Genomic DNA, 561,939 nt, shown 5'->3' with positions numbered 1-561,939 from the left:
TAAAAATGCAGAGCTGCGTAGCGTCGTTACTCTGAAGTAGTCCACTCCGGCCACTGTGACAGCAACCTCCAAGTCTTTTTTGGGCCACTTTGGAGTTGCCGGGATGAGCGTGTCAGAGGCGGAGAGATGGCGGCAGATCGCGGAGCAAGCCCAGCAAGAACTGCAGCAGCTGTCGCTACAGGCGCAGGGGGAATTGAAGGCAGCTAAAGAAGAGACTAAGAAGGTCCAGGATGACCGGCTACAACTGGCGGAACAGGTGAGAGCACTACAGGAAAGAGAGCAGGAATTAAGGGCGGTGGCGGTAGACCTCCAAAACAAGCTGGATGCAGAGAAAAACAAGGCGGGAGGGGCACCCCAAGTCCAAGTGCTGCCAGGAAGGAGAGCCGGGACCCTAGTGAGCAAGTTCAATGGAGACCCGAAGGAATATCAGGGCTTTGAGACTGAGATGGTGTATGCTCTTGAGCTACACCACGCTGAGTTCCCTGATGATGAGCACAGAGTAGCGTTTATTGTGGAGCACCTTACCGGGGCAGCCAGGGAATGGCTAAGACCGTTGATCGCAACAAAGAATCCTTGCATGAAGGATGTCCAACTATTTCTAGAAGGTTTGAGAACGATGTATTCGTCCGATAGTCATATGGACCAGACTAAGGAGGAACTTCATAATTTACGCCAAGGAAATATGACAGTTCGCGCGTACTGGGCGAAATTCACCATGCTGGTGCACAGATTGGGGTGGGAATTAGGGTCACCCCCAATGCAAGCGGCGTTCTACTTGGGGTTGCATGAGGGGGGAGGAAGGGCACGTTTGAGGAGCCCGGTCTGGCTCCCGATGCCGCCAGGGCGGGGAAGTAGCCTCTCCTCCCCGGCGTAGGTCCCGTGGTTCGGAGAAGCGCTGCACAAGCGCTTCTCCGAACCCCGGGATGTCTCCTTCCTGTCGGTGGCTGGGGGAGAGGAAGGAAGGAGGAGAAAGGGCTGCTTTCTCCTCCTTCCTTCCTCTCCCCCTGCCGCCGACATCAAGGACAGGTCCTGGGGTTCGGAGAAGCGCTGCGCAAGCGCTTCTCCGAACTCCGGGATGTTCTAGCGCCCGTTTACTCAACGGGCTGAATTACACTAGTATACATATAACAGTAGTAGAATGAAACACTGATATTTCAAGCAGTATACAATATGCATGATAGAAGGAATATTAGTGTAATTTTCATACAGGAGATGTGGGAATAGTAGATATGTTCCTCTAAAACATTAATTAAAAGGTCACTCATGAAATACCATATTCTTATGTAACATAAATTTAAATCAGTAGGCATATTTTCTGGTCTACTAACAAGAAAAAATGACTCTCATAAATATTCTGGCACTAAAATGGCATGCTAGTTAGAGCTACTGTGGATCAGTAATAATGTTTGTGAATTGGTGCTTCAGGTTACATGTTTTGACCCCCAAGTCTTCTTTGAAAAACTTTTTTCTTTAATTGGGTCACTATTCTCTTTTAAACATATGGTGATACTAATACATTTTACGTTCATGTGACAATTAGTCATCTGCTCCAATTTTAGTCTACACTTATAAATAATGGTGTACATTGAAAGAAAATCTCATGGAAGAGAATCTCTTGAAGTAGGGGGAAAAAATCTCTTGTTGGCTCTTGGGTCCTGTAGACTTTGGGAACCTATCATCCTTTAGCTGCATCCATTTAGCACCATTTTCTCCCATGTTTGGCAATGTAGCCATGCTGCCTTTTAAAAGAAACTATATAGGAAATAGGGACCCAGGTGGCGCTGTGGTTAAACCACTCAGCCTAGGGCTTGCTGATCAGAAGGTCGGCGGTTCGAATCCCTGTGACGGGGTGAGCTCCCGTTGCTCGGTCCCAGCTCCTACCAACCTAGCAGTTCGAAAGCACGTCAAAATGCAAGTAGATAAATAGGAACCGCTACAGCGGGAAGGTAAACGGCGTTTCCATGTGCTGCTCTGGTTTGCCAGAAGCGGCTTTGTCATGCTGGCCACATGACCTGGAAGCTATACGCCGGTTCCCTCGGCCAATAATGCGAGATGAGCGTGCAACCCCAGAGTCGGTCACGACTGGACCTAATCGTCAGGGGTCCCTTTACCTTTACCTTTATATAGGAAATAAAATAGTATTATTATTAACAATCCATAACAAATAAATGTACCTTTGACTTTACAAAGGTGCAGACTTTACAACTGCAGGTGTATTTCCACTCTGAATGAAGGTGCTATCTCTATTTTTAAAAGTTAAGCACTCTTTGAGTGGGGATAAAGCATTCTGCACATGCTCAAGGGTACATTTGTTGATTATATGATGTTACCTCATATACAGTTTCTTTAAAGAAGGGTTAGGACCAAAGATGAAAGAGTGTCGCTAAACAGACAGAGCCAAGGAAGGAGGGTGTGTCTTTCAGAACACCTTCCCTCACAACGTTCTGAGAGCAAAAACCAGGCATCCCCAAACTTCGGCCCTCCAGATGTTTTGGACTACAATTCCCATCTTCCCTGACCACTGGTCCTGTTAGCTAGGGATCATGGGAGTTGTAGGCCAAAACATCTGGAGGGCTGCAGTTTGGGGATGCCTGGCAAAAACCCAAGCTTGTTCTGAAAGCTTACAGCTGAATATGATCCCACCGTTTTGCACATGGGGTTGATTTTGCTGTGTGAACATGCAATTTACACTTGCCATGAAACTTCAGCAACTTTCAGCTGCTTAGCATGTGTAAACACAGAGGAAAGTTCCAAGATTTAGCTTATTGCTACTTGTAGATGAATCTGAAATCACTGACCACCTAGCTGGAACCATCACAGTTGTGTTTGTGGCTGTGTTTCTTCCCCAGGTTAGCAAAATCTGTTTTCAAATATGACCAGGGTGTTTGTTTGCAGGGCTTTTGGTATTAGGGGCCTAAGCCAATTGCTCCTCCATGCACATGGGACCTGTGGTCTTTCCAGACGCAAGCGAGATAAGACTCTTTTCTTATCTTCATCATATGAGAAGGAACCAAGGTCTCAGAAATAGGTCAAACTCCATTGCCGGTAGGATTAGCAGAGTCAGATGACACAGACGATACATGAAATACCTTCCTAATATTCAAAGGACACTTAAGTAGGTAAGGATTTCAAAACGGCTTAACAACCCCCCAGACTTCATCTTTCTTCAAGAACAGCCGTAGCGGAGAACTGGAGCAAGCGAGCATCCAGTGTCGTCAAACTGGCACACTGAGTCTGTGGGTTGAGTGAATGAACATTCAATGAAATACTTGAGTGATTGTTTCTGTGTGAAGTCTATAGCAAACCACACATAGGAAGGCACCTCACAAGGCTGCCAAAAACTTTGTTGGCTCAACCAATATTATTCTCAGCCTTATGGCTTGGCTATATAACTCAGCTTCAAAATCCATCTAGTTCAACCGCCTGAAATAAAACCATGCCCAATTGCCCCTGGCAAATATATTCTCCAACATAGGCTACCAATTACAACGGCATCCAAAATTATTTATTTCATTTATATACCATTTGATGGTAATAAGACCCCCAAAGCAGTTACCATATTAATTGTATGTGACAGGTAAGACAGTCAACAGTTGTGTTTCCATTCAGATGGGCAGGGTACAATTAATAAATTTTTATTTTAAAACATAAGAGGGATTTTAAACGAGCGGCAATGATGTATGTTTCCTGCAATCTAGGAAGCTATTGATAAAATATACAGGCAACATGACTTAAGCAAACAGACCGTAATCTATTTTTCACAGAAAGCCAGCAGAATCAGCAGCTATCTCAACTTGGTAAAATTTCTTACTAGCCATAGATATGGTGACAAGTGATAAGGCTTGTTGCCCCAACACCAACACTCTCACATCAGATCCTTTGCCATTCATTGTAGCAGAACGTTAACTTTTAATTCCCTTGCTCCAACTATACGTATATCTTTCCCAGCAGCTCATTGAAGCCTTTCTTCCAAGTGGAAACTCATTTATACATAAATAAATAGACAATCACAATAATGACAATTAGTGGTTATAGCACTGATTAATTTAAAACAAAGTGCATTCTGCTTTAATAGTTTGCATGACCTTTTCCTCCTGATACTGGCTTATCTTGGAAGCAAGGACTTTGCTCAAATAAGAAACCCGGAGATTGGGAGACATTCCGTATGCAGCATTTAAAAAGAGAGAGATGTCTGCCCTGAGGCTACACATTCCTTTTTACGCTTTAAGAATAATGTGTCCTTCCTCATCCTGTTCAAGGTCTATTTTATTTCCTTTCCTTAAGTCTGGAAGGCTGTAATGAGGGATCTCCTTGGTTTGTTTGCTGTAGCGTGCGGAAACAATATAATCCTGTCCTTGACTAGACTTTAAATAAATGAGTATTTACCTCTATTGGAGGCCCAGCCATGAATAGTTTATTCATATCAGCCAGTATTTCTACTAAGAAGCCTAGCTAGGAGAACAAGTTCAAGAAACCTACTTCTGTCCTTCGTACATGGCAAGCTATTTTCCTGCAATGGCTTTCTATTCCTTGGATAAGGAGAAAAGCAGGGTTTATGGATGTCCCTCTGAACCATGGGTAGGCAAACTAAGGCCCAGGGGCCAGATCCGACCCAATCGCCTTCTAAATCCAGCCCATGGACGGTCCAGGAATCAGCGTGTTTTTACATGAGTAGAATGTGTCCTTTTATTTAAAATGCATCTCTGGGTTATTTGTGGGGCCTGCCTGGTGTTTTTACATGAGTTGAATGTGTCCTTTTATTTTAAATGCATCTCTGGGTTATTTGTGGGGCCTGCCTGGTGTTTTTACATGAGTTGAATGTGTCCTTTTATTTTAAATGCATCTCTGGGTTATTTGTGGGGCCTGCCTGGTGTTTTTACATGAGTTGAATGTGTGCTTTTATTTAAAATGCATCTCTGGGTTATTTGTGGGGCATAGGAATTCGTTCATATATTTTTTCAAAATATATTCCGCCCCCCCCCCACAGGGTCTGAGGGACAGTGGACCAGCCCCCTGCTGAAAAAGTTTGCTGACCCCTGAAAACCGCACCAGTGAAAACGTTTAGGAAACCTCTGAAATAAAGAATATAAAAAGATGTGTTAAAGGATCAGCAAAAGGATACCCTGAAAATTAATAAATGATAGGATTTTGATTACTTGGAGTATTGAAGGGAAGATTGGAGGCCAGTGGAAAAGTACAGGCTAAGCTTTCTATCCAAGCCAGGGCCTCACCTGGGATAGAGGCATGAACATTATAAAAGGGTATCTGAAGAAGTGTGCATGCACACAAAAGCTCATACCAATGAAAAACTTAGTTGGTCTCTAAGGTGCTACTGGAAGGATTTTTTTTTATTTTTTTTTTGACTACAGCAGACCAACCTGGCTACCTACCTGTAATTATAAAAGGAGTTTGTGGCCCATCAGAGAGCACTGGACCTAGCAGACAGAGGTTGCCACGGCGATGGGATGTAGATTTGAACATCCACACAGGAAAAGAGAGTCTTTAGAGCAAGGTGTGCTGGGAAGGAAGAGAAAAAAGGAGGAGGAGGAGAAAAAGAAGGGAGACTGGGATCCATCTTGGGCAGGCTGGCTGAAAGCTAGCTGCTGTTTTAAATTTTAAAATAGAGAAAACAAACATCTGTGACTGTATAAAACAGAACATTCACTAGCAGAAAAAAAGTGACGGGAAACTGGAAATAAACACGCAATGCCTTGATAAACAGCATCAAGAATACTCTGAGCATGTAGCCTATAGTTCCACATTTTAAAAACTGACTTTACCCATCGTTACTTTTCCTCATTTACTGCCTTGTGGACACTCGGCCTACCTCACATGGCTGATGTGAAGAAGTAGGAGTCCTTAACATGACTGAAAAGGCAGACTTAGCGCTTGTATTGTAAGCGTCAAATTTTATTTCCTTCAATCAGAGTAACATCTGTGTTCTATAAATGGATATGTTTTCTGCCACCCCAATTAGCACAGCTTCAAGGCTAAGCTCTGGTTGCCTCAATGGACCAGCCTCCAGTGCTCAATGGGAAATTTCCTGAATGGTGACATATCGTAGTAAAAACGGCAGTTCCAACTCAGACACCAATAACTTTCTCGCCATAGAGTTGGTTGCCCACCACTGTGCCATTTACTAATGCTTCTCTCCTCACAAAATGGTTGCTCTCCAAGTGTTAAGGCTTAGAACAGCCCACCACAGGATAATTTCCCACATGTCTGAGGGAAGGAGCATTTTGTGGGTTGAATATCTCCCCCCCCCCCACTGTCTGTGCATCAAGACTGTTCAATTGCGTGTGGAGGTCCCCAAACCACCCCTAAATAAATCACAACGTAGACAATATTTAAGTTTAATGGTTTTTGGCATGAATTTGGCCACAACTTTATTAAATCCAAAACAATGTGAGTGGTTGCGTAGGCATTGGTTCTCAACTGTCACCTAAGGACAGAAATGATAATAATAATAACTTGCCTTGTCAACACGGGGAAATCCAACAGGGAGAGACGGGGACCCGGGTGCACAGAACTCTCCCCTCTCCCTTCAGGCTCCCAGAGGCATCAATATGCCGTCCTGGCCCCCTACCTTGGGGTTACGGACACAGCATAGAGCCCCTGTATTCCTGACCAGGATTTCCCCAACCAAGCAGGCATAAACTTGGGGCCAACTCAATCAATAAGACCCTTTAATACAACCAAAATAACCAATGCCTAACCGCCAACCTTATAAGTTGTGACTATTTGCTATGCAGTAGGCGAAAACCCAAATGGCACCAGCCAATCAGCCAAATGGGAAAAATTCCTACCGGCCCCTGAATACAGGCGACAAAAAAAAAATCATAGCAATGTCAACACAGAGGCCTAAAAAACAGCGGAGGGAGGGTGGGGATCAGAAACGCAGCCAAAGAGAAGGAAAAAACCAAGCATTTAAGTATTTATACCCCAGGGGCTTGACTTACTAAATTGATACATGTGATTATGCCCAACAACAGCCCATAACCAATCAAACGGTGGCCACTCATGCCCCCACCTTTGTCACAGGCATGGTTTGCTAGCCCCCACCGCAAATCGTGCTCTCCATGATGGAGAACCCGCATTATCACTTCACCCAAAGCTTCATTCCTTGTGCCCCAGGAGAGGCGAAAATTACAACATTTTGTTTGCTTTCTCTTGTTGCGCCAGAAAAAGCTGATAACAAGCTGCAGCTGAGGTTGAGTGTGCATACATCCAGCTTGTTGGTTTAACTTACACATAAATACACAGTAGGCAAAGATGTGCCTCGGGGCATGGACAATTGTTTAAATTGGACAGCAAATTCCTGCTGCATACATTCCATTACACTGCTGTTTACCAAGAAAGGAGGTGAATTTCCATCGGCCAGTAAAACATTCTCAGGGGGAAAATGTAACAAATCTACTAACTCAGCCAAATGGCTGCTCCGATTTTTAACCTGAGAAATTTATCTTTGTCCTCTCTCGGAGGAGTTTTAACACAGTACGTGAAGCAACCTTGTGTGTGAGGATGTATTCATGTGACTATCATCCTTCAAAACATTTACTAGGTCTTTAAAAGGCATGGAGCTACAGTGCCCTCCATTGTCAGGACTTCAAAAATCTGCATATATGAAAGCAGATGAATAGTCTAACTTGGATCCTGACATGAATAAGTGCATATATATATATATTTGAGACTCCCTTGCCTTTGCAGGAAAATAGCATAGAGTTTAAATGGCTTCTCAAGGAGTTTTAAACCTAGTAATGTGGATGTATTAATTGCAGGGCTGGCCCAATAGGCTACATTTCGGCACCTGGGGAGAACCACACAATGGCACCACCACCCTTGGCCAGGAAAGAAGGGGCAAGCGAATATCTGTATCAGGAATAAGGGAGGAATAAAGATCTACACTGGGAGCAAGAGTGGAAAGAGACCAGCAGCGCCTCCTGTTCACCAAGAGGCTGCTGCAGAGGCAGCATTGTGGGGGCCGCTGAGGTGGCGGCAGATCTGGCCTCCAAGGCGTATTCTGCAGCTGTTGCCGACACCACAGCAGCAGGCGAAACGTTCCCTGAAGGCCGGATCTCCTGCCCCTGTGGATTCTGCTGCCTGAGGCGGTCACCTCATGGGTAGGCCAGCAGCCCTGGGTAACTGTACTGACTGAAAGGAAATGAACATTTTGCTTAAGTACTGGGCAGAATAAGGCTGAGGAGCCTATCCTGAGACACCAAGGCCTGAACAACATTCACCAAACACCACCTTGTGGAGACAATCATACTACCGTATACCACAGCTGCAACATTTCCTCCTGGTCAAGTACAAAAGTTATTAGAGGAAACATGTGAAACTGCTGTATTTTAAGCACAGAAATCATTGAGCTTATGTATTGCATTTAGGGAAGCCCAAATCAATAAATAGCAGTCAGTCAACTAACAGTGATACTGATGTAGAATATAATGTCTCTATTTTCAGCTGCGGAATGTAGGAGGGTACGTCATGCGCTGGACTTAGCTCTAGATTTCGAAACTTCATTGTGAGTTTACTTGTATGTAGCAAAGGTAAGTATGAAGGCATTGTCCTTTCTCACCTGCACCATATACAGTACGGTATTTTATCCAGAGGCTGTTGGGAAGTTGTTGCATCCTTGGCAACTATTTGCTAATAGCATTAGTTACAAACATTGGCATCATTTTAAATTGTGATTGTTGTCTTTTTAAGATAAAACAGTTTGAAAGCTGTGTCGGTCTTTTTAGTGACGGAATCTATAGAGATATCTTTGTATAGGAAATAATAGATGTTCTCAATTGCTTAGGAAATTGCACATCATTATAAAGTAGCTGGACACCAAAAAATAATACTTATAACTCATTTTTAGTTTGTCAATAACTCTTCTGGAGCTACTTTTCAGACTGTAAAATAGCAATCCATCTACCGGTATCATATCCGCAGAATATTGGACTTTCTCTGTTCTAAACTTTCTATTTTAATGGTTCACGGGTTCTTCTGCTTTTATTTTTGTTGTGTTGTGTTTTTTCACTTTGGTATATTGTTTGCAGTGTTTAGGTATTATATAGATATAATAAACTTTCCCCAATGTTCAAAAATAATTAGTTTAAAAACAAACAAAATAAAAAAATATGTTATCTTCGTCAGCTTTCAGGCTTCCCGTAGGCAACTGGTTGGCCACATAAGGTAAATGTAAAGGGGCCCCTGACCATCAGGTCCAGTCGTGTCCGACTCTGGGGTTGCGGCACTCATCTCGCTCTATAGGCCGAGGGAGCCGGCTTTTGTCCACAGACAGCTTCCGGGTCATGTGGCCAGCATGACAAAGCTGCTTCTGGCGAACCTGAGCAGCGCACAGAAACGCCGTTTACCATCCCGCCAGAGCGGTCCCTATTTATCTACTTGCACTTTGATGTGCTTTCGAACTGCTAGGTGGGCAGGAGCTGGGACCGAGCAACGGGAGCTCACCCCATTGCAGGGATTCGAACCACCGACCTTCTGATCAGCAAGCCCTAGACTCTGTGGTTTAACCCACAGCGCCACCTGGGTCCCACGGTTGGCCACATAATACTTGACAAATCCACCAGGCTCTTCTTATGTGCTTATCTTCTCTCGTGCCAACTGGAAAAAATACAAATATTGGGGAAGTACAGCAATTGAGGTTTTAAAGGAGAATTATGATTTGTAGGCTCCATTGGGCAGGAGTAAGAGAACAGAAATTATCTGCATGAAAAGGCTGACAAGCAAAGAGCAAATTGCACAGCATTCCATGACAGTTGGGTCATGCTGGCTAGGTGTGGTCAACAGCTCCTTTGATGAACTCTTTTTCAACTGGCTACTGCTGCATCAACACCAAGAAATAGGTAAGTGACAACATACTGTGAATTAAAGTGGAAGTATTTATGTCTAGGAATGGATACTCAGGGTCTCACAACTCATCTTAGCTGTCCCTTAATGCAGTTTAACCACCCTTGTACCCACAGCATAAGGATGGATTTTTCTCTTGCTTTTTCAGCATTTGTTTTAAGGTGTGGAGCGCTAATCCCTACTGGTTAAGTGTGAGAACCAAGATGGGTTCATTTTGATTGTGGATGAATTAGTCCAGGGGGGGAATTATGAGATCACCATATGTATTGTGCTGTGCACATATGGTGAGTGGGTTGGAGAGAAACAAGAAGATTTGAAGTAGCATTTTCACCAGTTTGGTATACTTGAGAGGCAAATAATAAAGACTTGGGAAAAATGGGAGGGGGATGTGGATTTACATCAGGGGTTTGTGAGGATGAAGCCCTTGTACCATGTGAAGGCAGCTGATCCATTTAAGATCTGGTAAATATGAAGATTAAGGGTTATATCCAACTAAGTCATACTTCTAGTTACAGGTAGGTAGCCGTGTTGGTCTGAGTCGAAGCAAAAATAAAAAAAAAATCCTTCAGTAGCACCTTAAAGACCAACTAAGTTTTTATTTTGGTATGAGCTTTCGTGTGCATGCACACTTCGATTTTTTTTATTTTTGCTTCGACTCAGACCAACATGGCTACCTACCTGTAACTAGAACTATGGAAGGCACCACATTGAGCCGCATGAAATGGAAGTCCATCAACCAGAGTATCTGAGGAAGTGTGCATGCACACGAAAGCTCATACCAAAATAAAAACTTAGTTGGTCTTTAAGGTGCTACTGAAGGAATTTTTTTATTTTTAAGTCATACTTGGCATTGATTTCTACTTAAATCAATGGATTTTAGTTAGTCATGTCATGGTTCACCTGGTTTTAAATTAGATCTTCATTTATTGATTCAAGGACAATCCACGGCAACTAAATGTAACACGTGCCACATCACTTGCATGCACATATTTTACAAAGAATAGGGAAAAAAAATCTGCCTTAGCCACAATGGGGCCAACAGTTGGAGAAAGTATTGAATTCTGGAACTGCACAAGTGCAGTTAGTACTGTGACTCACAAAAGATAAATATATTACAGTTCACTCATTCCCTTTGTGTGTGAGAGTTAGTGTGGAATTGTTGCACTTTGTTCACTCGCCATTTACTGGGCAGCTATATGGTGCCATCATCAAATTGTTAACCACCTGTGCTTTCCTTGTGTTCTTGTCATCTGTTTTGAAAGAACAGCATTGTGGCACAATACCGGCAGATATAAAATGCTGTAACTCTGCTCTTTGGTCTTTTAAACCAGGTGTGGTTTTGAAGTGTGCTGTGATGTATTGTCAAGTATCAAAAAGTTCTTTTTAGAAGAGCCCTCAGAGCCCCAGAGCACTTTCTTGCTTCCAAGTCTGCCTAGAAGATTCCTAATCTCCGAAGGATTTAGGGATCCCTCTCACCACCAGCTTTAGCTCTGTTAATAATCTGATTCCCTTTTGCTGGTGTGCCATTGGGCTTTTTCACCCAGAACCTCCTCCTTTGCATTCTTTAGTCCAGTGTTTCCCAACCTTGGGTCTCCAACTGTTTTTGGACTACAACTCCCATCATCCCTAGTTAGCAAGACCAGTGGTCAGGGATGATGGGAATTGTAGTCCAAAAACAGCTGGATACCCAAGGTTGGGAAACACTGCTTTAGTCAATACAATACAATACTCTTTAGTCCTTTTAGCTCTCTCATGTCCTTTTAGCTTGTTTCCTGAATTATGCACCCAAATTATGCACCTCTATCCCAAATGCCTGTTTGTTTTCTTTTCCCACCACCTTCCACTGTTTTTGTGCCATCTCCACACCCCTCACACTATCATCACTTTGGCACACCTGCACTTTGACCTTTCCAGTGAGTGTCATTTTATTTCTGTATTCTTGTTTTCAGTCTAATTAATGCTAGATGGGATTTTTAAAGAAACACATTTGTGAAATACTGTGTAGAAGGAATAATTATTTTTTAAAAAATATATTGTTTTCAAAAAACAAAACCCTGACCTTCCGGTCATTACCATTGTTACAACATTGTTTGTTTGCCCCTAAAAGTCTTTCTAACATTTTAAAGTGTTTGGCACTTTAAAGGCAAGTTTTTAGAGTTGTTTACTCATTATTGTTAAATAATGATATCATTGGTTTTTCTTTTCTTAAAACGACCGATTTTTAAAAATGGGATGGGGTAATAGTGCGCTCAGATAATTTTATCTTTCCCATCCCATCCATATAGCCATGTTATACCCACAAGTACAACAGAACAATGCATTGTGAAAAAGTACTATGCTTGAAGAGTGCGGAAAGTCACTTGTAATTCTGGTTGCAGCTTACAGAACAACAATGTCTGGGTACAGCTAGGAGCCAGCTGTCTCTTAATACCTGAATATCACACTCAGCTGAGTTGAAATATTAGATTTAAAAAGGGAATGAGTGAAAAAAAGAGACATGTGGGGCATAAATGGCTTGAGGCAGCACAATTTCCCCCATATCTAATGCTTCAAAACCAATACAATTCAGAAGAGCTTCAGTGCTGAATACACCACCACTTGAAACAGAGGGTTGCATTCCGAGTTACTCATACTTGGAGCTGTCATTGAAATTAGGAACATCAACACCTGCCTTATACCAAGCCAGAGCAATGGCCCATCTAGCCCACTGTTTTCCACTGCTGGCACATTTGCAAAGCTAAGCAGGGTTTGGTATGGTTTCAGATTGGATGGGGGGACCGTGTGTTGAGATTCCTGCATTAGAGGGGGGTGGACTAGATGACCCTCTGGGTCCCTTCCAACTCTACCATTCTGTGATTCTACTCAGACTGATAGTGGCTGTCTAGGGTTTCAGGCAGGAGTCTTTTCCCAGCCCCACCTGGAAACACTAGGGATCAAACTCTATACCTTCCAACATGCAAAGCAGATGCTACAGTCTTTCCCCTAATTTAGCTACAGTAATACCTCTGGTTACGAACCATCCTCCTTATGCACGCTTTGGGTAACGAGCTCTGCTAACCCAGAAGTAGATGCTCCTGGCTGTGAATTTTGCCCCAGGATGCGAGCGGAAGTCACATGCCGGAGGAAGTCACATCCCCATTAGCGAAAGCGCGCCTCAGGTTAACAACAGTTTCGAGTTGAGAACGGACCTCCGGAACAAATTAAGTTCATAACCAGAGGTACCACTGTACTGGACTAACAGCTGCATTTATTTCAATGGGTTTACTCTGAGTAGAACTTAGTTGCATACAATCCAGAATCAGTTTATTTATTCTGCTTTTGTCAGATCACATCTGGAATACTGTGTCCAGTTCTTGGTGCTATAAATGTGGACTCTCCTTCCTTGGAGGTTTTTAAGCAGAGGTTGAATGACCGACTGTCATGCATGATCTACCGGTAGTTCAGATTCCTGCATTGCAGGGGGTTGGACTAGATGACCTTTGGAGTCCCTTCCAACTCTACAGTTCTATGGTTCTATGATTCTACCACCTCACACATGACTGAGAACCCTCTGACAGACATCATTCTGAGTGCCCCTTAACAGCTAGCACAGCAGTCTTATCTTGGCACCGAGGTTCTGGCAGCTGTCCCAATTTCAGGCAGCTACACTGGATCCACTCCAGGAAGTACGTACGCAATCTCTTTGAAAATACCAATAATGCACATCCAGCTTTAATCCAAGTACATGACATGGAAGGTTATTTGTATAAATCAGCAGCAGAGCTGAAGTATAGTGATCTGAGCTCAACATCTGCAGAACAGCAAATGCCCAGGACATTTTTAACCTCAGCCAGTACAGTTAAGGTTCTAAGCCAGGGTGATCCAAATAGCAGTGCTCAAAATAAAGTGATGCTAGCTAATAATATAGAATCATAGAGCTGAAGAGCTGGAAGAGACTCTTCATCTAGCCCAATTCCCTGCAATGCAGGAATCTCAACTAAAGCATCCATGACAGATGGCCAGCCAACCTCTAACCTCCAGTGAAGGAGAGTCCACAGTTATGTGCTCCTAAACTGGTTCAGTCATCTTTTATTTCTGCCAGAATAATTGAGCTTTTGTGAAATTTGCTCCAGAGAAGTGGGGGAGGGAGAAACTATGTACAGTAATATAGTAAGAAACTGTGAATATATGCACGAGGTAAGTATATATGGGGTGGTTTATCTGACCAGAGATCATGAAAAAGTGGCACAGGGCACAGAAACAATGATCCTCACCCCCAAAGCAATTTTCAGACATTCTCTTTAATTCTGCAGCTCATGAAACACCAATAGCCAACGCATCAGACTGCATGAGGCTCCAATCACAGAGTCACACCAATCTACACATGAAACCATTCTCTCCTTCCCTCTTCTCTGAGAGAAAACACAGCTGAACACATACAGGCAATGGAAATTATCCATTGCAAGTAGAATATTCCCTGAAGGAGAAAAGAACAGGGCAGCCTTTATTTACCTGAGTTCCTTGTGTGTACTGAAGGAATGATTTTTAGAAAACAACAATCCTACAGCCTGTTTTCTTCAGTTTTATACACAGCTTCAGACCAGGCCAAAGGAAGAGCTCTCCTTCCACTTAGCATGCTATTCCTCAGACCTGATAGATCTCAGGTGTGTGCTGAGGATGCAATCTAAGCTAAATACTACTTCAACCTTCTGGCCTGAGATGGAAAAAAATTCAGTTGAATGTTGAATTATTTTCTGAGCAATCCCCAGGTAGCCCACAAGGCCTGCCAGTCAACCAGGGGCTTTTTAGGGGTTTGTTTTTTTACCTCCTGGTCACTTGTCATAAAACAGTGTGCAAAAGCCATAATTTTGGATTGGTTGCCAGGTTTTATTTTAGTTTTCAGTAAATCTGTCATGGTTTGAGGGGAAAAAATCACCAGCAGCTATTTTACTTGCTGCATAAATCTATTCAAATACAGTAAACAGCCCATATCACTGAGCTCAGCCCAGGATGGCATTTCACAAGCTATGAGATTAAGAGACTGCAGGTGCTCTGCTGCGCTCTCTCTCTTTCCATACAGACACACACAAATTATACTGAGCCAAGTGTGGCAGGATGGGTTGCGCTGGACTGGTCAGGGCAGTTATGAAGTTTCTTCGTTCACCTGTTTCCATGCACAGGTTCTTCATTCCATACTGGAAGCACAAGCTGAGCCCACTCTATGTGCCAGCCCCAGCCACCGGAGTAAACAGAAAGGGGTTTGCTACAAGGTCTGCTCCTGAGGGTGTCCACTAGGCTCTTTCTCCAGCCGGTCCCAGGCTTATAGGTAGAATGGTAGCATGAACAAGATAGACTGCACTTTTCCGGGGGGGTGGGGAGAGCTTGCCTGGGCCAACAAGCAGCTCAGACAAATGTTGCTGTTTCTGATCTTATAGGGGGGGCTTGGGTATGGTGCAGCCAGCCAGCCCCCCCAGCCCAACAGACAGAAGCTCAGGCCAGCAGAAAAAGTTCATTTGCCTGCCAAAAGGCAGCCTGGCAGACAGGTAAGGATCTGACAGGCATAACCTTTAAAAGGGATGGTGCATGTTATACCCTCCAAAGCCTGCTTGGAACCTGATCGTGCCACACAGGAACACGACACACACACAATGGATTGTTATCCATCTGGGAAAATCAAGCCAGCTGCTAGGGGTCAAGGCCCCTTTGGCCCCCTCAGTAAAATATTTGAGGGGGCTACCCCGCCCTGATAGACATTGACATTCAAATGGTGTATGTGATCGATTACCATATGTACAGTGGGGCTTCCCCCTACCCCCCCCCCCCCCGCCCCATATTTTATTCAAGTTGGCACCCCTGACCACCACCTGTGTTCTAGCACCAGGTGATATGGGCTGGAGTTGGTTTGTTATCCCACTGTAACAGCATAGTCCTCTACACGTGTATACTCAGAAGTAAGGCTGTGACTCCCTGGTAAGCAGGGCCAAGTTATTCCACACCTCCCAAAGAACCCAAAATTTGCTACCGTAACTTCAATTTTCCCAAACAGATGACTTGTGGGGGGAAAAATGAAAAGCACAAAACACTGAAACTGCTAAATTTAGTTTAAATGGCAAGAATAAGTAATACAACAATCTTTGATTATCTACGAAATCTTTGATCGTCTACAAAAGAAAACCTTTTAGCACACAAACCATTTTGAATAATCTTGTGAACTGCGATGTTAAAATTTAAGTCTCTTAAATATCTCCAAGTCAAAATCTCACTTTGGCCGTCGTTTCCTTGGGCATGTTCAGCTGATATAGTTGTCAAGCCCCCGCTCGCGCACTCCCCAATTCTCTCATCGCTTTGCAGAGGAAAAAGACAAAGTCCCTTCCCACAAGGAGGGAAATGTTACACGACCTAACATTTGACACAAGGGAGCGGGATGAGCACAGGGAAAGGATGCATTTTCTAATCGGGTTAAGCTTGATCTACTTCGTTGGGACAGGCTTCTGAGCCAGGTGTGGGTAGGTGGGCGGGATCCGGCGGCAGCGTCCGTGCAACCAACCACCGCAGCCAAGGAGGTTAAATCAACCTCACTAGCAAAGCCCTGAAAGAAACCAGCTGCGCGCCTGCTGCGTTCCTTTGTAGCCGCAACTTTCGGATGCTGCGCTGCCAGCTTTGTCGCTGCTGCTGCTGTTCTTCTTGCAAAGTTTAAACGGCGCCTGTCGTTTTAAGAGGCCGGATCCGGGCGGCGGAGACACGCGGAGCTTTGCAGCAGCGATTGGTCAGCGTCGCAGGAAGGGGAAGGAGAGGCGCTTTCGCGCTGGTTTGTTGTCTCCAGGCGCAGGGTAAGAGCGGGGCTCCCCTGCGACGCCTTATAAGCTGGCCGTGCTTCCTTTGCGGGGCGGGAGTGGCAGGGCTGCCTCTTTGAGCCCCCCACCCCCACTACCACCCATGGGCTTCTGGCAAGGGAGCGCAGCGTTGCTCTTTTGCTGCAAAGCGCAAGCGGCGGCCTTTATTCTGCGCAGATCGGTTTCCAAATCGGTGCAAAAGGCTCGTCAGTCTGCTGGTGCGCTGCATCTGTTGTGGCCTCCCTTCATACAGTATATCGATATATATGTGTGTGCGTGTAGCTTTGTATCTTTCTGTCTTTCCTGGCAGGTTTGCTCGTTGCCACAATGGCCCAGAGGGCCTTCCCGAATCCTTTTGCAGACTATGACAAATCCTTGGCCACGGGATACTTTGACTCTGCAGGGAGGGTGAGTTTTGGTGTTTGTTTTAAAGCTTTGCTTTTTGCAGAAATCTGTAGCGGGAAAACAAGGTGGGAGAAGTGGCTTGTGTTGTATGACCGATAGAGTCATAGAGTTGTAAAGTTGGAAGGGACCACAAGGGTCTTCTAGTCCAGCCCCCTGCAATGCAGGAATATCTTGCCCAACACGGGAATCGAACCCACAACCCTGAGATCAAGAGTCTCATGCTGTGACGACTGAGCTATTTGCAACATTTCGATTCAGCATTAGTAATAACCGACCTGATCTAATCCTGTTCTGAAACCTCTTTTGTTGATTATTTTGAATACTGCCCCCTCAGATAGTAATTTCTGACCTTCTCACTGTTTGTTTCATCAATAGAGTCACAAGGTGCTTGGTTTCTAACTAGAAATGAAAACCTGTTATTTTACCTTCCAGAACCATCTGCCCTGTCCACAGGGCCAGCCCACGCGTGAGCAAGATGAGGTGACTGCCTCAGGCGGCAGCACCCACAAGGGCAGCAGATCCAGCCTCCCAGGAATGCTTGCTGGTGCTGCGGCTGCCACAATGGCATTGACGCCTGTGGCGTGCGCCTTGGAGACTGGCTCTTCTGCCTCCTGAGCATCCCCCATGCTGGCCTCTTGGCAAATAGGAGGAGCTGCTTGTCTCCCCCCCACCCTTGTTCCTGATGTAGATTTTCACTTCCCTCTTCTTCCTTGTTGGTGGGAAGGGGGTGCCATTTTCTTGTTTGCTTCAGGTGCCATAATTTCTTGAGCTGGCCCTGCCTGTCCACCACCCTCATTCGGTTCCTCTCTCAAAAGTACCAGTGCTGATTACTCCATTGCGGATCCACTAGTGTGGGGAAGGAAAATGTGTGTCCCTTAGGGCAGCGTTTGACGCTGGCTGGTGTGCCGCGACGTGCGGCAACGAGAAGGGCGATTTGCATTGTCACGTGCCTGGCGGCCGCCAATATACAACACTAACCCGCCGGAAAGCAAAATTTCTCCTCCTCTTTCCCAAAGCTCAGTGCAAACGAGCCTGGCGGCCGCCAATACACAGCACTGATCCGCCGGACGGCTTGTGAAGCCTTATTACAGGAGATTGCAACCAACACAGCAATTGGCAAGTGTTTCTTACAGTCATAATTATAGTCAATATAGGGCGGCACAGAGTTAATTTTTTAAACTTTTTTAATGGTGGTGTGCCTCGTGATTTTTTTCACGGAACAAGTGTGCCGTGGCCCAAAAAAGGTTGAGAAACACTGCCTTAGGGGACTGGCAGGCAAGAGTTTTCAAGCTGCTAGGAGGTTTTGGACGTCAAGAAAAAAGGCTCGTGTCAGATGCATGAGTTAAGCTCAAAAGACCTCTTTGGTTAATGAAGCTCAATCTTAGCCTCAGCTCCTGGATCAGAGAAATGCAATTCCATGGTGTGCTTTAATAGTTCTAAAGGGGTGAAATTAATAAAGAAGCAAAGGCATGGGGGGGGGGAGAAACTAGGTTACCTGCTGAGTCTCAGCATTGAGGATTTGAACTATTCCTCCTGCCCTGTAAGTATGTCTGTATGTGCCAAAGGGAAAGTTCTGGTTTCCCAGTGAAGTGCCCTTTATCTAAACCAGGCTTCCTCAACCTCAGCCCTCCAGATGTTTTTGGCCTACAACTCCCATTATCCCTAGCTGGCAGGAACAGTGGTCAGGGATGCTGGGAATTGTAGACTCAAAACATCTGGAGGGCTGAGGTTGAAGAAGCCTGATCTAAGCAAAGCCGAATTTATTGTCGTTTTAGAACAAGCCACCATACAATTTCAGTGGAAAGATGATGATGATGATTATTATTTATTTATTATTATTATTATTTATTATTATTTATACTCCACCCATCTGGCTGGGTTTCCCCAGCCACTCTGGGCGGCTTCCAACAGAAATATTAGAATACACTAATTTCTTAAACATTAAAAGCTTCCCTAAACAGGGCTGCCTTCAGATGTCCTCTAAACTAAACGTCTGGTAATTATTTTTCTCTTTGACATCTGGTGGGAGGGCGTTCCACAGGGTGGGTGCCACTACCGAGAAGGCCCTCTGCCTGGTTCCCTGTAACTTGGCTTCTCGCAGCAAGGGAACCACCAGAACGCCCTCGGCACTGGACCTCAGTGTCTGGGCAGAACGATTGGGGGTGGAGATGCTCCTTCAGGTATACTGGGCTGAGGCCATTTAGGGCTTTAAAGGTCAGCACCAACACTTTGAATTGTGCTCAGAAATGTACTGGGAGCCAATGCAGGTCTTTCAAGTCATCTAAGCATCTTAGCTTCACACTAGAGAATAAAGAGGCCTGTCTGCATATATTGCTTATTCCTTAATGAATTTGAGATGAGAACATGGTTTCCATTTTACTACAACTGCTGAAAAGCTAAGATGAAAAGAACTGAATTATCTTCAGAGAAGGGTGTGGCATGAGAACTTGTCCAATAAGCTAGAAATTGCAATTGTTCTGTCACTGCCCCTGGGCAGGACACTGCATCACCGCTTCAAATTTTCATATATTGGGGGGGGGGATGCTGTATGATTTTTGGCCAGGGTAGTGAATGTTTATAACATCACTTGGGGGGAAATGTGCTGTGCTGAGTGCCTGTGACGCTCATGAATCCGAACGTAAAGAGAATAAAATATTTGTTTTGACAGCATTGCTCTGCTGTTCAGAATGGCACTTCCTCCTTTTTAATATCATATATCTCAAAATAATAACTTTTAGGACATTCTGTTGTCATAACAGTGAGGTCGTCCATATTATGACATTATCAAGATTATTGCAAACCAATGCAATGTAATGCAAGCATTTATTTTTAGGCCTTTTGTGCATGGACCAGACATTAATTTGAAATCCATACTAGCTGAATCTGACAGGTTGCCTGCATCTGATCCCTAATAAAAGTCCTGTTCAAACACGCACACACAAACATAGTGCATACTTCTCCTGTGTCAGTAACCCCTCCCAACTGATGCAGGACTTGCTGAGACTGCTCAATGGTTGCTTCATAAGTTTAGTGCTTGGGGGGGGGGCAGGGACTGTTAAACTGAATGGACTCACCAAAGATGTTTGGAACTGTTGGCTCGGGTCTCTAGCAGGCAGGACTACAGCAGTGACCCATCCAATCTTCGAATTTCTCATTAGTATTATTTAATTGACACCATTTCACTTTCGCCTTTGGCAACGGATACATAGATCTTCAGTGGGGAAGATCTCCATTGGGACAGATTGGTCTTAAGGAGTTTTACCCTGGCCTGCAAAGCCAGAATTTATTTATATTTTTGTTAAAGTGGAAAGTAAATAAACAAAATGTTATGGTTTGAGTAGTAAACTTCTGCATCTTGACAAACCACACAGCAAAATAATCATAATAATCTCTTGATTAATGCTTGCCTTATTCAAAAGTGAAATCATTACTTAGCACTTTTTCAGACAGTGCGATTAAAAGCAGAATAACTGAGTACAGATGATCAAAAAATTGTGATGTGACTGTGATGGGTCAGCTGTGTTTCACCACACATCTGCCCTTATAAAACAGGGGAATCTGCGTCTCAAAAACTACATGTGGGTGAGTGGAGATGAATTCTCCCCTGCCGTGCCTCCTTTAACTCCCGTCACGTCAAGCACTCCTCCACCACCACCACCAACCTGGCTCCAGTGCCAGAAGTGAACCAAACTGGGAGCCATGTGGGAGAAAGATCAGCCATCCTCTTCCACAAATATAAAGTAGTGCCCCCCCCACACCCCAGCTTTATATGTGAAAAAAGAAAAAGGAACAAACTGCCCCATCATATCTAGTTTGGCCGTAGCCACTAATCTTCCAGGAGTTCCTTTCTGTGTTAAGTCCAGCAGTGCTATTTCCGGGAAGCTGGAGATTCCAGTATTCCTAAGCAGTGAAGGAAGGAGCCACATTGTAGTGGCAATAAAGGCAAGGTTAGAAGAAGCCCCAGGACCTAGGCCATTGCTTACTTGGTATATAAACGCCACCATACATGGGGTAGCAATCACTTTCCAGGGCCCGCGAGTATCAGAACCAATAGACGCAGCAGCACAGAGATGTCATTTTTTGCTACGGTAAACATTCAAAGTGTGCAGGGGGTGCACATGTCCTGATACAATTAGGAAAACGCAGCGGACTTGGCATAGGGCTTGGCATAGGGCTTGGCTGATGCCACCTGGCACCCTTGACTATTTGGGGAGGCATGCTTACAACAGCAAACACTGATGTATCTATCCCACAATGTCCCATGCAGCAACTTAACTTGCAGTAGATATGTGGCGAGTCAGCGCAAACTGTCAAACAGCATTGTAATGTACTATTCCCATACTTTTTTTTTGTCAAACTGCAGTCAACTAGCAGAATCTACTGTTTAGAATTTGAGTATGCTGGAGGGCCCCCTGAGGGTATAGCACAGCAGTGCTATAGCCTAGAGGTAATAAAGGCATGGATAACCAGGTTACTATTGGGAGAGAGAATATGGCTCTCAATATATATGTTTGGGTTCTTAATCATAGTTATTTGGACAAAAGCTTCATTGAAATCAGTGGGGCTTTAACCCCAAGTGAATGAGTTTAGGTATGGAGTGATCGTGAGTAGGGCTTTTCTCGGTCTCTCCCTAATTATTGCTGCCTGAGTAATAAGCTCTTTATTTTCTTGAGGTTGCCGAAAGAGATCCAGCTTTCTTTTAAAAGTGCTGAGCGCTTTAAAGCGCTTATCCCGCTATGCTGTTTTGCTGCAACTTGATAAGCCGCAGTGTGTCTGCCGAGGCATAACTACAGTATTTCTCTTAACACTCACAGCTGACTCCTGAGTTCACCCAGCACCTGAACAATAAGATCAGGGAGCTTCTCCAGCAGATGGAAAGGGGCCTGAAGTCTGCGGACCCCAGAGATTGCACTGGCTACACCGGCTGGGCAGGTAGGATGGTGGCACCTGAAGACATGTGTGAATTAAATACATTTGCCACTCAGAGAAAAATGTGGCATTAGGCTAAAGAGCAGCTGAAGGACACATCCAGCAGGGTAAGAAACTCAGATTTATAAGGTAATTGCCAAATGGCATTTGAAAACTATGTTACAGTCACCACAACAATATCTAGGTGCTATTCCTCCCCCCACCCCACCCCACCCAGGATTTATTTCTGTTTTTCATTTCATTTCTATACTTGTGTGCAGAGAGGAAACTGTGCCTAGGAATGCGGCTCAAGGCATGCACCTTTTGTTGCGAAGGTTTTTAAGCCAATAACTGTTAGTAAACAAATCACATTTAATCTGCAGGGCAGGGTTCACACACACCAACAGCCTATGGCTTAATAAAGCACAACTTTATAAAACCTGGCTTAGCTTTGTGTGAATCAGGTGGCTTGGTTTGGCCTTGTAACAAAAAGTCCTGGATTGGCATTCATATCAAGGTGCTAATAAAGCCTAGGAATTGGAGCTATTGCTGAGTTAAAGATAACTCAGTACATGCAAATTTATGCAGCTATAATTGGTTAATTGACTATGTATTTGGGGGAGTTGATTGTTCACAGAGCATTTGAACATCTCTTATTATATCATAACATTTTGCCTAGATGGTTCTCGAGATCCATGAGCCTTTTTTCTGCCTATGAATACAGTTGGATGCCATTTTGAATCAAGATGGTGGACTGAACCTTTTCAAACTGCCCTGATTTTACTCACTGGTTTCAAAACTACCGTATATAGTTTTTTGGGGGTGGGGGATGTGTCTTAGGATTCCTGAGCAATGCTGACTACAAGGCCACTAGTTATAAATAAAACCGTAGTTGGGGGAGATTTGTAAATATATATACAATTTTTTTTCTTTTAAAAACATTAATCTGCCAGGCATTTTAAAAAAAATCAGTGGTTTGTTTTTTTAATCAATCAAACTGATCAGTAGACAAAAATGTGCAGCCTTCTAGTTTATTGTGGTCTAGTGTTGGGACATGGTGCCTGATCATTCCGAATTTGCTTCTCCTCCTGTGAGCAGTTAAGTTTAGCTTCCTGTGTTGTATGAATTCAGGATTGTGATTTGTTGGTAGCTAATAAGCCAAGGTCCAAAAGTCAACAGCAAACCTTGGTTTAGGGCTGGGTAGGAACCTTGACTTGTTACGCAGAAACAAACCACGATCCTGCCTTGACATCTTTTGAAACTGAGCTTAATTGCAGCTTCCTTGTTTATTATTCCATGTCTTATCATGAGAAGCAAATGTGCGATTGGGGAGGCATTTATTTACTGTGGAATTGTTAAACTTTCTGCAGGCATCAATTGTAGTGGGAGAAGTGGCTTTGCCACCAGAGAGGCAGAATTCAACTTGAATCATAGAATCATAGAGTTGGAAGAGACCACAAGGGCCATCCAGTCCAACCCCCTGCCAAGCAGGAAACACCATCAAAGCATTCCTGAATAGGGCAGAGAAGTGCCTCAACGCTGCTGCTGCTGCTTGATTTTCTGCTTGTGGATTCTAAACTCATAGGCTTGTCTTAACATGTTTGAAATTGAGAGTGAGTCTCTGAAGGATTTCCTCTGGGTCACAGCCAGGGAACTGGAATGTGTTGCCGTTCCAGGGCTTGCCTGCTCTCCACACACCCCACCCAATCCTATTTTTGTTAATTTATTCAGTGTGGTTTCAGGTTATAAGAAATTAATCGGGCCAAGGCAACAGCATTCCATCTTAATTGCTTCTGTGGGAAAGGCTTGTTGAGCATCTCCTCATGTAGATAATCTCCTGGCAATCCAAAATCAATTGGCGCTTGTGTGGCAGCTAATAAGAGATGTTGGGAAGGAATGGTCATGGCTCTTTTCCTCACAATTCCTCCTCTGTAAAAGGGAACTGGCTGAGACATGGTAGCAGTGATTTGGCATATGCTGGCGCTGGGCTTCAGAAGCATGTTTTCCTCTGATTGAATCTTGTCATTAGGCTGTTGACTGGTGCAAGGCATCTATATATGAAAGGATGTCATATGGAGGAGGGAGAAAGATTGTTTTCTGCTGCTCCAGAGAAGCGGACACGGAGCAATGGATTCAAACTTCAAGAAAGAAGATTCCACCTAAACATTAGGAAGAACTTCCTGACAGTAAGAACTGTTCGGCAGTGGAATTTGCTACCAAGGAGTGTGGTGGAGTCTCCTTCTTTGGAGGTCTTTAAGCAGAGGCTTGACAGGCATATGTCAAGAATGCTTTGATGGTGTTTCGTGCTTGCCAGGGCTTTGGACTGGATGGCCCTTGTGGTCTCTTCCAACTCTATGATTCTATTTTCCCCTTTCCTTCACAGATACGGTTTCTGTTACCATCCTTTCAGTGGAATGGATGTTCCTTAGCTTCTTCTGGGAGCCTATCCCACAGTGGCATGCGGTGATTTTTTTTGTAGGGGAACAGTTAGGGCCAGAGGCACCAGCATGTGAGGGCGATGTGTGGGAGGCCAACATTGCACATGTGAGCATCACACCTCCTTCCCTAAGCTGGACAGAAGCTTCCCGGGCTTTGGGAAGAAGGCACCAGGCTTTTAATACTCTAATTTATCAGGAACATTTAGGGGACTAGCCAAGTCACCCTAGTCTACTGATCACATGCCACTGCTGTCCGATCCTCTGATGGATGGTAGAGGCACCGATCAGGTATTCCTCCCTGGTCCGAAGTCCCAGCATGCACAGCATGTGCTGGAAAAGAGCAATTGGCAGACCAAAGGTGGATGGTCACCTGATCTGTGCTAAGGGCCTTAGATTTCTGCCTTCAGCCCCTTAACTGGCACAGCAGAAGGTTGTGCTGTTAGTGTTGTGGGAATGGTTTTCACCTGTTAAAGGGCCTGGCTTGCATGCTATACTTGCCACACGAGACGCTGCTTGTTTAGAATATTGGCTAGAAAGCTTCCTCCGCAACAGGTAGGAAAAAAGGCTGGAGCAAGTGAATTTATTTATTGTTTTGTGCCTTTGTCCTTTGATGCTAATTTTCCATGCTCTTCCCCCTCCAAGGGGGCTTTCCTGAAGACTGGGCTGCAAGATACAGAAGCCCAACAAGATCATCTCATATCTTGCCTTGATATAGATGCTTGAAATACCTGAAATTTAAAAACATGTTGACTATGGTACAAAATTGTTGTTTTAAAAAGGATTGTGTCTGATCCTTGCATTTAGTTGGCAGCAGCATACTTTCTGTGAAGATCAGGAATTAGTTCTTGAATCCAGTATTGGTCTGGATCACTTTTTATCTGAAAAGCAACAAACTGAACAGCTACTTAAAGCAATCTAAATATTTACATGCCAAGTTGTTCCGTATGCAGTGTCTGCTGCCAAAATAAGATTGCAGGTGGCAAATCCTATTTGCATCTTAAATGAAAATCTGTTTGGTGTCTTATTTAAGTGGATATCTTTATCTGCTGCACAACTTCTTTTGGCATAATATTAAATTATGGTTGTACTGTTTTGGTATTGAGTTATTTTGTACATTCCTTTTGTATTTGTTATGTTTTGGTTTAAAAGCTTTTTTATTAAAACAACTATACACAAAAAAGGATGTCACAGTTGGGCAAATTCTTTTGTGAAGCTTTTACTGTGTGGAAACATCTAGTGGAGTTCCTTCTGCATGTTATGTTCCATGCCAGTGTTTGACAGGGAGTCTGGGCTGTTTAAATATAAGAGAGGGGCACGTTCAGAGGAAGTGTAACCCCATCAAGAGCAGGTGACTTCCCATCCATCTGGTCTAGGGAACCGCCCACTAACAGTGCCTCAGTCTTATCTGGACTGAGCTTCAGTTTGTTGGCTCTTGTTCAGTCCATTACCGAGGCAAGACAAAGGTCCAGCACAACATCCACTGCCTCACCTGCAGATGTAAAGGGAGACGTAGAGTTGTGTGTTATCAGAATTTTACTGACACCGTACTCCAAAACTCCAGATGACCCCACTCAGCAGTTTCATGTAGGTGTTAAACAGCACAGGGGATAAAATTGAACCCTGAAAAACCCACATTGCAGGTTCCTTGGGGCCGAAGAGCACTCCCCAAGCATCACCCTCTGGGAATGTCCACATAAGTAGTACTGGAACCACCACAGAGCAGAGCCATCCACTTCCAACTTGGACAGCTGCTCCAGATGGATACCGTGGTCGAAGGTATCGAAAGCAGTTGAGAATTAACACATTCCCCCTGTCTCTCTCCCAACAGAGGTCATTATGCAGGGCAACCAAAGCAGTTTCTGTGCTAAAACTGGTCCTAAACCCCAGTTGAAATGGATCTTGAGTACCTGGATCTGGTCCATAACCACCTGCTCAAGAAGCTTGCCCAAGAACGGAAGATTAGCAACTGACTGGTAGTTACTTGGATTTTTTTAAAAATCCAGGGAGGGTTTCTTGAGGAGTGTTTTATCACTGCCTCCTTCAAGCAGGCAGAGACCATCCCCTCTCATAGACAGGCATTATTTGCCTCCCTGGCTCAGCCAGGTGTCCCCTCCCTGTTAGCTTTTGTCAGCCAAGAGGAGCCAGGATCCAAAACACAAGTGGTTGACCTGACTGATCCAAGCACCTTGTCCACATCCTTGAGCCTCACTAACTGATGTAAAGATCAGAAGAGCATTAATAGGAAATAAATTTTTTAAAGAGTCCAGAGGATCAGCTGCAATCACGCCCAACACTTCTAGGGAAGGAAGTTCAGAGTTTTCATCACCTGTTCCTCCAGTCTTTAAAAGATGAGGAATTGCAAGGACAATATCGCCATGTCTTCCTTTAGGCTCAAGAAAAAAGTACTGACTGTTGAGATACTTTCCCCAGCGGCAATTTTGTGCTGCCGGGGCAAGCGACTACTCAGGTGTAGGTGGACCTTCTGTCTGTTAAGGACTCAGTCCTGGAGTGTTTTGCTTTACCAAATCCTAGAAAGGTGCCTGCCTGCCAGCATAAGGCTTTCCCTTCTTAAAAACAGCTTCAGGTGCACACCTTTGCAGACATGACTGATGGTAGCATACCTCTGAGCTGCCCTCATTGGAAATACTAACACTGAAACTGCCTAAAGAGCGGACAAGGTTATTAACTTTAGCGAGAAATGGAAATTTGCCCTTAATATACATGCTGAATTGAATTGTCTGTGGTGTGAAGCTTTGGAGATTACCCATGCAAAATGAGAAAATGATCTAAATTTAAAACGATCCCCTGTATAGTGAAAGGTAATTTTGAAGGCTGTTCTTCTTTTCCCTTTTTCTTTTCTGCACTGAAATCTGAAGACATTGGCTCTATTAATTTAGGCTTAAATACAGAGACCTGTGTCATCTTAAAAATGGTTAATGAGATGGAAAGCACGCTGCTAGGGACAAAATGAGAATTCTGGAGTTGATGCAAGCCGCTGGCTCTTACTGGATTCAGTGAGGGGTGGTTCACTGTATGTTCAGCTCATGATTAAACCACACTGGTCCAAGCACTGCTTGAATTTGTTTTTAGATTTCTACATTAATATTTAAATAACTAAAGAAGCTTAGTTTATTTGGGGCCTTAGCAGCTCCTACTGCTGCAGTATGGCTGCTGTCACGTTCATGATTCATAAGAGGATTGTTGCCTGGACAGGTTCAGAATACTGCCTTGTTAACTATTTCCATTTATAATGTACTGTATATAGCGCTTTCATAATTGCTTTGTGCCTAATAAGAAAACTAAGCGCTTATGAAGCATTCTAAGGGTATTCAGAGGCCTTCTAGTATATTGATCTTGCTGTAATCCTTACAACAGTCCTGTACATTGGATTAGTACTATGTGTTCATGTGTGATGCCAAGACATCGTTAAAACAAGCGCAGTTTAGTAAGCCAACAACAAACCACGGCTTCAGATCGAGATTTGCTTGCAATAGGCAAACCACAGTTAAGCAACTAGGCAGAGTTCACACATAACTCTAAGCCATGGTATAATGAATTATAGGTAAAGGTAAAGGAACCCCTGACCGACTCTGGGGTTGCGGCGCTCATCTCACGTTATTGGCTGAGGGAGCCGGCGTACAGCTTCCAGGTCATGTGGCCAGCATGACAAAGCCGCTTCTGGCGAACCAGAGCAACACACGGAAACGCCGTTTACCTTCCCACTTGGAGCGGTACCTATTTATCTACTTGAACTGCTAGGTTGGCAGGAGATAATGAACTACAGTGGTGCCTCGCTAGACGAATTTAATTCGTTCCACAGGTCTTCTCTTATAATGAAAAATTCGTCTAGCGAATCCCATAGGAATGCATTGATTTTTTTATTGATTTTTTTTTGCCCATAGGAACGCATTAATTGAATTTCAATGCATTCCTATGGGAAACCGCAATTCGCTAGACGAATTTTTCGTAAAATGCAGTCGTCTAGCGAGGCAACCTCCGCTAGAAAAAACCTTTCGTTAAGCGGAAATTTTGTTAAGCAGGGCATTCGTTAAGCGAGGCACCACTGTATAGTTTAGCATTATGTGTGAACTAGGCCATGGTGAGTTCCTGGAAGAAGTAATACTTGAACTGCAGACTTCCTGATTCAGCTTAGTCTTTGTCCACTTTAACAAACCAGCTCTTTTTACAGTCCAGCGCCTACTTATCCTTGCCACAGTCTTATGAGCTAGTCTAATGATGGTGGTTTCTTGTCCTACAGTGGCAAAACTAGAGCTAGAGATGTGACTTCATGAAGCTGAATTTGAAACTGATGGAAAGATTCAAAAGTGTGTGTGGTGATGATACAGGAGACTGAGGTTCCAGTTCAAAGTGGAAAAGTGGTTGTGTCTAAAGTAATGTTCTGAGAACTTCAGCAATTGTCAGTTTCCACAAAAACTACATGGACAAGGAATGTAAGAAATGAAATAATCTCAAAATGCATATCTATTTCTCCATTTTTATTTTATTTTTTTTGAAAGACATGGCAGCAAATGTTTAGAGTCTCACTGGAGAACGCTAACATTCACCTAACAGACACTCTCTGGATAAATCTACAATTGTCAGTATGCCCACGTGGGTGTCAACAATTGCTGGATTTCTGATCTACACCAGCGCATAATTACTGAAATAGATATTAAAATGTTACACAACAACATCAGAGTTAATTTGGGTTAACTTCTCTAATCTCTTTGCAGGCATTGCTTTGCTATACTTACATCTGTATAATGTCTATGGAGACCCATCCTTCCTCCAGATGGCCCAGGAATATGTAAAGAAGAGCCTGAGTTGCCTGACAAAGCGATCCATCACCTTCTTGTGTGGGGATGCTGGACCTCTGGCAGTGGCTGCTGTGGTATTCCACAAACTACAGAACGACAAGCAAGCAGAAGATTGCATTGCCCGGTAATGCCTGAAGGGTATTTCAGCTGATATTCCTCACTACGCTAGGATTTATCATCTCAGCCAGGGTAAACTGTAATATCTAGAAAGGCAGTCAAAGAGGTCACTCAAATACCGTTTCCATGAAAACACAATAATGTTTAGGGAGTTCTCCATTCAGTATGCAATACCCATTACTTCAGCCTCAATAAAAGCCAGTGTTTTCTGTTGCCACTGTAACTGATTTTGACGTAAATTTGGAAAGGGCTGTTAATACACTGCGAAACATTTTGCATTATTTATTTTGACCAAATGGTTTGTCAGGGAAGAGTTGCAAAAGTCACAAATCATATCCATACCCAGCAGTTCACTGGGATTTTACTCCCAGGTAAGTGTATAGTATTTGCAGCCCAAAGCATCTCTGTCCTAGGTGTGATTCCATCAGGTATATTTTTATTTACCGTATATTCTGGGCGTATAAGACTGGGCGTATAAGATGACCCCCAACTTTTCCAGTTAAAATATAGAGTTTGGGATATACTCGCCGTATAAGAAATATGACCCGGCGTATAAGAGGACCCCCGCCTTTTGAGAAAAATTTCCTGGGTTAAAAAGTAGTCTTATACGCAGGAATATACAGTACTTACCGTACTTGTATGTTGCGTTTCTGCTAATGCATTCAGGGAAATGTACAGTTTTAAATAGTGGCGTGCAGTCTTAACAGACACAACAGGAGGAAAAAAGGCTGGAGAGACAAGGGGGATTTAAGCAAATTCACCCACTGGTTCTTAAATCATGTTACATAATTGTTTATGACTGGGTGGAATGAGCACTGAGAGACAGTTTGGGCAGTTGGTCCCAGATGGATGTTGCTGCCCCGTCTCTGCATCTTAGATAGCTTATTATATGTTTTACTGGTATAAATGTACTTTTCACTCCGGGTGAACCAGGAGTATGAGAAGAAGAGACTTGGCGTCGAAAACACATCTCAGCCACAGCCCGCCTAATAGCGTTAGGGCGCAACACTCTGTCATACTATTAGGACTTGCATAAAAGGCATTGATATGAACAGAAAATAAAGGTAAAGGGACCCCTGACCATTAGGTCCAGTCGTGACCGACTCTGGGGTTGCGGCACTCATCTCGCTCTATTGGCCGAGGGAGCCGGCGTACAGTTTCCAGGTCATGTGGCCAGCATGATAAAGCCGCTTCTGGCGAACCAGAGCAGCACACGGAAACGTCGTTTACCTTCCTGCCGGAGCGGTCCCTATTTATCTACTTGCACTTTGATGTGCTTTCGAACTGCTAGGTTGGCAGGAGCTGGGACCGAGCAACGGGAGCTCACCCCGTCACAGGGATTCAAACCGCCGACCTTCTGATTGGCCAGCCCTAGGCTATGTGGTTTAACCCACAGCGCCACCCACGTCCCTTTCATGAACAAAAAATATGTATATGAACAGAAAATACATCCTTGCTATTCTTCATCAGTTATTCTACTGACTTTGGCCGGTATCATTATAGTTCATTTTGTAATTAAAGCTACTTTAAACTTTTTTTCCATTTGAGCAAGCAACATATGATGTGCATTGCATGTCATCTTTATATATTCCCCATGTTCATATTTCCTGTTTTATTCTTATCACATGGATTTCAATATTCCCTGCTGTTTTCCATTTGTCATGTGATTCTGCAGATTTCATGTTGTTTTCCTGATGTGACTCTGGCTTTTACAAAAGGCATGGGCCTGTTATCACTAGAGACAGAAACATACTCTCCATCATAAGAATATTCACTCCAACGCAATCCCGCTCTTTGTTTCATTTTGGAAATTACTCCTTTGTTCCTTCCGCACTTAACCTCAGTTGTGCTACAGAGTGGGAATTTAGTATAATCCCACACTGCCACCTAATGGTATCGTGAGGGTAAGCAGCCATATACATAGTGTTGTGAAGGGAGCGTAAGAGTCGCTTTGGGGACAGGATGTCTAAAGCATCCAGAACTGGCAATGGTCAAATATGCATTCTCTTTATTTACTTTTAATGCTTTTATATAACTGCTCTATAGCTGGAGATTAAAACCTCAAAGGAAGGAACAACCACTGAGCATCTTTGACGTGCTTTCCTGCTTTCGATCCTAAGCATATTTATTCATCATGGATCTTTTTGCAGCTTGTTCTGTCTCCATCTTCTCCCAACCCTCTGGAGTTTTGCTCCTGTTAGTGGTTGTTCTATTATGTGTCAGAAAACTGCTGCCATTGCCCATTACAATCCGCTTTATGCCATCCTCATACATGATTTTGACTCATTTCTTCTCTGAATCCTTACTGGTATGGATGTGACCATAACATCTAGCATGTGCTCCAGTTGAGCCACCAACTAGTGGCAAGTATATTGTTAGGAAATACTTCTTAAACCTAGCACCTACCGCAATTATTTTGTTAGGTGGAATCCATGTGTGCATTTGCCTCTTTTAAGAATATATGGTGGGTTTTTTGTCTCTTCATTTTAAGGCATAGTTTACATTAATCTTGCTGGATTTTCATTTTTTCCCTGAAATGTATTGAGATGCTATAAAAGGAAGTATGTTGGAAACTATGATAAATTCATGTGCTCTCACTGGTGGTTTCTCTTGCCACTGGGCCATATTGAGCAGTCAATGGGGAAGCCTGTCTTTTGGTCAAGAACAGTTCCAGAAGGTCTACCTGAAGGGAGTCCCTTGTTTGTTTGCATGCATTTGCCCTTTTTCTTATATCTAGACTAAAGGCCAGTTCAGATTTGACTTTTAGTTAGTATAGCCATACATGTCAGAGTGGTGTTTTGCATGTAATTGGCATACAAGTAATGCACATTTACTTGGTCAAAAGTAGCAAAATTAGCATGAAACAAAATAAATTCCTTCCAGGAGCACCTTAGAGACCAACTAAGTTTTTCATTGGTATGAGCTTTCGTGTGCATCCATCAGACTTCCACAACCAGCCATTTTCAGAGACACAGAGGAACATTACATTCCCCTAGTCATAATACAGGCCTTGTTCTCACTGAGGTAGTAAATTTCTGCGCACACTGTACCACTTCAGGTTGCATTGGGGGGGGGTGTCACATGACTGAATGCTCCTCTAGACAAAAAGATCACTGTGCATAGAAAACAACTGTGACAGAAAAAGGGTGATAAACTTCATGGTATGCCTTTTTTTTAAAAAAAAAAAAGGGGAGGGGAAGTCATTTAGTCTGAAGTGATACAGCCCAGACATGGGTTTACTCATCTTTGGCCAGAGAGCCCATAATGGTTTTCCTCCTTAACCTAAGCAGATTATCACCAGCGTTTTCAGTTTTCAGTAACCATTGGTCCCAGCCAAGCTGATGAAGGGACCCTTGTTTTCCCCCACTCCTTCTGTTGCTACAACTACGCGAAATGTTCCTCTGACTTCTATATGCTAAGGGAATAAATAGGGGTAGAGGGAGATTTGTTTCCTTCATGCCTCCCTACAAGCATTTTGCTGATCACTATGGGAAGAAGGTGATCATCAGGGACCCAGGTGGCGCTGTGGGTTAAACCACAGAGTCTAGGGCTTGCTGATCAGAAGGTCGGCGGTTCAAATCCCTGCAATGGGCTGAGCTCCCGTTGCTTGGTCCCAGCTCCTGCCCACCTAGCAGTTTGAAAGCACATCAAAGTGCAAGTAGATAAATAGGTAGGAAGGTAAACGGCATTTCCATGCGCTGCTCTGGTTCAGCAGAAGCAGCTTTGTCATGCTGGCCACATGACCCGGAAGCTGTCTGCGGACAAACGCCGGCTCCCTCGGCCTAGAGAGCGAGATGAGCGCCGCAACCCCAGAGTCGGACACGGCTGGACCTCATGGTCAGGGGCCCCTTTACCTTTTTATGGGAAGAAGAGACTGGACTAGGTGGACTGTTGGTCTGATCCAGCAGGCATTAGGTTAAAACCACCACCATCAAGGAGTGCAGTAGAAATTAGAGCTGGTAAAAACAGAATCCTGCTGCTTGTCGAAGGACAGATGTTCTCCATGTGCCCTTTGCCCTGCTTTGCTGAATTATTTTCACTAAGGTTCCTTTCCAGCTTTCTGTTAAATCTGCTGAAGCAGCACCGAGAAGGGAAAATATGAATTGCTGTGACCACATTGTCATTTTTGGAACAATGGATGTTGTCTCTAAAAAAGGAGGGAGGACCAATATTCTTTTTATCTCCCTGTCAGGGACAGGGAGAAGCAATACTTTGCGGATTCATTTACATCTTGAATGATTGGGCTACAGAGCTGGAGAGTTAAAGTTAAGGCTGCAGAGGTATTCTCAGTCTTGGCTCAGTAGTGGTTAACAAACGTTTTAATCAATTTTTAAGAAGTTTTTTTTTGGGGGGGGTTCAGTTTTCAAGCCCTGCTCCCTTACTGTGCAGCTGTAACTAGGAGTGCTCTCCTAGCCTTATTCCAGGCATCCCCGAACTTCGGCCCTCCAGATGTTTTGGACTACAATTCCCATCTTCCCCAACCTCGGCCTGTTAGCTAGGGATCATGGGAGTTGTAGGCCAAAACAGCTGGAGGGCCGCAGTTTGGGGATGCCTGCCTTATTCTATTTCAGAATGCCAAATGGCAGGCAGCCAAAGCTATCCCCCACACCAAAAACATACCTGCTGGCTTTATCACTGGGAGCACAGCTATCCTTCAGAAACTAAAGTCAAAAATAGCCCTGAAGTTTTGATTTTATACTTATTCGCTTGTGATTTGGGGAAAAATGAACATACAAACAGTATCCATGTTTATGGGGTAGAATTCCAGATTTATAAACAAGAAGGGGTGACAAACTTTGTTGTTTAGAATTGTACCCACAAATTGAAAAATGTGTATATCACTGAATTTGTACATGGTGTGTGTGTTTTAAGATGTATAAGTCTCATAAATGTTTTATCTTTCAAGCTTGCTTCATCTGCCCAAACTTGACCCTCGGGTCCCTGACGAGATGCTCTACGGACGTATGGGGTACTTGTATGCTTTGCTATTTGTGAACAAACAATTTGGGGAGGAAAAGATTCCTCAAAACCATATTCAACAGGTACTGTGCCCATTTCCTCTTCCACCTTAAACTACCATAGTATCCATCTTCTCTGCCTCCGGGGGTGGGGTGGGGAGGGAGTCCTGTTGTACAAGCAGAAATCCTTGTGTATCTGATGGGATAGTTGAATGCTACACACACACTTATTCCACGATTATTATTTTTTAGGGGCTTGTCCACACTTTTGGGTGCCCCGTGCCTGGAAACCACAGGTCCAAGCAGTTTCCCCCTTGCTCCACTCCTTTCCCAGAGAAAACCTGTTCCTTAGCTCTAAATCGGTACAAACACCAATGTGTGGAAAACATGGTTGCTGTTTGCTCCAACTAAGTGCTAAAGAGTGTTCCCACCCCGAGAAAGTGCTGGGGCCTGAGGGAATGGGGATAAGCCCTAAGTCCAACTGTGACAAACAAAATTTCAAAGCATCCATTTCAGAACAGTAGTCACTTGAGAAAAGCAGAAATAATTGACTGAATGCTTCAGAATGTTTGTTTTTGTCATTCACCATTTATTTCTGATTTTCCTGCAGGTCTGTGAGGCAGTTGTGGCATCTGGCGAGAACCTGGCCCAGAGGCGGAACTTCACAGCTAAGAGCCCCCTGATGTATGAATGGTACCAGGAATATTATGTAGGAGCTGCTCATGGCCTGGCAGGGATCTATTACTATCTGATGCAGGTGAGAGGCATCCTTCAGAGCGAAGGAGCTCCACTCCTCTGTACCGTATGAAACTTCTGATTGATTGATTGATTTCTATAGCAACTTTCATCTGAAGATCACAGGGCAGTTCACAACATAAAAATACAAAATAAAAACACAAAAGACATAATAAAAACAAAAGAAACCCATACCCCCCCCAAAAAAAACCCCACATTTAAACATCCCCACATAGGATGTTAATCAGCTAAAGGCCTAGTTGAAGAGGAACATTTTCAGCTGGTGCCTTGAAGGTGCCAGGCCTTGGAGAGAGCATTCCCCAAATGGGGAGCCACTGCCGGGGGGGGGGGCATTTTCATGTTGCCACCCTCCGGACTTCTTGTTACGCCCCAGAGACAGAAAATGAGAAAAGACACAAAGTTAGCATATTTGATGCATTGAAAGCTGGCTGAAGCAGTGCTTCACCTGTGATTTAACATGGTGCTTGTCTTTTATCTCTCAGCCTGGCCTTGGAGTGAGTCAGGCAAAACTGCACAATGTGGTCAAGCCCAGTGTGGATTACGTCTGCCAGTTGAAGTTCCCGTCGGGCAATTACCCGCCATGCATTGAAGATAAGAGAGACCTGCTGGTCCATTGGTGCCACGGTGCTCCTGGCGTTCTCTACATGCTCCTTCAGGCCTATAAGGTAAGCTTTCCAGAAGAGAGATGGGCAGCAACAGTAAAGAAGCCTAGCAAGCTTTCGCCCCTGCTTACAGGGAGATTATAATATTTAAATGCAATAACTGCCCCCTTCTGAAATGTAAATTAGACTTTTACAAATGATTCCTGAAGACGTCCTTGTCATGCATCATGAATGCGGGACATTCTTATTGCTCAGAGTTGGCCATGTGTCCTGTTCTGTGGCGATTGACTAATGGTGACAGCCAGTTGTGACTTAAATAATGGTCGTGCTCCTTCCATTTATCACTCCAAAAGTCTTTGAAGGTAAGGCAAAGTCACTGTGTTCTTGTCCAAGTGTGTGTGTGTGTGTGGCCACTCCTTGATAAAAGAGCTAATTGGCAAACGTATGCCCGAGTCCTCCCTGTTCTATTCTCGGATGATGACACCAGAGCAAAACGCTTCTTGTCTCCGCAGGTGTTTGGCGAACAGAAGTACCTCAGCGATGCCTTGCAGTGTGCTGAAGTGATTTGGCAGTGGGGGTTGCTGAAGAAAGGTTACGGGCTGTGTCACGGTACAGCTGGCAATGCATATGCGTTCCTGGCTCTCTACAACCTCACTCAAGACATGAAATATCTCTACAGAGCCTGCAAGGTGAGACACACACACACACACACACACACACAAGAACTTTGTTTGGGATGAGCAGGTTTTATTTTGAGGTAGTCGTCAAAAGCAATTTTCTGATAAAGAAAAGGGCATGCTAACATCCTGTCAGGTGAAACTAAGCTGTATCCACTAACTGAAGGTTGATCCTAACACACGACAAAATCATTTGTGATCAGCCTTCCAATGCCAGCCAGCTAAGGACTTGGGGAGATACTCAACTTTAGTCATACTGGGAATAGATCCATTAAAATCAATGTACTCAAGTCCCTTGATTTCAGTGAATCTATTCTAAGTATGACAGATGTTTGGTATCACTCCTGGGATGGGGAATACTGCCTTTTTTTTAAAGGCTTGTCTGCATTTTGAAAAGAGCACACAGGCTGCCCAAAAGGAAGATTATTTGTTGCCTCTGGATCATGAACTCTGAGTTGTCTATCTCTGCTTTGGGGTTTTACCTAAACTTAGGAAATCATGAAATGTGATAATAATTGGAAAGCTGGCCTTTACCTGTTGCAAAACTTCTGTGCACAAGGTGCTTCTATTAATGAGTCACTCATATACAGGTCACAGTAATTAAAAGTGCATGACCTGTTTTTCTAAAACTCATGATATGGTGATACTTAAAGTGTAGCAGTAGCTGTGGGGAAAATAGGATGTCCCTGTTCCATGTTTCTCTTCCTGCCACCTTTGGCAGATCTGTGGTGATCTAGGTCTAGTGCTACTCTGCCTCACCATCATTCAGTCCCAGTATTTAATTTGTCCCAGGGCCCACTGACGTATCAGAAGTGTTCTGCTGATTATATAACCCCTCAAGTGGGGATCTTTAATACAGGATTGTGCCTTAGTCTTCTTAACTTCTTTCTTTTCTTAGTTTGCAGAATGGTGTTTGAGTTACGGGCAGCATGGTTGCCGGACACCAGACACTCCGTTTTCTCTCTTTGAAGGTAATCATTGTTAAGCTTGTTCCTCCTTAACAATTTTCAGATGTGAATGTATTTACTCCACAGTTCTCCCAGCCCAGAATCCTGCATCAGCTCACTAGAGCATGTGGTTGAAAATAAGCACATGTGGGGCCTGGTCAAATCAGCTTGAAGCACTGTCATTCAAAGCTTATACTTAAAAGGAAAACACTGTAGATGAAGTTAAATTTGTCACATCTAGCTGTGGTAGGCCTGGCTTCCCTTGTTCCAGTACTTTAGGCTGAAGCCCCCCATAGCTTGGCTGACTACTTGGCTCTTTCTCAGAGCTGAAGCAGGTAAGGGAAGCTGGATCTGTGGGTTGTCCTTAACATCCAGGGATCTGGAATCCTGTTCCACTTGGATTGCCACTCACGTTGGCTTTCAGAACCATTGATCGGCTAACTCTCCAGGATCCAAACAAACTTCTAAATACTTTATAGGGATTGTTTGGCTGCCGCCAGGCTCAGTAAGGGACCACAGAAACCAATTCTGCAGGTTCTGTTGCATATGCTGCTTTAGAGCTAGGGAAACACCACATTCCTTATGCTGTAAGTAATTGCTATTCTCCGTCTTCTGTCTCCTCAGGAATGGCTGGAACAATATATTTTCTTGCTGACCTGCTGGTACCAGCCAAGGCCAAGTTCCCAGCTTTTGAACTGTAAATTCCATCCCAGCATGAAGCTTGTTGCACTTCACATCTCTGGAAAAGGCAGATTAAATGGATTTCATCTCATATCTTGTCTAACATGGAAAAATCTTTGGGGTTTATCAGTACAGTATTTTACATTCTTTTCAGTGTCTGATCTGCTTTTAAAAGTTACTAGCCAATTTATTATGTGCATTGTTTAGGTTTACAGGTAAGGAACAGGCTTTTAAAGCTGGCAAATGCACTATATTTTGTTGGAGTATTTTTTTAAAAAAACTTGCTATTTTATGTATCTTATTTTGAGGAAGGGGGGCTTTTCACATTATGAATATATCTTTCTCAGTTTTAATGATAAGGGTGCAACTTGGTTAATGTTTTGTAAAGATAGAAGGGATAAAATATATGGAGCCCAGCTGTTTGCCCTGTGTGTGTGTGTGTGTGTGTGTGTGTGTGTGTGTGTGTGTGTGTGTGTGTTATCCCTTCTATCTTTCAAATTACATGACATGTAAGAAATGAGGAATTTCTTGGAATTAAACATACAGAGAAAAAAGGAGGTGTAAATTGAGGTTGTTGCATTCATAATCCCCAAGAATAATTATTAATATTGGAGGTTAATAACATTTATTTCCTGCTCCCCCTTGTGTTAACAGGTATTGTCCTCAGGGTCTTGTGATATTATCACTTTCAAGCTGGAACCTTGGTTGTTTTTTAAGTAGCTACAGCTATTTTTCTTGAATAGCAGCAATGCTTATTTATGATGTTCTCCAATAACTCTGCAAAGGCTTGTAGCTATGACAGGAATGTACCAAAGTCTCATCGTCCCACTTTTAAGCAAAGGTTCTGTTTACTGCTGCTTGCTTCATCAGCACCCAGTGCCTAAGCTTATAACCCCTTGAACTGATAATACAGTTTCTTCAGTGAATGCTTTGAGATCTGTGGCAACCTAGTCTAGCAGAGACATCGTGCTTTTGGACTTGTTACCTCATGTATTTTACAATCTGCAACAGGTTGGAACTAATTTGCATCCTCTGTAGCAAATCAGTGTGCTACCAGATCTTTGTGAAAAGGGCTATCCAAACCATAATTTGGTGTCAGACGGCAATGTGGCATAAGCTTGACCTAATAGTAGATTCTCGAAGTATTCTTAAAAGTGGAAAGTACCCGTATGAAGTCAGGTAGGCAGCAAACCTCAAACTGATCTGGGGCTGTGTAAGTGATATGGAAAGCTCAATTTCAGGTTCTGCTTCAGAGGATGACAAGATAGTTGGTCTCAGGGTCCTGGAAAATGCCCAGAGTGCCTGCTGCTCTATCACTGCTACCTTGTTCCCTTTGTCCAGCATATCCAATATGGTTCAGATTTAGCCTAAAGCATTTCTAGGTATGCATGTCCTGATTCTCTGAGGTTAGGGGGACCCACTGAGGGTGCCTTGCCTGAGAGCCCCCAAATCCTGGAGTTAGCCCTGGTAAGTGTCACTGATAGCTGACTGCTGCCTTGGCTCCTTCCAGTTGATTGTTGGAAGGGACGGATAACTGTATGCTTCCCCATCCCATGTCAGCATAAATTACTAGGTTTTCTGGTAGCTTAAAAATACTTTCAGAGGAGGAGCAGCCAAAGGTTGGTTTGGATCTGCTAGTAGATTTGCTGTAGATAAGTAAGTAGGTAAGTTTTAATAATAGTTCTTTAATAATAATAGCAACAAAACAAAACAACTTTTCTCTTAATCTACTGAAATGAAGAAAGCTAACCAAGAGCATTAAAGGACTATGAGCTAACTCTAATGACAGATCTTTTGTGTCTGCCTCTGGTTTGTAGATTTTTTGGGTTCTAGAAGAAATACAAAGTAGATCCGACAAACTTCAAGTTTGCCCTGTCCTGTTTTAGACCAGTTGTTCTGAAGACGTTGCAATCTCCTTGACTTTCAGGCAAAGCATTTCTGCACTGGTGTGGACAATTAAATTGAAGCTTTTAAAACACAATGAAGCTAATTTGCCTGTTGCCAGATGTCACAGTTGTCACAATTAAAACCGCCTTGGACCAGTATCTTTGTCTTATATTCTTTCTGAACATCGGCTATGTTGTGAATAAACTAAAATTGCACTTCCAAGGATGGAGAATACAGCCTGCGCTGTACTTGCATCTTCCCTTTAACTATGAGATTCCCTGGCCCTCAGGGTATGCAGTGAGTCTCCCCAAGAGGACACAAGCAATTGTCAAGAGTGGTACAGTTTCTCTCTTCCAGCCCAACATGCTGGAACATACCCCTCTCAAAATCAGTAGCTGTACCCATGTGCACTCACAGAGTTTGTACTTAAGCCCTTTTCATGGGTTCCTGCTTTGAGAACTGCTTCCCTCTATTTGACGCCAGAGCCAAGATGAGAGCAGGCAGCGCCTAGTGCAGGGGTGGGCAGTTAAACGGAGGGGTGCAGGGGTGCACCCCTAGTGCAGGGGTGGCCAGTTAAACGGAGACCGTTTAACTGGCCCACAAGTTGCCCCTGAAACGAGCCGCCTGCTTGGTGAGTCCCTGCGCGCTGCGCTAAACTGGCACAGTGTGGCACAGGGACTCTCTTCCGCAGCTCTGGAAATCACGTCTGCACATGTGCAGATGCCAGAAATCGCATCTGTGCATGTCCACGGTGCCGGAAATCACTTCTGCGCAGGTGCGATTTCCAGCGTCTGGGCATGCACATACACGATTTCCAGCATCGTGCTGCGCCGGTCTGGCCCATGGAGGATCTCTGCAGGAGTGATCCAGCCCATGCCTGGTAAGCCTTGCCATCCCCTGGCCTAGTGCATGCCTATGTTCTCAGCTACAACTTTCTTTTAACCAAGGAGGTTTGCCACGACAGTTTTCGAGAACCTGTGTGCCACAGCGTCACCATGGCTACAGCTTTTAATTTTAACCAAGGAGGTTTGCCACGACAGTTTTCGAGAACCTGTGTGCCACAGCGTCACCATGGCTACAGCTTTTAATTTATAAACATTTGTACCAGCTTATATTTGAATGTTTTTGAAACTGCAGGGGGAAATGGCTCATTAGCTGGAAGCTGTGAGACATTTAATAAAGTGCAACCCTGAAGAATAGACTGTTATTTTTCATCTTTCACATGCCCATGTATATGTGTGTGCATGCTTATGTTCAATACTCGTATCCTAAAATCAAAAATTCCACAAATAAAACAGATTTTAGTTCTTAAAGTGTATAAAAATGAGCATTCATATTGGGTTTACAGTCAGCATGGGTGATGTGTAATGTTTGTTTTACCTAGAGGCTGCTTAAGCCACAAATTATAATGGGCCTACTCAGAGTATGACAAATGTTGCTTGTCACCCTGTGTTATATATATATATATATATATATATATATATATATATATATATATATATATAGACTTACAACATGATTACAACCTGCCTATAAATCTTTATTTGTTACACATTTGATAAAATTGGTTAGAGGTGCTTAATGGGCTGCCTGTAGAAGAGAGCTTCTTCTTCTCCAGCAGGTGGTGCTGTCGTCTGTTGGGTTCCTACCTCTCATGAGAAAACACTGGGATGCTGACTAAGAATAATGAAATCCATTAAAGTCACCAGATTCCAAAATCTGTTAGTATGTTGAAGTCAAAGCTGTGGAGCCCTGTGTCTCCCCGCTCCCCCCCCCCACACACACCTGAGAGCATCTTGTGAAGTATAAAAGCAGTTCAGTAATGCAACAATTAAATGCTTGGGCTTTCAAGTGCTGCATGATTCTGCCCCCTTTCAGAGTGTCAGTGTTCCTTGGCTCTTAGGATTTACTGCTGCTGATTTTAAATGGGCCCAGTCATCTGATTTTAGCAGCAGCATGGTTGCAGAAGCTTAGCAAGTGAGCCTTTCCCCTCTGTGCTAGGAAAACCCCTGCTAAATTTCTATGCACAAGGTCCTTTTAAAGGAACTGAAACAGAATCAGGGGTGGGGTGGGGGTGGGGGTGAGAGCCTGTTCAGAGGAACTATCATCCCTCCTAAATGTGTCCCTCGACCTCTATCATGGAATCCTACATAGAGAAGGCAAGCAGTGGCTGCTTCATATATTTCCATAGTTGTGTGCATAGCTGCCAAGTTCTCCCTTTTTTTAAGGGAAATTACCTTATGCTCAACAGGCTTCCTCACGAGAAAAGGGAAAACTTGGCAGCTATGGTTGTGTGGGTCATTTATTTATACCCCTGTCCTTTAGCCAGAAAAGCTCCTAAGAATAAAGCTTAGGAATAAATAAAAGATGACAGACCCTGCCCTCAAGCTTAGAGTCTGAAAAGCTTACACAAAATGAAAAAAGTTTCGTCATAGCTTTTAGATGTGGCGAGGCCTCCATATGTTACAGCAATAAAACAGAAACGTTACCAAAATGAAACTATTGGGGTAGGGTGTGGCCACAATGCCTTTGCTGAAATGTATGAGAATAAAACTGCTAGCACGTTTGCAAAGCTAAGCAGGGTCCAGTATGGTTTCAAATTGGATGGGAAACTGTTGAGATTCCTGCATTGCAGGGGTTGGACTAGATGACCCCTGGGAACCCTTCCAACAATTCTATGTTGCAAGAGGCATGCAGAGATAAGCAAGACTGATAAATCTTTAGATTTATAAAATGGCCAGCATTAACCCTTTGCTTCATAGCAGCTGCTATGTCTAACATTTTGCTCAGGCGACTTCTTGAAAATTCTTCTACATCCCACCCCCATCAAATTGCAGGAGATTCAAATGGCTTCGAGAGGGACTGAATGGCTGAGCCGCGTTCCACATTCCATGCATTCTATAAGGGCTTATTAGCAACAGCTGCAAACACAAGGAAAAGTGGTAGCACTTTCCCTTATATGGCAAACACCTAAGAGATCACTGGCATCTTTTTTTTTAGGTAAAATGAATTTATATCAGACTATTCAGAGGCTAGCAGCACCACAGCTTTGAGCACAGAGGCTTGGTATCGCCTGCGTCTCAAGGCACCTCCGATAACATTGGTATCTGTGGCCACCCCTTTATTCTTTAGGGCTTTTCAGACATTTTCCCTCACACATTTGCCATCACATGATGGGCAGAATGGGGGGCTGCGCTCCCTGACCCTAAAGGCAAAGGGTCCCCTGACCGTTAGGTCCAGTCGCAGACAACTCGGGGTTGCAGCACTCATCTTCCTTTACTGGCAGAGGGAGCCGGTGTACAGCTTCCAGGTCATGTGGCCAGCATGACTAAGCCACTTCTGGAAAACCAGAGCAGCGCACGGAAATACCATTTACCTTCCCGCCGGAGCGGTACCTATTTATCTACTTACACTTTGATGTGCTTTCGAAGTGCTAGGTGGGCAGGAGCTGGGACCAAGCAACGGGAGCTCACCCCGTCACAGGAATTTGAAATGCCGACCTTATGATCGGCAAGCCCTAGGCTCTGGTTTAGACCACAGCACCACCCACATGGTGGCATTTTCAAACAAGCCTCTATATATTGCAGGCTGAATGTCTACAGTGGGAAGCTTTTTTCTACTCATTGTAGAAAATCATTGCATGATTTAACCTCATTCTCCCCTTAAGGGGTTCTGAAGCATACATAAAGCCAGGGCCGGCGCGTCCATTAAGGCGAACTAGGCAGCTGAAAAGTTTTGCTGAAAATGCCAAAATAAACCAAATACATCATAACTCAAAGACTTTGGTTTGATATGTTAAAGCTAAGGTTTATATGCACTGAGGTGAGAAAGAGAATCTAAATTACTTGGGGAACTTTACAATTCCTTGTTTGGATAGTTTGCAGTTCTGCAAATTGTTTAAAGATAAAAAAATTAAACATATATGTATCCATCTCCAGTGTGAGAAATTTTGGAGATTGCTTAACTAGTCCTCCTTTCCGCATGTCCAGATATGTGAAACCAGTGCTATTTTTCTAGAAAAATAGGTGCTGGAACTCACTATGAATGTCTCCCTTGCCTCTTATAATGGCAATGGCACCCAGTTCCGGCTGAAAAAAAGCCCTGTGTAAAACAAATCTGCACTATACAATGTTAGTGACTAGAGAAGAATGGCATATATTGTCTTGTCAGTTACAATCCAGAAAACTCAAGCTAAAATCTATGATCTCTATGTCTATGCTACATTATATGCGTGTCAACTATTATAGGTTGCATGAAATGAAGTTGGGTGGGGGGGAATCCTCTCTCTCAAAAGACCCACACATCTAATCTCAAGCAAGCAGCAACACTCTCTTCAATTTGTGCAGCAGAATCCAGTCCGTTTCTACGCATGTTCTACTGGCTTTATTGTGTTTTCCTCTCAAGTAAGTGTACATCAAATTCAGTGCTAAGGTTCTTTACATGCACATGAACTGGGAGCTTTTTAAATATTTAGGTTAGCTGGAACAGATTGCGCACTGCACATTCATTTACCCAACTGTTTCTAGGCTGATTTACAGTCTCCTGCTCCAGCTGCTTACACAGAAGGCAGCCACTGAGTTGGGAGGAAAATAATTATGAAGTACTGTAGGTCCACAGCAATAGGTGGCTGCTCAGACCTTGATTCATTTTAAGAGTCTGTAAAGAGGGACGGCCAAGTGCAAATGGTGACATGGTGTCTAGGAGACGGCTGCTAGAGAGAACAAGGATGGTCTTTGAGGCTGGCAAAGAAATACGAACTAGTTCTTCTCCCAAAGCATTTCCACATGGCTCAGAAATTTCCGGAAACAGGTACAAGTGTTTGTGCTAGAGGTGTTCACAGCAGCCACAATTTGTTGCAATTTTTGCAGTGACTGTAACTGAAACCACGAGCGATTCCCTCATCGCCTGCAAATCCAGCTGGAGCCAGCCTCATAAATAGTTACCCTTCAGCATGCAACAGTGTACAGAACTGGAACAAATGTTTCACGACTCTTGCTCTAACCGGATTATTTGAGTTTATCGAATTTCCAGTATTTGCCAACATTTTATTATAAGTGTCAAACCCCTTCCCTTAAGTAATCGGGGGGGGGGGGGAGAGAGAGAACAGTAATACCTACACACGGCTTTCTGAACCAATTCCCCTCAGGTGTTTTTATTTTATTAGGGTTCATCCCAGACAGAGCACTGTGATTACTTTTACTATTTGCTTCCCTTCCTGCATTGCCTTCAACCTATTTACCCTCCTCACAATCCACTGTATCATTCATTAATATGCCTGCTTGTATTCTGAGTGCTCCCCATCGTTCTGCCCGGACACTGAGGTCCAGCACCGAGGGCCTTCTGGCGGTTCCCTCGTTGCGAGAAGCCAAGTTGCAGGGAACCAGGCAGAGGGCCTTCTCGGTGGTGGCGCCCGCCCTGTGGAACGCCCTCCCATCAGATGTCAAAGAGAAAAACAGCTACCAGATTTTTAGAAGACATCTGAAGGCAGCCATGTTTAGGGACGCTTTTAATGTTTAATTGTTTTGTTTCATTTTTCTGTTGTAAGCCGCCCACAGTGGCTGGGAAAACCCAGCCAGATGGGCAGGGTATAAATAATAAATTATTTATTATTATTATTATTATTATTATTATTATTATTATTATTATTATTTCACCTTCCAAACCAACAACAGGTGCCTATGAGCATGTGCAGAGTGCATTTCCATCACCACACCAATCTCTACTTCTATAATTAGGATGCAAGCATTTACATATCAAAAGTAGGTCTTCCTGGCATGCTTGAGCACCGTCATGTCTCATTTTAGAAGTTAAGTACTACCAAGCTCTTGGAATGAAGAGATATTTTATGAGTCGAGAAGAGCCAACATGACCTCAGTTGCTCCCACTTGATATATATATATATATATATATATATATATATATATATATATACACACACACACACACACACATACACATATATATAACCACTTAGCCACTGGACACCTCCTGCCTCTGAACTATGCCAGCCGATCAATATAGGAACAATGGTCTATAAACTGATGCCTCAGTTTTGAGTTGTATTTTCCTCTTCCCTCCATCTCCCCTTTCCTTTGTGTGTTGTTTGTTTGTTTGTTTGAATATAGGCATGTGTGTGGGGAGTGACTTGTTTTGATTTCATGTAAGCTACTCTGGGAACCTTTTTGACTGAAGAGTACAGGTACAAATGCTCTAAATTAAACAAATTAACAAATGGTAAAGGTACACATTACACAGCTTTTGAGTTGCACAGCTCTCAAAAGCTTCCACACACATAGAGTGGCTGAGGTTTATATCATCTTCCACACACATTCTTATACTCTCAATGATCAAGTCACAGCAGCAAATGTCTATATCAGAAAATTAGTCATAGAATCATAGAATCGTAGAGTTGGAAGAGACCACAAGGGCCATCCAGTCCAACCCCCTGCCGAGCAGGAAACACCATCAAAGCATTCTTGACATATGGCTGTCAAGCCTCTGCTTAAAGACCTCCAAAGAAGGAGACTCCACCACACTCCTTGGTAGCAAATTTCACTGCCGAACAGCTCTTACTGTCAGGAAGTTCTTCCTAATGTTTAGGTGGAATCTTCTTTCTTGAAGTTTGAATCCATTGCTCCGTGTCCGCTTCTCTGGAGCAGCAGAAAACAACCTTTCTCCCTCCTCTATATACCCAGCTCCCTCAGCTGTTCCTCATAAGGCATCGTTTCCAGGCCTTTGACCATTTTGGTTGCCCTCTTCTGGACACGTTCCAGCTTGTCAGTATCCTTCTTGAACTGTGGTGCCCAGAACTGAACACAGTATTCCAGTTGAGGTCTGACCAAAGCAGAATACAGTGGTAATATTACTTCCCTTGATCTAGATGCTATACTCCTATTGATGCAGCCCAGAATTGCATTGGCTTTTTTAGCTGCTGCATCACACTGCTGACTCATGTCAAGTTTGTGGTCTACCAAGACTCCTAGATCCTTTACACATGTACTGCTCTCAAGCCAGGTGTCACCCATCCTGTATTCGTGCCTTTCATTTTTTTTGCCCAAGTGTAGTACTTTACATTTCTCCTTGTTAAGATTCATCTTGTTTGCTTTGGCCCAGTTGTCTAATCTGTTAAGGTCATTTTGAAGTCTGATCCTGTCCTCTGGGGTATTAGCCACCCCTCCCAATTTAGTCAGTAAGGCTGCACACGCTTTCCTGCGGGTATGCCCCATTGAATGCAACAAGATTTATTTTTTAGTCATATGTACACAGTAGAAATTCTTTTGAATCTTAATTCCACCCTTCCAAAAAGCTGAGTGGAGTTTTTTTAAAAAAACTTTCAATATTTTAAAATATACATTATGTTTAAAAAATCCTAATGACAAGCTTTTTTTCCTTCCACAAAACCAGCCCAGATCAAGCAACAGAAATCTAACCATCAAACCATACAAGGAAAACTGAGCTTCTGGGAGATGCTGAAGCCAGAACATAGATTAGGTTCCACAAGAAGGTATAGTTTGGACTGAAATAAATTAAGAAGCCATTAGATCCACCTCGTTCCCACTCTTTCTTCCCAGTGTCTCAACAAATGAAACTGATTTGCAAAGATGATACATGTAAAAATATGAGAGAGAGACACTGCACATACCTTTGTAATTCAAGAAATCTTTAATAAAAATACTTAAAAAAAAAAGAAGCCTTTAACATATGTTTGTTGCTCTGTGTGACAGCTGCAGTCAACCTCTCGTTCCCTGGAGCATTTAGTTGCATAAGAAATGCATTGACAAACCCATAGATTATATTTATATGTATACCCAGTACGTTTCCGAGCACAGTTCAAAGTGTTGGTGCTGACCTTTAAAGCCCTAAATAGCCTCGGTCCAGTATACCTGAAGGAGTGTCTCCACCCCCATTGCTCTGCCCAGACACTGAGGTCCAGTACCGAGGGTCTTCTGACGGTTCCCTCGTTGCGAGAAGCCAAGTTGCAGGGAACCAGGCAGAGGGCCTTCTCGGTGGTGGCGCCTGTCCTGTGGAACGCCCTCCCATCAGATGTCAAAGAGAAAAACAGCTACCAGATTTTTAGAAGACATCTGAAGGCAGCCCTGTTTAGGGAGGCTTTTAATGTTTAATTGTTTTATTTCATTTTTCTGTTGTAAGCCACCCAGTGGCTGGGGAAACCCAAACAGATGGGCGGGGTATAAATAACAAATTATTATTATTATTATTATTATTATTATTATTATTATTATTATTATACCAATAAAGCTTTATATGCATATGTTAAAAAGTGCATAAATTATTTATTATATTTTACTTGTATTATGCTAACAATGGTGTTGCCTTTAGGTAGAGGGCCAGTGGCAAAGTACATACTTTGATGTAGAGGGTCTCACATTCAATCCTGGGCAGGTTAAAAGAATCTCAGGTAGTAGGTCCTGGGGAAAGACCCTCCTTTGCCTGAGAAACTAGATAGCTGAGTAGGCCGTTTCCAGACAGATGGATCAATGATGGGACTGAGTATAAGGCAGTACCATATGCTCATAGCCATTTTAAAATGCAAAATTCCTTTCTGACTTTAGGAATCAAGTTCACCTGCTAAAATAAGCTATGATGTTTAGATACCTCTTTATTCTTCAGCCTATACAGATTTCATTTATTTCTGCTACGTCTATTCAAAAGTCTGCATAGTCCCAAAATAGCCTGATGGGCCATTAGCTACTTTCCCATCGGTCTGCTCTCCTTCCAGAGACCAATATATTAAAGTTAAGGCTAGCTTAGAGGGGAGTGCACTCCTGTACCTTTAACAGAAGAGGGAATTTCAGCAAGTGTAGCGGCAGCACCTGTTGGAATTTCCTCTTCTGCACAACTAGCCCTGTCCAGTTTCGTATCTGGCCACTATGCTAGGGGGCGGAGTGGCCAACACAGAACATCTGACTGGTAGTGTCACTGGCTGTTATCAGAATTTAGTATCTTGATTAGTTCTAGACCACATGAGATATGACTTCACCCCCCTCAGAAATTGGAGATGCCTTGTTTCATAAAATGTGTTCAGGTTACCCAAGATCTTCCAATTTGTCAAAGTTAATAAGCAACCCTTTTTGAGATAAGACACGCCAGGAAGTCTGAATTAACATTTTCTGCTTGAAAGATGGCATATTTTGATGGCATATTTTTCTTTTGACTGAAGTATCAGAGAGAAGGGAGTCCAGGATGGATGGGAGTTTATTAAACATGAAATATTGAAGGCAAAAAGGCAGACAATTCCAACAAGAAAGAAAAGTGGGAGGCACCTAAAGAAATCAGTGTAGCTGCATAAGGAGCTTACAGATAAGCTGAGATGTAAGAAGGGAATGTATAAGAAATGGAAAGGATAGAACTCCTCCTTGTTCCCTTTTAATGGCAATGGCACTCACCTGAGAGATGCTGGTTCCTTTGAGTTCCAGCTGGGAGAAAAAGCCCTGCCTGCTACCAATGTATTTAAATAACTTATTGTTGGTGGTCTTAATGTTTTTAGCAATGTGCTCCTCAAATTCTTTTTAGTATCCCTTACTGTCTGATGTGGCGCTTAAACCACTGAGCCTAGGGCTTGCCAATCAGAAGGTAGGCGGTTCAAATCCCCGCGACGGGGCGAGTTCCTGTTGCTCGGTCCCAGCTCCTGCCCACCTAGCAGTTCGAAAGCACGTCAAAGTGCAAGTAGATAAATAGGTACCACACCGGCAGGAAGGTAAACAGCATTTTCGTGTGCAGCTCTGTTTCGCCAGAAGCGGCTTAGTCATGCTGGACACATTACCCGGAAAAAATGTCTGCAGACAAACACAGGCTCCCTCGGCCAGTAAAGCGAGATGAGCGCCGCAACCCCAGAGTCGGTCACGACTGGACTTAACTGTCAGGGGTCCTTCACCTTTACCTTTTTTTTACTGTCTGGCCATACGTCTTTTGTTCTCCTTTTGTTTTTTGCATTTGGACAAGTCTTCCACGTTTTGAAGGAAGCCTTCTCACCTGTAATAGCTTCTTTGACTCTGCTCATTAAGAACACCGGAATCCTCTTGGCTCTTATGGTACGCTTCCTGATCTTTAGTAAACAGTCCAGTCGAGCTTCTATTGGCTATGATAACACAAAAACATCCTCTTGAATTAATTTGTTCTTATCAGTTTATAATTTTAAACAACAAAACTTTTTTGGGATAATCTGAACTTCTCTCAACTTCCTTTCCCCCAATTTTGGGGAAGTTTCCTCTTTTGAAGTCCAAAGTGACTGTGTTTGATTTTTATTGATAATTGGTCTTTTACATGTACACTTTGTTTAACAGCGCTATGGTCACTGCTCCCAATAATGTATATACTGTACTGTATATTGAATATGTACTGTACCACTACCTATAAACATGATGATAAACCATGGTCTTGCTGAGTGATAAATGGACAAGTACTGGGAAAACTCTAAAAAATATATATTTAAAAAATTGTTTTACATTTATTTTAAATTTAAATTCCCTACTTATCTAGGCTGCAGAGATAGAAGGCCACCGAAGGCTAGAAATCTTAAAGAATGGAGGACCCAGAATTACAGTTGCCGAAGGAAATCCTGCATTGGACCCAGAATATTTTCCTGGGCAAGGTTATTAGGTTACCAGATTCAGGCACTCTTGGAGCAAAATAATTTTCTAGAACCATTTTAATTAGGATTTCACCCCAGTTTAAGCATGGAGACTGTCTTAGATCCTATGCCCTGTATGTTCTCTATGGCAGGAGAGAGAGATGGGGAGTGTGACAACTTTTCTTAGGTAGCTTGGACCTGACATGTCAGATATAAAATTTGGAACATTTATATGGAAATATAGAACTTCTGAGGGTCCATGCACTATTTACTTCACCATCCTATAATGCTCATTCTAACCCTGAAGTCACTGAAGGCAAATATTGAATGAGACTCAAGGAAGACACAGCTCATTTAAATGAGAATTAATCAAGTAGAATTGTTTGTTCAGCATTCCAGGAAATAGTCTGAAGTGGAAACTTTTTACAGTAAATGCACGGACTGTGGGGGCCTTGAAGCTACAAGAATTCAAATTGTCCAAAGAATTACCAGAGAGATTTTATTTTTAACACACACAGCACAAGCACGAATGCTGGAATTAGCATCTTGCGCAGAGCTTAATCTTCACATTTTAAACTATCCAGTGAGAACTACCCCACTGGGCCTGTCAGCTAAACTCTTTCCCCTGTGAAGGGTTGTGCATGATGTGAATCATTATTATATGTGTTTTGTGTTGACTGCAGATATCTCAAAAGAAGCTGTGAACAGGTGCTGGCAAAGTGGCTGTCGCAAATTTTCCTGTTACATTATAGTGCTTGCTTACATTTGATAGCCCCAGCGGTAGCAGGATTACCAATAAACCAAGGGTGGTTTGAGGAGCTGAGTTTTTTTAAAATAAAATAAAATAGAGGAAAGGGAGGAAGTTTTCAGGGTTGTTGAAAATGAAGGAAAAACATATCCCTGGCTCTCCACAAGGATGCACATGTCTTCAGAGAAAAAGCTGTGTATACATGGATACGCTTCTTTTGAAATTCTTCACGTAAGCTGGTAACTTAGCAAAGCACTTAAGATTCCCAGCACTCCACATTTTTAATTTAAAACAAATTTCTAATTTGTATTGTTGGGAAGTAATCCTAGAACACAAACCCTAGCCTTTAAAGTACCTCAAGCATTAACTTCAGCGCAATGCATACTAATCAATTCTTTCAAATTTCCTGTAATTCCCCCCACCCACGGTAGAAAACCTTAATTAAAGAAAAGAACGTAGAATACTAGTTTCTTTGCTTCTGAATCTGGACTTGTGGGTGGGGCTCTGATCTCTAGTAAACAACTGCCGTGGTAGGAAGGCATTCCTCTTTGGGCATGCTATGTCCCCTTGAGAGGGGCTGAGGTGGTGGAGAGTTCTAGAAGGAATAATTTGCATTCCTCAGGGCTGATCGCTTAGAGACACTGATATTGCTTTGAGACAGAATTAGAAAACCTTGAGTGAGAGGGCAATGAGGCACAACTGCAAAGTCAGCCATCCGCTATATGCAGCACAGCAGTTGGCGTTCTTCCTCTTAGCGATTGGACACAGCCGCACCAGCCCCACGTCACACAAAGGAAAAACACATAACCCGAACTATAAGAGAGAAAAGTGGTGCTTTCTTCTCACTGTTTGCTTTTCTAGTTGCTTTTTATACACTTCTAACTCTAACTCTTTTGCTTTTTTGTCTCACCCTCTCTGCTTTTAAATATACAATCACTTTCTTTGGGGCTACTCCCAGGGGCGAAGGAAGGCATCGTGGCACCCGGGGCAGGCGTTGCTATGTGGGGCACATGTGCGGCATCGCTGCATACGACACATGCGCTGTATATAGCAACACCGCACATGTGCTGTATAGTGGTTTGCCACCGGCGCTGCTCCAGCGCCGTATGGATGGTGCCGGGATCCCTCCGTCGCTGCTACAGCCGCGAATGGAGGATCTTCCGTTCATGGCTGCAGCTGTGAGCAGAGGATCCCGGCACCACCCGTATGGCGCTGGTGCGGCAGCACCGGCAAACCGCTAAGTACATCGCACGCATGCGCTGTACATAGCGACGCTGCACATGCACTGTATAGCAGTTTGCTGCTGGCGCTGCTCCACAGAGGATCCTCTACATGCGGCGGCGGTGCAATGGCTGCTTGTGCCACCGCTAGCCCCTGCGGGGTGATTTCTTGTCACCCCCACAGACAGGGAACCCGGGGCGCACCGCCCCCCGCCCCTGTTGTGATGCCACTGGCTACTCCTTTTATTCTTTTAATGATCTGTCAGTGTCAATCCTTAATGATTCAGTAGGTATCTGTAAATCATGGTCAGACTTCAATAGCCACGCTTCTGTTCCATGTTTCAGATTAATCCAGTATATCATGAATGAGCGTTTTTCTCATTGTCTATGATGCAGCAGGATAGCTCACCCGGTAGAGCATTAGACTCTCAATCTCAGGTCAAGAAACCCCTGCATTGCAGGGGGCTGGACTAGATGACCCTCACATTGCCTTCCAACTCTACAGTTCCATGATTCTATGATAAGAAAGCCAACCCTTGATGGACTTGTAATTCAGCCAAGTTCTTGCGTGGAAAAACACAATTAAAAGATGCAGGACCAAGAGCTCATTAGAATGATTCATAATTACTTTTCCATGTAAGGTCCTACTTTACAGAGGACAGTTCTCTGTCTGGAGGGCTGTCTCTCCTCATGGGGAAATTAGAATTCCATGCTGGTAACAGTACAGTGTAACCCCAACAATGATCAACTGCTTGTGTGGAAGCACCCTCATAATCTAAATCTAAGTCTATGTCATGTTTCCTCAGAAGGAAGCTTCATCATTGTCATCAATGGGGCTTATTTCCAGTTGGCTGTGTACAGGATTGTCAGACAAACAGCTTTTGAGGATGTCAGATGCAAAACTTTCAAAATTCTCCATCAATGACTCATAGCAAAATCCTCTTCATTTCTGCTCAAGTGACCTCGGTGTGACTTACTCCCAGATAAGTGTGTATGGGGTTGTAGCTTAAAACCCCTATTCAAAGCAACTAATTATTATTTATAAATATACGTATTTAAAGTAGCATTCTAGCCAGTGTAAATATGTAAAAGTCCTTAACCAGTTCTGAACATCCCCTGCTTTGAAGGAATGATGTTCAAGTCAGGCTTCTAGGTGATGTGAAAGTGCCTTGTCTGTTCTTGGGAGTACTTCATCTTCTACATTTTTGAGGACAAGAAGTACAAATGTCCAGTTTCCAGACTCTTCTAGTACAGTAATAGTGTTTTGGACAATTTTCAGCTTTCTACCTTCTGTGGAAATGGTATAACAATTTTAACTCCAAAGCAAATATGCAATGCTTCTAATAAGCAAAGTTCCTTTGCCCCAGTTCAGAGAGTTTAGCAGCAAGACCTATGATGAAGTGAAGGACTCTATTGTCTAGGAGCAGAACGTATAAAAAGCCAGCTGCTATGGAACACCCGAATCCTCAGCTGTTGCCTTTGCTTTCCATTACAAGTGAAGTTTGTCAAGTCACACTGCCAGGGATGACAGAGTGAAACAGTGAAAGCAAATCTGACATGGGTTTAATATTTAGTTATTTGCTGTGTTAAAAGCAGAAGAGAAACTCTATTTCTATAACACCTGGAAACAGATAAGCCTCTACCACTGTTCACATTGGACCATCAGTGTTAAGCAATTTCCCATGTCTTTTCCCAGTGCAAAGTAGAGCACTAGCCAGCTTCCCAAATGACACTCAATGTTTCTGTTTCACGCCATCATACAGGAAAGCATCTAAATCTGCAGCTGTCCATCTTAAGCTTTACATACTAAACAATTGGTGTGAATTCCTCAATGGTGTTCCAATTTCTTTCAGGGGCTTTGAAAAGTACAAAGCACCTCTGAGCCAGGGCTTCTTAAAGTAGATCTTGGTGGAGCTCTCCAGTTCTGTGGTCAGCTCCTGTCCGCATGCTTAAATTACTTAAACTTTGTCCTAGGCACCCAAGAAGTTATTCACAGAAAATGGACTCTCCTACATGATGTCTAGGGCAATGGTTAGTTGGAAAAGGACGGTAGGTCTTATTGTCCAGTAGTGTTTGCTGGCTGTTGCTGATTATGACGATTGAACCTGGTATGTTGATTGAACTAGGCAGCTAGCAGTCCACAGCTTGTCTCTGCCTCCCATGCCAGAGCTTGAAACTTCAACAGCAAATTGATATGTGCCTATTAGTAGGTGTGAAAGCTAAGCTCCAAGGCAAGAAAAGCTTTATGTTGATTTCTAACCCTCTGTTACCCAGCAGAACTGGGCTAGTCCACCACCCTTCTCTTCCTGAAGATGAATTGGCCTCAGAGCAGCAGCAAAAAGAAACAGGCTGTAATTTGCTTGTTTTAAGTTACCCTTTCCAGCTCCTGCTTTCTCCTCCCCCCTGACCTCTCCACACAGCCCACTGACCCAATCCATGTATTGCACCTCCAATGTTTGCCCCTCCCCAGCCTCATTACACAGTCTCTTACACAGACACTACCATGTTCTCTTATTTTACTGAGATCTACACGTATCTTATGCTTGTGTGCCTCACACCCCACTGTTACTCCCCAGCACAGTTCACATGGCTATGTTAAGCGGATCACACATATCTAAAGTCGCAGAAACTTAAGGCACCATAAACAACATCAGTTGATTATAATTCCCTGGACGCTTGAATCATTATTTTTCCCCAAATTGTTGCATATTGGGCTGGGAGTATCCTTGAACTGTCAATCTTAGTATTGGGGGGTGGGGGACCAAACTACTGCCTTCAGCAAAAAAGTACAGTATTCTGTTTTGCTTGTCCCTTGACGGCACAGATTTGATGCATAAGCTTCTCCACAACAGCGATTTCCACAGCTGTGTTATGACAAGTCTGGCAGCAACTAACATCAATCTAATCCAATCCTTATGCCATCTTCACATGTTACATACAGATGGCAAGCGTGGTGAAATGGGTTGCAAAGCTCACCATTTAGCCCTGCCCTGGAGTTGTGCTGCTCTTCCTGCCCCCTCAGTTGCCATGCTGAGAATAACATCTGCAGCAGGGAACCTTCTGCATGTGTGGAGGCATCCCACCCATGTGATGTACAAACTTGGGACATCCTTTATAAAAAACATCCAAATGTTTTCTCATCCCGAGTTCTCAATTGTAAAATAAGAAAAAACGGTGATCTGAGTTGGTTTGGGTTTGGCAAATGTGTGTTTTTCTCCTTTCTCTCTCTATAATATGAATAATAATGACATACTGGTTGTGTTATGAAGTCTTTCCTCACTTTAAGGCTTGCCTTGCCATCTGACTCTGCTTTTTAAAAAAACATGTTTGTCACTATGTTTCCCGCTCTTCTTCTTCTCCTCCTTCCTTTTACCTCTGCATCATTTTCAAGATTGCTTCGGAACACCTCACCAAGTGAGCCGTAAGTTATAATACTGAGGCTTGCACGTATCTCTCTACCTGTTGAACTGCTACCAGACTGTCTTGCTTGATAAGTGGCTCTCACATCCATGCGCACTGGCCTTTTAGCCATCATTCACTCTTGGGCACATGTTGCCCAATTGATGAATACATGGTTGGGTGTATAAAGCTTTCTAAGAGAGAGGTTTAAGTTATATGGGATCATTGGCCTAAATGCAACACAGAGTAGGCATGTTTAAGCCAATTGATTTAACGGGGCTTAAGCAAATTTACCTTTGTAGGATTTAGACCATTAATGGCAACTTCAGGGCCAAGGATGGCCATATACATTGAGGGAGGCACCACAAGTCAGTCTTTCTCAGACAAACTGGGTGTTGTTGTTCCATTTATAGACATGCCTTCATGAAAAACCACAGAGTGGTTTACAGTATTTTTTTCTTTTTGTTTACAGTATATTAAAAACTGAATAATTTACTTGACACCAATAAAACCACAATACATCAAAATGTTAAAAACAAAGAGTTTCCAGCTGATGCTGCTGCTGCTGCTGCTGCTGCTGCTGTTTTGGGGGGTGTTAAAACAAGCTCTGATTTTCTAAATAAACCTTGTGGGACCTAAACCTGTGCCTCAGTTGCTTAACACACAATACTAATGCATACTGCAAAGCAGCCTCTTCCTTCTTTGTGTAACCCAGATTTGCAGCATTTGTTTGTATATATTTTTGTCTGGTTTGTGTATGGGCCCTTTTCACACATGCAAGAACCCACATACTGTATATTCACCAATAGTTTTTAGAAAGCTGAAAATGAAATGGGCTTTGAGGATGGTTTCTGACATGTTTATTTGTCTCGATGCTGGTGCTGCTATTTGACTTACTTTGTGAGTAACTGAACTTAGTGGGATTTACTGCTGAGTAAACTTGCAAAGGATCAGGTTGCATGTCTGGGACACCATCTTAAGATGGCCCCATATTACAGATGGGCCTTTGCTCTGCCCTTTTCAGACAACATCCCCCCACTTCCATTTTTTGTTTAACATCCAGCCTGAGGAAGAATTTTGTGAAACTCAAGCTACCGGTAGTTCACTGCCTTGTGACTTTTAGCTGGTTCTAATAAAGGTCTTATGCTACTGCTGCCTCCCTCTTGGATTTCGCTGGTTATAGGTCATTCTAATTAGCATTTGATATTTCAATGTGTTAAACTGCCATTCCAGATTGGTTATCTTGGGCTACTACTTAACAGTAGGCAATTACCTAACAAGTGGAGTCAAACTGGGAGATGATAATCCCATTACATTGTTGCTGTAACTTCTATGTGCAAACCCCATTTATGGATTGTATTCAGTGCACTGCTAGGCATGTGGTTCCAATGGAATCACTTTCCCCTCTCCTCCCTGCCCCAACCTTCCCCCAACCTTCCCCCAACCTTCCAGAGCAAATTTGGAAAAAGCAATGGGGGGGGGGGAGAGAGAGAGCATAATCCCCCTCAAGTTGTGCAAAAATGTACTGAATATCACCCTTAGTCATTATGAAGTTTACTGGCTTACCGCAAATTATAAACTACAGTTCTGCAAGGTGTAGATTCACAGTAATGTAAACTAAATGTTATGCAAATGTACAGAGCTTAATAAACCAGGGACAAATGCAGTGTTTAGCACAGTCCTCCTGCAATCCTGGCTCCTTTGGAAGGAAGGGCAGGATAGAAATTTAATAAATAAACTAAAACATCAGAAAGGGTTGCATCTAACACTGCACGAGCAGAGTTAAACTCATGGAGCAGGAGACTTCCCCTTCCCCTTATCTCCCTGTGTGAGCCCAAAGGGTCCTCCAACCCCCTGGAAGGAAAAAGAAGGTTAAGTACCATTGTCCAAGCAGAAGTCTTGTTTTGCAAGCATAACAGCAGCATTGGAAAGAAACCAAAGAGGTTTTGTGTGTGTGACCCCATGTTACGGTAGGCTATGTTATGTGGCCTAATTGTGACCAAAAGCTAGACAACAAAATTAAAGACCTTTTGCACTCCATATAGGAGGTTCCAGCCATGGGTAGTCAATATTTTAAGTTTACAGTCAGAAATACAGCTGCCAGTCATGTCAGACCATTTCCCAGATGTTCTCTTCCTTAAAATATAGATGCATCCTCCCCCCCCCCCCGCCCAAGAAGAGTGTGGGTATGTTTTAAGGTTACCATGAGTCCAAATAATTGAGCATTTTGCCATATCTGCTTCTAATGTGTGGTATACCCTTCTGAGGCAGATAAACAGGTGATCAAACTTTCAAGATGACCAAACTACTGTGGGAGGGGAAGTTCAGTAATTAATATGGAAAGTAACTAACTTGAATCTTGAGTGCTTTTCTACATTTAATACAACCTAACTTGTAAAATGGGACATGGGTGGCACTGTGGTCTAAACTACGGAGCCTAGGGCTTGCTGATCAGAAGGTTGGTGGTTCGAATCCCCGTGATGGGGTGAGCTCCCGTTGTTCGGTCCCAGCTCCTGCCCACCTAGCAGTTTGAAAGCATGTCAAAGTGCAAGTAGATAAATAGGTACCGTTCCAGTGGGAAGGTAAACAGCATTTCCGTGCGCTGCTCTGGTTCACCAGAAGCGGCTTAGTCATGCTGGCCACATGACCCCGGAAACTGTCTGCAGACAAACACCGGCTCCATCGGCCTATAGAGTGAGATGAGCGCGCAACCCCAGAGTTGACTGTGACTGGACCTAACGGTCAGGGGTACCTTTACCTTTAACTTAAAATAGAAGGGGAAGAAATGGAGGCAGTAAGAGATTTTACTTTCTTGGGTTCCATGATCACTGCAGAAGGTGACAGCAGTCACAAAATTAAAAGACGCCTGCTTCCTGGGAGAAAAGCAATGACAAACCTAGACACCATCTGAAAAAGCAGAGACATCACCTTGCCGACAAAGGTCCATATAGTTAAAGCTATGATTTTCCCAGTAGTGATGTGTGGAAGTGAGAGCTGGACTATAAAGAAGGCTAAATAAAAAAATTCCTTCAGTAGCACCTTAAAGACCAACTAAGTTTTTATTTTGGTATGAGCTTTCGTGTGCATGCACACTTCTTCAGAATTCTTATTCAGAATTATTCTTATCACCGAAGAATTGATGCTTTTGAATTATGGTGCTGGAGGAGACTCTTGAGAGTCCCATGGACTGCAAGAAGTTCAAACCTATCCATTCTGAAGGAAACCAGCCCTGAGTGCTCACTGGAAGGACAGATCCTGAAGCTGAGGCTCCAATACTTTGGCCACCTCATGAGAAGAGAAGACTCCCTGGAAAAGACCCTGATGTTGGGAAAGATGGAGGGCACAAGGAGAAGGGGACGACAGAGAACGAGATGGTTGGACAGTGTTCTTGAAGCTACCAACATGAGTCTGACCAAACTGTGGGAGGCAGTGGAAGACAGGAGTGCCTGGCGTGCTCTGGTCCATGGGGTCACGAAGAGTCGGACATGACTAAACGACTAAACAACAACAAAACTTGTAATCAGCAAGGATATAAATGATATTCATTGGTAGCTCCGTGCTTATGATTGGAAAGATACCAGGATCTTGAAGTCTATCTAAATGATTTTCAACATAGTAAGCTGAACAAAGCAACAGTTGAGATGGCTGCAGAGGTCAGAAATCCTTCGGATCTAGCAGTATAGTAACCGAATATGGGTTTAATTAACAATGAGAGCAGAGCCCTTCTGAGTAACACAGAAGTGATTAATAAGAGCTTGAACACTTGTCTGCTCAGGAAAGGAACGGGAGAGCATGAGAAGGGGAAAGGTCTCTGTGAGGCTGGAAGGGAAGAGAGCTAAGTATGTGACAGAAGACTGGCAATTAAATTAGAAACAATAAACACAACTGCCATCCTTGATTGATAGCTAATTTGGTTTTATAAATGCTGTGAGGGAAGGGAGTCTCCTGCCTTTCTGGGAAAATGCATTAGGTGGCATGTCTGTCTCCTTTATAAATCGGGCTTGGTTATGTCAGCCAACAATACATGAAATTGGATTAAGCGGAGAGCTTCTGGCTTTTCAGAGTAGCTTTATTGTAGATTCTGAGCTTTATTAAAAGAGTAATAAGAACAGATGGAAGAATCTTGGACTGGAGAGAATGAGGGAGGGGAGAGAGAGACTAAAGCAGGATGGGTTTTCCATATACGCCTGCCTTTATTTTTAAACACACATCCCCATACTCTTTGCTGGATCAACATTTTCATCTTGCAAAGGAAGGAAATGGAGGAGGAGTAAAGGAGAGAGGAGGGGACATGATCTGGAGGAAAGAGCTGGGAGGGGGAGGGGGAGATGGAAACTGGTGATCATTTCCCAACCCTTAAAGTCAAAATTCCAGATGGAAATTCAATCCTCCCCATAATGACATACAGTGATGGAAAATAAGATTTACAACTTTAGCAGAACTGTAATTCTACCAAGAAAAAAACGTGTCAGTCAATGTTATGCTTGAACGAATGTCAACGAGAGACCTGAAACTGGCTTTGTCATATTCTTCCCTCCTTTTCATCTATTGCAAAAATGTATGGGAGGCTTAAAAAAAAGGGCACAGAAGTCCCCTTGAATCTGATGAAGGTCTGACCCCCTTAGATTCCATTTATAGCCTGACTCGGATGACATCCCCCTTGACTAGCAAACTGTCCAATCCAGCTGCAAGTGTCAAGATTCTATTAGGCACTAAGTGAAATATATATATGCCCTTATGGTGTTTAACACACTGGGTCTGACTCCAAGGCACCGGGCTGTAGATCATCCTCACCATCTGCTGCTCCTCATCCAGGAATCACTTTTAAGGGTTTTGGGGGGCACCTTTTAACTTAAAAAAGAAAGAAAAGAAAATGGCACCAAAGAAAGACGCCAAGAAACCAGCTGCAGCAGCACCTGCCCCAGCACCAGCACCAGCACCAGAACCAACAAAACCCAAAGAAGTACCAATTGATCTCTCCAGCATCAAGGTAAATGGATGGACTTGTGTGGTCACTGAAGCTAGAAAAAACAGGTGCATTATCTTATTCAAATATGGAAGAGTACTTTTGGCTGGTCTTACTTATGGCTTGAATACTTTAATGAAGCTGAGCTGGAAAAGAAACTGGGCATTTTTTTCTGAAATACTTACAGCTTATGTCTATTTCTTTTTAAGGCACAGCAAATATTTATTTCAGTAGCTGAACTTGGCATGTTAGAAAATTAGACTCCGTCACCTATGGTGGTGTTTTTGTTTTTTTTATTCTGGTGTCTAATCTTTTTTCAATTTGGCCTGAATCAGTGCTTTCTCAGTTAAATTTGTCTGTGCTTACCTTGTCAGATAAATCAAAAGTCTTATAAACAAAATTCACAGCAGATTTGCAATTAATTAAATTAAGCACATTTCCCTCCTTTTTAATAAGGGTTAATTAGCATACAATTTTTATTCTGAAATTATTATTATTATTAATAATAATATTATTATTATTATATATAGTTATCAGCTGACTAGCCATTCATTCTGGATATATTGCTTTGCTTATTGTTGATGTGAAAGAAAAATAGCAACCCAGTTTCAGCTTTAAGCTTTAAAATTGGGTCAGACTTAAACTTGGATGTGAGATTAAGAGAAGCTGACATGTTTCAGTGACTACATCTTTCATCTCTGTGGTTCATGGTTTGCAAATTGCAGTGACATGAAAATCCTTTTGAGTGTTTTTACCTTTTCAAAGTTGATGCATGCCACCTTTTAGTTGTTGCATGCTGGCATTAAATGTTATGCAATGCAGTTACTATTTTACCTCAAAGTGTGATCCACAAGGAAGCCGTCTGCCTGTGGAATGAAGCCAGAGGGACAGACCCAGCTGGATAGATTCCCTAAGTAGAGCGTCATCTCACCACCTACAAGCCTTTTGATTGATCACAGTACCAATTTAGGAAACTCTGCTTAAGAAATGAAGCCTAATATGGCAAGTTAAACAGTGAAAAATGCTGCAAGGGTGGGCAAGAAAATTGATAGCTCTCTATTTGAACTGCAAGGTCCCTCTAGTGAACTCTTAATAGGTTTAAGCTGGTGATGTGGCTTACTTTGCAATACTATCTCTGCATGTTTCCTTGCAAGTAAGTGCCATTGCTTTCAGTGGGGCCCACTTCCAGCTAGTAACTGTGTTTAGGATTTCAGCCTTACAGAGTCCTCATGACTAAACCTGAAATAGCACACCAGTCGGTACCAAAATGTTGTTAGGTCTGATTCTTTGACACCTAAAAAGCAAGTCACAGGGGTGCCAGAGTAAAATCTAAGATAGCATCAGATCTGCATCACCTAAACAGTGATACTAGAATGGATAAGACATTTGAAAAACAAAAAGTCTCAAAATTGAGCCGAGAGGAGACAGGGCTCCAACTAGACCATCTGTGGCATTTTATTCAATTAAAATAGATTGTGGATTTCATGTATGCTGAGCTATGAAGAAGAATGTGGGCTGTATTTTCCGCTGAAGTAATTTAGATTAGTTTCATAGCTGCATCTATCCAATTCATTAGGAGAAAATAGAATTTTCAACTCTAGTGGCTCTGGTTAATTTACCTTTACATAAATATGCTTAATGGTGTATTTATCATCTGAAAGATGGAGTACTGTAATTTCAGCCATCACAACAGCCCTGCATGACCCTCTTCTTCAGACTTGAAAGCACTTTTCTAACTCAAGAGTGTCACTCTAGGGGCACAGGTGGACCTTCTGTGACAGGCACCAGAGCTCCCTGCTTTTATACCTAATTAGCCTGAGCACAAAAATGAATATTCCAATTTAACTGGAATACAGTATGAGAGGAGAAACCTCTTGAATTACTAAACAAACATTTTGCATTATTGCCTCATAAGACGTAGGCTTTTACAGTTGAAAGTACTCCAGATACACTATCTCAGGAATTCTTAGGACAACCTTGTAACAAAAGTGAGTAGTTTTACCCTGATGTGTGGGGACCGAGGATGCGAGACCACCTAGTGAGCTCATGGGCAACTTACCAATTCATAGCCCATGCTCTTTATCACTCAATCACTGCTGAAACGTACGATCCATGTGATCTCTGAACACTTGTATCAAATGTCTAAATACATTTGGACAAAGGTCTAAATAATCATTCTCCAACAAAACTAGATGTGAGAGAGAAAGCTACCCTCCCAGAATAACAGGGCTGGGTGGGAATTGCACTCCCTTTCCTTAGATGTGCCCAGTCCTAAAACAATAATGGTTGGATCCTGTGTTCTAGCCCTGTGCTCTGCTCATATGTCTTCTTACTTATATGGCCCTGTTCTTTACCACATTTGAGACTCCTTATCCTGACAGTACCCCAGTGAGGTAGCTGAATATTCTTATCCCCATAACTGAGGCTCAGACAGCTTCACGGGATAAGGTCACCTCCTGAGATAGCTGCCGTTCCAAGGATTAGTGCTGGGAATCTAGTCTCCAAGCCTAAGAATCATCTTGATGAATAAAATGCCTGGCATCGTAGCCATTTACATTTCTGAGAACATTTTTTTTTTTTGGACATTCAGCCTAGAGACTCTCAATCCACCTCCCCTCTCCCTGGGTGCTATGTTCCAGAGTCCTTTCCATGGGTACCTGAAGGAGTTGCATTAGTGGCATTTGCCACTGAATAAATTGATCAAAAGCTATAGTTTATTGCTTCAACTTCAGGGATTTAAGTTTCCAAGGCTTTGTCTGAGACCCAGCAGGCAAACAGATGATAGAGCTGATTTAGCTGGATTCTTTTTCAATTTGGCAGCTTCCCTTCAGGCACCCTCATGCTGTTTAGTCAAGGAACCCTCATATGAACGGATATTTCCTTTCTCAATGGAAACAAGAGTTTTCAAGCAACCAACGAAGAAATATGCAGCCTTTCCCTACAATAGAAAATCCCAAGTAACCATTTGAAAACAGCCTTGACTTAGCACACTTTGTTGATTCTTTTTAATTAAAGCACCGCATAAACTCTTTCCAGCTTCTCTTTAAAATTTTGGACATTAGTAGACATTCCTCTGGTGGCTAATATTTGCTTATCCATAGCCTTTAAATTCAGGTTTTTTTTCTGAAGGGCGGTTGCTAGATGGCTTGCTTTCTAGCACCACCTGTTGGACAATAAAACTTTGACTGATTTAACGTGACACATTCGCCTGACCAAAAACTCCACTAATTTCTAATACCCTGTCGTGTCAGTTACATCTCAAATCAAACCACTCTGTGATGCAGCTCACTACAATACATATCTATTTAATTGCCACTGACCTGACTTGGAATAAAAGGCTTCCATTAAAATGACTTGATATAAAAACACACCCGAGGAGTTCCTGGAGTGCGATTAATATTTTCTCTGTGTTTACCATGTATAGCAGGTGAAAATCCCACCTGCCTGCAGGTTCAGCCTCCTCTACAAATCCCAGGTCAAAGTACCTTCATTTGTCACCCAGTGAGAATATGATCATTAATAGAAAAGGGCAGAAGGAACATTGCTAGAGCTTTGGGTTTTCCCTCATTATTAGGAAAGATCCAGCAGGTGCCTTTTATGGTGGAGGGAAGGACAGAGAGCACAGAAGGAGACTTCTTAAACTGCTCTGCTGCTCCCTTCACTGTGGTGCTTTCTTCCCCCATATGTTTCCAAGGCAGGTCAGTGAGTAAAGCATCCTCCTTTGCTCTGGCCATCCCTAGTCCTCTCCATATCTCCTAAAGCAGGGGGAAGGGCTCTTGAGGGCTACATGGGTGGGTGGGGCCAGATTCAAATAAGGATGGGGTCACCTCCATTCCTCTCCCTACCACCAGAGGCATACCTTGGCTCCCTTGCACCCTTGACAAGAAGATCAGCCCCCAACCCCACCCCAGTCCCTTGCTCCCTTGGCAAGGAGCAATATTGGCATCTCCAAAGAGACTGTAGACCAGAAACTCAAAAGGTTTGCTTTTTGTTGCCTTTTGCATTCCACCAGTGATTTCCTCCATCACCATTGGCTTGGCTCCGCCTCTCCTCCTCTAGTCTGCCTGCCTGCTGCCTGCCAACTGGGGAGGGAGCCCCGTAGGGCTGCTGTGATGGCCCCACACCAGCGACCAGATTCCTTAGACGACGCACCCAGAGGAGCTTGCATGCCTTGCCTGGCCACCCAGAGCAGCTCAGGAAGCACACAGACAGGCAGCCACTCCGAGCCAGAGCGGAGAGGCACAATTTTTGTACACACACACACACACACACACACACACACACACCAGTCCTGTGCCCTTGGTGGGGCCCAACCTGGTCAACCCCTGTGTACGCTTCTGCCTACCCCTCACATGAAATTAGGCCAAGTGTAGTTCAGTTGAGTTTTTATTATAGCAAAAGCCAGCAATACAGAATAACATAATTCCAAACGAAAGAAAATCAGCTATAACAACACCAGAAATAAAACAATTACACAAAAGGGATTTGCGTTTCTTGATAGCTAAAGTGCAGAATTTAGCCACGTCATATGACACTGGGCTTGAGGAATCTTCCAAAAGGAATTTTTGTAGGAGTTTGGGGGGGAAATTCCAAATAATATTGCAAGGGTGTAAATTTTGATAAAAGGGGTAAAATGAGTTGAGCTCGTTCTTCACTATAAAATTCACAAAATAAAAGAATGACAGTGGACTTGCTCCCCCACCCTACCTTCTAATAACTTATTCAATTTTCAGCAGTTACACTTTTTATTTAGAAAGTCAAAGCAGGCACCTAGAGGATTGGTTCAGACATGGTCTTGATGTGTATAGTCTACCTGCGGTGGGGTGAGGAAATGAGATCTTGCGCATGCAACCCAGTATTCACAGAATAGTTAGTCATGCAAGCTACACCTGGTGAAATTCCCTCTTCTGTACAAATGGTCTCTTCTAATGGCACAAATTCTTAAAGTACCAGAAACATAGCAAACACTGCAATAATTTAGGGGTGATTAAACGCTGATTCACATCCCATAAGCATAAGACCTATTAAGCCTTCAAAATGTAGATAATACATTTAGGGAAGCTTTTAATGTTTAATAGATTATTATATTTTAATGTCTGTTAGAAGCCGCCCAGAGTGGCTGGGGAAACCCAGCCAGACGGGCAGGGTATCTATTATTATTATTATTATTATTATTATTATTATTATTATTATTAAAGTTTAAAGATACATATCCATGACTGCAATGATAGTGATGAATTGCATGTGTGAAAAAGCCAGGATATCCTAAACATCTCACAGTATCTGTTGATATCCCCTGAAATGCAGTTCCACTGATCTAGAAATGGCAATTTGCATGGAGGAACTTTTCCATGTGCAAGTTGCCTTTCTGGATGTGATCCACACTAGCAAAATTATGCCACAGAGGGAAGGATTCACATTTGCAACTCAATCAACTGATGGGAAGGAGAGCTGATTCCAGGCACCCCCTTTCCTACACCCCTTTCTTGAAGTTTGTCTTTGGAGTTTGCTTACATATGAACGGTCTCTTGGACAAGAGGGACTTCGGGGCTGAAAGACTGGATTTCAAAATTCAGCTTTGAACAAGTCGCTTCTCCATTCTTTACCACCTCTAGAGTAGAAATGAGTGTGCTGCTTTGCAGGATTATTCTGAGGATGGGTGAGATGAAAAATTTGAAGTGCTTTGCGCATTGAAAAGTCATTCTTTGAATGCTGACTCCTAACCCAAGTTCCTTGAAATAAGCTCCACTGAATTCAATAGGACTTACTTCTGAGTAGATATGGTTTGTGCAATTAGAAACTGAAATCTTGGTAATTAACGGGTAGTGCGGCAGATTAGCACACGCACACACACCATCAAACCCCTGACACTTTAAGGACTCTTACTTTGGCAGTGCAAAGTTTACGAAGAATAGTTCCTCCTCCCTCCAGGTCTTAGGTTGAAGCCCAGAGGGCTGCCTGCGTGCATGCCCATCTCGACTCCTGGCTGAGCTCTGCCATCCAGTGGCCGACTTTGAGTAGGGCCACAGATTGCAGTGCATGAAATAAAATGTCTGGAACGAGGGGGACTGCAGAGTAGTGCAGAGTGGACTGTGAATAATAAGTAGCATATACAGCACAGTAAGAGCAATGGACACAAATCCTGTAAAAAGCTCTCTAGCATTTCAGGATATTCAGACAAGCAGACATTGAAAGTATGGCAGAAACGGTTTGAACGCACATGTATCGGATTGCACTGTTAAGTTAGTCCTGACTAAGACCACAATCCTATGCACAATTACTTCTGAGTGAATAAATACCCATACTTCAGTCAATCTTAACTTTGTGTAGACAATACAGTGGGTCTTGTTCCCATAGAAGTGTAACTGCAACTAACTTTTGATCGGTTGGATCCAACAATACTTGAACAGGGAAATATAAGAGGAGAAAGTTGAAGATAAATTAGCATTGTCTTGCACAGAGTTAAACAATGTGCTTAGTGTTGATGTGTGACTGTGCATGTGCATGCCATTGTATATATGAATTTTTGCATATTTTGACCATTTTCTTCAATGGCTTTCACAATCACTACTTAACCAGGTCGTCGCTGAATGAACACTACAAGTGGTATAAGGAGAGAAGGTAAACAGATAAATTGCATTGACAGACAACTCATAGTAGCGGGAAACTCCTATTTGTATTTTTTTTAAAAAAAGAGGAAAAAGAAAAAGTCGATTAAAATAAACCATGTATCTTCAACCCTCAAACCCCCATTATGCTAAGGCCTGATAGCTTTGCTCACACAACCAAAGAATCTGCAATTAAAGTCTTATATAGTGTTAAATTTACAATTGATAACAGCCTCAGTACCATACATACTGCTGCATTGCTTTGCACAAGGACAAATGACAGACACAATTTCTCTCTACTTGGCATCTGTGAGACACAAAGAGGATGAGTGTTAATGATAAGAAAAGGAAGTCCTACCTGGGTAAGATGTATTGACCTGTAATTATACCCAAGGCTGGTCCAAGTGGTCTCTGAGGGTTGAAAGCCATTTCTCTCCTGTTAGACAGAAGTATAAAGTTGGAAGGGATTCATTAGACCATTAAGTCTGCCTGGTTGTAAAAGAGCATAACCATTGCCTAAACTTACTATCCTGATGGGTTAAATAATGGAATTTCCTATAAATCTATGCTTAAGTGGCAGGTGGTTGTGCTGGACAAAAGTCGGCTATGTGGTGCCCTCCAGATGTTTTGCGATGGAAATTCCCATCAGACCCAGCCAACATGGGCAATGGTTAGGGATGACTGGAGTTGTATTCCAGCAACATCTGGACGGCACCACATTGGCTACCCCTGGCAAAGAGGATTTCCCTACCTTAATGAATCCCTGTAGGGTTGGACGCAATAGGAAGTAGCTACAATTCTATGATTCCATGGCCTCTGCCTGTCAAACATACATGCCAGTTAACTAAATTGATTGTACAAGCTTTTTTTTTGCTTCAGTGCTGCTTGAATACTTGTGGTTTTTGAGGGTCAAAAAGTACATCATTAAGAAGAGTTTTGCATATCTATTCAGAATATGCATGAAGCAACAAGCTTAAAGAAGTGCTGACATGATATTACCCTCCAATGAGGAGGATTTAAGACAAGGCTGGACAAGGATCTTACCAGGATCGCTTTATACATGCAGGGTTCTGATTCAGTGTCCTGGACTAAATAGCGATTCATAGTCTTCTTAGTACTAAAAGTTCTTGACTCTGTTCTTGCCATGCCCAAATTTGTATTATTAAACACAAAACTACTGCTCCCAGTGAGGGGGAAATAAGGAGAAATTTCTGTATTTTAAAAAATCAGCTGATGGGCTGAATCACCAAAGTGATGAGTGTTAGAAGACACGGGACAAGTAGCATTCACACCCATATCCATACTAAATTCCAAATCTGCATTATGTGATGCTCAAATGGCATGATTATTAGAATATTTAAATGTTAATGCAAAGGTAATGGTTGCTACTGAAAATCACTTCCTCATAGACAGGACTCTATGTACCTGTGGTACCTTTTGGATAAGCTATTCCATGTGAGATGGCCAGGTAATCCTAAATCCTTGTACAGTAGCAACTGAGCCGTGGTGTTTACTTTTAAGTTAGTCATGTGTGTCTTCGTTCAGCAAAGAGAGGGGTTTTCTTTTAATCCATACCCACAACCTTCCCCACCGCTGAACAGCCCAGTATCTGGGAGCAACAGTGTGAACCTTTATGTTGTTCCTACAGAGGAGGACATGCCTTTTTATGGCAACGGTGAGAAAACATCCCACTTTGTCCCAAATATAGGATGCTACTTGAGGTGCCATAGGCAAAATAATTAATTGTGCCTTAGCATCTAAAAGGTCAAGAACTCTTCTTACTTTAGAGTTGAATTAATCTGGCCAAGAATACAAATTTAATTTTCTGATATTGAAAAATCAAGACGTTGAAGAAACAAGACTGTACATTTGGATAATGACTATCAAAGGGCGGACTATTCACTGGCGGAGGAAGAGGAGTGCGGGGGAAGCACACTGCCCCCAGTAGCACGATCCCGGCAAGGTGCCATCGCGGCTGCCCCCCCCCGCACTGGGCGCCCTGCTGCTGCGGGTGGCGCCCCCCGCCCCACCTACTCTCCACGCCCCGCCCCCCCGGTGCCGGAGCATGAAGCTCCGCCACTGGAGATATTAAAGAGTGGGCTTTAAATATGTTCCTTGAATATATATTTGGCACTCAGACGAAGAAGTTACATGTTTTGGCAAACAGCACCAACCCTAAAGATATTAATACCTCAGCATGGCCACTGGAAGCACCTCAAAGGAGATACTGTAGGTCCCTTGGAACTCACTGTAAATGTCAATAGCATTTCTTCATCTTCTACCATGCTGATTAGAAAATTAGTTGTCAAGAAAAGGGAAGTGCTAAGCTGTGGTGGTTCTATTCTTAAAGAATCGTTCTCCTGAAGCTACATTAAATATACAATTAGCCCTTGTTACTTCCATTTCTAAAGTCAAGAAATACGTTAATGGCGAATTTCATTCCCATATTTTACCACATGAATGTAGACGGAGGCTTTTTAGAGGTGTCCATACAGGTGACACCCACCCACCCCACATTTTTAGGTGAGAGCTATGGATCAGGGCCCAAGATTCTTAGCATCAGCTCCACTATATATTACCCCTCTCGTATTTAGATGAGTGTTGTATATACATGTGAATATGCTTATGCTGAAGATAAAGTGGTGTGAATAAACCACAGCTTCAAGTTGGCCAAGCCTGCAATTTAATTTAATTGCATTAAAATCAACAAGACTTGCTCCCAAATAAACATACACAGGGTTGTTGTTACTTGTGTGGATTTTTTTTTTAAGTCAGCCCCTGCACCTGCAACCTGAAGTGGCATAGTATCACTGCATTCTTTTGCACGCTTGTGCAGAGACTAGACCTAGATGTGTGTTTTCACAGCTGGGATGGGATGAAAATAAGGTAGCATTTATGGTTACATTTGGCAGTGACAAAATCTGTTACACAAAAAGGATTAAGACGGTAATCCTAAACATGCTTGCTAGACAGAACATCTTACCAAACCCAGTACTGTATTGTATGGTAGGATTTAACTGTCTTTCTATATGCATAAAAAAGTAAGGCGCCATCATGTTCTGCAGTGTGCACTAGGCACTGTTTAAAGTGCCACAGTCCAGTATTATTATTATTATTATTATATGATATCCATGGTTGTAGTAATGTTGACCATTTAATTTAATGTGATCAGACCACTGATCTGACCAATATGTCAGTTAAGGCATATTGGGCTACAAACACCTTTAGGCCACATTTTGCCCCTCAAAGAAATCTGGGCATCCCCCACAGAGTTCCCAGCAACCCTTAACAAACTACAGTGCCCCGAATTCTCTAAGGTAAAGATTGTGCTTTGAATGTGATTTAAAGGTATAGTGTGTATCCAAGTCTGACTCGTCACTTGCAAAAGTGTCAGAATTCTAGAATGTTATTTACCCATAACAAATGCTGGTAAAGCTTCTCCTTCCTCACAATTCACATATTTGCCACTCACCCGTCTCACTTTTTTATGGGCAGAGGTTCACCTGCTTTGAGCAGCTGCATGGCAGGCAGCAATCTGCTGGTGGTACTGTACAACTTTCCTGTATCGCCACAGCTCCATTCAAGAAAAGCTTCATCTTTTGAGTTTGGCCTATTATTCTGTAGTTATTAAGACTGCCCATAACAAATGTGACAACCCAGCTATGAACTTGCAGATATTACAAAGACATATGCATAGCCGTTTCTCTTCATATATTTTTAAAACTGTACTGTTGGATGGGGCCCTGAGGGTCACCTAGTAAAATTGAAAGTAGTCCTGGGAAATGACAATTTCCTCCTACCAAAGACAAAAACTACACCCTATTTCTTTTCACATTTGTTTCCAATTTCCATGTATAGCAGGATAATGTTGAGGTGTTGTTTTTCACTCGCACTCCTCAGTCAGAAGTAACACTATAAGACAGGAACACTTGCTAATAATTCATCTGCCATTACTTAGGATTGACACCCCAAATGGTCCTTATTTCTCATTCCCATGCATGGCTCAACATGGAGATAGCAATTCTCTCACTCCTGATTAGCACCAAACTAGAAGCAGTGAGGGAATATTAATGGTTTTGACATATTATAGCCCAGGCATCCCCGAACTGCAGCCCTCCAGATGTTTTGGCCTACAACTCCCATGATCCCTAGCTAACAGGACCAGTGGTCGGGGAAGATGGGAATTGTAGTCCAAAACATCTGGAGGACCGAAGTTTGGGGGTGCCTGTATATAGCCTCATATATGCTCAGAGTCTGTAGTTAATATTGCCTGCTGAGTATCTTCACTAAAACTTTTCAGTTTCTTATTGATTCCAATAGCTTTGTTTTGTTGTTTATTCCATTTGCTATTTGGCCCATGTATTTTAAACAACCTGAATTTATGATTCTGCATGTTTTGTTTTACTTGTGAGCCAGCTAGGGGCTTTTTTGCCATAAGCAGAATATAAATTCATTGGACAGTGAATAATAATTCCCATATCACTTCATCCTGGCTCACTCCCCTCTTCTTCCCCAGCATTTTGTGGCTCGCTTCGTGTGCCAGCCCAGGTCGCCATGGCATCTTTCGAAAGCACCCAAGCAGGATTTGCCTTGAGGAGGAGAGGCTAGCAAAACTGAATACCTCTTAAAGGGCTCCACCTGCATTCTGCTGAATAGTACATTGCCAAAACACAACACCATAGCTGCCAAGTTTCGCCTTTTCTCGCGAGGAAGCCTATTCAGCATAAGGGAAAATCCCTTAAAAAGGGATAACTTGGCAGCTATGCACAACACAACACCAAACCAAATCAAACCAAACCCAGAAGGCCCAAAGGCAAAGGGATCTGTGGAGATTCCATTTTGCTTCAGCCACAACACATGCAGACTCTGTACTGCTGAGGAATACAACTCATGTAAGAGTCCCCAACTTTCTTCTTACACACCATTCAAGGCCTCATCCTGTTTAAACCAGTATTACCTCTGAAGAACCGATAGGTCAACCCTGATCATTTTTGAAGTGATTTGGGCTGTAATTCTGCACCAGTTTACAGGTGGGTAAGTCCCATTGGGTGGATCTACTCAGCAATCTGTAGTCTATAAACAAGCCAATCCCATAATGCCAATTTAGCTGTTATCTAAGAATTTCTACTGTCACAGCTGGGAAACAACTTCACTCATGAGGTTTTAGCATCCCTTTCATGGAGAAAAAGCCTTTCTTGCCATTAGCATTTCCTACAGAGACAGAAGTGCAAAAATGGCCTGGTTTGTGGGTCTGGATTTGCATTCTCCTTGCTCGTGGGATGCCATCAATACGGTAGCCCTGGTGTGGCCCCACTCCTGCCTGTAACCCAAATTTACAGGGGATTCATTCATGAATCTCATGTTCTGAAAGTTTCCATTGGGTGAGTTTATTGGAAATGTTACCATGCCCTGGAGAATGAACGATCTTTGTCTTGCGGCTCAACAAGTAAAACATACTTCCCGGTAATAGATTTGGCAAAGGAACTGAATGCCCTACCTCCAGATATTGCTCTTCACCTGTTGATTAGGAGCTGTAGTTGTAGAACTTTATTAATTACAAATTATTAAATATACCATATTTTTCACTCTATAAGACACACCTTTTCCCTCCTAAAAAGGAAGGAGAAATGTCTGCATAGCTGCCAAGTTTTCCATTTTCTCGCGAGGAAGCCTATCCAGCATAAGGGAAAATCCCTTTAAAAAAGGGATAACTTGGCAGCTATGAATGTCTGTGCGTCTTATGGAGCAAAGGCCCGCTCGCAACACCCGGCTTGGTAGCCGCTGTTGGCAGAGGTGCAGCGCAGCTCAGCGCCTCTCCCACCTGCTGCTAGCAAGCCTGCCCTGCTTGCTTTACAGCGAGCCAGGAGGAGGGACAGACGGGAGCCCCTTCCGCCCCTCCTCCCAGCTTCCATCCTTCCTTCCTTCCTTCCTTATTTCCTTCCCTCTCTCTCTTTCTCTCCCCCCTTCCTCCCTTCCTTCCTTCCTACCCACCTACCTCCTTCCTTTCACTCTCTCTCACCCCTTCCATCCGTCCTTCCTTCCTTCTCTCACCCCTTCCTTCCTTCCCTCTTCCCTCCCTCCTTCCTTCCCTCTCTCTCTTTCACCCCTTCCTCCCTTTCTCTCTCTCTCCCACTCCTTCCTTCCTTCTCTCTCTTCCCTCCCTCCTTCCCTCTCCCTCTCTCTCTCTCACCCCTTCCTGCCTTCTCTCTCTCTTTCTCTCTCTCACCCCTTCCTCCCTCCCTCCCTCCCTCCCTCCCTCCCTCCCTTCCTTCCTTCCTTCTTCTGAGCCGTTGAAAGCTCACTAGAAAAGAATTTTTTCCTCCTCTAAAAACTAGGTGCGTTTTATGGTCAGGTGTGTCTTATGGACCAAAAAGTACGGTAATTGGAAATTGTTAAGTTGTGGCTAAGCATAGCAGATGACACAGCAATCTCTCCAAAGCAGCTCTTTATTTGGAAGCTGGAACAGAACAGAACTGAACTGCATTGCCGAGCTGGCCTGCTTTTATAGAGGCTGGCTCAAACAATGTATCAAACATAATTCAAAGTTCCCTCCTAAAACAACTGTCAAGGACCTGAGGACCTGAGGGAAAACTATATACAGTGATGCCTTGCTTACCAAATGCCCTGCTTAACGAAATTTCCGCTTAACGAAAGGATTTTTTGAGCGGAGGTTACCTCGCTAGACGAATGCGTTTTACAAAAAAAATCGTCTAGCGAATCGCGGTTTGCCATAGGAATGCATTGAAATTCAATTAATGCGTTCCTATGGGCAAAAAAAAATTCAAAAAAAATTCAATGCGTTCCTATGGGATTCGCTAGACGAATTTTTCGCTATAAGAAAAGACCCGTGGAATGAATTAATTTTGTCTAGCGAGGCACCACTGTACACTAATACATAACAGAAATAATAGTAGCATGGCAATTACTTGTCATTACGTCCAAGGGGAACTTCAGAGCCCTTTTTAGCTCATTCTTGAAGCAATTTTGAGTCCCATTCTGTTACCTCTAAAACTGTGGTAATTATTGATTAATTTTCAAACAAGGTAAATTACTCTACTTTTTTTTACCTGAACCAGAATCAAACCTGAGACACAGGTTTAAACTGTTGAACATAAACAAAACTGCATAAAAGCAAAATATATTTAAAATGTGGTCTCCCAACCCACACTTTAATATTAGATATGCAAGTTTTGTATCTTGTAGTTACTGGAAATGTCAAAGAATGGCAAGGGCAATGTTATAGGGATTGTAAATAAACCTGTAAATGTAGTGAGGGAAATCGTTGTATTCCAAACTCCTGTCTCTGAATATGCTACCAGCTTTTTATTATAATGATGGGAACCCTCTCCTGCCTGTCATGAACCAGCAGCATATCATTTTTCCAAAAACTACATGAGCTGCATTTTATCACAATTCACAAAATCTAAAAATATAAAATCTTATGAATCATACATACTTTAAATGCTAGAAGTAACTAAGATTACATATTTGACTTCAAGCAACCACCAAGCTGTTCGGTTTTGTTCTTAAGACTATCAAGCCATTGGTTGGCTAAGTCAAACTATTTGAATCTAATTTTACACCACTAAGGTCCGATTCACATATTGCTCATGGATGTTGTAAAATCACTGAGCTCATGGTAAAAATCATCGCATCAGTTCTACACAGGTGAATGTTTCCTGAATGTTTGTTTGATGTGGAATTCACTATGCCAGACTGAACTATTGAAGGCTAAAGTTTGTTCTTAGTAAAATGCCACATTACATAGGAGACAATATAGACTCACCACTCAAAACTGATATGGTAAAATCGTCTTAACAGTGGCTTTGCCATGTTCAAAATTAATGCATGAATCAAGCCAAATTTATCATAAAACCTGCTCCTTTTTCTTGGATCTTTAATCCTTTCCTTTGTGAATTTAACCTGGGAGTAACGTTCCCTTATCATAGCGGATCTTACTCCCAAGTAAACCTGCCTAACTCTCTGCCTTAACTGGCAAGTGAACCATGCTGGCTGAAAGCAGGAGGGGTGGTTTCCCTGGTGTGTAATAACTTGGGATTAAGCTTCTTAAATCCGCTGGCTAGAAAATGCCATTCTCAATACCAGAGGTATCAAACCTAGCTGAAAATGCTTAAGGCAGCCAGCTGGAGAAACCCTTGAGAGGTCCACTCTCCCAGCAGCTGGCTCAGTAGCTGGCTCAAGATGAACAGGCGTCCATAACGATAAGCCTTTTTTTGAGGAAGACTACATAAGGAATATTCCATCTTTACGCTGCAGAATGAAAAAGTGCTGACAAGATTGAAACTCAGGGAAGCAAGTAGCAGCTCCCTGTCTGCTCTCCACCCTCCTAAAAATAGTGCCTACGAGAGGTCCATCAAGAAATGGATCCTTCTTTCCCTTTGCCCTAAGAAAGTTAAAGAACTCCCCAAGGGGGAGTGGCCACTACTCTCTGACACTTAATCCTGCCCATGATGTCACTGGCTTAAGTTAAATAAGAAGAAATAAGGCCAGGGAGTCAGGACCACTCTCAGGGATTCAGGCAGCTTCCAGCCTTGCCTCTTCCTCCTCCTCTTCCCTTCCAACTTTCGCAATCATGGTGGGTGCAGGAGAAAATTAGTTCTGCATAGTGAGCCAGTGGTTTGATCTAACATTGTCATTTCCAAATGTGTAATTAATGCATAGCATAAGGGAGTCAGATAACCAATATAGCGTCCTACCAAAATCATGCAGGAGTGTGTGCATCTATTCTTACTGTTAATGTGAAATTACTGGGATTATTTGGGAAATCTTGTTTTATGTAATAGCTCGCCTGTTTCCTGTCTTTTATAGCAGGTTGTAGTTATCAATGGTCTGTAATTCATGTTTGCTGAAATATATGTGCAGTAGAATCCAGATGCACAACATGCCTATGAACAGTAACAAAATGGCATGTTTTTAAAATAAAGGCTTAAAGGACATATGGGTCTTAAACCTTCTGTTATATTAGTTCTTTCGAATGTAGTATTTATTGCACAATGATATTTTCGATTTACATTATGTTCTCTACTGTAATGCAATAATATGTTTCTCTAAAAAGGATTAGGATATTTACGGTAGATCATATTTTGTGTGTGTGTGTAAGCACAGATTATATATATATATATATATATATATATATATATATATATATATAGTCTGTGCCTCTGATTGTGTGCAGGAAGATATTATAATGGACTTCAAATACAGTACTTACATGACATTGTTATTTGCTTTTATTATTATTTTTCTAACATAAACTGCCTTTGGAGGGCTTTGCCCTGAAAGGTGGCCTGGAAAGATTTCAAATAATGGAATACATAAAATACGTTTGTGGCCAAATTAGTTCATGTAAACACACTATAGGATATGTATAACTTTTGTCTGTCAATGCAATTTTCCCTCCAAGAGTACTAGCTTTTTACTTTCCTCTCTCTTTTGCCAAATGCAGTCCTTCAGCGCTGATCAAATTGCTGGTAAGTGGAACATAAATTCAATTCCCTGCGTGTTGATGTGATTCATTGCACGGAACATCAAATACTGGATACTCATTAGCTTAAGTAGCCATCGTTCCATTAGCAACTTGGTGGCATCTCAGCTACACTTGAAAAATCGGACAAAATCATTTTCTTTGCATCTTGGGAAGATGTTTCAAGGAGCAAGCTGGATGCTGTCAAGTCCAACAGGTCTTTTTTTTTTAAGGGGGCTTTTTTTGATTGATTTTTTTTCTAACAGATCGAGTTCTCCAAGGAACAACAGGATGGTAAGTTTTTTGGGAGAGCCAGTAAACATATAGAGAGGTATTTTAATACTATTGGAATATGCCCGCTGGTATAAACAGTGAAGCTTAATTGACTTCATCGTGTAGACTTCCACCACTTAAAGATCAGGCCACAGATTCCAAAACACTTCTTTAGATGTTTTATGTTTTGCATTTGACTGCCTTGAAGCACAGATCACAAGAGAGTGCTGCCTTCTCCTACTGGCACATAGCTCTTTAGAGAGCTGGTAAGGCAGTAATGACAGAATGAGGTTTAAAGCCATTAGTAAGGAAGAAAGCAGAGAAACAAAAATCTATAAATGTTGCATATTGATAAATAAATGAAGGATTCATGACTATCCAGCCAATGCATGTATGATTATGACTCCTAGGAATTGGTAAGGGAATATCAAGCTGTATTGCTGCGGTGGGGCAGAGCTAAATAAATTTAACTAAGAATATAGTATGTAACATGAGTGTCATGAATTAAAGGGAATTTGGAGCTGATTTATTTATTTATTGTAATCAGCCTGTTGTATACATTTCATAATTCTGGTAAATTAATGTCCCTAGCCCCACAAAAAATCAATCTGTGTGTCTTTGTATGACAAAAGAAACAAATACCCCAACTTTATCAATTAAATATTCTAAAATATTACTTCTGTAAAGATAGTTTTATTTGATCCCGATTTATGTCTTTTATTATTCAATTAAAAGCAAGACACCTTTATCACTAACATCACAGCTCTAACCTTGTCTACTCAGAAGTAAATCATATTGAATTCAATAGTGGTTACTCCCAAGTAAATGAGGTTAGGATTACAGCCTTATAGTAGTAGCATTATAAGGCTTCTTGCTTATCATCCATTTTAATGCAATGTCACAGCAGTTGAGTGGCATGTTGATATGCTACAACCACACATAGGTAGGATCAATATGCTACAGCACTTTGGATTTTATTTATCAAATAAATGGCTTGCATTATGTGATTTAAGATAGGAGTATATGATGCAGAATGTCCCAGATATGGTGAATGTCAGCATTCACTGGTATATCTACAAAAGCTTGGTGGGCGTAGGGGATATATATCTGTTTTCAGGCATTCACAAAATTCCTCTGGATTGCCAACATTCACATTTAAATGACAACATTCAGCAAAATCTGGATGTTCACTGTAACATGGGGAGTCTAAATAAACCATCAAATGGCAAGATTTCATTAACTTGATTTGATACGCCCTTGCTGTAGTGAGTACCTATTATTTTTTACATTTCTTAGACCTATAAATTGAATGAAAAACCCACCTTGCCTAGAATGTACCTTTGATTTAAAAAGCTCTCTCTCCAGTGTCACATTCTGCATTAACAAGCTTTCACAAGCAATACATTCCAGATTAAATGGTATTCTTGGAGCTGCTTGTTAAGGTGACCACAGATTGATTAATTTGCTTGATTAATTTTAAATCAGTCAAAACCAACGTATTTCAAAACAATAGAGTTGGTCAGCATTTAGTAAGAACACTTTTAACAGTTGAAACACTTTATTTAGTCATATTAAACTGCTATAAAAGAAAAGTTGCCCCCAGTTAATATCATTTTTTGGCTTATTAAAAAGTTGACAAACACCTAGCCAATTAAAGAAGACATGGAAGAACCCTAAAATAGAATTTTTACTCTGGGTTAAGAAATAAATTATTGCACTGCCCAACATGAACAGGGGGGCGGGGTGTAAAATCAAAATCCCAGCTGTGTCTATAAGCACCCACACACATCTGTGGACTTAGCTTCACATTCTGCCTACTGTAAAAACATATTTTTAAACCTATTGAGATCTTGCATGGAGTGGAGAGGAAAGAATTTCAGTCACAATGTGTGCCTATAAAGAAAGGAAACATCTCTGGCCTTCCAATTGTTTCAGCAATGCCCATCTGTTCTTGGGTTGCAAATACACTGATCCAAAAGACAGAGCAAAAACAATCTGAGGGACAGAAGAACATGCTTGAAGCATACTCTACTGAGCCTATTATTACCGTTAGAAATGTTAAAGCAGACTTAAAAGCTGAGCCAATATTGTTCGGAATCACACTGTAACCTGTTTCCCACCAGTATACATGGAAAACTGACTGCTGTTTGCAGCAGCTGAAAACAAGGAATTGGCATTTTACGTCCCCGAAAGTGTGTAGTCTTTTTTTTAATAAAAAAAAAGAATAAAAATGGCGAGGAGTTGGTGATGAGATCTTCCATTGGTGTAAATGAGTGAAGTTCTGTTGTTTGTAGCCACTGAGGAAATATCAAATGTGAGCCTGGGAGCATGTAGCAGTCTCTTCTCTTCAATTCTAAAAGGCCAGAACTTTATGAGCTGTAATGGGAGAGGGCTAGCAATCGAAGTGCCTTGCAGGTCTCAACGCATCAGACAGTGAGGGGATTAATATCAGATATATTGGGTTACAGGCTAGCAACCGCATGTCCTGCCTCAGCAATTTAGGAGAGGGCTAGGAAACTTATTGAGGCAGTATAAGGAGGGCAAGAGGGAGCACCAAAATAGTACAGCTTCACAAGCATCCAGGAGAAAATGAATGGAGGCTGCATAATTTGCCACGTGGGTTTACTGAGCCTGCGTCGACCAAAAGACAGAAGGAGCAGAGTTCTATATAAAGCAGAAATTTACGCTTTGCCAGGCATGATGTGGCTTCAGAACAAAGTCCAAATTGGTCTAGAAGAAATTTCAAATCTGTTCTGTGGCGACTGCAGTTAGGTGACACTCTGGGTTCTTAACAGCCTTATACTGTAAATGCAGTGTAGAAGGGGAAAACTTTAAACCCCCCCCAAAGACACACCTATTAATGCTCTCTTGCCATTCTGTAGGACCTGCTTGCTTTCCCACATTATTCATACAGCTTCGCTTCCATGCCTCTCAAAGTACTTTTACTGTCAAGACACAATGCTTGCTATTTTCAGCTGCCAGTTGTGTCAAATCCTTTTTCCATTTGCTGAACTTTTTGGCTGTCTGAAATGGCCCCCTGTAACCATAATTGCAAGGTTCTGTCTTGCTTTATATGATGATGATAACGATGATGGTGATATATTGATTTATACCCCACCTTTTTCTTGTGACGGGACTCAAGGCCTCTTACAGACAATAATAATAATAATAATAATAATAATAATAAATTTATACCCCGCCCATCTGGCTGGGTTTCCCCAGCCACTCTGGGCCGCTTCCAACAGAACAGTAATCTATTAAACATTAAAAGCCTCCCTGAACAGAGCTGCCTTCAGATGTCTTCTAAAAGTCTGGTAGTTGTTTTCCTCTTTGACATCTGTTGGGAGGGCGTTCCACAGGGCAGGTGCCACCACCAAGAAGGCCCTCTGCCTAGTTCCCCGCAACTTGGCTTCTCACAACGAGAATTAAACATGGATAGAATTAAAACTATATACATATATAACATCTATATGCATGCAGATAGTTACGATAAAAACTCCTACATGTGAAACAGCCCTGTTGCTTCAGCCCCCCGACATCCACACCAGTGCTTCCTTCTGTGGAGACTCCACTCATCCAATTTCTCTCTCGAAAGTGGGGTGAAATCAGATATGTAGAGTTTTCCTGGGGATCAGGTGTCAGAGCAGATGCCCCAGCTCATATCTTACCTCCTCCTCCATGAGGCTATAGCAATGTGGCTGTTTCACATGGAGGATTTTAAAATGTATCAACCTCATCAGGGCTCTATTAGCCATCATAAGATATGGTAAACCCTGGGAGCAGGCTTGCGAACCATTGGGGCTCACTGCTTCCATGAAACCACACATTAAAAAAAAGGAACAAGGAGGTGGGGGCGAATCTCAGCTTGTAATGGCTATTAGAGGCAGAAAAATGGGGGGGGGGTTGTAAAAATAAATTTGATACTACCAGTAAAATTATGCAAATGTCACACCACTGGAATTTTGCTTGCAGAGAAAGTGTCCCTATGAATATTTATACCATAGTTGATACAAACTGGTGTATGGGCAAGTGGTTTGGCTATGGTGACACTGACATTTTCCTCTTGCAGACTTTAAGGAGGCCTTCCTCCTTTTCGACAGGACTGGTGAAAGCAAGATCACCCTAAGCCAGGTTGGAGATGTCATCCGTGCTTTGGGGCAGAACCCCACTAATGCTGAGGTCAAGAAGATCATGGGCAACCCCAGCAATGAGGGTAACGACTCTGAGATGAAATGGTCCATATTATGTCCTCTTAATGTTCAGTCAAATTCTCCTTTCCCACTGCCTTAATTTTAGTGAAGATGGAGTGTGCTTTCCTCCTACACAAGCCTTGACCACACAAGCATTTGTGGGGGTGGGTTTTTTATTTTTAAAAAGAATAGAGCCTTTAATATTTTGTTATTATGGACACGGGTTTGTAGAATGTGTGAATGTGCAAAGAAATTTTTTCAGCTAAACAGTTTTATTCCAGCTACCCACCCAAATTAAATTCCTGATGTCTTTGATGAGAAAGAGTCAGGCGTGTGCCAAGGGCATATCTGAAGACATAGGATACAGCTACTTCGTGAAATTAAATAGTTCAAGATCTGACTAGTGCCTGGTGGGACCTTATAAACTGAATTGAAATTGCCATCTGTTCTGAGCCCCTTAAGCACCCATCACCTCACCAGTAGCTAGTTTAGCTATTTCCAGGAATCGGAAGGCCTGATTAGCTTTTAACACTTGCTGAATCCAAGGATTAGAGGGGTCTAGCCATGATTTTTGTTAGGCGGGCAGGCTTTTGTTGGGGGAGGCAAGAACCTCAGTTAAGTATTTTTATTGCTTTTTATTGATTGGGGGGGGCAGCTTTCCCCATCCCCCCTTGGTTGCCCCCATGGGTCTGGCACTCCTCACCCCACAACTCATAACAATATCTAACTCACAGCTCCTTGTTTTCTTTTCCTTTAAAGCTGTTAGCAAGCTTTACCAGTGTGAAGGTGCTGTACGAAAAGCCATAATACACAGCACTAGAAACGCCACAAACCCAAAATACAAAAAAACTGCTGGTGCAAAAGCTAGTAAGCCAGCTTACTAAAAATACAAAGCCCTATTTGCTATCCTACAAATCTTGGTTTCCATGCAGGATGTTTTTTTAGATTGCTAAGCCTGAGGGCAGGTACTATCTTATTATTGTAAGCTGCTGTGGGATCTGATGAGTGGGACAAAACTATAATAAATAGATAATGCATGAAATAAATAGTGTGTTCAAATTAAACTACAGATCCCTTTTCACAAGCAACCACTGTGTGCTTGTGTTTCCTTAGAAATGGAGCTGGACAACCATTAAATTATGATTCCTGTAAAAACTATCCCCCTCCATTGAATACAGATTTATGTGTATGTAACATCACCTGATGTTAAGTCCTGTACAACAATAAGCAAAGACTTCAGTGTTTTAGGACTACCTTCAGTGTTTTAGGACTACTTTGGCAGTAGTACCGTATTGTGAAGGAAGAAATTTAATTTCTAAAGGCAGCATAGTTCTGGTTGAGAGACAGATGTAAATCACAGGACAGCACTTCAGCAGAACTTCCTAAAGCATCACAAATATATCTGAGAACATTCCTGATAAAGTTGTTTTATTGCAGAGATGAATGCTAAGAAAATTGGGTTTGAAGAGTTCCTGCCCATGATGCAAGCAGCGGCCAACAACAAGGAGCAGGGTGGCTTTGAAGACTTCGTTGAAGGTCTGCGTGTCTTTGACAAAGAGGGCAATGGGACCGTCATGGGTGCTGAACTCCGTCACGTACTGGCCACTCTGGGTAAGCCTTCAAAAAGTCGTCATAGAATTATAGGGTTGGAAGGAACCACAAAGGTCATCTGGCCCAAGTCCATGCAATACAAGAATATTTTGCCCAACATGGGGCTTGAAGCCCTGACCCTGTGTTAACTGTACAGTACTACAGATATGTTTTTTTTATATATATAAAAGTTGCATTCCTTTGGTTTTCTTCAATTAAATCCGGGAACTGGAATTTTGGTCAGAGTACCAAGAATTCTCTGCAAGGGATAAAATAACTAAAAAGTATTATTAAAAGTAATTCTTTTGTTGATACCTGAGGTGTATGTTTTTGAACCCACCTTATTTTTAAGGTTGGAAGTTGTTTTTATATTATGTTTTAATGATGTAGCCCACCTGGGATCTTAGCATGGAGAGCAGGTAATACAAACATACATACAGACATCACTAAAACATAATTAAATCCTGGTTGGTTAAAAAGAAATATATTACAAAGACACTGAGAATCATACAACTGAAGGGACAGAGCATGTGATTTTAGGGGGTGAAATTTGAAAATTCCAAAGGGTCTTAAAAATATGTTTTAGAGTTTGAGGAATTTATATTTGCTATTATTTTGTGGTTGGACAACATTTAGCTTGGTAATTTGATTTGATGAAGAAGTTTCAGAAAACTAGATAATTTTAATTTTACCTTCTGAAAATCTCATGTAATGATAGATAGATAGATAGATAGATAGATAGATAGATAGATAGATAGATAGACAGACAGATAGATACCGGTAGATAGAATATAAACTACAGGTCCAAGCACTTGGCAATTGTTTGTAATGATTTCTGTGCCATTTTACACACATTTTATTTACCAAGCAAAACTTATTTATATTAATTTAACCAAAATATATTTTGAATTCCCAAGTCATGTTACAACTTTTTAGCACCCATCATATTTGGAATTTGAAAGTTAAATAATTCAACATGCCCTTTTGCAGGGGTGCATTTCCTTTGATATCCTGTGTGGTCATAGATCTGTTGTGAGCACCTAGAAAGTTGCTTCCACAGCAGCAGGAAACAAAGGTGATCCACCCTGCGTTCTGCATGTCACCGCCTAACCACATGGCACCCTTGGCTGAAAGTCCACATAGATTGCTACAACACCGCAAGTCCCATGATATCACTAGTGTCAGAACTGAAGAGCTATCAGAACAGATACACTGACCTAGTTTGTACATCTACAGTTAAAATATGGTTTAATTGGAACGAGGAGTGTGCTGGTGCATGCTGCTCACATGTCTCCACCTCAGTTCTCCCCCACCCTGTTCCTGCTGTTGTCGTTCCAGGGAGGAGATAAACCAGAGGCCAGCTGGGTGTTACATGTGAACCAGCACTCGTAGTTTGTTTCTCTGAAAGAAACCATGAGCCAGTAAGCTAAGAACAAACTTTGGCTTCTCCTTGGGGTTTCTTTGGAGTGAAACACACCATGAGTGATAGCTGACACATAACACAAAGCCAGTCTCTTGTTTGCCCCCCCACCCCACAGCACAGCATAGGCCTCTGTAAGAGCAGGATGCTGAACTAGATGTGTCTTTGGTCAGATCCAGCAGGGCTTTTCTTATATTTACATCTGTAAACCGCTTAGAAGAAATTTTGGCACATAAGCAATATAGCCGTACCTTGGTTCTCAAATGTAATCCGTTCCGGAAGTCTGTTTGACTTCCAAAAACGTTCGAAAACCAAGCTGCAGCTTCTAATTGGCTGCAGGAGCCTCCTGCACTCAAGCGGAAGCTGTGTCGGACGTTTGTCATCCAAAAAACCGAACATTCAAAAACTTACTGATTTTCAGCGTTCGTAAGCCAAAACGTACGAGTACCAAGGCATTCGAGAACCAAGGTATAACTGTATATAACATAATCACCACCATAAATACCTTCTGTGGTTTAGGTGAGAAGATGAAGGAAGAAGAAGTAGAGGAACTGATGAAAGGTCAGGAAGACTCCAACGGCTGCATCAACTATGAGGGTAAGTTCCACTATACAGTAGGGGAAAGCAGCCATGGGGTGGGGTCAAACGGAAGAGGGCAGCGGTGCTGGAGGAAGGAGAATTTAACACTTCCCTCACCCATGCTGTTTTCCCAAATAAATTGCACACCCCAAGCTGCTATTTGCTTTGCTTTGCTTTGCTGGAGACCCAATATAAAACAGTGGTACCTGTGTTTTCCTCCCCAGTAGCTTTGGGGAAATTTCAGCTGGGGAAAACATTCAGGAGGAAAGGGAGAAATATCCCCTCCCCAGCACTGTTTCACTAGTGTAATCCATCCCTCACCCAAGCACAGATGCCTTTCCTTTTTAAGTTAGCGTATCAGATCATGGATTTCTCATGTCACATCTGTTTGTGCTCTGAAGAGGTGCTGGGGGTTGAACTTGGGACCTTCTGCATGCAAAGCAGATGCTCTACCACTGAGCCATGTCCCCTTCCCAAATGATGGGGTTGAATCTGTGGTGTGCCCTTATCAGCAGCCCAGTGCGGACAAGCTCATTGCAGGGGAAAGGGGGTGGCCAGTGTCGAAAGCGAGAGAGAAAAGAAGTGGGATGGTTAGCCCAGGCTCATAGCCACTGGAAAAGAAAGGAGATTGTTTATGGGGCCACATGAAAAGTATGGCATCCCTCGCCCACTTTCAGCACTGAGAATGGTGCATGAATAGCAGCTGTTTCTCTTTTCGCCTAGGTTGAAATCCAACACTCCTGGCACACACCAGTCTTTCCATGAACGGAATGAAAGGCTCCCTATCATTACCACACCAGCCATGTGCTTTTGAGCTATTTATTTATTAGATATTGAGCTTTTCAGCATTTCCCAATGACTTCTCCCAATGATTTCATGTAGGTTTGGGTTGAAGTCTCATCAGTCTGCAGGTGACACTTAGTCAGCTCTACCTCAGCTCCCCACAGGCTGTTGAACTTTTCAACCAATGACTGGAAGCTGTACAGGGTTGGATGAGAATGAACAGGCTGAAATTGAATCCATTGGGCAAGGAAACCCATAACTTTGGACAGAGGCTTACACTGGTCTTAGATGAATCTGTGTTCCCCTCAAATGACCGTGTTTACAGTTTGGGAGTGTGCCCTTTGACTCAGTGCAAATTGGGGGTGCTCAGGTGGCAGCAGTGGCCAAGGATGCTTTTTGCCAGTTTAGGTTGGTATGCCGGCTGTGATCCTATTTGGGGAGAGCAGAGCTTGCCTCACTTATTCATGTGCAAGTGACATCTAGACTACTTCATGTCAGAGGTGCCTTTGAAGATGGTCTGGTAACTTTGATTGGTACAAAACACGGTCACTTGGAAACCAGGCATTTGGAATGTATTTCACTAATACTGCACCCAATTCAGAGTGCCCAAAATGGAGATTGGTCCATCTGTACCTGTCTCAACCTGCTCTAATGTAAAGCTCTACCTTGCAGGCCCTGTTAATATGCCAGCCTCCAAAGATAGTTAGGTTGCTGGGCACTTTCAACAGTTGTCACATGGCTGCAGAATTCAATCCTGTGAGAGATCAGGCAGGCTCCACTCCTCAGGCTTCTTACTATGGCCTGACTCCACTGGGGGTTGTTGCTGTTGTTGTGCTTATGCTGACTTTTAATAGCGTTTTGAAGGAAGCAGCTGTTCTAAATGCTTAAAACGGTTTAAATTTTAGGTTTTATTTTGTATATCATGATAAGTCCAACATATAAACAAACAAAGAACAGCTGGAGAAATCCCTGCATGGCTTCAGTTGAAAAGCAACAGGCAGGGATCAGAGAGAAATGCCGTATGTGTGGCTTCCAGAGGGTGGGGTAGTGTGGAAGCTGGAATGACTATTAAGAGAGAAAGAGGGAGGGAGGACAATTACCCTAGCTTGAAGAAATGCAATGATTTTGATAGAAAGGTATCAGGAACTGCATGAAAAAAAGGACTCTGAACCATTAGCAGATCCTCATAAAAGTGTTGGAAGGGACCCTGAGGGTCATCTAGCCCAACCCCCTGCAATGCAGGAATCTCAAAATGTGGTCCTCCACCCAGCTCTATCTACAAGAACTGCAAAGACAACCTGATTACTTTGTGAGGTAGCTGGGACTGAAGCAACAGGGCTCTAGAGTGTATAAGAAGTAATCCCAAGAAAGACAGGAGATCAGAGCATTCACATGGATTTATCAGAGCTGCCATTTGTCGACTGGTGGCAGGCGCTACTAATTAAATGAGGGGATAGTGTACTGTTTTTTATTATTATTATATTTCTCATAAATTTACACACCACAATTGTAAAAAGCCTCAAAGCAGTTTACAAAAAGATAAAACAGTAAAATCAATGAAAATTTACAACTGTACCTTAAAACATACAAAAGTTAAAATACTAAAACAGATTAACCTTATCTCAACTTTCTAAGCATCTGGGTAGGCTTGTCTAAACAGGAATGCTTTTAGCAGGTACCAAAAAGAGTACAGTGAAGGTACCTGCTTTCTCTCAATAGGCAGGGAATTTCAAAGTACAGACGCTACCACACTAAACAATTGAGTTCTTACAAATGCAGAACGGGGGTATTACGTGGCACTTAGTGCCAATTCCACCAATCGAAGCAGCTGAATGGGCACATGTTGGGTAAGGCAACCTCATAGTTTTACTCAGAGCAGGTCCATTTAAATTAATGGACCTAACTTAGTCATGTTCATTAATTTAAATGGGTCTACTCTGAGCAAAACTTAAATTAAATACCACCCACGGGGTTCAGCTCATGTTGCAATTCTACTACTGGCTCGTCAGTTACGCTGAAATATGCTCTCAGTACAGAAGAATTTTGACACACCTGGAAATGTCTGTTTTATTATTAAATGCACTAACAGTGAACACAGTTTTATCGAGTGCTTGTTCTTGAGGAGCTAAAATGACACCAGCCTTGCATGAGAAGGAAGTAGCAGTGGAGTGTTCTGAGCAGGAGCACTCCATACTGCAATGTCTTGTTCCCTGCTTCCATGACATATTGATTATGTTTTATTCCACAGCATTTGTGAGGCACATCATGTCTGTCTAAAGGGATTTCTCAAGACACGTAATTTGGTAAGTTCCTTCTGTACACATGCTCTGTTTTCTTTCACATTTCTTTTTGTGGGTGACTTTTATTATCTGCATGTAGCCAGCAGTAGCACTGAGCTACCATAGGTGGCATCCCTACCTGTATCAGCTGAATTTCTGTGGGTGACAATTTGAAAAGAGCTGCATTGGTTTATAATACAAAAAGGACCCCATGACATTTAATCACCCGAGAGCCTCATGTGCGATCCTTTCAAGTACGTGTATGTAACAAGTGCATAGGTAAATAAGGCATGGCCCAGCTCAAGTGAATGGTGTTTCAGTCCCACTTAAAGCAATTCTGTCTCTCATTAAAGTCCATTAGAAGTGCTTAACTTGGGCTGGATTGTGTCCACAATTCCTGTCTAATGCTGACTTTTCTCTAAGATATTGATTTCTCTATGATCTAAAACATAGATCATAGGCACACAAAAATAACTACCGTAGTGGCAGCATTGGGGCTTTAATCATAGCTGCCAAGTATCCCGTATCCGCCGGGAAAACCCCTTTTTTCTTACTGTTTCCCGGCGGTCTCCCGTTTGGTGATAAATCCCGGCATTCTCCCTTAAATTCGCTTCTTCCCGGCGGCCATTTTTCTGGTGCCGCTTTGCCCTTCTATGGGCACCAGAAAATGGCGACGCCGGCGCCGGAAGTCGCTTCCGCGCATGACCGGAAGTTGCGTGACGCGACTTCCGGTGGCGCTTCGCCCTTCTATGGGCATCAGAAAATGGCGGCGCTGGAAGTCACTTTTACGTGTTTCCGGTCATGCGCGGAAGCGACTTCCGGAGCTGGCGCCGCCATTTTCTGATGCCCATAGAAGGGCGAAGCGCCACCGGAAGTTGCATCACGCAACTTCCGGTCATGCGTGCGCTGCCGATCCCGGATCTTTACGACCCGGACTTGGCAGCTATGGCTTTAATCATATTATACATTTCACTCTGGTGTCCAAATAACTTGACATAAATACTTAGGAGCTTATGTGGTCTCATCAGTAGATCCAGAAGATACCAAGTCAACTATGGTTGACTACGGTAAGAACAAGTTGTTATCAATCTCAGTTTTCATGTCTGTAAAATGGGGCTATTGCTGCCTACTCATGGGGTTATTTGAGAGAGAAAGTATTTATTGCAGCTTGAAAATGTAAATATAAGCATTTTCCCTCCTGACTTATAATAAAATACAGAATATAATGTTATTTGTTTTGCTTTTTGACAGAACAAGATCAGCGGGCACTTGAGATCTACAAATCTAGGAAACTATTGCTCCATCCAGTTACACCATCCTAGAGCCTTAAAGGATTGTAATAGATGCCTTCCAATCGTCCCCTTTTTTAAAGCCACCAGCTTCAGACACCAATTGAATCTCAAAGTTTTCACACTTCACAGAAGAAGCACTTGGCAAGGCAAATGAGAAGGACTGCATTGCCACAGCTGTTAAGCCCAATTTTCTTTTTTACCATATTGATCCACCATGAAAACAGTGTATGTTCTTGGCCGAGGGAATACGAATCTGATAATAAATTTCTGTGGTCAGTGAATGGCTGGAAAATCTTTCTATAATCTGTTCAGATCCCCATTAAAACAAATTTGAAGTCTTAATTTATTTTCTCTATATGTTGTATTCCATACAATAAAGTTTTATCAAAAAAAGATATTACTGTATCTGATGTTCAATTTGATTTCATGCAGATCCGAGAGCGGTTTTAATTCCTTGGGGCTGAGAGATAGAGTGAATTTTTTGAACAGTTCTTCAATGGTTTCAAATTTTTCATTGGAACATATTCAATTCTTATCCAAGAAAACTTCAGAATGTCCATTAATTACTTTAATTGGCCTGTACATTCTTTACAACTCATTAATTGAAGGGACAGGTGCCAGGCAGCTGATGAATAAGTACCATATATTCCGGCGTACAAGACGACTGGGTGTATAAGACGACCCCCAACTTTTGAGAAGATTTTCCTGGGTTAAAAAGTAGTCTTATACGCAGGAATATACTTATCTCTGCAGTAGGTGTGTGCCCTTGAGCATCTTCCCAGTTCCTTGTGGCTCAAAGGAATGGAAGGAAAGAGCATGTGGTAATGGTGATGTCTCTTCCTACCAAAGTAGGTAGCAAAAGTCAGAAGCAATAGATTCCACTGAATTTAGAGATTTTGACAAATAGTGCCCTTTAAAAATGTGTTTATAAACTATTTTAGGAGTGCCACTAAAATGCATTTGCCACATTGAACTTAAAAGCTAACTTGCACCATGCAAAATAGCTCATTTAGAATTTTCTATAGTGGAATTCCGTAAGACTGAGCCATAAAGTAGAACTTCTAGTTTGAATCAAACCCAGTGCCTAACTTATTATCAGCTTGGACATGGGAGATCTGTGATTCAAATCAGAATTTTACAAAAAATGTGAGACCCAACAACAAATATTTTCAATTTAACTGCATTTCAAATGTGAGTAAAAAATTATTGGGCCACCTAGATGGAGTACAACCACCACAGCCACTTGTGTTAATTTGTATGTCGGCAATGATAAAACAAGGTTTATTTCATTTGTAGTACACAGTTGAGACCTTGGTTTAATCTTACTCTTTGATGGCTGCTGTAGAGGTAATTAAATAACAAAGCTACATCATTACTAGCATACCTTGGGTCTCAGCTGTGACACTTTCCCCCTCCCCTGGGCACATATAAAACTACTTTAATCCCCTAGCCAAGTGTCACCTTATTCTATAACAGTCTGTCTTAACCTTATTAAATTTCTACATGTGAAATGGTCATAACTCAAGTGGCAGCAGGTGCATAAGCGAGGGTGGGGTTTGAGAAGCAATGTAATCCTTAATGCGCCAGCCAGCTGTAAAAATGGGAAGTGTCGGGTTTCCATGTCTTCCTCCCCCAAACCCCCTCACCACCCATGTTCCTATTTTAAACCCTGGCATGCAGGCAAATGTCCAAATTAATCTTTGCACTAGTTTGTGCATGGATAGGCTGCCAACCATTCGTAACAGAGTCTGCATAAGCGGAAGAACAACCAGGCCATTTTGTGCATGCTTGAAGACAGGAAAGAAGCAACTTCTACCTGCTTCCTGACAATTAGATTTTCTCTAGGAATCTATGTTTGCGGGGTTAGTTCCTATATTTAATGGGGATGCAGGGTGAGGGTATTAAGAAATCAAACTTTTAATGAACTTTTTTTAATGAACATTTAAAATGTATGTATTAGAAGACTTTGCTTTCATTGAGTTTGGAAGGGCATTTATGATGTGTTGCCCATTCTTCCCTTCACATCTCTGGAACAGGTAAGGCTGAGAAAGAGTGACTATTTCAAACACTTAGCCATGAAGGGTTCGCAATATGAAGCCATTTCCCCCAGTCCTAATGAGACACTCCAACCACTGTGTGATACATCTGCCTAGACATTTGTTCTTCAGGAAGATGAAAGAAAAAGAGTAGGCTGCCATCTAATAACTTTAATTTGGCTATTATTACACCTACCTGTCAAACTGGGTAGCCATACAATGTCATAGGCAGGTTGAGGGGAATAATAGAATCATAGAGCTGTAGAGTTGGAAGGGACCCCGAGGGTCATCTAGTCCAACCCCCTGCAATGCAGGAATCTCAGCTAAAGCAGAGTTTGCATTAAGGAAAGCAGGGCTTTAGCCTCTTCCCCTCATATCATATTTCTGTTGCTTCTACGCTAGTCCTCAACAGAGACCATACACAGAGCATGTGACACAAACACCGCTTGCCCAAAAAGTGATGTTGTATTCTGAATAATTGTGTAAGGAAAAGCAGTGTTCAACGTGCAGAGGCATCGCTGCACCTGTTAATCCAAAATCATATTTGTTCTATTAAAGGACTGTGATTTAGCTAAAGTTAGCCATGAAATTAGCCCAAGCGAACAATTTAGTTATGATTAAATCCCTTTGCTTTCAATTGAATTATCTGGCATGGCCAAACTCAGCCCTTCTGATGTTTTGGGACTACAACCCCCATCATACCTAGCTAACAGGACCAGTGGTCAGGGATGATGGGAACTGTAGTCCCAAAAACATCGGGAGGGCTGAGTTTGGCCATGCCTCAATTAAGTCGTGGCTAAATTTAGCTGGGCTGCGGCCTTTAAATAGCAGTGCAGTTTAAGATGTGATAGAGAATCTTTCCCCACCCAGTAATTAAAATACATCCACACATCTCCTAACCCCAGCTTCTTTCTTTGCCACTGCAGCAAATGGCTGGCTGTGCTTCTGCTGGGTCAGTTAACCTGGCTGCCCCCATGCCTTTCCTCAAAAATGCACAATCCTTCCTCAGAGTGACACACTGTGGCGTCAGATACTGCTTTTGCTAGGCTAAATTTTGGACCAGTTTAAAGGGCACAGGCAAGGGGCTGGATATGGTTTGTTTTGTTTTGTTCTTGTTCTTGTTGTGTGTGTTAAATCTTGTATTCTTATGCTGTGAAGTGCCCCAAGGTGATGGTGATGATTTGCTGGTTTGACTGCCACTCCCATCATCCTGACCATTGGGCCTGCTAGATGGGGTGCTGGGATTTGGAGTAAACAGCCTCTGGAGGCCCACAGATTCCCCCCCCCCTTGTTTAATCAAGGCTTGAACTAGGCCACTATTGCGCTATGTGGCTGTCTAAGGCCATTTCACCCCATCACCCCAATGCCACACTCTGAGGAACGGACCCTACGCCATGGCAGAGGGCTCCTTCCTCTATGCAAGGCTGCCGCCGCTGCTGCTACCTGGGTCAGATGCTGCCCAGATCAGTGTGATGCATCTTGGTAGGGAAAGAGTCTTTTGGGATACCCACCCTACTGCTCCCTCCATAGGAGAAGGGGGGCAGGGCTAGCATTTAATGTTTATAGAACATCATAGCGGAGGGGTGAAGGGTTGCATTGTGAGAGCTTTCCACCCCAACCGAGAGTCCTGATTATCCTCTTTCCACAATCAGGGTTTTCTATGTGGTAATCGGATGTTGATTTCTGTAGAGAGCTACTGAGCTGGCAGCTGTTTTTGAGGATGCAATCATGTGACTTTGACACGTGTGTGTGTGTGTGTGTGTGTGTGTACATACACAAACACACATCTGGGGGGTGGGGTCCCAAACTGGGTCTTTGACCCGGGTGACAGAAAGCTTAGTTTCGGCCCTGCCCCATAGCATCTCCAGGTGGGGACTGAAAAGGTCCCCTTCCTGAAACTCTGGAGAGATGCTGCCAGCCTGTGTAGTCAATACTGAGATCGATCAGTGGTCTGAACTTGGGCAGCTTCCCTCTAACCTGATGTTTGGGCTGTGGGGAGGCTGCTGAATAACGGGGGGTGGGGAGAATTAAGGGTGGACGATGGTTGCAGCCTGGCATGGCTCCTTGTGGCTGGCTGTTGGCACCAACAGTGGCTGGCTGTGAGGAACTCCAGCATTGCCCACCAAAAATCGCTCGTTTAAATTCAAGGACTGGAAGAGGAGTCTGAATCTATACATCGATATTCAGTACACAGAGTGACAAACACTATTTATAGTTTAAGCGTGAAACCTTTTTCTGCCTCTGTAGCAGAGCAAGAGGGACACTTGTGGGCCCATGTGGGCCCTGGCTTTCTCTATGGGGCAGACAGGGAGCAGATGTGGTTGTGGTTGGGTTGGTGGGGCTAGTATTATAGGACCAATTTAGCTTATGACTAGTAACATGCGACTAATTTCCAAATTTTAGAACCAGCAAGTCAAAATTCACTAAATTTTGGGTCTCATCAATTAAATGTGGATTTTATTAATCCAGACCACTGATGATAATGTTTCTGCAGTCCTGAATAGTCTTTTATAGTTTCCTGTATTCAATCAGTTTATTGCTGTTCACCATATAGAAGGTCCCGAAGTTTCCACTGTAATAAAAAGATATAAATGAAAAACAATTACAATTAAAAATCCACTATGGCAATACAGATTCAGGTTAAATCCCAGGGTAGGCTAAGCAACTCCTCCAAAGGCCCAGGCAAACAGATTCCCAGGGTCAGGGCACAATCACCCAGAAAGGGGGGGTTGGGGTTGGTGACCATTCTGTAGATCAGCCCCCCCCCCCCAGACACACCTGCTGCCTTTCTGTTGTGCAGTCTGGGGCTTATGGGAGTTGTGGTCCCCAATACCAGGAGGGCACCCAGTTGGGGAAGGCTGGCTTAGTTTGTCCAAATATATATATAGGAAGGAAAACAGGTCTGGCCTGGGCTGAACTCAAGTCCCCATCAGCACAGGAGAAGGTTGCTGCCCAGTTCAAAAAGGGTGAGGGTATGTGCTTTGCTGAACAGGAATTGTGGTGTGTTTGTGTTTTGACCTGAATGGGCACCTAAGCCCTGTCCTCGCGAGATCAAATCGCAGCGCTCAAGAACCACACCTAGAACACAAGGACCACTGGACACCTGTGGAATGCGATGACATCAGACGGCATCAGTTTAGAAAGAAGGGCGGATCTTTTTCTTTAACTGTACTCCGTCAGAGTTCTGGTACAGGTAGGTCATGGTGCTGAGCTTGGGATGGAAAGGGGGGCAGGCCTGCCTCTGTGGGGAGGGGGTGCCACAACCTAGGGACTGTCCTCTGCTGGGCCACCCTGCCGAGCTTCTGAGGACAGTGGAACTGCCAAGACTGAGGGCTCCCTCTGCTGATCTCAACACCTGAGAGTGTCTGTAGGGAAGGAGGCCGTCTGTCAGATATTTGGGACCTGAGTCATTTCAGACTGTGAACACTAGTGTGAGCACCTTGAATTTGACTCACAAACAAATTAGCAATGGCAACCACTGCACCCATTTTAACACTGGGGTGTTAAGAGTTTAAATAGAGCCCTAGCCAGCACTCATTTCCTTTTTTTTCTGAAATGATTCTGTATTCATTTTAAAAGAGGGGAACATGTGCCTGAGAGTCTGGCACTTTAATTTTATATTTGCACATATTTTGTATTTTCCCCATGGATGTTCTACTTTTGACAAACAGTCAAATCATACATTCCTTTGTATTCAAATGATATAATGCTGACTTTTTATGCCCTTTCCGAATAAGAGTGTGTGTGTGTGTGTGTGTGTGTGTGTGTGTGTGTGTACATTTGCAAACACACATCTAGAGGGTGGGGTGCCAAACTGGGTCTTTGACCCAGGTGACAGAAAGCCTTGTTTTGGCCCTGCTTTGTTATATCAGAATGCCTGTATTCAAGTAGGTGCCAAACTCTCATGCACATGTTTTCCTCTTTTTATATAACTGCAGAATCATTAAAATAGGTTATATTTTTATAATGTTTTAAATAGCTTTTTCATAGCATTTTTTTTCTATAACTGTAGAGACTATGGAGCCAAGACGGAGGAAGGTCTATGACCCAGTTGTGGAAGTAAGTAGAATTACTTATTTGATCCCACATCTCCCGCCACTGTCACCGCCAATGTTGATTAAAAACCTGTTAATTCCTCATATTTTCTCTAACAGATGAAAAGACAGGTCAGGCGTGAGATTTCTCCGTCCAGATTCCCCCACCTGCCTCACATGTAAGTTTTCCTGCTTTTAAAACAAAATAAAAAATACCTTCCAGTAGCACCTTAGAGACTAAGTAAGTTTGTTATTGGTATGAGCTTTCGTGTGCATGCACACTTCTTCAGATACACTGAAACAGAAGTCACCAGACCCTTATATATAGTGAGAGGGTGGGGAGGAGTATTACTCTGAAGGGTGGTGAGCAGGGGTGATTGATTGGCTGATAGGTGTGGTAAACCTGCTGACAACTGTTAATGGCTGCAATTGGTCTTACAGGAAAAAGCAAGGGGTGAGATGTAATTTCAAGTAATTTCAAGATATATCTGGCAGGGGAAGAAACCAAAAATTAAATTTAAATTACTAACAGATATCAAAGATAGAGGGGACTTTGCCCTGGAAGATTTGAAATTGTATTATGAAGCATCATGTCTCTGTTGGTTGAAGGAATCGATGTTGTTAGAAAATACAGATCTTCTAGATTTGGAAGGATTTGACAATAGATTGGTTGGCACGCCAATTAATGGTATGACAAAACATAAGTTCATAAAGGATTTGGAAACCACATATTCCAAAAATCTCTATATGCAGTTTGGGATAGGTATAAAAACCTATTAAAATGAAAAACACAATGGTGGCTGTCACCTTTGGAGGCAATGAGTGTGAAAAAAATAAATATGAGTTAGAATTGGGCCACCTATGAAAGGTTAGTGAGTAAGGTAACAATTGGAGAATAAAACCTTATGAAGAGGTTAAAGGATATGTAAATGATTGGTTGCACTATCCCCAAATCAATGAAATATTCAAATAATCTTGATCTTTTGCAGATACGTAGTGGGGAGAAATATCGAGCCACATCTGGAAGTAAGTATTTGTATGGCGAAAAGCCGGGAACAGACTATGTTCACCACCCAGATGCCCCACTAGACTCAGACACGGGCCCCTCTCAGGTGTTGACCAAAACAGTTGAGTCCCTGGATTCCTTTAACGGAATACCCTTCACATAGGGATGGCGAGACCATTCTCCCATCTCTATCACCTGAACCAGTGCCTATCCGCAACCTTAGAAGTTGTGACGATTTGCTACGCAGCAGGCGAAACCCAAATGGCAACAGCCAATCAGCCAAGTGGGGAACATTCCTGCTGTGCCCCTGTCCCAACGACAGATGGCACACGACGGCATAGCAAGGTCAATCGCAAAATGCCTTAAAAGTAGGGAGAGGTGGGTGGGTGTTCCAAATGCACGAGCTGAAAGAGGAAGCTCTGGGTCATGTGCATTGGTATACAGTATATAGGTCCCTCGATCCGTTTGGACTGCGCCCCATTGGCCAGATTGAACCCAACATAAGTGTCTTGCTTTCCTTTGCAGAGAACGCCATTCCGAAGGCCTGAGCCACCTCCCAAACCCTGTAGGTATAATTCCTATTTTATTAACTTCCTTGGGTTGGAATAGTTGCAAGTGGGTGGTCTGTGAGTGTGGGGCATTGAGTGGCTGGGAGGGGGTCACTTTCCTCTGTTTTCCTCCAAATTTTATTGTTATGCTTTGAGAGGATCTATCTTTCTAGACAAGTCTGGCATTCTAAGGATGGAGTGACAGAAATGTAGTCTACAGTGGGCATGCAACTTAAACGGGGGTTACATTGGGGGGGGGGGTTGCACGCAAAGGCATAATCATGCTCCCAGTGATATCCCTACTTTTCTGGGCTCTGGGAAGGTCACTCAAGGCAATGGGAAGCTGTGGGTGGCTCCCGCCAGATCTTGTGGGAGCCTCACAGAGTCATCCAGAGGCCTCACATGACCTTCCCAGAGTTTGGTGAGCAAGGTGGAGGGCTTCCAAAAAAACCTCTGCAGGAGGAACACCTGGTGCGGAAAGAGCTTTTTAAGCCCTCTGGGAAGGTTGCCCAAGATCTCATGGGTCCTTCACAAGATCTCGGATGGCCTCTTCTAGCTACCCACACCCCAAATTCTCCATGTGTAGAGAGGACAAGGTTGAATGAAGCAGACAGGTAACGGTGCTCTTTCCTTTTCTTACTTTTCAGCTAATCCTCCACCAGCTCCAAGACGAGTAAGTACGTTAAGAACAAATTCAAATGTTAGACTCGTAGAGTTGGAAGGGATCCTGAGGATCAGCTGGTCCACCCCCTGCAATGCTTTCCCATGCAGGGATCAAACCTGCAGCCTTATCAGCACCACACCCTGACCAACTGAGCTTCCAGTTTATGCTCTTGGGACAGTTGCAATAGTATAACCCTCTAAGTGTCCTGATATTCCAGGGACAGTCCTGGAATTACAAGAGCCACCCCAGGTTCCGATTTGATCCCGGAATGTCCCTATTTCCCCAGCCAGTGCTGCCACCACTGAGCTCAGGGTGGAGGGTGAGCCAGCGCTTGTCCCGAGTGGCGGCAGAGAGGGAGCACCCCATGGCCATAGGAACAGGTAGTGCAGAGTGTGTAACAGTATTTTGGCTGGGCAGCTTCCTTGACCTTTGCCTGGACCTTCTAACACCAAGCAGAATGCATGTTCTGGAAATGCCTCAGAACAAGATGAACATTAAATTCAGCTATTTATTTAAGAGAACTATCAATTGTAATTGTTGACTTTTTAAAATTCATGACTGAGCAAGGTGGCTTGTCTGCACTGTTCTTGTTGCAAAGATGGAAAGACTCCGAAATACGTAACAGACTTTTAAGCATTTAAGCTTAAGCTACTTTTTTACTTTGCTTTTACTTTACTTTTAAGCATTTAAGCTACCTTTTTCAGATGAGGAATGCCAGAAGGGCTTCACCATCCTCTCACCTTCACCTGATTTTCCACATTGGCCATCCCAATCCTTTTTTCTTTCTTTCTTTCACTTTCTTTCTTCAAATCATGCTTGAGCACTGCTAAAAAGTGAATGCCTAATAAACCTGGCCTGTTTTGTGGAGATGGGTAGCTTTAAAAGCAGATTTGTGTGTGAGAGAGAAGGAACAGGGTGCTGGAATAGAAGAGGAGTAGGCATTCACACAGAACTGAATCTTCTCCAGGTTTGCTCATCACTTTTGGCTAGAAAGTACCAATTCCCCAGAAGGGGTCCAAATACCCTCCAACAGCAGCTCCTGCTTGCAAGCTGTGCTTCAACACCCCTTTTGAGCCCCCTCTTTTTTCTATATCATTCATCTCAAGTATTCCCAGCTAGGGCTCGTCCAAACTTCCTTTAAAGTTCCTTCTGTACTTTAAAGCTTCATATCCTAATCCTTTTTTGTTTGGTTCTCTGTTTTGGATAAAGGCAACTCCCAGTTTGGGCACATCCGAATGACATGTGATCGCACACTTGTGATGACACCAAACCCGGAAGTAATGCCCAAATGTTATTGGAACATCACAAAAACGGCAGGGACAGACTTACACACACGCCACCAAAACATGTGGGGGTCTGGAAGAGAACCCCATGCAAAAGAAGGATTGTCTGTACAGTGGTACCTCGGTTTAAGTACACAATTGGTTCCGGAAGTCTGTACTTAACCTGAAGCGTACTTAACCTGAAGCGAACTTTCCCATTGAAAGTAAAGGAAAGTGGATTAATGCGTTCCAGATGGGTCTGCGGAGTACTTCAACTGAAAGTACTCAAACTGAGGCGTACTTAAACCATTCCTCATAAGGCTTGGTGTCCAGACCCTTCATCACCTTGGTCTCCCTCCTCTGCACACGTTCCAGCTTTTCAATATGCTGCCAAACACTTTCACAACGGTACTCCTCAAATGAGCAAAACTGAGGGACCGCTGCTTTGATCCCAATGAATCCCATTCTTTTGGCTCAGTTCAAGATTAAGAGATATCCATTGCCTTTAGAAACCTTTGCAACTAGGAGTTTAAACATTTCCCACATGGACAATACAGTACTCCTATTTTGAAAATCAAAACAAACAACTGCATGTAGATTGTTCCTTCTATTACTTTCCTTGTAGAATCATAGAGTTGGAAGAGACCACAAGGGCCATCTAGTCCAACCCCCTGCCAAGCAGGAAACATCATCAAAGCATTCCTGACAAATGGCTGTCAAGCCTCTGCTTAAAGACCTCCAAAGAAGGAGACTCCACCACACTCCTTGGCAGCAAATTCCACAGTCAAACAGCTCTTACTGTCAGGAAGTTCTTCCTAATGTTTAGGTGTAATCTTCTTTCTTGTAGCTTGAATCCATTGCTCCGTTTCCGCTTCTCTGGAGCAGCAGAAAACAACCTTTCTCCCTCCTCTATATGATATCCTTTTATATATTTGAACATGGCTATCATATCACCCCTTAACCTTCTCTTCTCCAGGCTAAACATACCCAGCTCCCTAAGCCGTTCCTCATAAGGCATTGTTTCCAGGCCTTTGACCGTTTTGGTTGCCCTCCTCTGGACATGTTCCAGCTTTTCAATATCCCTCTTGAACTGTGGTGCCCAGAACTGGACACAGTATTCCAGGTGAGGTCTGACCAGAGCAGAATACAGCGGTACTATTACTTCCCTTGATCTAGATGCTATACTCCTATTGATGCAGCCCAGAATTGCATTGGCTTTTTTAGCTGCTGCATCACACTGTTGACTCATGTCAAGTTTGTGGTCTACCAAGACTCCTAGATCCTTTTCACATGTACTGCTCTCAAGCCCAAGTGTAGTACTTTACATGGCCCAGTTGTCTAATCTGTTAAGGTCATTTTGAAGTGTGATCCTGTCCTCTGGGGTATTAGCCACCCCTCCCAATTTGGTGTCATCTGCAAACTTGATCAGGATGCCCTCAAGCCCATCATCCAAGTCATTGATATAGATGTTTGTACTAACTGCTTTAATAGATAAAGGCACACTATTACTGAAATGTATTGGGAATTAACATGTTGCAATAAATCATTTTATTATTATTATTAATGAGTAAAACCACTCTTTAGCACTCAGATTGTTGATATTTAGCAGGAGAAATAACCACATTCATTTTCCTTCTTTACTTACAGGCACGAATATTACCACCGATCGTAACATCGGAGGAAATATTAGAGGTGGAGGAAAAAAAAATTGACCTCCTCTGGGAGATGGCCTTCTTGGTGAGTCACATACATCATGGCATCCTTTTAAAGGCAATAATAATAATAATAATAATAATAATAATAATAATAATAATAATGCTCTTTTTCTACAGGATCAAAAGAGAATGAAAGAAGGGGGGAAAGCCGCTCCAGGTGAGATACCATCTTGTATGAAGAAGTTGTACATTTTATCTACCGTGGAACCTCAGAAGCCTAGCTGAAGGGGCCACAATCTGGTGTTGAAGCAAGACAAAATAATGCTTCCTTCTCCCCCCACCATTTTGTTTCCAACAGCTCCCCTGCAAAAGAAAAAAGAAGAAAAAAAAGAGGACCCTTCTTCCATTTGGGAAAGATTGTCGAAACCAAAACGGAGGTAAGAATAACAAATAGCAGTAGCAGCAGTAGCACAATCCAGTCCTGATAGAAAAAAAGCTTGGATGTCCCCCATGTCGGGAGGAGAGTGCTGCTGCTCTGTCGCAGTGGCTGCTTAGGCGAAGACGTGATATGAGGGGCCTTGAAGTTGCCCATCAGCGGTTAGCACCTGCATAGCGAACTGAGCATGCAGAGGGGCACCAGGCACAGACTCTGCACAACAGTAGATGCATTTATGTTTCAGGGACAGTCATAGCTAAATTTGCAGCTCTACCTATAAATTAGTGGGCACAAACTATATGCAAACCTGTGCACTCTTTTTTGGTGATGCAAAAGCGGCTCCCCTCCCAGCTTAGGCAAGGGCATATCCTGTACTGTGCTCGCAGCTATTCAAGATACCTTAATATGCACTGCTACCAGCTGAATAGTGTTACATTTTCTCTTTATTTTTCCTGACTTTAAGAAAACAAATTAGCCTTCCCCTTAATAAATTTTGTAGGTGGAAACAGATCCACCCTACAGGCATTTCTTAGCTTAGGTTTAAAACATATGGGGATATTAATAATGAGTTAATTAAAGTGCGGGTGGATTCATTCTGAATCATGTCCATGCTTGCCTTTCAGATTTTTCCCAAAGGAAGAAAATGAAAAGAAAAAAACAAGAAAGAATAAGAAAGAAGACACTAGTGTCAAAATCGAACCCCTCCCCTCCTCCTTCCCCTCAGGATATGTACTCTCGTTCCTGCCCCCCATTCCCAAATAATGCCCTTTAAACGTTTTGGTTTTAGATTTTGAAAAAAGATTTTTGAGTGTTCAACATTTTACAGCAGATTTTCTGTTGGTATTTGTTTTCTGTATTGTTTAAACCAGATCAAAATGTAAGTCTATAGATAGAGATTTTAAGTATTTATTGCTACAATTTAGTTGACAAATTGATGTTACTGTAAAGCCATACATTCTGTTAAGTCTTGTTTGCTTGAAACACTAGAATATTTTTGAAGTGCACATGGCTTGTTGTGTATTTCAAGTGATTCGCCTTTTTTAACCCAAGATTCACCAAGATGTACTTTAATTCAGGGCATTATAAAGTTAAACATTTTTGGAAAAATCTTCTTATTTAAAACACTGTAACCCTTTTGACAAATAAACTAAATATTATGAAATACCCATGTAATTACAGTTCATGTCTTTTAAAGGTATATCTTTTAAATATAAAAAATGGGCTCTTGAGCATGTTGCCACATTGTCTGGTGAAAAGGTTAAAGTACTTCATTTCTTCCACTTTTAGATGCAAATCCATTTTTATTTCTTTTAATCAAAAGTTACTCATCTATTTTTACATCATTTGTTTTCCTGACCAGTATTTAAAAGCCAAAAGGATACTCTAAAGTCTAAACAATGGCCAGTGACTTATTTTAGCTACGTGCCTAATACTACATTGCATACAGAAATAAATACAAAGGTATACTGGTAAAACAATCAAGCAAACAAACATTTGCCAAGTTCAGTTCATTCTGTGCAGGATAGAGCATCTGCCATGTTATCTCTGCAGAGCTTTTACTGGTCCATCATATTGTTACATTTCTCCAACCAGTCTTATCTGACCTCGGTCTCCTTCAGTTCCTTTACATTCTTCTCTATGTCCTGTCAGCAACTGTACCTTAAGAAAAGCATGCAACAAGCAATGATACAAGAAGCAGATCTTTAGCATGGTTAATTAATTCTAATAAGCACAAATAACTGGTGTTTCCAATTGATGTTCTAAACTTCCCTGGGGAGAGTCTACCTACCGGTATTGCAGAAGGCGAGCAAGGAAAGGTGGGAACAAGACCCTCTCCGCATTGTCTTCCTTTTGGGTTGGCCTTCCGCTAGGCTGTGCCAGGCTGTGCCGCTTCTCCCAATGCCTTTCAGGTTGCCTTGCCCGCAGTGGCGGAGGAAGGGGGGCGGTGGGGGCGGTTCGCCCCAGGTGTCATCCCTGGGGGGGTGACATTCGGTACGCCATTGCCCCATGCTCCCGGCTGGAGGAGGCAGGCAGGCAGGCAGGCAGGGGAGAGGACGGGAAGGTGGCAGGCGAGGAAACAACAGGGGGGGCGGGAAGGGGAGAGGAAGGAAGCGGGATCGGTGGAAGACGATCACCTACAGCTGGACTACCAAGTGGATTTAAAGGGTCACTTTGGGGACGGCGCTGCAAACGCAGAAAGGATCTTGCAGTATGGGGATGCAGACCTGCTGGATTTAATAGCACTCAGATAATTTAGTATCTGATTGAAGCCGCCTAAAGGTTAATATTTTCTATATTCAAGGCAGATTAATTGCCTAAGCACAAAGGACACGTACTGAAAATTGGAATTTCATACTCCCTTGTAAGAAATTGTGGCACTACATAACCACGGCTGGCTGCACCATTGTAACATTATATCTATATCTATCTATCTATCTATCTATCTATCTATCTATATCGCGCGCGCGCACACACACACCCACACACACACACCACTCCCAAGAATGCAGTTTATTGGGCAAGTCTAGACTTGTCAGCTCAAAAGGAAGTCCCATTCACCCCCATCTACTTCTATATCCCTCTTTCTTTCCAATGACTCAAGAAATGAAACCAATTTGTAAAAAATGTTATGAGAGACATTGCACATATTTCTGTAAATCAAGAAAATCTTTAATAATAATAATAATAATAATAATAATAATAATAATAATAATAATAATAATAAAGGAAGTCCTCCTCTGGGAGATGGCCTGGGGACCTGGAAGGAGAGAAGCAAAAGCTCCCTCAACTCAGGACCCAAACCCTGGAACGCAAAGGAGGAGAGGTGGGGTGTGAGGGAAGCGGCACTAAAAAGGGAATAAAATAGTTGCTGCCTTTCTCTCTATATGAGCTGGCTCCCTGCCTGTTACGTTATGTGCGGGGAAACTGTGTGGGGTTCCTCTCTGTGTAAAGTCTTCACACTGTGCCTGCGGGTATTCATGGGTTTCTTTTCCTGAGTAATGGGCTGTGTTTTGGGAAGCGATTTTGCCCTTTCGGCTCCTTTCCTCTGGAATTATAGTATTGTAGAGTTGGAAGGGACCCTGTTGAGGATCATCTAGTACAGGCACGTCCAACTCACAAGAGACTGCGATCTACTCCCAGTATAAAAATTCTGGAAGTGACCTACCCATGAAGGGGGTGGGAAGCCAAAGTTGTTGACTACTTTCGTTTCCTAACTCATAGGCAAAATACAATTAAAGACCACCCATTTGACACAATGGAGGAACACAGCGAAGGAGGAGAGGGGCGGGGACTTTCACTACATTACTTTTCAATATCACGATCGAGAAGAAGAAGAGGGATCATCCAGGGATCGACCTGTCAGTCGCGGTAGACCGGTTGACCATCCCTGATCTAGTCCAACCCTCTGCAGTGCAGGAATATGCAGCTTTCCCATCATTTTAAAATTTGCTCTCAGGGGCACGCCCTTCCCCTGCACGCCAGCTCGAGTTGAGGCGCCCCGCCACCTACAGCCTGCGCCTGCCGCTGCCCTACGCCGTGGATGCGCCCCTCCCCGCTCACGAAGACCCAGGAGAGTTCTGGAGGGCGCCACGGAAGAGGTGGGGGCTGGATGCGGCGCCTCCTGTATCAGCTTGCCGCCCTCGCCTGCCTCTGCCATGCTGCGCTGCGCCCGGAGCCTCCATCCCTCTGGAGGAGCCGCCCTCCAGCTGCTGCCCGCCCAGAGGGCTGCCTCTCACCTTTCCCGTCTCCCCCTCAGTGAAGGGGCCCTCAGGGCATGGCAGCGGGAGCTGCCGAAGTGCCAAGGTGCACCACGACACGCGTGCTTTGCCAGACCCTTGCAAGGCCCGGAGCTCTTCCTCGCCACCAGGAGCCTGCGCCTGTCCTGACCTGAGGTCAGCAGCGCCAAGGAAGGGAAGCATGGCGCGGGCTCCTCCTGGGCGCTGCCTGTGGCCGCTCCTCCTCGCGCTGCTCCTCCACGCGCTGCCGGGGCTGCTGTGGGGCCACCTGCAGTACCCTTCAAGCCGCTCCACTTCTGCGTGCAGTACTCAGACTTTGGCTGCTGCGATGTGGAGCGCGCCATCGCCCTGCTGGAGCGCTATTACCGAGTGGCCGAGAACTTAGACCAGGCTGCCTATGCTGCCTGCACCAGCCACCTGCAGAACCTCTTGTGCCAGGTGAGCTTGGTGGGGCCATGGCCCGCCCCTTGCCTCCCACCCGCACCCCCAAATCCTAGTGAGAGGGGCCATGGTGGTGTTAGAGTGTGGGACCTGTGAGACCAGGGTTCAAATCCCCACTCAGCCCTGAAGCTTATTGGGTGACTTGGGGCCAATCACTCCCTCTCAGCCTGACCTACCTTACAGGGGTGTTGTGAGGATAAAATGGAGCAGGGGCGAAAGCGGCATACAACTTACTTTGGGGTCCCCCCCCCCTTTAAAAAGGTCAGCAACTATGGGAAATGGGGGAGGGGCGGAGGGACCTTTGCACCACGGCGCTGGATGGGCTTAAGACGGCCCTGTTAAGAAGCTGCCTTATAATTGAGCCAGACCTTTGGTTCATCTTTCCTGGGGCTGATAGGCAGCCGTTCTCCAGGGCTGCAGTGAGGGAATCTTTCCCAGCCCTAGCTGCAGATGCTGGTAGCTGAACCTGGAAGGTCTGTGTGCAAAGCAGATCCTCTAACAATGACCTGGTCCTGACCTCCCCTTTTATGTCCACTCTAGGAATGTTGTATTGGACTGCTCTGTGTTTCACATCCCACATGGCAGAGGGTGCAATTTTTTAATCAAATGCCCAGCTCTACTTGGAGAGACCATGGGAAATGAGCTGTCTGCATTTTCTTCCTCCTTAACACCCAGAAGTAGACCCAAATTTCTATTTCATCCACACAAGCACATATGCACACATTCTGCAGGCTCCACGGGGTTCCAGGGCTTCCAGGCACTTTCCCAGGATTCCCGTTTCCTTCAGAATGAAGCACAGCAGAGACGTGTATTGTACATTACGTTGAAATATTTTAATAAAAATTGATTTTTAAAAAAATGAACTTGGAGAAAGGGTTACCGTCCTTGAGGTCCTGAACATCTGCAGGTGGGCGAGTGCTGTAGCATGAGAAGCTTTTATCTCACTCAGTTTCCATACACAACAAAATCAGGCAGAAGCACAAGAAAGATGTTGTAAAGGAATAGCAAGCAGATAGTTACAGGTAGGTAGCCGTGTTGGTCTGAGTCGAAGCAAAATAAAAAAATTCCTTCAGTAGCACCTTAAAGACCAACTAAGTTTATATTTTGGTATGAGCTTTCGTGTGCATGCACACTTCTTCAGATAGTTAGGCCTTCACCACTTCAGATTCAAGCAGATAGTTAGGCCTTCACCACTTCAGATTCAATTTCAACAGAGTTCGTTTTAATTTAATGTAACTTAATTCACCCGATATCATTTATACCCCACTTGATTGTCAAAAAATCTTAAAGCAAGTTTACAAAAACACCTCATGGAAATGTTTAAGGCCAGAGAATGCACATCTGAAATGAATGAAAGTCAAATGGACAAATAACAGCAGGAACCTAGGCGAATGGCTAGAGGAGAGGATTGCTGATGGCTCTAGATATGACTAGGCTCTGCCTCCATTGTTGGAGGCAGTGGTGCCTCTGCATCCTAGTTGATAGAAACAACAGGAGGAGAGAGCGGTCTTTGCGAATCCTCCTTGTGGGTTGACCTCTGGGTGAACAGGATGCTGGACTGAACGGGCCACTGGCCTGACCCAGAATACACTTTGAATGTTCACTGCTGAGGATCTCATGAGAGATCTTCCACGGTGCAGCAGGAATGTTTCTGAAACTGCTAGGTTGGCAGGAGCAGGGACCCGCCAACCTTCTGATCGGCAAGTCCTAGGCTCAGTGGTTTAACCCACAGTGCCACCCGCATCCCCCCCACACACACATGCATAATTAACCAAGTAATGTGGAGAGGCAGGGTTTGAACTCTCTAACCCCTACACTAGCTGTCCACAGAAAGTTATTTACACTCTCAACCATTTATTTGGAAACCTGAAAGTTTAACTTAACTGGGAAGCTTAACTGAGACTTTCCTTCGCCCTCCCTCTGGCTGCCTTCCTTCATTCCCTCTCGCTTTCCTTCTCCCTCCCTGAGAGATCCCTGCCCGCTCCTGCAAGTAGGAGTTGGGATCAGGGCTGCTCCGATAGGCAGCACGAAGCCTCCCTTCACAGCACTGGGGTCAGGGAAAGTGGAAGCAGCATCTTAGAGCCCCTGCACCACCATCATCATATGGACGTTCAAGAACTTGAAGTTGAGTGTGCATGCGTGTTTGGGTTTTTTTTTTTTTTTGCATTGCACAGAGCGCACTTCTCCGGGTCCCCCTCCCAAACCAGACTTCAGGATTTTGGTTTATTATTTCATTACATGATCGACACTCGCCCTCCTCCTCCCCAGCCCAGCTGCTGAGAAAAGGCGCCATGCGGGTTCCCCTTCGGCTCGTCATTCACCTGCCCCTGCCCTGCCTCCTTGCCAAGGGCTGATGCCTCTCCCCTCCCCCTCCTCCCCTCCCTTTCCTTCCTTTCGTCCCTCACGCGCGCGCTTTCCTCACGGTCTCGGAGCAGGACGGGTCCCAGCCTCCCTCCTCCTCAATCCCGGCCGGCGTGAGCGAGCCCGGGGAGCGGAATCTACCTCCGCGGCATTATTAGGAGGGTATACTCAGGATCCCTCTTTCATTCTACGGTAGCATCAAAATACTATAAAAAAATTCCTTCAGTAGCACCTTAAAGACCTTGGCATGAGCTTTCGTGTGCATGCACACTAGTTGCCTGTCAGCAATATTTGTATTTAATATGTTCTCCTGCACTGCCATCTTGTGGTTACATGTAAAGAACAGCGTGGCTTTGCCACAGCCCGGCAGAAGTTCAGATAGAAATTTTGCTACAGAAGCCTGCCAGCTGCTTCTATTTCACTATAATCTTTTTCACAGAATAGAATAGAATAGAATAGAATAATAATTTATTGGCCAAGTACTAACATACTTGGAATTTTGTTTCGGCTACATTGCAATGTAAAAGTATACAAAGTGTGCAGAACGTTGGTTATGAAGGAGACACTTTGGATAGATCAGATAGAAATTGAGCACTTGGCTTCGCCAGACCCATCAGGGCAGACACCATCACTACCAGGCCTCGAAGGCATGTGAAGAAGCAGCAGGAATCTCTGTCTGCTCCATCTCTGTCACCCTCCTCCCCTTCCTCTTCCTCCTCCTGCTTATCTCAATGTAACTAGGAAGTGATTCCAGATATACTCAAAATCTTTTTCATGACTAACGGACATGCTTTGGAATGTTTCGAGTTAATGTTTATGGCTCCTTGCCAGCATTCTGTGCGGGTGTCTCTATATGTATACTGAACTGTATTTTAGTATGCTGCAATAAGGCTTTTAAAAAATAACATCTGCCATGGATGCTTTAAGATTCTTGCATTGCAGGGGGTTGGACTAGATGACCCTCGGAACCCCTCCCAACTGTACAATTCTATGATTCTAAGCAGAGGTTGGATAGCCACTTGCCACGGATGCTTTCGTCTGCGGGATGCACACTGTCTGCAACGCTGGGGAGGTTTGCTTGGTGGTTTCATTACATGTATTTAGGAGCCAGGTGAAACCATTTCTCTTCAACGGAGCTGATTAACATTCTACAGCTTTTAAAACGCATTTGTGGGAGCGTGTGTCAGCTTGTACAGTATTTGATTTATTATATACTTTGTATTCTCGTTTTGTATTTTTCTGCTGTGAAGTGCTCAGTGAACTACAAAATTTAATAAATACCACTACTGCTAATAGTGGAGATTCCTGACCAGAGGTTGGATGGCCACCTGTAATGGATGCTTTATTTGAGATTCCTGCAGTGCAGGGGGATGGACTAGATGACCCTGGGGATCCCCCCTCCAATTCTACTGCAAAACCAGACAATTTCCTCGCATGACTTCCTTGTGGAATGCTCCTCTACTCCCCACGACCTCTGTGCAGTAATTAAATTATGCTCCCCATAATGGGCTGCAGCGCGCTTTTCTGTCCACCGGAGGGCTCCGCTAGCTGGCTTGATACGGTTCCTGGGACTTGAGGAAGCGCTGGAGAGAAAGCTGAGAGGCAACATGGCCACGTCGAGGCTGCTGGTGGGCAGAGCAGCGCGCCTGCTCTCCTCTCTCCAAGGCGGCAGGGCGCCTGCCAGGTGAGCGCTTCGTTTCTGGGCAGGTGCTGCATGAAGGATGGCGAAGCGGGCAGCGCTAGAAGCGTCTTGGGCACTGCAGTTTTAGGCCTGAGAAGGGACTAGCGGGGGACGGAGAGCGTCTTGCACCGGCAGGAAAAGTAGGTTGCAAGTATCCCACGTAAGTCAGTCCCAGAAAGTGACCTCCGGTCCCCAGATCCTCGGTGCGCGCCTGTCAGTTTTGAGACAGCGACTCTTCAAAAACAAAAACAGAAACACATCCTATTAAGGAGATCTTCTGCTGAAGTTCTCCCCCCCCCCAACTCTCAGTGCTTCCGGAGAAGAAGAAAGAACCCTTGAAAATTTAAAATTATTTGGAAATAAAGAGATCTGTGGCTGTTTATGCCCTTATTAAAGGCGGCTGCCTCTTTATAACATCACTTGGCAGTAGTGGGTAGCTATCCCCAGAATGTATTGCAAGCAGTGCCGGATTTATGTATAGGTTAAGTAGGCTGAAGCCTTGGGCCTCTAAATCTAGGGGGCTTTCCCAGCCCGCCTGCCCCCCCCCCCAGCGGGCAGTCTCCCCTCTCCCAAAATTGCAAACCTAAGACTTCACGCGAGGGCAGGGCAACCTGGGCCAAGCAACTATGAGACTCAGGGGCAGCCAGTGGGGCCCAATTTGAAACTCTAGTGCACAACTTGAAAATTTTTGGGGGGCTCAAGTTTACAACCTCGTTTTGAGTCCGCCTTGTTGAGCGTCCATTTCATCGAACATCCGCGGCAAACCCAGAAGTACCGGAACGGGTTACTTCTGGGTTTGCTGCTTGCGCATGCGCAGAAGCGCAAACTGCTCTGTGCGCATGCACAGAGTGGCGCTTTGTCGTGCGTCCTTTTCATCTAGCGTCCAGGGCTCCAGAACGCAAAACAAGTTACGACTGTACAAGGAAAAAATTCAGATGGCCTTCCTAATGTGGAATCAGTTTTGTGGCTATTTCTTAGTTTTATGGTCACTAACTGCTTGAGAGAGAGTTTTTCAAGACCCAAAAGAATTAAAAATGAATGAAGGGCCCCAATGTCTCAAGCATAGCTGCCAAGTTATCCCTTATTTTAAGGGATTTTCCCTTATGCTGAATAGGCTTCCTCGCGAGAAAAGGGAAAATTTGGCAGCTATGGTCTCAAGAGAGGTTGTTTGCTCTGAGCATTCTTTACATTGAAAGTGACAAACTTAGACAAACAAAGTTTGATGAAGTTTTCTGGTGTCCTTTAGAGGAGAAATTGTTAATTGCAGAATTTTAAATACCCATCATCATCCTTGGCTTCATTCAGTTTTGTTTATAACACTCTTCCATTTTTTTTTCTCATCAGGGGATTGGGGAGGGCCTCACAAGTGGAGTAGCCTAGGGCCTCTTTTCATCAAAATCCGGCCCTGCAAGGAGGGGTCTTCCTGGCACAGGTTATAAATGCCTCCGGCGCAGTCTTTGCCAGAACTGAAGGGGCAAGAATGGTGAATGCTTCACCTGTTTAATTTCTGCCTGCTGCACATCTGTTGATAGCGTGCAAACCAAGCCTCAAAAAAAGGAGGAAGTGTTAATTGCTGGAGGGGGTGCAACTGGTGCAGATGAGGAGTAATTGTAGTTTGATTGCAATTGTCAATTGCCCCATAATTAGAAGAGGAATAAATTACCATGGGAATTAAAAGGCAAGTGGCATGTATCCTGATTTCCAATCCAGAACTCCTATAAGACTGGAAAAACCAGCTGTGAACTCTGACCCAATTTCTGCCTGTGTTGCACTGCTTAGATAGTTGTTGTGACATGACAAGGCTGGTGTTGGAAGATACCTTTGCTCTCTTTATCATTTAACTACAAGGCACAAGAGATGATTTCTTAAAGGGGATGGCAAGGGACAGTCATCGTCTTGGTTGTTTAAAAATAGAAAATTACTTTGTTCTTCCCCCTGGCCGTCTGTCTGTGTTCATTAAAATATTTAAAGTTCTATTTATAGCACACACTCACTCACACACACAGTGTGTGTGTGTGTGTGTGTGTGTGTGTGTGTGTGTGTGTGTGTGTGTTAGCTGGGGTACAAAGTGCCAAGTGGCACATTCCATGTCCAGAGAGTGTTTGATTCAAGCTAGCTTTTTCAACAAGGGTCCCTCAGACCTTGTGGGGGGCTGGACTATATTTTGAAAAGAAAAGAAAAAGAACAAATTCCTTTGCCCCACAAATAACCAAGAGATGCATTTTAAATAAAAGCACACATTCTACTCATGTAAAAAAAACAACCAGGGAGGCCCCACAAATAACCCAGAGATGCATTTTAAATACCGGTACAAGGACACGTTATACTCATGTAAAAACATGCTGACTCCCAGACCGTCCGTGGGCTGGATTTAGAAGGCGATTGGGCCGGATCCGACCCCCAGGCCTTAGTTTGCCTACCCATGTGCTATGGGTGGTTTGGAGAGGTCCTGGCAGAGGGGAAAGTGCGAGTGGAAGAGGTAGGGGAGGATCCACTAATATCCAAAAGTGCAGAAAATACAATGCTTTATTTATTTCTAGAATTTGCCAACCGCCCACCATTCAAAAATTTTTGTAGCGGTGCACAAAAAAAAAGAAAAGAAGTACAAACAAAATATGAGGTTGAAACAAGGAAAATAGATTGAAACACATTTGTAAAACCAACGAGAACAATAGCAAACAATGCAACCCTGAAAAGGCCACTAGAGGGCCTCATTGGACCTGAGAATTCAAGGAGGCAGAAGGTGATCTCAGGCCCTTGGCTGTTGAGGAGTTTTGTACTGAGTAGTAAAAGCTTAAACTTCACCCAGTAGCAGATTGACAGCCAGTGCCGATCTATTAGTAGTAGTGCCAAGGAAAAGTTGCTTCTAGCTATGGTTAGGGAGCACACATGCTGTCAGCTCCCAGTTGGCCTGAGAGGACTCTTACCAGACTACATTTGGTGTTTTTAAAATTGTAAATTGCATTGAGCAGAATGGCAGAAGAGTAATATATTTAAATCCAACCAATAAATGTGACAACCAAGAGGATGGCACCAGCTGCCAGCTTTTTCCTCTTTGTCCCAGTGTCACACTGAATACTTTAGTTATTATTTCATCCTTGTTTCGTATGATTTAGGGATTGTGGCTGACATCTTTTGCAACACATCAGAATCATTAAATTGCCCTGTCCTGTTTTTGCAAGTGAGCATGAATGTGAATAATATTACCAGTAAGTTTCCCGTAAGATCAGGGAACTGAAATAGTTCTGTGGGGAATACCAAACCTTTATCAGTTTAAACTGTGAATCAGAAGAGTCTGAATCATAGCTGAACCCCACACGGGATTAAATTAGGAGCGGGAGAACTATGTAAACCACCTTGAGCTCCGTGGAGAAAAGGGTAGGCTATAAATGCAACAAAAATAAAAATAGATTTTCAGTGGGAGCTGTGTTCTTATAACTCCCAGTTTTGCTCACATTCTTCCAGAAGTAGTTTGATTGTGACTAGTGTTTTGCTGATTGTGACTAGTGTTTTGCTTAAAATAATAAAAATAAAAATCAGTATAAATGTGATGTTTTTTCCTCTTATTTAAATTTTTTTAAAAAGATATATTCAAACCGAAAATCATGAATCGGCACGCCTTGAAACCTCCTCTGCTAAAACCTTAATGGACATAGGAACTCGGAGGATCTTCTCATCGGATCATGACATCTTCAGGGAAAGTGTAAGAAAGTTCTTCCAGGAAGCTGTGCTGCCATATCATGGAGAGTAAGTTAAACATTGTAGATCTTGTGGTCTTGCCTGCGGTGGTGTTTGTTAACCGAAGTTCGTTCCATTCTCTTTCCCCCCCCCCCCCCCCGCCTCCTGTTAGAAGCAATGTTAAATTACATGTCTGTCCTTCTAGGAGAAAATATTCTTCTAAGAGAAAAGATTATACTTGTGCCAATGGAAGTTTCCATCCTACAGTGTTTAGCAACTTTTCAGGACTGGGGTATCTTTGCTGGAACAGTGGCATGGGATAAAAGGATTGCAGAACAAAACCACACACACTCTAGTCCTGATCAGGTCTCTCTGTGGCTAAAAATCCTGCCCTCCCCTTGTTGTGCACTCATGCCTTTAACATAAATACAGTGGTACCTCGGGTTGCAAACACTTCAGGTTACAAACGCTTCAGGTTACAGACTCCGCTAACCCAGAAATAGTACCTCGGGTTAAGAGCTTTGCTTCAGGATGAGAACAGGATGAGGGGCTTCCGGTCCGTCGCGCCGGTGGAAAAGGACGCAGGGACTTCGCGCTCCGAAGTCCCTGGCTTCGTGGAGGGGGGGGGAAGTCCGCAGAGCGAGCGGACTCCCCGAAAAATCACCGGGTAGAGAGTCCCGGTGACATAGCCGCCCAGCTGTTATAAAAATTAATAAAAACTATTATAAAAAAAAGAAAAGAAATGTGCTCCAGCGGCGCGGCAGCAGCAGGAGGCCCCATTAGTTAAAGTGGTGCTTCAGGTTAAGAACAGTTTCAGGTTAAGAACGGACCTCTGGAATGAATTAAGTTCTTAACGAGAGGTACCACTGTATAGTTTGGACCTTGGTTTAATAATGTAATGCAGCAGGTTAACAAAGGTTGCAACCATACTTTCCTCATCGTTTGCTCCACTGAACTTAATGGGACTTACTTCTGAGTATTGTTGTTGTTGTTGTTGTTGTTATTTATTATTATACCTTGCCTTTTTTCCCCTGTTGGGACTCAAGGCGGCCTACAGATAAAAACAAGAACTGCTTAAAATTTAGAAAAAAACGATAATTAAGAAACCATTAAGCATGGATAAAATTAAAACTATATATGTATATAATAACTATTGAAACTATACCAATAATTGCAATAACAGCAGCATGGCACCAGCTGCAGTCAGTTCCCAAAAGCCTGTTTTTTCGGCTTTTGGGAACTGGCTTTTGAGAACAAGGAAGTCTTCACCTGCTGGCGGAAGGACAACAAGGAGGGAGTCAGTCTAGCATCTCCATGGAGCAGTCTGGGAGCAGCCACCGAGAAGGCCCTCTCCCGCTTCCCCACCAAGTGTGCCTGTGGGGGTGGCAGGACCAAGACAGGGGCCTCCTTTATTTATTTTAATTTGGTTACAGTATCCATTGGGGGGATTGGAACAAATCCAACTGCACACACCCCGGTGCTTAAATCTTGCATCTCTGAATCAGCAGGTGTGAGTGTGCACACGATTGAGCATGTGCATGTACAGACATGTATAAGCAATCGTCAACTCATGGTATTGTGTATTGGTTTGCTTCTAAAGGTCTTTGTTTTCAGGCAATGCATTTTTATAGAGCAATTCCTCAGTTTTGCCACACACACACACACACCCAGCACACTGTAAAAAAGAATCCCACAGAATCCACTCAAATCTTGTTTTATTTGCAGGTGGGAGAAAGCTGGACAGGTGAGCAGAGAGCTCTGGGAAAAAGCTGGACAGCAGGGCTTGCTGGGTGTCAATATATCAGAAGAACATGGTGGCATTGGAGGGGATATTTTCTCTGCAGCAATCGTTTGGGAAGAGCAGTAAGTAGCAAATGCACTGTGAAACAATTCTTTCAATGTCAAGTACCTTTTTGCTCTTGATTTCCTATGACCATAGCTTTTGGAAACACTGTTGTTGGCTTCCCCTCCCACATGCACCCCGATGGCAGCATTTCTAAAAATGTACAGTATAAAGCCCTGAACAACTTGGGGCCTAGATACCTGAAGGAAAGCTTCTCTGTATATCAGCCTACCCACGTATTAAGATCTGCAGGAATGGTCATTGTCCTTCTGTGTGTTCCTCAGAGCTCTCTGTGTGGTGGTGACCTGGAATAAGGAATTCCATCCCTCCTGAGATACCATTGCCAGTGTTGGGTCCATATCTTGACAACGACTAAAAAGTGACCTCATGTTGAGTTGTAGACTGATTGATCTTATTGTGCAGGATATTGATTTGATGCTGAATGGTAGACTCTGCTGTGAATCTGGTTGCTGTTGTTGTTGTTGTTGTTGTTGTTGTTGTTGTTGTTGTTGTTGTTGTTGTTATTTGATGGTAATTTTATGTATGTTACTGTCTGCACTTGCTGAGATGTTAAATCAACATCTCGGCTGAATTGCTCCCCAGACTGCTTGAATCCCCCCCCCCCCGTCAGTATATCCTTTCCCATAGAAAATTTGCACATTGCAGAGAAGGCTAGGCTATAATCCTTGACCCTGACACCCTGACATTTCCATTTGATTATGATCCCCCCGGACTGCAGTGGTACAGTTCAGAAACCCCTATGGCACTCGATTCCAGTTATCTGTTTTTGTGTCAAAATGCCATGCCTTCAGTTATGTTGAGAGGCTAGGGTGGAATCTAGACACATTAAAAAAGATGTGAAAATGTGTTTGTTTTTTTAAAAAAAGTTTTTAAAAATATATTGAATTTGCCATAGCTCACCATTGCCATCTAGTGCCGCATTTGTATAAATGCACCTTACAACACACGGTAAAATGTTTTATCTGCAGCAGTATAGCTCAGTCCTAGATCATGGACTTTCTCTTTTTCCTTTAAAAATGAAATGCCAGTATGCGGAACTATTGTGTGATTTAACTTATCATTAAAGAATAATTTCGAACAAGTAAATCCAGTCCCTAGCTTCATTACTTCCCCAAAGTATCAAAAACTATAGATACCAAAAACAATGGAATTATAAAAATAATATAATTTGGTAATTAGGTTTCTCTATGTTTCAATATTGTATTTAAAATTCAGCCTGAAATCAATGTGAAGCTGCTTTTTTGAACATCTCTTGACTTCCTTTTTTTTCTTTCCAGAATGTATGTTAACTGCACAGGCCCAGGATTCAGCCTTCACTCTGATATTGTCATGCCATATATAGCAAATTATGGTTCAAAAGAGCAGATTAAGAGGTTCATTCCAGAAATGGCAGCCGGCAAATGTATTGGTGCAATAGCTATGACAGAGCCTGGTGCTGGGAGGTGAGCCAAGAAATTACAAAAATTAATTGTTGTAAAAAGTAAGTCCCATTAAATGTGTGTACATGTCTGTGCTCAGTAAGGTTTCAAATACTTTTGCCTTCTTGTATAAGGTAAAATTGGTGGACCAGTTTGTCAGAGCAAATTCCTCTAACTTTGCTGAACTAGCTCAGAGAGCTAGAGTAGTGGTCAAAATGTGGAGCTGTGAACCAGGAAGGAACCAGCTTTAATTTCTCCTCTGCCACAAATTCGCTAAGAGTCCACTGGCAAATCACCATCTGTTGGCCTCTGCTCCTTGTATACGAACAGTGCTAAGTGCCTTACAAGGTTGCTCTTAAGTACTGTATTTCTGAGTGTGTAGACAGGAGGAACTGTGAACACTATAAATGCAAAGCATTAGTACTGTTACAAGAAATTATATGCACATGATTCCAAGTGCAGGAGGCAGAATAATTATAAATAGGAAGCTGTTATTCTAGGACTGGATGAAAAAAGAAGCAAAGCACTCAGCACTGAAGTAACATTCGATGCAAATACTCCGCATGAAAATTAAGTGTTAATGTATGCTTGCTTGACTCTAATTTTTCTTGTTACCCTGTTTTCCTTTTTAGATAATGCTTTTTTAAAATATATTGTGGCTAATTAGGCTGCAGTCTGAACCCCTGTCTGCTTACCTCTTCCTGCCTCACTGATGGGCATGGAACGTTGTGGCCAAATTTGTTACATTACATTTCAGCGGTTACGGAGAAAGGCTGTGACCTCTGCGCACGCAATGCCTACATTTATATATATAGATATAGATTCCCTGGTGTGTGATCTGTCTATGCAGGGGTTATTTAAAAATAAATATTGTGCCTTTTCCTCTGTACTATTAAGAACTGTTTTATTGTTAGTGATTTGCAGGGTGTGCGAACATACGCAAAAAAGGATGGAAGTGACTGGATTCTAAATGGCAGTAAGGTATGTACAGGAAGGATCAATTATTCTGGATTTGGTACGGGCTTCATCCTACAGCCCTTTGAGATGGCTTCTAAACTGGCCACGGTGGTCTTGCCACTGTACCTTTTGCCAAAGAAGCAGTGCCAAGCTACTTCCCGTTATGTTTTTTACGAGAATTCATGCTGCCAGAGTAATGTGGCTACTTCTGCTGGCAGCTTCAAAACTCAGTCAGCCTAGCAGGTGCTCTTCTGTACTTCTTTTATCTGGGGAAGATATAAAGACCATCTGAAGAATTTGGCCTTTTCGTGTTCTAACATATTTGGCCTGCACAGGGTAACCAATGTGCAAATATTTCACAGTTCAAAAGAGTTGGCAGTAGAATGGCTTCCCTGGTATGAAACTGCCTGAGGGAACCAAGGAGGCAAATAAAAACTTGACTACATCAATGCAAAAGAGAAAAAAGAGAGAGTTTCCTTTCTCGGTGAGTGTATTGTTCAGGGTTCAAGGAAAATGCCATGCTGGATGCCAGCTGCATGCAGCCAGGTTGCTGTTGCTTTGCTATTAGATCCTTTAGTTGGAACTGCTTCTCTTCTTCTCTGATAAAAGTTTGGGGCAGGGAGGAGGAGGGGGAATGCCAACTCTCAGCCTACCTCCTCGGTTGCTGCAAAGATAGGATAGATAACCCCACGTGCAGGACCCTGAGCAAATTGGAGGAAGGCCAGGATACAAAACATTTTCATCAGTCAGTACAATGCCACACAAAGTTGCAGGGCTTTTTAGGATGTGGCAGCATTTATTGCCATGTTTGAGAAAAGAGAAGAGAACATTGTCAATTTCCCCCATTGCTTTCACTTGTTCACAGCTCTTCTGACATGCTGAAATTAGTTACAGCAAAATGTTCTGCTGGCTTCTGTGGCATGGCTGACTTTCAGCACAATCCCAAGCATCTTTACTTGGTCAGAATTGAGTCTCATTGTCCTCCACGGGGCTTTACTGCTTAGTGTAGCCTTCCCCAACTGGTGCTCTCTAGATATTTTGAACCACCGTCTCCATCATCCCCAAGCAATATGGCTTTGCAGGCTGGGGCTTGAAGTCTAAAACATCTGGAAGGCACTAAGTTTGAGAAGTCTGCCCTGGTTAAGTGTGCTTACTGGATTATAAGTTTAACTTATGCCAATGTTTGGTTTGCTGCTCACTCCTTTTTTTAAGAGCTCGAGCTGCATTAGAAGAATCGTCAGCCTCTTTCTGCCTGCCTGCCTTACTCCCTGTGATGGGGATCACTTGGCAGTGGGATAATCTGTGAAGGGTCCTGCCTAAAGGCAGAGGGTGGGATTTGATTATCTTTGGGTCTCTTCTGTATACTGTCCTATGAATAAGAATTCAAAGTGATCTTGATTAAACTAGACAATTGGCAGGAAAGCTGCAAGATAAAACGAAGAAGCCATGGTCTGCTCAGAGAGAAATCAGACAGTAAAACTAGCATTGTTGTGATGGGTTCCCCTCTCCTCCATGTGAATATTCGTTGCAAATTACTGCTCCATTGTAAATGGCTGCAGCTAGCTTTGGAGTTCCTTAACAGAGACCCTGTCTCCAAGACAAAAGGAAGTCATAACAATAGTATGCAGTAGCTACTTTATCCCCCTCTACTGTATTGCAGGTGTTCATTACTAATGGTTGGATGAGTGATGTAGTAATTGTCGTGGCTGTTACAAACCGTGAGGCCCGTTCCCCTGCTCACGGCATTAGCCTCTTTCTGGTAGAAGAAGGAATGAAAGGATTCATCAAAGGGCGTAAACTTGAGAAAATAGGACTTAAAGCACAGGTGAGTCGAGGGAGTCCCGAGAAGCCACTCTGATGATTGCCTGTGGTGAATGCAGCTTGAGGAATGACATAAATATTCTACATCAATTAAGCAGTGTATTATTTAGGACTGTAAAATACACAGCAAAATTGAAAGGTGGGTGCAGGACCACACATCACTCTACCCAGAAGCTACTTGTGCAGTGGCATCTCATGTGTCTGCCCCTTTCACACAAAGTGAGCTGTGGGGCAGGAACCTGATCTTAGCATCAAAAGTGGTGCATTGGTGAAGACAGCTTAACTCCCACTGCCCCAGTTCCCCAAGGTCAGTTGCCCAAACTCCTGCTCTGTGTATGTATATATGTCCTGCCCCAACCTTGTTCCAGTAATGGAAGTGAGCCCATCTGAGAAAAGTACAGTACCTGGGTTGATGGAGGGGTAGGATTTGTCGCCTGTCCCCCATGCATGATGTTAAGTATTAGGCACACCCTACGGTTCACCAAGTGTCAGCAGTGGGACAGACATTTGAGACAAACATGGCTACTGCTGCTTCATCCCATTTGGTCCTTAGAAAATGGATGTGGTGAGCTATAACTTTCACCAGCAGTTTGCCTTCTGAGCCTGTGTGTACGAAGGGAAGGACTGTGTAAGGAACAAGAAGCAGATTTGCAAAATGGTGGTAGCAAATTTTCTCTGTGGTTTTTTTAAAAATTAGGACACGGCAGAGCTGTTTTTTGAAGATGTCCGCCTGCCTGCCGGGGCCTTGCTTGGACAGGAGAACAAAGGCTTCTATTATCTAATGGCAGAGCTTCCTCAGGTAGGGGAGACATAAAAACCACACTGAGGCACACAAAGGTACGACTGTTCATTGCAGCAAACTGCCAGCTCCAGATTGCATGGTGTGACATTTGATCTCCGACACAGTATTTCAGCAGCCACCACCTGCTGATCTCAGCGTGGGTTTTTTGCTGCTTCGTGTTGGAATTATTGCATTTGAAACTGATGTGTGATCTTCTTTCTACTGGGTTACAGACCTGTGTGTTAATTTAAGAGATCACAGCTTCCTAAGAAATGGTTTGATAATGTAACTGGTTTTTGCCATGCCAGTTTAATATTAAAATGAATGTGGATGGATAATTTCATTTCAAATTCAGATACCATATTGAGTAGATGTGTTGCAGATGCATTTGACCACAGCACAATGGATAACTGTTGTTTAACATTAGTGACTCCATCTTCAGCTGTACCATTCTGGAGCTGGCACAGTGAAAAATGAGAAAAAATCCCGTCCTATCCCCCTTCTAGTCTGGCTGGCGCAAGTAGCAAAACGAGATGAGGCAGTCAGTGTTCGCTCGCTGTCTGGGGTAGGGTTGGGTCATACCTGGTTTTCAATATCGTGATATATCACCCGCTGAACTTCACGTCATCCCGATATCTCACAATGTCTGAGAAAAGGATGTAACCATGTAGAGGCAAATGGGGTAATATCTTGGCAACTGCTACTTCTTAGTGTAAAATTGATACCTCTTTACTTATCTTTAACATATATTGCCCTGATTCTCATAATTTGAACAGAGCTTCTGCATATGGCCCTACACGCATTTATTCCACAGCCAATTTTTCCTCCGGATGCATTGTTGTTATGCGCCATCCCAAACTCCAACAGTGGTGCGAGATTCCAGGGGTTGCAGCTGCGCTTTACATGGAGTCTGTTTCCCTTTGGACAATGAGGCATAGAAAAGACTGTGCTGTCTTTACAATATATGGTTTATTTACGAACACACACACACACATACAACCTGAGGAATTTAGGGTGTGTGGCACCCCACAAATTCCTAACAATCTATTTTGTGTTCAGAATGTACATACATGAGGTACATGTATGTAGGTCCCCTGTGTAGACTGGATCTCAGGCGCATGGATGCAAAGTGGCAATCTCTATCCGCCCCCCCCCCACACTATTTTTATACGCTACACACTTTGGCCGTCATTATAGGGCTGATGTTGCTATTCTAGACACATGGGACTAAAAAATTTATATCCAAGTTGCACCGTGTGGGGATTTTGAAGAATGTTGAATATATTATCAGCTTTTTCTGGTCCACGTCACTTTTAAAGACTGGGAAGACTAATTTAGCTTGTGATGAAAGGGCAGGGAATATCAAATATAGGACTGTGCGTACGAATAGCTTTTCTGTGGTAATGAGCACATGTGAGAATGTTTTCTCCCTCCATCTCTTAAGGAAAGGTTGTTGATTGCTGATATGGCAATTGCCAGCTGTGAATTCATGTTTGAAGAGACAAGAAACTATGTGAAACAAAGAAAAGCTTTTGGGAAAACAGTTGCACATTTGCAGGTAAGCATTTGGGCATGTTTCTTTGTGCTGTAAAGTCATAATAAATGTCTGAATCCCATAAAGCATATATTACTCTTCCAGTACACCACACTTCAGAATACTGGTTTGATTCACCTAATGTGCAATCAGGCTTTCCCCCCCTCCCTTAGCCCTGGATTTGACTCTAGGGTAGCTGGGGGAACCTCCTGGATGGTACATAGGGTAAGGAGAGACAGTGACATCTGACAAACTGCAAGGCTTGCGCTGGTGGAATGTTCACCACAGTGAGACATTGAATTCCACCCAATGGCTATATTTGCACATCACATTAAAAACATAGTTTAGCAGCATGTGCATGAGTCAGTTCACCATTTTCCCCTCAAGAACTTAATTTTTACAAGTTTAAATTTTAGGAAAATCCATAGAATTGGTCCTGGATACAGTACAGCATGACAAACCCGATATACCCTGAGAAAACAGTACCCTTCCAGGTGAAATGAATACTGTACTTTCCTTTCTAGCAATTTCAAACAAAATCTGGGTTCAACCTCATATAATTTATTGCCTTTTCTTCCCTACCTCACCCTGCCTTCTGTCTTTATACTGGTTCTGTTCTCTCTACCAAGCAGTGTTTCTCAAACTTGGGTCTCCAGCTGTTGTTGGACTACAACTGCCATCATCCCTGGCCACTGGTCCTGCTAGTAAAGGGATGATGGGAGTTGTAGTTCAAAAACAGTTGGAGACCCAAGTTTGAGAAATACTGATAGGTATCCACTTCTCACCAGAAGCTTTGGCTGTATAGTCTCATTTCCCTTTTTCCAGGCACCTTCCACGTAGCACATCTATATCTGTGCTTCCTTGGAGCACCTCCACAGGTCGTCTTGATGCTACAGTGCCTTACCTTCGCAAATGTTTCCCAGGGTACACAGTGTAATGTACATTTTAAGAATAGTTTGGAACTTTGTGGGTGGTGCATTCTATGCAGCGGGAGAGCAGAATTGAACCTGCCAGCTCTGTCGCATTGCCTATGGATCATTAACCCACAAAAAATATAGGAGAGGTATAGGAGACCCGATATTTTGTTTCAAATAGCCCTCTTAGTTTTCAGTGATGCTCAGTTCTAATGGATCTTACTCCTAGGTAAATAAACTGTGCATTTTCTTTCTTGAATTGGAAGACTGTGCAGCACAAGCTGGCAGAACTGAAAACGCAAACATGTATAGGTCGTACGTTTCTGGATAGCTGTCTCCAGCTCCACTCTGTGAAACGGCTGGATTCTGCTACCGCTTCAATGGCCAAGTACTGGTATGTGTGTTAAACAAGTTATCTAACTTTCCATATAACATCTCTATCTTTTGAACAGTTACATTGAACGTAACCTCACATGGTTGACAGGCTGGGGAAGGCCTTTCTTACAGGGGTGCGAAGAAATTCCTGGGGGTGACAAATGTCTCCATGATCCTTCCTTCAGTTTAATTTTGCTGCTTCTGTGCAAATACCAGGTACTTGTGCATATGAGAAGCAGGTTGTGTACCCTAGGGCTCATTTTGAACAGCAGGATTGATTTTTTAAAAATGGAAGTAAAAGTTCCTGAAATGGTTAGGAAAGTGCAAGGAGAAAGAGTAGAGCTGCTACTTCTTAAGTAGAACAGGAGTTGTTTTCGACATAGTATGAAGCAGATCACATAATCAGCACAGGGATTTCCCCTTGCACCACAGAACGTTCTCATCCGCACCGTGTAAAATTGTTCTGAGTTCCCCTCCAGCCCTCTGGAACAGATTTGGGAGTCCCACCAGGGAGGAGAGGTGGGGGAAGCCCATTGTGCCAATGCTAATCCTTGCACTTGTGCAGCTAATTAGGTCTGGATGAATGCTTCACATGGTGCCATTCAACACTTAAGTGCCAGAAAGTTAACAATAACAACAAATACATCCCGATAGGCTGCCACCACAAACGAAACATGAAATCCCCTCTCTAACTTATCCCCCCTCTAACTTAGCCTTTGCCAGCCTGGGGGTGGACTAGATGACCCTCTGGGTACCTTCCAACTCTATCAGACATTTTGGACTTATTCCAGCAAAGGCTCCTCTAGGCTCTTTGGGAGGGTGTCTGAGCCCAGCTGACAAGGACTTCTCTGCTTAAGCGAAGCTCTAGAAATATAAACAGTAAGGAGCTTGAGATTTACTTTCCTACAGCTAAGGGGACACAGAACAAAACCCTGTGAAATATCAGAACAGCAGAACAATGGAGGTGGAGACGCTCCTTCAGGTATACTGGATCGAGGCTGTTTAGGGATTTAAAGGTCAGCACCAACACTTTGAATTGTGCTTGGAAACGTACTGGTCAATCTAACTTTGCTGGTTATACGGTACCTTCTTGCCTGGCCAATACAGTATTCCTTGCGAGAAATAAGTTCTGAAAGAGAATGAGAACATCTTTAGGTTCCTGATTTAGATCAAGCCTGTCATTTTTCTTGGAAATTGGAGACCAACAAAAGCTGCTGTCTTAATGGAGGTGCATTGTTTTGGCAGGAGAGGCTCTGCCTTTCATGTAAAGGGTCTAGGCAGCAGACCAGAAATTCATTTAGAGGTTGGTTCCACCTCCTTGATAATTCTAGACTTCCACTGCAAACCAGTTAGCTATTGCGAAAAAGGGATTAACGTGAAAATGTGCACCGGGAAATTAAAAACGCAATATATCTGCCTATTCAATATTCACCACAGTGGGTTGTCAAATACCAGGCATCAGGAAGCACTGTGGGGACTATTTCAGGATGTGGGGGGTTGTCACAATGGCAGCAGGCAGGGAATTAAAATGGTAAGAAAACAGAAGAATGTGACAGGGGGTTGTTTCTTGATTGCTCGACACTAAGAATACTAGTCACAGTCACACACCCCATGTAGCACAGATGCTGCCTCTAGATGAGAAAAATGCCTTGTCCTCAAAATAATATAATACCCTGAGTGAGATGAGGTCTATATACCAAATGAACAACACTGCATTTATTGGCTATGAACTAGTCTGGAAAGGCAATTAGAAAGTAGGAAAGAATCTGGCTGCGTGACTAGAACGCAGTACAAATGGGTGAGGCCCCTTTAATAAAAGACTGGCATCTGTTACTGGAAATTACTGGGTTCCTTCGATTTTGAAACTGGGTATGCTGGGTTGGTTTTAAAACAGTGTTGGCTACTTGCAGTCCTTGAACTGAATGAAGTTTGTCAGCTGATTTATTCAGGACGATCTTGTATTTCCTTTTCCCCTTTTTCTCTCCCTCCTCCTCCTCTTTTGAGGTAGACAAGTCATCTTGACCTCAGCTTCTAAATTGCCCTTGGCAAAATACAGCTTGAAGAGACCATAGTATTAGAAGTCTGGCTTCCATAAGAATGCTTAATTGCTGAGCTGAAAGGCTTTTGGAAACCATAATATGATCTTATTGCAAAATGGCTAAAGGTTTATCAAATAAGTAGTTCCATATAGCATGCTGCATAAACATAGACTCGGTATTTGACACCAAGCATTTCCCCAAATCTCTCTGACTCTTGAGGGTGGAAATGTTGCCCACTTGCCATGTTATAACAAATCCTGACCTGGGCTGCCTCTTTAGAGTTCCATTTTTCATTAGCCAGAAAAAGCCGCTGGGTTGTTATTGCTGTTACATATTAACTTATGTTTTACCAGACAGAGTTAGACAAGTAAAAACATCTAAGGTAATACTTTGTACTGATGCCAGATTGAATTAACTACATGGTTGAAAGAGATCAGATGCTAGATTAGAAGGACAGAAAACATTTTTTGTGAGGCTATACTGATTTTTCTCTTGTGGAAACTATAGAAAGAGAAATGCACACAGTCCAGATGGGGTATTTCCAGTAACGGAAAAGAAATCTGGGTACAAATGCCTGATAGGAAAGTAATTTTACTTAGCCTCTAAGAAAAGGAAATCACCATTGTCTTTTTGTCCGTGCAGAATGATTAACTATAGTCATAACCACATTGTGAATGCTGCAGCCCGTGGCACCCATATCTTATCCCCTAATAAAACTCTTATTGTCTCCTTAAATAAAGCAGTTTCTTGGTATCATTACTGAGTATGACTCTGGCTGTATTCGGATAGAGCTGTTCTCTTTTTACTGCTGCATGGGAAAAGATCCTAGAGTTTGTGCACATTCTAAACTGGAATGGAAAACTCAGCGCTGGGAGAAAAGTACCAATCAAACTGTGTTGCCAATGCCTAGGTAGTGCTTTTATCACTAAGGAAAGCATTACATAAAACCAAGCTGTTGCTGAATTGTAGGGGGCTGGATTCAACTAAGGGTTTCCCACTACTGGAATTCCCACAATTCAAGGTCTTGTGCTAGTGCAATATGGCTTTCCCCTGTCCTCTCCCTTTGTGCCCCCCCACCTCTCCTTCCAAATTGGCTTGGGAGGGTCTGGAGAACTCCCAGAACAGGATTTTGGGTGTGTGCGTGTGAGAGAGAGGAGATATTGTTCCCTGGCAGAGTGATCTCCTTAGTGCTGCATTGAATTCCTCTCTAAATGTTGCACCAACCTGCATTTGAAACCTTTTCTACAGCCAGTACATTATTTTGAGCATCATGCAAACTATTTCAAAATGGTGGTTATTATTTATTAAAAGATCACAGTGGTGCAACTTATTTATGAGAAGATCTAAGCTCAACTGCTTTGGAAACAAACTTTTCTCTCTGTTTAAGGGCCTCTGATCTCCAAAACAATGTGGCTACTCAGTGCGTGCAACTCCATGGAGGATGGGGATATATGTGGGAGTATCCAATTGCAAAGTAAGTACGACTACTTTTTATTCTCACAGGCATGCCTGTTGTTTGGGAAAAGCTGATCATCCATAAAGAGAGATGTTTCAGTGGTCTTTTACTTATCCAGTTAAGTCTACAAAGCTGTGAAACGTTGTTTGTATTCTTTTAAGTACAAAAAGTTGACACAGGAATTTTAACTAAGCCCCTGTGCCCTCTCTGGGTCCAGTGACCGGCTGAAACCTGAAAACTCGCCTTTAAACAGGATTAAGGCAGTTTCTTCCAAAATGTAAAACTTCATTGTGTCTATTGGTTGTGAAGAAGAGGAGTTGCAGAACATTATATTCAATTGGTCTCAAGAAACTGAGACTGGAGCTTCAGCTGAATCGCTAACCAGTTTCTCTTCAGATGAGAAACTGTTGTGACACTGCTGCCATGCAGATGCTTCAGCATCATTATTAATATGATTTAAGGATGGCAGTGGGCCAATCTGGACCTCACAAGCTGCAGCAAGGAAGGGTACTTAAGATCACAGTTAAGTAATGTGTGGCTCTTCACCCAACCTTTGAGACATATTTTTTGTTTTTATTGTCAAAATTATGTCCTGTTGTCTTTTCAATCATTTAAGGTCCCATCATTTTATTCCTAAGAATTACTGTATTTTTCCATGTATAAGACTAGGTTTTTTTCCTAAAAAATAAATGTCAAAAATTAGGGGGCATCGTATACATGGGGGTGTCTTATAGACAGAAAAATAGTGTGTGTGTGTGTGTAAAAGACCATGTGCATTTAGGTTTCCAATAAAATTCCTTTTATTGCTTGCAAGGAATTTTATTGGAAACTTCTAAACGCACATGGTCTTTTATGGACAGACCAGAACGTATTTTGAAATGACTGAAGCATCTTTAAAATAAATAAAAAATGGTTATTATTAACAAAAATATAAATGTTAGACAGTGTGCTGTTGTAATCATCAATATGAGAATTAGCTTTGGATCTTACTTTCTCCTTGTTGTTATTTTTAAATATTTATCTTTATAAATAAATAAACAGAATAAAAACAAATTTCTCCCCAAAGCTTCGCATAGTGAGGGAGAATGTAACAGACTCTGATGAAACAATTGCTCTGTAAAAAACTAATTTAAGCAGTGCACACTTGAAGATTAAGAGCAGTTTTCTCCAGGATCCAAGCTTCTGTCCCTGATGACACACGTTTCTATTTAGAAGTACTAATAAGTTTTGCAATCTGCTCACTGACATTTTTCTCTAGATCTTTTGTAGATTCTCGTGTTCAGCCAATCTATGGTGGTACTAATGAAATAATGAAAGAGCTCATTGCTAGAGATATCGTGATCGACAAATAGGCATCTATCTATACTAATGGATAGTTCCAGATCCCATTTCTGCTGACAAGGGATTACATTGTGCCAAAAATAAAAATAAGGAAATGTGACAATATGGGTCTAATTGAAGAAGAAACAGCAGCAAAAGCCTGTTTAGAGAATAAAAATGTTTGTTTTTGTTTATCTCCAATGTTTAACTTAGAATAACTGTTAATGATTTGTTTCTCTTATAACTTCCCAAATGCAGAAAACTGTTACAAGTATTTGGGCTACAAGCACAAAATTCATGATGTCATCTAAAGTTGAATTATTTAAAACCTAATGCAATTCTTTTCTGTCCTAAATAGAACATATGTTGGAGGATGATGTGAAAAATATCTACTGTAGAAACTGTAAAGCTCTTTGGAAATAAATGTAGGCCCATTTCTGACATTTTTTCAAAAAGTATACCTCTTCTAATGATCTGAATGGGTATGCTTCTCTATAATCAAGAGAAGACAACAGGTGGGCAGTTAATATTCTAATGTTAACAGATGATTGCACAAAAAGAGTGACATTTGTATGCAGCCTAAAGTGACTTCCAACGTATAACTGTATTTTGTATATAACAATAAAAGAAAAAACTTAAATAATAGTACTATCATAGTCCAGTAATAACTTTGATATCTTTCGAGTCAACAGCTTCAAAGTGTCACGAGGTGCTCCAAACGGCACTGCAAGATGTGACATACTGGATGTGCAACATGACACCTATTAAATGTGGCAATAGTGCTTAAATAACTTAAGAGACTTGGTACCTAGCTAACAATTAAATCAGGGGTTGCCAACCTTTTGAGGCCCCTGGGCACATTTGCAAACCTCCTATTTGATTGGTTAAAACAGAATGCTTCTTTGAAGTCGAATTTCAGTGGATGAAAGGGACTCAGTGGGTGCCATGGAACGATTCCCCTTAGGGCTTGCCGATCAGAATGTCGATGGTTTGAAGCCCCGCGACGGGGTGAGCTCCTGTTGTTCGGTCCCAGCTCCTGCCAACCTAGCAGTTTGAAAGCACGTCAAGTGCAAGTAGATTAACAGGTTCCCCTCCGGTGGGAAGGTAAACAGCGTTTCCGTGCACTGCTCTGGTTCGCCAGACGCGGATTAGTCATGCTAGCCACGTGACCTGGAAGCTGTCTGCAGACAAACGCCAGCTCCCTCGGCCTGTAAAGTGAGATGAGCGCCACAACCGGAGATTCGTGGTCCCTTCCAAGTCTACAATGCTATTGATAACACACACATTTATATCATTTATTTCAAGAACAGTTTGAACCACACAAACATATAACTAGAATTTATCCAGGAAGGTTTAAAAAACGATCCCTACACTGATGAGACCCCCCCACACACATAATTCTGGCGGGTAAACAGATCTCCGCACGTGGGCTCGCATCACAGGAAACGAAGCGACCGGTGTTTGGGGTTCCGAGAGGAGCTGGAACATAGTCCAGGGGCTTTTAGGGTTGCAGGTTCAGAAGGTGACGTAGAGGGGAGGGAGGAAACGAGGTGGTCCCCCTCCCTCCTGGAAATAGACCCGCCGCCAGCACAGGCTCATTTGCATAGGGCCCCGCCCCCGGCTGCTCTGGATTGGCTGGCCCCGGCGGCCGACTCCCCGCGGGAGGCCCCGCCCACCCCTGCCTAAACTACCGCCCGCTCCCGGCTGCTCGGGCTGCTGAGGCAGCTTCGCTCGGGAGCGCCGGGGCGGCTGTTGGAAAAGACGGCGCAGTGAGTGCGAGAGACGGGGAGAAAGAGAAGTGGCGGCGGGAAAGGAAAGCGCGATCACCTCTGAGGAGAAGTTAGCCGGGCTGCGCAGCGGGGGGAGAGGAGGGAGGAGGAGGAGGAGGAGGAACGGAGCAAGCGAGCTAACCAGCAAGGGAACAAACCGAAGTTGGAAGGCAAGTCAGGACTGATGGGGGGGAGGGGGAGGGCGAGGTTGCGACGGTTCCCCTGAAGGGCGTCAGGAGAGACGGTTGGCTTCTTGCCGAAGCAGGGACTCCTCCCCCCCCCCCGGTTCGTGGCGCGCGGGCGACTCGGCTCCCCTCAGGCGAACTGGCAGAGTTCTCAACAGCGACTTAACGGCAGTGAAGCGGCGAAAGGGGTGGGGCGTGTCGTGTTGTAGCGGGGGTGGGATTTGGGAGAGGGATAGGGTGCAGGCCAATGGGGAGGAGCGGGAGCAGCGTGGCGGGGAGAGGAGGGGTGGGATTTGAAAGAGTGATGGGGTGCCGGCCAATGGGGAGGAGCGCGGTGGTGGGGCGTGGCGGTGGCGTTGGAATGCGAGGGGAGGGGTGGGGTCCGCGGCGGGGAGAGGAAAGTTTATGCTCGCGCGCCCCCGGCTGAGGGAGGGAGGGAGGGAGGGGTGACGTGAGAGTGGTGGAGGCGGAGCCACCACCCCGAGCCGTGTTTATTGGGAAAGGATGGGACAAGTTTCTCATGAAGCCCATAAGGAGGGTCGGGGAGCAGCTGTGTGTCTCTGCGAGACAAAGCCCCGAAAGACCGGAAATGGGAACTTTTGCCTAATATTGGTATTTAGAGGGGGAGAGGGGGCAACTACCGCATTTGTCTGTCTTTTTTACTCACGCTTAAATGCTGTTTTAGATATGAGGGCGCAGTGATGCCTGTGAAAGCCACATTGATAAATATTTATTGATAAATATTTATGGATTTATGTATCTGAAGAAGTGTGCATGCACACGAAAGCTCATACCAAAATAAAAACTTAGTTGGTCTTTAAGGTGCTGCTGAAGGAATTTTTTTTTATTTTGCTTCGACTCAGACCAACACGTCTACCTACCTGTAACTATTTATGGACTGCTATTGAGTGAATGGAAATTACTGCTTCATATGTAACTTGGCTTGCTGGCAAACCTTTATTGGTACAATAGACCAGAATAGAAATCTCGTGCACAGTTCCTACAGTCATGTGGGTAACTTGCTGGACTTGCCACTCAAGATTTTCTGATATAAGATGAATTATTAATACCTTCCAACATGGTAGCTAACTGTATTTAAGGTGCTGCCTTGAACTGTTGAAAGGTTGCAATGTTTGAGACTTCTTAGCTTAGATTAGGTCTTGTCCACACTTCCACTTGTCCTGCCTCTTCCCCCTTGTTTACCACTGAATTGTAACAAATGTCAATCAGGTTTTCTGCGGATTGACATTTATTCTGATTCAGCGGTAAATGGTGGGTTTTCCCGGGGAAAGTGGTGGGGCAAACAGAAAACCACTCAGACTTGTTTTTCTCCTTCGCTTATAACACTAGAACTTGTGAAGCTGAATATTGTAAGACAAAAGGCAGGACTTGTTCATGCAGCACATAGTTGAAGTATAGCATTTGCTCCCCCATGAGGCAGTGATGGAGACCAACTTGGATGGCTTAAAAAGAGGATTAGACAAAATTGTGGAAGAGGGGAGCTGTCAATGACTAGTAGCTCTGATGGCAGTGATCTGTCTCCATGGTCGGAGGTAATAATGCTTCCGAATACACGTTGCTGGAAGCCAAGGAAGGGAAGAGTGGTCTTGTGCTCAGATGCTGCTTGCAGGATTTCCACACACATTTACCTTTACAATGTAGCCTAGTGAGAAGACCCCCATCCCCTTTGCTCTGTACTGTACTAACAAATTGCATAAACTATTTCTTTGCAACATTGCATTTTTTTCTTTGATTGTTGAGTTGTAGGACTTTTGTCCTATTTGAATATTGTCGTATTTGAATATAGATATTCTCTTTAGTAAGAGACAAGTCTATGAAGGCATGCAGATGGGATGTTCTGGTATATTTGCTGTTTCAGTATCTGCTAATTGGACAAAATAACGTTTTTATGGAAACACATAGAAACTGCTAGTCTTGAGGGAGTCATTTTCTACAAAGCATTTATAGTAGTGTTTTTAATCTGTTGAGTGTATCTATGAAATGTTAGTTACAGTACTGAAATAAAGATGGCTCTGAGCTGTGTCAATAACTGTGTGATAAATCTGAAGTGTTCATATCTCTTAGTGGAGCTCTAGTGTGAAGCTGTACATTTATTTCTTTTGAATGCTATTGTCACAAACTTATTTAGATTTGAATTTGAACTAGTATAGTCTGCCTTATGCATTTTAATCTCCAGTTGCGGACAGGATCCATTCCGGAGGTCTGGCTGGATCCCGAGGTTTTCACAACCAGAGGACCGCTTCTGCACATTCGCATGCGGCAAAACCCGGTAAAATACTTCCGGGTTTGCTGCTTATGTATGCCGAAGTTTACGTAACCAGAGGGCTACGTAAGCGGAGATACTACAGTACTGTATTTTGGTAGTCTCTTGTTTTACTCACTGTGATTATTAGTGTAAAATGATAGGAGTTCAAAGTTAAATTTTCATTATTCTGTTTCTCTTTATTGTTAACAGATCAACATAGTGAAATATTTATACATTGCAGCTGGCAAATGTTTTGGGTATGAACAAAAGTAGTCATCTTGGAGTTTTGCAGGTATTTCCTAGTTTTGAAACCCTGCAGTTGTTTTCAGGAATCCCGGACATAAGTAGTGGAGAATCTCCAGCCTGCAGACCTAAATAGGTGCAGCAGCCCGCCCGCCCCATGTGACCTGTGAAGCTCTTTGGTCAAGCCACACCCACCTGCCCTATGTCCAGTGTGAGACACGCAAAGACATACTGGTAGCTTCCTGCTAAAGTGAAGATTGTGCTGTCTTCAGCACTTGTAAAGCCAGAGGGTTTGGCAGACACTGACAACCAGTTGATTGGTGGCACTTACAAATTACTGTGTCGTAAAAACATGGGAAGATGTTTCATCTGACATCACAATTATGTCAGATGATAAAGTTGGATAGGCCTCCGCCCACATGTCAAAATGATTTGTGGAAAACTGAGGACCTAAGGTCTTAACCAGCTGTAAATTATTCCCAACCCCTGCTGTATGTGCATACCTGGGAATAAGTCCCATTGTGCTCAAAGGACTTGTGATCTAAGGAGACAAGATTGCACCATTAGTTGCTAATTAAATGATTTTTCAGGATCAAATAGTAAAAAAAAGTTAATTCTGAAGAGAGAATAGTTTGCAAATAATATTTTATTGTACCTGAAGTTACGTTTCAGACACTGAAGCTATTACCTTTAACTGAATTAGTGTCTCGGTAGCTTCCTAGAGAGCGTTTCAGACATCACATTTTAATTTTAAACTTTTAGATCTTCCCTTAATTCATAAAATACATATATTTTTAGGGATGCTGACAACTGGTTTTGAGTCTTTTAATTATAGACTTGTATTTAATTGATTGCTTTTCAAATGTTTAATAGTTTAATTTTTACTTAAACTATATACTGTCTTTCAACAAAAATTCTCAAAGTGGTTTCCATAGTAAAATTTTAGTAGCAATTAAAACACATTTTATTTAATGTTTTCTCTATAGTTTATCTTCTGTTCCCTTTTTGTACACATTGTTCTGTGATGCAGCTTATTAAAATATACAAAAAGGAAAAGAAACTGTGTTGGTTCATAACAAAAATACACTTGAGCAACACCTTTATTTGGACAAATGAATATGTCGTAAACATCAGTTTGGATGGTAGGAGTGAGGAGACAAAGGCAGGCTTATGTTGAAACTAACAAGCCTGAATTTAGTGACTTCAAAATCAAACCACCTTTTCTCTCTCTTTCCCCTTCCCCCTGCTCAGCATCTAGCCTGATGAAGAATTCTGGAGATCAGGAAAACTTTGCTCAGTATTTTGTGACTTTCTGGTTGGTCCTAGTAAAGGCATTGTGCACTGTGGATAGTTAACAGATGCCAGACTTTCCCTTAATTTTTTTTCTTACTGTAAAGCAAAGCAAAATGCTCTCCCCTCCCCCCCAGCCTTTGAAGTACAGCAGCCAGAAAGTAAACAAATTGCTATTGCAAGAAATTTCATATGCTGTTTATATTTTAGGAATTAAGAAATTGTGGAGAGACAGACAAAAAGTGATAAACGTGATATCCTATACACGAGGATAGGAACCTGTTCAATCTGGAACATTAAAAATAAAAACATTGGAGAGAGAAATATAATGGGTGTTTTTATAGGACTTCTATTTTTAATTGGATGACTTTTTAAAGAGAGGGAAATTAGGATATGAAAACTGCAAATAATTATTTTGTATAAAATTGAGAATAATGGGAACCAGGCTTACATTAAAAATTATAGATATCCTCCTGGCTTTGAGACTGATCTGGTTCATATGATCCAATCCTGATTGATTAAGCCTGGGTATGCATGAGCTTTGTGCACATTCATCATGCTTTAAAGTTGTCTTCCTAATCTCGAATTGTTAGAAAGCCATTAAATGTAATTCATAATTTGCCATTCATGAAATGAAGTAAGTAGTGAATCGGCAGCAAAAGGATTGCATGGGCATGCGGCTCATGTATGTCCTTGCTAATTGATCATGCAAATATGGGGGGGGATGGGAAAAATACCTGCAAACAGAACTGATTTATATATTTAAAACAGTAACAAGCAAAAGCATACATATGGTAGTGATGGTTTCAACATGGCCAGTATTTTGGTGCACCTAAAAATATTACTACAGCCTTTGTTGTTGTGGCAGATGTTCTGAATTAGATGTTTCCATAGATTCATAGAACTATAGAATTGGAAGGGACCCTGAGAATCATCTAGTCCAACCCCCTGCAATGCACGAACACAGCTTTCCCAACTGAGCTATCCAGGCAGATAATCATGGAACAGTTGATAAGATTATTTTATTTTCTTAAAAAGCAACTGCAAATTATATCTGGAATTAATTTCCACTTCTGCAGTGCCATAAACAGTAGATATCAAAACAATAGTCTTATTCAGTATTTGCTTTTCTTACAGGTTGGGTGTAAACTGCTTACAACAGCTATGACACCTGCTCTTCAAGAGAAAGCAATGAAAGGGCACAGTATCTGCTTATCATCTTCCTTGTCTTCAAGAGTCATGGAGTCCAATGATGCATTAGGCATGGGAAGTACCAGACCAGTAAAAGAGAAGATGAAAGATGGTTCTGTCACAAAAATTACTTGCTCTGTGCTGGGGTTCCCCATTCCTCAAGCCAACCATAGCACTGATTGCTTTAACTTAAAGTACTTTGGTTCTCAGTCTTCTAAACACTATCCAGTATTAATGAGCCCCAGTTCTACTTTCCATGTAAGCAATAAAAATTGTGTGCAGAGGAACTCAGAAGAGCATAGCTGTTCCAAGGTGAGAAATCCATTATGTAACAGCACTAATACACACTTCAGTCAAATTATTAATTCAGAATCTGGGGAGCAGGTCAGAGGGGAAACTTTATTAGGATCAACAAAGAACTTACCTGAAATAGGAAAACTATTTGATTCATGTTTAACTGAATCCCACAATGTAGAAGAAAGGCAGCTTTCTAACTGTAAAGGGTATCAGAAGAATGGCTTTTTGAGCAAGGCATTATTTAATAATCCTGAGACAAAAAAAGGAGACCTGCTCCATCAAGTGTGTGATGATGCCCTGGAACCAAAAATGAACTACAATCCCAATACTAAAGAACAGGAGTTGAATTTTCATTTATTTCAGTGTGTAAGCAAGCAACAGGCTTTGCTCAGCCGGGCCAAAAGAACTCAGAAACGTTTGCAAATACTCTTGGCGAAGCATGTTGTCAAACACTGTGACCAGCAGATGAAATGCTTTGTGAGACGCCAACTACAGAGAATGAAAGCCTTTCATGATCCATCCGGTGTTTTGGGTGGCAGCTATCATAGATGCACCAACATTAAAATGGAAAACATAGAGGCTAATACAAGTAAAGATATACAGCGTGATTTTGATGTTTCATCTGATGAAATCAAGGTGTTTGCTCGCTCAACAGCTGGACTCCTATTTCATGCGGAAGAGAGTTTGGATTCTGATGCCACTTGTAGCAGCTCAAGTGAAGATGATGAGGAGCAGATTTCCAGAAAAGCTATGTAAGTATTAAAAGAATTGCTGAACTTCTGTGCTACAGTCCTGCATACTCAAGTTCCATGTAAATCTCTGATATCTGTGTACCTACAAGACAGAAGATGTAATATGTTAATGACAGGTTCTCCAAATACTTTATTTTTGGAGTCAATTTCACTATGTTGATAAAGTTTACTGATGTAAATGGAACTGCTCTTTGATCATAGCTTGTTATACGAGTCTAATTTTACAGTGCAGGCAATCCTTGCTTTGTGTCTGGGTTCTGTTCCAGACCCCCATGTGCGTTGGCAGGGCCAGAGTAAAGTGTTCTGCCCTGCCCCTATTCCGCCCTTTTAGTGATCAGGTCACTTTTGGGTTTGGCACTGTCGGGAGTTGCCTGTACAAGCAGCAAATCAGTGACACTATCTCAGCACCATTGAGATGTGTTTCCTGTGGCTGGAATCAACCAGCTGTGTCATATTTTACATCCATTGAAGTAGTTTTCCAAGGTGTTCCCAAACGCAGCTCATTACAGTAGTCTAAATGCAAATCATCTGGGAGTGTGGACAAAGGTGCCAGCCTATCTCTGTGCTTGAGGGCCTATAGTTGGCTCACCAAGCTAACCTGGTGAAAGGCACTTCATGCAGCTACTGCGTCTTTTATGTGTTTTATGGGACACGGTGGTGCTGTGGTTTAAAACACTGAGCCTCTTGGGCTTGCCAATGGCAAGGTTGGCAGTTTGAATCCGCGTAATGGGGTGAACTCCCGTTGCTCTGTCCAAGCTCCTGGCAACCTAGCAGTTCGAAAACATACCAGTGCGAGTAGATAAATAGGTACTGCTGCAGTGAGAAGGTAAACGACATTTCTGTGTGCTCTGGCTTCCATTACGGTATCCTGTTGCGCCAGAAGCAGTTTAGTTATGCTGGCCACATGACCTGGAAAAGCTGTCTGCAGACAAACACTGGCTCCCTCGGCCTGAAAGTGGAGATGAGTGCCACACCTCATAGTCAAATTCAACTGGACTTAATCCTGCAGGGGTCCTTTACCTCAGGCTTCCTCAACCTTGGCCCTCCAGATGTTTTGATACTACAATCCCCACCATCACTGACCACTGGTCCTGCTAGCTAGGGATCATGGGAGTTGTAGGCCAAAAACATCTGGAGGGCCAAGGTTGAGGAAGCCTGCTTTACCTTATATATATTTCATGTGTATATGTCTGGATTGCCAGTGTTGCATGGATGGTTCTCTCTTTATGATTTTATTGGCCAAATTATGCCACACTTCATGCCACAAATGCCACTTGGGCCTGGTCATCCAAGTTCATGTAAATGGATCGGTATCAGTGGCCTATGTTCTCTAGGCATTTGATTTATGGGAACCAGGAACAAGGCCTTCTCCTTGGTGGTACCAAAATTATGGAGAGTGCTGTTGCACTCATGTTCTGCTTTCAGGCATTTGATCCACATCTTGTTGGCTAACAGGATGCTGGACTAGGTGGGCCATTGATTCAGCAGGCTCTTATTATATGCTATGTTTTCAACTCCGTGCAGAAATCTGACTCACTTCTGCTCTTTCTGTTTTTAGCAGATGCTTCTAAAAGGTATTTTATGATATATTCACTGCTGTTTTAACCTGGTAAAGGTAAAGGGACTCCTGACCATTAGGTCTAGTCATGAATGACTCTGGGGTTATGGCGCTCATCTTGCTTTACTGGCCGAGGGAGCTTCCGGGTCATGTGGCCAGCATGACTAAGCCGCTTCTGGCGAACCAGAGCAGCGCACAGAAATGCCGTTTTAACCTGTTACCTGCTAATTATTGTAGCCCCAAAGGCTTCTGGGGGGAAAGTATCAGATTTGTGGTATCCTAAGGACTCTTTTCAGTTACCTTTCTAAAATAGTGATTATCTCTTCTAAACAATGTTCTGTGTTCTTCCTAGTAACTATAGATCTGACACGAAATGGCTGGTAGACAGAGCTAATGTTGGCTGTCGCTGGACATGGCTTCAAGCCCAGATTTCAGAGCTAGAATACAAAATCCAGCAACTCACTGACCTTCACAGGCAGATTCGTGCCACCAAGGTATTGTCAGTAAGGAAGAAAAATGGGTTGAAATAAAAGATTGATAAATGTTTTTTCTCTGTGTTCTGTGATTTCTGGTATCTAAGCAAAAGCCATTATGTAAAATCTACAAAGGTGAATGAAATAGTAGGCTGAGAGTTTGAGTGTTTTTGTTTGAAAGATTTGTGGTTTACGGGGGGGGGGGGGCTTGGGCAAGTGACTGTACTCATCAATCCAGCGTCTCTTATCAAAGAGCTGGAAATCCAAGACCTCAGCACATTGTAAAACCTGGGGAGGCTCATATGTATGCAGGCAGGCCTGCAGATAATCTGTTTTGCAAACTAACACTGTCCCAGAAACAAACAAGTTGCCAATATGACTAGTATAGAATTAGTTTAATGTGTTCCAAATTGTTGACCATATAAGCGTTCTAGCTGCACCTTTTGTACCAATTGTCTTCAAAGGCATTTTCATGTGGAGCAAACGACAGTAATCCAGTCTCAGTTGTAAAAAGAAGATGGGTCACTGACTACAACTCCCATCATCCCTGACCACTGGTCCTGTTAGCTAGGGATCATGGGAGTTGTAGGCCAAAACATCTGGAGGGCCACAGTATGGGGATGCCTGATTTATTGCATTTATATCCTCCTCTTCAAGGAGCTCAAGGCGGTGTCCATGGTTCTCCTCATTTAATTCTCACAACTACTCTGTGAGGTAGGTTAGGCTGAGAGGAGGGGACTGCCTTGCAAGGTTACACCCTGTGAGCTTAATGTCTGAGTGAGTGGGGAGATTTACAGCAACTTGCAGGTCTGATTGCTGAATTATAGTTAGTGTTTGTATCACATCTACACTGGCCCTCAGGATGTTTCATTTAGTAGATGAAGCTAGAAAATGATACAACAATCAGTACATAGATTTGTAAACTGAATTTTTGAACTGGAGCAGATAATCGCTATGTTAGCTGCTTGCAAAAACTGGAGTTGCAGCTTTTTTGTCATGTGAGATTATTCACCTTGTCTGTATACAGATCACACTCTGAGCTCTAAATCATTAAAGTGTTTCAGGGAGCTGCAGCAGTGTGTTTGAGAGATTACATTTGTTACACAATTGTGTTCATTTGCTGTTGTCTAGGGAATGGTGATCCTAGAAGAATTTCCAAATCCAAAAGACTTCTTGAAGAAACGAACACAATTGATGGACCATGAAGCTTTATTAAACACCACAGGGAATTCACATGCTTCCCTTGAGAGGCAGGATGCTTGGCCGGAACATGATTTCGAAATGTCACCCAGCAGTCCAACTCTGCTTCTCCGTAACATAGAAAAACAGGTATTCAAGTGAGAGTGAGCATCAGATAGAATTAGATAATTTGTAGCAAAACACAGGTACACTGTAATAGCTTATTAATAAAACAAAGTTCCATATTTCTGTAAGCATGATCAGCATAAGTTGCAGGAAGTGGGAGATGGTGTAGTGGTTTTTGTACACTGAGAAGGCATCTTGTTAGACTTGGTTTGGCAGATCTGAATTCAGAAATTTACTTTTGAAATTCACATTGTCCAGTAACAGTGTCCCCATTTCATCTATCTGTTGTGAGGATAAAATGTGATATATTTTATGTATGCTACCTGAGCGCCTTTTATGTCATAGATATAATTCATCCATCAGCAGGATAAAGTCAAACATTTCAGTTTCAGGCAGGAGGGCTGTGGAAAAAAGTCTTGGTCTTTCATTTCCCTTCCTGACTCTCCCCCTTTCTCTTGAGCTTAGTATTATTATTATTATTAATAATAATAATAATAAATTTTATTTATACCCCGCCCTCCCCAGTCAACACTGGGCTCAGGGTGGCCAATACCAATAAAATTACAATAAAACATAAAAAGCAATTAAAATACAGTGTGATATTAAAATATTGTGTGATTTGCAAAAGAGATTGTTTAATGTGACCATTGCATGAATGTGTTTTGTGTTTCTCTAGTGCAGGGGTGGGGAATTTATTTGGTGCAGTGGTTCTGAACTTTATCTTCCTTCTATCCCCATGGGCCAACTTTGACAGGCGAGTGGGACCACCTACCTGTCAAATCATCTGAAATGATAATGTCAGGTGGCAGGGCGGAAGAAAGGGTGGGGTCAAAAGAGGGTCTGCAAGTGTTGCTGATTGGGAGTGTCTGCAAAGTCCCTTGCACAGTGCTTTCCTGAGCACCAGTTGATTGCCGGGTGCTTTGGAAGCACTGTGCCTTGAATATAACCCTGAGTTCTTTAGACTGTTATTTGCTGTGCATTCAATTCAAGGTTTTCTCTTTGATTCTTCTTTCAGAGTGCTCAACTGAGTGAAATAATCAGCAGTCTGATTACTCCTCTCAATCTGTCTCCCACATCATCTCCTCTTTCCTCAAAGCCCTCTAAGCAGAAAGAGTTGGCCAATGGCATCTCTATAAGGTACGTGACACTTTCATGTATTTCATAATAACTGGACATTTAGCATTTGGGGGAATGTAATATAAAATGACTACAACTTTGTCACAATATTATAATTTAAACAAACTTGCAGCAGTTTAGTATTACAAGGCTGCAATCCTATACACACTTAGGAGTATTGCTGCAACCCTAGCACACACACACACACACCGGGTACCTGAGAGTAAGCCCACTGGAACTTAATTCTGAGTAGACATAGAATTGCATGCTAAAATACTTTTAAACTCAGTAGGGTTTGCTTGTGAGGAGATATGTATAGGATTGCAGTGTGTTTTTAAAAACTCCCTGTTTGATAATAATGAGGCTGCTGTTCAGAATGTGCTTTGAAATATATGAATTGCAAAGAGCAATTACCAAGAGTAAAGATAATAAATGTATTATTTTAACTTAATAGTTTCCTTCTATTGTAATAATGGTGATATAAGGGGTCCTTTACCTTTACCTTTATGATAATATAAAGCACATTAATACAACAATATAAAGCATATTTATAAAGTTAGTAAAACAAAATATGCATGAATTAAAACAATAGACTTAGAAAATAAGGTTGTTCATTCTTCTAAAATTCAAATAGCCATTCTATCATGCAATAGGAGAGGGTGAGAGATGAGATTTCAGTGCTTCTCCATTGGTTCTGAAGGATCAGCAAGTTTGGGCTCCTCTCCAAATTGTTCCATTCCAGCTGATCATTACCAGAACACCATAAGGAAGAACTAATGTTTGAGCTTGTTTTCTTGCTATGAAGTCCTTTTTCTTCTGTGCCATGTCTTCTGGAATGTAAGCCTTAGGAATGTTTTCTTCCTAATATTTATGAGCTGCTTTGGAAACTTTTTTGGCTGAAAAGTAGGATAAAAATGTTTTAAATAAGACATAAATTATTTTTTGTTGATTAAAGATGATTGGATTTAGATAGTGGAGTAATGAGATTAGGTAGTTTTCTAATGAGATTAAGAAATCTCAACTAAGAAGATGATTTCCCATGTTTTAAAAAGCTATTATGGTCTGTCTTTAATAATAAACTGAGGCTGTGTATCTGAAGAAGTGTGCATGCACACGAAAGCTCATACCAAAATATAAACTTAGTTGGTCTTTAAGGTGCTACTGAAGGAATTTTTTTATTTTGCTTCGACTTAGACCAACACGGCTACCTACCTGTAACTGTCTCTTTAGGTTCAACTTCGCTAAGGGTCAGGTCTCATTTCTTTGCCAGTGATACTTCTCCATGCTGTTTTTCTTGTGAATATTCATATTCACAGTTTATTGCTTGCAGAAAGTACCTGTGTGAAAGTATAGAGGAGTTATGGAGCAATGTTGGAAGGTTTAGAAATTGGGCTCCCAGCTTTAGAATTCTAGATCTAATTAAACCAATATGAAGAAGAATGTATGGACAAGCAAATCAATATACGTACATTGCCTAGAGCAGCCTTTCTCAACCTTGTTGTCCCCAGACGTTGAACTACAACCCCCATCATCCCTGACCACTGGTCTGGCCAGCTAGGGATGATGGGAGTTGTAGTCCAATAGCATATGGGGCTCCAAAGTTGAGAAGGGCTGGCCTAGAGTATATCACTTAATCCTGAGTACACATTCTGATCTTGAAGTTGGTGTATGGAACTCAAATATTATATAATATGCAGAGCTTATTTCTGACAACCTAGGATAATTATTTTGTGCTTTTCAGAGATTCAGAGAACAATGAGGAGATATCATGCACCAGTAGTTGGTTGGTTGATCAACAACACCTGAAGAGGAGGAGGAAAGAAAAGGCGAAGTTGAGAACATCGTCTGTTGCCATGATATGCACATCTGCTCGCACTAGACCACTTCAGAGTTTTCAGAGGAGAAAGCTGTATAAAATGAGCACTGCTTTCAGTTCAAACCAGCAGGTACAAATGCATTTTTCTATCTCTTTTAGAAAGTATGTTAAGGTTCCAGCCTTGTATGCCATATTAGTATGGGTGTGTATCTACTACATGTTCCAGCTCTTGTTCTGTGAGATCCTAAATTAGGGGAGGAAATTTTCAAGAAGCAGGTCAGATGCAAGGTTGACCACACATAAGGCTAAACTGGATTTCCTAAGTTGGCTTTGTTGACCACTGCGACTTCCTTTTTCTAACTAGGTGTGATGTTGGATGAAGCATTGTACATATTCATCCTTAAAAATGAAACAAATGCCAAATTTGATGATTCTAAATTATTTTTCTTTGTTACCCTATGCCTCACACATAGAGGGTACCCTGTATTGTCAGCGGCGTTTTCCCTTTGGGGGACAAAAGAATAGGAGAGAGAAGCAAGATATATTATGGATTAATTATTAAATTATTACAATGAGTTTCTTTCATGTGACCGTTTATATGAGTCCACAACTGAAAGCATCTTTCCACTTGTTGGGTCATATTCTTACCCAGTGACAGCCCACCCTGTATGGCAGTGAGGTCACTTTGACTTGCCCAGTGGGCTGGGCTCTGCTAGCAGGCCGCATTCTGCTTCATATTAGTTATTTAGGTAAAGATTTTTTACAAATGGTTTAACACTTGAGAGTTAATGTGGAAGTGTACAAGGAAGGAAAGCAGTGTAACTGAGCTGTGTTATTTGCTGCATTCAAACAACATGTCTGAGCACTGAAATGGGTTTAAGAGGTTAGCTAGGCTGAAGATACTAATCAAGAAAGGTTTTTGCTAGCGGAAATGATACGTCTCTGCAGATAAAAACAGTGTCTTCACTTAGCTTCTACTGAAGCCAAGAAAGTGAGGCTAACATGAAATTATAGCCCCCCCCCCCCACCAACAAGGAAATGCAATCTGATTTTACTACACTGTCAGCATCATTTGTACAATACTATACTGCCTTGTTACTTTTGACATCAAACTTGAGAATTTGTACATGAAGCAGCAGTATTGTAGTCCACACTTTCCACCTAATATATAGGTCTGGACAAAAACGGCAACTGAAAACTATCATACTTTGCTAAATCAAAGTGCTGTATATAATGCATGCTTTGAAAAGCAGAACTTGGCATGCAAGTAAACCCTATTGAATCCTATATTGTTTGCTACAGAAGCAATGACAAGAGCTGTTGGAGGACACAGAGAGGCAAATTCCAAGACAACTCTCAGTTGCATTTGGGCTTCAGAAATGTGGGAGCACATGATCTAAGTCGGGACCATAAGCTACAGTTACTCTTGCTGCCATCAAAAACTTGTAATTGCTAGCTATTTTCTGAGTCATAGCCAAAGGTTTTAGTAATTTGGGAGTTTATTGAAGATTGAGTTATGTGTTTGTGTGTGTTAAACACACATTTACGTATATGTAGACATTAATAGATGTATTTGTATGTATGTAAATGTAACTGTTTAAGCCATCCAAGCTCTTAGAAACATGGCATAATTTTCATACAAAATGCATTTTGTTTGTACAATAAAACAAAACATTTCATATTTGAGTTTCTTAAAGGTGATGAGAGCATAAGGTTCCCCCCCCCCAATAGAACACTTACCTCTGAGGAAGTATGTTGCCATCTAAATATGCTGTTTCTTTTTGGACTATTTATTTACTCACAAAAGCTTACACAGCTGGCAGTGCTCAAGTTTAAAGGAAATTAAAAAGCTATATCTTCTTTTTTACTTTTTTTAAAAAAGATTTTTGCTGTTCCAGCTTAGTTTTCTTCTTCATAGGCTCAGAAGTGCCTTAAGCTGATCTGTGTTAAATTAAGATTCGACCTAACATAAACAGCTGCAAATAACTGAAATAAATATTTAATTTGGAAAATTCTGCTTTGCTGCTCTTGGTGCAAATAATCTTAAATAAATGAATAGCTTTCTCAGTAAAAAGGAAAGGGAAAAAAAGGTCAGACCTATACTTAACATTTGTCTTCACCTAAAAGTAGGGGGGGGTAATTTTCACCTGTTTACAATCAAGCAGGATGGTGTCCAATGCTGGCTGTTTACTAGCAGGACAGGAGAGAGAGGCAATTTTGCATGTTCCATCTCCCTTGCACTCCAAAGGATCCCTTTTCAATATTGTTTGCATTTCTAATTAAAAGCTAAAGGTTGCAATTGCAGCTGACTGAAGATCTCTCATTGCAGTCAGAAGCAAGCACCACTGAGTTCAGCGAACCTTGCATCCAGGAAACTATATATAGTTTGCAGTCATGTTGATCCTCTTTTAAAATTGTTTTATTGATTTTTTTCAAAATAATTTGAGTGATAATCTGTGTAAAAGGGTGCCATATCACTATAAAGTTAGTATCTGCTCCTTTTCTGGCTAATGCCTTGACTTCCTTTGTTAATTTTTTAGAGATTGCCAATGTCCATGCTTTCTGTTTCCACTGTGATAATTCCAAATGTTCTAGGGACTTTCAATTTTGAGCGATAGGATGTCTAGTAGCTACAGTGGTACCTCGGTTTATGAACACAATTGGTTCCGGAAGTCTGTTCATAAACTGAAGCGTTCATAAACTGAAGCGAACTTTCCCATTGAAAGTAATGGAAAGTGGATTAATCCGTTCCAGACGGTCCGCGGAGTAACCGTTCATAAACTGAAGCGAACTTTCCCATTGAAAGTAATGGAAAGTGGATTAATCCGTTCCAGACGGGTCCACGGAGTACTTAAACTGAAGCGTTCATAAACTGAAGCATGGGTGTAATTGGTTCCGGAAGTCTGTTCATAAACTGAAGCGTTCATAAACTGAAGCGAACTTTCCCATTAAAAGTAATGGAAAGTGAATTAATCTGTTCCAGATGGGTCCGTGGCGTTCATAAACCGAAAATTCATAAACCGAGGTGTTCATAAACCGAGGTTCCACTGTATATCAAAAGGAAGGTGATTAGTTCTTTATTTAAAGATGATAACAGTATCATCTTTAAAAATTGATACGGTAGCAGAACCAAGGTTGTGGTGCAAATAACATTTTGGTTTGTAATCTGGCCTATTTCATTAACAGAATTGTTCCAAAATAGTTGCAGTTTATCATATGCCTACCACTTATGAATAGTTGTTCTCCTTTCCTTACACTTTCTCCAACAGAGAGGAGAAATGGTTTTATTGATGTAGTTGCACGGGTCTGTGTAAGAGTTGAGAATGTTTACTTTTACACATGTGGATACTGATTTTTTTTAGCCCACAAGCTTTGCCAGTCTGCCTCTTCAAATTACGGTTTCTAAATCTGATTCCCAAGTATGTTTTATTAAATTTGTTTGGTCCAATTGTATGTCATGTACTATTTTGTCGATTATTGATAATACATGTTCAGATTCTGCATTAGTATTCATAATTAGAATTTCAAATGGAGTCAGAGGTCTAGAAGGATATGCGATAACTGTTGGACTTGCCAAAAAGTGTGTAATTTGATGCATATTCAGCCAATTCCCAATGTTTTGTCTAGCTTTACATATTGTTTGTTCTACTCTCCTTTCAAAAGTTTCTTGAGCAGTCATGCTGATCCTAATAAATTTGGTATTGTGCTGCTCTTTGGTGAGTGTGCAAGCTCACACATACCGTAGTATTTAAGGATGTGGGTTGTGGCTTTGTGAAATGTAACTTCAAAATTTGACACTACTTGACATTCCATATGACAAGTAGAATAAATTGGAGCCTGCCCAATATATTCGCCTGCAGGTTGATCTTAGGTGACTTTTAAAGGAGTTAAGAAATTCATGGAGGATAAAACTACCAGTCATTATTAGTCATGATGGGGGAGCAATAGCAGGAGGGGACAATTGCTTTCATTGGATTTTTGGGGTAAATAGAATGGAAGTTATTTTGGATAGAGCACTTGGCACATCTTTTACCTTTTCTGAGAGATGGGAAGCAGCAATTGCCTCTTTTCCCCAGTATCCTAGGTATGTGCTGTGGTATCTTAACACCTGGGAGGGACTTACTCAGCCTGTCACCTACATCATGAAACTGTGTCTACAAGATGACCTCATGATTGTAACATCAGCCTAATTGTTATTACTATTTCCCCACATCCTTCTCCTGTTTCCAAATATTCTTTAAGGGCAGCCACATATGATTTGTGTTACGTTTATCTGATCTAGATGTAAGTAGGATATGTAGAACAGGCATAGCTAGTGCACAGCCTATCCAAAACTGGCTGTAAACCCTATCCAAAACTGGCTGAAGAATACCCATCTCTGGACCAGTAGTCCCGCTGTCTTGTCCAGCTTGAACTTCAATCTGTTGACACGGTTTGCTATAGAATGTGAACAAGCTTTAAAAAGTTTTAAATCTGTGTGCCACCTTGCAGGCTATGCAACTGAGAGATACCTTGTTTAATACAGAAGAGGTGGTCCCAGCCTCCACGTGGAGTACATATGAATTGAGCACCAAGCCCAGGACACAAAAACAACTCATGTTAGAATTGGACACCTCATTCCATCCTGTCTTATCATTTCCTTCTGGTAAGTGGTTGCTTCCTATCATATGTACAGCAGAATATCTCTTTTCTTGACTATTTTTTATTATACTGTATTTTCTGTATTCCTTCAAGGCAGTGTCAGTCTCCCCCTGCCCCCATTTTGTTATTGTAAGTACTCTCTGAGGCAGTTAAGAGAAATAGTAACTGTTACTAGGGGAGCTTCATGGCTTTGTACACTCCACTTGGCATTTTCTCCACAAAACTAGCAATACAGTGGTACCTCGGGTTACAGACACTCCGCTAACCCCAAATTGTACCTTGGGTTGAGAACTTTACTTCAGGATGAGAACAGAAATCACATGGCGGCAGTGGGAGGCCCCATTAGCTAAAGTGGTACCTCAGGTTAAGAACAGTTTCAGGTTAAGAACGGACCCCAGAACGAATTAAGTTCTTAACCCGAGGTACCACTGTACCTACATAGTGGAGAATAGGCCAGACTTCATAAATTAGCCTTTGAAAATAGGCATGCAGTGCACACGTAAGTGAATAGATTTTGGGGGTTGTTGTTGTTTAGTCATCTTAGTCGTGTTCGGCTCTCCGTGACCCCATGAACCAGAGCATGCCTTGGAAACTCTCACTTCCTTCTCAAAGCTTCTCCTTTTTTTTATTTCCATGGAGTTTTCATGGCAAAATACTGGAGTGGGTTGCCAGTAGATTGCAATTAGATGATTTATATTTCTTTACATAGATTGAATCTCTATTTTTCAGATACTTCTCTTCATGTACACTTTAAAACACTGCTCAAGAATTATGAGGTCAAAGGTGAATCTGCCCATGGTTTAGAGTTTAAAATGTCTCCATCAAATGGTATGCAGTACATAATTTTGACTGTATTTGTTTCAGAATTTACTATTTGACATGGTTTTGTTGATTTTTCTCCACTGTACTTTTTCTTTTTTTACTGATGGTGAAGAATTTTCACGTTGTAATTTAATGTGCGAATAGAAAAAATACATGTTTTTCGAAAGAGGGGTTCCAGATTTTCTAAATGGGAATAGGAATGCAAAAACTGAATTAGAAATAAAAAGGAAAAAAATACCTCAGTGGGGTGGTTGGTGAGTTTTGGTTCCATGGTGACCAGGGAAGCACCTAAAGCTCTAATTACTGTATAATAATAATTAATAATTTTATTATTTATATCCCACCAATCTGGCTGGGTTAGTTGCTGCTGCTGCCCCCTGAACATTCATGAAAGTTACAGTTAACCAATTTCATTGTAAGATGTGTTTCTAGTAATCATGCTGATTTTATGTTAATTGTAGGCATCTAAAACAAGCCCATAATGCATTTCTGGCTCATAGTGTATTGAACATGTTTCTGACTAAATGTTGGGAATGTAGACACACAATGAGGCAGAGCTATCCAAGTCCTCAATTGATCATGCTAGAACAGGTTTTTTGAGGTAGAGGTGGGAGCTTTTCACTGCTGTGGACTTTCCAGCGGCATCTGCGTAGACCATGGGCAGGTAGAACCTTCTGTTGGCAGTATACCTACTGGAGAATGACCCCAAAATGGGCTGGGGAGCAAACATAGCTGCGCTAGTTGTGGATCCACTGGATCCTAATACTGTATGAGCCAGCTGCTGGCAATGATCTGGGGCTCTCTGTTGAACCACCCTAGAGCTAGTGTAGCATGAAATGATAAAGGAAAATGAGAAAGGGGTTTTTCTGCCTCCCCTCCAACCTTTGCCCTTTAAGGCATGCACAGTGTGGTACTTGGCTAAGCAGCACCGCTTCCCAACAATAGTTTGGGTTGCTCTGTAAGTCATGGAAGAATGGACGAAATCCATTGTATTTTGAAGTTTACATGAATGGTGTATTATCAGAATGTATGGCCTTCCTTTAAACTGAGAAGAAACAATAGTAAGATAGTGCTTATTTTGTTGTAGAATATTTTCATTATAAAGGTCCTCCTCAACAGTGGATCTGTGGATTTGAATCCAGTTCCAAACATCAGACTGTGTCAGAAATATCTGAACAGCTGCTAGAGGGAAGAAAGAAAAGACATTTAAGTGAGACATTGATTGGTAAGTTGCCTCAGCTGCCAGGAGGTCAGGTAAACAACAAGTCCCCACCATACTGTCCACTTCTGTCCACAAGAAGAAAGTAACTGTCTGCAGTGCAATCCTGTACATCTCTATTCAGAAGTAAGTCCCATTAAGTTCTCTCGGACTTGCTCAGAGGGAAGAGTGTATAGGATTACAGTGGTACCTCTACTTACGAATGTTTCTACTTACGAATGGAGCTCCGTCCGCCATCTTGGATGCGGATTAGATAGGATTTTTTCTACTTACGAATTTTTAGATAGAGCTGCTTCGACTTACGATTTTTTTCGCCCAATGCATTCCTATGGGATTCGACTTACGATTTTTTCGACTTACGAATGTGCGTTTGGAACGCATTAAATTCGTAGAGGTACCACTGTACAGCCTCAAATGAATGTTTTGTTAAATTCTTGAGGATTGCATTCCAGCTGTAGAAACCATGTGGTACCGTGGAGAATAACTTTTATCAGCTTCCTTTTAATACAGCAATAGGTGGGCATATGTTTGCATTTATACAGATAAGATTCTGGTGATGAACTCACTAACAGCTTCACTGTCACCCCTTGTTATGTTCCATATACTTTTATTATAACAGCATGTGGAGCAGCTAAGTCGTAATTGTAATAGTTGTTCAGAAATTTTATTCGTTACATACAACTTCATTTTCTAAAAGATAACAGACTCTTCTCCTTTTCTTTCTTTTGTGTGGCAGGAGAAAGTAATAAGAGATGTGAAGCATTTTCCTTTCAATGTGCAGAGCCAGAATCCCAGAGTCCTTTTACAGGAGCAGCCAATGGAGACATGATGTCTAGATCAAGTCATAGTATATCAACACAGGTATGCTAAAATTATTGTACTGGAAGATTAGCAGTCTAAACCAACCTTCTCCCACCTGGTGCCCTTCATATATATTTTTTATTGAAGCTCCCATCATCCTGGCCATTGACCATACTGGCTGGGTCTCAGGAGAGTCAGGTAGGGTGAGTCTAGAGGGGCTGATCTGCTTCAGATAATGTGTTGCAAAGTATAAATTACTCTTTCAACAGCTAAATCAGTATGCAAATCCTGACAGTTGGAGAACAATACAGCTGTGCCCTCTGGCAGCTGCAGCTCCAGCATGGTCCCTGTTTGCATGAAAGCCATGATACATAGTTGATAAGGCCATGTTGGCTAAGTCCGATGGATAACAAGGGTGCCAAGTTGAGGATTGTTGCTGTCTCAGCACCATCCTTTCCTTGGTGGCTTCAGTGTCTCTCTTTACCATAACTCGAGATATTAGGGACAATATAAGGGATAAAAGTTGTGTTCTAAAAAGAAGTTAGGACCCTTGTTCATTTGTGTACAGCACTTATACCTCACCCTTTAGTAAAACAAAAAACAAAAACTCTCAGAGCGGCTTACCAAAACAAGCTCCAAGACAGTCATTGCCCTCAGGCTCACAGGCTAAAAAGACTTGATAGAAGAGGAAAAGGACTAGGAGGAAGAAGCAAGTTCCAGCACTAATTCTTAGTTATAGCTGACATCAGTGACATTTCAGGCTGTCTTGTCCTTGTCTATCCTTCCCGTGAATCACTCTTCCCACTAGACCAGATGTTAGGAGCAAAGCTGGTGATGTCTAGGTAAGGAGGAAATGGCAGCTCTGGCACACAGTTCTTCTCTTGAAAAGCAGACTTGATGGCAGTTATGCCTAGGGCTTGCCGATCAGAAGGTCGGCGGTTTGAATCCCCGCGACGGGGTGAGCTCCCGTTGCTCGGTCCCAGCTCCTGCCCACCTAGCAGTTCGAAAGCACGCCAAAGTGCAAGTAGATAAATAGGCACCGCTCCATTGGGAAGGTAAACGGCGTTTCCGTGCGCTGCTCTGGTTTGCCAGAAGCGGCTTTGTCATGCTGACCACATGACCCAGAAGCTGTACGGCGGCTCCCTCGGCCAGTAACGCGAAATGAGCGCCGCAACCCCAGAGTCGGTCACGACTGGACCTAATGGTCAGGGGTCCCTTTAGCTTTAAGACTCCTCACAGGAGGGCACTCGATGGATTTACAACAAAGCCAATAAAAAAACATTTTACCTCTGGCTTTGATAATTTATTACATCAGTTTGTATTTTCATGAATTGATGGTTATATATTAGTTTTAAACCAGAGCTTGTTTACAATACTGACATTTATCTGTTGGGATATAGTTTCAAAAATTTCTGATCAGCTTTTAAAAACTCAAATATTCAAGCTCTCCTTGAGTATTAAAGATGGTTTTCTAGCTAGTTCTGTGCACTGAAGTTTATTTTTGACTTTGTGTGTCTAATGCCATCCAATGTATAATGAAATGATTTTTGCACAGCTCAATTCAAGACGTAGACTGAGAAGTGAGAGCTCCTATGATATAGATAATATTGTTATACCTATGTCACTCGTGGCACCGTCCAAGCTGGAGAAACTACAATATAAGGAAATTCTCACTCCAAGGTACAATTAATTTTTGTCCATTCATAAGACAGTGTGAAGCTATTTTTTGCTAGGGCCATACTCAACGTTGAAAGTACATTTGAGCCAGACTAGGAGGCCAAATTGCAAATGTTTCTTATTTCTAGAAAAACACATATTTTGATGATGTGGAGAGGAGGTAACTCAAAAGGGCAAAGTGGTATTCAGGAGGACAGCTTTCTTTTGCCACTTTCTTCTGCAGCAATGAAACTGCCACAATGCATCAGAACAGGCCAGGTGTACGCTGGCATACATGTCTGAGTGTACATGCACTATATTCCTCCCAGTGGGATATGTTCTGGAATACACATTCAAGAATGCATCAAAACATTCTGATAGAACTGTAGCTGTTACAGGATTTCTCTGTGAAAGCAGTCTGGCTTTGCTTGCCCTTAACTGGCATCACCAGAGAGCCAAATCTTGATTAGTTCCATAACATCGTCATGATTCCTGACTGGACAGGACTGTAGTCAATGAGGAGCTGACCTGTTTTTGTTTTATTCTGTTACATTAAAAATGATGCCAAAGCATCAGTAGATCAGGAAATTACGCCTGCAAACAAGAGTGAAAAGCAGTATTAAAAAACTGGAAGGTAGGGTTCAAAAGGCCATGAAAGCATATTATTTGCCATTAGATTAGAACAAACATTTTAAAGTCTCGTGCTGGAGCCAGATAAATTACGTAATTGTGTCACTGATATCAAAAGCTCTTTAAGTAGTGAAAGCAAAGAGTCTTGATTTTTGCATATGAGGCTTCTTCAAATGTGTTTAGATGAAGTTGCTTTGGTCCATGTCCAGAATTTGTTGAAAATCATCATCATTCATAGGTACATGTCAATACTAGATTAAATATGTGCATTTCTCTGCTTTTCAAGTATACACCAGTAAGTTTTGACTGTCACATTTAGTTAACCAATTGTAGCTCACTTTGCCCATAAAGCAACCAACTTTATAGTACTTAGAGGAGGCAGATGAGCAAAATAGTAGCTAGAGAGGGTCCAATGAGAAGTTCCTATCAGCTTATAGTCAATGGATTTAAACTAGACAAGCACTAACCAGACACAGAAATTCAATTATTTCATTTGTTGAATTAGTGTATTTGTACTGTTTACTATGCAAAATTATTTTTCACAATGTGAAAGAGATGAATTGTGCATTGAGGAATCTCTTTCATCAACAGCTGGAGAATTGTTAATCTTGAGCCTTTGGGAAGCCTGCATGAAGATGAAGACAAGGTCGGTTGTGTTTCCATCAATCTGATAATTTATAATATTGCTTTTGTTTTATAGCCAGTAGTTTTGTAGATCTCTTAGAGCTGGAAACTACCCCCCAAAATAATAATAATAATAATAATAATAATAATAATAATAATAATAAACAGTATCCTCGACACACACTTGCATGTTTATGGTACAAGCAAGGAAAGAAAACAATAAGATCAGAATGTTTTGTATGAATGTTTTCTTAAGGCATTGGCGAACTAGTGCTTGAAACTTCACAAAAATCAGTTACATCAACCTTGTGCAGAAGTACACCTTGAATGACCCCAAAGCCAATTTCACTTGTAACATCTGCTGTTAAAATCTGGCTGAAATATCTTTGCTGAACAAGTTTTTTTTATGGGTTATTGGAGAACAGCATATGTTCCTGCTTCAGTCTTTCAGGTGGGAAACCCAGTCAGAATCAAGTAAGCAGTCACCCATTTCTTAAAATTTGCTTGCCTGTATTGCAGAGTTATCATGTTCCTCCTTCAGCTGAAAATAGTAATTTAATGATTGACATCTATTTAGACAGGGCTGCTGTATCACATGCACTGCCATATTTCACAATTAGGCAATGCAAAAAGTAGAGTACAGCATGCACATTTAATAAATAATAATAAAGCCACACAGGGAAACAAACCTAGATTTAAATATTCACGGACGCCAGGAAGGTGCAGGTCCTGCAAGTCCTAAATACAGTCCATTGAACAACCCTACAGTAGGCACAGGCAAGAACTCTGATACAATGGTTTACCTAAATCATTTACTTTTAAGTTTGGTTTTATAGTTATCACTGCTCTTTATGCTTTTGGTTTCCCCCCGACATGATTTCTCCCCTCTCCCAACAGCACCCGAGCTATGTGTATGTCAGCCTGTGAGTGTATTTCATGCCTCTGATGAAATAAGCCCACTCCACCCAGCTCTGCCCCATTTCATGACGTCTTTATGATGTATTGGGGCTACTTCAGGTTTGGTGCAATCGTGCATCTAACACACCTAAACCGGGAGTTGCCTGTACAAACAGCTTCATGTATCACTAAAATACACATGTTCTGACCAGAAATTGACCAGTATCAGTTTCACATATAAACATTTTAAAGTAATGCCTTGCCTTCTGCTCTACTGTGCCCAAGATAGTAAAACAACCTGTGAAAGAAACATTGGTGTTTTATTCTTACCAAAAAAAAATAACGTATGTTCTAGAGATGTGCCGTTTAAATTTGTATTGCTATAAAATGTGTTTTATAGACATACATCTAGGTTGTTGCTTTTTTGCAGTTTATGTTGATGGGTTTGATTTCCTTTTGTTTTTCCCCACAAACGTTTATGCTACAATAAATTTTGCTAGGCTTTAAGGTGCCACAAGACTCTGGGCAAGATCCAGCATCACGACAGTTGATACATCATTTCCCCTCTTCCCCTTATAAACAATGTTTATAATCTGGGCACTTTAATATTTAGGCAGAAGATCTGTCAGATGATGCCTATGCTTCGCGTCATGCAAACTACGAAGACAAAGAGAGAGCACGCTGGTCGCTGTGGCAACAGTGCCGATGGCCAAGAAGGAACAGGCAGGTTGATACCTATATAAGAGAAATGGTTTAGTCATGTTGGCCAAATCATCTGGAAAGCTGTCTTTGGACAAATGCCGGCTCCCTCTGCCTGAAGCAAAATAAGTGCTGTGGTCCATAGTCACCTTTGACTGGACGTAACCAAACCAAACCAATCAGTGTACACAACATGATATTTTTCTGGAACTATTATTGCTCAAATAGCAATATTAAAATTTCACTAAAATATATTGCATGATTCACACACAACTTTGAATAACTAAGTAAAGTGTTTATTAAATGCTGTTTAATGCCCTGTCCCAGTAAAGATTAAAGAAAAGGATGTGGTAAGACAGCACCACAGGAGAGTCCTACACTTTGCTACTCTTATAAGCAAGATTTCTTATACAGGCAACTTCCCATTTATGCACATTCAAGGCATGCAGGATTGCACACATTGCTGCAAACCTAGAAGTAGCATGAAAAAGGGCAAAAATTGCCCTAAAAGAGTGCAAAAATGAAAATAATGCCTGGCAATCCTACAAGCCTTTTCAAGTGCAATTCCACGAGCCTTTGCACCAACCTCAGGCCTGTGGAAAGTTGGAGTTTTAGCAAGGAGGTTTAGAGGGAGCGATTGTAGTGGAGTTGGGCTTTTTAAAGGGATTTTCAAGGGTTTCCAGAGGTTTAGAGGTGGTTTGCAGGCTTTTTCAATGGTATTCCCAATAGATGTGATTTCACTTAAAATGTATGATGCCTTGGAATGTAAAGCCCACATAAATAGGGAATTGTCTGTATACAGATGTCTGCATTCAATATTTGGGGTTTCTTTTCAGAATATTAATATGACAGCATCTTATTTTCCATTAGATGGTTTCTGTTTGGAAAAAAAACTGGAGCTTTATTTTGTCTCATTATAGAACATATAGCAGAAGTTCTGAGGGACAAGATCCAGCATTGAAAGAAAAACAAGGCAACTCTGATTTTATATCTGATTTTTCTGAAAGCATTGCTGACACTACTTCAGAAATCCACAGTTCTCTCTGCTTGAGGGAGTCAGAGTCTTCAGAAAGAAACCAAAAAACAAAGGTAAAATATATATATTTAGTAATAGCTGGGTGTGTTGATTTGAGTCCCACTGACAGAAGGGACAAAAACCTGCTATCGATAAACATTTTTGTTTTTAAATTATTTAACATTATATGCATTAAAAGTGTAAAATTACTTTAAAGGTCCACATTGTGGTGATGGGTTTTTTTTAAAAAAAGAAATATTATTAACAAATTTAAGCTAATATTTTTTTGTTGAATTATATACTGTTTTTAATTATGCTATGTAGCAGTCACTAATAATGTGAGCTAGAAAATCTCTGGTCATCCCTTACCTCAGTCCTGAACTCACTTATGGGGTGCAATACTACACATCTAGCCCAGTGGGGCTTGCTTCTGAGTAGACATGTATAGAATTACCCTGCATGACTAAAATCAAATGCACTTTCCTTTAAGTAAGTCCCATTAAACATAGTAAATTTTGTTCTGAGAAGACATGGATTGGATTGCAAAAGGCCTCGAGAGAGGCACTAGTTCTTCGTTTCATAACCTTCGTCAAGATAATGTTAGTCTGGGAGGTCTGGAGCAGGCAGAAAGGTTGTTTGTACTACAGAGAGAATATGTGAAGAACATCAACATTATTTTTTTGTTAATTCAAAGACTGTTCATAAAGTGGAAGATAAACAATGTTAAGAAAACACTGCTTATTTTCAGTTGCATTCACCTCTTCCTCTTTCTTTCATTCCTTTCAGTCTGTTCTTTGGGAACGTCGATCTTTTCCACTAAAGGCTGAAGAAGCAGGTGCTTTACTATGCCAAGATCAGATAACTGATCAGCACGAGAATTCAGAGGTGGCCATCCCCAGTGACTTTGACTGTACCTCACATGCTGCCTTCAGTTTACCAAATAACCAGCCACAAAAGAAAAGCTCTCCCAATGAGCTGGAAGAGTACAACCAAGTTGACTTGGGAATTGGCTGCATGAAAAAACAGAGGTGACAGAAAGTAATGCGGTTCATCAAGAAAGCTAACCAAAGTGAAAGAATGCGTAAGGTGAAAATATTTTAATGCTCCTAAAAGTGTTAACAGCTTTTGACTCACAGTATTTTAAATTAAAACACAGATTTTGTCTTTTTTTATATAGTTTTGACAGGCAGGATAAGTGCCCAAGAGATGTAAAGACTGAATGCTCTTAAACTGCAACCACCTTTGCCTGCATATCTGAAAGGATGACCTATTTTAAATGTACGTATGGTTGCTGTGCAGCAGAATAAGGTTTTTTTCTCCATAGCAATGCAACAATTTTAACTGAACACAGAAAAAGCTACCCAAGAAGTTGTTTTTGTAAGTGGCAGGAGCACAATCGTCCTCTGTCCTTGTAAGGAAACTGGTTTGCCCAGTGATACATCAAGCATTGTAAATGTGATGAATGGTTACTGGAGAAAGACAAAAAGTTTTATATGAAGAAAAATCAGTTGAAATAATTGATTTTCTTAATTTCACAATGGATCTGTTTCATTTTTGAGTGCCAGGGAAAGACTAAGAATTAGAAATACTATAATTTAGCTACTTAGCTTTTTTATTACAACTTATTTTAAACACTTTGTCTAGCCTACAAAAACTAGGCAATAGCAATGTTTTAGATACTGAGGGAAAACCAAATTATTTTCATACTCAAATTCCAAAATGCAGTTTGTGGAATGTTACCTGCATGCTCCCGTGATGCTAAGTGTTGAAAAGCAGTAGAGGCTTGCCATATACATTCATGATGCTAATGCAATAAGACTCTATACTGCTGTGAAACCAAATAGCTCTTCTGTGAGGAACTGTTGAAGGTTTTAAGAAAAGCCCAATTGTTAAGCAAGCTTTTCTTCAATGCCATGTCCAATTGTAGTTCCCCCACCCCACCCCAGACTGGAAGTACGCTGGATATTGTAAAAATGTTCAGTTGCATTTCTACAGTACAGACTGTTAAGATTGTAGTTTACTGCAAATTTGGTTTTTAACTTTTAAAAATACTTTTTGTCCAATTAATTAAATTTTTAATCTTGTCTCTGACACAACTATTTTCAATGCAAGTTTTTAAAATTAAAAAATTATTTCTGTACACTACAGTGTGATGTTGATGGATTGAGATGCTGAACAGAAAGATGAACTATGTGAATGGGTACCCCTTTAGGATCTCAGATTTTGTATGTAATATCACAAATCATGATTACGGCATGACATTGTTGGCTTGTCACCAGATATTTGTATAATAGACAATGAGCTGGCCAGTCTTTCCCTCTTCTATCTCTTCTGAATTTCTTCCAGGCCTGGGTAGCAGTTTGCAGCTCCATGACTAAAGAGTGGCAGTTCCTACTTGGTTTGCCCTTCAAAACTATTTAAGCAATATGATTACTGCAAGATAATCGAATTAATGTATTTAGACAACCCCCTGGAGAATAAATTAGCAAGCTTGTCTTTACTCTTACCCCCCCCCCACACACACAGTGTGTGTCCCAGCCTGATAAGAGTATCCTTAGAATCTGTATACCATGTGTTTGAACCTGTCCTCCTGCTAGCCAACAGCAGAGCTGACACTTCCTGGGCATAGTATGTTTCCCAAATCTTTTCTAATGTTTTAATTGCAACACTGTCATGAAAATAGTGCACTTAGGTGCTGGCCAGAACTCTGTTCTTAAATGTGACCAAAATAGCATGAGTAGCAAAGGGGTATTATGTGTGTATTTAAATGAAATACATTTATTTGGTTCTCTCTTAATTCCAACTTTATTTTCTCCCTATAATAAATGGAGAGCTGATCTGCAACCACTCTTAACTCTTCACTGTACTGGTCAAGTTCCTCTGGCTATAATAATTTGAAAGACTACAGCTCTCTAAGAACTCTTCTTACAAATTAGTGTGTCTATGTTGTGTGCAACTTCCATTTATCCAATTGGTCACAACAAAAATGGCTGTATATCTAGCGCATTCTATATTTATTGTAAAATAATGTATGCCATATCATAATTCACCTGCTTTACCTCTGCATACAGCTACTGTACCTGTCCCCTAAAGTATTTTATACCTCCCTTCAGTGTTTCAAATTTGTAGAGGATTAACTTGGGAGTCAGTAATTCACAACCCTATCACTTTCTTAGAGATTCTTATATTGTAATATTTTTTCACAAAAGCACCTTCAGTTTAACAGGTTGTAGATCAAGATTTTAGAGCAATACTGATTACTTTTTCATATGCTTATATTCAGAAATCCCTGTATTTGCAAGTTCTTGTTTTCTATATAGATTTTTTCAAGCAGACTTCCTGCTTCTGCAAATCCCCTTCCCTTCATTTTGTATCCTTAAATTTACAGAGCTTGAAGTGAACTGTACCAAAAACTAGTTATCAATATCACTCTTTAAACTTTTCCATCTCAAGTGTTTATTTTCAAAACATTTAAGATGTTAAGGAATTAAAAATCTGTGTTGTATGTAGAACAAAATACATTTGTCTTAGATTGCAAGCTGATACATACAACCTTCAAGCAAGAGGCACCCTGATCTTGTAATGCACATTACAAAGGTGTTTTCTGAAATCAAAGGATAGCACTGGACCAATATACTTCCAAGCTGTCAATATGATATTCTCTGCAGCACAGTCCTGCAGTTTTCCTTTAGCAGCACCATAATTCCACAACATCCCACCCACAAATATACAAGAAAGCAGCCCTCCCAAGTCGCAACCTGATTTCATCGGTCAAGGGAGCGCTTTTGAGCAGCTTCACAACATACGTTCCTCAGGAGATTAATCACCGCTCTGGGATCATCACTCTTCATTATAGCACTCCCAGACACAATCATATTTGCTCCAGCCTGCAAAGAGGAAAAGGCCTGTTATATTTTAAGAGAAGAACTTACTGTATGTTTATATAACATGAGATGATGTAAAGGAAATACATTCTAGGGCTGTGCACTGACACTCATGACAATTTCGGCCTATTTGGAGGGACTTTGACATCAGACATGTCAGGTTCAGGTACCCTTGAATTGCAACAACTTGGACTGGATGGTTCAGAGTGAGCCATGGTTGTGGGACACCAAGCAGGAAGCAGGCAGGGTGGGAAAACCTTCCTGCCTGGCTGAAGGACCCCCATCACAACTGTAGAGCCCTAAAGGTAAAGGTAAAGGGACCCCTGACCATTAGGTCCAGTCGTGACCGACTCTGGGGTTGCGCGCTCATTCCGCATTATTGGCCGAGGGAGCCGGCGTATAACTTGTCAGATCTGCCATTCTAACTTTAAATTCTCCTTGCTGCTCATCAGTAGAGAAAGGGCCTTCAGTTTCTCAAACGTGCAAGAATATTCAACTATTCTGTTTCTGAAAGCTGCTAGACAAAATTGTTTTTTAAAAAATAAAATCCAGTTACTGCACTTTGTTTGCACAGTATGAGAATTGATAACATTTACTTTCTGGAACTGTTCTGCATAACCTCTACCCTAAATCTTAAGAGAGACTGCTTTTATTGTCTTACCTCTGCACATTTATGAATGGTATCTGGCCCTACACCACCATCCACTTCAATATCCAAGGAAGGAAACTGTGTTCTCAGCCAATGAACCTAGTTAACAGCACAGAAATAATATTATTACCAAGTCACAGGAGCTGTAATCTCTGGTCTCTCTCCATGTGTGCAAAAACTAGGCATCAATCCTTAGTATAACAGCACTCTACTATGAAAACATTCAAAACATTTTCCACAATCCTACTACCGGTATATTCACAGCTGCTGTACTCAAAATAATAAATGTCCAAATGATGTACCTTTGGCATCATATCTTCCATGAACTTCTGTCCACCAAATCCAGGTTCCACAGTCATAACTAAGGCCATGTCTATCTGATTGGCCCATGGTGCTAAATATTCTACTGTAGTTCCTGGCTTGATAGCCAAACCAACCTATGGAAACACAATAGATTATTATATATTAACCGAACCTACATCTTGGATTAGCAGTAAATCACTTTTACAAAAGAAAGCTATGACATGATTCCCACTAACTCAACAGTGAACATTTCCTACTGGGCAAAGAAAAGGGGCAAAGGAGATCAGTACCCAGTGTTGTCGTCATTAATTTATTTTTCTGCCATATCTGCATATGAATAAAAGTTGTCTAAGCTCTTCAAAACCTAATGTAAGCATTGATTTTACATTTCCAGTGATTAAATAGTATCTGGCAAGCTCTTACTAAAATATCAGATGCCTCTTTCCAGATACAGTGGTGCCTCGCAAGACGAATTTAATTCGTTCCACCGGTCAATTCGTTTTACGAAAAATTCGTCTTGTGAAGCACCGTTTCCCAAAGGAATGCATTAAAATTTAATTAATGTGTTCCTATGGGCTCCGGGGGACTGGCGGTGGCGCTTGCTTGGCTCTGGGAAACCAGGCGGCGGCAGCGCTGAGAGGGCCAATCCGGGCCAGCCTGAGGGCGAGCGCCGCATGCTTTCTCCCGCTGCCTCGGCGGCGCTAAGGCAGCCGATCCCGGGTCGGCCTGAGGGCGAGTGCGGCGCTGCTTGCTGGAGCTGCCGCCTCCTGTCTTCCCCTTGGCTCAGGGAAGACAGGCGGGGGCAGCCCCTGCACCGCCACACTTCGGCTCTGTTCCCCCTGGCAAGCCCCGGGAAATCAGCTGTAGCGCGGGAAGAAGGCAAAAGAAGCTTCCCGCGCTGAAAGCTGATCTTCCTTTGCCGCCTTCCTGCGCTACATTCTATGGCTGCATTTCGCAAGACGAAGTGGCGCCATAGAAAACCTTGTCTTGCAAGTCCCTCGCGCAATGCAAAACTCTTTCGTCTTGAGAGTTTTTCGTTGCACGAGGCATTCGTCTTGCAAGGTACCACTGTATACAATTCAGTTAAAACTGTACCACCATTACCACACAAAGATGATGAGAGCATTATAAAATTCTTGAACTGTATGGACATTTTAGGAGAAATGTGCTTGCTGTTTTCCAGGTGTAGACAGGCAGTTGCCCAATTGCACATGGCCTCAAGAAATTAGCTGCAGTCTACTATCTAAGGCAGGAGTTCCTAAATTGCGTGTTGCAAGAACTGAGCCTGCTACAAGAAAAACAGATAATTAAATGTCCTCACTAGCCAAAGTGTATAGCCATGGAAGTGTATAGCTCACTGCTCTGCCAAGCCTCCTTCCAAGCAGATTTGGCTGGGATCAGCTAGTTCTGCATCAAGCACTCTCTATATAAAAAACTGGAACTGGCTATCTTCTGGTGGTTGCCTGCAACGTATCTACATGAATGAATGATCTCAGCTTTGTCTCCTTCCAAATTAGAAGAAATGCCCCCAAACAGTGCCTCATATACATGCTCTCTTGAGAGCCTTTTTTTAAAGGTGCTGCAAAAAAAACCCAACCAAACACACTAAAAGGGGTTGGGTGTTTTTTGTTTAAGAGTAAAGTATGCTTACAGCTGTAATTCAGACAAAGTGCTTCATCTTTCAGTGGTTTAAGGAAACACTTAAAGTAGCCCTAGAAGCTGTTAAACTGTTTAGTACACCAAACTTCTCACCTTCATCCCATTTTCTCTTATGTCCTTAATGAGTGCCCCTGGATTGTTGGTAGCTTCTATGTGAAAGGTATATTGATTGGCACCTGCTACAGCCATAGGCTTCACCCACTGTTCTGGCTTAGCAACCATCATATGCATATCTAGAAAGAACCAAGTAGATCAAAAACATGAAAACAGCACATTTACTGAATTGCTACCTCAAGCATGCTCTCATAATTTATACAGCAAAACACTTGCACTTAAACTACCCAAATCTTGTTGGAAGCTGCAGTGTATGGCTAGGTATTAAGAGAGATGCCTTACTTTCTACAGGATGAATCTTTTAAAAGTGGAACATGTGTACTCTGTATCCACAGGGCCTCTTTTAAAGGACTCGCCCTATATAACCTCTTGGGAGTTGGAAGCAGCAGAAATCACACATGGTCCCTCCTCTCAAAATTTAGGCTTTTCAATGGCCAGCTCTCAGATTTGTTCAAAAGCCCAACAATGCAGGGGCAAAGAACAAGCATTCTTTAGATCATTATAGGCAGAGAGCATTTTGTGCAGGGTTCCATTCCTGGCATATCTGTGAAGTGAATATAAGCATGCCCCACCAGATCCAAAACACTGTGATAGCACATCAATTGGACGTGCCTAAAATGGTTGCTACCTGTATATATAGGCCAAGAGTACTTTTTAAAATGTGTGTTGCAGAATATGATAGTTGATGCCAGTGTTTAATGTTCTGTCTCAAAGCAATTGCTAAATGCACTGATTCTACAAATCTCATCATATTTGCTGGCTGTTTTCATTTCAAAATATCACAGAATCATTAGCAGGAAAATTATTATCAAATTACAAAAAAAAATGTAATTCGTGGGAGACATGTTAGCTGAAGCCTTCTAGTACATGATAAAGCTTGCCAATGCTGGCTGCTAAGAAGGTAAAATGAAATTCCAGTTTTGCTTCTGAGAATCTTGAGGCAGATGACCTCCATTTACATTCAAACTTTTTTAAAAAATAAGCTTACCGAAGAAGGGCTGTTGACCCAGCTGCTTCCGAAGGCTCTCTACAACAGGGTGGCCAAAAGTGATGTTTGGTACAAAATGCCTACCCAATTGGGTGTGGGGGGGGGGAGAGAATAAGATAGATAATTTATTTTAAGATTTTGAAAAAATAGTTCTATTTAGTTCTATACTACTATAAGTGTCAGTCAATTTTAGAATGGAAATTGCTTTTGGCTTTGATTTTATAGTGCTATCGAGAAATCTTAAAAGCCCCACAATTCAGTACAGGTGACTTGCAGCTCACATACATTTAACTTAAAAAATTGTCCAGTAGCACCTTAGAGACCAACTAAGTTTGTTCTGGATATAGATTTTCATGTGCATGCACACTTATTCAGATACCATGCATGCACATGAAAGCTTATACCCAGAACAAACTTAGTTGGTCTTTAGGTGCTACTGGACAATTTTTAATTTATTTTGACTGTGTCAGACCACCACAGCTATCTATCTGAATCTAGATACATTTAACTTGTGCGCATTCAGCTTTACATGCTGGGGGGGGGGTAGATAAATAGAAAGGGGGCTGGATTTCAGCAAAAATGACTTTGGCAATCGCACCTGTCACACAACCCAGAATATTTTGACTATATTGCAATATATTTTGACTGTATTGCAATATTTGCTTCACACATGATCCCTGGAACATAACCTCTGTAAATTGAGCGTCTGTAATATGATTAGCAAAATGCCTGATGTGACAGTTGCAAGGAGCTCATCAGATGCAATGAATCTGCCCTTATATGCACTTGTTTATAATGTCTCTTTTTAATGCTGTTACTGAGATCCTAAGATAAGTCAACTTAAGGAGGTTTGCACAGGTAAAGGTTTCTGCCCTTTCCTCCCACTGCAGACACCTGTACTCCTGCAAAGCATCTTTGGAGGGTTGTTGTGTCCCCTGAACAATGGAGGATGAGGTGTGGGTGCTGCTGAGATAAGTTAACCTGAGGAAGTTTACAGAAAAAAATGTTCCTTGTCACCTCTTCAGCTGACAGCCTAAATCCCACCTCACATTGTACAGGTAGATCTCACTGGCATCCCAGAAAGGCCTTTCAAGTTGCAGGTTACTGCAGGAGGGAGGAAAATGTGACTTTGCTTCTGTGAACTTCCTTAAGCTGATATATGTTAGGATTCAGGCCTATGGCTGCAGTTTAACACACTATAAGGCTGCCTCATATCCCACTTGAGGGATTTATACAGCCCATCTAGAGAATTGCAGACTACATACACACAAACAAACACACCTCTCAAACTTCAATAGGGCTTGCATATTTGTCTGCACCCTGAAGCATGTTTATACAATAAAAGAACAGAACCAGGACAGTATTGTTTCTTTTAGCGTGCGCACACACCACCCTGTTGCTGGTTATTTGAAGAGGGTTACACTATAGCCCTGGTCTACCTCCCGCAGACAACCCCACAGGGATGCCCCACCCATGAGGAAAAGTGAGTCAATGGCCTCAAGGTCCCCGTGTTGATATTTCTCCCCACACCCTTGTTTCTGATGCAGATCTTCCTTGGCCCCTTCTTCCTTGGTGTGGAGTGCCATTTTGGGATCTACCTTGGGTGCCAACATGCTTTGGGCTAGCCATTCAGCAAGTGAAAAAGTGTTCTACATATATACCGTTTTATGAACATAGGTTATTCTATATACTGGGAACCCTACACAACCCAGTCATATGTAGTCCCTCTCTCATTTTCCACTGGACCTACAGATATTAGAGGAGACTAGGAGCATGATCCTGCTCAACCGTGCACTGAAGGGACAGATAAAAGCGAAAACAGAATGCATGACTCTTGCACTGCATTTTCAGACAAAATTATGTTTTAGAATACTGTACACCTAGCCATGTACAAAGAACAAAACTTGTTGCTTTGCTCCAGATACACGCATGAAGAAATGCATCTGCTGAAACAGGTTCCTTGCCAATAAAACTTGCACAAATTTAGATGTTGCTGCTAGAGGAAACCACAATGTACTTGTACATTCTGAAATAGTTTCTTTAAAAGCAACAGAGGAGAACATGCACAGTGCCTGCAAATTGTCAACCAAGCTGTAACGGAAAATACAATCTCTTCCTTCACTCCAATATAGGTACACCAAACTTTACTCAGTAAAGTACTGTATTGTGGACTGTATGATGGGTAATTAAATTTGCCTTTTACTGGAATGGCAATTCAAAACATTGCTGAAGTGCAAAAGACAACTGATGTGCCAATGTATATATATTTGCCGAGAAGTAGCATTAAGCAGAGTACAAGAAAATATTTCTAGTCACAAGATGCCACTCTACCTATGAGATGCCCAGTTATGCCATTCCAATAAAGTGTATTGGATAGTAAGAAAATGTATTATGCTCACATGCTGTATTCAATTTTAGTTCTACAGCTAGCATATAAAGGTAAAGGCGCCCCTGACCATCAGGTCCCCCGTGTCCAACTATGGGGTTGCGCCACTCATCTCGCTCTATAGGCCGAGGGAGCCGGCGTTTGTCCGCAGAGAGCTTCCGGGTCATGTGGCCAGCATGACAAAGCTGCTTCTGGCGAACCAGAGCAGCGCACGGAAACGCCGTTTACCTTCCCGCCGGAGAGGTCCCTATTTATCTACTTGCACTTTGATGTGCTTTCGAACTGCTAGGTGGGCAGGAGCTGGGACCGAGCAACGGGAGCTCACCCCGTCGCAGGGATTCAAACCGCCGACCTTCTGATCAGCAAGCCCTAGATTCTGTGGTTTAACCCACAGCGCCACCTGGGTCCCTAATACAGCTAGTATAGTACTACACTTGGGCAAAAAAAATGAAAGGCAGAAATACAGGATGGGAGACACCTGGCTTGAGAGCAGTACATGTGAAAAGGATCTAGGAGTCTTGGTAGACCACAAACTTGACATGAGTCAACAGTGTGATGCAGCAGCTAAAAAAGCCAATGCAATTCTGGGCTGCATCAATAGGAAAATAGCATCTAGATCAGGCATCCCCAAACTGCAGCCCTCCAGATGTTTTGGCCTACAACTCCCATGATCCCTAGCTAACAGGACCAGTGTTTGGGGAAGATGGGAATTGTAGTCCAAATATAATAATAATAATATAATAATTTATTATTTATACCCCGCCCATCTGGCCAGGTTCCCCCAGCCACTCTGGGCGGCTTCCAACAAAATATTAAAATACAGAAATCCATCAAACATTAAAAGCTTCCCTAAACAGGGCCGAAGTTTGGGGATGCCTGGAGGGCCGAAGTTTGGGGATGCCTGATCTAGATCAAGGGAAGTAATAGTACCACTGTATTCTGCTCTGGTCCTACCTCACCTGGAGTACTGTGTCCAGTCATGAGCACCACAGTTCTAGAAGGATACTGACAAGCTGGAACGTGTCCAGAAGAGGGCAACCAAAATGGTCAAAGGCCTGGAAACGATGCCTTATGAGGAACGGCTTAGGGAGCTGGGTATGTTTAGCCTGGAGAAGAGAAGGTTAAGGGGTGATATGATAGCCATGTTCAAATATATAAAAGGATGTCATATAGAGGAGAGAGAAAGGTTGTTTTCTGCTGCTCCAGAGAAGCGGACACACAGCAATGGATTCAAACTACAAGAAAGAAGATTCCACCTAAACATTAGGAAGAATTCCCTGACAGTAAGAGCTGTTCGGCAGTGGAATTTGCTACCAAGGAGTGTGGTGGAGTCTCCTTCTTTGGAGGTCTTTAAGCAGAGGCTTGACAGGCATATGTCAAGAATGCTTTGATGGTGTTTCGTGCTTGGCAGGGGGTTGGACTGGATGGCCCTTGTGGTGTCTTCCAACTCTATGATTCTATAATTTTAAAGGAAAAAGCTACACAAGTCACCACTTTTTTTGACACAACTAACATAACCAAGAATGTTCCCAGTCCTGCAAGGAAGAAGGGAAGGAGCAAATATGTATATGGTGCTTCCACACAACAGTTTATTTATTTGGTACATGCATGCAGATTTTATGCAGCATTAACACAACAGTTTCATCAAAATGCTATCCTATACGAATTTTTCATTTAATGTGGATTAACTATTTCCGCAAAAAATCAAAGAACTTTATTTGAAGCCCTATGGAAACGGCAAATCCAAATTAATCAGGAATTAATGTAAAATTACATTTTGGGATTGTTTGAACACTGGACACAACTTACATGCATGACCAGCACCAAGTCCACAATAAACTGTAGAAGCACCCAAAGACAAAAGTGGTTTTCTGGAAACAGCCACTGTGACACCTGCTGTTACGTGCTGGAAATAAGTTTTTTTTCCTGTGGGGCTGCCTTTAAACAGCAAGTTAACTCAGCTGAATGTCCCCCCTCCCCACCACCACACACACTGCCTACAGCAAACAAAACTCTTACAGCATCAAAGACTAAACATAGGTATTGCAGCATGAGCTTTTGTGGCATAATCGTGAACTGGAGTCTATTTGGTACAATATCCTGCAGTTGTGCAAGAAAGTAGCCTATTTGCATTTAGGTGTGTTTCTTCATGGGGGACGTTTTCAGGTCACAGGGTCCACGATAACCTATGCCACAATAAATCTTGCTTGTGTCTAACCTGCCACAAGATTTCAGACAAGACTTGCTCCATTTCACCAAACCCAACAAGCGCCCACTGGGGGAGACAGATTTGATAGTTTCACAACATTAATAGATTAGGTTGATAAAATCAGATTAATAGATTGGAATGGATTCATAGATAAATATGACAGATTATTAGATTTTTATTTGTTTCAATCTAATCCAATCCATCTAATCTTTCTACCTATCCATCTAATCTGATTCTGTTTATCTATCTGGTATTTAATAGAATCAACCGATTTGATATCTAATCTAGCTATCTAGCCTATCTATCTAATGTCAATCAATCCACCTGTTCATCTACTCTACTCAATTTAATACAAAGTCCAGTAGCACCTTAGAGACCAACTAAATTGTTCTGGGTACATATAAACTTTCATATCTGAAGAAGTGTGCATACACACGAAAGCTTATACATACCCACGAAAGCTTATACACACGAAAGCTTATTTCGACTGCGTCAGACCAACACAGCTACCTACCTGAATCTGGATTAGATTGAATGGAGTAGAAGATTATGAGGCAGATTGACTACATTAGATTTGATAGACTGGAATGCGCATACTCTCTTAATAGATACTGTATGTCTTAACCAACCAATAAAAAAATTAGATATACATTACTGTCGCGGGGGAGGGGAGTGTGAAGTGTCACCAGAGACCCAAGGGGCGCTCCGTATTTTAACCGGAAGCGCGGGCTGCGCGCGACGGCCGTATTTCATCTCTATGGTTTTTGAGACCTCTTTCGGACGTGACTAACGCGACGAAGGGCGACCACGGTGCCTCCGCCCCCCCCCACCGGCGGCCTCCCTTTCTCCCTGCCCTGCCCAGCGCGGTGGAGTTACCCGTCCATTACATCCAGGTGCAGGTAGTCCGCTCCACAGTCCACCATCCGGCTGCACTCGGAGCCCAGGGCCGCCAGGTCGCTGTTGAGGATGGACGGGCCTACCCGGCAGCCGGACGCCATGACTGACTTGGACAGGAGAGCCTCGTCGCGAGGCGGCCGCCCGCTTCCGCCCTCTCTCCTTGCCTGGCCGGAAACGGCTGCGTCGGGCGGAAGCGAGGCCTGCATCACGTGAAGCGCGCGCCTGATGGGAAATGTAGTCCGCAAGCCCCGCATCTGCTTTTGGGTTAGCGTCGCTTGCGCCTCATCAGCTCCGGAAACCTCCCATCAAATCACGTCTACTATTCTTTCCTCCGCTCATCTTTCCCTCAGCTCTGCAGACGGGTTGGAAATACGCATCCAAAAAGGCCCCGCGCGCGCTAAGTGGAGCGAGGCAGAAGAGGGAGTCCTGCTAATAGATAACCGATAAAGGACGAAATGTTTATTAAGGACAAGACAATCAATGAATCAAAATAAAAAAAATCATTCCAGGAGATCAGTAAAACTCGGCGGGGCTGGCTGCCGGTGCTCTTGGTTGGCCTCTGAGGAACTGCGAGCGTCGAAGCCAACCAACCAACCACTCAGCGCCCGCCTTTCAGTCACCTCATGGTGGGCGGAATTCTATTGGCTGGCTTGGAGGGGGAGGGCGACCAGCCAACCGCATGCGAGCGCGCAATCGTCCCCTTCCAATCGAATAACCTCAGTTTGGTAGGTTGGGTCCTAATTCGCTGTCGTGGAAGATAGCGCTACCTGAAGTGCGGCGTTTGGGCAATGGCTTTCTCCTTCAAAGTGTAGGGAACAGCTTAGCTGCGCTCAGTGGGGTTTACTGTCACTACATACTATTTGTTAATTTTGTAATGCCGCCCACCACCTCAAGATCAGTGGGTGAAACACAAACTACACAATAAAACAAAAGAATAAAAGCTCATATGCCCCCAACCCGCACATTTAAAAGGCCATGGAATGTTAATCAAAGGCCTGCTTTTGGAGAAATATTTTTGCCTTCATGGAGGTGGAAGGTGAACCTCTCTGAGGAGAGCATTCCCCAAATGGAAAGCCACCGGAGAAAAGGCCCTTTCTCGTGTCGCCAATCTCTGGACCTCATGGAAGGAGCACAGGAAGAAGGGCCTTAATCTGAAATGGGGATCACTGCCCCCTGGGCACAGCCAATGAGATGGGGTGAAGCAGCAAGTGGCAGCACCCCACTGTTTCTACTGGAATGACCTCCTGCCTCATGCTCCTGCAACATGGGGGCTTCCAGCAGTGGCAGAAGTGGTGGAGAGAACACAGGGGTCGGGGGTTGCAAGGGAGACATATTTCTGCCCCTGCCTGCCTTGTAAACACCAATGTCTGCTCCATGTCATGCCACCCAAGTGGCTTCAATCTGATGTTTTCATAGAATCGTAGAGTTGAGATGGACCCCAAGGATCATCTAGTCCAACTCCCTGCAAGGCAAGAATCGCAACTAAAGTATCCATGACGGATGGCCATCCAACCTCCGCTTAAAAACTTCCAAGGAAGGCGAGTGAGTCTGTTCCACTGTTGAACAGCTCTTGCTGTCAAAAATTCCTGATGTTTAGTTGGAATCTTTCTTGTCCTTTGAAGCCATTAGTTTGGGTCCTCGTTTCTGGCCTAAGGGGGGGGGGAATAATTTTTACAGATTATCCTTGTTTGCTTTGCCAGATATATATGCTTCTTACCGACTGTAGCACCCCAAGCAGCAGACATTGGGGGAGGGGGAAAGACTCGGAATTGGCTTGTTTATCCCTAATATAAAGACTCAATCCCTGTCTGACCTCCCAGTAAATGAGACTAGATTATTGTTACAGGTAAATCCTGTAAATTCCAAGCTTGTTCAATTGAGCAATGTTACAAGTGCTGTGCGAGTTACTCCACTCACCCATTTATCTTACTAGTAGCACACTGGCACAGGCCACAGCACACTAACTGGGCACACGAAGTTGTTGACACATGGCCAGCGGCATATATTTTTTCCTGGATTATTTCCCCATCTGTTTGTTAAAGTCTAATTTCATATATCTGAACTGGAAGATGTACAACTGCACAAAGTCAAATGCAGCCTGTCAGCCAGGTGTGCTTGTTCACTGTAGGGTCAACAAACTTGGCTTTGTGCCTTCCTGGGATCATAAAAATGGAGAGTGCAGGGGAAAGGCGTATCAAGCATATAGCAGATCACAGTATGTTTGGTGTAATGCATCATAAATTGTGAAGGTCTGCATAGTCATTTATACTGAAATAGAATACAGGCAATAACTCCCTCCAAAAATTATTCACAAAATAATTTCATAACCATGGCAACATTTCACTTGCTAGATCATAAGTTGTATAGACCTGCCATAGTTGCTAATGAAACCAATTAGTTGCCATAGTTGCTAATGGAATTATTATACTTACTTTTATAGACCACCTTTTTCTTCTAAAGAGCTCAAGGTCATGGTTCTCTTCCTCCCCATTTCATCCACACAACAACCTTGTGATGTAGGGTTAGGCTAAGATGGTGACTGGCCCAAGGTCACCCAGTGAACTTCATGGGTGAATGGGGATTGGCACCCTGGTCACCCAGGTCATAGTCCAACACTCTGTAATTGTTACACCACATCGGCTCCGTCAACAAATGGTATGAATATTGCAAACATCAACTCTGAAAAAAAATACCATTATGAACAGAAATTTCTTCAAACAAAAATATTTGTAGAGAACTTTTATTATTTATTCATATTCAAACATTAGACTACTGTAATCTTTCATAAACATAATTCAGACATCTTTATATTTTATCCTTCATCTTTGGTCATTTGGCACACATTGCAGATCTAGAACATTTCAGCTCTGTATCCTTACATCCCATAGTTTTAAATGATTCTATCTTCTCAGTGGGCTTCATTTTTCTGGTTAACATTGAAAATTCATATTAACTGGGTACAAATTCCTAATTTCATGGTTGGCTTCATGGTGTGTACAAACAAATATTTTAATAAAAGTATCTGAATTTCAAATATTCTCCCCCAATATCTAACAAGGCAAGATAGCCCTTCCTTCACTTCCCATATGTAACATTTGTCAATAAGGTAACATTCTCCTGACTGCCCTGAGATCATTTACTAACAGTATAATCTGGTGTTATTAATAGGAGTCGACTTTCCTTTCCCTTTATATTTTTACATACAGTGGTACCTCGGTTTATGAACACAATTGGTTCCGGAAGTCTGTTCATAAACTGAAGCGTTCATAAACTGAAGCAAACTTTCCCATTGAAAGTAATGGAAAGTGGATTAATCCGTTCCAGACAGTCCGTGGAGTACTTAAACTGAAGCGTTCATAAACTGAAGCGAACTTTCCCATTGAAAGTAATGGAAAGTGGATTAATCCGTTCCAGACGGGTCCGCGGAGAACTTAAACTGAAGCGTTCATAAACTGAAGCATGGGTGTAATTGGTTCCGGAAGTCTGTTCATAAACTGAAGCGTTCATAAACTGAAGCGAACTTTTCCATTGAAAGTAATGGAAAATGAATTAATCCGTTCCAGATGGGTCAGCGGCGTTCATAAACTGAAAATTCATAAACCGAGGTGTTCATAAACCGAGGTTCCACTGTACTGGGTATCTCTTTGGCAATGCAAGTGTCAAAATACATTGTATTAAAGCTTAACTATTTTTAATTAATATTTACAGGGAATGCCCTGTTTTAAAAATTTGGAGGGAAACGGCTTACTTGTTCTTATAACACTAGTGGAATTCTGATTTTTTTTATGCCAATTCTTTCTTTGCTAAAATATACTGGCAAAATTCTCTAGAAATTAAAACCATTTCAAGTCTCAACAGCTTTTTCTTTAAAATCTTGCAGCAGCATTCTTAAAAAATACATCCCTTGACATTTTTATACATTTAGATGTACACATAAACACACATACAAATATTTTTGACATTCAGCACAGCTACAATCACATGTAGAAAAGACAATTGTAAAACAATAATCATACTGAATATTTCCAATACAGTAATGCTCCCTTTCTATTAAACTGGACTGGGACTGGGCACTGCTTGAAAAGCTATGAGGAGGCACATGTTGAAGAGGAAATTTACAGTAAACTTCATGGCTGTAATCTCATAACTTGGTATCACAGTCTTTTAGAAAGGGGGGACTTTGTGATTTGTAACAATATCAATGACAGCAAGTTAATGTAAAAATTTGAAACAACCAAACCTTACTGAACACTGACAAACAGTTGTTTTTTTACAACACAGATAATTTTTTGAACATTACGTACACATAAGGCCTCTAACACTAAGTAAGCAGCATAGTTTTTCTTCACAGCAGAATATACTTGTCACTTATCAATATACTGGAAAAAGCACAACTTCTGTTAAGAGCACATCTGTATGCACCTGTAGTCAGTACAGTGTGCCTAATATGAAATAGAAATACACTAGAAAAACAGGCGTGCTCAGGATTTCAATAAATTGCTTAAGCAGCAACCTTGCTGAACCACAAGATTGATGTTATTTTAAAGTAACTAATGTAATTTTAAAATTGCAACTTAAAAAAGAAAGAAATGAAAACAAGAACACCACAATAGGGATATTTATGAGTTTTCATTATGGCTTGCTAAAATGTATTCAATACCGTACAACTGGTAATGATGAAGATACTAAGTTTTATGAGAACTGGCTTTCATATAGTGAATCACAGTATTTTCTATTCTTAAAACTATGATCAGGTGAAATACTTATCACACATACAGATAAATAGTCTCTTTACCTAAATTAATATGTGATTACTGAAAACATTTCCCTAAAAATCTTTGTAAAATACAGGTATATGCTTGTTGCCTGCATTGTCATTTCCATACTGTAGTCACACAATGTGCACTAATAAATCTAAATGAATAAATTTAACCATAAAGAAATCCTCAGTGGACCAGAAATTATAGGTTTGCTGTATCAATTAAAAAAATTTAAATTAAAATATTTCATTTTTAGTTCAGAAAATGTTTTCCACACATGGGATGGAATCTAACAAAGTGTGAGGGACTTTCCTCCCCTCCCCTCTGCAGACCCTTGTTCACCAAAAATCCAGAGTAGATTGATTCATGGGGAAGGAGAGGAATGAGGAGTCCCAACACATAAGCAGGAGTCATTTGTGCAAAGCCACACATGATTTCCAAAGGAAAAGCAAATCCAGCATACAGTACTTCTACTGCAGGGCAGACGGTACCGCTGCTCTGATGCTGCAACAAGAAAAAGTAGCAGAACCTATTTCACAGGGCAGGGCTATCTCTATTCAGAATGAAGTCCTATTGAATTGAGTGCTGCTTACTCCCAAATAAGTTGGGGTAGGATTGCAGCCTCAGCCTGCTAAAAGGTCCATACACTTTGCTATATGTTTTTACATTATAGTTCTTATAATGCATGTAGAATAAAACAACTCTGTTGACCACGATCGTGCTCTTAAAAACATGTTCCCTGACTAGAAGGGATACGAGCTGGGCTGCTTCCTGAACTTTCCCATTCAAATCTCATTGAATCCAATGAGGAAGCCACCCTATGAATACCGGTAAATCAAATTATCACTTTAATTAATAACATGTAAAAAGTGACACATAAATTCTCTGTGAAAAAAGGCTTGGTACAGAGGATTGATTTGGTTTAAAGTGACAGGAGTGATGCAACGCTTTTTTCCTGCATAGTTTCAGAAACCATTCCCAGCTATTTATGAAATATATATAGTTTAAGCTTAAGCCTTCTGGAGCAAGGTATTTTGGTAACCATACATATGGCTGGCACAATAAATCCATGTTAGAAACCTGTAAACAAATTAATTTACATCAACTTAATGACATCAGAAAGTGTTATTCCCCTATACTTTAAAATTAATGCTTACATTCATTCATTCATTGAGTCTAGATTGCAAATCATCCATGATTGTAGGTGAATAAGCTTCAAAGAGAGGTATAATTCAATACATTTCACACTGAGAATCACAGATACCTGCAGATTCATATAAGTGTATGTGAAAATAAATCTTCATATCACACACTCCCAGTGTGCAAAAATACTTGTTACATACACATCAACTCCTGGGTTTTTATGTAGATTATATTAATGGAAATATAGATGCAACTATAAATATAGCAGAAATATCCACACACTTTCCTGTTGTTTTTATATTCAGGTTGTTTAAACATTCAAAGCAGGATATTTAGTATAATTTACAGAACACTTGCTACAGTGTTTCACAACTCTGTACAGCAGTATTATTTTTTTTCCATTCCTTATTGTCCACATTTAGTTTTCAAGAGAGGGAAAACAGTTTATATTTCAGATACTGTAAGTGTAAACAAGGAACAGAGTTCACCCAAAATATTCCTCTGAACTTTGTTTGGTGGTTAATATTCTGATGCTAACTGGTATTAATAATACCATAATAAAGCATTCTGCAGTTCTATCGCTAGTAATGTCTCTGATGAGTATACTGTGTGTCTATATATATGTATATATATTTTTCTCTATCTTCTGAAATTATAAAAATAAACTTTAGATTTAGATTACTATATTAAGGTGGATAACCTTCAAAAAGATAGTTTTCTATTTCTGCCTGGCATTTTTTAATGTAACTTAAGAGAAGCTAAAGAGTGCAAAAGATGTTGTGAATCAGTTCTGTGCCTAGGAAGATTCCAGTGTTAATCTATTCCAACTAGATCTGTCCAAAGCTGCAGCTTATTATCTAAAATATATCGACCCAACTTTACCAATAGGATACTAGATGTGTTCCACATGTTGATAAAGTGCTCCTTTACATACTTATAGAGGAATAGGAAGACCAGAGGAAGATCCTTCATTCCTCTAGTGTACTACCATCTGCTTCCCAAGTCAAACATGAGACTCATCCAGGTCAATATCAGTCTGTCCCACCTCAACCTGCGTGTAGCTGAACTGGCTGGAAAGTAGGGGATTCTCTGTCCCATTGTCCTCACTAATGTGAAGGACAGTGTCTTCATGCTGCAGTAAGCTGGTGGTTTCAAGGCCTGCAAAATCCTCAGTGTCAGAAAGTTCTGTGGGTGGAGGGGTACTGTGAGCTTGTGCTGGCTTTTGCTCCACATTCTCTTCCTTTTTTTTATCCTCAGCAGAAGCTGTCACATTCTGAAATGAAGAAAGGTTATTGCAGATAAACATTACCCTGCAACTATCCTTAAAACAGTCAAATTCTAAGAGACAATAGCTGCAACACCCAGCTGCCCTTGTGGGTGGCAAGGCTGCACATGCACATGTTTTAGAAATACAGGAAACTGGGGAATTAACAATTGATAGGTTCCCATGCATTACTGTAACTAGAATAATAATAATATGTATATTTATGGAAATATATTCAAATATGTGCACAAAGAGAGGAAAGCCATAAAGCAACAGAAGGAATATAGGACTATCTTAAGATACAAGGAGAAAATAAATGGCAAACATGTATGCAGAGTAGGGGTGGGCAAATATGTCAATCTCAGTTTCTCCCTGTTTATAATTTTTCCAGTATGATGTTCAATTCCCCACATTTCTATATCAGTTTGCATTTTTTTAAAGTCCTCATGAAAATTTGCCAGCATCTTTGTGCCAATTTCTCCTCCTATATGCAATTTTGCCTAATATAAACATTTTTGCAAAGCAGTTTCCCCTAACCTAATGCATTTGTGTAATGTCCACTCACATATATGCATTTATATGCACACTTTGCCATTGTAAATGCATTTTTGTGCAAATATACATTATTTGGCTGGAGAATTGAATTGCAAGTGTGGATTTCAAAGGATAGCTGTGTTTCAGTTTGCATAGCATTTCAGAAAATGTAAATTTGGTAAGTAAGCCTTTAAATGCAAATTGAATCAAATTTTCCACCATCCCTAAGAGGAACAGAAGAATAAACTGTGACAAGCAAGCAAACACACTTTTTCCAGTAGTTTACCTGGCTAGAGGAGACTTGACTATGGAGATCTGCCACAATAACAGCAGGTGAGGAAGGCAGAGTGGATCTATTTGTAGCTTCCTGCTTGCTACCATCTGAAGGGCTGCTCTTTTTGCTGCTTTGCTGCTGGGCTGCAATTGGTGCTGGATCCGGCTTTGATGTCGATGCCTCGGATTTAGCTTCAGTGAAGGTTACAGATCGTTTTTGATCAACTGCAGAATTAGACCATAAGCAGCAGTGGGTGTACCACCACATGCATTTGAAACTAAATTCTGGAACCATTTTATGGCCTGAATGCCTACCTTCTGCCTAGGGATGGATGAATCTATACCAGTCTGACCTGTCCTGGCTCCATAAATGGATGTCTTAAAATATATCCCACCTGTTCCAGATCAGATTTTTTAAAGGATATTTCCAGGGAAATCCTTTTAAAAAACCCTGAATAAACACACTCACGAAAAGACACATGAAAATGAGGAGTGCTTACAAGGTGAACTGAAGGCTTATTCTCCAGGTGGTGCAACAGGAGATAGATAGATAGATAGATAGATAGATATAGAGATATCTATATATTTATATATCTCTATCTCTGGCTATCTATCTATCTATCTATCTATCTATCTATCTATCTATCTATCTATCTATCTGTACAGTGCCTTTAAGGAAACGATGTGCAGTTGCTTCTTGCACCATTAAAAAAGTGTTTTGACTTGGTACAGCAGAGGTGCTGCACTTTGAAGCTGGTCAACGCAACTTTAGTGTTAAGAAAAGAGAGAGAGCAATCCCTCATTTCACCTCAATGCAATGGTTAAACTGGCCATTGGAAAAGTTCATCGATCTGCAGACTAAACCACAATTCTGAGACTTGTCCTATGGAATGAATGAGGTGGTGTTCACACCCAAATTTAGCCTGAATTGAAATCCTCTGACATGCCTATTTCCAGCCCCTTATTTTCAATCAGTAAATCAATCAATTTATTTTTATGTCATCTTTTCATGGAACAGGCCAAGGTGGCTCACAACAAATCAAAATAAAATAATACATAATTTGATAATTAGTACAGTAGCACACAGGAAAACATCATCATGCTTTGTTCCTGCTCCAGAATGAAAATCCCCAATATAGATTAAAAAAACAATAAATACCGAAGGAAACAATAAATTAGCATCCGTATCCTAAACAAGTTTATTGCAAGTAATTATAGAATCAATGTTAATGGAGATAACTTTCACGATAGGAGGAGGAACTTGCGTTACAACTGACCCCAGATAAATTGCAGAGAATTTCCCTGCCTTTCCTTCAAAGCGTATCACCAAACCGCAACATGAATGGAGAGAAATAGTTGGCCCACGCTGCCCACCTTTAGATGGGTGGAGTCCACCTTTAGATGGGTGTGGTGGAGTCTCCCTCTTTGGAGGTCTTTAAGCAGAGGCTTGACAGGCATATGTCAAGAATGCTTTGATGGTGTTTCCTGCTTGGCAGGGGGTTGGACTGGATGGCCCTTGTGGTCTCTTCCAACTCTATGATTCTATGATTCTAGATAGCAGTTTGGATTTCTGGACCTACAGCAGCAATGACATTCCATCTCCGCAATGAGCACAGCAAACAATATCCCATCTTTTATAAGACATGATCTTGTGTTGAATCATATTCTTAAGCTCCACATTTACTCCACACAGGCACACAAGTGGTTGTGTACCTGGATCACTTTCTGATACAGGTGGAAAGACCATTTTATTTCTGAGAGGAAGTAGGTAGTAGTTTGGGGTGAGCACATAGCATTGCACGTGGGAGAGGCTAAAAATTTGCTCTTGAGGGTTGGAGGACTCTTCAGCAGATTTTACGGGTGCGCAGCGGGCAGTGAGGAAGGTAGCACCCTGTTACATGTGCAGAAGTTCACTAGCTCAACACTGCTTTCCTCACCAGGAGCTTTAAAAAATGAAACCACAGCACTGGAAAAATGTTTCCTTACCAGTTGGTTTTGCTTTGGGCTGTATGCTTCTACGTGTGGTAGAAAGTCGTGCACCGTGACGGCTGCGAGGTTCCGTCTGTGTTTTCTGACGTGATAAAAGAGGCCTTCTTAGCTGGAAAGCATTGAAGGAACAAAGTTAGAAATATAATAATAATAATAAATAATAATAATAATAATAATAATAATAATAATAATTTTATACCCTGCCCTTCCCAGTCAAGACCGGGCTCAGGGCGGCTAACAACAAAAATATCAAAACAAGCATAAGAGAAACAATTCAATTAAAATACAGATTAAATACAATGTTAAAATTCAATTTTAAAATGAGAATCTACAAGTGGAACCTCATTTAAATATCTGTAGGATAAAACCTTAGGGGAGGGTAACACCAGGGTCAGACTGATTCAGTCCAAAGGCTAAGAGGAACAGCTCTGTCTTGCAGGCCCTACGAAAAGATGACAACTCCCGCTGGGCCCTAGTCTCCTGAGAGAGAGCGTTCCACCAGGTCGGGGCTAGTACTGAGAAGGTCCTGGTCGAGGCCAGTCTAAGCACCTTGTGACTCGGGATCTCCAGTATGTTATTATTTGTGGACCTTAATGTCCTCTGCGAGGCGGTCCCGCAGGTACGAGGGTCCTAAGCCGCATAAGACTTTAAAGGTCAAAACCAGCACCTTAAACCTGACCCTGTACTCCACCGGGAGCCAGTGCAGCTGGTAAAGCACTGGATGAATGTGATCCCGCGGCGAGGACCCCATAAGAAGTCTCACCGCGACATTCTGCACCCGCTGGAGTTTCTGGGTCAGTTTCAAGAGCAGCCCCGCGTAGAGCGAGTTACAATAATCAAGCCTAGAGGTGACCATCGTATGGATCACTGTGGCCATGTGGTTCTGCAATACATCTCACTTGACAGTAAGCCTACAACATACATGGGAGTTATGTTCTGCGGAATGCGCCTAAAGAGCCTAAATCACATATCGTCAAAACCTTTTAGGTTCAATGGCAATTGTGATTGCCAAAGTCATTCCCCCTTTTATTTATTATTTATTTTTTGCCATGCACATGAAGCTGAATGCTCACAAGTTAAACGTGTATAAGATGCGGGCTTACTGTCTAGCCCTTTTTTTCCAGTAGATAGTGAGCGCTGCTGGGCGCACGGCCCTTTTTACGCGTCTGGCAACTTCTGTCTTTCACATGCAGATTCTTATACCCGGCGTAAAAGACGGCCCCTGACTCTAGACATGATTTTCCTGGGTTAAAAAGTACATTTATTTTGTTTTCACTATTTGATCTAACAAGGCATGTGAACAAAATTGTACCTTTTAGAATTTTACTTGATAATATGAGAACAAGGGAGACACTATTTAATATGGTCTTGTTATTGGTGAGACAGATTAGATAATCTCTCACCATGTCCTGCATTTTAAAAAAAGTGTCTGAGATTTTTAATGCAGATAATGAAAACAAAATGCAGTGATCAAACATGTGCTCCTAAAGGCTGTACACTCCTCCTTGTCGTCTTGTTGGAACAATGCAATCTCTACACAGAAAGAGGCATACATCGCAATCAGTTTCATAAATCCAATGCTTAACATTGATACGGTCTACTTAATTTTCAAGCAAATTCTACAAAACAAAATGTAATCAATTATTTCATCCAATAGGCTGCCAACGTATTATGAACTTACCTGCCTCAAGCCTCTTTTTCTCCCTAATGGTTGCTGTAGAAGAAGATTGTGGTGTCCAGGTTCACTCTGCACGCTTGCTACCCTGTTAAGTGTTAAAAGCATTCACTACTGTAGAAAGACATATACAAGAGACTTGTTTTATTGCAGATGTTGCTAAACATATTGATAAAATCGCTTCCAAGATCACATCACCTTTGAAGGTAACGGGAGAGTATCTGTTAGGTTTGAAATTAGGGTATTAAGAGTACTAGGATTGAAAGAGTAATGACATTCAAGAGTAGGCCATATACTGGAAAGTATTGTCTCACAAACTGAACTCTTAATCATGCAATAATACATTCCATTATACAATGGCCATTCTGCTCCCCATGCCATGAAGGATGAAGGCAAGTCAATAAAAGGATTTCATTTTATTGTCCTAATGTCTTTTTTTAAAAAAATTGCAGGCACTAGGCAACAGTTGGAAACACACATTTTCCTTCCTGTTAGATTTTAAATTTACCCCTTCATCATTTATAATTTTAGCTCAGAAGGTGAATGATGAACACAGTTGACAAAGTATTAATTCATGTCATGGGCACAAGACTTAATGGAAAAGGTTATCACATTGAACACATACTTGCAGGCTCAAGTTTCTTTGTGGATAGTGATTAACATAAGCACTAGTCCTAGAAAAAGCATGATCATGGTCTTCAAAAAATGAATTTAACAGACTCCACAGAAAGCAAATTTTCTGAATTGAGAACAAACATAGTTCCATAACTAAGCAGGCACAAACACCCTACTGCAGCACTCATCTGCAAACTAGAATAATGTTCCCCAGTCTGTTTCCATTACTTTATAGTATAAAGTTTATACCATCCAATAAGAACTGTTCGTATAACAGGGAATGCCTGCCAGTATTCTAGTTGAAAGAACAGCAATATGAAGACAATTTCAGTAGTAGATAGTACTTTGCCATTGTCTGATAGGTGAGGCGCTTTTCAAAATCACAGTGCATTTTAATTCTGTCCCTTGTACATCTCCTTAATAAACGTTGGCATGCATTATTCAGTATTTGATTTTACAATAGATTTTGCTGATATTTGGACTGAAAAAGGCTCCCCTCCCATCTTCCCTAACTTTGATGGATACTTATGGTTCTTGTTTATTGCAGCTTAAGAAATTGAGCCAAATAAAGCAATGTTTATAAGTTATCAAAATTCTAATGGTCTTGGAGCACATCTTACCTCTGGCATAAGATCAATAATGCTATTGATCTTACGCCAGAGGGAGAATTAATGCTTCGTATTTATGTACTACGTATGTTCTTTGGTCTATCCCTCACCTAGTGCTGGGCAGAAGTATTCAGCCCAATTATTTTTGCAAGCTGGGGGTGGGGAGATGCTCTTTGAAAATTAATTAATCTTGGGGGAGGGTTTGGAATTTTCAGAGCAGAATCTTAAATATGGAGTGGCTGACCCTTCCAACAGGGAATCTCTTTTGCCAAGTTGAAATGTAAGGGTTGTAAATAAGATGGCAAGGAAAAGATCCGTTGGACTCTCTGTACTGTCATACTGGACCCAGGTTGGCTCAGCTCCTCCTAGTGAAGGAAGGAATGTCATCCCTTCTCAGGAACCTTTTTGCAGCTTGCCCCTGGAAGCAAGCCAAAATAAAGGAAAGAAACACAGGGCCCATAAAGAGAACAGCCACACACACACACACACTGCATATAGGCACTTCAAACCAATTTAGGTAGCTCAGGCAGGTAGCCAAAATGAGCAACATAGAGTGTGGCCCTGGGTCTAGTATGACAGCATGAAAAAACAACAACCCATCTCTCCCAATGGATCCTGCTAGAGGTAAAGAGCATCACTAAGGAAATTCCCAGCCAAGTGTGGAGACTATCTTACAGAGCATTTGTCCTATGGGCTCGCATATTGAGAGAAGAGAAGGTCCCACCCCTCTGTTGTGTTCCCTGATTATGCAGAGTTCTATCTATATTGCACCAGGGCAGCAGACTCCCTGAAGCAGATCCCCCCAACCCACAAAGGGTGGTGGAATAAGCGAGCAGATCCCTACAGTTTCTACATACAACTCTAATTATGCGACGGCTTTAACACTCAGATATGGCTACTGTACAAAGCTGCAAGCAGATTACTTTGGTAGGGAAGACCTGCCTCAGAAGTTGCAAGTAAGTAATTTTAAGTAACACTTCAGTGAACTTCCAAAGATTTTGAAACCATCTAGTAGTAGCCTGCTAAAAAAAGGCCTCCCATATTATTGAAATTAGTACATGTGACTAAAATGATTAATAGGAACCCGACAGATGCTGCACAGGTTTAATTAATGCATTGCAGCAACTTGTTTGCTGGAAGTGTAACTAAAAACTAAAATTTTGAACTCACTATGTAATAACTATAGCCAGGGATGCCACTTGAGTAAAATATGGGGCGGGTGTGTGTGTGTCATGCATCACATGACGTGGTGCATGAACACAATTTGAAAGGCAATGCCCACTAACTTTTGGGGCTGGCCCCGTCAAATATTTTATTGGGGAGCTGAAGACCCTTTGGCCCCTAGGAGTTGGCTCCTATGAATATAGCTAAACAGTTCCTGACAAATAGTTATTCAGGTCAGGATTCACCTAATGAACCCTGAAAGGCAAAGCAGTGCCCTGTGCAGGGCTTTCTGCTTGCACATTGGGGCTTTCCCTTCTCTCCTACTCCTGTGCCTCTGAAATAAGCTTGGGGTGTGTGTGCTAGGGGAACCCCCAGAACAGGGCACAGGAGTGAAGGTGTTTGCACAGAAGGAATGCTTGCAATAGCACAATGCTGAATTTCTTCCTCAGTTTCCACATGAAAAGCTCCAAAGGATAAAATTCAATAGCTTATTTAAAGGGGTTAGTGAAAAGTTTTTGAGTATCTTCCCTAAACCTATCTTCTTGCAGCTTAAAACCTTTCCTTTTGTCTTACCTGGCATCAAAGAAGATGAGAGAACTGTTGACACAGTCTTCAAAGCATTTAAAAAATACTGTTATAATCTATTCAATGAGTAATTCTGTAGTTCCATTTAGTTAAAATGGTCCTTTACTCATTATAGTCCTTCTCTTGTCCTAACAGTCACTCATCTTAAGAGATCCTACAACAGTTATGGTATAGTGGCAGCAGTCATTATGAGCTGCATTATGATCTGAATTCCACAGCACGATGAATGGTTAGTGTTAGGTCCAGTTGTGGACGACTCTGGGGTTGTGGCGCTCATCTTGCTTTACTGGCCGAGGGAGCCGGCGTACAGCTTCCAGGTCATGTGGTCAGCATGACTAAGCTGCTTCTGATGAACCAGAGCAGCGCACGGAAATGCTGTTTACCTTCCCGCCTATTTATCTACTTGCACTTTGACGTGCTACCGAGCAACGGGAGCTCACCCCATCGCGGGGATTCAAACCGCCGACCTTCTAATCGGCAAGCCCTAGGCTCCGTGGCTTAACCCACAGCGCCACCTGCGCCCCACCATTACAGTACATGGTGTTTAATATATAGCAACAAAAATTCTTAAAAATCAGTGTCTCCTATTTCCACTGATGTGTTATGTATAAATAGAAACAGATCCCTTTGTTAAGAGAAGAAAAGAGAAGAGAAGACTCTCTGATATCTTGTAAAAGCTACAAAGACATGGGCAAAGTCCTGCAACAGATAATCTAGGACAGAGTTTGGTGTGACAAGTTCCACACTGAACCCCTCCCCCCTTCGCCTTTTTTTGTGTGTCAATAAAGGTTACTAGCAATCAAAAGTCTCAACTGAACTAGGGTTGCTGCACCTTTGACTTGCAGGCCTGATAATCAATGAAGAACAAGGAACAGGAATGGAGGGAGAGAGAACTGAGGATGAGTAAGGAAAGACAGTGAATATAGGGAGCAGGTTGTTCCCAGCACAGACACTGACATACAGGTAGGGTAAACACTGTACCTAGAGAGGCTGCCCTCAGCTGCCAGGCCTTGGGAGTCATCGAGGACATTAGGTTCACTGCAGGAGGGGCGGGGAGGTAAAGCATTTAGGGAAGAAAATATGTTTTTAAAGCATGCAACCGTCTCTGTGTTCAAAGAAAAGAAGTATCAGAAGGATAGTAAAGGGAAAAAATAACAGTAAAGTTGGTCTCAAAGCTGACTCACTGAAGTTAGGGTCAAACTAGATGTTTTGGTTAATGTTGTAGACAGCAACTATATCATGGCGGTTAACAATGTAATACAACACATGTTGTATATGTGCATTGGGACAGTGTTATCCATTACCTACTTAGCTATTTGTTTGTTTTTAACTGCTAAAATCAGCATTGGGAAAAGCTCCCATTGGCACCAGCAGCATCTTCTCCTCCCCCACTGCTAACTGCAGAAGGAGGGTGCAATTTTCATGTGGATCATAAGTGGAAAGAGAAGGGTTAAACCTCCCCATTCCCTATAGTTCAGATGAAAATTGGGATCCCACCACGCTTTACATTACGTTATTTTTTAAAACCCAGATATAGTTGCCGACTATCCATTAAACATAATGTGCAGTTTGACCCCAAGAACCAAAACCTAGACAGAAGACTTGCTGTTTACTCTAACAGGTGTCCTATAGACAGAAATTATGATGCAAAGAAATCTCCTGATTTATACAATACATCACAATTAGGTGGCATTGTAATAAAAGAGAGGAGGATGGAGTGATCTTCAAACCCTTGTGCCCTGTTTTTATTCTATTTACTGTCTTTCTTTTCAGACCGCTTTCTCCTCAATATCATTCCTCTGGACAGCCATGACCAGATAGGCACCAGAGCTTCTCAAATGTTTTGGGCTCAATCCCCTTCTCATTTGAAACTTACCCATGAGGCCCACTCATTGCAACGTTATTTCCCCCACAAGGAAGTAACCCTAAGAGCCTCACACACAGCTGACCTGCTCCTGTAGGTAAGGGTATTTGGAATGGGAGATGTAATATTGGAACCTAAAGAACCTTGCTTCCCCGCCCCCCACCGCCTCCTCCCAAAACATGCATAGGAAAAGATAGTTAAACACCGGTAGCAACTAAGCTCCTTTTTCTGTAGCTCAGGATGTGGCAATGGGGCAGCCACCTGCACAAATATAATGTGGATCAGTGAGACCTTCTGTCACAGAGCCTGTTCATCCCATACAGTTCTCCTACCAAGGCTTCACTGCTGCAAAATCCTCTGCTTCCATGGGTGAAATATACTCGGAGTCGAGAGTGAATTTCATGCTCTTTATTCAGCTCGTAGTCATCAAGGAGAAGAAGAGAATAATGCCCTTTTCCCAAAACCATCTGCTTATATACATTATTTACACAATGGGCTTTGCGTGATTGGCTACTTCAGGGCTGCTCCTGCAGGCCAATCAGGTTGCGGATTCACTTCTGCCAGCCGCCTGATTGGCTGCTCCTGCAGGCCAATCAGGTTGTGGGTTCACTTCCACCTGGAGTTGGATTGGGTGGCTCCTGTGGACCAATCAAACTGCTGATTCTGGATCCTATTGTTCTATGATTCAGCTCAGTACATAACAATGGGCATAGCCAGGATTTATGTTAGGGAGGTCAGGATTTTTTTTGGGGGGGGCGGGGCGGGGCAGAAGCAAGCTATCTGCAATGCAGTTGCTCAGTTAGTTAAGTGTTTTTATTTATTTTACTTGATTTAGGTGGCGCAGCTGCCCCCTGGCTACGCCCATGACTGCTTCCATGAAACTTTATGCCTCACCTGCCACCTTCTGCCAAGTGTCTCTGCCCCAAGGGATGTGTTATCTCTTAACTAGAGGGAGTGCTGTCTGCAATATCAAACCTGATTTTTTTCCCCCAGGAGGAAGGCTCAGCCTGCTTCAGAATCTCCTCCTCCTTTGGAACCCTGAACACTCTCCAGGGGACGAGGACTCTCCTGTTCACTTTGCATTACAGTAATGCACCATGACCAAAACAGTCGCAAATATTAGTGTGCTTTTACTTTCTCACCAGTCAATCAATTATTTTTTGAGCAATCCACCAATTAAACTTTGCAGTTTTAGTAAATATTTTCAAACACTACCAGGCTAATGATGTCATAGCATACAACTATGATTTACAGCAAAACATTAGTAGAAATGTTACAAATAGCTTTACAGCTGAACTTAATTTAGGCAAGTTCTTAGGGGGGGAAGCTTATAGCCCTGTCAATAGACAATAAATGCTCTTTCTTTCGCAGTTGTCAGCCATCAAGGATTGTTTCTGATGATCAAACTAGATGAGACACAGGAGAACTGTGATAAGCATTTCTTGTGCAACCACCAGGGGGAGAACATGAACTGAATCAGGTCCATGGCACTAGGGGGAGGTTTCTCTAAGAGTTTATCCACCCTGACCTTTTGCCCCGCTCACACCAAACAGGCCAGCACTTTAAAGCTCTGCATTGGGGCTTTCACCATGAAAACCCACTCTTTCATGCTGAAGTACAACAAACAGCAAATCAGCTTTTCTGCAGAATGCCATGTGCTCCGATTCACCTTGAAAGAGCGAGTTTTCATGGGGAAAGCTCCGGAGCATGGATCATGCCCAGAAAGCGCAGAAGAAAGGTAAGTCCGGGAAAGCCCTAACTCCTTTCCCCGGTGATGTTTTCCCAATGAAAATAAACTTCACAAAGCTGGGGTTTTTCCTCTCTCTTAAGGGAAAACATATAGGCAACAATGCTCAACACGTGGATTAAGTGGCCCAAGAGTGACTGCAAATTGGTATGAATTTCACGTGATGGCAGCATGGTTGCAAAAAGTTTCCATTTCATGTTGCATCTTTCTGCCTTACTTTTTCACTATGCATAAGCAGTTGAGAGAGAGAAAAAACCTGGCTAATTACTGTGTCAATTTATCACCATGTCAACTGGTTCTCTAAATCCACTGTAAGAAAACAAGACTGGGCTGTGGAGGGGGAATACTGGGGATCAATGTCAATTTATTTTCCAATGCTTGCCAAGTGAATATAAAAGTTGGGCTATTGCTAGATTTAAAAACCCCAAATTCTCTCTCTTCAACACACACACACACACACACACACACACACACACACACACATGCACCATGAGCACAGTTAGCTTTTTGTATGTCAGCAGGTATGGGACATTTCATGCACATTCTTACTGTCTAAATCAGAGGAAAATCTCACTTTACATTTTAAAGTCACCCTAATGTTCTCAATATGCCACACACTATAGTGCCTAAAGTTCTGTGCAAATGCAACAGAAGAACAATGAGTTCAAAAAGTAGGACCACTTAGCTGTAGGACCATAGAAGTAGCTCAGCTACTTCCCAGCTAGATGGAAAGATCTGTCCAAGATAGTGATCCGTATGCTTTTATTTTTAAAAAATGTTGCATTCACAAGCACCTTCAGTTGAGGCTCTGATCTAGCAGAATATATTTGTAACTTAGACTACGGTAGGTCATGGAATGGAAAGTTAACAAGAACAACAATCTTTCTTCAAATTACCTATTACTCACTAATAAGTGTCAAGAAAAACATGAAAAAGTTTCTAATATGTAGGATTAAAACAGTAGTTCCTACACCATACAAATTTTAACATAAAGACAACGTTGCATTGCCTCATTTCTTATTTTATTTGACCTTGTGACAACTCTTCTTCTCCAAACACCCATGTGTTGAACACTATGTTATACCTTCATAATTTCTGCTCTTGTGAGAGATGTCAGGAAATGTGAAATAGCCTGTTTTGTTACCTTTGGCTGGGTAACATGCCCACCTCAGCCTGAGGTGCAGACATGCTGGAGAGATGGCTGGAGAATCTCCTCCTCCCAATGGCACCCATGAGGTATGCTTCTTGTTCACTTACCACACTGGGCATGCTCACGGAATCATCTAGAGGGAATAGGATGAAGAATCTCTCACATTATGTTTTAATACCTGCTGTAAGCCACGCAGAGTGGCTGCGGTACAAGGAGGAGGAGGAGGAGGAGGAGGAGGAGGAGGAGGAGAAGGAGAAGGAGAAGGAGAAGGAGAAGGAGAAGGAGAAGAAGAAGAAGAAGAAGAAGAAGAAGAAGAAGAAGAAGAAGAAGAAGAAGAAGAAGAAGAAGAAGAAGAAGAGACGGTGGATTGTTTCACATATAGCTTTTGGGGTTAATAGTTTCATGGCTGTCAAAATTCAAGCTGTCAAAACAGGGAAAAGCTAGGTATGTTAGGGGAAGATATTAGGCCACAGGATAGATGCCTGATAAGCTACGCCACGGCAGCAGCAAGATTATTGATCGCAAAAGATTGGAAGTCTCAAAAGGTACCAACAAAAGAAGAATGGCAAATCAAGGTAATGAGTTATTGCAATTTGGCTAAGAAATATGAGGAAGTAAAGGGAATAAAGAAAGAGGATAGTGCGAAAAATTGGAAATTATTCACGGATTATATTAAGTGCCAGGCAGAAAAACCAAATCTATTACAGGATTGTTAAACGCTCAAATGATAACATGGTAAGAGGAAGAGAGAAAAGAGAAGTGAAAGGAACAGGACATAAAAGGAAAGAAATAGGAAAATAGGATAGAAAGAATGTACAAGAAGATGTTAAAAGAATAATAAAACAAATGGTACGTTGTTAGAAAAGGTGCAGATATAGTTAAGAAGGAAAACTGATAAGACAGTTTAGCGAAGGTTGAGAAGAAGGGGAAGGGGTGGGGGGAGGGGGGAAAGTAATGAAATTAATAAAAGGAGTTGATGTATTTTAAACACTGATTAACTGAATGGATATATGTGTGCATTTTGGTTTTTTTTGGTTGTTGTGGTTGTTGTTTTAGGTTTTTTTCTTGTTTTTTGTTTTTTTTACCGTATTGTTTTTTCTGTTTGTTTCTTCTGTTTTGCTTTTTTTTGTATATTTGTAGATTTTGTGAAACGATTTGTAAAAACCAATAAAGACTCTTTTTTTTTTAAAAAAAAAAAGAAATTTAACACATACAAATTAATAATGTAAAAAAAAAAAACCAGGGAAAAGCTTTACCCCATATAATGAAGCCCTCTGGGAGAAAGCCCTACTGGCTTCAATGGGACTGAGTCCCAGGTTATGTGTGTACTGGATTGCAGAGCTTAGTTAAATACCAGAATGAAAACGGCTTCAAGAAGTAAAAACCAGTTTGGTTGTTTGGTTTGCTTTGCTTTTCAGCCTCAGATTGAGTAATTTAAATCTACTTTTGATAATAATCAGCTAAAAATGAAATAAATTAAAGCATGCCACCTTAGTTCGAACTTCAGCAGAGGGTTTGTAGCAGTTGTAACAGGATGAGTCTTCCCTTCCTAATATAACTGTAAAAATGGCAGCAAAATCCTACAAATATACAGAAGTGTCAGCCCCATGATAAAAATAATCAAAATGTTTTTGTAAACCCTTTCAAATATAATAAGTGTAAATATAAAAATCTAAGTTCAAAATAATCTACATAAAGGCAATATTTGTTAAGAAAAAGATTACTCTGCTTTTTTAATTGCTTTTTTAGTCTGTATAATTTAAATTAATGTGTGACCACCATTTAATTGTCTATATGGGCAAAACTCAGCGCAACAGCCATGTGTTTAAATCTGTGTTTGTATCTGTAGCAGCCATACAGAAAATAGAGGGACAAATTTCACTTTCAGCAATAAAGGGAGGGGTCAGGATGGCAGTTTACCTCCCTGTAGCCCCTCTGCCTAGTGCTTTTCTCCTAGAGATGAATGAATAAATAAATTTATTTAATAAATCTGTATACCACCTTTCACCAAAAGATCACAGGGTGGTTCACAGCATAAATCACAAAATACACAATGAAAACAAGAACAGAACAAAACCCATAACCCCCTCCCACAAACACATTTAAAAGAACAAGGCCTGGTTGAAGAGGAACGTTTTCACCTGGTACCTAAAGGTGTATATGAAGGTGCCAGGCGAGTCTTCCTAATATTATTTCTAGTATTAGAGCACAGCAAGGGGAAAAAGCCATGCCAGAAGAAGACTGTAGACAGGTAAGCGGGGCTTAGCTGCCAAGTCTCCCGTATTCCCCGGGAAACCCCCGTTTTTCCAGCTGTCCCCAGCCGAAAAAACGGATTTTTTTGTTTTCCCCCGGTTTATTCTGGCGTGGCGGCCGTTTTGGAACTGGGTTCAGAAGCGACTTTTGATGCTGCTTTGCCCAGTTCCAAAATGGCTGTAGCGCGACTTCTGGTGCAGCAGCCATTTTGGAACAGGGCAGAGCAGAATCAAAAGTCGCTTCTGAGCATGCTCTGCCCAGTTCCAAAATGGCGGCAGCGCTACTTCCGGTCTGCTACTTCCGGTCCAGTCCCTTATTTCTCAGGTCGGAACTTGGCAGGTATGAAGCGGGGAGGTTGCAGCAGAGCAAGAGATGGGATACGGCCACCCCATCTGCTCTGCTGAAAGGCCCCCCAGGCTCTTTCTTCCCTCCACTGTCACCTGGCCACAGCCATTGCATCTGAGGAAGGCAAGGGGAGCAGGGTATTTCCACTTGCTCTGCTGAGATATCAGCTCCATCCCTCTCCTTTCCCTGAACTGTTTCCATTCCAGTTGGCTATTATAAGTACTATGTAACTTTAAGAACAGCTGCCTGCCTGCCTGCTTTTGCTTGTTTCCCTCTTCTCCTTCCCCCCCCCCCGCCCCGCTTTTATGAGATCAGTGCTATTTTTCTAGAAAAAGAGGTGCTGGAACTCACCACGAGCACCTCCCTTGTTCTCTTAGAATGGCAATGGCGCCCACCTGAGAAGGGCTGGAACAGTTCTGGCAAGTTCTGGCTGAAAAAAAGCCCTATATAAGACGTATCTTAGATTATAAACCTATGGGCAGATACAGTGGAACCTCGGTTTACAAACGTAATCCGTTCCACGGAGGCGTTCGTAAATGGAGGCATTCGCTCCCCAAAGGCATGCTTCTGCGTGTGCGCGAAGCACCAATAGAGCGCTTCTGCGCATGCGCTGCGCAGATCATGTCTGCGCATCCGAAGCCGCGGAACCCGGATGTAAACGGAGGCATTCGTAAACGGGACTGTTTGTAAACCGAGGTACCACTGTAATGACTTCTTTTTCTTGATCTTATATAAACTGCTCTGGGAGTAAAAATGCTTCAACTCAGGGGAAGGATTGTGCACACCTCCCAGTGTATCTCCCTCTGCCCCTGGCTTTTTAGATGACTGCAGTGGATCCGGATTTAAAGAAACAGACCTGCTGCCACATCACCTCTACAACGGTGGGTACTTACTTTCTTCATCTTCCTCATCTGTCCGGCTTAAAGTATCCTGGGAAGCTTGTTGGGAAGGCTCACTATCCTGTTCCCAGACAGTTCCAGTGCCAGTGTTGGAGCGCGACATCGTGGCGAGACTCAGTCGGTATGCAGAGGTAGAGGTGCCTGCAGTGCTGATAGAAGTCTTACCTTGGTAGGCTGAACAAATTAAGGTGGGGGAAAAGAGGCAGGGAAATGAAGCTTATGTTCATTAAAATGAAAGTTGGCAAGACTTAATTCTTTTCCACAGCAGGAACGAAAGGAGGAGGGTCAGTGATCTGCAGATTCTGAGCCATTGGAAGTTCAGGCAATGTAAAGAGAAGCTTTCCTAAAGTACTTACTTTAATTCCATGATACTATTAAGTTACAAGAAGCACTTCCCTGAGACTGATTGAATAAACGTCATGTAAGACATTTATCTCACCATATTTGATGGGCACCAGTGGTAGTCACTGGTTTTCAATTACACTACAGTATATACCCAGGTGGCGCTGTGGTTAAACCACTGAGCCTAGGGCTTGCTGATCAGAAGGTTGGCGGTTTGAATCCCTGTGACGGGGTGAGCTCCCGTTGCTTGGTCCCAGCTCCTGCCAACCTAGCAGTTCGAAAGCACGTCAAAATGCAAGTAGATAAATAGGAACCGCTACAGCGGGAAGGTAAACGGCGTTTCCGTGCGCTGCTCTGGTTTGCCAGAAGCGGCTTTGTCATGCTGGTCACATGACCTGGAAGCTATACGCCGGCTCCCTCGGCCAATAATGCGAGATGAGCGCGCAACCCCAGAGTCGGTCACGACTGGACCTAATGGTCAGGGGTCCCTTTACCTTTACCTTATATATTTAGAAGATATTGTCTCACCACCATTCAGGTGGCAATTACCGGTATTTCTTTGCAGGACTTCAACCTTAAGGGATGCCAATGTAACATTTTACAAAAGCTTTAAAAAGTTAAATTATTGATCCTTTCCAATTTCAGTTTTAGAAGTGATAGGTGGTTTAAAGCATTGTGCTGTTGGTTAAGTGATGATTAGTGTACTATGTTCTTATCTGAGGTGCATCTTTCCTCAACTGGCTTTTATTCATCAATCTCCTCACCTGACCCACTATGCACAGCCTCCTTGAGGATCTTTAGCTCATTGTTGAATTCCGCAATGAGAGAGCTCTTGCAGAGAGGGCGTGGGATGAAGCGCCGCTCCAACTGGTCAGCAATGTGCTGTCGAGCAGTCATTTCTTCATGATTCTCAGCTGGCTGGGCTAGCAACTGGGGGTGAGGGTGGTCAGGAAGAACAAAAACCAAACCAGTTAGTTTTAAGTCAACACTCTCAGTGATTCTGCAAGTGACCCTCATAACACTAAACAAAGATATCGGTTCGGTTTTGTAACGCCAGTTCTGTTTTTTGTAATACCTTTTGGTTTTGTTTATATTTATAAGTTTATAAAGTTTATATTTATAAAAATAAGAAACACCATCAAAATACTGTTTCAAAATTTAGAGGAGCCATAGCTCAAGGGCAGAATGCCCACTTTGCCTGCATAAGCCTCAGTTTCAATTCTAAGCTTGTCACTTGAAAGGATCTTAGGTAACAGGGCTTATTAGCCCTCTGCTTGAGACCATACAGGGGTCACTGCCTGGCCTCCCACTTGTCCATCCATTCCCAGCAGCAAGGTCTGGTGGACTGGCTGACTGGGCTCCCTCACTTGCTTGCTTACTCTAACACCGCCTCAGCTCCTAACAACCAGCCCCAGAGGCACCATCTGGCCAGCCCCAGAGGCACCATTTGCCTGGAAAGCTTGTAGCCAGGGCTGCTACAACAAACAGCTGTGCAAGCCTTGGGGAGGCAGAGATGCAAGAGGGCATCAGAAGACGGAGGGAAGGAAAGAGGGACAGAGGCCAGTGTTGCCTGCTGCATCTCTGACCATCATTCAAGGCACCCTAGGGTGCCATGGCACACTGGTTGAAAACCCTTGGTCTAGAGCAGGGGTTGTCAACCTGGTCCCTATCGCCAACTAGTGGGCGTTTCAGGATTCTAGGTGGGCAGTAGGGGGTTCTACGGCACAAGCTGAATCCTCCTTCCATCTAGCACTGGTGGGCGGTAAGGAAATTTTACCATCAAGAAAGATGCATTAGTGGGTAGTAGGTATAAAAAGGTTGACTGCCCTTGGTCTAGAGCAGGCATCCCCAAACTGTGGCCCTCCAAATGTTTTGGCCTATAACTCCCATGATCCCTAGCTAACAGGACTAGTGGTCAGGGATGATGGGAATTGTAGTCCAAAACATCTGGAGGGCCAAAGTTTGGGGATGCCTGGTCTAGAGAATCAACACCTGGAGAAGAGAAGGTTAAGGGGTGATATGATAGCCATGTTCAAATATATGAAAGGATGTCATATGGAGGAGGGAGAAAGATTGTTTTCTGCTGCTCCAGAGAAGCGGACACAGAGCAATGCTCCAGAGAAGCGGACACGGAGCAATGGATTCAAACTTCAAGAAAGAAGATTCCACCTAAACATTAGGAAGAACTTCCTGACAGTAAGAGCTGTTCGGCAGTGGAATTTGCTACCAAGGAGTGTGGTGGAGTCTCCTTCTTTGGAGGTCTTTAAGCAGAGGCTTGACAGGCATATGTCAAGAATGCTTTGATGGTGTTTCCTGCTTGGCAGGGGGTTGGACTGGATGGCCCTTGTGGTCTCTTCCAACTCTATGATTCTATGATTCTAACACCTTTGAAATGTTTCCTGTTCTTCCTTTGAGGCAAACAACAGGTGTACTCAAGGCTGTTTTGTTTCCAAAGAATACACTCTCACTTTTGAGAGTGCTACTACAACAAAGCATTCCTCTCTCCTCTCCCCGCCCCCCCCCCAAAAGATCTGGTTTATCAATGTCATTTCACAAGGAAATGGTGATTAACATTAGAAATAGCTTTACCTTGCACTGAATGAAGGGTCGAAGAAGCACAAAGATGGGAATTCGGGTTCGAACAATAAAATCTATGAAATCCCACAGGGCAAGCCCTCCTACTTTTCGCAAAGCCATCTCTTTGACCTGCAGGCTTAGCCAATACCATTGGCTGCCAAGCTGACGCTCAAAACAGACAAGGATCACCTTCAAAGCTAAAAGCAAAACAAATGTCAGAAGAATTAAAGTTCTATGTGGTGACAATACATGCATAAACGTTAGTGTGCCCAAAGCCTTTTCTTCATCAGCTTCAAGCTCTTCACCAGAAAGCAGACAAAATGTTGTTTATTGATTATAATTCTTACTCTGACTTTTAGCCTAGTCATAAATTCAGAAAAAATAATTTGTTTCCTCTTCCCTCCTCCACCAGCTGCAGCCTTCTACTTTGTTCAGCAGAGCTCCTGATGCCCCCAGAGAGGGGGGGGGAGTGCAAACAGGCCCCACTTGTGAGCTCCCCACAGTTGTCTGGCTGGGCACTAAGAACTGGATGCTGGACCTGATCAAGCAGTGCTCTTCTTTTGTCCTTTCTGGTGGGCATGCAAAAGGCCTCCAGAATATAACAGGTTGAACACACATCCACACCACCCAGAAGATGGCATGTGATTTATATTGCAGTCATAGCAGCTTCCAAGGATCCTCTTCCAGATTTCCCTCTGTGGCTGAGCTTAAGACGAAGCAGGTAGAAGGAAGCAGAAAGGAAGAAGGAGGAGAGAATATGAAGACAAACCAAGAAGAAAAAAACACCCTCTGTGGCCTGGAAGGTGCAATATGTCAGCCAAACTGAGGTAAATGTGCAGAAGCCCCTCTATGAGAAACATCCTCCTGATCAAAATAAGAGGGAGGGGCTGGAGACCTTCTGAGCCTCACCAGAAGGAACATGACTGGCCCAGCGTTCTTACCTGTGACTGGCATACAGGACTGCAAGGCCAATCAGGAGGTTCAGGTGGCTGAGCACCCTACTGACAAAAGTTACTTCTGCTTATCAATCTCACAGTGTCTAGCAGAAGTCCACTGCAAATCTCGTCCAACAGAGCATTAGTGGAAAATGCTAGCTGGTCCTGGTAGGATGGGCTATAACATTAAGCAGCCATGGCCTGAACCCACCTTGTCAAGGTCAAGGGGCTAGAAGGTGCAAACAGACATTCTGCTCTGCTGAATTGGCAGGTTCTTTGGATGTAAATCTTTAAGACATCTCTGATGTCCAGCTTGTGTCAGGCCCACTGAGAGGGTTGGGAGAAGAATTAGGACAGAAAGAAGGTAGGGCAAGCTCTTGAGATTTGTGAAAAAGAGGATTGGTATTAGGAAGGTTTAGGCCCTAGTACTACTCTGTCTTCCTCAAAGGCACCATGTTGGACTTGATAGACAGGGCCTCCAATCTGGAAATCTCTTCAGACTGGCATTAATAACCACAAGAGAGAGTACCTCAAGTGAGGACAGTCTTAATGAAATAGTCCTAAGAGACTCAAATGGAGATTACATTGGTGCTTGCAGCACCACACACAGGCTACATGAACCTTTGGTCCAGTGGTCCCTCTCCCAGGGGAGATGAAAAAGGCTGTGGTTTCCCTTTTTAGGGTGTTTGGTTTGAACCCGCCCATGCCAGCACAACCTGCAGGAGTCTCCAAATGTCTCCTGTTTCCAGGCTCTGAAGATTTACATGCTTACATCTGCACTGTTTGAAAAATTATAACAACAGAATGGGATAGAAAAGAGAGAAGCAGAGAAGACAAATGAGGTAGAGCCCTTCCTGTTCTCCCAAAATATCAGAAAAGAAACAATATAAATTAAGGGAAAGGGTGTGGTGAAGAGACGAGTACAAAATAAACTGCAGAAAGTAATGTGTGCTAGAAACAAGGAGAATGAGCAGCTTACCAGGCACCCAAACTTGGGAGCTGCCTGTAAGTAACTGCAGTTTAGGCCACATGCCCCTGGCTCCCCTTAGCTGTTAGGGAGTGGGGTTACCTACTGTGTTCTGCAGACCTCCTGCAAGCCAACCAGAGAAAGTAAACTTTTCTCCCATGAACCTCCTTAGTTTGACTTTACTTAGGATCCAAGCCAGAGCTTTTAGATCAGGCATGTCCAACAGGTAGATCGTGATCTACTGGTAGATCACAGGGTGTTCCTGATAGATCCTGGTTGATCTCTGCCCCTCCTAGTGATCTCCTTAGACAAAAGCAAAAAAACCAAAAACAACAACATTGGCTTTCTCCAAAAAGCTCCACAACTTGGGCTTTCCAAAAAAAAGCTCAAAAACTTTGGGTAGATCACTGCTAGTTTTTTAATACTGTTAGTAGATCGCAGTCTATTGGGAGTTGGACGTTCCTGTTTTAGATCATTCAAATGTCACCTCAAACATGATGCTCTTCAGTGGAAGCAGTTTACATGTTCAGCTGTGAGTCATCAAGTGTTAAGATGTCAAATGATGAAATCTCACATAAAATCAATAGAGATATTGATGACACGATAGAAAAGCATGCATGCACCAACTCTTGGTTTCCTTTATTTTCTTTCTTTCTTTTCGTTTCGGCTCTGGCAGGCAGAAGCTTTCACTCACCCAGGTAGGCTGCCTGGCTAGTGGATTCGGCTAGCCCTTCCTTGCGCAAGTCCTTCCCTGCGTCCCCAGGGGTGGAGCAGTGGGCAGGAGAGCTCTCCAGCATAAAGTTCTTACTGCGGGAAGTGCTGATGATGCGAGGTGGCAGCAAAATGTTAATGACTGTCTGGAGCAGGAGGAGGACCTCTGGCTGCTCCAGCCAAGGGCTGTCTGCATGACACCAAAGGGAAAAGACATAGAGCAGGTCAGGAGCTGACTCACCAAACAGGTTCAGCACCATTGATGCAATATGAACATTCCGCACACCCAACTGGTCCCCCTCTACCTTCTCCTCCTGCAAGCAAAAGTCAGAGTTATTCTACAACACAGCACCTAATTTTAACCAACATGATGTTTATGCTTACTTGCACTTTCCCCACCCTCTCACTGTCCTTTGACATTTAAGGACAGGTTCCCACTAGGGTTGATATGACCAGGGGAAGGGACATTCTCCCTGTTTCATTACTAACCCCAAGGCAGTGGTTCTCAACATTTTTTTTCTGGGCTACACTTTCAGGATAAAAATATGCTCATGCCACACTGAATATTGGAAAACAAAAAGAAATGACTCCTAGCAGGGCTTGATTGATAACAAAGAGCACAACTACTTTATAATACAGTCACGGGACATCCAGAAAGTATAAAACAATGCAGCTACGTAAGAACATGAATCATTCCCAAAATATGAGCCTCTTACATATGTACCTTAAGTATGCATACAAACTCTATGAGAGGTGGGAGCTTGTAGTATCACTTGTTGCTCTTGCTCTCATTCTGAAAATATATCTAGCCATATTCTGCAAATAAAAAATATTATTTTGATACTGTACTATACTACACTGATATGTTTAAATATTTGTTTGATTGTCTTCCTGCCACACCCTTTGAGAACCACTGCCCCAAGGCAAGGACAGCAACCCTTGATAAGCTCAAGATTGAACAGTTGTTGCCCCCAAGCTGAGATTGTGTGGCAGAACAATTTGCTCAGGTGAATGAGTCCTTTGGAAAATAATCAGTCATACTGAATTAACTATAATCTGAAAAGCAGAGTTTGAACCACTCAAGTGGCATGGAATTCAGTGAAGAGTAGCTTAAGTGGAAGCTGTGTGGGCTTTCTAGTTTGGTTCCATTTCTTTCTTACACATAAGTGGGGTGTTTGGTTTTTGCTTTTGCTCTGCCAGGATACTCTGTCATTCATTGATCTCAAAAAGAGGAGCTCCTCTGTCAAAGAGTGAATTCAGAAAACACAGCTGAAATGAAAGGACAAAACACCCCTTTCCTTTTGTTTATCCCCTACAAGCCCAACTGACAACACACCACTGAAAGGACACTCATAGCAGAAGAAGAAACAGAGAGGTGGACGGATGCACAGACATTTGCTGGTTCGGAGAGGCAGCAGGGAGGGGGAAACAGAAGAATCTTTCTGTTAATCAGACCTTTGCTTCCTGATCCTACTGTGAGCACAAATGGAATCAGTAGATTTAAAAGCATTCCTTCCCTTCTCTCCTGATTGGTGAATGGAGAGATCACGTGGCTTAGGGGGAAATCTTCTTTCAAAGCCTGTGCAGTAATAATAAAAAAGAATTAAAATACCGTACTGGTAGATTATAGGGGTTGAAGTATAGTAAAAAAAAAAAAAGGATCCATCAACACTTTGTTTACACAATGCCCTGTGTGTCCACATCTGGGTGAGTTCACCAGCTTGGATGACATCTACGAAAGGCTCAAATTCCAGTTTCAGCATAATCTCTTGAATTTAAATCTGGAGTTTAGCCCCATATTGTTTTGCTTGATCCTGAGGCTTGATCTGCCAAATGCCAAAGATGAACAGCAGTAATTGTGTCCTGACACTCTGGAAACAGGAAGGCTTAGCCAGTGACAAAAACTACATGAAGCTGAAGCAGCTTTGTCCAATCTGGGGTATGAATGAATGAATGAATGAATGAATGAATAAATAAATAAATAAATAAATATTAGGAGGACTACAACTCCCATTCGTCCCAGCCAGCACAGCTGAATGCTGCTGTGGTGAATGGAGTCTGTGCTTCCTGCAGTGATGGGAGTTACAGTCCAAAGCATATTGAGAGCACAATTTGAGGAAGGTTTGAAACTTTAAGTTCTTCAATACTTACATCTTAGGTGTGAATTGTACTTAGGGGTGTGCAGAGGCTTTGTGTGAGAGCTGAATGATGAGGTGAATTAGGGTGTTTCAGGGATCTCCCCCCTTCAAAGTCAAAGCATGATGTCAACACCTCCCTGAGTCAGAGAGGAGCCCCCACAAAGTCATGTCACTCTGTTATTCTGCTTCTGCGCTCTTCTGTGCTGTATTGCCTATAATGTATTTCTTTTTTTCTAGGTTCATGGGCTTTGCAATAAGTGAGGCCTTCTGGAATGTTGTCTGCAGCGCACTATAGAGGTCTGAATTTTGATGTTGTTGAAGCACAGCAGTGGAGGATTTTTTTTTTATTTAAACACTTTTTTAAAAAAAGTCCATTGCTCTGCTTCAGCACTACAACAGAGCTCTTCAGGACTTCACAGGCAGAATTGTAAGACATTGGAGACCTGTAAAGGCCTATCAGAAGACAAAAAACCACCACCCCAAAGAGAAGCTGGTGTATGACTTTAAAGTTTTTAAATATGTGTGAGCAAGAATACACACTTCCTAATTCTTTTAAGCTAAGACAGAAACAATATCACACTCCCAATTAAGGGATTATGGAGGAAAATGAATCCCTTTAATTTTCCTCATAAAAAGCACCTGGACTTATTTGCCTGCAATTTGTCAGGCTTAATCTACTCTGGAGGGTCCTGTGCCTGTCAATTTAATCTACTTTGGCCAAGAGGGGGGAAAGGTATGCCCATTGTTAGGTTTCCCATTACAGAGAACAGGGGAACCACAGACCTTTATTGCACACAGAGCAGCTCAGAACCCAAAACACAGATCAAAGTGGAGTGAACACAGTGACTCAGAGAGAGTTTGGAATTTAAAAAAAATGCACAGATACAAGGCAAATCTTGGAGCCTATACACACATAGTATTTGAATGTGAAATGAAAGGACTCTCTAAACAACTTGAATCTTAAAATGATGGATTTCCAACACGGCTGCAACTTAATAGTAATAGATAAACAGGTACCAACTCCATCTGAAACATATTAACTGTGAAATGGCTGTGTGTGTGTGTTTGAAAATTCAATATCTATATAATCTTAGAACTACAAAATTATTTCCTAAGAGTACGTGGCTAAAACAAGAAACATGTTTGAAGGTGCATACATCTGCTGCCACAGACTGACATGACTACTTCTAGCTAAACTGAATGTATTATATTAGCTCTCCCCCCTCCAGTCTGTTAATGTATTTATTTAAAACACTATACACGACTTTTCCAAAGCTGACCCCACTCTCAATCAAAATACACTACTGACATCTTTCTTTAGTCACACATATGCTTCAATTTCTCTAAGTCTGTGCTTCGGTTCTTTTTTCCTCCCACCCCACCCCTTTTATCATGACACTCTCATCTAGCCTGAGCACACAGCTTGCATTTTGTGAGACAACACACTGCACACAACTATTACATTTCCAATATTAAGGATAGTTAAATATAGTATTTGATGATTAGTATAAAAATTACTCTATGCATTTATACTTTCTGTAGTCTCATCACACTGTTATTTGAATTAAGGTTCAGTTTACCCAAATGTCCTATAACAACAAAAATAGTGCAATACAGTTGGACAGAAATAATTAATCTAAGAATCTACACTTTGGAAAAGAAAGGAATGCCTTATGTGAACTTCAAAAAAGTCATAACCAATCTTTCATTCAACTAATAACAGTTTGTGAGGTGTCAATGCAAAGTTTGAAATTACGCAGGAATTTTCAGTGGCAAAATAGCTGGTCCTCGTATTGCAAAAAAAAAAAAGACATCATCAGCGTACATTGATTTAGTCATTTCAGATAGTGCGAGAGATTTTTTAAATTTCAAAGCTTACATACCCATGACCTATACAAGTCCTGAACTTCTTCACCTCTTTTGTTCTTATTCTAAGCCTAAAAAGTAACAATGGTTATCTATCTATCCGTCATGAGAAGTACAACTACCATTTGTGTCAGCTCTTCGGTTGGTTTAAACCTGCATAGTCCCAATGTGACTTCAATGGGGCTGTGCTAAACTGGTACCCACCGAGGATCTGGACAATTGCTAAATGCCGTGGCATTCCAAACTTTTAACATATTTGTTGGGTGGGAAATTCTCGTTTTGCTTCACAGTTTTTGCCCAGCTTTCGCAGAAAACAAGAGCACCAATGAGTTGGTGTCTCAACCACATGATAAGCAAAGCCTGATGAACAGGCAAGGCAGTCACACCTGAATCTGCAATGCTACAAGCCGGACAACAGCTGTGCTGAAGGGTAGAGGTGGCGAGAGATAAGGGCTGAGATGAAGAAGGGGCAATCCATCGGCCACACTGGAAGGTCCTACTACTCCCATCACCTGCAATACAAACACAGCACAGCACCATGACCAACTATTGCAATTCCATCCATGCCATACCCTCCAATGTTGGTGAGGTAAACACTTCAGGTAGCGCAAGACTGGGGTTGCTCTGTGATTATGAGTCCGCCACAGTGTCTTGCGGTAGCTGGGGCCAGTAAGGAAAAGGAGTGGTTCTAGCAGGAAGTGGGTGGGGAGGAACAGGGACTGCTACAGGGTTAACCAGAGGGTTTGGTCAGAAGGCACAGGGGAAACCAGTACATTTAAGAATGTACCCAGTACTAGCCCTGAAAAACCAGCACTGTACTGGTAGAAGGAGGAGGGGTTGGAGGGTATGCCATGTAGCTAACCGTACTCAATAGCAAAAGGTACTGAAATCACAGTGTTTCTAGTTGGCTTGAGCTGTTCCCTTATTATGTCATGGTAATGTCCTGAGTCTGACCTAGACTGGTTTTTATACAATGTTCAGACTCTCCTGTAACCTATTACTTCAAAGGTTAAATCTTGAGGGGGGTTGAACTGTTTAAAATCTATGCCTGCAAAATATTTTTATTTAGAATGAATAATGTTGCTAGCATGGTTTGAGGTTAAAAAAACCGAACCCCTCTCAGAGGGTTTTGTTCAGCTTTGCGTCTGTTAGTTAAGAATACAATACTTATTACACTTGCATCCAGTGGCTACTCCAAGCTATCTCTCTAGATGCAGTTAAACATTTGTTCTAAGCAATTTGAAGGTGTCCTGAGTTCTTGCTAGAAGTTCCCTAAGAAGTTTATGGCTGACACAGGATTCTTGCTAATATGTTGTGATGCTGGATAAATATTGCTTGAAGGACTAATAGTCACCTTGCTTGGCTCTACTTCAACTTGTAAACTTGTAAGTAAACAGATTATAGAAAAGATTGCAAATGTCTCCAGCACCCACTGTTCAGAAATAAAAGCGGTATTTCCAACCACTTGGGAAAGTAGAAATTCCAGTGGCTGATCAAATAAGCTCTGATAACTTCCAAGCAATGTGGGACATAACAGGACCATTCAGGATTAGGTAAAGGAACCCTGAATGGTTAAGTCCAGTCAAAGGCTGGATCAAACCAAGGGTCCATTTAGTCCAGTAATCTGTTTACAACAGTTGCCCAGCCAACTCACAGACAGTGCACAAAGGCAACAGTCCTTTCCACTGTGTGTCCTTCAACAACTGTATCATTATCTCTGAACATGGAAGTTCAATTTCGCCATTATTACTAATATCCATAAATGTCCTCCATTAATGCATCTATTTTCCAGCTGAACTATTTAAAATTTTAAAATTTTAAAAGATGATGTTGTTAAGGTGCTACACCCAATATGCCAGCAAGTTTGGAAAACTCAGCAATGGCCAGAGGATTGGAGAAGATCAGTCTACATCCCAATTCCAAAGAAGGGCAGTGCCAAAGAATGCTCCAACTACCGCACAATTGCCCTCATTTCACACGCTAGCAAGGTTATGCTTAAAATTCTACAAGGCAGGCTTAGGCAGTATGTGGACCGAGAACTCCCAGAAGTGCAAGCTGGATTTCGAAAGGGCAGAGGAACCAGAGACCAAATAGCAAACATGCGCTGGATTATGGAGAAAGCTAGAGAGTTCCAGAAAAACGTCTACTTCTGCTTCATTGACTATGCAAAAGCCTTTGACTGTGTTGACCACAGCAAACTATGGCAAGTTCTTAAAGAAATGGGAGTGCCTGATCACCTCATCTGTCTCCTGAGAAATCTCTATGTGGGACAAGAAGCTACAGTTAGAACTGGATATGGAACAACTGATTGGTTCAAAATTGGGAAAGGAGTACGACAAGGTTGTATATTGTCTCCCTGCTTATTTAACTTATATGCAGAATTCATCATGCGAAAGGCTGGACTAGATGAATCCCAAGCAGGAATTAAGATTGCCGGAAGAAATATCAACAACCTCAGATATGCAGATGACACAACCTTGATGGCAGAAAGTGAGGAGGAATTAAAGAACCTTTTAATGAGGGTGAAAGAGGAGAGCGCAAAATATGGTCTGAAGCTCAACATCAAAAAAACCAAGATCATGGCCACTGGTCCCATCACCTCCTGGCAAATAGAAGGGGAAGAAATGGAGGCAGTGAGAGATTTTACTTTCTTGGGCTCCTTGATCACTGCAGATGGTGACAGCAGTCACGAAATTAAAAGACGCCTGCTTCTTGGGAGAAAAGCAATGACAAACCTAGACAGCATCTTAAAAAGCAGAGACATCACCTTGCCGACAAAGGTCCGTATAGTTAAAGCTATGGTTTTCCCAGTAGTGATGTATGGAAGTGAGAGCTGGACCATAAAGAAGGCTGATCGCCGAAGAATTGATGCTTTTGAATTATGGTGCTGGAGGAGACTCTTGAGAGTCCCATGGACTGCTAGAAGATCAAACCTATCCATTCTTAAGGAAATCAGCCCTGAGTGCTCCCTGGAAGGACAGATCGTGAAGCTGAGGCTCCAATACTTTGGCCACCTCATGAGAAGAGAAGAATCCTTGGAAAAGACCCTGATGTTGGGAAAGATGGAGGGCACTAGGAGAAGGGGACGACAGAGGACAAGATGGTTGGACAGTGTTCTCGAAGCTACGAACATGAGTTTGACCAAACTACGGGAGGCAGTGGAAGACAGGAGTGCCTGGCGTGCTATGGTCCATGGGGTCACGAAGAGTCGGACACGACTAAACAACAACAATGCATCTATTTCCCTTTTGAAACTCTCTATCCATATATCTTGCGGATATGATTCCCTAAGTCTACTTTTATTGTGCTGTATGGAGAAGGAAGGTTTGGTGCAAAATGCTTTGCAGTACCAGATAAACAGGCAGATAAATGCTAACATACTCCACTCTCTAAAGTGTTTCCTGTGTTACAAGTTATATATTTCAAATTATAGTTTTCTTTACATCATTGATGGATCAAGCATTGTTTGTGAATGCTTGTCTGGAGCAATGATCCCCATTAACATGGCAGAAGTCCAGGATTTGCATAAATTCTTAACTTGAATGAAACCTTGTGATAGTTTAATTCCAGTTTAGTTCAAAGAACTAAGTATAGGAACTGTCAAGATCTGAAATAGAATTGTCTGTTATTGCAAAGTCCACAGACTTGTTCCAGTGGCTCTATGCACGTTAACTTCCTCATCTCAAATCCTTCTATTTAGGTGTTCCCTAATGCAATCTAAATATACAAAACACACAGCAACACCATATTCCGAAGTAGAAATGGATAAAAATGTCCATTTTAGTTTCTCCCAGGTTCTAATTTTTCTACTCTTAAATTCAGTTTGGCAGATTTCTGCTTCAGTTTCTGACTTGGCTTTTAAAAACGTCATCACAAATATTTATTCACCATTTCTGTATACATTTCTGCTATTATGCACATTTTTGCAAGCATTTTCCCCAATATAAAGCATCTTTGTAGGTTATTTTCACCGCTAAATGCATTTTAATGCACATTTCTCCCCAATAGATGTATTTTGTATGCATTTTATTTGGAGAACTGCAATGCAAAATTCGGAGTAGGGAATACTTTGAGGGATAGTTGTGTTTTGTTTTGATTATTTCAGGAAGTGCAAATTAGGTAGGCTTGCATTAAAATGTGAACCAAACTGAATTTCTCTTTCATCCTGATAAAGGGGCAGAAGGATCTGAACATTGCACAAGAAAATCTAGAAGTTACTTTAGACCAGGGACATTACAAATGGCAAAGCAAATTTAGTTTAGTAATTCATCTAGTCAATTGCTTATGCCCTTTTGCAGAGCAATAAAAAATGTTGTCTTTCAACAACTTGAGACTGAGTATGTTTCCAGCTTCCCCCATCCCCTTCCAACTCCTCTACCAGGTGTGTGCAGTATCCACCACTCTCCAACTTGCAGCCCTCAGCTCTCGGCGCAACATGCAGGAATGGATTTTCAAAATGGTGCATGGAAAGCAGCAAAAACCAGTCACTGGGCTTAGGCTATGGGCTTCCTCCCCATTAGCTCCCCATGCACCACTTTAAAAATGAACTCCACTATTTCTAGTGTCAGTTAAATAACTTATTTCCATGAGTAGGACTGGGACAGGAAACGGGGAATCTCTACCACAGAAGGAAGTCTGGCAGATGTGCAGGAGATTGGAATGTTGGTTACTCACCAGATTGACACAGACATTGATCAGTGACCTAAGGTGAGGCAGGAACGATATGATTGGCTGCCTCTGAAGTGTCAAACAAACCCCTTCAATCAAACTGCTGGCAGGCTCCCACTCAACCTGTCGCCTGGAACACAACAGTAGGTGGCGTTAGGCATCTGGCTCCACCCAGAAACCCTGCACAAGGTGACTGAGAAAAAGGGACTCTGAGGGATGTTTAAGACAAGGGCATCTCAGATGGCGAAAATTTGCATTACCACATGTGCATTTTATCTACACTAGTCAGAAATCAGGGAAGCACAGAAAGTACTGCAGAAGAAACTGGACCTACAGCAAAGAGGTGTTGCCATGAGACTCAACAAACGATAGAAAAATATTCAGATCAACAAACGAAAGGGGTGAGAATTGGTGTGTATGATGAGTAAAGTTGGTTTTAAACCTTTACTGTAAACCACTTAGACAAGTTTGCAGTGAAACAATATATCCAATAAACTAACGACATGGTGTCCTGTGAATTTGTTTTAAATAGACATGCTACAAATGGCAATAGTATGCTTCTCCTCCACTGATTTCAAAGGATATATATTCTCCCAAAATGTAGACTGATTGCTGCTTCAAATCTCTATGGAGAAGCGTATTCTGAATTTGCCCATCAGGAATAAAACACCAGATGGGTGTTTTGAAATCTGAAGTAGAATCCAACAGTTCTAGTACAGTCATACCTTGAAAGTCAAACGGAATCTGTTCCAGAAGTTTGTTTGACTTCCAAAACGTTTGGAGACCAAAGCGTGGCTTCAGATTGGCTGCAGGAAGCTCCTGCAGCCAATCAGAAGCCACTGAAGCCCCATCAGACTTTCGGCTTCCAAAAATAGTTCACAAACCAAAACAGTCACTTCTGGGTTTGCGGCGTTCAGGAGCCAGAATGTTCGAGAACTAAGCTGTTCAAAAACCAAGGTACGACTGTGCTCTGAACATCCATGTTCTGTTGCACATGAATGTAAGATAGCTCAGTTGGTTTCAGCATGGTGCTGATAATGCCAAGGTTTCATGTTTCATCCTTATATGGGACAGCTGCATAATCCTGCATTGAAGGGGGGGGGGTAGACTCGATCAGTGATTCCCAACCTTTTCTGGCCATGCGGCACCTAAGCATCTCTAAAATCCTGATCCCCCCAATTGACATATAATTCTTATTATTCAAAAAGTGAACTCCTATTCATGTAGAGGAAGCCTAAGAGACCATTCACTGTTAACAACTTATTCTTGAATTGCCCCCCTTAAAAATCAAATTGCCCCCCTGTGGGACGTGTGCCCACGTTGGGAACCACAGGACTAGATGATCCTGAGGGTCCCTTCCAACTCTACAATTCTATGATTCTATAAGATCAAAGAGCAGCATGGAATTTCCACTACTTAATGAATACCTAAACAACAATTGTTGCTCATGTGTATTTAATTATGAATAGTCACAGTGATTACAATATGGAAAAGCATTTTGGGAAGTATTTGTGGTTTCTTCATGGATGAGCAATGTAGCACACTTCCTGAAAACAAGGTGGATTTTAGTAAGACTGGCTAAATTTTATAGGTGTATTTAAAATTTGCACTATTCTAAATTCAAAAACAAATCTGTATCTGATGAACGTTCCAATGACATTAAAAGATTAGCACCATCAACCTTTCTAAGCTGTTATATATCGCAACCCTAATCTTCATTCACCAGTAGCTAGATTCACTATCATGTCCATGTCTTGAAAATGACATCAGCAGACTTGGAATCTTCATATTTATTTAGGAATTCAATAACGTAGGTGCCATTTCCACATCAAGATGATTTCAGGAAATGTAAAACAGAGATATTTGCCAATGGACTAAACTGGAAAAGTAGAATCTCCCAAGATGCAATTGTGTGCATCACGGAAGCAACTGGAAGAAAACCATGGAGAATAGTAGTGACCAGGAACTATGATAAGGACTTGATTCTGTGATTAAACCAGAGTTCTCCAGTTCAGATGTAGCGGACAACTATGGCTTAACACAAGACAAGAATGAAGCATCAAAGATGGCAGATGACCGAGGGGGAGGCGGGTAAGAGAGGAATGCTCAACCCCAACCATGGTTTATAAAGTTGGGAAGTAGTGGCCAAACTCCTTTGCATCCTGACTTTTCCTATGACAAGGTATAATTATAACAAGTGGACTTTCCAAGGTTCCAATCAGAAAAACTTCACAAGCAGAATTAGCTTGTCTTCCTGACACAATGTCGCTCTCGGAGAGCAGGAAGGGAATTCAACATTCAAGTCCCTAGGGTACTCCTTAGTGCTTAAAAAATGAAGAAACAATATTTTTTTTATAAAAAAAACTGGTAATATTTGGAAAACAAAATAATAGTTTGGGATGGAGCACACATAAAAATACAATTCAGTTTCCATTAACAACATCTTTTTGATACACAATGGTTACAGGAATATGGAGGAAAATAATGTTTAACTTAGTTTATTTCATCTCATTGGGAAGATGAATTTGGACAGTCTTGATATGGATATTTGCCCATGCAGATAAGAAACATTAAATCAAATTTATACAACTTTAGCCTAGTTTCAAATTACTTTTTCTGGGAAGAAACTCGTTGCATGATACGTTAAAGACTAGCAAATGTATTGGGGCATACAACTTTGTGGACTGGATCCCACTTTGTTAAATATTTTTTTGGGACATCCCCATAGCTTTTCCATGTCTTTTCCATGCCTTTTCTCACACAAGTCTTTTACCTAAATAGATATCCAGGCAACATGTTTCAAGATCCAATATGTTCTCACACTCAAATGACTAATCTGAGCCATATGTTTGCTGATGTAGCTAAAACATGCTAGAATACCATGCAGGAAAAACAGCACTGAGGGAGCTCATCCACACTTCTGCCTGTCCCATGCCTAGAAAGCATGGGGCTGAGCAGTTTCCGCCTTGCCCCACTCCTTTCCCAGGGAAAAACCGCTCTTTAGCGCTAAATCAGTGCAAACATCAATCTGGAGAAAACCATGATTGCCGTTTGCTCCATCTGAGTGCTAAAGAGTTATTTTTCCCGGGGGAAAGGAGTAGGACTAGAGGAAGTGTGCACCGGCCCTGTCTCAATGACTTCTGAAACGACCTCATTTTTCTTTGACTATGCAAAATAAGACTTTTCGTATGGCTTTTTAAGCTCCAGAAAGTTTAGAATCCTCCATTTAAGTTCATTTTAATACAGTTACAGACAGGGTTACAACAAAACACATTCACAGTCCTATAGCATTTATATTACACATGCGTCATTCTTAAAATCTCTGAGGATAATCTCATGAGATTTTAGAAATGACAAAACCAACAAAATTATTATTCCTGGGCACCTGTTTTGTGGCGGATGCCCTATTTTTACCAGTTCTGCTATGGTTCGCCATAAAAGATGCATTTCCTCTATTGTTGTCTCAAAAATGTGGCCACATGCCTATACAACAACAGGAGAAATACATTTATTTATTTTTTGCTGTGAGAGTTCAGTGCAGCAAAACACTGTCAATAAAATGACATACCCTTCCTTCAAGGCTTGCAACAACAGAAACGGACCCCAGTAGGTTTCCGTCACACATGCTCACCTCAAAGTAGGCATCTTGTGAATTTTATTGAACATACGATCCAATCGCTTTAAGATGAGGATTAAGGCCGGCCTCACTGCCTCGGCTGTCCAGTCAGTGATGGGCAGCATCTCCATGATGTATCGCCGGAGCCCACGGCTCTCCATCGTCTGGGTGTCGTAAGGTGCCAGCTTCAGAAGGGAATGTGCAATTTCTGCCAACCTAAAATTACTGCTCGTTAAGAGGGAAATCTCAGATTCCACCAAGTGAGCCCCTTTGTAGAGAGCCACAACCACTGCACAGTGGGAAAATACACCCCATTCAAAAGAATGTTAAGTGATCCAAGAACTCAACTTCCAGCACACTTGAGGCTCACAGTGAGCCAGAAGTGAGTCACCATTTTGGCCCTGTGGGTTACAGGTGGGGATGGGGTGGAAGTGGAGGGGCACAAGCCCATAGGCATGACCAGAACCTGCCGTGCCAATACAGATTAACACAGAGACATCAGCACTCAGTTACACATGCGTGCACATACAGCACATGGATGGATAGAAACACAGGGAGATGCCTCCCTGAGGACACATCGCCCCATTTAATTGTGCTTTTCCCAAGCCTAGCTGTTTGTGGTTGGGGGGCACAATCGAGGTGGGGAGATAAAAGCACGGGACAGTGATCCTTGCCAATGCACAGAAGATCACTACCTTCCCCCATGCTACCTACCCCCCAGAGCCCAGTTGATGGGCAGTAGTGAAAGGTGAGTAGAACTCTCTGACGTTTGGTGGGCTGCAGAGAATGGCTTTGGGCAATGGGCTGGCCACCACTGCAACACTCCATGGCAAAACTAAAGGAACAGAAAAATTTAAGAGACTTAAACCTATGAGTGTGCCATCAGTTTCGCTTTGCTCCAGACACTGTCTGAGTGGCTCAGCAAGAAAATGTCTTATGCATGTCTTTGTATTATTTTTCAAAACCATTTTCTTCGGTTTTAGTTCTTTATATTCATAAAAAACTAAGTGAAGCTGTTAAAATACACAGACCAAACTTTCATGAAGCTGCAATCACTGAGAGAACTTGCTTTTAAAATGTTTACATGAGGAACCTCAACCACAATAGAAGCAGCTCTTTGTTTCCACAACCAAGGTAAGTACAGTATTACACTAATTCAACTGGAGACACAACTTAAAAACTCATAAATCAATAGCATATATTGAGGAACAATGTATCAGCAGGTCATGAAGAAAGTGAGAAACCTCTTCAACTCCATCCTGTAGATGTAAAAACAGCTATAAAGCAACCACATGTAGGATCCAAAAATGCACAGATCAACTACCCAAGGATTACAAGTAACAAAGCCAAAGGCTCTCTTCCCCTGAAATAACAAATAAGTGCTAAACATGGATGCCAGATTTGATGGAGATATAGATAGCTATATAAGATAGCTATATAAGCTAAGATATGCACCAGCTGTTTGCCTGAACTTGTAAGCCCTTTGCCATGAGCTGCAATTAAAACAGGAAGCCTCTAAATAATCATAGTTTCCAAAATGGAAAACTATGGTTAACAGCGTCAGTAAAAGCCAGGATATTAAAATAGTTTGCACTTGATGTATTAACCACCTGGCTTGTTGCAACGATAGTATACAATTTCCTACTTCAGACAACAGCGGACACGAAGGTTAATTAGTAGTTTCCTTGTTTTATTATGGGTCACATGACAGAAGGGGCAAATAGGCTCTATGCACAAGCAGGAGGCTTGTGTACATACTTAGGCTTAATAAACTGAGCTGTGATAACCTGTTATTTTTGATAAATACATCTTACTAATTCCACATGGTTTTCCCTTATGAACTACCAACTCTAGCTGAGCTTTTAATGCTAAATGTTTCTTGTAAATTTCAACCCACAGGTTCAAATCCTGCCCCCAGAACAACAGAGGACAAGCCTGCTCCTTCTTCTGCATGCCTATACTGCCTCCCTTTAATCTTCCCTTCTCTAGGCTAACCCAGAGCTCAACATCATACTTTAGGTGGGGCTAAAGGTTTCAGCTAAAACAATACAAGGAGCTTGCAATTTAACAAGTCTGGGTGTAACACAAAGCCAAACTATGGCCTAGCTCCAGGTTGTGCAGCAGCGGCAGGACCAAGGGATGAGCAACGCACACACACACGTTTATGCTTAGCCATGGTTTGGTTTAGTGTTATGCTGTTAGTCTATTGTCAAAAGCTTTAGGATTCTCCATAAAGGTGTTGTGATAACATTAAATAAAGTTCCTGCAATATATTACCATATAGGCTTCAACAGTTTGATATATGTTTTACATATTTCATATATATACTTGAATATATACTTCTATATATTTCATATACATACCATACATATTTCAGATATATACTTAATGTATTATTAAAATAATACCTCATATGAGACTTTACATCCAGCAGCTCTAAGGAAGTCACTCTGGGCTCTCCAGCTAGGTTCTGCAAAATCTTCAGTCTGGGGCCACAGTGTTTATAGAACTCAGTACAGATATTCAACAGGGACTCACGGGGTCTCCTGAACTCCTCCCTAGCAATGCGTTCATCCAGCTCCTCACGCTGAATGCCTTGGCCTTCCTCCAGCAAGTGAAGGTTTTCCCTGAAGGGAAAGATGCAGAATGTGAAGGTGCAAACAGAGAAAATGCACTGATAAAATAAAAGATTGTAACAAACTCCTCCTTTTGAACAGGTAGGGATCTACCCATGAAAATCATGGCTTGGCAATTGACAGAAAATGAAGAGTGAGCAGCTAGAAAGACTAGAAAGAGATAAAAAGGTCTATTGTCGGTTTCCCCTTGTAGCAAATTGTTGACATTGGAACCCAGGGAGAGAGAAAACCGCAGAGGCGTTGATCAGAAATGCTAAGGAGACCGGGTGGCAATCTTACAGTACCTGATAAAGTGCAGTTTAGCTCCTTGATCTGGGTATCTAGAAAAATATACGGGAGAATGGTATAAGGGAAAAGACCGAGGACCTGAAATACACTTTGGACCCCTTCAGACAGTGCTCCCACGTCATGTGGTGAGCATGCCTTCCCTCCCAACACAGTTATTCTGCTTCTGACACCACTTGACATCCATGCATGGGTGTAACACTTCAATGGAGTTGTCTGTGCATGAACTCCAATCTATTAAAGCTCTAAACTCAGAATACCCTATCAGGTGCGGAGGCAAACCTTCACCTTAGAAGCGATGGGGCAGGTGGAGAGGTATTGGGTTGCTTTGGTTCAGTGCCCAACAGGTGCTCTGAGCATCTGAAGTGGTTGTTTCTGAACCATGCTCAGGCAAAGCAGCCAGCCTTCAGCCAAGAGCAGAGGAGGGTGGCAGAGGCATGGAAGATTGCATCTGCACCCAATGGATGCTCTGAGCTTGGAATGTCCTTAGGCACAGAGGGAAGCCCACATGACTCAGCCTCCTGTCTTCAGCTCAATGCAGAAGGGGAGAGACACATTGGCTTGCCTCTGCCTGTAGCTCCAGCCTGAGGTTCATCTTGCTCAGTAGAACTTAGATCCCCTCTTGCCATGGGGAGGGACGTGGGGTGGGTAGGATTACTGGACCCTGTGTATGTTGTGTGTGTATACAGTTTCATGGGGAAACAAGGAACCTCCTCTACACCCACATGCATTCTAGCTCTGCTCTCCAGATGCTGTAAACAGATAACAACATATTATTATCTTCTCTTTCATGTTGTGCTTGCAAGTTTCCTGTGAGTATTGGGCAGGCTACTGCTGGAAACAAAAGATATTGGCAAAGATGGACCTTTGGCTTAATCCACCAAGGCAATTCTTTCGTTCTTCTCCCAAAGCCATCGTCCCAAACTCCATGTTTCCCCGTGAAACTATGTGCACACGCATACAATATCATCAGGAACATTAGGAACTGGAGCTTGGATTAGCAAGTCATAGGACAGCCCCAGTTAATTACCTAGTATTAGTTCCAGACGACATAGTATGGTTAGCAGTAGTGGTTCCTTTATGGCCTTGATCACAGCGACTCATCTGAGGGGCAGTCATTGGCCTGTTTAATGGAAAAAAAGGCAGGGTCAAAAACTAATATCCTGGTGACAATTTTTGCATTTACCACAGAAATGTGATTTTTTATCATCCAAATGCTGTGATCAAGGTCCAGTATTTGCTTTTGACCCCAAGTTTCTCACCTAAACAGATTTTGCTAATAAAAAATCATATTTGAAGATTGTGCTGATCTGAATTCTCATTTGACAATTCAAATCAGTCCTCATGAAAGAACACTATCAACTTTTACAACAGGGTCTAACATGAAATAATGTTCTTGTGTTCTTCACTTCCACGTTCTCCATGGTCACAGTCACAGAAGTGGAGCAGCTCACCTGGTAAGAACTTCCACGCTGTACAAGAGGGCTTGTAAGGATGTAGCAAGAGCAGCTGTAGCAGCAATCTCCTCTCGAGCCGCAGTCACAGTCTCCAATTGGGAAGTTTGCCTCTTAAGCCTCTGCAGGTAACAGGGAACCAGGGCTTCAAGGACCATCAGCATCTGAAGACTGAACCCATGTCATGTCATGTCATGTCAGGATGAAATCAATCAAACCAAAGGTGCACCCAAGCATACAAAATTCTAATATTTTGAACAGGCATATAACTTGCTCCCTGCTTCTTCACACAGCACTGATGGGCTTAGATAGCTTCCTTGGAGAAATATTTTGAGTTTAACAGTTTAATAATTAAAGAAATTATTATTATAGTATTAATAATTACTAAACGAATGTTTAATTGAATAAAAATGCACTGCACTGTTAAAAATCAGGCAGCCTACTTGAAACAATCAGGGTAGGTGCTAAGAGTAAAATGACAGCTCTAAAATACATTTCACGATCCAACAAGAGGAGCCATGTGCATATTTTTGGGTGCTATGCGCATGTTTACTGAAGTGAAGCTAGCAGTGCACATGTGCAATCCTAGGCATATGGTCTTCAAAGCAACTGACAGTCTGAGAAGCAAGCACAACTCCAGCTCCCGAACAGCTCTTCTCTTCCCTAGAAATATGCACACCATTTAAAAACCTTTTTAAAAGGCAACTTTGGAAAAGGTTTAAATCATAAACAGGGCCATAATTTGCCCATATTATACTTTTTTAAAAGGGAGACATACAGTGGTACTTCAGTTATTGAACAGCTTAGTTTACAAACAACTTGGAATTCGTACGCTGCAAACCTGGTAGTAGGTGTTCTGATTTGCAAACATTTCTTGGATCCAAACATGCTCTGTTCTGAGAGTTGCACTTCCTTTTTGAGTGCCACACTTCTGTTGCCTGCTCGCTTTCCGCCTGGCCTGGCCTTCCCTGACTCAGTGCTGGGGCCACGGCGGCCGCAGGGAACACCCAGAATCGGAGGTGGGAGTGGTTGATGCTGTAGTGCCGGCAAAGGTGGCGGAGGGACCCAGCACTGGGCGGCAAGTGAGCGGGCAAAAGATGTCATTGCCACCGCCCCCCCCCCACCGCCAGCGCTGGGTCCCTCCGCCACCATCACCACTGCAGCATCAACCACTCCTTCCTTCGGTACCAGGTGTTACCCACGGCCACCGCTCCAGGCCCCAGAGCAACGGCGAGTGGCTCAGCCCCAGCAGTGACTGCTTCACCTCACAGGCTGTGAGATGGCATGGGCAGGATGCAGGCACTGCTGCTGCAGTACGAGTTCTGCAGCAAGGAGAAGGTGCCCAAGTGGCGGGGGCTGCTTGTGCCAGCCCTGTAGGTGAGGAGGGGGAGTTGAGTGTGTGTGTGAGGGATCCAGAAGAGCTGGCTGAGGAGGGGGGAGAGAGAGAGAACCCGATTGGCTCCTCAGAGAAAAAACTTTTGCTCCCTTTTCTCTCCCCCCCTTTCATGCACCTGGCATGCACTCCTCATCCGTCCAATGACAATGGGTAGATTACTGGCAGTTTTTGATACTGGGTAGTAAATTGCAGCCTGGTTTATTGCTTTCATTTTATGGATCAATGGTCTCATTAGATAGTAAAAGTCATGTTAAATTGCTGTTTTAGGGGTTGTTGTTTTTTTTAAAAAAGAAAGTCTGGAATGGATTAATCCATTTTGCATTACTTTCTATGGGAAAGTACGCCTTGGTTTTGGAATGCTTTGGTATTGGAATGGACTTCCAGAACGGATTAAGTTTGGGAACCAAGGTACCACTCTATCTCTTTCTGCTAGGCTCATGCCATCATAGTTTTATCTGCAAATGCACTCAGAAACTCCAACTCCAAAACATAGATTACCTTCTGAATGACTCAGGGGCATATGCAACAACTGTTACACATAACTTTATGGCCTCGCTGATGGAAAAAGTCAGGTCCTCGTTGCCATAGCAGAAATCTGAAAAGGGGTGGGAGGAAGTAGATTATAAATTCTGTGGAAATGGGGGTGACACAATCAGGAGGAGAAATCTATTCAACAGATAACCGCAGCCCAGTAAATTGATTAGCTAACTGTAATCCGATATTCCTGTGGATTTAGCCACCCGCTCGCTATGATTTCTTAGGCAAGTAATTCTCTTTCTATTGCAGATCCTGATTTGTATAATAGGATTTATCCCTGAAGGTGTTTTTTATGATAAGAATAATGGCACAAGAGTAAATCTGACCTACACTGAACTTTAGCAATAGGTTTGGTTATTAACCTAAATATATTGCAGCTGGTATTGGCTAGTTAGTTAGCACATAACTTAGCAAAATTAAATACACCCAATCACAACAGATTTTTGGCCATAGCAATCTCCTTAGCACTGCCAAGGCAAGATGCTGCTGCAGTGACATGAGAGCAAACAAATCCTCACTTCCTTCCTGCTAACAGTGCCTGCTCCTAGACCAGTGTTTCTCAACCTTTTTTGTGCCATGGCACACTTGTTCCGTGAAAAAAATCCCGAGGCACACCACCATTAAAAAAGTTAAAAAATTTAACTCTGTGCCGCCCTATATTATAATTATGACTGTAAGAAACACTTGCCAAATATTGCTTTCCGGCAGGTCAGTGCTGTATATTGGCGGCCGCCAGGCACGTGACAATGCAAATCGCCCTTCCAGTCGCCGCACGTCGCGGCACACCAGCCAGCGTCTCGCGGCACACAAGTGTGCCACGGAACAGTGGTTGAGAAACGCTGTCCTAGACACCAGACTTCTCAACTATCCTACTTTGAGCAGGACATCCCATAATTACAGAAGCTATCCAGACTTCTGATTGGATCCCGGGTTGTCCTATTTTGGCTTCTGCACTTTGGTGCAAGTTAGCTGGCTCCCGTTCAAACATTGTTGGACTCTCCCATCAGCCCCAGCAAGCAGTGCTAATGGTCAGGCATGATAGCAGCTGGAGCCCAACAACATATGGAGGGTCACGAGTTCTCCATCCCTGTGCAAAACAGTTTGGAAAAGGTTTGTCAGTCAGAATCGTCATGGCAGCTGAAACCGTGCATGTCAGAAGCATTTCAGCTGCTGAACAACAGTTCTCACAAGGAAAATGTCAGCCCTTCCACTAGGCAAACTGAAGCAACTGCCTCAGGAAGTGGGCAGGCACAGTGGCATATTGAGCCCTTGGGCACACCACTGCTTGCCAACAAGTCCTGCTGCTGCTGCCCACATAACAGCAAGACCTCTTGTATCCAGCTCCTGCCTTGCTCTGAGTAGGCCCTCAGAACAAAACATTTTCCTGGGGTGACTATGAAATCACCTGTGCCACTGTGGCAATGATGCTTACTGTTAGAGAGTTAAGGAGGCAGGCGGCTGAGAATGTAGAGGCTTGAAAGAAGCTTCACTGTGCTTCAGGAGGACAGGCAGGTGTTTGTAATTGTGGGAGAGTTTGTGTGTATTGCAATGGGCAGGTCTTGGGAGTCTGTCCAAGACAAAGGTTGGATTGATGGACAAATCATGGCTGACAATAACTATTGTATTTTTAATGTTTTGTAAACAATTTTGTGTACTGCCTTGGACTGCCAAAAGGCCATCTATAAAGAATTATATAAATAATGTCCTCCATGCTGATAAAGTGGGGTGAACACAATGACATTTTAAACCTAAATAAATAATAAGAGTTGAAGCTGAAGTATGTTCAAAGGTTAACAGAAAAGACGTATTTATTTCATTAAAAAAGCTAATTCAAAGTAACTTTGGAATACCTAATGATTTTAGAGGCTTTTCTGCTTTCACTAGTTCCAGAATGTCCAGATTGTCAGGAGTGTCTCCTTCTAAGGACTGCAGCAGATCAAACAGGCACTGAGCTGATACACCTTTGCTGGGCGCATTGTTTGTTGCATCCTGTATTTAAAAAAATAAATGTAATTCTGATTTCCACGTTCCATTTACATTTTGTTACACTTACAGATGTAAGTAGCATCATATGTATATAGTGACATGTTTTACATAATTTCTACTAACTTGAATCCAGTACTACAGGGTGGTTGTATGTTACATGTGGAAAATGGAAATCCCTCCAAGGTAGTCTAAATTTCTGAGAGAGATACTGATCTGCACTTTCCTGTGAATGATCAGGAAATCAGTTCCATGAGCCCCACAGCACAGTCAGGATCAGCCTGGGATTGGTAGGCCCAAGCAGAGGAGGACGAAGAACAGACAGAGATGGCTAAACTGTGGGAACCTGGGTTGGTGAAGGGCAGATTACCTTTTCCGCCCCAACTTCAGCCATTTCAGAGGAAGAAGAGTTTGGATTTGATATCCCGCTTTATCACTACCCGAAGGAGTCTCAAAGTGGCTAACAATCTCCTTTCCCTTCCTCCCCCACAACAAACACTCTGTGAGGTGAGTGGGGCTGAGAGACTTCAGAGAAGTGTGGCTAGCCCAAGGTCACCCAGCAGCTGCATGTGGAGGAGTGGAGACGCGAACCCGGTTCCCCAGATTACGAGTCTACCGCTCTTAACCACTACACCACACAGGGATGCCAGATCCTGCTTTGCAGAGAGCCTCAATGGAAGTTGGGGAGTGCTTTGATCAGCCAATATGGGGTGCTGAACAGGAGGTGGCAGCAACCGAACAGGAGACTGAGCAGGAAGAGGCAGCCCTGTCACCTAGAATTAGGTGCTGCATTTGTATAGGGGAGCAGGCACCCCTCCCCCCCACCCCACCCCACAATGAAACATGCGCTTGCAAGCTTGACATTCCCACAAAATGAGATGAGTTTTGCAAGGGAGTGCACCATGAGTCATCTTTAAAATCTTGGAGGGAGGGGAAAGTTGTTGGGAATCCATTTGTACTCACAGGAAACTCCAAGAGAGGAGCCACACTGGCAAACAATTGTAGTACAAAGGGCTTACGATGTAGAATGTAAAATTGACGGCAGGCAAACTCAATTGCTTGACGGAGTTGTGGGTTGCTCTCGTAGTCAGCATATACCTGGGCAGAGAGAAAACACTAAAGGTACTATTTGATTGGTAGGCATGATGACCCATTGCAAAGTCACAATCTAAAGTTCCACATTTCACTGTACCTCCTGTTCATTAGATAGATGGATGGACAATTTGGATTTAATATTTCTCTACAAAGCGACAATGTGGCTTGTGTCCTTAAATCATGTGAAGGAAAGAACTGAAACGCTATGTTCTGAAGTGACCATGTGCAAGGAGCAGATAAGGCCAGTGCAAGAAGCAAAATCAGCACCCTCTCTCCACATCAAGGAGCTCCAAGGCAAGTTTAAGATAATAGGACTTTCCAGCCTTCACAGTAGCAGAATTGACTTCATGGCTAGTTCAGGCCTGTTCATTTCTCTCTGGTGAGAGACTCACCTGGAGCATAGTGGGGAGGATCCACTGGTACCCACTGAGAGAGAAGAGGTGGTTGAAATGTACAGCTGTGTTGATGACAGTGGCAGCATATTGCCTCAAGAGGGCACTGTCCTCAGGGTGCAGGATCAGGGCTCCATTGAATACATTGAGGAAGAGCATGATTTCATCCCCCCAGGGATATTCACTAGGCATCCCGAGAAACATCTCCTCCAGCAGTTTAATCCAGAGGCTTTTCTGAAGGGTGTCAAGGCCAAATAGCTCCTTTCCAGCTATAAGAACAAGGTGAGCAACATGAGTTTCAAACACAGCAGCTTGCTTTAAAGATGAATAAATACCTTACGTTCCAAGGAAAATCTCCACTGTGAGCCATCGCCTCTGCAGATATGCTGACGGCAGGTGGGGAAATGTAGTGGCTGCTTTGTTTACATATTATATAATCAAACACACCACTAGAACCTTTATCTTACATTTTTCTGATCTGAAAATAACCTTGTTATATTATAATAAATATTAATGTTATCAATTGGCATTTTAGTCTACTCAGTCAGCAAATCAGAGCTACTGGAGTTGCAGCCAAAGGCTTTCTCCTTGTAGTACCTTGTGGATCACTGAAGAGTGAGAACTCAGCATCAATGGCGCTGCGAGGAAAAGAGGGCAAGCGGAGGAGGTCTTCTTGCAACAGAGACACATGAGACTGCTTGTGAGCAACGGGGATCTTCTGGGTCAGAGAAATGAGGAACAGAACCCTACCCACTTCTTCAAGCTTGCGTGTGAACACCTGGTAAAACAGCCAAAGAAAGAGTCTGAAATTGTGTATGCACACATAAAATGCATACATTGACACAGGAACACTAGTGTCCAAAAAAACACCCACAATTAGGTCTTGAATCTGACACCTATTTAACAGATGCTTTGCTCCACTAACCTAAAGCAAGTACCACAATATACTTTATTCGACCGATAGTCAGAAACAAAAACATTTCTCAATACAAAGATAAACATATAAAACTGAAGGCATCAGAGGGATACATAAAATATAAAAAATATAAAACTGAAGGCATCAGAGGGATACATAAATGGGGTATGACCGCGCTACTAAACCTCCTACAGATAACCCACACTAAAGCAAGTACAGTAATAATAGATGCACAGCTATTGGCAGGGGGACAGAATACCTGTTTCTGAATGAGTTCTTGGCCCCTTTCTGGGTTCATGTGTACCAAATTCAACTGGGGAGATACTGATCTTCGAAATGGATAAATATCACGGACATAGGTCTGAAGTGGAATGAAAAAAAGAAAAGAAATATATTTTACCAATAAAATAATGCAATTTTAATCGCAGCAGTAATAATGAATGTTCCTTAGTAGTAGCTAAATGCTGTGCTATCTGTGGTTCTTCATCTGATGTCTGTGCCTTTAAAAAAACCACCGATGAATCATCCTTGCTTCTGACTCTAAAACTGGATGAATGCTTTTTACTCCAAAATTTTAAAACTGCAAGACAAAATATTTCTTGTAACACATCTTTTTCCAAGATGGTGCAATCTACATAGGAAAACACAGTTGTCAATAGCAATGATGACATGAAATCAACTCACAAAACATTATCTCACCTTATTATAATGAATAAGATTCCATCGTTTATCCATTAAGAAATAGTTGGAAGATTGGGATTCAGATATGTTAAAAAATTCCAAACACTCCTGAAATGGAAAGAAATAAGCAACAGCTGTTATCTTTTGAGCAAATCATATAGGACATAATTTAAAATATCTTATTTGGGTTCCAGAATACTTTTTCATTCAAGAAATCTATCTATTTTAGACTCTAAATTCCTCCTGCAGGACTATGATTACATCTCATCTCTATAAACCACTGCCTGTAGAAAGGGGGGATTTTAAAAACTGCATAGTTTTTCAAGAGGATGAAAGTATTTGCTTCTGATCTGAAATACTGTACTGGAGATTCTTTTAAAAAAAGTTATATTAACTGATGTAATCCTGCAAGTATTATTGGTCATCCTTGTGGATATAAGGCACAAGTAGGGTGGTAGCTGGGAATCCCTTCATGTCCTTAAACAATTCCTTCTGCTTAGGATAAGAGCTGCCTGGTTTCAGCCATGTTGGCATGTTAATGTTGAATACAATTTTCTTTTATTTATTGTATTTCTTTGCCCCATATACTGGAGGAAATTCATGCTTTTACAAGTCTGGTCTGGGTAATTGGGAACTCTTCCATAGCAGAGGTGTTGATGCTCAAGCCAACCCTGGCCTTGTTCTATTGGAAGGGGAAATCACAAATAAACTGAACTGTCCTCCTTACCCTCCCCATAATAGCCCATTTATGGCAAGAAAATTCCTGTTTCCCACCAAACCCACCAGTATTTCAGAACTAAAATAATATGAATCTTCATTTTTCTGTGAGAGGAAGTGATTTGGTCTAATATCAACATTGGTCAGACTGGCTTTATTTAATGCGAAATAAATATTGTCTCATTTGGTAAGTGTTTGAACCAACCCTTTTAAAATTAAATAAAGATGATCTAATCAATGTACAGTTGCTGATTATACATCTAAGTAGATACCGGGACAAATCACTCACAGAAAAATGAAGCTTCATATTTCATTACTTCCATTATACTGGTGGATTTGAAAATATAGGCATCAAAACATTGTTCTGAATTGTTTTAATAAAATAGTATTCAGACCTTTAACAGAGCTTCAAACTGAGTGTCCTCATGGACTGGTAACTGAGTTGGGATATCACATTCATTTTGCCCATGAACTACAAGGGTCTTGGTGCCTACAAAAATATAATATAATATTGTCTTAATATAATTAGTATAATACAACGTCCAATGTAATTAGTATAATTTAATGTCCTAATATACTATACCAGACTACAAAAGACCAACACTACTGGAAATATTAACCCTACATGGTTATTAGAAAAAGGGAAAAAAATAAAGTACTATTTCAAAGCCACTGTTCAGTGTCTATATTTCAGTTTATATTTATATCCTGCCCTTCCTCCACAGAACCCATGGAACTGTACATGCCCCCATGTTATTCTCACAAGAACCCTGTGAAATATAGATGCTTTAGTTGCGATTCTTGCATTGCAGGGAGTTCGACTAGATGACCCTCAGGGTCTCTTCCAACTCTACAATTCTATGGTTCTATAGGTAGGTCAGGCTCAGAGAGAGTGATTGGCTCCATGTCACACAGTGTGCTTCGTGGCTAACTGTGAATTTGAACATGAGTCTCCTCAGTCTTCATCCAATCACTACACAATGCTGCCTCTATTGTGCAGACAGCAATCTTTTGTTCAGAGACATCACCAGCTAGGAAGTGTTTACGGTTAATATTTTATGCACCCTCAGGGGATTCTGAAGAAAACTATTTAAGAAAAATAATAATATTTGAGAACTCGGGGGGGGGGGTTGTTAAAAATGATGATTGTTAGATCAGTTGTTCACACTGCAGCAGATGCGGCTAACACAGAACTCGCAAGGACATATATTGCAACCCATGGTTATTTCTGGCAGGAATCCAGCACACAACATTGCTACTTTGGGCTCAAGGCACTTTCCTGAAGCTTTGAAGGTTGGTGTGTCTTTGTGGCTCACTGTGTGTCATGCAGGACATTGCAATAAAATGTTGTTTCTGCAGATGGATACCAGTTCTCCAAATGTTATGGCTGATACACCGACTCTGGTCAATTCCCCCAGTGGAGTAGGAAGAGTGTGGGGAACTGGCCTGATCAGCCAAAGAGGGTGGCCATCACTGATCTACCAAGTCCTTTGTGGGGGCATATTTAGTTTAGTTTAGCTTTTAAAATAATAATAATAATAATAATAATAATAATAATAATAATAATAATTGTATTTTAAAACCCAACTTTAAATTTTAAAACTGGAAATTTTTTAAGAGAATTGACTTTGAAATGTTTAATTAAAATGAGAGCATCAAAAATAATCAGACACAGCAGTGCTGCAGCAGCAAAAAGTAAATATAAGAAGCAAATTCTGTCTGTACATAGCGAATTCCATACCAGGCATTGAGGCAGTAACCAGAAGCTTCACTTCGCATTGTTCCTTCTTCATAGTCTGTTTGAGATCCTTGAAGAATAGTCCTTCTACATATCCTACAACTTCCCACAGGAAAGTCAGAGTCGCTGAAATGGCATCCATGCCCCATTCACATGGCGTGCGCACAAAATACATGATCAGTCCCACCTATGAATCACAAAGATACAGACTGCATTTGGCTTAGTTCTGCAAAGAGCATCACTTAGGCACATATTAGCCCTGCCCTAGAGATCCTCACTTCCAAAGTGTAATGCACTGCACTTTGGAACTCCCTGCCTATTGAGATCAAGCAGGCCCTTCACTGTACTCTTCTTGGTGCCTGCTGTAAAACATTATTATTTTATAGCAGGCCTACCAGATGCTTAGAAAGCTGAGATAATTTTATCTCTTTTAGTATTTTAACTTGTTTTCTCAGTTTTATTATTTTTCTCATTTTTATTATTTTATCTTTTCGTAAACTGAGGATTTTCATAATAATAATAATAATAATAATAATAATAATAATAATAAATGTGAAGTCCCCTCAGGGAACACATGCTGCTGCTTGAAAGAACCTCTTGACTGAGTTTTCCCATCCCAGTTTTCTGTATGCTGTGATTCTGTCAAGAGTTCTAACTTGCCCCTAGCATGATGAATGAGATTCCTGTAGCTATGAAGGCGGCTTTGTCTGACTAGCAATGGCAGCGATCCTATTCTTTCACTAACTTTTGAAACTTTAGTGATCATCTCTCAGTAATGTTAAATCCTATTTCAGGTCCACTTTATTTTGATTCCTGTATTTCTGTTTCTTAGTCACAGGACTATGGGCATCAGAACCAACACCACAATATCAGCCAACTGTATTTTGCCTTTATTACACTTTGGGAACACCCAGCAAGTCTTTTCTTGGTTTTAGGGAGGTGCAAATCAGACCAGTGCTTATATTTTGGAGAAATGTGTAAATAATGGCTACAGTTTTGGTTCTGTATGGGACTCAGAACAGCTTACCAAGTAATTAAACAGAATATGGGATGTCTGGGCTGGGAAGTCTCCAATGTTGAGCAGAAGTTTCCTTAGCATATACATCAACTCATCCTAGAATAAGAGCAGAATTTGCTTTTCAGCTATAATACTTTCTTCTCAAAATTTAACTCACTTTTACTCTTTTCATCAAAAGGATCCAGTCCACAAATGCATTGGTTAACTTCACAGCTTCTACTAGGATAAATTATTGTACCCGGCTTCCACCACTGCCAGCTGAACTGGCTTCCCAGTCATTCACTTTCATGTTAACTAAACTGAAAATCCCTAAAACCTGGAATGAAATCTACTGATGCCTTCTCGTCTCAAAATGTTCAGGGCATGCATAAATAAATAAATAAATAAATAAATTTGATACTAGTATCAACACATATAAAAGTTAAAAACTTCATATGAAGGTAACATTTCTCTAAGATAAACATGTTTTCAAAAGGCAGAATATGAGGTTTGACAAGGGCTTTTTTTCCAGCCAGAACTCAGTTCTGGCCCCTCTCAGGTGGGCACCATTGCCATTCTAAGAGAACAAGGGTGGTGTTCATGGTTAGTTCCAGCACCTCTTTTTCTAGAAAAATAGCACTGGGTTTAACCATTCAAATTGGTCATATAGCCAATAAAACAGCCACTGAGCTCCATATTTCATTAACATGTTCAAATAAACCTGAAAGTTGTGAGTTTCACCAATAATTTTTTTCCCCAGAAGTTCCCCAGCCATCCTTGCTTCAAAGGTATCTTCGTATGTACCCAAAGACAATATAACATTATAAAGACATACAAGAAGTTCCACTGGTACATTAATTTTAATCATATACTAGAAAACAGAGCCTATACCTGTCGATTGCTGATCGTAAGTTTCTCCAGAAAATGTCGAAGAACTGTAGAAGGATCTTCAATGAGACAGTTCCACAGGACTTGCTGAGCCACGGCACTCACTGCACAAGATAAAAGGAGAGGGCTAGTTTGGGCCCCATTTCAGGAAAAAGTACCGTAAATGTCACAGGGCAATAACTAATGGTTCACATTTCTTTTAGCTAGGCCAGGTCCCACCTAGCCTCGTGAGTCTAAAATCAACTTGATTTTTGAGTTTACTTCTCTCTTCTGCACATAACCAATTCTTTGTGTTTATTTTAAATTATGAGCCATCTGATGGCAACTGCGTTTTCACCTTTCCATGCAAAACTTAAGTTGCTTCCCAATAGAGCTCTTTAGAACAGCTGAGGCATTGCTATTCTACAACTAGCCTGAAGTGGAAGTTTCACATTCACAGTGCAATTCTATACAGGTCTACTTGGAAATAAGTCCCACTAAATATAACTTAATTTACTTCCAGGTAAGTGTGCTGAGGACTGCAGCCTAATACTATATACATTATAGAGTGATGTCTTGGCAATGATCCTTCTACAATATTTTACTTTTACTTAATTGCTGCTTATTTAGTGAAATATGGAACCTGGAAATAGGAAACTTTTGAATACAGGAACAGTAGTCCTAAAAACTTCAAAAGCACACTAAGTGCTAGGAATCAAGGAGGCAAATGCATGTTCCAGTTCCAACATGAGAAAATGATACCTTAAATGGATGTTATGTCCTAACAATCCATTATGGAACCAACCATGGGATTATATAAAATTTATTTCTGTAAATTGCTTCAATTATTTTGTAGAATGCAACAAATCAATTGACCTAATTCAGGCAATAAAACAAACCCCTCTGCCTATAACAGAAAGGTAAGGATTTCTCTACCAGCTAGATACTGATTTTAAGTGTGTGAAAAGTAGTGTGAATGCTTTAAGAGTTTTAGGCTGCAATCCTACTTTTCAGATAAAGGTAAAGGTAAAGGGGCCCCTGACCATCAGGTCCAGTCGTGTCCGAATCTGGGGTTGCAGCGCTCATCTCGCTCTATAGGCCGAGGGAGCCAGCGTTTGTCCGCAGACAGCTTCTGGGTCATGTGGCCAGCATGACAAAGCTGCTTCTGGCGAACCAGAGCAGCGCACGGAAACGCCGTTTACCTTCCCACCGGAGCGGTCCCTATTTATCTACTTGCACTTTGATGTGCTTTTGAACTGCTAGGTGGGCAGGAGCATAGTCTCCTTAAAAAAACACCCCTTCTTTTTTTATATAGAGGAAAGCTACTTAGAGGAAAACAACATTTGTGCTGTGATCCATGGGGTCACGAAGAGTCGGACACGACTAAACAACAACAACAACAACAACCAGATATTTTTTTTTAAAAAAAACCCTTCCCCCTCTTTTTTTTCACTGGTGGGGGTGAGTGTGAGGGAAGAAAGAAGAGCTTTTCAATTGTTTGTTTTTTTGTGGGGGGTTCCTCCTGGATTGTTAGCAGGCTCTGAAAAAATAGCTGAGCTCTAAGTGTAAAGACCCAGGTGGCGCTGTGGTTAAACCACTGAGCCTAGGGCTTGCTGATCAGAAGGTCGGCGGTTCGAATCCCTGTGACGGGGTCAGCTCCCATTGCTTGGTCCCTGCTCTTGCCAACCTAGCAGTTCGAAAGCACGTCAAAGTGCAAGTAGATAAATAGGTACCGCTCCAAGCGGGAAGGTAAACAGCGTTTCCGTGTGCTGCTCTGGTTCACCAGAAGCGGCTTAGTCATGCTGGCCACATGACCTGGAAGCTATACGCTGGCTCCCTCAGCCAATAATGCGAGATGAGCGCGCAACCCCAGAGTCGGTCACGACTGGACCTAATGGTTAGGGGTCCCTTTACCTTTAAGTGTAAAGATACCAGTGAAGCTGAAAAGAGTTTGCTGGTTTGTGTGAGGGCTTGTCTTCATTTCTTATTGGTTAGGAGGGAGAGAGCAAACAAAGCAGGAGACAAGGTGCCTGAAAATTATCTGCAAAGTGCCCCCTGGGAAGCTGTTAAGTCTCCACCTTTTGTTCACCAGTATGTTGCCTTGTTGAAACACTTATCACAATGTTGTTTCAATACCGGTATTCAACCATATGGCAATTTATCGCACAGCCCAAATTACTGCACTGTCACATTCATTTTAATTATTCGAAAAATCCTTAAAACACCTGCTACTCCATCCTCCCGGACTTCTCCGTCTTCCATTAAGTGGACAATAGGGAGCACAGCTGCACAAATACATGCCGGGAAGACTGCCTGTGGGGGTTGGGGCACATGATGATTTGGTGTGTGCTCTGTCGTGTGTTCCTCATCTAGGAAAAAACCAAACAGATACACAGTAGTGTAAATGGAGTCCACCTTAATAATGAGTCTGCTTACCATAAGAAAACATTGCAAATATGGAAATAGAAACACATTCCTAAACTGCAATCTAATCCAGTGCTGACTGCAAGTTAATTCAAAAAGGAGAAGGGAGTTTGAAAGCATGGAGAACCCCCACATACATATGTAATAAATCTATATTTTAAAAAAATGTAAAAAGGGCATGTGGGTGGGAATCCACTTTTCACCGAAACCGCTTGGCCAATAGCACTGAAATTTGGACACAACATCACATGCGAATGTCCAAAGGACCTTAGAAAGTTACCTAAGACAGATGTCACACCTGCGCCAGGTAAAACAAACAATGTGTTCCAGAACACAAAACTCACCCAAAAGTGCATGTTGGGGAAAAGAATGGAGAAGCAGCGTCTCCATTGACTGCAGACAATCGGTGACATCGCAAAATTCCACAGTAACCATCTGAAAACAGGCCTTTTGCAGCAACAAGGCCCAGCATTGCCCCGCAGACTGAATAGGCTGCAGCACTGCCCAGCTGAGAGAACTGACTAGGCCGCACCATTGCCCAGCCGGGAAAACTGACAAGGCTGCAGCATTGCCCAGCCGGGAGAACTGACTAGGCCGCACCATTGCCTAGCCGGGAAAACTGACTAGGCCGCACCATTGCCCAGCCGGGAAAACTGACTGGGCAGCAGGCAACAACAAACTAAATATGGGCCTTTTACAGGGCTGTGCCTTTGGGTAAGATAAATGTGTCGGGGCGGGGTAGGGGGGTTTCACATAACATGCGTGGGTAGGGGAGTCTGGGTTGGGACAGGGCAAAATTTTACAGAACACGCGTATTGGGGGGAATGATTATATGCAAAATGAAGGGGGACTCTGAAGGTGAGGGGACTCTGAAGGAGGACTCTGAAGGTCCATTTAATAGAAAAAGGTCCATTTAACACAAAAAGCCACAGCAACGCGTGGCAGGGCCAGCTAGTTATACATAAATATAATTGAAGCTTGTCACTCCTTCAACTGAAATTATATACAGTACCTTAGATACCTGGAGGAGCATGATCTGCTATACAGACCTGCCATTGTGTTAAGATCCATGAGAGAAGCCCTCATGGTAAGATACCCTACTACATAGTAAACTGAGGGAGGGCCTTCTCGGTGATGGTGCATCAATTATGGAATTCCCTTCCCTCTGAAATGCAGCTGGTTCTGACTCCTGTGAGGCTTAGGCACCAGTTAAAGAATCACTCTTTTGCTTTGGCATTTGCAGGATATTTGGGCTTGTTTGTTTTTATTATTTTAGTTTCCCCCCGACTGTTGAGAGTAATGTAATATATTGATTCCTCCTGCCGTATTACATACCGTACTACATTTTATGTAAGCCACCCTGAGACTGTTATCACAATACACAATGGGTTTTAAATTAAATAAAAATAAATGAAATCCCTGATTCAAGCTATAAGCAAAGCCAAATAGACAAAGCAGCTCCACCAGGCTCTTCTCTCCCATCAACTGTCACCTGACAGCAGCCATTCCATCAAGAAGGTCAATATCCAGTCTTAAACTGCATTACCTTCAGCACTGACTGCTGAACGCACCGACCAAACTGATCCACGGCGGAAGGAGTAGTTCCTGTGAGATGTGCTGGAGGTGCAGGATGGACTCACAGAGAGACGGCGGGACGCCAGGTTGGAAACTTCTTCTACTGACAAAACAAATAGAAGATGTAAATTTTGGTTTCTAAATCTCAAGTCCTATGCTGGTCTACTGTAATGAGCTATCACAGCAGTGAAAAACTCAAGTCAGATTTTTATTCCAAGTTGTTAACAATTGGTAGCTAACTGAATGCTTTTTAAACAACCAGACTGCTGGGAGGAGCACAGAGAGAAGAAACACCATGGTCCACCTATAGCAGCAAAACCAGATGCATTCATCTGCCTTCATCTTCATTTCGTATCAGTCTCCAAAGCAGGCACTGTAACTCTCCAAAGGTTTGACTTCAACCCCGGAGATAAATGGATGCCAGCTGGCAACAACAGCCAGGTGGTTCCCAATCCAGATGAAGATTGTGCTGTGGAGGACAGTTCTGATCCAGATTGGGGGTTGGGCGTGGCTTCTATCTGCTTCAGGAGGAAACTCCCATTGTCACAATCTTCCATATAACACCCCCTCAGTCCCCAAACAACTAAATCTGAGCTTCTCCTTTCATCTTTTGGGGTTATGCAGTTTGTTGGAGTGTAAATCCTGCCAAGGCTGCCAGAGGACCTTGCTGCCAACCCTGAATATTTAAAGACTATTGTCATATGCTAGTTACTGACAAACACTTTCCCCGCCCCATTTTTAATCAGCAAGGGCTGTTATTGACTAAATTAAGAGAGAGAGAAATACCAAGAATAGCTACATCAATCCTGTTTAAATTAATATAAGGAAATGAGGACTGTTCAAGTCTTCTTGTGCTCATTTCACAACAAACCTTGAAAAAGCCCTCAGTCTTTTGTGGTTACTTCAACAGGTGACAATGTTAATAAATTGTGCTCAAAGCAACTAAGTGCTGCTGCTGTTAATCACCAACTAAATCAACACTCGCTCCCTTGTAACCTCGAGTTATCTCTACTGCAATAAAATCATGAGCAATTTATGAAGATTATATTACATCCCCAGTACATCTGCCTTATCAGGCTCCAAGTCTCATCAGACTTATCACTCCTTTGTCTAGAGCGCACCTTCCTCTTCCTGCTCCACGTTTGAGGAACAGCTGGGCTCATAGCAAGCTTCCTGGGTGATGGGGATGGCCGTGATCAGACTAGCTTCTCGGCCCAGACGTTTTTTCTCTTCTTCCTGCTGCAGATTCTTGAGAATATGTTCTGCTCGCTGATGAGAACGTGACACTGCCCGGGCTGAAAATGACTTCTGTAAGCAAACAATTGGGCAGGGGGCAGGATATGTGAATTAGTTTGCTTGGGTTTTATTCAGCACATTTTCTATCTATCTATCATCCATCCATCCACCCACATTCTGCAGTTTATGAGTATTCTGATTAAGTTTATAATCAACAGAATTCAACATGGACATAATTTACTAACAACCTAAATAAACTATGGAAACATCCTAAGGGATTTATTAATAGAGACTGCGTAAATCAGAAATGTAGCCAGTTCACACTATGTCCACTACATGTGGTGTATTACTACAATCTAATGCAACTTTACATGGAAGTAGGCACCATGGTACAGTGGTACCTCTGGTTAAGAACTTAATTCGTTCCGGAGGTCCGTTCTTAACCTGAAACTTTTTCTTAACCTGAAGCACCACTTTAGCTAATGGGGCCTCCTGCTGCTGCCGCGCTGCCGGAGCACAATTTCTGTTCTCATCCTGAAGCAAAGTTCGTAACCTGAGGTACTATTTCTGGGTTAGCAGAGTTTGAAACCTGAAGCGTTTGTAGCCTGAAGCATTTGTAACCCGAGGTACCACTGTATCTACATATATAAAAATGTTCCCACTGCGTGCATGGATGTAACACCCTTCCACTGTAACTGCTGAACCAAATTGCATCAAATTAGGACAAAGCGTACCTTGCCCATCAGGGAGGGATCTGGCATAATTTTTTTTCCAAAAAAGCACACCTTTCATACCTAAAATAATGATTACACACACACAAAAGTGGCACCCAAATTACACACCACCAGCAGAAGCTCTGAAGACTCCAGCAGCATCCAATAGAAAGGCAGATCACGCGCTGTCACCAGCAAAAGCTCTTAAGGGTGGTGCCAAATAATGATGTCATCAACCGAGCAACTGAAACCACCAAGGCGGCCATTACCAGACAACCCACAGAGTCAGGCCGGGGCCAAGGAATTGAGATACCGGGTGGAGGCCTCGGCTCGCATTTAAATACTAGCCCAAGCCAAGGCCGACAGACTAGGCCTTGCCTCTACTTTAAAGCCTACAAACTAAGCCTCTGCTCTACTTTACAAACTAGGCCTTGGCTCTACTTTACAGCCCACAGACTAGGCCTTGGCTCTAATTTACAGCCTACAGACTAGGCCTCGACTCTACTTCACAGAGTAGGCCTCGCTTCTACTTTACAGCCTACAGACTAGGCCTCGGCTCCACTTTACAGACTAGGCCTCAGCTCTACAACCCTTTAAATACTATCCCAAATGGAGCCCTGGGTGGGCGGGTTGGGGGAGGAGGGGCCCAAATAGGTCATGGGCTGATGTAGGGTGGGGGGAGCCACAAGGTGGGGGGGCGAGCTACCTCATGGGTCGCTACAGGATGGGAGTAAACACAGGGTTGAGACACAACCACGGGGGCGGGGGAACACATAGTCCAGGGGGAAACAGACACATCCTCCCCCTTTCCTGGGAAACATTAACCCTGAGCATAGCTGTCAAGTTTTCCATTTTCTTGTGAGGAAGCCTATTCAGCATAAGGGAATTTACCTTTTTTAAAAAGGGAGAACTTGACAGCTATGACCCTGAGTCAGGCACAGCAGCGCGTCATGGATCGTCACAGGGTGGGGGCAGCCACAGGGATAACCCACAGAAACGCGTGGGAGGGTCAACTAGTTGGTTTATAAATCACAACACTGGTGCCTGCATTGCACGCAGAAACTCTGTACAGTGGTACCTCTACTTACGAATTTAATGCGTTCCGAACGTACATTCGTAAGTTAAAAAAAATTGGAAGTCGAATCCCATAGGAATGCATTGAGAGAAAAAATTTGTAAGTAGAAGCAACCCTATCTAAAAATTCGTAAGTAGAAAAAATCCTATCTAAACCGCATCCAAGATGGCGGACGGAGCTCCATTCGTAAGTAGAAACATTCGTAAGTAGAGTTATTCATAAGTAGAGGTACCACTGTATTGTCTTCAGTGATTGTTTGTTATGGGGTGGTTCAACTAGTACTTGTGAATGGCGCTTGCTGTCAAAGAGAGGTTCCAGGCTCAATTCAAGGTGAAGGTACTTCCTCCTATAAAGCCCTCTAGAGCATTTTATCTCCATATGAGACCACACACTGACTGAAATCACCAAGGAATCCCCCCCCCCAAATGGGAAGCCCCCCAAATGGTTGTCAAAACAGAGGAAGGTTCTAGTCCCTTGGAATTCAGTTTGAAGTGAGGTCTGATACAGACTAAGCCTAAAATATGTTTTTTTTAATAAAAAAAATGAGAACATGTCAAACCCGTCCACTTTCCCTCACTGAGTACTGTATTTTTCTGTGTATAAGACTATATTTCCCCACAATATTTTATGTTTAAAATTGAGGGTCATCTTATACATGGAATGTTGCAATTATTTATTTCTTAATTTTGGGCTCAAAAAATAGGGGTTGTCTTATACATGGGGACATCTAATACACGGAAAAATATGATAATTGCTTTGTCTCCCCTCACTCTCGGATATTCATGGGAAGACCACAGATTTTCTCAAATACCTTTGCTTTTCTGAACAACATCAGAAGATTTTGGGTGTTTATCCTCATGAAAAAGTAGTTTTGCAAACTAATGAACATTATAGCAGCAGGCTACCTCAAGTGGTTTACCATGTACATGGGTATATTACATGGGTCTATCTGGGTTAACAGACACCCACAAAGATGTGCATTCTGATGCAGATGTGGCCTCTGCTTTTTCAATGCTGCTTGTGCAATACTTTACATATATAGACACCCCGCTTGGAGTGGAACTTTCTCATGGAGAGAGAATTGTATGGAATTGGACATCTGGAGACTGCTGTAAACGTAAAATATTTTTATTTAGACAAATTTTTATTGATGAGCTCCATCCCTTTTTAGTAAAAGCATTTCTTGAATTCAATGTATTTGTATTTTGTCCTTGACTTGGTCTTTTTATCCAGGATAAAAAAGCTGCTATAATATGTATTTATGGCTGTGTTACTAATATAAGATCCCTAGAGCTATTTGTTTGCTTTTCTCCAACACTATTAATATTGTTGATACAATAATATTATTAATAATAATAATTCATGTCTTGAGAGCATCATTAAAATGATTTTAAAAACCCACATCCCACCATATTATTTTTCATGTGTTATGAAATGTACCAAAAATATATATCAAAGACACTTCCTAAGGAGTTATTTGGGTGCCTTTTATCTCTTGTTTTGCGACCGTCTCACTCTTCCCACAAGCAGCATCTCATTCAAAAAATAAGGCCGACTTCAAGAAGATTTTTTACTTACGGATTGATCTTCGTTAATTGGGTCTTGTACGCTCCCACTACACTGTGGAACCCATGGAGGGTCGAACATGGGGACGGATGGCATTCCCAGAACTGGGGATGGGAGTGTGAAGTTAATGCTAGGTGGAGGAATCTAGAAAAACAGATTAAGACATCAAAATGGGGGAGAAAGAGACTCACATAACCAAAAGCTGTGCTTCCTTAGAAACAAATCCCTTCTATCTATACTAAATATTTCCTGTTTCAGGAATGAGGAAATGTTCCAGAGTCCAAATATGATAGGCCATTTAATTCCATCCATGGGATAAAGATGGAATTATAAGTTTCATTATGAAAACAAGAAGCGAAAACTAATGATTCTTTAAAGTAACCTATTGTTATGAAAGGTATTTGATTTATTAATTTTTAGAAGAAAATAATCCCATATTTTTCCCTGCGTAGGATGTCAGCCTCACATAAGCAACATGTTTAACTCGAATTAATGCATGAATGGATTAAGACCCATAGAGCTAGCCGTCCTGCCAGGTTTAGCTAGGTCACACTCCCTCACCTTGGGAGGAAGGGTTACAAAGCATATTCTGTCACTCTGTGGGGCCAGCGCAGTGTCAAAGCCACCTATACCTACAACAATAGGGGGGAAAGCTTTAGGGGGGAAGATCCACTCTAGTATCACACCAAAGGCCTATCTAGTCTAGCATTCTGTTTTCACAGAAGTTAACATGGCTTAATAACCTCCTAGCTCCCAGAAAGCTGGATATAAGATGTGAGTATGTTTCATATCTTCTTACATTTGTCTGCTACTCCCAATAAATCAGATGTGGTACAAGGAATGGGATAACTTGTGCTGTCACATGACCTTAATCCATGGTCAATTTATTGCTGCAGAATGTTTCAGACTCCTTAAAGACGTCAGCAGTGTTAATTATAGTTATATTATAAAAGGAGTCTCATATTCTCCCCATGGCATCTTCATACATTTTAATTTCTATTTTATTTTACTGTATGTTGTATGGAAAGTTTAAACAAAACCAACAACAACAAATAACAGGATTTTGAAGGTGTACTCTGGTGCCACAACTCGAACACTTAATTATACCAGACAGTGTCACAATTTACCTTAAAGATTTGCTGAGCTCCTTCCTCCATCCGGGGCCAGACCTGATACCTAAATCTCCAGAGGGTGTGGAATTTAAGAATGGCATTCAACCTTTGCACTGCCTCAGGGTGATGAAATTCAGACATCAGCATATCCGATACTGCCTCTGGCACTTTCACAGCACATAGAAGGAACATGGCAGCTGCAGGAAGCAAATATTTCATGAATGGTGCGTATCTGTTTTTAACTTCGTGTGTGTGTGTGTGTGTGTGTGTGTGTGTGTGTGTGTGTGTGTATTGGTGTAAAATTATTTGTTTTTACCGGTAAATGACATACTCAAAAAGAAACAAGCAAACCTGGGAAACACCTTAATTTTAAAAAGCAGCGCTGGAGGATGTGAATAGGATCTATGCCTTTCATTGCAGCAAGAAGAGAAAGTGTGTGTGTGTGTGTGTGTGTGCTGTCTTAGTACATGTAGTAGCAGAATATCAGAATAACACAACTGTTATGGGGGGGGGATAACTACTATGGGACTCTGTACCACTGCCAAACCCGGATCACAAATATTGCATACTTGGTAAGGCAAGTTGAATTTTTCATCTTGCAAATTCCAAAAATGAGGGATGCTAAAAGGTTTTAACATTACTTGAGAATTCAAAAGATATTTTGAATAAATTAATACAATTTGCTTGGCAAGTAAAAAGTGTGTAAAACTGCAAAGAAATCATTCAAAATGTTTGGCAAGTACTTGCAGTTATATAACAGATAAGAGATATACTATATAATTATTATTTAGCATTACCTGGCATTTTCAGAATATAAAATAAAATTGTTTGGTTTTCCAAAAGCAGTTTATGTTGCTTCTTGATCAAATGTAGACTTACTATGTTGTCCAGTCACAAACATTATAGCAGAATTCCTCACATCCAAAAACATATTTTTTAAGACTTGTCACTGAAGAATTTTACAAAAATTATGTTCTGCCCACTTAAAATGGCTTGAGTGCCAGAGGAAGAGGACACTCTTACCTGCTGCCCCAGCCATGTGCTCATCCATACTGAGCAGCAGTTCCCATGCTGCAGGCTGGATGTCCCCATACATCTCTTCTGTGAGGATGGGCGCTGCCTTAATTAACAGTGACAAAGGTGCTGGAGACAAACTCATCACCTACAGAAAAGGAGATCATGTTGTACAGCAGGGCCAAAGAGCAATTAAAAGTAGTAGGACATTTATAGCCCCCAAACTTGCTTGATCCGAAGAAAATTCTGCTGAGTTCTGCGTTGACTATGTACTAGTGTTTAAGAATACAGCATTCTCCAAAAGCCCTGCTTGCACCTCATCAACCTTGTTCAACAAGACTTATGAGTGGAGATTTTTATCCCATCTGCATTTGTACTGGAACTATTTTTAATTGTTTTTATAGATGAAATCATGTGATGGTGTTTTACATTTTCCTTCTCTGTGGTTGTTAACAGCTTTATCTGTTCTATAACTGTGCATTTTATTGTTGAGGGTATGGGATGTTAGGGTAGTATCTCTAGCGGAGAACGTGTCATGCCTCCCCCTGGGGTCCCACCCTACACTCAGCTCTCACCTGTAGCTCCTAGAAGCTGTCATCATGTGACAGCGGCCACACCCTGGGAATGGCTTCAACTGGTTGGCTAAACCAGGTGAAGGTAGCTGATGGGTTTCAAGCCCTTGGTAAGTTAGGGGCTTCTGCTGCATGTGAAGACAAGCTCTGGCAGATTGAGCGGAAGTGACCAAGAGTGGGTCCAACGGTCAAGAAGGTGGTTTCTATAGAGGGAAGTGAGGGGTAGATGGGGCTTGCCAACCTGGGAAGTTATTCCATCTAGGAAAAGTGAAACTCTGATCCTAAACCTCCACTGCCTTGCGGGACATCTTTGGGGAAGAAAAGGCTAAGGAGTAAACCCTACACAAATCTGGAGTGGAGTCCCTAAGCCGGTTGGATGGCGCTTTGTACACCTCCTTCCAGGAACTCCTGTAGCCAAGCTGATGCCAAAGATTTTGCTCTGCTTTCCTATGGACCACATCAGCGAGCCAGAGAGGAAGGGTCTTGTTGTCTGAGCAGCCCAGGATCTCAATACACACTTGAGCACACTCCATTGTCTCTCGTGAGATGGATACCAATAACATTTTATCATTATAAGCTGCCCTTGGGCCTCATGGCAAAGGGTGGGTAATAAATATATAAAATCCATTGCCTAATTCAAGAATATTACATTAAACAATTTTGAGTGTATTTCTTGTCCAGAGGACCAGGGATAGAGGTATGCACATGTTTCTTTGTTCTTTATAAGACGACTGGGCGTATAAGACGACCCCCAACTTTTCCAGTTAATATATAGAGTTTGGGATATACTCGCTGTATAAGAAATACGACCCGGCGTATAAGACGACCCCCGACTTTTGAGAAGATTTTCCTGAGTTAATAAGTAGTCTTATACGCAGGAATATACAGTAGTTTATAAAGAACAAAGAAACATGTGCATACCTATATTATAATAATTTATTATTTATACCCCGCCCAGCTAAATCTACCTGGTTCCAGTACACCAGCACAGGAAGAAAATACTTGCATTTTTTAGTCTTGCAAGAATGACCTAAGCTAGCAGTTCCCAAATTTTACCAACCATGGACCACTTGAAAACTGCTGAAGATCTTGGTGGACCATTTAATGATTCTGCCCCCAGCCTGTCTGTTGTAAAAATTATAATGCACTGTGTGTTTTAAATTGTATTTTAATTGCTTCTTTCATTTCTTATATTGTATTTCATTGCATCACAAATTTAATTCCATAAAATTTAATTTCTGAAGGGTTCCTCACAGACATGACGTGGGCCACCCAAATCAAGGGGGCACATACAGTATTAAAGACAAAAAATAATGATGTTCCATTAGCTAGTCTGTCAGTCCTGTAGGTGACACACTCATTACCTGATGCCTGATGTATTTCAGCATTACAGAGTCCTTTTTTCCTTCAAGGTTGGAATCTGTCACTCTCTTCTTCAAGGAGGGTGTTCTCAGGCATGACTTGTCTGAACACTGAAAGAGAATTGGAGGGGGAAAATGCTCTAAAAATGTTTTTAGAGGCCACCTTACTTGTGGGGGAAAATTGATCTCACAAGGTGCCTATTACTAACACACACACATATTATGAAGCTTTCCCTTTGGTTCTCAGAACATGAGTGACATGACTTCTGAGAATGAGATAAGCTGAAATACCCTCCCTTTTCTGCAACCTGATCTCACATCCAAATATCATGCTACTACAAATAGGCCAGCATGTTAAGAAAAGCTGAGAAATGCCCATGCAATAGTTCAATATGCATTAGGTAGCTGAGTTAACTGAAATAAATGTTTGTGTAACCAAGAAGTATTTTGTCAGCTTGCTTACCTCTTTCTGTTTTTTGCTCCTAGCCACATTGTTTAGTAAGTTATTCTCTTTGAGTGAATCCACAGTGTCTCCATACAGGAGTTTGATGGCTCGGACAAGGCGTGCACAAGAGCGACTATGATGGAGGTAACAGTGAGGGTGGCAGTAGTCAATGTGGGTGCAAATGAAACTCTGCTGGTTGCATAGCAGTATCATCACCTGGAACAAAAAGTATGCCCAGAGATTTCAGTAGAGATACAGGGCTATGTTTGTATCAAGAAAAGACCACAAAGAAAATACTGAATATCTCTAGCTATAAATTAATTTATCAGTGAAAAGCAAAATAAGCTCAGCTTAGAATTCAATGTGTGGGTAAAACACTATTATTTAATGAATGAAAAACTTATGGGACTTTGATTTGTTGCGGACTTACATCTGGTCATGAGGTCTGGAATGACTTAATTTTACCTTTTTTCACTTTGGGCTTCCTCAACCTCGGCCCTCCAGATGTTTTTGGCCTACACTACAACTCCCATGATCCCTAGCTAGCAGGCCAGTGGTAAGGGATGCTGGGAACTGTAGACTCAAAACATCTGGAGAGCCGAGGTTGAGGAAGCCTGGTTTACACTTTCCTAAAGTGATGCCTTAACTTGTCTTAATGGGAATTTGGGCAGCGGAGTGGGGAGCAAACACTGGAGTAGCTGGGGGAGGGGGTCACCATGTTCAGTTTCTGTTAATTGGTTAATTGGTTCTCATGGGAAACTTACAGATTCTTGCTTCACACAATTAATTCAAAGCAGTATCAATTTACTCTTGGCAGAAAGACAAGGTCTGCCTGACCTGGAAACTACGCTCTGATTGGTTAACGACCAGCACTGAACTCTGTTATCTAGGAATGCTAGCACAGTTGATTCTTGTTAGGTGTTAGGAGTAGAAGTGCTGTGTATATGGTTGGAGAGAGAGAGACAGAAAGGATTTATTTTGCTTTGCTTTGTATGCAGAAACTCTGCTGCTTTTATTTTCTTTTAATAAATCCTGTAAATAGTTATTCTGCGTCTAGCCGACTAGTCATTTCCACCTCAACTAGCTTCTGTGCTGTACAGGAAAACTCTGCTACGTTTGGGCTAAAGCCACTAGAGCTATGCCTGACACTTCAAAATTCTAAGACACCATTCAGATTAAAAACATAGAACTCTGCCCTGATGATCAGCTGTGAGTTCTGTGTGCAACAAGCTGAGATTCTAGAACTTCGCCAGTGATCCCTACTTACATGCAGCCAAGACATATTCCGGTGATAGTTCTCTTCGGTGCCTGTGCTGCTTAGCACTTCAGGTTCTATACTGGGTTCGCTTGCACTCCAAGGGCTTCCTTCTTCAAAAGAAAAAAGACACACACAAGTAGTTTGGTTTTTTCCATACTTCCCGTGTTGTTGTTTTTTAAATCTACGGTATATGCTTGTAATCCAGGCCAGTTTCTTAATGTTACATGTCCTAAAGGGTCCCCGAAATGACATGCCATTAGCATACCAGCCTAATGAGCTGAACACTGAGGAAGTAACATTGGCTATTCTCAAGAAATGGCAGACATTTCCCCTTACTCTCACTCCCAACCCAACCTTCTCCTATGGCCCCGATTATCCCCTGGGCTGGAAATTACAAGCATAATTCATAACAGCCATTAAAAGAACAACTTTTCTGGAAGAGGGGAGGGTTAAGTAAAGAGAAGGAGAATTCTTGCATCGTCAAGATGCTGCAAAATCGTTGGTTTCAGTGATCTGCATTGACTGGGCTCTGTGGTTAAAAAAACAACACCAAATGTACAGTCCTGTAGCGGCAGCACTTTTGCTATAGCTACTGCTGCCGCATACAGGCTAGAAGCCCTGTGAGGTCCCATCAAAGGACTCTAAAATGCCTGGGAATGAAAGGGGGAAAAATCCTGACAAAAGCTAGAGGACAAAGGCAGGGGGAGGGCTCTCTCTGACCCCAGAGTTTCCTGGATGTATTTATTGCCAAATGGGCCTTCCAATTTGCCAGACCTTTAGCACAAAATCTGAGTATTGGAGATTGTAACATTAGGATTGACTCTTCCCTGCCCTTTCTTTAAATGAATATGTAGCTGGCTGAACTCAAATTTCCCCGTGGAAGAAAAGAGCATGGGCAATGCCACTGAGACCAGAAGGGTAAAGGAGGTTCAGGTGCAGGATTTATCTGTTCCTGACTTTTCTGTATGTGAAATCTTTGGGAACTAATATTTTGGAGATTCACGACCACACATATATTTATATCTCATACGCAGCATAATATATACATATTGTATATATAGCTATATGCACAGTACATAATATTGAGATATGTATATATATGTATATATATATATAAAATACCACAGCTATTATATATGCCATATAGATATATAATATATGGTATTTATATATATACCTTTCTAAGCATGGCATGCATTGGGTTGGCAGTCAGGAAAATGCCTGTATAGTGAGCCCATGCACCAAACATTTAGATTTTTAAAACTTAGCATCCTTTGAGTGGAACAGATCTGACTACCTAGTGTACCAATGGCAGAACTCATGCCATGTATTTAAATCATGCAAAAAGTGTGAACTTCTCCTTACTTCAGCTGAGATAACTGGAGGGTCTGCCTAGCCTACAAGCCCTTTCCCTACTTCCCTAGACCTGCTTGAGTTGCTTCCAGGCTCAAGACGCTGCCTCATCATCCCGCTCCCTTTTTAGCCCAGCTCATCTATGTTACCTATGTCAGTGACAGTGTCCCTGCTGTGGGACAGCTGCAGCTCCTCATTCTCAGACTCTGAGTCCTGACGTGATAACTTGGTGCTCTTTAGGCTGCCGGCCCGGCGAATGCTGGACAGGGAACCCCCTTTCTTCACCCGGAAACTGCGGGTTCCTTTAATCTGGAGCAAGCGGGAGCCTCCTATCCTGATCTTCCTGCTGGGAACTGTATTAAAAGAATAAGAAAGGACTTTTTCCCCCTTAGGTTTCCCCATTTAAAAATTATAATTGTATTTTAAATATATATAGAGAGAGATAGTTATATTCCTACCCCTCCATCCCTCCCCATCCTGCATTGCAGAGCCTTTCCTTCTCTCAAGGAAGACCGGCAAGAGGCTCCCTCCAAAGCCAAGGCCAATGCAGCTCTATTAATCATCCAGTAAGGGATACCTTGGCAAAGATGTGACATATTTCTTGCCTGTTATTAATTATTATCCATCAATTCAGCCATTAGTATCATGCAAATGCTGTGTAAGAGGCACTTGGAAATGCCATAGCCAAACAACCAAAGGTACAATTTGTGCTCTGCCCCCCCCTCCCTCAAAAAAGCCAAGTTTTATTCCAGAATAATATGACGAGACACAACTTCTATCCTCCTGTGTTTGCCAGGATCTACACCGGGCATGGCCAAACTTGGCCCTCCAGCTGTTTTGGGACTACAACTCCCTTCATCCCTAGCTAACTGGACCAGTGGTCAGGGGTGATGGGAATTGTAGTCCCAAAACAGCTGGAGGGCCAAGTTTGGCCATGCCTGATCTACACCAGGCATCCCCAAACTTTGGCCCTCCAGATGTTTTGGACAACAATTCCCATCTTCCCCAACCACTAGTCCTGTTAGCTAGGGATCATGGGAGTTGTAGGCCAAAACATCTGGAGGGCCACAGTTTGGGGATGCCTGATCTACACCATTGCATCTACATCCATTGCTGGCTACCAATGACTGAGTTGTAGGCAAGGTGCCAGGGGCAAACCTATCCTCCTGCTAGCAGAAGGTTGTTTAAACCTTGTTATAGAATCAGTGTTCAATCATGCAGCATTCATGATTGTAAATAGGCAGCCTGCTTTCTGAAGCTAAAAGCCTACTTTGCTTGCCCAGTTTGGGTATTACCTTTAAACAGATCGCTGTTTTTGTATATTAAACTTCACCATAAACTTCATCAGAATTCTACAGAAAAAGCAATAACATGTAGTCCAGCTCCTTTCAGCAGCTTTCAGGCATTAAATACATCTGTGGATGCTGAGGTTTTGTTTTTTAAATGAGCACGAAGATATGGAATGGTTTGAAGCACCAGTCATTTACACATTGTTTTCCACTCAGCTTTAAGGCAGTACATGACATTACGCAAGTCCAAATGTTGCAACACTTAACTGAACATCTACTTAAGATGAACATACTGCACAGGTGCAATGCAGATAAATGATAGCTGTCACTTTTTGAGCAGGGGCAGGCCATAGAAATGTGCAGTGGTGAGAAGAGATATGTCTAAATTCAACCAAAATTGGGTTTGGGAGTAACCTTCTGATTTCTAGACACACTGACACTTTGCCATGTTGAATGCACAGTTCTGTTCAGAGGCGTTCCAGACTCTAGCATTATTGGTCTTAGTTATGTTTTGCACTTAACTGTGTTTACATTTTAGAGCTACCACAATTAGGGGAGTATTTTTGAATGACTTGGAAACAGGTCATGTGATACACTGCCAAAGAGATAATCACATTTGTCTGCTGCAGTCAAAACAACAAAGAATTTTGAGCAGTGCCTTAAAAAACTAAAATATTTATTATGGACCATAGTCCTCATCTGATGCATGAAGTAAAGAGGACTTGATACTCCTAAAAATGTCATGTCTGGTTGATAAGGTTTTTGTACCAATGACTTTGTTAGGCTTTAAGAAACTATAAGGCAGAAGTCTTTATTGTTTTGTGACGGACTGGAGGCTAAAATCCAGTTTGCTTGATGGTTAGTGCTGGTTAAGATCTCCTGTAATGAAAAACTATTTCTAGGACACATGTTAACAACAAGAACAACAGCAGCATCCTGCAGACACTAATATGAGGAATGCAAAACAAACTGAGTAAAACTTATATTCCTCTGTATCCTGATTGGAATGTAAAATGCTCCAATGGCTTTATAATTTGCATTGCACTCACTAACAACCTTACAAAATATGTCACTGTTACTCCTATTTATCCAGACCAAAACAATAACAATTTAAAAAATGGGAGCGAGAGTATGACATGCAATGTCATCTATTGACTCAGTCCTGCGAAGCTGTGCAAGATTTATACTAGCTTAATGGTCATGACTTCCCCCAAATAATCTACAATAGACAACACAGTGGTAGTAAAGTACACGGCTTAGTTCACAATAAAAATATATATTTTCAATACTACTAATTCGCCAAAACTAGTATATCTACATCAAGACCCACCTTTCAGTGACTGTATAAACATAGCTTTTACATAGTTTTAAAAACACACCTTGGTTGCCCAATCAATGAAAAGTTATTATCACACAAGTGGGGTGAATGTTGTGTGAAAGGAAGAAACAGGTTAATGGTTTTCAAAGTGATTTGAAGCCTGTCCTTGTCACTGCAGATGAGAAAAATCAGATAACAGATTTTAGCTGAACAATAACAAGAGATGCCTTTGTCAAGATCTGCAAATGTTGTTACCTTTAAGTTTCAGAAAAGAATAATTTAACAATTGAATATGTTCATCATAGTCCATTCCAAAGTGTCATAAAGCATCTTACTACGTAACAATCTACCATCTGCAATCTAGTCTTACAGACAGAAATCCCTTGTGCCACAAGAAAATCAATTCTGAACAGGTTTTTTATACGGGGCTGCATTTTAGCAATTGTTAAGCAACACATTAAAGCTCCTTTTATTGAGAGCATGATTGTATTACATTCTGATGTGTATTTACTGAACTGATCTATTTCACTGAATTTACATTACTGTATATACATTTTTATTGTTACTGTCTATTCTTATGTTGCCTTGTTGGGTAATTTTAGTAAAAAAAAAAGGCAATCAATAATAAATTCATAACTAAACAATGTGAACAGCTGTGCTAGAAAGAGAAAAATTCAATACTAAAATGATGGGAAAGGTAGATTCTAAAAATCTGGCTGCATTTCCAGAATCACATACACAGAAAGTGTTGTGATGCCTTCAAGGGAATTAGTGGCTAGTACTGAACTGAATGAGTTTCTCCTAGCTCACATCAGCTACTCCCCCAGAATCATGAAGAAGTTCCACTTATTTCTGAGGAAATCCAAATCCTGCTCCTTCCCTTCCATGTATTTTTTTCTCCAGCTCAGATTAAAACCTGAGCTGGAAAAAAATTCAGAGGCTATGAAACTCATCTCAAAGTAGAGTATTGCAAACCTCCAGAAACTCATACAAGTCACTACTACTGATACAGTCTCTAAGACATCAAATTAGCCTATGCTCTGGTCCCAAATTCAAGCATGGGCTTCTCTAACAAAAAAGAAGAAGAAAGGGGGTGGGAGAAAATCACAAGTAGCTTGATTATGAAAGACAACTGGCTGGCTCCTCAGAAAACCATTACAAGTCTGGGCTGGAAAAATGATTTGACTAGGTACAAATCTCCCCACCCCTCTCTCAGGCTAGTAAAAGAAATAATCTTGGACTGAACTGTGTTGCTTTTGCGATATGAACTCACATGATGTGACTATGTCCAAACACCTGCAATGCTATGCCATGCCACATATAATTTGCATACTGAATTTGCACTGTTGCTCCATATGGCTTTACACATGGTATCTTCATAGAGAGCCGCGTGAGAACCACTGATACGGATAATAAATACACCAAAAAGGTTCCATAGCACACCTATTGTTCAAAGAGACTATTAGAAAGATAGGTGTGTATGCTACTCATCCATGCAAGTCATCTTCAAGTACATCTGAAAACATGAAAGAGACTCATAGGAATTTGCAAATAATAATGTAAAAAGCACAGAGATACTATACCACTGATGCAGCTCAATGTAGCTATATTTAGAATATTTAATTATATCTTTAAATAAATTGGTGTTATGCAGATTCTGAAAAACCTGTAATGTATGCAAATACCATAATGCAAGAAGCACCTGGGGTTCTTTTACTTGATTTGATTGGGGATCTGTAATGATGATAGGATATCAACAGTATCTACTAACATGAAAGATAGATAAAACATATAGTATGTAATTCTGCCGAGAGAAGATGACTTCACGGAGATTAGAATCCAATTTCCTATGTAAATCAGAAGCGAATCACAGGAAAATTGATGCTTTCAATCAATTTACAATGAACAGACTTGTGACAAAAAAACAAATAAATAAGAGAAATTCATTGCTCACTGCCATAAAACAGGATCTCTCTGTTGGTTTAAAAAAAGCTATTCTGGCAAAGCCAACAGCTTAACTGTGCCAGTTCAGAGGCAAAGAGACCAGAGACACATCTCCATGGCCACAGTTGTATGGAGGAAGTAATGTCTGGACCAGGATGACCATGCTCGTCAAGCACTGCTTCCTGGTGATCTGCCCAAATGCAACAGGTATTAAATGGGTTTCCGTGTTTACACAAACCACTATTAGGCAATGGTGCTTCATCAGCATGGTAGTGCTGAGTCTGGTGTTACTACTCCAGGCAACCACACTCGTGGAGAGTTTTAGAATATTTGAACCTGCCCTAGTGATGGTATTAAGCATTAACTTGAAAGTGTACACTACTTAAGTACTTAGGTAAAGGGACCCCTGACCATTAGGTCCAGTCGTGACCGACTCTGGGGTTGCGGCGCTCGTCTTGCATTATTGGCCGAGGCAGCCGGCGTACAGTTTCCGGGTCATGTGGCCAGCATGACTAAGCCGCTTCTGGCGAACCAGAGCAGAACATGGAAACGCTGTTTACCTTCCTGCTTGGAGTGGTACCTATTTATTTACTTGCACTTTGACGTGCTTTCGAACTGCTAGGTGGGCAGGAGCTGGGACCGAGCAACGGGAGTTCACCCCGTCACGGGGATTTGAACTGCCAACCTTCTGATCGGCAAGCCCTAGGCTCAGTGGTTTAACCCACAGCGCCACCCGCGTCCCACTTAAGTACTTACTTCCACCTAAATACGTTGAGAACTGTAGGGTGGGATTGTACAACTTGTGAGTTAATAAGCTGAGCAAACCCTACACACCTTATGTGGAGGTCCACAGGGGTTTGATAAACTCCTGTTTCTGCAATTCCCAAGGCAGGTTTATCAAGCCCTTGGGTAGGGGCAGGGGCAGTGTCACCATATATAGTTCAAGGGCTGCATCTGGTTTCATGCATTGTGAAGTCCTGTGCTGAGGGGTTTAGGACTGAGTTATATACTTCTAAGTGGGGTTCTGCTATCTTGGAAGGACAGAAATCATGGCAGGGATGACTGGAAGCAATAGGTAGGAACAAATTATAGCTGCCTCGTTATCTTGTGCACCAGACATCTGTCATATACAGAAGTTTATGGAAGAGACAGGATGTTTGGAAACCAGGTTTTCAAACAGATTTTAGCTAGGAAGGGTGATTTGCCAGGTACTTGCTGGAGGCTCAAGAAAGCAGCCAAATAATATAGTCAGAGTCTCCAAAGACTTACGAGTTCTTCATGGCATCATACAGCAAAGCCTGCTGCTCCTTTGAAATCCCTAATTTCTACATTGTGGAACTTCAAAAAAGAAAACAGCTTGCTGTCTCAATATTCTATGCTACATCTCATACCCTGAACTATTACCTATTGTCCAAAATAGTGTTGTATAAGTAACTGTTAATTGTATTTTGTATTGCAACACTTGAACCAAGAGGCTGTTTTTGTGTGTGCGCGCACATGTGCATGAAATGGCATTACAATGATAAACACTCTGCTGCCTTTAGCAACCACAGTGAGTTATGCCTTCACACATCACACATATTTTGGGGCTAGTGATGGTTCAGCCTTGTGGCGCCATAGCTTCCTGCTTCTTAAAACAATTTCGAAAGTTAGGACATAGAAATCCAGCGCTAAACAATAGGCCTGAAGAAAATTTTGAAGCTTTAGTAAGCAACAAACCTTTCTTCTCTTCACAACCTGTGTCAGATTTCAGGGTATGACTGCTGCTGTGCAAGGAATCTTTTGAATCTTCATTTTCATCCAGAACCCCAGCAAAGCTGATCTTCCTCTCATACCTGTGCCGATCCATCTCAGGGTCCAAACGCAACCTGCAACTCTCCAGGTCCTAAAACATCACATGAACCACAGAAGCACGTGAATATCATGGGTACCAAGTTTTATTTTAACATTAAGGAAAAGACCATTAAACTCAATCAGAAAGGTTGTTTTCTCCATTTGTGTCCTCTAACCCCTCACTTGTTTCATCAAGGAGCTTAGAGCAGTGCACATAGGGACATCTCAATTTTACCCTGGTAGTAACCACAAAAAATAGGTTAAGTTGACAATGTATTCTATTGCCACCTACATATAATTTTACTTGATACTGTTTTTATTAAATGTTGCTTATGCAACGTTGCATTGCTTTTCACATGTTTATTGTAAGTCGCTGTTGTGATCACTTGCCCCGCAAGTCAGAGTAGAAACTAACAAAATGATGATAATAATGATGGTGATGATGGCTGGCCAGTGTTAGCCAGTGAGTTTTACATCGTGGCAGAGATTTGAATCCAGGTTTCCCTAGCTCCAAGTACATACAGGTCTCCTACACCACACTAATCAGGGCTGGCCCAGGACATTTTGCTGCTAGAGGCAAAGAAGAAAATGCTGCCCCTCCAGTCCTCTGCTTCCTCCGCTTCCGCTGAACCACCCACCCGCCATGTGGGTGAGAGAGTCCGTTCCCATGTCATGAATTGTCAGGGATTGGCTGGATGAGGAAAAGTGGGGGCAGCCAGTGGTCCAAGAGGCACCTGTGGGGTAAGGGGACTTTGAGCTAGGTTCAGACTGGTGACAGAGAGGAATCATCAGCAGTGTGTGATGGTGAAGGGGAGAGTCTTGAGGTAGGTAGCCACAGGCACTGATAGAAAAGGAGAAGGAGCTGTGTCTCTTGCTCTGCAGTACAGTATGTACTGTACTGACTCACCTCATTCCCCTCCCCCACTCTCAGCACAAGAATGAAGAGTCCAGAAAAAGCTGAAACAGTTAAGAAAAGCTGAGTCACAAGGAAAAATGCATGGAGGGAGGATGAATAGGGGACGGAAGGGGCAGGAACTTTAGCTTCTGCAACTGATCTGTTTATCTGATGGAAGTGCTGGGTGCTAACTCCTTGTGCCTGGAGTTCAGCGACTGAGGAGGGAGCACAAGGGCTTCTGCCTCTTGGATTTCTGTGACTGTCCAGGCTTGTGTGTATGTTTGTTTCTGGCCGGTGACCTTGCAGGTGACCTTGGAAGTATGCTCTCCCTGAGCACATGGTCTGAGGGGGCGGGGCTTCTTCCCAGATTGTCTCCAAATTAAATTCCTGCCTTTTGCTCACCACAAGAGGCTCCGGCCGCGGCCTGGGCATGTAGGGAAAGGTCTCTCGAAGGAATGTGGTGATCTCCAGGAGGAGTTGACATGCTGCCATCTTCAGTGCAAAAGGACAGCAACATTTGGTGGGGTTCACAGTACCTAAGAAGTGACATTTATATATAGATTGATTTTTATTAAAAAATAGCACTAGGAAAAATACAGATCTAAAAACAGATGGACATCACCACACATGGTACACAATACAAGCTGCATATGGAACCCTATGGCCTCCTTGCACTATTTTTCTATTTTTACTAACAATCTCATTTGCAGTTATTGCCAGGTAGCATTGGCCATTCAACAACAGGATTTCAGTGGTCTCAAAATCAAACTGTTTTATGAATACTGATGTTGAAATGCATACACTTAGTCTTAGACCCTGCTCACCTCTACTTTCAGGTCAGGCCTAGAAATGTTACACTTGTTGCACATTTTTCTCAGAGCTGTTCTTTTGCTTATTTTAACCAAAAATATCATTTGGAGACTCACAGTTTGAGCAGAGGACTGTCACAACTGTCACACCATGGGCCATACATGAGAGTGGGCTCTAGCACGTCACCATAGGACCTTCAAGTCAAGCTTCAGGTTTGTCTCACCTCTGTCCATGACAGATTTAGCCAGTTAGTTCAACTCAATCGATGAAATTAAGCTCCAACCCCCAAATTAGATCTCAGTGCCTTTTAGGGTTTCTAGGTCCAGGTCCTGAGAGGACCACTTTGCACACAGCTGATATTATCCATGGGCATTTTGTGAGCTTCCTCCCAGTTTAGGCTGACCTATTCTTCCAGTTTTGTATCTAACACTGGCTTCTTCTGCTCTGGCTTCTCCACCTGCCTGCCTTCAGATTTATATACAGGTGTCCCTCTACTTATGCAGGGGTTGCGTTCTGGGCCCCTGCACACATAAGCGAAAATCGCATGTGGGGAGCACCCTCTAAAATGCCTCTAAATGCCAATTTCCCCCCTGCTTTCCAGCTCTCTTGCCACACAACTCTCTTCTACTATAATTGAAATTCTGGGGCCAGCTGGAGGATGCATGGAAAAGCAGCTACTGCTCAAACGATCTTTCCACCAAAAGGAAACCTTTCCCTTCCTTAGCATATGCAACTACAGAGCCACTAACTTCTTCAGCCCTTTTTCATGAAGCTTGAAATATGCAGGAATGCATGCTCACACACAAGAGAGACACCATAGAGCTACAGTCCTTCTACACCCCTCCATTGTTGCTGCCTTCTCTAAACAGTAGTTCTTCCGAGGGACAATTTATAAACATGAAAGTATGTCTATAAATATTTTTTTCTCAAACTGTCACTGTGAAACTAATAATCCCATTGTCTCTCTAGAAAGTCTAATAGAACATGAAGACACAACAGGCATTTGCAGAGAGAGGGAGGGGCAATTCTCTACACACAGCTATCATAATCAAATTATGTCATGCATTGCGGCACTTGGGGAGGAAAGAATTAGAAGTATTGAGGAAGGGATGTCAAATTCTGGAGGCCCACACCTCTCTGACTTAGATATCCCACTTTGTTCTCTATGTTCACTCATAAAGAAGCGGTCATGCAGCTAAACGTACCTATTCCCATTAAATACCTCCAATTTTACTCCATGTAGACAGCAACCTGAACAATGTTTGCAATGTGAGGGTGAAGATAAAGACCCCTCTACATATCCTCCTGCTCTAAGCTTCAAACTATGTCTATGTAAAGAGTGAAGACAGCACCTGGCTCCATTAATTACATATTTTAACTAGGATTCTAACCCAAATATTTATACTAGCGTTCCTCCATAGCTTTTTACTAATCTGTTCTTAGAACATTGCAATTGTAGAACAAAGCCAACAAACTTACAAAAAGCTCTAACGGATTACATGCTTTTTGGAAAACAGTAGCGCGCACACACACACACACAGGATGTTTGGAGAGGATATTGTACTGAGCATCAGTGTAAACTGCACTCTATATTGGCATGAGGTCTTGTCATGTTCTGCATATCCATTTTGCTTTTAAAAACTTCCTGCCTTCATAAAGAATATGTACTATTGTAACACTGCATTGTACAATGTCCTAGTATACTGATTCCCAGTTTTTAATGCAACGGACACATGAACATTTGATTAGATTACACTAACCTAATTTCCAGTTAGCTTTGGTTCTGGTGTGTAAATATTACGGGAATGGAGATGAATACTATCTTATATCTGGAAGGCTATCTCATCCACATAATTTATAGCATTAAGGCTCCACTTATAGTTATTAAAATGACTTATTGTCTCAGTTAAGAACTAATAGTTTCTGCAGATCTGTCATAAGTTTGTGATAGTCGTGGCTTCTAAGGGAGCACTTGTAATGATTTGGACACAACAGAAGAAACTGACTAAAAATCTCAGCAGGTTCCCTTCAGGATCAGGATCTTTGTATGTAATTAATTAAATAAATACTTATTTGCCCACTTTCACTATCTATGGACTTCATCAGGCATCCCCAAACTGCGGCCCTTCAGATGTTTTGGCCTACAACTCCCATGAACCCTAGCTAACAGGATCAGTGGTCAGGGAAGATGGGAATTGTAATCCAAAACATCTGGAGGGCCAAAGTTTGGGGATGCCTGGACTACATACATAAAACATGACCAGTGTTTTTGAATGGAGGACCATTAAAACAACCTGGCAAACAGTCACCCAAAAGCTAACAGAGTTCAAACAATTTTATTCATGGTTGGTCAATTCAGTTCAAGGAGAACCACATCCAGAAGCAGAGTTGGACATATGAAGCTGCCTCCTATTGAGTAAGGTCATTGGTCTATCTAGACCACTACTGTCCAACTGGTCCCCTGAGGGGTCGGGAATCTAAGATCCTCCAGATATTGTTGAACTGCATCTCCCACCATCCCTGGCCATTGCCATGCAAAATGGGGCTGATGGAAGCTGGTCTCCCATCCCTGATGTACTCTGATTGGCAGCAGCTCTCCAAGTTCTCAGGCATAAAAAATGCATTTCCAAGCATTGCCATATGAAATTATTGTAAATGTTGATGCCAGAAAGGAACATCAGACCTTCTTCATGCAACTAATGTGTAGCACCATCAGAGATGGGAAAATCTGTCTCTCTTTTTCTCACTTTTCCAGTAACAAGCTCGGTTCATCTTAATTCCACTGCAGTTTGTGGATCCTCCCCCCAAAGTCCTCATGAAACTGCACCAGCACATTAGTGCAAATTTCTCCAAGCACACACATATTTCTATGCAACTTCCCCATAAATAATACTTTTTATGTTATATGCATTTTTAGGCACACTTTACCCTGGCATATGTATTTCTGTACTGACAACTTGGCTTTTTATTGCGAAATTAAGAGAAGTGCGAATCTTGGAAGTTGCCTGTGTTTTGGTTCACATATTATTTTGGGAACTACAAATTAAGGAAAATAACCTTTAAATGTGGTCTAAACCACAGAGCCTAGGGCTTGCTGATCAGAAGGTCAGCGGTTCGAATCCCTGCAATGGGCGAGCTCCCGTTGCTTGGTCCCTGCTCCTGCCGACCTAGCAGTTCAAAAGCACGTCAAGTGCAAGTAGGTAAATGGTGTTTCCGTGCGCTGCTCTGGTTCGCCAGAAGCGGCTTAGTCATGCTGGCCACATGACCCGGAAGCTGTCTGCGGACAAATGCCAGCTCCCCCGGCCAATGAAACGAGATGAGCGCCACAATCCCAGAGTCGTTCACGACTGAACTTAACGGTCAGGGGTCCCTTTACCTTTACATGCAAAAAGAACCGAATTTGTCTTTCATCTCTAACTACCCAGGATATATGGTCTGTGGCACATAGAGCCAATGAGGGTTCAGGTGCATGCCTGTATCTGCATTGTAATGCTCATCCAGACCCCTCTGAACCTGCTGGAAGTAATATTTGAGTGCAGATGGAAAGGTGAGTCCCACTATCTGTTGAACATGACTAGCTGCACTGAACTAAAGTTTTATTCTCCTTGTTCTGTGGATCCAATTCCTTTTTGCTGCTGCTACCACTACATGACATGTTACATCTTGGCACAGATAAGAGAGGGAAAGGAAGGTAAGTGTGGAATACAATTGCGTGGAAAGGGAATGAAAGAGGAAAATAAAAAAGAATTAAGTGTTCCTAAAGCAGAGATTCTTACAAGCGGGGGTTCTTGTAGTAAAGGGAGTCTCCTTACTGTCATCTAAAAAGTCTTCTTCCTCATCCTCCTTTCTCAGTCTTCGCTTGGTCTCCTCATCATAAATGAGGCCCAGCAGATTGGCTGGGCTCTCACTCTCACTATGGCAGAGTTCATTGAGACGGATGCCAATTGCCTGCCAAGAGAAACAAAAGAAGGAAAACAACAAAGTGTTACAAAGGTAACTTAGGGTAGCAAAGCTTCACCAGAGAGCTGGCGGTCTCAAATAAAGAACATGGCCAGTGTGCTTGAAAGAGTTAAAAACTGAGATTAGGGGTGTTTGCAAATTTATCAGGTAGGATGCCTTGATTGTTCTGCGGCTTGTCCAATGTAAAGAAGGGATCTGTGAGAGGCTGCATAAATTGAAACAGGGAACTGTAAACCACTTAGAGGTGCCTCAGTGACCCTGGCATTAAAACATTGCAGACAACCATCTACTAAAAGAAAAACTATGTCTCTAAGCTTACTACATAGGGAAAACACCAGGCTTAGCTAGGTCATTCACTCTCACCTTGGGAAGAAGGTAATCAATACCTTCTCGTCTACCAGAAAAACTCAACATGGCTCTCATTGCCTTTTACTGCCTGTGCAACTTTTCTGAATGCTGTATGGAAAAGCACATCAATCTGACCTTTGGAGAGTTTGCAAGTAAACCTTTTTTAACTTACCAAATGGTCTTTTTCTGTGCTAGTGGAAGTTGGAAACTTTGAAAGCAGCTTGGAAGGGCATATTTTAAAGGTCTGACAGCCTATATTTCCATGCCATACTTTGCTGCATATTTTGAGTACTTGCTCCAAACCTGGATCTTGGCACCCAGGGAATTCTCCTTTTTATACCTATTTTTTCCTTGCCACCAGCAAACAGCAGGTTCAGAAGATGGTAGTGGGAGCTCCTTTGTGACTTGTATCAGATGGAGTAGTTATGACAATGCTCTTTAATTCCAGTGCTATGGGGGAAGGAGGAGTTTTTCAGAGCTGAGCATATGTCTCTAAGCTTAAGGAAGATAACAAGAGGTGAGAGGGCAGAGAGGGGAGCTCTGTTATGCCTCAGGTTAAGCTTGCAATAAGAGAATATTTTACACAGAAAGCAAAACTATTTTAGTTCTTCTCAAACTAAAGTCAAGTTTGGCTCCAAATCTCCTTTACTTATTTATCTACAATTTGGCAGGTTTCTTACCCAGGGGCATCTCTCTCATGCCTGCAATTTTCAGACCAATTTGCCCACAAAACTCTTAGGGAAATTCAGGGATCCCCCCTGCTTTTTAAACAAAATTAAGCTTCAAACAGTGCCTAGCATCTGGGCTGATTTGCCCATAAATTGGCAAGCTTTATCCACTCTGGAAGGGCTGGTAGGACTCCAAATTCCATCCGGTTCTGTCAAAAGAGAAAGATGTAGCTTCTAAAATATTTGGTCTGAACCAAATCTGGTGGCCAGGGCACACCTCTAATTTAAGCACTCCAAATGGTTCGACCTCCAATAGCTTCCATTTTTTTAACATGTTTCAAAATTTGAAAAGAAATAGAGAGTGATTTGCCTTAAGTGAAACAACAGTCAAACAAGGAACTCTTTTTTTATTTATTAGATTTCTACCTCCCTCTGCAGCACACAGAAATCCCGGAATGGATCATATAACAAATTCAAATCATATTCTATGTAATCATTATATCACAGAAAACAAAGTCTTACACAAATTTTCATGAGGACATTTAAAAAAACTGCAAACTGATGCAGAAATACTGCAAGCTGAAAAATGAGAAAGTAAAATGAAAAATTAGAAGCTAAAATGAAAAGAACTGAATAGAGTCAAATGAAACTGTACCAAGAAGAGAAAGCTGGAATCCTCCTCTCCAGAAAAGCTTTATATGTGCAGGGGATTTTAAAAAAAGAAATTAATAAGGAAGATGGAGTTCAACTGTGCAATCCCTTTAGTCCTTTCTCACCCAACATAAACTTAAAAGTACATGTAACTGAACTGAATGAATATTCTCTCCCTACCCTGCATCCTTATCTCAGCTTCCCCCTCCCCTTCCTTCATTGGCCATTTCTATCAGAATCAGGCAGAATCAGGAGACTGTCTCAGGCTGTAGATGAAGAAAGAAGTGGTGACAGCTCCCCCACCCAGTCATTCCCAATGACAGCTCTCAGCTCACCGTTACCATCCTCACCAGCTGAAACCAGACACTTGCTGGGCTGGACTGGCTGGCTCTCTCACTTACTTGCCTTCTCCCAAAGCATCTCATACAACACCACTGAGAAAGGCCCTCGAGAGGCAAAGTGGCAGCCATCCAGGTCATATGCACCAGAAGGCATTGCACATGGTACTGCTCTGCTCATGTGATGCAGGCTGGTGGAGGATAACTTCTCAAGGTGGCTATTCTGACTTCCAGGTTTCTAGCATGTACCTGTTTCCTGATTAAGCTACAGACTGGTCTAGAAAGCAATATGGAATGTTCAGAAGTAAACACAAATGTTTCTGAATAATGTTGAGAGAGAGAGAGAGAGAGAGAGAGAGAGAGAGAGAGAGAGAGAGAGAGAGAGAGAGAGAGAGAGGTTGAACTTACATCTCCCCATTGATAGAAGAGCTTGGCCGCATTCCACTGTAACTTCTGGTTACGTTTGTTCCCCACTATTGGGGAGCGTCCACGGGAAAGACCCTTTTTAGTGATGTTCACATGGTGTCCCTTCATCCACTCTGGCCAGTTGCCACGGTTGCAGCGGTGAACGAAGCGAGCACATTCCAGGAAAAGGGCTGCTCTCGCCACCACTGGTGCCTCCTAGAATGTATTATGAAAATATCATTAACAGTTTTTAAAAACCCAAACATTTCTAAAAGAGTGCAGTGCCATTTTATATACTCAATCAGACAGGATTTAGATTTCATAATTCAGCTACAAGGTAGTTTATTGAGTCAAATATGATAGATCGCTCGTGTGGTCATGCCAATTCATCAGATGAAAAGGATAGAAGTAGTCTATAATATCAAATTGGTGATGGCTTCAACCAAACAAGCAATGCAATAGTTACAGTTTCTATTCATTTATTTAGAGAAGAAATGTTAAGTGCTATTATTAAATATAATGATTTTGCTTTCTTTGGAGCAAGTATCCACTGAATTAAATTGCAACACCCACAGCCAGGTGCTGATATTCCCAATGAAAGTTCTGAAGACAAGACTGCTTTTTTATATAAAACCTTTAAACGGCATGCCCCTCATCTTCAGGCAATGCAGTTTCCATGATTCTAGAGCAGTCATTACTCTTTTTTGACCAGTGCTGGGGGTGCTAGTCACAAAATGGCTGCCATCAGGTGTGCCAACGTGAATAAAATATTGGGGATGGGGATAGAAAGTACTACTCCACATAATCAATCACATGATGTGGTGCACACACACCATTTGAATGGCAATGCCCATCAACTTTTGAGATGCAGCCCCCTCAAATACTTTATTGGGGGGGAGCGAAGGGACATCAGCCCCTAGGAATTGGTTCCTATGGCTGCAGTAGAAGGTGGGTGCCACAAAACAAAGTGGCTGCAATGGGAAGCATGGCATAACACAATATAAGAGAGACAACCACCCCTGACAACTTTATGCTTGCTATGGGAAGCCAGTTATTTGCTGCTGGTCCTAATTGTGGAGATCACACACACACACAGAGAGAGATGCTGTTGCTTCTGATAAAAAACAGGTAGCATTCCTCAGTAGTAGGAAAAATATACAAGGTAGCCACACCACTCTCATTGCACAGAAATCACTTAGAAGGTACCTGCACATTTTGCCCCATACCTTACTTTCTAGAAGGGCTACACACTTACAGTACTTATACAACAACAACAATGAAAGTCAGACTCCATGATACCTGTCTAGGGCTACCACTGGAAGCCTTGATGGGTGTCATGGCACCCAAAGGCATCAGATTGAAAATCCCTGGTCTAGAGCCTTCAGTAATAAAAGGTTCAAAGACTTTTTCATCTAGGTTGACCCGAATGCTGCAGACATTTGGATCCAATATAGTAAGCGATTCAGACTCATAACTGGAGCAGTTCCTAGTTCATAAAACATTAGGCCAGTTCACCTGTTACAAAAACCTTGGTTTGGCACTATAAGAACAAACCATGTGCTCACATTCCCCCCTTCTTTTCATGTTCCCCGTCTCCATTCAATTAGCAACTTCCTGATTTATGGCAAACCATAGTTACTGGTGTCACAATCGCAAGCCCATTTTGAAATAATACTCACCTTGTTTATCGTTCCTCTTATCTGATGCACATTTTAATTCAATTTTGTGCTAACTGCTGGATTGTGTTCTTCAAATATGACAGGACACTTTGCAGTAAGATCTATGGGTTGTACTAAACTAAGTTTTACTCAGAGTAGACCCAGTGAAATTAATGTTACTAACATAGCCATACCCATTAATTTCAGTGGTTCTACTTGAAACTTACTTGACTACTGCCCTATGGTTTGTGGCAAGTCCACAACACGAGTAATAATAACCTCTCCAGAATCTCTCCAGCTGAACCTCTCACTTGCAAAGACTACATATTTAATTTCTTAATGTGATACACCCCCAAAGTCCATTAATTAAAAATTTAAAGTAGAGAGACCATTCCACAGATATTGGCTCCATCCGCCCTTAATTCTGCTGCAAATCCATATTTGATGAAACAGCTATGGCCCAGAAGAGATTATGTTATGGTGTATTTATTAGTTCTTAAGGTGCAACAAGATCTTCTTGTGTGTTTTTTAAACACACACTTGTCGGTCTGATTATAAAACGAGTGTGTGTGTATCTGGGAGGGAGCCTAGTTCTATTAAAATGTTACTGTCTTGATTCTGATGACCCTGGGGTTACATCTTCTTCCTCCATTGCAGGCAGGAACTTGCATGCTGGGGGTCTCTCTACAGACAACCATGACCATCAACATCAAGGGTGGGGCTAAAAGTGCAGCCCCACTCACTCCAGATTCATACACATGTAAGTAGCACATGAATAGGATTCTGATTGTCTTCTAGCACCTATGTAGGATTACTTCCCCCAGCCCACAGAACCTTACCTAGCAGCTGTGGGTAAAAATGCATATATTCCTTTTTTGAAATTATCCTGTCTTTCTGTCCCAATATGCGACACTCAAGGCAGTTCACAATGAGATCCAATGCAAAATGCAAAACAACAACAACAACCCACAAAAAACAACCCAACAGAATTCAATAAGACATAAGAAATGTTAATAATAATGAAAAACAAAAACCAGCATATAACACCAATCAAATAATAAGAGAGAACAAGAGCAGGGGGGTGGAGGAGGGCAAGAGAACAAACTTTAAGTATCTAACAGACCAAAATGTTTTCAGCTGGGAATGGAAAGTCTATAGAAGAAGCCAAATGAATATTCCAGGGCAGGGCATTCCTTCATGGCAAAAGGTGCCTTAAGAGACATTCCCACCAAACCAGCCTCAAATGCAAACAGGTCCTGAAGCAAGTCCATATTCTATTCTGTTATATATATATATATATATATATATATATATATATATATATATATATATATAGTATTTTTATGCTGTGAAACAGCCTGAGATCTACAGATGAAGGATAGTATACAAATTTACTAAGTAAATAGCAACAGCAACAGCAACAATAAGACTGCAGAGAGCCATCAGGCTCGCCTGGTCAGATTCTGAGTGTTCATGTGCCAAGCAGTTTGCTGTTGCTGAGTGGGGGAGAGGGGCATGGAACAGAAGAATATACTTAGAAGGCAATCTTGAGTTCAAAACCGAGAAAAACTACTGTAGAGCATGAGGGACGAGGGAACCTGTGGTCTTCCAAATGTTGTTGGACTACAAAACCCATCATCCCTGGGCATGGTCATGCAAGCTTGGGCTGATGGGAGGAGAAGTCCAACAACATATGGATGGCCACGGGTTCCCCAGGTTCTAGATCAGGTTTTCCCAGCCACTGGACAAAGTGTTTTAATAAATGTGCTTGGAACTGGCCTAGCAAATAGCACATTTGAGGGGTGTTTTGGGGTGACATAATGCAGGGGGGGCATCTACTCCCATGTCCTGCCCCTGATCCGAATTCCTATGGTTCATTTTCCTAAAGAAAGAGGTATGTGCAGTTCTAAGCATGCCAAGTTGAACATGCTTTAAACTGTAAGCTATGGTTTGTCCCTGGTCTGCTCAAAAGGGGTTCATTGCCTGGCAACAAGGCCCTCAGTTACTGATTGCATAATTAATTCTTGCAGGATCTTATGCCTAAAGATGTCTCTCAGCCAAAAGGACGTCTGATGCAAATTCCTGTTGACCCATCCTACACGTAAAGCAAGTGTTATAAGCATTGTCCTCAGAGAAATTTAGCATGCTGAATGTCAAGGTATTATGAAAATACCCTGCAATAGCTTACCTTACACCCAGAGCAATCTGAAGAAGCAGCGAGAGAAAGATGAAGATGTGTGACAGAATGGGTAAGGATGGATTCACACCACAGAGAAACACACCACAAATGAGGAGAAATGAATCAGCCAGGAGATGCATAGCTGAAAAGAACCACAGGTTACCACTCCACTCATGGTCAACAGAAGAAAGCAAAACATCGCCACAAAGTTCTAACAAGATGGGCACTTTCTTTGGAATTCTGCTTACAAAATGGCCTCCCCACTTCCTCCATTACAGTTCTTTCGCTGCTTTTAAATATGGCAAGATAAAACAAAGACAAAACCAAACTCCCAGTTAAACACCTTTGACACAGATCATCCAGTAGAGCACGAGACTCTTTAATCTCAGAATCATGGGTTCGAGCACCACATTGGGCAAAAGATTCCTGTACTGCAAGGGGTTGGACTAGATGACCCTAGTGGTCCCTTCCAACTCTACCATTCTATGAGTCTAGGTGCAGGGCAGGCCTAAGCACTGGTGGTGGGAGGGAGGGGGGGGGACAGCAGTTTACTCAGCCCTAGAGGTTAGGGAGAGGGAAGCAGCCCATAAGGTGAAAACTGAGGTTGAATTTGAAGAATGTGCTTGAAGGTGTCTATACAAACTTATTTCCCTGTATCTTTTTGGGGTGCCCATGTGCGATTTGTGGCAATTGCCGGAGAAGAAGCAATGTTCTGAACAGTTACCTGCCACTCGCCCAGGCCCAGAGAGGGTGCTTGTAATTTGAAACTCTTAATACAGTACTTGCAATTTGAGAAACAGGGATGTTTGCCTACCCATGCAACATGCTTGCATGAGAACTACAAATCTCATCATCCCTTAGTCCCGTGCTGGCATTGTCTATCCCCGGGCAAGGAAAATCACATGACACAGAATCCATCGGATAGACGGGATAGTGGGAGCCTGTACAGTTCACAAGTTTCCTAAACAGGCATGAGCCAGGCTCCAGACAAAATGGGAATGGGTGCATAAATGCTAGTTGTCATTTGTGTATGCATGCAATATACTGCCATATCTGGCTGTAAACCAAGCCACAATAATAACTATGGAGCTTAAACAAAGAATAAGAAGGGCACTAATCAATTTTCAAAACAGACAATATCTTTTATTTGGCAAGGGGAGCGGGGGTGATATGTGACCTATTTGTACCAGGTCCAAACAAATAGTGCTTGGGCTCTGGGGCAGTGAGGCTATTTGGATGGATGAAAGTCATTTTACTGATTCTGCAGCCCCTCTCACCTCACTCCCCACTTTATATATGGAAGAAGATTTGTAGCTTTGAAGTTGCGATGGTATGTAGGCCCTTAAAAATGAGGCTCAGCAAAGACTTAAAAAAGGATTCCAGGAACAGAGCCCCCCTTTAAATGGTTTAATTGATTTTTAAAAAATACTGTATGGTGAGAAATAATATTGGTTGAAGTGAGAAAAGAAGCGCCGGGCAAAAATATAAATAAAAAATGCCCATACATTTGTCTGCAAAGGTAAGTGTGGATGAGCCCTGAATCTAGCTGCTGTCTAATAACTGATGCATGTAGAAAGCTGCCCAGAAGGAGCTGAACTGACATGATAATGCTAGTGAATTGTAAACATGTGTGCATGTGCAGAAATACATGCCATGCAACACAAGGGATTTAAAATACAAAAGCAGTACTTTGAATCACAATCGCTGTAAAACCAACCAAAGGCACAGAGGGTGAATGAGTTGCAAGGAAAGCAAGAACAAAGTAGCTGAAGCAACTGCAAGATTGGAAAATCATCATCTATGCTGGGCTTGGATCATCTAGGCCTTGGATCCACAAATCACCATTCGATGAATAAGTCATATACCAGAAAGCTTTGAAGACTCCCCTACCCTTCTGCCTCCCCACAGCGAATTACTTGAGACTCACATCTATGGCTTACTTCAATTATTTATAGCATCAGCTTAACATCTCTGTGGAGTTAAAGTAGTTGGAGCCCTATATACCACTTCTGTTTATAAGACATTTGTAGAGGCTCAGTAATAGTTGTGAAATGTGGGCCCTTAAAGAAATCTGAATATTAAAAGAGCTGTTTTCTTTAGGTACAGCACAAATCTAGTAAATCAAATATCCTATGCAGGTATATATTCACAGATACACACACACACACACACACACACACACACACACACATTCCTTGTTTGTACTTAGCATTTACTTTCCTTGTGTGTTTTTAAAAATATCTTCCCACCTCACATCGCAGCTTACGCATTATTGAATTATTGGTTGTGAAGAGTGTTCAAGAAAAATCATGCAGTTACTTACAAGATCGAGGGCAGCTGCCAGGATAGAGGCATCAGGGATTGTTCCTGGCTCACAGCAGTTTAAGAGAAACTGAAAGCGCTTCATGCCTTGTCTTATTGCGCCTAAGTTCACCACGTTCTTGGATTTGCTTCCCTCTTGGTTGGAAGCCAAGTGGTCTTCATAGGTCTGACAACCTTCAAAGAGAGTACAAAAGGGGGTTGTGGGAGAGAGGGGGAAAGGAAGGCCCCACAGAAGTTTAAACATAAAATGGTCTTGCAAATGATATTGGAACACGTGAGTCTTATCTATTTGCCCCTATGGATGACCATCAGACCCTAACATAAGGATTGAGATGTGCATGAGGATTATCCATCACTGCAGTGATATATTTGAAGTCTCTCAGAAAAAAAATTCATCTTAGCTAGCAATGTGGAAAATGGGAAAATACATACTGATTTATCACAAGCGTTCTCGGTTCCATTGGAGTTTGAGACCCATTGATCCACAACTTGAAAGCACATTATCTGCAGTGGCTGCTGCTTAAATGCGGCAGTCGTAAGGCAATATGGGAACACAATTTTCAAAACCAAGAAGAGGCTTTCAGAGCCTACTTTCCAGCGTGCAGATTACTAAACACCTGTAGAAATTTTGCCTCCTAAAGTTAGCTATGACCAAGTCAGACTGAATCAAAGGGATAAGACATGACTAAGTTAAATCCTATTACTTTAAGTCATCTGGGGCTATTATCTGGGCTACCTGAATGAGAAGGTGGAGCTCTTAAGTGTAGCTGCCCTCTACAACCAAGGCAAAATCAAGCCAAAAAAGGAATGCCGGCCCCACTGATCAGGTGGTAGGTGCCATGAAACAGTGCAAGAGAAGTAAAAGGTTGGGAAAGTTGTCCCTGAAGCACCACTGAAGGATGAAAGCAAAGAACTAAAGTAAAGGGCATGGGTGCATTGTCTGACCTCAGGTCCTCATGTTGTTGTAATTTGGGTTGTATTATTAATTATAATTATTATTATTAAACAACACCAAGTCCCCCCCTTTCATAGAAGTAAGAATGGACATATAGATCTCTCTCTCAAAGACACACATGTATTGTTGTCAATGGTGGTTTTTGAAGGTGATGCAAGATTCTGGGTTTCACAGAACACTTCTCTCAAAAGGGTGCACTAACTTTAAAGCATTGGCCCACCTACTTTAAAATAAAATAAATAGAAAGTAATCACACAGAGAGAAGTCTGCTTACCTTACTTCTAGTTGTGGCAGCATTGCAGGCCAGCCCTGCTTCTCCCCCATGCTATTCAATACATAACTGCTTTTAATGGAGGTTTTCCAGCTGGTGGGGAGTCAAAACCATTCACCTTGATGGCCTGGAAGCAGTTCAAGCCTACTATCTGAATTGCAATAGCCGGCAGGCTAAGAGGCAGGCTCTTGATTGGGGGCGGGGGGAGGCCCAACTGAACCAGCAGGTTTCATCTTGGTCTGATCCTCAACTATTTAAAGAGACCCACCTCCCCACTCCACACACAGTTCCTCATCAGATCCCCCTCCCCCCATCCCTTATTTTAGCCTACTGTTGGCTATCTACTTTACCTTGCTATGGACATTGTTGCTCACTGATTCGGGCTGGGCAGGAATTTTCCTTCAGGCAGATTGGCTCAGTCAGGGGTTTTTGCCTACCTCATAACAATCATCACAACTTTGGTTGTAGATTGGCCTCAGTCTTGGTTGGAACTCTGCCTGCTCCTCCAATAAAAGGGTGTATCCCAGTAAAGGGATCTGGCAGGATGAGCTTTTGTCTGGATGCCCAAGTGGGGTCGGGGGCCATAGCACCCGTCAAGACAGCAATTCTGCTGAGAGAATCCTATTTGATATAAGTCATAGGTCCTCCCTGCTTCGGTAAAACTGCCAGCACATGGGCTAGTAGTTATTGGTAATACCTAATGCCTATGCTAAACTTCTTACATCTGGAATCAATAAAGCTATGGCCTTATTTGGCCCAAAAGTATTGTGTCTTGTCTGGATCTTAATTATAAAGTTGGGGGGGGGGCACAGTGCCTGGCCACACAGTTAAGGTTGCAGTACAGGAGTAATTCATATTTAAGCTCTAGTAAAACGTGGGGCAAAATGCATGTAACTGTCCACATACTAAGCCAATACTAGTAGAAAATGACTGCTGTGGTAGAACAATGCCTGCAGTTGCTGTAATGCACAGTAATGTGGCAGCACTTCAGAGCAGAAATGCACAAATGTCATTCTAAGAACCACATCACCCTTTTGCTAACTCCTTTTCTTTCTCCAATTTGTTATCTATCCTTTAGTGCTTTCCCTAGCACATGCTCTACTTTCTTTCTCTGCACCACCACCACAGGTTGGGGTTTCCACCTTTGTTATTATTCCTCTCTTTTTATCTGTTCCCCCATCTTTGCAACCGCTTCTTCTCAACCTCTTTTTCTTTGCAATCCATAGCACTCTTCTCTCTGCATCACTACGGGTCTCTGTAACATGGAACCATCTCTATTTCCTTCACCCTTTTTCTCTGTCTCTCCACCGTCATCTGGGCACTTCTGTTTCCCTCTCCCCCTTTTCATGCTTTCTTTGCCACACAGGTCTCTCTGCATCCCATTACAGCTTTCTCTGCACCTCAAAATGCTATCTCTTTGTTCTCCACAACACCACATATCTCCCTCACTTATTCTTCCTTGAGTCTCTTTTTAGTCAGACCTCCTCCACTCAGATATGGCATGCAAAGCTTTCAGTCCCAGAATTTCATTGTAAGTGAATTGCAGAAGCTGGAAGGTCATATAGTGTGAATGGCTGGCTGCAATATACCAGGGTGGGGGCTGAATAACACCAACCAAATTCCTCTCAAAACCAGGGAGAGGAGAAGCAATGCTGAAGTAGTGATTATATTAATTGGGAAGGGCTGTAAATCACTGGTGGAGCATGTGCTCTGCATAAAATATGTCTCAGGTTCAATAGGGCTAACAGAGACCTGCATCTGAGTGTTGCTGCCAGTCAATGTCAACTATATTGGGCCTTTGGGGCCTGACTCAGTGTTAGGTGGCAAACTGCTGCAAACAATGGGTGTTTGGAATTTTCCCAAGGGGCAGCAAAGAGATGAAGAATGGGGTGGAACTAGCCTAGATTAAAGCATAGTATCTATTAACCAATTGATTCCCTTTTAGGAACATACTTACTGCTAGAGGGCTAAAGATATTCCTCTCTCTTCAATGAGCTAGTCTTTCCAGGTAGCCTGGTGGAAAATGATGTTCAAATCCCCTTCCAATTCTATGATTCTATCTACCAAAGCCTATATTATATCCTCCTCTCCCACCATCCTGTCACACTCTGAATAATAATGTGACTGTATTACTGGCACATGTAAAGGTGGAACTGGGTTGTAAATCCTTTGTTTAGCTTGCTCTCCCCTCCTATATTGGGCAAGGTGAGTTCCTGAGTGCCCACTTCCATTCACTACAATGGGGTAGTAGAGGGAGGAAAATTTCAAGGTTTACATAATGTATATTGATGGGTGGTCACTGAATACAAGGACTTACTAAAAACAGCAACACTACTTCACAAAGCAGGGCCAGGTACTGCCAGACTGATGAGGCTCAGTAGACTTGAACTGGAGACGGTAGAACCACCCATTATCCCTACTTTAATATACAGTAATAGCCGTAAGGCAGGCATCCCCAAACTTCGGCCCTCCAGATGTTTTGGACTACAATCCCCATCTTCTCCGACCACTGGTCCTGTTAGCTAGGGATCATGGGAGTTGTAGGCCAAAACATCTGGAGGGCCACAGTTTGGGGATGCCTGCCGTAAGGGCTTAAATTACAATTCTGTTTGCATGAATGTCTCAAAATTAAAAATGAACTTCCCATTCAGTTTTAAAAGCTGAATTTCCAAAGAGGAATGCTAGCACCTGGATTTTGAAATCCATGCTACTTGTCTCCAGCTCACAGTTAAACACAAACATTTCAGCTTTGGCACTGAAATCTGTTATACAATGACCTGGGTCCAGGCACTATACTCTCAGTTCAGATAATTTAAGACAATAAACCTATTTGCAGCCACAGAGCTTGTACTTCTCAAACAACCCCCCCCCCTTAGCATATTGGAAAATGCATCTTTTGAAACTGAGGGGACTTTCAAACCAGTTGATGACATGGCACTGGGGTCTGTTCAAAGGGGAGGATTCAAAGAGTCTTCTGGGCCAAAGTCCTCCTGGCTTAAGTACAGTCAGGAAGAGCCCAAACACTTCTTCCATTTGGACAGCATCTAATAGCAATAGCCACTTTATTTGGTACAGTACCCCTCTTTGTATAGAAATGCATTGTGTGATGGAGCAATGGCCAAAGGATACATACACTGATGTAGTAATGTAACTTTCATGTTTGACAATGCAATATGTAACGTCAGGTTATGTTGAGTACTATGAAAAATACAGAGAACAAAACTCATTGAGATGGGATGCTGTGTGTGTTCTTTTTCCAATACAAAAATAGAAGAATGTCAAGATGCAAGGTTGTTTCCTTGGTAACAAGCTCACATTTGCAACTGGATGGCAGTGAAGTACTTGGAAGCATACAATTCCTATCGTTTTTTTTTCAAAATAGGAAAGAAAGTGCTTTTTTCAGATGCCACTGCTTAAAAATAACAAAGCAATTAATTGCTTGTCTCAAAGAATAGTAATTTTGTTGAGAATGCAGGACAGCATCTCTCTAAGAAATGGTATGAAGACACAGGACATGCAAACACAGAAGAAAAGAGATAATTAAAACACATTTTGTACAGGGTTTTCCATTTCATCAGTGCTGAGCTTTACAGAAAATGGTAGATGATCAATAATGGGAGATAAAAGCTGATGGGCGCATTCATAATTTCACATCAAAGAGTGAAATTAAATTTTAGCATAATATGTTTGAAATCAGACCCCTGCTTTCAAATGATTTCCAAATTTCCCCCCTAAAGTTAGAGGGCTTGATTTTTTGGCAGTCCAAATGTTACTTTAGTTTAATTTATTGGCCCATATTTGCTTTTCCTTCTTGGCTAGAGTTACATTGAAATCAAAATGGCGTAAGAAGAAAAAGAGAACAAAAATGGCTACAAAGTATGTAGAGCCAGAGAGAAAAGCAGAATGAGTGCAAAAACCATGTTTAAAAAAAGATAAAGGATAAATTGAAGAAGAAAAGTAACCAAAGAATGGAGCGGGGGAGGGGGAGCAAAAAAGGACTGAAGAAACAGAACCCTGATTTCTAACCATCTTTTTCTTCTGTGTGATGAAGCTTGGATGGATGTCTTCGGCAGGTGCGCCATTTACCAAGACGCTTGAAGAAATTCTCCTCTTCATCTCGTCCATTCTCTAAGCCACTTCCTGGCCCTCCTTCAGACAGCTTCACGGCACTAGTGAATTTCACCTAAAAAAAGAGAAGGTGTGCCGTTCATCGTTAATGCCCCTTCTTTCAACTTCTTCTGATGTAATAGTCCCTCATTCCCATTCTTCTACATGCAACATTTTGAAGGCATAATACCTTGAGGGATGCTCCCACAAGACTTACTGCTAAGTGCTGTGGCATAAGTTGAAGAATGAAACACCACTAGGGTCTACTGCAAGACAAAAATTCATGTGCCTTGGCCTTGTCTTGCTGCTAAATGTGGGCAGCTGGAATCCTACGAGGAAAGACTTGCTCTTTGAGCACCTCTGCTTCATGGCCTAAGGGAATTGATTTTGTGCTTTCTTCTTGTCAGTGTCCCAATATGCACACAGAAAAGCCATAATGGATTATGACTGTGCGTAATGGGAAATAGCAACCTACCTAACACATCTGTGGATAAAAGAAATGAATAACATTTAGATACTTAAAACCACCCACAAGCATTAACAAGTGTAAATGATGCAGTCATCTTCACTATGCTAACTTAGAACACATAGAACATGGCTCCTTCCCAGAAAAAAGGTGGTTTTAAGAACAATCAAATATGAGCTTCCAGTAGGGTTGCTCCTAGGCTTTGTGTTGCAGAACAAATTAAGAGACTGTCATCTGTAATGCGAAGTGCACATTTTCCATCCTCAGTCTTATTCAACTATTAAAAGGTAAAGGGACCCCTGACCATTAGGTCCAGTCGTGACCGACTCTGGGGTTGCGGCACTCATCTCGCATTATTGGCCGAGAGAGCTGGTGTTCAGCTTCCAGGTCATGTGGCCAGCATGACAAAGTCACTTCTGGTGAACCAGAGCAGCACACGGAAATGCCGTTTACCTTCCCACTACTTGCACTTTGACGTGCTCAGGGCAGTCTCGAGCAGGTTGGGCGCCCTGGCGCTGAGGGGCGGAGATCACTCCGGCGCCCCCGCCCTCGCAGGGCGCAGCATGGTTTCTGCACGGTGCCCTGCCTACCCGCCCGGCGCACCGCGCCACCGGGGCTCTACCTAGAGCCGGCCCTGGACATGCTTTCGAACTGCTAGGTTGGCAGGAACTGGGACTAAGCAACGGGAGCTTACCCCGTTGCAGGGATTCGAATCGCCGACCTTCTGATCGGCAAGCCCTAGTCTCTGTGGTTTAACCCACAGCGCCACCTGCGTCCCGTCTTCAACTGTTACTAGTCATCTATAAGGAGTGAGACATGACAAAAAACAAGTGCACTATGCATATCTCTATGAGTTCAAGGAAACTTATTTACCCTGGAACTCTGCCGGATGAAAGAGAGCCGGTCTACAGAGCTGATGTCCAGAAGGTCTTCCACACCATCTGCCAGACCAGAAAGGGATGAGCGTTTCAGCCAATTCCCTGTTTTACAGAGAACATAGAAAAATGTGAGCATGTGTTTGCATCTACCAGCAGTAAATGTGGGTACCAAGGAAGCAACATCACATGACAAAAGGTTGGCACACATGTTTTATATGAAAGAGGTTTTGTATAGAAATGGATGGTAATAAATATGGAGGAAGACTGAATAATATATATATTCTCCAGGTGCTGCTAAAATGTGAACAGAACATTTCTCTGAAAATGTCTGTGCACTGATACATGGAAAAATAGAAAACATATTAAAAGTTATATGATAATATCATGTGAAGAGGCATACATTTACCTAAGGGGAGTTTGAGTTTCTTTCGGAGTGAAATCCTCCTTGAGCGAGAGCGGGATCGTCTCTCGGTGGTTGCTCCAGAGTGTGCAGTTGTGCATTCCGAGGTATCCTGCTCCGACTGGCTACTAGTATCACTCGCTGCACTCTGAGATTTGAACATCTTTCGCCAGAAATCTTTGCGGCCTAGGGCTGCTCCTTGCATCTGCTCATCACTGCAAGGGATCAAATTGCATGGTTCGTAAAGCTTAGCCAAATGTACCCAGGAATGCACAAAGAATGGGAGCACCTTATCTTTTCTACTCTGCTCTAGTGGTCAGAGATTGCGTGACATTTTGTTAGCTTTCTTTGGTGCTCAACTTTGTCAAGAATAGGCTACTTAACATTTGCTTAGTGTTCTGGATTCTCATAAACACTCAGTACATGGTCCTGTGATCATTACAACAACCCTGTAAGGTAGGCCAGTGTTACTATCCCTGTACTGCAAATGGCGGGCAACGCCAAGTCTGAGAGAGAGGTTTTCCAAAGCCACCTTGATATAGTAAGAGGCTGCATACACAGCATGCTGTAGATGTTTTCCTAGGAACTGTAGTGTACCCCTCCCAGAACTACAATACCCAGCATCAGGATTCTTTAGGGGTGGGGTGCACTTTAAATGTATGGTATGTACACAGCCCAAGGCTTATGGTTAAGGTAAAGGTAACAGGACCCCTGACCATTAGGTCCAGCCGTGACCGACTCTGGGGTTGCGACGCTCATCTCGCGTTATTGGCCGAGAGAGCCAGCATACAGCTTCCAGGTCATGTGGTCAGCATGACAAAGCCGCTTCTGGTGAAACCAGAGCAGTGCACAGAAACGCCATTTACCTTCCCGTTGGAGCAGTACCTATTTATCTACTTGCACCTGGACACGCTTTTGAACTGCTAGGTTGGCAGGAGCTGGGACTGAGCTACTGAAGCTCACCCTGTTGCGGGGCTCTGTGGTTTAGACCACAGCGCCACCCTCGTCCCTGAAATTGAATTAAAGGTAAAGGTAAAGGGACCCCTGACCATTAGGTCCAGTCGTGACCGACTCTGGGGTTGCAACACTCATCTCGCGTTATTGGCCGAGGGAGTCAGCGTACAGCTTCCGGGTAATCTGGCCAGCATGACAAAGCCGCTTCTGGCGAACCAGAGCAGCACATGGAAACGCTGTTTACCTTCCCGCTGTAGCGGTATCTATTTATCTACTTGCACTTTTACGTGCTTTTGAACTGCTTGGTTGGCAGGAGCTGGGACCGAGCAACGGGAGCTCACCCCGTTGCGGGGATTCGAACCGCCAACCTTCTGATTGGCAAGCCCTAGGCTCAGTGGTTTAACCCACAGGTACTGACTGTTTTTTACTAGAATCACAAGCTCCACTAAGTAGAGCACAAGATAGTGACTTTGCACCCCAAGACATTGACTGCCATAATCTGCATAGACAAATAGAAATTACACATGAGTTACTGCAGATCACAAAACTCTCAAACTGGCTTGCACAGCTGCACAAAGACCCAGCTGTAGGCAACCAATTACCGGTAATATCCATTTTACAGGTAAGGAACACAAAGGCTGGGTTGTAAAACTGTTAAATGCTGGGTGGATTTTAAATGCTGGGAGGATTTTATTTCTTAGATTGCAATTGTCAGGCTATTGGAAGTCAGAAATCCTTATCAATCTACTGTAAATCACTTCAAGATCTCCCAGTGGAACCTAACCCAACGTCTGCCCACCTCTGGTATAAAGAGCTATGCCAAAACAGTGAGGCACTAGAAGTAGCAGCCCACGGACCAATTGATCACCTTTTGGAAAGAATCCTCTCTAATGCTCATGATAATTATTTCACACACATTCTTCAACAAAAAAGCACTTGATGTAGGGATGTGTCATTTTCATACCATTGTTCTCAGCCCACACTTTTAATGTAAGGATTAGATGTACAATAATGTAATCATATCCATATCATTTAAAAATGTGATTCATTTCATCTCCCTAGCAGATGGGATAATCATAGCAATGAAGCTATAGGTAAACAGGCAAATCCTCTGTGGGGCCATGTTTCAACCACAGACTGCATGAGAACTTGAGTTAAGTCTCCAAGATGGCCATTAACTGTTCAGGCAATATTAAATTAAAGATTGAGCTTTATGAAACAAAATGTCCAAATAAACACACCATACATAAATCAAGATTGTTCTGAGTAATTATCTTTTGTGCCTTTGCTAATTGTACAATCACTCTTCAGTTCAATCCAATGCAATTATTTCTACAGTCTTAGATATTTTCTACTGCAGCACTGAATACTATGCACAAAGAAGTCATTAGAGGGAGGGGAAAGGCAGAGAGAAGGTTGGAAGAATGAAGTGGAGGCAGCAGCAGATGGCAATGTTTTGATTTGGTAGGCTGCAATTTTTAACTTTGCTGTTTTCATTGCAATAGGTATTATATAGCACTTAGGAAAGTGTGGTGTTACACAGGTGCAGAGAGCCACTGTCTCCTCTCTCAATAATAATAATAATAATAATAATAATAATAATAATAATAAATTTCTCTGCACATTTATGGACAGAGAAAGAGCTTCCATTTAAATTAATTTTCAGATGAGATTGACTTCATACCTCTTATTTACAAATTAAGACATACCACAAGATGTAAGTTTTTGACTTCATGTATTATTTACACATACACTTCTGTTGCAAAAAAACCCTAAACACACAAAAAGTGGGAGGGAAATTTGATTTCCATTGCATGCAGTTCCCCCCTAAAAAAACATTTATCCATTATCCAAAACACTATTTTCTCTAAACAAGGTATTCCAACCAACAGACCAAAAAATGTTGTTTCATTTGGGCCAGAACATGTTTGCAATGCACGGTTCAGTCCTGAAAATGTGAAATAACAATTTCTGCTCATCACACCAGATTAATAATTATCAACCTCTGTTATGTCTGAGTTTTTTAAAGAATATCTTCCATGTTTGGGGGAAAATGTGGAGTCGCACCCTGACAGGCATTTTAGAAATTCACTGACAAACTCACAAAAGAGCAACATAGAAAAAGTAGTGACAGCAGTTTCCTCCATTCCCAGGCACTCAAGATATAATGGGAGGTGGACAGGTGCTTATTGGAAACTGTTTGTTTGTTTGTTTGTTTGTTTGTGCATACATACTGCACCATTTTCCCCTGACAGGGACTCAAGATCCTCACACCTTTTATAGAAACATTGGGAAATAATGTGGCCCAGGTCTACCTTACTTGCCGTGCCTTGCCCAGTTACTGCTGCAGCTTTTAGTGAGTAAAGGCTGCATCTGATTCTGGAGGAAACATCATAGCCAGTGGGTGGAACTGAGTGTAGCACTAGATGGGGTGTGCGGATGGGAGAAAGAGGACCCCTTGCACACATCCTAAACATGTTCTGGGGGTTCACCTAATCCTCCAGGGCAGATTTAGGGGGATGGGGTACAGGGGGAGGAGAGGGGGAAACTCCATTGCATAAGTAGACCTCAGTCCATGCATGCAACAACTTAGTTCAATTCCGCCCCTTGTGTCTATTAGACATTGATAGCCTCATCTTTCGTTACTTGAACTACAGGCAATGACTGATTAATGCAGGGGTCGGCAACATTTTTTAGCCGCGGGCTGGTCCACTGTCACTCAGACCTTGTGGCGGGCCAGAGAAGCAGCACGGGGGGGGGCTGGAAGAAGAGGCTAGGGGGGCAAGTAGTCCTCCTCCCCACCCCCCAGCCCCTGCACTTACCTTCCCAGGGGCTGCCACCGCTGCTGCTGCTACTGCTGCTGCTTCGCATGGGTAGGCAGAGCGAGTTCATCCGTTCCACTCTCTGGCCCACAGGAGCACCAGGTGGAGGGAAGATGAGTGGCGCGAAAGGGCTGCTTAAAATGGCACTCAGCCAGCTCCCTTCCTCCTCTAGGCAGGGTGGGGAGAAGCCCGGAGGAGGGAGGGAGGAGGCACTGCTACGGTGTGTGTGAGGGAGGGGGGGAATGGTGCAGCCCAAATGAATAGAATCCCCATGCCAATCCACGGACAGTCCGCGGGCCAGATCCTGAAGGCAATTGGGCCTGATCCGGCCCACGGGCCTTAGTTTGCCAATCCCTGGATTAATGTGTCTCTGAAAAACGTGTAATAATGCACACACGCACAGCACCGAACCCAGAAGTGACTGGAAACATTACTAAATGTGTCACAAAAAGGGTGTAACACGGTGGGGCAGGGCATTATGGGGTGGGAGGGTCGCTTATACACGATTTGCCAACACATGCAGGGGCCAGGAACAAAATATTATTATATTATTTCACAAATGGATTCACAGATGACCCAGTCCCACATTCCATACTTATCCATGGTTTGAACAATTCATGATGGTAGCCTGTCTGTTGCTGTTCTTACACTTAAATTTAAAGCGTCAGCACAATTCACGCTCAGAAGGGCGAACATTTGTGGCTTACATAAATTAAGGCTAGAATATCTAAAGGTAGTGACTAGAATGCTTACCAGATTTCTTGGGAAGCCTGAATATATCTTTGAGCTCCAAAATATTTACTTACTGCTCTGGAGTCTGCATTGGGCGGCTTGAGATGTAACTGCGGCATTCATCGGGAGCTGAAGGCGGTTGTCCTTTGTCAATGACAACACTTCCCACTTCAGATCTATGCAGACAAAACAGCCACAAGTATAGTAATTTTTTTTTTCAAACCCCTACCTTGTATTCCTGTAATAAGAAGTTGGAGGTCCATGTTCCCATGCCTCATCTGTATGCACTGCCATCACAAATCTGTCATGACAGGCAACAAGCATCGAGGTGCACAAAATGTGCAATAAATCATTGACTATTCACTTTTTAAGACTCACAGCTCGATACATACTCAGGTGTAAGTCCCGCTGTGCTCAAGAAGACTAACTCCCTAGTAAATATGCATCGAATTGCAACATAAACGTGGATAGGACCACACTCCACTTTTCAAACACTCTCTAGAAAGAAACATGCCTGCAAAGTGAGCTTTAAGTCTGGATCTCACAGGTACAAATTATGATCAAACTTGAGGTGTCTGCTTAAGTCAAGAGTCCTTCAATCCTGCTTTGTGGATATCTAATGGGGCAGTCTTTGAGATGATGAATAAACTGTGTGCAGCCCTTAAGTGTGCTTCAGGGCCATGGATTTCATTGGACTTCAAGCACATTAAACTGTGCTCTCTGTTGCATCAATATCAACAAGGTTTGAAGGAGCAAGGATTGTGTTATAAATGTTTTTAAGCCTTAGCAAAATTGTGTGAATATCATTTATCTCCTTACTCCAGGATACTCCTTATGCTGGGGTGCTTGGTTCTGCACATTTGCATTAGGGGAAAGGTAGGGCGGGGCATCACTCAAACATCTCTGTGCATTTTGCACTTCAGTTACAAACCTTTTACTGCCTGATGGTTTGGGCTCCTGTTCAGCTGTTTCCTCTGCTCTTCTTCCTGGTATCAACTTCTCAGCACTATCCAAAAGGGCACTAAGGGCTACTCTTCTAAAGACATTCCCATGAGCTTCCTTGATAAACTGAACCAGTTGTCGGATGTCACAATACAATCCCTATGGAGTGCAGGATAAGTGAAAAGGAAAAAGAATGAAAGATTTGATGTGTTTGGAAGCCAATTAAAGCAAACATCAGAATCATTTCCCCTGAGTCGTGGCTTTGAAGCAATATTGGCCCAAGCTTCGGTCCTTTCATTTTCAAGGAGCCGTGACTAAGTGTCTCAAAAATATGAAGTAAATTTAACCAATGTTTGGGTTTTTCAAGAGTTACCATCATCTCACCCAACATGGGAAAAACTCATTCAGGTAAATTAACGGTGATTGGATTAGAAACAAATGTGGACATTTTACATGAAGATTTTGAAAACTGCAGAGCAGATTCTGGAAGGCATTTCCCAACATGATTTTCCACTGAGAGAAGTGGCACAGCTCTAGTATGCAGAGGATTTAAATTTGTGTTAATTGGAAATCTTTGTCAAAACTGGAGGCAAAAGAAGTGCACACAGTCAACCTTTTCCTTATGGATAAACTCTGTCTGGTGCTCTCTCAGGTTAACAATAGTATCAATGCTTAGGCTGCTAAAATAGTATTGACTGAAATTAATCATGCTAGGATTTCAGGGCATAACTGCTATTAAAGGATGCAAGTGTTCCTTACCAGGTTCTCGGGGCTATGAAGCTCATGTGTAGTAGAGGCACAGCGGGTGATAAGTGATTTGAACATGGCACTGACAATAATACCTTCCACACTTTGGGCAGTAGACTTGTTGTCCACTGTTGTGAAATTATTTCCAAAACCAGCCTTGTCTGCAAAACGCAAGCATTAAATAGTCAAGTTGAACTGTTCGGTTTTCACAAAAAATGGCAAAACCTGAATCAATAATACTCTTGACATCCTCAACTCCTATGTTTCGCAGCAGTGTCATTTCTCTTAAGGAATCTTATGATAACGTAAGATTTTATTAAAGCTTTTCCATAATAAAAAAGGTAAAGGACCCCTGACAGTTAAGTCTGGTCGCGAATGACTCTGCGGTTGCGTCACTCATCTCGCTTTACTGGCCGAGGGAGCCGACGTTTGTCTGCAGACAGTTTTTACAGGTCATGTGGCCAGCATGACTAAGCCGCTTCTGGTGAAGCCAGAGCAGCGCACGGAAATGTCGTTTACCTTCCTGCCAGAGCAGTACCTATTTATCTACTTGCACTTCAACGTGCTTTCGAACTGCTAGGTTGGCAGGAGCTGGGACCGAGCAACGGGAGCTCACCCTGTTGCGGGGATTCGAAATGACAACAACCTTCTGATCGGAAGCCCTAGGCTCTGTGGTTTAGACCACATCACCACCCAATAAGATAAAAGAAGCTAATCTAAATAAAAAACGAAAACAGAGAAAGAAAGAGAAAAGAAAACACAGATTCCTCTCTCAACAGTAGCTCTTTACCCTTATTGCACTCAGAAAGTGGTGGACCCTCCCAGCTCTCACCTGAGAGCTTTCCTTTCTTCTCCCAGTCTCTCACCTTGGGAGATCTTCCCCTCCCTGCATCTCACTCAGGGTCCTTCCACCAACCACCTACCAGTTTCATGCATGTGCAATCCTTGGGCCCCAACAACAGCCCAGAGCAGAGGACACCAAAGGAAAAACAGAAAGAAAGAGAGGGGTGGGGAGGGGAGGGAGATTTTAAAAAACCAAGGAAATGGGGGGGGGAATGAAGCTGGGGGGAGGCTTTCTAACAACAGCTTATACTTACTGTCAGTGACTGGCTCCATGCAGAAACCTAGCAAAGCATGTAAAAAATCCACCACATTGTTGAGTGAATCCTTGTTTACATAATCCCTCATGGTTTGCCGGAATTGCATCTTATCCAGCTTGTACAACTTTGTGAGGCAATTCTGAGCCTATGGAGAGAAGATCAGGCACTTAGGTTCTGGTGACAGCAACCATGTATTATTTGGAGAACAAAGAAAGAAATTAAGCATGGGACAGCCCTGCAGCTCTGCGTCTCCTCTTCACTGGCCATGTGTACTAAACGAGAAGCCGTACAAAATGCTCCCAGTGACAGAGCTTCTATGAGAAGGGACAAAAAAGTAGTTGATAACATTTGGTCATGGGTTATCTATTACAACACATGATAGGAGAGATGAATGGAGACACAGGGTTGCTATTTTCATAGGGGAGCCGTGCGTCACCCAGAACATGCATTTCTGCCCTTCGTTGAACTCCTACACCAAACTTTGGTTCCCATGCAGTGCCAGCAAGGGGTACAGTCTTGGCAAGTCTTCCCCTATGTCTTAGGAATGGCTGGTTAATCTTGGATTCCATTTGGCCAACTCTTTCAGTTCTCCAGACACGCAAATGCATGCACACAGACACACAGACTGAAAAATCAGAGCAGCTCAACCAAAGCTGACCATGATGCAGCCCCATCAAGTGGGCATTGATGTAACTGTTTTTTTAAAAAAGAAAAGGTTGCCCAACAGTACAACATGGGGGCAGCCGTTCTTTTGACTGGACGGTGGTCTTTTGTGCACAGAATTACACAGGGAGTAGTGTGTGGTCACTTCCTGCATCATTTTTAAAAGCATATTTACCTGGTGTGGCAGAGGTGCCATGTTTTGAAGCTTTATACTGTTATAAGCAAGAATGAATTGATTTAATTCGGTCACTGACCAGATTGCAAATAAGCAAGAAAAATGACAGGATGCCATTGGTACTCACAAATATTAAAGTGTGTGTGTGTGTGTGTGTAAAAGTTTGTGTGTGGACTTTTTAGAATTTCCCTGGAATTATCCTAAAAGATCTATACAGAAATGGGCTGGGGTGTGTTTTTAAAGGTCTACATGTGAAAGCAAGATGGGGCCGATTAGGAGGGATTCATCTATTTCTAGCTGGAGCACTCACATACAGCACAATGCCCTTACTCACTCCTGTCCTCTGGTGCTACATCACAGGCTTCACAGTTAAGAAACGAAGGTCTTGCCTTCCGCATACAATTCCAGACCAAGATGAATGCTGTGAACTGCTCAGACCAGGAACTCTACAAAATGGTTTAAGAATTCTGCCTCCATCCCTTGTTCTGCCATGGCATACCTGATGTCTCAGGCGGTCTCCAGAGAGCCCACGGTGACCTTCTCCACAGCCATATGCACAGCCCAGAGACTTCACAATTTTTATCAGCATTGTCAGAGCCAGCCTGTGTGTGCTTGCTGGAGTGCTTTCCTCCTTAGCAACAGGGGGAAAGAGACAACAATAGCCCATTTTATTGCACGAAGCAGATGTATGTAACATTCCAGGTTGTTTTTGTGCTCCCAGACAATCCAATCTAACAGACAATGAATGGTGGGTTAATCAGCCTCATATAACCAACATGTACCTTCTCTTCCTTCTTATCATTCTTCTCATAAGGCCTTCCTCCACCTTCTCCTCCTCCGTCACCTCCTCCTCCATCTCCTCCACCACTTCCTCCTCCTCCTCCTTCTCCACCGCCATCTCCAGCTGCGCTGGCTGGGGCAGCCCCAAATCCAGAGGCTGAACTACTCAGAGCCCCCTTGAGATGGAAGGAGGTCTCGCTTTGTCTCTTCTCGCTGGGTTCATTCTCTTTGTTGTCACTTTTCCTTCTGATCTTCTCCACACAGGGCACCACACCAAGCTGAAGCAGGCATTCCACAATATTGAGGGCCACATCACAGATTCGGGAGCTGATGTCATGATTCAGGACCAGGAAAACAGCCTTGAGAACCACCTTGGAGGATGAAAAGCAAGATGTTACAAACAGTTTTGTTCTTAAAGACAGCATTCAAAATCCCGGCTGAGCTGGCAGCAAAGACAGATTTTGCCAAACTTTTATGTGGTCATTTACAAAGCATGGTTGGTACGCCACTTCAAGGTGAGCTTGGTTGTGGCGTGATATGCTTTGCACTGAGGTGTATGCCATTTATAGAAGCTTACCAAAACAAGTCGCTGTCTTTACTCTTCGGCCAGAATTGATCTAGGTCACATTTCTAACAGAGTTGCCTTTTAGCGAAGCCATAATGAACTTGTCATAGGAGGTGAGAGAGAAATGCATCAGCCACAGCAGTCATTGAAAAAGTTATTTGGGATAAGAAACTGAGAGTGTTTCGCAATCGGACAGTCATTAGTTTTCACCTCACAGGTTCAATTTAGAGGGAGTTTCTATCAAGTGCAAATTGCAGGTGAGAGGAACCTGATTCATAATGAGATTGCAGTGGAAGTCAATGCACAAAACTGGACAGTCCTTCAAATTGCTATTTATTTGTTTATTCTTATTTCTTATTTTTATTCCTCATTAAATAAATATTCATCCAAGTGGGTTACATATATTTAGAAAATTAAAAATGGAATAGCTAATGTCACAATGAGTATTGCCATAAATATTTACCGAAAGATCTAGCATGCCGTTCTTGTGGACAAAGTTGCTGGTCCCATCGATGTGGTCTGTATCCTCCAGGCAGCTATAGTTGATGCAGGAATCTGTCAAACTCCGAGGGAGATTGGCGCATGCCAGGGGCTCATGAGGCATCTCTGGAATGGGCACCTGGTTACAGAGCTTGCGCATGTGCTCACTGAAGAAGTCTGCATACCCCACATTGAAAGAGGCCAGAGTGGTGTTGAATGTTGCCACTGTGATGGTGGAAATTTGGGAACGTACTAGGCAGAAGTACAACAGATACTGTTAGCTTCACAAGGGGAAGAATTTATTTATATTATGTCTTTTGTTTTTTTCATAAAATTTATTCATCGCTTGCTTGAAAAAAAACTCAAAAACCCTCAAAGTGGTTTACAAAAGATAAAACAAGAAAATCAAGAAAATTTTACAACCCTACTTTAAAACATAGAAAAGTTTAAATACCAAAACAGAATTACCTCAGCTTTCTAAGCATCTGGGTGGGCTTGTCTAAACAGGAATGTTTTTAGCAGGCTCCGAAAAGGGTACAGTGAAGGCTCTTGCTTGCTCTCAATAGGCAGGGAGTTTCAAAATGCAGGCACTGCCACACTAAACAATCGAGTTCCAACAAATGTGGAATAGGTATCACGTGGCACTTGTAGTAGTGCCAGTCCCTCCAATCAAAGCAGTCTAGTGAGTGCATGCAGGGTAAGGCGATCTCGTAGGTAAACTGGTCCAAAGTTCTTAAGGGCTTTAATAGTAATATTTACTCATAGCAATACCTCGAACGTGGCCCACCAACAAATTGGCAACCAATGCAGATCTCTGGCCACAGGTGTTATATGCTGATAAGGCATCACTTCTGTCAGCAATCATGCTGCAGAATTCTGCACTAACTGCAGCTTCCGGATCAACTTGCACCCCGAGGAGGTCACTTCAGTGCTGCGAACACAGGTGTTTGACTTCACCCATGAGGTGCTGCACTCCATTGTCTCTTGAGACAGACGCATGCCAACAACAGGTATAATATTCAATTATATTATTGGAATAGAATCTCACCATGGCTGTTGGAGTGGTCTGGCAGGTCAGTAACCAGGGTATGATGGGAATGGGAATGCCTAGCACTCAAGCTCTCCATCTCTGTAGCTGTATCGGAACTACCTCGCCTGGTAAACCTCCCTAGAGCGTGGGAAAGAAGCACACAGTTATGCTCAAGGTGCAATGTCATTAATGAGGATGCTTTGCAAAATGATCATGTTTGCAAGCTGCAGCGATCAAGCCACATTTGGGTTTGCTGGCTGAAAATAGATGGGATAGAAATGCACCAAGGAAACATTTTCTGGGGACTGGGCACAGTAAATGGGTGCTATAAAAGCTGTAGGATTTGGACTGTGAAGACAGGATCAATGAGCATGTCTGGAAATGTTCTGCCCCCAGTTTGTTGAAATCATTAAATATTAAAACATAGTTGTGTAGCAATGCCCTCCGATCAGTGTAATAATGACACGTGACACAGAATTTAAAGGTTAATTGGGTGGTTCAGGCCACAACTTTATTAAATATGCATGTTGAGCGGAATTGGCTTAGGCGTTGGAACCTATCAGACTAAATCCGACTCCAACCCGTGTGTTGAAGTCCGTGAGAAGTTAACCACCAGTAAGGAACCCGGCGATGCCGATCAACCGGAACTCCTTCTGTGGCCACCGTACGGGGCGTGCCTTACGGCCCTGGCGACTCCAGGCTCTGGACCAAGCCTCGCCCCCGGAATCCTTTAACGGAATTACTTCTCCAAATTTGGGCAGGTGATGACGCAATCTGCCCCTCCTCCATCTTATTGTTATGCAAATTTCCAACGCCTAACCGCCTAACCTAAGTTGTGACGACATGCTACGAGGTAGGCGAAAAACCCATCATGGCTAGCCCAGTATGGGAAAAGTCCTACCCGGTCCACTGACTAACCAGGCAACCGACCAGGTCCGCAGCAGCGCCCCCTATTCTCTTTTTAAGGGGCGGGTGGGCGGGTGCTTCTGTTCGCTCCGGCGAACTGAGAGAAAGAGAACGGGTCCCGGCCGCGCGAAGGGGTTTAAACGCGGCGGCCCCGCCCCCTCATCCCTATTGGACAAGGGGGCGGATGACGCAGGCGGGAACTACCATTGCGTAGGGGCTGACACTGCAGCCCCCACGCAATGGGCTCGTCGGGCTGCCCACAACTCCACCTCCGGCAAAGGCACGGAAGTGGCTTTATTCATATTACTATAGTTATTAAGCCCAGACAAACAAGAGAAATGCGTGGTTCAACTATAAAGCTGGCACAAATTTCACTGCAATTTCTATAATGTTCTATCAGATTAGATTGTTAAGACATAATCAAACAATATCCTGTAGTCCATAAAAGCAACGGGACATTCTAGTGCATTCAGGGTCAGGAGAGCTATCTATTCTGAAGGCCATGTTTTCATTCACCTAGGATGGTCGTTTGCCACCCTCCTCTCTCAATGCCACGCCTGTCTTCTCCAATCCCCGAGAAGCTGCCAAAAGAGAAGGTGCTCCGAGTAGGTGACACGTCCAAATGGTCTTCGTGGAGCAAGAAGGGCACCCCCATCCTTCGCTGCCGCTTTTTCCCTGTGTGGTGGTAAGGAATGGAGCCCTTGCGCTCACGATCTTCTTTGCGGCTCTTGAACTGCAGGAAGAAGACAGGAAGAAATCTTAGCAGCAGAACTCATAAGACACTCATAAGACTCAGGTGGGGAACCTCAGGTTCCAGGGCCTGAATCATAGAATCAAAGAACGGTAGAGTTGGCTGGGACCACACGGGTCATTTAGTCCAACCCCCGGCAATGCAGGAATCTTTTGGCCAATATGAGGTTGGAACCCACAATCCCAAGATTAAGAGTCTCATGCTCTACCAACTGAGCTATCCCAGGTGATGAATGTGTCTCCCTCTGAGGCCACTCTGTCTTTCTAGACTTCCCATCTGCACCCCTCCTTGAGTTTCTTTGTGCGTTTGGAATGTGTCCTTGAACCTCTTGCCTGCCTGGCTGGCAGATAGAGGGGTTGTCAGGGGACCACCAGCGGAGAGTCCAGGAAGTTGGGACCAGGGCTCTCTGATAAGACGGAGCCTGGGATGCTAGCGTTTCGCAGCATCCTTCGGAAGATGGTGCTGAGGCTCAGGAGGCAGTGCAGACCTTTGGGGATGACAAGAGGGCAAGATTCCCAGAGGGAAGGTTTGAAGGGGCGGACCAGAGCACTCAGATACGGGAAGCTCCAGAGAAGACAGCACCGGCTCCTCAACTGAGCAGCTCAACTGAGCAACAGCGGGGGTGGGGGTGGGGAAGAGGTGGGAGCAGAGGAGGAGATTCAAGGTGCCAAGGGCGTTCTGTTGGCAAAATTCCCGATGGTCGGTGCTTCCGGATTCTGATTCGGAATAGGACAGTCATGGATTTTGATGCTCTGTCTTGTACATATGTATATAATAAAACTCTGTAAAAACCAGCCACAGAGTTTGGAGCCGCTTACTCATGAAGAAGCAACCAGCATCATTACAGGGGTATGAAGGAGTGTGTAGTTATTAGCCTACTGCACAAAGGTAACATTTATATTCATCATTCTGCCTGAATTTTCCTAGTTAGATTGCTTTAGTTCAGTGAGAGTTGGCCTTCATGTAGTTTATGCAGTCCACACCTTTAGCAAATAACAGCATTAAGTACATTAAGGGAAGAGATCCAGTATGTTAGTTTAAGGTGTGATTCATTTACCTTCTTAAAAATATTCATTCCCAAATCAGAGGAGAGGTCTGGAACAGCTGCCCTTCGCAGGTTGGTTAGCGACACTTTGGCAAAAGCTTCAGTGCTTAATGATTTTTCCTCCTCGTTGCATTTCATTGTGAGATCCTATATGTCCCCAGAGAGACAAGAAACATACAACCATGTATAGGAAGACTGTGTATGCTTCAAAAATTGAGTGGTTCTTAATGGTGGTTTTTGTTTTATTTACTGTTGTTACTGTTGTATTTTATTGTGCACTGCACTGAAATTGTCAATAGAACAGTGTAAAAATATTTTAAATAAATAAATCCTAAAAATCAAAGGGATATTTTGTTTATTTCCAAACGAACAAAAGAGCAGCAACCTAGAAAGACAGCTAAATTATATGTGTACTTCTTCCCTGGTTGGTCTGAAAAAACCTGAAAAGCCCGGTTTCTAACCAGGCCATAAGACCTAAAACTCTAGACATGTTAGCCACACCGTCCCCAAACCTTTGTGGGCTGCCACGTTGTCCTCACCTGTGTTTTGTGAGTGTTCACCAGTGATGGAGCTGCTGCTACCATGGAACTGCTGCGAGGCCTAGGCAATGGTGGGACCTCTGGCTCAGGAGATTTCTCAGGCCTTTCCTCCAGCATATGCCGCAGCCTCTGGAGGTAATACATCAGGGACCACTGAGTGCCTTCCTCGGACCAATGTGGCTGAAGTAGGCAGCGTAATACGGCCACGTCAAAATAGGTAGCATACCGAGACTTTTGGCACGGTGGGATCACCAAAGACACCCTGTCACAAGGGATAAAGAAACAAATGCTTTGAACTATAGAAGCAGCCAGACCCCCAAGGGCTCCCAAGTACATCTTATCACAGGACCAGTCAAAGGACAAGCGGCTTACTTCAGTCTGGAGAAAGCTGCTCAAGTTAATAGTGACCTTATTAGCAGAAGATATCAAATTCTGACCAGAAAAGCTTAACTCTGCAATCTAAACATATCATTCATATAAGGAAAATGGCACAAACTATTCAGTATTCGAGCTCTCTTGAAATATAGCTTTTCTATCAAAGCTTAAGCGTCAAGGAGAAGAATAAAGAATGTGACTAATTGTGATTCCAAGGAAGGTTGTTTATTATTATTATTATTATTATTATTATTATTATTATTATTATTATTATCTTTATACCCTAATAGGACTCAAGGCATCTTACAGATTAAAATGTGAACTACTATGAATTATGAACATCACCTCCTGGCAAATAGAAGGGGAAGAAATGGAGGCAGTGAGAGATTTTACTTTCTTGGGTTCCATGATCACTGCAGATAGTGACAGCAGTCATGAAATTAAAAGACTCCTGCTTCTTGGGAGAAAAGCAATGACAAACCTAGGCAGCATCTTAAAAAGCAGAGACACCACCTTGCCGACAAAGGTCCATATAGTTAAAGCTATGGTTTTCCCAGTAGTGATGTATGGAAGTGAGAGCTGGACCATAAAGAAGGATGATCACCAAAGAATTGATGCTTTTGAATTATGGTGCTGGAGGAGACTCTTGAGAGTCCCATGGACTGCAAGAAGATCAAACCTATCCATTCTTAAGGAAATCAGCCCTGAGTGCTCACTGGAAGGACAGATCCTGAAGCTGAGGCTCCAATACTATGGCCACCTCATGAGAAGAGAAGACTCCCTGGAAAAGACCCTGATGTTGGGAAAGATCGAGGGCACAAGGAGAAGGGGACAACAGAGCATGAGATGGTTGGACAGTGTTCTCGAAGCTACGAACATGAGTTTGACCAAACTGCAGGAGGCAGTGGAAGACAGGAGTGCCTGGCGTGCTCTGGTCCATGGGGTCACGAAGAGTCAGACACGACTAAACAACAAAAACAATGAACTACGTGCATTTGCATCAGTGCCAATCAACGCAAAGCACCCTCTCCTAATTAACAAGTCACACCAGTTAATTGATTAGTGCTTCTAGCCCAGCTTATGTGAACCCTAGATGTTACGCTTCCAATGAATTTTCCCCAAGTGCTGAGCCCTTTCAAGAGCACTCGCCTTGCCTGTTCTAAAGCGGGGCCCCAGATTGCTGCCAGAGTCACCTCCCTTTTCCCCAGGGTCTGTTGCAGTTGAGGTTGTACACCAATGCCAAAGGCTGCTGGAGAATAATGCAACGTGAGGCCTGCCATAAGGGCACACCAGGGCCAGCCCTGACATTTTGGCACCTGAGGTGAACCACAAAATGGTGCCGCCCCACCAATTAGGGGAAAAGGGGCGAGTGAAGACCTACATCAGGAACAAGGGTGTGTGTGCATGAATATCTACTTTGGGGACGGGGGACGGGGGCAGTGCAGCGGTGGCAGCAGTAGGCGATGCATTCCTTAGAGGCCAGATCCGCTGCTACTGTGGATCCTGACACCTGAGGTGGCTGCCTCACCTTGCCCCATAGCAGAAGTAGCTACGGTACACCTTCTGTTGGCTGGGAATGTAAGGGAAGAGGATAAACTGCTGTCCTTTAAAAAAAATATGGATGGTAGTCATGTTGGCTCATAAGGAAAACACCAAAATTGCATACCCTCCAATATTTCTCTGATGAAAATAGGGATGTCTCATTCCATAATAATAATTTTACTATTTACTATTTATACCCCACACATCTTACTGGGTTGCCCCAGGCACTCTGACCAGCTTCCAACATACAGTGGACGCTTGGGTTGTGAACGTGATTCGTGCAGGAGTCACGTTCGCAACCTGCAGCGTTTGCAACCCACGTCTGCACACACGCAGGTCATGATTTGGTGCCTCTGCGCATGCGTGAGCACCGAAACCTGGAAGTAACCCATTCCGGTTCGGTGCGGGACGCAAGCTGAAAAGATGCAACCTGAAGCATCTGTAACCTGAGGTATGGCTGTAATAAGACATTAAACATTAAGAACACTTCCGTATGCCTTCAGATGGCTCAGGGGTTGAATAACTCCATATCCTCCAACATTTCTCCAATGAAAGTAGGGACGTTGTAAAGAAAAGTGGGATATTCTGGGATCAAATCAGAAACTGGGACAGCTTCTCTAAATCAGGGGTGTCCCTGGAAAATAGGGACACTTGGAGGGTCTGAAATCAATGTAAGGGTGATACTTTCATACAGTTTTTGGTTTTTTTAAAAAAAGGAACTGATGTGTGTTTTGTTATGTTCCGCCTCCAGTGATTAATCCGCTGGTATACTGTGATCTATTTTTAGTTGCTCTTTAATCTTGTTTGTAAATTGTTTTTTAATGCTCGGTTATTTTATGGCTTTGTGAATTGCTTTGAGAATTTGTGCCGATAAAGCTGCATCGGTAGAGAAACAATAAACACTGGAGTCATAGCTGCCAAGTTTTCCCTTTTCTCGCGAGGAAGCCTATTCAGCATAAGGGAAAATCCCTTAAAAAAAGGGATAACTTGTCAGCTATGACTGGAGTTGGTGCAAATCCCAAAACCTAAGAGTGTTAAATCCTTGCTGAGAAACAGATTGTGCATCTTACAGCTGATTCTTCCCTATTAAAGAACACTAGGATGAAACTTTTTAATTTTTGCTGGGGCAGAAGTGCCCTTGCTGAAATTCCCAATCTACTTGAACCCTAGTGTCATCAAAGACCCACCTCCCAGTTTTGTACATGTCACTCAGACTGTGGCTATGAACTCTGAGGGTGACTCCTTCTTTTGGACTGGGGACTACATTAGGGACAAACAGTAGACTGCATATAATATATTCAGAAACAGAATGCCGAAGTTAAAAACAAACAAACAAACTCAGGATATCTACCCAAAAGGCAATCTGAGTTCTGTTGAATAAACCTGCTTTAAAAAAAATCTAGACATTTTCATGTCTTCTGAATTTTAATTTCAACTCTGTGCTGACTCAACTCAGTTACCACGACCCCCAAAGGCTGTGGGGCACTGGGTGTAGCAATTTGGTTGAATTTGGTCCTCAAGGACAAAATAATTCCATGGATGCTGGGTTAGTAACTGGAGCAAACAACATTTATTTCTTCACTGCATGTTGCTAGGCAACAATTAACCCCCCCATCCAGTTGACTTTGTAGTGATCAATGAGTTCAGCAAATGAGGAGAAATTAATGATGCAGAATAGAGAGCCTGCCTGCAGCTTCATTGCCATAGCAACCGCCCAGCTCAGTTTCAGACACCGACTGCCTCATTTTTGCTGTCTAAAAACCAGTTACTTCCTCCTTTGGGCATTCTGAACTAGCCTAAAAACAATCAAGAAAAGAGAGCTGCCCAATAACTGTAGCTCAGCAGCAAAAGGAATATTTGATATATTTTTAAGAGTGAGTGTTTGTGCCCCCCTTTCTGTGTATATATTTGGGGAAAGTCTTCATTTCCACTCTCCGTGAGCATGGCACTGGTAACTTTCCTACATCACAGAAGTTGCTTTTCAATGCTTTTCTCACGGAAAATAAGGTCCCTGGGTGGGGGCAGTCAGCTGTACCCTTTCAATATACTTGGCAAGAGGTCAGGACCAGGCCAGTAAACATGAACGCCTTGTTTCAGACACTATGCTTCAAACCTTTTTCTGAAAAATTAAAATGCTTGCCAGAGATTCTTGCAGGAGAAAGTGTCTTTGAATGTCTAAACAACAATTTGTGTTTCAATCTGCTTGGTAATGGCTTCAGCTTAAAACACGGTATCCTACAAGAGACCAACAACCCAGGGTCAAAACTTAAACGGGCAAATAAATAATGCCCCCTTAGTGGCCACAATGTAACACCTCAGGAAGCTTTGAAGGGGACAAACTGAGAGAAAGGTGCTTGTCCCTTTCGCAGCAATACTGTGTGAGGAAGGAAAAGCAGATCCCACAACACTGCTATGACAAATGGAAGGCACCAACATCCCACAGTCTCCTCCAGAGCTATATGTGAAGTGAAGTGAAGTCCTGGAAGATATCAAGGCCACCAATGAGGACAGTGGGTGTTAATCAGTGTTATATGCTATTCAACACACATTTTATAGTCCAAATACATTTCAAACAGAATCACACAACTGGAAGACTCCCACTTTAACATTTAGAACAGAAATAATCTTTCTCCATCTTTTCTAACTGTGGGAAGTATCCTATGATCATAGAAGAAGGGGACAGGGATGGGGAGAAAAGAGAGACAGAGAGGAGCCCTGAAGAACATCAGCCTTCTAGAAGATCAGCTTTTACCTAGGAAACGGGGGTCCTTTCTCCTGGGAGGCTTGGGATGACACACTTCCATCAATAGAATTCCCACGGTGGCAGCCTGAGAAAGCAGGCCTGGGGGGCACTGCATCTGGCTGGGGTGTTTCACACACTACCTGGAGCCCCTGTGGGTGCAAAAATATTTCACAGAGAGAAATGCAATTAAAATGTGCAGTTTGCTGTTCTGCCTAACATGTAGCCCAAATTACTCTTGCTGTTAATTGTAGGAAGTGAAAATTCAGATGTCCTCCTTGAAAGCTTCACCGCAGGAATAATGGTTGAAGTCTGCATAATTAGGCTACACACTGAAACTGCAATCCTCTGCATAGTTTCTTGAGAGTAAAACCCACTGAATTAAACTGCACTTGCTTTGAATGAAGCACACATATAAAAGACTGCACTGTAAGGATCTACTCCCATCGTGTAGCAGTGAGCTTGCCTTGCATCCACCATGCAGGAATCTTGTTGCTGTTTTCTACTCCACTCTGCTACACTATTTGCAAAATGAGGAGTGTGGTGGTGCAACTCTAGAGTGCAATTAAAGGGAAAGGAATTGGCTTTATAAGAAACACAGCCCATGTCAACACAGTTCAAACCTAGTTCATCACATCCTGTTCTTTGAAACAACAGTGTTCATATAAAACTTGTTGTAGCTCTCTGATGTGTTAACTTTCTAGGTGCAGAGCAACAATTCTTAGAGTGGTTAAACAATCAATTCCTCTTCCCATGGAACTTTGGGGGTTGTGAGGTATATAGCGGCCTCCTAACAACTCACAGCACCCTTAACAAACTGTTGTCCCCAGGTTTTTGTGGGGGAAGCCATGGCTGTTTAAAGTGGAATGATACTGCAGATGGGAACTGTCAAAATCAAAAGGGATGGTTGGCAGCTCTCCCACACCTAGCATAGATCTGATCCAAGAAGGCTCCTATCTAGTTCATCATTCTGTTCTCACAGTGGCCGCTTATGCAACTTTCTTTCCCTGAAATCCCAAATAAAGGCCTGAACCTCTTACAGAGGGCAATCATTTAAAGCCAACCTTTGATGGCTGAGGTTAAGTGGATATGGGTGCTTTTAGCTTTTGTTATATCAGGTTCTGCTAGGATTTATTTTGCATTATACAGCAAATGTTTGTTTAAAGTTATTCCACTTCTCTTGAGTTCCCAAAGGGACTGTGGTTGCTATTTGCACATTCGCCTGCCTAGAGGAGCAAGTGGGAAGGACAACCCATTCCTTTCCAGGATCGCTTCTTCCCTGCAGAAAAATGCTTTCCTCAGCCCAGTTCCTTGGCTCACCCCTCTGCCCCTCCTCTCCCTGTGATTCCAATAAAGATTGTACAGCCTCAGATATTACCTCTGTACGTCCAGCATCCACATTAGGAGATTCACATGTCAGAGTCTGGTTTTTCATTGGGGAACTCCTCTTTGCTGGTAAATGAAGAACTTGTTAGTAGGCAAGCTGTGTGGCTCAAAGCACAGAAACACTGGAATTGGCTAAGAAGTGCATGCATATTTAAATAAAACAAACAAACACCTCTTGAATCATGCAAATGCAGCCTTCCAGGCTTCTCTATCAACCTCTTAAGGCTTTCCCCAGGCTACAACTCTCACCAACCTTACTTCACACCCTCTTTGAGTACTTTCACCTGGGTGGGAGGTGTCATTGAAATCTGATAATAGACAGGATTCACCTGATTAACTCTGTCAGTGAAAGCCCCGTGGAAGGGCTTCTGCTTGTGCAATGGGGCTTCTCCCCTCTCCTCCTTGCACCTCTGAAAATAGCTGGGTGGGTGTGTGAACCCCCAGAACTGTATATGGGGGGGGGTGTCATTCCATTTGGCAAGCTGATATGCTTGCATAGATGGCACTTTTGTAATAGTGCAGCGATGACTACCACCCAATGCCTCTTGATGGACAGAGAGGGGTGTTTGAGTGTCTGTAGATAGTAGCCTACTGAACAAAGATTACATTCACATGCACTGCTGCCCCTACTTTGCCTCTGGCTGCTAGAGTTGCCATATTTCAAAAAGTGAAAATCCAGACACAAAAGTTTTTGGGAGGGCCCCAATTGACATGGCATGCCATACGTCTGGATTTTCTGGGAAGTCTTGCTGATTTCTGCCCGGACACTGTTTTCGACCACAGTGTTCCAGGTATGTCCATGAAATTCTGGACATATGGCCAGTGGCCACCCACCACTGTCATGTGGCCCCTGGAATGTTGCCCATATGACATTGTGGCCCTTGGTCTGGAAAAGGTTCCCCAGCTCTGTGTTAGGGACTTGGAACCCTGTTAGATACTACATCTACTATTAAGAGGTGGTTCTCTTCAAAATAATCTGCTATCTGTTCTTTGGTGGAAGTTTGAGGAAGCCTCTGAAACTGTATAACAGACACTTACCAGCTACTTCTCTATGACTTTCAGTTTCTAAGTACTTTTGCATGCATTAACACAACCACACACCTGTGATTATATTCCTGATGGGTTTAACCAGTGCAGTAAAGGCGGAAACTTCAGGTTGCCTGTGCTCCCACATCGGCTGCCAAATAACAAGGCCACTGGCCAGACGAAAAGTCAGATCAGATTCCTAAAAGGACACAAGAACACAGCATTGACATTTTTTATTTAAACCCAGAGATTCCTTGTTCCAAAATCTCATAGGTAGAGAGTCCTTTTGTCCTATAAACCACTCTCTTATTCCATTTTACACATGATTTATCCACAAAAGTGTGTGGACAATCATGGGGGTGGTATGCTGTGCACAAAGTGTCTTGTGTTCTTAATGGTGGTTCCAATTTCACTCTCCAAAAATGTAATGCAATTCTACCTGTGATGAAGGTGGTAGAAATTTTAAGAATCATCACATGCACCAAATAAACGTTTTATACAGCAAAAAAACATAAGAAAATGGGTTGCTTACAAGGACCCTGCAACACCCTCCATTTGATATCCTAAAAGAAAAGTTTCTGTGAGATACCATAGGAATGCCAGACATGAAAGACGGAATGGTTGCCCTTGTGAGTCCAGAATCCTCCAGAGCAAGATTTGGAGGGTTGTCTGACTTGAGCTTTCATGCTTCTGTATGTATAAGTATGAGTGAACTTAAGGGAAATAAAGCAGGGAGAAGCGGGGAGGGGGACTCTGGAAGTGGTGGTGGAATCAGAGTGTCCCACAACACTGGAGATCAAGGAAGGAGACACAATAGCCACTTTCTAGGCATGGGACAAGCAGAAATGTTGATGAGCCTTTACTTTAAGCACTTACTTTGATCCTATGAACTAATGGAGCAAACAAGAACACAAAGAGCTCCACTGTGGCCATTGAATTCTGAAAGAACTTCCTCCTGTTGTTCTCCTCCTCTTCATTGGTGCTGTCACGCCTTGCATGCCCTGGAGATCCCTGGTTTTCAATCTGGTGGATGAAAGCGCTGCTGCTCCCTCTCCAGCTCGATGCCCTGTCTCCTCCTCCTCCTCCTCCTCCTCCTCCTCCTCCTCCTCCTCCTCCTCCTCCTCCAAAACGGTCATTGCTGCAGTCTTGAGGAGCTTCTAGCAACATCCAGTGCAGAGTATGAAGGAGCTTAGTTTCTGCAACACCAAGTTTATCCTGATGTCCTAGATGAGAAAATACAGCAAGACGTTCTGGGTCTTCCTATACACTGTTGTTGGATTTTGTCTTCTGTTGATATATTAGTTTTGTTATGGCCTATGGCCGAGCAACACTTATTTTACTGCTACACTACTAAAACTACTACTGCGATATAATTAATTGAAAATTTAAATGTTCTTCTACAGACCAAGGCCATGGGCTGTTACAATGTTCAGTCTTTATCTAGTAGTTCTCTCTAGCTTTTTTTTCTTTCATAATTTGATGGTGTGTGTGTGTGTGTGTGTGTGTGTGTGTGTGTTTCCTACTGGAAATAGCCTAGGCTTTTGAATAGCAGATAAAGGCAGAGTGACACATTCTTTTCTTCCACCCCTGATACTTCACTCACAGTTATCCACCCAGAAGTAGCAAAGGGACCTAGGCATGTAATGTAAGGTTACCAGATTTTTTTAAATGAATCCGGGGACACTTTTCAACTTCAGTAGGAATGATAGGATTTTGTCAGGGGACTGATTTGTAAATCTGGGGACTGTCCCCAGGAAACGGGGATGTCTGGTAACCTTAATGTAATGTCCAGATTGCCCTAAGACAATTTGTTTGCCTAGTGGTGCCAGAGAAAGAAAACAGGATTTCATGGGCCCTTCTCAGGATAGATCTCCCAAACCCACGTAGCTGAGAAATGAACAGGGTGTACCAGAAGTCATTCTGCCATCTAGCTCAATCACAACCAACTGAAATCAAAAAGGGTAGGGAAAGTATCATGCATCCCTTAGCCACAGCTTATCCTGCTTTGAGAACCATCAGTTTAAGCCAGACGGAACATAATTAGGTTTTTAGCATAATAGCATTCTAACATGCACACTGACCTAACTTGTTCCGATTGGAAAGCAGTGTCGCCGTGCAGTGAAGAACATGTGGTAAGGCAGCTTGGACCAGTTCCCAGCGAGAAATGCTCTGGATGGCTTCAGAAAGGGCCGGTGAAAGACCGTGCAACTTATTCTCAACCAAAACTCTTTCAAAGGACTAAAATGGAGGAGAAAAAAACAACAACAATCCTAGTACACGTTCTTGAAGATTGCACATTTCTGCTTCATATGAAAATAGTACCATAGGTAAATTTAATGAGGACAGTTCCATTCTTCACACAGGAAGTTTGATTGGCCCACGTTGCAATGGTGGACAGCAGGCACATTATCTCTGGAAACCATGTGCACATGCATGGAAACCCTATTTGGCCCATTGCTCCTAGATCTAAAGTACAGAGGGCTTTAAAGGCACATACCTATCAATATGTCAGGAACCTCTGGTCCCTTGTTGGACTCCCATGAGCAGCCAGGTCATGGCTAATGGTCATAGCTGCCAAGTCTTCCGTATTCCCCGGGAAACCCCCGTTTTTCCAGCTGTTCCCAGCTGAAAAAACTGTTTTTTTTGTTTTTTCCCGGTTTATTCTGGCACGGCGGCCATTTTGGAACTGGGCAGAGCATGCTCAAAAGCGACTTTTGATGCAGCTCTGCCCAGTTCCAAAATAGCTGCAGTGTGACTTCTGGCGCAGCGGCCATTTTGGAACTGGGCAAAGCAGCATCAAAAGTCACTTCTGAGCATGCTCCGCCCAGTTCCAAAATGGCGGCAGCGCTACTTCCGGTCTGCTACTTCCGCCCGATCCCTTATTTCTCTGACAGGAACTTGGCAGGTATGCTAATGGTCAGAGCTGATGAAAGTTGTAAGGGGGTGTACTTTTGTTTTTTATTATTTCATGCATTTTGTGTTTTCATACTGTAAACCACCCTATGATTCTTGGGTGAAGGGTGGTATATAAATTTAATTAACATCAACAGCAGCAGAAGAAGTGTTTGCTTCAGGAAAGCCGTCAAAACATTTTCATGTGCTTGGCACTGTCCTAAGATGTTTTTGTGAAAGGATAATGCCCAACCATTCAAAGTGCTGGTTTTGACCTTTAAAGTTCCAACTTATTTTTACTTATTTATTAAAATTGCATACCACCCTTCATCCAAAATAGCTACAAAATACCTAAAAAGACAAAAACTAACCAATAACCCCTTCCCCTCAGTGATTTTGAAGAACCACTTATACCAGTGATGGGCAACCTTTGAGCTTGGTGTGTCAAAATTTGCCAAAAAACCGAGCATTACTCGGGTGGTGTGTCACTTCGAGAAAAAAACCATAATTTCACGATATTTATAGTTTAAATAACAAAAATGTATAATTGTATAAACCAAAAACTAATTATTTAACCAAACCAAAAAACCCTTATTTATCACAAAGTGCCCAGAGTTGTTGAGCTTTTTGGGCGGAGCTGCGAACCTTTGGAGGTTTTTTGGGGGGGATGCAAAAGTTGCTTTGCTTTTTTGGCGGGGATGCCCCAAAGCCGCTGCACTTTTTTGGGGGGAAAGAGAACAAAAATAAATGACGAATAATACCTTCGTCTGCTAAAGCGCCAAAAAACCCAGCACAGAACGGGTTAAAAATGAACGCTGTTACACCCAATCATAGTCTGCAGAAGCGCCAGAAAAAAACACGGAAAGGGTTGAAAAACCAATCTCTGGCTACCAGCAACAGCAGAGAGAACAAATGGGGGGGGGGGGACAACAACAACAACAACAACAGCTCGAATGGGCCGATGGGGCGCGTGCCAGCAGTGAGGGCTCTGTGTGTCACGTCTGACACGCGTGTCATAGGTTCGACATCACTGACTTATACCCTTCTTCAAGGCCTGTCTATAAGGCCAGTTTTGTTGGCTGGCACAAGAAACAGGCTTTTCTGTGGAGGTCCCAGATTATATAACCTCAACTCTGCAAATTTTAAAGCGGGTGTTTTAAACCTTTTTCTTTTTTTGGGGGGGGACTAGCTTTTTCCTAATCTATGCCTTTATTTAATGTGTGAGAGCTGTTTTAGAATGTGTAGCATTTTAAAGTGCTGAATCTGTTCTGCCTGCTGTTTTATTTATTTTTAACCAGGCTATGTTTTTAAATTATTTTGTACTGCCGCCATTTAAATTGCCTAGTTTCGTTTTCAATGGTATTGTGTTCATTGATATGTAAAGCTGTCTTGTGTGGGCAACTTCACAAAAGGCAGCTTATTTTTGATCATCCAGACCTGGAGGAGCATACGGTGGCAGTTCAGGGCTATATCAATCACTGCACAGATACTGTCACAGTAAATAAATACACCCGGGTTTATCCCAATCAGAAACCCTGGATGAACAGAGAGGTCCAGTGCCTGCTACGGGATAGGAACAGGGCTTTCAGGCTTGGTGATGTGCAGCTTTACAGCACCGCAAGAGCTAACTTGAAGAGAGGTATTTGACGGGCAAAGGTGGACTATAAGCAGAGGATTGAGGATAACTTTAGTAGAAATAACACGAGGCAGGTGTGGCAGGGGATTCAGCAGATTACCAACTACAAACCAAACCTTGGTGCCATTGATTGTGACCCTACATTGGTGGAGGAGCTTAATCTCTTCTTTGCTCGCTTTGAGAGTGAGCCACCAGAGACAGCTGTTATTACAGCTACCAGCATAGAGTGGCTCCTAATTTACTGTAGAATAGCATGAGGTGAGGCAGGTACTGGGGTCGGTGAATCCAAGGAAGGCTGCTGGCCCTGATGGCATCACTGGACGGGTGTTGAGGGGCTGTGCGGACCAGCTGGCGAGGGTCTTTACTAAGATACTAAGGCCTTCTCAGTGGTGGCACCTGCCCTGTGGAACGCCCTCCCAACAGATGTCAAAGAGGAAAACAACTACCAGACTTTTAGAAGACATCTGAAGGCAGCCCTGTTCAGGGAGGCTTTTAATGTTTAATAGATTACTGTGCTTTATTTTTCTGTTGGAAGCCACCCAGAGTGGCTGGGGAAACCCAGCCAGATGGGTGGGATATAAATAAATAAATTATTATTATTATTATTATTATTATTATTATTATTATTATATCTTCAACAAGTCCCTACACCAGTCTATTATCCCACCCTGCCTGAAGTCGTCAACTATTGTTCCTCTGCCAAAAAAATCCACAATTAGTAGTCTGAATTAGTAGACCAGTTGCACTTACTCCGATTATTATGAAGTGTTTTGAGAAACTGGTACGGAGTTACATCATTTCCTGTCTTCCATCGACATTTGACAACTACCAGTTTGCATACAGGGCGAATAGATCCACGAAGGATGCCATCACTACCACTCTCCATGCCGCTCTGTCCCATCTGGAGCAGCCGGGGAGTTATGTGAGGCTTAGGTTCGTGGACTTTAGCTCTGCTTTCAACACTATCCTCCCCCATAGACTGATGTCCAAACTAGAGGCGTTTGGACTTTCTAACTCCATTTGTCTCTGGGTTTTGAATTTTCTGTCAGACCGCTCCCAGAGGGTTAGAGTAGGGGCATATATGTCCACAGCCCTTAGCCATAACACCGGCTCCCCACAGGGTTGTGTGTTGAGTCCCCTGCTCTATACCCTCTACATGTATGACTGTACAGCTATCCACTCTAGCAACAAAATCATCATGTTTGCTGATGACACCACTGTGGCGGGGCTCATTTCTGGGGGGAATGAGTCCGCTTATCGGGATGAGGTGGAGCGGCTCTATGGTTGGTGTGGAGATAATAATCTGGTCCTTAATACTGTCAAGACCAAGGAACTGGTGGTGGACTACAGGAAGAAAAAGGCGGACATTCAGCCCCTGTATATTGGCAGGGACCAGGTGGAGAGGGTGGCTGTATTTAAGTTCTTGGGTGTTACCATCGAGCAGAGTATGACCTGAAGCGTGAATACCACTGCTCTGGTGAAGAAGGCCCAGCAGAGAATATATTTCCTCCAACTTTTAAAAAAGAACAAGCTGAGCGAGAGACTGCTGGTGTCCTTCTACCGAGGCTCCATAGAGAGCATTCTTACATACTATATCTGTGCTTGGTTTTCCAGCTGCACAGTCATGGATAGGAAAGTGCTCCAGAAGGTCATAACCACAGCCCAAAATATTATCGGTCATCCTCTCTCATCTCTGGAAGAACTATACAACTCCCATTGCCTTAAAAAAGCAAATAATATTTTACATGATCCATCTCATCCTGGATATACCATAGTCTTTTTGCCTTCGGCCAAGAGATACAGAACAATTAGATCAAGAATGAATAGATTAAAAACAGTTTCTATCCAAGAGCTACAACCACCTTAAATGCTGTAACTAAATAATATGATCCTGGGGAGTTGGAATGGGTGTGTATGTATGTGTGTGTGTGGCTGTAATTGTGTTTTTATTTTGTTTTTTAATGGGATGGCATTCAATTTCGTTGTACTAGGCACAATGACAATAAAGTATCTATTCTATTCTATTCTTATAAATAAGTTTATAAGTAAAACAAATCAGACTTTGATTGAAAATCGGCCTGTCAATGTTGAAATTTTGATTGCTAGCAATTGTTAATACCGGTAACCCCCCAAAAAACCTTCAGTTAAAGAACAGCTACCAGGAAGCCACTGTGGGGTAGCAAAAATGGATAAAGGTAAAGGTAAAGGGACCCCTGACCATTAGGTCCAGTCGTGACCAACTCTGGGGTTGTGGCGCTCATCTTGCATTATTGGCCAAGGGAGCCGGCGTACAGCTTCCAGGTCATATGGCCAGCATGACAAAGCTGCTTCTGGAGAACCAGAGCAGCACATGGAAACAGGGGCGTAGCCAGGATAAAAATCGGGGGGGGGGGCAAGGGGCGGGCCAAGGGGCGGGGGGGAGGGGCCACAGCGGGGCAAGGAAAGCTCCCTTCTCCCTTGCCAGCTTTCCCTCCTCCCCCTCCGCGATCGGCAGGGGCGAGGGGGAGCCAGGATCAGCCCGATTTCGGGCTGCTCCAATCCCCTCCTCCCCCTCTGCAATCGCTGGGGCAGGTGGAGGGAAAGCCCCAGAGCCGCGCAAAGTGGTTGCCTGGCTTTCCCTCCGCCCGCTCCACAGCCAGCCAGGGAGAAGGGAGATGGCACCGGGCGGGCAGCAGGGCAGGCTGGTCAGCGGCCCTGCTTCTAGGGGGGCAATTGCCCCCTCCTGCCCCCCTGCCTACGCCCATGCATGGAAACACTGTTTACCTTCACGCTTGGATGGAGCGGTACCTATTTATCTACTTGCACTTTGATGTGCTTTTGAACTGCAGGAGCTGGGACCGAGCAACGGGAGCTCACCCTGTCGCAGGGATTCGAACCGCCCACCTTCTGATCAGCAAGCCCTAGGCTCTGTGGTTTAACCCATAGTGCCACCTGTGTCCCAGCATTAATGAATAAATTAACATAAATCAATGGTCTCCACAGGCGCCAACTCCTAGGGGCTGAGGAGGCTTTGCCCCACCAATAAAATATTTGAGGGGGCTACCCCCCCCCCAAGATTGATGGGCATTGCCATTCAAATTGTGTGTGTGCACCGTATCATGTGATCAATTATGTGGAGTGGGACTTACCTGCCCCTCCACTCTTTTATTCAAGTTGGCACCCCTGAGCCTCACCTTATTTCCTTTAGGAACAAATTTATAAGGTGTAATAGAAAAGAACATTTTGAGCTTACCCACACTTAACTTTTGTTCAGCAATTTCTTTTAACACTTCATGATCGAACTTTTTTTTTTTGTCCCAGAACTTTCCCCATAAAACGCTGCTCTTGAAAGCTGATTTAGAGCAAACATCAATTTTCGTTTTCCATGGTTTGTCGTTTGCTCTGATTGAGCCTTAAAGAGCAGGTTTTTGCAGGAAAAACTCTGGGGTAAAAATAATCAGGGTGCTCGGACTCAGAGCTTTAAATCATGATTGTGCCTGGAAAGAGTGGGGGAAAGTAAGTGTGGACAAGCCCTTTGCTTGCTTTTTAAACACATGATAGCGTGTTTGAACAAGGCCTTTCATTCATGCAAGGATCTCATATAATAATCAGCAGGGAAAAGAAGCAGTACTTGGTTAAGAAATTTGCAGGACATTTTTAAACTGTGCAATGTCACCATGGATAGCTCAGTTGGTTGTTGATAATGCCAAGGTTGCAGGTTTGATCCTCATAAAGGACAACTGCCTATTACAGGGGGTTGGACTAGATGATCCTCTATAATTCTCTGAAAGACTTATTTTGTATATGTCCTTTCAAACCACCTGTGCCACTTTTTAAGGTAACAATGAAGTGCCCGGGTCCTAAATCCGGCATCCCCAAACTTGGCCCTCTAGATGTTTTGGGACTACAACAACTCCCATCATCCCTAGCTAACAGGACCAGTGGTCAGGGATGGTGGGAACTGTAGTCTCAAAACATCTGGAGGGCTGAGTTTGGGGATGCCTGTTCTAAATGTTTGCCTGCAGCTCACTGGTATAGCCCAAGAGTGCCTCACCCAGTCAATGGAAACAATCAAGCCCAAATTGAAAGTGGTTGTCCAGTTGATTCCAAGGGGACTAAATTAGTTAGGTGTTTATCACTCCAGCTGATTTCAATGTGCTTAATCTGGGGTTTAGGGGTGGAGATCATGTTGCTCATTTTCACTCATCTTCAACATAGCAACAACACTTAACTCTATGTCCATTGAAAGCAGAGTTTACAAGTAAATGCTTATGGGGGCCTGGACAGACTGTTTGTGAAGTCCTCTGGGTACAGTGAGTTGTGCATTAACTGGCAAGAGAGCACTATAGGGTAATTGCCAACGGTTTGATTTGTGGTGAAAAAGCAACCTTACATAGGCAGCTTCTTAAAGGGACAGTAACCCTATTGTGTATGTGGGCACTATTTAATGAAACAGTAACTAAGTGAAACCACAAGCATTATAAGTAATCCTTTAAATAAACTTCACAGTATTAATATTGCAAGTAAGCGTCAATAAAGTTGTAATGTATTGTTTTAAACAGATTACTGTGGTTGGTTTTGTCCCACATTCATCCACAGCTACTGAAAGTTTAACTATTATAGGAAAACAGGAAGATATTGAGTTATATGGTGGCCAATGAGACAAAGTGAGAAAAAATATCTATATATTTTGCGTTGGGTTGGGTTGGAAAGTACAGCATTAAAAGTGACCTTCAAATACAGCACAATACATCAACAAATTCAGCAAATACAAAAGGGATGTGTCTAAAAATAGTGCACCATTACACACTTCAATGGCTTCAACTTGGCAACTCAGATTCTAAAAATACACGGGACACTATTGAATTTTATAAGACTGTTACAATCTTAAATGGTAAAAGAAATGGACTTTGTTTCCTTGACATTTAGGAAATTACAGTGTCAAAAGAACAAAAGACTGGAGAGCAGGGCAGAAAGCACTGACAGAGCCAGGAAGAACATTTCCACATGATGATATACAGCAAAGAGCTCCAATATCTAGCTTGGGAAGCATGTTTTGGATCTAGTTATGTTCTGATTGATTAAAAGAAAAGGCTACAGCAAGGCTTGTTAGTAGAGGGCTTGCTTCTGCAATACACTGGTAAGTCAAAAGCACGAGAGAAGAGGACACAACATCGACTATCTGTGCTCTAGAAACGCTTTGACACATTTTGTGGAAAGTTAAAAGTGTAGGTCCAAGTGGTCTGTGCCAGAGTCCTCACCTTCCCACCCCATCTCCTACATGCTGTGTAGTATCAAAGCAATATTAGCATAATGGAGGACTGCATGAATAATACTCCCACTGCTCCCTCTCCTCATCTGTATACTTGGAGTAGGGTAATGGATTGTGACTGTAAAAAGCAAGCCAGCAAATGAACTCCCTAAAAGGAAATTATGATTGTGTTTCAGTGGCATTATGAACGAGGGGAGACCATATTTAGTTAAGCTAATGGCTTACTAATAAGAACATAATGGGAGCAAATTATGAGAGCAAATCACAGGAGTTGTTCTCCTGATAGCTGGGACCCTCTCTCCAACATTTGGAGTACAGTACAATGTGTTTGAGAAGATTATGTCATCCAGGTGGTGACTGGAAGCAGGATGTTTGGGAGCCAGTCTGCAACTTGAATGGACAGGAAGAGAGAAAAATTCAGAGAGTGAGAGTCTGGGTTGTTTGAAAGTAAAGCACCTTGAGTTGCAATGGTTCTCCCCAGAACTCTGAAACATGATCAGCAGATTGACTGCCTCCTGTAGGAGTGTCTGTCTGATTTTGTTTTTATATGTGGAGAAGTGTGAAGACCAAAGGATAACTTAATTTCAATTCACTAATCAGTCCAGGGTGTGTGAATCAGGTCGGTTTGCTCAAAAATGCAGATTGAAACAAAATCCTCTGCTGTGGAAGCTAACTGGGATGCTTTGTGCTGACATGCTTGGGGAGGAGTGTTTGATGTGGAAGAGGGCACTGAAACATTAATTCCCACAACCCCACATTTCAGCCATGTGAAACAGTATAGCATAGCAACAGTTGTGAATTTTCTGCTTGTACCTGTCAGAATTCAAGAACTTTGAGAAAGTGGGGGAAATAGTGTTTTCTTCGCATGATATATACAGCATGAGCAGTAAATGATTTATTTGCTTTGCAGGAGTGATTCAGTAAATCAAGGTCATATGCTAGAAGAAAAGAAATGGGTCATATTTCTTTGAGGTAGCATTTGTAGCTGTGCCAACTGAATAGAAGAGCATAGGGAGTCAAAACTCGTGCATCAAGCTATGTCTGATGAGGTCCAGCAAACACAAGGCATCACCATCTGCATCAGTGCCAATGTGATTGACATGAGGTGCTGATATCCTATATTAGCAAAAGCCAGAACCAAAAGGCTTCAAGAACGACTGAGTTCATTAAATCATAAAATGGTAGAGTTAGGAGGGACCTCAAGGGTCTTCTAGTGCAACCTGCTGCACTGCAGGAATCTCAACCATAGCATCCCTGACCGATGGCCATCCAACCTCTGTTTTAAAACCTCCACTGAAGGAGAGTCCACCACATTCCTAGGGGGCTGTTCCACTGTCAAACTGCTTTTACTGCCAGAAAGTTCTTCCTGATGTTATAAAACGTGCCTACCAGCCTTACTGACAGGGATTCTGCAATGGATATGAGCACACACCCTCTGCAATGCATCTTCACACTGAGAATCTCATATGTCAGAATTATATATATAGATATTTCTCAATGAACTGGGGGGGAGGGAACAATGTAATAATTAATTTTAAAAAATGGTTTCATAAATTCAAAGATAAATACTGAATCAGCTCACATCACAAATAAAGAAAAGCACGAGAAGCAAATACACAAAACAATGGAATAGCTTTCTATGATAATCAACAATGAGGTGCGATCACAACACGGTTTACGTATTGGAGTAACTTTTGCAGAATAAGTGGGAAAGAATTTTCTTTTCTCACTTTTCTTTCTACTTTTTTCTTCTTCTTTTTTCCCCTTTTTCCTTTAAGGGGAAAAATTATGATAAATTATCCCAGAATAAGTGTTAGTTTTACAGCTTTTGGTTGCTTTTATTGTATTATTATTATTATTATTATTCAATTTATTCTATGATTATTATTAACATATTTCTTATTTTATGTTTTCTCTTCAAGGAAGAGTTGGGTTAGGGAGGTCAACGAATATATGTAAACAAGTTCCTTTCTTTTCTTTTCTTTTCTTTATATCTTATGAAGGAAAGAGTAAAATAAGTTTGAGTGAATGGTTTCTTCTGAATATATTAAAAGTGCACTCTTTCCCATCAGAAAATTTGAATGTAACAGAACTCAATATAATATATTACGTTGTAATGTCTGTATGACGTGAAGATGTAAATATATGAAAATGAATAAAAAGTAGATTAAAAAAAGAATCTCATCTGTCAGAATTATATTGATTTTGCCAGTACACAATAATTGAAACTTTTTTGTATAAAACAACTAACAGTGTAAATCATGATAATAAATTTACTGTATATAGTAATATTGGTTTGTACTTAGCTACTTTTGCCATGGTAAGGCAAGTGCTACATTTGGGCCATTGAGCTTAACAAATGTCTGCCAGTTTCCTTTACTAAAATTAAAGAAATGCATGCAAATCTGTATATATATATACATATAAAATTGAAAGTCACATACCACACATGAAGCTTCATACTGTTTTCCCAGTTTGGGCCTCAAAAATGCACTGAGGGGAGACAAAGAAGCTTGTCAAAGGAATGGTCATAGGTACGTAACACAATTAAACATGCTGAATTACAATGAAGGTTACAATGGTAGAATTACTTATGACATTGTGGCTATATAAATAAATCACATGCCAAGGTCCCAAGGAAACTGCATGTTACAAAGCTGGCAAATAGCCCCATGTGGCTGCATCTGAGAGATTTCTGCAGGGGCTACAGTAAATACTAGAGATGGAGGGATTTCCCTTTCCAACAGTAAATACTAGAGATGGAGGGATTTCCCTTTCCCAACAGTACATGGTATATGTCAGGGTGGGGTGGGCTAAAGAAAAGCAAGGGACACCCATTCAATCAGAGGCTTCAATTTTTGGAGTCTCAGGGTAAATATGTGCAGTGTAGGTGAGTGGACAGCAGCAGTAACTCCCTCATAACAGTCATCCAGCATCATTGGGAGGCCTGAAAAAAGTTTATGACAGCCTTCCCCAAGCTGCCATCTTCTTTAAGTTTTTGGACTACAACTCCCGTCAGCCCCAGCCAGCATATGGAGGGCACCAGTCTGCAGAAGGCTGGTTTAGGATGCTGTAGCAATGTGGGTGCAAGGAAAGGTGACTAGTACTGGGATCTAATGTGAGGTGGAAGCCATTGTAAAGTCTCCTCTCCATGCCTAAGGCATGGCCTGCTCTGTAGGGTGAGTCCAATAATAAAAAAGCCATGATTGTATTCATGCGAGAAGAAGATAATGCAACACTTGAACAAACTTAACTGAAAAAATATCAAGAGTTATAGGGTCAGATGATACCAAAAATGTCCCCTTTCCAAACTCACACAATACAGTCCCCTGCTTCATTTAATGCCTGGGGCCCAGGTAGCTGAAGCACCAGCGTCTTGAACATGAACTTGCCTATTGGTTAATTTCATTTTCTGAAGTCTTGCGATGGGTGCCTCCTTTTTCAGAGGTGGTGAGGGGGTTCTCCTGGGGCCAGTTGGGGGGGGGGTGCCCCTGTCTGTATAACACTCTCTCTAGGGATGTTCCCCAGTCTCCTTCACTATATTTTATTTAAGCACCAGGTACAAACAATTCCATTTATGAAGGCCTTTGATGGACTATAATTATATAGTCCAGATGGCTCAGTATATCAACTCCCAGCTCCACTAAAGGTGTGGAGCAAATGAAACGATGAACAATATTTTTTTGAAGTTAATAAATATTCTATACTATATTCATAAATATATTAAACATTATCCAGTCAAAGTGAAAAACTTTTCAATCTTATTGATTTTAATGGATTATTTAATGATGTGTTCAGAATCAGATTTATCTGATTGGAAGCAATGGGATGTATAAGTGATACCAATTGTAGTTATATATTTATATATTTACACCTGATGTTGCATGGCTTTAAAAAATTTTGTACTTTAAAAATTATAATTTAGCTTGTGTGTAAATCATACTGACATTTTCTATGCTTTATCTCAGAAAGTCTTCAGGATTCCATTTCAATGCTTTATCTCAGAAGGTCTTCAGGATTCCATTTCAATGTAAGGTGAAGTACTGTGAAGTATGGCAGTATCCCACCACTTTTCAAACAGTCTAAGTGGGGCAGGTATGAGCCAGGAGGTCCCTGGTTCATATCTTGCTTTAACCATGAATTCTTAGGTGACCTTAGTCAATAATGTGCTGTATTGGGGTAATGATAACAACTAACCATATAGGGTTGCTATTGTAAGTATTACTGAGATAATTGTGCAAAGTGCCTTAAACATGCTATAAATTGAATTAATTCATTATAATGTTTATATCCCTCCCTTCAATGCAAGCAAACTCATGATGAGTCACGTTCAAATAAAAACAATGAGTTGTATCCAATGCTAGTTGTACTGAGAGTAAGCCCACTGAAGTTATTAAATCTAAGTCTAATCATTAATACTTATTAATTTCATTGGGTCTCTTTTGAGTAGAAGTGCCATTGGTTTTACAACCCAATACAAACACATACAATAAAATCAGACAATAAAACAATAAAACTACCTCAACCTGAATAACTTAATTTGCTTCCTCTAACAATGCCAGGTATGTCAACACACAGCTCCACTAAAGGCCTGGAGGAAGAAATGGGTTTACATCTGGCAGAAGCAGCTAAATAATGCTGAACTTCAGGGGGAATAGCACTCCACCTCCAGGGTACAAGCACCAAAAAGGCTCCTCACTGAGCTAAAGCATCACAGGTGTCACTTGGTGATGGAATGGCAAGAAGAGCCTTGCTAGTAGGTTTTAAACCTTGAGCAGGAAAATATTGAGAGGCATTCTTTCATAGAACTGGGTCCTAAGTCATTCAGGACTTTGTACATAAACACTAAAACCTCAATTGGGCTCAGAAGCATGTAGGCAGCCAGTGAAAAACTCTTCAGAATTGTTCTCTGGTTCCAAGCAGCTGCAGGGGTCAACACACTGACCACCCCCTTTGTAACAACTGCAGCTTCTGAACAGTCTTCAAGGGCAGCCCCACATACAGTGCATCTAACCTGGAGGTTGCTACAGCAGGGTTTACTGTAGCCAGGCTTATTTCTATACAGGAACAGTCAAAGCTGGTGAACCAGCCTATTCCACAAGCCCAGCATTCGCCACACTCTGAAGCAAAAGCTTGTTGCTGTGCCATGGTGGCAGTGGGAAAGCAGCACGGCTCAAAGGCAGATGCATTCTGACGTTTGATAGCTTGCTTCAGGGGTTTCTTCTCCTGGATTGTGTTGCTCACAGTGACGACTGATGTAACCGGTTCTACAGACAACTGTGGCTCACCGAGGGAACTGGCAGAGCTCCTGTGCAGTTTTTGGGTCTGACTGCAGCTGGAGGACGGCATCAGGTGCCAAGGGAGGGGGAGAAAACGTGGAAGCACCTTAATTCTAAAAAACAAGCGCGAAGTACCCACTATAGCACGCAGCACTCTCATCAGAAACGGAAAAAGCCTCAACCCTCTTGATCTGACGGCGATCCCTTGGAAACAAGCGCCATACAGCCAGACGCACACACGGCTCCCTTTTGCTGTTGCAGGACTAGCAGCAGCAGCAGCAGGAGGCACTTGCTTAGGGGTCGTCAGCCGTTCCATCCCCAGCGAGGCTTCGCAGGTAGCGCCCCCTACTATCCCTTACCTGGTTTGCCTCCATAGGAAGGTCTGGATGGGCAGCGGGACCCCTCGGCCGCTCTCCTGGTCATGGCCTTCCGAGCTCTTCCTCTTCACCATGGTGCTGGCTCGCCTGCCCGTAACAGCTGCTGCTAGCCCATCGCTCGGCTCCGCCGGCAGCCTGCCCCTGCCTCCGGCTCTGCTGGTTGCAAAATGGCTGCAGAAGCGGCAGAAGCGGCAGAAGCTGCCGAAGCAGCCAAGCAAAGGGGGGAGAAAAATCAGCGCAGCTTGCCGGGAGGCGGCGGCAGCCAAGGACAAGAGGATGCCCGCAGCGCGCCTGGCGTGTCTCTCGCCTTTCAGCACCTCCCCCTGTGGACAGCGACCGGCGCGGAGCGACGTGAGCCTGATGTGCCAAGGGGACAAGGCGAAGCTGCCAGGCGGGCGAGGTGGGGGGGTGGGGGCGCCAGGCGCCGACCCCCACGGATGCCAGCCTCCCAACGCCACAATGCACACAGCTGACCCCGAGGACAGAAAGTCTGGGCGCCCCCTCACCTACTTATAGCCACAAACTGTTAAGTTCATCCCGCAAAGAGACCCAACACGTCATGACCCAAAGGTTGGGGGCCCCCACCCCCCGCGCTTTATTTCCAGTGAGTAATATTTCCCAGCCTTCGCTAGACTGTCGCAAGGTAATCGTCTACCTGCCGATCCGACCATATATTTTTTTGGAAAGAGGAGAAATAAATCAGATGCAGAAAGCTAGAAAAGTCAAGTAATCTGAGGTGTTTGTTTCCAAAGGAGGACTTCACTACCTTCAGGGTCGCAGTGTCACTTTTTTACTTTTTTAGAATGGGTCTACTTAATAGCTAGCTAGGGTAAGGAAAGAGGGTGTTCATGAAGGGTGGGGACATTATCCTGTTTCAGATCCTTCAAACACAGAATTGGATTTGCCCTAACTTAGGTCCCATTGATTCCAACTTTCTCTAGGTCAAGATGTTTATAATGACTTCATTGGGCAATCACCTCATTTCGCTGTTTGGATCACATTATAGGGCTGCTTAAGGAATTTCCCATCCAACTAAAAAGCACAGTTGAATTATTTGTAATATGGAATGAATATTATTACTATATTATTACTGAATCAAGAGCAGCTGCACATGTCCTAAACTGGTGCCTGAATGCAATCATAGGCTGGATTAAAGCTAATAAATTGTTGAGTCCTGACAAGAAGAAGAAGAGTAAGAAGAGTTTGGATTTGATATCCGGCTTTATCACTACCCGAAGGAGTCTCAAAGCGGCTAACATTCTCCTTTCCCTTCCTCCCGCACAACAGACACCCTGTGAGGTGGGTGGGGCTGAGAGACTTCAAAGAAGTGTGACTAGCCCAAGGTCACCCAGCAGCTGCATGTGGAGGAGCGGAGACGGGAACCCAGTTCCCCAGATTACGAGTCTATGCTCTTAACCACTACACCACACTGGCCATGGAAGTTGCATCACTTGGAGAGAAAAACTGGAATGGTGGGGTGGGGATTCAGAGAGAAAGGATTGGTCTTTTTGAGCCCCGCCTTGCGTGACCCCCTGCCTGGAAACCAATGTCCCCACTGTGGAAGGACGTGTATATCCAGAATTGGCCTCCACAGTCATTTACGGACTCATTGTTAAAACCGTTTTTATGGAAGACAATCTTACTCAGCTATGAGTGATCGCCAAAGAAGAAGTATAGGAAGAAGCACATGGCTGGCTAGAATCCTGAACAGGAGCATTAGGGAAGAAGCATACACTGCAACATTTTGTTGCAGGTCTTACTCACATGTGATTTATCTTTATTTTCCTGTGTGAAGTTACACACACTAGAGGGTGTCTCAGCTTAAAAGCAACACAGTTTTCTTTTTAAACAGCTGGGCATTTTTTTCTTTAGAGAAACAGAATTACTCCAAAGACAGGGCAAAATAATTTATTGACTTCATTGAAGCAACACAATTATCAGGATGAATAAACTGTCAAGACTGTGAGCCCAGATTAACCATCTGCTTTCCTCAACGAGGGACCAAGAAGTTCTCACAAAACGCTGCATCCCTGCATTTAGGGATAGCTCAACTCTTCCCTCCATAGCAACGGAACAAGTCAGTAACTAGGGGTGGGGCAGCAACAACAGACAGAATGCTACAAAGCCAGCCACAGTCCTCTGTGCTGCTGCACTTCACTGCATTTAGCACCCATTTCAGAAGGCAAACTTCGCCGTGTGAAATTGAATTAAAGGTAAAAGCAAAGGACCCCTGACAGTTAAGTCCAGTCGCGGATGACTCTGGGGTTGCGGAGCTCATCTCGCTTTACTGGCCGAGGAAGCTGACGTTTGTCCGCAGACAGTTTTTCCGGGTCATGTGGCCAGCATGACTAAGCCGCTTCCCATCGGAGCAGTACCTATTTATCTACTTACACAGGCATCCCCAAACTTCGGCCCTCCAGATGTTTTGGACTACAATTCCCATCATCCCTGACCACTGGTCCTCTTAGCTAGGGATCATGGGAGTTGTAGGCCAAAACATCTGGAGGGCCGCAGTTTGGGGAAGTCTGTACTTACACTTGGACATGCTTTCGAACTGCTAGGTTGGCAGAAGCTGGGACTGAGCAACTGAAGCTCACCCCATTGCGGGGCTCTGTGGTTTAGACCACAGTGCCACCCACATCCCTAAAATTGAATTAAAGGTAAAGGTAAAGGGACCCCTGACCATTAGGTCCAGTCGTGACCAACTCTGGGGTTGCGGCACTCATCTCGCGTTATTGGCCGAGGGAGCTGGCGTACAGCTTCCAGGTCATGTGGCCAGCATGACAAAGCCACTTCTGGCGAACCAGAGCAGCACACGCAAACGCCGTTTACCTTCCCACTGTAGCGGTACCTATTTATCTACTTGCACTTTGACGTGCTTTTGAACTGCTAGGTTGGCAGGAGCTGGGACCGAGCAACGGGAGCTCACCCTGTCGTGGGGATTCAAATCGCCAACCTTCTGATTGGTCTGTGTTTTAACCCACAGTGCCACCCATGTCCCATTAAATTGAATTAAAGGTGTGCTAAAACAAGATGTGAATTCAGCTAAACCTGAACCTGTGTGTACACAAATTATATGCTCTTAGACTCTCTCAGTGTGACCTGGATGTCCTACAAAATCTAGGGTCTTGCTTATGCAAACAGTTCCTACCTGCATACAGTTTGTTTATGCAAAGGTTCTATAAACAGGCTGAGTTGAACATACAGGGGTCAGGAGGCACAATCCTGCTTCTCTGCCTCATCCAATGCATTCACTGGACAAGCTATGTCTTCTGAACAGGGCTTATAAGAACTGAGTATCTGGTACTTACTCTTCATAGCATATTCTATATCACTTAAACCACTTGTTGTGAATCAACTTTTTATTTCGGTAAATGTTTTTATGTGGCATCTGATGAAGGTATATTTCACAATAAATAATATCTTCTTGCCTAAAAAGTTATGATTTGGACTTTGTTTTTCAAATAAGAATTATCCTTTTTTTTAAAAAATAAACATTTTTATTAGATTTTCCAATTTAAATATCTAATCCATTTTCAAATTATACAAATTATACAAATATCAATTAAACAATTAATCCAAATCTTCTGCCAAATTATACAAATTTAAATTTGACTTCCCATGCTTCAGACTCAGAAAGCCTAGTCTTCTTATACCGTAGTCACTGCTTTCTAATCAATAAAATCCAGATCTTATCCAATAGTCTATTAAAACCCTTTTATCTTCTTTCAAGCCCCTGAGTTTTTTGAGCAAGCAAGTTTGAGCAGACCATATATATTTCTGTGTGAATTTATGCCTATGATTCCTCTATAAATTAGCACTGTCTCTTCACACGCTGGTATCTTGCCAAGTCTGTCCAGAAATCCAGAAATTCTTCTCACAGCCAGCAGCAGCCATCTTCGAGCAGTCCCCATACATCAAATCTTTAATCCTCTGTGATGTTTTCTCCAGATCGCTCCAGATTGCAACTCAATATAGCCTTTTCAGGGGAGATTTGCCAGATCAGAACTATAAACACACATCTAATGTCTTATTTATGGCTCTCTCCCCCTTTGACTAATATCATAGCCGGCTTTGTCTCCAGTATGGCGGAATCTAAATTATAGCTGCGTCCTAACTCAAACGTTTCTTGACAGGTTTCCGGCTGCTAATGAGATTGCTTCTCTTTGATGCCCATATTTTGAGAAATCTTTAACCACATTCCAAGCGAATCCAAGAGTACATACTTTGATTATTTATATTTTCAATTCACACAGTTTACATATTTTTTAAAAACCATATTAATTCAATAAATTTCCCACTTTCCAATCTTGCTTGCTTTATAAATGGCAGGAGTTTTGTTAAGTGAATTGTAAAACACAGTAAAACAAAATTATAAAGTTCTCGCTCCCCTCTTCAGCTCCGTCACATACCATTTCTTCTTGGTTACATTCCTCTGTTATCTTTTGTTTTCTCAGTGGCTGAGCATCTATATATATAAAAATGTAGGCATTGTGTGCGCAGAGGTCGCAGCCCTTTCTCCGGGGAATGAGAGGGGAATCACAGGGGGTAAGGGGAGGAGTGGGGGAATCACTTGGATATGTCATGGATCGGCACAGGGTGGAGGAAATCACACAAATAACCCACAGCAATGTGTGGCAGGGCCAGCTAGTAGCAATATATATCTTCTTTCCTTGTCTGAAGCATGTCCACGACTTATATCCAATCTTTCTCTTCTCATGGAGCCTGTTTTCGCTCATAGAGACAGCGTCCAGGGGATCGACTTCCTCGGGGGCTTTCCATCCAGTACCCCCAGGCTTTCCCTCCTTCTGAAGTCGAAGCTGGTAGTGGGCAACTGCGGATGAGACTGCATTTTCCCGTACCCTGGGAAAACTTTGAGAGGCTGCATACTCCCCTTTACATCCTTGTAAATTACCCCATGGGGGCCGGAGAGATGGTATTTTCAGCCATCTTCTACGGCGATCTAAGCGGAAGTCTCAAAGAAGAATTATCCTTTATAGTAATGGTCCCACTTTATTCTCCCCTAGATCAGACCACACCTGTAGTTCAGTTCTGGGCACCACAATTTAAGAAGGATATTGACAAGTTGGAAAGTGTGCAGAAGAGGGTCTGGAAATCAAGCCTTATGAGGAACAGTTGAGGGAATTGGGTATGTTTAGCCTTGTAAAGAGGAGACTGAGAGGTGATATGATAGCCCACTTCTAAAGGGCTTTCTAAAGGGCTTTCACTTGGAAGATGGAGCAAACTTGTTTTCTGCTCCTCTGGATGGTAGGACTTGACCCAATGGATTCATGTTATAAGGAAGGGGATTCTAACTAAACATCAAGAACCTTCTGGTGGTAAGAGCTTTTTGACAATGGAACAGACTCCCAAGAGGGGTGGTGGGCTCTCCTTCCTTGGAGTCTTTAAAGCATAGGCTGGATGGCTACCTGTCATGTATGATCTAGTTGAGATTCCTGCATTGCAGGGGGTTGGACTAGATGACCCTCGGGGTCCCTCGAACTCTACAATTCTATGATTCTATGATAGTTGCATCAAGAGGTATCTCCTGTTCCCAGGGCTTGAAGAAGGAGTTGAGTCCCAGGGAGGCTGTTCCATTTGGGCAATTGGGGCACTGCCCCACTAATCTCAGCCTTCACCGCCTGCCTGTCTTCTTGCTGATATCCAATCCAGAGATAGAACTGCATGTCAGATTCCTGTTCCTTTGTCTTAGTGTTGCCCTTGCTGAATTCACCAAGGAGCAGGATGTCAGGCTTGGGTCTCTCCTACACACACATACACGAGACGACTCCGGCAGTTAATTATTTCATACTTTCCTCCGATAGCACAGTTGCCGGAACTAAGCTCCACCCCCTTTCCCCCCAACAAGAAAAGCACCACCTTCCTGTTAGTTTTGTGCTTCTCGTTTAATCTCATGTGTCTACGAGATCAGGGAGATTGCACTCCCACTATTTCTGTGTCTGTGTCGCTATCTGAGCTTTGCAGCTGCATTTCTGCTCTCTGTGTCTCACTGCTTCTCCCCCCTCTCTTAGGAATTACCCCCCTCCTTCTACTGTATCTGTCTTGTCTCTGCCTGTCAGAGAGTCCCGTTCTCTGACACAGGATGGGATAAAACTAGAATTAGCTGACTCCACCTGCCTTTGGCTATTATGGATTGGTTGGATGCAGAGGAATGGTGGGAGGAACCAGCTGGAGAACCCCCAGGGGATGAAGGCTCAGAGTCCGGGGAGTGGTGGTGGGACAATGATGACTGGTCACAGGGAGAAGGCTGGGAAGAAGAGGCGTAAGAAGCTGAAGAGGTAACAGGCTTAGTGAGTCGGGTGAGTCTGTGGCAAAGAGAAATCAAGAATCAGAGGCAGAAACTGAAGCTGAAGCCGGTGAGAGGGAGGAGGGAGACCAAGAGGCAGAGATGAGACAGGCTGGTAAAAGGTTACTAATGTCTCCCCCCCTTGACCAGCTCCCTTCCCCCTCCCCTGCTCCAGAACCAGAAGAGGCATGAAAAGGGTGGAGGGAAGGTTGACTGGACAGACACACATTCTCTGCTTGGAAAAAGCCCTGGAGTGGAGGGGGCTTAGATGACTGTGAGGAGGTGAGGGTCTTTCAGTCTCTGTAATTGAATTTTATGGAGAAAGACCTCTGGGAATGAGCTGTTGTGCTCATTAGGCCTGACACTCAACCAAGTCTATGGAGGTCGTGTTTCTGCTAATAAAGAGTTGGCTCCATCTTTGAACTGTGTGATTACTGACCACTCCTTTGATATTGGCTCTACAGTTGGTCTCCCTGCCTCCTGTGCCAGTGGTCCCATTCGTCATCAGCCACAACTGTCCTAGGCTTCCCTTTTCTTTTAGGACTTGCATTTTTATTCAGATAAGGAGATACATTTGAACACTGATGAGGAAGAGCTTTCCCTTTGCAGGAGGAAGGGGAAGCATAAAATGTTTGTGACAGTGGGAGGTAAAAAGGTGTGGGAGACAGTTGTGTCTTCATCAGTGGTTTTCCCCTGTCAGGGCTGGGGAAAACTCAGTGTGATGGCCTCAACTCATACATTGATATGTTCTAAATGTATTATCCAAGCAGTGGGGTAGAGTTGCTATGGGGATGCTAATCCCATGGCAACATGCAGACTGGCTCTTAAACCGAACCCTGGCAATGCAAAGAGAAGAGGATTCCAAGGAAGCTGCAGCCACCATTTGAGTACACTCAATATAACAGAAAGAAAATGGTGCTGGCTATAAGAAATGGTCCAGGCTCATGCCGGCAGCTTGCTCACCATGGCCTGTTCTTCAGAGATCATTAAAAAAACCAGACAGAGCAAGGATTCAGTCCAATACTCACATAACAGATCATCGGGGGAAATATTTCTGTTTTAGATGGAAAGGGGGGTTGCAGCAGAGCTGTTTACATGCCAGCAGATATTCCTCTCTGTTGCTTCTGTTACAGCAGAATCAGAACAGAGTGGCAAGCAGTTGCTATGATACTCATGTCATGCTGGATTTTGAGACTGCTTTCTTGCCCCCACTCAGTAAATAATCAGGATCCATCATTTAGCACAACATAAAGCCAGACATATGGAGTAGATAAAGAATTAGAAAAGAAGGCCCAGATTACGCAAATAAAGATATGAAAGTGGTGGGAAAGCATAATACACTGTGATGATTATAGGGTCATTGTGTGCTCTCTCTCGCGCACACACACACCACACACCCATGTATGGATTCAAAGCTTACAATTTCCCAGTTATCTGTTGCAGCAGCTGTGCCCGCAAAGACATTCCAATTTTAACAAACACTTAAGGCAGTGTTTCCAAGAGAGACTGGTGCCAAATTTGTCTTACTGAGCAATTGCTATAGAAGGTTCTGAAAACAACTCAGCTCACACTGATGCTTCTGGGCAGAGAATATGACATTAGTTTAGGAGCTAAACAACCTTTTGAAAAACCTCATTGCACATTTTTGCACTCAACTGGTATCTCATTTGTAGAGATAATTTGAACCATCTATTTTGCTCCCCAAAATGGTTTTGTGGACTTGGCTCCTTCATTTGGAACTTTTGCCAACTTTCTGCTTCTGGAATCCACTCCCCCTTCAAATTTGCTGGAACATGGCAGGTTCTGGGACCAATAGTTGGCTTTAGATATTTTTGTAATATGGCATTTATTTCTTTTATTTTTTCCATTTCCATTTTGATGGCAATGTAGAGGAAATATTTTCTGAAAAATGAATGTGAAGCACCCAGAATGAATAAGTCTGAAAGGCACAAAGTCTACACCAGCTCAGAGTGAAGAAGAGCATAGATGCCATACATGGATGACTGGTTTATTTCTGTTTAAAACCATAAGCTTTCATGGCATGTATCATGTATTAGATAACTCTACATGACATAAAGCTGTATCAGTTTACTGAGAATGACTCATTTAACCATGGAGTGTGCAGGGGTATATGCAAGGCAGAGTAAGCAGCTACAACTCTTTAAGAGTGCTCTGAGGGGCAGCGTGCGCACACACAGGACATCATACAGTGAAAAAGCACTTCTAACAAAATCAAGGCTATTCAGCCTCAAATAAAGGAGAGAGCACTGGCAAACACCCCTGAAAGATGTGGCACAACAGCATGCTGTGTGTGTGACATCAGCCAAAGTGGAAATCCCTGCCCAGCATGTGGGAAGGACTGCAGAAAATGTGGCAAGTTTAATCATTCTGCTAAAATGTGTTGAACAATTCTAAGGCAATATTTTCCATTGCTACTGTAAGGTTAGTACAGGGCCAAGTCAAAATGAATGCTGAACAAAGCAACAACTTTATTGCTCTGAAGAGTTCGTGGAAAAGCTGAAAGCCTCCTTTCAAGATACAGCATGACCTATGGTTGCAATAACCAAAAGCTCCCCATTCCTTCCATCCTGCTCCACCCAGAAGTATTTTCTGAAGTCTTAATAACTGGGAGATGACTGTACCAAGATTTCAGTTTCCGCACACACGCCTTGCCAATAATTGCCTTCTCTTTTTATTATTACAGTATGTCCATCCTAATTTTTTTAAGCCAACCAATTCCTTTCTATAGACCAAAAAGCACCAATATCTTCTGTATATTGTATATCTATAAGGAAGCTTTTTAAAGTTTAAAGTTTTATTATGTTTTTATATATGTTGGAAGCCACCCAGAGTGGCTGGGGCATCCCTGTCAGATGGGTGGGGTACAAACAAGCAAACAAATAAAAAATATCTGTGCAAAAATAGTAGTCTTGTTGAGGTGGATCAGTTTTAGGGCATATAAACCAAAGTAGAACTAGATCAAAGTCTTTGATGTTGAGAAAACTGCACCAAAATATATTTCTACAGTACCTTTTACTGCTCTGCGCGGAGGCCTGTCTCATTTTCCCCTACTTGTTTGCAGCCGTTTTATTTCTAAATTTCAAGTAGAATCCCAAGGGACAGGACCCTGAAAGGAGTGTTACAACGCAAGTAGTTCTGAAACCCAGTCAGCCCTTATGGATTTCACTTAACTGTGTTTGCCTCCTAACACTGATGTGGGGGCAGCGGGTATTTGGAAGGGGAAACTGGCAGGCAGAGCTGGGATGATTAATCCTCTCCACTTCTATCTATTGTTCCTTGTAGATGCCTCATCAGTTGTTTCTAACCCATTTTTCCACATTTGGCTCCAAGACTGGAATTAAGTCCTGCGCGGGGGCGGGGCGGGGGGGGGGGAAACTTTACAGGGCAGAAATGGCAGGTGCAGGAACCTGCCCCTGCTAATTCTCCCCTAAGCATCAAACCAACCATCCTACTGCCTAGTTACTGTGAATACATGTATTTGCTTAAGTAATGTCACACACTGTTCTGTCCTCAGCTTTGAAGAGTTGGCTTTTTAGAGTAGCCTTCTAAATGCTTATTAAAGCGCCCCCTGGTGGCTTGTTTGCTTCAACAACAACCTGCCTCACTCTGTCTAGACTGCAAGGATATAGAACCTTCAGCCAAATTGTTGTTCGAGGAAAAAATATTACGGACAGTATGCTCTGTATATCTGTGTTTCTGTGCAGGCACAAGTATTTTAAAAATGCACAACATTGTTATCAGGGCTTTCACGCAGGAAGCAGCATCACAACAATGAATAAAGACGAGTCCTATGAACCTGTGTGGAATGTGGTTTGCTTAGCAGCAGTGTTTAACCACAGCTGCCGTTTTCCTTCCAACATTTTGCATTCACAAGGGCTGTGTGCCAGAGGGTGCTCAGTGAAAACTGGGCCTTGTCACTTCCCTTTAGAAACAATCCTAGTGGTGTGGCAGTAAAACTGCTAGCACATTTGCAAAGCTGAGCAGTATCCGGTATGGTTTCAAATTGGGCAGGGGACCATGTGTTGAGATTCCTGACATTGGGATCCCTACCAACTTTACAATTGCCATATTTTTCCATGTATAAGTCGATGTTTTTTGTTTTAAAAAATCTTCCAAAAATTGGGGGTTGTCTTATACACAGACAGGGTTTACAAAAACACTACTTACCTTCCCACGGCTGCCATGAAGAAGCTGCCGGAACTGCCAATCATTTCATCATAATCATAAAATGTTGATTTCTTAATTTGGGGTTCAAAAAAATAAGTGTCGTTTTATACATAGAAAACACAGAAAAATACGGTATAGGATCCTGATTCTATGCGGTCATTTCCTATAAATAGTTCTTGCACAACTTAGCAGCAGCCTCCTCTCATCCTGGTAGCACTTTGTTGGTTATTCAACTTGTGACTAGGCCGATAGGGACAATAGAAGGGTAATACATATAAAAGAGCACACACAGCTTCCCCTAAAGCATCATGGGAAGTGTAGTTTGTTAAGGGTATTGAGAACTGTAGCTGTTAAGGGTAAACTAGTTCCCAGGATCAATTTTTTAAAAAATGTATCTTGTGTACTGAGGCAGAAACTTGTGTCAGTACAGTAGGAATTTGATTTAAGGGTGAGTGCCTGGTAGCTTAGACTGCCTTAGAATCAACTTACACCCCACCCCCCAAATTCAGGAAATACTTTGGCAAATTATTAAATTTATATCCCGCTCTTCCTCCCAACAATGCCCAGGGCAGCAAGTGCCCAGCCCTTCCAGACCCTTTAGGCCTCGTTCTCTGACTTACCATGGCAGGTGGGAGAGAAGTCTCTCCTCGCTCCCATCATGGGCCCTTGGTCTGCTGCCAAGCATTTCCCAGCCACCCAAATGACATTTCCCAGCCGCCAAAGAAAACTACATTTCCCCAAGGCCAGAGAAGGGTTAGGGAAATGCCTCCCCACCCTTCCTCCTTTCCATGGTGTCCTGCCAATGCACACCTTTGCAGAGAGGTGGTTCATGCGCTGTTGGTTTGCTCTTTGTACACAGCTTAGTGTAAAGAGTTTATCGGCCCATTATTGCTATCTCAATCTGAACATTTGCACACTTATTATTTGACTTTTCTCCTTGTAGTTCAGAATGGAGTTCCGGAAAGTTCCAGCTGGAAAAAAAGAAAGGCAATTCTACCTGCTTAGTGTTTATATTCCATGTATAAACCACAATGGCTGGTGCTCTGATTTAGCTTGGTGGTTAATATTAGCTGCGTATACACTTTTTTACCTCCTGCTCCAATTGTGAAGGCCAGTGGCTGCTGCAAATAATTTTTTCTCTCTGTGAAGTAGCAGCACTGTTCATTGGGTTGGATGGGAAAAGGAGGGAGGGAGAGATATTGGAAGCTGGGAAGAGGGCAAGAAAAGCACGACTCTGACCGATTAAAACCTGAGCCAGACAGCAATAGCTAGCTCCTAATGCTCACCTCATGCTTGAGGCGAACATCACATGCTACCCCAAATACTAGGCTTGCCAACATCACTATCCGCTTCTGTCTGTAGGCCGAGTGCTCGCATAAGGGAATACTCGCTTCAACACATAGAAAACTAGAGAGAAGTCTAAACTAGAAGGTCCCCGTCCCCCCAGTTACCTGTTTCCTTCTGTTCAGTCTTGCAAACGTCAAGTTTCTGTTGGAATTGGTACAGCCGGGCAGCAGCTTTCCTAGTTCAGAAAGAAGGCCTCCATTTCGACCAGGAACACACAGGCCGCAATCCTAAACCCACCTACCTGGGAGCCAGCCGCACTGCACTGCAGGCAAGGGGGTTTACTTCTGAGGAAACGCTGTGCTGAAGTAAAAAAAAGGTGCAGGCCAGGGCCCTGAATTGACCCCTCAGGCCATTAGGTCTAGAGGGCCAAACTGCCCACCTGCACCACTGATGAGAGTCATTATTGAAAGGCAAATCAGGTGAGGATGCCGATATATTAAGAGGCTCTACTTTGGGGGGGGGGCTGGGGCTGAGAGGAGAAATGCAAAGAAAGAAGACGGGGTGCAAGCAATTAGATGACAAGCGATTTTATTTTGCAAAACAATCACTATACAGCAACAAATACAATTGCAAATTGGATTGAAAAACATGAACTACCTACCACCAGCCATTCATGAAATGCCTCTTTTATGATAACAGGATCTAGAATTGCCAGGAAAAGAAATGGCCACATGGGCTTTGTAATAACCTACTGTTGTTTCCTTCTTCTTCTTTTTTGAAAAAAAAGGGAAAGGGGAAGGAGGAATCCCAGCCCACAGAAGGCGATTTTATGTTTCTCTTTGCTAAAGTTGAAATGACTGTTAGGCCTGACCTTACTAAATCTAAAAACTGATTACCATTGCAGGCCTAGCAGTTCCTGGCTAGGCCTGCACAACCAAGCTGATCACACCCGGTCAACTGTGGGTGGGTGTCCTTTTGGGGGCTCAGCAACTACTACCCGGTTTTTATGCTTCTAAGGAGGCAGCAAAACCAGAGGGTCTACCAATCCTCTAGTGGGCTTAGCTCAGCCTAGCAGCTCTGAGACTGGAGCCCTGGCTTAGGTTAAAGCTTTGGCCTCCAGCTGCCTTCCTCTTTTATGCTGATTTGCTTTATATCTTTTCTGGAAGGGAGTCTGGAATCCAGGACTACAGAAAAGCCCCTTGCATGCTTATCATGACTTGGTGGTCCACGTTTTTGGATCCTTCGGGACGTACATTAGGCAGACATAGATATTTGCAAACAGCCATTATGAAGAGAAAGGTTGCAGCTGTATAGGAGAGCATACGGTTAGATGTCTAATGCCATATATGTCCTATAGATAATATCCCAGTAGGCAAAAGGACTATCCTTATAATTAGCAGCTTGGACTACTGTTGCTGGACAAAAAATGTCTGCTTGTCTTTTTTTTTTTTTGTCTCATCATGCCTAGGATTACACAGAAGCAAATGCCATGTAAGCAGAGAGAAACAGAGGGATCCCGAGGGACAGATGTTTTCTTGATTGAACCATCTATGGCGGCCCTACATGTTTTTATTAATCTTCTCCACAAATTGCTAAGTGCACATTACTTCATTATACTTGAACTTAAAGAGCTCGTTCGTCAGTGTTACAGTGCCAGCTCCATAAAACTGACAAATACGTGCTTTCCGATAATTGCAATAGGGCACAATCCAGCAAAATGTTATCTTGCTGACATGAAGAACAGCAGTGCCCTTGTGCGGCTGCTGCACAAGGTAACTTTCCCCTGAATTGTTGTGCCGTTAGCTTAGGCATGGGGAATTGAAATTGAAGTTTAGGCATGGGAAATGGAGGTTTAGCTGATCCCCACCCCCACCCCCGCTACCACCCCAGCAAAAATCTAGAGTCCTGTAACATAGTGTGTGCATTTCTTTTAATAACAACATGATCTCCTGCTGGCTCTTCAACTTGTATGACTTCAGCAAAATTCTGCAACTTTCTATGGAAGGATGATTATCAATTACAAGGACTTCTCTTGAAGATGAGAAAGATAAATTTGCAGCATGAAATTAATGACTCGGCAGCGTTGGACATATATACTCAATAAATAACTTCACCATCTAGAATGTGTTTATATCCAAAAAAAGCAGAATACAAAATAGTCACAGATTAAACACTGTTCTGGCTGGCTGGCAATCAGCATCAGTCCACATGAGGTTCAGTAGTACCTTGGGCACTCTCTCGCTCTAAGATTGGAAAAGGATGTAAAAACACTGAGAGGCTAATCTGCAAGAACCAATGGCATAGAGTCAGAATGACAACATTTCATTAAAAATACTGTTCTTTTGCCTTTATTTTTTTTCCTGAAGCGGTGGCGGTATGGACCCCTATTCCGATCCAGCAGAGCTCTTTTTATGTTCTTAGTGTTTGTATTTTGTACGATTATTCTAAGCAACATCACAGCCATAAGAGTCCTCCTGATGCACTGATGTTTAAGCCAGTTTTTTTAATTAATTATATGACTGCATCATAAACTGAATGAGGCATCTTATAACATGAGATTACTTTTAGGATGTAATGTATAAGGGTATTATTTAGGCTTTCATTCATTCCATGAATTTGAAGAAGCTCTACAATACACCGCTGAAGCTTTACCTATTAGAAATAAGAGCTGATGCCATTTAGAAAGCTTTTTTAATGTTCAGGATCCAATTTAATTTTATGGAACTCCATAACTAAGGGAACAGTACTGGAATATATTGCAAGTCTGATCTGTGCATCTGATGATTTGGTTCTGGTCCCTGCAACATTTGCCATGGTAATTGTTTTAGTCTTTATGGTGCTACCAAGACTCATGGTTGATCATACCATTGATGTTTTCTATCTTAAAAAAACATTTTAAAATCAGTACTGGATACATATTTTGTAAATTAAGGTGTTTAAGAGGTAGCCCTTTTCAAAAAGCTTCCAACATGTAAAATCATCCTAATGAACTGTTCATGTACAGCTCAGCTTGAGAGCATGCAAATGTTATGCAGGTGACTTTATAAGGAAATGAGCAATCGATCTGCAGGTTGAAATAAGTAATTATTATCATCTAGTCAAAGCTAACATACATAACATGAGTAGACATTTGTCCACTTATGTGTCATATTACCATACCACCAGTATTCTCTTAGTGTCCATGTGGCAGTGGTGGAAATCCCCTAGACTCCACTTGTTTTAATGTCTAGGCGTTCTTGTCTTATTTCTTATTACACACACTTGTCATATACTTTTTATGTTCAACATACACATTCTGCAGATTTATTTATCAGTTCCATCACCTTGGTGATGCTGTATAAGAAGCTTATTTAATTATGTTACCAGTAATCAACATGCATTATGTATGCATCTCTCCAGAGCATCATTCTCCAGAGACATCTGAGCACATCTATGCAAAGATGCCATTAAAGTAATGGAATGACTTCTGTTTAAACTCCCCCATTGTTTCTTGGAATTTCAACTTTAGCAAAAGAAAATAAATAAATAAATAAATAACTTTAAATTCCACTCTTACTGCAGGATTTTTTTAAAATGGCAAAACAGAACCATTAATTTATTTTATTAATTTAGAATCCAAATCCATCTTTTTGGAAAACTTATATATATATATATATATATATATAAAGATACTTGGACCCCATATGGTCATGGTGAATAATAATAAAAAAAGAATGAGTAAGTGTGGGAGAAAGAAGGGAGAGTATTTTTTCTCGTATCACAGAAGAGACTTGCATCTGGCACTAAAACAGGGTCACAGTTTTAAGATGTTACAGAAAGCAATTTCATGCTAAAAGATCTTTGCCTTTTTGTATTTTTTTTAAAGTCTGAATAGGGAAATAAAAACCCTGCTAACATCTACTTTTACATACCTAAAATTGCAACACCAAAGGGTGCAAGAGACACAGATACTGTGAATAAAGAAGTAGAATATTCAAGTATGAGAGGGCGTATCACAAATGGCCACAGAGAAATATATATCTATAATAATACTGTATCAAACAGATGGAAAGGATGTGAAACCAGTAGTGTAGACACAAACCTAGCTGCTTAACCAACATTCTAATCAGACACAATTCCATTGCTTATTTTCAGTAGCTGCTTTTAGAAAAGAAAAATGCCACTTCCCCAATACAGTTCATATGATTCCCCCCACTACTTTCTTTAATTATTAGTTAAATAATTTATTGGAATCAGCTATACACCGACATAATTATCCAAGTTCAACAACGTTAATAACTTAATCGACTCTTTCTTCTACCCATTTATATAAAATAACCCAACCCTGCACACCCCCTTTTGAAGCTTTGACATCTTTATTTGCCCTTCTGTCTGGTATTCAGACTCTCCAGTTTAATTTAACCTGTTAGTAAATTACAATGGGAGATGTTCCCTAATTCCATCCATCAACAAAATGGTAAAATGAGCAACTCAAGGTATTTAACAAGGCTCCTCAAAAAGTGGTGGATGGATGGGTGGCCTTCAGGCACATGAAAGGTAAAAATGCATTGTATCATAGTACAGTACTCCATGCAAGACAGGGCAGAGCGACAATTATTGTCCAATGTAATATATACTGCAATTGTACCCACATAAAAGCCAGTGTCTTCCTGCTGTAAATGGAAATCAGGCCAATTTCTGCATCTATATATATCTTTCCCCCAGTTTTTATTTTATGGTTACTACAGTCTTGGGATGTGACTTAATTTTAGACATGGTAAAGAATGAATGTTAACACCTGCTCAGAGCCCATTCCTGGCAAGAGCTCATGCCTAAATATTATTACTTCAAACACTGCTAAATGAAGCAAATTCATAAGCCCTGTTTAGCTAGGGCTGCAGTGACATCTTCAGCGAGAGTAGCAAGCTGAGGAGATTCAAGCAGGTTGATGCTTCCAGAGGATGAGACGTTGCTGAGCCTCCGTGGGGAAGCCACGCTGGATCTGCCTGGTGACTGCGTGATGATCTCGGCTCCATGGTCTACCCGGGCCTTAGCATGCTCTCGGAAATTTAGCTTCTGGCTGTCAATCTATACAAAGAAAGCAGGCTCAATAAAGAAAACACAGCAACTGCAGACATGAAGCCCCCCAAAGAAAGAGTGTCAATTTAATAAATATTTAAATTTACAGTGAAAGGGCTATGTATTTTTTACTTCAGCAGAGCCCCTCAAATTCATTTCAATTTTCCCCCAAGTCAATTTCCCCCCATAATACATTGCATTAATCTTATCAAAATAATATTAACTTCCATGGAGGACACATGGCTTGACATGTGAAAAGGATCTAGGAGTCTTAGTAGACCACAAGTACAACATGAGTCAGCAGGGTGATGCAGCAGCAAAAATAAAATACTTATGCTACTCTAGGTTGCACCAACAGAAGTATAGTGTCCAGATCAAGTGAACTCATAGTACTGCTCTATTCTGCCCTGGTTGGACCACACCTGGAGTACTGTGTCAAGTTCTGGGTACTACAATTTATGGAGGATATTGACAATCTGGAACCTGGAACATGTGTAAATGATAAAGTGTCTGGAAATCAAGCCTTAGGTTGAGGGAGTTGAATATGTTTAGCTTGGATAAGAGGATGCTGAGAGAAGATATGGTAGCCACCTCCATATATCTAAAGGGCTGTTACATGGAAGATGGAGCAAGCCTGTTTTCTCCTGCTCTGGAGAGTAGGACCCAAATCAATGAATTCAAGTTATAGGAAAGGAGATTCTGACTAAACATCAGGAATCACTTTCTGATTATAAGAGCTTCTCAACAGTGGAACAGACTCCCAGGAGAGATGATAGACTCTCCTTTATTGGTGTTAGGAAAGCTATCTGTCATGGATGCTTTAGTTGAGATTCCTGCATTGCAGGGGGTTGGACTAAATGACCCTTGGGGTCCCATCCAACTCTACAATTCCATGACTCTAATTTCATAGACATTTGCCTGAGCAGCTCCTCTTCAGCTGGACTTCATTGGGAATATGTAGATGGGCAAACCCCTGTAAGAAATTTCACTGATCTTATTAAAATAATGTTAACTCTCTTCATGTTTAATGTCATTCTGAGTACACTTTACTTTTATTTTTTTTCCTAGGCAACTTTACTCCTCTACTTAAAAGAGAAAGAAGTTTGTAAAGTTTCAAAATAAATAAGGATAAATTGTTTTCTTTGGAAAGAACTGAAGGCTGTGCACACACAATACCTTTAAACACCCCCGCCCCCAAAGAATCCTTGTTGCCAAACATTAATTATAGGAATTACAGCTTTCTTTTTGTTTCTCACCTCTCTTTGTTTCTCAGCTGGCAAAATCCAAGACATAACTAGGTACCTTAATGTACAACAGTTTGCAGCTTCATCTATAATACTGGATATATCCATATCCATAATCATTGTTGTTGTTATAATTATTATTTATTCAATTTGTATACTGGTACCTCTCTTCATCTGAAGATCACAATTACAAAATTGTTTGGTGGGGTTGAACCCCAAGTCATTTATACTTATACATTTTATGAATATACCACAGTATAATTGTATGCACTAAGTTATATATAATACATTTCATATTCTTAAAGCAGCAAAGCAATTTGACCTTTGATAAAGTAAGTAGCATGGCATGGCATATATTCAATTTTCCCTTGAATGCCTGGTTTTTCCACACACAAAAGGTGTTTTTTTTGGGGGGGGGGGGCTCTCAACAGTTTTATTCCATGGATTAAAGATTCATGGAGATTGTACACCTCTACTCCTGCAACTCTACTCAGCTATGATGTGGTTGGGGATGTGAAGTGGGTGGTGGAGCTGATATCTGCTGCCCCACCTCAGCCCATCATACTCTGCTGTATATACGACGGCTGACCACAACACCGGATGAATCCCAAGTGCTCACAGGTATTGCTGCCTTCCCTAAAAGAAGCCCCACCTCAGCCCCTGGGCCTGCCTGCTGTTAGTGCTAACCTTCCCAGTTTGAGAAATTCCTGGGCTCAAAAGACAAATTGTGCAGTGCCTATGTAATAAAGAATAAACAGGCTGGTGATAAAGGTTTGGATCACAACTAACTTGTCCCGCTGATTTCAGCAGAACCACTTAGTCTGGATCTAATCCAAGGTATTCACAAGCAACTGAATGATGCACAGAATGAATGTTTCAGTATGTAGAAGTGGCAGTGCCTTACCTTGATATTACCTCCTCCAGGTACATGGTGAGCGTTGTCAAGCGAGCCAACCTTTGCATGGGCCTTTTCTTTAAAATCCAGTTTCACGCTCTCAATTTTCACTCGCCCTCCACCTAGATGTTATGGGAGAAAATTAAGTTGGAAAATACAGCAAAACTCTCCAACATTTGTGATTGAAGCACTTTTCAACATGCATACTTTCCTCCTTAACAAGGACCATGGGGTTAGGATGACACGCTGAGCCAAACTTTGCTGTGGCTGCTATGCGGTGCTCAGTGGAAAGGCTTGGAGAGAAGCACAGCGGGTACAATCTCCCCTCCATGAGCCAGCCCATTTGTGCAGTCCTGGTAAGCATAGTTTGGCTTTCCGTGACGTGCAGATCAGGCCATTTATTGTGTGGGCAGCTGGCACTGTGTACTTCAGAATGAGAAATTGTTTGTAAATGGCTTTCAATTAGAGGTAGATATTCATGCATGCAAGTGCCTAGTGTCAAAACTGGAATAAGCAAATGCTCCTCTGTGGACTTTTAGTGTCAGTGGTTTGGAAAAGAAAGCAAAATTTTACTTGGAAGCAGACCACAACAGAAACCAAGGTTAATGGTTGCATAATGGACAGTGTGTGTTAAGAGAGTGCCTATACAAAACACTTCAACAGAAGAATCCTTCTGGGTCTGGGGAAGAAGACCTGAGGGTGTATGAACTGTGAATAGGGAAGAAAGTGGCCCGAGTTTTTCATTTTTCTCTCCTTCCCTTAATCTCCCTCTCTATTTTCCTTTCCACTGCTTACTCAGGATCAGGAATGGGAGTAGCTCCAAAACCATATCAACACATTAATATGCATATTAAATGGATGGCCTCTATAATAGATGGCCTCTATAGCCTAGTAAGTAGTACATGAGATTAGCAAAAGAAAATATTCATGGGAAATATGCAAACCCACAGCAGAGGTGCTATAGGGAGGGGCAGCCATCTTTCTTTCACATTTATCTGGCAGTGGCAGTGGAGGTGTTTTACTGGAGGCTTCCTTCACTCTCAAATGTGGCAATGACAACATCCCAGATGTCAGGGACCCTAGGAAATGTAATTTCCCCACAGTGCCTAAGTCCTTATTATGGACATCAGGTACCCTGGAAAATTCGTGTTTTACAAAAAAACAAAACCCACCCTGAGAATTTCCATCTTACCTGGCCTGTGACGGATATTCTTTAGTGAACCACATTTTGAAGTCACATGACTTAAGTCTATCTTCTTAGTTACGATCTGCACCTGTTAAAAATATACAAAAATATATCTTGGGAATGAGAAAATAAAACCTGGAAATGAATGTGCCCTGACTTTGAAAGATACTGTAAGAAAATAGATGATTAGTAGTATACAATCATGCCACAAAGGAGGGAAACACCCAGATTAATACAGCAAGCTTCCCATTTGAACCTAGCAGAACCATGTTAAAGGCTTTTCATTAGTAAAGTGAAGACTGTAAATCAGGAAGGTGAGTGAAGTTCTTTCCTAAGATTTTTCATGTGAAAGGAAGTTTGTTTCAGTGCTGTGTGCTGAGAACTGTATGACATATTCCTATTTCCTTTTGGCACAGAGTTCCAGGATTGCCTTCTGTGGCTTAACTGGATTTCTGATTGGAATATTTTTCAGTGCTCCTGTAGCTACACAAGGACACTTCCACCTTTCTAAGGCCTGATTTGGTCTCACTAACCTTGTTTTAAAAAAGGTTATGTTATCCTCTAAGATAAAAACTACACATGTTTCCTTACAATGTTCCTGGCATTTGGGGGCGCTACTACAGATATTGCCTTAAATATGTGATAGACTTAAGGCTCATTCACCCTTTTGGACCCACCATGAAGTACCATGAAATGAGATGGTGCAAATGGGTCAAGCATATCCTGAAATTATATGACTCATGAATTGGCTGTGATTCTACAAGGCCTTCCTTCAGTGTGAAATGAAGTCACACGATGGTGGGTCTACAACAGCTATATTCCCCTATCCTTGCTAAGCCACTTGGCTGCCACCTGGTCAGGAAACACTACCAAGTGTTAAGGACATATTGCTAGCCTTACCTCCAAATTGCTAAGCAAGTGCAACTCTTATGTTTGTATCCTTAATAGTTTATCACATTTTCAGCCCTGTAAGGACTGGGATTTTTTTTTTAATAAGGCCTTGAATAATTGTGGATTTCAACTGGCTGAGTCAGTGTCTTGTGGAGCAGAGTGCTTTGACTGAGACTGGGAAATTTGCTGTGGTCTGTGAGGAAGGATGGAGATACCCACCACTCAACACACAATGCTGAACACATCACTAGACCAAGGTGTCTGTGAAACATTAGCAAGAAGGGAAAGAGTGCTTGGTAGGAAGACACAAAGGGCTAGGCTGTGCAGAGGAGGGTCACCAAAGTGGCCCAGGGTACCTTGCCAGGCACCATCTTTACTTACATTTCCTCCCCCTGCTGAATGTGTGATGTTATCCTTGGAACCACATCTGGATTGAATATCGCTAAAATCAATCTTCTTGCTTAAAATCCTAACCTAAAAGGAATCGGAGGTTAACTTACTATAAAAATTGTTAACGTTGGAATGCACAGCTCCCAACAAAGTCCTGTCTGCTGCAGTGGAGGGGGCCATTTGGTTTACAAGTTATGCTCTAATCATGAGTCAAAGTTGTTTAAGAATACCTTGACCTTTCTATCCTGTTTCTCTCCAGCTATCTCATGGCAAAGCAAAATCATTGCTTCAAGATTCTGAGAGGCAGGTGACTTTTCTATAGCAGCAACTAGTTAAGTGCCCATCCGTGTGAAGATAGGAGGCCTATATCCTCTAAGCGAATGTAATGGGGCAAGGGAATAGTAGGCTCCTGAAAAGTGCAAGCAGTGCACTGAAAGAAATATCAGGTTGGATTTCTGTTATGAGGTTTTCAGTGGCACATAAACAAAATGTAAAGGCTGCAGCTCATGAGAGAAGTAAGGTAAAGGTAAAGGGACCCCTAACCATTAGGTCCAGTCGTGATCGACTCTGGGGTTGCGGCGCTCATCTCGCATTATTGGCTGAGGGAGTCGGTATACAGCTTCCAGGTCATGTAGCCAGCATGACTAAGCCGCTTCTGGCGAACCAGAGCAGCGCACGGAAACTCCATTTACCTTCCCGCCGGAGCGGTACCTATTTATCTACTTGCACTTTGATGTGCTTTCGAACTGTTAGGTTGGCAGGAGCAGGGACCAAGCAGCGGGAGCTCACCCCATCACAGGGATTCGAACTGCCAACCTTCTGATCAGCAAGCCCTAGGCCACAGCGCCACCTGCGTCCCCATGAGAGAAGTAGTCGGTATGAATACTTTCTTGGTAGCAAAGAGATCTACTCCAATACTGATTTCACCCTCTTTACAAATTGCAGACCACTGAAGGGGGATTGGGAAAATGGAAGTAGACCACCTAATGATTCACACTATGCATGCCTGTATCTAGAACCCCACAACTGTTCCACAGATCTTCTTGTTGGCATCAATCTGTATCGAGAGACAACAGAGTGTGCCTCTGGAGGCGAAGTCAAACTGCTGCCTTACCAGTACTAAAGTGACCTGCCCGGGGACCAAGCCTGGGCACTAGCCCTGGCAGTGTGTATGAAGGTCCCAGGCTTCCCAGACAACATTGGCCTTTAATTGGCCTTGCTGATGTGGTCCAAAGGAAAGCAGAGCAATACATTTGGTACCAGCTTGGCAGCAGGAGTTGCTGGAAGGGGGTGTACAAGACGCCATCCAACTGCCTTTGGGACTCTGCACTGTATTTGTGTAGGGTTTACTCCTTAGACTTTTCTTCTCCTGTCCAGATCCCGCAAGGCAGCAGAAGCTTAGGATAAGAGTTTTTCTTCTCCTAGATGGACTAACTTCCCAGGATGATGAGACCCATCTGCTCACAGATCACTATAATATTATCAGGGCAGGACAGTTTGAGCCCAACACTCCCATGTCTATTTTCTTCAGATTCTCTGCTTTATGACTGTGTTAAAGTTCCTCATTTTGCCTACTCCTCAATTCTTCCTCTTTCCACCCACCTTTCTCTCATAAATATCTTTCTGGGGAAAGCATAAAAGCAGGGATGGGGATCCTATGGCCCTCCAGTTGCTGCTGGACTCCCAACTCCTACCAGCCCCAGCCAGCATGTCCAATGGTCAGGAATTATATGAATTGTAGTCCAGCAACATCCAAAGGGTCACAGCTTCAAGGGTGGTGCATCCTATTTGGCTGTGCTTCCACTGCCGAAACATCCCTTACATAGGTTGCGGTGAGATCTTGCTGGGAATCAGTGGCGATGCTGCTGTCACTTCTCCAGCAGTGGCAGGGCCCCACCTTGGGGGCTTCTGATGTTTGAGGCGGCTGCTTCTCCTCACTTCATGGGTGGGCTTAAGCTTTATAAACAAGGGCAGAAATACTTAAGTAAACATTTTCAATGCCCTCTAAACAACTCTGCTCCCTGTCATTTCTTGAAACAAGGATGATGCTCCTCCAGCACTTGTTCTGCTCCTGACATGTCATATATTACCATAGAGACCCTTGCAATGAGATGGCCCCAAACCACTTCTCTGTGGCATTGCACCACAGAGGATGATCCCCCCTCATTGGGCCAGCACCTGCACTAGGAAGCTTACAGCTATTACAACTGCTATGTTTTGCACAAAGGCTGTAATGTATGATGGGACATTCACTTGCTCCTTTCATTCTGTCTGCCCCTTTTAAATTGCTTCCTCCTGCCATCAGCTTTCCAAGCCAGTGGTTCTCAAACCCTTTTCCCCTCTAGGCCACACTTTCAGAATAAAAATTTGCTTGTGCCACACTGAATTTTTTTTTACTGATAAGAAATACATTGGAAAACTCAACTAGGATTGTCGTCAGTATCACTTGATGCTCTTGCTCTTATCTTGAAAAGATATATATCCATATTCCACACAAAACACTTTTGATACTATACTATAAAATATATAAATGTTTCTTTGATTGTCCTTGAATCTTCCTACCACAATTGCCATCCTCCCCTGCCACACCCTTTGAGAGCCACTGTTCTAAGCTCTTACTCCAGAAAGGAAGGGGAGTCAGAGGACCTTTAGCAGGTGCCAAAAGGAAGCTGATGGAGGAGCAGACAATAAAATCAATACAGTGTACAATGAAGAGGACCACTTATATTCCATGTGTATCATTGGATTGTCTACAAAACTTCCATTTGAAAAGCAGCCTCCATCAAAAGACTATTCAAGCTTCCATGAGTACAAGAAGCAGGTGGAAGACTTGGTGTGAGAGCTTTTCAAATAGGAAATAACATCTCCCTCCCTCCCTCCCTCCCTCCCTCCTTCCTTGACTTCTTTCTATTGTTCAGTTGTAATTATGCACTCCACATTTTATGGCTGGGATAATATTCTTCTTCTCAAGTTTACAAGCTAGCATTTTATCTGGTAGATACAGATTGCTTTTACTTAACACCTTCCCAATTGCCAAGAAAAAACAAACAACTTCATGAAAATTGTGTGATTGCACATTAATGTGCACTGGCTGCATTCTCTTTCTGTATTTTTTTAAATTGTAAAACACAATAAGGTTTCCATGGCAGTTGTAGGGGCTTATGAAATTGCATGGAAACGTGAACAAGCACATTCTGCCTTCTGCACTCCATGCTGAAGAGCAAGATGAAAGATAGGGAAGCAGGCTAATGGTGACATACGATGGACTCTGCTAATGGGCAATGATTAAAAGGAATTATTAAAATAATGAATAGGCCAAAAAGCAGATTAAAACACATGTCAACATTCTACGTATCTGGCTAGGCTTAAGTAAACAAAAATGTTTTTAGCAGGTGACAAAAAGAGTACAGTGAAAGTGTCTTGCCCGATGCAAATAAGCAGGGAGTTCCAATATGTAGATGCTAAAAGATCAGTTTATTACAAATGGTTTACCATTGAGCCATGGCCTTTCCTTCCCAATAAGCTGAAGTGGAAATTTGCCCTCTTAATAGCAATGCAACAGCGGCATCGCAACATCTATATTTTCAGTTACCAAAGGCAACGTAGTTCAGATTTGCAATAATACAAGTGCCATAAACTAAAATGGATATGTTGAATGTGAAAGAATGTGCTGTGATACTCTTCTCATATATGCAGTCATTTGCAACTGCAGTGGTTTATCAGATGTGGCTATTGTCTTGTCACTAGCAAATGTCTATTCTGAGGTTTTGGCATCCTTTCTTTTATGGATGGAGATTAATCATAGAATCATAGAACTGTAGAATTGGAAGGAACCTCGAGGGTCATTGAATCCAACCCCTTGCAAACTTAACAGCTGATGACTGGAATGGCCAAGGCAACTGTCATAAGATTTTTGAACAGTTGTGTATGTTATTTTAGGTGATTTGGTTATTTCAAAAACCTTGACAGGAGAGCACTGACCCTCAAACATGAACCCTGGATCTGATTCCTGGAGAAGTGTGAGTCAGATGGATAACAAAAAGCCCTCACCAAATTTCTGTCCATCCTGCCTGTTGCCAGTAGCAAGGAATCAGCAACACCTCTGAGCAGTGGTCAGGAGGAAGAATTTGTTCCACAAATGCAGATTCAAGGGGCACAGAAAGTCCAAACTGCTGCAAGGTCTTGTGAAAGCCTGATTTAGAAATATAGTGCCCCTTGATTTAGAAATACAGCAAGCTCTTGAACTGGCATGGCAGAGGCACATAGGAAAAGTTCTTTTCCATCTCAGCTCCAGCCTACGAGTCTGAATGAAACCTGCGTGATTCAGGCCTTTATCTCCTCATTTTCATCTGGATGGGAATTCTTGCTGGCCAAGGGTTTGGCCTACATCAGGCCCAGCTGTTGGCCAATTGCAGCCCTTGGAGTCACCACACCCACAGATTTATAGTTAGATGCCCCATTTTGTCCCACATTCTGTTCCAAAGCCTGAGATCCATTTTTACAGCATAGTTCCCAAGCGTTTGATTCTTAGCTGCCCCTCTAAAAGAACTTACCCCTAAAGTATCAAAGTTCATAAAGAGCTTATTTAAAAGCTTTCCAACTTTTGCACCCTACTCTCAATTCTCAGCTGACTTCTCAGCAGAATTCAGTGCATCTCCTCTAGAACCAGAAGCAGTAGCAGGGGAGCCCTGGCCTGTGAGGGGCTTAACATCCAGCTGCTTCAGCAGCCTTTCTGGACCAGGATGATTTCTTTGGGCACCTGCTGTGGCTCAGAGATTCAGCAGCACAGTGGTGGTTGGGACATCTGAAGACTTGCAGGGAGGGGTGGAAGGTTCTATCACCTTTGCTACCTCTGTGCTTCCTACATCCACCACTGGAGCCAGAATTTGTGAGGGTCAGGGGCTATGGCAGCTTCCCAGTGAGAGACAAACACCCAAATTTTTCAACTGCCAATCAAGGCCTGGAGTTTTCAGTTGCAGAGCGGCAGCTGGAGAACTAGGGAGGAGAAAACCTATGTGTTTTTGCTAATAACTAGTGCACTATGGTCTATCTCTTGCATTTTAATGATATTGCAAGCCACCCTGCACTTATTTCCTAAACCATATACAGTGGTACCTTGGTTTAAGTACACTATTGGTTCCGGAAGTCTGTACCTGAAACGTACTTAACCTGAAGCAAACTTTCCCATTGAAAGTAATGGAAAGTGGATTAATCCGTTCCAGACGGGTCCGCAGAGTACTTAAACTGAAAGTACTCAAACCGAAGCATACTTAAACCGAGGTATGACTGTACTCCAATCCACAATTAAGCACCGGCCTTCAAAACATTCTACTATATAAAACCAATCCTGGGGGGCAAATGCAGAGTTTAAAGTTATTTTTTTTTCTCCTGTGTTTCTTTCACTAGGTTACTTCCTTCCTGCGCTCATGACATCTTATGCAACTGGAGTTAGGAGGCTGATTATATGCAATTTCCTGAAAGGTTTATGAAAATTCATGTATACCTCAGAGGCTATTATCCTCTGCATACATGTGCATAACTTTCAATGATAATTCAGTCCCTACGGGACCAATTCTGCCATCTTTGTTCACTCCAAATTCCCTTTGAAGTATATAGGACATGACACAGGCAGCTATACTTTTAAGTTTAGCATGCACATAGAAAAAACCCATTAGATAGATAGATAGATAGATAGATAGATAGATAGATAGATAGATGATAGATAGATAAGATGCAGCAATGCAGGCAAGGTAGTCTGCATTGAACCCCTAGGCATAGGCCCCAGTCATTATACAGATAGACTATATTTCTAAAGATTCTGAAAATATTTAATCACACTCAATTGGTTTCCTGAAGTCTGTTTGACCAGGTAAAAGAGTAATCCCCTGTGAAGTGCCCAGTTCACATCTCACCTCAACTACAAAGCCACCTCTTGGGCTTTGCAATATGGGAATTATAAAACTGACCTCCCTGACAGAACTTACAAGTCTTGCTGACAATGTATTGTTATCACCGTGTTTCTATGCGTGCCTTTCCTTCAGGAAGTTCAACGGCGCTAGGCTGTGAAAAGGTGCCTGGCCCAAGGTCAACTAGTGAGTTTCGTAGCTTCATGAGGGCTTTGAACTTGGATCACCCAGCACTATTAACACCACCACCACCACCACGGCTCATTGTGTAATGCTTTGGGCACTGATATGTGCCCAATACCTGCCAAGTATTATTATTGTTCATTTCAAATGACAGGTCCATTTCCATTCTACTCCAGCTGTAAATTGAAAATTGCTCAGGAGGGGTAGAGTGGCTTCAATGGTCAAGATTCTATGTTCTACAAGATTCTATGTTCAGTCTCCAACATCTGCCGTTCAAAGGATCAGGGAGCAGGTGATGTGAAATGCCTCTGCCTGACACTCTGGAGGATTTTGTCCTGGCCTTTGAACTGAACTGAACACCCTAGAGAACCAAAGCCAGTCTACACGAAACATAGTCTGACACAAATTCATATCTTCTAATCTCTTGTTTGAGGGACGTCAATGGCGACTGAGTTCATCACTTGTACCAAATAAGTCCCTCACATATCCCAAGCCAAAGGAAACATCATGCTAAAAGGCCAACTAGATGTTATGCTAAGATGACATCAGCAACCATCTCCATACCTGATATTCTGTCTTTCCCAAACTCCACTGTACATCACTGGCTGCTGCTGAGGAGTGGGAAACACAAAGCACTGTGATGTCAGGACACAGCTAAGTTCCATGAGCCATTATTATAGAGCAGGCACATCCAACAGGTAGACCATGATCTACTGGTAGATCACTTGATGTCTGTGGTAGATCACTGGTAGATCACCGGCTCCCCCCCCCCAAACAAGCTCAACAACTTTGGCTCCCCTTAAAAAAAGGTCAGCATTGTTGGCTCTGCACCCCCCCCCAAAAAAAACAGGGCTTTCCTTCCTAAAAAAAAGCTCAACAACTTTGACCTGAACCCCCCACTGATCACTGCCAGTTTTTAACTCTATGAGGTAGATCGCAGTGTCTTTGGAGTTGGCCACCCCTGTTATAGAGGAAGACATGGCAGCTAACTGTTTTCAGCAGTAACTGCATGTCTTGATTCTTAAAAATCCAGGGCTCATTCCCACATTGGCAATCCTTTGAACACATTTTCGACCACATCTGAAAACCTGTGGATATGTGTTGTTACTGTGATTAATATGAGAATCTGGGTCTGAAGAAGACCCAGTGTTGTAGAATCATCTTTGGCAGTCTCAGCTGCCTTGTAGCTAATTCTCTATACTAATATGAAAATGTTTCAGATTGGCAGGCACTGGTGTCATTTACACTACCAGATGGAGAGATAAGCCGATATCTTTTATAATAGGCAAAGTGTTCCTTTCGCCACACAAGCTTGCTACAGCACAAAGCATTGACTCACAGTTTCTGCTACTGTCCTGTTAACATGTGAAGAGCAATCTTCATAATAGAACCCCATAATGGGATTTGTTATCTCTAGGGGTTTTGTTTAGCTCACAGATCTCTCAATGAAAATAAACATATCCCACTGATGGGATACATTTTCTTCTTCGGAATTAGGAGTGAATTGACACACATCCTGTCATTTCCATAACAAGGAGGGGTGGGAGGGAAATAAAGATAAAATAATGCTTGGCATGCGTTGCAAAATTTCCCCCTTCCATTCCTTGGGGCATCTTGCAAATCATTCATGCTGCCAGGTTGCTTCTGAATGTCCTTCCCTGCAGTGTTTTCTATTCCTGACAGATAGCATGCTAAATTACTTCTGAAACCTATCAGACATACCTAAGAGCAAGCAGCCTTAATTTTTTTGCCAAGAATTGAATATTTTTACCCAGCAACCCCTTAAGAAGGAAAACAGGCAATTCTCTCCTGTTTAAGATCACAAGATGTACAGCCTCCTTGGCTTTTTGCCCCATAAAAACCAATTAAAAACTTCTTGAGGCACAAATTGCAAGCTTGGCTGCAATGTCACAGTGTGAGGTACGATTCCCCAAGGAGATGAGGGGAAGTGCAAGATTCTCTTTGGTCTCTCCTGTCCCATTTTTCTTGCTATGTACAAAGCTGCAATATTCATGCTCAGCTGAATCACATGATGAGGCTTTTGCTGATGTGTACGACTGCAGAATACTGGAGTAGGGTCTGAATGGTTTTTGAATACAACATTATCTGCATGAAGATGGCTAGGATGTCAGAGTGACGATGGCAATGCCACCTGTCCTAGGGCATGGGATTTTAATGTTGGGTACCATTCAAACAGGCAATCCTCAACTCACACTCTCAAGTGATGCACAATCCAACAACAACAACAACAACAACAGCAATTTATTATTTATACCCCGCCCATCTGGTTGGGCTACTCCAGCCACTCTGGGCGGCTTCCAACAAAATATTAAAATACAGTAATCCATCAAACATTAAAAGCTTCCCTAAACAAGGCTGCCTTCAGAGGCATGTGATTTGGATGGTAATATAGTCTGGCTCTGAGCAACGAGATATTTCCTACTATGTAGCATTGGCAGCTTAAAAGTTGTCTCTCTCTTTCCAACTATGTGAGTTACAGCCACCCAATGTAAGCAGGATTCCCCTTCCAAGGGACAAAGGGAACTTAAAGCAACCTACTGTTACTGATGTATATGCCTCTATACCTAAGTATGGGACGCGGGTGGCACTGTGGTCTAAACCAAAGAGCCTTGGGCTTGCTGATCAGGTCGGCGGTTCGAATCCCCACGACGGGGTGAGCTCCCGTTGCTCGGTCCCTGCTCCTGCCAACCTAGCAGTTCGAAATTACGTCAAAGTGCAAGTAGATAAATAGTTACTGCTCTGGCGGGAAGGTAAACGGCATTTCCGTGCACTGCTCTGCTTTCGCCAGAAGCGGCTTAAGTCATGCTGGCCACATGACCCGGAAGCTGTCTGGGGGCAAACGTCGGCTTCCTTGGCCAGTAAAGTGAGATGAGCGCTGCAACCCCAGTCGTCCGCGACTAGACTTAATGGTCAGGGGTCCCTTTACCTTTTTATAGCTAAGTACATCTATCTGTTTTGTCACAAAGCACAATGTGGAAAATGCTCCCATAAAGTTCTGTTAGAGAGGATCATTCTCATAAAGATCTCCTCTTCAGGTGGTATCTACCACTTGTTTAAAAAATGTGGCAAAATGGTTGGGTGGGTAAAGACATGACTTTAAATGGATTTGTTAGCTGATGAGTTTCTAATGGCACCTTTACAACCCTGTATTTCTATTTTGATTAATTTAACATTCAGACACCTCCTGCTGCTCTCTGTGTAAGCACCTCCAGAGCATGGTGCTGTCACAGTGCGACTCTGCTCCCCAGGACAGCTGCAAGCCAAGGATGGACTCTCAGCTACTAGGTTAACAGATGCCTCCGGTAAAAGGAGAAAGTCTATCTCCAAATGACACTTTAGGGCAGCATATCTATACCCTTTCAGTAATCTTCCTGTCATATTTGCTTATGTTACTTGGTCAGGGTTTTCCACTCCTTCCTCCTCCTGGAGTTATTACACTCAGCATGGCAATTTAAGCTCAGGTTATGAAACTCCAGCTGCTTTCTATTTGTTTCCATAAACTGGCTTGCTAAAGCAGACTGTAGAAAGCATTTTCATTCCAACAGCTACAAGAGCCGCAGCCAGAAATGATATAGGAGAAGTAAAAGTGAGGTATTGTTGCAACATCCTTCTGGGTTCCGCTTACTTTCTAGAAAAGAGATGACAGAGGTTCGAGTCTCCCCAGAAAGAAAATGGTGTGGCCTTGAAGGCTTCCCCTCTAACCTGTAGTTACTCCAGTGTTTCCCAACCAGTGTGCCTCCAGATGTTTTGGGACTACAACTCCCATCATCCCTAGCTAGCAAGACCAGTGGTCAGGAATGATGGGAGTTGTAGTCCCAAAACATCTGGCGGCACACTGGTTGGGAAACACTGAGTTACTCAATGCCAATGTGGAAGATGCACTCTGTACCCAACCATGTATAGAGGACCTCAGCGAGAACTAGGCTATGGTGTCATACCGTAGGCACCCTGCGAATGGTGAGAGGAGACTTAGGGCATGTCTACTTTCTGTTTGTCCCAGGCCTAGAAAGCATGGGGCTGAGTGGCTTTGCCTTTGCTGCACCACTTTCCCCTGTAAAACCTGCTCTTTAATGCTTAAGCGGTGAGAATACTTGGGGGAGCCAGTGTCATGATGCCAGAGCTTTTGGACACAGTGAAAACTCTCCTAGAATCATCCTATCCTCACACTGTTCTCTTTGGCCTTCCCCTGCACATTATGCACACTATGCACGGTTCTTTGTTGCTGAGGTTGTTCCCTGGCAGTATGAGGGAAGGATAGACATGCATCCCACACCCAGGGCAATTTTGGAGGCTCGTTCCTCCCTCCTGCCACTTTTTCTACAAGAATACAACGTCTCTACTATTGGAAGAATCTACTTTCCAGCCCTCCACATTTAGGTGTTTAGGATCCCCACACATGAACATCCCACTATTCCTGTTCCACTGAGGCTCACACAGTGGTAATAACAAGCAGAACCCCTTTGAAGCAGGCAAGTCCAGGCAAAGTCTCCCCAAAGCAGCCAGGAGCCTGAGCTATTGATCATGCTACATCCATAGAGAGCCGTGGCCTCATGTAGGCTAGCAAGAGCCATACTGTAGTTGGCTCTGCTTCCTTGTGTTAGTGCCTATGCTGACTTAAAAGGCCTTTGTCGATCTTGTAGACGTGGATACTACTGAGGATTCAGCTTTCCCACTTCCCAAAGACTTGGAGGGTTACCGTATATCCTCACTCTGGGAAGGGTCAGATTGTACCTCCACTCCTTTTCTGTACCTTACTTGGGGTAGGATGAGGGGCCAGATCCAGGGATCATGAGACATTTTACAAATAGATAAACAGATGTTGCTACCATATAGAACCACATGCAAGTTTCATGGAGAAGCACAGTGATATGGAATTGATCCTGTCTAATCCTGCCCATTCTGTCACCCTTCCTTCAATGCAAAGTAAGTATGTTTAGGATTAGAGTCTGAATTATTTTAAAGGACTGCTGTGTTCTAAAGACTGGGGTGCACTTTACAACTGCAGTATTTGAAGGAACTGACCTATCCACATTTAATTAAAACAATATTATATAATTGAACGTATATTGCATTTGCTTTCCTTGACTGGGCTTTCTAAGGCTTACTGTTTTGTAAATACACCAGGTAGCTGCTCCCCTTATCTGGCCCTTGCCTTAATGCAAAAATATTCCGATGGCATGTGACAAATATATATATAACAGGCATTTTTCATTCAGAAGCACTTCAATAATATAAAAAGATAAAATTATAGTTGTTTTGAAAATATGTTTGTTCAATCCACAAAAGGCAGCAGTAGTACATTTGATAAAAACATACCCCCCCTCTCCAAAAAAGCCCTGACATAAGAAGGCTTCAACTGTTAAAACCCCAGAACTGACAAGTTTCCATCTCTCTTGATAAGGAGATTTGAAGGAAGAGAACCCCATTTTTGTTTACATTCTCCACTCCAGCCTTTACTCCTCTCTATGAGACCCTGCGTTCTGCTTCCAGTGATAATGCCTGAGCCACTGGCTGTTATTGGAACAGAAGCCTTACCTGTCCGCCTTTAGGCTGATATCTGATGTTCTCTGTTGACCCAATTTTGGACCTGACATTCTTGAGATCAGGCAGAGGCTGGTTAATGAGCCGTAGTTGCTTCGGGGTAGCTGGAGATTTTGGAGGTGTGCGTATGATGGCAACTTTCTTCTCAGTGGATATCAGAATACCAGATCTGGGAGTACCTGGTGTATGGGGGGTTCTGGGATAGCTGGGGGTCCCAGGAGTGCCCGGGGTACGGGAGGAATAGCTAGGTGGTGTCCCAGGAGTTATGGCGGTGGAACCCGGTGTAGTTGGGGTTGATGTGCCACTCTTTCCTGTCCGGCTTCGAATAGGCTCTGATCCTGTATTGGGGGAAAATTAAACCATGTTGTTGATATTTTCGTGGAGCAGAGGACATCTATCTTATATTTCATGAGGGCACCTTGCAGATTATTCACTCTGCCGTGTTTCTGAAGGCCATAAAGAAACGTGAGGATGAGCAATAACTTGCTAAATATGATATTCAAATCAGTTAATGTTCAAAGAAGGTAATTTAAAACCAACAAGATTAGAGATACTAAATCAATTATTACATGGTTTGTAGATCACTGGCTTACGCAGAAATCTATTATAAAAGAATACACATATTACAGCTGACCTGAACATTTTGCAGACATATGGTACCATCCTGTGTGGGACTGTATCACCCCTGCTTGCCCATTTTCCCTAGCTTGCTTTACCTGCCTACCTACCTACCTACCCATTTCATTTCATTTCGTCTATGGGTTTTGAATGTTTGTGTCATAGCTGCCATGTTTTCCCTTTTCTCGTGAGGAAGCCTATTCAGCATGAGGGAATTTCCTTTAAAAAAAGGGAGAACTTGGCAGCTATGGTTTGTGTGTCATTTGTACAGATACTGTTATAGTGATTTAGTTGTATTTGTATATTCTGGCTAGTAAATTCTACTGATTTCCCCCAATTTTTGTATGATTATTTAATATCATACAGATACAGTGGTACCTTTGTTCTCAAATGCCTTGGTACTCAAACAACTTGGAACCCAAAGACGGTAAACCTAGAAGTAAGTCTTCCAGTTTGCAAACTTTTCTCAGAAGCTGAATGTGCTCTTTGATTGTTACGCTTCTGTTTTGAGTGTTACACTTCCATTTTGAGTGTTACGCTGAGATCTGTCTGTTTTTGCTATTTATTTTGTGTTTTTGCGGCTCTTTTTTTGTTTTGTTTTTGTGACTGTATGGAACCCAGTTCAGCTACTGATTGGCTGATTGATTGATTGATTGATTGATTATGTGACTGCAGTACATTGTTTACTGTTTTCATTTTGTGGATCAATGCTCTTGTTAGATAGTAAAATACATGTAAAATTGCTGTTTTAGGGGTTGTTTTTAAAAGGAATTAATCCATTTTGCATTACTTTCTATGGGAAAGCATGCCTTGGTTTTGGAGCGCTTTGGTTTTGGAACGGACTTCCGGAATGGATTAAGTTTGAGAACCAAGGTACCACTGTAGTAAAATTTCAAAATTAAATAGTAAGGTTTAAACACCCCTGAAGAGAATGTGTGTGTGTCTCACATGCACAGGAACAGGTACATAAGATATCACCTTACCTCACATGTACCTACTCAACCACTTTGATCAGTGGAATTTGCATGACTACAGGTGCCACACAGTACTTGTTCAACACCTGTAGGACCTCGATCATTTAGTGCAGCAGCACATGCACTTTGGAACTCTCTGCCTATTGAGATCAAGCAGACGACTTCACTGTACTATTCTGAGACCAATTCAAAACATTATTGCATGGTTAAGCCCACCCAGGTTATTAGAAACGGCTTGCCCACGCTTCTACTTGTCCAAGTGGCTTTCCCCTTGTCCCACTCCTTCCCCAGGGAAAACCTGCTCTTTAGTGCTAAATCGGAATAAACAACAATCCGGGGGAAAATACCTTCCGATTTCCCCAGCATAAAGCAGAGGTCATGTGGATAAGCCCATAGCTGAGGTAATTTTAACCTGTTTTAGTATTTTAACACTTGTATGTTTTAAAGTGTGGTTGTAATTTTTTCTTGATTTTATGGTTTTATCTTTTTTGTAAACCACTTTGAGGTTTTTTTTACAATTAAGTGCTGTATAAATTTTATGAAATAAATAAATAATATATTAATATATTAATATATTTTTAAAGACTATCTCTCTATCTTTCTATTCTGGCCAATTCAACAAGAATGTGGCCTAAGTAGATCTTAAACTCCTTACAAGGTTAACCTAATAGCCTCAAAGAACCTAACTTCTACTTAGAGTTGAGTAACTGAAATTAATTTGTTAGTCATAGCCCAGGGTCAGCAACCTTTTTCAGCCGTGGGCCAGTCCGTTCCTCAGACCATGTGGTGGGCCGGACTATATTTTTTAGGGGGAAATGAATGAATTCCTATGCCCCACAAATAACCCAGAGATGCATTTTAAAGAAAAGGACACATTCTACTCTGTAAAAACATGCTGATCCCCGGACTGTCCGTGGGCCGGATTGAGAAGGCAATTGGGCCGCATCTGGCCCATGGGCCTGAGGTTGCCTACCCGTCATAGCCATTCATTTCCATGGGTCTACTCTGACTAAAACGTGGTTGAAAATAAAGGATGTTTCCCCACTCTTCACTACTAAATAATCATTATACACACACTAGTATTTACAAGGTTTCTAACAGCAGGACTGAACATTTTCCTGTGTCTTATTCTTACACTAATAGACTACAAACATGCTCCAACTTTCAATAAACAATTGTCTAATCTCCCTCCTTTTAATTATACAAATAACTCTACTTACGAATGTTTCTACTTACGAATGGCGCTCCGCCCGCCATATTGGATGCGGTTTAGATAGGATTTTTTCTACTTATGAATTTTTAGATAGGGTTGCTTCGACTTATTATTTTTTTTGTCCCAATGCATTCCTATGGGATTCGACTTACTTTTTTTTTTTTACTTACGAATGTGCGTTCGGAACGCATTAAATTCGTAAGTAGAGGTACCACTGTATTAGTTAATTTAACCATATTTACTAACGCCCATGTCCTCATAATTCACTTATCCAATGTGGGCAGTTCATTGTTTTTCCAGGTTAAAACAAATTCTCTTATATGTATTATATTTGGTTGATGGGTGGTCTAGAAATGGAAATTAACAGGATGCTTTATCTGACTTACCAAAATCTGCTAGTAGTGTAAAACACAAAAATAATATGCTGAGGGGGAAATGGAGGAAGCCACCAAAGCAATAAAACAGAGATGAAGAATTCCAGATTTTGGGGGGTGGGGAACTTGAGCTCCCATCAACCCCAGGCAGTGGAGCCAATGGTACAGGATGATGGGAGTTGTAGTTGCGCAATAGGTTCTCCACCCTTTTATATGAGATGGCTTGGATGGCAGTATGTAAGATATCATTGCTTATGTACAAGCAGTACTTTGATTCCTGCATCGCAGCAAGGTTTGTAGGTCTGCATATTTTTCAATGAATCTTCACTTCAGTTAATGAGAGTAAATAGCACAGAAAAGGAAAAGGAAATGTTTTTCTAAAGCTCCTTTGCTTAAGGCAACTGAACAACTTTACCAAAATGGATCTGTTTTAAAACATGTTGACCACAACTCTATTATGAGAGCAGAAATGCAAGTGAGTACAGTAAAAATAATGCCAATGTCATTTTAGCATGTATCTAAGAAGAGTCTACAAATTCAGTTACTCTAAGCTATGCAGCTCAATACAGTGCACGTTTCCTAAAAAGCAAGTCCCACTTTGTGAAATGGAACTTCCAAGTCATTATTAACACTTAACAGGTATATACCATTGTACACCTGCAATCCCAAGCACATTCACCAGAAATAAACTAATGGCATTTACTTATTCAGATTTTCGCCTACTTCACCCTATGGTTATGTAACCTCCTTATCTCACTTTATTCTCACAGCAATACAGAAAACCAATCAGCTATTTCCAGGTCCATAAACTATGGAGCAGTTTCAGCAACAGGGGTCTCTCCCCCTCCAACAGTTTATGTACCTTTCCCTGACAGAATGCACACATGCAGATGGAGACCACGCCTGCGTGGAAACTTCCTCTGCTCAGCCCCTTTCAATCTGCTTCTGGTTCTGGGACACCGTGGTGCAGGAGAGGGTGAAGCACTGGTCCTTCACTTGCCTGACCTGCCTCTTCCTCCTCTTCTCCCAACCCATCCTGTGCTCCACCCTCCAGGGCTGAAGCTCCCCCTGCCTCTGATTCTTGCCTTCTGACTGGTACAGGCCCTCACAAACCACTGCCTTCCAATCCCGAGTCAGACTCCAGACTTGGCAGCGTCCTGCCAGTCCCTGACATGATGGAAGGGATGGGATGGGGGATAGGTTGTAGGTGTTCAGCATTAAGCTAAGGGTGTTAACTGAGTGGGGAGAACGTTCAGGAGAAATGTTGTGTGTTAGGGAAACCAGGATGCTGAGCAAGAGCTTCGGGGTAAGAGTGGGGGGGGGGGATATGAGAGTGTATAAATTGTATGTACAATACTTTGGCGACCAGCATATATATTTTTCTGTTGTAATTTGCATATAGTATAAGAGGGTGTTTTATACTGTATCATTTTAATATGCACAGAGACCTCAAGAGATTTACACAAAGTGCACCTGCAGGGTAAAGAAAATGTGGAGGGGGAGTTAGAGGGCACAGAAACCTACTGGTGGTCCGTCGCATTGATGAAGAGATGGTGCTGTTCAGGGAGAAAGAATTTTCATCTCGTTCTCTGTCTCCTGACAGGCCCCTCCGGGTGGGTAGAATAGAGGAAGGTCTTGGTAAAGAGGAACGCTTTTCTGGGCTCTTGGTTACACCGTCCTAGGAGAAACAATAGAATTTTTTTTCTCTTAATTTTGTGTAAAAAATGGTAAAATGCAGTTGTTGGGACGACATTTAACTTTCCAGCAGTTTCTCCCCAGCAAGAGCTTCTAACTATGTCATGGTGAGGAAGATCAGATCAAGCCTGGATAGATTAATTTCCTGCCCCCATGCACCTAGAAGTGAAATTATTACTTCCAGGGAAGATCCGACATGGATTTAACTTTGCTCACAGCATACCAAAGTGAGATGATACAGGCAAAACTGAGTAATTTGGCAAGCTGGGGTGGGGGAGCATAACTCATTTTAGTTTGGCTATGACTGCTCTAGTATCAGTCTCAAGTATATTTATACCTGCAGCGAAAGGTCAAAAGGACACCTCCCAGCTCTGGAATAAAACTGATCTAAAACACACACACACACACGCACGCACACACACATCTTTGAGAGAGAAAAAAAGTTGTTCTGCTCAAGCTGATCAGTATGGAACACAAATGATTTGACAACCTGTAATATTTAGGCCTCATCCTATTGTAGCCTTATGTCAAAAAGCTTATTAGGTTTGTGAACTTTGGTTTGAACCAACTAACAGTTTTTTATGAGTGGTTAAAGTGGTATGAAAAGAGACATCACTGCCTTCTTGCATGCATGCATTTCTTTGACAACCATTGCCCTTAAACAAATGGTGCTTGCAGGTTTTTGAGGAAAAAAATGTTTTAAAATGTTTTAAAGCTTGCAAAACTTGTTTACCCAAGGCAATAATGAGATAACTGAACACACAACCTCCAGCACTGAAAAGTGTGTTTCTCCAGCCTAAATTGGATTTATAATGGATGGATTCCTAGGGTTTTAATCAAAACCTGGGAAGGGAAGCATTCCAGTTCAGGATAGGAGCTAATTATGGGTCCTGTAATAAGAAAGGCAATATCTGACACAGTGTTTCTTCTTGAATTCAACAGGGGAAAGTTTGTTCACTCCTGTACAGCTCTTTTGTCTGTGTTCAGGAGAAGGGCACGGGGGAGAGAGTGTAAGCAAACAGACCAGAATCCACCTCTGGCCCTTTCTTTGCTATCACCGAGTACATTTACTCTGCTGCCTTACCTGAGCATTTGTTTTTGAATATGGCAAGCAGTCTCTTGGGCCTGCAGAAGAGGGCCTGGCAAAATAATTGTCTGCATCAAGCAAAACTTTTTTAGTAGAAGTTAATGAGCAAGCTGAGCTGGGTCTTGGAGGAAGCAATGACTTTGCTCTAACCTTTGAGGCGGGAATCTTTGACAAAGAAGAAGTCTAGTCATAAGAAAACAAACAGAAGGAACACAATGTGAACATGGACAATGGTGTAAACAGAAAATGCATGGAATATGAAAAACAAACTGCAAAACAAAACTTCTTTTTTAAAAAATCACCATGTATGTATATCCTAAGGTAAAGGTAAAGGGACCCCTGACCATTAGGTCCAGATGTGACCGACTCTGGGGTTGCGGTGCTCATCTCGCGTTATTGGCTGAGGGAGCCGGCGTACAGCTTCCAGGTCATGTGGCCAGCATGACAAAGCTGCTTCTGGCGAACCAGAGCAGCACACGGAAACACTGTTTACCTTTCCACTGTAGTGGTACCTATTTATCTACTTGCACTTTGATGTGCTTTCAAACTGCTAGGTGGGCAGGAGCTGGGACCGAGCAACGGGAGCTCACCCCGTCACGGGGATTCGAACCACTGACCTTCTGATCGGCAAGCCCTAGGCTCTGTGGTTTAACCCACAGCACTACCCGCGTCCCATATCCTAAGGCAGTGCTCCCCAACCTTTTTATCTCCGCGGACCAGTCAACATTTGATAATTTTACCGCGGCCTGCTGAGGGGGGGGGGACATTGATTGTTTATATTTTATTTAGATTGTTTTGATTTAATAATTTTAATTTAATTGTATTTAAATGTTCCTTGGGCGGCCCGGTACCAATTGATCCACGGACCGGTACCGGTCCATGGCCCGGGGGTTGAAGACCACTGTCCTAAGGTACACATGTATAAATGAGGCTGTTTTATTGCTTTTTTTAAAAGTACCGGTAATGTGAATAAAGAGATTGGGATTTTTTTTTCAGATTTCAAACATGATATTTTACTTGCAGGTAGGTAGCCATGTTGGTCTGAGTCGAAACAAAATAAAAAAATTCCCTCAGTAGCACCTTAAAGACCAACTAAGTTTTTATTTTGGTATGAGCTTTTGTATGCATGCACACTTCTTCAGATATCTACCAAAATAAAAACTTAGTTGGTCTTTAAGGTGCTACTGAAGGAATTTTTTTATTATGATATTTTACTGTTGTTCTTAAGCATAAGATACGGTCAGGCCACTGGTTCGTCTAGCTTAGGATGGGATTATCTCAGCTCCACTATCTGAGAGATCTCCAAGTGTCCTGATTTTCCAGGGACAGTCCTGGAATTTCAAAAACCACCCAAGCTTCTGATTTGATCCCAGAATGTCCCCATTTCCCCTGCTAGTGCTGCTGCCAAGCTTGGGGAAGAGCATGAGCCAGCGCTTATCCTGAGCGATGGTGATGGTGGTGGCAGAGAGGGAGCATCCTGTGGTCCCTCCATGGCCGCTGCTGCTGGCCTCCTCCTTTGGGCAGCTTGTAGCAGCTGCTGAAAAGCAGGTGAGGAGGAGAAGAGGTTGCAGCCACCAATGCTCAGCCTCAGGTGACATGCTGGCTCTGGGGGGCAGGCAGAGGGCAGGGGCTGCCCAGGAAAAGGAAGCAGAGCAGAGTGCAAGGAGTCTTCATATGGGGGGGGGTCAAGGAGGGTCTCTTGGGGGAGAGTGAGAACTGTCCCTATTTTCATCTGAGGAATGTTGGAGGGTATGTAAGAAGAGGCTGAAGTTGGGCATTCAAAGCAAATGTTCCACCTACTGGGCAACAGTCTTCCTCTGGGCTCAGGCTGATAAAAATCTTTATTACTAATGATCGTAACATATAGTTTCAAGTTATGTTATCTTATCTTCAGGATTCCCAAATTGGTAGAAGCTGCATCAAAAATAAATGTGTGTGTGTTTGTTTGTTTTTTAAATATGGGCAAGAAGTGACAACCTAACATTCAAACCACTTTGGGAGTGGACACTGATTTTTAATATGTAAAAATGTAAATAAATGAAGTGTTTCTGCTTTTTAGTGCCAAAATGGATTAAATTTCATATTTTCTAGTTTAACTCAATTATGGTTTAGGCCTACTTTAAAATCAAATAAAAGCTGATAAAATTTGAAAGAACTACCTTGCCACAGATGAAATGCTGTTTGATTTTTAAAAACTTTTCGATTTCCCCCTGTCAAAATTCCTACTAGGTATTATTTTCTTTATGTCAATGACAGAACACTTCTGTTGGTAGAAATCTGAAGATATTGGACAATGATGATGACAGAATTTGAGAATGTAAATGGAAAAACTGATAATGTATACACATCTACAGATGAAATGACAAACACTAAAGACAAAGTCTTAAAAAAACACACACACAGCAAAACTGTTATCCACCACCAGAGTAATCAATTGGAATCCCATTTCAGTTTTATGTATCTATATATACACACCACTTTAAACATGCCATGTTTTTGCAAATGCAAAACCCAGGTACAGTTCATTTCCTGAAGAAGAGATGTGTGTATGCAGACATGTATGTACAATTCTTTTTAATGTGATCCCATTGAGATCCCAATATGAAATTTTGCAGGTAGCTCTTAGAAATATTAAATAATCAATACATTTTTGGAATTTTTAAATCATATTACTTTTTTAAAAAATCACTTTTTAAAATTTTTATTTTTGTAACTTAAATTTAAAATTTAAAGTAAATCCATCATGTGATATATCATATTAATGCCCACGAGGTTCTGAAGAGATTGGTGTCTTTAGTTTTGATGTATCTCAATTCTGGACTGAACTTTTAAGGTTATTGAGTAGTTGAGCAATGCCAAAATTGACAAATTTTCGAAAATTCAAACACTCATAACTAAAAAAAATTGAGATGAGATAAAAGAACAAAATTTCATATTTAAATTTAGTTTTGATCATTCAACAAACATGTAAGCTGGTATACCATGCTAACATGCATGCTAGAACTACTGACCTATTTGTATACAAATGTAGACCTCCTGAGTCACAGGGAGCAAGTGGACTTCATCCAAAGTCTTAGTGCAGCAACCTTAACTGGCAGAGTGGCCACTTGGCTACTAGTTGCCAACCCTAATTATTTCCTCCCTCATCACCTCTCCCACCAACCCATAAAGAGGCATTTCAGGTAGCAAAGCTTGAAATGGGGCAGGTTTGAAGGAGAGAGAAGGAAAAATGAAGAAAGACTCATTCTCCTCTCTCTACTCGCTCCTCTCAACTGTTTAAAAACTCTGGACACAGTGTGAAATGAGAGGAGAAGGAGGAACTGCTCCCTGGCCATGCAAGCATTTACCAAACCCAGGTTTGAGGAGGATAGGTTGCTGATGCAACACACTGTGACTAGGCAGCCACACAATTCTTTCCACTGAAAACAATCACCTTGTGAAAGGGATGTGGACGCAAACTCATAGTTCTACTGAACTCATGAGACTTGATCCAAGGATCAAGGGTGCGTGACAGTAGCTCCAGTCGGTGAATGGGTACCTGCCTTCCCATCCATACAAACAGATGGACGGGAAAGTGTATTGTGCAGGGTTGTCCATGCACTTGCCCTTGTGACTCAGGGGGTCTACACTTGTATACAAATAGCTCAGTAGTTCTAGCATGCATGTTAGCATGGTATACCAGCTTACATGTTTGGAAGCTCGAATGCTGCCTCCGTCATTTCACCTAAGCACTGAGAATATCCTGTTCTTTAGGGATGCAGAAATTGAGAGCACAATACGCTGCTGCCGTGAAAGATACACCAGTGGATCTCCCCTGATACTGCCAAAACGGGGCAGAGCTGTGGGTGGAGTATGGATGGCACACTGAAGGGAGCACATTTATGATGTGTCCTGCATTCCTTTGATACAAAGCCATGCCCCAGTGGTGCAAATTTACACCAGCCCTGCCGTGGCAGCCCCAGGACTTGATTTTACCAGGACAAGAATAAGCTTTTTAAAAATGAGCAGCCCCTGCATAAATGGCTGCCCCCATGCCTTAGCCATGTCACCGTGATAGAGCACAGGATATTGTGTAAGTTAGCACAGGATAGCTTTCATTCAAGATGATCACAATTCAGATGTGTAATGGGCCTACACCACTCTGGATCTGAACCAGAGATCTCCAATATATAAAGCATAAGCTGTTCTATCAGACCAACGCTCCTTCGACAATTGCTCTGCTCCTGGTGTCTATGACTGGGACTTGAGGCTAGGGCAAATGTCATGTGCTGTTTCTGATTGCTGAAAAGAACTGCTCGGTGATCCTCGGTGATCTAAAGGCAAGTACTTCCATTTAGGGAAAAAGTAGATTGGTCTCCTCCACACTGGTGGATGGAAGCCAATTGGTTAAGAATAGTCCAATTGAGGTTATTGTGGTTGTACCATATTAAGTGAATCGAATATTAAATACATAGTTTAGTAGCTTAATATGTTGCCAATCTCCATTCTACAGTGTGCACCAATTAGGAAGTTTTAATAATATATGAGTAATTCTGAAAATCAATTGTCTTAAAACTGACAAATGGCTCCTAAAAGATTCCCCCCTGTCTTTCAGATATGACCATAAAACCACCTGGAAACAAAAATGAATGTGAAAACATGAATAAAAAGGAAAACAAGTCTACTCACTGAAAGTTTTTCCTTTGCTTGCTTAAACACCCCAGGACCTTGGTTTGTTTCACCACCAGCAGCTATTAGGTACACAGAAAGAAAAGGACCCTTAATGGTAATTTCAAATTCACCCTTAACATATTCAGTTTGAATTGCCATGCAATATTAAGACACAAATGAATTCATTATTAGCAATAGCTAATGCTAATTAAAAAAACAAACAAATTCAAACTAGCAAATAAAAATGGTTATCTGGTTTTCTCTGTCTTGGGCAAGGATGTAGAAAGCTTTCCAAGGTAACGTGAGTTCTGGATAATTTTGGAATCTTTTTCAGGCAATCAACAACCATAATAATGTATCATAGTTTCTTCCTCTGACCTTTTGTGAACATGGGATGAGCAGGGATGGAGCAGGAAACACCTCTACTCAGATTTTAAAATAGACTCACATTATTTGATCCTGATGGATCATAACCCTGGACTGGACCAAGGGCCCAGTTCAGAATCCACAGTTAGTACTGTACTTTGAAATCCAGTGTGTGCAATATATGCTTGTATAATGGAAAATCATTTTTAAAAGAAAAGAACGAATCCAGTCAGGTGGATTCTTTAATGAGACATCCCTTTAAACCTCTAAAAATAGGGCTTTGGGGCATCCACAAGCCTGGAGTGGCGAGTACACAGGGTTGCTTAATGCTGAGCACTTCAAGTGCCGACACAGGACGTCCCCCCTGGGAGCACTGGAGCTTAATGACATTCTATTGCTTTCCAGGGAATTGTATACAGGATAAAAGATGGCTGCTGCCCCATGTGTACTGCTCCCAAGAGGACCTACTGTATGCACATCGTAAGGATGTTGCAGCAACGTTCCAGACTGTGGGTGGCTCAGTGCCCTATATTTACAACTTTGAAAGGATCTTTTTTAAAGAAGAGGAACATTTCAACCATCTCCTAAGTATTTTTTTATTATTTTAAAAATCCATGTTGGCATTGCAGGATTTTCCATTAAAAATCCACACACTGCTGTGGCAGGATGGACTTATTTCATGTCACTTTTAAGAACTGGACTTTAAGGGGTCGATCCATCTCTATGTGCAATAATTGGGCTTTGTATGAGTGTCTTTGCCTTTATCAGATTTCCAACCATGGCTTTACAAAGGAGGACAGGGCAACATATTAAAATAAATAAACAGCGCAACACAGAAAAAGGTTGATTTTAGTGCCGTGCTATCACCTTTTAGTTTGGATAGGTGTCACCCCTACATATATATCCTATCACAAGGCTTCTGCTTTATGAATTGTGTTCTGCCTTTTATGATGTTTTTGAGTTTTGAGAGTTTTGAGATTTCTTTTTGATGTTACAAGTACCAGCAAATGAACACGGTGGGAGAGGATGTGTGCAGCAAGAAGAAGTGTGTCAGTCCCATTACCCCTCCATTGTTCTTCCCACCTTGCAGTCTGTAGTGAGGAGCTTTTTATATCTGCAGAGGATCCTCATGCAATCTGGATTCCGAAACACACAGTGGCCTCCAATACAAAAGGCTCCCCATTGTAGCAGCCTTCCACAAGGTCACTAAAATGATGATGAAGGAGGGGGAGCGAGCAAGATCATCTGCACTCCCCCCCCTCCCCGTCCCCAAGTTTACTTCCTGGTATTTATAAAACATGCATAGAGCTTGAGTTTGATCATCAGCTGATAAATGAGCTGTACACACATTGTTAATAACAGTAGCAGATAGTTTAGTTTATGAAATGCTTGCTAAGGCAGCTGTTGGGCAGAAGGCATATTTGAGTCTTCCGTTTGTTAAATTATCTCAAATTTTAGTTGAGGCACCAATGGTGGATTCTCATCAGCCTAGGCAAATGTGGCAAGCCTTGTTTGCCGACAGTTCCAATGGTTTGAACTCAAGTTTATTGCCAACATGAGTGCACTTTTCCTTTCATATGTGACCCTCACTTAAATAACATCCTACCTAAAGATAGATGATAATGTGTAGTCAGAAGCAGAAAACAAAGGAAAGAGTTTCAGTCAAAAAATATCTGGCAGAGAATGTTCAGTACAAGATGCCTGTATAATTTCCCCTCTATAAATTTTGCTGCTGTTCACCTATCCCCATAACAGATACCTCTCATTTTATCAGATTCCAATCGTCCACTGCTAACCAATAATCCAATGCTCTGAAATGAGGGCAAAACACCTTTACTGCTGACTTACCTGAAAGCATAACAACTCCTCCATCTGAACAATGAACCTGGATCATGACTTCACCCTGTCCTTTGGAGTTTGGCTAACAGTTTAATCATGCAAGAAACATATTTACTCCTGGGGTAAATATGAAATTTAAGGTGATTAAGACAAACCTAATACATGTTTGACCCAGTTCACATAGCCTGAGCTGATGCCCATTTGCCCTATAATATCAATGTTGTGATGTCACAAAGGAAGCACAGTCTTACATTTTCAACCAATCAAAGAGTGAAGTACAAATTACGACAATGTTTGGATGATAGTGATGACTTAAAATGCTTTCTAAAAGAATTCCTTTCTTTCCTTTTCCATTCTGTGCATCAAGAAAGAAGGAAAACCACTCTGAATCAAAATCTGGAACAACTGCAGGTATACTTGATTTTATGAATTAGTTTCTTTTTCTAGAACCTAAGCTCTATTGCCATTCATAACCCCAATCCTTTGCATGTTTACACAGCTGAAAGTCCCACTGACAAATTTAATGGGACTTACATTCCATGCAAATATATTCAAAATTACTACTATAGGAAAATATACCTGCTAGTGAGCTTTGAATATGCTTACCCATACAAGAAAAGGAGAATATGAGAAATGTTTGATAAAAAACTAAGAGCATTCTGAAGAACCCATGATTTGCAATTACCACTTCTTTCAGCAACATTCACAATTTTAAAACAATGACATTAAAAACATCAGCTCACAATCCTAGGATTTGAGAGACTTATCTTTTCCTGCTTAGAAATTAGCAACTGGAAAACTGTGGGTAAAATCCATCAGAAACAAATACAAGGCTGGCCAAATACAGTCAAATAATCTGCACTTTTCATGACTAAGAGAAGAGCACTGGTTACCAGCTTCCTAAGATCTCTAAGGCTATAATTACAGGGGGAGCCTTCCCTGCATTTTAAGCTTTTTTTAAAAAAAAGAAACCCTCGAAACCTTTTACTTATAGCCCAAGTTCACAAAGATGCACAAGCCACAGTTGGCCTTGAGACTGTCCGGTCCCCGTTCCCTTCCTCTTTCCCATTTCAGAAGAGATAGAATGTTTTTGCTCCCAATTTTTAAACTAAGCTAATTACAGTTCCCTGTGACAACTGAACTCGGGGAACTACGGTTTGTTTAAACTCGAGTTAGAAAAAATAGACCAGGATCTGAAAATCACTTTTAGATCCTGGTTTGCTTTCACAAACCATGCAGAAGGCACATTTCTTCAATCTCAGCCATTATGGGGGTAGGGAATTGTGGATCGCAGCACCAACACCTACTTCTCTTTGCATTGATGATGGATTTCCACATGCGAGGACTAGACCATCTCTTAGACCTCTCACGTATTCTTTATACTGACAGCTGATCATTGCTCATGTGGAACAGAAAACTGAGGAGAGGCTTTCATATGACAGGTGAGCATTGTTGCCAACACACATGTGTGTGCATGCCAGCCATTGTTTGCTCAAAACTGCTCAACCAGTTGTTTTCCTCCTTGGGGGCAGGGAGGGAAATTTTGAATTGACAGACAACAGGTAAAAAATTATCTCCCTCCCTTCCTGTACCTCTGCTCAGCCTGAAGCCACCAACAGCTGTTTTTAACTGAGGGAAAAGTTGGGGAAATGAATCACAGAAATGTATACACTGGCTATATGTAGGGTCTCTACTAACATGGCAATTCTGGTAATTCCCACCTCTTGGTTTCTGAGGGTCTGCTGGAGTCAGAGAAAACTCAACTCACTTCATGTCAAAAGGTTGAATGTAGTTAAAGGCTACAGCCAGCCATCTAGTCGCATCATTAACATCACCATGTGGTGACCTTTTCAAGCAGAACCCAATAGTTATAATGATTGCATTTTTTCTATCTCAGAACCCTAATCCGGATAGTGGTTGCTATATATTGCAGGGATTGGCTGGAAGTGGGCGGCGGGGTGTGTGTGTCCTTGAATCTGCTGAACTTGGATTCCAAAAAAGACTCACCTGATTTGAACAGGGTGCAGCCCTGTGAATTCCATTATGATGGTCCAAAGGATGGGCACTACTTCCATTCCTCTGATTTTTTTATTTTTACTTTTAAACTGCTAAAAATAGGGCATCCAGCCTCGCAGTCTGGCGAATGATGTTTTGAAGTTTTGAGAGAGATTGGACAGTGTGAGATTCTGGAGTATTGCCATCATACACTCCGAACACACATACAGCAAGTCTCCCTGAGATGATTTGATGACGTTCTTTCACCCTCAGGGGGAACTGTACAGAAAAAAACTTAGTCTCCTCCATGTAAACATAGAGGTTTAAGAGGAATCCCCCCCCCAAAAAATGTGTGTTATCATGCTGATTTTAAAAGCGTTCCCATTAAAGATCCACCCAGAAACAGGATGGTATGCACTTAGTTCCACCCCCATGTCGTACTGGCATGAACCTTACTTTAGTGGGTCCAACTGTGCCTAATGACTAATTTTGTGAATCAACATGCATAGACCACAAAATATTATGTAATACACTATATGGATATATTTGCTGAGTTACACTTTTATTTGTGTAGTGGTTAAGGAATAATCTGTGCAGCTATTTTGAAAATGAAATATAGCCTCCCTTTGCAAAACAAACAAACAAACAAACAAACAAAAAAACCAGATAACAGAAAGGCCAACTTTCTCTCAATATAATTTGGGTTAACCTTTTTAAAAAGCTTTGCGGGTTTAGGTTACTACTCAGCATTAAACTGAAGATACAGAGATCTAGTCTATTAACAATAAGAGTTCTTATATTTGTAAGTTATTAAATGGCACACCTATTTGCAATTTTATACTGTATGAAAATACTGAGTGGGAATATTTTTCAAGTGCTGGGGTCACAGAAACATTTTTCCTGGAGTTAGTAGAATCATCTGATGAATTCTTTACATAGAAGTATTGAAAGAGAACGAGGATGTTTTTTTATTCTTCTTCCCTTTGAAGGATGGGGATCAAATAATTTTAGTGTGTGAATGTATGAAGAGGCAGAGCATGTGCATGAGCCACTTAAGTTTCCGCACACAGATCCAACTAAAATGGTGGGGTTGTGCAAATCCAATTCTTTTTCATTTCAGTGCAAATCAAACAGTGTCGTTCCTTGTAGGTTTGTATCCATTTATGCTTCCACACGCAGCCTGGAAAGCACTGTACAGCCCAAGTTTCTGTTCCTCCAAATGACAACAGAGATATGCATAAACTGAAAAAAACCCTATTTCCCCCTCCTGTATTGTCCAAGGTCTTCATTGCAGAAAAAGATGGAAAGTTATAGATTCATAGTCCTACTGACTACAAATTTCTTCACTTTCCACTTCATGGCAGAGCTCAATTCGCCCTGCAGGTTTTGTGTTTCAATACATAAAAACTTTCAATATACAAAATACGGTAATAGATTTGAAACAGCAAATGCATACAATATAAATACAAGCCGAACAAAGCTGAAATGCTTCTTATTATTATGCATGAGGAAAAAAAGGGATATAGATGAAAAAAATGTAAACCATGGTTTAAAGCCATTAGCACTTCCCACCAGAACAGAGCAAAAATGGAGAGAGAGAGAGAAAATAAAACAGAACAAGGCAAAACAGAGAAATTTCTACAACACCACTGTCAAACCACAATGCCAAGAAACAACTACAGAACTTGGGAAATCCAAGCATGACAAGCATACATGATCATGGTCTCTGTTCAAATAAATAAATAAATAAAACATGATACAAAAAAGCAGTATCATTCATGACAGCAGAAAAAGGTCTCAGAAGGGGAGAAGGAAAACTAAAATCAAAACCAGAGCAGCCAGTAGAGCAATGAGATTACAAATAATAATAACAATAGTAATGTCTATGTTTGCCAGCCACGTTGCATAAATTCAAGACAGCACAATCACCTGTCTGCTTCCGCTTAACACAGGAGAGATGAGTTGGTCTAGTATGTTTGATAGCAGGTTTTAAAATGATTTTCCTGGAGGGAGAGTGAGCCTGAACTTCAGCTTTTTTAGCAAGTTCAGCTTTCTTATATACAGCTATAGATAGACAAGAAAACAAGAGCATACAATCAGAAACAAAAAACCGAGAAACCGAAATATATTTCAACATGACATTTTGGCTGTTGGTACCATGTTAGACCTTCAGTTTGAATGTGAGCCTACGAAGGCCCAGAGACGACTTTGTAGTTGTTACAGGCAACACTGACCCTTCATATCATTGGGTATAGCAAGTGTCAATTTACCTGTCACCACACTCAGACCGTGCAAGCCAGGAACCTTCTGTACAAACTGCATAGAATGAGCGCATATTCCCACTCCAGCCTGCACACTCCTGCCATGTGGCATTGCAATTGTACTGGGCAGCTTCCAAGGCTATGTCTGAAAGGGTATGGGCTAAGTTCCACTGGTGAATGGAGGTATTTTTTTAGCTAAGTGACAGATCTCCAGGATCTAGGCCTCACTTTGGTTTGGACAAAATGCTGGACATTAACCAGGGTTCAAAACCCAGTGGAGCCACAGATCTGACTGGTAAAAGGTAAAGGGACCCCTGACAGTTAAGTCCAGTCACAGACGACTCTGGGGCTGCTGCGTTCATCTAGCTTTACTGGCTGAGGGAGCCGGCGTTTGTCCGCAAACAGTTTTTCCGGGTCATGTGGCCAGCATGACTAAGCCGCTTCTGGCAAACCAGAGCAGCGCACAGAAACACCGTTTACTTTCCCGATGGAGCAGTACCTGTTTATCTACTTGCACTTTGACATGCTTTCAAACTGCTAGGTTGGCAGGAGCTGGGACCGAGCAACGGGAGCTCACCCCGTCACGGGGATTCAAACCGCCAACCTTCTGATCGGGAAGCCCTAGGCTCAGTGGTTTAGACCACAGTGCCACCCGCATCCCTGACTGGTGCCCACTGACAATTCTCTGCCTCTTGCACACGGGGAATAATAGTGGGATATTTTACATACTAGATTCGGCAACTAAGGAGATCGAAAGATTGCCACATGGCTACCCAGAGCATTAGCAAAGTCATGGTACATACGTGACTTTATGCTGATGTTATTTATTTGGTATTAATGAATCCAAGTAAGCAGAGCTGAATTCTCATACAGGATGTTTTCCTACTCCATAAAAGAAAATAATCATCAGCCTGAACTGGAGTGGCTGGAAGCAGTGTAGACTGAATGCCTTGCTGTTAACACAAATGAATATTCTTGATTAAATGTGTAACAGTACTGCTAAAATACTCCTATAAAACAGGTGAACAACTCACAGTATGGCATTATAGGAAAAAGAGAGTGAGTATTACATGAACCTTTTTTCCTTCTCACTTCATCTCTGGAGACAGTGCTAGGTTCCTTTTTAGCTATTTTTCTTTCGGGAGTAGAAATCCTGCCTCTCCCAGTTTTTAAAGGTTTCTCTTTTTTATGTTTATCAAGAGACGGTCTCCGCAATTCTCTCTCTGCCTTCTCCTCTTTAGGAACAGTCTCTAACTGTTCCGTCATGATGCTCCTATCATCATCTGCAGGATCAGAGTAAATTATAACAAAAAACAAAAAAAACAAAACCAGAATTAGTAAAATGTTAATAGTGCTTCAGTGGGATTTCATTTTTAAAAATCAGATTATTTCCTATTGTCATTATTTTAACAATATTCCTGAATGCAGTAATATTAATTATTAATTATAATTAATTATAATTATTTATTATTTATTATTAATGAATAATTTTGGAAACGAAAAATGAAAAAAGGATAAGGCACACCTTGAGTATCTACCCATATGCTGTCTGTGTCCAGGATGGAGTCATCAATGGTTGTTTCATCTTTATAGTCATCATACGTCTCTGTCTTGTAATCAGTCAATGGGATTTCTTCTTGTTCAGGGGAGCCAGGAGCTTCCAGAGAGCTTTCTTTTGTCTCTGCTTCTACATCAGTCACCGCCTCCACCTCCACCTCCACTTCAGGATGGACGCTTTCTTCTTCTGTATCAGCCGGTGGTGCCTCTGCAAAGCGCACACTGTGGGAGCTGGTTTCTCCCTCATCGACTGTGGTCTGCACTATTGTGATGAAGTCATCCTCAATTGTAACCACAGACTCTATTACTCCTTTGAGTTCAGGCATTTGCGCAGGGACAGCTTCACACACCTCAAGCTCTTCACCAAAGTCCCCTTCTTTGCTTCTTTGCCTCATCTCTCCTTCTTCCTGCTCAATCTCTTCCTCTTGCTTCCTCTTTTCCTCTTCTTGTCTACTCTCTTCCTCACCTCCCTGCATGATCTTTTCCTTCTGCTGTTCTTGCTTAATTTCTTCTGCTTGCTCTAGTTTACTCTCTTCCTCATATTCTTTTTGCTTACTCTCTTCCTCTTGTTCTTCTGCTTGTTTGATCTCTTCCTGTTGTTGTTCTGCTTGCTTACTCTCCTTCTCTTGTTCTTCTCCTTCCTGCAATGCCTCAGTTTTTACAGAGCCTTCCAGTCCTAGAGATTCCACATTATCTTCCTTAGGCTGTGGTATGTTCTCCATTTGAATTTCAGTTGTTTCATCTTGGGTAGCTTTAGATACACCTCTTTCTGTAACTGGTTGTTCCACTGTCAATTGTGATGCCATCTCCTCTTCCGACAAAGAAGGGCTTTCTAGTCGTAATTTGTCATCATATGGTTTTAAAGTTTCTACAGGCAAGCCCTCTTGTGCTTGGTCATTATCACCACTTGACTCATACGATTCTTCTTTATCTACTGCTTCTTGGTGAACCAGGTCAGGCTTAGCTCCTTTCTCCTTAACTTCAGTTTCAGAGAGTTTATTGGCATCTTTCATTTGAGCAGGTTCTGCTTTTGCACAGACACTGGGGTCTTGGGGCAATGTTGAGAGGGTCTTTTCTTGATCATCTGTGCCTTGCTCTGTAACAGGCTCAGTGACATGAACTCCTAACTTACTCTGGTTTTCTTGCTCAACTTGCCGAGCAGCAGAATCCATCTCATGCTTTATAGCATCATAGTCTGGTTTATAGGAAATTTCTGCCTTGCCTGTCTCTTCAGCAACATGAACAGCTTTTTTTTCTTTCTCGGATAATGAAGAACCTTTCTCTTCCAGTCCAACTATATGTTTATCACCTGAACTTTCTAAAGTTGGAGCAGGCTTTGCTTTTTCATGTTCAGTGTCCTCATGAGAACAAACTTCTTTAGAGTCACTTTGTTCCTCGCTTTTTTCTAGCACAGTATCTAGTTTATCAATAGCTTTTCTCTCCTGCTCAAACTCTTTGCCCAAAACTGCTGATTCCCCAGAGGCCTCTCTTTCTTCTTTGGCTCTCTCAGCTGCTGCCAACTTCACCTCTATCAAAGAAAGGTCTGCAGCGACACCTCTTCTAATTTTTTCATCAAAGGGACAGCTTTCCCCCGTCAAATTCTCACTGTCCTGTACTGGAGATGGCATTGGCACCGTGTACTTATTGAAAACACAGTAACCTAAATCTTCTAGTTGACTGTCAGCTTTTAGAGTCATATGGTTCTCATCAGCCATGAGGAGCTGGGCCACTCCACTGTCCTCTACAACTGCTTCTGAAGGAACAGACTTCCTGTGGACTACCTCAGCATCTGCACTCACAGATGCTTCTCTTGACCTTGTGCCTGCCAAGTCTAACATTTCAGGTAAATCAGGAGCCATTACAGTCCCATTTTTGTAATAATCTTTAGCCAGGAAGGGTGACTCACACAAAGGCTCCACCTGGATCTCTCCTCCTTCTTTTACTTTTGACTCTTCAGTTTTTTCATCTTCTTCCCTGCTCACTGATGGGAAGGAGGGAGACTTTTCTACTGCTGGAGTAGTGGCTGGCAAATAATCATCACCTTCGTCGCCACTAGCATTATCCATAATATCTGAACCTAGTGGTGAAAGATCATGTGTCCGCCCAAAGTTAAACCCCAGTGCTATAGAGTCCAAGCAGGACATGGGCAGATTAATTGACATACTCCTCTGCTCTATGGCAGATCTCCCACCAAGCCCCAAGCTCCTGCTTAGAGTTAAGTCATCTTTATTTTTACTGTGGAGTTCTCTCTTATCCCCATATACATTTGGGTCAATGGTGTACATTCTTTCTGTAGGGGAACTAGGTTCCTCAGAATCATCTGGGAAGCCCTGGGCAAGGGTGCTGTATCCCATTTCATGAGCAGGTATGCTGGTGTGTTGATATGCCTCTGGCTGAAATTCCTCAGTGTCTTTCTTAGATATGATGAAATCTTTATGGTAAGGGTCGTAGGTCTCCTCTTTAGTATCACTCAGTTCATAGTAATCTTTGCCTTGCTGTAGGATGTCACTCGTGATAGTTTCATCTTTAAGGGTGGAAGTCTCAAAATATGTAGACATTCCTGATTTATCCTCCTCTATCTGCATTTTGTGAGCTTCTGAATCTGCAGCTGAGAACACTTCCCCTTTCCCATCCTTTCCTTGCACAGATTCTTTGCTGGGTTCAGCAGTGGGTTTCTCTATTGCTGCAGGCAATATAGCTTTATCTAAAGGCTCTTTTACTTTTTCAGGAAGTAATTCTTGGCTGAGTCTTTCTGTAGAACTCTCTGTGCCATGCTTTCCCTCTTTTTTAATATCCCATGTTGATGAAACCTCAGTTTTCTCCAACTCTTCTTCTGCTTTGAGAGTACCCGCAGGCTTTTTAGAATCAGTTCCTTCTACTTCTTTACCTAAAGCAGTTGTTTGTTGGCCATGAGCTTTTAAAAAATGATCATCTAATATCTTGGGCTTTTTTCCACTGGAAATGGAGAACCCCTCCTCGTCGCTTTCATCCTCTGTCATATCTTTCTCTTCCTCCCAAAAAGGAACATTCTGGGTGGGCGTCTGCACTCTAATTTGTTTTGAGGCTTGAGAAGTCAACACTTCAAATTCTTCTTCATGTTTTTTTGCTTGCTCTTTGTCAATTTTTCTATCTTTGGCAATCTCTGAAGCAGTAGATATTTGCATCATGTTCCTACTACCATGTGGCTCAGATTTATGTAGAGTAACTGGCAAAGTTTCAGAAGAAAACACAGTTTTAACTGTGCTTTTTTGGCCCACTGTAAATTCTGAAGATGAGAAACAACCTATGCTTTCATGAGAGGTAAAGTCACTTTTTATAGCATCAAACTGGCCATCTCTAGACCTGAAGGGTAGTGCTTCAGCGACAGGTTTCTGGGCCTCTGGCGCCTTTTCATCAGTTTTACTTTCTTTGTGCAGCTCTGTTGACAAATCTTTCGGTTCTTTATGTAGATGTGGCTCTCCAGTGAAATCAAAATCTGCTTTTACAGAATTCCTGTCCTCTTTCTGTTGTGGACTGGCATCTAAGGTCTGTCCTGACAAGGTTGGAAGCATTTTTTCTTCTCCTTTGCCTTGTGATTCTGTTGTTTCTAAAGTCTCGGTTTTTGCTGGCTGTTGAACTAAGGCATCATGTATAGGTTGCTCACTAGTCTTACTTCCTTTCTCTGGTTCCTTTGGGCCTAATGGCTCAGCTGCAAAAAGGCCTGTATGCTCCTCATGGATTTCCATCTTCGAAGCTGCAAGTAAATCTGTAGTTGTTTGATTGGATTTTACAACAGATTACTTAAAGCATTCACAGGCAGCAGCAGACTAGTTTACAGCATTATTTGGCATGGCAGAGTGGTTAAAAGGGGGGGGGTCACATGCAATGGTACCTTTTTAGAGCTCTGTTTTTCTCTCTTTTAGAGGGACAAATCTTTATTAAAAGTAATAATAATAACTCCTGTGATACACGCAAACCTACCTATAGTTTAATGGCAAATTATTATGCTTTTAAAATCACAGGCCAGTTTCCTCACAAGCATTACACTACAGATAAACCCAACTTCATCTTATTATGCTTTATGGTACAATGGGTGATATCCAATGTCAGTCATCCTCAGAATAGAGCCAGGCATGTCAAACCTGCGGTCCTCCAGATGTTTTGGCCTACAACTCCCATGATCCCTAGCTAGCAGGACCAGTGGTTGGGGAAGATGGGAATTGTAGTCCAAAACATCTGGAGGGCCGCAGGTTTGACATGCCTGGTCAATAGACCTACTAAAATCAGTTAAATAATTTAAATCTACTGATTTCAACAGGCCTACTCTGCCTGACAATGAATATCACTCAATGATATAAATTCTGAATTACAGTCAAAAATAGGCATCACATTTGTGATAGGCTGCACATTATAACATTCAAACCTCTAAATCCGTTTAATTATATGATTCCTTTTATTTGAGCTCAATCAAATAATAGTAACAAAGCAATTTATTCACCAATTTTCATTTAATACAGGAGGAGCATTCCCCCCTTTTCATATATTTTAAAAAATCAGATTACTGTCATTAAAGCGTTCCTCATTCTTTGAAATCCAGATGTTAAGACAAAATGTGAAGATCTACCACTGCTTCAAAACAAAATCAGGGCCACTGCAGCTTCCAGCACATTGCTGAAGGCTTAGATTTTCTTATTTAAAGTTCATGGAAACTGTAATTCTTCATTTGCTTATATCCTTTGGTAACATTTTATATAGTGATGCCTTTCCTAAATATTATATGCCATGCTTAATAAGACTTTGCTTCCTCAGGCAATTACAGGACCTGCATAATGCAATCTACATCATATTACAATCATGGTTACACATGTCTTTAAAAATGTCCTGAAAAAATATTGGCAAAATTCTGTATTCTCAACATATATAATTATTTCAGTGGGAACCATTTCAGCTCAGCATACAGCACAATTTTTATCCCATTTGTTTAAAAAGAAATCGGTTTCAAAAGGAATAAACATTAACACTGCAATCCTGTGCACACTTGCTTGTGAGTAAACCCCACTGAATTCGGCAAGCTTACTTCTGAGTAAGCATGTCTAGGATTCAGCTGCAAAGTATATATTGTTCTTGGTATCCTTCTAAACCTAGGAACAGGAAATTGAAAAACAATTCATCCCGACAACAGTCCCATATTTCTATGGAAATATTTGGTATTGCTTCATTTCCCACAAATGATCATTTTGCAACACTGCCACTATTTTTAACGATCACATTCTTACACCAGATTAGACATTGTGAGAGACTGAGATAAACCTGTTAAGAACTATGATCCACACTACAGCTGTGATCCAGAGAACCTGTTCCAAATTGGGAAACAGCTGCCCTTTTGCAGAGCAGTTGTTTCATTCGAACAAGCTTGGAAGCCCCTAATCCCCCTAGCTAAGTGCACTATATGCTTCACAGTTCATATAAATAAACCCCCTTGCTTGAAAACACCTTCACCCTAAATTCTGGCTCCAGGTACCGCTGGAAGCTCACAAGCCAGGCATCATGGTGACGGTGCTCAGCCCCTGATGAACAAAGGTATGCTGTCTTTGGAGGGTTAACTTTTAGCTGACGCAGCTAATTGCCCCTGAGCAACCTACTCTCTCTGAGCAGGTTTATATGTGGGGAGGGAGCCATCCAAGACAATGGTCCTCATCATATTTTTTGATAGTTAATTCTGTAAATTATGTGTTCGGCAAAGGAGTACACTTGTGTAATTTGACCTTAAAGTGTTGCTCATTTAACTTCTCTGGTCGATTTCAATGTGAAAGAGAGGATTGTTTCTCTCTGCACAAGTTATCTAAGTCTGTGTTTAATGCTGTATACATCTATCAAGTCTACCCTTCATCTCTTAAGTACTATCCAAATAAATGAATAAATGAATAAATAATACAGGCAAGATCTCATCTTACATGAGGGTTACATTTCTGTCTATTGCACACATAAGCAAAATTGCACAAAGCCAGAATGACCCCACACCACAAATGGCCCCACGTGAGCATCCCTACTTGTTTGAAGCCAATGCTGAGTGGGCCTTACTCTCTTCCTCCCCCACCGCCATGAAAGATGTAGGCCAAAACATCTGGAGGGCTGCAGTTTGGGGATGCCTGGTCTATGACTTAAGTTTCAATGGGAGTCATTCGTGAGAGATTTTAACAGAAATAATGTTATATGTACTGTGTATCAGATCACCCATAAATAGGATCTTCTGTGATTTTTTTTTAAAAAAGTGTGAATAGCAGCTGTTGAGAGGATCTTTGAGTTGAGACCCCCGACTCCAGCAGGTGCTATTTAACCTGCAGGGGAACAGCTTGGAAAGGGGTGGGGTGCTATTTAATAGGAATTATATCAGAGTGAAGTTCCAGTGTTGCAGTCCCAGTCTAATCCTTCCCCACAGTCTAGATTGGTACTACAGAAAGTATGTTGACATCCTCGTCTAAAAGGTCATATAAGCTAAGTTGATTTTTCTGCAGCAACATTTATTCTTAGTGTTCAACCATTTCACTCTGAATCAAACTTTCCACAAATATTCCATTAAAAGTTAGGCTGAATTCTTGTGCGATTATTTGTGGAAGTGCCTGAGAATATGAGTGCACTTGCAGACCTCTGGATCACAGCCTCTGGATCTGGTTAACAGGGTTAACAGATTTCATTAGGAGGTCAAACTCTGAACTTGTATTTAGTTTTTCCTCAAGTAGAAGAGCTTCATTATGATTTGTTTGACTTAGTAACACAGGATTTCACCCTCAATGTCTAATCTTGCTCTTCATTCTGGTTACCAAAATATCACTGGAATCCATGCAAATTTTATTCCTGCACTGGGTTTTCAATTTCCGTCATCAACTTGTAAGAAAGGTAACAAAGATGAAAACAAAAAATTCTGGCAATGGCTAAGGAGGGTCAAGGTGGACTGCAATGAATGGCAAAGATATGACATAAGAAGCAGCAGCCTTGGAGAAATTGAGCCAGAATGTACTGAAGCATAAGCAAAAATACACTGCACACTGCAAACAAAAGACATTGGTACAATTTAAGCCTCTTTATGTCATAGTCAAGGTTAATCAGCTGGTTTCTTGAAATGAAAAGCAGATGAACCTCTGCATCAAAAACAAAACGGAAAAATATATATACATAGATCAGCAATGTGACTGGCAAACACATCTGCGATGAAAAGGGAGGGAAGGCGGCTTTGTGGTATATCAGCTTGGCTGCATAGCATACTGTGTCATGGTTAGGGGGGAAAGTCAGGAATCAGCTGCAGTGGTGGGAAACCATGTCATCATCACACAGCATTTGCACAATTGGCTTGCCTGTTATGCACTCCTCAAAGCATAATAACAAGAGCATTGATCATGAGGGTAATAAATGGAGGAAAGAGTAAATGGAGTGGAGTGGAGGAAGCTTGAGAACAGCTCAAATGCAGCCAACACATGCAGGTCCCTAAGGAGGACACACCTTCCTCACCCAAGGAAGGCATTTTGGCTTTCGAGGGTTCCTCCTCAACTAGAGTAACATTTTTCCCATTACGTGCCACTTGGTCTTCAGAAATGGAGTCCTGCTGGGCCTCTTTGGAGCCCTCTGCCTGTTGCAAAGGCTCAGCAGGATCCCTCATTTTCTCACATTCCCCACCAAGCGGAACAGCAGGTTTGGGTTCGCCAGCCACTGGACCTTTAACAGTGTCTTCTTCTTCTTCTTCTTTGACAGAGCAGAAGGGGGAAAGGATGGAAAAATGAGGTGACACCAAGACACATACACAAGATGCACACATTAAACTGGTTGCCCATGTACAACATTTTCAGCTCTATACAGAATTTACACATTTGTACCACTTTAGCTGTTACCACATTTTAAGTTCTATGAAGCAGAGTGAGCTTGCATTAATTTTTTTTTAAGGATGCATAATTGTTATAGCTGACAATGCCATTCGTAATGCTGAATCTATTTGTGTTGAAAATTGGTCTGATTCAAACATCATGCGTTCTTGACTGTCAAACCATGGTTTGGTAAACAGCTTCCATGCTCCTTTCCCTCATACTTCTCCCTCCCTTCTCTAGTTAGAGTTAGCAGTGGTTCATTGTTTTATCTGAACTGGTATAGCTACAATAACCGCTAACCATAATTAGCTGTAGAACCAGAGACAATTTTCTAATCCTGGTGTCAATTTCTAGTTTAGAATCTAACTATGTGTAGTGTTACCCATGGCTATGTCAATTCAGTCTTGATGCTAACCAAGGAAGAAAAAAGAAAGGGGCGTGTGAAGCTGAAAAGAAAGAGGAGATAAGGCCAGGAGGCTGCAAACCTGCAGAGCACTCCTAATTGCCAAATGGTATGCATAGCCCATGCTTTTGGTGCAAGCCATAGTAATAAAATAAAGCTGAAAATGTTTTATTGTTCCCAAGGTGGCAACGACTAGGAAAGAAATTGTTATCTATTATAATGGAGATGTGTGATGGTGATTGATGGTTTTTGAAAAAGACGAATAAATAGTCAAACAAAATACATTGCACTTTTGATTACTGAAATATGTGTTACATTAGGATGCAAAATAAAACCAGTTTGTTTTAAGGCTCAATCTAAGGTGTTGGTTTTGACTTTTAAAGCTCTGTGTAGTCTGGGACTGGGATGCCTCAAACCACCTTCTTTAGAATGAACTGACTCGTGAACAAGGTCATCTCCAGAGGCTCCCTGTCTGCCCTCCCCCACCCCACCTGGTCATCTGATGGATAGTTAATGTCTATTCAGAAAAGGGCCTTCTCAATATTGGTGCCTAGAATACAACTCCTCCCAGAGGGAAACTTGCTTGGCTCCTGTGCAACTGGGTTTGCAATGGCTAATTTAGAGTCTCTTGGGGGAACTGAGAATTAACATTTTCTCCAAGATAATGGTTGCCTTCTTGTTGCTTTGGCATTGGCTTTATTGCTTATGCTGTTGTTTTATGTTTTGATAACTCATTTTAAACCGCTGTTTAAAATCACTTTGTGGATCCTGCTGGATGGAAAGGTGAGGTACAAATATTTTAAATTAAATAGAATAAACACATATTCGCCTGGTGCTTAAAAGCAGAAAAACACTCAAAAACACTCTGTCCTTGTGAAGTAACAATACTGTAGCATTGAATAAGCTACAACCCTATACATAGTGACTCAAGGGTAAGCCCCATTCATCTCAATACATGAGTAGGTATGAATAGTGTTGCTTTGTAAATCATTGAAACATGCATTCTTATTTGGCACAAGAGGCAGCAATATGAGAAGATGTGGCTCTCTCTAGAGACAGATCATTGTCACACCTTTAGGGCTCAGTTTAGAAGCTTTTTGCACTGCTGTGCACTCAACAAGCTTACCTTCAATTCAGCAATATACAGCAAAGTTATTTAAACCATAGATGTACTACAAAGGAATTCAGGAAGAATAAAAGAAGAGATTTTTCTTAACCATAGTAAGAAATGCTAAAAAGAAAATTGATTCCGCTTGTATTAGCTCATGAAATATTTTCTGCCACCCTTTGCATAATGATAAAGGCTCTTTGCAGGATGGACTCTGTACTTAAGATTGAGCAGAACCACACGAGATAGATGGAATTGTCCTCATTTTGCCAGTTAGATTTTCACTGGAGGCAGAGCTCCATGTTGTGAAAAAGGAACAAAGAACAAAGCAGTTCTGTCTATTAAAGTAGCCCTTATAGGTGCTGATCAGCATGCTAAAATAAGTACAGAATACAATGCAAAATGGCAAAAATGAAGCTTGATAGCCTGCCTTGTTAACATAAATGTGGTTTGAAGAAGCCACTGTCTGCTGCATTCAGATGTAGTAACAAACCATGATTTGTTCCCCAAAAGCAACAGAATCTCTTCCCTTTGCACATGGAATGGGGAGCGTGCAAGCCATGGCTTATTCATTGTTATGTTCAAAGTGGGTGTATATTTCAGTGACTATAGAGCACCACAGGTAAACTCTGGAGCCTGATCTTGCAAAATCTATGTTGGAACATTGCTGTTGGCATCTGTATGTCTCGAGAGACAATGGAGTGCACCTCTGGGGGTGTTACCAGCACCAAAAGGTTCTCCCCGGGGTGCAAGCCTGGGCAGTGTGTATGGAGGTCGAAGGCTGTCCAGATAACAAGACACTCAGGTCAGCCTCACTGATGTGGTCCAAAGGAAAGAAGGCTCAGCGATGTGTCAGAGCCCCTGCAGTGCAATATGTTTGGCACCAGCTTGTCTTCAGGAGTTCCTGGAAGGAGGCATACAAGGTACCATCCAACCATCTTGGGTCTACTCCAGATTTGTGTAGGATTTACTCCTTAGCCTTGCTCTATTAATTTAAATGGAATCTCTCTCCGACTTTTCTTTTAAACTTCAGAGAGTCAAAAGTAATTATACTTGTCAAAGTCTCCTTGATTTTGTCATATTACTATTTCTTTAAATGATGTTATTTCTTCAAATATTGTTTGAATATGTAATACAAGTCTGTTTTAGCTAGACAAAATGATATTAACTCACTCCACTAAAGTAAAATCCATAGATCACCCCAGAAATAAATTCAGAAATGTCCCCAAAATTGTCCTGGTCAGCTTCACTTGCCAGGAGAAAAATGCAATGTTTTGAGCCCCACTCCTTGAGACTGGAATCACAGGGTATGGTGTTTCAACAATCTGTTCCCATCAATAATACACTACTGTGTTTGAAAGAACTATGGAGCAGCAAGGAGATTTTAATGTTGCAAGTGCCTAAACTTTTTGAATGGGATGTAGAATGGAATCCAAAGAGCCAGACAAGTAACTCCACATCTCCACTCCACAATGTACTGCAAAGAAACCTATTTTGGAAAATGAAGAGACTTTCAAAAGAAATTTGTGGTATGCCATGGAGGTCTGCTGTTCAAAGAAAAAGTGGGGGGAAGCCTGATGGACATGAGGTTGTAGCAAAAGCTGCCAAGCCAAGCATAAAATAGCCTTTCCCTTTGATTCTGGTCCCTCTCTTACCTGAAGACCCTGAGAAGGTGGAGGATAAAGCTCTGAAACTTTAGGTCTAAACCTGACACCTGACAGCCCTGGCCACAAATGATGAAATGAACGTGGCATGGCAGGGTAGAGGAGAGGAGGAAGAGCGGGACCATGCTTTGTTCACCTTCTTCATAGCCTAAAAAGGCCTCTGCACTCTGGGCTGTGGCATTGGGAGGTCCACTAGCTTCAGTCCATTCGGAGCTGAACAAAGGGTGTTCATAGTACTCCTCATCCGAATTGTAGGGCTCATCATCAGGCACAGACACTGAAATGGAAGGGGCAAGGAACTTACGCCTCTCCCCTGTGGCAGCTGGCCCATGCCATGAGCTGCTGCGAAGAGGTCCCACCTCATCCTCAGCTCCTTCATCTACAGACAGACACACAGGAAGAAACTGCACAGAGAACTTGAAGAGACAGAAGGACATAACACAAGACAGAATGGAAACATGCTGACACGTACTGGACACCGATGCAACATCATGGGATGAAAGGAACCAACCATGCTAAGCTCAATGTCATCCCGAAGGCACAATACACACATTTAATGCATTGCCAACATGAATGCATTTATTATGTTTTCTATGGTGCCTACAGGAAGAGTAGAAGAAGTCCATGTCTTTCCACAATGCAAATGAACCCAACAGCCAAAACAAGGACTTTGCTCCAAACACATAAGTGATTAAGGATATAAAACGAAAATTCTAGATATGAGTCTAGGGCAAATTTGCCACAGTATGTGTCACAACCACATTATATAGTAAAAGTAAAAGAAATTGGGACAAAACTAGACATTCATCAGAAAGCAAGGCAGAATAAAAGAGGTCTCCCCTCCATAAAGCATACAATCAAACAAAAAACCCAATCCAGAAGAATCTTTTTACGATTTGTTGAAATATGGGTTTGAAACTTTGGGGTATCATTTCATCATCCCATCAGTAAGCAAAAATGTGGTCTAATCACCAAAGAATAATGAAGTTAATGTATGCAGCCAGAGCATGTTTGCAATCCAAGGAAACAAACACCACTGCTTGCCCTCTCTTAGTAAACTTCTCCAACCTACCACCTCAGGCCAAAGTATAAGTGATAGGAACAATCACATATGCCTGTTCCCAAGTTTGCCCATTTGGTCATGTGAGTTTGGTGAGTGTGCAAGCTACAATGCTTGCAAATGAGGTGCATGTTGATGATGGGAACAAGATCCTTTCCTCATTTTACCTTTCTGTGTTCCATCACTTCAGCCACACCTCTTCCCCATCCTGGTTCAATTCCAGTTGAGTTTCCATCACTCATATATCTCTCTGGTGCAAAGGTTTGACTTCCACCCACTACTTTATATTTGAACAGGCAGACATGTGAACAGAAAATGTAACTGCATCCATCACATCAGGTATGGCCCCTAGGAGTAACTTTTTAAAGAGTTGCTCTTATAATCAGACCCTGGACCTTCCTCTACTGAATGATAACTTTATGCACTACAGACACATACCATATAGGGGTTCCTATTTATTCCAGACTATTATCCTAGACTATTATAACCCAAGAACTGTCTTAGCCATTGACAAAAAACAGGCAGTATATAAGGAGCCACAAATGAATTCTTTTTCTTTTAAGATAACAAACAAATTCACTTCAACAAAGAGAATCACAATCTCCTCTTACTGAACAGTGGTGCAAATAAACTCATTATGTCACACTTCGCTTTGGGGAAGACTAGAAACAAAGTTAAAGCTTGACTAAGCATCCACAAAGCTTGAAAGTTGGTATCTGGTTGAATGCTGTATTTAGCAGAGGTCCTTTTCAGCTGATCTTTCTTTGCGGCTTACTGTCCAGGATTTGCTCCAACATACAAAAAACCTACAAAAATTTTTAGTTTCACATTTCAACTTCCTCCACTTATTGCTAACACACAATGCAAAAGCAAACCAGAAACGGGTAATTACTATTTTCAAGTGTAATTCACATGATCTAAATACTTGCATGAGTGCACCCATTTTTCTCATTACTTTCCCCGGGGCAGTTGTGTGCACTGCGATTAGAGGGACGTGATTGAAGTTCCTTGATGCTGCAGGTGACTGCTTCAGGAAAGGTAGAACTCAGAAGTTTCACAGGGTACAAGGACTTCACTTTGCTTTATCAACCTTTTTTTTTTAATTCATTGTATAAAGTTATGATTCTATCAGTGCTTTCAAGCTGGAAGCTATGCAGTTTTCTTCAGTCCCTCATCCACCCCCACAAATGTATTTTCATTCTAAACACAACAAAAGTATATAATTTCACTTTAGGATGTCATTACCTTAACCGGTCAATGGCTTTTACACAGAGCAGTAAAAGCAAAAGCTCTTCCTTTTGCTCTTTATGTAAGTCTCTGTACCAGAATAAAAGGTGGAAAGAGATGTTGCTGCACAGAGCGCTGCTCATCCTCTGCTAGTCCGCACACACAAAGTTGTGTGTAAAATACAGCTGTTTTCAATTCTAAGGGAGCGCCAGCTTTCTCCCCGACTTTTCACACTTTTTAAAATCAGCCTCCCCACCCATGTTTCCTATGCAGAGAATTAGAACTTAACTTCTTTTAAAAGAAGAAGTACTGTAAAAAGCTGAATTTGCAAAGGACTTGCTGCAGGGCAAGTATATGGAGAAGCTGACTGCAAACCAATCTGTGGGCATAACCCCAAAGCCCTGGGTCAATGCCAGCTCCATTGGAATGGCGCTGAAGGTATATGAATTCTTAAGCAGATAACTGAGAAAGGTGCTTTAGTTAAGATGTTCTAGCCCACCCAAAAATGCCTGTGTGGCTTGCCTTTCCTTACAGAGACTCCCAGTACCACTTATGTAGTATGTGCTATAGTATTTTCTACTAGGATACACAAGGCTGGTTCTTCTAATTTCATAAAGGTTGCATATCTAAGTGACAAACAATGGGAGGGGGAGGGAAGGTTAGGCCAGTCCAACCTACTCTTCCCTCACTGCTTCCAATCCTACTTGACAGACATCCTGATTCCAAGACTGTTCCCCCCAGGAGGTAGTAAGCAATCCTTCATGTATGAAAGCTTATTCCTACTCCTAGCTGGAGAAATCTACATGGGAGATACAGTTCAATGAATGATGTGAGACCCAATGATGCTTTGCCATGGCCCAGAGTGGCGTGATTGTGACAATCAAATTAAATTGTATGAATTAGCCTAAAATGCAGCAAAATAGTACCCCAACGAAGGGGTATTGATTTGTGCCTCCCTTTAGTTTGCTTTATAACATTAAATTTTCATATATTGCCACTTTAACACCCACCATATGGCATAATTGCTGAAGAATGAAAATGTACTGGAAGTATATTTGAATGTGTTATATTTTAATTGCTCTAACAAAAAAATTAATAAATCATACAGCTGTTTTGTCCATTGTAGTAGGTACTCTTTAAAATATATGCTGTAGTAAGACCCTTTGAAATGAATTGGGACTGTCCTGGTACAGCCTAATGATTGAAGCCTAGCTAGCAGAGAAATATTTTTACAGAAAGACTGTTAAAATTCAAGCTGCTGAATATCTGTTTCCAGCAACCGGGGGGGGGGGGCACAGGGGGCAGGGGAGAGATTATAATACATTCTAATCAGGGTTAATTCTTTTAAGGAAAAAAATAGCTCTTATCAATTTGTAAAACACTCCCTGGTCTCAAAATCCTTCCTCAAAGACATAAATTATAAATGAAACTCTTGTATCCTGGGTCCTTTTCCTTCAGCATTTTTATTCTTGCTTTTATACCTAAAGTGGTGCACACTCCAGGCATGGTCTCATGAAGCATACAGCAGACAAAAGAGTATGCTGTCTGTGCATGGCAGCACCCAAACCCTTTGCCCAGCTCTGGCTGATTAAATGTATTCAGCACTGCTCGGGGGGAAATCCACACCCTGAAAAAAGAAATCCTGCTACAGTATTTTCAATGCACAAAATAGTTTTAATAAAATCGAATTAGGTTTCTTACCTCCTACTGCTGTGCAAACAGACCCACTCATTCTTTTATGTAGGTGAAGCAAGTTATCAAAATAGAACAATGAAAGCTGCAGCAGCAAATCCTTCCCTCTTCTGAAACAGATTTGCCTTACAAACCTCTTTCTGTCTCCCTGTCTCTCTAATTTGTGTTTGCTGCTTGGTTGGCCACATCTACCTTTGTCATGTCTGCTACACTGTGATTTCCAACCCTGGGATGACTGAAGGAAATCACCCTCCTACTCTGGACTGTGCAACCTGCTGACAAAATTACCACCATCAAAATGCTGTGGGGAAAGGAATGGAGTGTTAGCAGTCTCATCTCCTGTGCCCAATCCAAATTCCACGCTAAGCAGAAGCATGTTCTCAAATGCTTCTAATGATGCAAATCAATAACCCACCTGTGTCTACTTCTCATAAATCCCAACCCAAATTCAATCCATGGCAGAGGTATGGGTTATGGTGCATGGGTTAAGTGGGGATACTGTGTGTTCTGCAGGTGTGGGAACATGAAGAAAGGACAAATGGCAAATAAGACTACAACAGTTGCACTTCCTTTGTAGTGAAGCTTTTCACGGGCATTCCGTTTGACCTGGGACCCTTGTGCATGTGCACTCGCATGGACAGGGAATATGAGGCACTTATGGAGGACATGAATAGATCAGGCATCCCCAAACTTTGGCCCTCCAGATGTTTTGGACTACAATTCCCATCATCCCTGACCACTGGTCCTGTTAGCTAGGGATCATGGGAGTTGTAAGCCAAAACATCTGGAGGGCCGCAGGTTGGGGATGCCTGTGAATAGATGGATGTGTTTTCATCAATACTGAAAAATGCTCTGTACATGCCTCAATGCTGTATGTGTGCAACAATCCCTGACACTGAGGCGAATGGGACTACCTCTGTTACAATGGGCAATGGAGCCCTGAGATGCCTGTGGCTCATGCTCACTGCATGCAGTTTTCAAAGCTATAGACACAGAGTAGTCCTACAATGATATAAATGGGACTAATTTAGTCATCATCATTAATTTCAATAGTACACTCTGAGTAAAAGTTAGTTAGTTAGATTAATTCACCAAACAAATAAGAAAGCAGGTTGTTCCGAGACAGAAAAAGAAATAAGCTTTGGCTGAACATGTTTGTTGACAATCCTCCAGTCCTTTTCTTAAAAAAAACCCCTGAGTTTATTTGAAACACGAATGCACATAGATACCTTGCAACACATTTGAATTATGATTACCCGTTAATGGTGAAGCACACAGCGTCTTTGACTATATGCATGATATTGCCAAAGTTAAACAATCTGAAGTTCCGCTTATTTCAATGAAAAATATTTACAGTACATTCCCACATTCTGTTTATGCTGCCTGGAAAGGCACTGTGTCCTTCTGTCTGGTGAGCAGCGTCTTCTGTTTGAGGGGTGCAGAATGGCTGCATGAGCATGTTCTCTTGAAATCGTGAGCACGGACTCAGTCCACGCCTGGCTAAGGGGAAGGTACTATGAGCATGCTGCTCTGTAATTGGTGAGAGTTAGTGCTGATGCTGTGGTTGTTGGGAGAAAGACTGTCGTAGCTGCAACGGTACTTAAAAGTAATGTTTTGCTCTCAGTGTTGCTGCTGAGAAGGCAGTGACCACTTGGACAGCTAGGACTATTCTGCCAGGCTAAAATCCTTAGAAAGAGTAATTCCACACTGAGCTTAGTGGGACATGCTTCTGCATAAACACGCTTAAGATTATGTTGCATTGCATTTGTTGACTGCTAATAGATTTTTTACGTTTTGATAATTTGCAAATCTGTAAGTATGTATGTTTGACTTTTCAGTTTTCTTGGTTTTTTGTGATGTATGTTCTAAAGGCCATTGTCTATGAATAAAAAAAAATCCTGATATGTAACTCTTCTTTTAAAAGTGATTAACTCTGCCTAGATTGTTATAACCTCTTATTTTGGGAGGTTTGAATAAAAATGGTTGAAATGGCTGTTCAGCTGGAAAAAAAGAACAAACTTTTGAAATAATGTTGTTTGTCAACTTGAAAGAGTGAGCTGGAATGATATATTAACATACATTAATCAATAAACATATATGCATAATAGCTTCAGAATCCTACAGAAACATCAGCCTTTTGGTTAATTTTTATAACCATCATTTTCTCTATTATACAGATTTTTTAAAAAACAGAAATACAGTACGAATTGCTAGCTGCAGCACTGGGAACAACATGCTCTACTGAGTCACAATGACCTGGAGATGTTTCATCTCTTTCAAATACTAATACACAGAAGAGCTAGCTGGCAGTTAAATTCATTAGGGAGCCTTAACATTCCTGGAGATCAATCAATTTTCATTTTATACAAAATGAAAACCAGCAGAAAAGCAACAGTTCTAACATTAATGACTACCATTTGAAGCCAATTTTATGCTGGTATCTTAGACTGTAATCTGAATCCAGATCAGCAGGTCTGGTGGGCTACCAAAAATGTTAAAAGGGTGCTTCTGAGACAGAAAGATAGCCAAACAAACCCTTCAAATTGGGATGTTCTATTTTCTCAAAGTGAGCACTTTAGATAGCATAGGCACATCACAAGCTCTGAATTGCACCAGTGCAAGCAACTTACAAGTCAGCTTGTAAAATTCTCACTCAGGGGCTCATCCACACTTACCACACTTTCTTTCTTTCTTTCTTTCTTTCTTTCTTTCTTTCTTTCTTTCTTTCTTTCTTTCTTTCTTTCTTTCCCCCAGCTCTTTACCCGCAAAAACCTGCTCTCCAGTGCTGAACTGGAGCAACGGCAATCTGCAGAATACCTTAATTGCCATTTGCTCCAATTCAATGTTAAACACCAGGTTTTCCTGGGGAAAGCAGTGGGGAGAATGAAGAAGAAGAAGAAGAAGAAGAAGAAGAAGAAGAAGAAGAAGAAGAAGAAGAAGAAGAAGAAGAAGAAGAAGAAGAAGAAGAAGAAATAGAAATTGCTCAAACATGGAGCTTTCAAAAGTGGACCTGTGTCTAGAAAGTCCGGGGCAAAAAGTAAGCCCAGTGCACACAGGAGTAGTAGGTAAGAAAGTAAGTAAGTAGGTAAGTAGTAGGTAATGGTTTAGTCCTTAATTTCCACATTGATGTCTGACAAGCAAGTACAGCTGGTGGATCAGCATGCTATTTTCAATTATGCACTTCTTTAATCAATTCTCAAAACATAAAACTGGCTCCCATATCGTGCCGTACCAGGAGCGGGAAGAAAGATGATTTTGTGATGAGTTAAAGCAACCTCAATCCACTAACACAGCAAGGCCTTGACTTCTTTCAGTGGCATTAACTGAATAACAAGGTTACATATTACACTTAGTACTTTCATTAAGAAGAAGGGTAAGGGCTCATATACACACAGTACAGCACTTCTGGGTCCGTAGCCCTTCAAGTTCACAGTCAAGTGACTTAACACTCTGCATCATGCTAAAACCTCCTTTCCTGTGGAAAGTTTGCCTGCAAAGGAGAAGTTTAATTACTCTCCTTAAGTAACATTTCACATACAGGGAAGTTTCAGTTTATGATTATTTGTATGCTTAAGATTATAGGTATGTATACACTTATAAACCCAAACATGCATGCAGAAACATGAACATTCAAATATACATAGTTTTACATCACATAGTTTCTCTCCTTCCACAGGGAAGTAGTATAGCCCCAGGAGGAATATAGCATGTGTTTTTTCTGTACATGAAGCTCAGCTCTAACTTTTCATACTCTCTAACATCCAATAGAAGCAAAGGTTGTGACTACAAAGTTTCCCCAAAGGGTTGCCTTAATAACATAATGAAGTGCCGGGTAAAAAGCTGTGCAATATAAAAGCAAGTCTCATCCTATTGGCTGAAACAAGCCTTTGTTAAACACGTGACTAAGAGGCCTTTTGATTTAAGCACATGTTCAGATTTCTTTGCCAACGGAGGCTTTGCAGAGCTCTGTAGATTGGGGCTGCTGAAGTTACGGGGTTCTACAATACAGGCCTGGGGTGGGGAACCTGTGGCCTGCCAGCTGTTGCAGGACTCCAACATCCATCAGTGCTAGGCAGCGGAGCAAATGGCCAGGGATGAGAGAAGCTGCATTTCAACATTTGGAGGGTTAACATTTCCCCCTTCCTGGCACAGGTACATCAAATTTATTCCAATATTAAATTTCACAAAATTAAAAAGAGCTTAGCACTTGGACACAAATTCATGGACCCACGAAGGTATTCACAAGAATAATGATGGTTTGCAGTAACATCTGAAAAAATGCTGACCCCAGGAGTCTGGTTCCCCCAAAAACAAATCTCAATTTTAAAAATAGTAAGAATATCTCCCCCCCACACACACACCCCTGACATGCTCCTGTGCTTTTAAAAGTTTCAGGTAAAGCATATATTCACTGGATATGTAAAAATACAGGAAGAGAAAGAAGATACGATTATTATTTTTTACATTTATGTTGTTATGTTTTACATTACCTGTCATGTCTAAATTTAAAAGAAAACAGATATAAAGTAAGTAGAAAGAAAGATGGAAAGAAATTAATTCAAGAAACGAACCTTTTCCCAGCATGGAAATAAAGCGCTGGAAAAAGCTTTATTGTGTTTTGTATTGAGGGCTGCCAGAATACATTGACATTCCTACTGCTAGGAGATGGCCTTTGCACCCTCTAGAGTTGGGTATACTGGGTAGTAGTAATTATGTTTCCCTAGTCCAGAACTTGAGAGATTGCCTTAACCATTTTTCTAAGTTCAGCTTTTCTCATCACAGGTAGTCAGTGATAAGAGAAATTGTACCAAGTGGAATTATCCTCTTATCTGCAAGCCTTAAAAGCAGGGCTGTAGAACCAATGGGCTTCCTGATACTCTTGGACTCCAACTCCCATCAGCATGAGTCTCAATGGCCAATATTGGGTCAGGGGTGTTGGCAGTTGCAATCCAACAATATCTAGAAGGCCACAATTTTCCCTGCCCTGTCTTCAAGGTACCAGAATCTTTTCAAGCCCAGTTGGAATATCTATTCACTGGCGCAACAAAACTTGCACCCATGTTAATATACACTCCCAAATATCACCATACATATATATAGATGCGTACATAACAATGCACATATTGGTACTGCTTGTGTTTTACAGCGATGTAGAACTGCTAACTTGCTATTAGGGAAAATGCTTGCTGCCCTTTAAATTAATGCTGACAGGTCATCCTCCTACCTCTCTTGGGCTCTGCAACGCCCAAGGGAATTCTTACCTTCTTCCAATGTTCCAGTCTGCTCTGAAGCTGGTGATGGGGGCGGAGAAGGAGGCAGGTTAGCTGTTTCTTCAACTGCTAAAGATTGAACAGTAAAAATGAGACACAACAATTAACTGCTTTGAGATCAGGTTATGTCAACTGGACAATCTATGCCAGTGTTTCCTAACCTGGTAACCCTGCCAGATGTTGTTGGACTCTCATCAGTCCCAGCCAGCAAAGCACTGGTTGGGGGGTGATGGGAATTGTGGTCCAAAGCATCTGGAAAATACCAGGTTGGGGAAGGCTGATCTGCATTACAGTTACCTGGCAGCATATTATAACATTTCAATTGAGTTGGATCTAAGACTTGCACTGTCTTATACCAACGATAGTAAACACTCGATTCAGATGATGTAGCATTATGCTGATAATTCTACTGAAACAGCTTATTGTTTTTGTTTCTTTAGTAAAGTTGCACATAAATACTAGAGTGTTTTTTGTTTACATCAAAGCTGTTTGAATGATTGACCTGATAATTCTTACATGCCTTGAAGAAAAGCACATTCACAAGCCAAAAGCAGGAGGGGAAAAGTGTTTTTAAAATATCATTCAGGGGAGAAAGAACATCACATAGAGGTGCCCAACCACATGTTTAATTCACTTACAGGTATCTGAAAGGATAAACGTATAATTACTTACATAAATGATTAAATCCTATTTTCTCCGGAACCTACCTACTTTCATATTGTAACTGCTTAAAGCCAAATCTTGAATTTCACCAGCTCAAGGCTGACCCACAGCTAAGCAGAAACTATTACCACTAACCTCCTTTTCAATACCCAACTGCAGTATATGTATCATGAAAGTGGGATAGGGACAAAACCACAGTGGGAACAAGACCCATGGAACATTTCCTAAACCTTCCTCTTAAAAGCCTAAGCATTTTTCTGCCAAAGTTAAGCATTAAAGCCCATTTGTTTCAGTGGGGAAAATCAGTATATTCTTATGTCATTTTCATTGATCTCAGCAGGGCTTAAATATGATTCAGTTTGGAAGAGTTGTACCTGTGCATCTAAGTCGCTATACCTGAATACAGAAAATGGTTTTGTAACAGTGCAAGCATCGAGTTCTATAGCCTATCAGCATTTTCTTCAACATATCTGTGATGTCATGTAGATAAGTTAAGCCTCTATTAACAGTGTAAAAGTCAAAATCATTCTATTACAAAAGGTGGTGGTGGTGGTGGTGGTGGTGGTGATACATTATACAAGTATATACACCAATGAATGTTCACATTCAAGCACAGAATGCATACTGTAGGGAAACCATTGTTTGCTTATTTTGGTGTGTGCATGCAATGGCAGCTTTTACTATGAGGGCTCAGATATTTTTCAATGCAGTTCAGCAAGAACTTAAAACATGTGCTAAAGCTCCATTTGCTTGTTTGAACCAAACAATGGGTTGAATCTAATGGTGGTTTTGCACTTAGAAGAAAGCACCTCCACATGCAAAAGGTAAAGCACCCAATTTTCACTGGTTACCCCAACCTACTGCAGTCGTCTGTGCCATATCCAATATTGTCCTGGAGGAAAAGCACATCCCCCAAGTACAGCTTTTTGCAAAGCTACCATAAGATACAATCCATTGTTTGTGCTAGCTGTATAACCTTGTTCTGTATTCAACTGATAATTCAGGAAGCAATCCTAGTTCATAGACAGGATGAGTGGAGCCATTGCTCTTTCCAAAGCCCTGCTGCTCATGCTGACCAGAGTGGAGGATGGGGGCAGTATTTTTCTCCACAATGGCACAAGAGGAGCCTGGATCAGGCTCCTCTCTGGTAGCTGACCTCACTTGGCACCCAGTGGATCTTTCACTGGTCTTGTTCTGCCCTGTTTTGGGGCCTTATTCCTGCAGTAGCCTGTCAACACCTCATGCTTGCAGAAGCTGCAATAGGCTCCTCCACATCAGCAGAGCCCCTTGCCACCCCAGCGTACTGGAGCAGGACTACATCTTAGCTTTCCCCAGCAGCACAGATCAAGAAACAGGATTGTTCTGTATGTTACCTTTCTATTCTGCCCTACAAAGAACTCTGCACTTTGAAACCTTGATGGTCTTCTGTCACCAGAAATGACCCTGATGCATTTTGCACCCTTTTAAAAAAACTGTGGGCAAAACATGTGGCTGAGCAAAACTTTTTTAATAAAAGCATAGACTGACATAAAAAGGTTGGGTTGCTTTAAATGCTGGGGGAGGGAAGAGTACTCTAAAGACAAACATCAGAGTTTGAAACACGCATCTCAAGCATTAAGCAAGGATCAGGAAAATTGGATCAGGGAATGTTTCCATCTTCCCTCAAATGTTGCATGATACAGGGACTACTTCCACATGGCTAGCTCCTGTCACTGCTCTTCCACTGTAAGCTGCAAGAAGAATTACAATGGATTTCCCACATGATCAGGAGTATTGCTCTATCTATCTATCTATCTATCTATCTATCTATCTATCTATCTATCTATCTATCATCTATCTATCTATCTATCTAGGTAAAAGGGTAAAGGAGTCCTGAACGGTTAAGTCCAGTCAAAGGCGACTATGGGGTGCAGCGCTCATCTCGCTTTAAAGCTGAGGGAGCCAGTGTTTGTCCACAGACAGCTTTTCTGGGTCATGTGGCCAGCATGACTAAACCACTTTGGGCGCAACGGGACACTGTGACGGAAGCCAGAGCACACAGAATTGCTGCTTACCTTCCCACCCTCTTTCCTATGGTGTTTCTTTCCTTCTCTGTGCTGCACCCTGTCTTCTACCTCTTAAACCTTAACAAAACTACTATAATCTTTAATCCATTCTGTTGGTAATTTATTATGGTGCTCTAGCACTTCTTTCTTTGGTGATTGCTCGTAGCCGAGTACTATAACACTATACTACAATAATGCTATATGATATGCTATTGCTTTTCCATTTTTTCAAATATACATATATATAGTTGGAAAAGTGCTTTAGCAATATTTAAAAGATTATTTTTTTTAAAAAAAAAAATGGGGTAATAAAATGGCACCCAGCAAAATGTTATAAACAAGGTGTGCTGACTTCCTCAATGGGGAACAACTCGTCCTTTTTAAAAGACAGAAGAAAAATGCTGGTCTTCTATACCTGTAGAAAGTGTGCTACTCTTCTATTCTGTAAAAAAATGGACTTTCTGCAGTCTGAGAAAAGATGGAAGAGCAACAAAGAAAATATAGTGTGAGAATGCTTGGATGCCAACACCATGTGGATGCCTTAGAGAAAGTAAGCATATGAGGCACTGCAGTTTCCAAACTAAAAGCCTTGTGTGGATGCGCCTGGAATTGGCAAAGCTCGTGACTTTCAAGCAATAAGCAGAATTGCAGCAAGTGATCATGTGGACAGAACTCCTGCTCTTGAATAATGTGAATATGTCAGCATCTTAGCTCTTAAACTCTTAAAATAAATGAATGAGTAAAAAAGAAAAAATCTAGGCCACAGCTGCAGTGCAAAAGCTTGACGTTTGTAACACAACATACAGCTGAGATTGCTTGCTTTACCTAAAGGTAATGGTGCAGGCTGATCTTTGTGCTGGGCTTCTTGTTCCTGTTCACCTTTCAGGACTGCCACAGCTTCAGCTGTTACTACTTGGACTATCCTTGCGGATACTTCTTCTGGGACAGTAGTAAGATTAACAACAAGACAAACAAAAGCACATTAATGTAAGTGATATAGGGAAATATATATATGCTGAAAAGTCACCCTGCATCAACAGTGATTGCAGACTAAGATGGTACTTCTGAAACTACAGTCTCTACAGTCACCCTATTGCGTTCAATGTGTTTTGATCTACAACAGGTTTAGGATCCCTGCTTTCTTCTAAAATATATCTCAGTAGATTGCTTAGACACATGATTTGCAAAAACTACATGGCGCCATCCTCATCCCACCGGCCTTTGCCCCCAAGACCCAAGAAGAAACCAGAATATCTGAGTTCCAGGATTGACAGCCCTACAGGTGAAACTCGGAAAATTAGAATATCATCAAAAAGTGCATGCAAAGCAAGATATGTCAAGCATTTATTTGCTGTAATTGTAATTATTTGTCGTTAAGTGGGTCAATTATAAATGGAATGTAATTAATGAAATGTAATAAATGCACTTTTCCGAATTTCACCTGTATATGTGGGGGCAAAGTTCAGTGTGAAAACGACCTCTTCAGCTAAAGCAATTAGTGTGGAGGAGGAAACCTCAGGGAGGGAAAACACTTTTCCTATATGCTTTCCTAGCTAAAGACCCAAAAGCACACAAACAAAAGTTGGCAAGGCAGTTTTTTTCCTGGTTGTTTAAAATGTTCAAAGATTGAGGTGGCAGGACCATAGAAAGCTAGTCCATTGACCAAGCAGCATCCAACACCATCTCTATATTTGAATCCCCACACACTTGATGAACATCAGGTATGAAGGCAGTGCCATTTTGCTCATAGGTGTGTGGGGATTTGAGCAGGTTCTGAAGAAGCCTAAATTCATCAGCAACCAAGCCTTACAGTAACACCCAGTTCCTAGCCTCACTTTCGACCGTCTCATTCCTTCCCTCCACTTCCCGGGCTGCCTCCCCTACTGCATATCTTAAAATCAACCATGGTTCTCAGTAATTCTACTAAAACTAACATCTCTAGAGACACCTGAACACGTTCTACACTGCTTAAATCATCCCCTCAGTTTTCTCCTTTGGTGCTGTTTTCTGCCACTTAGAAAATTGTATCTAAGGAGAAATATGCCAAAACTTTGCTTTCAAAATACATTCCCACTATACAAAAAGTCCAATAAAAGATGTCAAATTGACCCACACAGTGCTATAAAATCACAGCAGGCAAGTTTTTATTAGCAATGGGAGGGTCTGTGATTAAGTTTAGACCCACATTCTGCTTGCAGAAATGGAAACACCTGAGAAAGTGCTTTTGCACAAGAGAATGTCTGTTTCACTAAACACCCATCCACCCACCCAGCTGTTCCACATAACCCCCCTCCCAAAAATGTGAGGCAACATTGGGGTGGGAGGGCTACAGCCGCTGACATTATCAGTGCCATCCCTGTGTGTGAGCAAAGTTTCTGCTTCCACATGCTGAGGTTGGATCAAAGCCAATAAAAATAGATGTCACTGATAGGCTTAATGCTATGGTGGTCATCATCAGTATCATCATATTAAAATAGCTGATAGTACATGTTGTGGAACAGAATATAAAAATGGCATTATCACTTGTCTTAGCTGCAAGGAGGATTGCCACTAGGAAGTGTATATTTACCTTAGTTCCTGGCATTTAACATGTACTATTGTTTTATCTCATAACTGGCAATAATTTACTATTGTATTGAATTATTTGTAGTGGGACAGTTGATAACGATAGAATTTTATTGACTTCAGTCAGCAGAGACAAAAGTGTCAGATCAACAGTGTGCCCAGAATCTGCCAAGCAGAGATCTGTACAGCTGCCAAGTCACTCTATAGTAGTTCCAAACTGCTGTTAATAATTCACGAATATGTTTGCAAAAATACTGAGTGGGTGAAAAAGAGGCAATATCTGAGTGGGTGAAAAAGAGGCAAGAATGACTCATCTGTCAGATATGTCTGGTGGGAGCTTAGGCTGAAGGGCAGCACATAAATTCTCTAAATAAATACAAGTATGACCACTTGCATTCCTCATCCTTTTTTAAAAAACAACCTATTATTTTTTAGATTTTATTTTTCAGTTTTGCAATTTAATATTTATTATAAACTACTACATGTGCAGAATATAGCTGTTTTAAAATATGTGCCTTTGGGATTCTATTCACTATCATGCTGAGTTTAAGGTCTTATTGCTAACCACTATTACCCTGAGCAGCTTAGGACCAGGCTGCCTGGGAGAGAGCCTCCCTCTTTACAATCCAGCCCATTCCCTGAGGAGGTGACACTTCTAGCCATGCAGAAATTCATCTGCCATAACTCGAGTAAGGGCCTTCTCTGCAGTGGTCCTCTTTCTGTGGAATACCTTTCATCTATCGATACTTCCAAATTCTGGGTGAACCTTCAGTGGTTTGAAAGCTCAATTCAACTTTTGTAATAATAATAATAATAATAATAATAATAATAATAATAATTTTTAAAAAAACTCCAACCAGTTGGATCGAATATTGAACGCACCTGAACTGTTTCATAGCAGAAACCCAGTCCTTTCCCTTCCATCACCCATTCAGATACACCCTCATGGCTGTTGCAGGTTGGAGAGAATTTTTTCTGCGAAAATATCTGAGATTCCCCCCCCCCATTTTCTCCCTCTAGGACGACTGAAATTTTTCTCTGAATTTTCTCCAACTTTTTGTGGCCGCTGTCAGTGGGCAATAGCGAGGAGATGTGATGTTCCAGATCTGTGGGTTTAAATCTGGATCTACTGCAGACATCTAGAAATGCTTCTGAGGGTGCCGGCAAATGAGAGATTGGCATCACAGTCTGATTCTTTAGCTACAGTCCTTGGCTTTTTGTTTCCAACAGTTTTCTGTATCAACACTCCAACATGGACACCCTGACTTCTGATCCCATTTTATTCCTGAACCTGTCTTTACTTCAGTCATGGCCACTAGCCATCAATCATCCAGACCATGCCTTGTTATAGTATCAAGATCTTAGCCTTGCTCTTGCAACCATGCAACAACTGTTAAGTACCACAGACTTTATTTGGCTAAAAGTTAAAGTACGTATAGGAGGCAGCGCTCAAAGAGAGGCTGCTTTGCTGAGTAATGGAAGCTTCAATGTAAGGCATAACGAACAAACTAACTAACAAAATCACCTCCGGGGATGCTATCAAGTAAGGTTCAGTTCATAGCACTATTTTGATGGATATTTTTGGTGACACAGGAGGAGCAGTCAATGCAGCAGAAACAGTATTTCTACTATTAATGACTACTATAAAAACAACACAGATATTTGGTACTAATGGACCCTATAAATAGCAGATCCAATGGATAAGTCAAATCTTTGGAAGGTAGCTATTAAACCTCACAGTTGCCTTATGGTTCAGTTAAAGTTCAAGGGATTCAAATGATATTTAAGGCAAAAGAAAGAAAAGGGAATGCAGCCAACTTCAATGTAAAGCTCTCAAAAACTGTCTATTGGTAGTGCATTGATTTGCTGTGGCTGTTTCCCTTTTATTTCTGGAATGAGAGCAACAAATGCTGAATTAGGCATAAATAAAGTTCTTGGATGCCCCTCCAGGCTTATTCAGTGCATATTCTGCTTTTTTGGGTCATTCTCAAGGATGAGGCCTTTCATATTTCTTGAACTTGATGAGAACAAGGGGGGAAACCAACTTCTACTGGCCTTTCACTTTGCCAGCCCCCATGCACTCCTAGTTGATACAAATCACAAGCTGAAAGGATATTGAATCAAAATCTTACTTTGTAAATTTGCTAAATATGAACTTCGATCAGGCAGTGATGAAAAATATGAGAGAACTATTAGGGATGGGAACTACACTGAGATCAGAGCAGGTGCACAGATTTACACAAGTCTTCATGGAGATGATCTATGATTTCCAAAATGAAATAAAAATTAAGAGAGACTAAAAGGAGAGCCCAAGAATTATCCTGGAATAGGAATTATAAAGTGAAGATGTTTGGAAAACATCCAGGTGTGCTCTTTTTAGCCCCTGGGAGGCTGGAATCTTGAAGGGAGGAATGGTGGGCAGGAGTACATAATATTTTTCCTTCCCCCTCCCCAATTCAAATTCATTCCCCAGAGACCTGTATTTCCCCCCACTGGGGATAACTCCTCCTACAAAAAGTAGGAGAGGAAAGATTTAAGCAACAACTCCCTGCTTACCTTAACTCTTTTAAGGTTGCTTTTCATTAAAACAAAAACACTGGAGGAAATAAATATGGAAATTTCTAGTTTGGACTTTACCTCTGGACAACAAACCACTAAAGCACTAAAGATACACCATATAATCTCTCCTCAGCTGCTTCTGAGTCCCAAATATATGCCTATGGATGCATTCCAACTGTACCTATGCAACCATACTGTATGATGGTTTGTTTTAAGCGGGTTTGGCCACACAACTTTCTTTGGTGCCTCATGATATTCTTGCAGAGAAGTTGGTAAAATGTGGGCTGAATGAGGTAACTGTTAAGGTGGATTTGTAGCTGATTGACTGACTGAACCCAAAGAGTGCTCATGTGCTGGGCCCGGTGGTAAACCCAAGCAGCACGGTCCAGGTCCGGTCTAGAAGCCGAGGGTTCCGCAAGGAGCCAGTCCAACAGGACCGAGGTAGGCCACGACGCAGGAAACCGGGTAAGGACAGGTACAGGATCACAGGCAGGATCTGGTGTACTGCAATGTTGCTCCCGCAACCTGGACGGGGTCCGACAGCCTTTTATCTTTGTCTGGGTAACGGCCAGTCCCGATCCCCCGGTGACTCACCTCCCTGTTTCGCCCGCAGGCGAGCACTCCTCCTGCGAGTACTCAGGTCTCTCCTTCTCTCAGACCTTAGTCTCTGCAGCTCGGGAGACGTCGGTGGGTTACTAGACCCAGGGGCCGCCTCTGCCTCCCCTGACCAACCTGGTAGTGGAGCAGCTGTAAGTGATGGCCCAGCTGAAGGCAATGAGGTAATACCCACATCTGGAGCCAGGACAGGCTCAGGCCCCTGACTCGGCCCAGCTGGTGTTTATTGCAGGGGAACCTGTGGAGACTGGGACTCTTCAGAATCAGGCCCCAGGCTGGGTTCAGATGATGTCTGAGGCAAAAGATCTGGTGTGGACTGAGACTCCTCTGGTTCTGAGTCCGAGCCCGAATCCCAGGCCATCACAGCTCACTAATGGTTCCTCATCATCCTGGGGAAAAGTAACAAAGTTCTGTCCTCGCCCCACTGTTGTTCAACATCTTTATAGACAACCTGGATGAAGGAATTGAGGGTAGCTAATGAAATTTGAAGATGACAGCAAATTGGGAGGGGTAGCTAATGCCATAGAAAACAGAACTGGGATTCAAGATAACTTAACAGATTGGAGAACTGGGCCCAAACTAACAAAATGAATTTCAGTAGGGGCAAATGTAAGTTTATACCAGGCTTAGGCAAACTCAGCCCTCCAGATGTTTTGGGACTACAACTCCCAAGATCCCTGGCTAACAGGACCGGTGGTCAGGGATGATGGGAACTGTAGTCCCAAAACATCTGGAGGGCTGAGTTTGCCTATGCCTGGTTTATACTCTTAGGCAGGTAGAACCGGCTGCACAAATATAAGGTGAGGGACACCTGGCTTGCCAGTAGTACATGTGAAAAGGATCTAGGGGTCTTAGTAGATCACAAGTAGATAACATGAGTCAACAGTGTGATGCAGAAGCAAAAACAAACAAACAAAAAAACCTAATGAAGGACGACTGGTTAAAACATTGGGGTGCTATAAGGTAAGGCAGGGGAGAGGGCTGGTTTTGCTCCCTTCCCCTCCATAGTTCTTTGTTTGCCTAAAATAGTAGATTCCCCCACTTTATTTGGGAACAGGACAAAAACATGTCATAACGGAACATCTACTGTGGCCCTTATTCTCTACACATAGAAAAAAAGGAAAACATCAGTCAGATTAAAAATCAGTCCATACCATCTCCAGCTGGAAACTGATTCAATATGAGATTGAATCATATGCACATTTCAAGACAATAGTCAAATACTGGAAAGATTCAAAGAGAGAAACACCACCTCCCTCCTCCACTACCACCTTCTCTTCTTCCTCCTCCTCCCCTTTCTTTTTACCCACATATTAGGCTAAAACTGTAGGCAGTGGTGATAAAGAAATTAGTTATATTCACAGTTGTGATATCAGGAAATAAAAACAATTTCAGAATGCTCTTTATCAAACTTCACAGCAGGGTGCAGAGCAGTTTCCTGGGCAACCAGCGTTAATAGCTGGCAAAGGTAGACTCTTAGACAATAAAAGAAATGAGTAATTTTCAACTCTTAGTTAAGTGCATATTCTAAATATATTCCTCATACAATAAAGAAAATTTATTCCTTGCTACATATAAACAACTCGAAACATCTTCATTAAATGAAGCAATCCCACACCATATAATTTTTTTGCATGGAACAGGTTTAGATTTGGATCATAGTGGGCTAAAGCAAAGTATTTCAGAAAATCTTGCTGGGCCTTATAGGATGCCATGGTTGAAGAACCCTTGATAGGTTCCCACTAACCAACTTCTCAGGTTATCAAATACACTGTTTGAAAAGCTGTTACTGGGTCCCTTTGGCCAGTCACTGTCTCTCTCTAACTACCTGCAAAGAGTTGTTGTGTGGATAAAACAAGGAGGTGGGGAACACTGTACACCACCTTGAGCTCCTTGGAGGAGGGCAGGATTTAATTGTAATAATAAATAAAATACATTTAGATACTACCAACAGTGTGAAGTAGTACCATATGGTCCCTTTTCTAAATAATTTGCAATCAAAGACAATCAAAACAAGGAAATGAAAATAATTACTCCCATCAACTTCACTGTTGCTTCTTGAAGCTTATCCATAAAAATGGGCTAAGAACCACAAAAGGGTTTTTCTGCAAGTAGGGAAGTTTGAGGGGATTTTATCTTAGTTGTATTTTAATGACCTAATTCATACTTCTCAAACCAATTCACAAACCAAAACTCAGCTACCCTTTGAAATTCACACCTCCTAATTTTGTGATGCAGCTGTCCAGCCTAACAATATGTACAAAATTGCACATATATTGGGGGAAAATGTGCTTAAGAACACATATGACCAAAACAACAAGAAACAAAATGCATTATATTAGGGGAAATTGCTTGCAACAAATGTATAGCATTAGTTAAAACTGCATATAAAAATGTATTTATGAAAATAAATCTGCACTAAATTGCTGATGATTTTTTGTGTGAACCAAATTTAAGATTGGAGAAATGGAGAGAAACTAAAATTGACAGATTTTTCCATCTCTCAAGGAAAGTCACTGTTGATTGCTCTCTCCTAGGTCAAGGTTGTGTCAGTGAATTAGAGGGGGAAATCTCTCAAGCCCCTTTATCCCTTTTCTCTCTTGATCCCACTTTAACTGTTGTTTTAACTGTTGTTAATTTGAAAACCCTGTATTTTAAAGCCTCAGACAAGATTGATTGCTATGTGAAGGTAGTGTGAACACTGGCCTCAAGGTACTGGATAGCCCTTTTCATTTATAGATTGCTTCCAAAGAGTGTGCTACTATCCCAGTTTTGCAGATACAGTAGTGAAGCTGAGAGATAATGCCAGACGCATACAAGATGTGAAGCCTCAAACACTACAGATATCATTTTCTTTTTTCAGTAGTTATAGATTGACACAGCTTTACAGATTTAAATCGTGTATGTTGTACCCTTATACAGCAAGCCTTTCTTGACCCTCTCCACAATATCTAACTAATTTCTTATGTCCCTACTTTCTGGTCCTCTTCAAAGCTATCCCCGGCAAACCACATTGGTTGGATTCATAGTGGGTTGGATCCAGACTTAGTCACACTCACGGCTCCCCCCCTCCCTCCACAGTGCCAGGATCCTCGGAGCTCGAGGATTCCTCGCCGCTCAGCAATGCCGGTAGACCGGAAGTCCCAGCAGATGCATATAGACAAAAGTGTTTTTCCCTCCCCGAATGCTGTGTTTAGTAGCAGTTTTGGCTGGTGTGCCACGGAGAGCCAACAGCCACAAACTATGTGTTCTGCACACTTATCTGAAGAAGTATCTAAAGTGTACATGCACACGAAAGCTCATACCAATGACAAACTTAGTTGATCTCTAAGGTGCTACTGGAAGGAATTTTTTTTGTTTTGTTTCGACTAAAGCAGACAGACTGCATGCGTGACAAACTATGAATTAGAAAGCTGAAACTTAAAGAAGAAAGGAAAGAGGATTACTATAGTAGGGATATAGCAGAGATAGAATGAATTAACGAGAGAGAGAGAGAGAGAGGTAAGGAAAGTAGATAATAGATCTGTAAAAGAGTGAAAATGTAGACTAGTATAGAAATGGATGGGTGGGAAAATGAGATGAAACAGAAAATGCAGTTGCAAGATGAAGAAAAACATTTTTAGAAATCTGCAGGACAGAAGAACAAGAGGTGAATGCTCTGAGACAAACATACACAGACAATCTGGGATACTGAAGAGACAGGAGGAGATTTGACCACAATGATTAAGATTTTAATCACTGGTCTAGGATTTTCTAGATCAGCAGAAAGCTGTGTGTATGTATGGGTGTGAAGAGATGCCAGTCACAGCATATAGACATCATTTTATACAACTTAACCATGAGATTTTTGTATCAGTCTTAATGGATTGGCCTGTCATAGTGGCCTCACAAGTAAAATACAAAAGACAATTCCTAACCTTAAATGCTCAGACTTAGAGTAGCTCAGACTTAGAGTAGAGCCACTGGGTATGATTTAGTTCGATACTGTATAAGTGAACAGATATTGCAAGAAGGCAAAAAATGTCCAAAAGTGAATTACTTTTACACACACACACACACACAGAGAGAGAGAGAGAGAGAGAGAAAGAGAGAGAGAGAGAGAGAGAGAGAGAGAGAGAGAGAGAGAGAGAGAGAGAGAGAGAGAGAGGTTTTATAGGTCAACACTAGCACCAGCAACACCAATTAATCGTAACCAATTTCCTCTCTGCTGTTCCCCAAGTCCACTAAAACTTTGAGTTTCATAGAATTGAGTTTCACAGTTGGAAGGGACCCTGAGGATCCCTGTGATGCAGGAATATGCAGCTGCCCCATACAGGGATTGAACCTGCAAACTTGCCATTATCAGCACCAGGCTGTAATCAACTGAGCTGTCCAGGTTTGTACAGTATATGTCTTCCATGTGTTGCCTTTGCTATACCGGTACTTTTAACTGGCTTGAGGTACAGAAAGGGAGACTCCAAATGCAATATAAACAATATAATTTGTTTCTGTTAGCTGTTTTGGATCTCCAGTAGAGGATGCTGATTTTCAATTAGGAAATTCAGTAAATAAAAATTACAGCATATTTCTGAGCATCTTTCAGGAACAGTAAGACATTCAATTTGGACCAGAAATTAGGGATCAGAGTTAGCTGGCGCAGGAGTATCATATCTGTTACTTTTTAAGAATGAGAGCTTAATCCATTTTGTAATTAATATTTTGTATGATTTCATATACATAAAAAACTAATACATTTAAATAACTATATTAACATTAGTAAGAGCAGCCACAACTCTCTCTTTCTGTTTTCCAACAGAAAACAGCAAAGTAATTGTCCTCCCACAACCCATCTTTCTAAGATAGAGCAGCTTCAGTAGCAAAAAGTAAAGAGGGAGAAGGTTTCTGATGACCTTGCTCCTTGCCCTGACTCGTTTCCATGGTTCATTTCTCAAACCTTCTAACACAAAAGCTATTGCAGAATCACCCTGCAAACAAGAAATTGTCCACCAGGATCTGCTTGATAATGTATGTGTTGCTAAAAGGAGAAACAGAAGCTACTGGCAAAGGAGGCAGTCAAAAGCATCCATTCCCCTACTCCAGGGAAATTTATTTGCCCCAAGTTCAAATATACCATCCTGTAGTGGAGAAGCAATTAGAAAGGCAGATCAAAATTGTTATATTGATTAAAATGGACTGCAACAATTGCAAAGCTTTTTGTTACACACACACACACAAAATAAAAATAAATATCTATATCTCCAATCCTGTCATTGTTGGTTTACTCTGAGAAAATAAATTAGTTGTTCAGTTTTCTACCATTGTGATAACAAAAAAAGAAAGAAAGAAAGAAAATGGAGAAAACACATCTCTTCATTTAGTCACAAGTAAAGTAAGAGATTGCACAAAGATATAGCTATATGGGAGCCAGAAGAGAGGAACAACCCTAGCATAGTTAAATAATTATTCTGCACAAGAAACAGTCACCTCTGCCAAAAGAAGCCTGAATTTCACTGAATTTCAAAACTGGAGAATAAAAATAATCAAAAGGAGCACATCTAGAGCTAAAGTATTTATGAGCTACATGAAGGATGCTGAAAAAATGATCCCACAAAGAGGCACAGAATGGAAAGTGAACAGCACACAGTAAACCTGGGCTACTATTATTCCTTTGGTTGGGTAACTGACAATCGTTTTCTGTCTATGCAGCATAATTCTGACACATTCTATTAAGAAGAGAGTGACATGAAGATGCAGCAGCATGGTGCCCCTTTTCCCTTCAGGCTCTCACTGCCAGACAGACACTGCTAAAGCCACTAGCCCTGCAATGCAGCACCAGCTGCACAGCTAATCTGCTCCAAGCATTAATTCTCAATCCACTAGCGAGATAGTATGTGTAGTTAGATATTTTCCTCTTGCACATGACCATGAATATGCTGCCTAATAATTTATAAAAATGCAGCCGAGGTAAGAATGGGGGGGGGGGGTTCCTTTGGCCACACAAAAATAGTTTGCTGCTAACCATTAAAAACGTGTTAAAGATGAAATTTTGAAGAGCAGCAATTCATCCTTATCTCAAAGCCAGCATATATATATATATATATATACGCGCGCGCACACACACACACACACAGAGAGAGAGTTCCATCAGTTTTAAAGACAGCTATATCTTCAACAAATACAAGGATGGCACCATAACTGCATGCAAGATGACTTCTGACTTTAAGTTGCAGAGAACTGGTGATAGCTCAAGGTCTACTAGGTGGACCCCCCTAGTGTGGATTGGGACCTACAACTGGGCCTAACCTACAAATTATGCTTTTGTATGTACACCAGCAGCACTGCCAATATACATATACGGGGGGGGGGGGGAGAGGAAATAAAAAGCAGGTCCCATTTAGTATGTTTTGGCAACAGGTGACAGTGACTGATGGTTTGTTATTCAGCACTTTGGACAGCACAATGGTTAAAAAGCACCCAGTGGATTTTACATGGACATGAATCAATTCTATGTAAAACTTACTTATCTTTTATTGTATGCATATATGTAATTTATCTGCTTGTTAGTTTTCTGTTTCTCTCCTGGTTTTTAATGTTTGTTTTTGTAAGTTGCTTTGAGTTTGAATTTTTAGGCAAAAAGCAACTAACAGATATGATTAAATATATAAATGTCATTTATAAAGGTTTTCCAGTAACACAGTTCTCTTGGCTGGTGACAAACGTAATATATAGCAAAATAATAGTATGGAAATATATACTGTTGTCGTTGCTATTATTTGATTGATAAAATTTTCTAAATGCTTAGACAGAGGTTAAGATCTATGGTAGATTTTATAATGGCCATAAGAGCTACTGAAGAGACTATTATGGGAAAGGAGGAACCAGGAGCCAAAGGACAATTTGCTGCAGCTGACCCAGTGGTGATTATGGAGGGTTTTCTTCTCTCTCTATCCACAGAAAGACAGAACTAACATAGATCTACTAATTCTTAATAAATGTATCAGTCTCTTTTCACCCCCAAATGAAAGCAATTCTCCTGGTTTTCCAAAATATCCTGGCAAAGTTGTGATACATCATGCACACTTCCTACTCTGTCTCTGAAACTGATTACATAGCAGAAAACAAATTAACTTTCTGACCACATACAATTTCTGGAGTAGGAAAAGGAATGCTAACATTGTTTTGACCTATGAAATTTTATATGCAGAGTGTATGTAAATCAACCAAAACTTATTTGCGGTTTCTTTCTGTTTAATGATCAAGCAAATACACCATTAAAATATGGCTCTTCAAGAGTCTGGGTAATCAGACGGAAAAGAAACAATGATTTAATTTCTTTCCAGTTGCTCTTAAGCATAAGTGCAATAATCTAGAGTAGAAAATTATTCACTGTTTTATTAAACAATCGATTTTCCTACGGATATTACACCCAATGAAGATATCCCAGATACAAAAATGTGGATTTAACCTTTCAATGTTTGTTTAATGTGGACAGTGAAGGGAGGCTCAATATTTATAACTTGTCCATAGGAAAATCATAGAATCACAGAATTCTAGAGTTGGAAGGGACGCTGAGGGTCATCTAGTCCAACCCCCTGCAATGCAGGAATCTCAACTAAAGCATCCATGACAGATGGCCAGCCAACCTCTGCTTAAAAACCTCCAATGAAAGAGAACCCATGACGTTCTGAGGGAGTCCATTCTACTGTCAAACAGCTCTTACTTTTGAATCTGCAGGAAGAGTCTGGGTCTAAATAAAGAAGGCGGAAATATAACTTTGACTCTATTTTGTCCAGAAGGCAGGTACCTTTAAGACAATGCTTCTTGAAAGTAAGTCAAAGTTCACAAAGAACTTTTTGTACAAGGATGGCACCACAACTGCAGATGTTTTGGCCTACAACTCCCATGATCCCTAGCTAAGAGGACCAGTGGTCAGGGATGATGGGAATTGTAGTCCAAAACATCTGGAGGGCCGAAGTTTGGGGATGCCTGCTCTAAAACCCCAAGATAGCCACTGCCAGTTTCAGAGGGAACTGTAAAATTAACAGTGGTGGAGTGCTTCTGTTTGGAAATTCATTCCAAACTTGCTATTCAGCCAGGCAGCTCTGTGTGTGCTTGCTTGCTTGCATATATATAAAATTTGAATACCACCATTCATCGAAAAGATCTCAAGGTTGTTCACAGCATCAAAATACAAAAGCACGAAATACATAATAGAAACAAATACAAATACAAAAGGAAACGAATAACCTGTCACTCACAAACACATTTAAAAGACCGTAGAATGTTCAATCAGCTCAAGGCCAGGTTGAAGAGAAAAAATTTAACCTGTCACCTAAAGATATGTAATGAAGGTGCCAGTTGAGCCTCCCTGGGGAGAGCATTCCACAAGGGGGGAGTCACTGCAGAAAAGGCCTGTTGTCGAGTTGCAACTCCCTCCAGACAGCTTGTGGAGATCTGGCATATGAAGAAGGGCGTCAGGTGATGATCAGCGCTTTGAGATTTTTCTTTAAAATATAAAGCGGTATAGAAATGAAATAAATAATAATAATAAATAATCACAGGGTTCAGATCAGTTTATATGGGGAGATGTGGTCCTCGAGGTATTGGGGTCCTGAGCCTCTTAAGACTTTACAGATCAAAACCAGCACTTTGAATTAGGCCCGGAAACCAATTTGGCAGCCCGTGCAGTTGGGCCAGGATTGGTGTTATATGCTCAAACTGTCTTGCCCCAGTGAGCAACCTGGCCACCAAATTCTGCACCAGCTGAAGTTTCTGAACCATCTTCAGAGGCAGTCCTGCGTTTAATGCATTTCAGTAATCTAACCTGCCTTCATTTTGGGAATTAATGTGAGCAGCCTGAGATGTTTCTTTTTAGTTATACCTGGCAATGTTTAGTCCCATGGTGCTATGGTCCATGGGTTCACAAAGAGTCGGACACGACTAAACGACTAAACGACAACAATGGGGACACTGTTTCTTAGTTTAGTATCTATCTATCATCTATCTATCTATCTATCTATCTATCTATCTATCTATCTTGTTTGTCTTTTAATCATATTTTAATCATATTCATGTAACCTTGTGCAGTTACTACCAAGGAAAAAACGGCCTGCTATCCTTTGTCTGACAGACTGAATCTTTCTCAGACTATTCATAGACTGTTCAGTTTGCTGTGGGTCTGTTCCTGAATGCTAAACAACCTCCCATACTGCCTACTTTCTCTCAGAGGAGCTTAAACAGGAACCTCAGATAGGGCACTGAAATGTTGGCATGGCAACGTTGAAGAGAAGAGCTGCAACCTCTGGCATCCCGATGAGCCGTAGTAGCAGGTTGTTTATGTAGCTTGCTGTTTTGCAGCATTTCAGTGCAATCTCTCCTGTTTATCCAAGAAAGTATTTCAAATGAATGAATTCATATTTTATGAATGAGTACTCTAGAGCTAACTGGAGAAATGATTTGGGGAAGCAAGCATACAAAGTTGCCCAAGTGGGTGTGTAACTTCAATGACCTTTAAGGAATCATGTTTGGGATGACTGTAGGCAGCTTTGTTAAAAAATGAGCTCAGGCATGGCGGCAAACTTTGGCAAAGAGCTGCAGCAGCATACTAGTTTCCTCTGGGAACATGAACCACGCAAACGCCTAAGGCTGCTGGAGAAAGGACAAGGGAACACTCAGTCAGACAAGGAAAACACATATAAAATCTCTGGAGTAAAATCCATTCATTCAAGGCAAGAAATGGAATTATTCAAGAAATTAATTTATCACCTTTGAAGAAAGACAGGAAGAAAAAGCTGCAGCAGTTTCTCCCAGCTAGCTGTTCAAATTCTGATTCAGCACATACTAAAAAGCAATGTTCCATATTTATCAGGTGACCTTCATGGAGAGTAAATAATCCCACAAGAAAATTATGGTCTAAAAATTATGTGTAAAAGATGTTTTAAAGTTTCTGCAACCTTTTTATGGGGAAAGCTGCAAAATCTGCTTTCCAGCTTCTGGCTGTCATGGGATTGAGATGTGCAATAACTCTATTTGCTAATACCTAATGTGAGACCTAAGCCTTTTGCCAACTGCTAGCACAACAAACCTCAATTCAGTCATCCATAGGATAAACCTATGCTCCCTTAGTTCAACCTCTCTCATCTTTGTGTGGAACCTTGTACGACCACTTAGCTGACACAACCGCTGACACCAGTCTCAACCTGGCATCCCCTTTCATCAATCAATCAATCAGATTTTATTCGACCATCAGTCAGAAATAAGCATCTATCCATACAAAAATTAAAACATCTAAACATCTAAAAGAACTTAAACTTAAACGGACAATAAGAAATAAAGTATACATTTAGACCCATGTCAATGCTGTCAATTTTGACTTTATGACGCTTAAGGGCCAGAAAAAGAAATTTGGCCACCAAGGAGGCTGTTGGTCCAGTAAACTTGTTCAGCAGAAACAAAACCTGTCTTTCTCTGGCTACAGGGCTAAGTTGGCATAGGAGTGGAACGATGAGTTGTTTTCTAAGATCTGCTTAGAATGGGCAGATCAAAAGAATATGTTCAGTTGACTCAACCACTCCCAGGGCACAATGACAAGGTCTCTGGGGATATGGGACTCCCCTGTACCTTCCCAACAATACCGCCAATTGCAGGACATTTAACCTAGCAGCTGTGAGGAGTCTACGGTATTCCACATAGCGGATTTCCGCAAGATAAGGGGCTGGTGTAACCTGAAATATCTGATCCCCCAGGAACATCCCAGGTGCATCCTCTTTCATTGTTGGTGACCCAATCCAAGTTCACCTCTTGTCACAGGTAGCCCCTTCCCTTAGGGTATTTAACTGTTTCCCCCGGAGAGATTATTTTGTTTAGTCAGAAGGCTAATGCACAACACAAGTTTCAGTGGGTTCTGTATGTCTCTCACTCAGGCTGGTTTAAGGTCTGCTCATGTCTGCATTACCTCTCGACCCCCAGAGAGGTCTGGGTGCCTCCTCTACCTTGTCCCCCGGGTTTTCCCTTAAGGAAAGTTTCTCTGTTTTTGAATCAATAGGGTGTTCTCATTTTGCATCAATATATTTGTATTTGTGGACTTCCAGGGAGGAATCATGGCGGACTAGTTGTCTCCTGTGAACATTCCATCAAAAGATATCATTATTTGCTGATTAATGATAGCCAAGTCATAAATCTTGGTTATCACATTGTCTCTGCAGGAACAGAGATAACAGGGATTAACTTCAAATGCTCTGAAAGGGTTGCTTTCACACTGAGAGACCAAGAAACTTTCAGTTGACGGATGGAAAGCTATGGCCCACAGGGAATAGGTTTGGAAGATATGGAATTGAGTGTGAATTAATGAATATATACTAAGTGAATAACTATGAATTAATGGTTTTCATATATGACCACAACATAGACTCCAGTGGTAATAAAGATCAAGGATTTATTGTTTCTCAACACTGGAAGTAAAATTGCTTTGTTGGCCTGGAGAAAGACTATTGTTGACATTTATCCATTAAAAAAAATGGAAAACTTCTTTTAGTCTTTTTGTGTGGGAAAAAATGAATGGACTTGAAATGTCCCGGTCTGAAGACTGGGAATATATTGGCTAGCAGAAGGAGGATCAGCTGGAGTGAACAATTTGAATATTTTGAATAATTTTTATATATACAACCGAGAGATGGAGAATTGGATGTCTATTTTATTTCTCTTTCATTATCTTTTCCCTTTACAGTGGTACCTGTAGTTATGAACTTAATTCGTTCTGGAGGTCCGTTCTTAACTTGAAACTGTTCTTAGCGGTAACTAGAGGTGTGCTTTTGCTATTGGGGCCTCTTGCTGCTGCTGAGTCGCCGGTGCACAATTTCCATTCTCATCCTGGGGCAAAGTTCTCAACTCAAGGTAACTCTTCCAGGTTAGGGGAGCTTGTAACCTGAGGCGTTTGTAACTTGAGGTACCACTGTATTTATTTATGATTTCTATTTTTCTGTTACTTTTCCTTCTTTCCTTCTGTTTTCTTTTTCTTTTCTTTTAGATGTCCTCTACTCTGGGTCAATGAAGGGACTGTATGCAAATGAAGTTGATGGCTGGCTAGTGAAGGACCCTGTGGGAGAGGCAGGGCAGGGCAGCTCTCCCAGGGTAGGAGGCTGGGAAGAAATATAGTTTAAGCATCCATCCATCTAAGGACCAATGGCCAGCCTGCTTCTTCATATCTGTAAACTGAGGACTGTAAGCATCACCATTTCTTGTCTTGGCCGTTCATCATCTATTTGCTACTTGCTATTTACCATACTTTCTTGCCATTACAACCAGCTCATTGTATCAGCAAAGGAAACCATACAGTTTTCATTAGACCTTTCTGGCAGTTTGCGGCCATGTGCACTGATCATGTGCACTCCATCATTCTGCCCGGACACTGAGGTCCAGCACCGAGGGCCTTCTGGCGGTTCCCTCGTTGCGAGAAGCCAAGTTGCAGGGAACTAGGCAGAGGGCCTTCTCGGTGGTGGCGCCTGCCCTGTGGAACGCCCTCCCAACAGATGTCAAAAAGGAAAACAACTACCAGACTTTTAGAAGACATCTGAAGGCAGCCCTGTTCAGGGAGGCTTTTAATGTTTAATAGATTATTGTGTTGTATTTTTCTGTTGGAAGCCGCCCAGAGTGGCTGGGGAGACCCGGTCAGATGGGCAGGGTATAAATAATAAATTATTATTATTATTATTATTATTATTTTGGGTATGTTTCACTTTCTGTTAAGATAACCTCTTTTCACTAGAGGCTGCAAGTATCAATGGCAGCAAGGAGAGCAGGAAATGTGGGAGGCACCACACTGTTTCCTACACTTAATCTGGCAGTGCTGTGCAGTTTTGTTATGTCTAACTAGCTTGATTCACTCCCAAAATGAAATTTTATGTTATTCTTAAAATGTCAAGCATGAACATGAACATATGACATGTACCATGTGCTTGCCAGTGCCTAAATCAGTATGGGCCAAAGTGTGCAAAGTGTGATACAATTAGTATCATGATCTCCTTGGGGGCAAAATGAAAAAAGCAGAGTAGTTCATTACAACAGTTTATATCGCAGGAGACTAATCATCAACAGGATAAGCATAGAATAAATTGTGGAGCAGAAATAAACAAAGGCCCATTTTCATCCTGATATTCCTATTTAGAAGTATCTCCTTACCCTGCACTTAGTAACTTTTTCAAAATATCAACTTTAACAGAAAATAAATGTCTGAAACTAAAGATCCAATATTCTTGGCTGCATCAACAGAAATACAGTGCCCCAATCAAGGGAAGTACTGTACAGTAATAGTCCCATTCTATTCTGTCTTGGTCAGACCATGCCTGGAGTCCTGTGTCCAGTTCTGGGTGCCAAAATTTAAGAAGGATGTTGATAACATGGAATGTGGGCAGAGGGCGACCAGATGACCATGGCTCTGGAAAACAAACCTTATGGGGAACGGTTGAGAGAATTGGGTATGTTTAGCCTGTATAAGGGAAGATTGAGAGGAAATATGATAGCCATCTTCAAATTTCTAAAGGGCTGTCACATGGATGAAGATTTCTTCTCCCTGCTCCGGAGGCTAGGACCCGAAACAGTGGCTTCAAGTTACAAGAAAGGAAATAGGATGGCACTATTTGCACTAGCAGCAAGAAAGATGTGGGCAACCTTTCTGGATAGCGCTAGTGCTAAACCCTAGGGATGCTGACTAGAAGTAACTTTCCTAAATTGTAGACTTGTCCTGGTCTGGTGCATGTACCAGTAATTTATTTTATTTTATTTTTTTGGTAGCTGTGTGGTTTGTGCTCATATTGTATTGGCAAACACCAGGAAGAACTTTCTGACAGCAAGAGTTATTTGACAGTGCAACAGACTCCCATAAGAGATGGTGGACTCTCCTTCCTTGGAGGTTTTAAAGCAGAGATTGGATGGCAATCGACTTGTGCAGCTTCCACATGATCTAGTTGAGATTCCTGCACTGCAGGGGGTTAGACTAGATGACCCTCAAGATCCCTTCCAATTCTACAATTCTATGATTCATTCAGAACATGAGCTCCAGACCAAGCAAAAAAGTGATCTCAACCAGGATCTTGGGAGGGTTCTCTAGGTATAAAATTCTATGGCTCATGGATTTCATTTGAGACACATTTTTTAAAGTGAACTCTCCTGATTAGCACTTCCTCAACAAATACATAGATCAGAACACAGTCATACTTCATGTTTTGCACTTCTCAGAATTTTGCAAAATGGTTATTGGCTCCAAAAAGTACCAAAATGCATGTTTTATGTTAAAGGGTGATAAAATATTTTGGGATAAAATGAAGTTGAAATGCCAATTTTGTGGGGAAATATGTCAACAAATACAGTAAATTTGTATGCATGTTTTTGTTTGTTTTTTAAATTGAACTTGCAGACTGGATTTTTCAGTGCACATATGCATGGACCAGAAACAGATTGATCCATCTATCCCTAATAATATTTCCCTAAGTGCCGGACTTGGATTCTTTTAGTCCAGAAACTGTGTTTAATTCTATAAGGACTCTTGTCAGTTTCCTGGAGGCAAGGACAATGCACAGTACAAAGATGAGAAATGCTGCAATGCTGCAGTGAGAAAAGGATGAAACAGTGCCAGGATCAGCAGCAATTGCTCTACACACAGAGAGAAAGAGAGAGAGAGAATGAGAGAAGAGGGAATGTAGATGGAAATGGACTGGAATGGGTGGAAATATGAACATTGATTTTCTGTCTAAAGTAATTCTAGTTACAAGATCCATGCTCCTGAACTGCAAAGAATACAGTATCCACTTCAAATACCTTTGAGAAATAACACCAGGCTTTGGAAGAGGATTTCTCACTTTCCCCAGTGCCCCAAACTAGGAAACAAGAATGTATGTTTCAAAATTAGCAACACTCTTCAAATTCACTAAGAATCAATAGGAAGCTTCTTGTGGATTTGCAGCAATGCTAGGTAAGGGCCTTGTTGAAAAAGAGGAGGAACCAAGAGTGAAATAACCATCTCTGAATCACCAGCCTGCTGCAGAGTCAGCATATGTGGTCACAGGCAATCATTCTGCCTGGCTGAGGAACATTTTCTCACTATTTCTGAACATCGCCTGCAGGAAGATTAAACAGTCTGCAAGGAAAGAAGTGTGGAGACTAGGCACAGGGATATAAAAAGAGCATCCAATGTTTCTAGGGCTTAATTGCTACAATATTACCCCAGATGAAAAGAGAATAAATGTTACAGGTTACTTACAAATAAGTATCCCCCACCCCCACCTTCCACACAGTGCTACACTTGGGGTAGGGTAGATCAAGCACCATATCCTGCCTTTAAGGGAGTAAAGGGCCGTGTCGTATGGGGGATAAGCCTCCCTCCCATTTCCTACAGCAATGCCAGGGAACCTCCAGCTTGTGAGCTTCCCATTTGGTCTGTGAGGTTGTTTTGGCCATCACTAGAATTGCCATTAGTCTATCTATTTGCCTACTTTTCATTTGTGTAAGAATGCCCCAAGTAAAACCACTCATCATGGCCAATGCAGAAGATGAAATCTCAGAAGATTTTAAAAGTGAGGTTAGCAAATCTTGAGAGATGCTGAAAGCGCAAACAAGGGGAAGTTAGCAGTGGGGGGGGGGAGTCATTTGCAGTGATGGATTTGTTTGTTGGTGATTATAGCTATTAGGTTATAGCATTAACTGTGCCATTTTATGTCCATTGCACAATGTATCCCCTAAAAGCAAAAACAAGAATGAATAGAACGTAAACCTAAGTTACTTGATTTTATCAAATCAAAAGTTAGCCCAATCCGCAATTTGGGTAAGATGAAGTAATAAAATTTAAATGGATGATTCCTATATATTTACTTGCAAGCCATTGCTTTGTTTTATTTTTTAATTAAATTCTAACAAAGTTTTTTTCAAGTGATAGGGTGAGATATACATTACTATGGATAGTATTGGCATTTGCTATTGTTTCTTAAAGCACGAGGCATATTGTTGTTTAGTGGTACTAACATAGAATTAAAAACATGCTCCTTGCCTTAAAAGAGAGACAGAAACAGAAAGGAGAGGCAAATGGAGAAGAAGAGATTATAAATACTCCAGAAGCACAGGCTAATAATGCTGAGAGAAAAGTAGCTGTGAGGAAGCAAAATGGAAAGACAGAAGTTGAGGGCATAGTACATATTTCATCTCGGAGTATTTTCCAAAAGATCAATGACTAGATCTCCCATGTTTTCAAAATCAGCTGTAAGGGAGGATTCCTCCCCTCCCCAACACCTGAAGCAGGTAGATACAGAAGCAGGACTCACTTAATTCAATAGGACACCCTCCCTCCCGAGCAAGTGTGCTTATGATCACAGTCTTAAAGTCTTGTTCAAGCCATGATCTCTAGAAAACAAGCAATAAAATCAGTTAAGAGGTAGAAGTATTTCTGTATGTTTTGTTCTTGGTCAAATTAGTTCGTCATCCACAATACGATAATTTTACAACTTCTTTATGCAACATTTATACCAATAAGACAAAAGCTGGTTCAGCCATCGGTATTTTGCCCTTTTCCACAAGCTTATGGTAGGCTGTCTATTTTAAATTTGTTTGTATATTTATATGCTAATATTTCACCTTATTCTTTCACCTTATCAAAAAACAATATTTGTAAAACTGTATGAGGGATGGATATGTGGCTGCATTGATGATGTCATAGATATCATGTCATGATGTCATAGCCAACAGGCAATATTCATGGCTGGCTTTTCCCTAGTTCAAGCAGAAAACTTGCAGAATATTTTTGTTCAGAGCTTGCTCCATTTGAGCAAGCAGCATGTTTGCATCAAAGTGGATGAGGGTAGTTTTAAATCACTCCTGTTGCTCTTTATTAGCCTTCATTTTTAGACTCAGGGTGGAACATCGTTTCCAATGATAAATGAACAGCGGAGCATTTTATTATTATTTTTTTAGACTTCTACATAACTAGTTTATGTAAGCATGGTATTCCCCAAACCTACATTTACATGATTCTAACAAAGATATTTCCAGGGCTGTCAATTTATGAAACAACTTAGGGCCTGAAGATTTTAAACTATCCAATTGTTGAGAAATTATGAATAGCTTTTTCATAAAGTACTGTCAATGGCTAGTAAATGGTGCTAAGATTATCCTCTTAGCATGCATAGTTGCATACACCACCAAGGGCAGTTGTTCATGTGAGAAAGATGAATTCCTACTGCTTAATGCACTGAGGCTGAAAAAATGTATTTGCCTGAAGAAAAAGCCAAAAGAAATATTAAGTTACTTTCACCAATAAACTTTTATGAGTGCCAAATTATTATTTTTATGCAATGATTATATTTTACATCAAAGATAAATCTTGACATGTTTGCACTTTTTTGCAGGTAAAGCAGAATATGGGTAGGCTTAGGACTTTGGAGGGGTAAGTGTGCATGTGGTTACATCTACTGCCTGGATTCCAACCAAAAGCTCAAGTTGGCAAGTAACGCTAATGAGCTCCCCAAAGCAGATGCTCATCTGGTCAGTATGTCACTTTCCAGCAAAGCACTGGCTGGGAGAAACTTGTAGTAATTCCCAATAAGCATAAACACAGGCTTGGATCCAAAGCTGCCCTCCAGCTAGCCGAAAGCCTCTTCCACTCATTGACAGGCTGTTTCTTATAGCAGAAGAATGATGCATTAGAAAGTTGGCCCCAGATCCACTTAAGTTCTTCCACTTGCTAAATTTCTGGCACACACATCTTTTCAAGACTGCCTACTATAGCTTATATGTTAGCAACTGTACATTTCTTATTCACCATGTTTCTCTTATGGTAATGCAACCTCCAACACAATGTGGTACTTCACTGCAAAAGGTCTCCTACTAGCATTTCATAGCACAGCACTAATGCACTTCCTTCTGATGCTCACGATTATTTGGATCCAGGTAACTTGACAATGCATATATAAATACTAGTTATATAGCCCTTGTCTCCAGCAGTCCAGGAGACACTGATTCTTCATAGCTCACTCTTCCTGTTTGAAGACCCAAGCCTTAGCTACTCTGCCCACTCCTTACCCACCCACATTCCATGAGTCATATTCTTCCCTTCTCTCATCTAAAACTCAGTTCATCAGTGAAGACAAAGCTCTTCATTGTGCATGAGAGACACTGCTTCAGAGAAGCTGTTATCTTTTATGTTGATGATGCATAGAGTTTGTAGCTTAATTAAACAAATCTGACTAATGTATTAGATCAAACAGGTGCACGCACACCCATTTCAGACCTATGCAGGTGGCTGGTTCAAGAATTGGTTTCTTCTGCAGCTGGATTACTGTTTTATTACGCATATCCGTGGGCTGTTAGGCTGCTGAATGAAAAGATAACAACAGGGCAACTGACTTTCGGGTTTGGTGTGTGTGTGTGTCAGTAAATGAGGGGAATTAAGACTAAGAGCTGAGTGGGGGGTGCTCATGTAATCTCACTGTATACAAGTTGTACAAGTGACAATAAAGTATTTCAATTTCAATATCGGTTTTATATATCTTGCTTTGTTGTATTTTAACAAATTGTCAATATATGGCCCAGTGAACTATCACACTGAAGGATGTGTTATAAATACAATAAATAATAATTATCAATAGTTTCATAATTTGTGTTATTGGCATAGTGTAATGTACAGTACTTACAATGAATTTGCATTTGAGTTTATAAATTGTGGAACTTGACACTGCAGCAGACTAAGGGGCCTGCATATAGCCTGCCTCATTCACTGAGGCTGAAGATGCACATCTCAATATAAAAAGAACAAACAAACAAACAAACAGACGATTCCACAGAATGAAATCAAGACAATGAGCTTCTATCTCGGGTAGTCCAAATTGGTGCAATAAAACCTGCACCAGCAGTTGGTACTTCCAAGAGGCTGGGGAAGAGACTTACCATCACTGCTCTCCCCAACATTTGCCTTTTAGTGCTGTCAGCCTCCTCTGGAGGAGAGATGGGGGAGAGAGTGATCTACCCCAACAAATCCCTGGCTGAACTGCATTTAAGCCAGGCACCTTGGATTGAAGCAAAACCAATACCAGAAACTTTATTGATGATTAACTTTAATTTTTGCTTTATATTTATGTACTTGAGCCTAGATTGTTGTTGGTGCTTTGTAATATTGAATTTATTGTATGTTTGCTCAATTGTTGGTTTTTGTTACTTTGAATTTATTGACAGCTTCTGTATTTTGCATATTTGTATTTCCAATGCTCTCTAGTTTGATGTATTAAATGTTTTCTGTAAGCCACTTTAGGCAGGGGCGGAGGAAGGGGGTGCGGTGGGTGCGGTCTGCCCCAGGTGTCACCACTGAGGGGGGGGTGACAAAATGCTGGGCCTGCAGTGCGCCCAAGCCACATGTCTCTCCTGGGAGAGATGCATTGGCTTGGGTCCGCACAGGCTCCGCGCTGCCCAAATGGTCCAAATCCTGCCTCCCCCCCAACTGTAGGGCGGCTGAGTGGGAGGAGGCCCTGTGGTGTGCCCCAGCCTCGCCCTGCCCCTATGCGTGGCTTGCCGCACCCCTGGATGCTCTGCCCCAGGCGCCCAAGCAGCTTCCTCCGCTGCTGACTTTGGGCAGAGCTTGTTGTGGAAAAGTGGTATATAAGTAAAATAAGTCAATCAATCAATCAAATCTATGCCATTGCCAGCACACCCAGTAGAAAGAAGGCTCTGGCCCAAATTATCTAACAACTTTTGACAAAGGGTTAATACAATTCAGTACTGAATGCAGCAGAGCTGTAGTAACCATTTAGCAGAGTAACTGATTACTCAAATGGCTTGATCTGACAAACTTATTCCGGAGGCCTCTCTCTGGAGTACTCTCTCAGTCAATACTACTGTATCAGCAAAATCCAAGCTTTGGTTCTGAACGATAACCACTTTCTAGACTGCAAGTAGGAAAACATATGTTTAAATGGTTTCTCCCGCAACAACAACCCCAGCTCTCTTTGCACATACAAAATTGAGATCTGAAGCAAAAGGATAGTCTATGGATTGCAGAACTTTCCCTCTAACATTTATTTTCTCTGAACTGGAAACGGCTTAATGGCTTGCAGGTTAGTATATACATTAAGATTAAGCAGCTGGTCTGACTTTTCGTACAGCAAGTCACAAGCTCATCTTCTAATATTCCATTTAACTCAGTTATATATTCAACAAAAGTGGCAGTGGTGCCAGGAGTCACATCCAATGTCATGACTATAATGACCTCGGTTTTTGGAGTAAATAGTGTAGCAAGCCAGGGAAGAAATCATTTATGACAGCGTCTGCCCTTGGTTTCACTCTCGAGACCTGATCCCGTGAAGTAGGACAACTATGGAACAGAAAAGCCTGGTTTATGCTGCATCAGACAATTGTCCTGTCCAGCCTCATATTTCTGCTGTGTCTGACAAAGCTGTCTAATGCCTTAGACCTTTTCCTGACCCATTATCTGAAAGGCTTTTTAATTAGAGGTGCCAAAAACTGAACCTGGGTCCCCCTGCAGGCAAAGGATGTGCTCTTCCACCAAGCTGAGAGCCCTCTATTTCTTTGCGTTGTGTTCCCTCCCATTACCTTTAGGATTTGACCTTGGCCCAGGCTGCCCCAAAATGCCTTTCACAAGAGAAATCTGTTCCATTTCCAATGTGTGGGCTGCACTACCTGTTGCAGTCTGATCTGGTCTAGGGAGAATCAGATATCAATATCTGCAGCGCTCTCCCCTTGAAAAGCAGGTCTTTAAAGGACAAAGGAAAGGGGGTCTTTTACCTGCAGTTTCTTTCTCTCCTGTAGCTAGTTCTCCATTGATCCCATTCTCTTTGGTTCTGGAATATGAGCTCTGTTGCCCACGTGCACCATATCCACCATCTTCATCCTCTCTGTATGGAAATCCATTGGCACTTCTGACTAGTCCTTCGCCTGTGCCACTTTGCTCCTTCATCTCAGGGGAGTGTGAGTGCGAAGAAGCCTCTGCTATCTGACTTGAAGTCCAGTGCGGTGCCTTAGCTTCGTCCTTCCTGTCATCAGCCATTTTGCTCCGCCTTTACAATTGTTCCTGTAACAAGAAATGAAGAAAATATCACTATTATAGGGACATATCAGCACATGTGATGGGAGTGTCTAAAAACTGAAAGATTTTTGCAAAATGTATTTACAGAAATATCTTTAATTACAAGGCAAACAGTTCCCGGGATTCCAGGACTAACGCTACTTAATTTGTATAGTCATGATATGTTGCAAATTAGAAATAAAGAACTCATTACACAACTATTAACCATTGTAAGAACCATTGTCAGGACATGGAAATCATTACAATTATTGACTATGGATTAATGGCATAATGCAATCTGGCAAACAACATTACTGGAAAAACTGACACAAAAATAAAAAGTAGCAAGAGGACAAAAGAAATGTAACAATTTTTATGCAATTTGTTGTGTTTTTATTGATTATACAAATAAAGAGGCGTATGACAGAATAGCACCCATAGTTTACAGCATAGTTTGGCATGCATGAAATATATATTTTAATTTCCCCTTTTCTCCCTTACTCCCTATAAATTCCTATGAATTTAAATTGTTATTGATTCAAAATACCTTTTACTAATGGTCAACAATCTAAGCATATATCTTATTATACATCATTTTGTATCTTATGTTATGTATACATTATGTAAATTATGTTATGTATAGTATGTACACACAACATGTTAATATACTCAGAAACATTTATCTGAACATAAACTGTTGTTTCATTTTAATTCTTGTTTTATGTAACTGTTCCATGTCATATGTCTAAATATAAAAAACTAATAATAAAAGAAAAAAGAAAATGAACGAGAAATCTGTTAATATGTATTTTCCCCTAATAATATGAATTAACTTATTGCAGGACTATCTATAAATTGTCATGAAAGAAAAGCCACCATGGAAACTTTGCTGTTGACTTCATTACTGGGTCCCCTGTAATGCCCTCAGGTCTCCCCCGATGCTAGCAGACCCCTCTATTCATTGCCAGCAGGCAGCAGAGCATAATCTGCTGCAGATGCCCTCAAGCCTCTTGCCATTGTAATGTTTCCACAATGCCCCAACATAGCATCAGTCTGGGGCACTGTAGGAGAGTGAAAACAGTGTCTTCCCAACCCTTCGTTCCTGCTGCTTTGTGTGCCTACACTGGGATAGATGAGAATGGCATCTGCATCAGTGGGCCCTGATCAGTGGGATCCCAAGAGCTGCCTGATGATGGTGTTGTTCTGCCTCTGGTCATGAAGCTACGTGTTGCCAAGTAATGCATGAAGGGGGCTATAAAAGTAAATCAGTTCAAATAGCTTTGTAGCAGGAAAATGCATAGCTTTATCAGAAAGGGCAGTCTGCCTTCATGCACATCTTTTGAATTTGAGAACATAGTCTGCAGATTGATGTCTCCCCTACTCTACCCATCATTGTGCATGTTTTTAGTTTGTTTTTAAGCACAGCCAGGGTAAAGGTGAGGGAAAAAATGAAACCAAAGTGAATAAACTATAAAGTCTACCTTGCAGGTAGGCTGCCAGTAACTTACTTAGGTTACTGAAAGTATTTTTCTTTCTAGTCATGATAAATTATATTTGGGGTTTGCATATCCTTAGCTGTCCACTGGAATTACAGGAATGTGTGTTTTCCAAGTCCTTGTCCTAGAGCCAAAAAAAGGCTCTATACCCATCATATGTCTTCTCTAGGGTCTGCCTATTTCTTCCTGAAGCTTTCTGGTAAGTTCTATACTCCAGTCATTTATCCAGTCGGCTAGCTCTTGGAATGAGAAGGGATGTCCATAGATGTGAAGTTTTCTCTTCTCCACTTTTAACTGAAGTCAGCTGCAACTAATTGGTGTTGATTAAAATACTTCCACAGAATAGAGTACCCCCCCCAAAAAAAAATTAAAAGTACATTTAAGAACTAAGTAAATCCCAGTTATCTGTGGGATTTTACCCATAGATCTGCTCCCATGTTGCCCTCTTCCAGGTCCAAAACGACCTGTCGATGATTGCATGTCAATTGAATGAGCACAAAATGGTTGCCGTCTTTGGTAGCATTTTAATATGTTATACCCACCCTGTGTTTTGAAATTAGAGGGGACACTTTCAGAACATGAACATGTAATTTAGGTGCTACATTAGATATATGTGACGGAGCTCAATAAAGGAACAAAGGGATGCCATTCTGTGCTTAATGGCAACTACACCTACTCCATTAATTTCTACTGCATATGAAATCAGAGGCTACAAGCGCAACATTGATGTGAAGGACACATCTTAGCAACGGATGTTCATCAGTACTGCATTGTCCACTGTTTATGTCAACACAGCATTTTGCCTTTTTTCTAAAATGGACTTCCTGAAATAGCAAAGAAGAAGAATTAGTTGAGGGTTATTGTTTCAAAAATTACACTGTTTGAGTTTGAGTTTATTGCATGCTTTGAAGAGGCCATGTGTGAGAGGAATCTGTCTACTGAACAGAGGAGTAAGAAAGCCATACAAACTCCTAAACAAGGCCGGATTTTGATGGCGTTATTTGTCTGAGAGCTGTGGAAACTTCTAGATTAGAGTTCTAGATGAAGTTGGTCTAGGACAGTGATGGTGAACCTTTTAGAGACTGAGTGCCCAAACTGCAACCCAAAACCCACTTATCGCAAAGTGCCAACACAGCAATTTAACCTGAATACTGAGGTTTGCATTTAGAAAAAACAACTCATACACGCGAGGAACAGTTCCCATGATGCGCTCGGCTGGCTCCGCAGAACGGAGTGGGAGCAGCTGGGCTGGGCAGAGGTGCAGGTGATGTGAGAAATGTCCTCAGGAGTGTGTGGAGAGGGGAATGTATCAGTAGGGAAAAGAATGATATTAAATTATTTTTCCCATTAACACAAAATGTGAAAAGTCTTTAACAGATGTCAGTGGAACTTCCTCCAAATGACCTTGCCTGAGATTATGCCCCCAGATTATTAGACTTGACAAAAAATGTTTGCTACAATTTTTAAAAAAGTAATCTGTGCCACCATTTATTCTGAAGTTTTGATTTATATTTTTTAATTTAAAAACTAACTGTTAAGAAGCAGCTAAATCTGCAATCCCATAAATAATTAACACAGTGGTCTTTACTTCTGATAAACCATTGATAGGACTTCACAGCAAAATAATCATAATATTATGACTTATTCTAAAGATCAGACAAGAAGTACATGTCTCCTTAATGGGATTACTTTAAATCCAATGAAATGGGCCCATTTGGCTATAAAGTGTAGGTTGCCTTTTGCATGTTCCTTTGAATGTTGTCAGACACTTTCCCTCATTTTTACTAGGTCCAGAACTTTTCGCTAGCCATTCTAAACTTGCTGGGTCTTGCTGTGTTTTTCCAATATCTTGGCAGAACTATTTCGGTAACAACTACTAAGTCCACTTGGATCAGTTTCTCTTCTTCTTGTACCAAGGGTCAACGGGGTCCTACTTCTCAGAACCAGACATTTTGTCAGGTCGCCAAGGGGAATATCTGTGCTGCCACTCTGATTTGCAGCAGCAGCAGCAGTAGTAGTAGTAGCAGCAGCAGCAGCAGCTAAAAACTTAGAATTATTCTAAGTTAAAATATATATATTTCTAGCTGCAATAACAAACCACAGCAGCATAGGCATTCTCTTGCTCATCTTGCCCAGAATGCCTGGATCTTAAAAAGGACCCTTTGGCCCTTTCTCACAGCCCAGGGATATAGCGTTGGCACCACTCTAGTGATTTATTTAAAAAGTAAGAGGGGGAGCAGCAGGAGGAGTGGGGGTTCCAGTGTTTCGGGGAGGGGATTGGCCAGACCCCACCAAGGGATCAAGGAAGGAGTAAACATAGTGTAATAAAAATGCTACTTCGAGCTGTATTTTTATCCCAAGTGGTTGCAGTGTTCTGTAGTTGACAATACCAGCATACAAATTTGGCTGTATGCAAGGTCTTGCTTGGATTGTATTTAATCTAGCTAGAGTAGAATACCAGAGATAAGTTATATTGTATTTGGTTTCCACCAATGTTAAGTAGCTACACATACTGGTTTATATTTCCAGACTGTAATTGTTCTAGATATCAGTGAGCAAAACATATTCCTTAAAATAACAGGTGCATAAGCATTTGTCTTGCTAACTTGAAAGGTTATCTAAAATTATAGTGGCTCATTTCATTTTAATAAAATATGCACTGCACTTTTTATGCAGTTAGCACACTCATGGAAAATGCAATGTGTATGTATATGTATATTGTATTTTATTCCTTTCCCCTCCCCTCTCCTCCCACAAATGGTACAGTGAGGCCATGCTAGCAATTGACATATGCTTCTCTAGTAAGTTGCCTCAATACAGATTTAAAAAAAAACACACACACAAAAATAATCTCTAAAGGTGAAAGGAGAGTTCAGTTTCTGGCACTGAAAAATTGCCCTTGGCTTCTGTGGGGAAAGGCTGTAGCTGGCACTCATTAACCTCTTTGCTCAGACTGCCAGGAAAAATAGCAGGGTGTCCTGTTAATGCCACACAAGGAACTAACACATCTGACCCATTTCAGAGAAGGAGGGTGATTTACATTTGATCAAGGAGAGCTTCAGCTGGATGGGAACTTGGGATGCACTTTGGGGGAGGGGAAAGTTAGTGATGAATCCCCATCAAGCCTGATGTAGTGATGTCACATGTAGTAATTTAGTTACTTATGTACTAAAATTATTTACATCCTGCCTTGGATGTGAGGTGGCTTTCAAATAATATTAAACTACTTTTTTTTTTAATGAACAATGTTAATCTATGAAATGTTGTCAGGAACCTTCCCACAGAGCAGTCAGTGGAACATGGGCTTTGGGGCAGGGGAGAGAGAGTCCAGGAGGAGTGGGCATGGAAGTGACCTTTGGCTACATCCCACTTTCTCCTGGAGTTCTTCCCACGGGACAGTTGCTAGGAGGTGGCCCTGAGTGGATTCTCCTTCTTCCTCATCTGCAGATTTTTTGTTTTTGTTTTCCAGGATGGCAGAAGACTTCCACATTTTCAGAATCACCGAGATCCTGGAACAGATCACTTAATGCTAAAGAGTCTGAGTCCAAAGCCGCAACATAAATTAACATTATTGTTATCAAGAATGAGTGGAAGTTCTTACAATGAGATTGGACAAGTCCAGCTCACGGCAATTCCTACACAGAGCTTGAAGCCTGTGAAATTTCTCCGCAACTCAAACAGTACTGTTTCTATGCTTGACTCCAGTCATACAGTAGTATTAAAAGTATCATGTTTTGTTAATAGGACCTTCACAAAAGCTATTTAAGAGCTTGGCCTGTCTAGCTTGAAATAACTGACTGCAGTAGCACCAAGATAATGGTAAACATAAAATCTTAACATGCTGCTCATTAGAAGAATTTTTTTCCTGGGTTCTCTGGAATTAAGTAGGTACCTGCTGACCTAAGGAATATCCCCCCCCCCCGTCTGATCCAACTTCTAAATTAAACTTTCATTAATTCCCCATGAAAGTACTTATATCAGAAAGCTCAGGGCTCCTGACAGTTAGCTCCTGTCAGGTCGAAGGTCCCAAGCAGCTTGCTAACCAATTATTTATGCCCATGTCACTCAACTAGCATATGGGAGAAAGTGTTTTACAGACTGTTACTTTGCTAAAGTTTAGGACGAGCACACAAGAAGGGCTTCATCCACAGCAAAATGTGCTGTGGGAAAGCTACTCTTGCTTTGCTACACGTATGGCAAGACACCGCAACAATGAAAGGGCTAGGCATATAAACAGAAAGATGGGGCACTGGCGGAAATTATTTTTAGGGCATTAGAGGAAAAACAATTTTGCCCAGAGAAAAGCAAGATGAACAGAGCGGCAGACATTCTGTCTAAAAAGTAATTTCAGAAGGCCCTAACATATGTATCCAGAAGCTCTAACTTGCATCCTGAATGGGATGCTGTATACTAATAACATATGTATCAAAATGGATGCTGCAGGGCGCAGAATAAAGTCTTGTGCATTTCCTTATTCACTTAAGGAAAACAATATGTCCCTTCAATGACCTCAGCTCTGACCCAAAGGGACTGTCTCTGTTTGAGAGATGATTCATGCCCTCTGCCAACTGAGTTGAATGAAAAGGCTGTATTCAGACTTCAAAACACTTATCAGTCAGGTTTCCTTCAGATTCTCAGACTGACATGACTGGGTCAGTAACCATGCACTTGCTTTCGTATCTTTTTAGACAGCAAAGTCATTTTGCCTTCTCAAGCAAGTCCCTGAAATTGGAATTTTCTTTTTAATGACTTGCTAATTATTGTTGCTAGACTTCTGCTGTAAGAACTGTTACCTAAACCTCTGGGTATAAAACGTTAATCATCTTAAACTCGCATCCTAAATAAACAGTCACATGGCGAAGAATGGCATATTGTTAAACCAGGCCCTCTAAACAAGTAAAAACAACTATTCCTTAAAACACAATCTACCACATTTAAAGGCAACCTTGTGTAAATATTAGTTGATTAAAGAGGTGTATGAACCCATTATTAATGAAATGCAATACAAGTGCGATGTGTGGAGTCACGTTTTACTCCATGAGTATTACAGATAACAAAATGTTTTGCCATACTGACAATGAAGGACTCTTCACAGTAGCTATAGCAACTGCTAGAAGTGCACCCAAAGTCACGTTGTAGGCCAAAGACTGTAGGAATGATTTAAATGGATCATTGTAGTCCTCTGTTAGCTCTGAAATCAGTTTAAATTGGGCATGTTTTTATTTCCATGTCCAGGACTGATTCATTACCCTGCAAAGTAAGTTCTACTTGTAATCATTCTTACCTATGAGACCTCAGGGAGTTGTCAACCGTAAAAGTGAGAATGCATTGCAGTTTGTAAAGAGAGGCAGCCCTGTGCTTTAAAATTTCCATTCGTACCATTCCATCCGTAAGAAAATGAGTAAAACTCCCAGATCTGCCAAAGGTCTTCAGGCAGAAGTGTGCCAACAAGTCCTTAAGAATGAAGCTGCTTCAGGGAGAACAGAGGGTGGGGGCAGCGGCACTGATGAAGTCCCTGGGAGTGGCCACCTGAGCATTTGTTGGCTTTGCTTGCCCTTCCACCCTGGGTTGCTATAAGGACTTCCCTCAGTCTTGTATTGGTGGGGTTGCCACCAAAGTGGCAGCACCAGTAGGCTCTCATCCCTTGGGAACTCCCTTTGGGAGTCTTGAGGCCACTACCTTCCTTGCTGAAGGAGGTTGGATCGTTGGGAAGGCCTTTAAGACACGTGTGGTTTCCTGCACAGGGTGAGAGCCTGTATGATAGGAGAAAGTTGTCAGATGTCTTCCGAGTGAAAGTCTGTAACTGGCAGAAGGCTGGTCCTCCTTGGGTGTGACACAGGATGGGACGGGGAGCAGGTGCTCCCTAGGGTGATCGTGACTGGGTGGGTTTGGTGGACTTTAGTAACACTGTTCCTAATTCTGCTGGTAGCCTCCTGGGACAGTCAGCTGTGGTAGATTTTGTTGATAGGCTGTTGTTGTTTGCAGTGTGTTGGGGAGGAGTTTGGGGAAGGAGGGCCATGAGTGATGCTATCCTGCATTTCAGTGATCATGTGTATAGGAAGATATAAGGTCATGTGTAGCGGAAGGTGATAGGTTACTGTGGAAGAGGATGACAAGGCTGTTTATGTTGTGTTTCTCACTAACAGTCCTCCCCATGAATGGGTTCCTGGTTGCTACTCTCCTTCAACCCACTGGCAGGAGGAAAACAATATTTTTATTAAATATTTTAATTAATATTATTATTATTAAATGAATGCATTCCATCCATGCAGGTCTATATGAGTCATTACCACTATAGGCTTAAAAAAAACCAAAACCTAGAGCAGGCACCCCCAAACTGCAGCCCTCCAGATGTTTTGGCCTACAATTCCCATGATCCCTAGCTAACAGGACCAGTTGTTGGGGAAGATGGGAATTGTAGTCCAAAACATCTGGAGGGCCGAAGTTTGGGGATGCCTGACCTAGAGCCTTGAACCAAGCAGCTATCTAGCAAGGGCTATATCACTTTGTGTTGGTTCTGGCAATGACTCTTTTAATTGTTCTCTCAATTAAGATACAGTAGAATGAGCTTTCAAGGGTGCTTTCAGATGACATGGGAGGAAATGTTTTTAAAAGAAACATTGATTAGCTGAGACAGAGGGAGGCAACAGTCTGGTATAAAATGTAATTAGAATAGTTATTTAAGCTCAAGGGATCCCAGAGGAAACAGCTGCCAGCAGCTGGGGGAGTTAGGTAAGGGTACCAAATGCCACTGGCCAGGAACTGCAACTGGAAGCCTAAAAGGGCACCCATCTAGCCATACATCCTGCTGATACCATTACTGCTCCCTCCACTTTTATTTCCTTCTTATGCATAGCTGGACCCTGCTCCAATTCTAATCCCACATAAAAATTGTATTTATGCATGACTTGTTGTTGTTTAGTCGTTTAGTCGTGTCCGACTCTTCGTGACCCCATGGACCATAGCACACCAGGCACTCCTGTCTTGCACTGCCTCCTGCAGTTTGGTCAAACTCATGTTGATAGCTTCGAGAACACTGTCCAACCATCTCGTCCTCTGTCGTCCACTTCTCCTAGTGCCCTCAATCTTTCCCCACATCAGGGTCTTTTCCAGGGAGTCTTCTTTCTCATGAGGTGGCCAAAGTATGACTACATGCACCAAAATGTGGCTGTGGATATGCATTAATATGCAAATCCACTGGAAACAATATAGTATGGCTAGATTACACCAATACTCTGTATTCTGACATACATCAATTTACCTTTTGTGGGACCTGATCCAGTAAATGATACATGCTGAATTCTCCTTCCCTTTGGGGGGCAACACACTGGGGGCAGCTGCACATTCCACAAGGAAAGAAGTTGCAATTTGAAAGCAAGCTGGATCACCTTCCTCTTCCTGCTAGCCAAAAGAGTGTGTGTGTGTGTGTGTGTGTGTGTGTGTGTGTGTGTAAAAAGGGTATGCATGGACCCCAGTACTGGTATACACAACAATATCTTGAGTTAAAGGGAAAACATGTCAACTTCAAAGGAGAGCAGAGTGCAGAGACATTTCAGAATAATTGCTCCTCTCTTGCACAACTTTAAATGAGATTTCCATGCAAGATGTCAAAGACAAAAAGAAGGATTTTTTTTTAAAAAAAGAATCTAAACATGCGCACTACCACTGCAGTAGTATCTTGACAAATTCCAAAAATGCAAGCTGGCAGCATGACTACTAACTCAGAAGGTGGGGGGTGGAGTGGGGAACATCCCTACTCAAAATGTGTTTGAATCATACACTTTTTGGCTCCTTTTTCCAGAAAGGTAGATTTTGGAGTTTCTGTTTTACGAATTCACTAACATAAAACATCATTTTTTGGCATTCTTCCAGCATTAGAGGTCTTGCAATAACGAATAACCACTGCAGTTGTATTGATTTAACACCCCCACCTCAAGCAGAAAGGGGGGGGGCAATTTTCTGTTGGTTCCAGCACTTTCAAATTGCTATGTTTGTTACCATGAGAACTTGATTAAAATACCGCCTACATGCTGGGGAGGGGGAGGAGAGGTAATATCTTCTTTTAACCTTTAAGTGAGAGCTAGTTCTAGCACACACTTGGTGCATTGCAGTATTTTCACCATCACCAATGGCAGCAAAAATGCCTTGACAGATTTTATTTTGCTGAATGGTTTCTCCTAGAAAATATTTAGCTGTCAGAACAGCTTTCAGCCAGTACTGACACACAATGAGTTTTCATATGCACGCATGCTTCTTTCATACTAACAAAAACACCATTAACACAAGGATCTAATCCGAAAATTACAGATGGGGTTTTTTCAGCTCCCAAAGGCAATGAGGGTACCAGCGGTATGTGGGTGCACATGTCTAAAAATAACCCAAGAAGCATGATATGTACAGTATTTGGGATTCTCTTCTTTTTGCTAATTATTATGCATTCAGCTTTATAAAACGAATTCATAGAATTGTAGTGAATAGTACAACATGAAAGCTTTAATTAACAGATATGGCCAATGATATGTGAATAAATAAGATACGAACGGTGTTTTAAATTACTAAGGACTACTCCCAAAATGAGTATTTGTAATGCCTGGAGAGTCATTATAGATGTTGGCCAGAGATAAAAGGGACAACACCCCATTCAGTGTAAACAGGACAATAAGCTGTGTAGGCTAATTATTAGTCCAACAGCTATCCAGTTTTTCTTTAAGGGACTATTTTGAAAAATATTAATGCACTTATAACAAAATAAATGATGTGACACTTAAACAACCAATAAGTACAAAGTGTTAATTAATGTTATGCAGTCACTGTTTGTGTGTTTGAAATATACAATGCTAGAAAACATATTTGCTCTCAAAAAGACTTCAAAACAGCAATAACTCTTATCAGAAAAAGCACATTGGCTCAGCAAATAGCATGATGCCACTGAAGCAGCTCTTCCCAAGTTCACAGAATGGTTTCAAGCCATGGAATTTGCCCTCCATCGTTCATTTCTTTGGAACAGCAGTGGGAAGATGCAAGAGCTCCTTTCCCATATGAATGAGTCTGTCATCTCCAAGTATGTCTGTCCTGTAACACACAGAGCATCATGGCTCTTCCCCACCCCTGCATGTACACTCCACATAGAAAGCAATGGACCGTATTCAGCTATGTTTTAGTTCGAGGCCATTAAGAACTTAGACATGCCCTACTCCCTACTTTATATGTGATTAGGGCAGACATATGAACAGCAGACATGGCTACATCTCTGATGCCTAATTTGGTCCTCAGTAACCAAGCATTCTTTTGCCCTCTCCACACTCGACATGTCATATAAAAATCTATTCAGAGGCAGAATCGAGCACCTTCTTAACTATGCCAAAGGGAGGAGAATTTCCTCCCCCAGTCCCAGCTTTAATTGAATTCTGATGTTAAGTAAGGAACTTGCAGCAGCTGGTGCCACCTCTGACTGTATAATCCCAGGCTAAACACAGTCTGTGTCCCAATTTTAGACATGTTTGCAGGAGTGGATGATGAGTCAATCTATTAATTTGCATTATTATTATTATCACTAGCCTGATCTCCTGTAAATTAATGGAACTAAAGTTGAAGTAAGCCTTCAACTTCTTTCAACGAATTCTCAATGGCTGTGCTGAAGATTAACAAAACATTTTAATTCCACCCAACTGCATTATTATTATTATTATTATTATTATTATTATTATTATTATTATTATTCCCTGCCTTTTTCCCCTGATGGGACTAAGGCACTTTACAGCTGAAAATAAGAACTGCTAAGAACATAGAAAAAATAATTAAAAACAATTAAGCAATGATAGAAATACACACACTTTCATTAAAAAGCCGTCAGTTTCCAAAAGCCTGTTGAAATAAGTCTTCACCTGCTGTCGGAAGGACAGCAAGGAGGAAGCCAGTCTAACTTCTCTAGGGCACAAGTCCCAAAGTTTGGGAGTAGCCACCGGGGAAGCCCTCTGCCACATGTGCCTGTGTGACCAAGAGAAGGGCATTCCCCAAAGATCTCAAAACTTGGGTATGAGGGAACCTGGTCTTCCAGATAGCTTGGCTCTAAGCTGTGTAGGGCTTTATAGGTCATAACCAGCAAACTGTGTCTGGAAACAGCCAGTGGAGCTGTTCTATTTTTTTTTTCCTAAATAAAATTTTATGCCAGTGGAGCTGTTCTAGCAAAGGAGTCCTAAGAGTCCTATAACCAGCACCGGTCAGTAATCCAGGTGCAGCTCTTTGAACCAGCTGAATTTTCTGACCACTTTTCAAAGGTAGCCCCATGTACAGTAATCCAAACGGGCTATAACTAAGGCATGTGTCACTGTGGCCAAATTGGACATCTCACTATGGTATGGAAGCCACATAGGATGGATAGCTAGCAATCTTTCTACAGATTTCCCTCCTACCTGCTCACCTGGTCTTTGGATCAGAGACCAAATTCAGGGAGTTTATCCAGTATGCAGATCCAAGCATTGGATCACTTCCCTTTGTTCAGGTGCTATCAGAAACAACAGCAATGCAAATATTTCTTGTAGACCATGACTCATTCCCCTGTTCCAGTTGCTCCCCAACTCAACTATTCTGCTCTAGTTTTCTTTTGACCTACAACATCTAAATGTGCATTGATTAAAAAAAATCTTATATATTAATTTATTTATTAGTTGTAATTATTACTTGCCCTTCACCCAAAGGTTCCAGAGCAGGATACGTAAAAAGATAAAATACAGCACATAAGCACACAAAAGCACATGAAAGCAAAAGCAGTAGTAAGTCATATAGCAGCGGCAATGATGTCAATGAATAACAACATTTCCCAAAATGACTGGATTTATGTCCCTTTTAGCTGATTAAACATTCCCCATTGTTTAAGAATATTTCAAAGTTTTGCTTTGGGGTTGTGATGCTCTTACGGGAGTTGGATGGCATGTTTGGAAAGCTGCCTGGGTGGACTGATGAAGGGATAGACATACCTCACATCAGTTTGGCTGATTCCTGCTTTTATCAATGAGTAACCTTTAGTACCGTATGTACATCATAAAATGATAGCAGCTACCCAGGATGAGGAAGAGAAATATGTTCCCACTATTCATTTTTACTGCAGCCCCAGAGGAGTGTGTTGTGGTATTAAAAAATACGTTGGCTCAACTAGTTTTGTACCTGAGTTTGTTAACAGATAGGTTGGAAGTTCATATTCAAGTTGCATATGCTAATGATTGCATATGCTAATGATTTTTTTTAACCCTATATCCTTTTAATATCACATTTCATAAAATTTTCCTCCTTCAAGCCATGGCACTGGTGCTAAAGAGCAAAGAATACTACAAGCAATTACATGGAGAAACACCAGCCTCTGTGCTAGTTTGTCTTTCAGTCCAAGAATACAGCCAACCAGCATTAATATTAATATATATCTTACAATTGGCATTATCTATCACTCCAAAGCTTTACAATTTACAGTTTTGGAGAAGATCTGAAAACAATTTTCCTTTGAATATGAAAGCTTTACCAGGTCAAAGCATTGTGAATTTTCTTTTGGCTGCACTTTGACTGTGGGGCTGGCATTCATACAACCTCAGAAGAGTTCCCTTGCTCAGAACAGTGCTTGTATGAAATAATTCTCCAGGGATTAATTAACATTGTCAGCTTTCCCATAGAGGGGAGGAAAGAGTGAAAAAAGACTTTATTCTCAGACAGAAGGTCATTGTTCATTTAAATATGTTTATTCATTTAAATGTATGTACGAACATTGCACTTTCTCCCTACAACTCAGCTACTAAAGACAGCAGAGCCCTCTCTAATCTAGTCATGCTCCACATTTAGCAAGAACCGGCCCATTCAGGGTCACTTTGCATCTATTTTTCACCCATGTAATTCTGTTTATTCATCATGTAAATGTATGTTGACTTAAGAATGAAATACAATTTGCATTTTTGGGGGTGGGGGTGGCAGCATGTCAGATTAAGACTGGCTAGGGAAATCGGTAATGATTTTAATAATAATAAAAATATAAGCCTGCTGCTTCTTGCATATTTACCAGTTTATTTTAGAAGTATATCTGACAATGCTGCTGGCTGGTAAGTAGCTCTCTTTGAGCAGTATACAACCAAAGTAGAACAAATTTGGAAGCGTTTTATTAATACAATGCATCACTTTTGGGGGGTGATTTTCCTTCCCCTACATCAAACCCAAAAAGTTCAGTTGGCTCATAGTTTATTGGAAAGACACTGATTTGGTTCGAAAAGCATAAAAGCATAGACAGTCTAAGGCATCCTGAAACAGACTGCTCGCTCAGTGTTTAGATTAGTCCTTTTACTATGCACCTTTTAAAGCACATTCTTTCTCTCAAAGAATTCTGGGCACTAGACTGAGTTTGTCTGTCAACATAGGTTGCAAAATTAGAGAATTCCTATCAAAGAAACATGCTACTTACATAACACTATCCCAGAGCAATTGTAGCCCACCCGCCTTATCCTAATCACAGAATGCTAAAGCATAAACATATGCACTAAATCTTTGTGAGTCTTTAGTTGCAGTGGCGTGCGTAGTGCCAGACAGCAGGTTAAGGAGATGGCAAAAAGGGATGGAACAGAAGAGCAAAGAGGCAGCCTTGCCTCCCCCAGCTAGCCCTAAGCTGACCTATATCTACCATCCCACTGGTGGGGGAAGAGGAATGAAGAGGAGAAACTTTATCCCCTTTGCCCCCCTACTGCACTACCACTGAAAGAAGGAAGCTTGCATGGAATGAGACACATAGAGGTTTCTCCAGGAAGCCCTCACAAAAATAGGTCAGCAGGGGTCATATCAGCTTGCCTTGCAGGACTTGACTCTTGATTCCCCACCCCACCCCCACCTGGGGCGACCTGTTCGGCACAGGACAGAATTGAGGAGCGTCTCCTTTATACTCATACCAATAGACACATCCCATGCAAGGCGTAGACACAAAAGAGACTTTGGAAACTGCTTCCTTCAAGTCCTGGGTGCTCAGAAGGGGTGGGGCAGCAGTGCTGTGGCAAAGGTTGGGAATGGGAGCTGGTAGAGTCCAGGGACACCCTGTTTCCTTGGACCTGGAGAAGTAGGACCCAGTTGACCTTTGATCTACTTGGACACAGCCAATTGGGCAGTACTGGTGGCTCAGCAGCCGAAGAGGGATTGTTTGTCTGATGGTGACTAGCTCCCCTTCATCATCTGCTGCTGCCACCACCAAGAGAAGGAAGCCATGAATCCGCAGGAGAGGGGGCAACAGTGTAGACTTTTGTCCCCATGCTATAATGTTTATCTCTGGCACTGCACATGTGTAGACTGTAGAGACAGTGTACATGATGACCAGTGTTGTCTGTTCAACCTTGACTACTGCATTCAGACTATAATGAGTGTAAAGGTTTTATAAAACAGAGCTATACACAGCATTATTGGGGCTCAAAAGATAGGCCAGCAATAGAGTTTCTCTTAGTCCAAAGGAAGAGGAGTAAGAGGGGGAGAAGTTTGGAGACTCAGCCATATTTAAGCGGCCATACACAGTTCACTGTGCTTGAATATAACACAGCTCAATTTATAGCCTCAGTGATAAGTACACCTTCGTATTTCTTCACATTTGACTGAATACTCAGCTGACCCAGTTCATTTCTCTCTCCCCCCCCCCAAAGCAGTGTAATTCTATCAAGAAGCCCAAACACCTATAAATACAGCTGAACCAGAAGAAAACCAGAATAAGTGAGGTGGGTATGCCATTCCTTTCTAACAGCAAGCACATATAGATTCCAATGTCAAATTGACAGTTACCCACATCTCCCCCAAATAAACACATTTACTGTTGCAGGGCCAATGAGAACGTCACTTCACATTTATGTCTAGTCTCCCTTATGTCTGTCTTACAGTATCCTCAGGCATGGAGAATGTAACAAAAAGTTCAGCTTATAAAATACACCCCTCTATCTTTCTGCAACATTTCAAACTTCATAAATGTCATAGCACTAATAGGTATAATAGTCCTCTCCTTCTACCCCCCCCCCACAACAAAAGTTGATTTTGCTTTCAATTAGCCTGGTTGGTGTTCAACTAAGTTCTACTCAGAGCAGGAACATTCAAGTTAATGAACATGACTACGTTAGGCCCATTAATTTCACTAGGACTACTCTGCAAAAACTTAGTTGAATACCACCACTATTTATGAATCCTTCATATTGCTAAGGTATATAGCATTTTGATAGAAATCATGCCTGTCTGACAGAGGTCTCCTAACACATTCAGCACTTGCTTGCTAGGAGAGAGATAGAGATAGAGATAGAGATAGAGATAGAGATAGAGATAGAGATAGAGATAGAGAGAGAGAGAGAGAGAGAGAGAGAGAGAGAGAGAGAAGACTTGGGTGATCAATAAGCCATACTGTCCACTTCCATGTCAATAATGCTTCTTATTCATTTGAGTCACTAGCATAACACTGTCCCTCTTTTTGTCTAGGTTTTGTTTAGTTGAGACTTGGAGTGGCCAAGAAGTGATGTTTGGCAGAATCTGGGAAGGGCAAAGCATAGCTTTGTCTGGTGGCTCTGAATGTTGGAGACTGATGAACAAGCGTGCAGAACTAACAGCCAAAAATGATTTTTTAAAAAACCCAAAACATAACCAAGCCAAACTGCTCCTTATTTCTGTCCCCTCAGCCTGAGGTTTTAGCTCTTCTTTTCAGAGACGGGCATTGTTGGGCACCTGCCAAGGCCCACTCCACTGCCAGTGGCTGGAGCCCAGCCCCAGGTGAGGCTTTTCCTTGCTCTAACTGCCTGTTCACCTGCCTCCTCTGTGTAAACAGTGACAAAAACAAGGAAAAACAGCAGCAGCAGCAGCAGCCTCTGCTTGTCTTGCCCTCTGGGTTGGTGATGCAAATTGGGTCCAGAGGAAATTGGCAAGCGGACAGAGAGCTGTGTCAATGACAAGGAAGAGGTGGATTCACTCAGGTAACAGGACCCATTGAGGGCATGTTGCTCATGGACTAAAACAGGCACTGCTTCTCTTGAAGACCCCAGGGAAGGGGCAAGCTAAAACCCTGAAACATCAGGTCAAACTCTGGGATCCTGAACTTTCTACTCTTGGCTGGTTTTTGTTCTTCCTGTTATCTCGACTTTTCATACAAAGGACTGTCTTATATAGCATCAGACAATTGCTCTAAATAACAGGTTTGACACCCTCTACCTTAAAAGATGTATGGCTATGAGTTGTCTGGCAACTGCAACTTCTCCCATCATTAAACTTGTAAACCAGTTTGAGATTTTTTTATTTAAAATGTGAAGTGGTATAGAAATGAAATGAATAATAATAATAATTCTGCATATTGAGTATGGAGAGCATTTATCTATCCTCCTTTGCCTTGTATGTCCATCTAAGACAGATTTGGCAATAACATTAGGATACTTCACAGAATCAAAGAGTTGGAGAAGGCCTCGTTGGACCAGGCATCCCCAAACTGCGGCCTACAACTCCCATGATCCCTAGCTAACAGGGCCAGTGGTCGGGGAAGATGGGAATTGTAGTCCAAAACATCTGGAGGGCCAAAGTTTGGGGATGCCTGATCTAGACCAATCCCCTGCTTCTTGCTAGAGCATCCCCAACAGATTCCTGGGTGGCCTCTGCTTTCCAAAAACTCTCTGGACTAGAAAGGTGGATTATTTATGGGGCATTTTGAAAAATAAAAAATAGGTTTCAGTTCAAACTCCCTTTTAGAAGAAGAAGAAGAAGAAGAAGAAGAAGAAGAAGAAGAAGAAGAAGAAGAAGAAGAAGAAGAAGAAGAAGATTGTCATTGTTGTATGTGTGTTAGGAGCTGAATACAAGAGTAGGTTAGCAGGAAGATATAGAGCATCCACTGATAGGAAATGAAGCAGTATGTCTGCTCCAAAACCTTCGCAGGAGCAAACAGTACTGAAAGCACCCAAGTACCGTCCTGAGCAGGGACTATTATTGTAGAGCACTCCCCAGTACTATTGGGGAGCGGGTGGCACTGTGGTCTAAACCACTGAGCCTGGCTTGCTGATTGGAAGGTAGGCAGTTTGAATCTGCCCAACAGGGTGAGCTCCTCTTGCTCTGTCCCAGTTTCTGTCAACCTAGCAGTTTGAAACCACACCAGTGCAAGTAGATAAATGGATACAGCTGTGGTGGGAAGGTAAAAAAACGTTTCCATGCACTCTGGTTTCCATCACAGTGTTCTGTTGCGCCAGAAGCGGTTTAGTCTTGCTGACTGCATGACCCGGAAAAGCTGTCTGCGCACAAATGCCGACTCCCTCAGCCTGAAGCAAGAAGAGCACCACAAGCCCACAGTCGCCGTTGACTGGACTTAATCATCCAGGGGTCCTTTACCTTACCTTTTACCTTTACTATCCTGAGCACAAACTAGACCAAATGCACAACAGGAAGAATGTCTAGAGGGCACCCAAGACTGCCAGAAAGAGAGGGGCAAGGATGTGAAGAATTTTAAAGCTAGACAAGTATTTCACACAGTATCATGGACAAATAATGGGGCAGTAATACCCACACATCTTCTAAACCCTATTTAAAAGGCAAATATCTGGCTTGAAAAGCTTTGTAATCAAGCTTAAGCAGAACATGTTGAGGAAATCTCCACTCAATATGGACGTATCTGGCCCACATACTGATTAGACTCTAATTCCACTTCCCCCACTAAATACCCTTCCATCACTGCTTTTGCTCTGCAGTGTTAAATCCTTCATAATAGATGTGCAAGTTAAGCAATAAATAAATAAACCCAAAATACTCCCCAAAAGATATTAACTGTGTCAAACTGTCATGCTATGAGAGGATGCTTAAATCATCTTGCTATCCTGAAAAGATTTACCTGGAACTTGTCCTAGATTTTAAGTTAACTGTTGTCATGTGAACCTGTCCAATTTTGTTATGAATGATTCATCTTTATTCATAATTTGCCATCTTGGTTTATGTAAGATAGTGCCTGAGTATTATTATTATTATTCCTACTACAATCTAGTAATCTCCTTCTAAACATCCATATCAAGGTGAATCAAGGTAATTTATACATAAGATAATTAACAGCAATTAAAAACACATTTAAAACAAGAATATATTTAATAAATTTGAAGAATAATGTCTTCCAACTGCTTTCAGAAAGTGCACATAGTGGGTGCCTATCATATCTCAACAGGGGCAGCCAAGTTGTTCTGGAGTGGGGCTTCTGAGATCTTTGGGACTTATAAGAAAATGCCTTATGCTTCCCAGTCTGAGAGTGGGGGGAACACATCTTTAGGTCTTACTGTACAACTCTGTATACGTCTACTGAGAATAAATTATCAGCAGAGGCGGAGCTAGCTGCTCTGGCACCTGGGGGCGGGGCTAGCTGCCCACAGTGAGAATCTCAGGGGGGGCGCCACCCGCAGCAAGCGGCCCAGGAGGGCACTGCCCTTAGCGAGCGGCCCAGGGGAGGCAGGGGGCCAATGTCACCCCCCTCAGGGATGACACCCAGGGCAGAGCACACCCACCGTACCCCCTTCCTCCGCCAGTGAGTATCAGTGATTTCATTGGGACTTACTCGCAAGTAGGTGTGCACAGGTTTGCAGTCCTAAGAAGAAAATGTCTTAAGCATATGCAGCAAATATCATATATATAATGTTTATCATTTTCTAGTCTTTCCTTCATATTCTACAAGGGCATGAAGAGGACATTCCATAGTGCAGGTGGAGATCTTTGAGCTAATGGGACAATTTTGTTGGATACATGCCTATAAATTAGTGTGGAACCTAAATGACCGTAATGTAAATACAAGTCTTCTTGGGGAGAAAAATAGATGCTTAGGCTGCATTGTGAGGATAAAATAAAGAAGTGTTTTAAAATAAAACAATAGCATGATAAACTGGCTTACCTATTTATGTGAGTAGTACCAATCAAAGGTTCCTGTGCTCCGTTTTTAGGACACCAATAAAAGCCTCAGTTGCCTGTAAATGAATGGATAAATTTGAATGAATAAAGTTTTTCTGCGAAAACCAGATACATTTCATTTCATTCAGAAACAAGTTATTTACAAAATGTTTATTATTATCTGGTCAATATGCTGAATGGATACAGCTCAGTTGGTAGAGAATCTCAGGGTTATGGGTTCGAACCCGATGTTGGGCAAAAGATTCCTGCATTGCAGGGGGTTGTACTAGATGACCCCTGTGTTTCCTTCAACTCTACAGATTTGCCTCTAGGTCATTTTCATCCTGGACTCCACTTCTGTGTATTTTTGATGAGTACTTTTGCTGACCTGGCTTTAACCACCTGGATTTGCTTTATCAGAAATATGATTTATCGGATAACAGACAAGTGGGTGGGCTTTAGTAACTTGTGTTCTCTGTTTGTCAGTCACTTATAATCACAATAGACTGATTTTTTCCAAATATTGTTGGGGTGAATGCACATTTTACCCAACAGTCTTGCCTATACCCATAACGTGCAGGGTGTGTGTGTGTAGGGAGAGTATGTCTGAAAGCAAGCCATGCATACTAGACCTCTCTCCATCAGTGGCAAAGTCTAGCTACAGTGAGGAAAAGCAACAGTATGTGTGTGCAAGGAGCAAGGGCTTACCGAAGAACATGGATGTGTGAAGAGGTGAAGGATGGAGCCAGAGGAATGCTAAGGGAAATGAAGGCCTGTGAGCTAATAAAAAGAGCTCACTGCAAACCATAAGGTGCCTAGTAGAAACACTGAAGATTTAGATCTGAGACAAGGTCTAACTTCTTTGCACAGCTACCGATCTAGTGGGTGGCCTTTGCTCACACCTCCCCCCACCCCAGCATCAGTTCTGCAAAAAAGGGACAAGTAATCTCACATGGATGTTGCGAAGGTAAGCAATATTTTAAAAAGAAATCACCTTCCACTTAGACAATGAAACACCACTTTGCAATAACGCCTCCTAGTAAATATATGGTTGCAAGCTTGGAAGAGTTGATATGTTTAATGTTGTTGGGAAATGGTGATGTTTACTTTGAAGCTAGCTTGTTTTGGGTTTGTTTGTTTTTTGAAGAGCCTCCTAAAAAGCATGCTTCGCACATCATGAATATTAGGTGTGTATGTAAATCATTCTAAGTGTGCACCTAAAGCATGACTCAAACAAACACAATTTTGGAAACGTGAGTCTCATGTAGGTACAGAGAGCCAGGATTACTGAGTGAGCACTTGGTAACAACCTGGATTTGATGTCATATAATATGCAAAATGTTGTTAGTGATCTCTCATTTGTTATACATTTCAAAACTGGTTCACATTGGCACAAACAGCTCATGCTGCGGGAGGGTACTGTTTTTCAGGGCAAGAACAAACCTGTGTGCATCATGGGGAAGAGGCGGCTGTTTTCCCCAGAGAGCCTTGAATGGGGAAGCCTTATAACAAACATTATGACTGCAAGGCTGCTACCATCTTTCTGCAAAGCCCCCCAGTAAAAGGCCCCAGTCATCTCAATGCAGTAATTAGCTGCATTATAATGAGCTGATTGGAATCGAGGCTCTAGCTCACATTGATTTGTAACACTCATCCATAGTATGCAGAGGAATTTTAAAACAAATTAATTAAGCTTCCTCTGGCTCAGCAGAATGATCAATACAGGAGACATCTGAGTGCCTTCAGCATTAGCAGCCTTGCCTTGCCTTCTGATGTGCCGCTGCAGCAAAATTAATTCAACATGGTTTAGCTCAGGGGATACGCGCAAGTAGCTGCATATAGTTATTAGCTGAAGAGATGGCTATTAGGCACAGATATAATTCAAAGCACTGCAAGATCTGCAGCTTCTAAATGATCCAGATAATACGAAAAAGATTAGGTTTGCTTGGTCCGGTTATTTTATAAGAAATGAAACAAACATATTAACACTTGTAAACTTCCCCCCAAGGCCAAGTCTGATTTTAAATGGCTTAAAGCTATATGGAAAGCTAATTAAACCTAATTTACATATTACAGGCATAGCATTCACCTAATATTGGGCTGCTACAGATGTCAGGATTAATAAAACCACCCAGGACTAATACCTGCCAGGGCTAATACCTTTTCTTTTAAGCAGCTCATTGTGTTTATGTCCCTATAAAGCTCAGAAGAAATTTTTCTTTCCTAATGTTTCTTGCACTATCGCCTTACCCAGACTTTCTAATCCCCCATTCAATTAGAATCACATGAGTGTGAAAGGGATGAGCATGCTAGCTCTGCCCCATCCTCAGTTCCACCCTTCTCATTTTCCATTAGTCAGAGGCGAACTGCTGGAGGCAGCCTGCTGTCCTTGTGTAGACTCCCTATGTAATAGAGACACCTGGAAGATCAGTATGCCAAATTACACAAGGATCCCCCTCAAGTAGAAGGAGCAGGGCTGCCCTTCCCATTGGGCTGACTGGCGCAGTGCGCCAGGGTGCCTGCCCACCAGGGGGGCGCATCAAGGAGGCACACAGAGCCGCCCGTGCCTCTGCCTCGCCCGCTTCACTCCTTTCCTGGCAGCGGTGGCTGAAGCGAGCTGTCTCCGTTGAGGGAGACCTGGGCTACCTTCCGCCCACACTCCTTCAAGTCACAGTGAGCACAGACAACGCTGCTCCACAATGCTCCGTGGCACCTCATCTGCATGCATGCAAATGAGGTGCCACAGAGCATTGTAGGGCAGCGCTGTCTGTGCTCACTGTGACCTGAAGGAGTGTGGGCGGGCATGCACATGAGGTGCCACAGAGCAAACCTGTCAGGGCAACAGCTAGGGCTCCCTGGACTGCAGTGCCGCTTTGGCCGAGCAGGCGGAGGCGGAGCACAGCTGGCAGCGCCCCTGCCTGTCGCGCCGCGCCCTCCGGCTGCCTGCTACACCTGGCCCTGCCTGGCGGAGTGCGAGGAGCACCGGAGGGACCATCGCGCCATGGCGCCCGATACGCTTAAGACGGCCCTGAGAAGGAGATCTCCACTTCAGAAGGTACCCCTCCAACTCCCGGGGGGGCAGCAATGAGGAGCAGAGCTAGTGGACTCATCTCCCCCCATCACATTTGTGTTATTATACCTGGGAAGAGGGGGATGAGAACACCTGAATAAGGCTTATGTAGCAGCTTCCATGTGTGAAGGGGTAATAACTGGTATAATGGGTTGTATACAGTGTAGCACTAAGCAACTCATTAGGCAAGCAGGTAGGTAGCCGTGTTGGTCTGGGTCGAAGTAAGATAAAAAAATTCCTTCAGTAGCACCTTAAAGACCAACTAAGTTTTTATTTTGGTATGAGCTTTCGTGTGCATGCACACTTCTTCAGATACCTATCAGGTATTCTTCAGGTATCTGAAGAAGTGTGCATGCACACGAAAGCTCATACCAAAATAAAAACTTAGTTGGTCTTTAAGGTGCTACTGAAGGAATTTTTTTATCTTATTAGGCAAGCAGAATGACTTCTGTTTGCGAAATAGGACTTTCCTTCCCCTGGAGCAGATTTGGGTATGCTGCAGGGCATGCACAGTGGCAGAGAACAGCTCCAATAAGGGGCATTCTACAAAATAATAACAAAGAGTATGTGCACGCAGGTCAACCCTGCAGCACAGAGCAATCTTTCAAAACCTGCATCGGTGAAACTGAGAAGGGACTCCAGCAGCTACTCACAACCATAGCCATTGGAGAAAAGCCCATTGACCACCCTGTCAATTTTCAAGAGGCTTCTCTGGATACCCTAGAGCAGGGATTCTTGAAGTGTAATGTGGGAGTTCCATTCATTTGGTATACAGAAAGGTATCTGCACTTGATTTTTCTTCTTCTTCTGACAACAGAGATCAATGGGGGGAGGGAATTTTCATAATATGACACTGATAAAGGTAAAGGGACCCCTGACTGTTAAGTCCAGTCATGAACGACTCTGGGGTTGCACGCTCATCTCGCTTTACTGGCTGAGGGAGCCGGCGTTTGTCCGCACAGCTTCCGGGTCATGTGGCGAACCAGAGCAGCGCATGGAAACGTGTTTACCTTCCCGCAGGAGCAGTACCTATTTATCTACTTGCACTTCATGCTTTCAAACTGCTAGGTTGGCAGGAGCAGGGACCAAATAACGGGAGCTCATCCCATTGTGGGGATTCGAACCGCCAACCTTCTAATCAGCAAGCCCTAGCCTCTGTGGTTTAGACCACAGTGCCACCCGTGTCCCTATGACACGGTAAAGGGTGTCCTGTGTAAAGGGTCAGGGGTAAAGGGTCCAAGGTAAAGGGACCCCTGACCATTAGGTGCCGCCGTGACTGACTCTGGGGTTGCGGCGCTCATCTCGCATTATTGGCCGAGGAAGCCAGCGTACAGCTTCCAGGTTATGTGGCCAGCATGACAAAGCCACTTTTGGCGAACCAGAGCAGCACACGGAAACGTCGTTTACCTTCCCGCTTGGAGCGGTACCTATTTATCTACTTGCAGTTTGATGTGCTTTCAAACTGCTAGGTTGGCAGGAGCTGGGACTGAGTAACAGGTGCTCACCCCGTTGCGGGGATTTGAACCGCCGACCTTCTGATTGGCAACCCTAGGCTCTGTGGTTTAACCCACAGCGCCACCCGTGTCCCCATGACACTGGTAGCCTCTACAAATTTTTCCCTAAAACTCTACCAAGTAAGGGGCACTTTTCAGTGGCCTGACTTAGGGCCTATGATTTTCATAATGCAATACCGATTGTGCTGTGGGTGAAGATTTTTTTCTTTTAAGTGGTTCACTGAAACCACCTGCGCTTTTGAAGTGGTCTGCAAGGATATAAAGTGAAAAAGAGAACAACTGTCCTCATCCGTTTCACCAATGCTTAAAAAATTGCTGTGTCTCCCCGCTGCCCCTCTTCAGATCAAATCTGACATGCCGCAGGATTTAGTTTTACTTATGATTTTAACTACTGGTTTGAGATCAACTGTGCATAAACACTCCAATGAGAGAAAATTTAATCTATCCGATTAATATAGAACAGCTTCACACACAAAGAGAGTTTGGTCACTGCCGTCCAAATCAATGTAATAATTGTTGCATAAATTATGCTTGTTCTTTGCAATTATTGCCCACATGATATAAATGAGGAGCTGAGGAAGATGTTGAAACTTATAATTAACATGGGGCACTTACAAATGCTTTGCAGAGAGCAGCATGGCAGAGTTGTCATTAAAATTACATCTCTCTGAAATAACAACGTGCTTTGCTTTGTAGCCACTCAGGCAGGGGTGAGTCTGGGTTGTTTTGCTGATCCTGTCAAGAGGAATAATTTTAATACACTGTTTGAAAGATGTGCCACCTGGTATTTTATTATCTGTAATTTATGATGCAACAGGTGCTTGTAAATTCTTACAACACTTTATGAGACCAATAAAATCAAGAGCATGGGACTTCTCTCCCACTTCCTGGTTTGCCACCAAGCCGAACAGCTTAGAATACTGTACAATCTCAAATCAATGTGAATGGTTTCTACGTGTGATTGAACCTAATGTGCAAAAATAAAAAGTCCCTGTTGCTGATTTGGAGTTTCTCCACTCTACATCACCGTAGAGTCTGCAGAAGTGCAGAACCTGATGCAAGCTAGGAGTGAAGGTATTACATGCTCGAATAACGCATTAGTTCTTTCTTTTTCAAAAGGAAACAATGGCTCAACTCTCATGTCACAATAGTCCACACTAGTAACAGCTGGGAACCCAAACTATGGGTGATGGTCACTGCTAGTCCTACTCAGAGTACACTCACTGGATTAAGGTTCATTAATTTCAATGGGTCTACTCTGCGCAGGATTTAATTGAATTCAGTCCTATAATCTGAAAGACTGGATATGCAGGCAAACCATGGGTTATAGCTGCCTTTCTAGTTTTATTTTCTATCAGCACAGGGTCTTCTGGAGGCAGAGCAATGATCAGGACTATGCTTTTTCAACTCTGAGAACACTTCAAACCGTGAAAGCATTAAGATTCACTGAGAGCATATGGCCTTTGTCATGTACATATAGCTTGGGCTGTTACTGCACAATGACTCCCTATGGCTGCACAGACAAACAAGATGCATGTGGTCAGAAACAACCTACCTGTGTGTTCTGTGAGAAATCATATGGGCTGAAATAAGGCACCTATTTTCCTAACACACAACCACATGATTATGCTACATAAGCGCACTAGTGTCTCCTGAGCCCCTGTACAGGTGGGTAGGCTAGAGACAGACAACTCTGCCTGATCCACATACCGTAATCACCCTCTGCTTATGCACATGTCTTACTAGTCCCAGGCTCAGGGGCTCAATCAGACATCAAGCTAAGCCATGATCAAGGTCAACTGGGTGTTATATGCTATATGCCATAAGATTGTGTGTGTGTGTGTGTGTGTGTGTGTGTGTGTGTGTGTGGTGTGTGTATCACTCCAAGGATGGACAATGTGGGGACCTCTAGATGTTTTGGACTACAACTCCCATCAGCCCCAGCCAGAATCTGCAATGGTCAGGTACAGAGACTGCCACATCAAATTTGATTGTAGCTTATTGTCACCCTGGACCTTTTACTGCTGATAGGCTATCCAGCTATCCTATACCCTTTGGAAGTGAGGGGGAAAGGTGATGAATGCTTCCTTGAGCTCCTAAAAGGAGAGGCAGGATATAAATGAATGAACAGATAATTGAGGTGCTTGGGAGGTGCTTGGATGATAAAAGCTGCTGACTAATGAAAACCTGAAATTCTATCACTAGCAGCGATCCCATTAAAGTTCTAGAAGAGAAGCAGCCAACATGCTGTCCTCAGCACCAGCCAGCATGGCCAATGGTCAGGGATGATGTGAATTTGCCCACAACAACACCTAGAGGGCACCTTATTCTACAACATGTTCCTATATACCCATGAGGAAGTTCGCAGAAGGGCACAGAGATTATGTGTCATCTTAAAAGAACCCAGCAGGCACCTGTTTTGGGGCAGAGTATTGACTCTTCATCTATTGTTGCTTAGGGAATTTGCAGGGAACCTTTGGCTCTCCAGCTTCTCCCTTGCAATTGGCCATGCTTTGCTGGAGGTGTTGGGAATTATAGATCAGGAACTTCTGGATGGCCACAGGTTCCACACACCTGTATCATACTCTCCAAGTGTTCTGATTTTCCAGGGACAGTCCCAAAATTATGGAAGCTATCTCGGTTTCTGATTTGATCCCAGAATGTCCTGCTTTCCCTTTTTCCTCCCCTCCACATCTTTGAGAACAATTAAAAATGGTGTGTGGGTGTGTGCAAGTACTGGTGCAAAAACAGGGCCCTGTTTATACTGAAAATAAAATCTCTGCACCAAATAGCAAAGCTGGTATATGAAGCCCTTCCTATAATTTTGAAAGAAAATATGACCAATCCACTTTACGTTCTTTAGTTGCAATGCTTCTGCAGCCAGCCATTTTTTAGGAAATGCGAAGAGTGTTTATTCCTTTATTGTAAATGGTTACAATAAATCCCCCTGGTTGCTCAGAAGGAAGTCTCACTGTATTTAGTGGGGCTTACTCTCAGGTAACTGGGTCATATTATTTATTATTATTATTATTATTATTATTATTATTATTATTATTATTATTATTATTATCCTCCCTTTTTCCCTGACAGGGACTCAAGGCAGCTTACAGCTAAAATTAATTGGTGACCAATGTTGCTGTGTATATTATGTCTATGTGTGGCGGAGATCAAACGCGGGAAAAGCTTTCTGATGTAAAACAAGATGTTCCTATTTTCATTGGAGAAATGTTGCAGGGTATGCTATATCAGGGGCACACCCATATGATAAATGATTCGCTTTCATTTTAACCTCTGCTGGGCAGATGCCAGTCTTCCTCAGCAGTATTTTGACAGCCATAGGAATACTCACTAAAAAAAAAATCAAATCTATCACGTCACACCCATAATGACAGCTGATGTCAACTAGGATCAAACCATTGCAATCTGCCAATTTTATCAACTGATTTATATAACTTAATTCATACCTACATTTTGCATTAAAGGGCCAAGCAATTCTTTTGAAAATAAGTAGAAATTCATACATCTGAGTGACATTGCAGTCTCATTTGGGTTCAGAATAACAAGCAGCAACTTCAAACTCTTTCCATCACTCTCACATGTTCACACTTCGTCAGAAATCCTTCATAGTGAATATTAATTTGTTTTACGTTCCCGTAAGAGGTAAATAAGACATCTTTTATTTATCATATCCTCAAGGGAACTCCAAGTATCATACTTTAAATCCTGTGAGGTAGGTCAGACAGAGAGGCAATGTCTACCTAAGGTTAGTGAACATTGCACCTGAGGAAGCATTTGCACCCAGATCTCCCCAAGTCCAACACTTTATCCATTACATCTCGCTGCTACCAGTTAGTCTCAGCAAAACCAAATACGCATGCTGGAGCCAATTAAAAAGCCATGTTCTCAAACTTGAACTAACCATCTTCATCAATATTGGTTAAGGGCCTCAAATGCTTGACCACATTGCTCTAAGCACAGATAATGCAAGTATGGTAGGGAATGCTTTCATTAATCAGCAGCACCCCCCTCCCCTGACTGCATTTGGGGGGGGGGCGGTGCTCTTGCAGCTGACAAGTCTATTTTGTGAAACAGCAGCTGTGTTTTGGCTTGGTGGGCACTTGGATAAGCACCCCTATCATTACTTGACAATGTCTGTCTGCTCTACTCTTGGGAAGGATTCTTGTTATTTCAGAGAGCTCATTTTCAAAGTAACACAGCAGGCAGACAGGCAGCAAGAGAGAACAAGGTGCCAACAAATAAACCTACTGACCTGAATTTTCTGCTGGAGGATAGCTTGACAGAGAAAGCAGAATCTGAGGAAGACTTACGGTATTTACTCTGCTACAGCCAAACCTCGGCTGTCGAACGTAATCCGTTCCGGAAGATCGTTCGGCTTCCAAAACGTTTAACAACCAAGGCACGGCTTCCAATGGGTTGCAAGAGCTTCCTGCACTCAAGTGGAAGCAACGCCAGACATTCAGCTTCCAAAAAACGTTCAAACGCTGGAGCATTTACTTCTGGGTTTTCACCGTTTGGGAGCCGAAACGTTCGAAAACAGAGCCATTTGGGAACCGAGGTTTGACTGTACCAGCCCACTTTGTGACTTTCCTCATCTCTAAAGGCTTAGGTTATTCTGTTTAGTTATTTAAAGTATTCTACCCCTTTTAAATATTCTACCCCATCTTCCAACCAAGCTTCTCCCTGAGTTATTTATTTAAATATGTGCTCTGGCTTTTGACCTACACGCTCCCCCAAATGCTAGAATTTAGCAAAGAATTCATAATAATTATTTTTTTAAAGTAAACTAGCTTTTTAAAAACAATTTAAAACTAATAAATCAGTTTAGATCTTAACCCAGCTCTGGGGGGTATTGTTTTTGTTATTATGGTGTGTATTTTTGTGTTTTTATATTGTAAACTGCCCTGTGATCTTCGAATGAAGAAAGGTAATAATAATAATAATAATTAATTGTAGCTCAATCCTTTTTTTTTTTTGCACTGAATCACACAGCCCTGAAAAGCAGTGGGTGTGACTGACTGGGGAAAGGTGATTTCAGCTCAGCACAACACATCACAGGCATCAGCCGACGGCAGGTTAAGCAAAAAATGACTCCCAAGCGTATGCCCCAAAGAGCTCCTAAGTGTTCTGTGCCAAAAGACTATAGCTGTCACACAGGCAATTCAGCTTTTAAAAATCCCTTAACAGGGATTTACATGATGCATCACTGAACATGGAAAGAAGCAATTATGCCACTTCAAATAAAGTCCTCCCATTTAATACATTCTTCTGAACTTTTCTTAATAAACTGCATCCCTGTTCCTGATCTCACTCTTCCCTCCCCCCTTAATTAAGATTTCAGAATCTTCACTTACAGTCATATCACCCCCTCCTTAAGAATAGTCCTCAGAGGAGAACAAAGTGCACAGAGTTTTCTTGTTAATTCAACTATTAAAACTGGGTAAGGGTAAAGAGTTGAGCATGCCCATGTGTGTATACTATTCATGTTTATTGCTACATCCCTGGCTCAGCTTCAGGCATTGCTTAGGTTATATATTATATAGTACTCTAGCAATCTGGATGTGTTCATTGTATTCCCATTCACTTTAGCCCACACATTATCAATGCTTTATTGAATAGTGTACCTTCATCCATGCATTTATATAACCATCACCTGATCACATTTTCAGCTCACTTCTTGCACCTGATTGATCCAGCTGCTGTTGCCTAAGAAAACTCATGTCCCAATTTTTCAATCAGTATCCAAGGTAAATTTACCTCACCCATGTTTTTCTTTTTCTTTTTTGCCATTAAAGGAGCACAAGATATCGTCAGAATCCCACAATAGACAAATCAAGATACCAGCGGAGTCAGGAATGTAACAATAACTTTCTTCAGATCAGTTCAGTTGACAACCAACACCATGTCCTCTTTTCACAGATCATGTTATATTATGTAGTTTAATCAGTCCAAGCTGATTTTAGAGAATGTCATTTACAGTACATCACTAGGAAATAGTAACATGACCTTTCTTATCCTTTTTGAAGACGTTTCCATATCTTTTCCTTAGAGATCATTAGAATACATGATTTTTTTAGCACAAACTGAAAAGAATACTAAGGGCTTTATCACAATTGTGCAAAATGTGCCACAAGAAAGTCTGATGCTCCTGAAAGTATGCCATAGGTACTATATTATGCCATGCACTCACATGACATAAGTGATGTGTCCCTTGCAACAAAGGAGACAGTCATGCTACCAGGGTAATGTGAGACCTAGAACAGTGATTCTGAATATAGCAAACACAGGTTATGTTCCTTGCTCAGATAGGTTAATAAAGTAATAAAAAACAGTTATGCTGCTGTGTTCACCCATACGCATTGTTAATACACTTTCAATGTTTGCATTGCAGGACAGAGAGAGAGAGAATGTAGAACTGCCAAATAATTTGCAAAAGAAAAGAAAAGAAAAAAGAACGTTTTAAACAAGAGAAAAGAAACCAACCTAAAAGGGAAAAGGGAAGGATAATATATTAATGCTTGTTCAGTCTTAGTTTCAAGCAAGAGGAAGCTTTTCTTGTGCTTAAGGCTCAATACCTTAATCCACCTTGCTCCAAAGTTCATTGCAAATTTGAAAAGGTAATAATTTTAAAAACTCACTTACTATGAAAACATAACAAATTATTATTAATGAACTGTATATAAATGAACCGGAGAAAGTTAGTGGGCACAAAACACAGGGAAAATATCTCTATAGAGATAGGGGATAGTCACTGAAATAACTAATGAAATTCCCTGTCGCAAAATGTGGCTAGAACAATGAATCTTCCAAACACTGCCCATCACTTTCTTTTAAAATCAAGGGATCCAGGTCCCACGGTGCTGCCTTTAATTTGACTATAGGCCTTTCTTTTAACTTGCTGTCACCACAAACTCCTACCTTTGTCCTCAATTGGGAAACAATGGGAGTGCCATTGTCAGGAGAAAATAACGGAGAAAACGGGAGACGAGGTGATACGGGGGACCACCGGGAAAAGGTAAGTGAAAACGGGGGTTTCCCGGGGGAAACGGGGTACTTGGCAGCTATGACACTGGGACGGGCAATTAAGTCTATTCGAATTCAAGCTTTGGCAATTGCCTTTTTCTGTAAGTCCCTGTATGATAGGGAACCTTGTGCTAAATTTGTAGTCCGTAAGGCCTTAGAGGGTTGGGGTCGATTGCGCCCCTCCAAGGCGCCAGGTAGACAGCCAGTCACTTTTGATTTGCTCTGCGCCATGCACAGGCAGTTGAGGCTTATTTGCTGGTCTTCTTTTGAGGCTTATCTTTTTGCACGCCAGTCGGGCAACCCCGTCCCAGGTGTGTACCTGGCTGCTGACTCCAGGTGCTCCCTGAGTCAGTGCTACCCTAGGTAGCTAGTTGAACCAGAGCATATGCAACCACTCATTTGATTTGTAATCAATAAAGTTGTGGCCTAAATTCTGCCAAAAACCAAACAAAAAATACGAGTCATGTCTGAATTTATTTCTATGCCTGGGATAGAGGGTCTCCACACGCAACATGCATTCTATCTGTAGAAGGAAGCCTTGAGTACCTTGACTGATACTTCTGAAGCAGGCTTATACTCCAACTAATCTGAATAATGTTTTGTCATCCAGCATGTACAAGTTAATAGATCTGTCATCTGGATAAAGTCCAAAGGTCAATATACTGAAACTAATCACTGTGATTTCTACAAACCAAAAGCTAATTCCCAAACTACCCAAATAAATGTGAGCATTATCCTCCTGTTGGATTTTTGCCTGCAGCATACGCAAAATGCATGCATGTTGACATATATATTGTCAAAGTGATTCACTGGGAGTAAGGGGGAAGAGTGAAGAAAAACTTAAATGCCTTTTAACCTTTTAACAATTCTCCAAGCACAGCCATGCAACAAGCCTCTCAATCTGCTTGGTAAAGTACTACATACGTAAAATTGCTTTGGACAGCTTTGTTTTAACCGAACAGCTTTGCTTCTGTTCTCATAGCTCAGTCGGTTTAAATAATTATTCATGAATAGATCTGTATGCCTATTAAAACTAGGCTTGAAGCTGACCAGTAGTGCTAAGTTGCTTATCAGCAGTACCTTCTTCAATTCAAATGCAGATACAGCATAGAGTAGGAACTAGGCTTTAACCAGCCAGTGTCTCAAAATAAGCTTTGTACCACCCCAACCCCCAAGGTTAGAAAACTGGGAGACTGCTGCTACCGTATTAACTGATATGCATTGGTGCCTGATTTAAAAGCCCACTTTTGCAAGTCACACCTTCAAGCAGGGTGCCCCCCCCACTACAACACTGGAAGTAAAATATATGCTGAACCCTGGGATTCAAATAACGTTTGCACCCCAAAAGAGCCTTTGGGACAAACCAAAGCACATGTTTGCTGCACTATGGGAGACTGGCTGCAATTGGACCCGTCACAGCAGATGATGGAAACAAACATTTGTCAAAGTTGGAGCCCGCATGAGCACTTTGGCCTTTCCCACATGTTCAGTGAGGTAGAGGTGATTGTTCCAGCCCTCACTTCACTCATTAATTATCATCTGAAACAAGAAGGTGTGTCATGTGTTTTCGTATGAGTCACAACTTAAAGCGAGGAGACTCATAAGAAAACATGTGCAAGCTTAGCTTAGCTTTTCTTGTTTTAAAAAAACAATTGTCTGAAGGAACTCAAAACGGTTAGTCACTGCCATGATCTCAGAGGCCCTGAAAGCTTCTAATACAACAGTGCTAAGGTAAAGTGTTGCATCTTATTGTCATCTCTTGAACCCGATTCTCAAGGAATTCTGCGGGTGAGATCAGAGGACAGTGCAGGAATCTTAAGCATGGATTAAGATCCTCAGTTCAGCTGAAGACAGTTTTAAACGACCTTAGATATATCACATCAGCAGAGACTACCACGTAGTTAGAGGCACTGAACCTTTACAAAACAACTGTGTAGCTCCTCCAGCAAGCGCCAAAATGGTTCTCAAATCCAGGCCCCGCATGGCGTTCTGGCCTGCCCAGCAGCTCACAAGCCTTTGTTCTCCTTCTCAGCACACATCTGCCCCCAAACCTTCTGTAAAAGACACTTTTTCCTGTCCTCTCACACTCTTCGCTGTCACCTTGGCAACCACTATCTGCCCAGGCCTAAGGATTCCTCTCTGATGTGGGCAAAGTAACAATTTTTGTTATGTTAATGCCTCTATTCCAAGTGAGGTCCTGGCTTGGAAAGGAAGCTTAGCCCGTATTTTCCTACTGGCCTGGAACTAGATTCTGACATTCATAATTCCTTAGAAACCAATGATTTAAGAACTGGGACTGCTACCACCTAGATTGCCAGTCAAGCAGATTATAAGTATAAACAAGTTGAAAATATATGTTCTCAAGTTCTACCCAGCTTCTCGCTCTAATGCTAAATGCAAATCATTGAAACAGTAAAACATACAAGTTTATTTCTTTTTGTTTGTTCCCTTGGTGACACATTCAAGAATTCAATCTCTTTGACCACCCCACAATGCACATTGAGCTGTAGCTCATGTAGTTAATACTGCTGTTATACCAGCAAAACAAGTGGCTCTAAAAAGGGTTTTATCCAAAACAAAGGGGACACTTTTTGCAAAAAAATAAAAATTGCCCTCTGTGAAAATGCCCCCCTTTTGATCAAGGAAACTTGAACAGGAATTAAGGTGTTTATGGATTCAGAGCGAGGGCAACATCACGCAGAGAGAATTGCCTTCTCTTTGAATTCATAGAATCATAGAGTTGGAAGATACCACAAGGGCCATCCAGTCCAACCCCCTGCCAAGCAGGAAACACCATCAAAGCATTCCTGACAGATGGCTGTCAAGCCTCTGCTTAAAGACCTCCAAAGAAGGAGACTCCACCACACTCCTTGGCAGCAAGTTCCACTGTCGAACAGCTCTTACTGTCAGGAAGTTCTTCCTAATGTTCAGGTGGAATCATCTTTCTTGTAGTTTGAAACCATTGCTCCGTGTATTAGCCACCCCTCCCAATTTGGTGTCATCTGCAAACTTGATCAGGATGCCCTCAAGCCCATCATCCCAAGTCATTTATAAAGATGTTGAATAAGACTGGGCCCAAGACAGAACCCTGTGGCACGCCACTCATCACGTCCCTCCAGGATGAAGAGGAGCCAATGATGAGCACCCTTTGGGTTCGGTCAGTCAGCCAGTTACAAATCCATTGAATGGTAGCATTGTCTAGCCTGCATTTTACTAGCTTCTTTACAAGAATATCATGGGGCACCTTGTCAAAGGCCTTGCTGAAATCAAGATATGCTACATCCACAGCGTTCCCTTCATCTACCAGGCTTGTGACTCTGTCAAAAAATGAGATCAAATTAGTCTGACATGACTTATTTTTCAGAAACCCATGCTGACTTTTAGTGATCACAGTGTTTCTTTCTAGGTGCTCACAGACCGTTTGCTTAATGATCTGCTCTAGAATCTTTCCTGGTATTGAAGTCAGGCTGACTGGGCGGCAATTGTTTGGGTCCTCCCTTTTCCCCTTTTTGAATATAGGGGCAACATTTGCCCTCCTCCAGTCTGCTGGGACTTTGCCTGTTCTCCAGGAATTCTCAAAGATTTCTGCCAGTGGTTCTGAAATCACCTCTGCCAGTTCTTTTAATATTCTTGGGTGTAGTTCATCTGGCCCTGGAGACTTGAATACATCTAAACTAGCCAAGCATTCTCGTACTACCTCCTTACTTGTTCTGGGCTGCGTTTCTCCTGCTGAATCATCTGCTCCTTATTCTTCAGGTCGGGCATTGTTTTATTTTTGGGGGAAGATTGAGGCAAAGAAGGCATTGAGGAGTTCTGCCCTTTCTCTGTCCCCTGTTCACATTTCACCATCTTCTCCTCTAAGTGACCCCACTGTTTCCTTGTTCTTCCTTTTGCTACGGACATACCCATAAAAGGCGTTTGGGTTGCTTTTAACCTCTCTAGCAAGCCTGAGTTCATTCTGTGCTTTAGCTTTTCTGACTTTGTCTCTACACGTGCTGGCTATTTGTTTGAATTCCTCTCTGGTGATTTCCCCCTTTTTCCATTTTTTGTACATATCCCTTTTAAATCTTAACTCAGTTAAAAGTTCTTTAGATAGCCACCCTGGCTTCTTTAGGCACCTTCCATGTTTCCGTCTCATTGGTATTGCCTGGAGTTGTGCTTTTAATATCTCCCTTTTAACAAACTCCCAACCATCATGAACCCCCTTCCCTTTTAGTACTACCGGTACTTTCCATGGGATCTCACCCAGCGTTTCCCTAAGTTTTCTGAAGTCGGCTTTCTTAAAGTCTAGAATTTGAGTCTTAGTATGCTTGGTTGCTCCTTTCCGCCCCAGAAGAGCATGATCACTCTCACATAATCTTGCCACTTCTACCCCACTAACCAGGTAATCACTATTGGTTCGGACCAGATCTAAAATGGCTGGTCCTTTGTTTGGCCTAAGTGATGTCATTGTACAGCCTAATCTGACTGCTTATATGATTATTTCACTTTTCCGAGGATAAAGATTGAGGTAAAACCAAAACAATGGTATCAAAGTAGCAATCAACTGGGGACAAAAAAAAAGCTGTGACAAGCCATCATAGCCCATTCTCTCAATGTCATTGGTGGTTAAGGAATGAGCTATAAACCAAAAGACCCCCGTCTGAACACATTCTCAGCCTGCTGTCTGTAATACAGAATAAAAATACAGGCTGACCTTGAAGAGCAGTTGAGGGTATTAGCACAAGTAAGCTATAAACTGAGCACTAATGTGTTTCCTTAAGGGCTGTCAAGAGGGTATCTTTTTCTCTAAGCAAACTCAAGAAAGGTCTCTCCAATGACTCCTCCACCTCTTCCCCCTGTCTCAAAACCTAAAATTGACCAGCCCATTGATTTCCTACATGATTTCATACTGGCTTCGCCATGTGTTCAGATACTGTATCTATATGACACATATTGATTAGCATAGTATCAGGTACAGGATGTAGTTCTGTATAAAACATGCCCACAAAAAATAGGAACGAAAACATTCTCAAAAGCCTCCTTTTTCACCCAGACCTTTTGATATTAATTTTCTGCTCAGCTTTTAGTGTGGTGGGGGGTACAGTTGGAGCTACTTGTATATTTTAGGTTGTTTTATCCTTATTTTTAAAGTTCATATTTATAAGTTGCTTTGAGATTCATTTTTAAGCAACTAAATAATAATGATAATAGGAGGAGGAGGAGGAGGAGGAGGAGGAGGAGGAGGAGGAGGAGGAGGAGGAGGAGGAGGAGGAGGAGAAGTACACTGCACATACAGAAAATTCATCCTCCTTTTTCAGCAAAAGGGCCTAAGGTTAAATCCTGAGCTTACCAGCGGAATTCTGCAGTGTTGGGGCTGCAGAAATAGATGGCTGCAAAATAGGCTGGAAGTGTTTGGTCATTCAGCTGTATGAGCAGCAGGATAAATTGCCCTCACTTGAATCTGGCTTTGTGACATTGACACCTAGACAAATTTAACTGGCTATGAGATGATATGATACCATCAGACTCCTACCTGATTCTCGATGGGCCAGGATATTTTAAAAGTACATTTTTAAAAATTCTGCTGCAGCTGGTTGTGAACAGTCCATAAAAATGGTGAGGTAAAGGTGTTTTCACGGACCTTTTCACCACCACCACCACCCACTTTCACTCTGGAAAAAATTTACAGGTGAAAATTTTGTGCAGCCGTACTTAGATTGCCATGATTCTAAGTGTCCACATCTGCTGAAAAGGGGGAACTTGCTCCAAATGAGAACAATATACAAATATAATCCAAGCAGCTTTATCAAGAAATCCATATGGTTGTCTATTGCTCTCATCAATTGCACTGCGAGCTGAAGCCAACAAAGGCTAAACGGGCTGATCTATGCCATTTTCAGTAATCTGATTATAACATACAGGAATACAAATAAAAAGCCTAGATCTAATTTTATAAACTGTTCCACATTTCCTTTATTATATTAAACCTGCAATGGAAATAGAGCAACACATTCCCACTTCTCAGTATCAATGGCCCAAATTCCTCCCTGGTGGATGTGTTTTCACTGAGGCTTATTGATTTCCTTTAAGAATCAATTTAAGCCAGTCCAAACCATTTTTTAAAACTTATAATTTATTGTTTCACATGTATCTTGCCTGTAGAGCTCTGAAGACCATAGGCTATGGATGGAGTTCAACAGAGCGAGCCAAGCCCTTGTGGGGAGGCAATGGAGGGAACTGCCCCAAACATGGTGGGGCCCACATAAACACTGATTAAGAGTACACTCCAAGGACAGGAGAGAAGGAAGGGGTGGCTTGGTAGCTCAATGAAATTCAGCCCCCAAGCCTTCTAGAGTTTTTAAAAAGAACCTACCGAGAGTGAGTGATAGGGGGCAAGACTCCTTACACTCAATATTGTCATCTTTTTAGTAGCAACAGGCAATCTATCAGATAGCAAACACTCAAGTCACATGTTCCCACGGGAAATAATGAAAAGAAAGTACAGGGACCATGAACACAACATAAAACCATTAATGATTTTTTTAATTAAAAAAAATCTATTAGTGACCAAAAACAATCAGCTAGAATTATGTAGAGTAATATAATGACTTCCCACCTGCAGCAGACAAGAGATACAACATGCAACAGGAGCAACACGGTTCTCATTTTCTATTAGATCAATATTTATCACATGCTTATAGAACATGCACCTATTAGAACATGCGCTTAGCTTTACTTCTGACTAGTTTTCGGTATGGATACCGACAAACAGATTTACCCTCTATTTGTGCACTAGATCAGCAGCTTTTCCTAGAACCTTTCACGCCTAGAATTGGTTGTTTCTGTAACACAGGGGAGAATTGCAAGTTAAGCATGGGTTAATCATAATTGCAATAGTTATCCTAAAAAGCAGTAAGTGCCATAGGATCTGCTGTGCATGGCCTGACATCATCATTTATCCCCCACCCCCCTGCTTAAATCCTAGTGGAGACTTTTACACCTCCTTTGCTACGCTCCTTTGCTACGCTGCAGCAAAAACTTGCATGATGTCATCAAGTGCAACCAACAGTAGCAGTCCCTGAATCACAAGTTTGGAACTCCTTTGGAACGAATCCCGGCAGAAACTGCTGTTTCAGCTTGTTGCTTGCGGATGGTGCAGGGTGAAATTTTAAAATGTGAAGATAAATCATTGGTGTTCAGCCTTTGACAAATGGATGAGAACTTCAAGTACATTCCTAATTCATGCCTTTCAGCCTTCATGCTCTCTAGTGTTGAAACATATAACAAATAAAAATGGTTGTAGAGGTCTCTGGTGGGGGATGTCAACACCCAAAACAAATATGGAATATTTCTGAGGCATTTTAAATTCCCACACCAGCCAGGCACTTGCCCACAAAAGCCAGACAACCCGTGTAGGGGTTGTAGAGCCAATAGGGGCAATATATATTTAAAACTATCTGTGGGTTTTTTTGTTTTTTTTAAAGATAGGGTAAATTATTGAAAATATAATAGTGGGTTACTTTTTGCCCTGTGGGTTTTTGTTGGTGACTTTCCTTTGCAGTTTAGATTGTTTTGCAAATGGAAGTGAATTTTTAGAAAGTCAGGTTTAGAAATAATGCTACCGTAGATTGCCTGGGTGAGAATGAGCATATGACCCTAAATTGCTATGGTTCAGCAGCCATATAAGCAAAATGTGTATGAGCTACTAGCTAGAATTTCCTGATTTAAATCTGATCTCAGCCTGCACTGTGTGAATTTAAGAAAGCTAAACTTCACCTACCCAGCTGACATATGAGGATAATAATTTTGGTCCGGCCCAAGACAAGGAGTAGGATTTTGATTTGAGAGAGCTAAGTGCAACTGCCTTAATGTGGCACTGCTCTCTGTTTTCATTTCAGTCAGCCGGTGAAGAAGATCCAATGTCTAAATGGTTCCCCGCATTAAAAAAGAACAATGCTCTCTCTACATAAATACCGAGGGGCAGGTGGCTAAGATTAGAATTTGGAGGAAAACCTATGTTTATCTTATTACCAATTCAAAGACTGGTGCTGAACCCACTGTGCACCTTATTCCTTCCTAGTACTCTTTGCTTCTCACCCTCTGTCTCCTCTTTGGCTTAGAATAATAATTATTTTTTGCTCATCGCAGCAGATGATGGAGGAGAATGAGATGGGGTTTCCAATAAGGAACATGACAGAAGGTGTAGCTTCTATGAGCCTAGCAGCAGCCACCTCTTCTGCATTTTATTTATTTATTGCGAATATTTATAAGCCACGGCCAAAATGTGGAACACCAGAACCAACTTTTCCCTGTAGAAGCAACTACGCCAAATCAGTAATATGAAGAAGACAAATGGTAGCTTGGACAGAGTAAGGTGATGCACCTCATCCCTCCCCAAAGAAATGGACAAAGAGGTGCCTATTCACCTGTTGATGCTAAGACAGTAATGATGCATCTCAGCCAAGGAAGTACTATCAATAGTAAAAGTAGATTTACTATGGCAGCTCTACCTGGGGCACACACACACACACACACACACACACACACACATACACATATATATATATATATATATATATGAACAATAGTAAAGGTAGATTTACTATGGCAGCTCTACCTGGGGCACGCACACGCACACACACACACACACACACACACACGCATATATATATATATATATATATATATATATATATATATATATATATGAACAACCACAACAACAACTACCTCATTGCGCTGTAAAGCACTTTGGAAATGTAAAGCTGTGTCATTAACAAACAGTAAAGGTAAAGGGACCCCTGACCGTTAAGTCCAGTCGCGGATGACTCTGGAGTTCCGCACTCATCTCGCTCTATAGGCCAAGGGAGCCGGCGTTTGTTCGCAAACAGCTTTATGTGGCCATGGGTCATGTGGCCAGCATGACTAAGCCGCTTCTGGCGAATCAGAGCAGCACACGGAAACGTTGTTTACCTTCCCGCTGGAGCGGTACCTATTTATCTACTTGCACTTTGACATGCTTTCGAACTGTTAGGTTGGCAGGAGCTGGGACTGAGCAACGGGAGCTCACCCCGACACGGGGATTTGAACCGCCGATCTTCTGATCGGCAAGCCCTAGGCGCTGTGGTTTAGACCACAGTACCACTCGCGTCCCTTAACCAACAGTAGTAGAAGTCATATAGTCAAAATCTAGTTCCATGCAATCAAGCCAGTGGTAATGCCTCACCCCTGATTTGCCTTGGAATGACACCTGCACCTCTATTTTCTTTGGGTCCAAATAAATTATCAACGGCAGGATGAACAACAGCTCCAATTTAGCGATCTTTGGCAGTGCCCAGGACCTCTTCTGGTTGGTCTGCCTGAATGAACTCAAATCTATCTGCTCTTTGCCTTTAGCTGTACCCCTGATCAAAGAATGCTACCAATGTCCCTGCATGCAACTATCCAATGGGGAAGCATTAACTCGGAAAATGTAAAACATAACTTGGGGCATTTAGCCATAGCTTCCGAGCAGCCATTTGTCATTATCATGGCAGCACATTTTCAGCTGTCAGCGTCACAATAGCTGTCACTTTATCTACTGAGGGCCTGAGTTGCGTGTTGTTTATTATTACATTTATTCATTACTCATGACATAAAACATTTCAAAGCAACTTACAACGTTAAGTTGTTACATTTATGGCATGTTATCTTTATGGGACAAAATCATCTTGGGGGACACTTGAGGTGCCTTGCATGGAGGAATATTTCAACTGTGTGTGAACTGTCCTTTACTTTTCAAGTAATGATATTTTAGCATTAGAGTGCCAGTTTTCTAAACAATTCTTTGAGAATGGAACTTACAAAAAAGCAGAGCTAGCCACACTTTCCATTGATCATGCTGGCTAGATTTTCAAGAAAGAAGAGACTTTTAAGGTCAACAATTCAAAGGCATTGTCACAGTAAATATTACCAAATGAAGAGTCCAGTTTGAGCCCTTCAGAGCAAAGATACAAGCTACATGCAACAAATGTGGATTCCTGCAGCCCAAGTTGACCTCTTTAAAGAGGAAATAGTGGTTTCTGGAGTGGGTGCTCAGGAGGAGAGAGGTAGCAGGTGAACTTCCCAGTCCAATCATTCTCCCAAGTGGCACCCCATATCACAGAGCTTCAAATGCTAGTGGGAGAGCCTCTTTTTCTATCAACAGTAGAGGTACCATATCATGTTTCTATGGGTAGTGGCAGGCCATTAGACCTCAGCAAACAAGATTATTAGCCAGGTTTAAAAGCCAACACTGAAATACATGCAATATTAAATGGCAAAAGAACTGCATGGAACAACAAAGAGCATTTTTTTGTGTACTTAACTTTTTATATCTCATAAGATCTTGTGATAATGTCCCTCCACTTTGTTCAGCAGAAGGATTTGTGCCTGTAACTTCCATACCTTGTACCTATACCCATTTTATTGTGCATAATAATCATAGGGTTGTCATATTTCAAAAAGTGAAAATCTGGACACAAAGGTTGTTGGCCTTTTTTTGTTTGTTTGTTGGCCAAAGTTGAGTTATTTTTAAGGAAATTTGCCAAAATCTGACAAAGAGATCTAAGTGAGCAAAGGGTACAATCCGCACGTGGTCTGAAACATGAACTAGCCTTAATGGCAGAAGGTCCCCAGCATCTCAAAGGAGAGAGCAACTCATGTGTGGAGAAGGGCTATCGTTACATGGCAGAGCACATGGTCTGCAAGAAGAATGAGCCCATATTGCAGGTCCTGGGAAAGGCCTCTGCCAGAGATCCTGCAGAGCTACAGTGGTACCTCGACTTACAAACGACTTGACAACCGAATTTTTTGACTTACAAATGGGGGTAATGGCCGCGCGCTTATGAATGTCTCGACATCTGAAAGAAAACCGCGGCAGTTTTAGATAGGGATTTTTCGACTTACGAATTTTTAGATGGGGTTGCTTTGACTTACAAATTTTTCCGTTTCCAATGCATTCCTATGGGAAATCGCGTTTCCAATGGCATTTTTCGACTTATCAATTTTTCGACCTATGAAGGTGCCTTCGGAACAGATCAAATTCTTACGTCGAGGCACCACTGTAGTGCCATTCAGGGGAGACCATAGTAAGCAATATCTGATTCACTTTAAAGCAGCTTCCCATGTTCATATTCTTTTTAAAAACCAGGTAAACGTAAAGATGACAAGGCGCTGCAGTTAAGGCAACAAATAGCAGAGGAAAATGAACGCAAAAAGCAGAATGTGCTTTTGAAGCTTAGTTGCATTTGATCTCTCCTAAATATATACCGGTAGTTGACATTGGGGGGAGGGAATCAGTATATAAAACAGTATGATAGTTCAGATTCAGGGAGGCAGACAACAGTTAAGAACTTAACATGTGAAGCCCACAGACAGGCATGCAAGCACACAAAAACACATACCTTGAACACACAAACACGTGCATGCCATTTGACACAATGTATCACAGTCAACTTTGGGTTACAGAGAAATACAGCCAGTCTTGATGCTTTGGCAATTGCACTTATGTGACGTATGTGTGTGCAAACACACTTATTCACGTGAATGTGTGATAAAACATTATGTGACTACATTAAGGTGAACACGGGACATGGAGTATATTTATAGAACCTTAGGTAAAGGTGAAGTGACCACACAAAAAAAAGAAAAATGGTCTGAATAAACCATAAAACTCAAAAGCTCCACAGACTGAGAGGGTGTCCAGAACAGATTAGGCCCCATTCAAAACCCCAACGAAAAAGAACAGTCCCCAGATTTTGTGTTATGGAGTATTGTATTAGATGTATTCCAGAGGGAGAGAAAAAAGAGAGACATTTTGCTTTCTTTTCTCAGTATCTCATGCAGATGGCTGCAAAGTGTTGTTACAGCAACGAAAAAGGAATGAGTGGAAGGCAGGATAATATATGTATATTCTGCTGTGTCTCAGCAACAAAATGTTCTGCAGCTTTTGTGGCAACATGTAGGCGTAGCCTCTTATAAGCTGAATGGCTTGATTTTTTGGGGGGGGGGGTAACAAAAGGGATGCATTTGCTGTTTCCTCACATCCCTACCAAATAAAGATACAGCGTGAAAATCAATGGCAAGGATACATGTATCTCTTAGTTACAATTGGGGGGGGGGATAACAAAAACATACTTTTCCCTCCCTAGAAACAAACACGGCTCTATCTGTATGTGGCAGACTCTACCTACTGAAACAAGCCAAGGTATTAAATCCCTTATGTACTCCTTTACACAGAACTGCAACCACAGTTAATTTTTAGGGAGAAAGGTTCCCCCACCCTTAACACCCTTTATCTAGAATGGTTGAGAATAAAGGGCTGAATAATGCTTGTGCTTGTTTTGTTTGTCCAGCTCCGACAGGTGATCGAGAAAAGCAAAGGTTTTTAGTTTTTTGGTTTTGCTTTGAGGCAACCCCAGTGGCCAAAATGACTGAGCTTACGTCTCCATGCATCAAGTAGTTTTTAAGAATGCAGCCATCACAATGAACTTCCACAATGGTATACTCCATGGGCAAGCCGTAACGCCCAAGAAAAGCTATAGTACTGTGCGGCAGAATAGAATAAAAAGTCGTATGCAAAAGATCGCCTGTGAATGAAACACCCACTCCCCAGTGTGAGTACGGACAGGTGAAAAACGAGCTGTGCCTTACCTTTTGTCTGCAAGCAAGTCAAACCCAAGGCGTGTGTCTGGTTAGAAAGAAAAGGCTGGAGAATCTAAAAAATAACACACACACACTTAATATTATTACACTGGAAAAGTATTATCCTCCATTTCTGTACAAAAAGCACCCATTTAGTTTAAAATGCAACCCAAAAATGCATGCAAAATTTCCCCCCTCAAAAAACCCCACCCATATACCAAAGCAATTAAATAAATGCATGAAATGCAAACATATGTATACCCTATGCCTTCCATACAGAGCCTGCAGTCATCCAGTATTTGCAAATTCTGCACCTAATATATAGCAGGAAGGGCTTCTGTAGATCAGCATATTGCAGGTATTTAAAAAGGCACAGATAAAGCTGGTGGTAAAACAAAAAGGGGAAAAAAACATTACCAGCTCCTGTGCTTCGATACCAACAAAGGCATATCCTTAAATAACTGCAGCATAACCATTCTCCCAGAGTATTAGTATCCGTGAGCTCTCTGTCTATCTCCAGACAGACACAGTCTGCCAGCCACCAGCTTGCAGCTTCCGTATGTGTGTCGGGGAAGAGGAAAACTGCAAATCAGATGAAGTCCCCGCAGTGGTGAAAAGGAAAAGAGGCCGAGTGGGAGACACAGAGGGAGCTCGCTGGCCACAGAATTTTCCAGAATGACGGCAAGGCAGCCAGCTCCGCCATCACTCACTTACAATAGGATGCTGCACTTGCCTCAGCTTAAGCCGTCTGTCAAAAGGGTTCCTGGTATCGAATGCATGACAAGCATTTTAATTGCAACCAACCAAAACGTGTCCTTGGTAATCAGGCCTCTAATCCCAGGGAAAGCATCAAGCGGTTTCCTTTTGTGTCACTGCCAAATGTACACACAGGCAACAGAACACCAAAAATTTATATGAATCCATTTTTAAAAAAATGTTTTACATGCAGTAGCATGTGCTGCTGAAAAAAACAGATCTCTTGGGATTATAAATGCGAAGTTACCACAGCATGCACACTACACACACACATTCCTTCTTATCTTCCGAACACTTTTTAAAACTTCTCTAAGAAATAAGAAGCTTGCTTGTAAGAGAAAATATACTGTATGCTCAAGCATTATTTTGGCTTTCAAAGAAAGATATCATGCTACAAGTAAAAGGTGCAATTACATTTCTGCTATAAACCAGGCTTTGCCACCATAGCTAATGACACAAATGTACTAGCTGAGCCACAAATTCTCTGCTGTGGATTGGAAACATCAGCAGAAATATTATATACAAGCAGATGAAAACCATGCAACAGAATGACACTTTCAAAGTTTTGCAACATGACCTACCTAACTGAACTACTTGAGAGTATGGAAGTGTCAAATGGTTGACCCCAAACCTGCTAATTTGCTTTTTTAAATATAGTGAACACAGAAGGTAACAGAGAGTGCTCCAAGGGCAGTTGAGTTCATAACCGTGCCTTGTTTACTCATCAATAAATCTCACTATGTCTGATAGGAATAGTAAGCGGGCATAGGATTGCAGCTATGAATATGTATGTAATGATTAATCTCAAAAGTACAAATGAACAATTGTCAGGTTACTGGAAGATGTTACAGAAAGATTATTTTCTGGTAAGTATCTGTTATGCATCCCAGGTCTTATTCCTGGGAAGTCAAGAGGAAATAATGCGGAGACACATACAGACCTATAAACACTAATTTGGGAGTCAATTCCACTCCCAAATAAAAATTATTATGATGTAATTGTAAAAATATTTTCATAAGTTGTGCTAAGGTAGGGTTGCCATATTTCAAAAGACAAAAGTTGTTGAGCTTTTTATGGGTTGCCATGACATTTTTTAGCAATTTCTGCCCAGATACTGCTTTCAACTGCAGTATTTTGGCTACATCTGGGACATTCCGGACGTATGGCAACCCTAAAAGGGTAAAGCTATAAATTCAGCTATTGCTAGAAAAAAAAGTTGTGTGTCCAGTTGCTCTCGCCCCACCATATCTCAACAAGAGCACTGGACAACAAAATAGTTGGCAAGTAATAATGTCAAATGACTTAGAAGTTACTAAGCAAAATGTTGTTGGCAAGGTGGGAAGAGAAACACGTGTTTTATTGAGTTCTTCCCTTTTCCAGTTAAAGAAAACAGTTCCATATAAATCAGCAGGGTCGACAATACCTCATAATGTAAAAAAACAACACATACAGTGTATGGAGCCTAACTGACAGTTTATTACACAGACATTGTTCCATTAACATTCATTTAGCATAACAACAGTTATGCTACATAACTGTAGCATATTGCAACAGTGCAATAATAATGGGTTATGAAATACTTGTAGCAACAACAAACCTCACAGACCTTGAAACTTCGGCACATGCTAGCTGGGAAGCCTATACACAATCCTAGTTCACAGCTGCATGAGTCGGTGCAACTTTCTGTCATTGGCATCCTCAGAAGTCCAGTGTCCAAATCAAGGGATGTAATAGTACCACTTTATTCTGCCTTGGTTGGACCACACCTGGAATACTGTGTCCAGTTCTGGGCACCACAATTTAAGAAGGATGTTGACAAGCATGAGGAGTGCAGAGGAGGGCAACCAAGATGATCAAGGGTCTGGAAACCAAGCCTTATGAGGAACAGTTGAGGGAGCTGGGTATGTTTAGCCTGGAAAAGAGGGGACTGAGAGGAGATATGTCAGCCATCTTCAAATATCCTGCATATGTCACATGAAAGAGAGAACAAGCTTGCTTTCTCCTGCTCTGGAGGGTAGGACGTGGACCAATGGCTTCAAGGTACAAAAAATGAGATTCCGACTAAACATCACGAATAACTTTCAGATGGTAAGAGCTGGTTGAGAGTGGAACAGACTCCCACAAAAGGTGGTAGACACTCCTTCACTGGAGGTTTTTAAGCAGAGGTTGGGTGTCTATCTGTCAAGATAATTTAGTTGAGATTCCTGCATTGCAGGGGGCTGGACTAGATGACCCTCAGGTTTCTTTGAACTCTACAGTTCTATGATTCTACTGACAAACAGCACCTCTTTCCTGTCTCGACTTAGCCTTTCCCACCCAGTCCTTTAAAGCTTATGCAGCCTCCTTGGCATTGCAGAAGAAGAAGAAGAAGAAGAAGAAGAAGAAGAAGAAGAAGAAGAAGAAGAAGAAGAAGAAGAAGAAGAAGAAGAAGAAGAAGAAGAAGAAGAGAGAGAGAGAGAGAGAGAGAGAGAGAGAGAGAGAGAGAGAGAGAGAGAGAGAGAGAGAGGCTCGCCCCCCACCCCCCTCTGGATGGGAACTATAACTTAAGACAGTTAAACATGCTAATAATCTGCTGTACTGCACCAGGGGAGTGGGGGAGGAAGAGATTTTGCTGCGAGGACAGTTAAGGCAGGAGCTGTAGCTATTAAGCATCTCTATGGTTACTGGTATGGGGGGGGAAATCACCCTTTTTAAACAAAATGAGCAATGGAGGAGAGGAGCAAAGGATGACTTCAGCTAGTACAGTCACTCTCAGCAGGTATTGCGGGGGGGACGGGGGACGGGGCACAAATAAATTTCAGGAGCTTTAGAACAAAAATCATTCTGGAATTTTCCCAGTGGAATAAATGACTGCTGTTCTTCCCCTTCTAATGTTCCCTTACAGAGAGCCAACATGCAAGTATCTCATCAGCCCATCTCATTTTGGCAGTACGTCTGTTCGTGCTCTTCAGAATTGGATTGCCCGTTTGCTCTGAACTTGACTGAACCTCCCAGATTGTGTTGTATTGTCAGCACATTGCATCATCTTGCTCATACCCATGCAGCCCCTTTTCTTAGCTACTGACGGAGCAAAGAGCACCTGTCTTTCTGTGAATCTGATGGCTCCCCAGTATTAACGCCATCCACAAATGCCTCAGCTTTAAATATACATATATATTGTTTCTCCTTTCCACACAATAGTGAGTGGTCTCTTTTTTTACCTGCTTACATTAAAGTTGAGATAAGTAGATATTGTGGATTAATTGATATGCCAGGATTAGCAAAACAAAACAAAACAAAAACTTGTGTACTGGTGACACAAGGGACAACAAGTGCAGCAGTCAAACTCCCTGGATCTTGGGTCATGCTATGCGCATGAAAGACCATATGCCTTGAAGTGTTGGTTAATTTGTCGCCCTACATTTAATTTATTTAAGAGTAATAAAAAATATTTGCACTAACAAGTAACCTTGCCATCCTGTTTCATGTTCTTCCCAGCTGTGGGTCTTATCCAGCAATGCTGTTCCACTTGCACAGCACAGCTTTCCCCTCCTAGACACCCTTCAAAGGCTGCTCCAGAGAGTTGGAGGACGCGCCAGGGTAGATTTTTGAGGGCATGAAAGGAGAAGAGAGGTAGTTCCACTGGGGGTCATTTAGCCCAACCCCCTGCAATGCAGGAATCTCAACACGAGTTCCCCTATCCAATCTGAAACCATACCAGACCCTACTTAGATTTAAAAATGTGCTGGCAGTTTTAACTGTTTTAGCATTCAGTTTTGTCTTGTTTTTATTGCTGTTTGTATTTGTGTAGCAAACTGCAAGCCATCCAACAGACTTTAATACAGTCTGGGCTAGAAATCAGAATGAAAAAGGAAGAAATATATAGGTAAAAATTTACAAGGGGTATTACCAGAGAGCATCACCTCAATTCCCCCCTCACTTTTGTATCTCAGTTGCCATCTTGTATGGGAAGTTTAGTTGGCAAGAGGTGGCTATCCAGAGCAGGGTGTGTTTGTAGGACCAGTTGTCATGGAAAAGAGAGCATCCTGGCCCTCTGTGCCTTGAGGTATGAAAACGTTGGGATGCACAAATGGCAAAGTTTTCCACAGCCTCATTCAATCAGCACGACACCCTGCCATAAATGACAATTCTAAGCCCTGAAATCTTGCCTCAAAACACACCCTTCCTGTATCTAGCACTCTCTAGGTAGGACAGCAACAGATGAACAGAGAAAATCCTTTTCAACTGCCACCTGATTCCCCCCCCCACTATATAACTGGTCCATGCCCTTTGTTGGGGAAAACCTCTGGCCAATCCCTGTTCCCTCCTGAAAGTGTCGATCAAGATGCCCACTCCATCCCCTATTCTCCCCATTTCACCTTATCCTGGCACTGAGGATTTCATTCCCTCTTTCCCACTGATGCATTCTTGGGAGTTCATAAGAAAGGTTATGGTTTTTTGTTGTGTTTTAAAAAAATCCTCTCTCTCTTTCCTTCTGCTTTCAACTTTCTCCTCTCCCCCTTTCCATTGCATTACTGTGCAGCTGCTTTTGGCCCAGTGTCACCCCATCCTACTCTGGTACAGCTATCAAGGGTAGATTCATAATTTGCCTTTTCAGGGTGGCGGAGAAAACCCTCTGAAACTGTCTCTGTTTCTCTCCCCCTGGTAGCTTAAAGGGGTGCTCCACAACCTAGACCAAGTTCCTAACCTTACCTATGCAGTGCACCTCATGTTTGGGTCAAATATGCTTCATTTCTGGGCATTTCTACCCTACTGACCAGGTCCACACAGGGAAAATGTGACCTTAACATCAGGCTTAAATTCACCCACCCTCCCCCAGCAATTCAGGTCAGCTGCCAATGACAAATGTGTAGTATTCAAGATACAAAATGCCACTCTTAAGGCAAAAGGTTTAATGCTCTTAACACAAACAAAGCGGTGCCTATTTTGTATCTCTTATGAGATGATGAAGAAGGAAGCAACTATACTAAATTAATAAAGATGTAAATTAGGTTACTTATGAGTAGCTAGTTTTGGTAATGAGCATATTTGTCCACTGGGAACAATGCTGAGAGACTCATTCAATTTGCATTAGGCCATTGTAACATTTTCTCTTAAATTACTTTTTGGCAAAAAGGGTTTATTTTATCTGCCTCTCATTCTTTCACAACTGGGGACATTTAAAACGCGTACATGGAAATGGTATTTGTACCCTCACTCTAGGCATATACTTAGAAGTTCCACTGCTTTCAAAGGAACTCTATTCTGAGGATGCACGTTTAAGATTGCCTCAGGATTTACATTTAGATAATTATTTACATCCAAAACCAGACAAATATATTTGAAGTGTGGAACCTGTCAATAAAGAAATGCACAGCTGTGAAGCCAAACCAACACACACAGACTCTGAATGAGCGTAACCGAACTTTTTGGGGCAGGATATCTCTTAAGACATCTATTCCTTGCAAGCCTCTCAGCCATTATACGAACAGAATATCATTCACAGGTAACAAGTCATACAGGAGAAGTGCTTCTCTTGCTCTTAGTTTCATGCTAAAGCACCAAGCTTTGTAATCTTTCATGACACTTTCATGAGTGCATGCTCTTATTTCGTTGACACCAGAAGTCTGGGATCAGACTATAATAGGGGTAAGCAACTGAAAACCTGAAGGGTACATCCTGGCACTGAAGTTTCTAATGGGGGGGGAGTGGCAGATGTGATGGAAACACAGGGGTCAGCATGTCCTCTTTTGCCACTTGAGGAAAACGGGAAGTGCCACTCTGCATAGCCACTGCTCCCACCACTACCTGCCTGCTCCTCTGCCACTGCTTGCTCTGCCGCCGCAGGCCTGCACCTGCCCAGCATTTGCCGCTGATGGGGATGCAGATTTCAGGCAAGATAGCATCCCTTTGTGGCCAGATCCTATTCAAATCACATGAGCACTTGTGTGCACTCCACAAGATCTCACGAGATCCTCTCCCAAAATGGACACAATCATGCCCGAAATCGTCAGTGCCTGGGCTTGTTTGCTTTTCTGCCTGAAGCAGTGGTCTCACCCTGCCTAATGTCTGGGCCGAAAACAGCAGCAGCTTTGGGATGGGAGGTCACTTTCAAACACCCACTCCACTTCCTTCTCACACAGGCCAACCGGTGGGGCGGGGGGGGGGGGAGAATGGGAATGCTCCCAAATGGGAAATTACATAAGATCTGCAGACCAGGGGTCTTATCCAGAAGATAAACATACAAATGTGGTACAGGGACATGGTTACATATTTCTGAGCATCTCAGCTTGCAAGCTTTCCAATAGTTGTATATAGCTGTGTTTTCTCCACAACAACTCCTTTGCTCTGCATGAGGAAAGCCCTTGCTGTTCTCTAGAATTGGAAAACCGAGAATAAATTATGCAAGCTAGTAAAAATAAAAAAATAAAAAAATATTCAGATTTATTCCATTTGCACAATGAAGACAAGTCCCAGAATTCTGCATTTTGCTGTTCAGATTTTGATTGCACAATTTTATTAAAAAGGAGCCTTCCTAGAATTACACATTCCACTGCTACTTTCACTCACATTTTATTAATGGAAACACGGATTTGCCACTTTCACATACTCTTTTTCGCTCTCTCTCTTGTTAAAGCCTGAATTGAGACAAAGCTTCGCAATGTATGTTGCATTTTACATCAAAGGATATACTATAATAAAATAGCCCTGCTGCATGTCAGTTCCATTTATACGAAATTATAATTATGTTTTATTAATCCCTTTGTTGAGTCCACAAGTTATTTCTTTGAGACTCTAGATATTTCTTATAAGATTTTAAATTTGTAAATAAAAAATTGATCTAAATGTCTGAAAGGAATGAATTTTGTTTATTTTAAGTTAGTTCCTAGTGTTAGCATTTTCACCCCTCCCAATGTGAGAATCAGATGATAGGCTCCAGAGAGAGATGTGGGCGGGAACTGTTCCTTCACTCAATTGCCTTCCTGACTCTGCTAATTTAGTGGGGTGTGGTATTGCTATATTGCTCTGTAGCTGTTGTGAGTAGCTCTGGCTCTCTGTTATGCTGTGTGTTTGCAGTGAGAGCTGTTTGTAACTTTCACACAGCCTATGCATATATTCTGTAAATACTCATTAGCTCGAAGTAATAAAGAGGATTAAAAACCTCTGCCGCAGTATCCATTGTTTATCGAAGCAAAAGGTGCTCCAGTCGTCCTGTTAGCCCAGTTGGGGCAGAAGAGGGACTGAAGACGTGGATATAGCCTGGCATAAAACCCACACCTAGGTCTCAGTTAAGATACTTCATTTAAAGTTTAAACTGATTCAGATTTTTTATGGTTTTCCCCAAGGAAATCTGAACACAATTCTCTGAGAGAAGTAGTGACTTCTAACAAAGAATTCTCAGAATTTTCATAAAACTGCAGTTCCCAGAATGCTTTAAGGGAATTCATGCCAGTTAGCCACATGGATTGTCTGTGCAGGAAGGTAGTATATAAATTACGCTTGTGTGTCCTATATGTTTGTGTAGTAATAATGAGGCAACTTCACATTGTCTACAGCAATGTCTACCTACATCATCAGTCCTGGCCGGACTGCTGAAGAGTTAGAACTGGTATAATATACAACTGAAGTACTCCAAGTGCGATAAAAGCCTCATGGTACTATTCATACAACTTGTTGTGTACATTTGTGTTCCACTATCCCCTTTTTCTGTCCGTTGGCTTGTAACTATTCACTTTCCTTCTTTGTTGTTGCCAACAGTTCTGTGTGTGTACAAATTTTGGGGCTTTGTCTGTTAAACCACTGAGATGGTAGTGTTTTGAGGAGCCCCCTCGGTCTGGGACTGGCACAATATTAATACCTTTCTGTAAGAGAGAGGGCTTGCAGAGAGCAGCCCACTCTGCTTACTTCCACCAGATGGGAGAGCAGCAGCAAGTCTGGGAGTTCAAATCAGGAACAGGAAGGGTTAAGACGGGTCCAGGGCTCTGCAGAGTCCTGGTGGCTCAGCTCCAGGTTGGTAGCAGGGAAGCAGGGGAGGAGCTAGCTTCAGCAGGGGCTGGAAAGGAGGGAGGAGAGAGAATGGCACCTCAGGAGCCTGGTTTGGGACCACGGAGGACCCATAGAGCAAGGAGGAGGGGCGTTTGGAGTCTTAAAAGGGGGGTCAGAGCCCACGAGACGCCATTGTGGGCTTCTGCCCCATGCAGAGCAGACATGATTTGAGACATCTCACCACTGTATATAGCATGCACAATAAAACTATGAAAATCCAGAGGATGTGTGGAGTGCTTACTCGGGAGTAGCCAACACCCCATCTGTGACAGCAAGCCCACAATCTCTTGATGGCTACCCCGAGGGAAGAGGGCTGCAAATGTAGCAGCCGGCATGAAGTTGGCAGCATCTAAAGCAGAAGAGAGAGATGCCGAGGGAGGATTGGCATGAGTTGCCAGCACCCTGCAACTATGGAACGGCTCAAGCACCAGGTAGGCACCCGGGCACAGGGGAAGCCAAGCTTAGTGAACCGAGCAGCTCGGAACACAGCCAAGCCAGAGGAGCGGAGGCTGGACAAGCAGAGAGGACACTCGGGACGGGCCAGCACTTTGTAGGGCGACCCTCAGCACAAGCTGGCTCTAAGACTGAGAGGCATGGTGGCGTGGAAGTGCAGGAGGCTGAGAGGCGAGTCCGGGCAGAGGGGACAGACGGAGGGGAAAGGCAGCGGCCACAAGTTCCCATACAGTCCCGGGGAGGCAGCTGCAGCACAGCACAGCCCCCTCCAGCCAGATGTGATGCAGAGGGACAAAGCCCGCGCGCGGGTACTTTCAAACGCTGACGCGGGAAAACAGAGGGAAGAGAAAGGCGGGAGATGCCTTTACAATGCACCCAGCCACTGGGTGGAACACTGCCCCCAGAGGAAGGAATGGCGAGAGCAGGCAGGCACAGACACAAGCCTGGATGCCAGATCAGGAGGGGAGGGGCCAGGCAGAGCACCAACAACTGAGCCCTCCTGTAACACCCCACAGCACGACAAAGAGATGGAAGTGAGTCTGCAGCTGCCAAGAGGCCAGACCCAGGAGACAGTCGGGCTTCTCCGCAGGGGCAGCAGCAACGATTTCCTATCGGTGCACTTGGCTAAGCAGGATCAGATTCCCATTTTCCCAAGGGAGCTGCCCATGAGCGTCTTGACCGTAGGCGGCCGGGAATTGCAGGAGGGTGAGGTCACGCAACAGACCCCCTCTCGGAAGATGACAGTGAACAAGCACGCAGAAGTGCTAGGTTTGGACTTAATGGACAATGACCCTGTGGGCAGCCAGCGCCGGGGAGATCTCACCTTTGGAGATGCAGACGGCAAGGAGCACTGCAGGAAAGAAGGAGAATCCTCAGGATCGCACCACATCAGCTCCCCAGGCGGATGGAACGACGCAGAGGCGGGGATGCAGGAAGAGAAACTGAGCCAACTCACCAAAGAGGACACTTTTACCCAGAACATACGGAGGGACTTGAGGGAGAAAAAGGGGGCAGGGGAAGGGCTTGCCGAGAAAGAGGGGTTACTCTTTAGCAATGATGCCCGGTATATGCCCCAGGACTCCCTCAGAGGGAAGATTCTCAAGCAATATCATGACAACCCCACGGAGGGGCATGCAGTACATGTCTTCACGAGGCTCACACCCAGTAAGGCCAGTCTTGGGCGAAACCCCAGAGCCTTCCCAGAGCAGGGGGAGGGGGAGATTGGGGGACCACCTATTGAGGCATGGGGTGAGAGGAGGGAGACAGTACACCAACAACTGGATGGAGACGTGGCAAGGGGCAATGAGGCTTACAAGGAGGGGGCAGACCATCACAGGGGACTGGAGAAGGTCTTCCACGGAGGGGACAGGGTCTGGCTGTGGTCAGAAGGCCTTCCCATGGGGGGAAGGGGGAAGAAGCTGGCACCCAGAAGGCTGGGGCCCTTCAAGGTTCTGACACAGATCAACCCTGTCACCTTCAGGGGGGAAGCACCTACAGCGAGAAAGGTCCATCCCGTGGGTCACAGGTCTTTGCTCTCACACTTTAGGGAAAGCCCAAGGTTCAGAGGACGTGACACACATCCAACACAAGACGCTGACAGGAGGGAGGGGGAGGAAATCACACAAAAGACACTAGATAGAAGGGTGGAGGGAGAAGGCAGCCAAGAGGGTCCAGAAAGAAAGGAAGAGGAGGAGGTCTACAGTGCCACAGCGAGCCCGGGCTCCCGGTGGGGGGAGGGGGGGTTAAAATGTCTGATGGCCAGGCAGGGCACTCCTGCTTCCCAAAACGCGGAGGCAACCACGCACACCATGCAAGGGGAGGACCGCACACTGGAACTGCACGCTCCTTTCTCCCACAGACCCAAACCACCACACGTCAGTAGCACAGGGAACACAGAGGGGGAGGGCGATCCCAGGTGGGGAGCAGGGGAGACGCAGACCCAAGGAGCCCTCCGGGAATCGGAAGCAATTTTCCAGAGGGAGGAGGAGGATGACAACGGAAGGAACTACACGGACCAGCCACCCAGCACCGACGGGGAACAGGATTTTACACACACTACAGAGGAGGAAGACCTGTCAGGCTTCCAGCCCTCTTTACAGACATCAGACCAGGCAAACCAGGCCTCAGAAAGGGGGGGGGGAGCCTGGAGGGGGGGTGGATGTAAGAGAGAGGGCTTGCAGAGAGCAGCCCACTCTGCTTACTTCCACCAGATGGGAGAGCAGCAGCAAGTCTGGGAGTTCAAATCAGGAACAGGAAGGGTTAAGACGGGTCCAGGGCTCTGCAGAGTCCTGGTGGCTCAGCTCCAGGTTGGTAGCAGGGAAGCAGGGGAGGAGCTAGCTTCAGCAGGGGCTGGAAAGGAGGGAGGAGAGAGAACGGCACCTCAGGAGCCTGGTTTGGGACCACGGAGGACCCATAGAGCAAGGAGGAGGGGCGTTTGGAGTCTTAAAAGGGGGGTCAGAGCCCACGAGACGCCATTGTGGGCTTCTGCCCCATGCAGAGCAGACATGATTTGAGACATCTCACCACTGTATATAGCATGCACAATAAAACTATGAAAATCCAGAGGATGTGTGGAGTGCTTACTCGGGAGTAGCCAACACCCCATCTGTGACACTTTCTAACATCCATATCATTAAGGAGTGAAAAGGATATTGTACTGAGAAGTGTGAAAGCAATATAATTATGTTGCTGTAGCAGAGAAGGAGCTATACTCAGGGGTGCCAGAAGAAAATATGAGCTTACACTTTGCAAGGGAGACTATTTCCAAGAGTAAGCCCCACTCTCTACAGCTTCAGCTGCTAGTTGTAGTGTAAAGAAATATACTTGCTAAAGGAGAGTCCATGTAATCAAGCCTAGGTGTTCAAAATAGTTATTTAGCTCCAAGTATTACCATATGCCATGCTGGTTCTCTATTAATAGTTTCAAACAAAGGGCTCTGTTGTAACAAAAGCTATAATGGCCTTTACTCTTTTAAAAGAGTTTATAAACGATTAATCGCTTAATGTTTTAAATAGGATAAAATAGAGTATAGCTTTCATAAAATTCAGCAGGACGGCTGGCATAAATCACTAAATTTGGTGGCCTCTGCTAAGTACCCTGGGTAATATAAAGATCTTACGCAGATATAACCAATCCCAGTTCTATCAACAACATAGTTTTATCAATCACGTTTATTATCATGTGAGGGGAGGGCTGTCAGGTTTTTTCCCTTCAATCAATAAATGCAAAAGCCTTGATTGCAGATGTGCTGAATCCACCTACAGTGCTGCAAGAAACTCTAATTTCAATTGGCTGAGCTGCTGTGATGGAATGGAATGTTCAGATTCTCAGGAAACTAGTCCATAGGGCTAAGACTGTGTACTGTGGGTAGCAAGGGAGTAAGCAAACAAGCTGGGGGCTGGGGACCAAGACAAGAGGGCACAGCATTGCTAGGTCTATTCTAGACCCTGGCAGAGGAATTCTACCTGTGTAGATTGTCACCGCAGCACTATGACAGCTGGGCAATCTCAAAGAAGGCAATGAGGGCCGAAAAGAAAATCCTTTGGGTGTAGGGTTGTAGTTTAGACCAGCAAGGAACTGGACCCAAATTCATGAGTTTTTGAAACAGGAAATATCTGAGCAGAGATTCACAAAAACAATAGGACCATTGAACATTCCTGGCTTGACGCCTTTATCTTTTGGAAAAAATATTTCCAGAGATATTTCCAGCACACTGAACAGAAAGTTTCTTCATTTCGTAGATCTTTTCAAAGACTCCAATGAAAGCTGATAAGGGATTCAAAGGTATTGTTGGCCATAAATACTGAATAGTCACACCCTGTAAATGCTGGGAAGAAAACTATCAATATGTTTAGATATAAGAACGCTGCCTCAAAAAGGGCAGGTAGAGATGACACGATGTGTACGCTACATACAGATAGTACAGCACATAGCTGCTGTGGGCATCACTATTTAATCTAATCGGGTTTTGTCAATTACGCTGATATTCTAGAGACAATATAATCATCATCATGAAGATGCCTTGGGGTTGTCCAATAACAGAGAGAGCCCCACCAAACATTCATTCAGTGGTGGCTTTTACCATCAAAACAATTCAATTAAGTGATCACAAGTGATCACAAACCTCTCAACGTTTTAGAGGTTAAGTGTTTTACAAGTGGAGCTTACTTTATTTTAAGCATTTATAGCTGATGAACAGAAGGCCTCTGTTGATCTACAATTTGCTGCTTGGAGTATTTTTTTCTGAATTTTACCCATTCTGAGCTGTTGAGTACAGGGAGAGCTAGATAACACACTAAAAAACAACAACATTTGAACTTTCTGCTGCAAACTTGCATTTCCCATAACAATCTCTTCAACAACTGCACCATGCGCAAGTTTTTGCTCACCAGAAAGTGAGAGGTACATTGAACACTTGCCTGTCTTCAATGGCTGGTGCCCATTGAAGGCAGAGAGACCAACAGCATGGGCAGTCAGAGTCAATGACAAGCAGAACCACTGGCAGGTGGAGTCAGCTAGTTGTAGGTTAGTCTCCATCCTCCTCCCTGCTGAGCTCGACAAGGGCAAAATAATTGAGACTTAAGCACCACCAGGCCACCAGCAGGGCAGGTTGTCTAAGAAGACAGGCAAGTGGGGCTGGCAGAGTAGGTTGGTGGGACAGTGTTCTGATTGCCCTCATGGACCAGCCTCCACTGGTTGAATGGGATATGAGAAGCACATGGGTGTGACTAAAACACCCAGGGGTTTCATATCCTAATAAACAAGAATTTGTTTGGATTAGCACTGACTCCCCTGTGTTCCCACATGATATACTGGAAGTGCAAGTTATTCACCCATCTGCCTGAATGTAATGTTCAAAGTCATCCTCAATTCAAAGATGTTAATGAGTGGTTAAGAAGATGAAATGATGAGTAGAAACTTAAAGTAATGGAATGGAAAATGAAAAGGAGGAAGGGAGGGCGTTCTGGCTGCATAGCAAGGTAATATTCCTGTGTTGACTTGTGAAATTATCTCTCCAGGGCAGCAGAGGAAAGACACCTCCTGGGGTTTTTATGAGAGCAATGGTCAATACTATATATAACCAGTGCAAAAAGAATTGAGCATCTGAACTAATAGCTTCTTCTATCTTCAGTTTTAATGGTTTTGCACCTCACTTTATCACAACAGAGAATTTAGCACCGAACCATTTCAGAAGGTGTTAGAGGCTTCTTAACTCATGCTGGGGTTTTGTTCCAGATGAAAAAGTATAATATATGGATGTGAAGTGCTAGGATTGCAACTAATTTCCATTCTGGAATGTGAGAAGGAACACAGGAGGAGGAGACAGCAAAAACAAGGTATACATCCCTCATTTTGAATGTCTGGATTATAATTATATTTTTAGGGGAAAAAACACATTATTGATGAGTGGAGATTGCTGAACTCCTTTTTTGCCCTGTCATTGCTCCTCCCCCATTGTCCCCTTGTGTTGCCAATGTTTAATTTTAAAATCTTTTAAAGAAAGGATTAAATCCAACGGAAAGAAAAGAACAGACGGAGAAGGGAGAAGCCATGCCAGAGCTTTGTATCACCCAGCTATCATTAGTGACCTGACTCATATCACTCTCACAGAAACCAAAGGTTGCATTTGCAAAAAGGCAGTGATGTTGACGGAAGGGAGGCACCACCCAGAGACGAAATCTCTTGACAGCCTATTCCCAATTTCCAGGACTGAGCAGATGTTTGCCATCTGAGCATGCTGTGAGTTGGGTGGGGAGCTAATTGCTCAGCCTATATATGCACATTTCAGTTGGGTTCCCCAATTCTCCATATGCTGACACATAATTTCAGGGCTCAAGGCTTTTGGGTTTTTTTATTTTTAAAAAACTGAATTATTTTTGCTGCAATGCACGATGTAGTAGTAAAATACCGAAAGAGAAAATACCAGCTATGGCATCTATGATTTGCACTGCCCTCTGCAGTTTCAATTCAGAGAAACTGTCTTAAACCAATGCAGAAAACTTCCCATTATCTACTTTCCTATGGGCAAGCCAAGAAAAACATTTTTATTCACTTCTCAAATTTGAAAGAATGTGATAATTTGAAAAGAATCTGGCATTTTTGCTTTTATTTTCTACCTGGAAGCTGAACTGTTGCCTTAAGAACACATAAAAAATCTCGTACAAAATCTATGTCTCACCGACTTAAGTAAAAAATGGTGAAGACCCATCCATATCACAACTGATTCCAGCATTCCAACAACCTTACGTATTGAGCTGGAATCCCAAGAGCCCAAGTTGTGTAGTATCAAGGGATAAGTCCAACATGGAGAGAAGAGGAAGCTGAGGGAACCTGCCACAAGGGAGGGTGTTCGAAAAAGGGTGAGAGGCTGCCAGTTCTGCAGGCAAGGGGTGACCCACAGGGGTGTCGCAGAAAGAATGTAGTTGGTCAAGGGAGCCTTAGACACAAAAAGGTTGAAAACCTCAGCCCTATATGGAAGAATACCAGCAGTAATGTCTTAAGGGTATCCAGCGTCGTGGTGCAAGAATCCTCCGGCGCCCCACCGCCACGGCGGCAGTAGTGCGCCGCTGAGGGGTGGAGATGGAGGATGGCGGAGCCCACCTTGCAGGGGGCTGGCCTGGGCCTCCCGCCCTGGACCGGCCCCTCCTTGGCGCCTCCCTCCAGTGGCCGCTCCGGGACACGGCGGTGGCGCGTGGCCATTGAGCTTCCTCCATTAAGCAGAATCAGCGAGACTCCTGTCGAGAGTGGCAGCAGGCACATGGTACCGCTCTAGGCAGGAGTCTCGCTGATTCTACTTCATGGAGGAAGCTCAATGACCGTGCACTACTGCCGCCGTGGGGGGGGGGCGCCGACAGCAGCTGCTCCCAGACACCAGCCGTTCTGCGCCCCTTCCGCGCCCCTGGTGGCTAGGCGCCCTAGCGCCTTGCACCACCCAGCCCGAGCCTAGAGACAGCCCTAAATACCAGGGTGTTTTCATTCTTACATGCTGATGGAAACCATTTTAAGAACCAATTGTTGCATCACATCAAAAGTCCTCTACCTTCCTGCCAGAAAAACAACCTGTCAGAAGAAAGTTTCTCCTCATTGCAGAGGGGAGGGGTTGTGAACGGAAGCCGCTCCCGCATTGGCAAGGGGGCGTGTCGGCCCCTTGCCTTACCTGCCCTTGCTGCCGCGCCGCGCCTCCAGTAGCCAACCAATAGGGCTGGCTCTGGGGCAGGGTCTAGCTGCACTTTAATGCACCCGCGGCAGTTTCCTGGCTCCATTTTGCGCCAGGTTTCCTATCGGATCTCCTGCCCACCCTCCCTTTAGGTCATTCTTTGCTTTGACATTGCTACGGACTTCGGTTGATTGCCTTGGTTGCCCAAGGGGTCTGTTAGGAGTTTTTTTGTCCATCTGGCAAATTGGCTCACGCCTCTTGGTTTTTTCACCTACCTCATAGCAAATCGCTACAACTTTATTGGCGGTTAGGCATTGGTATATCTGTGATGTGTCGAAGGGGGCAAGGTTCGGGCTATTGCCTACCGCTCCATCTTTAGGGTATTCTGTTAAAGGAATCCAGCGATCGTGGATCCCAGCCGATGCCCTGCTGGTGGCTAGGGCCATGGCACGACCCCCGGTGGCATCAGGGGGGGGGGCTTTCAGTTGTATTTGCATCAACAGGCTCCACCTTCTGGTTGCTAACCTTTGATGACTCCACGCTGAGTGGGGGGTGTCATCTAGTCTGTCCAATCCAATGCCTAAGCCAATACCACTCACATACTGTAACCAATAAAGTTGTGACCTTTTCACCCATTAACTTAAATACATTGTGTCATTGTGTCTTTATTTCCTCAAGTGGGTGGCGGGTTCTCGACTCACAATAGCATTTGAGCAAACATATTTGTGCCACAATGGGTCAGTGTGTCTGGCTATTAACCGGAAGGCTGGTGATTTGATCCTACACAGGGACAGCTGTGGGCAGGGTTCCTGCACTGCAAGGGGTTGGAATAGATGATTCTCAGGATCCCTTCCAACTCTAAAATTCTATGATCCTATGGCCCATGGGAAGGGTGGCTGGCTAGCTCGAATTGAAGGCTGAAAACTGGAGACTAGGGCTGGATCTATACAGATATTTTAAAAATGCCATGGGAAAAAACACTATAGGGAGGAGAAAGGCTCCCAAGGCAATCTCCCATTGGCTTTGGATTCTGCTCTGCAGCACCATCTGGTGTCACATTTTTATAACACATTTTAACATTATAAATTGACCTGTGTAGCTGAGTCCATCGCTCACAAACTAGGCTTTTTATTTATAGGACCTTGACAGCTTTCAAATCAACATCAACATGTACTTTTGCCCCCTCAGGAAGGAAGGTGGCAAGGAATTTTCCTAGAAGTAACAAAGGATCAAAATTATAAATATATATGCATTTTGTACAGTTTAATGCTGAAGTTCTCACTTTGGAAGAAGGGATGCATGCTCCAGCCATAGCTTGTGTGTTGGCAACCTGATGGTTAGCTGATATCCCTTAAAGGGTTTTACAGTTCTTACAGTTGCTTAGCCTTGTAATATTGGTACAAGTGATTCTTAAAGCCGAATCATGAATTTGCTACCAAAAGTGTTTTTAGCGAGTTTGCTATGGAAACACCAGTTCCATTAGGTAAAAATCTAAAATCTGAAATGGCTTCACATTTATAGCTGTGGGTGAAACTATAAATACAGGTCTGTACCGCTCTTAAATCCCAGCAGTTGCCATGTGTGTCAGAACAGTTGAGACACTATAATTGATGTGCCAAAAAATAATATGAATTATTAATCTAAAGAAGTGTGCATGCACACAAAAGTTCATACCAATGACAAACTTATTTGGTCTCTAAGGTGCTACTGGAATTTTTTTATTATTATTTTTATTTTTAATGAATTATTAAGGGACAGATACTCAATTTAAAATGTATCTAACTCCATCTCTGTGGGGTTCCTAAATCTCACATACTGTTTATATAGCACTTTAGGATAGGAATAATTTCGCATGCTTTATTTCAGTAATCCGACAACAACCCCCCCAAAAATGAACTGCTACACGGCAACAAGGAGCAAGTGCTATGTTTCCCTTCCAAGCTGTTCCTGGAGCAGCACAATCAATGCCTTGTCAGTTTCACAAACCATGCAGAAGTAGGGACTCTTGAATATGAACATTTGGCTTTCAATAGTTCTCTGATTTATACGTTGCATAATCAGTAGTTCTTATTGGAATACCAAACTTCACTGCTGTGCTGAACCAAATAAGGACTGGAGAAAAACAAGGAACAGTATTCATGAACTTTTTAACGATAATGAATTTAGATTTGGGTATTCACTCTGCGCATAGAAAGCTAGATGCTGACCCAGCCTGCTCCCTAATGTTTTAGTTTCATACTCACCTGCAATATGAAGGAAATTAACCTGTGATTGAATAGACCAGGACACAGTTGAACTAAAAATTCACTTAAAATTTAACTGCGACTTACACAATCACAGCTTTGCACAGATGCCGGGGGGGGGGGGAATAAATAAAATGAGAGTGGAGTGTGTATACTCTCCATTTACTTATTTCCCAACATACTCCCACACAGCTGTGGTCTGGGATTACCTGGCTTTAGGAAGATGGTGCAAGGGCTCTGAAAGCATCCCAGAGTCATCACACTACCTTCCCAAAGCCCATTCCGAGGGTTCCTGGCTCTACATATTTTTGCATTTATGTGTGGACCCCCTGGAACTGAACCCTCGCATAAGATGCATTTCTTTATGAGTTAATTGGCAGATTGATTACCAAAATTATAACTTAATCTATTAACCTTATCTGCTCTTCCCCTTGCAAAAAGTGATTCTCCTCCCATCACCCTTTGGTGCATAGACTGATTGGGAAACTAAGCTCAACTCCTTCATATAAGAACAAAAAAATCTAAATGCAACATCCTGAAATGCAGCCTGAATGATGATGTTTACACACCACTTGGAATGTTACCATACATATGAATGTACAGGCCTGTTTTAGTTTTCAGGGGTCCATGTGTTGACATGGGCTAAGTAAGTATGCTATGTTGGGGAGAAAATATTGAACAAAAGCTCTTTCATTTTGGCAAGCTAGAGAACACACCAATAGTATCAAAATAAGGACAGAATTTACACAGACCTGGCTTATGATATTAATGAGCAGATTTCTTTGTCATTATTATTATTATTGCTATTGTTACATTTCTATGGAAAAGTTCAGGAAATTCCTCACTAGTGATGCAGGTTTCTTCCAGTTTTACCAAGCCTGAAAAACGGGAATTGCAGTACGGTAGAGCCTAGGGCTTGCTGACCAGAAGGTTGGCGGTTCGAATCCCTGTGACGGGGTGAGCTCCCGTTGCTTGGTCCCAGCTCCTGCCAACCTAGCAGTTCGAAAGCATGTCAAAATGCAAGTAGATGAATAGGAACCGCTACAGCGGGAAGGTAAACGGCGTTTCCGTGTGCTGCTCTGGTTTGCCAGACGCGGCTTTGTCATGCTGGCCACATGACCTGGAAGCTATACGCCGGCTCCCTCAGCCAATAATGCGAGATGAGCGCGCAACCCCAGAGTCGGTCACGACTGGACCTAATGGTCAGGGGTCCCTTTACCTTTACCTTTTTACAGCTTTCAGTAGGGACCCAGGTGGCGCTGTGGGTTAAACCACTGAGCCTAGGGCTTGCTGATCAGAAGGTCGCCGGTTCGAATCCCTGTGACGGGGTGAGCTCCCGTTGCTTGGTCCCAGCTCCTGCCAACATAGCAGTTTGAAAGCACCTCAAAGTGCAAGTAGATAAATAGGAACCGCTACAGCGGGAAGGTAAACGGCGTTTCCATGTGCTGCTCTGGTTTGCCAGAAGCGGCTTTGTCATGCTGGCCACATGACCTGGAAGCTATACGCCGGCTCCCTCGGCCAATAATGCGAGATGAGCGCGCAACCCCAGAGTCGGTCACGACTGGACCTAATGGTCAGGGGTCCCTTTACCTTTACCTTACAGCTTTCAGTGCTCAAATTAGTTAAGAAACTAATACATTTCTGTTCCCTTAAGAGGTTTTTCACTACTTTGAAATTAATGTACTGCTGAAATAAATAAAAACATTTTTTTAAATAAGAAAGTTCCAAACTTAAGAACCAACAAGAGCATTGTCTGTCTGTCTGTCTGTCTGTCTGTCTGTCTGTCTGTCTGTCTCTCTCTCTCTTTCTTTCTCTCACACACACACACACACACACACACCTGAGCCATAATCTCTTGAAAAAGATAAGACACAATGGAGCCACCATAGGACTTTTGCGTATTTTTGTAAGATACGGGAAGAAGAATATAACCTTATTTCAGAACCATTTATATTTTACTATCTGGATAACAGGAGTATGTGAAATTTCTGCTATCTTGCAGGGAGTAGTAGGGCGACCGGGTGAGCTCAATTTAATAGTGACAAAAATTGTGGGAGAGGTGAGTAGCATATTATATCACTGCCAGTTCTGGACTGGCTAGCCAAATCAGAGGGTGGAACAAATAATTTGGGAGGTTAAGGCTCTCCACATTGGAGGTTTTTAAGCAGAGGTTGGATGGCCATCAGTCATGGATGCTTTTGCGGAGAGCCCTGCATTGCAGTGGGTTGGACTAGATGACCCTTGGGTCCCCTCCAACTCTATGATTCTGTGATTTTATGTCGTGAATGCAGTTGATGGACCAGCATTAGTATTACCTGACCCTTGGCCTTCTAAGATCCTTGGCCTTCTGTAAAACCCCTAATAACAGCAATAGCCCTTAACAGTGGCACATAAATGATACACATGTTTTAATTAGGGCTGTAAGTAACCAAAGCATTCTCCCTCCGTTTTCCCAATCTCCACAATTCGGTTGTGCAAATCCTATGTGTTTAATTACCTGTGATGTATCTGTCAGGTGGAGGGCAGCTTCTATTCTGTAACTACACTCCTGTCAAGGTGGGCAAATCACTGCCTCTCTTGGCTATCAGGCAACCACCTCCAATCTCTCCATTACAGAGAAATGGAGAGCTTGCAAAATTTCAGCAGACAGCCAACAGAACCTGATAGAATCAACTCACTCCTCCTAGCAAGTGTGCTAATAAGAAAATGGTATCTAAGCGCTTCCAAAGAAAGCTGGTTTCATCTGTTCTCTGGCTCCTTCTTGCCTCCTAACCCTTCCTTGCCACCACGTTTTCCTCTGTGTCAGAAATATATGTGGCCAAAAGGGAACATGGCCATTTTTTGATTAAAAAACTATTGATAACAAGGGTGAAGCCAGCAGGTGGAACCAAGGATGGCCAGAGGGCAGAGCAAAGGAGTGCCAGGATTAGAACATAACAAAATCTGGTGGGTTTGGAGAGGAGACAAAGTAAAATAAGGCAATTTCAGGTATATGGCCACAATCACAAACCTCTTTTGTCAGATTGGCTCTAAACAGCAACCTGCTTTTAAAACCTGGTTACATGCCAGAATGTAATTTTATTAATTGGACTAGTAATATAATAGATCAATGCCTTTTCACAAGGAGAAACGCACTCCATGAGCTGATGAGGTAAAGATGCTATCCTAATTCTTGCACTAACTTCTGGTTCTCCATGCACATACTAGAATAGCAGGACGTTTTCCAATGTAAAGCTCTCTCTTTTTTCATTATCAAATCACTTCCACAAAGTTGTCAGAGCACCACAAGTTAGATCAATTCAAACATCATCCCAAACAATGGCTAAGGCTGCTTAAGTGTGGGTTTGGCATGATGTCCAGTTTGACATCAGTCCACAAACAGAAACCATGATTTGAAAGAAAAAAAATGACAAAGCATAATTGCAGTTGTCATTTTACTTCCAGTGGCCACAGAGATACAAGAGGGACCTTATGAAGCTCCGTAGATGGAAAACAAAAGCTGCTCTAAGCCAAAGAGTGGCATATTTCACATTACATGGGAAATTAATTTATGGCTTATTGGGACTGGCACAAATGTGGGCTTACCGGAGAGTAGCTCTCAGTTGAGCTAAACCAAATTTTAGCTTGGTTTATAGTCTGAACCTCACAGCTGTTGCTGTGAGCTGTAGCCAAAGCTTATTCTTTGTACACATTTGTGCAGTCTGGGTAACCATGCCATTGCCTGTTTATGTATGGAAATTCAAATCATGGTTTGGGCTTTACACTAATTTAAACCATGGTTTGGAGTCAACCTTAGCATTGTCATTTCATCATTTTCATAGGATACAAATTTCTGTTACTTTAATGAACATTATTAGCACCATAATCAAGAAACTGCTATAGGAAATTCTTTCTTGAGGAGCCTGGTGGTCATTATTTTTCAGGCAGAGATTAATTCCCTTTATCCACCTTCAAAATGTTAGAAGCAATGTAATTCATTCATATATTTGGCCTGGTTTGCATGAATAGTAAGACAAACTTTGGCTTACCAGGAACAAACCAGCAAGCTGGAACTCAGAGAGAAAATTGCAGCCCATTTCCTCCTTATCCGTTCTTGCGGCTGCTCTACTACCTGAAGCTAAGCTGTGGTTTGTCTTAGCGTTATGTGTGAACCAAAGCTCATGGTTTACCTCACTCTAATCAAACCACAATCTATAATCAGGATTTATTCTTGACTTTTCACTTCTAATTTATTTGAAGGAGACAAGATCTCCAATCAGATGCTGAAAAATGTTATATAGTACTGTATACAACTGGAAAATTATAACTATGGGGAGGATTCAAATAAATTGTTGCATGTGCAGATAGACTCCCACCCCCAAAAAAATCTGCTCTGAAAAATTGGAGGGGGGAAATAGAATAGGTTTAGGGGGCACAAAGGGGCTGCATGAGGAGAGGTGAAAAATGCCCACTGCAAAAGTGGATTTCATTTCTCTCATGCATACTGTACAAGTGCAGACATCTTGGGATTATTGTCAAGGAACGTAGCTTGGATTTAGCTGCCCCAATCTACTTAGCATATTAATCAGACACATACCTACACTGAGGATTAGTTTTGACACTTTTATTTTAAAAATGGCTTAACTTTTAGCAGATTGCATGTACGTCTATTTGTCTCCAACAAAACTCTCAATGTTAGAATTAAGTTCTAAACCAGATAACAGTACTATGATATAGTAAGGTGTCGGGCACACAATCTTGCCAGCCCAAAGATGCTTAACTTCTGACCTTCAGGTATGGTTTACAGCCTTTCGTGTCAGATTCCTCTGATGTAACAGATAAAACTGAAGTTTGATGACCAGGCAGGTCAAAGCTCAATAATGTTAGCTCTGGCCACGAAGCAAAATCAGTCATTCTATGCTCCATCTGTTTAAATGTCTATCTGCGCACACCTGTTTCAACTTTCTTTTCTTTTCTGCTCTCACAATCCCTGGTATAATTAATGGGCAGTAGTTATTAGGCACAATTTTTCTGGTACTGCACTAAATGAAAATTATTGCAACAAAAACTAGAGGCAGATCTAAGGCTTTTGCATTTTCAAAAGGAAAGTTGCCTTTTCTTCATTGTCCCAGTTAGTGCCTTGATTTGGGATGGTTTACAGCTAGAGACAGGCAGGAATGGTGGAGGATTCTGTGATTTCAGCAGCAAGACCCTGCACACTGTTTTTTAAATTTTTGTATACCACCCTTCATCTCAGGGTGGTTCACAGCATGAAAATACAAGATAAAAACACAAAATGCCTACATGTGAATAGGGTCAGACTGTGTAAATTCCATATTATTCCGGGCTTCTAGTAAACCAACTGATTGGTGGTCAGTTTTAATTGAGGGATGGGTTGCAAATCATATTTGGGCTTCAAATATGCATTTGAATAGAGTGTGCATCTGTTATACCTACCCCTCCGTATAACATGCAGAAAAGATGCATCTTCTCTTCTGTGAAGCTTTGTATCTCACAAAAGGTTGGGAAACGTAGGTCATGTCAAACATCACACCAATCCAGATTTTTATTTCTACTCCTCCATATTTATTTACTCCTATTGGTGCACTGAATACAGAAGCAACTAAATATTCATGAGCAGACAAATAAGCATACATACATTGAACTACTAAATGCAACTTTACACAGCTCTACTGTTTACCGTTTTTTGTTTTTGTTTTTTAAATAAGCTCTTTTCTAACTTAGCGCCAGCATCAAGACAACAATTTCCATCTACAGCCACAAATCCAGATCTGAGTTATGGAACACAACACAGTAATTGCCTTGTCAAAAATAAAGTGACAACAAGGCTCTCTTGCTCATTTTTCTTCACTCTAATTTTAAAGTCATTGCGAAGGGAGGGGGGCGAGATTTAAATGAGTATTATAAAGAGCATCAGCCAGGTTTTCTTAAACTGTGGTATGCGTGTGTGCAAAAAATTGTCAGCAACGGCACCGGTGTCTATCTCCTGCAGCTCTGCCAGAGTGAACAGATATCACCATGATAGGTTGTAGCATTACCATAGCAGAAGTAAGGGGTCTAAACCAAGGCTGCATTGATAAAGAACACTGCAGGAATCGTAGAATCAAAGAATTGTGAGTTGGAAGGAACGACAAGGGTCATCTAGTCCATATGGGAAATGTCTGCCAGATGAGAGTCTCTGAAAGCCAAATGTTCACACACCGGGACAAATAATCAGCAATCGTCCTTACTGCGAGGCTGCTCTCAAATTATGCTGCTGTTATCCCTCAAATGGCAAGATCTAAATGCAAGGCAGTTCACGGTCCAGAAAATATGGCTTCTTAAATTAAAATTTGGCTGAAGATTTAAGTCAGCAATGGAACCTGCACTAGATACAGCACATAGCAGGCAACAAAGCTGACTGTGCAATATGAGAGTGTGAGTCAAATCAATCCATCTCTGAGTTGCTGAAATGAGCACCACTGCAGAGACACAACCTAAGACATCACCCAACACAATTTAATTTAATTATTTCTCTCATATCTATCTATCTATCTATCTATCTATCTATACGGTGTGTGTGTGTGTGTGTGTGTGTGTGTGTGTATTCTCATGCATGCCAGAAATCATGTCATGGAATCCTTTCCTTCTCTCACAAGGGGTGTGGCATACCCTCCAACATTTCTCTGATGATAACAGAAACACCGCATTCCATCATGAAAATTTTACTATTTATACCCCACACATCTTCCTGGTTTGCCCCAGCCACTCTGGGCAGCTTCCAACATATATAAAAACATAATAAAACATCAAGCATAAAAAACTTTCCTATACAGGATTGCCTTCAGATGGCTCAGGGGGGCGGATAACTCCATCCAGCATTTCTCTAATGAAAACAGGGACATCTTAAGGAAAAGTGGGTCATTCCAGGTTCAAATCAGAAACCGGGGCGTCTTCTCTAAATCAGGGACATCCCTGAAAATAGGGGCACCTTGGAGGTGTTGTGCATCGCATAGTTTAACATAGCATAGTTTAACATAGTTTAAGATAGCAGAGCTAGCTCACTAGAACTAAGGCTCAATTACCAGCCTTCATAGCCTTTGCATGTCAATGCTATCACACTAGTGACTGTTATTTCTCTAAAAGATGGACCATCTCCCATATGTGCCAGATACAAAAACCCAAAAACGTGTGGGCTTTTTTATTTAAAAAATCACAAGTCACTAAATAATTAACATTTTTTTGTCTTTTAATAGTATTGTAAAATCTGCTGCCTTGCCCCGTCTAGAGTTGGCCCTGCTGCTCTCAACAGTCGTTGAATGGGGTAGCCCAGCAAAATATTAGGAGGAACGCCCAGGTTCAGGACATTAGTTCATTTTGGATGGCGCACTTAGGACAAAGGGCATGGTTCCTGGGAACTGTGGTCCACCACCACCCTTAACAGATCTACAGTTCCCAGCACTTAGGACAAACTGCAGTCACCCGGATTCTTTGGAGGAAGATGTGTGCTTTAGATGTGCATTGATTGTGCTTTAAATTTATGGAGTAGATCTGCCCTAAATCAAATCATGGTTTAGCCTGGCTTAGTGTTACGTGCAAACTGGGCTGCTGTTCTTATATAAATCCATGCAACACAACATGAAACATGTTGTCTCATCATCGATCCTTTATAGGTCATTTCTTTTAGAGCCTCACTAGTGTGGCTTATTATTTTAGGCATCGGACGGGAGCTATCAAGAGCTGTGATGCTAAAGGGAAAGCGTCCCAATTGTTGTATAGCTCTGGTCTGACAAAATGCCTGAAGAGCCAGGTCTGTGATTTGTAAATGACTGAAAGTAAAACACAGGAAACTGTCCAGCCTCTAACTGATGTTACACAATCCCTTTCACAATGTGCACAGAGAACCCATTTAACATGCTGGTATCCATTCCTCCAAGAAATTGGTTTAATGAGGCCTCTTTTCCAGCATAGTTAGAGTGGAAACAAGTGTCTCTTTTATCTCTGTGAACCTAGAAAGCAAAGTACTGTAATAGGAAGGGGTGGGGTCACTTTGCCTGAGTCTTGGCACGTTGAGCTGGAGCCAGGCAGGAGGTCTAATTAAGCAAGTCAGATTCAATGGCAACATGATACGAGTTGGGGAGAAATATGGAAAATAAGGGTGCACAACAACGTGAATTCCACTGGTCATCACTGTATTCTTCCTCACCGTTCTTTTCTCTACACATTAGGGAAATGGAAACTTGAACACTCTGTAACTGAGAAAAAAAAGATATGAACAAATATTCTTTGTCTTTTAATATATTTGCTCACTGCATGTTTACTGGAAAAGGATAGAGACTGGAAACTTGACTATGATTTATTCAGTGTTTTCAGCTCTATTGCACTCCTCCCAGCTTAAGTACAAAACTTGAACTTTACATTTCATGATTATGCTGCTCAATATCATTGCTTTGCATGAATGAATTATAATGCAATCCTAACCATGTCTACTCAGAAGCACATCCTATTAAATTTCCAGGTGAGAGGGGTTAGGATTGAAGGCTTATTCAGCACTTCTTTTTACTTTGGTACTTTTTTACTTTGGTACACAATTGTGTGCAATTTTTTATTTTTTTAAAAAATGAATATTGAGGCCTTTATAAATTGTGGAGTTATGTATTTGTGCAATCATATATCTATTACACATTCCTGTGCACATTTTCTACCCGACTTCAATGAGGTGCATTCTCAGGTAAGTGGGCACAAGACAGTAGTCCTAATCTGCTTCCAGTAATCATGGGCTGAGATCACATCAATGGGATCCCAACCATCATATTCAACCTCTTCTGCCTAACTGTCCAGTGATGGCTTCTGACATTTTTCCATATATAGGCCTAGTCCACATTTTCACATTTTGCAGCCATAAATGCTAGAATGTTATTTTCTTTAAACAAACAACAAAAAAACCCTGAATATTCTTGGGGACGCCTACTAAATACTGCACTTGTACAGAGACATAGAGTGAAATTCAACATAGCAGGTATGCATGTGAGAAACAAGGTCTGCTCATGCAATATTTTCCCACTCTCTCCTACCCTAGGCATGCCCCTTTGCATCCCTTAAACCTGTACTGGGGGTCCCCCAACCCTCCAGAGCAAATGTTGAGGGTACAGGTTGGAGAAGAAGGAGAAAGTCCCATTGTGCAAGCAGATTTTGTTCTACACACAGAACAACTTAGTTGAATCCTACCCATGTGTCAGGGGGTTGTTGCGGCTACTGTCGAGTAAAGACGCTCCAGTCCGCGCTGTCTTTAAGAGTTTTGTTGTGCATACTATTTCCAGTGCAGAGATAGCAGAAAACATGACCGCATAGTCACTTTCAGAACTCGGCAATGGTTTCCGTCTGCTTCGGGGCCAGCATAAAAGCCTGAGCACCCTGAAACGCCACCCCTTAGCCCTACATGTTGGCGCACGCCTCAATTTGGGTGCCGGAAGGAGAGTTCTCCCCTTTTGCTGCCTGGGCTCTGGCGTCTCGCTGAGCCCCTCATCTGCTGTCCCTCAATCAGAGCGGTGCCAAGACTCTGAGGCCTCTCTGAGCCCTTCCTGCCCGCTCTGTTCTCCAGAGCGTAGCAAGGGCTCTGAGGCCTCACTGAGCCCTCCCTCCATTCTGCTCCATTCCTCATTCCCTCCTCCTGACTCGCTGCTCGTGCTATCACTGGGCGAAGTGCTGGTCTGGATGCCGGGGTAGGGGAGACGAGGCTCCCTGTAGGGAGTCCCCCTGACACCATGGTTTTATTGTTCCATGCACCAAAACCGTGTCAAATCATTAGCCTCCATCCAGACAAAAGTAGTTGCGCTTTGGTTCCTTTGAAATCAATGTGAGTTAAATTAGTGACGACTAATTTTTCACATTGATTTGCAAAGGCATTTATATTATTATTATTATTATTATTATTATTATTATTATTAGGGATGTGTGCATGGATGGCTTTCTGTGGAGCTTTTCACTTTTCTGCCCCATAGTTTTAGATATCCACAGATATTCAGCAAAGTCATTTTTTGTTTTTGTTTCAGGAACTGTAGGCATAAACTGGGTGTGCATTGGAATATGCATCAGATATAGATGCTGTCCACTGTTTTCAACAGAATATACATTCAGAATACAGTTGCTCCCAAAATGTTCAGAAACCAAAGCACGGCTTCCAATTGGTTGCAGGAAGCTCCTGCAGGCAATAAGAAGCTGTGGAAGCCCCATCAGACGTTTGGCTTCCAAAAATAGTTCGCAAACCGTAACACTCATTTCCGGGTATGCAGCGTTCGGGAGCCAAAACGTTCAAGAACTAAGCTGTTCGAAAACCAAGGTACGACTGTATATGCATTCTTAAACCTCCAGCCAGCTTACACAATAATATGCAGGGTGCTTCCAGACTGTTGCTTTCTTCAGGTGGAACTCAATCACATCTTGACAAATTCAATTTCCATATTTAAAGTTAATTTTGTTATGATGATGATGGAATTAACTTTTACCCCGCCCATCTGACTTGGTTGCCTCAGCCACTCTTGTGCCACAAAACCACTTCCTCCCAATCTTGGACTCCTTATAACAAGGAAAGTGACAGGAAAGTGCACTGGAAAGTGTGATATAGTAATTAACTGACACAACATCATGTAAACTCCCTGCAAACAAATCAGAATGAATTCTCTGTGAATTGCCAATGTCACCCAACCTTCCTGCAAACTGTGTACAAACAAATCAGGGTGAATGCTCAATAAACAAGTCATCTGGAAATCACATACAGAAAGTAAATCAGAACTACCGTAATCAGAGGGAGGTTTGGTTCACAAATAACATTAAACCATAGTTTGAAATAAACCAAACAAACCATGAGGACAAGACAAACCAGACTCTGGCTCATTTTATCTCCTCTGCACTGAATCAGGAGCAGGAACAGAAGAGTGATATTGCAGTAATTCTCTTCAGCAGCATGCACTAGTAAATCAAACCATAGTTTGTTAAGCCATGGCTTTTAATGTGACATGAAAGCTGGGCAAGCAATTCAGTTTGAGATAACCGTCTGCCCCAAGAGAAATATGGAAATCCAGCCTGCTGGGCCACCACAGCATCCGATTCCCTGCTTGCTATACATATTCCTGCTCTGTGCAGGTGAATGTCTACGACTCAAGAGACATGCATTTGGCAGAAATTTGACTGCTTACTTTTAACAGCCTCCCATGTGTTTTAAACATTGGAACAAAGATTAAACTCCACAAAAAAGTAAATGTCTTGAAAACTGACAATACTCCAGAAAACCTACTACCAGACTGTCACTATCACAAGGGAGTGCAGATAAAAAGAATATACATGCAGGAAAAAAATCAAGTCGTCTTGTAAGAATTGTCCTAAATAGTTTTTGGTATAATAGATATGATTTCAACAGGCTCTTAGATCTGATGGTCTCCAGAGTGTAAGTTCTGCATAAGATAGTAATAATGGGATTTTATTGTGATTTTTTAAATATAAAATTGAGATTTTATTCATTCATCTACTCTGTACATCAATTAATTAGGATTTTTTTTACTATCCAAGATTCTTATAAAAGATGTAGCAAAGTAAGTATGAAAATAAGCGGAACCCCAATGCAGTTCTTTTGCCTTCCATTTATACTGTGCATGCTTGCTGTTGTCAGCATTAGGACTCTATGCTGAGCTGTCATAGCTCTGGACAGATGCTCTTGGTCTTGCATAATTCTCAAGTCTCACCTGCTTGCCAACATGAGCACCTGAAAGTTCAAATCTGTTATACCCAATAAGATGGATCAGAACGCAGATTAACCAGCTGGCCTAGGAAATAAAAGAAGCCTTTTGGAAGATGCTGCAGAATTGGCAGAGCTACAGCTGGAGCAAAATGTATGTGACAGCCCCTCCCTGTATAATACTTACCAGATCCCCTGGCTGGTATCTTTCCAGATTCCACTAACCTTTACCAGAAGCTGCTTGACCACTTTGTAAGATGGGCAAGAGGAAAAGAAACTGAAAATTGGGGCATTTGTGCTATAGGTTAACCAACTATACTAGACATATTATTTGGGCTACCTTCTATTTACTATCCTCTATGGTAGATGCTCTTTTGGAGCATCTTAAAAACAAACGAACAGTGTCCTATGTAAGCAGCATAAATTGCACAGCAAATGGTGCTCAATTCAAGCAGCATAAACCTACTGATACAGTTTTGTTTAAAGGCTTGAATTGAACCATGCTGATAGTTGTCCTGGAGCCAATGAATCAGTTAAAGGGAAATATTCATCTGCTATTCTCCCTGCATGTTTCAAACTCCAGAGATCAGCAGCAAACAAGGAACCTTCCAACTGCTTGTGCATTCATTGATAATAGCAGGGAATTACTATGTGATCTCCCAGTGCCTACTATTCTACACTGTTGGTGCCAAATACAGTAAATATTTGTGTATTAGCAACATTAGTACTGCATTTAAACCACCATGGCCAATGCTGGATCTGATTGCTCTTGTAAAAAGAATGTTCGTTTCTTTTGAGATTAGATTGACATATGTGTAGGGCTTTTCCCCTTTCCTCTTCCTCAAACTAATGTTCAAACTAGCAAAATCCCTATAACTTTGAAGGGAGAAGCTGTAAAGATGGCGGCCCAAACACTGCAAAACCTTAGTGCCTGCAATGTATCCTCACTGTTTGCAATGCAATGCTTTGAGAAAGGGAATGCCTCAGCATTATTTAGCATTACCGCTGTTAAGAGATTCCCCTTCAGCTATTTTCACCCATGACAGATAAGCTCCCCCTAATTCGAATACGGGATATTTTAACCTCTGCTGTTAATGACGCTGCGTTTTAATACAGCTTGGCCTACTTCTCCTTCCTCCCAAGCTTTCCTCTCCTTAGTTGCTCTCCGTATCTGTCAACAGCTTCAGCCTTCACCCTGTTGACCAGGCACACAACCTTCACTTCATCTTTGATAAAACCTGGTCTGGAAGCTGCTGCAGACCAATTGCACTTGTGCTGAGGGAAATGCAGTGGCTGCCAGCCAGCTACTGAGTCATGTTTGAGGTCTTGTTGTTAACGTACAAAGACATGGACAACCCGGGACCAGGTTGAGCCATAGTGGGTGCTTGCATGAAAGGATGTGATTGTGTGTGCATGCATATGTGCAGACAAAAGAGAGGGGCAGGAAATAGGACTTGAAGAGGTTGAATGACAGAGCAATCCTAGTCCCGTATATTGAGATGCTCTATTTTATTCAATGGGGCTTACTCCCCGGTAAATTTGGTTCACATTGTAGCCTGAAAGAAGGGAGCAGATGGTAGCTGATTTTGTAAATTGCTCTGTTAAGTGTTCATGTGCCTGTGCAAAGGCAAGTGTGAATAAGAATGAGGGAGAAAGATGAATGGAAGATGGACATACAAATGGCAGAGTGTGTCACTGGAGTGTGGTCCTAACCATTTCCCCATTTCCCCAAATGCAGGCCTTGACTCTGAAAATGGCACCCACCCCTGTCAGGGGGGATGCCATCAGAGCAAGTGATTCCCCCTCCTCCTGTGTGTGAGTAGAAGCACTTTATGCTTCCCCTACATGGGTGGCAGTTGACTTATTGGATCTCAGCATTTCCTCAGAACCAAGAAACATTTTTTAAAAAAATGTGAGCAGCAACATGGGTTGGAGAATCTGAGCTGACTCTTCCTTGGCATGTTCCTCTAGTTACTTCTCACACAACACTTGCACATCATAGTAGCCTGTACGTGATTTTCATGTAAGTGAATAATAGTTAGTTGACCTCTACATCAGTATGGATGGAAACTGTGGTTTTTTTATTATTATTTAGTCATAGTCATACTGCCACCCACACAAAGTACCACACATTAAGTCCCTCTTAATGTTCCCCACACACCTGAAAACACTGCAGTGACTGCATTCCTGTTTCTCTGAATGTACAAACATCCCACTCAACACAAATCAGCCCTTCCAATGCGTCATCTTCAAGTGCCAGATGCACAAAGAAGGCGACTCGCTGTACAAAGCATGCATTCTTCAAGTGACTAATATAACAGGGCCTCAGAAATGATTAGAAGAAGACGGCAACATTATATTGTAGGTGCTGCTGAGTAATTATACATCTCACAACTCTGTTATTCTTTTCTTTTTCTGAAAGTGTTATTCCCCATTCATCTACCAAGTTATTGACAAGCTTGCCATTTTTAACTCATTTGACTAGCTAGAAGAAATCCCCAGCACCTTTTAGAAGGGCAGAAGAAAATATTCAATTCTTACATGCACCATTTTTAAGGATTGCTTCCACATTTTTAGGCAACAGACCCATGAAGAACGTGGTACGACTAGTTAGAAAAGGGGTCTGAGCTTAGTGGCAAGAGTGCAGGCTTTGCGTGCAGAAAGGACAAGGCGTCAACTCTGGCAATTCTAGTTAATTGGGCAGCATCTCTGGTAAGGAATTCTGCTTGAGACCCTGGAGAGCCATAGCTAGCAGAACAGACAGTGTTGAGCCATGCAATAGTCTGGCTCAGTATATGGCAACTTCATACATTCCAGAAATATTATAGATTTCTATGTGCTCTCAGTAAGTGATTAAGAACCTAAGTGGAACAGCTTTCTGGATTAGTAGGGAAAATGTGGACATTAGTGGGAAAACAATAATTTGTTAGAAATGTGAATGAAAAATGGGAGAATAATCTATATAACAACAGTTTATAGCATTTTCTTTCACTACAACGTCATACATTATTCTAACCTCTTCCCACTATGAAATGCTGTAAGTTTTAAAAGGAGGCTCAATTTATTGATGATTTGTTAATTATTATTCTACATGATTTATGTTGTCTTTGTGATGTTATATTATGTTGTTGTTGTTTATTGTTTGTAATCTACTTCGAGATTCATTTGAATGAAAAGGGGCACAGAAATAAAATCAACCAATCATACACTGTTCAAAATCTCAGGTGACATTGTTGCAATAATTCTCATATTGTAGAGGAAAATGAATACTCTATTAATTGAAAACAAGTGGCTTCAGTCTGTCTAGTATCTCATCCAGGCTTTAAGTAAAGTGGCCTAAAATGAAGATTGCTCCACTTCCCGCCAGGATTAGACCAGCAAGTGAAAGAATCTTATCTCCACCACCTTGTCCCTACAATTCATAGACAACCCAACTCTCTCCCATCTTCTTTGCTCACCCACCCCAAAACCAGAGTTTCCTTCTGCAACAAGGCAGACTGTCAAGAGTCCCAACAGCCACTTCAAATTGCACACTATCCATGCCTTCTCTTCACTCAGATCCAGCAATCCCTCCTCTGCATGCGGTTCCCTACTTTCCACTAGACCAGCTCCCAACAGTATTCCTGGAGATGGAGTTGGGTGGGGGAAGAGACAGTTCCTCCATGCTCCCCTCTCCCACCCCCAAAGTGGGAAGCGTATCATCCTCAAAAGGCCTGCTGTGTCAAGGAAGATTTTTGTGGTCTGCAAAAATAACCTGTAGATTATCAAGAAAGGCAGGAGAGAGAAAAAGAGGGAGAAAAAGAGACAGAACTGAGTTCAGTGACAGCCTCCCTCACCTTCCTCCAGTTGAAAATACTAAAACTTGCTCACCTTGAGAGCATGGCTAGATTTGGAGGCATGCCAGGTAACAGTAGAGTGGGTGAAGAAACTACGGTTCTCTAAATGTTCTCATCATAGGCTGTGCTGACCTTGGGCTGATGGGGTTTGGAGTTCAACAACTAGAGCAGGCATAGGCAACCTCGGCTTTCCAGATGTTTTGGGACTGCAACTCCCATGATCCCTAGCTAACAGGACCAGTGGTCAGGGATGATGGGAATTGTAGTCCCAAAACATCTGTAGAGCCAAGGTTGCCTATGCCTGAACTAGAGGAAAAATGGAGGGTGCAGTTCATGCATTGGAGGTAAGAGGTGGGATGAGCAGCCACAATCTAGTCTCCCTCCTGTATTTCTTTCTATGCAACTTGATTTATGAAATGTGTGTTTAGTTTAGCTCTAATAGCATCAGAGCACTTGCCATTTTGAAAGGGTTTTTCAAAACAAAAGATGTCTGCAGATGCAAGATTTAATAACAGAAGGAGAAAGAAAAGGTAGCATTTTAAGAGGGAAAGGGCTTCAGAAAATATAGAAATAGAATTGGCTGAAAACCAGAAACCACAAAAAGAGATGCCATTCAGGAAATAGCACTGATGTGTCACCATGCTGAAGAATTTCCCCCATGTATTACAGAGAAATCTTAGGAGAGCAAGAGGGATTTTCTGTGTGAAGGTGATGATTTTGATTATGACAAGACTGAGTTGCTTCTATGTGAAATCTTAACCAAAGACTTCATCCTCCATTTATTAACTGCAGCTAGATTAGAGATTGCAAAAAATTGGAAAATTTTAAATGCAAATCTTTTTGAAGCCTAAATGTCACAAGTATGGGACATTGTGCTTATGGACAAATTAACCATTTCATAAAAGTAATTATGCCCTGGCCCCCAGGGGGGGGAAGAAGACTCACACCTTTTATATGAGATGGTACCCTTTTATTGACTTTGTTAAGACAGTCAAACATGGTTTCCACTGTCCATCAACTCATGGAACCTTATGAAGAGACACATTCATTTGAGTGCTTTTCTTGGAACATCTAAAACTGCAGCCATCAGTCACTGTTTTCCTTTCTTTTTCTGTACTCTGTTTTCCTTGTATGGGTATGTTTTGTTACTTGAAATTAAAAATCATTTTTATAAAAAGGAAATGTATGCATTTTGCATTATCCTATTTTGGGGGCGGGAGGGGGGCAGGGGGAGGGAGTCACTCTAAGTCTGTTTCTGTCCAGCAACATGCTACTAATCCTATCTACTGTTGGGGATTTCTGAATCAGGGAATGTTAAAAATAATTATATGTTAATCGTCTTTCATCCTTACTACAGAAACTCAAACACACTGACCTGGTTGTAGTGTACAAGCACACTGTCCTCTGGATTAGTTGACAATGTAAAACACCGGTCTCTTCACCCAGCTGAAGAAGAGAGACATAAAACAGGGAAAAAGTGGAGTTAAAGCAACATTGGTATTAACCCTTGAAATCTGAGGGAAAGAAAATATTTTTAAGCTGCTTAAATAATGGTCAGTAAATCATCAAATAGAAAAGGAATCACAGTTATGTCAAAACAGAATTGTAATTCATAGGAAATATCTATTTCTTTTTTCCTACTTCTTTATGATGTTTTCCTATGTGTTTAAATTTCAGTCAACAATTCCCAGAGAGACGAAATACTTCTGATAATTTAATGTAAAATATATGCAGAAAGGTGAGCATGAGCTATGTTGCTATATATTTACATGGAGAAGCTTGTAATGTCTGAGATTCCAGCAAGGATCTGCTGAAATATGATCAACAAGTGGAAAGGGGAAAGCAGTGAAATTTCCACAATTTTGAGGCTCAATATAAACCTGGGCTTCTTTCATGCCTTCAATAACCATGTAAAGGAGAGGATTTAGACAAATGCAGTTGATGTACCTGCTAAATCCTCCCCCACCCCCTTCAACATGTAAACATTTATGACTCAGGATGTCCGTCCTGTATCAAAACTGGCAATTGGCCCCCAACATCAAGATGGGGCTTATAGAAACTGGCTTAGAGATATGTATAACTGGCCACATCATTTTCTGTACACTGCAAGGCAATATAACTATTTCCAACACAATATTTTGTGGTTTTATATGCCTGTTGTCTTCGTCCATGGAGTTTTCTTGGCAGGGATACTGGAGTGGCTTGCCAGTTCCTTCTCCAGGTGGATCACGTTTAGTCAAAACTCTCCACTATGACCTGGCCATCTTGGGTGGCCCTGCATGGCATAGCTCATAGCTTCTCTGAGTTATTCAAGCCCCGTCGCCACGACAAGGCATTGATCCATGAAGGGGAACAACTGATTGGTTCAAAATTGGGAAAGGAGTACGACAAGGTTGTATATTGTCTCCCTGCTTATTTAATTTATATGCAGAATTCATCATGCGAAAGACTGGACTAGATGAATCCCAAGGCGGAATTAAGATTGCCAGAAGAAATATCAACAACCTCAGATATGCAGATGACACAACCTTGATGGCAGAAAGTGAGGAGGAATTAAAGAACCTTTTAATGAGGGTGAAAGAGGAGAGCGCAAAATATGGTCTGAAGCTCAACATCAAAAAAACCAAGATCATGGCCACTGGTCCCTTCACCTCCTGGCAAATAGAAGGGGAAGAAATGGAGGCAGTGAAATGGAGATGATGACAGCAGTCACGAAATTAAAAGACGCCTGCTTCTTGGGAGAAAAGCAATGACAAACCTAGACAGCATTTTAAAAATCAGAGACATCACCTTGCCAACAAAGGTCCGTATAGTTAAAGCTATGGTTTTCCCAGTAGTGATGTATGGAAGTGAGAGCTGGACCATAAAGAAGGCTGATCGCCGAAGAATTGATGCTTTTGAATTATGGTGCTGGAGGAGACTCTTGAGAGTCCCATGGACTGCAAGAAGATCAAACTTATCCATTCTGGAGGAAATCAGCCCTGAGTGCTCACTGGAAGGACAGGTCGTGAAGCTGAGGCTCCAATACTTTGGCCACCTCATGAGAAGAGAAGACTCCCTGGAAAAGACCCTGATGTTGGGAAAGATTGAGGGCACTAGGAGAAGGGGACGACAGAGGACGAGATGGTTGGACAGTATTCTCGAAGCTACGAACATGAGTTTGACCAAACTGCGGGAGGCAGTGGAAGACAGGAGTGCCTGGCATGCTATGGTCCATGGGGTCACGAAGAGTCGGACACTACTAAATGACTATACAACAACAAATTTTGTGGTTTCTTCCCTGTGTAAAATGGTGGTGCGGGTGTGGTAAAATGTCACAGTCTTAAAATGTTCTTTTGCTAACTGTAATTTCATGTTCTTTATCATATTGTGAACCACACTGTGAGGATGGTTGCCCTGAAAGGAGGGACAGAAAAATCTAATTAATAAAATTTTGAATTTAGGTGTCTGCATTTTGTGAAATATCAATAGATTATTATTTCAAATTCTGAAAAGGTATTTTGGTTTGAGCAGATCTTGTAGATGGGTGGTGAATTGAATCCAGCTGGCACACTGGAGTCTCTCTCTCTCTCACAACACAGGCCAACTTTGACAGAAAAACTAGACCAGTCACCTATCAATCACCTGACATCAGGTGACAGCTTCAAAAGGTCTCACTCTCCATGCCAATCTGCACTGAGAGCAAGCTCCTTTGAAGTGCCAATCAGCTGATTGGCTTCCAGGCTGTACCTGCAAACAGCCATTTTCCCTCTCGGTCTACAGACAGTTTGGATCAGGGGTCCCCAAACTAAGGCCTGGAATCGCCTTCTAAATCTGGCCCACAGACAGTCCAGGAATCAGCATGTTTTTACATGAGCAGAATGTGTCCTTTTTAAAAAAAAAATGCATCTCTGGGTTATTTGTGGGGCATAGGAATTCGTTCATATTTTTTTCCAAAATATAGTCCGGCCCCCCACAAGGTCTGGGGGACAGTGGACCGGCCCCCTGCTGAAAAAGTTTGCTGACCCCTGGTTTGGATTCAAACCATGCTTGCAAACAGAGAAAGGGGAGGGGGACCCTGACTGAAGGCATCATTTGAATCCAAACCACACCTGCAAATGGATTTTGAAGACACACTCTCAGGTAAGGGATTTGCAAGTGCCAGCAATCAGTTGTTCATCAGTGCTTGGAAAGCCCTGCTGCTCATTTGATCAGCTTAATGGCTGGTCTTGCAAAAGCACGGGGTAAGTCGGGCTTTGCCATCTTTTCCTGCCCTGATGTTCTATATGACATCAGGTGTAGGGCAAGTGAGTGCGGCTTAGCAAAAAAAAAAAAAAGCCAAAAAAAGGGCCAGATATTTCACACAGAAGATGTACTGCATGCTTTATTTCACACGGTGGCTGAACACCATTTTCATTTAACAGTGTTTCTATAAAATGACATAAGATGGGAACTGCCCCAGAAGGAACTGGAAGCAGAAGGAAAAAACTGTGGGGTAGACAAGAAAGAGGAATATATATCCACGTTTTGTTTTGGACCATACTGATCTAAAAAGAAGATAAACTTCAACTTATTTCGAAAGGGGGAGGTGCTTCATCTGACGAAAGGTTCCTCCCCAGAGCAAAAGACACATGGCACAGTCTTTATACCTGACAACATGCACAAGCATACCAGATTTTGCTCTTCCATTCAAACACTCTCAGCTAACAAGAAACTAATGGGTGAAGTAGCCCTTAACTGAGAAATGTTCACATTGCTAAAAACAGCAGATCAGGCTTCACGTGCCATAAAAGAAGCAATAATTTTGTATATGTATCCTCAAATTCAGTAAATCTAATTCTGCAAATGGGATATAATATAGAATCTACATTCTATATTCTGTATAATAATCTAATGCACTAAAATAGAAATTCTGTATTTAAAAAGGTTTGCTTTCCTTTTTATAACTAATGTGCATTCAGCAATGCATGATTTGGGAAAGTAGGTTGCCCCAGGATTCTGAAAATCTTTTAAAATTATCCTAATCAGCTGATAATTGTTCAGGGTTTAACAGCGAATGAGTTCTCAGAAAGAGGGCAATGGTAATAACTGAGGTCACATGGCTTAGTTGCCTGCCTCAGCTAAAGAAGCAGATGGCTTTATACTGTATTAGCATCTGAATAAGAGCATGAAGTTCCTAGCTGAGACTTGAAGGCAGGGTGGGGGGGTTATAAGTACACAAGACAAACATAATTTCCATTCCACATAAGATGCTGACTTAGGAGCTATTTAACAAGCAGGTTGGTAAGAATCTTACATGGGCACTATGAATGTAAAGCACATCTTCCATTTCTGTAAGCTTGGGAAACAATAAGAATTAAGGAAGATATCAACTGCCCGGGCAATCATAACTGAAAAGCAGAGATGAAGCAATTTTGGAAAACTTTTTAAAAAAGAAAACCTCTCCATTTAAAAGAGCTTTAAAGGTTTGTGCTACAGGTTATGGGCTACTGGACTGTTGGCCAATGGAATTACCCTGTCCATTGTCCCATGCTATTGCCACTCCTTGAATCCGTCTCAGTACAGAACAGAAATACAGAAATTAGCAACAGTATTCAACAGAATGCCTGTATTCCATAAGGGGTAGCAATTACCTTCTCCTGGCAGCTGGCTCTTGGAGTGTGCACATTGCGCAATGTGTAGCATTTTGTTGGGGACACAATGAAATTTAGGCCCCGTCTGCACTACTCAGTTACACAGTATCACCCCAGATTAAACACTCATGGCCAAAGAATCATGGGAGCTGCTGTTTGTTAAGGATGTTAATAGGTGAGTTCCCCTCACAGAGCTACAATTTCCAGTTTCCTGGGAAGAGGGATTGACTCTTAAACCATGCTGGAAACTGTAGCTCTGAAAGGGGAATAGGGGCCTCCTAACAACTCTCAGCACACTTAACAAATTTCACTTCTCGGGATTCAAAATGCTGTAATACTGCTTTAAATGTATGGTGCTGGTGGGGCCTTACCTCTGAGTAAACCTGCATAAGATTAAGCTGCATTGCACCTTTTCACTGCATTATTTTCACCATGTAATTGGCTCTTTTGCCACAGAGTGCCATTACTAACACTGGGGGATAATTTACATCTTGTTCTTTATGCAAGTGAGACAGCTAATAAATCCCATGGTGGAGAAGCATCCCAGAGGGACCACATGCTGTGTAATTACAGACCATAGTTACTGCATTAGTCTTGGTTCCTCTGCCCTCCAACAAATAAGAAGTTGAAGAACAAGAAAACCCAGGAAGAGACATTAAATGTTAATTATCAGGTACGGCACTAATTTAAATGTCTGGCTACTTTCTTGTTTGATACATTGCCGTTTCTCATATTCAGGAGATAAAAGGTATAAACCTCTTTCTTACAAGGGAGCAAACATCGACTTTGTTTAACAGAAAAGCTTGCACATTTCTTCAATAGTAAGAGTAAATTCAGTATCATGCAGCAGATTGCATCTTTTTTTTTTCTCGTGGGAGGCTCTGAGGTATTTTATGAAAACCGTGAGACACACAATCAATCAGCGATAGAAGCAATGGACAGAACACTAGTTCTAATATGTCACCTACTCTATCTCTCCCTTTTGTTCTCCGCATACACATTTTTTGCTTCTGCATTCACAGGATTTAACAGAAGTCAACATATGCAAATGTAAACTGATGAAAATTTGGCAGCAGGGGAGGGAATCTGACCGTAATCTACCAGAAAAAGGAACCAGAAATCTTTTTTTTCAAATAATATTTATTAATTTTCAAACATTTTAACACAAAAACAGAAAAAAGCAAAAATAAAACATAATCAAAAAAGAAAAACGAAAAAACACATCAATTCATTACATTAACTTGACATTGTGCAACCTATAATTCATTAATTAATCCAAATCTAACTTTATTTTCCCATCCATCTCTAATTCTTCCTTTAGCCTCACAATTTATACGCCAAAAATTTCCCATACATTCAAATGTTATTTCTTCTATCATAATAACCTTTAACCGCATTTATCTAATTCTACCCCCCTTCCCCTGGACTCTGGATCTCCCAGATGTATCAACATTCCGTTTTTGGACCATCTTAGTCAATCAGAAAATAACCCATTGTTACTCCTCACCCTATTCCCACTCTTTTGCACCTGTCCACCACTCACCCTTCTTTGTCGCCTGCTGCCCCCCCCCCCAATTTTCTAACTGTAGCACAATATCATCCAGCTAGGTTTCCACTTTCCAGCCCTATCTCAATTTTTTTCCCAATTAAGCTGAGGCCCCAGCATGGATCCTGCCCTCCCTCTCTCACTGGGAGGACATTATTCCATGCTGGCTCTTCTTTGAGGACTCCTTGATTCAAGCATAAGTCTTGTTCCCCCTCTCCCACTGGGGGAACAGTATTCCATACATCTTCCTCCTCTTTTTTAAAGAACCAGAAATCTTAGTGAATGACTCAGTGACAGTATGTGCAGCATACTGTGCAGCAGCTGGAGGGGAATTAATTTTTATTCTATTTACTGTATTTAACACCTGAATGGACACACTCAAGGAGAAAGGTTGTATCATGCTTATTCCCAATGGTTTGAAGCCAGAAAATGTTACACTGAATGTCGCACACGTATCTCCAAGATTTCTTTGTTAACTCTTTCAAAAGGTGTTTTTTTACAAAATATGAAGGAAAACAGAAGGAACGCCAATAAGTTTTAGGGTGTCCAACCTGTTTGGGATGGTTTTGCACCATAAAAATCAGGGTCAGAGCTTGTGTGTGCTCCTGGATCCATCACTGCATCCAGAAGCTCATGTAGGACATATAAAGCAGGGGTCCCCAAACTTACCCGGCTTTGGGCCGGATGCCCACTGCGCCGATTGCGTGGTGGGCCGGAGGGTGGGGGAGCGTGCGCGGGGGCACAGGAGCGCATGCACAAATGCTATTTCTGGCACACTCCCGACCTGGAAAGCGCGGGAAATAGCTTGTGTGCATGTGCAGAAGCCTCCTCCGACCCAGAAGTACACCGGAAATGACGCTTGCACGTGCGCACAAGCTATTTCCGTTGCTTTTCTGGGTTGGAAGTCTGCAGCTGTGCCGTACCGTGCCGGTAAGCGCGGGCGGCGGGGGTCCACGGGGGCCGCATAAAAGAGCCTCGGGGGCCGTATGTGGCCCCCGGGCCGTAGTCTGGGGACCCCTGGTATAAAGAGTGCCTCTTACCAGCTTTGGTTGCTTCACCTGCTGAAGACTTTCCTTGAAAAAAATGGACCGGCCACTTTCATTCATGCCGTAGTACAGGGAGCGGGGCAACCTATGACCCTCCAGGTGTTGCTGAACTATAGCTCCCATCATCCCTGGCCACTGGCCATGCTTGTTGAGTCTGGTGGGAGTTCAACAACATCTAAAAGGTCACAAGTTAGCCAACCCTGCCTCAGTCGCATCTAGCTGGGGCAGCTGTAACGAGCTATATATGAATTTTCCAATGAGGTATAGTTATGCTGAAGTCAGTATGGACTGGGACAAGGTGTATGAAGAACTTTTTGTTGGTATTTTCCACTGCCGCTATTGCAGAGGGTCACGTGATTAGGTGAGTTCATTTCTTATCACTGTGTGTGTGAACGGAAGTCAAGACAACAAACTGCTGCTTTTGCTCTCTGTCCAGCTAAGGGCTAGAGAGGATGTGTGAGAAGGAGCTCAAGCAAAATGCCATGTTTCTTTTGTTTCTTTTGCTTATAAATAATAAAATACTTGATGCCACAATTCCTACAAATTTTGCTTTCGCTGACTCTGCTAAAACGCTTTATATCATGCACATGTCTTTTGGATGTGTGCCGATGCTTTCTACGGGACTCTGGCAAATTGCACCTCCCGCCACTTTTATCCAGTCTTAATTCATTGGTTACCCATTGGCTTCCAGGCTCAATTCAAAGTCCAGGTTTTATCTCTGAGTTCCCTAACCAGTGTAGAGCTATGACATCTCAAGGACCATCTTCATGCACAAGTACTGATCTGAACATGTAATTGAAGCCATTCTCTGTTTCCTCCATCATCTGAGGTACAGCAAGTAAGATGGGACTTTTTTGGGTCATGGAGCCACAATTGTGGAATGGTCTCCTTGTCCCCAACATTATTGGCCTTCCACCATCCAGTTAAGCCATGTTCAGACCAGTTGGTGGTTAACGAAACTGCTGACCTCGAAGTTAACTGATCTGATGATAGTTTACTTGATGTTTCTTTCTTGTTGTTTCTTCTCTTTTCTGTTTACTGTTTTATGTATCTTGATGTTTTATTGTGGATTTTAACTTGATTGCTAGCCACCTTGGGAGTCTTTTTTTAAAAGGAGATAAATTGTATTTTAATTAATATACAAATAAAATAGGAGTGGGTGTGTTTCAAACTGTACTGGGTTCTTTGGCAAGGGAAATACAAAAATCTAGTAAACTGGAAAGAGCTCTATTTTCTTATAATACTCTTATTATGGAGGCTGACTGCTGTAAAGGTAAAGGACCCCTGGACGGTTAAGTCTAGTCAAAGGTGACTATGGGGTTGTGGCACTTATCTCTGCTGTAAACCATACACCTCTGTCCCCTAAATATATTTTCACATGGCTGCAAGATATTCTGATTCAGTGTGTGCCCCTCCTATTTTTTAAAAAAACTTATCTCTTTTGAAGTAAATGAGATCCACCTATAGACGCTGAGGACATAGGGCAAAATTATCCTGTGGATAAAGTTTTTTCATACAAATATAATGTGCTCAATATTGTTTTACCTTGGGGCCTACTCAAACATTCTCTCTCTCTCTTTTTTCATGGGAACATCTCCAGGAATCGCATCTCCAGGAGTCACAGACAGTTTTTGAAAACCCACCTCAGCTGAGGAATTCTAGTTCAATTTCTGTTATCTCCAGTTAAACATTATTAGGCTGCAAAGTTTGTTAATCTCTTGCCCGTCAGATCAGATTGAGACAGTTCTGACAAGGTGGAGCAATAGTCCAACACCAACTCTTAATTTGCTCTGCAAATTTCACCATTAGTAAATCTGCCTAAAAATTCTGAGACTGTTCCTCAAAAATGCTCCAGTGAAGCAAATCCAAAGCTTAAGTACCTTAATTCTACAAAGGATGTTCTGTCCTTGATTCTTAAATCGGTCATCTGTCCTTAACTCCTTAGGTGGCAGTTTCATGGCTGTGAAAAGGATTTATTCATCTTTCAGGTAACAAATATGCTACTTCCTGATAAAAACTTGACTAACTAGTTTCCTTCAAAAGAATGAATGTCATTGTGCATCTTTTTAATGTGGAATGATCACAAATAGGCATAACATCAAATACTTTGCTTATCAGCATACAGTCTTTAATCTTGCACAGGACTTAGACTGAAAACTTATAGGGGGTAGAACTCATCCTTTAATTACATACTATGTGTAGTATATAATTAACCATCTCCTTTGGGGAAAGTAATCTGTTACCTGTAGTTTGGAAACTTAAGTGAGGGTATCTAGATATAAATTAACAGAGTATCTGGATTGGAAAAAATGTGATTATTTTATCATCCTCTTTGGGAGGGGTTTTCATAGAATCATAGAGTTGGAAGAGACCACAAGGGCCATCCAGTCCAGTCGTTTTGTTCTCAGTGGTACCTAATGCATATTAAATACTATTACCAAAATTGGGCTGTAAACCATTCATCAATGATGCTCTTCAAAGGTAGATAAAATGTTTGTTTCGTTTACTCATTTGAAGGATTACTTAGGGGAAACTCTGCTGACCAGTCCAGTTCTACGAGCCACAGCACTCAGGAAGCATGTCAAGTTTTGGGCATAGTGATATTTAATTTCGCTCTGAAGGGGGAGTGCTAAAATCCAAGCCCCACAATGGTAGGGCACCTGACTTTAGCCCTTTGCATACACAATGGAAAGGACCTGCAAAAAAAAATATGTGGTAATATCACCATTCTTTTCAGGACTTTTGTTTGCTGGTAACCCTTGACATTCCTTGGATTCTTCACTTTAGGAGGCACTTCCAAAGTTACACTGACATTTGGCTGAAGGCTCAGGTTGGTGACCAGAGACCACAATACACACAGTTATGAGTCTCCTGGGTACAGTATACCCCTAAGCTCCCTCCCATCTGATAAAGACTCATCAACTCACAGAGCGTTAGCTAAAATTAGGGAGGAAAAGTTATTTCCTAAGGAAGAGCACCCCCTGTCCAGCTTCAGTCAAAGTGCAAGACTAACCGCTACAATATTCACTGCTACCAACCCTCCGTTATTTTCACAGCTAATTAACACCACACCATCCTTCTAAGCTTACTAAATCATTGGCGCTACATTAAAAATATATTTTTAGATGGTGTGATTTTATTTATTCTAACTTTATAAATAAAACTCTCTCTCTTTCTCTTAAGTAAGAATAATATGTAAATGACAGCACAAGAAACTGACGGAAAATGTTTTGGGACCTTTTAGTCTTGAGAAGGCAGAAAAGTGACTATTATTATTATTCATCATTCTTTATGCTTGCATCTAGAGCCTCTTACCAGCATCTGTATTTTGAGTTGAAACTTTCTTATGTATTCAGATCATTTTCTCTACAAGAATGCCCAGGGGGAAATCTAGCTGAAGGGGAAACAGCCTTCACTGAGTGCTTGTTGCATGAGCAATCCTCAACTAGGTTCCATGATAGAGAATATGAAGGCTCTCAGCCAGTCAAGAACAGCTTTATAAAATAAAAACACCAACCCTTCACTCGTAGCCTCTGGGATTAAAGTTGATTCCCCACTTATAACTAATCAATGCAAAGTGTGAGATGACTCATTCTTTGCTTAAAGCTAAATAAAATTTGAAGCCCTTAAAAAAACACCTTTCGTGGCTTTATTTCAAACTTTAGAAGCCATTTCATCAAATGATACTATATTTGGAAGTCAAAGTGGGAAAATGTGGGGGGAAACTTTCTAAAAATGTTTGTAATCTGTTTCACAGAGTGTCCTTTACATGCAAGGAAAAGAGGAATTAAAAAGGAATCCAATCCAGGCCTGTCTTGGTTTACCTCAGGTTTCCTGAAGAATCATCAGGACCTTTTGATAGTGAGGACTTTCCATGTTCATGCAAGCTTCCTTGTTAAGAGTACTTCTACAGGGCTCATGTCCAGAGCAACCCCAGCAAAGTCTGGGCTGGGTGAAAAGGCACAAGCTCAGGCCCTGCAGCAGGAGAATGCAGGTGCTCAATATGGATGGAGGATGGAGGAACGTGGAAAGCTTTCTCAGGCCAATGGCAGAATATAAGCAAAACACACTGTTAACATCCTTAAACGTACACGTGTTGTCCCGTTTTTCATCTGAGAAATGAAATTCTGCTAGAAACCTTTTCATGGCACAGGCAAGAAAAAGTATCCTAGGAATTCAGCTTGGCAATAAAACATTGAGTGGGGTGACTTTGAAAAATCTCCTTCAGGTGGTCTTCACTACGAAAGGTAAAAAAGAGAGAGGCATGGGGGAAAGCCAACATTTTCCATATTCCAACCAGAACTAAGATCACCTAAGGATATTTTGTATATTCCAGTGAGAAATGCAGGAACAAATGTGGTAACAGGCTAACAAAATAACATGGGCCAAATGGGAGCAGAACTTTTACTACAATATTAAAAGAATGCTGAATTTCCACTATTTTTATTTTTCCAAAATACATTATAGAGGCTGTTAAAAGGAAAGGCAAAATTAAGCAACCCAGGATCACTGTGAAATATTTTGCAACTTAAAACCTGAGAAAATATTGTAAGAAGATGACTCCTTGAAACTCACCAGCAACCTCTACCTTCTAGAAAGCAACTATGGGAGCAAACAACATGGGGGGGAGGCTTATCTCATCCTGGATCCCTGGTCCTCCACCCCATTGCACCATCCAACTGCTCCCTTGCAGATTTCCATGCCTCTTTTGTGGGTGAAAACTGTTGTTTGATATTTCATAGGGGACCACTTTAACACATATAAGGAGTGGCCAAGGAACTATTTATTCTCTCACCTCACAAAGGTATTTCCTAATAATATTTTTTTCACAAAAAATTGCTCAGGGAGGTGAATCACACCACATTTCCACAAGACACCTGGTTCAGCCCTAAACCACAAAGGATTAAAATTAGCTTTGGAGTTTCACCACAGACTCCCCATGTGACCTCAGGGAAAGTGAAGTTGATAAAGAATTGCATTTAGGAGTCGGAGACTAATGATCAAATCACCGCTCAGCTCTGGAGCTTCTGGCATCCTGAGGGAAGTCACTACCAGAGTGCAATGCAGCTTCCTTGGCTGTTTCAAGACTTAGCAGCTGCTCTGAAGTCCCTGAGATGCAAAACATAATTTTTCAAAAAAAAAAAAACACCCCGCAAGACTTCAAATTACCTGACAATTTAATTTTCAATTAATATTTATAACCTGGTTGAGTAGTCAATGCATTAACTCATTAATTTAGCATTCTGTATGTTGCTTCGTTGATTTGCAACAGAGTAACTTCAGTGAATATTGAGATATCACATACTGGTACTCAATTCTACATGCCAAGGTTAAATACCAGTTCAACCTCTGCATCCACTTTCAAAGGGCAAATGACAATGCAAATTATACGGTACCATCAAGCTTTACTGAAATATTAGAATGATAGCATGGCCATCCATAGGATTTTTTAATTTTCTTTTTGGCGGGTGGGGGGTGCATTTTGTGAACAGAGTGATACATTTCAAGTTGAAACATCAGCCTGCTTGTGCTTTCAAGGAACCCACAAATGCTGTAAAACCACAGTGCACAACAACTTTTCCATCAAACAATGAAAGCTAAATGAAAATCTATATTTAGTCATTCTGTATCTGAAAGTCAACCCTGCCCTACTCCCGAGGCGATGAAGCATGCAAAATACATTGCAATGCAATCTCGAGATGATAACCTCTTGAGCTGCACTAGTCTTAAAATACATTAAAAGTACAATTTGAAGACACTCAAAAGTCATCCTAGACCAACGGCTATTTCAGGTTCATTCTTCTACTCTTAACGCCAACAGCTTGACAAAATAAAACAGCCATCACTTGCCTTCAATGGAGAAATGGGTTGTATTCTATGTGAGAGGAGAAGAATTCTAGACACTTGGCGCCACAACCCAAAAGGCCATGTCATAGGCAGCCCTTGATACACCTCCTGAACAGATGGAACTGGCAGCACGGTAAGTATCTCTGCTCTTCATCTGCAGAGGGATTAGCAACTACAGTATTTTCCTTGACTACTGGACTCTGTGTCTCTCTGTGTGTAATCTGAAGTTGCCTCTAAGGACTGGCAAATTCTGAAGCTTAAAGGTTATATATGGACATTAAAAATAAGAAGAACACTTACATCACACCTGCTTCTCAGCAAAGCAGAAGAGGTGCTTCTGAGCCAAGGTAATAATGATTTATGAGATTTCATATCTTACAAATAAACGTAAGGTGAACACCAGGAGGCCCCTACACCACAAGGGTCTTCAGTAAGAATGTTTTGATACTCTAGTCCATGAGTCTAAGAAATGGATGAAACATGAGTGGAATTCAGTGCAAGGCCAAGTGGGATATGCTTACACAGAATAAGGTTGACTCTTGCAACCCTCCAGAGCAGATTGAGGGAGCATGGGAAGCGCATTGGGGGGGGGTCCTGTTGCACGAGCAGACAGTATTTCACACATGCAGCAGTGTGGCTGAATCCTGCCCCGCATGAATTCTTCTTGCTATTGCAGTATCTCCATATGACCTGAAACACAGTTTCCCAAAGTTCAGTGTCTGAGAGCCAAACATGGCCTCACATTATGCATGCAATTGTGGGGTGGTTGCATATGCCTTGCCATAAAAGAGGAAACAGATCACCAAAACAGAGGGTAAAAGACGACCCAGATTTGGATATGCTCAAGCCTTTTTTTCCAACCAGAGCTTGCCAGAACTCAGTTCTGGCACCTCTCAGGTGGGCACCATTGCCATTCTAAGAGAATGAGGGAGGCATTCATGGTGAGTTCTGGCACCTCTTTTTCTACAAAAATAGCACTGCAATCCCTTCAGAAACTGGCATGACATGGGTCAATGTCTGAAGAGGGCTTAAACTGCTCGTGATGACAACTTCTAGAGATGGAAAGAAAGGGACTTGAATGGATCCTGGCTTCATAAAATGTGAGCCTTTAAAATGCAATGGGGGTGGCAGAAATTTTTGAGGGGAAAGCAAGCATCTACGTCTGAACCCTGTAAGAACATTCTAAGTACAATGAGAATGACAATGTGAAAGTTGTTTGATGCTTAAATCATTTTCTGCATTGAACTGATATCTAAAAATCTAGACAACAGAATTCTTATTAACATTTTACATTTGCGTTATTAGTATTTTACTAATTTAGTATCTCCAACTCTTTCAATACCTCTTTGTGAAACATTTATAACTCCTTTTGGAAGGAATGCATAATGATTACTGCAGCAGTTTACTGCAGACAAACTCCCTTTCCCACACAAACCTGTCTTCTTCTTATGTTATCCCGCTTCTTATGTGTGAATTGCATACTGGGAGGCTTGATAACTTGACAAAATTAAAAACCTAACATCTCCCCAAGAAACTCATCCAGTGTGAAAATCTGTATCTATTTGTATTTCCCACAGGCAAACCAAAAGCTAGCTAGCACTGCAGGACACAGAGGACACACCATGAATGGGCCTCAATTAGCCTTGAGAAGTCTATGCACTTGGTTAAAAATTCAATGACAGGTCAAAAATAACACACACACTTTGCTTTTCTTCCAGAGGGAAGTGAGAAACAAAAACATGTATTTAGAGCAAAAATATAATCAAGTGGTTGTATATCTTAATTTTTGTTATTATTTTGACATCCTGTCAGTCTAGTTGACATTCTGCTTATTACTGTATAGAGTTTTTACCCCTAGTCTACCTTAAGGGGATGGGGCTTTATCAAAAAGTAACAACAGATATCTAGGTTTTGCCTTTCTGTCAAAAGTGATCCCCCCCAATTTATTTTGTAAAATTTCATCTTAGCGTCCTGCACTTTAGTTTCCAGCCTCTATGCCCAACTGACCTCTGCAGCACACAACCCTCTGCCACTTGCAGAAGGTACCTGTTAACAAGCTGGGGATTTTCCAGCTTCAGCCATGCACACTGCATAAACCACAGTGCTCCTGCAATCGCTGTACAACCATGTTCGCAGAAGAACTTGGAACCATCCGCTTACCATTGCACAAGTGCCTGCCTATTCGTGTAAAGGAACAAAGCCCTTACGCTAGATAGGAGGAAAATATCCCACTGAACAATACACAGATATCAAGTTGCTAAAGAAATACAAGCTGAGTATCTGCTCATCTGCAACCCACATACATGTTCCACAGAATCGCTTCAAAAGCTTACATAACAATCAAAAGGAAAACAAGGTCCCAGGAAATGGGAAACCTATGATCCTACCAGTCCCAACAGATACCAGTATAACTTTAACACATACCCCCAGGTATTTTCATTACTCCAATTTGCTCCAACCTTCAGCTTAGTGTAATGAATGCAGGGCAGCAATGTACTCACAGCTCCACCATGTTTCACACATTCAGACATTTGCTACAGTAGCAGCTGAACTGATCCAAGCCTATTTTGCACAATGAGATGCTGTCAGCTTGAGTCATGCTACCTCCTAAAAAGGATGCCTGAAAGTTCCCTTTATATGATTCTGGTGCACCAGTAATGCAGTTGAAATTTGCCTGTATCAAAAATACCGTACTAAGTTGAGATCAACAAGTTTGTACTGTATTTCTAATGGAGCTTCTGGTTCTCATTAATGTATTCTCAAATAAGCTTCAGCATAAAATTGGACCAATAAAAGGTCAGAACCCTGAACAAATCCATCCTGTCGCATAGCTGACAGAATGTCTACCAGCTCCTTTTGCTGGAAAACATTCTTGGCAGCTGTTCACCCAAATCTGATAAATGGTAAGAGAGCAACATGCTGTGTTTTGGATTCAAGCTACAGCATTTGACTCAGCGTACCCAGCTTTTTAATGTATTTAATGGAAGCTGGGAGTAAAATAAGGTCTCTCTGAAAGCAAAAGTATTTGTAAATAAATCAATCAATCTGCAAACTCCCTGTGGGAGTTTTGTTTTCTTTGAAGTTTGTGTCCCATTCCAAAACCCACCCACACTTAGTCTGAGTCAACAATAAGTTCAACATTTTACAGAGAGAGAGAGAGAGCTCTTTTTGTTTGTTGAGTTCAGAAGCTCATGGCATGGTCCTTTTGGAATTGCAAAATCACTTATGCTTACAAACATACACAAAATAGCACCTCAGGCAGAAGCCTAGGCTGGACATTTTTGTGCCTTACTTATGGGCAGGGACTTGTTGATGTGACAGAATATTTAGGATGCAATCCTAGGTACACTTGTCTGAGAGTATGTCCCACTAAACACAGGGGGACTGACTTCTGAGTATGCATGCACAGGATTGATACATTCTGCATCCTCACACGATACATTCTTAGAAGGAATGTCTTAAATTCTTTCTCTCTCTTTGGTAGCATAGAGATCAGAGCTTTGTAATAAAGAACATGTTCTAGATCACTCAGACCTCCACAGAATATTTTTACACTGCGCAGTGATAGGGCTTAGACCATCACAAAAAAGATACCTACCTTTGCGTAGATTTGCCAGCCAGTGAATACCCTGGGAGGTTTTCTACAGTCTAAAGGAAAGAGAGGGAACCTTAATTAAAGTTAGAAACTGAAAATACTCATATGGTCCAATTTTCAGACATGCTGTGTCAGCATTTAAGTGATAAAGGCAAAACGTAGCAAAGACTATACTAGAGGGGGGAAACACACAATGTTATACTGCGTTGTATATGACACGGCCCAAATGAATATAATTTCATAAAACAGAGGCAAATTGTAATACTAGACAAGAAACAATGCCCTTCTACATCTTTAAAGGGTACAGTCCAGCGGCCTTTTTACTCAATGCAAACGGATAAGCAGAATGATCATGTCAAAGTAATATAGTACCTGGGGTATGTTGGGTATTGCAAGGACTACAGTCCTGCTCCCCCCAGAGCATTTCTGTTCTCTCAACCATGAAAAATTGCTTTACAGTAAGCCTACAACCTATGTGCATTTAACTTGTGTGCATTCAGCAGGGGTTGGCGTCCAGGAAAAAAAGTTGTAGGCTTACTTACTGAAAAATGTAAGTTGCAGGCTTACTGTACAAAATCCTATGCATTGTTGTAGAGCCCACATAATATGACTTTTAGTTCAGAAGGAAACCTTGCAAGCAGGGGGAAAAAATTCTGTAGAAATGTGACAAGTCCTTTAACTTTCAGCAACCTAACAACCACAGATGCCTCAGAAATTTCAAGAATTACGTTGATTCAGTCAGTCTAAAGAAACCAACACCCAAGGCAAAACTAAGATGAACCTTGCTGTAATAAAACACAGTCCGTGTCAATACTTCTGACTCAAAAAGCAATTAGTCTCTTCAAATATGCTGGCTTTTAAAAAAACCAACCCAAATATATTTGGGCTAATTGAATTACAGGTGGTTTTTTGAAAGACACACCCTGTTAAATTCTTGCATTTTAGTTTTTGCTGTTGTTCCTCTTCCCTTGCATCTTTTTTGTGAATCCTGCAGGACATTTTGGCCAAACAGTATAATGAGCAAGAGCCATTTTCTGTATAAACACACCTACTGTCTCTACTTGCCAGGTTCAGTCTCCCTTTCCAATCCCATTCTTTATTTTGTAACCATGTTTGCCTTGGGGGGATGCCTTGTTAAAAAATAATTCGTGTTAGGTTCAGAGGTATAGCTTGCTCTGCAGGCACTCTAAAAGGGCTAAGCTGGACATGACTTTAATTGTGTGCTTAAAACCTGTAGTTGAGATTCTCCATGTCTTTTTTGAAAGAGAGAAGGAGAGAGAGAGAGAGAATCAGCTGCAGTACCTACAACCCAAATTAGGATCATAACACATGGGATACTTTCCTCATGGTATTTCTTAAGATGGTATTTCCACATTTCAAAACTCATTTTCAAAGTTGGCCTGTTCCATGGTCGAACTATACAGTACCTTGCCCTGCAACATTTCACAAATGAAAATAGGGGCAGGTGTGCATGAGGCTAGGGGTGGGGTTTGGGAACCCAATCACATTGTTTCTTGTGACATCCAAACTGGGAAACTGCAGCTTAAGTGCTGTCTAGAAACCAGGATGACATATCAGGAGTTGTGGTCAGCTCTCCAAACACTGTTTCCCACAGGAGTCCAGGAAGTCTCCTCTAATTGGGTATATATACCACGTTAAGGACGCAGGTGGCACTGTGGGTTAAACCACAGAGCTTAGGGCTTGCCGATCAGAAGGTCGGCGGTTCGAATCCCTGCAACGGGGTGAGCTCCCGTTGCTCGGTCCCAGCTCCTGCCAACCTAGCAGTTTGAAAGCATGTCAAAGTGCAAGTAGATAAATAGGTACCGCTACAGCGGGAAGGTAAACGGTGTTTCCATGTGCTGCTCTGGTTTGCCAGAAGTGGCTTTGTCATGCTGGCCACATGACCTGGAAGCTCTACGCTGGCTCCCTCGGCCAATAATGCGAGATGAGTGCCGCAACCCCAGAGTCGCTCATGACTGGACCTAATGGTCAGGGGTCCCTTTACCTTTACCACTTTTTCAGTACTTGATACCTGGTGTCTGTACTGATTCCAGCTTCAGCTGCTATATTACCTTTACCACTTTTTCAGTACTTGATACCTGGTGTCTGTACTGATTCCAGCTTCAGCTGCTATATAAATGCATGGTAAACTGTGGAGAGGGAATTAGGGGAAGGATGGGAGAGGTAATCCCAAAAACCAGGAAGTTTAGAGAGTAGCGCCCCCCCCCCCCCAGACTAGGCTCCAAAAAAGTTGAAATGAGAAGTTTGGAGAAGTACTGTTCAAGGTTGCTCAGCACTTGATAAAATGAAAGGTGCTGAAGATCAAACCTTCATGGAGATGCATTCCTATAGACCTTGAAGTTTTGGTCTCATTCAGCGTAAAGTAGGATACCCATCGATATGCATTCTAAGAAAACCTGGCAGCCTATAATCTCAAGCAACATTTTAAAGTAGAAAATGATCTTATTCTTATGAAACTCATATGTAGTTCTGCTGCTACAAGTGGTATGACTTTGATTTTAAACCTGCAGGCTTAAAATTAGAATCAGAGGTAACAGCAGCTATATGTACAAACTTTAGTTTATGCTTACATATTTGTTTTTAATAACAAAGGTTTGTGCAAAACTTCCAGAAGAGGCAATTGACGATGTGTTCTAAGTCAATTTCATTTACAGATGAAATCTGCTTTTTCTCCTTTCTTAATGAGAAACTTCTAAAGGTGCCCATGTTCTTCTGTTAAAACTGAGTATGAGCAAGGCTATAACTACAAGCCTCTTCACACAGAGATATGGTATTAATCAATGTTTTATTAGTCTGCAAGAGCGAACACGGGCAGAAGTACTTAATGAGGAGTTACACAACTCTCCAAAATCCTGTTCTCTTTCTCCAAATTAATTCCTAAGGGCCAGACCATCTGAAACATTTAATTCACTGCAGAATACAGGTAGGTCTATGAATTTACCCCATGTAAGAGTCCAAACTAGGCTTGTCATTCTCCAATCTCAATGGGAACTGCAACAGACAATCTCACTGTTTTATGCGTCAGCTTAATCAAGCTACAGTCTCCTTCTGCTACCTTTTGTACTTGTTAATATCCTTCTTACCTTTTGCTATGGTACCTTCTACTCGCATATTAATCTCCTTGCTCCCTTAAATCATTGCAGATTCTATCTCTGTCTAAAACCCTAAGAGACCAACTGCCAATCAGTGTAGGCAATACTGCACTAGTTTCAGCCAATGGGGTGACTTGGTATAGGCCAGCTTCAGCAGTGGTCAAGGATGAAGGGGACTGTGGTCCAACAACATCTCAAGGGCACCAAATTGTAGTTAGACAGACAGACACAGCAAAGATACTTTGGCTGCACAAAGAGCAAAACTGCCAGAAGTAAACTGAAGTACCAAAGGACTCCAAAAGATGTCATTTTGATGGCTGTGGTTCAAGTCCCAGTTAGGGCACAATTATCTTGGCCAACTTACTTAAGTATATGGCTTTTAAAAAGCAAAATGAAAAAGCAAACCACCAGAGCAACCACCAAGCATTCATATGACCCAGTTTTCAGTGTTCCCATCCAAACGATATCTCCGCATCCTTCCTGAATCTCGCTGTAAAGTATTTATCAGGTATTTATCAGTAGTGTTTTAAGTTTCTTAACTGAGCTATTAATTAATTTATTATCTGGTCACAATGTTTCTGTGATTGAATGCAAAGAGGCTGATGCAATACACATTACACTTGAAGAAAGCCACAGGAACAGTTCTTAGAAAGAATCGCTTTAGCATCTTAAACACAACAACGGCAGTCCAGCAGAGCTGATCCATGTACACAGAAGGGCTTCCTTGTTGTTGACTACGGGGAGGGAAAGACACCACAGTGCCCTCAAATTATATATTGTGGAAAACTGCCCTGAAAAATCCAACACAGCCATACTTAATTTCAAAAGGAGAAACTTCTCAGACATGAGAGGATTAGTGAAGAGGCAGCTAAAGCGCACGGTTGTAAGGGGGTCAAATCCCTTCAGGAAGCTGGGCGGATATTTTATGAAGCTGTAATAGAGGATCAAATAAATGCATACCAAAGATTATAAAAGGCACAAGCAAGTCCAAACGGATATCATTGTGGTTAAATAGCGGAGACAATGAAGCTATGAAAGGCAAGAAGAAAAATGGAAGTCTTTATAAAATGAAGAAAATGGGGGGAAGGGACTGACACTCTAAAATTTAAAATAAAGAATTTGAGTCAATCCACTCAACATGCAAAATTGTGTCAAAAGATATCCATATAACTGACAAAAGATGATCAGAAAAAGCGGGGGCGGGGCAGAAAGGCAGCATTAAAAATGTGTATATAAGTCTAAAACAGAACTGGGAGATGTTGACAAAAATATAGAAGCCCTCATATACAGTATTTAATTCCTTCACCAGGCAAGTCATTCAGATCAGATCCCAACCTCGCAAAGAGGTGCAGGGATGGCAGGGTGGTGTGAAGAGCCGAATGCACTACACCACACACACACACACACACACACACACACACACATGGCTGGGGCCATTGCCCCGGCAGCCCCACCCACCTCCATGCTACATCCCTGGTGTGAGTCCTCTTCCAGGATTTGTGCTCCTTTGGATAATTGGAAGACACGGTGGAGACTGTAATAGCTTTAATAAATTTTATTTATTCACATATTTACACCTTCAGTCTGCATGGAAGGAGTCCAGATCTCACAGCATGGTTGTTTCTGTTGGAATATTGGGGTGTAAATCACCAATATTCTTACTACTGCCACTGGCTTCGGTAAAGAAGACAGCAAACAATCGTAGGTGCTAATCTACGTTTATTCAGAGAGTGTGTGTTCAGCCATCACTCTCCAGTTCAGAAGAAAGTGAAAGTAGAAACAGAACAAAGAACATCCCATGACAGGAGATCAGGTTACAGCTTGAGCTCCTGTGTGGGAAAGTTACAGCAATCACATAAAGTAAACATTCATCCACATACAGCATCTGTGCCATGCAGAGGATTTATGCTAACATCTCCCCTGAATCCTGAAATGGAAAAAGATGCAAATGTGAGAGCATCATTAAGAGAAGTGAACAGACAGTTGTCATAAACAAAATAGGACTTTCCTGCTGTGGAACTCTCTGAGACTGGATTGACCAGCTTTGGCTTCCAGGGGACCAGAGCAGTTGCTCTGTTGACAGAAACAGTGTTGCGTTTGACAACCTGTTGTTGTGGCTTAGCCTGTGTGACTGCTGCCTGTTTTGGAGTTCTAAGCACAGCTAAATTTGCAATTGCTGTGTTGGCAAACTCCTGAGAATACCTCTTGGGTCCTCTTCTAATCCTCTCAGACCTGCGTGAGAGGTGCAAATCCTGTTTACTGAGATTCTCCCCCTCAGGACTTTTGGGAGAACTCTTACCAATGGTAAACAGTGGATCAAGTGCTTCTAGCACTTTTTCATCATCCGATGAAGGTCTGTTAAAAACAGCATGAGTTCCTTTGTGTATGACTGTCTCCCCTGTGTCAGAGCTACTCGGGGTAGAGCCTTCAGCAAAGGAATCATTATCACTACCACTTGTGTCAGTGTAGGAAGCATCAAAATCATTGGCACCTATGGGAAATTCATCAAGAACATATGTTTCTTGTGGCGTAGGAGTGTGTTCTACCTCTTGAGTAAGAATCACCTCATTGGAAGAAAGCAACATAACTCTGTATTGACCTTCCTCAAAACCCAATAGAATGCTTTGGACTGGCTTGCCCTCAAGCGAAGCCACCCACATTTTGGTTCCAAAAACCTTAGTGTTGCTCACATCAGGCTTTTGTTGGAACAGAATCTCATAAGGAGAACGTTTCTGTCCTTTAGGAACCTGTCTGAGCCACTGGTAAAGGAAAAATGAGATGCTTTCAGCCCACAGTTGTTCAGACAATCCTGAACTCAGCAGTTGCGCCTGCATGCCTGCTTCTAACTTAGTGTTAACCTTAACACATAAGCTTTTGTCCCAAGCTGCCTGGGTTTTGGCAAACTTGTGGTGAATGCCTTTGTCATCAAAAAAAGCTTGAAACTCCTGTGAAGTAAAAAGAGGAATGTCATTGGTCAATAAACATTCAATTTTACAACCATGTTTCAGTTCAACCTTAGCATGAAATTCAGAAAATTTCACAATAGCCCGCTGAGGCTTTTGCAGAGGATAAAACCACGTATACTTAGAGAAGTGGTCAGTTATCAGAAGATAAAATTTTGCCTTGCCAAGGGACTCTGGCATAGGACCAAATACACCAGCAGAAACTATCTGGAAACAACGTGTTAGGCCTTTCTTGGTTGGTTGCTTCTGTGTCTGCTTAGGCTCCTCTGGACCTGTTAAACAATCATCAACAACAGTAAAACATGCATCACTTTTATCATAAGATAATCTGAAAAGGTTATCTTTGTCTCTGTGTCCCGTCAAAAGAACTTCTCCATCTTTAGAAATCACACAGGTGCCCCTGTGAAAACACAGCTCAAACCCCTTCTCATCAATTTGAGAAACACTGAAAAGGTTTTGCTTCAGCTCTGGAACAAGATACACATTACTGATACTCAAATTTAGAGATTTCAGAAAAATAGTTCCTTTTCCAATGGATTTCAAGGAATTGCCATCTGCCTGTGACACGATGGAGTCCAGCTTCTCAAAAGTCTGGAACAGTCTCTTGTCGTTGACCAGATGGTGCGAAGATCCCGAATCTATGATCAGATAAGACCCGTCGTCGTCTTGGTCATCAAGCTGAGTGAGCATTACAAGCATTTTGCGTGCAGTAGGGCCCTTGCTGCTGCCGCTGCTGCTGCTGCTGCCGCTACCGCCGCTGCCTCGCCCCTTAGGCCCAGAAGCCTGTTGTTGACTTCCTGAGTCCTTCTGGGGTCGTCTGCATGTCTTGGCTGTGTGCCCAGGAATATTGCATAACTGGCATCTGACCACAGTTTTAAGGGCTTGTGCAGTCTCTGCAGATACCCCAGGTGAGGGTGAGTAGCGCTCCCCGTTGGCCTCCGCCTGTGCGCGGGTCCTGTCCTCCTCATTAAGCAATGAAGCATAAATTCCTGCTGCAGTCATTTGCTGAGGGTCTTGAGCCCCCAGCTGGGCTGCAATAGCATTATAGGACTTGGGAAGGCTATTTAGCACTGTAAAGCAATAAATGTCGTCATCCAAATTGACGTTTCTGTCAACTAGCTCCTGGCGTAGTTGACGCATCTGATGCAAATGGGCTCTCAGGTCTCCTCCCTCCTTCAGACGCAAATTAATTAATCTCTGAAAGAATAATGTTGTTGATCCGGCGCGCAACCTCAGGTGCTCGTCCCGAAGATGAGTCCAAACATCATAAGCATTATCTAAGTTCCGAATATGAACCAGCTGTGATGGGTCCAAATGCAGAACTATTGTTGCCCTTGCCTGTGCGTTGCGATTCAACCACCTGTGGCCTGGCAAAACGGGCGGTGCGTTCTGAATCAACTCAATAAGTCCTTGCCGGATAAGAACACATTCCATTTTAACACTCCACGTTGCATAATTTGAGTCATTTAACAAAGGACACAAACTCTTGGGTGTTTGATCTGAATCCCCGGCTTTAGCCATCTTGCTACTGTAAGCGTGCTGCTAGCTTCTGACTTCAAAGTACAAAGAAGCTGCAAATTAGGCTTTCGGCAAGCATCTGCAATTAAGCTGCCGCTTTAGAGGTTTTATTGCCGCTATAAATCAGTCCCGGTTACTCACTGCTCCGGTGATAAGGAACGCAGACTTCCGTGCACTTCCTCCCCTGGAACGCAGGAACCGTGACTCCCAAGCAGGCGAAATTCCTCAGGATCAGCTGCTGCAGATTGAGGCCTCCTTGCCAGTTTACGCTTTTCAGAGGTCCGAAGATCGGAACCAGAGCTCTGCCAGAACTCTGCTACCACTGTTGGAATATTGGGGTGTAAATCACCAATATTCTTACTACTGCCACTGGCTTCGGTAAAGAAGACAGCAAACAATCGTAGGTGCTAATCTACGTTTATTCAGAGAGTGTGTGTTCAGCCATCACTCTCCAGTTCAGAAGAAAGTGAAAGTAGAAACAGAACAAAGAACATCCCATGACAGGAGATCAGGTTACAGCTTGAGCTCCTGTGTGGGAAAGTTACAGCAATCACATAAAGTAAACATTCATCCACATACAGCATCTGTGCCATGCAGAGGATTTATGCTAACAGTTTCAAGGCTGGTTACCCACAGCTGTGCAGACTTGGAGTCCAAGGCATCTCTCCCAGCCAGCCTTCAGCCATCCTGCCCAAGATGGCTCTCTCTCTCTCTCTGTTCTCCCCGCTTCTTCTTCCCAGAACACTTTTTTTGTTTGCTTGCTTTATTATGCATTTTGTGTTCTTTTGTATTTTTAATGTTGTGAACCTCCCCGTGATCTTTGGCTGAAGGGTTGTATTAAACAAACAAACAAACAAATATAAAACATAGATTAAGAAACTACTGTAAAACTAATAAAAAAATTCCTTCAGTAGCACCTTAAAGACCAACTAAGTTTATATTTTGGTATGAGCTTTCGTGTGCAAAACTAATGTACTGGATAATCATAGAATTTGGCCTGGTTACTGTTGCAATGCAGTACCATAGGCATGTCACCATCCCTCAGTTTTCAAAATGTAACTGTGGCCTACCTCACAAGATGGTGAAGGGGATAAACGATGTAAAGGACAAAGGCAGTTATCCTGTAGTCAACGTACTTAGGATTAAGAGACATTGAACTCACTAGGCTTACTACTGAGTAGATATGTGTAGGATTGATCAGTAATAGGAGAACAGACTGGTATTCATTACTCTTTTACCCTTGAGGGAGCCATTGCTTGGTGGGCAACTCACAACAGAGAATCATAGAATTTCAGAGTTGGAAGGGACCGTGGGGGGGGTCAATGTCATCTAGTCCAACCTCCTGCAATGCAGGAAACATTTTGCCCAACGTGGGACTTGAACCCACAACCCTGAAGTTAAGAGCCTCTTGCTCTACCACCTGAGCTATCTCATCTCATACTTCACATACTGAGGTATCAGGTTGAGTCTCAAGGCTCTTGAGTTTAAAAGGATATTGGGGAGTCCAGGAAAGACCTCACTATGTCCAAGACTTCACAAGTGACTACCAATCAGAGTATACAGTACTGGGCCAAATGGCTGAGAATTCAGTCATAAAATGGTGCTTAGGCAGGGCTTTTTTTCTAACTGAAACTCAGTTCTGGCCCCTCTCAGGTTGGCGCCATTGCCATTCTAAGAGAACAGGGGAAGTGTTCATGGTGAATTCCAGCACCTCTTTTTCTTGAAAAATAGCACTGTGCTTAGGCACACCATAGTCCATTGCTATTCAAACCTCACACCCTCAAAAGCAAGGAAAAACAAGACCTCAGAATGATCATTAAGGTTAAAGTTATTTATATATTTTTCATCTTTTTCTTAAACTAGAAATCCACTTAAATTTAGGAGTCACAATGTACTTAAAACACACAAAAATACACTCAGGTTTAATGTAATGCTTTCCATTTGTAATACAGACCTAAAATAACCTACTTTAAGTATATTCCCCCCATGGGGATGAGAAGGTAACAAGTATAGGAATGAGTGTGTATAACTGCAAAATTTACATGTGTATAGAGGAATGACAGTATAATTGCAGTTAAGTACAACATGAGCCTGACCAAACTGCAGGAGGCAGTGGAAGACAGGAGTGCCTGGAGTGCTCTGGTCCATAGGGTCACGAAGAGAGGACACAACTAAACGACTAAACAACAACAACAAGAGTACTGATTGAAGAAACAGTGAAGTCCAGTGAAACCAAATACTGCTGACCCCTGCAGGCATCAAGAAGAGGAAACTACATGAGAAGAGGAGATGTGCAGGAATTATTCAGAATTAATGTCAAAGGGCCCAGTGTTTCTAGCAGAGCTATACATATTGACTTTTAACTCCTTCTCTCCTATTTTACTCATTGGTATTGAAGGTGGCATAAAAATTGAGGGCTGGTGAGAGAAGCTTTACTGCTTTCTAAGAATTGTAGTGCAGTCTCTTTGCAGATACTCTTGCAAGTACTATGGCTACCAGCCACCTCTATAAGGAAGGGGTGTGGAACCTTTGGCTTTCCAGATGTTGTTGAACTACAACTCCATCAGCCTTGACCATTGGCCACATTGGCTGGGGCTGATGGGAGATGTAGCTCAACAACATCCAGAGGGCCAAAGCTTCCCCACCCCATCTGTAAGGGATAGAGGTAGCAAAAAGATTCAGGAAGTACGAGCTAAAAAGGAGATTAAGAAAGAGCTAGAGATCTCACTGCTAGTCAAACCTCAAGGAGACAAAACAATCTGGCCAGGGCACTGGGACACCTGAGGCAAACCACAAAATGGTGCCCCACCCCATCCTGCAAGGGAAGAATGGGTGAGTGAAGATCTATATCAGGAATGGGGAGGGGGTGATAAAAAGGGAGGACACCAGGAATACTTCTTATTTTCCAAGAGGCTGCTGAGAGGCGGCATTTGGGGTGGGGGCCGCCAAGGAGACAGCAGATTCGGCCTCCAAGGAGCACTCTGCAGCGGTTGCTGCCATTGCAGTGGCAGCAACATCAGGCAATGCATTCTTTGGAGGCTGGATATGCTGACCCTATGGATTCTGCCACCTGAAGCAGTCACCCAACCTTGTCTCATGGGTGAGCCGACCCTGAATCTGGCAACAAAACTTGACATCTTGGATGATTCACATCTTGCCGCTCCACAGCCTCTAAACAGGGATACAGCTGACCTGTGCATGGAGTATAAATTTCAAATGAACTCTTCTTACATTTTATGAAATTCCCATTGAATTGAAGAAGGAAAATGATGCTACTGGAAGGGTAACACTGCTACACTGTCTGGGGCTCCAATACAATGGATTCTCTTCCCCTTCAATTTGCTAGGAGAAAGAGGTACCATGCCATAACCATGGATAAGGATAAGGATTGCTCCTTTTACACTAGAAATAGCTAAATTATGGGGAAATGTAGCCACAAAACATTAACTGATAAATATCCACAGCAGGCTGAACTGTGACTAGAGTAGGCAATTATTATGGGCAGGATGTGTGAAAGCACTCAAGAAGAAAGTCACTTAATGGCTGCCATGACTGGTGACTCTGCAGATATTTACATTAATTGTACCAGTCGGCAAGTTAATGTCTAAAGGATTTGTGAGTCACTAGGATGCAGTGCCCCAGAGGACAAATCAAGAAAGACTGAGAATCTATGTCTCACTGCTGTGGATTATTGAACCACTCCTGTTCCACAGAGGCAGTATTCACAGAATGAACATGAAATCTGGGATATGTATGGGCCATTGTAAAGTTTATTTCTAGGAGTTCACTGATCACAAGCCATTCATGTACCTGCTTCAACCAAATAAAAGCAATGTCTTCCCACCTCACATTCAGCAACTCAGTCAGAGGTGACAATCTTATGATTTTACCCTCAAACAGATCCCTGGGAAGCTTAACACAGCTGATTTGCTAACACATCTTCCACTTTCTGAAATGGGGTCAAACTCCTTGGTGGAGGATTATGTCAGTAGGGTTGTCACAATGTGTATGTTTGATTTTGAGGCATTATCTGTTGAAGAACGCAGGTTTGTCTCTCAGAAGGGACATGCTTTCGGTCCACAAGGATTTTTCTGTTGTGAGGTGAACAGGTTGTTATGTATCTAAATCTAAGGTTCAAAAATTATTAAAACTTGTTCATGAGAGACAAGGGTTTGTGCAGACCAAGCGAGCTTTTTGTGCAAATTTTTACTGGCCAAATATGGATGTTGAGCACTACGTCAGGAATTATGCTACTAGTATGCAGACATGATGATCTGCCTCCCATTTTGGATATCCTCTTGAAGTTGTCATTGGCAATGCTAGATAGTTTGTGAGCTGTCTATCTGAAGAGCCTTGTGGTATTAAACATTTCCATGCTTCCTCAAATTATCTGAAAAGTAGTGGGAAGACTGAATGCCTTTATCACTATTTGAAGAAAACCAAGCATGCAGCTCACTGTGAAGAGAAGAACTGCAAAACATAATTACCGACAATTTTAATGGCATATCGATCTCTTCTGCACAGGGCATCAAAAGAGACCCCAGCTAGATTGCTTCTGTCACGTGGTAATAGCACTAAATTTCCTGTGCCCTAGGATCAAGGGAGACAGAGGATCTTTCTGTTAGAGATAATCACCAGCAGTACGAGGAGAAGTTGAAAAAATAGGCTGATACCAAACATAGGTCTAAAGAACACAACCGCAGAGTTGGGAACTTGATCTACACTGATTGCATCTACTTCTGCCATTTCACTGCTATGTCAAACCTATTCCAGTGAATACTGCCAGAAGTGGAAGAGCTACGTGGGTATCCTCCAGATCAGGGCATCCCTGTATATTTTGCTGCTGTGGAGGAAGCTTTCAGAGTGGGCTCTGCCTCTGGACCAGCCAGAAGCTACTAAAATAATCTCCAGCTGCACCCAGGTACTATAATATTTTATTTCAAAATGTTGGCAGCCATATTACTGTTAATGATAAGAGGAAGGGGAAAGTATTGTGTGTTGTTCTAACATAGCCAGTAACAGGGCACCAAATGCACACATGGGTCTCTAATTCATAGACCTCAAAATAGCAAACCCTAATGAAAATGAACTGCGGCTGTTACACCCCTATTCTAAATATGTATGCCACAGGTACACTTGTGGGAAATGCTTAAGGGGAAATCCTAGCAATTTTCTGACACTGAATCAAGTATAAGATAGTTCTTAATATATAAGAACCATATTGTTGGATCAGACAATGGTCAATTTAGTCTATCAGTTTGTTTGCAACAATGGGCAGCCGGATGCTACTGGGCAGCGCAGAACCAAGACAAAACAATAATATCAGCATGTGTTATTTTGTGGGTAAACTTGCCTAATCCTTTTTAAAAGTCATTTAAGGCTACAAGCCTAACCCCATTCATCTAGGAGTAAGCCCCATTTAATTCAGTTAGTGAAGTTTTTCCTTGTCCTCCCTCCCTTTGCAAAATTGTCCCCCCTTCCCCAGGTTCTCATTTTTAAACAAGGGTGACAGGTAGGGCAAAGCCATGGCACTGATTTCGAACAGAGAAGCTGGAGGAAGAAAAAGGATGAAGCAACTCCCTCCCACCACTTCATATTGGCTTCATAATCCCCCTTCCAGAAGCTGGTTTGTTTGTTTGTTTTCTGAGAAAAGGGAGTGTGGGATCCCATCAGAGATTTGCTGCATACATTTGCATCTAACAGCTGCTTCAGCCTTGAGTGTATTATAATTTTACCCAATAAAATATTGAAGAGACACAGTCACATTTTCTGTTTATACCAGTCTAATTTCTCTCAATATACAGGAAAGGAACAAAGCGGAGCAAATTTATGAGTTCTCAGAGTTCATAAATGATATTCCTGGCACAGCCTGTCTCCAGCAACAATGGGAACAAAACCCACTCTTTACAGAATAAACATCAATTCACATTTGACTGTGATTACGGAAAATTCTCATGAGATGTATATCCTATGCGGGAGCTCCCTAAGTAGGAGACATTTCTGAATTTTCAGCAGAAGGGTTTGTAAAGAAGTTGTTTCCCCGAATCAGAAGTGATCTGATATTTTGCTCAGATTAAGGCTTACATGCTGCCATTGCTGTGCAATCACACTGATTCCTCCTATTGTTAACGTGTCCCTAAATATATTCAGGCTGGAAGTGCAGAGGATAATTATTTGGTACCTTCAGCTCATATTACTGGAAGGACAATCAGGGGGGCAATCAAGAGTGCCTGGAGATAGGGAGGGTAGACATTTTATTCAGCATGGATCTTCCTTTGGCTGGCACTTCTGGTGGTGTTATGTATTCCCCTCCAGGCAGAATTCTCCAGTAGCAGTTTAGTTTACTGCTCCTGTCACTAAACCGCATGGGGTGGGAGGGAGGAAATGGAGCCCTATGCTCCTTTTTGACAGGAAAATCCTTTTCAGGTACTATAGCTAGAAAAGCATATCCATTTCCCCTACCTTCATATTTACATCATTGGGATTTACAGCACCTATTAGATTTACACTTCTATGTTACCACCCGATGACAGGGCAGTTGGAGTTTGGAACAATAAAACTGCAAGCCAAGCCCAGCATTGTCACACATGATGGGCATGTTCAGTGGTTCCTTGGCACTTGGTACTCTGTCCTGGAGGCTGAGTGTGCTTTGTCTTCCCCTATGTTTCTGACAATAGACTGAACTGAACTGCTTCCCTTTTCCCTGCACCAAAGGCAATGGGAGTGTCCAGGCCAAAGACCCATCCTGTATCTTAGCCCAGGAAGGAGGAGGAGGAGGAGGAGGAGGAGGAGGAGTTTGGATTTGATATCCCGCTTTATCACTACCCGAAGGAGTCTCAAAGCAGCTAACATTCTCCTTTCCCTTCCTCCCACACAACAAACACTCTGCGAGGTGGGTGGGGCCGAGAGACTTCAGAGAAGTGTCACTAGCCCAAGGTCACCCAGCAGCTGCATGTGGAGGAGCGGAGACGCGAACCCGGTTCCCCAGATTACGAGTCTACCGCTCTTAACCACTACACCACACTGGCTCTCTAGGAGAGAATCCTAGGTTCCACATGATGACCACGTTCAGTTTCTGTATTTTAGTCAATTAATTCATGGATTAAATCTGCATATCAGTCTAGCTGTAGTTCTAAAGCCTATTTTGTTTTTATGATGATGGCCACATGTGTGTCATAGAAAGTATAATCTTAGAAGAGATATTCCTTCTTATATGAGAGAAAAGGGAGAATGCATCTATTCAAGTGGTGCTTGCTATCTATAGTTATTTCAGTGGAACCTCAGTTTTCGAGCGTCTTGGAAGCCGAACGTTTCGAAACCCGAATGCTGAAAACCCAGAAGTAATTGCTTCCGGTTTCAAACGTGCCTTGGAAGTTGAACGGCTTCTGAGGTGCATTTCTCCATTTTTTCAATGGATTTTGCAGACCACCCATTGATCCTCAGTTTTCAAACATTTTGGAAGTCAAACGGTCTTCCGGAGCGGATTATGTTCAAAAACCAAGGTTCCACTGTACTTGTTTTAAATTATATGTTTTAATCTTGGCTGGATTAAACAAGAAGCATATTTTGATTAAAAGTTAAATCAAAGAACCTAACCAATTAATAGATCACATTTTTAAGGCAGGAAAATATGTTTCAAACTCTTTCAGACTAGAAAGAGAGTGTCAAGAAATGCTGGAGAGAAACAGACCAATGAGTAAGGGTCCACAATGCCTTCCAAAGTAATAACTCCAGAGCCTTTTGGGTGGTAGCCTCTGGGATTTTTCAGTCCATGGATCAATCCTCCATTCGTATTTCTAATGTTTGGGGAATCACTTTAGACCCATTTTTATGGATCACACTTTGCTTTGCTGGCAACCTTTGGCGCCCCGCATGGGTAGAAATTCTTCTGGTTATAGCAAGTTAAGCAGCAATCTCGATCAAAGAAATCTTAGGTTTAATCAAGATATAAAATTAGTGAACACTCCAAGGATTTAACTCATTAAATTAAACTAGCATTGGTGGGTACCATTTTAACTGCCTTGTTCACCATTGTAAGTAATTCCAGTCTAATCCCAAATCACAAATAAAGCATTAAAAAAAGGCCCAGCTGATAATGCAGGTGATTACAGGCCAATTAGCTTGTTGTCCACTGTAGGCAAGGTATGTATATGTCAGATTTCTCTGCAGCAAATTGGGGGGGGGGTAATTCTGGGGGAAGCGGCTTTAATAAATGATTAAACTTTGTAGCCCTAATAATACACAATACATTATAGCCTCACTTCATGGAATAATTAAAGACAGAGGTCTTGGGAGGCAACAGTATGCTACTATATTGTGAACAAGGAAGAAACCCGTGTACCTTAAGGACTAATGAATTCCTTGAAACTTTACTTTATCAGTGTTCCCTCACTGTCTCTTGCACATGCTCACTGGGACCTGATGGATCATAGCTAGTTAGATCACCCACTTGAGCAACCCAGCACACAAACACACACACAAAATTAAAAAGACAGTGTTGCTCACATTCTACAACTTCTATATAAATAACAATGTAAATGTCCATTTGTCCAGAATCAAAAATCTCCGAAGGTTCTTGACCGATTGCTTTGAAATTTTGACACAACGTTGTATTTGAATATGCAAGTATTTGCATATAATTAGATTATATAGATGTCACACCTGTGACAGGTAAAAACATGCTTTTTTGGGGGGGGGGAAACAGAGCCATCTGTTGGACGTCAAAGCAACACACCCTATAGTAAATTTTTTACTCCCAGGACGCCTTGGGTGCGCGGTGGCGTCCTTCTGGCACGCGCATGCAGAGGGTACTGGGAGCGGGTGCCCACAGGCTCCTTTTGAGAGAGCAGGGGCTGGATCCTGACCCTTCACCACCACCGCCTCGCCTCTTCCTGCTGGCCTCGCCATGTCCGCCTTGATAAGGAGCTGCAGCTGGGCCGTCTGCCCCCTCGCCCACCGGGATCCGCCGGGAGAAGCGGCCAGGCCTCCACAAAATGTGCATATGGTAGGTAGCTCCTTCTGGGAGAGCGGGAGCTGGATACTGTCCCTTTGCCGCCACCGCCGCCTCGCCTCTCCCCCCCACCCTTGGCATGTCCACCTTCGATAAGGAACTACAGCTGGGCTGCCTGCCCCCTCGCCCGCCGGGATCCACCGGGGGAAGCGGCCAGGCCCTCCCAAAAATGTACATACGGTATACGAGGGGGAGAGAGAGCGGGGGAAGCGGCCAGGCCCTCCCAAAAATGTACATACGGTATAGAGGGGGAGAGAGAGAGGGGTCGGGGTGGAGGGTGACATCACGTGGGGGAAAGATGACGTCATGCGCCAGGAGGAACAGAAAGAGGGCTGTCGTTACGTTGTGCACCTGTCCTGGGAAATGGGTGCCCTGACTTGAGCCACAGCAATGCGTGGCCGGGTACAGCTAGTATTTAAATATAATAATTTGCAATGCTAAGAATAAGTTTCTTAAAGAATGGTATTTTTCTTGTTACTGACAATCCAATTTGAGACAAACCACTAGGAAGATGGTGCACTCCATCTGTCAGGGATGCTTTAGTTGAGATACCTGCATTGCAGGGAGTTGGACTTGGGGTCCCTTGCAACTCTACAGTTTTATGATTCGATGGAGCCTTTGCATGTATCCCATATTAGCCGGTCAGTTGACTTGCATAGTGGTTGTATCGAGGGTGACTTGAAACCCATTCATCCAAAGAAGGCTATGTGCTGGTCTTCAAGCCATCCATCCTCCTTTAGAACAGGTTGGCATACAATCTGGACTTTAGAAAAATGTTTTTATGAAAATTCCCCCTCCTCTTTTGTTCAACAAGAGATCCCACCTACACCTACTCCATGGTAGGGAAAGGCAAAGCAGCAACACCCTCTTTAAAAAAATAATACATAATAAATTGCTGTGAGAACCAGTGGAATATGAATGACAGTTCTGTAATGGTTGGGTAAATACGTTTCATGCATCTCACCGCAGTCACAGCATTTGCTCAGTCATTTAAAAACAATTTAAAGAACAGATTATTTAGGTGGCATGGGGTGCTGTCTTTTGCTACAATTCGCCTCTCAATTTAACCTCTATTAACTGCCTCACACGCACAAAAGGAAACAGTGGATCCTGTGGACTATGGTGAAAGCTGAATGAAAAGAAAGCAAAGTCGCTAGAGGCAAGGAGAAAGAGAACAGAATCATACTTCCTGCTTTAATTTTGGCTTTTCTTGTGGACAAAGCTAATTAAGATAGTGAACTATGAAAAAAATTAAGCCAACTTCTCCTTCCCTGTCTGCACTTGAAAGCAGATGTCATACAAAAGTAAGAAGAGTCCAGATTAGGGATGACCTAATATGTATTTTCAGGAACCATATTGTTTTCCAGACACTGTTTTGGAGGATGCAGGCCACCACACTACTAGGAACATCACCATGGAAGAGAATGTTATGCATCAACAGAGTTCTTGACCTATTTGGATCTGAATTCCAGTGGAATTCTTGCCACTGCCCCTTTCTACGGCTTTTCAGCATCACACAAGATTATCACTCCTATACGGTAGGATTTTCAGCGTGCCAAGCACCTTTTAAATTATAATTATTACCATTTTTACAGATCTGCAAGGTCAATTTCAATTCCAGGATTGTACACAGAGTTCAGTGGAGAGTTGATGCCAGACATACACAGTTCATGAAGGATAAAATGGCACACAAACAGGAATAGAAGTTTCATGACTTGGAGGCCCCTCCTTAAATGTAGGTGTGACATGGCTTGTGTAGACATGTTCAATGAGTATTAAATCCTCTAGACAATTTGTGTATAGACATAGTTATGGCAAGTCACTCTTGATTTTTAAAAAAATAAATTGCTTGGGGGAGCAAAGCATTGCAAATGAACATGCATTCAGCATTATTGTTGTGCCAGGTTCTGTAGTTAGAACAACACAGAAAGAGAGTGGGAGGGAGAAACATCAGGGGTTGATTAAATAAGCCCCAAGGATAACATGTGAATTTGCTACAGCTGAAGCATACAATATCTGAGAGGCTGTAAAGAAAGTGAAGCTGATCTAGATTACAAGTGACTTGAACTGATCCATCAGCGACCATTACAAACACAGGAGAGAGTTTTGCTGTTGAACTACTGTATTTACTAGAGTCTAAGGTGCCATTGAATCTAATGCACACCTTAATTTTCACAACATAATTTGGCCAAAAAAGGTGAGCAGTAAATATGATACAGCGGTACCTTGGTTTAAGAACAGCTTAGTTTATGAACAACTTGGATTAAGAATGCTGCAAACCCAGAAGTAGGTGTTTTGGTTTGTGAACTTTGCCTGGGAAGCAGAACATGTTCCACTTCCTGTTGAGTGTGTTCCATTTGTAAACTGAGTCCCACGCTGCTATGGGAAAGCACACTTTGGTTTAAGAATGGACTTCTGGAACGGATTAAGCTCGTAAACCAAGGTACCACTGTACTTGGTACCAAATGCCTTCCAAGACTAATCATCAGATGCCACTCTTCTTGATAATTTTAATGGCATTGACTTTTCTTGCTTTCCTCTTCCTTCCCTCAGCCTTTTATTCCGCCCTGGAACTGTATTGCTAGCCATTCTGGTAGCAATCTGCCTACTTTATATTTTGTACAGTTCTTAACAAAAAAATTAAATAATAATAATAATAATTTATTTATACTCCACCCATCTGGCTGGGTTTCACCAGCCACTCTGGGGAAACAGCACCCAACAGCAATGAATTATAGTGTAGTCCTTGGTAAAATATCCATGATGGCATTGGGAGGCTTTGTCACCCCAACTTTGAAAGAAGGGCATTTTCATTAAGCTTTACAACTGAGATTTTGTTAGAGCTTTATGACATTCACAAACATGAGGCTGTGTGGCCAAACTCAGAAATCAAATCAAGCTCTGTATGTGTAGCTTTGGAAAGATATGTAGGTAAAATATTTCTGATGCAGACATTTAAATGGGAATATCAGGACTGACTCATCTCAAACTATGACTCACGTCATCTCCCAGCCAACAATCTACCTTTGGCAACCATCCTGGCTTGCTTGCTGGCTGAGGCAACAGATAGATCTATATCCTGGCAACTTAGAGAGGGTTCTTCCATTAGCCCAGGACCATGGCAGTCACTGCAGCACTACTACCAGTATTTCACATCTCACTGAGCAAGGAAAGAAGAGGCAGTCCACTTGCAAGCAGCCATGGCGAGGCCTTCTCCCCAGAACATCATCAGCTTCCAGGAACCAGGGGGATATTGACATGGGGAGAAGCTGCCCCTGTTATCTTGTCCCACTCACAGTCTTCTCCCAAACATGGCAAGGAACAGCCTCGCACCAACTCCCACAATGACAGAGTAATGTTATGAACTCATTTCTGAAGGCTCGCCAGTTCTGCAGTTATTCTTGTTGTTCTTACATTTATTACCTGCCCTTCATCAGTAGGTCCTAGGGTGAGTTACAACAATTTAAAATTCAATATTAAAAAGGTGAAACAAATTACAGTAGCAGAAAAAGGGAGCTTCCTGAAAATACAAATCTCAGGTGTCAAAGGCCAGGGTAAAGAGTTGTGTGTTTTCACTAGGGTGGTGATTAAGTTTGTTAAAAAGTGAGCTCACATACCTGCACACAAACTAACCTTCTGCCTTATTTGTGAGAGCTCATGAGCAGCCTTTGACTTTTGATTAACCGTTCACCCCAAAAATCTCATCACTGTTCTTGTCTCCGAGCTTAAGCTCATAATTCTGCTTGGCTCACTATCACTGTTTTTCTGGTTCCTGCCCAATCTAACATGATCAAATGTGTATTGGAACTGTCTGTGCTGTTACATTTAAGTAATGATTTCTTATTACCCTATGCCCTGCACTGCCATTACATAGCAAACTTACAGAAGGCCCCTTTTTCGAAGGCCAACACAGAACGCTTTAGAATTATGTCCAGCTACTGCAAAGCTGGACAGTGTTCTTGAAGCTACCAACATGAGTTTGACCAAACTGCGGGAGGCAGTGGAAGACAGGAGTGCCTGGCGTGCTATGGTCCATGGGGTCACGAAGCGTCAGACACGACTAAACGACTAAACAACAACAACTGCAAAGCAAGGATATACAGCCTCAAGCCTGAAAATATTTTAAGGAACTTGGTCTTTAACTAAGCACCAAGTGCATATTTTGCAACCACAGAGGGAGGAGCCACAACGTTTAATGTGCTACTTCCAATGCAAATTGTATTTAATGATAACATTCAGACAACTGGTTAAGGGAGAACAACGAGTATAATTATGGTGGTAGTATGAGCTCTGTGGATGAGAAGAAAAGGGAGGTTTAATCATATTGACATAATTTTTTGTTCAAGCTTTTAGTGTTGTTTTCTCAGACTTTAGATAATAAAAAGCATTGCTTCTGTTTATATTACTCTGGGCACTGTGCCCAAATTTTGTAAATTACCCCTAGGGAAATGAGCACCGATTAACATATTTCATCTGTGGTTAGGCTGTGGAAAGAAAAGCATAAGGTGTTATGCCTCACCTCCGCTATCCAAGGAGGAAGCACAATTAGAAATGAAAACTTTAACAAGTCCAGCCAGAACCCCAAACTTATCAAATGCATCTAATTTCTTAGATCACAGAAAGGAAAAACAGGTGACAGCAGTATGGTTCATATTTGGCATGAATACTGCCTGGATTGCCATCACTGCCAGATTCTGGGCATGCCAATTAATGCTCGAAATAGGCACCATGTGACTTAGACTCCAAGCTTGGGGGTGGTTCTTTTTTAAAAAAGCTAACGAACTTTCTAGCCCTTAAAGTTGCCTGAAGTAGGGGGAACCATACAATCAATATTTTGCCAGAACCTTCTCTCAAGAACTGTCCCTTGCTTATACACTCTTGCTATTAAGTCCCACTGATCCCAGTAAATTATGTCTGAGTTAACATTGAAAGGCTGCAATCCTAAGAATACTTATCATGGAGCAAATCTCATTTACTTTGGAATTCATTGCAAGCTAATCTCCGTAAAGCTGCTATAGGACTTTAGGGAGGCCTTGAAGGCACACTTAGTTTTACTAAGAGATTCTCTATGCCTCTATTGAGCTTCTTTGAGTTGAAGGGCTTTTGAGAAAGAAAAAAACAACTTCGTTTTATCTTTGGATTGTATCTACAGTATATTTATTAATGCTGGCTATACTGATATTGTGAATTTTCTGGGAAGTTTTGTGTTTTATTTTACTACCCCCCCCCCCAACGGACGTAGCAAATGTGGTTTTAGTTGGCATAACTCAGGCATCCCCAAACTTGGCCCGCCAGGTGTTTTGGGACTACAATTCCCATCATCCCTAGCTAAAAAGACCAGTGGTCAGGGATGATGGGAATTGTAGTCCCAAAGCATCTGGAGGGCCGAGTTTGGGGGTGCCTGGCATAGCTTATAAATGAACTCTGCGGCTGTGTACACACCATACATACAGAGTGAGTCCTTTAAAAAAGGCCCTGTGGATACAGAGTACACATGTTCCACGGGGCCTTTTTTAAATGACTCACCCTGTATAACTGTAGTTTGTTAAGGGTCCTAGGAATTGCAGCTCTTGGCAGGGTGTCTGTAGGCAGCCTGGGTCTCCCCATTACTTTCTTCCCACCCTAAGGCTCTAAGGGAATATCAACTAAGGTGGCTGTGTCAGAATATTTTGGGCCAGTCCTAGCCCCGCTTCCATAAAATTCTTTTTTGTTTCTAAGTATTGGGGCATTGCACAATAGGAATCCTCTGTTTCTCAGAAGCCTTGGCACATCCTCCAACATTTCTCTAGTGAAAATAGGGGAAAGCGGGACATTCTGAGATTAAATCAGAAACCAGGACGGGTTCTCTAAATCAGGGACATCCCTGTAATATAGGGGCACTTGGAGGGTCTGTCTTGATGCTCGATTGGTGGCAGGACTTTCTTCCCTTCAGAACTGCTTATAAAAGACAGGAGAGTTCCTGCCTGCTGGATTAAGAAAGGTATTTTGATTACCTTGCCAGGACACTGGGAGTGAAGGATAAGTTCAGAGGTCGATTCTGAGATCCTCTGTTTATCCCTCTGTGCTTGTGAATTTATTTATTTTTGTTTCACAGTATTTATTTATGTAGAAATATGTTTTGATCCTTTTCATAGTCTGTTGTCTTCATTAACTTAAAGTTTCCTAGCATGGAAAGCAATGCAGATAATTCAAGGCAGCAGAACCTGACTCCCAAGAAATACATTTTTAGGGAGCACTTCCCATTCCAAATCAACAGAGAATATACATGACTTGACAAAAGAGCCATTTCAATCCATTTGTGGTTATGCTAGCATATTCAAAGCATTCACTGTGCTGTTCACTGATGTCAGGCAGACTTACATTAATGAACATCATTTAGCACCAAGTCTGGCCTCCCTCTAGTGTGCAGAGGCATCTGTCCTTGCAGAAAAGAAGGAAACAATTGACTGATCGAATTAAAAGGGAGAGAAGAGTCACACAAGTAGAGCAACGCCAAGAGAGACTGCACTTTGTGGACCACAAGGGAAGGAAAATCTGTTCCTGGTTCCCTTGCTTGTCCTCCTCTCCTGCTGTGGTAAGTAGGTCTCTACACCTAGATAGATAGGAAAGAGGAAGAAAACTAATAGAAGAACACATCAGGAGAAGCCATAGGTACACTGCCTCCCCTGGAGGTTTTTAAGCAGAGGTTGGATGGCCATCTGGCATGGATGCTTTAGCTGAGATTCCTGCATTGCAGGGGTTGGACTAGATGACCCTTGGATCCCTTCCAACTCTGTGATTCTATGATTTCCCGTTTTCACATGTAGAGACATGTAAGCTCTTCTAAAGCACAACCATGCCAGATTCAGGGTGCATGAAGGTTAGGAGATAGCAAGGCATGCAGCAGCACCTTGCCCAATTGGTAACAGACTAACACAAGCACGCCAACATCTCCTTTCCCTACTTATTTAGAGAAGCATTTCTAGCCTTCCACTATTTTTTACATGGGTTTTTACATGACTCGACAGATGATGTAAATCTCTGGTTGGCAGCTACATTTTAACAGGAGCCTAAGAGCCCAGAGTAAATATTAGGCCACCGACATAGGGGAATGAACAAGTGAAATGCCTAAGGAATTTTTGCCGCCAAGCAGAACAGAAAGAGGTCTCTGCCCATATGATTATTGTGGCCAAGTGGGGGGAAATGCCAGAGCTCCTGAAACTGTGATACCGGTAGCTGTTTAGAAAGAAGAACGTCGTACAAGTGCCACCTGTTGAAATTCCTTCTCACAAGGTACAGAAGCACTTTTTCATCTGTCCCCCACCCTCATGTTTTGCAAGAATTCATATTAATAAAGCATATGAAGGTATGTGTGTTGCTTTCTTTGTGCTGGGGAACAGAAATATGTTCTGGTCAGTGAAAGATAAAAAGGCAGTATAGAGCACAGGACAACAGGGCAAGGCCTGACATGGTCTTTGAAATGTTTGGCATATCCCACCGTTTGTTGAATGCACTTTCAGCCTCTGACAGTGCTAGGGGGCAGGTCAGGGATGACCTGTTAATGCTACTCTCCCTAGCGGCAGAGTCTGAGAACATCCTACATTCTTCTACTCTTATCTGTACCTCCCAACTGTCCTGCTTTAAGGAGGACACCCCAGATTTACAGAAGCTGTGGCAGCTTCTGTTTGAAATCACAGAGGTCCTGCTTCTGCCATGGTCTCCCACCATCGCCACACTTCCAGAAGCTGCCAACAAACTTCTGGAAGCCCACTTCCAGCACTGGCTTCCAGAAATACAGTGGAGGCAGAGGTCTTGTGGTGGCAGCCTGGGAAGCCTCTTGGACTTGCAACAGAAAAAGTTGGAGCGTATGCTTGTATAGAAGGACTGCTCAGTTAAGTCCAGGCGAAGATTCTTGACTCATTCAAATACTGGCATTATGATTGTCCTACCCCGCCCCTAAATCTGCACTGGTGCATTCAAGTAGGACAGAAGTGAGGCAACTGGAATGACTTAGGCCCCATCCGCACTATAAATTTAAAGCAGTATCATTCCACTTTAAACTGTGGTTCAAGTGTAAATCCCTCTTCCTGGGAAAATCTGGAAACTGTAGTTTTCTGGGAGGAACAGAGATCTCTTAACTGCTCTCAGCAACCTTAACAAACTGCAGTTCCCAGGATCCTTTGGGGAAAGTGGTTACTGTTTAAAGTGGGATGATACTGCTTTAAATATATAGGTGTAGCTTAGTGACTGCCCCATATAATTGTCTTCGCTTGCAGGAACCATCAGAGCTAAAAGCCTAGCATGTCAGTCATAAGAAAACCAGGTATCATTAAGGCTGTCAGCACCTGCCACGGAAAACATCACCTCCTGATTTCTCAAAATCAAACCTCTGCTAAGGGGAACAAGAGTGGCCTTTTCTAATAACTTTTTTTTTTACCGTCCACTTGTCCACCCTAGATGCTGACCTTAATTCTCTTGCCTTGGAACACTGCTGGTGGAGAAAAGAGGTGCAGAGGCTGGGATGATTTTGTGGCTGCCTGGCCTTCCACAGCACGGCTAGAGCAAACGTGGCTAAAGGAAGATGATAACTGCATCGGGATGGTGGGCAGGAGATTCAGAAGATGGGCTGGCTGCTTCGGCAGAGAGCCTTACAGCCTTCACCTCCCTCCCTCCCTCTCTCTCTCTCTCTCTCTCTCTCAGCATTGGCCAAAAAAAAGGCTATGGCAGCAAGAATTCTGATTGGTACTGACTGCTGTTTGCTGAGAATGTTCAATGAGTTGCTTATGCCACTGGCTACTATCCAATGTCTGTTACCAATGCTTAAGTAAACACTGCAATTAGATAAAGAAGGAAGCAATTAAGTACAATAATTTTCAGCAGTGGGATTCCTGCCCAATAGCTTGCCCTTGCCAAAAGATGACACACGGAGGGAAACGTCAAAGGGCTGTTCAGAACAAGGTAGGATATATACTTTGAACAAGGCGTTTCTTTCAAGGCCAGTGCTCAAATATAAATAAATCATTACATGCACACAGTGGCACCATTCAGTAGAAAGGAGTCTGGAGGAAAGGGGTGGGCAAACTCCTTCCCAAAGGGTGGATTCACTTGGGGGCAATGTCAAATGCACTTTCAACCACATTCTCCCATGCACAGATGCCACCCGCCTCCATCCATCCACTCACACACAAGCAGACCTTACTGGGGGGTAAACTTTCCATTTGCTCCAATGAACATTCCCACCCCCACCCCCCAATGGAAGTAGCTTGAACTCAGTGTGGTTTTGGACCTTGGTATGGAATAGAGAGGCTTTAATTCTTTGCAGGGGTCGTCTCATTTAACGGAAATGCAATTTGTAGTTGTTTTGCATGTATGCATGTGTGGTGGGGAAGCATTCATATTCCAATGCTGATAGACCAAAGAAGCGACTCCCAAACTGTAGACTCCAGCATAGGAGCTGATCGCCAACTATAAAAGTGATTGTCCTTCATTAGGTATTTATTTTCACACAGTCATCACTAGATGCTTTGAGCCAGTAGTAGGTTACACCCACTCTGACTGGCTCTTATACCCGTTTGTTTGGTCCTTGAATATATTTGTCCTCTGTGTAGTTCCATGACACAGATACTGCCATCTGTTGCACTGCTTGTTCTTTAACTGCTTCTCCATGCATCTCTTGAAGTGGGCTCTGGCACATTAGTTCCCCCCTGCCCCTTCAAGGCACCACAGGACTGTGGCTTTTGATGCTTGAACACAGCTAGCCCTCTGAAATTCAGAAATGACATTTGCCAACCCAGGGCCAGCCCAGACCACAAAGAGTACAAGGACAACCTATGGCAAGAAAATATGGTTCGAAGCATAGCCAATGTGGCTATTTTGCTGTTCTTTTTTCTCTAAACCCCTGTGGAATATGCTTGTCTTTTTGTATCTTCAGAAATATGTATTTCTTCCAAAACTAACATTTTTGTAGCAATTCCTACTACATCCCATCTGAGAAAATGTCAAATTAATGGCTTCTTTCTGGTTTTCTCTTCCAGAAAACTGCTCCCATTGTTTAATAATGATATTTCTGCATCATTTACTGGCTATTTTGTATAGCTCTCTCTCTCTCTCTCTCTCTCTCTCTCTCTCTCTCTCTCTCTCTCTCTCTCTCACGCTTCTCTGCCATTTTTTCCAACATTAGATTAATATGACTGATAATGAGGTAAATGTGGCATTTTGATAATAACAATAAAACAACAACAATAATAGGAAAACTCACAATATGAAAAGTAACAGCAAAAATATTGCTGAGTTCACATGTGCTTCATTTTAATGGTTCTTATGGGAACTTCCTGATGGATTTTGTGACTAATCTAAACTTGATCCACACCAGTATCATATTTGTTTAGCCCATCTTTTTTTAAAAAAAAAATTGAACTCAAAGTGGCTTACATCCATATATATGCAATATGTAAGTGAAAAAATGAATGAAAAACAATTAAACAGCAGCCAGGGTGGAGCAGCTTTAATATAACTCAGTTAAGTGTGATGTTATACATGTCTACTCAGAAATAAGTCCCCTTTATTTCAGTGGAACTTTCTCCTACAGGTTGCATCTAACTGGCAGAAAGAAGCTTTTTATTTCTCCCTCTAATCTTTGCTTAACCAATATGAGGTTACACAGTGAGGGTCTGTCGCCCTCTTTGTGGGACCAATGTGCGTAAACTGAACAAATGGATGGGAAGGGTTTGGCCACCTGAGGCCAAACGGGAAGGTGTTACCTGCCAAAGCCTCGGTTACTGGAGTTGAGCAGTTGTTGTAGCAACAGCTTCCAGCAATATCTTGCAAGATCTATTCTCGCCAGAAGCAACTGCTGCACGACCCCAATGGCAGCAGAGGCAGGCAGGGCACCGTGGGAATCATCACCCAAATTGCTGGGCTAGCCCTGGAGGGACAGCATCACAGCAGCAGCTCTTGCTCTTGACCGCCAGGAATTCAGAGAGCCTACAAACACACAACTTCTACACATGTTGACAACCTTGCCTAGACTGGGCCACTGCAAAAAGCAGTTTCTTATTACATAGACACGAGCCTACAAATCCGCAACTTGTATGCAAAAAGATCCCCTCCACGAGAAAGCAGTGTCAAGGAAATTCTCGTCCTTCTCCCTGATGTGTTAGTTTTATACGTGCATTATTAAAAACAAATAAAAGAGGCCCATTTCAATCATGCGAGTCCTTGCCTACTCTATAAAGCTGTATAGCCCAATGGCAACATGAGTCAAGGTTTCAACTAACAGGGAAGACGGAGAGGAAAGTCTGGCTCTTACGTGCAACGCAACTGGAAAAAAACTGCTGGCCGTTTTCCAGGTTAAGGGTCTAAAAGGTGTAGATGTCCCAACAATCCACTATCTTAAATGTTTATAATCAAGGTGGCGGCAGGATTGCCTAAAGCTTGCAAATGGCCCTGTGGGATGGCCACCCGCTTCTCACTGCTCCAGCAACTTTGTTTCAAGCTCTTACTAGGTAGAGAACAAGGTCTTGGTTAGGGATGGAATTTTCTCAATGTCTAATTTGTCTGTACAGGGGTTTTTTTTTCTAAATCCCACCTCATTCCTTAATTTCAATAAGAAGCAAGATCCCCCACCCCTGATCCACTAAAAAATGCAAGCAACTCCAGCATATTGATACATAGAATCGTAGAGTTGGAAGGGACCCATGGGACATCTAGTCCAACCCCCTGCAATGCTGGAATCTCAGCTAAAGCATCCATGGCAGATGTTATGATACATATAATACGAAATGCATATGCACTCCAGGTTTCCTAAAGTAACGAACGCAAAAAGAGATATATGCAAAAGTGCATCTAACAGGTTTTTTTTAAAAGGAATGTGCAGTGGTACCTCAGTTTATGAACACAATTGGTTCCGGAAGTCTGTTCATAAACTGAAGCGTTCATAAACTGAAGCGAACTTTCCCATTGAAAGTAATGGAAAGTGAATTAATCCGTTCCAGACGGTCCGCAGAGTACTTAAACTGAAGCGTTCATAAACTGAAGCGAACTTTCCCATTGAAAGTAATGGAAAGTGGATTAATCCGTTCCAGACGGGTCCACGGAGTACTCAACCTGAAGCGTACTTAACCCGAAGCATGGGTGTAATTGGTTCCGGAAGTCTGTTCATAAACTGAAGTGTTCATAAACTGAAGCGAACTTTCCCATTGAAAGTAATGGAAAGTGAATTAATCTGTTCCAGATGGGTCCACGGCGTTCGTAAACCGAAAATTCATAAACCGAGGTGTTCATAAACCGAGGTTCCACTGTATTCATATATAAAATTATGCTGCAGAAATATAGTAAGCATAGGTGCTTACTCTTCTATACACATTACTTATAAAATGTACATAGTTTGTGTATAATTTTGCATAAAATTATGCCTTAAAAATGCAGCTTGGACATAAGTTGGTACCCAATATAACAGGTGCAATATAAGAGGAGCAATCAAAGTTGTGTCATGATGGCATTGGCAAGTTCTGTATTTACTCCTGTTTTTAAAAGATCCCTCCTCCATCCCTAGTCCTGCAGGGGGAAGGGGACTCAAAGGTTCAAGAGAGGAGATGCCAATCTCTTTTTTAAAAATAAATTATTAAGTTTTTACATAAATGTAAACATCCTTTAATATTCATATTTTATACAATATTTTTTGGAGTTCCATCAACCACATCTAAAGATTTCCAATTTTCCTAACATCTTCTTGTATTCCATAAGTCACTATTGCTTTAAAAAAAAAAATAACCAATTTTTAACTTTCTTAACTTTTTCCTGTAATATTTCATATAGCTCTCCTTACAAAACTCCTTACAAAAATACAAGCGTATTTTTTTTTTTTACAATTGTCTTTCAAATATTTCTCAGATTTAGTCCAATCCTTCAAGAACCTCGGGTCCCGCTGGTTTCCAATTCCCCGTCATCTTGTCCAATTCTACATAGTCCATTAACTTCGTCTGCCATTCTTCTATCGTCGGTAATTCTTCTTGTTTCCATTTCTGTGCCAAGGAGATGCCAATCTCAATAGCCAATCTCAGATTTCCCCACTGCTCTTTACCAAAAGACAAAAAATTCATCACCAAAAACAGGGATAAAAGAGAGCACAAACTTGCATGTGCTAATTTATATATACATACTGTATGTAAATTCAGAAATAATTATTATAATCTAAATAGAAAAAACAGTAAATCTAACCATATTGGTGAAGAATGTGACTAGGTGAGCTATGATCAGACTGCTGGCCGGATGTGAACTGTGCATAGCCAACTTGCAGCACTTGCTGCTCTCTCTATTCTGGTGGTTATTTAACCAGGCATGGTCCAGATATCTCTACAAAGAGAGGACTCTGTCCAACAGAGCAGTCTTCTGACAGCCCATCAAATAAGAGAAAGGTCCCCTGTCAAGTTGTACGCATGGGCACCTTGCCTCTTTTAAAAAGAAAACCCAACAGTAGACATCACTGCAATGAGGCTGTTTCAAATAAAGAAAGAAAGCCCTACTTAATTTTAGAATGTAATCTTTGCATTGGAACAAACACTTAAAATCCACGAAAACAAAGCGCTAATGCTGCTAATTCCTGACAAGTTTCAGTAGGGAAGAGTTATAATTTGCTGCTTAGATATGAATGTTACCATCACTTATGATGAGCTCCTGCTGATTCTTGTACACTTGGCACTGTTGGTGAAACAGAATCTACAAAGATTGGCTGAGGTGTGAAGATATTGCAGGAAACACCAAGGGCAAGAATGTTCCCCCTTGACTCGAGTCAACATTTGTAATTAACAATTTGTGAGTGGCATTGCTAGGTGGGTTTTCTTCATCTTGAGAATACTGGCCAAGTTTGCAGATGATTCAAGAACGCCCCTTGCCTTGTTCATCTCCACCCACATTCTTGGGGCATTGACTCTCTGCATTATGTAAGGGCTGGGTTGAAAAACCTGTACCATAATAGCTTTGGGGCTGGGGCGTTGAGAAAGTCTAAACAATGGGAATATTTTCACTTCAAGAAAATGCTTCTCCTCCCACAGAAGCCAATGACATCAGTGAAAAAGAAGTCCCAGTTCAGGAAGTTGCCTGGCTGGCTGCAGCAAAAAGGTTATCTAAAGTACCAAAAGAGATGCAAGCTGGAGCTTAAGTTGCTTTGTTCGTTTAAAGCGGCAAGCAAACTTTAAGAAATGCAACGCGGTGCAATCTGGAACAATGGACCCTAAAAGAAGTTTCAAAAGATGCTTCATAATCATGCAGGCACAGCACTTGGACCCATAGCTGCCAAGTTATCCCTTTTTTTAAGGGATTTTCCCTTATGCTGAATAGGCTTCCTCGTGAGAAAAGGTAAAACTTGGCAGCTATGCTTGGACCAAGGCTAGCAAGTCAACAACTTATTGCTAACTTGCACCCTACATTAACTTTGGTTGGCTGCAGACTGGAGTAAATGATTGTGTTTTGTGACTGGGACATTGGGCCTGTACAATAGAGTCAAAAATAGGACACACTTTTATCTTACGTTTAAAAGAAAGGAAGGCAAGTACTAACAAAATCTCCTCAAAGAGAAACTTCTTCCTTGGTCAGTATGGTATTTACACGCCTCCTCTATTGAGTAAAGCACACACATGCCCTGCCTTCCACTGTCATTTCAACCAGCCTTCATCCTCATCCTTTTGCATATCTCTAGATAAACACCCACGTCCCACCTAAACCTTAACAGGACTGTGCACTGCCCCTCCCCATTGCTGCACATGTGCACAAACTCTCAGCCTGACAGAGCTAGAAGATTCAGGTAGGCGTGTTGGTCGGACGCGGCTGAATTATTATTTTTTGTCCAGTGGCACCTTAGAGACGAACTAAGTTTGTCAACCTAGCAGTTCGAAAGCACGTCAAAGTACAAGTAGATAAATAGGTAAATGGCATTTCCATGTGCTGCTGTGGTTCGCCAGAAGTGGCTTTGTCATCCTGGCCACATGACCTGGAAGCTGTACACCGGCTCCCTTGGCCAATAACGCGAGATGAGCGCCGCTACCCTTGAGTCGATCACAACTGGACCTAATGGTCAGGGGTCCCTTTACCTTTACCTTTAAGTTTGTTATGGGTACAAGCTTTCATGTGCGTGCACACTTGCACACGAAAGCTTATATAGTCGTACCTTGTTTTGTGACCGGGATCCATTCCAGAGCCCCAGCCGCTAGCCGAAAAGGACGCAGGGCAAAGTGCCACGTCTGCATACATGTGCGGAGCAGTTTGTGCTTCTGCGCATGTGCAAGCGGCAAACCTGGAAGTAACCTGTTCTGGTACTTCCGGGTTTGCTGCGGGCGTTTGCCGGAATGGATGCTAGACGAGGCGGACGTTTGCGGAGGTATTAACTGTACCCAGAACCAGAACAAACTTAGTTGGTCTCTAAAATGCCACTGGACAAACATTCTTATTTCGAGAGCTAGAAGACTTCTCTATCACCTGAAGTCTGAAAGAGAAGGGGAACCTGAGCTTGAGGGATGTGTCCAGCCCAAACCCAATTTTGCTCCCTGGATCTTTTAAAGTTGCAAAGGGGAATGCACCCGAGGAATACACATAGCTGTCAAGTTTTCCCTTTTCTCGTGAGGAAGCCTATTCAGCCTAAGGGAATTTCCCTTAAAAAAAGGGAGAACCTGACAGCTATGGGAATACATCTGAGAGGAGGTGCTGCTTTGGAGTCAGATTCTCTGACTGCTATCCTTTATTTTTCTTGTTAACTTTCCTATAGATTGCATGTTCTTATGGATCATGCTGCTAAGCATACGTATGGGAGAATAAAGTCCAAATCTGCTGTCTGGTGTGTAAAAGTGTCTCAAATTACAGCAATATTACATGCCTCTGAAAAGCCAGAAATTATCTCACTCTGCCTCCAAGAAAAATGCTGCCATTGACGCATTAAGATGCTGGAGTCAGAGAATTATGGCTCCTTGTTTTCATCAAACAAAAATATATATATAAGCAGGATACCAGCAGTCATGCAACTGCTGTGCATTTTATTGGTGCTTGTTATATTTCAGTTACCAAATAGTTTTCTGAGCTTATGGGAATATTACAGTGTCCCTCTCCAGAGTGAATACTTTGGGTATTTGACTACTGACGTTTGTTGTTCATTCATGATAAAATATCAGGTTCTGAAAGGCAATACCAATAAGCTTACCTAGACTTTTATCGTTCTTTCGATTGCTTTTACTGAACAATAATAACACAGGACACTATATCAAAAATGTTACAGTGGGAAAAATATTGACCTTTTTTCTGCCTGTGTTTGTACTTTCAGCCTTTCCTAACTCTCCACAGATAGAATGCATTTCAAACACGAGTCCAAAAATGTTGCTTTCATATATTGTGGAATGTTGACATTTCCAGAGCACACTAAATTAGAACTCTAATATTATAGAACAGGATATGAGTTCAGTTATTGTCAATAAATCCATGGCCTCCAGTCCTGACAATGACCATACCCTCAACTTAGCAATGAAAATACTGAAGCGTGTGTGTGTTGTTTTTGTTGTTGTTCGTACTGAGGAGTCCTTCTAGTTCATTCAAATTTCTACACAACTCATACTTGGAAGCAGAGGTTACTATGCAAGTTCTTAAGACTTGCGTATTCAACTCTGCAGCACCAAGAAAAGAGACAAACTCAATGTTGGAATTTAGGAATGCAGGTTGCAAATAAAATTATTGGTATCTTACTGACTTTGAAATAAACCATATACAGTATACTTCTGTGCCTCATTCCAAAGGAAACATGAACCCTGGGCGAGTGCCTGGAACCCTTGTAATCTTGCAGCGCTCAGAAATCAGGGTGGTGTGCAGAAATATATACCGTATTTCTCAGGTACAGTATAGCAATCTGAAAAAAGTTTTCCCATTCCACTGGTAATGTGTCTGTTTATGTTGCTGATTAATTAATTTGATGACACTAGGCATCTTTAGAAAAATATAGTTGTGAGTAGAATAGAGTAGAATTTTATACCAAAAGCAAACAAATCCAAGAGAACGAATTCTAAACTCCACAAAGAAGTCTACTTAAAATGAATGTTTATGTTTGTTTCGCTAAAGCTAACAATTCAACATTAGGATAAAATAAAGCTAAATAGGGGAGGTATGTGTCAAAATGAATTTATATCCTTAAAATTCGGAGTCTTCATCACAGTTGTCTAAAACTGACTCCAAATAACTCTTCCTAAAACTGAAGACATTTACTGCCAAAGAGACTACCTTCCATTCCTCATCATTTGATACAATTCATATTATCTTTCAACACTGAGAAACCCACATAGGAGATAACATCCCCAGCTACAGCTGGCTCTGTGTTCATGTAGTCACAATGTAGTGAGATAAGTGTTTGCCTTGTGCAATTAGATGCTTATCCCATCTTCCTTCTGAACCACCCTCACCCTGTCTGTTTCTTCCCAAACTAGTATTCCAATGTAGTATAGTATATTTGCATATGCAATCAGGGCAACCAATCACACAGGTAATACACCACCCAATTCATTATCTAATTGTTTCTACTGAGATTTAGTGAGACTGTTTCATAACCATCTAATTGATTTTGCTGAATTTGTTTTGTTTTTTAATTCTTAATTGGCTGTATCCCATGCTAGTCCTACTCAGAGTAGACTCCTTTGGGTTGTATCCAACTAACGTTTACTCAGAGTAGCCTAGTGTTGGATACAACCCATCAAAACTAATGAACATGACTAACTTGGGCCCATTAATTTCAATGGGTCCTGAAGCCATCGCTCCTGATCCTCTCCAATGGCAGCTGACAGTAATAGCTGGAAAAACTCTTTGTGATGGGCTCCAATTCGTGCAAAGAGTTCAGGTTCACAATACAGCTGATGTGTGGAGAGGGTCACCAAGGGGATGCTGAGCTCTGTGGTAGAAGTGATTCTAGATCAGCTCTAAGAATGCAGCCAAAATGGAAGAAGGTAGTAGGAAAAGAGGAAGCTCGCAGTCCCTGCCTAATAGCGCTCTTGTCTCTTTAGGCAGACCACCTCCCGCTCTGAGAATCATGTGTTTGGGTAGTTCTGAAGCAGAGAGAGATAATCCATAACTGCATTTGATAGGCAGCTTTAAAACTTCAACAAAGAGAAATATTATCCACCATGAAATTCCACTGCCGTTCTCCATAAGAGTATTATATTCAGTTCCCCTTCTCTCAGCCTCACAACTAAGAAAAATGTGCTGAGTCACACCTCAGAAATCACAAGCAGGAGAATTAGGCTTAGATTTACTTTCAAGAGACTACGGGAAATAATGAAAGATGGATGCTAAGGGAGAAAGAGAAAGCACAAAGGATTAGAATGGCTAGGCCTTTTCCAATATCCCCCAAATGATATTTCATAAAGATGTATTTTATTTATTTTTTCCATCTGGCATACCTTTTGCTGCCTGACCTAGTACAAATCAGAATGACAAAAGCAAAACTAAATTATATCCTCAAACGTTGGCTTTGGAATGCTGGCTCTTCCATAACCAGGAGTCACGGAAATATGGTATTGTTCAGTAAAAACATACAATGTAAGAATAATCAAAGGCTACATGACCCGCAGCAATTTCACACTTATTTCCCCTTAAATTAGTCTCTAGTCAACATAAAAAAGGCAGCTGCTGGAGAACAACAGACTGGTGTGCAAAAGACATGTAACATTCATCAACTGTCAACGCTTTCCTATTTCTAAAGCAAAGCCATCTGCTCAAATGCTCACATTAATTTAAAGTCTGCCAGAGTACGAAATACGGATTAATAGGAACAAATGGAATCCATTTCCCGGTCCCGGCTCAATTCCACTGAGGATGCTTTGTTTTCACATGGCAGAACATCTGGGTGTTTTAGCACATGGCTTGGTTCACAGTCACCTGGAGGTCTTTAATCTGTTGGTTCTAGGATTCAGGGACCTTGATGTACCACTTTTGAACCTGGTGTCCATCTACCGTACCAAGCCACTCCACCATATTCTCAGCACTCAGGAATGCCTGTTGAATGCTCTGTTCAGTTCTCTTCTCTTCCACTGAGCTTCATTCTTCTGCCATTCTTCACCGACTCTTCCTAACCTAACATATACTTGTAGGCCACCTCAGAGCTCTTGAATAGAGGACAAGCTCACACAAAGGATCTAGCTATCCCTTTCCTGTCGCACCACCCTGTAACCTCCTTCCAAACATTGTGAGCTGTGTTATACAAAGCTACAGTGGTGTGGAGTGAATTGTCCAAAACTGGGTGCAGAAATATTATACTCCACAGGCACAAGATTCTTCCACTAGACGTCAGCTGATTCCACCCTTCCACTGTGGCCCCGAACATCTCAGCCCACAATGACTGGTAGGCCCCTTAAGGCTTCTGCACAGGCTTTGGCTGTGGAGGAGAGGAAAAGAAAGATCTGTTGTGTGAACTGCCTTTGTTTTGTGCAGCGTTGGCTAAAACGCTAACGGAATGCTCTCGGTTCCTGCTCCTTGCACTCTCTCCCAACTTCTAATTGCCTACTACGCATTTGTTCCAGCATGGGCGTAGGCAGGGGGGGCAGGAGGGGGCAGCTGCCCCCCTAGAAGCAAAAAATTAATGTATTTTACAGACCATAACCAGCACTTTCCCCCTCCAAAAACTGAAGTGGAAAGGGCTTTGCTTTAGCAAGAGCAGCTAAGTCTCTGCTTGCTTGGGTGGGGGTGGGGGAACACAGCTGTAACAAAAACACATCAAATAAATAAAGCAAAGGGGCTACCAGTAGTTAAGCAGTTAAGACAATGGAGCATATATCCCCAGGCAAGATTTGATAGCTGACCATTTCACCCTATTGTTCTTAAGTGGGAGTTGTTAATGAGCATTCAGGAGCATTAAGAGTTCTATTGGCGATTTAATGAGGGTGCAGACTCAGAGGATTCAATTTGACTAAGGTGGCTCTGCAAGGCTAAAAGGAAGTGAATAAGAAAGGGGGGCTGTAGCTTTGACAGACACAGTGATGTTTATAAAAAGCAGTGGTGTTCCAGTCTGCCCCTCCTCCTGCATCTGTATACTGTAAATCAGGGGTGGCCACCTCCCAAGAGACTCTGATCTACTCACAGAGTTTAAAACTGGGGGTGATCTACCCCCTTTTGGGGGGTTCAGGTCAAAGCTGTTGAGTTTTTTTAAGGAAGGGAAGCCCTGTTTTGGGGGGTTTAGGTCAAACTTGTTGAGCTTCTTTTAGGAGGGAGGGAGGCCCATTTTTTGTTTAGGGCTTCAGGTCATAGTTCAACTTTTTTTAGGGAGGAGGAAAATTTTGGGTGAGCTTTTTTTAGGGGTGCCAGTGACCTACCAGTGATCTACCACAGACATCCAGTGATCTACTGGTAGATCACAATCTACCTGTTGGACGTGCCTGCTGTAAATCAAGCAGAGAGAAAGCTGCTTACAAGGTTCCTGTACATGCAGAGTTCCAGCATCACAGCGTCACCCAGAGGCACCCACAAATATGAGTTATCCCTCTCTCTATTTCTTCCTTCCTTCCCTCCCTCTTCCATCCTTAATAAAATAGGGGGGGCAGATAAGCCCCACATAGAAAGCCCATCAACATGGGGGGATGACTCTTTCAAATACGGTATTTACCAGTAATTGGGGAGGGGGGAGAGGCACCTAGGCCTCTAGGAGTTGGCTGCTATGCCTAGGAGTAGGACAATTCAAGAAAGCAGAATGATGCATATGCTATGGTAATATATCAATAGAATCATAGAATTGTAGTCGGAAGGGACCACAAGGGTCATCTAGTCCAACCCCCTGCAATGCAGGAATTTTTTCCTAAGGTGGGGCTTGAACCATGGTTGAAATATTATGCTGATATGCAGCAATGCCTCGGACCCGTCGTGGCTGCGGCCGTGCCTTGCCTCGCCCTCGCCTGCCCTGCCACCCCCTCTCGCCTGCCCGACCCTCCCATCCTCTCCAGCCAAGCAGGGTAGCTGCCAACGCTGCCAGCCCCAGAAGCACAAGGTGGCCGCTGCCGCCGCCGCCACGATGTCATTAGGCCTGCTGGCCCTGTAGCCCCGCCCACATTCCCACTTCGTGGCCCCTCCCCTCCCGTGCCTTGGCCCCGCCCCTGAACGACCATGGCTTGCCCCCCCCCCCTAGTTTTGATCCTGGCTACGCCCCTGTGTTCCAGTCTGGCTATTTCTTTCCCGCAAGCACCTGCTGAAAATGTAAACGGGCCCGATTCTGTCTTGCCTTCCTTTCCAGAATTAACAGCTGGTACCTTTCAACAGAGCCCCGAAATGCTGCTTGTGGCATACCATGGCTTACAGGTTGCTCTGCCTCTGGTCCATTCAATTTCTAATACATTTATGCAAATGTCTGAAATGGGATAGCAAGATGGCTGTCACTGAAGCCAAACTCAGGGAGGTTTTGGGTGCAGCCATGTGTGCCGGAGTCAGGAAGCACAAAAGCCGTCCCACTCTGAGATTGGCAGAATCCCCAAACAATCAAATGCAACTAAATCTGGATTCCAGGTAAGCATGAGTTTCGAAAGGCTACTTAGAGTTACTACTATATCCTTGTATGGAAATTTGTGAGCATGACACAGGAATTACTTATCGCTTTCAGCCATTTTGGTAAGTTCTGATCACTATACTGCTGGGGGTGGGGAAGACATGGCAGCAGCTGGAAAGAATCCAGAGAGAGACAAAAGCAAATGAAGGTATGGAGAATATGTTATATACAGCAGGGCTGAAGGAGCCAGAGCAACTTAGAGAAGAGAGGGAAGGATGAGGACTTCTGAAAAGACTTCAAACACACAAAGTGAAGCCATGAGAGTGCCTGGAGAAACCCAGCCAGATGGGTGGGGAATAAAAATTTTATTATTAATTATTATTATTATTATTTATTATTATTATTTAACAGGGGTGGGGCTACCTCTTATCTACCAAGGTCAATAATTAGGGTGGTGATGATAACAGGCTCAAGCTACAACTGAAGCATTTTCTTGCTGTATCCCAGCTGTACTATTCCGACACACACGTTAGTATATACACATACCGTGATGTTTTGGCCCACCTGGCTTGCCATACCAGAAGCTGCATAAGACAGATTTCTGGCACTGTAATTCTAGGTTCCAGTTGTGTATCACAAGCAGCAACCTGCCACAGGGTTTTCCCCTCCCTAAACTGCTTGCATTAAAATTCTTCTGGTCATGCATCCTCCGCGTGGCCTCCTCTTCGTGATGAGGAGGAGAATTTGTTCATGTGCAGGCTTCCTTTTGCAGATGTCTGCGCTCCTTGTGCTGGCATGAGGCGGCAGGGGTTGCGGGGTATGTGATACCAGGGACAGGGGAGCTATTATTCTAATTTGTGCAGCACCACAAACCATATGCCATTTCCAGAATGGATAATACTGAAGATAATACTTCAGCCACTAAGGAGAATTGGGAGGTTGAAAAGCTTGGTTTGACTTCATCCTTGAAGGAGCACTCTACCTGTTGTGACATGGGGTTCGTGATTTCAGCTCTCTTGACATAATATGCTGGAGACAGTTCTCTAGTAACACTTTTTTATTAAAGCAAACAAGACTACGCTCTGAGGAGAGGAAAGCTACATCTATAGGGACGGGGGACTAGCTAGAAAGGGATACATTTTGGAAGGAACAATATCAGGCAATCACAGTGCTGCCTTTTGGAGGAAAGAGGATCCAAATACAGCTTAAATGAACCAATACAAGCTGTACCTTCTGGAACCAAAAGGCAGTTACAGTGGTGCCTCAACTTACGAATTTAATCCGTTCCGAAGGCACCTTCGCAAGTCGAAAAATTCGTAAGTAGAAAAACGCCATTGGAAACGCGATTTCCCATAGGAATGCATTGGAAACGAAAAACTTCAAAAGTCGAAGCAACCCTATCTAAAAATTCGTAAGTCGAAAAATCCCTATCTAAAACTGCCACGGTTTTTTTCCAGATGTCGAGACATTCGTAAGCGCGCGTCCATTACCCCATTCGTAAGTCGAAAAATTCAGTTGTCGAGTCATTCGTAAGTCGAGGTACCACTGTACTTTACCCTAATGTTACCCTAATAGTAACAGACAATAGTAATACAGATATAAAATCCTTTGACTCAATACACAACACTACCATTGTCTAGTGGGAGTGACAGTGGCCAACCAACCCAAACTCTGCCGCCTTGTAGCTATACTTATTCTTGAAAATGGCTTCGGCAGTAAACCCCGAGTGAAAATTCATACCTGCTGCCTTGCAGGACCTTTTCGGGAGAAGAAAAGGCTAAGAAGTAACCCTACACAAATCCAGAGTAGAGTCCCTAAGATGATTGGATGGCGTCTTGTACACCTCCTTCTGGTGACTCCTGGTCAAGCTGGTGCCAAACGTCTTGCTCTGCTTTCCTTTGAACCACATCAGCGAGGCCGAGAGGAAGGTCTTGTCATCTGGGCAGCACAAAATCTTCCTACACACTGCCCATGCATGCACCCCAGGGAGGTTACTTCCAGTTAGAAGGGTACTTCTAACACAGCAAAAACAATGTGGGAGGCAGCAGTTACGAGTTGCCGGTCTCTGCAGCCACAGCAAGCACTGTCATTCTCCAGGGTTTTGACTTCACCCCCAGAGGTGCACTCCATTGTCTCTTGAGACAGGTGAATGCCAACAACAACCCTTCAAACTGGAATTCAATGCAATAAAAGGGAATCTATCCATTTATTTCCTTGGGATCTTACAAAAATAGCAGTTAGCATGTTGTTTAGGTAGCTGCTGGCAGACTGTAACATACAACCTGGCCATGCCTGAACTAAAGTGGCTGTGCCTGTTGCCAAACATCACTGCTTCTTGAGAAGGGGGCAAAGAGAGGGTGAGTGAGAAGGAGAAAGCAGAAAAAGGCACACAGAAACGTATAGTAAAAAATTCAAAGTAGACCCCATGTTAGAAGATGAGATTAAAGATGAAGAGTTACAAAATGGCTGAATTAGAAAGCGGCCGTTCAAATACTTCTGGCAAACAGAATGAATCTTATTTTATAATTAAATATAGACATCAAATTAGGGTTTCATCAAGCATCTCCTCCCCACATTACACGTTTCTCACTGCAAACAGCCACACATCTGAGTCCCCAAACCCCACTGTGAAACGGCTCCTGTTTGTCAGGGGCAATTCCAACCCGGGCCACAGGGAAATCAGTGAGGGGAAACAAGCAACACATTAAGAGGTAATACCTTACAGAGAAACTAGTGAAAGTAAGGGGCATATAAGAGTTCTGGAAGACATATTCAGAGGAAAGCACAATACAGCAGTTGCCTGCAAAGGGAAAACATTGGCTCCGCTTTGCTGCTCCTCCTACTACTAGCAGTTCCCAGTTGGCTTCTGCCCACCTGCTGCTCTGCTTATCTAAAGCATTAGGAGCTCCCTTGTTGCTCTGCACATAGAGCTCAATAGCGCCTGACTGCCATGGTTATAATCTCTGAACCACAGCGTTTCATGCAGATCTGACGGAGATTCATGCTCAGACCTATCAGTCACTCCTTTGTCGTCTAAAAATAACTCTGGTTTAATTGCAACTAGCTACAGCTTTCTAATTCTTTGTGACCCCAGCTCTCTAAATCTATTATCCAGAGACAGTCCAAGTAAATCCCGAACAAAGGTGTGGGTTGCAGGCAGTTGGCCATCTGTCTGCCAGGTGCTCTGTGGCTTAGCTTCTCTGAATGAGTGCAGCCTCCCTGCACTCTACTCGCCACTCTAAGATCCAGGCACAGCTCCTCTTTTCATTTGCTAAAATCAATATTCTGCTGCCACCATTCCAGGATTGATCTGACAGGATGGTGCTTTTAAAAGATACCATTTCCGATTATCAGCTTGACCATTAAACCAACTTTTTGTTCCAAATGACGAGCTGTTGGGTTTTGTGTTTGTTTTGGAGTGCACATTGCACAGTGAATGAAATAAACATTTAATTTAGGGTTGCCATGTTTCAAATTTCGGACGTATGGCAGCCCTAATTTTACTTAAGCGGCAGTAAGTACAGAATATATAAAAAGTATAAAAATACAATATTGTGAGAAAGGCCGTCAGCTAATTCAGATCAGGGGCTGCAGCAAGCCATTCTTCCAGCTGAGGTGTCATATTCTTGGTTTATCAATAGTTAGTGTCACCCTGGAATGGATTCTCGCCTTAAGTAAAGTGAATTATCATTTTTACTACATACAGGTATCTCTGTTGGTTGTTAGAAGAAGAAAATCTAAACCCCATAAGCTTTATTAGGAACATCTGGAAGTCACAAAGCACTTGGCTAGTTTTCAAGTTCACTAAAATCATCCAGGGACTGAATTTGGGTTGCCATATTCTGAGGAGCAAAACCCCAGAACCCCTCCCACACACCCTCACATCTCTGTTGCCCCCTCCTTGCCGCTGCCCCCTCCCTCACCTGCCTGCTCACCCCCCCTCCGTCCATCCCCCCTTACCTTTGCTGTCTTCGGCCTCCTGCTCAGGAGATCATGCCCAGCCTTGGAAACGTTGTGCCAGGCCTGGCGACCGCCTGAAACAGTGGGAGGCCTGGCGCAACCCCGGATAGGCTGAAAAACTCAACAGCTTGCTCCCTGCTTTGTCATTTTTCAGCTACTTAGTACAGTATTATTTATTCTAGTTATTAGTCACCTCATGCAGAACCTTCCAAATAATGTACAATAAAACAAATATAAACTGTTAAATTAAATTATGGGAACACAACAAAAGCAAACAATTAAATGGATGCTTTAAGCTGAGATTCCTGCATTGCAGGGGGTTGGACTAGATAACCCTTGGGGGTACCTTCCAACCCTACAATTCCATGAAATAAATAAAGACAAGACAAACCACAATAAGATTATCAAAGCAAAAGTCAAAGATGTCATCCCTCGTGGTGGTTATTCAAAACTAAAATAATAGAAACTCAGCTGGAGAGTAGCAGGATTAAAGTGCAGTGTCAAGGAAGCTGAATCCAGATGAGACTGAAGTTTTATGTGTTCCAAACTCTCAGACCTAGGAAGTGGGGAGGCAGCCTATCTGGACACTACTGTGGGTAGCAGTTCCTTAGCCTGGGGGTCCTCCTGGATTCAATATTGTCATTGGAGGCTCACGAGGCCACAGTGGCCTATTTCCAGCTGTGGCTGGTTGGCCAGCTATGACCCCTTTTGGGATGGAGATAATTTGGCCACTATATCTCATGCTTTGGTAACTTCCAGACTGGATTATTGCAATGCACTCCATGTGGGGCTACTCTCGAAGGTGACTCAGATCTGGTCCAAAATGTGGAAGCAAGATTGCTGGCTGCACTTGTTGCCAATTCATTTCCAGGCAGAATTCAAGGTGCTTGCATTAGTGTTTAAAACCCTACATGACTCAGGAACCAAATATCTGAAAGATCTTCTCCTTCCCTACAGCCCCTCTTGGTAGTTCCACTGATCTCAGAAATTTATAGGGTGGCAGCCTGGGAGGTGGCCTTATCTGTGGTGGCCCCTAAGCTGTAGAATTGCCTGCCCACAGAGGTGAACCTTCATTACATATTTCCTTTTGTATGCTGACAACACAGCTCTCATACCCTCCGACATCTCGCTGATCAAAACTGGGACGCTTGTTATTTTGGTCCTGAGCTCTCGCAGGAGCCAGCTGACAAACACAAGAACACAAGTCAAAAAATTAGAATAATTGGTCCAGCACGCTGGCGTGAATCAGCTGGTTTGCAGGATGTAAGGGGAAGAGAATACAGAGATCCCCCTCCCATCATCAAGAGCAGCTCCTCCAATAGCAGCAATGCCAGCGGGGAGGGGGAGGAGTCCAGTGAGGAAGGAGGAAGAGGGATGCAGGGCTCTGGCAACACAGAAGAGCCCCTGCTACACATGAGGGAGGAAGAAAGAGAGGGGGAAAGGGGGGGAGAAGGAAAACATGGAGCGTAGACCCTTTTCCCCTCCGGTTCCGGAATTACGCAGGAGAAGGCGGGGAAGAAGGTTTGCCGTCCCGAGACTCTTATGCTGAAAGAAGACGAGGAGTGGTCCATTCCCGGATTCTGCCTCGGACTGAGCAGACATGTTCTACACACTCATTTCACTGTAAATAGACTGCACTAAATAAAACTGTCTAAAGACAAGAATATGGAGCATCGTTACTCTAGAGTAGTCTCAACAACAACCTCTGACACATGAGACCAAAAACGAGCACCTTTTGGTTCAGCACTCTGACGAGAGCCAACTAACTTATGCCGGAGTGCTGGACCACAAAATGGGACATTCTGGATTCCAATCACAAGCCAGGATGGCTTCTGTAATTCCGCGTATGACTCCCCCCCCCCTCTTGCTCTGAAACCCAGTCAGATGGGCGGGGTATAAATAATAAATTATTATTCATAATATAACTGACAATTATATGCATAGACCCACCCTGTTCCTTTGACTGTATTTCTCTGCAAAAGAAATGCAAATGCACATGGTGGAATTGAGGAGCCATTAAAAGCAACAATAAAGAATCATAGAATCTTAGAGTTGGAAGAGACCACAAGGGCCATCCAGTCCAACCCCCTGCCAAGCAGGAAACACCATCAAAGCATTCCTGACAGATGGCTGTCAAGCCTCCGCTTAAAGACCCCCAAAGAAGGAGACTCCACCACATTCCTTGGCAGCAAATTCCACTGTCGAACAGCTCTTACTGTCAGGAAGTTCTTCCTAATGTTCAGGTGGAATCTTCTTTCTTGTAGTTTGAATCCATTGCTCCGTGCCCGCTTCTCTGGAGCAGCAGAAAACAACCTTTCTCCCTCCTCTATATGACATCCTTTCATATATTTGAACATGGCTATCATATATCACCCTTTAACCTTCTCTTCTCCAGACTAAACATACCCAGCTCCCTAAGCCGTTCCTCATAAGGCATTGTTTCCAGGCCTTTGACCGTTTTGGTTGCCCTCCTCTGGACATGTTCCAGCTTGTCAATATCCTGCTTGAACTGTGGTGCCCAGAACTGGACACAGTATTCCAGGTGAGGTCTGACAGTGGTACTATTACTTTCCTTGATCTAGATGCTATACTTGATGCAGCCAAGAATTGCATTGGCTTTTTTAGCTGCTGCATCACACTGTTGACTCATGTCAAGTTTGTGGTCTACCAAGACTCCTAGATCCTTTTCACATGTACTGCTCTCAAGCCAGGTGTCACCCATCCTGTATTTGTGCATTTCATTTTTTATTTTTTATTTTGCCCAAGTGTAGTACTTTACATTTCTCCCTGTTAAAATTTCATCTTGTTTTTTTTGGACCAGTTGTCTAATTTGTTAAGGTCATTTTGAAGTGTGATCCTGTCCTCTGGGGTATTAGCCACCCCTCCCAATTTGGTGTCATCTGTAAACTTGATCAGGATGCCCTCAAGCCCATCATCCAAGTCATTGATAAAGATGTTGAATAAGACTGGGCCCAAGACAGAACTCTATGGCACCCCGCTAGTCACTTCTCTCCAGGATGAGGAGGAGCCATTGATGAGCACCCTTTGGGTTCGGTCAGTCACCCAGTTACAAATCCACTGAATGGTAGCATTGTCTAGCCCACATTTTACCAACTTCTTTACAAGAATATCATGTGGCACCTTGTCAAAGGCCTTGCTGAAATCAAGATAGGCTATATCCACAGCATTCCCTTCATCTATGAGGCTTGTAATTCTGTCAAAAAATGAGATCAGATTTAAAGATGATTTAAAGTACATCAGAAGCAGGAAACCAGTTAGAGAGACTTTTGGACAACGAAGAAGTTAAAGGACGGACTTGTTCACACAGAGCATAGGTTTCCTATGGAACTTGCTCCCACAAGAGGTTGTGATATCCTGCCAATTTTAACTCCCTCCAATATCAGGGAGGGATCTGAATACCATTTGCTGGAGAACATGAGTAGAATAGTGTTGTTGGGCAACAGGCCTCTTGTCTGATCCAGCAAGGCTCTTCTTGACACTAAGGCATGTGTTAATTCACATATAATTTTAAGGATTTCTTTTCCAAGACTTCTTTTTTCTTGAGGTGCTGCTGCCAGTCAGAGTAGGTAGCCATACCTACAGGAACAGAAGGCAGAATGCAATCTCTTGGGATTGTTTTGATATGAAGCCTTCAACCCTTTATGTACTTACTTGGGAGTAAGACACACTGTGATCAGAGAGACTTCTGAATAGTCAGGCATAGAATTGCTCTACAAATATTGCTATATCACAATGATCATAAGGAAAACCAGAATTTATAAACCTAGATAAATAATAAATCGGTTCTGCAATAGAAAGGAAAGCTTTTCTCCAGGGCACATGTAGGCTCAGAAAATACTTAAAAGGCAATGGAAGCAGCTTATGCACAGATTTATTTATTTATCTGAAAAACTGGCTGTGAGCATGCATGTTTGATCATCAAGTGATGCCTATTGATTCAACAGTGGGAGTAGAATTTGCATCTCCAGAATTCCCAGGAAATGGTGCTTGTTTGAGATCAAGGAGCAGATGTTTCCCAGTTTTCATTTCCTTGCCTTCTCTAAACAAAGTACAGCATAAACTGTGAGCCCTTTGGAATCTTATGCACTCCATAATTGTGCCTTGTATATTTCTGTGTTAGAAGCTCAGGCAGAGCAAATTTTTGCACTGTGTCACACTCCCACTGTATTAATAAATATATCTTGCCCCATGCCAAATGTCACTGAACAAATGAGCAGATTTTTGGGAGTTCCCAAAGCTGGCAGAAGATTCATGAATGTATTTCTAATACAACTGAGCAATATTGGATTCATACCTCTATTTTTTGTACCTTAATATGACTTTTTGGTACCACGCTGTGGTGGAGATCATGGAGATAGGAATATGGGGGGAGACTGTCTAGTGAATGATCTCTAAATGCAGCCACTTGCTAAGTCCATGAATGTCAGGCTCCATGTGGATACTCCCCACGGAATACCAATAAAAAATGTAAACAATTGCCTTCTCATTCACCACAAGGCATTATAAAAATTGCACAGTATTACCAAAGCACAAATGCAAACTCATAGCTGTTTTAATATATTTACCATATATTTTGCAGACTAGAAGAGGAAGGGAGAAAAAGCTTCAGGTTTTTACAGAATACATCTCAAGAAACAAGATGGTGCAAAGCAAACTCCCTGTATCAACCCATTCTTGCCTTGCTGAGTTTGGCACCGTCTTTGTCAGTCACAGTTCATTATAGCAAAAGAAGCCAAGCTCTCCTTGCTGGTGCTGTAAAATGAAGCACTGGTGTGTCATTGAGAAACATTTCTTCCAGTTCCCAGCTAGAGGTCACAGTACGCTTTGGAGCATGGGAATTCGGGACCTCTAAAATGTTGTCTTTGGCAAGCTCACTGCAGTGTCCTGGGTATACAGATTAATCCTCTGCAGCAGCGGACATTTATACACACTAAATAAACCAAGAGCTGATGAGTGGCTAAAAGACTTAGGTGAAGATTAGGGAGTCTCCAGTTTGAGTTCTAGCACGCAGTGAAGGCTTACTTCTACATTCCAATGCATCAGGGCCTGTTGAATTTTTCAATTTCCAAAAATAAGGGGTGCAAAAAACTTGTAACATGGCTTGGGAATTCAAAATATATTTTGGCTAAATTAATATAATCTAGTTTTGCTTTGAAAGTAAAATTGCGTTAAAGTACATAAAAATCATTTAAATGATTGCCAAGTACTTATATATTAATATTATGTCATTTATTTATTTATTTTTATTATTTAGCATTACCTGACATTTTCAAAAGGTAAAAGTAAAATTCCAAAAGCAGTTAATATGCCTCTTCATCAAACACAGACTTATGAAGCTAAATGCTGTCCAATCACAAAAAATAATAGCAGACTTGAATTCCTCACACCTAAAACCATATTTTTAAGACCCCTCACTGAAGAAATTTACAAAAATTAAGTTTCACCCCCTAAAATGGCACACCCTGCTAACATATCTAACAACGGCATCAATAAAGGCTTCTTTTCTCCCTTGCTGTTGTAGCATGCTAGGAAAATGATGTACCTTCTAAGCAATCATGGCTCAATAAAATACAGTGGTACCTCGACTTATGAAGGCGATCCGTTCCGCGGTGCTCTTCGTAAGTCGAAACCTTCGGAAGTCGAAGCGTCCATTTTGCGCATGTGTGAAGCGCGATTTTGCGCTTTGCGCATGCGCAGACCGCACACGTCGCTTCTGCACAGGCACAGACCACACGCACAGCAAAAATACTTCCTGGTTTGCTGACTTTGTAAGTTGAAACCTTCGCAAGTCGAGGCATTCGGATGTCGAGGTACCACTGTATGAGAATGGTAAAACAGCATACGAAGCCCAAACAATTAAGAACGTAAAAGCAGGTACCATAGGTGGGCTTTACAAAGCAAGGCAAGACAAGGCAGATTAGGGGTGGGGAATTGGGTTTGGCTCAACTTTGACAGGCGGGTCCATCACATGATGTCATAATGGTATCAGGTGTCAACTTGAACGGGGTTCACAGAGCCAAACGGCTGGTTTGCTCCGGCTTTTGGTGCTAATCAGCTGCTACATGCTGAAAGCCATCCTCTTTGAACTACCTAGTGCAGCCTGATCCCACTGGAGCTCAGGTGGTCAGCACTGAGCAGGATTCCTGTTTGCCAAGATCAAAAGAATGATTGGGAGGTCACTCTCCAATGTTCCTTTGCAGCCATGTCTTCACCTGCTCACACCTGATGTCACATGTGACATCAGGTGTAGGGCAGGTGAGTGTGGTTTGGAGAAAATCAGTCTTGTGGGTTAAATAAGGACCCCTGCCAGAGCTAATTAGACCCTACCTTTTATATAGGCCACTGGTCTGCTTAGCCCAGTACCACCACCTCCAGCTGGCAGTGGCACTTCCAGAGTGTTGGGCAGAAGCCGTTCACATTGCTGCTAGCTGGGATCCTTTGGCCTGGGAGGTTATCTGGGCATGGAAAGCATCCACTCTGGCATTGAATTCAATTATGAACTCTAATCTATTTGCAGTTGAAGATTACAAAAAACTGCTACTTTAATTTAATGCACATTTTATGTAATAGGTGCTATGTGCAAAACAAGAAGCTGCAAATCAGCATAGTACATGTGAACATATGTATTTGTGTACCTGCTGGCACTGTTATCGTTAGCCTGGAAAAATTCAAAAATAAAACCTTTTAAAAATTATGTTGTGGGTGTTGTTGTTTTTTGTATTCTATCTACATTTTACCTTCTTGGTCTGTTTCTAAACATATGTCCCCATTCTGATCCCTTGGCGTAGGGTATTGTTGTGCTCAAATACAATGTGGGCATGGGATGCAGGTGAGCCAAGTGCATCATGAGAAACAGGTGAGAGATTCGCATCTGCTCTCACTGTTTAAGAGCTTTAAAGCTATGGGCATGATTGTTCAAACTTGTTCTCTGCTGTTCCAGAAGGCAGGACTAGAACCAGAGGATGGAGATTGCATGGAAGCAGATTTCAGCTGAAAGTTAGGAGAACCTTCTAAACAGGAAGAGCCATTTGGCAGTGGCACAGGCTGCCTTGGGAGGTGGTGGGCTACTTATATTTAGGTTTTCAAAAGAGCAAGACCTCCCTGGGTTCCTCACCACAACATTTCTGGCTGTTGTCTTGTGCACTGTGCCCTCCTTCCATTCATCTGGGCTTCAGAACAAGGAGACCCAAAAGCTTCTTGCCCTTTATTTTATTTTACTTATGTATTTAAAATATGTTGAAACCACCATTCATACAATTTTCAAGGCAGTTTAGTAGTTTTAGAATAATAATTTATTTGTTGTTGTTGTTGTTGCTGCTGCTGCTGCAATTGCAACCACCCCCTCGAGGAATAAAACACTAGGACACAGGATATAAGGTTAATGTTATTGGGCAAATTTAGGCCACAACTTTATTGGTTACAGAATGTGAGCGGTATTGGCCAGGAAGTCTGGTAGGGTAAACGACCGATAGGGGGAGCCCCGTCGATGCAAACCAACTGAAGCTCACCCCTGGGTTCCCGGAAGGGTCGTGGCATGGCCCTAGCCCAGCTTCGGACAAGATCCACACACCCAGATTCCTTTAACGGAATACACCTACGCATGGCGGGGCAGGCGGTGGCCAGGTCTCCCCTCCCCCATCAGAAGGTCACCCAATGCCTAACCGCAAAACCTTACAAAGTTTTGACAATTGCTACGAGGTAGGCGAAAACCAAATGGCCTGAGCCGATTTGCCAAGTGGAAAAAATCCCACCAGGCCCCTCAACGGCGACCAACCGAGGTCCATAGCAAGGCCATTAAAGACTAAACCTGCAAATAGGGAGGGAGGGTGGGAGATTGAGAACGCGAGCCAAGAGGAAGCCTCTCGGCTCGCGCGGCAGTTTAAACTGGTCCTGGCCATCCCCCCCCCCAGCCAGCTGATTGGCTGGCTGATGGATGACGTGGCCGGGATCCCCCAGGCGGCGCCGAACAATGTCCCCGCCCCTGGAGGGGAGTGGGTGGCCGGGTGGTGGAGCGGATTTAATAGAATAGTAATAGTTTTGAAAGTGCCATGAGATTCTTTTGTGAACTAAGTGAAAATACTAGTCAGAAAATATAGGGTTGTCTTTCCAATTTTATTAAGGGTTACTAACTATTTTTGGAAGATTATAAAATTCTGAGGGAGCACTGCCCAGATTAGAGGAGAGCAAGAAAATCGTAAGCAGAATGAAATCCAGCAGGCTGCTGCTGCTGTTTTAAACCCTTGTTCAACATATGGGCTGAAACCCAACCATGTCAGCTTGAAAGGAAAGCTCTTTCATAGTTCATGAGGGACTATGCATTTAAAATGAGTTGGGGAGCTCCTAAGCAGGACAGTTGAAAGTATTTAAATATTTAGTTAATGTCTCTGGCCTGTGAAGAAATGGCTCCGTGTTGTATTGATGTGGATTTTAAAAATATTTGCTTGAGGTGAAATTCTTGCATTCATTATTTCTTGTGTTCTGGTAGAATACTCTGCAGTCTGTATATGTGTTTCACTAAGTTGCTAGAAGGCCAGCAACATTCCATTATACTTTAGATTATCACCGCACCACCCCCAGCAATCTAGAGACAAATTTCATTCTGTGATCACACACACACACACACACACACACACACACACGGTGGCTCCTCAGATGTTGTTGGTCTCCTTACTCCCATCAGCCAAATGATGGGAGTTGTAGAAGTCCAGCAACATCTGGAAGCAGACAGATTCCCCACCAATCTCTTAGCCTCATGTCAAAGGTCATGGTGCAGATCCTCAGTGCCAAGAATAGCCACAACACTAAAAACAACAGCTGGAATTCAATGCACATCTACCGGTACTAGGGAGGAAGCCACAATGCACTTTGGAGACATAACTTCTAAATAGTCCTGCATGGGCTCAGGCTAAGGAGCATGTGTCTTCCTCTGAACATATTCCACCAGTCAAAGTCCTGAATGGTAGAAACATGACAGTATTTTGGTCTTCACTCGATCCGTGCTGATTACATCAATAGCTTCGAAACTCTAAAAATGGACAGCTGCCATTCATTTATGCAACACAAGGATTCTCTCAAATAAAAGGAAATGCTTTGTTTTTTCAGGTGTCCCATTCAGCAGAAAACTCCGTTTTTCATTTTGTGTATGGACAGCTCTATTTGAAAACAAACAAATTGCTATCCATATTGAGCTGACAAGAAAGCCGCTTGAATGCTATTACTAAGACATTTTAGGCAAAAGGGGCGAACATTTCAGTGTTTTCTTTTCAAGGGCATAAAGAAATACTTTCAGAAAGTAGAGGGTTTATTTTGTTTTAATTAACATTTCAAATGCTATGAAAGACTAATTGCATTATTGCCTGACCCTGTGAAGTTTGCCTAAAAGTTTCCACAGAGCAAAAGGCTCACAAGCGATCGTCTGCAGCACAATCCTATGACTGTTAACTCAAAGCTACTCTCCAATCTTGAGTTGAATGGGGCTTACTTGCACATAAGTGCATACAGAATTGCATCCTTAACATCCTAACACTTCAACAAGAGATGAGTTGATGTGTAATGTAGAGGCCTGGCAATAATGATTGGCCAAGACCCCCCAGGGGTTCACAAAGGCCCCTCACCAGCCTAGCCTGGCCAGACTATCACTCGCCACTCTCCCTGCTGGCTCTCTGGACAGCTATTTTACTGGTTGGGGAGTGGTGGTGCTGTTTTGAATAGGAGGTCTGCTCTACTCTGTCAGTTTGTGAGGGGTTATTGGATGGGGTGTCCCGATTTTAAAGCAGGAGGGTGGATTGTAGCACCTTCTCTTCCTCCCAGCACTGTAATTCTAAGGTGTATCTACAAATTCAACAAAATCACATGGCGGTGTCCTGAGACTGGGCCACTTCTGTCAACTGGTGGAGGTGCATGATGTTTCTAAATCCTGCCCCCTTATTATTATTGTTAAATAACATTCCCTGAATGTAGGAAACTATGTATATGAAGGGAACTAATATAGCTACCAGTAGGACTTTTCTACCCCGTTTATCTATTTTGCACATAAAAAAGCTATTATGGGTTTGTCTTTTCTTTTTTAATGGTGGAGCTTAATTTTTTTTAGTGTTTCTCTGTTTCTCCTGCAGTCTGAAATGGAGCAGTCCAGAATAAACTCCATTATGTGCATTTGATGGGCATAAAATATATTATCACTGAAACAGTAACTGGCAATATAATATATTTTTACACACTCGGTGAAGCAAAGAGCAAGCTGAATTCTATATAAACTGTAAAAGGTATCTGAAGTGTCTATAGGTCAGCACCTCAACCAGGGCAGATTGGTGAAAGTCCACAGAAGTCAATGAACCTAATGACTACTTGATGTAAATTAGTGGCACTCCACTGAAAGCAGGAGGGGCTACGCTGATTTATCTGAGCAGAAGATCTAGTGCTTTTAACCTGGAAATATTTCGTTTTTAAAAAACACTCAGAATGCCATTATTGGGCAAACTATGCAGCACTGCAAGGCCATAGGGCATCAGCACGTATAATTGAAAGGAACAAGAAAACACATATTAAGCATATTCCATTGGGTGCCAGTAGCTTCAAATTGTCTGAACAGAACCCAAGAAATGTATTGTAATTAATCTGGCAATTCTCTTTTTCACAACTGGCCTGCCACAGACTTTAATTGACGTACATTTGCAGCATGTTCTTGGAAGACAAAGGCATTATAATTTCATTGCCTGGGAACCTCGTTATTAGAATCAAATGTTTTCCTTCAAATCTTAATCAAATAGAAGGACATCCATGCATCATGACCCTGAAAACTTTTCAAAGCTAAGGCAAGGAAGCCTGATGTTGGATCTGCACCCTTTTCTGTTATAGTACAAACAAACAAAGATCCCTGCTAGTGTCACAAAACCATTGACTGGGGTCCCTGGAGGTCTCACCCAAAGTCTCTGCAAGTGCGTGCAGAATACCTAAGAGGCAGGGCAAGGGAGAATCCAAGGAGGAGATACCACACACTGTTCCTGGCCACATAAATTTGGAAAGAGGGCATGGGTGTCTGCAGGAATTTCTCCAGGGGTGTGGTGAAGAGGAGAAGAATACTTCAAATAAACAAACACAATGAGGCATCAGAGAACAGATCTACCATTTCTAGTAGATCAGGTGACAGAACAGTGGTGAGGCTTTCAGAAGTCTGGCTCCTGTAAACAAGGACTACCCTTCTGCTATTTCTCAATGGGTAGACCAGCTGCACATCTATGGTTAGACCCAAAGCCCAACCATCTTCCCAGTCACTGCTGAAATCCTCATCTTCCCCCTGGCTCACTTCACCAGCTCCAGGCCATAATTAATTGCACCACTGCTACGATCAACTTCACAGCTACCTCTTCACTGCATCTCCCTAAAATAACACACTGGATATCAACACTGGACTACATTTCAGGGCTGCCGGACACTACTCAATAACTCCCCACCTCACCATCACCCCAGCAAAATGGGTACTACAACAACAATGGGTTACTTTGCAGGGCAGACATAACTCACATAACTCAGCCCTGCCCTCTGCACTGTGGATATAATTATGATGGGTTTTATCCACATTGGCTTTAGCAGGGTATTTCTTTATTGTTTTTAACAACACAGGGGTCACTTTTTTCTTTGTTTTTGGTATGAAATGAGACTTGAATTAGAAAGATTACGAACTCCTGTCTTTGTTGTGGCCTGTTGTTTTGGAAGAGGCACCCTCTTGCCTGGTCACACAGGCAGCACCACGAAATCCCTGGATATCTAAATTGTTTTCTGTGGGGCATCAACCACTTCTCCTCCACCAGGGAAGACGAACAGAAAAGGCTTTAAATTTGTTGACTAAAAGGCAGTGGAAAGTGGGAGCAGGCTACTATCAGAGTAAGATTCCTGCGCACCTGGAGATTAATTTTGAAACACGTGGGGCACATCATGTTATGATATACTTGCACGTCTGACAGCCAAACTAGATATGACATTTGCCACATAGTGTGGTGGTGTGTAGTGATTTTTTTCTCCCAAATAGCTGGTGTGGGCAGGCCATGACACAAAGGGAAGGAAAGGAGTGGGGGTTTTAATCCTTTCATATCTTCAGAAACCAATAGGAACTTTCTTCCAATTTCAAACAGGGCGTATGAAGGGCCAATTCCATTTAGGACCATAGCAATAACAACAACAATCTATATATATATAAATGTAAAACGTGCATGCGTGTGGGTCTCCACTTTTCTTGGAAACCGCTTGACCGCTTGACTTCAAATTTGGACACAATGTTCCAGTCCAATATCTGAGTGTTTGCATAAACTTAGATTGCATAGATGTGACATCTGTCGCAGGTAAAAACATGAATTTTGAGGAACAGACTCAATTTCTGTAGTACTGCCACACCCCACCCACTCCTCCTCCTCCTACCTCACTACGAGTACTTTATACAGGGGGGGGGACAGACAGGGACCGGGGGTGGGTCACATCCACCCCCTGTCCTGGGAAACGAGACCCCAGACTAAGCCACTGCAACGCGTGGCCGGATACAACTAGTAGTAGTAGTAATAATAATAATAATAATACAATTTTATTTATATCCCGCCCTTCCCGGTTCAAAAACCCGGGCTCAGGGCGGCTAACAACAAATTAACACTTAATTGTAATACAACATAAAAGCAGCATAAAATACAGTAGAAAAGCATGAATAACAATAAAATTCAAGTTAAAGAATCAATTTGGGGGAAATCCATCCAATAAACATTAGATGGTCACCAGGGCTAGCTGGCTAAATTAGACCTACTTGGGCCAGCGAGGCGGCCAGGGGAGAATTAGCTGTGGGGTCCCAGAGCAGGTAATGTTCATAAAAGGGGGGAGGGGGGAAGAGAAGGGAAATAAAAGATCAAGCTGAGTTCAAATTAAAGGCCAGGCAGAATAGCTCTGTCTTACAGGCCATGCGGAAGCAGGTTAAATCCTGTAGGGCCCTAGTCTCATGGGACAGAGCATTCCACCAGGTCGGAGCCATCACTGAAAAGGCCCTGGCCCTGGTGGAGGATAGTCTGACTTCCTTAGGGCCCAAGACCTCTAAACTATGGTTATCCATGGACCTTAAGTTCCTCTGCGAGGCATAACAGGAGAGGCGGTCCCGTAATACAAGGGCCCTAAGCCATTGGCAAAGAACAAAAGGCCCTTGTCACTTGTCTGTGGCACCAGGGTTTTTTGAGGGGTGGGTGGTTCCTTTTATAATTGTCGTGTGTTTGTGTGTCATTCTTTATTCTCCTAGCAAATCTGCGTGAACTTCATCAGTGATCCCAGGGGGCTGCCCTACCTTTCCTTTCTGCACTGCCTTTCCACCACATGGCAAATCCTTCTGTGCTTTTTGTTCCCTTTTCCAAGCATCTTGCAGGCCTTTTCCCACCTGCCCTGGGAGGGAGGGTGGAGCCCTGACTGACTCCAACTACAAAAGAGGAGGTTGCTGAACAGATTCTTGGGCTGGGGTATTGCTTAACAGGGGTTGTTACTGGGTTGTTGTTGTTGTTGTTTTGGTTTGGTTTGGTTTTTTGCTGTAATTGATATTTACTGTTTGTATCTTTATTTTTAGATCTTATTATGATTTATTTGGAAACGGATGTGTTTTGTTTATTGTTGTAATTATGTAAACCTTGAGCATGGTTATAGCTATGGAAAGGTGGCATATAAATAAAATGATGTGATGATCTTTGTCCCAAATCCCATTTACTCTGGATGTGTGAAGCTGCCCTTATACCAAATGTGACTATTGGTTAGTGATCTACCATACTCCATCTAGCTCTCCAATGCTTCAGACAGAGGCATTGCTACCAGTGAACTTTTTACCCAGAGTCACTGGAAGTAGAACCCGGGACTTCATGCAACAAAGCTCTAGCTAGGGTCTGCCCAAGTCATTTTGGCACCCAAGGCAGACCCCAAAATGGTGGCCCTCCCCACCAAGTAAGAAGGGATGAGGGGAAATCTACATCAGGAATAAGAGAGGAAGGAACATTGGGATCTGTTGCCCCATGAGTGAACCCTGCACCCTGGGATAGTTGCTTCAGCTTGCCTCATGGGTGGGCTGGCCCTGGATCTAGCTCTGAGCTGTGGGCATGTATATGCACAATAAGGACTAACCTACAACCATTTCCAGTGGCCTAAGACTTGCTTGTGTGGCCTAAAAGGTGGGGGGAGTAACGAAGGAAACTTCTGTATAGCTATTCTGTGTGGTGAGCTAAACACTCACCATAGGTGACTAGGTGATAAACTGGTGTCCAAGGACTGTGGCATTGTAGAGCAACGGCATATTAAAAAAAAAGCAAAAATGGCAGCGCTCACATGTGGAGGTGCTATACTCTCTCCTCAGTGCAAGTGCAAACACACTTGTGTGACCAGGGGTTGGAGGAGAAAGCCCCTCCTTTTCCTTACTGGTCCTCCACACCAGAATCACTGGCTCAGGGTTGAAAGAATGAAATGACGTTTTAGAACTGAACAGCCTCAAATCTTCATGGTTTGTTTTTCCTGAGAAGCAAAGAACCAGGGTGGGGGAAATGGGTTAAGGAATATTCCATAATCTGCTAAATGGTGATCACAGGGGGAGTGGGAATCTATACTAGCAAGGCAGAAAACGTTAGCTCATTCTTCTAATATATCTGAAAGGCAATTATACATGTCATGTCAAATCTCCTTTTCACAGAGTGCTCCACAGTTTAACGGCACAGCTGGCGACTAAATCTACCCTCTCTTCTATAGAAAAGCCCTTTGCTCTGTGGAGGCAGATGGCTTGGGAAGACACCCCTATTCACATCCCAGACATTTGGGCTGCTGTACCCAATGCAAATCTAGCCTGTGTGTCTGCAAATTCTGATCTGACCACATGATGGGTTTGCTGCCTATGAGACTGCCACTGTCATCTCTACAGCAGAGAAGGAAGAAAGGGAAACAAAGAACTGCAGAGAGGAGAGAAAGTTAAAGGCAAGGGTTTGGCTCCATAACACAAGGACGGAGCAAGGGTCACTTGTTTGGCCCCAGGACTGCAAATGGGTGGCTATGGCTGTGTAGATGAGATGTGGCTCATATGCATATTTTAGCTACAGATAATTTCAGCAGGCATTGGGTGGCTGGATCAGCACAAGAGGCATTTCTATTATGCACTTAATTTTGTGCCATTTGATTTCGTGGTTTTAAAATATCACTGGTCCAAATGCTACGGTCCATTTATGCAAACCACCCCTGAACAGTGTCACCCCACTGGAAACAGACACCAACAAATAAATTAATGCCCAGGCTTCAATCCTACAGTGGCTCAGAAAAGTGATGAGCAGACCCTGTTGCTGCTATTTTACATCAGGCAGGGGTGACGCCCGTTTAAGAAGAGCAACAGTGTGAAGAAACGTCAGCACCTGCTTCACGGAGCTCATGCTCTCTCAGCACATTCTCTATGGCTTCTGGAGCCAAGTTGCCAGAATAACACCTTCAGTTAAAGGAGACCAGAGAGCAGCTACAGAAAACCCTGTAGTTGAAACCCAGCTCCTCTTTTCGCTGGGTAGGCTCAATACAGAAGTCTAGACACAACAAGTAGTCCAAATTGGCACAGGTGAAAAAAAGAGGTCCTGTCATAGATGGTACATGTGGGAAACTGGATATAGAAATAAAAGGGGGTGCAGCTGCTTATAACTTGTATGGAATGACAGTCATGGGGCTGGGGGTAGGACTGTGCCGGTGGGTGTTTGCCACAGTTCATAAACCAGCCCCATGTATGCCTGAGCATGCCTACTGAGACAGAATGAAAGCATGCAGTTTACACAAATAAATTTTCTCAGATCAAAAACAAACAACCTTTGCAAACAATAAGAAAGAACCACTTCCTTAAAGAGAGATATGACTACACATGATGTCTACAATGTCCTTAAGGAATTGCATTTCTAAGAGGTCGTGAGAATTCTAGATGGAAGGAGAGAGGCAGGAGGGACCCTGCACCCTTTGCTGTACAGAATGGAGGAAAAGGTTCTGGCTACCCACAAAGACACGCCCCCTCCTTTCCCAAAACCTTCACAAAAACAGCCTTCATTTAAATGCTAGGGTGTGAACAGCAACCCAAACCTGTATGCAAGTGAGTCAGTGTGTCTTTATTTGGGATATTTTTTTTCCACCACTGAAACACAAAAGGCTGCGCCAGACAACTGGCCTGGCAGAGGGTTTCTGTGCCATTTACCTGCGGCAGTTCAAGCATGGAACGTTTTTGCATAATGTTTCACTCACTTCAAAAGGCTTTGTTCTCCACTGCCTCGCTGCAGTTACAAGCCCACTGTCTAAGGCATCGCTTTTCCAATAGCTAATTATATTAATACTGTACCCCCAAAAAAGGGGGGGATAGGGAATGCAGATGGACATATACTCCCATTTGCTCCTTCTGAGATGCATCCCCATTTCTGCCCTCCTTGTTGCTCCTCTAGCCTTGCAGATTCATTTACTGGAGCTTAAGAGTAGAGTTACAGTCTTAAAGGCTTTTGTGTCTGAATGGGGCTTGCCAAAAGGGATGCTCAATATTCAGGAACGAAGGAAGGAAACAAAGCCTTGCCTCATTTCTCAGGCTCCCCCAGTTGCAGGGCTGGTGGTGAGGAATTTACTGAAAGTCTGCTCACCCCCTTCCACCCCTCCCAATGTTCTTGAAATTTCCATCCTTAAACAAAAGAAAGTGAGGAAAATAAAGGAGGTGTCACATGACCACACCTCAGGGCTTTGGGGGGCAAAGCAATTTTTAAAAGAAAGACTTTTCTTTTTAAGTCACTGACTTAAACTCACCTTGGTGGAGATGCAGCACCTTCATAAACCTGCTCCATCCCATAAATATTAAACAGCTTTAAGATACTGGCTCCAGTCCTCTAACTGCATCTCTTCTTCTTTCCTACATTTTTCTGTTTGCACTTAGACACACACAACCACCTCCATCCTCAAAACACAAAGCATTTCCTCCTCCTTCTAGGGAGGGAAAGAAACCAACCCCTTGGCTTAGCTCAGACCCCTTAGTTATTACACTTGCCACCCTGTCTTCAACCAACTCCAAGAGCTCTTTTCTTTATAGTGTTCCAAGTTATCCAACAAAGCTTAATGGCAGGCGCGCACACACACACACACACACACACATATATACATATATACATATATATACACATATAGAGTGTGCACGCTTTTCATACTATTTTAATACTATTGCCAGAAAGGAAGCTGGCTGCAGTCCACCAGCAAACAGGTCCACCACCTACAGCAGTCCCCCACAGATGTTTCTGCCATTTGACTTTGTCATACTCCTGAGAGTCTGTCCAAGGGCAACCTGAGTACAGACTATCTAAAAAAGGTAAATTAACCACAGCTGGGATTGGTTCTGTTATCCCCCTCCCTTTTTGTGATGGATGTGTACTTCGACCTGTTATTGTTATTATTGTTCTTTTTCTGCTCCCCTTTGTCATTTCTAATTCATTTGTAACTGGCAATCAATAAAATGCCAAAGGAGGTGGGGGGAGGGAGACGAGCTCTCCGGCACCTGCTCAACTCCTCTCGGCAGGTGGGCAGGATATCTCCTGCAGCTAAGCAGGGTCCAAATGCTAAGTAAGGCAGACAGACAGACAGACAGACAGACAGACGAAAAGCAACCCCATAGCCCTCCTCTGGGTTTCTTCCAGGGGAGGGTGAGGTGCCAGGATCAGGAGCTGCAGAGGAGGGATGCCCAAGCTGCAGGTGTGCCCGGAGAAAGACTGCAGCTGAGCACCTGTGAAAAGCACGCAGACCTTACCTCCTCCTGCTGCTGCCGCCGCCGCCGCCGCCGCCGCTGCCTCCGATCCTGCAGCTGGCAGAAGAGAGGAGCCACCGAGTCCAGCCGCCAAGGAGCTGCTGTCTCCCTGCCTGTCTGTCTTGCCTGCCTGCGCGCCTCCGCCCGCGCCGAGGACACGCCTCTTCCCCACGCTCGCCGCGCACCGCCCCTTCCCACGTTCCTCCGTGCAGGCGCCTCAAGGGGCAGCTCCCGCAGCTGCTGCAGCCTCTCTCGCCCAAAGGAAAAGTGGACCGGGGGGGATCCTGGGGGGGAGGGGCAAGAAGAGGAGGTGCACATGTCTGGGCACAGGAAGTTTCGGCTAAACGGCGGGGGGGTGTTATTGGCAGGTGGGGAGAAGCAGGAGGTCGATTGGTCTTGATGATGCTGGCTCCAGCCCTCTAACTGCATGCATCTCTTCTCCTTCCCTACCTTTTTCTGTTTGCACTTAGACAAATGATGACTGATGATGATGAGATGTTAAGAAGAATAAGGAAGAATAAGGGGAAAGTGGGAAGGGGGTGGTTCCCCCCCCCCAGCGCCGCCGGCACTCTTCCCTAACCCTCCAGGAATTCCCAAATGTAATTGTTTATTTATTTGTATGATTTATATACTGCCCTTTATCCGAAGATCCCAGGGAGGTGTGCAACATTAAAAACATAGTTTGCATAGCATAATAAAATAAAAACAGAAATGGTATAATAACAGCCCGCCCCCTTTAAAAGGCAATACTGTAGATTGCTTAATGGCTGAAGACCTGGGTAAAGAAGACTGTTTTGCCTGGCACTGAAAAACAATGGATCATAGTTTTGGAAGGGGCAACAAGGGTGAGGGTCATGGCAGAGGAATGATAAGCATGTTGCCAAGAAGCAACCTAAAGTGGATTTGCTGCTCTTGTGCAACAAAACCCATGTCCAAACAAAAGGGACTTTTTCAGTAAGGAAAGTGGCAGGCAAAACACACCACAAACTGTAAGAATAACCA

General features: G+C 42.4%; 7 protein-coding genes across 36 annotated transcripts; 4 read left to right on the top strand and 3 right to left on the bottom strand.

Moving 5' to 3' along the window:
* Nucleotides 1–16,491: 16,491 nt before the first annotated feature.
* LANCL1 (LanC like glutathione S-transferase 1) lies at nt 16,492–41,274 on the top strand. 3 transcript variants are annotated; one of them, XM_035138756.2, is made up of 10 exons: nt 16,492–16,670; nt 16,984–17,081; nt 21,893–22,010; nt 29,158–29,365; nt 34,265–34,400; nt 34,927–35,073; nt 35,555–35,737; nt 36,187–36,363; nt 37,250–37,322; nt 37,923–41,272. In XM_035138756.2, the coding sequence occupies exons 2-10, from the start codon at nt 17,001–17,003 to the stop codon at nt 37,997–37,999; spliced, it is 1,200 nt and encodes a 399-aa protein (XP_034994647.2). In that variant the 5' UTR covers nt 16,492–16,670; nt 16,984–17,000; the 3' UTR covers nt 38,000–41,272. The 3 variants fall into 3 exon arrangements, with proteins under 3 accessions (XP_034994647.2, XP_034994642.2, XP_034994657.2); XM_035138751.2 differs by lacking the exon at nt 16,492–16,670 and adding an exon at nt 16,677–16,891; XM_035138766.2 differs by lacking the exons at nt 16,492–16,670; nt 34,927–35,073 and adding an exon at nt 16,677–16,891 and having other exon boundaries at nt 37,923–41,274.
* Nucleotides 41,275–60,569: 19,295 nt separating this feature from the next.
* On the top strand, nt 60,570–89,569 carry MYL1 (myosin light chain 1). Of its 3 annotated transcripts, none has more exons than XM_035138740.2 (7): nt 60,570–60,814; nt 77,149–77,176; nt 81,225–81,368; nt 82,783–82,956; nt 84,875–84,952; nt 87,966–88,020; nt 89,248–89,569. In XM_035138740.2, exons 1-6 carry the CDS (start codon nt 60,698–60,700, stop codon nt 87,992–87,994), a joined length of 570 nt encoding a protein of 189 aa, XP_034994631.1. In that variant the 5' UTR covers nt 60,570–60,697; the 3' UTR covers nt 87,995–88,020; nt 89,248–89,569. The 3 variants fall into 3 exon arrangements, with proteins under 3 accessions (XP_034994631.1, XP_034994641.1, XP_034994639.1); XM_035138750.2 differs by lacking the exons at nt 60,570–60,814; nt 77,149–77,176 and adding exons at nt 75,906–75,994; nt 76,865–76,889; XM_035138748.2 differs by lacking the exons at nt 60,570–60,814; nt 77,149–77,176 and adding an exon at nt 76,859–76,889.
* A 19,445-nt stretch (nt 89,570–109,014) lies between these two features.
* ACADL (acyl-CoA dehydrogenase long chain) lies at nt 109,015–127,949 on the top strand. 3 transcript variants are annotated; one of them, XM_035138712.2, is made up of 11 exons: nt 109,015–109,152; nt 112,735–112,896; nt 114,553–114,690; nt 115,969–116,133; nt 117,024–117,090; nt 118,727–118,891; nt 119,585–119,686; nt 121,113–121,226; nt 122,383–122,510; nt 125,918–126,004; nt 127,245–127,949. In XM_035138712.2, exons 1-11 carry the CDS (start codon nt 109,076–109,078, stop codon nt 127,336–127,338), a joined length of 1,299 nt encoding a protein of 432 aa, XP_034994603.1. In that variant the 5' UTR covers nt 109,015–109,075; the 3' UTR covers nt 127,339–127,949. The 3 variants fall into 3 exon arrangements, with proteins under 3 accessions (XP_034994603.1, XP_034994619.1, XP_034994610.1); XM_035138728.2 differs by lacking the exon at nt 109,015–109,152 and adding an exon at nt 109,161–109,289; XM_035138719.2 differs by lacking the exon at nt 109,015–109,152 and adding an exon at nt 109,185–109,309.
* A 1,062-nt stretch (nt 127,950–129,011) lies between these two features.
* On the top strand, nt 129,012–156,711 carry KANSL1L (KAT8 regulatory NSL complex subunit 1 like). 8 transcript variants are annotated; one of them, XR_009558501.1, is made up of 17 exons: nt 129,097–129,245; nt 131,737–131,818; nt 134,197–135,299; nt 137,210–137,351; nt 138,462–138,659; nt 139,651–139,772; nt 141,493–141,697; nt 146,059–146,212; nt 146,938–147,036; nt 148,118–148,255; nt 148,986–149,110; nt 150,606–150,730; nt 151,928–151,982; nt 153,471–153,580; nt 154,477–154,645; nt 155,358–155,657; nt 155,749–156,711. XR_009558501.1 is itself a non-coding variant. In XM_060282249.1 (16 exons), the coding sequence occupies exons 2-16, from the start codon at nt 131,786–131,788 to the stop codon at nt 155,601–155,603; spliced, it is 3,024 nt and encodes a 1,007-aa protein (XP_060138232.1). In that variant the 5' UTR covers nt 129,097–129,245; nt 131,737–131,785; the 3' UTR covers nt 155,604–156,711. The 8 variants fall into 8 exon arrangements, 2 of the variants coding, with proteins under 2 accessions (XP_060138232.1, XP_060138243.1); XR_009558504.1 differs by lacking the exon at nt 129,097–129,245 and adding an exon at nt 129,743–129,872; XR_009558506.1 differs by lacking the exons at nt 129,097–129,245; nt 131,737–131,818 and adding an exon at nt 129,012–129,075.
* A 1,289-nt stretch (nt 156,712–158,000) lies between these two features.
* Nucleotides 158,001–168,205, bottom strand: RPE (ribulose-5-phosphate-3-epimerase). Of its 3 annotated transcripts, none has more exons than XM_035138673.2 (6): nt 167,640–168,205; nt 162,169–162,248; nt 161,160–161,299; nt 159,407–159,541; nt 159,117–159,203; nt 158,001–158,458 (listed from the first exon to the last, which is right to left on the bottom strand). In XM_035138673.2, the coding sequence occupies exons 1-6, from the start codon at nt 167,912–167,914 to the stop codon at nt 158,336–158,338; spliced, it is 840 nt and encodes a 279-aa protein (XP_034994564.2). In that variant the 5' UTR covers nt 167,915–168,205; the 3' UTR covers nt 158,001–158,335. The 3 variants fall into 3 exon arrangements, with proteins under 3 accessions (XP_034994564.2, XP_034994571.2, XP_034994590.2); XM_035138680.2 differs by having other exon boundaries at nt 167,651–168,200; XM_035138699.2 differs by lacking the exon at nt 162,169–162,248 and having other exon boundaries at nt 167,651–168,203.
* Nucleotides 168,206–170,398: 2,193 nt separating this feature from the next.
* Nucleotides 170,399–304,276, bottom strand: UNC80 (unc-80 homolog, NALCN channel complex subunit). The gene is made up of 66 exons (XM_060282245.1): nt 304,159–304,276; nt 300,965–301,013; nt 290,823–290,979; nt 289,872–289,964; nt 289,618–289,826; nt 288,817–288,940; nt 287,708–287,781; nt 286,342–286,481; nt 281,673–281,934; nt 281,146–281,280; nt 279,854–280,070; nt 278,450–278,569; nt 277,385–277,653; nt 276,359–276,727; nt 276,076–276,207; nt 274,736–274,883; nt 273,651–273,799; nt 272,881–273,050; nt 272,024–272,125; nt 267,448–267,656; nt 267,037–267,143; nt 265,677–265,773; nt 260,366–260,538; nt 254,209–254,421; nt 251,648–251,783; nt 247,428–247,561; nt 246,017–246,182; nt 239,896–240,099; nt 238,403–238,503; nt 237,154–237,351; nt 236,694–236,801; nt 234,767–234,905; nt 233,759–233,940; nt 232,644–232,775; nt 229,163–229,349; nt 228,013–228,144; nt 226,268–226,411; nt 224,067–224,167; nt 223,206–223,292; nt 222,182–222,365; nt 220,836–220,930; nt 219,742–219,831; nt 219,302–219,403; nt 218,724–218,904; nt 218,127–218,395; nt 217,603–217,737; nt 216,507–216,645; nt 214,618–214,714; nt 212,724–212,894; nt 212,300–212,392; nt 211,269–211,304; nt 210,757–210,975; nt 208,364–208,564; nt 204,739–204,862; nt 200,451–200,576; nt 197,516–197,639; nt 196,044–196,250; nt 193,460–193,644; nt 191,635–191,800; nt 190,523–190,702; nt 187,026–187,164; nt 183,252–183,308; nt 179,305–179,386; nt 177,621–177,732; nt 175,648–175,859; nt 170,399–174,836 (listed from the first exon to the last, which is right to left on the bottom strand). Exons 1-66 carry the CDS (start codon nt 304,248–304,250, stop codon nt 174,567–174,569), a joined length of 9,957 nt encoding a protein of 3,318 aa, XP_060138228.1. The 5' UTR covers nt 304,251–304,276; the 3' UTR covers nt 170,399–174,566.
* Nucleotides 304,277–316,545: 12,269 nt separating this feature from the next.
* On the bottom strand, nt 316,546–561,077 carry MAP2 (microtubule associated protein 2). Of its 15 annotated transcripts, none has more exons than XM_060282190.1 (20): nt 560,941–561,077; nt 501,108–501,157; nt 484,834–484,904; nt 449,289–449,352; nt 425,014–425,086; nt 405,360–405,645; nt 379,695–379,808; nt 376,153–376,230; nt 363,379–363,618; nt 355,871–359,635; nt 355,422–355,628; nt 354,014–354,148; nt 347,903–347,964; nt 343,232–343,417; nt 341,977–342,130; nt 337,268–337,611; nt 325,614–325,706; nt 324,348–324,429; nt 323,165–323,277; nt 316,546–321,025 (listed from the first exon to the last, which is right to left on the bottom strand). In XM_060282190.1, exons 6-20 carry the CDS (start codon nt 405,619–405,621, stop codon nt 320,810–320,812), a joined length of 6,051 nt encoding a protein of 2,016 aa, XP_060138173.1. In that variant the 5' UTR covers nt 405,622–405,645; nt 425,014–425,086; nt 449,289–449,352; nt 484,834–484,904; nt 501,108–501,157; nt 560,941–561,077; the 3' UTR covers nt 316,546–320,809. The 15 variants fall into 15 exon arrangements, with proteins under 15 accessions (XP_060138173.1, XP_060138182.1, XP_060138184.1 ...); XM_060282199.1 differs by having other exon boundaries at nt 363,379–363,615; XM_060282201.1 differs by having other exon boundaries at nt 376,153–376,227.
* Nucleotides 561,078–561,939: the final 862 nt, after the last annotated feature.

The sequence above is a fragment of the Zootoca vivipara genome, chromosome 1 (genome assembly GCF_963506605.1).
Source record: "Zootoca vivipara chromosome 1, rZooViv1.1, whole genome shotgun sequence".
NCBI classification, from domain to species: Eukaryota; Metazoa; Chordata; class Lepidosauria; order Squamata; family Lacertidae; genus Zootoca; species Zootoca vivipara.
The sequence above is the reverse complement of the archived record's forward strand: the minus strand, read 5'-3'. Positions and strand labels throughout refer to the sequence as shown.

Excerpts from the sequence above, each read along its gene's own strand:
- LANCL1 (XM_035138751.2), top strand. The coding sequence starts at position 16,777 with ATGGGCTTCTGGCAAGGGAGCGCAGCGTTGCTCTTTTGCTGCAAAGCG. Across the intron at positions 16,892-16,983 it reads AAAGGCTCGTCAGTCTGCTG|GTTTGCTCGTTGCCACAATG; the intron begins GTGCGCTGCATC and ends CTTTCCTGGCAG. Across the intron at positions 29,366-34,264 it reads GCAGAAGATTGCATTGCCCG|CTTGCTTCATCTGCCCAAAC; the intron begins GTAATGCCTGAA and ends TTATCTTTCAAG.
- MYL1 (XM_035138740.2), top strand. The coding sequence starts at position 60,698 with ATGGCACCAAAGAAAGACGCCAAGAAACCAGCTGCAGCAGCACCTGCC. Across the intron at positions 82,957-84,874 it reads TCACGTACTGGCCACTCTGG|GTGAGAAGATGAAGGAAGAA; the intron begins GTAAGCCTTCAA and ends TCTGTGGTTTAG. Across the intron at positions 84,953-87,965 it reads CGGCTGCATCAACTATGAGG|CATTTGTGAGGCACATCATG; the intron begins GTAAGTTCCACT and ends TTTATTCCACAG.
- ACADL (XM_035138712.2), top strand. The coding sequence starts at position 109,076 with ATGGCCACGTCGAGGCTGCTGGTGGGCAGAGCAGCGCGCCTGCTCTCC. Across the intron at positions 114,691-115,968 it reads GCAATCGTTTGGGAAGAGCA|AATGTATGTTAACTGCACAG; the intron begins GTAAGTAGCAAA and ends TTTTCTTTCCAG. Across the intron at positions 122,511-125,917 it reads GCTTCAATGGCCAAGTACTG|GGCCTCTGATCTCCAAAACA; the intron begins GTATGTGTGTTA and ends TCTCTGTTTAAG.
- KANSL1L (XM_060282249.1), top strand. The coding sequence starts at position 131,786 with ATGAACAAAAGTAGTCATCTTGGAGTTTTGCAG. Across the intron at positions 131,819-134,196 it reads GTCATCTTGGAGTTTTGCAG|GTTGGGTGTAAACTGCTTAC; the intron begins GTATTTCCTAGT and ends CTTTTCTTACAG. Across the intron at positions 147,037-148,117 it reads TAAAATGTCTCCATCAAATG|AATATTTTCATTATAAAGGT; the intron begins GTATGCAGTACA and ends ATTTTGTTGTAG.
- RPE (XM_035138673.2), bottom strand. The coding sequence starts at position 167,914 with ATGCGGGGCTTGCGGACTACATTTCCCATCAGGCGCGCGCTTCACGTG. Across the intron at positions 159,542-161,159 it reads TAAGAGAAAATGGGATGAAG|GTTGGTTTGGCTATCAAGCC; the intron begins GTGAGAAGTTTG and ends GTGTTTCCATAG. Across the intron at positions 159,204-159,406 it reads TGGAAGATATGATGCCAAAG|GTTCATTGGCTGAGAACACA; the intron begins GTACATCATTTG and ends GCTGTTAACTAG.
- UNC80 (XM_060282245.1), bottom strand. The coding sequence starts at position 304,250 with ATGGTGAAGAGGAAGAGCTCGGAAGGCCATGACCAGGAGAGCGGCCGA. Across the intron at positions 197,640-200,450 it reads TTGTAGCATTGCAGATTCAG|GCTTTGAAAGAAGATTTCCC; the intron begins GTGTGACTGCCT and ends ATTACTGCACAG. Across the intron at positions 191,801-193,459 it reads GACCCTTCATTCAGTGCAAG|TTGCTAGCCCAGCCAGCTGA; the intron begins GTAAAGCTATTT and ends CCTCACCCCCAG.
- MAP2 (XM_060282190.1), bottom strand. The coding sequence starts at position 405,621 with ATGGCTGATGACAGGAAGGACGAAGCTAAGGCACCGCACTGGACTTCA. Across the intron at positions 376,231-379,694 it reads GCCTGCACCATTACCTTTAG|CAGTTGAAGAAACAGCTAAC; the intron begins GTAAAGCAAGCA and ends TTCAATCTTTAG. Across the intron at positions 359,636-363,378 it reads GCCTTCCTTGGGTGAGGAAG|CTTCGAAGATGGAAATCCAT; the intron begins GTGTGTCCTCCT and ends ATTTACTTGCAG.